Genomic DNA, 576,716 nt, shown 5'->3' with positions numbered 1-576,716 from the left:
CGTGACAGCCCTGGCTGCCTCGTCTGCCGTCTTGTTTCCCTGCGTAACCCTGGACGCATCGGACTTGTGGGCCGCACACTTCGCGATGGCTATTTCACTGGGCTTCATCATAGCCATCAGCAGTCTCATTATCTGCGCATGATGCTGGATGGGGGAACCGTCAGTTTTCTTGAACCCCCGATTCCTCCACACAGCACCAAACAGGTGGCACACACTATGCGCGTATGCGGAATCTGTATAGATCGTCACTCTTTTCCCTTCCGCGAGCAAGCACGCTTCCGTTAACCCCACCAGTTCAGCAAGCTGGGCCGAGGCTGGTTGTGGCACCACTTCGGCTTTGATTGTCACAAACTCAGGACCTTGCGCTTGTACCACTGCATAGCCAGCGCACAAATTTTCCCCGACTCGATAACAAGAACCGTCCGTCCAGAGTTCGAGATCCGCCTCGCCCAAGGGGATGGCTTGCAAATCAGACCGTAATCTCGAGTATTTTTCTGACTCATGTAAGCAATCGTGAGGGTCTCCGTCCTCTGAAGTTGGCAAAAATTCAGCTGGGTTTACAGTAGTACACCTCGCTAGAGTGACATCCTCTTGCTCCAAAAGTCTGTAATAGTCCCGGAGCCGGGGCTCTGTCAAGGTGTACTTGCCATGGTTCAACAGAGTCCGAAGACTATGGTGAGTCAGAATGGTCACAGGATAGCCCATGGTTATGGCAGAGGCTTTGTCGTACATCAAATAGACTCCCACCATAGCTCTATAGCAAGGCGGCAGTCCCATCTCCACCTCGGAATAGGATGTTGAATAATAGGCCACAGGTTGGCACCACACATCTCTGGTGTACCCAGAGATGGGTCTGTCAAAGAATCGCACATGCAAACTTTCCCCCTGCTGAGATTGACGTGAATAACACGAAATTTTTGGAATAGTCTGGTAAAGCCAATGCCGGGGCCTCTTGCAACCTTGCCTTGGTTGTTTCAAACGCCACAAGGCCATCCTGTGTCCAATCCAGTGTTGCGTGGAGGTCATTATTGCCTGTGTCTTTGATCATAGCCCTTAGCGGCCCTACCAATTTGGCGTATTCTTCGACCCAGGAGGCCGAATAGCCCGCTATTCCCAGAAATGTTAACATTTGCCTGACGGTTCTGGGTTTCGGAGCCGTCCGTATCGCCTCCAAATGGCCATCTGAGATACGTCTCTGTCCATATGATATTTTCTGACCCAAATAGTCAACTTGTTTTTTACAGTATTGCAATTTCTTTTGGGACACTTTATGACCATTTTCTGCCAAAATTTGCAACAGTTTGATTGAGTCTTTGTGACACGTTTCAACATCTACGGCACAGACAATAATATCGTCCACATATTGAATAACAGTGCTCTGCACCTGTCGTTCCAGCCCTTCGAGGTCATCTTTTAACACTTTGTTAAACACATGAGGGCTATGTTTATAGCCCATAGGAAGTCTCTGATATTGATAAAACTGCCCCTTGAACGTAAACCCGAACAGTCCTTGTGATTCACAGCTGAGTGGGACACTGAAAAAGGCGCCACAAAGGTCCACCACTGAGAAGCACTCAGCCTCCGGCGGTATCTGTGCCAGCAGGGTGTGCAGATCCGGCACATCGGCTACATTGTCAATTACCACCTCGTTCACTGCTCGAAGATCATGTACCAGCCGATGGGTGTTGTCAGGTTTTTTCAAGGGCAATATTGGCGTATTACTAAGAGGGGTTTGCGTTATTCTTAACACATTTGCCACGAGCAGCCCTTCAATCTGTGTCTCGATCCCTTGAACTGCTTCCTCTTTCAGTGGATACTGTGTTTTCCACGGCGGCCTGCAGCCTGGCCGAAGATCCACTTTTACCGGTTGCGCTGATTTTACAAGTCCAATATCTGTACTATGGCGCGACCACAGGTAGTCAGGGACCTGCCGCAACATGTCCTCTTTGAGTTGATCAGTCGCCATACTGAGGATGGAGTCGTGCGACAGCTGCACCGTTTGTGGTTGTCCGTGTCCGTGCGCTGAGATCATGATCTTCATATACTGCTTATCAGCGCTCACCCACAGCGCAACGTTTCCTTCCAGCGGGGAAAACTTGAGCCTCTCCGCCTCCACCATCATCTCCCCCACATGTTGCTGCTCACAGTCCTCTGCTACCCACAAGGTCACATGTGGGATGCTATTTTTGACCTTGAATTCCTTGTTGATGTATATATCTCTCTGTATCTTCATGGCCACTCCCTGTGGTCCCAGGACGATACAAGTCCCATTCAATTGCACTCCATGGGGTTGCCGACGTAACCACTCTTCTGCCTGGGCCTGCGTTAGGTCTTTGTGGTATTGTAATGTACAGTGAAACGGGTACTCGGGGGTCCTTGCTCCTGGTTTATTGGAGTGGATAAACTTTTCCCATTTCTTGTATGGTTCCAACAGGTCGTCGCTGATCTTACCCACCCAAAATACAGTGGGCGTTGACTTCCTGGACTCTGACAGCATCATCACCTGATGGCACGCTTGGTATGGGATTTCAATCTCACATCCATCGGGGGAACACTTTATGGTGCAGTTTAATCCACACAAAGCATCTCTGCCAAGGAGGGCAATAGGTGTACGGTCTGACACCAGGACTGGTATTCTTATCGTGTGGTCTTGCCAGCAGAGCTTTACTGGTCTTGTGGAAGGGATCAGCTGTTTAATACCCTCGAACCCTATTGTCCGCACGAAATGACCGGACATGGGGAGATGTGTAGCGTCTTCGGGCCGGATACAAGTGAAAGCAGCTCCGCTGTCAACCATAGCTGTTAATGGTTGATCATTTACTTTCACTGTTATTATTGGCTCCTGTTCCGGACCTGACACTACCAGCTGACATCCCCCCTTAGGGCACTCTGGGCACCCCTAAAATCCGGGCTCCGGGCCCCCAAAGGGGTGTACCGGGCCTTGGGGCATTTGGGCTCGTTGTTTGACGCCCCCTCTGAAGCCACCTCCAGGGGAGCTGTTGTTGGGTCTGTCGCAGTGGCGAGCCATGTGGCCTGGTTTCCCACAATTGTAACACACCGTAGGTCTTTGTTGTAGGCCCCCCGGGAGATTCGGCCTTCCTGCCCATCCTTTGTCTCCACGGGCTTTGGCTCCCCAGAGATGGGTCTGTCTATTTCCCCATTGAGGGGCTGGACTGAAGGGCGCTGCCATAGCTGACTGCGGCGGTTGCCCAGGCGGGGGCGTGGGCTGTAATATGATTTGTTGCGGTGGAGCTTGCACCACGACCGTCTGCTTCTTCTCCTTCTTATTGTCCGCGAGTTGCACCTGGTTCAGCCTCCTCACCACTTCTTGGTCTTGTTCCTTTTGGGCCATCTCCTTCTTGCGGAACCAATCAACTTGATGAGCTATGTGATCGGTGTAGACATTAGTCGTCATGTTTCCCAGTCCCACTACTTCAGCCAGTTTACTCCTCACTTGCAGGGGCAGGCCCTTCTGGATCTTATCCCGCAAGATAGATTTTTCCATTTGGGTTGTGTCCGGGTCGTTTCCAGTAATGTGTCTCCAAGTTTGATGCGCTCTTGCCACGTAGGAGCGTGCATTCTCCATCGGTCCCAGGGGTTCGATCACAATGTTATCGGGGTTTGCATTGGTCGGATAAGCTGCCCTCAGTGCTCCCCACATCTGGCCTCGGACCGCTGCAAACAGGTCGGAGTCATTCGCTGATGTTGTGGTAAATTGATGTAGCCCTGCTTTTCCCAAAAGGTCTTTCATGGTATGGACTCCTACCACATTAGCCAGGAGCCTCTTTATGTCGCCTACCGCAAACTGCGTCCCCACCATGCACTCCTCCAACTTGGATATCCAAGGGTGTGCTCCATCCTGAATGGTGGGCAGCTTCTCAAGGATGGCTGACATGTCGGAATTCTGCCATGGCTTGTATTCCAGCTGTTGTCCTCTTACCAACACTGGCAGAATTGTATGTGCTCCCCTTAATTTTCGCCCATGTCTTAAAGGATTCGCCGGCAGCTTGGATGCTTCTTTCTTCAGCTCGCGTTCAGCAACTTCTAATCTTTGCAATTCTTCTTCCAGCTCCTCTTGCTCCCCGGGCTCCCCACACCAGTCCAATTCCTCCAGGCATTGCTTTTTCTTGGTCTTAATGCTTATTAAAGCCGTTCGTCTCCAATCCTCTATAGCCATGGGGGTGGAGCATGAGGTGGGCGTTGGGACCTTGCCGCCCCACTCGTCATCACTACTGTCGCTCCCACTGTCGGTACTGCTAAAATATGTTTTTGTCCTAATCTTTTTCCCTGGAGTGCGTCCTTTTTCCTCCGCTCGTTTTAACATGCTTTTAATTATGGGGGCGTAACCCCCAGCTGCTCCTTCAGCGTCACTTTGGCTGTCATACCGCGCCTCCTTTCTGGTGTAGTCAGAGGTACCTTGCTTCGCAAATCGTGTTTTATTTCTTTTGTGGGTAGGGCTGGGGTGCATGATGATGGTTGTCTTCGCTCTTCCTGTTTCAACAATGTCTTTATCCTCCGTCTCCAGCTGGTAACTTCCTTCTTGGTTGATTATCGGGAGTTGTGGATAGACATTACCGTTGTTTTCACTCGCATCATACGGTGGGGGATTCTTAACAGGGGACACATGTGAAAAAGGCGTGTTTGCTTTTTCCATTAATTTCCTAGCTTCCTCCACATTTTTCAGCATTTCAGCTGTCATTTTCTCTTTTTTCTGTTTGAACTCTCGGTTCAATTTGAGTCCTTCTTCGTCAAATATTTTCAACAATCCCAATTCCCATTCTCTTTTTCCCTTCCTTTTTTCTCCTATTTTTCCTTTTTTATTTCCTGCCTTGTATGCTGATACAAGTATTCGTATAGTCTCGATTACTTCCCTGTTAAAAGTCCCTTCCACCGGCCAAGGCCTTTCGATATCCGGCCATCTCTTATTCCATCTCTTAGATATTTCCTTGACCCCCTTGATAAGCGGGTTGTTTCTCAACACCACCTCTATGGGGGTAGTCATCATTGGGCTTGCAAAGCTCCTTTCTCCCATCTTTTTTTTTTTTTTTTTTTTTTTTTTCTTTTTTGATTCAATGTCAATTAAACAATTGAGATAAGATTTTGCCAACTTCAGATGCGACCCTTAGGACCGTATTGTCATGCGCTTTCTTGATATTTAATTCGGTGTACTCGCACGCACTATTCCTGTACCAGCACTCGACTTATGTTTGAGATGATGATTTGTCTGAAAAACAGTTATTCACAATCTTTATGATGATCAGTCTGTTGTCAGTCTGCTATGCAATCCTTTGATTGCGGGTGAGAGTGAGATGCAAGAGTTTGTGGATAAATCACACTGGCCTTAAGAATTTTGGATGCGGCGCTCCACGAAGCTCTTCTCCAGACGACCGGTAAGTTCAGTCTGTGTCTCTTTGTCCTCCTGGAGAAAACGGATGTATCTGCCGTCTCAGGTTTTTTATGCAAACAGAAAATCAGAAGTATTGAGGAGAGTTCCAAAGAAACAGAGCAATATCACTAATTTGTTTTAAATTTGTCCTCCTTCACAACTTAAATTAACAAGTTGGGCTCTTCTTCAGTTCTACCTTGCCATTCCTTTCAGAATGCTAAAGGTGGCGCCAGCTGGCCTTAATGGGGTCCCCCATTATTTACGAGGGGGCTACCCTCTTCAGCCACAACTTGTTGTCTCAACTTGCATGCACATCTATATTAGTGTCGTATTGGGTAACACACGCATGCTCCTATTTCTCCAGTTGGTCATGCATTCTTTTGCTCCTTCAGCATTCCGTCTTCCACCATTCTATCATAGTTTCTCTCGTTGCTGGCAGGGCAGGCCCCCTTAATTGGGCATAACTTCGGCCCTGCGCCACGCCTCGGCATCACCGCGCGGAGAGGGGCCAGCCTTAACCACAGTGGGCAGATACAGGTTGGCCACTCCCTGCCCTACCCACCGCCAGATCTCCCCCCCGCGCGCGGGCACCGCAGGCGTGCACGCGCCCCAGAGCAACGAGAGCGCACTCTACTATCCGTTATTTTTGGTGGTTTTCCAAACACTCAAACTCACCCCCATGCGCGCTCATGAGCACATTCACACACACACACACACTTACTTACGGACACGCGCGCACCCACACAAACACGCACGCACACACCCCTACACACACACTTACTGGGCCCAACAAGTACACACATCAAGCGTCCATTCATTCGGAAGCTCAAACAGACAACATTAAGCTGACAGAGTTCACAAAGATTACACACGGACACAAAAGACATACAACGGGATTCGAATCCATTCCACATTTTGCTTCTTTCCAACTGCTGTTGGGCAGTTTGGTCATTTTAACTGTCATCAGAGCAGATGCACTGACAAATACGCACGTCTTACTTAACTTTTTATTTCGTTTCGTTTCGTTCCTAATAGCGCTGTATATTTCCCCTTTATTCTGCAGAATTTAACTTAAGTGTGCACACAAATTACTTTTTATATCACTACCAAACCCCCCAGAGGCCTCTTTTCCACGTTTTCCATTTTTCACACAGCAGCCGCACAAAACCTTCGTCCAATAGCGGTTTTGTCGCCGGCTCAAATTTATCAAACTTTGACAGACGTGCATGCTATTACAGTGCGCCTCGACAAATCGGGATCGGACCGTTGCCGCGATAACGCACCAGCTACCTCGGTATTCAAAAATGACAGCCCACCGAGTTTACTCTGCCATTTTCTTGCACCAGCGTTTAAATCGAGGAGCCTTGTAACCCCCACACACTTCTAATTCGATCAGTGTCCAAACGACGTGGCTTACGCGCGCTTTATTTTCCTCGGTACCCTTAAAATCTGACCGGATCTCGGCACCCATAACTGGGTCTGACCGGACCACTTCGGCACCCTTAAAAAGGGTCTGACCGGGTCACTTCCACATTCATGCTCACAGTTACGGATGCCAAGGCTGCGCACTTTTCCTATTTGCCAAACGCGGTCAGCGCAAGCCTCCCTTTTTAGTCGGACTTTTGACGGAGACTAACCCAGCCACCGAAACTCTCCACAGGTGCGCACTTGGCCCGTACGGCCACTGAGTGCGACTGCAGTGTCTCGGCTTTTCCAGGAACTGCATCTGGGGCGGGTCGTTTCCTGTCGCAACAGTGTTCAATCGTATCTGTGTTTTCGCCTCATTCACACAGCTAAAATTTCTATCCTCCATCGGATCTGTCGCCAAACTAAAGTCCACGTTTTATGGGACTTTCTACCATTCTTTTATTGTGACGGTCAACAGCGATGTCCCTGACAACCTGTCCCGTCACGAGCCACACTACTTCGGGCTTTTTTCTTTTTCATCATTCATCATTCTCACCAGACATGTCACTCACTCCGCTGTGCACATTCCCCATTAAGTTCTAAGTTACTGTTCACTTTTTGTTTCTTATCTTTATTTATTTTTCTATTTTTATTTTATTTTTCCTTTGCTGCTTCTATTTGGGGCCACTCCCCCTTCGAAAGTCGACTTATGACGACTTTTTGACTGGGAGAGACAACTTACTCCCGAGACAGCTCATGGCCACATCAGATTCGGTTGTAACTGCCCCCCTCAAGGGGCCGACCCCCCACCTGTCCAAGAACCGAGCATATCGCGGCAACTGCGGGCGAAGCATCTCACCTTAATGACAGCCGCTGGTCGACCGCTGGATTCTCGCTCAGGAAGCGGGCGCGAATTCCCCGGGGGAACACGAATCCTGTTCGTGACGCCAAAAATGTGGTGAATGGTCTTTGTTGTTTCGCTGGTCTCCAAAAAACACTCGGTGGACAATGGCTGTCCCGGCCAAGCACTCCAGTGACACACGGCTGATTGGGAAAAGATCTTATTCAACCGATGTCAAAGTGATGTCTCTCCAAAAGTTTGAGTGGCCCCAAAAGCAAAGATGGTTCAGCTCTCGACGGCACAGATGTTCGCCCCAAAAAAGCTCCCCCCTCTGACAGACAAGCCTATCTTATACCTGCCCGAACCGTTGATGTCATGACTTGGGGTGCAGCTGCTGTTCGTATTTTAGTCTACTCGTTGCTCCCAAATGTCCTAAGAAGGACATGTAGAAGACGCTTTCCCCTGCATAACAACAGCTGCTCCCTTCTATATTCTAAGTTGCTATACCTTGCAGAAACTGAGGCATCTCTGGCCAGCCAAAATAGCTTATGGTCTCCTCACTGCAGCTAAGTCACCATTTAAGGTGACATACGGCGACGCCTAGAATCTAAAATTTACCTCAATTGCTTAAATCGCATTTTCTCGGCGAGCTGAGCGCTTTTTCTGAATTGTGCCGCTCCCGTCACTCTGGTTAGGTTGGCATCGAAAAAAACGCTCTCGGGTGCTTTAGAGTGCCGAGTTTATTACTGCGCATTAAGAAATGACCACCTCCAACGTTTGGTTTATGTTTTATAAGCATTTTTAATTTTATTGCTTAAATCGCATTTTCTCGGCGAGCTGAGCACTTTTTCTGAATTGTGCCGCTCCCGTCACTCTGGTTAGGTTGGCATCGAAAAAAACGCTCTCGGGTGCTTTAGAGTGCCGAGTTTATTACTGCGCATTAAGAAATGACCACCTCCAACGTTTGGTTTATGTTTTATAAGCATTTTTAATTTTATTGCTTAAATCGCATTTCCTCGGCGAGCTGAGCACTTTTTCTGAATTGTGCCGCTCCCGTCACTCTGGTTAGGTTGGCATCGAAAAAAACGCTCTCGGGTGCTTTAGAGTGCCGAGTTTATTACTGCGCATTAAGAAATGACCACCTCCAACGTTTGGTTTATGTTTTATAAGCATTTTTAATTTTATTGCTTAAATCGCATTTTCTCGGCGAGCTGAGCACTTTTTCTGAATTGTGCCGCTCCCGTCACTCTGGTTAGATTGGCATCGAAAAAAACGCTATCGGGTGCTTTAGAGTGCCGAGTTATTCACTGCGCATGAAGAAATGACCACCTCCAACGTTTGGTTTATGTTTAATAAGCATTTTTAATTTTATTGCTTAAATCGCATTTTCTCGGCGAGCTGAGCGCTTTTTCTGAATTGTGCCGCTCCCGTCACTCTGGTTAGGTTGGCATCGAAAAAAACGCTCTCGGGTGCTTTAGAGTGCCGAGTTTATTACTGCGCATTAAGAAATGACCACCTCCAACGTTTGGTTTATGTTTTATAAGCATTTTTAATTTTATTGCTTAAATCGCATTTTCTCGGCGAGCTGAGCACTTTTTCTGAATTGTGCCGCTCCCGTCACTCTGGTTAGGTTGGCATCGAAAAAAACGCTCTCGGGTGCTTTAGAGTGCCGAGTTTATTACTGCGCATTAAGAAATGACCACCTCCAACGTTTGGTTTATGTTTTATAAGCATTTTTAATTTTATTGCTTAAATCGCATTTTCTCGGCGAGCTGAGCACTTTTTCTGAATTGTGCCGCTCCCGTCACTCTGGTTAGGTTGGCATCGAAAAAAAACGCTCTCGGGTGCTTTAGAGTGCCGAGTTATTCACTGCGCATGAAGAAATGACCACCTCCAACGTTTGGTTTATGTTTAATAAGCATTTTTAATTTTATTGCTTGAATCGCATTTTCTCGGCGAGCTGAGCACTTTTTCTGAATTGTGCCGCTCCCGTCACTCTGGTTAGGTTGGCATCGAAAAAAACGCTCTCGGGTGCTTTAGAGTGCCGAGTTTATTACTGCGCATTAAGAAATGACCACCTCCAACGTTTGGTTTATGTTTTATAAGCATTTTTAATTTTATTGCTTGAATCGCATTTTCTCGGCGAGCTGAGCACTTTTTCTGAATTGTGCCGCTCCTGTCACTCTGGTTAGATTGGCATCGAAAAAAACGCTATCGGGTGCTTTAGAGTGCCGAGTTATTCACTGCGCATGAAGAAATGACCACCTCCAACGTTTGGTTTATGTTTAATAAGCATTTTTAATTTTATTGCTTAAATCGCATTTTCTCGGCGAGCTGAGCGCTTTTTCTGAATTGTGCCGCTCCCGTCACTCTGGTTAGGTTGGCATCGAAAAAAACGCTCTCGGGTGCTTTAGAGTGCCGAGTTTATTACTGCGCATTAAGAAATGACCACCTCCAACGTTTGGTTTATGTTTTATAAGCATTTTTAATTTTATTGCTTAAATCGCATTTTCTCGGCGAGCTGAGCACTTTTTCTGAATTGTGCCGCTCCCGTCACTCTGGTTAGGTTGGCATCGAAAAAAACGCTCTCGGGTGCTTTAGAGTGCCGAGTTTATTACTGCGCATTAAGAAATGACCACCTCCAACGTTTGGTTTATGTTTTATAAGCATTTTTAATTTTATTGCTTAAATCGCATTTTCTCGGCGAGCTGAGCACTTTTTCTGAATTGTGCCGCTCCCGTCACTCTGGTTAGGTTGGCATCGAAAAAAAACGCTCTCGGGTGCTTTAGAGTGCCGAGTTATTCACTGCGCATGAAGAAATGACCACCTCCAACGTTTGGTTTATGTTTAATAAGCATTTTTAATTTTATTGCTTGAATCGCATTTTCTCGGCGAGCTGAGCACTTTTTCTGAATTGTGCCGCTCCCGTCACTCTGGTTAGGTTGGCATCGAAAAAAACGCTCTCGGGTGCTTTAGAGTGCCGAGTTTATCACTGCGCATGAAGAAATGACCACCTCCAACGTTTGGTTTATGTTTTATAAGCATTTTTAATTTTATTGCTTAAATCGCATTTTCTCGTCGAGCTGAGCGCTTTTTCTGAATTGTGCCGCTCGCGTCACTCTGGTTAGGTTGGCATCGAAAAAAACGCTCTCGGGTGCTTTAGAGTGCCGAGTTTATCACTGCGCATGAAGAAATGACCACCTCCAACGTTTGGTTTATGTTTTATAAGCATTTTTAATTTTATTGCTTAAATCGCATTTTCTCGGCGAGCTGAGCACTTTTTCTGAATTGTGCCGCTCCCGTCACTCTGGTTAGGTTGGCATCGAAAAAAACGCTCTCGGGTGCTTTAGAGTGCCGAGTTTATCACTGCGCATGAAGAAATGACCACCTCCAACGTTTGGTTTATGTTTTATAAGCATTTTTAATTTTATTGCTTAAATCGCATTTTCTCGGCGAGCTGAGCGCTTTTTCTGAATTGTGCCTCTCCCGTCACTCTGGTTAGGTTGGCATCGAAAAAAACGCTCTCGGGTGCTTTAGAGTGCCGAGTTATTCACTGCGCACGAAGAAATGACCACCTCCAACGTTTGGTTTATGTTTTATAAGCATTTTTAATTTTATTGCTTAAATCGCATTTTCTCGGTGAGCTGAGCGCTTTTTCTGAATTGTGCCGCTCCCGTCACTCTGGTTAGGTTGGCATCGAAGAAAACGCTCTCGGGTGCTTTAGAGTGCCGAGTTTATTACTGCGCATTAAGAAATGACCACCTCCAACGTTTGGTTTATGTTTTATAAGCATTTTTAATTTTATTGCTTAAATCGCATTTTCTCGGCGAGCTGAGCACTTTTTCTGAATTGTGCCGCTCCCGTCACTCTGGTTAGGTTGGCATCGAAAAAAATGCTCTCGGGTGCTTTAGAGTGCCGAGTTTATTACTGCGCATTAAGAAATGACCACCTCCAACGTTTGGTTTATGTTTTATAAGCATTTTTAATTTTATTGCTTAAATCGCATTTTCTCGGCGAGCTGAGCACTTTTTCTGAATTGTGCCGCTCCCGTCACTCTGGTTAGGTTGGCATCGAAAAAAACGCTCTCGGGTGCTTTAGAGTGCCGAGTTATTCACTGCGCATGAAGAAATGACCACCTCCAACGTTTGGTTTATGTTTTATAAGCATTTTTAATTTTATTGCTTAAATCGCATTTTCTCGGCGAGCTGAGCACTTTTTCTGAATTGTGCCGCTCCCGTCACTCTGGTTAGGTTGGCATCGAAAAAAACGCTCTCGGGTGCTTTAGAGTGCCGAGTTTATCACTGCGCATGAAGAAATGACCACCTCCAACGTTTGGTTTATGTTTTATAAGCATTTTTAATTTTATTGCTTAAATCGCATTTTCTCGGCGAGCTGAGCGCTTTTTCTGAATTGTGCCGCTCCCGTCACTCTGGTTAGGTTGGCATCGAAAAAAACGCTCTCGGGTGCTTTAGAGTGCCGAGTTATTCACTGCGCATGAAGAAATGACCACCTCCAACGTTTGGTTTATGTTTTATAAGCATTTTTAATTTTATTGCTTAAATCGCATTTTCTCGGCGAGCTGAGCACTTTTTCTGAATTGTGCCGCTCCCGTCACTCTGGTTAGGTTGGCATCGAAAAAAACGCTCTCGGGTGCTTTAGAGTGCCGAGTTTATCACTGCGCATGAAGAAATGACCACCTCCAACGTTTGGTTTATGTTTTATAAGCATTTTTAATTTTATTTCTTAAATCGCATTTTCTCGGCGAGCTGAGCGCTTTTTCTGAATTGTGCCGCTCCCGTCACTCTGGTTAGGTTGGCATCGAAAAAAACGCTCTCGGGTGCTTTAGAGTGCCGAGTTTATCACTGCGCATGAAGAAATGACCACCTCCAACGTTTGGTTTATGTTTTATAAGCATTTTTAATTTTATTGCTTAAATCGCATTTTCTCGGCGAGCTGAGCGCTTTTTCTGAATTGTGCCGCTCCCGTAACTCTGGTTAGGTTGGCATCGAAAAAAACGCTCTCGGGTGCTTTAGAGTGCCGAGTTTATCACTGCGCATGAAGAAATGACCACCTCCAACGTTTGGTTTATGTTTTATAAGCATTTTTAATTTTATTGCTTAAATCGCATTTTCTCGGCGAGCTGAGCGCTTTTTCTGAATTGTGCCGCTCCCGTCACTCTGGTTAGGTTGGCATCGAAAAAAACGCTCTCGGGTGCTTTAGAGTGCCGAGTTATTCACTGCGCATGAAGAAATGACCACCTCCAACGTTTGGTTTATGTTTAATAAGCATTTTTAATTTTATTGCTTAAATCGCATTTTCTCGGCGAGCTGAGCGCTTTTTCTGAATTGTGCCGCTCCCGTCACTCTGGTTAGGTTGGCATCGAAAAAAACGCTCTCGGGTGCTTTAGAGTGCCGAGTTTATCACTGCGCATGAAGAAATGACCACCTCCAACGTTTGGTTTATGTTTTATAAGCATTTTTAATTTTATTGCTTAAATCGCATTTTCTCGGCGAGCTGAGCGCTTTTTCTGAATTGTGCCGCTCCCGTCACTCTGGTTAGGTTGGCATCGAAAAAAACGCTCTCGGGTGCTTTAGAGTGCCGAGTTATTTACTGCGCATGAAGAAATGACCACCTCCAATGTTTGGTTTATGTTTAATAAGCATTTTTAATTTTATTGCTTAAATCGCATTTTCTCGGCGAGCTGAGCGCTTTTTCTGAATTGTGACGCTCCCGTCACTCTGGTTAGGTTGGCATCGAAAAAAAACGCTCTCGGGTGCTTTAGAGTGCCGAGTTATTCACTGCGCATGAAGAAATGACCACCTCCAACGTTTGGTTTATGTTTAATAAGCATTTTTAATTTTATTGCTTAAATCGCATTTTCTCGGCGAGCTGAGCACTTTTTCTGAATTGTGCCGCTCCCGTCACTCTGGTTAGGTTGGCATCGAAAAAAACGCTCTCGGGTGCTTTAGAGTGCCGAGTTTATTACTGCGCATTAGGAAATGACCACCTCCAACGTTTGGTTTATGTTTTATAAGCATTTTTAATTTTATTGCTTAAATCGCATTTTCTCGGCGAGCTGAGCGCTTTTTCTGAATTGTGCCGCTCCCGTCACTCTGGTTAGGTTGGCATCGAAAAAAACGCTCTCGGGTGCTTTAGAGTGCCGAGTTTATTACTGCGCATTAAGAAATGACCACCTCCAACGTTTGGTTTATGTTTTATAAGCATTTTTAATTTTATTGCTTAAATCGCATTTTCTCGGCGAGCTGAGCACTTTTTCTGAATTGTGCCGCTCCCGTCACTCTGGTTAGGTTGGCATCGAAAAAAACGCTCTCGGGTGCTTTAGAGTGCCGAGTTTATTACTGCGCATTAAGAAATGACCACCTCCAACGTTTGGTTTATGTTTTATAAGCATTTTTAATTTTATTGCTTAAATCGCATTTTCTCGGCGAGCTGAGCACTTTTTCTGAATTGTGCCGCTCCCGTCACTCTGGTTAGGTTGGCATCGAAAAAAACGCTCTCGGGTGCTTTAGAGTGCCGAGTTTATTACTGCGCATTAAGAAATGACCACCTCCAACGTTTGGTTTATGTTTTATAAGCATTTTTAATTTTATTGCTTAAATCGCATTTTCTCGGCGAGCTGAGCACTTTTTCTGAATTGTGCCGCTCCCGTCACTCTGGTTAGGTTGGCATCGAAAAAAACGCTATCGGGTGCTTTAGAGTGCCGAGTTATTCACTGCGCATGAAGAAATGACCACCTCCAACGTTTGGTTTATGTTTAATAAGCATTTTTAATTTTATTGCTTAAATCGCATTTTCTCGGCGAGCTGAGCACTTTTTCTGAATTGTGCCGCTCCCGTCACTCTGGTTAGGTTGGCATCGAAAAAAACGCTCTCGGGTGCTTTAGAGTGCCGAGTTTATTACTGCGCATTAAGAAATGACCACCTCCAACGTTTGGTTTATGTTTTATAAGCATTTTTAATTTTATTGCTTAAATCGCATTTTCTCGGCGAGCTGAGCACTTTTTCTGAATTGTGCCGCTCCCGTCACTCTGGTTAGGTTGGCATCGAAAAAAACGCTCTCGGGTGCTTTAGAGTGCCGAGTTATTCACTGCGCATGAAGAAATGACCACCTCCAACGTTTGGTTTATGTTTAATAAGCATTTTTAATTTTATTGCTTGAATCGCATTTTCTCGGCGAGCTGAGCACTTTTTCTGAATTGTGCCGCTCCCGTCACTCTGGTTAGGTTGGCATCGAAAAAAACGCTCTCGGGTGCTTTAGAGTGCCGAGTTTATCACTGCGCATGAAGAAATGACCACCTCCAACGTTTGGTTTATGTTTTATAAGCATTTTTAATTTTATTGCTTAAATCGCATTTTCTCGGCGAGCTGAGCGCTTTTTCTGAATTGTGCCGCTCCCGTCACTCTGGTTAGGTTGGCATCGAAAAAAACGCTCTCGGGTGCTTTAGAGTGCCGAGTTTATTACTGCGCATTAAGAAATGACCACCTCCAACGTTTGGTTTATGTTTTATAAGCATTTTTAATTTTATTGCTTAAATCGCATTTTCTCGGCGAGCTGAGCACTTTTTCTGAATTGTGCCGCTCCCGTCACTCTGGTTAGGTTGGCATCGAAAAAAACGCTATCGGGTGCTTTAGAGTGCCGAGTTATTCACTGCGCATGAAGAAATGACCACCTCCAACGTTTGGTTTATGTTTAATAAGCATTTTTAATTTTATTGCTTAAATCGCATTTAATCGGCGAGCTGAGCACTTTTTCTGAATTGTGCCGCTCCCGTCACTCTGGTTAGGTTGGCATCGAAAAAAACGCTCTCGGGTGCTTTAGAGTGCCGAGTTTATTACTGCGCATTAAGAAATGACCACCTCCAACGTTTGGTTTATGTTTTATAAGCATTTTTAATTTTATTGCTTAAATCGCATTTTCTCGGCGAGCTGAGCACTTTTTCTGAATTGTGCCGCTCCCGTCACTCTGGTTAGGTTGGCATAAAAAAAAACGCTCTCGGGTGCTTTAGAGTGCCGAGTTTATTACTGCGCATTAAGAAATGACCACCTCCAACGTTTGGTTTATGTTTTATAAGCATTTTTAATTTTATTGCTTAAATCGCATTTTCTCGGCGAGCTGAGCACTTTTTCTGAATTGTGCCGCTCCCGTCACTCTGGTTAGGTTGGCATCGAAAAAAACGCTCTCGGGTGCTTTAGAGTGCCGAGTTATTCACTGCGCATGAAGAAATGACCACCTCCAACGTTTGGTTTATGTTTAATAAGCATTTTTAATTTTATTGCTTGAATCGCATTTTCTCGGCGAGCTGAGCACTTTTTCTGAATTGTGCCGCTCCCGTCACTCTGGTTAGGTTGGCATCGAAAAAAACGCTCTCGGGTTCTTTAGAGTGCCGAGTTTATCACTGCGCATGAAGAAATGACCACCTCCAACGTTTGGTTTATGTTTTATAAGCATTTTTAATTTTATTGCTTAAATCGCATTTTCTCGGCGAGCTGAGCGCTTTTTCTGAATTGTGCCGCTCCCGTCACTCTGGTTAGGTTGGCATCGAAAAAAACGCTTTCGGGTGCTTTAGAGTGCCGAGTTTATTACTGCGCATTAAGAAATGACCACCTCCAACGTTTGGTTTATGTTTTATAAGCATTTTTAATTTTATTGCTTAAATCGCATTTTCTCGGCGAGCTGAGCACTTTTTCTGAATTGTGCCGCTCCCGTCACTCTGGTTAGGTTGGCATCGAAAAAAACGCTCTCGGGTGCTTTAGAGTGCCGAGTTATTCACTGCGCATGAAGAAATGACCACCTCCAACGTTTGGTTTATGTTTTATAAGCATTTTTAATTTTATTGCTTAAATCGCATTTTCTCGGCGAGCTGAGCACTTTTTCTGAATTGTGCCGCTCCCGTCACTCTGGTTAGGTTGGCATCGAAAAAAACGCTCTCGGGTGCTTTAGAGTGCCGAGTTTATCACTGCGCATGAAGAAATGACCACCTCCAACGTTTGGTTTATGTTTTATAAGCATTTTTAATTTTATTGCTTAAATCGCATTTTCTCGGCGAGCTGAGCGCTTTTTCTGAATTGTGCCGCTCCCGTCACTCTGGTTAGGTTGGCATCGAAAAAAACGCTCTCGGGTGCTTTAGAGTGCCGAGTTATTCACTGCGCATGAAGAAATGACCACCTCCAACGTTTGGTTTATGTTTAATAAGCATTTTTAATTTTATTGCTTAAATCGCATTTTCTCGGCGAGCTGAGCGCTTTTTCTGAATTGTGCCGCTCCCGTCACTCTGGTTAGGTTGGCATCGAAAAAAACGCTCTCGGGTGCTTTAGAGTGCCGAGTTATTCACTGCGCATGAAGAAATGACCACCTCCAACGTTTGGTTTATGTTTAATAAGCATATTTAATTTTATTGCTTAAATCGCATTTTCTCGGCGAGCTGAGCACTTTTTCTGAATTGTGCCGCTCCCGTCACTCTGGTTAGGTTGGCATCGAAAAAAACGCTCTCGGGTGCTTTAGAGTGCCGAGTTTATTACTGCGCATTAAGAAATGACCACCTCCAACGTTTGGTTTATGTTTTATAAGCATTTTTAATTTTATTGCTTAAATCGCATTTTCTCGGCGAGCTGAGCGCTTTTTCTGAATTGTGCCGCTCCCGTCACTCTGGTTAGGTTGGCATCGAAAAAAACGCTCTCGGGTGCTTTAGAGTGCCGAGTTATTCACTGCGCATGAAGAAATGACCACCTCCAACGTTTGGTTTATGTTTAATAAGCATTTTTTATTTTATTGTTTAAATCGCATTTTCTCGGCGAGCTGAGCACTTTTTCTGAATTGTGCCGCTCCCGTCACTCTGGTTAGGTTGGCATCGAAAAAAACGCTCTCGGGTGCTTTAGAGTGCCGAGTTTATTACTGCGCATTAAGAAATGACCACCTCCAACGTTTGGTTTATGTTTTATAAGCATTTTTAATTTTATTGCTTAAATCGCATTTTCTCGGCGAGCTGAGCACTTTTTCTGAATTGTGCCGCTCCCGTCACTCTGGTTAGGTTGGCATCGAAAAAAACGCTCTCGGGTGCTTTAGAGTGCCGAGTTATTCACTGCGCACGAAGAAATGACCACCTCCAACGTTTGGTTTATGTTTTATAAGCATTTTTAATTTTATTGCTTAAATCGCATTTTCTCGGCGAGCTGAGCGCTTTTTCTGAATTGTGCCGCTCCCGTCACTCTGGTTAGGTTGGCATCGAAAAAAACGCTCTCGGGTGCTTTAGAGTGCCGAGTTTATTACTGCGCATTAAGAAATGACCACCTCCAACGTTTGGTTTATGTTTTATAAGCATTTTTAATTTTATTGCTTAAATCGCATTTTCTCGGCGAGCTGAGCAGTTTTTCTGAATTGTGCCGCTCCCGTCACTCTGGTTAGGTTGGCATCGAAAAAAACGCTCTCGGGTGCTTTAGAGTGCCGAGTTTATTACTGCGCATTAAGAAATGACCACCTCCAACGTTTGGTTTATGTTTTATAAGAATTTTTAATTTTATTGCTTAAATCGCATTTTCTCGGCGAGCTGAGCACTTTTTCTGAATTGTGCCGCTCCCGTCACTCTGGTTAGGTTGGCATCGAAAAAAACGCTCTCGGGTGCTTTAGAGTGCCGAGTTTATCACTGCGCATGAAGAAATGACCACCTCCAACGTTTGGTTTATGTTTTATAAGCATTTTTAATTTTATTGCTTAAATCGCATTTTCTCGGCGAGCTGAGCGCTTTTCCTGAATTGTGCCGCTCCCGTCACTCTGGTTAGGTTGGCATCGAAAAAAACGCTCTCGGGTGCTTTAGAGTGCCGAGTTTATCACTGCGCATGAAGAAATGACCACCTCCAACGTTTGGTTTATGTTTTATAAGCATTTTTAATTTTATTGCTTAAATCGCATTTTCTCGGCGAGCTGAGCGCTTTTTCTGAATTGTGCCGCTCCCGTAACTCTGGTTAGGTTGGCATCGAAAAAAATGCTCTCGGGTGCTTTAGAGTGCCGAGTTTATCACTGCGCATGAAGAAATGACCACTTCCAACGTTTGGTTTATGTTTTATAAGCATTTTTAATTTTATTGCTTAAATCGCATTTTCTCGGCGAGCTGAGCACTTTTTCTGAATTGTGCCGCTCCCGTCACTCTGGTTAGGTTGGCATCGAAAAAAACGCTCACGGGTGCTTTAAGTGCCGAGTTTATTACTGCGCATTAAGAAATGACCACCTCCAACGTTTGGTTTATGTTTTATAAGCATTTTTAATTTTATTGCTTAAATCGCATTTTCTCGGCGAGCTGAGCGCTTTTTCTGAATTGTGCCGCTCCCGTCACTCTGGTTAGGTTGGCATCGAAAAAAACGCTCTCGGGTGCTTTAGAGTGCCGAGTTATTCACTGCGCATGAAGAAAAGACCACCTCCAATGTTTGGTTTATGTTTTATAAGCATTTTTAATTTTATTGCTTAAATCGCATTTTCTCGGCGAGCTGAGCACTTTTTCTGAATTGTGCCGCTCCCGTCACTCTGGTTAGGTTGGCATCGAAAAAAACGCTCTCGGGTGCTTTAGAGTGCCGAGTTTATCACTGCGCATGAAGAAATGACCACCTCCAACGTTTGGTTTATGTTTTATAAGCATTTTTAATTTTATTGCTTAAATCGCATTTTCTCGGCGAGCTGAGCGCTTTTTCTGAATTGTGCCTCTCCCGTCACTCTGGTTAGGTTGGCATCGAAAAAAACGCTCTCGGGTGCTTTAGAGTGCCGAGTTATTCACTGCGCACGAAGAAATGACCACCTCCAACGTTTGGTTTATGTTTTATAAGCATTTTTAATTTTATTGCTTAAATCGCATTTTCTCGGTGAGCTGAGCGCTTTTTCTGAATTGTGCCGCTCCCGTCACTCTGGTTAGGTTGGCATCGAAGAAAACGCTCTCGGGTGCTTTAGAGTGCCGAGTTTATTACTGCGCATTAAGAAATGACCACCTCCAACGTTTGGTTTATGTTTTATAAGCATTTTTAATTTTATTGCTTAAATCGCATTTTCTCGGCGAGCTGAGCACTTTTTCTGAATTGTGCCGCTCCCGTCACTCTGGTTAGGTTGGCATCGAAAAAAACGCTCTCGGGTGCTTTAGAGTGCCGAGTTTATTACTGCGCATTAAGAAATGACCACCTCCAACGTTTGGTTTATGTTTTATAAGCATTTTTAATTTTATTGCTTAAATCGCATTTTCTCGGCGAGCTGAGCACTTTTTCTGAATTGTGCCGCTCCCGTCACTCTGGTTAGGTTGGCATCGAAAAAAACGCTCTCGGGTGCTTTAGAGTGCCGAGTTATTCACTGCGCATGAAGAAATGACCACCTCCAACGTTTGGTTTATGTTTTATAAGCATTTTTAATTTTATTGCTTAAATCGCATTTTCTCGGCGAGCTGAGCACTTTTTCTGAATTGTGCCGCTCCCGTCACTCTGGTTAGGTTGGCATCGAAAAAAACGCTCTCGGGTGCTTTAGAGTGCCGAGTTTATCACTGCGCATGAAGAAATGACCACCTCCAACGTTTGGTTTATGTTTTATAAGCATTTTTAATTTTATTGCTTAAATCGCATTTTCTCGGCGAGCTGAGCGCTTTTTCTGAATTGTGCCGCTCCCGTCACTCTGGTTAGGTTGGCATCGAAAAAAACGCTCTCGGGTGCTTTAGAGTGCCGAGTTATTCACTGCGCATGAAGAAATGACCACCTCCAACGTTTGGTTTATGTTTTATAAGCATTTTTAATTTTATTGCTTAAATCGCATTTTCTCGGCGAGCTGAGCACTTTTTCTGAATTGTGCCGCTCCCGTCACTCTGGTTAGGTTGGCATCGAAAAAAACGCTCTCGGGTGCTTTAGAGTGCCGAGTTTATCACTGCGCATGAAGAAATGACCACCTCCAACGTTTGGTTTATGTTTTATAAGCATTTTTAATTTTATTTCTTAAATCGCATTTTCTCGGCGAGCTGAGCGCTTTTTCTGAATTGTGCCGCTCCCGTCACTCTGGTTAGGTTGGCATCGAAAAAAACGCTCTCGGGTGCTTTAGAGTGCCGAGTTTATCACTGCGCATGAAGAAATGACCACCTCCAACGTTTGGTTTATGTTTTATAAGCATTTTTAATTTTATTGCTTAAATCGCATTTTCTCGGCGAGCTGAGCGCTTTTTCTGAATTGTGCCGCTCCCGTAACTCTGGTTAGGTTGGCATCGAAAAAAACGCTCTCGGGTGCTTTAGAGTGCCGAGTTTATCACTGCGCATGAAGAAATGACCACTTCCAACGTTTGGTTTATGTTTTATAAGCATTTTTAATTTTATTGCTTAAATCGCATTTTCTCGGCGAGCTGAGCACTTTTTCTGAATTGTGCCGCTCCCGTCAATCTGGTTAGGTTGGCATCGAAAAAAACGCTCTCGGGTGCTTTAGAGTGCCGAGTTATTCACTGCGCACGAAGAAATGACCACCTCCAACGTTTGGTTTATGTTTTATAAGCATTTTTAATTTTATTGCTTAAATCGCATTTTCTCGGCGAGCTGAGCGCTTTTTCTGAATTGTGCCGCTCCCGTCACTCTGGTTAGGTTGGCATCGAAAAAAACGCTCTCGGGTGCTTTAGAGTGCCGAGTTTATCACTGCGCATTAAGAAATGACCACCTCCAACGTTTGGTTTATGTTTTATAAGCATTTTTAATTTTATTGCTTAAATCGCATTTTCTCGGCGAGCTGAGAACTTTTTCTGAATTGTGCCGCTCCCGTCACTCTGGTTAGGTTGGCATCGAAAAAAACGCTCTCGGGTGCTTTAGAGTGCCGAGTTTATTACTGCGCATTAAGAAATGACCACCTCCAACGTTTGGTTTATGTTTTATAAGCATTTTTAATTTTATTGCTTAAATCGCATTTTCTCGGCGAGCTGAGCACTTTTTCTGAATTGTGCCGCTCCCGTCACTCTGGTTAGGTTGGCATCGAAAAAAACGCTCTCGGGTGCTTTAGAGTGCCGAGTTTATCACTGCGCATGAAGAAATGACCACCTCCAACGTTTGGTTTATGTTTTATAAGCATTTTTAATTTTATTGCTTAAATCGCATTTTCTCGGCGAGCTGAGCGCTTTTTCTGAATTGTGCCGCTCCCGTCACTCTGGTTAGGTTGGCATCGAAAAAAACGCTCTCGGGTGCTTTAGAGTGCCGAGTTATTTACTGCGCATGAAGAAATGACCACCTCCAATGTTTGGTTTATGTTTAATAAGCATTTTTAATTTTATTGCTTAAATCGCATTTTCTCGGCGAGCTGAGCGCTTTTTCTGAATTGTGCCGCTCCCGTCACTCTGGTTAGGTTGGCATCGAAAAAAAACGCTCTCGGGTGCTTTAGAGTGCCGAGTTATTCACTGCGCATGAAGAAATGACCACCTCCAACGTTTGGTTTATGTTTAATAAGCATTTTTAATTTTATTGCTTAAATCGCATTTTCTCGGCGAGCTGAGCACTTTTTCTGAATTGTGCCGCTCCCGTCACTCTGGTTAGGTTGGCATCGAAAAAAACGCTCTCGGGTGCTTTAGAGTGCCGAGTTTATTACTGCGCATTAGGAAATGACCACCTCCAACGTTTGGTTTATGTTTTATAAGCATTTTTAATTTTATTGCTTAAATCGCATTTTCTCGGCGAGCTGAGCGCTTTTTCTGAATTGTGCCGCTCCCGTCACTCTGGTTAGGTTGGCATCGAAAAAAACGCTCTCGGGTGCTTTAGAGTGCCGAGTTTATTACTGCGCATTAAGAAATGACCACCTCCAACGTTTGGTTTATGTTTTATAAGCATTTTTAATTTTATTGCTTAAATCGCATTTTCTCGGCGAGCTGAGCACTTTTTCTGAATTGTGCCGCTCCCGTCACTCTGGTTAGGTTGGCATCGAAAAAAACGCTCTCGGGTGCTTTAGAGTGCCGAGTTTATTACTGCGCATTAAGAAATGACCACCTCCAACGTTTGGTTTATGTTTTATAAGCATTTTTAATTTTATTGCTTAAATCGCATTTTCTCGGCGAGCTGAGCACTTTTTCTGAATTGTGCCGCTCCCGTCACTCTGGTTAGGTTGGCATCGAAAAAAACGCTCTCGGGTGCTTTAGAGTGCCGAGTTTATTACTGCGCATTAAGAAATGACCACCTCCAACGTTTGGTTTATGTTTTATAAGCATTTTTAATTTTATTGCTTAAATCGCATTTTCTCGGCGAGCTGAGCACTTTTTCTGAATTGTGCCGCTCCCGTCACTCTGGTTAGGTTGGCATCGAAAAAAACGCTATCGGGTGCTTTAGAGTGCCGAGTTATTCACTGCGCATGAAGAAATGACCACCTCCAACGTTTGGTTTATGTTTAATAAGCATTTTTAATTTTATTGCTTAAATCGCATTTTCTCGGCGAGCTGAGCACTTTTTCTGAATTGTGCCGCTCCCGTCACTCTGGTTAGGTTGGCATCGAAAAAAACGCTCTCGGGTGCTTTAGAGTGCCGAGTTTATTACTGCGCATTAAGAAATGACCACCTCCAACGTTTGGTTTATGTTTTATAAGCATTTTTAATTTTATTGCTTAAATCGCATTTTCTCGGCGAGCTGAGCACTTTTTCTGAATTGTGCCGCTCCCGTCACTCTGGTTAGGTTGGCATCGAAAAAAACGCTCTCGGGTGCTTTAGAGTGCCGAGTTATTCACTGCGCATGAAGAAATGACCACCTCCAACGTTTGGTTTATGTTTAATAAGCATTTTTAATTTTATTGCTTGAATCGCATTTTCTCGGCGAGCTGAGCACTTTTTCTGAATTGTGCCGCTCCCGTCACTCTGGTTAGGTTGGCATCGAAAAAAACGCTCTCGGGTGCTTTAGAGTGCCGAGTTTATCACTGCGCATGAAGAAATGACCACCTCCAACGTTTGGTTTATGTTTTATAAGCATTTTTAATTTTATTGCTTAAATCGCATTTTCTCGGCGAGCTGAGCGCTTTTTCTGAATTGTGCCGCTCCCGTCACTCTGGTTAGGTTGGCATCGAAAAAAACGCTCTCGGGTGCTTTAGAGTGCCGAGTTATTCACTGCGCATGAAGAAATGACCACCTCCAACGTTTGGTTTATGTTTAATAAGCATTTTTAATTTTATTGCTTAAATCGCATTTTCTCGGCGAGCTGAGCGCTTTTTCTGAATTGTGCCGCTCCCGTCACTCTGGTTAGGTTGGCATCGAAAAAAACGCTCTCGGGTGCTTTAGAGTGCCGAGTTATTCACTGCGCATGAAGAAATGACCACCTCCAACGTTTGGTTTATGTTTAATAAGCATTTTTAATTTTATTGCTTAAATCGCATTTTCTCGGCGAGCTGAGCACTTTTTCTGAATTGTGCCGCTCCCGTCACTCTGGTTAGGTTGGCATCGAAAAAAACGCTCTCGGGTGCTTTAGAGTGCCGAGTTTATTACTGCGCATTAAGAAATGACCACCTCCAACGTTTGGTTTATGTTTTATAAGCATTTTTAATTTTATTGCTTAAATCGCATTTTCTCGGCGAGCTGAGCGCTTTTTCTGAATTGTGCCGCTCCCGTCACTCTGGTTAGGTTGGCATCGAAAAAAACGCTCTCGGGTGCTTTAGAGTGCCGAGTTATTCACTGCGCATGAAGAAATGACCACCTCCAACGTTTGGTTTATGTTTAATAAGCATTTTTTATTTTATTGTTTAAATCGCATTTTCTCGGCGAGCTGAGCACTTTTTCTGAATTGTGCCGCTCCCGTCACTCTGGTTAGGTTGGCATCGAAAAAAACGCTCTCGGGTGCTTTAGAGTGCCGAGTTTATTACTGCGCATTAAGAAATGACCACCTCCAACGTTTGGTTTATGTTTTATAAGCATTTTTAATTTTATTGCTTAAATCGCATTTTCTCGGCGAGCTGAGCACTTTTTCTGAATTGTGCCGCTCCCGTCACTCTGGTTAGGTTGGCATCGAAAAAAACGCTCTCGGGTGCTTTAGAGTGCCGAGTTATTCACTGCGCACGAAGAAATGACCACCTCCAACGTTTGGTTTATGTTTTATAAGCATTTTTAATTTTATTGCTTAAATCGCATTTTCTCGGCGAGCTGAGCGCTTTTTCTGAATTGTGCCGCTCCCGTCACTCTGGTTAGGTTGGCATCGAAAAAAACGCTCTCGGGTGCTTTAGAGTGCCGAGTTTATTACTGCGCATTAAGAAATGACCACCTCCAACGTTTGGTTTATGTTTTATAAGCATTTTTAATTTTATTGCTTAAATCGCATTTTCTCGGCGAGCTGAGCAGTTTTTCTGAATTGTGCCGCTCCCGTCACTCTGGTTAGGTTGGCATCGAAAAAAACGCTCTCGGGTGCTTTAGAGTGCCGAGTTTATTACTGCGCATTAAGAAATGACCACCTCCAACGTTTGGTTTATGTTTTATAAGAATTTTTAATTTTATTGCTTAAATCGCATTTTCTCGGCGAGCTGAGCACTTTTTCTGAATTGTGCCGCTCCCGTCACTCTGGTTAGGTTGGCATCGAAAAAAACGCTCTCGGGTGCTTTAGAGTGCCGAGTTTATCACTGCGCATGAAGAAATGACCACCTCCAACGTTTGGTTTATGTTTTATAAGCATTTTTAATTTTATTGCTTAAATCGCATTTTCTCGGCGAGCTGAGCGCTTTTCCTGAATTGTGCCGCTCCCGTCACTCTGGTTAGGTTGGCATCGAAAAAAACGCTCTCGGGTGCTTTAGAGTGCCGAGTTTATCACTGCGCATGAAGAAATGACCACCTCCAACGTTTGGTTTATGTTTTATAAGCATTTTTAATTTTATTGCTTAAATCGCATTTTCTCGGCGAGCTGAGCGCTTTTTCTGAATTGTGCCGCTCCCGTAACTCTGGTTAGGTTGGCATCGAAAAAAATGCTCTCGGGTGCTTTAGAGTGCCGAGTTTATCACTGCGCATGAAGAAATGACCACTTCCAACGTTTGGTTTATGTTTTATAAGCATTTTTAATTTTATTGCTTAAATCGCATTTTCTCGGCGAGCTGAGCACTTTTTCTGAATTGTGCCGCTCCCGTCACTCTGGTTAGGTTGGCATCGAAAAAAACGCTCACGGGTGCTTTAAGTGCCGAGTTTATTACTGCGCATTAAGAAATGACCACCTCCAACGTTTGGTTTATGTTTTATAAGCATTTTTAATTTTATTGCTTAAATCGCATTTTCTCGGCGAGCTGAGCGCTTTTTCTGAATTGTGCCGCTCCCGTCACTCTGGTTAGGTTGGCATCGAAAAAAACGCTCTCGGGTGCTTTAGAGTGCCGAGTTATTCACTGCGCATGAAGAAAAGACCACCTCCAATGTTTGGTTTATGTTTTATAAGCATTTTTAATTTTATTGCTTAAATCGCATTTTCTCGGCGAGCTGAGCGCTTTTTCTGAATTGTGCCGCTCCCGTCACTCTGGTTAGGTTGGCATCGAAAAAAACGCTCTCGGGTGCTTTAGAGTGCCGAGTTATTCACTGCGCATGAAGAAATGACCACCTCCAACGTTTGGTTTATGTTTAATAAGCATTTTTAATTTTATTGCTTAAATCGCATTTTCTCGGCGAGCTGAGCACTTTTTCTGAATTGTGCCGCTCCCGTCACTCTGGTTAGGTTGGCATCGAAAAAAACGCTCTCGGGTGCTTTAGAGTGCCGAGTTTATTACTGCGCATTAAGAAATGACCACCTCCAACGTTTGGTTTATGTTTTCTAAGCATTTTTAATTTTATTGCTTAAATCGCATTTTCTCGGCGAGCTGAGCACTTTTTCTGAATTGTGCCGCTCCCGTCACTCTGGTTAGGTTGGCATCGAAAAAAACGCTCTCGGGTGCTTTAGAGTGCCGAGTTATTCACTGCGCACGAAGAAATGACCACCTCCAACGTTTGGTTTATGTTTTATAAGCATTTTTAATTTTATTGCTTAAATCGCATTTTCTCGGCGAGCTGAGCGCTTTTTCTGAATTGTGCCGCTCCCGTCACTCTGGTTAGGTTGGCATCGAAAAAAACGCTCTCGGGTGCTTTAGAGTGCCGAGTTTATTACTGCGCATTAAGAAATGACCACCTCCAACGTTTGGTTTATGTTTTATAAGCATTTTTAATTTTATTGCTTAAATCGCATTTTCTCGGCGAGCTGAGCGCTTTTTCTGAATTGTGCCGCTCCCGTCACTCTGGTTAGGTTGGCATCGAAAAAAACGCTCTCGGGTGCTTTAGAGTGCCGAGTTTATTACTGCGCATTAAGAAATGACCACCTCCAACGTTTGGTTTATGTTTTATAAGCATTTTTAATTTTATTGCTTAAATCGCATTTTCTCGGCGAGCTGAGCACTTTTTCTGAATTGTGCCGCTCCCGTCACTCTGGTTAGGTTGGCATCGAAAAAAACGCTCTCGGGTGCTTTAGAGTGCCGAGTTTATCACTGCGCATGAAGAAATGACCACCTCCAACGTTTGGTTTATGTTTTATAAGCATTTTTAATTTTATTGCTTAAATCGCATTTTCTCGGCGAGCTGAGCGCTTTTTCTGAATTGTGCCGCTCCCGTCACTCTGGTTAGGTTGGCATCGAAAAAAACGCTCTCGGGTGCTTTAGAGTGCCGAGTTATTCACTGCGCATGAAGAAATGACCACCTCCAACGTTTGGTGTATGTTTTATAAGCATTTTTAATTTTATTGCTTAAATCGCATTTTCTCGGCGAGCTGAGCACTTTTTCTGAATTGTGCCGCTCCCGTCACTCTGGTTAGGTTGGCATCGAAAAAAACGCTCTCGGGTGCTTTAGAGTGCCGAGTTTATCACTGCGCATGAAGAAATGACCACCTCCAACGTTTGGTTTATGTTTTATAAGCATTTTTAATTTTATTTCTTAAATCGCATTTTCTCGGCGAGCTGAGCGCTTTTTCTGAATTGTGCCGCTCCCGTCACTCTGGTTAGGTTGGCATCGAAAAAAACGCTCTCGGGTGCTTTAGAGTGCCGAGTTTATCACTGCGCATGAAGAAATGACCACCTCCAACGTTTGGTTTATGTTTTATAAGCATTTTTAATTTTATTGCTTAAATCGCATTTTCTCGGCGAGCTGAGCGCTTTTTCTGAATTGTGCCGCTCCCGTAACTCTGGTTAGGTTGGCATCGAAAAAAACGCTCTCGGGTGCTTTAGAGTGCCGAGTTTATCACTGCGCATGAAGAAATGACCACCTCCAACGTTTGGTTTATGTTTTATAAGCATTTTTAATTTTATTGCTTAAATCGCATTTTCTCGGCGAGCTGAGCGCTTTTTCTGAATTGTGCCGCTCCCGTCACTCTGGTTAGGTTGGCATCGAAAAAAACGCTCTCGGGTGCTTTAGAGTGCCGAGTTATTCACTGCGCATGAAGAAATGACCACCTCCAACGTTTGGTTTATGTTTAATAAGCATTTTTAATTTTATTGCTTAAATCGCATTTTCTCGGCGAGCTGAGCGCTTTTTCTGAATTGTGCCGCTCCCGTCACTCTGGTTAGGTTGGCATCGAAAAAAACGCTCTCGGGTGCTTTAGAGTGCCGAGTTTATCACTGCGCATGAAGAAATGACCACCTCCAACGTTTGGTTTATGTTTTATAAGCATTTTTAATTTTATTGCTTAAATCGCATTTTCTCGGCGAGCTGAGCGCTTTTTCTGAATTGTGCCGCTCCCGTCACTCTGGTTAGGTTGGCATCGAAAAAAACGCTCTCGGGTGCTTTAGAGTGCCGAGTTATTTACTGCGCATGAAGAAATGACCACCTCCAATGTTTGGTTTATGTTTAATAAGCATTTTTAATTTTATTGCTTAAATCGCATTTTCTCGGCGAGCTGAGCGCTTTTTCTGAATTGTGCCGCTCCCGTCACTCTGGTTAGGTTGGCATCGAAAAAAAACGCTCTCGGGTGCTTTAGAGTGCCGAGTTATTCACTGCGCATGAAGAAATGACCACCTCCAACGTTTGGTTTATGTTTAATAAGCATTTTTAATTTTATTGCTTAAATCGCATTTTCTCGGCGAGCTGAGCACTTTTTCTGAATTGTGCCGCTCCCGTCACTCTGGTTAGGTTGGCATCGAAAAAAACGCTCTCGGGTGCTTTAGAGTGCCGAGTTTATTACTGCGCATTAGGAAATGACCACCTCCAACGTTTGGTTTATGTTTTATAAGCATTTTTAATTTTATTGCTTAAATCGCATTTTCTCGGCGAGCTGAGCGCTTTTTCTGAATTGTGCCGCTCCCGTCACTCTGGTTAGGTTGGCATCGAAAAAAACGCTCTCGGGTGCTTTAGAGTGCCGAGTTTATTACTGCGCATTAAGAAATGACCACCTCCAACGTTTGGTTTATGTTTTATAAGCATTTTTAATTTTATTGCTTAAATCGCATTTTCTCGGCGAGCTGAGCACTTTTTCTGAATTGTGCCGCTCCCGTCACTCTGGTTAGGTTGGCATCGAAAAAAACGCTCTCGGGTGCTTTAGAGTGCCGAGTTTATTACTGCGCATTAAGAAATGACCACCTCCAACGTTTGGTTTATGTTTTATAAGCATTTTTAATTTTATTGCTTAAATCGCATTTTCTCGGCGAGCTGAGCACTTTTTCTGAATTGTGCCGCTCCCGTCACTCTGGTTAGGTTGGCATCGAAAAAAACGCTCTCGGGTGCTTTAGAGTGCCGAGTTTATTACTGCGCATTAAGAAATGACCACCTCCAACGTTTGGTTTATGTTTTATAAGCATTTTTAATTTTATTGCTTAAATCGCATTTTCTCGGCGAGCTGAGCACTTTTTCTGAATTGTGCCGCTCCCGTCACTCTGGTTAGGTTGGCATCGAAAAAAACGCTATCGGGTGCTTTAGAGTGCCGAGTTATTCACTGCGCATGAAGAAATGACCACCTCCAACGTTTGGTTTATGTTTAATAAGCATTTTTAATTTTATTGCTTAAATCGCATTTTCTCGGCGAGCTGAGCACTTTTTCTGAATTGTGCCGCTCCCGTCACTCTGGTTAGGTTGGCATCGAAAAAAACGCTCTCGGGTGCTTTAGAGTGCCGAGTTTATTACTGCGCATTAAGAAATGACCACCTCCAACGTTTGGTTTATGTTTTATAAGCATTTTTAATTTTATTGCTTAAATCGCATTTTCTCGGCGAGCTGAGCACTTTTTCTGAATTGTGCCGCTCCCGTCACTCTGGTTAGGTTGGCATCGAAAAAAACGCTCTCGGGTGCTTTAGAGTGCCGAGTTATTCACTGCGCATGAAGAAATGACCACCTCCAACGTTTGGTTTATGTTTAATAAGCATTTTTAATTTTATTGCTTGAATCGCATTTTCTCGGCGAGCTGAGCACTTTTTCTGAATTGTGCCGCTCCCGTCACTCTGGTTAGGTTGGCATCGAAAAAAACGCTCTCGGGTGCTTTAGAGTGCCGAGTTTATCACTGCGCATGAAGAAATGACCACCTCCAACGTTTGGTTTATGTTTTATAAGCATTTTTAATTTTATTGCTTAAATCGCATTTTCTCGGCGAGCTGAGCGCTTTTTCTGAATTGTGCCGCTCCCGTCACTCTGGTTAGGTTGGCATCGAAAAAAACGCTCTCGGGTGCTTTAGAGTGCCGAGTTTATTACTGCGCATTAAGAAATGACCACCTCCAACGTTTGGTTTATGTTTTATAAGCATTTTTAATTTTATTGCTTAAATCGCATTTTCTCGGCGAGCTGAGCACTTTTTCTGAATTGTGCCGCTCCCGTCACTCTGGTTAGGTTGGCATCGAAAAAAACGCTATCGGGTGCTTTAGAGTGCCGAGTTATTCACTGCGCATGAAGAAATGACCACCTCCAACGTTTGGTTTATGTTTAATAAGCATTTTTAATTTTATTGCTTAAATCGCATTTAATCGGCGAGCTGAGCACTTTTTCTGAATTGTGCCGCTCCCGTCACTCTGGTTAGGTTGGCATCGAAAAAAACGCTCTCGGGTGCTTTAGAGTGCCGAGTTTATTACTGCGCATTAAGAAATGACCACCTCCAACGTTTGGTTTATGTTTTATAAGCATTTTTAATTTTATTGCTTAAATCGCATTTTCTCGGCGAGCTGAGCACTTTTTCTGAATTGTGCCGCTCCCGTCACTCTGGTTAGGTTGGCATCAAAAAAAACGCTCTCGGGTGCTTTAGAGTGCCGAGTTTATTACTGCGCATTAAGAAATGACCACCTCCAACGTTTGGTTTATGTTTTATAAGCATTTTTAATTTTATTGCTTAAATCGCATTTTCTCGGCGAGCTGAGCACTTTTTCTGAATTGTGCCGCTCCCGTCACTCTGGTTAGGTTGGCATCGAAAAAAACGCTCTCGGGTGCTTTAGAGTGCCGAGTTATTCACTGCGCATGAAGAAATGACCACCTCCAACGTTTGGTTTATGTTTAATAAGCATTTTTAATTTTATTGCTTGAATCGCATTTTCTCGGCGAGCTGAGCACTTTTTCTGAATTGTGCCGCTCCCGTCACTCTGGTTAGGTTGGCATCGAAAAAAACGCTCTCGGGTTCTTTAGAGTGCCGAGTTTATCACTGCGCATGAAGAAATGACCACCTCCAACGTTTGGTTTATGTTTTATAAGCATTTTTAATTTTATTGCTTAAATCGCATTTTCTCGGCGAGCTGAGCGCTTTTTCTGAATTGTGCCGCTCCCGTCACTCTGGTTAGGTTGGCATCGAAAAAAACGCTTTCGGGTGCTTTAGAGTGCCGAGTTTATCACTGCGCAAGAAGAAATGACCACCTCCAACGTTTGGTTTATGTTTTATAAGCATTTTTAATTTTATTGCTTAAATCGCATTTTCTCGGCGAGCTGAGCACTTTTTCTGAATTGTGCCGCTCCCGTCACTCTGGTTAGGTTGGCATCGAAAAAAAACGCTCTCGGGTGCTTTAGAGTGCCGAGTTTATCACTGCGCATGAAGAAATGACCACCTCCAACGTTTGGTTTATGTTTTATAAGCATTTTTAATTTTATTGCTTAAATCGCATTTTCTCGGCGAGCTGAGCGCTTTTTCTGAATTGTGCCTCTCCCGTCACTCTGGTTAGGTTGGCATCGAAAAAAACGCTCTCGGGTGCTTTAGAGTGCCGAGTTATTCACTGCGCATGAAGAAATGACCACTTCCAACGTTTGGTTTATGTTTTATAAGCATTTTTAATTTTATTGCTTAAATCGCATTTTCTCGGCGAGCTGAGCACTTTTTCTGAATTGTGCCGCTCCGTCACTCTGGTTAGGTTGGCATCGAAAAAAACGCTCTCGGGTGCTTTAGAGTGCCGAGTTTATTACTGCGCATTAAGAAATGACCACCTCCGACGTTTGGTTTATGTTTTATAAGCATTTTTAATTTTATTGCTTAAATCGCATTTTCTCGGCGAGCTGAGCACTTTTTCTGAATTGTGCCGCTCCCGTCACTCTGGTTAGGTTGGCATCGAAAAAAACGCTCTCGGGTGCTTTAGAGTGCCGAGTTATTCACTGCGCATGAAGAAATGACCACCTCCAACGTTTGGTTTATGTTTTATAAGCATTTTTAATTTTATTGCTTAAATCGCATTTTCTCGGCGAGCTGAGCACTTTTTCTGAATTGTGCCGCTCCCGTCACTCTGGTTAGGTTGGCATCGAAAAAAACGCTCTCGGGTGCTTTAGAGTGCCGAGTTTATCACTGCGCATGAAGAAATGACCACCTCCAACGTTTGGTTTATGTTTTATAAGCATTTTTAATTTTATTGCTTAAATCGCATTTTCTCGGCGAGCTGAGCGCTTTTTCTGAATTGTGCCGCTCCCGTCACTCTGGTTAGGTTGGCATCGAAAAAAACGCTCTCGGGTGCTTTAGAGTGCCGAGTTATTCACTGCGCATGAAGAAATGACCACCTCCAACGTTTGGTTTATGTTTAATAAGCATTTTTAATTTTATTGCTTAAATCGCATTTTCTCGGCGAGCTGAGCGCTTTTTCTGAATTGTGCCGCTCCCGTCACTCTGGTTAGGTTGGCATCGAAAAAAACGCTCTCGGGTGCTTTAGAGTGCCGAGTTATTCACTGCGCATGAAGAAATGACCACCTCCAACGTTTGGTTTATGTTTAATAAGCATTTTTAATTTTATTGCTTAAATCGCATTTTCTCGGCGAGCTGAGCACTTTTTCTGAATTGTGCCGCTCCCGTCACTCTGGTTAGGTTGGCATCGAAAAAAACGCTCTCGGGTGCTTTAGAGTGCCGAGTTTATTACTGCGCATTAAGAAATGACCACCTCCAACGTTTGGTTTATGTTTTATAAGCATTTTTAATTTTATTGCTTAAATCGCATTTTCTCGGCGAGCTGAGCGTTTTTTCTGAATTGTGCCGCTCCCGTCACTCTGGTTAGGTTGGCATCGAAAAAAACGCTCTCGGGTGCTTTAGAGTGCCGAGTTATTCACTGCGCATGAAGAAATGACCACCTCCAACGTTTGGTTTATGTTTAATAAGCATTTTTTATTTTATTGTTTAAATCGCATTTTCTCGGCGAGCTGAGCACTTTTTCTGAATTGTGCCGCTCCCGTCACTCTGGTTAGGTTGGCATCGAAAAAAACGCTCTCGGGTGCTTTAGAGTGCCGAGTTTATTACTGCGCATTAAGAAATGACCACCTCCAACGTTTGGTTTATGTTTTATAAGCATTTTTAATTTTATTGCTTAAATCGCATTTTCTCGGCGAGCTGAGCACTTTTTCTGAATTGTGCCGCTCCCGTCACTCTGGTTAGGTTGGCATCGAAAAAAACGCTCTCGGGTGCTTTAGAGTGCCGAGTTATTCACTGCGCACGAAGAAATGACCACCTCCAACGTTTGGTTTATGTTTTATAAGCATTTTTAATTTTATTGCTTAAATCGCATTTTCTCGGCGAGCTGAGCGCTTTTTCTGAATTGTGCCGCTCCCGTCACTCTGGTTAGGTTGGCATCGAAAAAAACGCTCTCGGGTGCTTTAGAGTGCCGAGTTTATTACTGCGCATTAAGAAATGACCACCTCCAACGTTTGGTTTATGTTTTATAAGCATTTTTAATTTTATTGCTTAAATCGCATTTTCTCGGCGAGCTGAGCGCTTTTTCTGAATTGTGCCGCTCCCGTCACTCTGGTTAGGTTGGCATCGAAAAAAACGCTCTCGGGTGCTTTAGAGTGCCGAGTTATTCACTGCGCATGAAGAAATGACCACCTCCAACGTTTGGTTTATGTTTAATAAGCATTTTTAATTTTATTGCTTAAATCGCATTTTCTCGGCGAGCTGAGCACTTTTTCTGAATTGTGCCGCTCCCGTCACTCTGGTTAGGTTGGCATCGAAAAAAACGCTCTCGGGTGCTTTAGAGTGCCGAGTTTATTACTGCGCATTAAGAAATGACCACCTCCAACGTTTGGTTTATGTTTTCTAAGCATTTTTAATTTTATTGCTTAAATCGCATTTTCTCGGCGAGCTGAGCACTTTTTCTGAATTGTGCCGCTCCCGTCACTCTGGTTAGGTTGGCATCGAAAAAAACGCTCTCGGGTGCTTTAGAGTGCCGAGTTATTCACTGCGCACGAAGAAATGACCACCTCCAACGTTTGGTTTATGTTTTATAAGCATTTCTAATTTTATTGCTTAAATCGCATTTTCTCGGCGAGCTGAGCGCTTTTTCTGAATTGTGCCGCTCCCGTCACTCTGGTTAGGTTGGCATCGAAAAAAACGCTCTCGGGTGCTTTAGAGTGCCGAGTTTATTACTGCGCATTAAGAAATGACCACCTCCAACGTTTGGTTTATGTTTTATAAGCATTTTTAATTTTATTGCTTAAATCTCATTTTCTCGGCGAGCTGAGCACTTTTTCTGAATTGTGCCGCTCCCGTCACTCTGGTTAGGTTAGCATCGAAAAAAACGCTCTCGGGTGCTTTAGAGTGCCGAGTTTATTACTGCGCATTAAGAAATGACCACCTCCAACGTTTGGTTTATGTTTTATAAGCATTTTTAATTTTATTGCTTAAATCGCATTTTCTCGGCGAGCTGAGCACTTTTTCTGAATTGTGCCGCTCCCGTCACTCTGGTTAGGTTGGCATCGAAAAAAACGCTCTCGGGTGCTTTAGAGTGCCGAGTTATTCACTGCGCATGAAGAAATGACCACCTCCAACGTTTGGTTTATGTTTTATAAGCATTTTTAATTTTATTGCTTAAATCGCATTTTCTCGGCGAGCTGAGCACTTTTTCTGAATTGTGCCGCTCCCGTCACTCTGGTTAGGTTGGCATCGAAAAAAACGCTCTCGGGTGCTTTAGAGTGCCGAGTTTATCACTGCGCATGAAGAAATGACCACCTCCAACGTTTGGTTTATGTTTTATAAGCATTTTTAATTTTATTGCTTAAATCGCATTTTCTCGGCGAGCTGAGCGCTTTTTCTGAATTGTGCCGCTCCCGTCACTCTGGTTAGGTTGGCATCGAAAAAAACGCTCTCGGGTGCTGTAGAGTGCCGAGTTATTCACTGCGCATGAAGAAATGACCACCTCCAACGTTTGGTTTATGTTTTATAAGCATTTTTAATTTTATTGCTTAAATCGCATTTTCTCGGCGAGCTGAGCACTTTTTCTGAATTGTGCCGCTCCCGTCACTCTGGTTAGGTTGGCATCGAAAAAAACGCTCTCGGGTGCTTTAGAGTGCCGAGTTTATCACTGCGCATGAAGAAATGACCACCTCCAACGTTTGGTTTATGTTTTATAAGCATTTTTAATTTTATTTCTTAAATCGCATTTTCTCGGCGAGCTGAGCGCTTTTTCTGAATTGTGCCGCTCCCGTCACTCTGGTTAGGTTGGCATCGAAAAAAACGCTCTCGGGTGCTTTAGAGTGCCGAGTTTATCACTGCGCATGAAGAAATGACCACCTCCAACGTTTGGTTTATGTTTTATAAGCATTTTTAATTTTATTGCTTAAATCGCATTTTCTCGGCGAGCTGAGCGCTTTTTCTGAATTGTGCCGCTCCCGTAACTCTGGTTAGGTTGGCATCGAAAAAAACGCTCTCGGGTGCTTTAGAGTGCCGAGTTTATCACTGCGCATGAAGAAATGACCACCTCCAACGTTTGGTTTATGTTTTATAAGCATTTTTAATTTTATTGCTTAAATCGCATTTTCTCGGCGAGCTGAGCGCTTTTTCTGAATTGTGCCGCTCCCGTCACTCTGGTTAGGTTGGCATCGAAAAAAACGCTCTCGGGTGCTTTAGAGTGCCGAGTTATTCACTGCGCATGAAGAAATGACCACCTCCAACGTTTGGTTTATGTTTAATAAGCATTTTTAATTTTATTGCTTAAATCGCATTTTCTCGGCGAGCTGAGCGCTTTTTCTGAATTGTGCCGCTCCCGTCACTCTGGTTAGGTTGGCATCGAAAAAAACGCTCTCGGGTGCTTTAGAGTGCCGAGTTATTCACTGCGCATGAAGAAATGACCACCTCCAACGTTTGGTTTATGTTTAATAAGCATTTTTAATTTTATTGCTTAAATCGCATTTTCTCGGCGAGCTGAGCACTTTTTCTGAATTGTGCCGCTCCCGTCAGTCTGGTTAGGTTGGCATCGAAAAAAACGCTCTCGGGTGCTTTAGAGTGCCGAGTTTATTACTGCGCATTAAGAAATGACCACCTCCAACGTTTGGTTTATGTTTTATAAGCATTTTTAATTTTATTGCTTAAATCGCATTTTCTCGGCGAGCTGAGCACTTTTTCTGAATTGTGCCGCTCCCGTCACTCTGGTTAGGTTGGCATCGAAAAAAACGCTCTCGGGTGCTTTAGAGTGCCGAGTTATTCACTGCGCACGAAGAAATGACCACCTGCAACGTTTGGTTTATGTTTTATAAGCATTTTTAATTTTATTGCTTAAATCGCATTTTCTCGGCGAGCTGAGCGCTTTTTCTGAATTGTGCCGCTCCCGTCACTCTGGTTAGGTTGGCATCGAAAAAAACGCTCTCGGGTGCTTTAGAGTGCCGAGTTTATTACTGCGCATTAAGAAATGACCACCTCCAACGTTTGGTTTATGTTTTATAAGCATTTTTAATTTTATTGCTTAAATCTCATTTTCTCGGCGAGCTGAGCACTTTTTCTGAATTGTGCCGCTCCCGTCACTCTGGTTAGGTTGGCATCGAAAAAAACGCTCTCGGGTGCTTTAGAGTGCCGAGTTTATTACTGCGCATTAAGAAATGACCACCTCCAACGTTTGGTTTATGTTTTATAAGCATTTTTAATTTTATTGCTTAAATCGCATTTTCTCGGCGAGCTGAGCACTTTTTCTGAATTGTGCCGCTCCCGTCACTCTGGTTAGGTTGGCATCGAAAAAAACGCTCTCGGGTGCTTTAGAGTGCCGAGTTATTCACTGCGCATGAAGAAATGACCACCTCCAACGTTTGGTTTATGTTTTATAAGCATTTTTAATTTTATTGCTTAAATCGCATTTTCTCGGCGAGCTGAGCACTTTTTCTGAATTGTGCCGCTCCCGTCACTCTGGTTAGGTTGGCATCGAAAAAAACGCTCTCGGGTGCTTTAGAGTGCCGAGTTTATCACTGCGCATGAAGAAATGACCACCTCCAACGTTTGGTTTATGTTTTATAAGCATTTTTAATTTTATTGCTTAAATCGCATTTTCTCGGCGAGCTGAGCGCTTTTTCTGAATTGTGCCGCTCCCGTCACTCTGGTTAGGTTGGCATCGAAAAAAACGCTCTCGGGTGCTTTAGAGTGCCGAGTTATTCACTGCGCATGAAGAAATGACCACCTCCAACGTTTGGTTTATGTTTTATAAGCATTTTTAATTTGATTGCTTAAATCGCATTTTCTCGGCGAGCTGAGCACTTTTTCTGAATTGTGCCGCTCCCGTCACTCTGGTTAGGTTGGCATCGAAAAAAACGCTCTCGGGTGCTTTAGAGTGCCGAGTTATTCACTGCGCATGAAGAAATGACCACCTCCAACGTTTGGTTTATGTTTAATAAGCATTTTTAATTTTATTGCTTAAATCGCATTTTCTCGGCGAGCTGAGCGCTTTTTCTGAATTGTGCCGCTCCCGTCACTCTGGTTAGGTTGGCATCGAAAAAAACGCTCTCGGGTGCTTTAGAGTGCCGAGTTATTCACTGCGCATGAAGAAATGACCACCTCCAACGTTTGGTTTATGTTTAATAAGCATTTTTAATTTTATTGCTTAAATCGCATTTTCTCGGCGAGCTGAGCACTTTTTCTGAATTGTGCCGCTCCCGTCAGTCTGGTTAGGTTGGCATCGAAAAAAACGCTCTCGGGTGCTTTAGAGTGCCGAGTTTATTACTGCGCATTAAGAAATGACCACCTCCAACGTTTGGTTTATGTTTTATAAGCATTTTTAATTTTATTGCTTAAATCGCATTTTCTCGGCGAGCTGAGCACTTTTTCTGAATTGTGCCGCTCCCGTCACTCTGGTTAGGTTGGCATCGAAAAAAACGCTCTCGGGTGCTTTAGAGTGCCGAGTTATTCACTGCGCACGAAGAAATGACCACCTGCAACGTTTGGTTTATGTTTTATAAGCATTTTTAATTTTATTGCTTAAATCGCATTTTCTCGGCGAGCTGAGCGCTTTTTCTGAATTGTGCCGCTCCCGTCACTCTGGTTAGGTTGGCATCGAAAAAAACGCTCTCGGGTGCTTTAGAGTGCCGAGTTTATTACTGCGCATTAAGAAATGACCACCTCCAACGTTTGGTTTATGTTTTATAAGCATTTTTTATTTTATTGTTTAAATCGCATTTTCTCGGCGAGCTGAGCGCTTTTTCTGAATTGTGCCGCTCCCGTCACTCTGATTAGGTTGGCATCGAAAAAAACGCTCTCGGGTGCTTTAGAGTGCCGAGTTTATTACTGCGCATTAAGAAATGACCACCTCCAACGTTTGGTTTATGTTTTATAAGCATTTTTAATTTTATTGCTTAAATCGCATTTTCTCGGCGAGCTGAGCACTTTTTCTGAAATGTGCCGCTCCCGTCACTCTGGTTAGGTTGGCATCGAAAAAAAACGCTCTCGGGTGCTTTAGAGTGCCGAGTTATTCACTGCGCATGAAGAAATGACCACCTCCAACGTTTGGTTTATGTTTAATAAGCATTTTTAATTTTATTGCTTGAATCGCATTTTCTCGGCGAGCTGAGCACTTTTTCTGAATTGTGCCGCTCCCGTCACTCTGGTTAGGTTGGCATCGAAAAAAACGCTCTCGGGTGCTTTAGAGTGCCGAGTTTATCACTGCGCATGAAGAAATGACCACCTCCAACGTTTGGTTTATGTTTTATAAGCATTTTTAATTTTATTGCTTAAATCGCATTTTCTCGGCGAGCTGAGCGCTTTTTCTGAATTGTGCCGCTCCCGTCACTCTGCTTAGGTTGGCATCGAAAAAAACGCTCTCGGGTGCTTTAGAGTGCCGAGTTTATCACTGCGCATGAAGAAATGACCACCTCCAACGTTTGGTTTATGTTTTATAAGCATTTTTAATTTTATTGCTTAAATCGCATTTTCTCGGCGAGCTGAGCACTTTTTCTGAATTGTGCCGCTCCCGTCACTCTGGTTAGGTTGGCATCGAAAAAAACGCTCTCGGGTGCTTTAGAGTGCCGAGTTTATCACTGCGCATGAAGAAATGACCACCTCCAACGTTTGGTTTATGTTTTATAAGCATTTTTAATTTTATTGCTTAAATCGCATTTTCTCGGCGAGCTGAGCGCTTTTTCTGAATTGTGCCTCTCCCGTCACTCTGGTTAGGTTGGCATCGAAAAAAACGCTCTCGGGTGCTTTAGAGTGCCGAGTTATTCACTGCGCATGAAGAAATGACCACTTCCAACGTTTGGTTTATGTTTTATAAGCATTTTTAATTTTATTGCTTAAATCGCATTTTCTCGGCGAGCTGAGCACTTTTTCTGAATTGTGCCGCTCCGTCACTCTGGTTAGGTTGGCATCGAAAAAAACGCTCTCGGGTGCTTTAGAGTGCCGAGTTTATTACTGCGCATTAAGAAATGACCACCTCCAACGTTTGGTTTATGTTTTATAAGCATTTTTAATTTTATTGCTTAAATCGCATTTTCTCGGCGAGCTGAGCACTTTTTCTGAATTGTGCCGCTCCCGTCACTCTGGTTAGGTTGGCATCGAAAAAAACGCTCTCGGGTGCTTTAGAGTGCCGAGTTATTCACTGCGCATGAAGAAATGACCACCTCCAACGTTTGGTTTATGTTTTATAAGCATTTTTAATTTTATTGCTTAAATCGCATTTTCTCGGCGAGCTGAGCACTTTTTCTGAATTGTGCCGCTCCCGTCACTCTGGTTAGGTTGGCATCGAAAAAAACGCTCTCGGGTGCTTTAGAGTGCCGAGTTTATCACTGCGCATGAAGAAATGACCACCTCCAACGTTTGGTTTATGTTTTATAAGCATTTTTAATTTTATTGCTTAAATCGCATTTTCTCGGCGAGCTGAGCGCTTTTTCTGAATTGTGCCTCTCCCGTCACTCTGGTTAGGTTGGCATCGAAAAAAACGCTCTCGGGTGCTTTAGAGTGCCGAGTTATTCACTGCGCATGAAGAAATGACCACTTCCAACGTTTGGTTTATGTTTTATAAGCATTTTTAATTTTATTGCTTAAATCGCATTTTCTCGGGGAGCTGAGCACTTTTTCTGAATTGTGCCGCTCCGTCACTCTGGTTAGGTTGGCATCGAAAAAAACGCTCTCGGGTGCTTTAGAGTGCCGAGTTTATTACTGCGCATTAAGAAATGACCACCTCCAACGTTTGGTTTATGTTTTATAAGCATTTTTAATTTTATTGCTTAAATCGCATTTTCTCGGCGAGCTGAGCACTTTTTCTGAATTGTGCCGCTCCCGTCACTCTGGTTAGGTTGGCATCGAAAAAAACGCTCTCGGGTGCTTTAGAGTGCCGAGTTATTCACTGCGCATGAAGAAATGACCACCTCCAACGTTTGGTTTATGTTTTATAAGCATTTTTAATTTTATTGCTTAAATCGCATTTTCTCGGCGAGCTGAGCACTTTTTCTGAATTGTGCCGCTCCCGTCACTCTGGTTAGGTTGGCATCGAAAAAAACGCTCTCGGGTGCTTTAGAGTGCCGAGTTTATCACTGCGCATGAAGAAATGACCACCTCCAACGTTTGGTTTATGTTTTATAAGCATTTTTAATTTTATTGCTTAAATCGCATTTTCTCGGCGAGCTGAGCGCTTTTTCTGAATTGTGCCGCTCCCGTCACTCTGGTTAGGTTGGCATCGAAAAAAACGCTCTCGGGTGCTTTAGAGTGCCGAGTTATTCACTGCGCATGAAGAAATGACCACCTCCAACGTTTGGTTTATGTTTAATAAGCATTTTTAATTTTATTGCTTAAATCGCATTTTCTCGGCGAGCTGAGCACTTTTTCTGAATTGTGCCGCTCCCGTCACTCTGGTTAGGTTGGCATCGAAAAAAACGCTCTCGGGTGCTTTAGAGTGCCGAGTTTATTACTGCGCATTAAGAAATGACCACCTCCAACGTTTGGTTTATGTTTTATAAGCATTTTTAATTTTATTGCTTAAATCGCATTTTCTCGGCGAGCTGAGAACTTTTTCTGAATTGTGCCGCTCCCGTCACTCTGGTTAGGTTGGCATCGAAAAAAACGCTCTCGGGTGCTTTAGAGTGCCGAGTTATTAACTGCGCACGAAGAAATGACCACCTCCAACGTTTGGTTTATGTTTTATAAGCATTTTTAATTTTATTGCTTAAATCGCATTTTCTCGGCGAGCTGAGCGCTTTTTCTGAATTGTGCCGCTCCCGTCACTCTGGTTAGGTTGGCATCGAAAAAAACGCTCTCGGGTGCTTTAGAGTGCCGAGTTTATCACTGCGCATGAAGAAATGACCACCTCCAACGTTTGTATTATGTTTTATAAGCATTTTTAATTTTATTGCTTAAATCGCATTTTCTCGGCGAGCTGAGCGCTTTTTCTGAATTGTGCCGCTCCCGTCACTCTGGTTAGGTTGGCATCGAAAAAAACGCTCTCGGGTGCTTTAGAGTGCCGAGTTTATCACTGCGCATGAAGAAATTACCACCTCCAACGTTTGGTTTATGTTTTATAAGCATTTTTAATTTTATTGCTTAAATCGCATTTTCTCGGCGAGCTGAGCGCTTTTTCTGAATTGTGCGGCTCCCGTCACTCTGGTTAGGTTGGCATCGAAAAAAACGCTCTCGGGTGCTTTAGAGTGCCGAGTTATTCACTGCGCATGAAGAAATGACCACCTCCAACGTTTGGTTTATGTTTAATAAGCATTTTTAATTTTATTGCTTAAATCGCATTTTCTCGGCGAGCTGAGCGCTTTTTCTGAATTGTGCCGCTCCCGTCACTCTGGTTAGGTTGGCATCGAAAAAAACGCTCTCGGGTGCTTTAGAGTGCCGAGTTATTCACTGCGCATGAAGAAATGACCACCTCCAACGTTTGGTTTATGTTTAATAAGCATTTTTAATTTTATTGCTTAAATCGCATTTTCTCGGCGAGCTGAGCACTTTTTCTGAATTGTGCCGCTCCCGTCACTCTGGTTAGGTTGGTATCGAAAAAAACGCTCTCGGGTGCTTTAGAGTGCCGAGTTTATTACTGCGCATTTTTCAAATGACCACCTCCAACGTTTGGTTTATGTTTTATAAGCATTTTTAATTTTATTGCTTAAATCGCATTTTCTCGGCGAGCTGAGCACTTTTTCTGAATTGTGCCGCTCCCGTCACTCTGGTTAGGTTGGCATCGAAAAAAACGCTCTCGGGTGCTTTAGAGTGCCGAGTTATTCACTGCGCACGAAGAAATGACCACCTCCAACGTTTGGTTTATGTTTTATAAGCATTTTTAATTTTATTGCTTAAATCGCATTTTCTCGGCGAGCTGAGCGCTTTTTCTGAATTGTGCCGCTCCCGTCACTCTGGTTAGGTTGGCATCGAAAAAAACGCTCTCGGGTGCTTTAGAGTGCAGAGTTTATTACTGCGCATTAAGAAATGACCACCTCCAACGTTTGGTTTATGTTTTATAAGCATTTTTAATTTTATTGCTTAAATCGCATTTTCTCGGCGAGCTGAGCACTTTTTCTGAATTGTGCCGCTCCCGTCACTCTGGTTAGGTTGGCATCGAAAAAAACGCTCTCGGGTGCTTTAGAGTGCCGAGTTTATTACTGCGCATTAAGAAATGACCACCTCCAACGTTTGGTTTATGTTTTATAAGCATTTTTAATTTTATTGCTTAAATCGCATTTTCTCGGCGAGCTGAGCGCTTTTTCTGAATTGTGCCGCTCCCGTCACTCTGGTTAGGTTGGCATCGAAAAAAACGCTCTCGGGTGCTTTAGAGTGCCGAGTTTATTACTGCGCATTAAGAAATGACCACCTCCAACGTTTGGTTTATGTTTTATAAGCATTTTTAATTTTATTGCTTAAATCGCATTTTCTCGGCGAGCTGAGCACTTTCTGAATTGTGCCGCTCCCGTCACTCTGGTTAGGTTGGCATCGAAAAAAACGCTCTCGGGTGCTTTAGAGTGCCGAGTTTATTACTGCGCATTAAGAAATGACCACCTCCAACGTTTGGTTTATGTTTTATAAGCATTTTTAATTTTATTGCTTAAATCGCATTTTCTCGGCGAGCTGAGCACTTTTTCTGAATTGTGCCGCTCCCGTCACTCTGGTTAGGTTGGCATCGAAAAAAACGCTCTCGGGTGCTTTAGAGTGCCGAGTTATTCACTGCGCATGAAGAAATGACCACCTCCAACGTTTGGTTTATGTTTTATAAGCATTTTTAAATTTATTGCTTAAATCGCATTTTCTCGGCGAGCTGAGCGCTTTTTCTGAATTGTGCCGCTCCCGTCACTCTGGTTAGGTTGGCATCGAAAAAAACGCTCTCGGGTGCTTTAGAGTGCCGAGTTATTCACTGCGCATGAAGAAATGACCACCTCCAACGTTTGGTTTATGTTTTATAAGCATTTTTAGTTTTATTGCTTAAATCGCATTTTCTCGGCGAGCTGAGCACTTTTTCTGAATTGTGCCGCTCCCGTCACTCTGGTTAGGTTGGCATCGAAAAAAACGCTCTCGGGTGCTGTAGAGTGCCGAGTTTATCACTGCGCATGAAGAAATGACCACCTCCAACGTTTGGTTTATGTTTAATAAGCATTTTTAATTTTATTGCTTAAATCGCATTTTCTCGGCGAGCTGAGCACTTTTTCTGAATTGTGCCGCTCCCGTCACTCTGGTTAGGTTGGCATCGAAAAAAACGCTCTCGGGTGCTTTAGAGTGCCGAGTTATTCACTGCGCATGAAGAAATGACCACCGCCAACGTTTGGTTTATGTTTTATAAGCATTTTTAATTTTATTGCTTAAATCGCATTTTCTCGGCGAGCTGAGCACTTTTTCTGAATTGTGCCGCTCCCGTCACTCTGGTTAGGTTGGCATCGAAAAAAACACTCTCGGGTGCTTTAGAGTGCCGAGTTTATCACTGCGCATGAAGAAATGACCACCTCCAACGTTTGGTTTATGTTTTATAAGCATTTTTAATTTTATTGCTTAAATCGCATTTTCTCGGCGAGCTGAGCGCTTTTACTGAATTGTGCCGCTCCCGTCACTCTGGTTAGGTTGGCATCGAAAAAAACGCTCTCGGGTGCTTTAGAGTGCCGAGTTATTCACTGCGCATGAAGAAATGACCACCTCCAACGTTTGGTTTATGTTTTATAAGCATTTTTAATTTTATTGCTTAAATCGCATTTTCTCGGCGAGCTGAGCGCTTTTTCTGAATTGTGCCGCTCCCGTCACTCTGGTTAGGTTGGCATCGAAAAAAACGCTCTCGGGTGCTTTAGAGTGCCGAGTTTATCACTGCGCATGAAGAAATGACCACCTCCAACGTTTGGTTTATGTTTTATAAGCATTTTTAATTTTATTGCTTAAATCGCATTTTCTCGGCGAGCTGAGCGCTTTTTCTGAATTGTGCCGCTCCCGTCACTCTGGTTAGGTTGGCATCGAAAAAAACGCTCTCGGGTGCTTTAGAGTGCCGAGTTATTCACTGCGCATGAAGAAATGACCACCTCCAACGTTTGGTTTATGTTTAATAAGCATTTTTAATTTTATTGCTTAAATCGCATTTTCTCGGCGAGCTGAGCGCTTTTTCTGAATTGTGCCGCTCCCGTCACTCTGGTTAGGTTGGCATCGAAAGAAACGCTCTCGGGTGCTTTAGAGTGCCGAGTTATTCACTGCGCATGAAGAAATGACCACCTCCAACGTTTGGTTTATGTTTAATAAGCATTTTTAATTTTATTGCTTAAATCGCATTTTCTCGGCGAGCTGAGCACTTTTTCTGAATTGTGCCGCTCCCGTCACTCTGGTTAGGTTGGCATCGAAAAAAACGCTCTCGGGTGCTTTAGAGTGCCGAGTTTATTACTGCGCATTAAGAAATGACCACCTCCAACGTTTGGTTTATGTTTTATAAGCATTTTTAATTTTATTGCTTAAATCGCATTTTCTCGGAGAGCTGAGCGCTTTTTCTGAATTGTGCCGCTCCCGTCACTCTGGTTAGGTTGGCATCGAAAAAAACGCTCTCGGGTGCTTTAGAGTGCCGAGTTATTCACTGCGCATGAAGAAATGACCACCTCCAACGTTTGGTTTATGTTTAATAAGCATTTTTAATTTTATTGCTTAAATCGCATTTTCTCGGCGAGCTGAGCACTTTTTCTGAATTGTGCCGCTCCCGTCACTCTGGTTAGGTTGGCATCGAAAAAAACGCTCTCGGGTGCTTTAGAGTGCCGAGTTTATTACTGCGCATTAAGAAATGACCACCTCCAACGTTTGGTTTATGTTTTATAAGCATTTTTAATTTTATTGCTTAAATCGCATTTTCTCGGCGAGCTGAGCACTTTTTCTGAATTGTGCCGCTCCCGTCACTCTGGTTAGGTTGGCATCGAAAAAAACGCTCTCGGGTGCTTTAGAGTGCCGAGTTATTCACTGCGCACGAAGAAATGACCACCTCCAACGTTTGGTTTATGTTTTATAAGCATTTTTAATTTTATTGCTTAAATCGCATTTTCTCGGCGAGCTGAGCGCTTTTTCTGAATTGTGCCGCTCCCGTCACTCTGGTTAGGTTGGCATCGAAAAAAACGCTCTCGGGTGCTTTAGAGTGCCGAGTTTATTACTGCGCATTAAGAAATGACCACCTCCAACGTTTGGTTTATGTTTTATAAGCATTTTTAATTTTATTGCTTAAATCGCATTTTCTCGGCGAGCTGAGCACTTTTTCTGAATTGTGCCGCTCCCGTCACTCTGGTTAGGTTGGCATCGAAAAAAACGCTCTCGGGTGCTTTAGAGTGCCGAGTTTATTACTGCGCATTAAGAAATGACCACCTCCAACGTTTGGTTTATGTTTTATAAGCATTTTTAATTTTATTGCTTAAATCGCATTTTCTCGGCGAGCTGAGCACTTTTTCTGAATTGTGCCGCTCCCGTCACTCTGGTTAGGTTGGCATCGAAAAAAACGCTCTCGGGTGCTTTAGAGTGCCGAGTTTATCACTGCGCATGAAGAAATGACCACCTCCAACGTTTGGTTTATGTTTTATAAGCATTTTTAATTTTATTGCTTAAATCGCATTTTCTCGGCGAGCTGAGCGCTTTTTCTGAATTGTGCCGCTCCTGTCACTCTGGTTAGGTTGGCATCGAAAAAAACGCTCTCGGGTGCTTTAGAGTGCCGAGTTTATCACTGCGCATGAAGAAATGACCACCTCCAACGTTTGGTTTATGTTTTATAAGCATTTTTAATTTTATTGCTTAAATCGCATTTTCTCGGCGAGCTGAGCGCTTTTTCTGAATTGTGCCGCTCCCGTAACTCTGGTTAGGTTGGCATCGAAAAAAACGCTCTCGGGTGCTTTAGAGTGCCGAGTTTATCACTGCGCATGAAGAAATGACCACTTCCAACGTTTGGTTTATGTTTTATAAGCATTTTTAATTTTATTGCTTAAATCGCATTTTCTCGGCGAGCTGAGCACTTTTTCTGAATTGTGCCGCTCCCGTCACTCTGGTTAGGTTGGCATCGAAAAAAACGCTCTCGGGTGCTTTAGAGTGCCGAGTTATTCACTGCGCATGAAGAAATGACCACCTCCAACGTTTGGTTTATGTTTTATAAGCATTTTTAATTTTATTGCTTAAATCGCATTTTCTCGGCGAGCTGAGCACTTTTTCTGAATTGTGCCGCTCCCGTCAGTCTGGTTAGGTTGGCATCGAAAAAAACGCTCTCGGGTGCTTTAGAGTGCCGAGTTTATCACTGCGCATGAAGAAATGACCACCTCCAACGTTTGGTTTATGTTTTATAAGCATTTTTAATTTTATTGCTTAAATCGCATTTTCTCGGCGAGCTGAGCGCTTTTTCTGAATTGTGCCGCTCCCGTCACTCTGGTTAGGTTGGCATCGAAAAAAACGCTCTCGGGTGCTTTAGAGTGCCGAGTTATTCACTGCGCATGAAGAAATGACCACCTCCAACGTTTGGTTTATGTTTAATAAGCATTTTTAATTTTATTGCTTAAATCGCATTTTCTCGGCGAGCTGAGCGCTTTTTCTGAATTGTGCCGCTCCCGTCACTCTGGTTAGGTTGGCATCGAAAAAAACGCTCTCGGGTGCTTTAGAGTGCCGAGTTATTCACTGCGCATGAAGAAATGACCACCTCCAACGTTTGGTTTATGTTTAATAAGCATTTTTAATTTTATTGCTTAAATTGCATTTTCTCGGCGAGCTGAGCACTTTTTCTGAATTGTGCCGCTCCCGTCACTCTGGTTAGGTTGGCATCGAAAAAAACGCTCTCGGGTGCTTTAGAGTGCCGAGTTTATTACTGCGCATTAAGAAATGACCACCTCCAACGTTTGGTTTATGTTTTATAAGCATTTTTAATTTTATTGCTTAAATCGCATTTTCTCGGCGAGCTGAGCACTTTTTCTGAATTGTGCCGCTCCCGTCACTCTGGTTAGGTTGGCATCGAAAAAAACGCTCTCGGGTGCTTTAGAGTGCTGAGTTATTCACTGCGCATGAAGAAATGACCACCTCCAACGTTTGGTTTATGTTTAATAAGCATTTTTAATTTTATTGCTTAAATCGCATTTTCTCGGCGAGCTGAGCACTTTTTCTGAATTGTGCCGCTCCCGTCACTCTGGTTAGGTTGGCATCGAAAAAAACGCTCTCGGGTGCTTTAGAGTGCCGAGTTTATTACTGCGCATTAAGAAATGACCACCTCCAACGTTTGGTTTATGTTTTATAAGCATTTTTAATTTTATTGCTTAAATCGCATTTTCTCGGCGAGCTGAGCACTTTTTCTGAATTGTGCCGCTCCCGTCACTCTGGTTAGGTTGGCATCGAAAAAAACGCTCTCGGGTGCTTTAGAGTGCCGAGTTTATCACTGCGCATGAAGAAATGACCACCTCCAACGTTTGGTTTATGTTTTATAAGCATTTTTAATTTTATTGCTTAAATCGCATTTTCTCGGCGAGCTGAGCGCTTTTTCTGAATTGTGCCGCTCCCGTCACTCTGGTTAGGTTGGCATCGAAAAAAACGCTCTCGGGTGCTTTAGAGTGCCGAGTTTATCACTGCGCATGAAGAAATGACCACCTCCAACGTTTGGTTTATGTTTTATAAGCATTTTTAATTTTATTGCTTAAATCGCATTTTCTCGGCGAGCTGAGCGCTTTTTCTGAATTGTGCCGCTCCCGTAACTCTGGTTAGGTTGGCATCGAAAAAAACGCTCTCGGGTGCTTTAGAGTGCCGAGTTTATCACTGCGCATGAAGAAATGACCACTTCCAACGTTTGGTTTATGTTTTATAAGCATTTTTAATTTTATTGCTTAAATCGCATTTTCTCGGCGAGCTGAGCGCTTTTTCTAAATTGTGCCGCTCCCGTCACTCTGGTTAGGTTGGCATCGAAAAAAACGCTCTCGGGTGCTTTAGAGTGCCGAGTTATTCACTGCGCATGAAGAAATGACCACCTCCAACGTTTGGTTTATGTTTAATAAGCATTTTTAATTTTATTGCTTAAATCGCATTTTCTCGGCGAGCTGAGCGCTTTTTCTGAATTGTGCCGCTCCCGTCACTCTGGTTAGGTTGGCATCGAAAAAAACGCTCTCGGGTGCTTTAGAGTGCCGAGTTATTCACTGCGCATGAAGAAATGACCACCTCCAACGTTTGGTTTATGTTTAATAAGCATTTTTAATTTTATTGCTTAAATCGCATTTTCTCGGCGAGCTGAGCACTTTTTCTGAATTGTGCCGCTCCCGTCACTCTGGTTAGGTTGGCATCGAAAAAAACGCTCTCGGGTGCTTTAGAGTGCCGAGTTTATTACTGCGCATTAAGAAATGACCACCTCCAACGTTTGGTTTATGTTTTATAAGCATTTTTAATTTTATTGCTTAAATCGCATTTTCTCGGCGAGCTGAGCGCTTTTTCTGAATTGTGCCGCTCCCGTCACTCTGGTTAGGTTGGCATCGAAAAAAACGCTCTCGGGTGCTTTAGAGTGCCGAGTTATTCACTGCGCATGAAGAAATGACCACCTCCAACGTTTGGTTTATGTTTAATAAGCATTTTTAATTTTATTGCTTAAATCGCATTTTCTCGGCGAGCTGAGCACTTTTTCTGAATTGTGCCGCTCCCGTCACTCTGGTTAGGTTGGCATCGAAAAAAACGCTCTCGGGTGCTTTAGAGTGCCGAGTTTATTACTGCGCATTAAGAAATGACCACCTCCAACGTTTGGTTTATGTTTTATAAGCATTTTTAATTTTATTGCTTAAATCGCATTTTCTCGGCGAGCTGAGCACTTTTTCTGAATTGTGCCGCTCCCGTCACTCTGGTTAGGTTGGCATCGAAAAAAACGCTCTCGGGTGCTTTAGAGTGCCGAGTTATTCACTGCGCACGAAGAAATGACCACCTCCAACGTTTGGTTTATGTTTTATAAGCATTTTTAATTTTATTGCTTAAATCGCATTTTCTCGGCGAGCTGAGCGCTTTTTCTGAATTGTGCCGCTCCCGTCACTCTGGTTAGGTTGGCATCGAAAAAAACGCTCTCGGGTGCTTTAGAGTGCCGAGTTTATTACTGCGCATTAAGAAATGACCACTTCCAACGTTTGGTTTATGTTTAATAAGCATTTTTAATTTAAATTGCTTAAATCGCATTTTCTCGGCGAGCTGAGCACTTTTTCTGAATTGTGCCGCTCCCGTCACTCTGGTTAGGTTGGCATCGAAAAAAACGCTCTCGGGTGCTTTAGAGTGCCGAGTTTATTACTGCGCATTAAGAAATGACCACCTCCAACGTTTGGTTTACGTTTTATAAGCATTTTTAATTTTATTGCTTAAATCGCATTTTCTCGGCGAGCTGAGCGCTTTTTCTGAATTGTGCCGCTCCCGTCACTCTGGTTAGGTTGGCATCGAAAAAAACGCTCTCGGGTGCTTTAGAGTGCCGAGTTTATTACTGCGCATTAAGAAATGACCACCTCCAACGTTTGGTTTATGTTTTATAAGCATTTTTAATTTTATTGCTTAAATCGCATTTTCTCGGCGAGCTGAGCACTTTTTCTGAATTGTGCCGCTCCCGTCACTCTGGTTAGGTTGGCATCGAAGAAAACGCTCACGGGTGCTTTAGAGTGCCGAGTTTATTACTGCGCATTAAGAAATGACCACCTCCAACGTTTGGTTTATGTTTCATAAGCATTTTTAATTTTATTGCTTAAATCGCATTTTCTCGGCGAGCTGAGCACTTTTTCTGAATTGTGCCGCTCCCGTCACTCTGGTTAGGTTGGCATCGAAAAAAACGCTCTCGGGTGCTTTAGAGTGCCGAGTTATTCACTGCGCACGAAGAAATGACCACCTCCAACGTTTGGTTTATGTTTTATAAGCATTTTTAATTTTATTGCTTAAATCGCATTTTCTCGGCGAGCTGAGCGCTTTTTCTGAATTGTGCCGCTCCCGTCACTCTGGTTAGGTTGGCATCGAAAAAAACGCTCTCGGGTGCTTTAGAGTGCCGAGTTTATTACTGCGCATTAAGAAATGACCACCTCCAACGTTTGGTTTATGTTTTATAAGCATTTTTAATTGTATTGCTTAAATCGCATTTTCTCGGCGAGCTGAGCACTTTTTCTGAATTGTGCCGCTCCCGTCACTCTGGTTAGGTTGGCATCGAAAAAAACGCTCTCGGGTGCTTTAGAGTGCCGAGTTTATTACTGCGCATTAAGAAATGACCACCTCCAACGTTTGGTTTATGTTTTATAAGCATTTTTAATTTTATTGCTTAAATCGCATTTTCTCGGCGAGCTGAGCACTTTTTCTGAATTGTGCCGCTCCCGTCACTCTGGTTAGGTTGGCATCGAAAAAAACGCTATCGGGTGCTTTAGAGTGCCGAGTTATTCACTGCGCATGAAGAAATGTCCACCTCCAACGTTTGGTTTATGTTTAATAAGCATTTTTAATTTTATTGCTTAAATCGCATTTTCTCGGCGAGCTGAGCACTTTTTCTGAATTGTGCCGCTCCCGTCACTCTGGTTAGGTTGGCATCGAAAAAAACGCTCTCGGGTGCTTTAGAGTGCCGAGTTTATTACTGCGCATTAAGAAATGACCACCTCCAACGTTTGGTTTATGTTTTATAAGCATTTTTAATTTTATTGCTTAAATCGCATTTTCTCGGCGAGCTGAGCACTTTTTCTGAATTGTGCCGCTCCCGTCACTCTGGTTAGGTTGGCATCGAAAAAAACGCTCTCGGGTGCTTTAGAGTGCCGAGTTATTCACTGCGCATGAAGAAATGACCACCTCCAACGTTTGGTTTATGTTTAATAAGCATTTTTAATTTTATTGCTTGAATCGCATTTTCTCGGCGAGCTGAGCACTTTTTCTGAATTGTGCCGCTCCCGTCACTCTGGTTAGGTTGGCATCGAAAAAAACGCTCTCGGGTGCTTTAGAGTGCCGAGTTTATTACTGCACATTAAGAAATGACCACCTCCAACGTTTGGTTTATGTTTTATAAGCATTTTTAATTTTATTGCTTAAATCGCATTTTCTCGGCGAGCTGAGCGCTTTTTCTGAATTGTGCCGCTCCCGTCACTCTGGTTAGGTTGGCATCGAAAAAAACGCTCTCGGGTGCTTTAGAGTGCCGAGTTTATTACTGCGCATTAAGAAATGACCACCTCCAACGTTTGGTTTATGTTTTATAAGCATTTTTAATTTTATTGCTTAAATCGCATTTTCTCGGCGAGCTGAGCACTTTCTGAATTGTGCCGCTCCCGTCACTCTGGTTAGGTTGGCATCGAAAAAAACGCTCTCGGGTGCTTTAGAGTGCCGAGTTTATTACTGCGCATTAAGAAATGACCACCTCCAACGTTTGGTTTATGTTTTATAAGCATTTTTAATTTTATTGCTTAAATCGCATTTTCTCGGCGAGCTGAGCACTTTTTCTGAATTGTGCCGCTCCCGTCACTCTGGTTAGGTTGGCATCGAAAAAAACGCTCTCGGGTGCTTTAGAGTGCCGAGTTATTCACTGCGCATGAAGAAATGACCACCTCCAACGTTTGGTTTATGTTTTATAAGCATTTTTAAATTTATTGCTTAAATCGCATTTTCTCGGCGAGCTGAGCGCTTTTTCTGAATTGTGCCGCTCCCGTCACTCTGGTTAGGTTGGCATCGAAAAAAACGCTCTCGGGTGCTTTAGAGTGCCGAGTTATTCACTGCGCATGAAGAAATGACCACCTCCAACGTTTGGTTTATGTTTTATAAGCATTTTTAGTTTTATTGCTTAAATCGCATTTTCTCGGCGAGCTGAGCACTTTTTCTGAATTGTGCCGCTCCCGTCACTCTGGTTAGGTTGGCATCGAAAAAAACGCTCTCGGGTGCTGTAGAGTGCCGAGTTTATCACTGCGCATGAAGAAATGACCACCTCCAACGTTTGGTTTATGTTTAATAAGCATTTTTAATTTTATTGCTTAAATCGCATTTTCTCGGCGAGCTGAGCACTTTTTCTGAATTGTGCCGCTCCCGTCACTCTGGTTAGGTTGGCATCGAAAAAAACGCTCTCGGGTGCTTTAGAGTGCCGAGTTATTCACTGCGCATGAAGAAATGACCACCGCCAACGTTTGGTTTATGTTTTATAAGCATTTTTAATTTTATTGCTTAAATCGCATTTTCTCGGCGAGCTGAGCACTTTTTCTGAATTGTGCCGCTCCCGTCACTCTGGTTAGGTTGGCATAGAAAAAAACACTCTCGGGTGCTTTAGAGTGCCGAGTTTATCACTGCGCATGAAGAAATGACCACCTCCAACGTTTGGTTTATGTTTTATAAGCATTTTTAATTTTATTGCTTAAATCGCATTTTCTCGGCGAGCTGAGCGCTTTTTCTGAATTGTGCCGCTCCCGTCACTCTGGTTAGGTTGGCATCGAAAAAAACGCTCTCGGGTGCTTTAGAGTGCCGAGTTATTCACTGCGCATGAAGAAATGACCACCTCCAACGTTTGGTTTATGTTTTATAAGCATTTTTAATTTTATTGCTTAAATCGCATTTTCTCGGCGAGCTGAGCGCTTTTTCTGAATTGTGCCGCTCCCGTCACTCTGGTTAGGTTGGCATCGAAAAAAACGCTCTCGGGTGCTTTAGAGTGCCGAGTTTATCACTGCGCATGAAGAAATGACCACCTCCAACGTTTGGTTTATGTTTTATAAGCATTTTTAATTTTATTGCTTAAATCGCATTTTCTCGGCGAGCTGAGCGCTTTTTCTGAATTGTGCCGCTCCCGTCACTCTGGTTAGGTTGGCATCGAAAAAAACGCTCTCGGGTGCTTTAGAGTGCCGAGTTATTCACTGCGCATGAAGAAATGACCACCTCCAACGTTTGGTTTATGTTTAATAAGCATTTTTAATTTTATTGCTTAAATCGCATTTTCTCGGCGAGCTGAGCGCTTTTTCTGAATTGTGCCGCTCCCGTCACTCTGGTTAGGTTGGCATCGAAAGAAACGCTCTCGGGTGCTTTAGAGTGCCGAGTTATTCACTGCGCATGAAGAAATGACCACCTCCAACGTTTGGTTTATGTTTAATAAGCATTTTTAATTTTATTGCTTAAATCGCATTTTCTCGGCGAGCTGAGCACTTTTTCTGAATTGTGCCGCTCCCGTCACTCTGGTTAGGTTGGCATCGAAAAAAACGCTCTCGGGTGCTTTAGAGTGCCGAGTTTATTACTGCGCATTAAGAAATGACCACCTCCAACGTTTGGTTTATGTTTTATAAGCATTTTTAATTTTATTGCTTAAATCGCATTTTCTCGGAGAGCTGAGCGCTTTTTCTGAATTGTGCCGCTCCCGTCACTCTGGTTAGGTTGGCATCGAAAAAAACGCTCTCGGGTGCTTTAGAGTGCCGAGTTATTCACTGCGCATGAAGAAATGACCACCTCCAACGTTTGGTTTATGTTTAATAAGCATTTTTAATTTTATTGCTTAAATCGCATTTTCTCGGCGAGCTGAGCACTTTTTCTGAATTGTGCCGCTCCCGTCACTCTGGTTAGGTTGGCATCGAAAAAAACGCTCTCGGGTGCTTTAGAGTGCCGAGTTTATTACTGCGCATTAAGAAATGACCACCTCCAACGTTTGGTTTATGTTTTATAAGCATTTTTAATTTTATTGCTTAAATCGCATTTTCTCGGCGAGCTGAGCACTTTTTCTGAATTGTGCCGCTCCCGTCACTCTGGTTAGGTTGGCATCGAAAAAAACGCTCTCGGGTGCTTTAGAGTGCCGAGTTATTCACTGCGCACGAAGAAATGACCACCTCCAACGTTTGGTTTATGTTTTATAAGCATTTTTAATTTTATTGCTTAAATCGCATTTTCTCGGCGAGCTGAGCGCTTTTTCTGAATTGTGCCGCTCCCGTCACTCTGGTTAGGTTGGCATCGAAACAAACGCTCTCGGGTGCTTTAGAGTGCCGAGTTTATTACTGCGCATTAAGAAATGACCACCTCCAACGTTTGGTTTATGTTTTATAAGCATTTTTAATTTTATTGCTTAAATCGCATTTTCTCGGCGAGCTGAGCACTTTTTCTGAATTGTGCCGCTCCCGTCACTCTGGTTAGGTTGGCATCGAAAAAAACGCTCTCGGGTGCTTTAGAGTGCCGAGTTTATTACTGCGCATTAAGAAATGACCACCTCCAACGTTTGATTTATGTTTTATAAGCATTTTTAATTTTATTGCTTAAATCGCATTTTCTCGGCGAGCTGAGCACTTTTTCTGAATTGTGCCGCTCCCGTCACTCTGGTTAGGTTGGCATCGAAAAAAACGCTCTCGGGTGCTTTAGAGTGCCGAGTTTATCACTGCGCATGAAGAAATGACCACCTCCAACGTTTGGTTTATGTTTTATAAGCATTTTAAATTTTATTGCTTAAATCGCATTTTCTCGGCGAGCTGAGCGCTTTTTCTGAATTGTGCCGCTCCTGTCACTCTGGTTAGGTTGGCATCGAAAAAAACGCTCTCGGGTGCTTTAGAGTGCCGAGTTTATCACTGCGCATGAAGAAATGACCACCTCCAACGTTTGGTTTATGTTTTATAAGCATTTTTAATTTTATTGCTTAAATCGCATTTTCTCGGCGAGCTGAGCGCTTTTTCTGAATTGTGCCGCTCCCGTAACTCTGGTTAGGTTGGCATCGAAAAAAACGCTCTCGGGTGCTTTAGAGTGCCGAGTTTATCACTGCGCATGAAGAAATGACCACTTCCAACGTTTGGTTTATGTTTTATAAGCATTTTTAATTTTATTGCTTAAATCGCATTTTCTCGGCGAGCTGAGCACTTTTTCTGAATTGTGCCGCTCCCGTCACTCTGGTTAGGTTGGCATCGAAAAAAACGCTCTCGGGTGCTTTAGAGTGCCGAGTTTATTACTGCGCATTAAGAAATGACCACCTCCAACGTTTGGTTTATGTTTTATAAGCATTTTTAATTTTATTGCTTAAATCGCATTTTCTCGGCGAGCTGAGCACTTTTTCTGAATTGTGCCGCTCCCGTCACTCTGGTTAGGTTGGCATCGAAAAAAACGCTCTCGGGTGCTTTAGAGTGCCGAGTTATTCACTGCGCATGAAGAAATGACCACCTCCAACGTTTGGTTTATATTTTATAAGCATTTTTAATTTTATTGCTTAAATCGCATTTTCTCGGCGAGCTGAGCACTTTTTCTGAATTGTGCCGCTCCCGTCAGTCTGGTTAGGTTGGCATCGAAAAAAACGCTCTCGGGTGCTTTAGAGTGCCGAGTTTATCACTGCGCATGAAGAAATGACCACCTCCAACGTTTGGTTTATGTTTTATAAGCATTTTTAATTTTATTGCTTAAATCGCATTTTCTCGGCGAGCTGAGCGCTTTTTCTGAATTGTGCCGCTCCCGTCACTCTGGTTAGGTTGGCATCGAAAAAAACGCTCTCGGGTGCTTTAGAGTGCCGAGTTATTCACTGCGCATGAAGAAATGACCACCTCCAACGTTTGGTTTATGTTTAATAAGCATTTTTAATTTTATTGCTTAAATCGCATTTTCTCGGCGAGCTGAGCGCTTTTTCTGAATTGTGCCGCTCCCGTCACTCTGGTTAGGTTGGCATCGAAAAAAACGCTCTCGGGTGCTTTAGAGTGCCGAGTTATTCACTGCGCATGAAGAAATGACCACCTCCAACGTTTGGTTTATGTTTAATAAGCATTTTTAATTTTATTGCTTAAATTGCATTTTCTCGGCGAGCTGAGCACTTTTTCTGAATTGTGCCGCTCCCGTCACTCTGGTTAGGTTGGCATCGAAAAAAACGCTCTCGGGTGCTTTAGAGTGCCGAGTTTATTACTGCGCATTAAGAAATGACCACCTCCAACGTTTGGTTTATGTTTTATAAGCATTTTTAATTTTATTGCTTAAATCGCATTTTCTCGGCGAGCTGAGCACTTTTTCTGAATTGTGCCGCTCCCGTCACTCTGGTTAGGTTGGCATCGAAAAAAACGCTCTCGGGTGCTTTAGAGTGCTGAGTTATTCACTGCGCATGAAGAAATGACCACCTCCAACGTTTGGTTTATGTTTAATAAGCATTTTTAATTTTATTGCTTAAATCGCATTTTCTCGGCGAGCTGAGCACTTTTTCTGAATTGTGCCGCTCCCGTCACTCTGGTTAGGTTGGCATCGAAAAAAACGCTCTCGGGTGCTTTAGAGTGCCGAGTTTATTACTGCGCATTAAGAAATGACCACCTCCAACGTTTGGTTTATGTTTTATAAGCATTTTTAATTTTATTGCTTAAATCGCATTTTCTCGGCGAGCTGAGCACTTTTTCTGAATTGTGCCGCTCCCGTCACTCTGGTTAGGTTGGCATCGAAAAAAACGCTCTCGGGTGCTTTAGAGTGCCGAGTTTATCACTGCGCATGAAGAAATGACCACCTCCAACGTTTGGTTTATGTTTTATAAGCATTTTTAATTTTATTGCTTAAATCGCATTTTCTCGGCGAGCTGAGCGCTTTTTCTGAATTGTGCCGCTCCCGTCACTCTGGTTAGGTTGGCATCGAAAAAAACGCTCTCGGGTGCTTTAGAGTGCCGAGTTTATCACTGCGCATGAAGAAATGACCACCTCCAACGTTTGGTTTATGTTTTATAAGCATTTTTAATTTTATTGCTTAAATCGCATTTTCTCGGCGAGCTGAGCGCTTTTTCTGAATTGTGCCGCTCCCGTAACTCTGGTTAGGTTGGCATCGAAAAAAACGCTCTCGGGTGCTTTAGAGTGCCGAGTTTATCACTGCGCATGAAGAAATGACCACTTCCAACGTTTGGTTTATGTTTTATAAGCATTTTTAATTTTATTGCTTAAATCGCATTTTCTCGGCGAGCTGAGCGCTTTTTCTAAATTGTGCCGCTCCCGTCACTCTGGTTAGGTTGGCATCGAAAAAAACGCTCTCGGGTGCTTTAGAGTGCCGAGTTATTCACTGCGCATGAAGAAATGACCACCTCCAACGTTTGGTTTATGTTTAATAAGCATTTTTAATTTTATTGCTTAAATCGCATTTTCTCGGCGAGCTGAGCGCTTTTTCTGAATTGTGCCGCTCCCGTCACTCTGGTTAGGTTGGCATCGAAAAAAACGCTCTCGGGTGCTTTAGAGTGCCGAGTTATTCACTGCGCATGAAGAAATGACCACCTCCAACGTTTGGTTTATGTTTAATAAGCATTTTTAATTTTATTGCTTAAATCGCATTTTCTCGGCGAGCTGAGCACTTTTTCTGAATTGTGCCGCTCCCGTCACTCTGGTTAGGTTGGCATCGAAAAAAACGCTCTCGGGTGCTTTAGAGTGCCGAGTTTATTACTGCGCATTAAGAAATGACCACCTCCAACGTTTGGTTTATGTTTTATAAGCATTTTTAATTTTATTGCTTAAATCGCATTTTCTCGGCGAGCTGAGCGCTTTTTCTGAATTGTGCCGCTCCCGTCACTCTGGTTAGGTTGGCATCGAAAAAAACGCTCTCGGGTGCTTTAGAGTGCCGAGTTATTCACTGCGCATGAAGAAATGACCACCTCCAACGTTTGGTTTATGTTTAATAAGCATTTTTAATTTTATTGCTTAAATCGCATTTTCTCGGCGAGCTGAGCACTTTTTCTGAATTGTGCCGCTCCCGTCACTCTGGTTAGGTTGGCATCGAAAAAAACGCTCTCGGGTGCTTTAGAGTGCCGAGTTTATTACTGCGCATTAAGAAATGACCACCTCCAACGTTTGGTTTATGTTTTATAAGCATTTTTAATTTTATTGCTTAAATCGCATTTTCTCGGCGAGCTGAGCACTTTTTCTGAATTGTGCCGCTCCCGTCACTCTGGTTAGGTTGGCATCGAAAAAAACGCTCTCGGGTGCTTTAGAGTGCCGAGTTATTCACTGCGCACGAAGAAATGACCACCTCCAACGTTTGGTTTATGTTTTATAAGCATTTTTAATTTTATTGCTTAAATCGCATTTTCTCGGCGAGCTGAGCGCTTTTTCTGAATTGTGCCGCTCCCGTCACTCTGGTTAGGTTGGCATCGAAAAAAACGCTCTCGGGTGCTTTAGAGTGCCGAGTTTATTACTGCGCATTAAGAAATGACCACTTCCAACGTTTGGTTTATGTTTAATAAGCATTTTTAATTTAAATTGCTTAAATCGCATTTTCTCGGCGAGCTGAGCACTTTTTCTGAATTGTGCCGCTCCCGTCACTCTGGTTAGGTTGGCATCGAAAAAAACGCTCTCGGGTGCTTTAGAGTGCCGAGTTTATTACTGCGCATTAAGAAATGACCACCTCCAACGTTTGGTTTACGTTTTATAAGCATTTTTAATTTTATTGCTTAAATCGCATTTTCTCGGCGAGCTGAGCGCTTTTTCTGAATTGTGCCGCTCCCGTCACTCTGGTTAGGTTGGCATCGAAAAAAACGCTCTCGGGTGCTTTAGAGTGCCGAGTTTATTACTGCGCATTAAGAAATGACCACCTCCAACGTTTGGTTTATGTTTTATAAGCATTTTTAATTTTATTGCTTAAATCGCATTTTCTCGGCGAGCTGAGCACTTTTTCTGAATTGTGCCGCTCCCGTCACTCTGGTTAGGTTGGCATCGAAAAAAACGCTCACGGGTGCTTTAGAGTGCCGAGTTTATTACTGCGCATTAAGAAATGACCACCTCCAACGTTTGGTTTATGTTTCATAAGCATTTTTAATTTTATTGCTTAAATCGCATTTTCTTGGCGAGCTGAGCACTTTTTCTGAATTGTGCCGCTCCCGTCACTCTGGTTAGGTTGGCATCGAAAAAAACGCTCTCGGGTGCTTTAGAGTGCCGAGTTATTCACTGCGCATGAAGAAATGACCACTTCCAACGTTTGGTTTATGTTTTATAAGCATTTTTAATTTTATTGCTTAAATCGCATTTTCTCGGCGAGCTGAGCACTTTTTCTGAATTGTGCCGCTCCCGTCACTCTGGTTAGGTTGGCATCGAAAAAAACGCTCTCGGGTGCTTTAGAGTGTCGAGTTTATTACTGCGCATGAAGAAATGACCACCTCCAACGTTTGGTTTATGTTTTATAAGCATTTTTTATTTTATTGCTTAAATCGCATTTTCTCGGCGAGCTGAGCACTTTTTCTGAATTGTGCCGCTCCCGTCACTCTGGTTAGGTTGGCATCGAAAAAAACGCTCTCGGGTGCTTTAGAGTGCCGAGTTATTCACTGCGCATGAAGAAATGACCACCTCCAACGTTTGGTTTATGTTTTATAAGCATTTTTAATTTTATTGCTTAAATCGCATTTTCTCGGCGAGCTGAGCATTTTTTCTGAATTGTGCCGCTCCCGTCACTCTGGTTAGGTTGGCATCGAAAAAAACGCTCTCGGGTGCTTTAGAGTGCCGAGTTTATCACTGCGCATAAGAAATGACCACCTCCAACGTTTGGTTTATGTTTTATAAGCATTTTTAATTTTATTGCTTAAATCGCATTTTCTCGGCGAGCTGAGCGCTTTTTCTGAATTGTGCCGCTCCCGTCACTCTGGTTAGGTTGGCATCGAAAAAAACGCACTCGGGTGCTTTAGAGTGCCGAGTTTATTACTGCGCATTAAGAAATGACCACCTCCAACGTTTGGTTTATGTTTTATAAGCATTTTTAATTTTATTGCTTAAATCGCATTTTCTCGGCGAGCTGAGCACTTTTTCTGAATTGTGCCGCTCCCGTCACTCTGGTTAGGTTGGCATCGAAAAAAACGCTCTCGGGTGCTTTAGAGTGCCGAGTTATTCACTGCGCACGAAGAAATGACCACCTCCAACGTTTGGTTTATGTTTTATAAGCATTTTTAATTTTATTGCTTAAATCGCATTTTCTCGGCGAGCTGAGCACTTTTTCTGAATTGTGCCGCTCCCGTCACTCTGGTTAGGTTGGCATCGAAAAAAACGCTCTCGGGTGCTTTAGAGTGCCGAGTTATTCACTGCGCATGAAGAAATGACCACCTCCAACGTTTGGTTTATGTTTAATAAGCATTTTTAATTTTATTGCTTGAATCGCATTTTCTCGGCGAGCTGAGCACTTTTTCTGAATTGTGCCGCTCCCGTCACTCTGGTTAGGTTGGCATCGAAAAAAACGCTCTCGGGTGCTTTAGAGTGCCGAGTAATCACTGCGCATGAAGAAATGACCACCTCCAACGTTTGGTTTATGTTTTATAAGCATTTTTAATTTTATTGCTTAAATCGCATTTTCTCGGCGAGCTGAGCGCTTTTTCTGAATTGTGCCGCTCCCGTCACTCTGGTTAGGTTGGCATCGAAAAAAACGCTCTCGGGTGCTTTAGAGTGCCGAGTTATTCACTGCGCATGAAGAAATGACCACCTCCAACGTTTGGTTTATGTTTAATAAGCATTTTTAATTTAAATTGCTTAAATCGCATTTTCTCGGCGAGCTGAGCACTTTTTCTGAATTCTGCCGCTCCCGTCACTCTGGTTAGGTTGGCATCGAAAAAAACGCTCTCGGGTGCTTTAGAGTGCCGAGTTTATTACTGCGCATTAAGAAATGACCACCTCCAACGTTTGGTTTATGTTTTATAAGCATTTTTAATTTTATTGCTTAAATCGCATTTTCTCGGCGAGCTGAGCGCTTTTTCTGAATTGTGCCGCTCCCGTCACTCTGGTTAGGTTAGCATCGAAAAAAACGCTCTCGGGTGCTTTAGAGTGCCGAGTTTATTACTGCGCATTAAGAAATGACCACCTCCAACGTTTGGTTTATGTTTTATAAGCATTTTTAATTTTATTGCTTAAATCGCATTTTCTCGGCGAGCTGAGCACTTTTTCTGAATTGTGCCGCTCCCGTCACTCTGGTTAGGTTGGCATCGAAAAAAACGCTCTCGGGTGCTTTAGAGTGCCGAGTTATTCACTGCGCATGAAGAAATGACCACCTCCAACGTTTGGTTTATGTTTTATAAGCATTTTTAATTTTATTGCTTAAATCGCATTTTCTCGGCGAGCTGAGCACTTTTTCTGAATTGTGCCGCTCCCGTCACTCTGGTTAGGTTGGCATCGAAAAAAACGCTCTCGGGTGCTTTAGAGTGCCGAGTTATTCACTGCGCATGAAGAAATGACCACCTCCAACGTTTGGTTTATGTTTAATAAGCATTTTTAATTTTATTGCTTGAATCGCATTTTCTCGGCGAGCTGAGCACTTTTTCTGAATTGTGCCGCTCCCGTCACTCTGGTTAGGTTGGCATCGAAAAAAACGCTCTCGGGTGCTTTAGAGTGCCGAGTTTATCACTGCGCATGAAGAAATGACCACCTCCAACGTTTGGTTTATGTTTTATAAGCATTTTTAATTTTATTGCTTAAATCGCATTTTCTCGGCGAGCTGAGCGCTTTTTCTGAATTGTGCCTCTCCCGTCACTCTGGTTAGGTTGGCATCGAAAAAAACGCTCTCGGGTGCTTTAGAGTGCCGAGTTATTCACTGCGCATGAAGAAATGACCACCTCCAACGTTTGGTTCATGTTTAATAAGCATTTTTAATTTTATTGCTTAAATCGCATTTTCTGGGCGAGCTGAGCGCTTTTTCTGAATTGTGCCGCTCCCGTCACTCTGGTTAGGTTGGCATCGAAAAAAACGCTCTCGGGTGCTTTAGAGTGCCGAGTTTATTACTGCGCAATAAGAAATGACCACCTCCAACGTTTGGTTTATGTTTTATAAGCATTTTTAATTTTATTGCTTAAATCGCATTTTCTCGGCGAGCTGAGCACTTTTTCTGAATTGTGCCGCTCCCGTCACTCTGGTTAGGTTGGCATCGAAAAAAACGCTCTCGGGTGCTTTAGAGTGCCGAGTTTATTACTGCGCATTAAGAAATGACCACCTCCAACGTTTGGTTTATGTTTTATAAGCATTTTTAATTTTATTGCTTAAATCGCATTTTCTCGGCGAGCTGAGCACTTTTTCTGAATTGTGCCGCTCCCGTCACTCTGGTTAGGTTGGCATCAAAAAAACGCTCTCGGGTGCTTTAGAGTGCCGAGTTTATCACTGCGCATGAAGAAATGACCACCTCCAACGTTTGGTTTATGTTTTATAAGCATTTTTAATTTTATTGCTTAAATCGCATTTTCTCGGCGAGCTGAGCGCTTTTTCTGAATTGTGCCGCTCCCGTCACTCTGGTTAGGTTGGCATCGAAAAAAACGCTCTCGGGTGCTTTAGAGTGCCGAGTTTATCACTGCGCATGAAGAAATGACCACCTCCAACGTTTGGTTTATGTTTTATAAGCATTTTTAATTTTATTGCTTAAATCGCATTTTCTCGGCGAGCTGAGCACTTTTTCTGAATTCTGCCGCTCCCGTCACTCTGGTTAGGTTGGCATCGAAAAAAACGCTCTCGGGTGCTTTAGAGTGCCGAGTTTATTACTGCGCATTAAGAAATGACCACCTCCAACGTTTGGTTTATGTTTTATAAGCATTTTTAATTTTATTGCTTAAATCGCATTTTCTCGGCGAGCTGAGCGCTTTTTCTGAATTGTGCCGCTCCCGTCACTCTGGTTAGGTTGGCATCGAAAAAAACGCTCTCGGGTGCTTTAGAGTGCCGAGTTTATTACTGCGCATTAAGAAATGACCACCTCCAACGTTTGGTTTATGTTTTATAAGCATTTTTAATTTTATTGCTTAAATCGCATTTTCTCGGCGAGCTGAGCACTTTTTCTGAATTGTGCCGCTCCCGTCACTCTGGTTAGGTTGGCATCGAAAAAAACGCTCACGGGTGCTTTAGAGTGCCGAGTTTATTACTGCGCATTAAGAAATGACCACCTCCAACGTTTGGTTTATGTTTTATAAGCATTTTTAATTTTATTGCTTAAATCGCATTTTCTCGGCGAGCTGAGCACTTTTTCTGAATTGTGCCGCTCCCATCACTCTGGTTAGGTTGGCATCGAAAAAAACGCTCTCGGGTGCTTTAGAGTGCCGAGTTTATCACTGCGCATGAAGAAATGACCACCTCCAACGTTTGGTTTATGTTTTATAAGCATTTTTAATTTTATTGCTTAAATCGCATTTTCTCGGAGATCTGAGCGCTTTTTCTGAATTGTGCCGCTCCCGTCACTTGGTTAGGTTGGCATCGAAAAAAACGCTCTCGGGTGCTTTAGAGTGCCGAGTTTATCACTGCGCATGAAGAAATGACCACCTCCAACGTTTGGTTTATGTTTTATAAGCATTTTTAATTTTATTGCTTAAATCGCATTTTCTCGGCGAGCTGAGCGCTTTTTCTGAATTGTGCCGCTCCCGTAACTCTGGTTAGGTTGGCATCGAAAAAAACGCTCTCGGGTGCTTTAGAGTGCCGAGTTTATCACTGCGCATGAAGAAATGACCACTTCCAACGTTTGGTTTATGTTTTATAAGCATTTTTAATTTTATTGCTTAAATCGCATTTTCTCGGCGAGCTGAGCACTTTTTCTGAATTGTGCCGCTCCCGTCACTCTGGTTAGGTTGGCATCGAAAAAAACGCTCTCGGGTGCTTTAGAGTGCCGAGTTTATTACTGCGCATTAAGAAATGACCACCTCCAACGTTTGGTTTATGTTTGATAAGCATTTTTAATTTTATTGCTTAAATCGCATTTTCTCGGCGAGCTGAGCACTTTTTCTGAATTGTGCCGCTCCCGTCACTCTGGTTAGGTTGGCATCGAAAAAAACGCTCTCGGGTGCTTTAGAGTGCCGAGTTATTCACTGCGCATGAAGAAATGACCACCTCCAACGTTTGGTTTATGTTTTATAAGCATTTTTAATTTTATTGCTTAAATCGCATTTTCTCGGCGAGCTGAGCACTTTTTCTGAATTGTGCCGCTCCCGTCACTCTGGTTAGGTTGGCATCGAAAAAAACGCTCTCGGGTGCTTCAGAGTGCCGAGTTTATCACTGCGCATGAAGAAATGACCACCTCCAACGTTTGGTTTATGTTTTATAAGCATTTTTAATTTTATTGCTTAAATCGCATTTTCTCGGCGAGCTGAGCACTTTTTCTGAATTGTGCCGCTCCCGTCACTCTGGTTAGGTTGGCATCGAAAAAAACGCTCTCGGGTGCTTTAGAGTGCCGAGTTTATTACTGCGCATTAAGAAATGACCACCTCCAACGTTTGGTTTATGTTTTATAAGCATTTTTAATTTTATTGCTTAAATTGCATTTTCTCGGCGAGCTGAGCACTTTTTCTGAATTGTGCCGCTCCCGTCACTCTGGTTAGGTTCTCATCGAAAAAAACGCTCTCGGGTGCTTTAGAGTGCCGAGTTATTCACTGCGCATGAAGAAATGACCACCTCCAACGTTTGGTTTATGTTTAATAAGCATTTTTAATTTTATTGCTTGAATCGCATTTTCTCGGCGAGCTGAGCACTTTTTCTGAATTGTGCCGCTCCCGTCACTCTGGTTAGGTTGGCATCGAAAAAAACGCTCTCGGGTGCTTTAGAGTGCCGAGTTTATCACTGCGCATGAAGAAATGACCACCTCCAACGTTTGGTTTATGTTTTATAAGCATTTTTAATTTTATTGCTTAAATCGCATTTTCTCGGCGAGCTGAGCGCTTTTTCTGAATTGTGCCGCTCCCGTCACTCTGGTTAGGTTGGCATCGAAAAAAACGCTCTCGGGTGCTTCAGAGTGCCGAGTTTATCACTGCGCATGAAGAAATGACCACCTCCAACGTTTGGTTTATGTTTTATAAGCATTTTTAATTTTATTGCTTAAATCGCATTTTCTCGGCGAGCTGAGCACTTTTTCTGAATTGTGCCGCTCCCGTCACTCTGGTTAGGTTGGCATCGAAAAAAACGCTCTCGGGTGCTTTAGAGTGCCGAGTTTATCACTGCGCATGAAGAAATGACCACCTCCAACGTTTGGTTTATGTTTTATAAGCATTTTTAATTTTATTGCTTAAATCGCATTTTCTCGGCGAGCTGAGCCCTTTTTCTGAATTGTGCCGCTCCCGTCACTCTGGTTAGGTTGGCATCGAAAAAAACGCTCTCGGGTGCTTTAGAGTGCCGAGTTTATCACTGCGCATGAAGAAATGACCACCTCCAACGTTTGGTTTATGTTTTATAAGCATTTTTAATTTTATTGCTTAAATCGCATTTTCTCGGCGAGCTGAGCGCTTTTTCTGAATTGTGCCTCTTCCGTCACTCTGGTTAGGTTGGCATCGAAAAAAACGCTCTCGGGTGCTTTAGAGTGCCGAGTTTATCACTGCGCATGAAGAAATGACCACCTCCAACGTTTGGTTTATGTTTTATAAGCATTTTTAATTTTATTGCTTAAATCGCATTTTCTCGGCGAGCTGAGCACTTTTTCTGAATTGTGCCGCTCCCGTCACTCTGGTTAGGTTGGCATCGAAAAAAACGCTCTCGGGTGCTTTAGAGTGCCGAGTTATTCACTGCGCATGAAGAAATGACAACCTCCAACGTTTGGTTTATGTTTAATAAGCATTTGTAATTTTATTGCTTAAATCGCATTTTCTCGGCGAGCTGAGCACTTTTTCTGAATTGTGCCGCTCCCGTCACTCTGGTTAGGTTGGCATCGAAAAAAACGCTCTCGGGTGCTTTAGAGTGCCGAGTTTATTACTGCGCATTAAGAAATGACCACCTCCAACGTTTGGTTTATGTTTTATAAGCATTTTTAATTTTATTGCTTAAATCGCATTTTCTCGGCGAGCTGAGCACTTTTTCTGAATTGTGCCGCTCCCGTCACTCTGGTTAGGTTGGCATCGAAAAAAACGCTCTCGGGTGCTTTAGAGTGCCGAGTTTATCACTGCGCATGAAGAAATGACCACCTCCAACGTTTGGTTTATGTTTTATAAGCATTTTTAATTTTATTGCTTAAATCGCATTTTCTGGGAGATCTGAGCGCTTTTTCTGAATTGTGCCGCTCCCGTCACTTGGTTAGGTTGGCATCGAAAAAAACGCTCTCGGGTGCTTTAGAGTGCCGAGTTTATTACTGCGCATTAAGAAATGACCACCTCCAACGTTTGGTTTATGTTTTATAAGCATTTTTAATTTTATTGCTTAAATCGCATTTTCTCGGCGAGCTGAGCACTTTTTCTGAATTGTGCCGCTCCCGTCACTCTGGTTAGGTTGGCATCGAAAAAAACGCTCTCGGGTGCTTTAGAGTGCCGAGTTTATTACTGCGCATTAAGAAATGACCACCTCCAACGTTTGGTTTATGTTTTATAAGCATTTTTAATTTTATTGCTTAAATCGCATTTTCTCGGCGAGCTGAGCACTTTTTCTGAATTGTGCCGCTCCCGTCACTCTGGTTAGGTTGGCATCGAAAAAAACGCTCTCGGGTGCTTTAGAGTGCCGAGTTATTCACTGCGCATGAAGAAATGACCACCTCCAACGTTTGGTTTATGTTTAATAAGCATTTTTAATTTTATTGCTTGAATCGCATTTTCTCGGCGAGCTGAGCACTTTTTCTGAATTGTGCCGCTCCCGTCACTCTGGTTAGGTTGGCATCGAAAAAAATGCTCTCGGGTGCTTTAGAGTGCCGAGTTTATCACTGCGCATGAAGAAATGACCACCTCCAACGTTTGGTTTATGTTTTATAAGCATTTTTAATTTTATTGCTTAAATCGCATTTTCTCGGCGAGCTGAGCGCTTTTTCTGAATTGTGCCGCTCCCGTCACTTTGGTTAGGTTGGCATCGAAAAAAACGCTCTCGGGTGCTTTAGAGTGCCGAGTTTATCACTGCGCATGAAGAAATGACCACCTCCAACGTTTGGTTTATGTTTTATAAGCATTTTTAATTTTATTGCTTAAATCGCATTTTCTCGGCGAGCTGAGCACTTTTTCTGAATTGTGCCGCTCCCGTCACTCTGGTTAGGTTGGCATCGAAAAAAACGCTCTCGGGTGCTTTAGAGTGCCGAGTTTATCACTGCGCATGAAGAAATGACCACCTCCAACGTTTGGTTTCTGTTTTATAAGCATTTTTAATTTTATTGCTTAAATCGCATTTTCTCGGCGAGCTGATCGCTTTTTCTGAATTGTGCCTCTCCCGTCACTCTGGTTAGGTTGGCATCGAAAAAAACGCTCTCGGGTGCTTTAGAGTGCCGAGTTTATTACTGCGCATTAAGAAATGACCACCTCCAACGTTTGGTTTATGTTTTATAAGCATTTTTAATTTTATTGCTTAAATCGCATTTTCTCGGCGAGCTGAGCACTTTTTCTGAATTGTGCCGCTCCCGTCACTCTGGTTAGGTTGGCATCGAAAAAAACGCTCTCGGGTGCTTTAGAGTGCCGAGTTTATTACTGCGCATTAAGAAATGACCACCTCCAACGTTTGGTTTATGTTTTATAAGCATTTTTAATTTTATTGCTTAAATCGCATTTTCTCGGCGAGCTGAGCACTTTTTCTGAATTGTGCCGCTCCCGTCACTCTGGTTAGGTTGGCATCGAAAAAAACGCTCTCGGGTGCTTTAGAGTGCCGAGTTTATCACTGCGCATGAAGAAATGACCACCTCCAACGTTTGGTTTATGTTTTATAAGCATTTTTAATTTTATTGCTTAAATCGCATTTTCTCGGCGAGCTGAGCACTTTTTCTGAATTGTGCCGCTCCCGTCACTCTGGTTAGGTTGGCATCGAAAAAAACGCTCTCGGGTGCTTTAGAGTGCCGAGTTTATCACTGCGCATGAAGAAATGACCACCTCCAACGTTTGGTTTATGTTTAATAAGCATTTTTAATTTTATTGCTTAAATCGCATTTTCTCGGCGAGCTGAGCACTTTTTCTGAATTGTGCCGCTCCCGTCACTCTGGTTAGGTTGGCATCGAAAAAAACGCTCTCGGGTGCTTCAGAGTGCCGACTTTATCACTGCGCATGAAGAAATGACCACCTCCAACGTTTGGTTTATGTTTTATAAGCATTTTTAATTTTATTGCTTAAATCGCATTTTCTCTGCGAGCTGAGCACTTTTTCTGAATTGTGCCGCTCCCGTCACTCTGGTTAGGTTGGCATCGAAAAAAACGCTCACGGGTGCTTTAGAGTGCCGAGTTTATTACTGCGCATTAAGAAACGACCACCTCCAACGTTTGGTTTATGTTTTATAAGCATTTTTAATTTTATTGCTTAAATCGCATTTTCTCGGCGAGCTGAGCACTTTTTCTGAATTGTGCCGCTCCCGTCACTCTGGTTAGGTTGGCATCGAAAAAAACGCTCTCGGGTGCTTTAGAGTGCCGAGTTATTCACTGCGCATGAAGAAATGACCACCTCCAACGTTTGGTTTATGTTTTATAAGCATTTTTAATTTTATTGCTTAAATCGCATTTTCTCGGCGAGCTGAGCACTTTTTCTGAATTGTGCCGCTCCCGTCACTCTGGTTAGGTTGGCATCGAAAAAAACGCTCTCGGGTGCTTTAGAGTGCCGAGTTTATCACTGCGCATGAAGAAATGACCACCTCCAACGTTTGGTTTATGTTTTATAAGCATTTTTAATTTTATTGCTTAAATCGCATTTTCTCGGCGAGCTGAGCGCTTTTTCTGAATTGTGCCGCTCCCGTCACTCTGGTTAGGTTGGCATCGAAAAAAACGCTCTCGGGTGCTTTAGAGTGCCGAGTTTATCACTGTGCATGAAGAAATGACCACCTCCAACGTTTGGTTTATGTTTTATAAGCATTTTTAATTTTATTGCTTAAATCGCATTTTCTCGGCGAGCTGAGCGCTTTTTCTGAATTGTGCCGCTCCCGTCACTCTGGTTAGGTTGGCATCGAAAAAAACGCTCTCGGGTGCTTTAGAGTGCCGAGTTATTCACTGCGCATGAAGAAATGACCACCTCCAACGTTTGGTTTATGTTTAATAAGCATTTTTAATTTTATTGCTTAAATCGCATTTTCTCGGCGAGCTGAGCACTTTTTCTGAATTGTGCCGCTCCCGTCACTCTGGTTAGGTTGGCATCGAAAAAAACGCTCTCGGGTGCTTTAGAGTGCCGAGTTTATTACTGCGCAATAAGAAATGACCACCTCCAACGTTTGGTTTATGTTTTATAAGCATTTTTAATTTTATTGCTTAAATCGCATTTTCTCGGCGAGCTGAGCACTTTTTCTGAATTGTGCCGCTCCCGTCACTCTGGTTAGGTTGGCATCGAAAAAAACGCTATCGGGTGCTTTAGAGTGCCGAGTTATTCACTGCGCATGAAGAAATGACCACCTCCAACGTTTGGTTTATGTTTAATAAGCATTTTTAATTTTATTGCTTAAATCGCATTTTCTCGGCGAGCTGAGCATTTTTTCTGAATTGTGCCGCTCCCGTCACTCTGGTTAGGTTGGCATCGAAAAAAACGCTCTCGGGTGCTTTAGAGTGCCGAGTTTATTACTGCGCATTAAGAAATGACCACCTCCAACGTTTGGTTTATGTTTTATAAGCATTTTTAATTTTATTGCTTAAATCGCATTTTCTCGGCGAGCTGAGCACTTTTTCTGAATTGTGCCGCTCCCGTCACTCTGGTTAGGTTGGCATCGAAAAAAACGCTCTCGGGTGCTTTAGAGTGCCGAGTTTATTACTGCGCATTAAGAAATGACCACCTCCAACGTTTGGTTTATGTTTTATAAGCATTTTTAATTTTATTGCTTAAATCGCATTTTCTCGGCGAGCTGAGCACTTTTTCTGAATTGTGCCGCTCCCGTCACTCTGGTTAGGTTGGCATCGAAAAAAACGCTCTCGGGTGCTTTAGAGTGCCGAGTTATTCACTGCGCATGAAGAAATGACCACCTCCAACGTTTGGTTTATGTTTAATAAGCATTTTTAATTTTATTGCTTGAATCGCATTTTCTCGGCGAGCTGAGCACTTTTTCTGAATTGTGCCGCTCCCGTCACTCTGGTTAGGTTGGCATCGAAAAAAACGCTCTCGGGTGCTTTAGAGTGCCGAGTTTATCACTGCGCATTAAGAAATGACCACCTCCAACGTTTGGTTTATGTTTTATAAGCATTTTTAATTTTATTGCTTAAATCGCATTTTCTCGGCGAGCTGATCGCTTTTTCTGAATTGTGCCTCTCCCGTCACTCTGGTTAGGTTGGCATCGAAAAAAACGCTCTCGGGTGCTTTAGAGTGCCGAGTTATTCACTGCGCATGAAGAAATGACCACCTCCAACGTTTGGTTTATGTTTAATAAGCATTTTTAATTTTATTGCTTGAATCGCATTTTCTCGGCGAGCTGAGCACTTTTTCTGAATTGTGCCGCTCCCGTCACTCTGGTTAGGTTGGCATCGAAAAAAACGCTCTCGGGTGCTTTAGAGTGCCGAGTTTATCACTGCGCATGAAGAAATTACCACCTCCAACGTTTGGTTTATGTTTTATAAGCATTTTTAATTTTATTGCTTAAATCGCATTTTCTCGGCGAGCTGAGCGCTTTTTCTGAATTGTGCCGCTCCCGTCACTCTGGTTAGGTTGGCATCGAAAAAAACGCTCTCGGGTGCTTTAGAGTGCCGAGTTATTCACTGCGCATGAAGAAATGACCACCTCCAACGTTTGGTTTATGTTTTATAAGCATTTTTAGTTTTATTGCTTAAATCGCATTTTCTCGGCGAGCTGAGCACTTTTTATGAATTGTGCCGCTCCCGTCACTCTGGTTAGGTTGGCATCGAAAAAAACGCTCTCGGGTGCTTTAGAGTGCCGAGTTTATCACTGCGCATGAAGAAATGACCACCTCCAACGTTTGGTTTATGTTTAATAAGCATTTTTAATTTTATTGCTTAAATCGCATTTTCTCGGCGAGCTGAGCACTTTTTCTGAATTGTGCCGCTCCCGTCACTCTGGTAAGGTTGGCATCGAAAAAAACGCTCTCGGGTGCTTTAGAGTGCCGAGTTATTCACTGTGCATGAAGAAATGACCACCTCCAACGTTTGGTTTATGTTTTATAAGCATTTTTAATTGTATTGCTTAAATCGCATTTTCTCTGCGAGCTGAGCACTTTTTCTGAATTGTGCCGCTCCCGTCACTCTGGTTAGGTTGGCATCGAAAAAAACGCTCACGGGTGCTTTAGAGTGCCGAGTTTATTACTGCGCATTAAGAAACGACCACCTCCAACGTTTGGTTTATGTTTTATAAGCATTTTTAATTTTATTGCTTAAATCGCATTTTCTCGGCGAGCTGAGCACTTTTTCTGAATTGTGCCGCTCCCGTCACTCTGGTTAGGTTGGCATCGAAAAAAACGCTCTCGGGTGCTTTAGAGTGCCGAGTTATTCACTGCGCATGAAGAAATGACCACCTCCAACGTTTGGTTTATGTTTTATAAGCATTTTTAATTTTATTGCTTAAATCGCATTTTCTCGGCGAGCTGAGCACTTTTTCTGAATTGTGCCGCTCCCGTCACTCTGGTTAGGTTGGCATCGAAAAAAACGCTCTCGGGTGCTTTAGAGTGCCGAGTTTATCACTGCGCATGAAGAAATGACCACCTCCAACGTTTGGTTTATGTTTTATAAGCATTTTTAATTTTATTGCTTAAATCGCATTTTCTCGGCGAGCTGAGCGCTTTTTCTGAATTGTGCCGCTCCCGTCACTCTGGTTAGGTTGGCATCGAAAAAAACGCTCTCGGGTGCTTTAGAGTGCCGAGTTTATCACTGTGCATGAAGAAATGACCACCTCCAACGTTTGGTTTATGTTTTATAAGCATTTTTAATTTTATTGCTTAAATCGCATTTTCTCGGCGAGCTGAGCGCTTTTTCTGAATTGTGCCGCTCCCGTCACTCTGGTTAGGTTGGCATCGAAAAAAACGCTCTCGGGTGCTTTAGAGTGCCGAGTTATTCACTGCGCATGAAGAAATGACCACCTCCAACGTTTGGTTTATGTTTAATAAGCATTTTTAATTTTATTGCTTAAATCGCATTTTCTCGGCGAGCTGAGCACTTTTTCTGAATTGTGCCGCTCCCGTCACTCTGGTTAGGTTGGCATCGAAAAAAACGCTCTCGGGTGCTTTAGAGTGCCGAGTTTATTACTGCGCAATAAGAAATGACCACCTCCAACGTTTGGTTTATGTTTTATAAGCATTTTTAATTTTATTGCTTAAATCGCATTTTCTCGGCGAGCTGAGCACTTTTTCTGAATTGTGCCGCTCCCGTCACTCTGGTTAGGTTGGCATCGAAAAAAACGCTATCGGGTGCTTTAGAGTGCCGAGTTATTCACTGCGCATGAAGAAATGACCACCTCCAACGTTTGGTTTATGTTTAATAAGCATTTTTAATTTTATTGCTTAAATCGCATTTTCTCGGCGAGCTGAGCATTTTTTCTGAATTGTGCCGCTCCCGTCACTCTGGTTAGGTTGGCATCGAAAAAAACGCTCTCGGGTGCTTTAGAGTGCCGAGTTTATTACTGCGCATTAAGAAATGACCACCTCCAACGTTTGGTTTATGTTTTATAAGCATTTTTAATTTTATTGCTTAAATCGCATTTTCTCGGCGAGCTGAGCACTTTTTCTGAATTGTGCCGCTCCCGTCACTCTGGTTAGGTTGGCATCGAAAAAAACGCTCTCGGGTGCTTTAGAGTGCCGAGTTTATTACTGCGCATTAAGAAATGACCACCTCCAACGTTTGGTTTATGTTTTATAAGCATTTTTAATTTTATTGCTTAAATCGCATTTTCTCGGCGAGCTGAGCACTTTTTCTGAATTGTGCCGCTCCCGTCACTCTGGTTAGGTTGGCATCGAAAAAAACGCTCTCGGGTGCTTTAGAGTGCCGAGTTATTCACTGCGCATGAAGAAATGACCACCTCCAACGTTTGGTTTATGTTTAATAAGCATTTTTAATTTTATTGCTTGAATCGCATTTTCTCGGCGAGCTGAGCACTTTTTCTGAATTGTGCCGCTCCCGTCACTCTGGTTAGGTTGGCATCGAAAAAAACGCTCTCGGGTGCTTTAGAGTGCCGAGTTTATCACTGCGCATTAAGAAATGACCACCTCCAACGTTTGGTTTATGTTTTATAAGCATTTTTAATTTTATTGCTTAAATCGCATTTTCTCGGCGAGCTGATCGCTTTTTCTGAATTGTGCCTCTCCCGTCACTCTGGTTAGGTTGGCATCGAAAAAAACGCTCTCGGGTGCTTTAGAGTGCCGAGTTATTCACTGCGCATGAAGAAATGACCACCTCCAACGTTTGGTTTATGTTTAATAAGCATTTTTAATTTTATTGCTTGAATCGCATTTTCTCGGCGAGCTGAGCACTTTTTCTGAATTGTGCCGCTCCCGTCACTCTGGTTAGGTTGGCATCGAAAAAAACGCTCTCGGGTGCTTTAGAGTGCCGAGTTTATCACTGCGCATGAAGAAATTACCACCTCCAACGTTTGGTTTATGTTTTATAAGCATTTTTAATTTTATTGCTTAAATCGCATTTTCTCGGCGAGCTGAGCGCTTTTTCTGAATTGTGCCGCTCCCGTCACTCTGGTTAGGTTGGCATCGAAAAAAACGCTCTCGGGTGCTTTAGAGTGCCGAGTTATTCACTGCGCATGAAGAAATGACCACCTCCAACGTTTGGTTTATGTTTTATAAGCATTTTTAGTTTTATTGCTTAAATCGCATTTTCTCGGCGAGCTGAGCACTTTTTATGAATTGTGCCGCTCCCGTCACTCTGGTTAGGTTGGCATCGAAAAAAACGCTCTCGGGTGCTTTAGAGTGCCGAGTTTATCACTGCGCATGAAGAAATGACCACCTCCAACGTTTGGTTTATGTTTAATAAGCATTTTTAATTTTATTGCTTAAATCGCATTTTCTCGGCGAGCTGAGCACTTTTTCTGAATTGTGCCGCTCCCGTCACTCTGGTAAGGTTGGCATCGAAAAAAACGCTCTCGGGTGCTTTAGAGTGCCGACTTTATCACTGCGCATGAAGAAATGACCACCTCCAACGTTTGGTTTATGTTTTATAAGCATTTTTAATTTTATTGCTTAAATCGCATTTTCTCGGCGAGCTGAGCACTTTTTCTGAATTGTGCCGCTCCCGTCACTCTGGTTAGGTTGGCATCGAAAAAAACGCTCACGGGTGCTTTAGAGTGCCGAGTTTATTACTGCGCATTAAGAAAAGACCACCTCCAACGTTTGGTTTATGTTTTATAAGCATTTTTAATTTTATTGCTTAAATCGCATTTTCTCGGCGAGCTGAGCACTTTTTCTGAATTGTGCCGCTCCCGTCACTCTGGTTAGGTTGGCATCGAAAAAAACGCTCTCGGGTGCTTTAGAGTGCCGAGTTATTCACTGCGCATGAAGAAATGACCACCTCCAACGTTTGGTTTATGTTTTATAAGCATTTTTAATTTTATTGCTTAAATCGCATTTTCTCGGCGAGCTGAGCACTTTTTCTGAATTGTGCCGCTCCCGTCACTCTGGTTAGGTTGGCATCGAAAAAAACGCTCTCGGGTGCTTTAGAGTGCCGAGTTTATCACTGCGCATGAAGAAATGACCACCTCCAACGTTTGGTTTATGTTTTATAAGCATTTTTAATTTTATTGCTTAAATCGCATTTTCTCGGCGAGCTGAGCGCTTTTTCTGAATTGTGCCGCTCCCGTCACTCTGGTTAGGTTGGCATCGAAAAAAACGCTCTCGGGTGCTTTAGAGTGCCGAGTTTATCACTGCGCATGAAGAAATGACCACCTCCAACGTTTGGTTTATGTTTTATAAGCATTTTTTATTTTATTGCTTAAATCGCATTTTCTCGGCGAGCTGAGCGCTTTTTCTGAATTGTGCCGCTCCCGTAACTCTGGTTAGGTTGGCATCGAAAAAAAACGCTCTCGGGTGCTTTAGAGTGCCGAGTTTAACACTGCGCATGAAGAAATGACCACTTCCAACGTTTGGTTTATGTTTTATAAGCATTTTTAATTTTATTGCTTAAATCGCATTTTCTCGGCGAGCTGAGCGCTTTTTCTGAATTGTGCCGCTCCCGTCACTCTGGTTAGGTTGGCATCGAAAAAAACGCTCTCGGGTGCTTTAGAGTGCCGAGTTATTCACTGCGCATGAAGAAATGACCACCTCCAACGTTTGGTTTATGTTTAATAAGCATTTTTAATTTTATTGCTTAAATCGCATTTTCTCGGCGAGCTGAGCGCTTTTTCTGAATTGTGCCGCTCCCGTCACTCTGGTTAGGTTGGCATCGAAAAAAACGCTCTCGGGTGCTTTAGAGTGCCGAGTTATTCACTGCGCATGAAGAAATGACCACCTCCAACGTTTGGTTTATGTTTAATAAGCATTTTTAATTTTATTGCTTAAATCGCATTTTCTCGGCGAGCTGAGCACTTTTTCTGAATTGTGCCGCTCCCGTCACTCTGGTTAGGTTGGCATCGAAAAAAACGCTCTCGGGTGCTTTAGAGTGCCGAGTTTATTACTGCGCATTAAGAAATGACCACCTCCAACGTTTGGTTTATGTTTTATAAGCATTTTTAATTTTATTGCTTAAATCGCATTTTCTCGGCGAGCTGAGCGCTTTTTCTGAATTGTGCCGCTCCCGTCACTCTGGTTAGGTTGGCATCGAAAAAAACGCTCTCGGGTGCTTTAGAGTGCCGAGTTATTCACTGCGCATGAAGAAATGACCACCTCCAACGTTTGGTTTATGTTTAATAAGAATTTTTAGTTTTATTGCTTAAATCGCATTTTCTCGGCGAGCTGAGCACTTTTTCTGAATTGTGCCGCTCCCGTCACTCTGGTTAGGTTGGCATCGAAAAAAACGCTCTCGGGTGCTTTAGAGTGCCGAGTTTATTACTGCGCATTAAGAAATGACCACCTCCAACGTTTGGTTTATGTTTTATAAGCATTTTTAATTTTATTGCTTAAATCGCATTTTCTCGGCGAGCTGAGCACTTTTTCTGAATTGTGCCGCTCCCGTCACTCTGGTTAGGTTGGCATCGAAAAAAACGCTCTCGGGTGCTTTAGAGTGCCGAGATATTCACTGCGCACGAAGGAATGACCACCTCCAACGTTTAGTTTATGTTTTATAAGCATTTTTAATTTTATTGCTTAAATCGCATTTTCTCGGCGAGCTGAGCGCTTTTTCTGAATTGTGCCGCTCCCGTCACTCTGGTTAGGTTGGCATCGAAAAAAACGCTCTCGGGTGCTTTAGAGTGCCGAGTTTATTACTGCGCATTAAGAAATGACCACCTCCAACGTTTGGTTTATGTTTTATAAGCATTTTTAATTTTATTGCTTAAATCGCATTTTCTCGGCGAGCTGAGCACTTTTTCTGAATTGTGCCGCTCCCGTCACTCTGGTTAGGTTGGCATCGAAAAAAACGCTCTCGGGTGCTTTAGAGTGCCGAGTTATTCACTGCGCATGAAGAAATGACCACCTCCAACGTTTGGTTTATGTTTAATAAGCATTTTTAATTTTATTGCTTGAATCGCATTTTCTCGGCGAGCTGAGCACTTTTTCTGAATTGTGCCGCTCCCGTCACTCTGGTTAGGTTGGCATCGAAAAAAACGCTCTCGGGTGCTTTAGAGTGCCGAGTTTATCACTGCGCATTAAGAAATGACCACCTCCAACGTTTGGTTTATGTTTTATAAGCATTTTTAATTTTATTGCTTAAATCGCATTTTCTCGGCGAGCTGAGCGCTTTTTCTGAATTGTGCCTCTCCCGTCACTCTGGTTAGGTTGGCATCGAAAAAAACGCTCTCGGGTGCTTTAGAGTGCCGAGTTATTCACTGCGCATGAAGAAATGACCACCTCCAACGTTTGGTTTATGTTTAATAAGCATTTTTAATTTTATTGCTTGAATCGCATTTTCTCGGCGAGCTGAGCACTTTTTCTGAATTGTGCCGCTCCCGTCACTCTGGTTAGGTTGGCATCGAAAAAAACGCTCTCGGGTGCTTTAGAGTGCCGAGTTTATCACTGCGCATGAAGAAATTACCACCTCCAACGTTTGGTTTATGTTTTATAAGCATTTTTAATTTTATTGCTTAAATCGCATTTTCTCGGCGAGCTGAGCGCTTTTTCTGAATTGTGCCGCTCCCGTCACTCTGGTTAGGTTGGCATCGAAAAAAACGCTCTCGGGTGCTTTAGAGTGCCGAGTTATTCACTGCGCATGAAGAAATGACCACCTCCAACGTTTGGTTTATGTTTTATAAGCATTTTTAGTTTTATTGCTTAAATCGCATTTTCTCGGCGAGCTGAGCACTTTTTATGAATTGTGCCGCTCCCGTCACTCTGGTTAGGTTGGCATCGAAAAAAACGCTCTCGGGTGCTTTAGAGTGCCGAGTTTATCACTGCGCATGAAGAAATGACCACCTCCAACGTTTGGTTTATGTTTAATAAGCATTTTTAATTTTATTGCTTAAATCGCATTTTCTCGGCGAGCTGAGCACTTTTTCTGAATTGTGCCGCTCCCGTCACTCTGGTAAGGTTGGCATCGAAAAAAACGCTCTCGGGTGCTTTAGAGTGCCGACTTTATCACTGCGCATGAAGAAATGACCACCTCCAACGTTTGGTTTATGTTTTATAAGCATTTTTAATTATATTGCTTAAATCGCATTTTCTCGGCGAGCTGAGCACTTTTTCTGAATTGTGCCGCTCCCGTCATTCTGGTTAGGTTGGCATCGAAAAGAACGCTCACGGGTGCTTTAGAGTGCCGAGTTTATTACTGCGCATTAAGAAAAGACCACCTCCAACGTTTGGTTTATGTTTTATAAGCATTTTTAATTTTATTGCTTAAATCGCATTTTCTCGGCGAGCTGAGCACTTTTTCTGAATTGTGCCGCTCCCGTCACTCTGGTTAGGTTGGCATCGAAAAAAACGCTCTCGGGTGCTTTAGAGTGCCGAGTTATTCACTGCGCATGAAGGAATGACCACCTCCAACGTTTGGTTTATGTTTTATAAGCATTTTTAATTTTATTGCTTAAATCGCATTTTCTCGGCGAGCTGAGCACTTTTTCTGAATTGTGCCGCTCCCGTCACTCTGGTTAGGTTGGCATCGAAAAAAACGCTCTCGGGTGCTTTAGAGTGCCGAGTTTATCACTGCGCATGAAGAAATGACCACCTCCAACGTTTGGTTTATGTTTTATAAGCATTTTTAATTTTATTGCTTAAATCGCATTTTCTCGGCGAGCTGAGCGCTTTTTCTGAATTGTGCCGCTCCCGTCACTCTGGTTAGGTTGGCATCGAAAAAAACGCTCTCGGGTGCTTTAGAGTGCCGAGTTTATCACTGCGCATGAAGAAATGACCACCTCCAACGTTTGGTTTATGTTTTATAAGCATTTTTAATTTTATTGCTTAAATCGCATTTTCTCGGCGAGCTGAGCGCTTTTTCTGAATTGTGCCGCTCCCGTAACTCTGGTTAGGTTGGCATCGAAAAAAAACGCTCTCGGGTGCTTTAGAGTGCCGAGTTTATCACTGCGCATGAAGAAATGACCACTTCCAACGTTTGGTTTATGTTTTATAAGCATTTTTAATTTTATTGCTTAAATCGCATTTTCTCGGCGAGCTGAGCGCTTTTTCTGAATTGTGCCGCTCCCGTCACTCTGGTTAGGTTGGCATCGAAAAAAACGCTCTCGGGTGCTTTAGAGTGCCGAGTTATTCACTGCGCATGAAGAAATGACCACCTCCAACGTTTGGTTTATGTTTAATAAGCATTTTTAATTTTATTGCTTAAATCGCATTTTCACGGCGAGCTGAGCGCTTTTTCTGAATTGTGCCGCTCCCGTCACTCTGGTTAGGTTGGCATCGAAAAAAACGCTCTCGGGTGCTTTAGAGTGCCGAGTTATTCACTGCGCATGAAGAAATGACCACCTCCAACGTTTGGTTTATGTTTAATAAGCATTTTTAATTTTCTTGCTTAAATCGCATTTTCTCGGCGAGCTGAGCACTTTTTCTGAATTGTGCCGCTCCCGTCACTCTGGTTAGGTTGGCATCGAAAAAAACGCTCTCGGGTGCTTTAGAGTGCCGAGTTTATTACTGCGCATTAAGAAATGACCACCTCCAACGTTTGGTTTATGTTTTATAAGCATTTTTAATTTTATTGCTTAAATCGCATTTTCTCGGCGAGCTGAGCGCTTTTTCTGAATTGTGCCGCTCCCGTCACTCTGGTTAGGTTGGCATCGAAAAAAACGCTCTCGGGTGCTTTAGAGTGCCGAGTTATTCACTGCGCATGAAGAAATGACCACCTCCAACGTTTGGTTTATGTTTAATATGCATTTTTAGTTTTATTGCTTAAATCGCATTTTCTCGGCGAGCTGAGCACTTTTTCTGAATTGTGCCGCTCCCGTCACTCTGGTTAGGTTGGCATCGAAAAAAACGCTCTCGGGTGCTTTAGAGTGCCGAGTTTATTACTGCGCATTAAGAAATGACCACCTCCAACGTTTGGTTTATGTTTTATAAGCATTTTTAATTTTATTGCTTAAATCGCATTTTCTCGGCGAGCTGAGCACTTTTTCTGAATTGTGCCGCTCCCGTCACTCTGGTTAGGTTGGCATCGAAAAAAACGCTCTCGGGTGCTTTAGAGTGCCGAGTTTATTACTGCGCATTAAGAAATGACCACCTCCAACGTTTGGTTTATGTTTTATAAGCATTTTTAATTTTATTGCTTAAATCGCATTTTCTCGGCGAGCTGAGCACTTTTTCTGAATTGTGCCGCTCCCGTCACTCTGGTTAGGTTGGCATCGAAAAAAACGCTCTCGGGTGCTTTAGAGTGCCGAGTTATTCACTGCGCATGAAGAAATGACCACCTCCAACGTTTGGTTTATGTTTTATAAGCATTTTTAATTTTATTGCTAAAATCGCATTTTCTCGGCGAGCTGAGCACTTTTTCTGAATTGTGCCACTCCCGTCACTCTGGTTAGGTTGGCATCGAAAAAAACGCTCTCGGGTGCTTTAGAGTGCCGAGTTTATCACTGCGCATGAAGAAATGACCACCTCCAACGTTTGGTTTATGTTTTATAAGCATTTTTAATTTTATTGCTTAAATCGCATTTTCTCGGCGAGTTGAGTGCTTTTTCTGAATTGTGCCGCTCCCGTCACTCTGGTTAGGTTGGCATCGAAAAAAACGCTCTCGGGTGCTTTAGAGTGCCGAGTTTATTACTGCGCATTAAGAAATGACCACCTCCAACGTTTGGTTTATGTTTTATAAGCATTTTTAATTTTATTGCTTAAATCGCATTTTCTCGGCGAGCTGAGCGCTTTTTCTGAATTGTGCCGCTCCCGTCACTCTGGTTAGGTTGGCATCGAAAAAAACGCTCTCGGGTGCTTTAGAGTGCCGAGTTATTCACTGCGCATGAAGAAATGACCACCTCCAACGTTTGGTTTATGTTTAATAAGCATTTTTAATTTTATTGCTTAAATCGCATTTTCTCGGCGAGCTGAGCGCTTTTTCTGAATTGTGCCGCTCCCGTCACTCTGGTTAGGTTGGCATCGAAAAAAACGCTCTCGGGTGCTTTAGAGTGCCGAGTTATTCACTGCGCATGAAGAAATGACCACCTCCAACGTTTGGTTTATGTTTAATAAGCATTTTTAATTTTATTGCTTAAATCGCATTTTCTCGGCGAGCTGAGCACTTTTTCTGAATTGTGCCGCTCCCGTCAGGTTGGCATCGAAAAAAACGCTCTCGGGTGCTTTAGAGTGCCGAGTTTATTACTGCGCAATAAGAAATGACCACCTCCAACGTTTGGTTTATGTTTTATAAGCATTTTTAATTTTATTGCTTAAATCGCATTTTCTCGGCGAGCTGAGCACTTTTTCTGAATTGTGCCGCTCCCGTCACTCTGGTTAGGTTGGCATCGAAAAAAACGCTATCGGGTGCTTTAGAGTGCCGAGTTATTCACTGCGCATGAAGAAATGACCACCTCCAACGTTTGGTTTATGTTTAATAAGCATTTTTAATTTTATTGCTTAAATCGCATTTTCTCGGCGAGCTGAGCACTTTTTCTGAATTGTGCCGCTCCCGTCACTCTGGTTAGGTTGGCATCGAAAAAAACGCTCTCGGGTGCTTTAGAGTGCCGAGTTTATTACTGCGCATTAAGAAATGACCACCTCCAACGTTTGGTTTATGTTTTATAAGCATTTTTAATTTTATTGCTTAAATCGCATTTTCTCGGCGAGCTGAGCACTTTTTCTGAATTGTGCCGCTCCCGTCACTCTGGTTAGGTTGGCATCGAAAAAAACGCTCTCGGGTGCTTTAGAGTGCCGAGTTATTCACTGCGCATGAAGAAATGACCACCTCCAACGTTTGGTTTATGTTTAATAAGCATTTTTAATTTTATTGCTTGAATCGCATTTTCTCGGCGAGCTGAGCACTTTTTCTGAATTGTGCCGCTCCCGTCACTCTGGTTAGGTTGGCATCGAAAAAAACGCTCTCGGGTGCTTTAGAGTGCCGAGTTTATCACTGCGCATGAAGAAATGACCACCTCCAACGTTTGGTTTATGTTTTATAAGCATTTTTAATTTTATTGCTTAAATCGCATTTTCTCGGCGAGCTGAGCGCTTTTTCTGAATTGTGCCTCTCCCGTCCGCTCTCGGGTGCTTTAGAGTGCCGAGTTATTCACTGCGCATGAAGAAAGGACCACCTCCAACGTTTGGTTTATGTTTAATAAGCATTTTTAATTTTATTGCTTAAATCGCATTTTCTCGGCGAGCTGAGCGCTTTTTCTGAATTGTGCCGCTCCCGTCACTCTGGTTAGGTTGGCATCGAAAAAAACGCTCTCGGGTGCTTTAGAGTGCCGAGTTATTCACTGCGCATGAAGAAATGACAACCTCCAACGTTTGGTTTATGTTTAATAAGCATTTTTAATTTTATTGCTTAAATCGCATTTTCTCGGCGACTGAGCACTTTTTCTGAATTCTGCCGCTCCCGTCACTCTGGTTAGGTTGGCATCGAAAAAAACGCTCTCGGGTGCTTTAGAGTGCCGAGTTTATTACTGCGCATTAAGAAATGACCACCTCCAACGTTTGGTTTATGTTTTATAAGCATTTTTAATTTTATTGCTTAAATCGCATTTTCTCGGCGAGCTGAGCGCTTTTTCTGAATTGTGCCGCTCCCGTCACTCTGGTTAGGTTGGCATCGAAAAAAACGCTATCGGGTGCTTTAGAGTGCCGAGTTATTCACTGCGCATGAAGAAATGACCACCTCCAACGTTTGGTTTATGTTTAATAAGCATTTTTAATTTTATTGCTTAAATCGCATTTTCTCGGCGAGCTGAGCACTTTTTCTGAATTGTGCCGCTCCCGTCACTCTGGTTAGGTTGGCATCGAAAAAAACGCTCTCGGGTGCTTTAGAGTGCCGAGTTTATTACTGCGCATTAAGAAATGACCACCTCCAACGTTTGGTTTATGTTTTATAAGCATTTTTAATTTTATTGCTTAAATCGCATTTTCTCGGCGAGCTGAGCACTTTTTCTGAATTGTGCCGCTCCCGTCACTCTGGTTAGGTTGGCATCGAAAAAAACGCTCTCGGGTGCTTTAGAGTGCCGAGTTTATTACTGCGCATTAAGAAATGACCACCTCCAACGTTTGGTTTATGTTTTATAAGCATTTTTAATTTTATTGCTTAAATCGCATTTGCTCGGCGAGCTGAGCACTTTTTCTGAATTGTGCCGCTCCCGTCACTCTGGTTAGGTTGGCATCGAAAAAAACGCTCTCGGGTGCTTTAGAGTGCCGACTTATTCACTGCGCATGAAGAAATGACCACCTCCAACGTTTGGTTTATGTTTAATAAGCATTTTTAATTTTATTGCTTGAATCGCATTTTCTCGGCGAGCTGAGCACTTTTTCTGAATTGTGCCGCTCCCGTCACTCTGGTTAGGTTGGCATCGAAAAAAAACGCTCTCGGGTGCTTTAGAGTGCCGAGTTTATCACTGCGCATGAAGAAATGACCACCTCCAACGTTTGGTTTATGTTTTAGAAGCATTTTTAATTTTATTGCTTAAATCGCATTTTCTCGGCGAGCTGAGCGCTTTTTCTGAATTGTGCCGCTCCCGTCACTCTGGTTAGGTTGGCATCGAAAAAAACGCTCTCGGGTGCTTTAGAGTGCCGAGTTTATCACTGCGCATGAAGAAATGACCACCTCCAACGTTTGGTTTAGGTTTTATAAGCATTTTTAATTTTATTGCTTAAATCGCATTTTCTCGGCGAGCTGAGCACTTTTTCTGAATTGTGCCGCTCCCGTCACTCTGGTTAGGTTAGCATCGAAAAAAACGCTCTCGGGTGCTTTAGAGTGCCGAGTTTATCACTGCGCATGAAGAAATGACCACCTCCAACGTTTGGTTTATGTTTTATAAGCATTTTTAATTTTATTGCTTAAATCGCATTTTCTCGGCGAGCTGAGCACTTTTTCTGAATTGTGCCGCTCCCGTCACTCTGGTTAGGTTGGCATCGAAAAAAACGCTCTCGGGTGCTTTAGAGTGCCGAGTTTATCACTGCGCATGAAGAAATGACCACCTCCAACGTTTGGTTTATGTTTTATAAGCATTTTTAATTTTATTGCTTAAATCGCATTTTCTCGGCGAGCTGAGCGCTTTTTCTGAATTGTGCCGCTCCCGTCACTCTGGTTAGGTTGGCATCGAAAAAAAACGCTCTCGGGTGCTTTAGAGTGCCGAGTTATTCACTGCGCATGAAGAAATGACCACCTCCAATGTTTGGTTTATGTTTAATAAGCATTTTTAATTTTATTGCTTAAATCGCATTTTCTCGGCGAGCTGAGCGCTTTTTCTGAATTGTGCCGCTCCCGTCACTCTGATTAGGTTGGCATCGAAAAAAACGCTCTCGGGTGCTTTAGAGTGCCGAGTTATTCACTGCGCATGAAGAAATGCCCACCTCCAACGTTTGGTTTATGTTTAATAAGCATTTTTAATTTTATTGCTTAAATCGCATTTTCTCGGCGAGCTGAGCACTTTTTCTGAATTGTGCCGCTCCCGTCACTCTGGTTAGGTTGGCATCGAAAAAAACGCTCTCGGGTGCTTTAGAGTGCCGAGTTTATTACTGCGCATTAGGAAATGACCACCTCCAACGTTTGGTTTATGTTTTATAAGCATTTTTAATTTTATTGCTTAAATCGCATTTTCTCGGCGAGCTAAGCGCTTTTTCTGAATTGTGCCGCTCCCGTCACTCTGGTTAGGTTGGCATCGAAAAAAACGCTCTCGGGTGCTTTAGAGTGCCGAGTTATTCACTGCGCATGAAGAAATGACCACCTCCAACGTTTGGTTTATGTTTAATAAGCATTTTTAATTTTATTGCTTGAATCGCATTTTCTCGGCGAGCTGAGCACTTTTTCTGAATTGTGCCGCTCCCGTCACTCTGGTTAGGTTGGCATCGAAAAAAACGCTCTCGGGTGCTTTAGAGTGCCGAGTTTATCACTGCGCATGAAGAAATGACCACCTCCAACGTTTGGTTTATGTTTTAGAAGCATTTTTAATTTTATTGCTTAAATCGCATTTTCTCGGCGAGCTGAGCGCTTTTTCTGAATTGTGCCGCTCCCGTCACTCTGGTTAGGTTGGCATCGAAAAAAACGCTCTCGGGTGCTTTAGAGTGCCGAGTTTATCACTGCGCATGAAGAAATGACCACCTCCAACGTTTGGTTTATGTTTTATAAGCATTTTTAATTTTATTGCTTAAATCGCATTTTCTCGGCGAGCTGAGCACTTTTTCTGAATTGTGCCGCTCCCGTCACTCTGGTTAGGTTGGCATCGAAAAAAACGCTCTCGGGTGCTTTAGAGTGCCGAGTTTATCACTGCGCATGAAGAAATGACCACCTCCAACGTTTGGTTTATGTTTTATAAGCATTTTTAATTTTATTGCTTAAATCGCATTTTCTCGGCGAGCTGAGCACTTTTTCTGAATTGTGCCGCTCCCGTCACTCTGGTTAGGTTGGCATCGAAAAAAACGCTCTCGGGTGCTTTAGAGTGCCGAGTTTATCACTGCGCATGAAGAAATGACCACCTCCAACGTTTGGTTTATGTTTTATAAGCATTTTTAATTTTATTGCTTAAATCGCATTTTCTCGGCGAGCTGAGCGCTTTTTCTGAATTGTGCCGCTCCCGTCACTCTGGTTAGGTTGGCATCGAAAAAAAACGCTCTCGGGTGCTTTAGAGTGCCGAGTTATTCACTGCGCATGAAGAAATGACCACCTCCAATGTTTGGTTTATGTTTAATAAGCATTTTTAATTTTATTGCTTAAATCGCATTTTCTCGGCGAGCTGAGCGCTTTTTCTGAATTGTGCCGCTCCCGTCACTCTGATTAGGTTGGCATCGAAAAAAACGCTCTCGGGTGCTTTAGAGTGCCGAGTTATTCACTGCGCATGAAGAAATGCCCACCTCCAACGTTTGGTTTATGTTTAATAAGCATTTTTAATTTTATTGCTTAAATCGCATTTTCTCGGCGAGCTGAGCACTTTTTCTGAATTGTGCCGCTCCCGTCACTCTGGTTAGGTTGGCATCGAAAAAAACGCTCTCGGGTGCTTTAGAGTGCCGAGTTTATTACTGCGCATTAGGAAATGACCACCTCCAACGTTTGGTTTATGTTTTATAAGCATTTTTAATTTTATTGCTTAAATCGCATTTTCTCGGCGAGCTAAGCGCTTTTTCTGAATTGTGCCGCTCCCGTCACTCTGGTTAGGTTGGCATCGAAAAAAACGCTCTCGGGTGCTTTAGAGTGCCGAGTTTATTACTGCGCATTAAGAAATGACCACCTCCAACGTTTGGTTTATGTTTTATAAGCATTTTTAATTTTATTGCTTAAATCGCATTTTCTCGGCGAGCTGAGCACTTTTTCTGAATTGTGCCGCTCCCGTCACTCTGGTTAGGTTGGCATCGAAAAAAACGCTCTCGGGTGCTTTAGAGTGCCGAGTTTATTACTGCGCATTAAGAAATGACCACCTCCAACGTTTGGTTTATGTTTTATAAGCATTTTTCATTTTATTGCTTAAATCGCATTTTCTCGGCGAGCTGAGCACTTTTTCTGAATTGTGCCGCTCCCGTCACTCTGGTTAGGTTGGCATCGAAAAAAACGCTCTCGGGTGCTTTAGAGTGCCGAGTTATTCACTGCGCATGAAGAAATGACCACTTCCAACGTTTGGTTTATGTTTAATAAGCATTTTTAATTTTATTGCTTAAATCGCATTTTCTCGGCGAGCTGAGCACTTTTTCTGAATTGTGCCGCTCCCGTCACTCTGGTTAGGTTGGCATCGAAAAAAACGCTCTCGGGTGCTTTAGAGTGCCGAGTTATTCACTGCGCATGAAGAAATGACCACCTCCAACGTTTGGTTTATGTTTTATAAGCATTTTTAATTTTATTGCTTAAATCGCATTTTCTCGGCGAGCTGAGCACTTTTTCTGAATTGTGCCGCTCCCGTCACTCTGGTTAGGTTGGCATCGAAAAAAACGCTCTCGGGTGCTTTAGAGTGACGAGTTTATCACTGCGCATGAAGAAATGACCACCTCCAACGTTTGGTTTATGTTTTATAAGCATTTTTAATTTTATTGCTTAAATCGCATTTTCTCGGCGAGCTGAGCGCTTTTTATGAATTGTGCCGCTCCCGTCACTCTGGTTAGGTTGGCATCGAAAAAAACGCTCTCGGGTGCTTTAGAGTGCCGAGTTATTCACTGCGCATGAAGAAATGACCACCTCCAACGTTTGGTTTATGTTTAATAAGCATTTTTAATTTTATTGCTTAAATCGCATTTTCTCGGCGAGCTGAGCACTTTTTCTGAATTGTGCCGCTCCCGTCACTCTGGTTAGGTTGGCATCGAAAAAAACGCTCTCGGGTGCTTTAGAGTGCCGAGTTTATTACTGCGCATTAAGAAATGACCACCTCCAACGTTTGGTTTATGTTTTATAAGCATTTTTAATTTTATTGCTTAAATCGCATTTTCTCGGCGAGCTGAGCACTTTTTCTGAATTGTGCCGCTCCCGTCACTCTGGTTAGGTTGGCATCGAAAAAAACGCTCTCGGGTGCTTTAGAGTGCCGAGTTATTCACTGCGCACGAAGAAATGACCACCTCCAACGTTTGGTTTATGTTTTATAAGCATTTTTAATTTTATTGCTTAAATCGCATTTTCTCGGCGAGCTGAGCGCTTTTTCTGAATTGTGCCGCTCCCGTCACTCTGGTTAGGTTGGCATCGAAAAAAACGCTCTCGGGTGCTTTAGAGTGCCGAGTTTATTACTGCGCATTAAGAAATAACCACCTCCAACGTTTGGTTTATGTTTTATAAGCATTTTTAATTTTATTGCTTAAATCGCATTTTCTCGGCGAGCTGAGCACTTTTTCTGAATTGTGCCGCCCCCGTCACTCTGGTTAGGTTGGCATCGAAAAAAACGCTCTCGGGTGCTTTAGAGTGCCGAGTTTATTACTGCGCATTAAGAAATGACCACCTCCAACGTTTGGTTTATGTTTTATAAGCATTTTTCATTTTATTGCTTAAATCGCATTTTCTCGGCGAGCTGAGCACTTTTTCTGAATTGTGCCGCTCCCGTCACTCTGGTTAGGTTGGCATCGAAAAAAACGCTCTCGGGTGCTTTAGAGTGCCGAGTTATTCACTGCGCATGAAGAAATGACCACCTCCAACGTTTGGTTTATGTTTAATAAGCATTTTTAATTTTATTGCTTAAATCGCATTTTCTCGGCGAGCTGAGCACTTTTTCTGAATTGTGCCGCTCCCGTCACTCTGGTTAGGTTGGCATCGAAAAAAACGCTCTCGGGTGCTTTAGAGTGCCGAGTTTATTACTGCGCATTAAGAAATGACCACCTCCAACGTTTGGTTTATGTTTAATAAGCATTTTTAATTTTATTGCTTAAATCGCATTTTCTCGGCGAGCTGAGCGCTTTTTCTGAATTGTGCCGCTCCCGTCACTCTGGTTAGGTTGGCATCGAAAAAAACGCTCTCGGGTGCTTTAGAGTGCCGAGTTATTCACTGCGCATGAAGAAATGACCACCTCCAACGTTTGGTTTATGTTTAATAAGCATTTTTAATTTTATTGCTTAAATCGCATTTTCTCGGCGAGCTGAGCACTTTTTCTGAATTGTGCCGCTCCCGTCACTCTGGTTAGGTTGGCATCGAAAAAAACGCTATCGGGTGCTTTAGAGTGCTTAATTATTCACTGCGCATGAAGAAATGACCACCTCCAACGTTTGGTTTATGTTTAATAAGCATTTTTAATTGTATTGCTTAAATCGCATTTTCTCGGCGAGCTGAGCACTTTTTCTGAATTGTGCCGCTCCCGTCACTCTGGTTAGGTTGGCATCGAAAAAAACGCTCTCGGGTGCTTTAGAGTGCCGAGTTTATTACTGCGCATTAAGAAATGACCACCTCCAACGTTTGGTTTATGTTTTATAAGCATTTTTAATTTTATTGCTTAAATCGAATTTTCTCGGCGAGCTGAGCACTTTTTCTGAATTGTGCCGCCCCCGTCACTCTGGTTAGGTTGGCATCGAAAAAAACGCTCTCGGGTGCTTTAGAGTGCCGAGTTTATTACTGCGCATTAAGAAATGACCACCTCCAACGTTTGGTTTATGTTTTATAAGCATTTTTAATTTTATTGCTTAAATCGCATTTTCTCGGCGAGCTGAGCACTTTTTCTGAATTGTGCCGCTCCCGTCACTCTGGTTAGGTTGGCATCGAAAAAAACGCTCTCGGGTGCTTTAGAGTGCCGAGTTATTCACTGCGCATGAAGAAATGACCACCTCCAACGTTTGGTTTATGTTTAATAAGCATTTTTAATTTTATTGCTTGAATCGCATTTTCTCGGCGAGCTGAGCACTTTTTCTGAATTGTGCCGCTCCCGTCACTCTGGTTAGGTTGGCATCGAAAAAAACGCTCTCGGGTGCTTTAGAGTGCCGAGTTATTCACTGCGCATGAAGAAATGACCACCTCCAACGTTTGGTTTATGTTTTATAAGCATTTTTAGTTTTATTGCTTAAATCGCATTTTCCCGGCGAGCTGAGCACTTTTTCTGAATTGTGCCGCTCCCGTCACTCTGGTTAGGTTGGCATCGAAAAAAACGCTCTCGGGTGCTTTAGAGTGCCGAGTTTATCACTGCGCATGAAGAAATGACCACCTCCAACGTTTGGTTTATGTTTAATAAGCATTTTTAATTTTATTGCTTAAATCGCATTTTCTCGGCGAGCTGAGCACTTTTTCTGAATTGTGCCGCTCCCGTCACTCTGGTTAGGTTGGCATCGAAAAAAACGCTCTCGGGTGCTTTAGAGTGCCGACTTTATCACTGCGCATGAAGAAATGACCACCTCCAACGTTTGGTTTATGTTTTATAAGCATTTTTAATTTTATTGCTTAAATCGCATTTTCTCGGCGAGCTGAGCACTTTTTCTGAATTGTGCCGCTCCCGTCACTCTGGTTAGGTTGGCATCGAAAAAAACGCTCACGGGTGCTTTAGAGTGCCGAGTTTATTACTGCGCATTAAGAAATGACCACCTCCAACGTTTGGTTTATGTTTTATAAGCCTTTTTAATTTTATTGCTTAAATCGCATTTTCTCGGCGAGCTGAGCACTTTTTCTGAATTGTGCCGCTCCCGTCACTCTGGTTAGGTTGGCATCGAAAAAAACGCTCTCGGGTGCTTTAGAGTGCCGAGTTATTCACTGCGCATGAAGAAATGACCACCTCAAACGTTTGGTTTATGTTTTATAAGCATTTTTAATTTTATTGCTTAAATCGCATTTTCTCGGCGAGCTGAGCACTTTTTCTGAATTGTGCCGCTCCCGTCACTCTGGTTAGGTTGGCATCGAAAAAAACGCTCTCGGGTGCTTTAGAGTGCCGAGTTTATCACTGCGCATGAAGAAATGACCACCTCCAACGTTTGGTTTATGTTTTATAAGCATTTTTAATTTTATTGCTTAAATCTTATTTTCTCGGCGAGCTGAGCGCTTTTTCTGAATTGTGCCGCTCCCGTCACTCTGGTTAGGTTGGCATCGAAAAAAACGCTCTCGGGTGCTTTAGAGTGCCGAGTTTATCACTGCGCATGAAGAAATGACCACCTCCAACGTTTGGTTTATGTTTTATAAGCATTTTTAATTTTATTGCTTAAATCGCATTTTCTCGGCGAGCTGAGCGCTTTTTCTGAATTGTGCCGCTCCCGTAACTCTGGTTAGGTTGGCATCGAAAAAAACGCTCTCGGGTGCTTTAGAGTGCCGAGTTTATCACTGCGCATGAAGAAATGACCACTTCCAACGTTTGGTTTATGTTTTATAAGCATTTCTAATTTTATTGCTTAAATCGCATTTTCTCGGCGAGCTGAGCACTTTTTCTGAATTGTGCCGCTCCTGTCACTCTGGTTAGGTTGGCATCGAAAAAAACGCTCTCGGGTGCTTTAGAGTGCCGAGTTTATTACTGCGCATTAAGAAATGACCACCTCCAACGTTTGGTTTATGTTTTATAAGCATTTTTAATTTTATTGCTTAAATCGCATTTTCTCGGCGAGCTGAGCACTTTTTCTGAATTGTGCCGCTCCCGTCACTCTGGTTAGGTTGGCATCGAAAAAAACGCTCTCGGGTGCTTTAGAGTGCCGAGTTTATTACTGCGCATTAAGAAATGACCACCTCCAACGTTTGGCTTATGTTTTATAAGCATTTTTAATGTTATTGCTTAAATCGCATTTTGTCGGCGAGCTGAGCGCTTTTTCTGAATTGTGCCGCTCCCGTCACTCTGGTTAGGTTGGCATCGAAAAAAACGCTCTCGGGTGCTTTAGAGTGCCGAGTTTATTACTGCGCATTAAGAAATGACCACCTCCAACGTTTGGTTTATGTTTTATAAGCATTTTTCATTTTATTGCTTAAATCGCATTTTCTCGGCGAGCTGAGCACTTTTTCTGAATTGTGCCGCTCCCGTCACTCTGGTTAGGTTGGCATCGAAAAAAACGCTCTCGGGTGCTTTAGAGTGCCGAGTTTATTACTGCGCATTAAGAAATGACCACCTCCAACGTTTGGTTTATGTTTTATAAGCATTTTTAATTTTATTGCTTAAATCGCATTTTCTCGGCGAGCTGAGCACTTTTTCTGAATTGTGCCGCTCCCGTCACTCTGGTTAGGTTGGCATCGAAAAAAACGCTCTCGGGTGCTTTAGAGTGCCGAGTTATTCACTGCACATGAAGAAATGACCACCTCCAACGTTTGGTTTATGTTTTATAAGCATTTTTAGTTTTATTGCTTAAATCGCATTTTCTCGGCGAGCTGAGCACTTTTTCTGAATTGTGCCGCTCCCGTCACTCTGGTTAGGTTGGCATCGAAAAAAACGCTCTCGGGTGCTGTAGAGTGCCGAGTTTATCACTGCGCATGAAGAAATGACCACCTCCAACGTTTGGTTTATGTTTAATAAGCATTTTTAATTTTATTGCTTGAATCGCATTTTCTCGGCGAGCTGAGCACTTTTTCTGAATTGTGCCGCTCCCGTCACTCTGGTTAGGTTGGCATCGAAAAAAACGCTCTCGGGTGCTTTAGAGTGCCGACTTTATCACTGCGCATGAAGAAATGACCACCTCCAACGTTTGGTTTATGTTTTATAAGCATTTTTAATTTTATTGCTTAAATCGCATTTTCTCGGCGAGCTGAGCACTTTTTCTGAATTGTGCCGCTCCCGTCACTCTGGTTAGGTTGGCATCGAAAAAAACGCTCACGGGTGCTTTAGAGTGCCGAGTTTATTACTGCGCATTAAGAAATGACCACCTCCAACATTTGGTTTATGTTTTATAAGCATTTTTAATTTTATTGCTTAAATCGCATTTTCTCGGCGAGCTGAGCACTTTTTCTGAATTGTGCCGCTCCCGTCACTCTGGTTAGGTTGGCATCGAAAAAAACGCTCTCGGGTGCTTTAGAGTGCCGAGTTATTCACTGCGCATGAAGAAATGACCACCTCCAACGTTTGGTTTATGTTTTATAAGCATTTTTAATTTTATTGCTTAAATCGCATTTTCTCGGCGAGCTGAGCACTTTTTCTGAATTGTGCCGCTCCCGTCACTCTGGTTAGGTTGGCATCGAAAAAAACGCTCTCGGGTGCTTTAGAGTGCCGAGTTTATCACTGCGCATGAAGAAATGACCACCTCCAACGTTTTGTTTATGTTTTATAAGCATTTTTAATTTTATTGCTTAAATCGCATTTTCTCGGCGAGCTGAGCGCTTTTTCTGAATTGTGTCGCTCCCGTCACTCTGGTTAGGTTGGCATCGAAAAAAACGCTCTCGGGTGCTTTAGAGTGCCGAGTTATTCACTGCGCACGAAGAAATGACCACCTCCAACGTTTGGTTTATGTTTTATAAGCATTTTTAATTTTATTGCTTAAATCGCATTTTCTCGGCGAGCTGAGCGCTTTTTCTGAATTGTGCCGCTCCCGTCACTCTGGTTAGGTTGGCATCGAAAAAAACGCTCTCGGGTGCTTTAGAGTGCCGAGTTTATTACTGCGCATTAAGAAATGACCACCTCCAACGTTTGGTTTATGTTTTATAAGCATTTTTAATTTTATTGCTTAAATCGCATTTTCTCGGCGAGCTGAGCACTTTTTCTGAATTGTGCCGCTCCCGTCACTCTGGTTAGGTTGGCATCGAAAAAAACGCTCTCGGGTGCTTTAGAGTGCCGAGTTTATTACTGCGCATTAAGAAATGACCACCTCCAACGTTTGGTTTATGTTTTATAAGCATTTTTAATTTTATTGCTTAAATCGCATTTTCTCGGCGAGCTGAGCACTTTTTCTGAATTGTGCCGCTCCCGTCACTCTGGTAAGGTTGGCATCGAAAAAAACGCTCTCGGGTGCTTTAGAGTGCCGAGTTTATTACTGCGCATTAAGAAATGACCACCTCCAACGTTTGGTTTATGTTTTATAAGCATTTTTAATTTTATTGCTTAAATCGCATTTTCTCGGCGAGCTGAGCACTTTTTCTGAATTGTGCCGCTCCCGTCACTCTGGTTAGGTTGGCATCGAAAAAAACGCTCTCGGGTGCTTTAGAGTGCCGAGTTATTCACTGCGCACGAAGAAATGACCACCTCCAACGTTTGGTTTATGTTTTATAAGCATTTTTAATTTTATTGCTTAAATCGCATTTTCTCGGCGAGCTGAGCGCTTTTTCTGAATTGTGCCGCTCCCGTCACTCTGGTTAGGTTGGCATCGAAAAAAACGCTCTCGGGTGCTTTAGAGTGCCGAGTTTATTACTGCGCATTAAGAAATAACCACCTCCAACGTTTGGTTTATGTTTTATAAGCATTTTTAATTTTATTGCTTAAATCGCATTTTCTCGGCGAGCTGAGCACTTTTTCTGAATTGTGCCGCCCCCGTCACTCTGGTTAGGTTGGCATCGAAAAAAACGCTCTCGGGTGCTTTAGAGTGCCGAGTTTATTACTGCGCATTAAGAAATGACCACCTCCAACGTTTGGTTTATGTTTTATAAGCATTTTTAATTTTATTGCTTAAATCGCATTTTCTCGGCGAGCTGAGCACTTTTTCTGAATTGTGCCGCTCCCGTCACTCTGGTTAGGTTGGCATCGAAAAAAACGCTCTTGGGTGCTTTAGAGTGCCGAGTTATTCACTGCGCATGAAGAAATGACCACCTCCAACGTTTGGTTTATGTTTAATAAGCATTTTTAATTTTATTGCTTAAATCGCATTTTCTCGGCGAGCTGAGCACTTTTTCTGAATTGTGCCGCTCCCGTCACTCTGGTTAGGTTGGCATAGAAAAAAACGCTCTCGGGTGCTTTAGACTGCCGAGTTTATTACTGCGCATTAAGAAATGACCACCTCCAACGTTTGGTTTATGTTTTATAAGCATTTTTAATTTTATTGCTTAAATCGCATTTTCTCGGCGAGCTGAGCACTTTTTCTGAATTGTGCCGCTCCCGTCACTCTGGTTAGGTTGGCATCGAAAAAAACGCTCTCGGGTGCTTTAGAGTGCCGAGTTATTCACTGCGCACGAAGAAATGACCACCTCCAACGTTTGGTTTATGTTTTATAAGCATTTTTAATTTTATTGCTTAAATCGCATTTTCTCGGCGAGCTGAGCACTTTTTCTGAATTGTGCCGCTCCCGTCACTCTGGTTAGGTTGGCATCGAAAAAAACGCTCTCGGGTGCTTTAGAGTGCCGAGTTATTCACTGCGCATGAAGAAATGACCACCTCCAACGTTTGGTTTATGTTTTATAAGCATTTTTAGTTTTATTGCTTAAATCGCATTTTCTCGGCGAGCTGAGCACTTTTTCTGAATTGTGCCGCTCCCGTCACTCTGGTTAGGTTGGCATCGAAAAAAACGCTCTCGGGTGCTGTAGAGTGCCGAGTTTATCACTGCGCATGAAGAAATGACCACCTCCAACGTTTGGTTTATGTTTAATAAGCATTTTTAATTTTATTGCTTAAATCGCATTTTCTCGGCGAGCTGAGCACTTTTTCTGAATTGTGCCGCTCCCGTCACTCTGGTTAGGTTGGCATCGAAAAAAACGCTCTCGGGTGCTTTAGAGTGCCGAGTTTATTACTGCGCATTAGGAAATGACCACCTCCAACGTTTGGTTTATGTTTTATAAGCATTTTTAATTTTATTGCTTAAATCGCATTTTCTCGGCGAGCTGAGCGCTTTTTCTGAATTGTGCCGCTCCCGTCACTCTGGTTAGGTTGGCATCGAAAAAAACGCTCTCGGGTGCTTTAGAGTGCCGAGTTTATTACTGCGCATTAAGAAATGACCACCTCCAACGTTTGGTTTATGTTTTATAAGCATTTTTAATTTTATTGCTTACATCTTATTTTCTCGGCGAGCTGAGCACTTTTTCTGAATTGTGCCGCTCCCGTCACTCTGGTTAGGTTGGCATCGAAAAAAACGCTCTCGGGTGCTTTAGAGTGCCGAGTTTATTACTGCGCATTAAGAAATGACCACCTCCAACGTTTGGTTTATGTTTTATAAGCATTTTTAATTTTATTGCTTAAATCGCATTTTCTCGGCGAGCTGAGCACTTTTTCTGAATTGTGCCGCTCCCGTCACTCTGGTTAGGTTGGCATCGAAAAAAACGCTCTCGGGTGCTTTAGAGTGCCGAGTTTATTACTGCGCATTAAGAAATGACCACCTCCAACGTTTGGTTTATGTTTTATAAGCATTTTTAATTTTATTGCTTAAATCGCATTTTCTCGGCGAGCTGAACACTTTTTCTGAATTGTGCCGCTCCCGTCACTCTGGTTAGGTTGGCATCGAAAAAAACGCTCTCGGGTGCTTTAGAGTGCCGAGTTTATCACTGCGCATGAAGAAATGACCACCTCCAACGTTTGGTTTATGTTTTATAAGCATTTTTAAATTTATTGCTTAAATCGCATTTTCTCGGCGAGCTGAGCGCTTTTTCTGAATTGTGCCGCTCCCGTCACTCTGGTTAGGTTGGCATCGAAAAAAACGCTCTCGGGTGCTTTAGAGTGCCGAGTTATTCACTGCGCATGAAGAAATGACCACCTCCAACGTTTGGTTTATGTTTAATAAGCATTTTTAATTTTATTGCTTAAATCGCATTTTCTCGGCGAGCTGAGCACTTTTTCTGAATTGTGCCGCTCCCGTCACTCTGGTTAGGTTGGCATCGAAAAAAACGCTCTCGGGTGCTTTAGAGTGCCGACTTTATCACTGCGCATGAAGAAATGACCACGTTTGGTTTATGTTTTATAAGCATTTTTAATTTTATTGCTTAAATCGCATTTTCTCGGCGAGCTGAGCACTTTTTCTGAATTGTGCCGCTCCCGTCACTCTGGTTAGGTTGGCATCGAAAAAAACGCTCACGGGTGCTTTAGAGTGCCGAGTTTATTACTGCGCATTAAGAAATGACCACCTCCAACGTTTGGCTTATGTTTTATAAGCATTTTTAATGTTATTGCTTAAATCGCATTTTGTCGGCGAGCTGAGCGCTTTTTCTGAATTGTGCCGCTCCCGTCACTCTGGTTAGGTTGGCATCGAAAAAAACGCTCTCGGGTGCTTTAGAGTGCCGAGTTTATTACTGCGCATTAAGAAATGACCACCTCCAACGTTTGGTTTATGTTTTATAAGCATTTTTCATTTTATTGCTTAAATCGCATTTTCTCGGCGAGCTGAGCACTTTTTCTGAATTGTGCCGCTCCCGTCACTCTGGTTAGGTTGGCATCGAAAAAAAACGCTCTCGGGTGCTTTAGAGTGCCGAGTTTATTACTGCGCATTAAGAAATGACCACCTCCAACGTTTGGTTTATGTTTTATAAGCATTTTTAATTTTATTGCTTAAATCGCATTTTCTCGGCGAGCTGAGCACTTTTTCTGAATTGTGCCGCTCCCGTCACTCTGGTTAGGTTGGCATCGAAAAAAACGCTCTCGGGTGCTTTAGAGTGCCGAGTTATTCACTGCACATGAAGAAATGACCACCTCCAACGTTTGGTTTATGTTTTATAAGCATTTTTAGTTTTATTGCTTAAATCGCATTTTCTCGGCGAGCTGAGCACTTTTTCTGAATTGTGCCGCTCCCGTCACTCTGGTTAGGTTGGCATCGAAAAAAACGCTCTCGGGTGCTGTAGAGTGCCGAGTTTATCACTGCGCATGAAGAAATGACCACCTCCAACGTTTGGTTTATGTTTAATAAGCATTTTTAATTTTATTGCTTAAATCGCATTTTCTCGGCGAGCTGAGCACTTTTTCTGAATTGTGCCGCTCCCGTCACTCTGGTTAGGTTGGCATCGAAAAAAACGCTCTCGGGTGCTTTAGAGTGCCGACTTTATTACTGCGCATTAAGAAATGACCACCTCCAACGTTTGGTTTATGTTTTATAAGCATTTTTAATTTTATTGCTTAAATCGCATTTTCTTGGCGAGCTGAGCGCTTTTTCTGAATTGTGTCGCTCCCGTCACTCTGGTTAGGTTGGCATCGAAAAAAACGCTCTCGGGTGCTTTAGAGTGCCGAGTTATTCACTGCGCACGAAGAAATGACCACCTCCAACGTTTGGTTTATGTTTTATAAGCATTTTTAATTTTATTGCTTAAATCGCATTTTCTCGGCGAGCTGAGCGCTTTTTCTGAATTGTGCCGCTCCCGTCACTCTGGTTAGGTTGGCATCGAAAAAAACGCTCTCGGGTGCTTTAGAGTGCCGAGTTTATTACTGCGCATTAAGAAATGACCACCTCCAACGTTTGGTTTATGTTTTATAAGCATTTTTAATTTTATTGCTCAAATCGCATTTTCTCGGCGAGCTGAGCACTTTTTCTGAATTGTGCCGCTCCCGTCACTCTGGTTAGGTTGGCATCGAAAAAAACGCTCTCGGGTGCTTTAGAGTGCCGAGTTTATTACTGCGCATTAAGAAATGACCACCTCCAACGTTTGGTTTATGTTTTATAAGCATTTTTAATTTTATTGCTTAAATCGCATTTTCTCGGCGAGCTGAGCACTTTTTCTGAATTGTGCCGCTCCCGTCACTCTGGTTAGGTTGGCATCGAAAAAAACGCTCTCGGGTGCTTTAGAGTGCCGAGTTTATTACTGCGCATTAAGAAATGACCACCTCCAACGTTTGGTTTATGTTTTATAAGCATTTTTAATTTTATTGCTTAAATCGCATTTTCTCGGCGAGCTGAGCACTTTTTCTGAATTGTGCCGCTCCCGTCACTCTGGTTAGGTTGGCATCGAAAAAAACGCTCTCGGGTGCTTTAGAGTGCCGAGTTATTCACTGCGCACGAAGAAATGACCACCTCCAACGTTTGGTTTATGTTTTATAAGCATTTTTAATTTTATTGCTTAAATCGCATTTTCTCGGCGAGCTGAGCGCTTTTTCTGAATTGTGCCGCTCCCGTCACTCTGGTTAGGTTGGCATCGAAAAAAACGCTCTCGGGTGCTTTAGAGTGCCGAGTTTATTACTGCGCATTAAGAAATAACCGCCTCCAACGTTTGGTTTATGTTTTATAAGCATTTTTAATTTTATTGCTTAAATCGCATTTTCTCGGCGAGCTGAGCACTTTTTCTGAATTGTGCCGCCCCCGTCACTCTGGTTAGGTTGGCATCGAAAAAAACGCTCTCGGGTGCTTTAGAGTGCCGAGTTTATTACTGCGCATTAAGAAATGACCACCTCCAACGTTTGGTTTATGTTTTATAAGCATTTTTAATTTTATTGCTTAAATCGCATTTTCTCGGCGAGCTGAGCACTTTTTCTGAATTGTGCCGCTCCCGTCACTCTGGTTAGGTTGGCATCGAAAAAAACGCTCTCGGGTGCTTTAGAGTGCCGAGTTATTCACTGCGCATGAAGAAATGACCACCTCCAACGTTTGGTTTATGTTTAATAAGCATTTTTAATTTTATTGCTTAAATCGCATTTTCTCGGCGAGCTGAGCACTTTTTCTGAATTGTGCCGCTCCCGTCACTCTGGTTAGGTTGGCATCGAAAAAAACGCTCTCGGGTGCTTTAGAGTGCCGAGTTTATTACTGCACATTAAGAAATGACCACCTCCAACGTTTGGTTTATGTTTAATAAGCATTTTTAATTTTATTGCTTAAATCGCATTTTCTCGGCGAGCTGAGCGCTTTTTCTGAATTGTGCCGCTCCCGTCACTCTGGTTAGGTTGGCATCGAAAAAAACGCTCTCGGGTGCTTTAGAGTGCCGAGTTATTCACTGCGCATGAAGAAATGACCACCTCCAACGTTTGGTTTATGTTTAATAAGCATTTTTAATTTTATTGCTTAAATCGCATTTTCTCGGCGAGCTGAGCACTTTTTCTGAATTGTGCCGCTCCCGTCACTCTGGTTAGGTTGGCATCGAAAAAAACGCTCTCGGGTGCTTTAGAGTGCCGAGTTTATTACTGCGCATTAAGAAATGACCACCTTCAACGTTTGGTTTATGTTTTATAAGCATTTTTAATTTTATTGCTTAAATCGCATTTTCTCGGCGAGCTGAGCACTTTTTCTGAATTGTGCCGCTCCCGTCACTCTGGTTAGGTTGGCATCGAAAAAAACGCTCTCGGGTGCTTTAGAGTGCCGAGTTATTCACTGCGCACGAAGAAATGACCACCTCCAACGTTTGGTTTATGTTTTATAAGCATTTTTAATTTTATTGCTTAAATCGCATTTTCTCGGCGAGCTGAGCACTTTTTCTGAATTGTGCCGCTCCCGTCACTCTGGTTAGGTTGGCATCGAAAAAAACGCTATCGGGTGCTTTAGAGTGCTGAGTTATTCACTGCGCATGAAGAAATGACCACCTCCAACGTTTGGTTTATGTTTAATAAGCATTTTTAATTTTATTGCTTAAATCGCATTTTCTCGGCGAGCTGAGCACTTTTTCTGAATTGTGCCGCTCCCGTCACTCTGGTTAGGTTGGCATCGAAAAAAACGCTCTCGGGTGCTTTAGAGTGCCGAGTTTATTACTGCGCATTAAGAAATGACCACCTCCAACGTTTGGTTTATGTTTTATAAGCATTTTTAATTTTATTGCTTAAATCGAATTTTCTCGGCGAGCTGAGCACTTTTTCTGAATTGTGCCGCCCCCGTCACTCTGGTTAGGTTGGCATCGAAAAAAACGCTCTCGGGTGCTTTAGAGTGCCGAGTTTATCACTGCGCATGAAGAAATGACCACCTCCAACGTTTGGTTTATGTTTTATAAGCATTTTTAATTTTATTGCTTAAATCGCATTTTCTCGGCGAGCTGAGCACTTTTTCTGAATTGTGCCGCTCCCGTCACTCTGGTTAGGTTGGCATCGAAAAAAACGCTCTCGGGTGCTTTAGAGTGCCGAGTTATTCACTGCGCATGAAGAAATGACCACCTCCAACGTTTGGTTTATGTTTAATAAGCATTTTTAATTTTATTGCTTGAATCGCATTTTCTCGGCGAGCTGAGCACTTTTTCTGAATTGTGCCGCTCCCGTCACTCTGGTTAGGTTGGCATCGAAAAAAACGCTCTCGGGTGCTTTAGAGTGCCGAGTTATTCACTGCGCATGAAGAAATGACCACCTCCAACGTTTGGTTTATGTTTTATAAGCATTTTTAGTTTTATTGCTTAAATCGCATTTTCCCGGCGAGCTGAGCACTTTTTCTGAATTGTGCCGCTCCCGTCACTCTGGTTAGGTTGGCATCGAAAAAAACGCTCTCGGGTGCTTTAGAGTGCCGAGTTTATCACTGCGCATGAAGAAATGACCACCTCCAACGTTTGGTTTATGTTTAATAAGCATTTTTAATTTTATTGCTTAAATCGCATTTTCTCGGCGAGCTGAGCACTTTTTCTGAATTGTGCCGCTCCCGTCACTCTGGTTAGGTTGGCATCGAAAAAAACGCTCTCGGGTGCTTTAGAGTGCCGACTTTATCACTGCGCATGAAGAAATGACCACCTCCAACGTTTGGTTTATGTTTTATAAGCATTTTTAATTTTATTGCTTAAATCGCATTTTCTCGGCGAGCTGAGCACTTTTTCTGAATTGTGCCGCTCCCGTCACTCTGGTTAGGTTGGCATCGAAAAAAACGCTCACGGGTGCTTTAGAGTGCCGAGTTTATTACTGCGCATTAAGAAATGACCACCTCCAACGTTTGGTTTATGTTTTATAAGCCTTTTTAATTTTATTGCTTAAATCGCATTTTCTCGGCGAGCTGAGCACTTTTTCTGAATTGTGCCGCTCCCGTCACTCTGGTTAGGTTGGCATCGAAAAAAACGCTCTCGGGTGCTTTAGAGTGCCGAGTTATTCACTGCGCATGAAGAAATGACCACCTCCAACGTTTGGTTTATGTTTTATAAGCATTTTTAATTTTATTGCTTAAATCGCATTTTCTCGGCGAGCTGAGCACTTTTTCTGAATTGTGCCGCTCCCGTCACTCTGGTTAGGTTGGCATCGAAAAAAACGCTCTCGGGTGCTTTAGAGTGCCGAGTTTATCACTGCGCATGAAGAAATGACCACCTCCAACGTTTGGTTTATGTTTTATAAGCATTTTTAATTTTATTGCTTAAATCTTATTTTCTCGGCGAGCTGAGCGCTTTTTCTGAATTGTGCCGCTCCCGTCACTCTGGTTAGGTTGGCATCGAAAAAAACGCTCTCGGGTGCTTTAGAGTGCCGAGTTTATCACTGCGCATGAAGAAATGACCACCTCCAACGTTTGGTTTATGTTTTATAAGCATTTTTAATTTTATTGCTTAAATCGCATTTTCTCGGCGAGCTGAGCGCTTTTTCTGAATTGTGCCGCTCCCGTAACTCTGGTTAGGTTGGCATCGAAAAAAACGCTCTCGGGTGCTTTAGAGTGCCGAGTTTATCACTGCGCATGAAGAAATGACCACTTCCAACGTTTGGTTTATGTTTTATAAGCATTTCTAATTTTATTGCTTAAATCGCATTTTCTCGGCGAGCTGAGCACTTTTTCTGAATTGTGCCGCTCCCGTCACTCTGGTTAGGTTGGCATCGAAAAAAACGCTCTCGGGTGCTTTAGAGTGCCGAGTTTATTACTGCGCATTAAGAAATGACCACCTCAAACGTTTGGTTTATGTTTTATAAGCATTTTTAATTTTATTGCTTAAATCGCATTTTCTCGGCGAGCTGAGCACTTTTTCTGAATTGTGCCGCTCCCGTCACTCTGGTTAGGTTGGCATCGAAAAAAACGCTCTCGGGTGCTTTAGAGTGCCGAGTTTATTACTGCGCATTAAGAAATGACCACCTCCAACGTTTGGCTTATGTTTTATAAGCATTTTTAATGTTATTGCTTAAATCGCATTTTGTCGGCGAGCTGAGCGCTTTTTCTGAATTGTGCCGCTCCCGTCACTCTGGTTAGGTTGGCATCGAAAAAAACGCTCTCGGGTGCTTTAGAGTGCCGAGTTTATTACTGCGCATTAAGAAATGACCACCTCCAACGTTTGGTTTATGTTTTATAAGCATTTTTCATTTTATTGCTTAAATCGCATTTTCTCGGCGAGCTGAGCACTTTTTCTGAATTGTGCCGCTCCCGTCACTCTGGTTAGGTTGGCATCGAAAAAAACGCTCTCGGGTGCTTTAGAGTGCCGAGTTTATTACTGCGCATTAAGAAATGACCACCTCCAACGTTTGGTTTATGTTTTATAAGCATTTTTAATTTTATTGCTTAAATCGCATTTTCTCGGCGAGCTGAGCACTTTTTCTGAATTGTGCCGCTCCCGTCACTCTGGTTAGGTTGGCATCGAAAAAAACGCTCTCGGGTGCTTTAGAGTGCCGAGTTATTCACTGCACATGAAGAAATGACCACCTCCAACGTTTGGTTTATGTTTTATAAGCATTTTTAGTTTTATTGCTTAAATCGCATTTTCTCGGCGAGCTGAGCACTTTTTCTGAATTGTGCCGCTCCCGTCACTCTGGTTAGGTTGGCATCGAAAAAAACGCTCTCGGGTGCTGTAGAGTGCCGAGTTTATCACTGCGCATGAAGAAATGACCACCTCCAACGTTTGGTTTATGTTTAATAAGCATTTTTAATTTTATTGCTTAAATCGCATTTTCTCGGCGAGCTGAGCACTTTTTCTGAATTGTGCCGCTCCCGTCACTCTGGTTAGGTTGGCATCGAAAAAAACGCTCTCGGGTGCTTTAGAGTGCCGACTTTATCACTGCGCATGAAGAAATGACCACCTCCAACGTTTGGTTTATGTTTTATAAACATTTTTAATTTTATTGCTTAAATCGCATTTTCTCGGCGAGCTGAGCACTTTTTCTGAATTGTGCCGCTCCCGTCACTCTGGTTAGGTTGGCATCGAAAAAAACGCTCACGGGTGCTTTAGAGTGCCGAGTTTATTACTGCGCATTAAGAAATGACCACCTCCAACATTTGGTTTATGTTTTATAAGCATTTTTAATTTTATTGCTTAAATCGCATTTTCTCGGCGAGCTGAGCACTTTTTCTGAATTGTGCCGCTCCCGTCACTCTGGTTAGGTTGGCATCGAAAAAAACGCTCTCGGGTGCTTTAGAGTGCCGAGTTATTCACTGCGCATGAAGAAATGACCACCTCCAACGTTTGGTTTATGTTTTATAAGCATTTTTAATTTTATTGCTTAAATCGCATTTTCTCGGCGAGCTGAGCACTTTTTCTGAATTGTGCCGCTCCCGTCACTCTGGTTAGGTTGGCATCGAAAAAAACGCTCTCGGGTGCTTTAGAGTGCCGAGTTTATCACTGCGCATGAAGAAATGACCACCTCCAACGTTTTGTTTATGTTTTATAAGCATTTTTAATTTTATTGCTTAAATCGCATTTTCTCGGCGAGCTGAGCGCTTTTTCTGAATTGTGTCGCTCCCGTCACTCTGGTTAGGTTGGCATCGAAAAAAACGCTCTCGGGTGCTTTAGAGTGCCGAGTTATTCACTGCGCACGAAGAAATGACCACCTCCAACGTTTGGTTTATGTTTTATAAGCATTTTTAATTTTATTGCTTAAATCGCATTTTCTCGGCGAGCTGAGCGCTTTTTCTGAATTGTGCCGCTCCCGTCACTCTGGTTAGGTTGGCATCGAAAAAAACGCTCTCGGGTGCTTTAGAGTGCCGAGTTTATTACTGCGCATTAAGAAATGACCACCTCCAACGTTTGGTTTATGTTTTATAAGCATTTTTAATTTTATTGCTTAAATCGCATTTTCTCGGCGAGCTGAGCACTTTTTCTGAATTGTGCCGCTCCCGTCACTCTGGTTAGGTTGGCATCGAAAAAAACGCTCTCGGGTGCTTTAGAGTGCCGAGTTTATTACTGCGCATTAAGAAATGACCACCTCCAACGTTTGGTTTATGTTTTATAAGCATTTTTAATTTTATTGCTTAAATCGCATTTTCTCGGCGAGCTGAGCACTTTTTCTGAATTGTGCCGCTCCCGTCACTCTGGTTAGGTTGGCATCGAAAAAAACGCTCTCGGGTGCTTTAGAGTGCCGAGTTTATTACTGCGCATTAAGAAATGACCACCTCCAACGTTTGGTTTATGTTTTATAAGCATTTTTAATTTTATTGCTTAAATCGCATTTTCTCGGCGAGCTGAGCACTTTTTCTGAATTGTGCCGCTCCCGTCACTCTGGTTAGGTTGGCATCGAAAAAAACGCTCTCGGGTGCTTTAGAGTTCCGAGTTATTCACTGCGCACGAAGAAATGACCACCTCCAACGTTTGGTTTATGTTTTATAAGCATTTTTAATTTTATTGCTTAAATCGCATTTTCTCGGCGAGCTGAGCGCTTTTTCTGAATTGTGCCGCTCCCGTCACTCTGGTTAGGTTGGCATCGAAAAAAACGCTCTCGGGTGCTTTAGAGTGCCGAGTTTATTACTGCGCATTAAGAAATAACCACCTCCAACGTTTGGTTTATGTTTTATAAGCATTTTTAATTTTATTGCTTAAATCGCATTTTCTCGGCGAGCTGAGCACTTTTTCTGAATTGTGCCGCCCCCGTCACTCTGGTTAGGTTGGCATCGAAAAAAACGCTCTCGGGTGCTTTAGAGTGCCGAGTTTATTACTGCGCATTAAGAAATGACCACCTCCAACGTTTGGTTTATGTTTTATAAGCATTTTTAATTTTATTGCTTAAATCGCATTTTCTCGGCGAGCTGAGCACTTTTTCTGAATTGTGCCGCTCCCGTCACTCTGGTTAGGTTGGCATCGAAAAAAACGCTCTTGGGTGCTTTAGAGTGCCGAGTTATTCACTGCGCATGAAGAAATGACCACCTCCAACGTTTGGTTTATGTTTAATAAGCATTTTTAATTTTATTGCTTAAATCGCATTTTCTCGGCGAGCTGAGCACTTTTTCTGAATTGTGCCGCTCCCGTCACTCTGGTTAGGTTGGCATCGAAAAAAACGCTCTCGGGTGCTTTAGACTGCCGAGTTTATTACTGCGCATTAAGAAATGACCACCTCCAACGTTTGGTTTATGTTTTATAAGCATTTTTAATTTTATTGCTTAAATCGCATTTTCTCGGCGAGCTGAGCACTTTTTCTGAATTGTGCCGCTCCCGTCACTCTGGTTAGGTTGGCATCGAAAAAAACGCTCTCGGGTGCTTTAGAGTGCCGAGTTATTCACTGCGCACGAAGAAATGACCACCTCCAACGTTTGGTTTATGTTTTATAAGCATTTTTAATTTTATTGCTTAAATCGCATTTTCTCGGCGAGCTGAGCACTTTTTCTGAATTGTGCCGCTCCCGTCACTCTGGTTAGGTTGGCATCGAAAAAAACGCTCTCGGGTGCTTTAGAGTGCCGAGTTATTCACTGCGCATGAAGAAATGACCACCTCCAACGTTTGGTTTATGTTTTATAAGCATTTTTAGTTTTATTGCTTAAATCGCATTTTCTCGGCGAGCTGAGCACTTTTTCTGAATTGTGCCGCTCCCGTCACTCTGGTTAGGTTGGCATCGAAAAAAACGCTCTCGGGTGCTGTAGAGTGCCGAGTTTATCACTGCGCATGAAGAAATGACCACCTCCAACGTTTGGTTTATGTTTAATAAGCATTTTTAATTTTATTGCTTAAATCGCATTTTCTCGGCGAGCTGAGCACTTTTTCTGAATTGTGCCGCTCCCGTCACTCTGGTTAGGTTGGCATCGAAAAAAACGCTCTCGGGTGCTTTAGAGTGCCGAGTTTATTACTGCGCATTAGGAAATGACCACCTCCAACGTTCGGTTTATGTTTTATAAGCATTTTTAATTTTATTGCTTAAATCGCATTTTCTCGGCGAGCTGAGCGCTTTTTCTGAATTGTGCCGCTCCCGTCACTCTGGTTAGGTTGGCATCGAAAAAAACGCTCTCGGGTGCTTTAGAGTGCCGAGTTTATTACTGCGCATTAAGAAATGACCACCTCCAACGTTTGGTTTATGTTTTATAAGCATTTTTAATTTTATTGCTTAAATCTTATTTTCTCGGCGAGCTGAGCACTTTTTCTGAATTGTGCCGCTCCCGTCACTCTGGTTAGGTTGGCATCGAAAAAAACGCTCTCGGGTGCTTTAGAGTGCCGAGTTTATTACTGCGCATTAAGAAATGACCACCTCCAACGTTTGGTTTATGTTTTATAAGCATTTTTAATTTTATTGCTTAAATCGCATTTTCTCGGCGAGCTGAGCACTTTTTCTGAATTGTGCCGCTCCCGTCACTCTGGTTAGGTTGGCATCGAAAAAAACGCTCTCGGGTGCTTTAGAGTGCCGAGTTTATTACTGCGCATTAAGAAATGTCCACCTCCAACGTTTGGTTTATGTTTTATAAGCATTTTTAATTTTATTGCTTAAATCGCATTTTCTCGGCGAGCTGAACACTTTTTCTGAATTGTGCCGCTCCCGTCACTCTGGTTAGGTTGGCATCGAAAAAAACGCTCTCGGGTGCTTTAGAGTGCCGAGTTTATCACTGCGCATGAAGAAATGACCACCTCCAACGTTTGGTTTATGTTTTATAAGCATTTTTAAATTCATTGCTTAAATCGCATTTTCTCGGCGAGCTGAGCGCTTTTTCTGAATTGTGCCGCTCCCGTCACTCTGGTTAGGTTGGCATCGAAAAAAACGCTCTCGGGTGCTTTAGAGTGCCGAGTTATTCACTGCGCATGAAGAAATGACCACCTCCAACGTTTGGTTTATGGTTTATAAGCATTTTTAGTTTTATTGCTTAAATCGCATTTTCTCGGCGAGCTGAGCACTTTTTCTGAATTGTGCCGCTCCCGTCACTCTGGTTAGGTTGGCATCGAAAAAAACGCTCTCGGGTGCTGTAGAGTGCCGAGTTTATCACTGCGCATGAAGAAATTACCACCTCCAACGTTTGGTTTATGTTTAATAAGCATTTTTAATTTTATTGCTTAAATCGCATTTTCTCGGCGAGCTGAGCACTTTTTCTGAATTGTGCCGCTCCCGTCACTCTGGTTAGGTTGGCATCGAAAAAAACGCTCTCGGGTGCTTTAGAGTGCCGACTTTATCACTGCGCATGAAGAAATGACCACCTCCAACGTTTGGTTTATGTTTTATAAGCATTTTTAATTTTATTGCTTAAATCGCATTTTCTCGGCGAGCTGAGCACTTTTTCTGAATTGTGCCGCTCCCGTCACTCTGGTTAGGTTGGCATCGAAAAAAACGCTCTCGGGTGCTTTAGAGTGCCGAGTGTATTACTGCGCATTAAGAAATGACCACCTCCAACGTTTGGTTTATGTTTTATAAGCATTTTTAATTTTATTGCTTAAATCGCATTTTCTCGGCGAGCTGAGCACTTTTTCTGAATTGTGCCGCTCCCGTCACTCTGGTTAGGTTGGCATCGAAAAAAACGCTCTCGGGTGCTTTAGAGTGCCGAGTTATTCACTGCGCATGAAGAAATGACCACCTCCAACGTTTGGTTTATGTTTTATAAGCATTTTTAGTTTTATTGCTTAAATCGCATTTTCTCGGCGAGCTGAGCACTTTTTCTGAATTGTGCCGCTCCCGTCACTCTGGTTAGGTTGGCATCGAAAAAAACGCTCTCGGGTGCTGTAGAGTGCCGAGTTTATCACTGCGCATGAAGAAATGACCACCTCCAACGTTTGGTTTATGTTTAATAAGCATTTTTAATTTTATTGCTTAAATCGCATTTTCTCGGCGAGCTGAGCACTTTTTCTGAATTGTGCCGCTCCCGTCACTCTGGTTAGGTTGGCATCGAAAAAAACGCTCTCGGGTGCTTTAGAGTGCCGACTTTATCACTGCGCATGAAGAAATGACCACGTTTGGTTTATGTTTTATAAGCATTTTTAATTTTATTGCTTAAATCGCATTTTCTCGGCGAGCTGAGCACTTTTTCTGAATTGTGCCGCTCCCGTCACTCTGGTTAGGTTGGCATCGAAAAAAACGCTCACGGGTGCTTTAGAGTGCCGAGTTTATTACTGCGCATTAAGAAATGACCACCTCCAACGTTTGGTTTATGTTTTATAAGCATTTTTAATTTTATTGCTTAAATCGCATTTTCTCGGCGAGCTGAGCACTTTTTCTGAATTGTGCCGCTCCCGTCACTCTGGTTAGGTTGGCATCGAAAAAAACGCTCTCGGGTGCTTTAGAGTGCCGAGTTATTCACTGCGCATGAAGAAATGACCACCTCCAACGTTTGGTTTATGTTTTATAAGCATTTTTAATTTTATTGCTTAAATCGCATTTTCTCGGCGAGCTGAGCACTTTTTCTGAATTGTGCCGCTCCCGTCACTCTGGTTAGGTTGGCATCGAAAAAAACGCTCTCGGGTATTTTAGAGTGCCGAGTTTATTACTGCGCATTAAGAAATGACCACCTCCAACGTTTGGTTTATGTTTTATAAGCATTTTTAATTTTATTGCTTAAATCGCATTTTCTCGGCGAGCTGAGCACTTTTTCTGAATTGTGCCGCTCCCGTCACTCTGGTTAGGTTGGCATCGAAAAAAACGCTCTCGGGTGCTTTAGAGTGCCGAGTTATTCACTGCGCATGAAGAAATGACCACCTCCAACGTTTGGTTTATGTTTTATAAGCATTTTTAGTTTTATTGCTTAAATCGCATTTTCTCGGCGAGCTGAGCACTTTTTCTGAATTGTGCCGCTCCCGTCACTCTGGTTAGGTTGGCATCGAAAAAAACGCTCTCGGGTGCTGTAGAGTGCCGAGTTTATCACTGCGCATGAAGAAATGACCACCTCCAACGTTTGGTTTATGTTTAATAAGCATTTTTAATTTTATTGCTTAAATCGCATTTTCTCGGCGAGCTGAGCACTTTTTCTGAATTGTGCCGCTCCCGTCACTCTGGTTAGGTTGGCATCGAAAAAAACGCTCTCGGGTGCTTTAGAGTGCCGACTTTATCACTGCGCATGAAGAAATGACCACGTTTGGTTTATGTTTTATAAGCATTTTTAATTTTATTGCTTAAATCGCATTTTCTCGGCGAGCTGAGCAATTTTTCTGAATTGTGCCGCTCCCGTCACTCTGGTTAGGTTGGCATCGAAAAAAACGCTCACGGGTGCTTTAGAGTGCCGAGTTTATTACTGCGCATTAAGAAATGACCACCTCCAACGTTTGGTTTATGTTTTATAAGCATTTTTAATTTTATTGCTTAAATCGCATTTTCTCGGCGAGCTGAGCACTTTTTCTGAATTGTGCCGCTCCCGTCACTCTGGTTAGGTTGGCATCGAAAAAAACGCTCTCGGGTGCTTTAGAGTGCCGAGTTATTCACTGCGCATGAAGAAATGACCACCTCCAACGTTTGGTTTATGTTTTATAAGCATTTTTAATTTTATTGCTTAAATCGCATTTTCTCGGCGAGCTGAGCACTTTTTCTGAATTGTGCCGCTCCCGTCACTCTGGTTAGGTTGGCATCGAAAAAAACGCTCTCGGGTATTTTAGAGTGCCGAGTTTATTACTGCGCATTAAGAAATGACCACCTCCAACGTTTGGTTTATGTTTTATAAGCATTTTTAATTTTATTGCTTAAATCGCATTTTCTCGGCGAGCTGAGCACTTTTTCTGAATTGTGCCGCTCCCGTCACTCTGGTTAGGTTGGCATCGAAAAAAACGCTCTCGGGTGCTTTAGAGTGCCGAGTTTATTACTGCGCATTAAGAAATGACCACCTCCAACGTTTGGTTTATGTTTTATAAGCATTTTTAATTTTATTGCTTAAATCGCATTTTCTCGGCGAGCTGAGCACTTTTTCTGAATTGTGCCGCTCCCGTCACTCTGGTTAGGTTGGCATCGAAAAAAACGCTCTCGGGTGCTTTAGAGTGCCGAGTTTATCACTGCGCATGAAGAAATGACCACCTCCAACGTTTGGTTTATGTTTTATAAGCAGTTTTAATTTTATTGCTTAAATCGCATTTTCTCGGCGAGCTGAGCGCTTTTTCTGAATTGTGCCGCTCCCGTCACTCTGGTTAGGTTGGCATCGAAAAAAACGCTCTCGGGTGCTTTAGAGTGCCGAGTTATTCACTGCGCATGAAGAAATGACCACCTCCAATGTTTGGTTTATGTTTAATAAGCATTTTTAATTTTATTGCTTAAATCGCATTTTCTCGGCGAGCTGAGCGCTTTTTCTGAATTGTGCCGCTCCCGTCACTCTGGTTAGGTTGGCATCGAAAAAAACGCTCTCGGGTGCTTTAGAGTGCCGAGTTATTCACTGCGCATGAAGAAATGACCACCTCCAACGTTTGGTTTATGTTTAATAAGCATTTTTAATTTTATTGCTTAAATCGCATTTTCTCGGCGAGCTGAGCACTTTTTCTGAATTGTGCCGCTCCCGTCACTCTGGTTAGGTTGGCATCGAAAAAAACGCTCTCGGGTGCTTTAGAGTGCCGAGTTTATTACTGCGCATTAGGAAATGACCACCTCCAACGTTTGGTTTATGTTTTATAAGCATTTTTAATTTTATTGCTTAAATCGCATTTTCTCGGCGAGCTGAGCGCTTTTTCTGAATTGTGCCGCCCCCGTCACTCTGGTTAGGTTGGCATCGAAAAAAACGCTCTCGGGTGCTTTAGAGTGCCGAGTTTATTACTGCGCATTAAGAAATGACCACCTCCAACGTTTGGTTTATGTTTTATAAGCATTTTTAATTTTATTGCTTAAATCTTATTTTCTCGGCGAGCTGAGCACTTTTTCTGAATTGTGCCGCTCCCGTCACTCTGGTTAGGTTGGCATCGAAAAAAATGCTCTCGGGTGCTTTAGAGTGCCGAGTTTATTACTGCGCATTAAGAAATGACCACCTCCAACGTTTGGTTTATGTTTTATAAGCATTTTTAATTTTATTGCTTAAATCGCATTTTCTCGGCGAGCTGAGCACTTTTTCTGAATTGTGCCGCTCCCGTCACTCTGGTTAGGTTGGCATCGAAAAAAACGCTCTCGGGTGCTTTAGAGTGCCGAGTTTATTACTGCGCATTAAGAAATGACCACCTTCAACGTTTGGTTTATGTTTTATAAGCATTTTTAATTTTATTGCTTAAATCGCATTTTCTCGGCGAGCTGAGCACCTTTTCTGAATTGTGCCGCTCCCGTCACTCTGGTTAGGTTGGCATCGAAAAAAACGCTATCGGGTGCTTTAGAGTGCCGAGTTTATCACTGCGCATGAAGAAATGACCACTTCCAACGTTTGGTTTATGTTTTATAAGCATTTTTAATTTTATTGCTTAAATCGCATTTTCTCGGCGAGCTGAGCACTTTTTCTGAATTGTGCCGCTCCCGTCACTCTGGTTAGGTTGGCATCGAAAAAAACGCTCTCGGGTGCTTTAAGTGCCGAGTTTATTACTGCGCATTAAGAAATGACCACCTCCAACGATTGGTTTATGTTTTATAAGCATTTTTAATTTTATTGCTTAAATCGCATTTTCTCGGCGAGCTGAGCACTTTTTCTGAATTGTGCCGCTCCCGTCACTCTGGTTAGGTTGGCATCGAAAAAAACGCTCTCGGGTGCTTTAGAGTGCCGAGTTATTCACTGCGCATGAAGAAATGACCACCTCCAACGTTTGGTTTATGTTTTATAAGCATTTTTAATTTTATTGCTTAAATCGCATTTTCTCGGCGAGCTGAGCACCTTTTCTGAATTGTGCCGCTCCCGTCACTCTGGTTAGGTTGGCATCGAAAAAAACGCTCTCGGGTGCTTTAGAGTGCCGAGTTTATCACTGCGCATGAAGAAATGACCACCTCCAACGTTTGGTTTATGTTTTATAAGCATTTTTAATTTTATTGCTTAAATCGCATTTTCTCGGCGAGCTGAGCGCTTTTTCTGAATTGTGCCTCTCCCGTCACTCTGGTTAGGTTGGCATCGAAAAAAACGCTTTCGGGTGCTTTAGAGTGCCGAGTTATTCACTGCGCATGAAGAAATGACCACCTCCAACGTTTGGTTTATGTTTAATAAGCATTTTTAATTTAAATTGCTTAAATCGCATTTTCTCAGCGAGCTGAGCACTTTTTCTGAATTCTGCCGCTCCCGTCACTCTGGTTAGGTTGGCATCGAAAAAAACGCTCTCGGGTGCTTTAGAGTGCCGAGTTTATTACTGCGCATTAAGAAATGACCACCTCCAACGTTTGGTTTATGTTTTATAAGCATTTTTAATTTTATTGCTTAAATCGCATTTTCTCGGCGAGCTGAGCGCTTTTTCTGAATTGTGCCGCTCCCGTCACTCTGGTTAGGTTGGCATCGAAAAAAACGCTGTCGGGTGCTTTAGAGTGCCGAGTTTATTACTGCGCATTAAGAAATGACCACCTCCAACGTTTGGTTTATGTTTTATAAGCATTTTTAATTTTATTGCTTAAATCGCATTTTCTCGGCGAGCTGAGCGCTTTTTCTGAATTGTGCCGCTCCCGTCACTCTGGTTAGGTTGGCATCGAAAAAAACGCTCTCGGGTGCTTAAGAGTGCCGAGTTATTCACTGCGCACGAAGAAATGACCACCTCCAACGTTTGGTTTATGTTTTATAAGCATTTTTAATTTTATTGCTTAAATCGCATTTTCTCGGCGAGCTGAGCGCTTTTTCTGAATTGTGCCGCTCCCGTCACTCTGGTTAGGTTGGCATCGAAAAAAACGCTCTCGGGTGCTTTAGAGTGCCGAGTTTATTACTGCGCATTAAGAAATGACCACCTCCAACGTTTGGTTTATGTTTTATAAGCATTTTTAATTTTATTGCTTAAATCGCATTTTCTCGGCGAGCTGAGCACTTTTTCTGAATTGTGCCGCTCCCGTCACTCTGGTTAGGTTGGCATCGAAAAAAACGCTCTCGGGTGCTTTAGAGTGCCGAGTTTATTACTGCGCATTAAGAAATGACCACCTCCAACGTTTGGTTTATGTTTTATAAGCATTTTTAATTTTATTGCTTAAATCGCTTTTTCTCGGCGAGCTGAGCACTTTTTCTGAATTGTGCCGCTCCCGTCACTCTGGTTAGGTTGGCATAAAAAAAAACGCTCTCGGGTGCTTTAGAGTGCCGAGTTTATTACTGCGCATTAAGAAATGACCACCTCCAACGTTTGGTTTATGTTTTATAAGCATTTTTAATTTTATTGCTTAAATCGCATTTTCTCGGCGAGCTGAGCACTTTTTCTGAATTGTGCCGCTCCCGTCACTCTGGTTAGGTTGGCATCGAAAAAAACGCTCTCGGGTGCTTTAGAGTGCCGAGTTTATCACTGCGCATGAAGAAATGACCACCTCCAACGTTTGGTTTATGTTTTATAAGCATTTTTAATTTTATTGCTTAAATCGCATTTTCTCGGCGAGCTGAGCGCTTTTTCTGAATTGTGCCGCTCCCGTCACTCTGGTTAGGTTGGCATCGAAAAAAACGCTCTCGGGTGCTTTAGAGTGCCGAGTTATTCACTGCGCATGAAGAAATGACCACCTCCAATGTTTGGTTTATGTTTAATAAGCATTTTTAATTTTATTGCTTAAATCGCATTTTCTCGGCGAGCTGAGCGCTTTTTCTGAATTGTGCCGCTCCCGTCACTCTGGTTAGGTTGGCATCGAAAAAAACGCTCTCGGGTGCTTTAGAGTGCCGAGTTATTCACTGCGCATGAAGAAATGACCACCTCCAACGTTTGGTTTATGTTTAATAAGCATTTTTAATTTTATTGCTTAAATCGCATTTTCTCGGCGAGCTGAGCACTTTTTCTGAATTGTGCCGCTCCCGTCACTCTGGTTAGGTTGGCATCGAAAAAAACGCTCTCGGGTGCTTTAGAGTGCCGAGTTTATTACTGCGCATTAGGAAATGACCACCTCCAACGTTTGGTTTATGTTTTATAAGCATTTTTAATTTTATTGCTTAAATCGCATTTTCTCGGCGAGCTGAGCGCTTTTTCTGAATTGTGCCGCTCCCGTCACTCTGGTTAGGTTGGCATCGAAAAAAACGCTCTCGGGTGCTTTAGAGTGCCGAGTTTATTACTGCGCATTAAGAAATGACCACCTCCAACGTTTGGTTTATGTTTTATAAGCATTTTTAATTTTATTGCTTAAATCGCATTTTCTCGGCGAGCTGAGCACTTTTTCTGAATTGTGCCGCTCCCGTCACTCTGGTTAGGTTGGCATCGAAAAAAACGCTCTCGGGTGCTTTAGAGTGCCGAGTTTATTACTGCGCATTAAGAAATGACCACCTCCAACGTTTGGTTTATGTTTTATAAGCATTTTTAATTTTATTGCTTAAATCGCATTTTCTCGGCGAGCTGAGCGCTTTTTCTGAATTGTGCCGCTCCCGTCACTCTGGTTAGGTTGGCATCGAAAAAAACGCTCTCGGGTGCTTTAGAGTGCCGAGTTATTCACTGCGCATGAAGAAATGACCACCTCCAACGTTTGGTTTATGTTTAATAAGCATTTTTAATTTTATTGCTTGAATCGCATTTTCTCGGCGAGCTGAGCACTTTTTCTGAATTGTGCCGCTCCCGTCACTCTGGTTAGGTTGGCATCGAAAAAAACGCTCTCGGGTGCTTTAGAGTGCCGAGTTTATCACTGCGCATGAAGAAATGACCACCTCCAACGTTTGGTTTATGTTTTATAAGCATTTTTAATTTTATTGCTTAAATCGCATTTTCTCGGCGAGCTGAGCGCTTTTTCTGAATTGTGCCTCTCCCGTCACTCTGGTTAGGTTGGCATCGAAAAAAACGCTCTCGGGTGCTTTAGAGTGCCGAGTTTATCACTGCGCATGAAGAAATGACCACCTCCAACGTTTGGTTTATGTTTTATAAGCATTTTTAATTTTATTGCTTGAATCGCATTTTCTCGGCGAGCTGAGCACTTTTTCTGAATTGTGCCGCTCCCGTCACTCTGGTTAGGTTGGCATCGAAAAAAACGCTCTCGGGTGCTTTAGAGTGCTGAGTTTATCACTGCGCATGAAGAAATGACCACCTCCAACGTTTGGTTTATGTTTTATAAGCATTTTTAATTTTATTGCTTAAATCGCATTTTCTCGGCGAGCTGAGCGCTTTTTCTGAATTGTGCCTCTCCCGTCACTCTGGTTAGGTTGGCATCGAAAAAAACGCTCTCGGGTGTTTAGAGTGCCGAGTTATTCACTGCGCATGAAGAAATGACCACCTCCAACGTTTGGTTTATGTTTAATAAGCATTTTTAATTTAAATTGCTTAAATCGCATTTTCTCGGCGAGCTGAGCACTTTTTCTGAATTCTGCCGCTCCCGTCACTCTGGTTAGGTTGGCATCGAAAAAAACGCTCTCGGGTGCTTTAGAGTGCCGAGTTTATTACTGCGCATTAAGAAATGACCACCTCCAACGTTTGGTTTATGTTTTATAAGCATTTTTAATTTTATTGCTTAAATCGCATTTTCTCGGCGAGCTGAGCGCTTTTTCTGAATTGTGCCGCTCCCGTCACTCTGGTTAGGTTGGCATCGAAAAAAACGCTCTCGGGTGCTTTAGAGTGCCGAGTTTATTACTGCGCATTAAGAAATGACCACCTCCAACGTTTGGTTTATGTTTTATAAGCATTTTTAATTTTATTGCTTAAATCGCATTTTCTCGGCGAGTTGAGCACTTTTTCTGAATTGTGCCGCTCCCGTCACTCTGGTTAGGTTGGCATCGAAAAAAACGCTCTCGGGTGCTTTAGAGTGCCGAGTTTATCACTGCGCATAAGAAATGACCACCTCCAACGTTTGGTTTATGTTTTATAAGCATTTTTAATTTTATTGCTTAAATCGCATTTTCTCGGCGAGCTGAGCGCTTTTTCTGAATTGTGCCGCTCCCGTCACTCTGGTTAGGTTGGCATCGAAAAAAACGCTCTCGGGTGCTTTAGAGTGCCGAGTTTATCACTGCGCATGAAGAAATGACCACCTCCAACGTTTGGTTTATGTTTAATAAGCATTTTTAATTTTATTGCTTAAATCGCATTTTCTCGGCGAGCTGAGCGCTTTTTCTGAATTGTGCCGCTCCCGTCACTCTGGTTAGGTTGGCATCGAAAAAAACGCTCTCGGGTGCTTTAGAGTGCCGAGTTATTCACTGCGCATGAAGAAATGACCACCTCCAACGTTTGGTTTATGTTTAATAAGCATTTTTAATTTTATTGCTTAAATCGCATTTTCTCGGCGAGCTGAGCACTTTTTCTGAATTGTGCCGCTCCCGTCACTCTGGTTAGGTTGGCATCGAAAAAAACGCTCTCGGGTGCTTTAGAGTGCCGAGTTTATTACTGCGCATTAAGAAATGACCACCTCCAACGTTTGGTTTATGTTTTATAAGCATTTTTAATTTTATTGCTTAAATCGCATTTTCTCGGCGAGCTGAGCGCTTTTTCTGAATTGTGCCGCTCCCGTCACTCTGGTTAGGTTGGCATCGAAAAAAACGCTCTCGGGTGCTTTAGAGTGCCGAGTTATTCACTGCGCACGAAGAAATGACCACCTCCAACGTTTGGTTTATGTTTTATAAGCATTTTTAATTTTATTGCTTAAATCGCATTTTCTCGGCGAGCTGAGCGCTTTTTCTGAATTGTGCCGCTCCCGTCACTCTGGTTAGGTTGGCATCGAAAAAAACGCTCTCGGGTGCTTTAGAGTGCCGAGTTTATTACTGCGCATTAAGAAATGACCACCTCCAACGTTTGGTTTATGTTTTATAAGCATTTTTAATTTTATTGCTTAAATCGCATTTTCTCGGCGAGCTGAGCACTTTTTCTGAATTGTGCCGCTCCCGTCACTCTGGTTAGGTTGGCATCGAAAAAAACGCTCTCGGGTGCTTTAGAGTGCCGAGTTTATTACTGCGCATTAAGAAATGACCACCTCCAACGTTTGGTTTATGTTTTATAAGCATTTTTAATTTTATTGCTTAAATCGCATTTTCTCGGCGAGCTGAGCACTTTTTCTGAATTGTGCCGCTCCCGTCACTCTGGTTAGGTTGGCATAAAAAAAAACGCTCTCGGGTGCTTTAGAGTGCCGAGTTTATCACTGCGCATGAAGAAATGACCACCTCCAACGTTTGGTTTATGTTTTATAAGCATTTTTAATTTTATTGCTTAAATCGCATTTTCTCGGCGAGCTGAGCGCTTTTTCTGAATTGTGCCGCTCCCGTCACTCTGGTTAGGTTGGCATCGAAAAAAACGCTCTCGGGTGCTTTAGAGTGCCGAGTTTATCACTGCGCATGAAGAAATGACCACCTCCAACGTTTGGTTTATGTTTTATAAGCATTTTTAATTTTATTGCTTAAATCGCATTTTCTCGGCGAGCTGAGCGCTTTTTCTGAATTGTGCCGCTCCCGTAACTCTGGTTAGGTTGTGTGGTGAATTCTCTTCGATGGTCAGCTGGTCTTCCAAACAAGATGGTGAAAAAGTGGCTGGCTTGGGGAAGGAAAACTTCAGTCACACATGGCTGATTGGGGAAAGATTTTATTCAACCGATGTCAGAGAGAAGTGTCTCGCGCCCTAGCCAAGATGTCGAGTCCCTTTGTCTACTCTCGTCCTAAACCTTATACTCTTGCGCTTCCCTCCACGCGGGAGCGCGCAGATGGGGCTGTTGGCTGACCTATGACCCCGCCGTTGCCCCCCCTCTCTACATCCTGTGTATCTTATCAGTTTGTTAATGGAAGCCAGATGTGTCCGGCGCCAATGAGTCTACCTTCCTGGCCCAAGCCTCAAACAATCCCACAGACCCTGACCCGAACATGCCCCTGGTCATACTTAGGCTTACTAGTGAGATGAACATTGCATGATATCATAATAATAATACACTACATAATCCCCCCTGCCGGGGTACCACAAGTGCCCCGGCAACAACTCAACACGAAAAGACATCGGTACATCCAAAAACCTTCCCCCAACCATTTTATGGTTTTCGTCTACAATTTGGACCTATTTGTCTCATCCTAAACCATGCTCAAGGCATGCTACTTAAGGTTACATTAACTAGGAAAGCTCAACCTAATTTAATAGCAAATTCCTCCCTGACAGCAATCTGAGGCCTCTCAGGAACCACATTTGACCAAGATCGAATCCCCCAACCCCATTAACTGATTGACGCCGTCCGCACACCCCCCTTAGGTAATATATCACCAGCGCCACCAATTTGGAGAGGAAAAGTTTGCTGTGGCCCGTTAGAAGCCCCAAAAAGTTGCCGGACCGCCGTCGAAAAAACCCCGCCAATCTAATGACGAGGAAAAAGAGGGAGGCCCATTCTACGCCCCCGGAGGCGCCTCTCACCTGGCGAGAGTCAGGTGAAGGGAGCTCCGGCACACACCACATTTCACAAAGCGTAGCATGAGCCCTAAACACAGCAACAAGCAGAACCATGACCCTCAAATACAGATCGCTCAACATGCAACGTCGTATCGTAAACATGCCACGGGGCAAGCAAATGAGGTCACATAATAAAGTAAACCACATGGCAAAAACAACGAGGTAACACAGTGAGGTATATAAAAACGAATCGTCAAAGCATGCAAGAACATTAAACCCGTTGTTGCGCTGCCCCCCTCGCATGCACAAGTGCGTGCAGATATGAAATCCAGTCCCCTGATCCGTCAGTGGAAAATAGCACTAGTAGTAGACGGCACCGTCCCGGGCCGGCTGTCCGTTCAGTGTCCTCCTGTTGCTTATGATGGCCGTTGAATCCCGTGCAAGGCCCCGGTCAGCAGCCAGGCGACCTATGACAAGCTAAAGCTACTGTCTGTATCGAGTGACTTTAACAGTGCGAACATGTGGAGTCATAATGTCAAAGGTAGCAGCCCAGGCCGGACGTCCTTCCGGCCCCGACGGCCACCGCTGGCAGGGCAACACAACCCGATAGCTCCAGTGTTTCCAGCCCCCTCAAATAATTATTTGGCGGTGATGGGGCAACGAGGAAAAAGCTGTGTCAATCGTCTCATCAAAATCTCATCAGAACGCCCGAGGGCTCCCGACACCTACCCCTCGTTTCCAGAGGCCCACGCGGTCCCTGAAACAAACAAACAAACAAACAAACAAACAAACAAGCAAACAAACAAGCAAACACTCCAGGACTCATTCCCCTCATTTCTCGTCGTGCCGACAGCGTTGCTAGATCCCCCCAGTCACAATGTAAATTCTACCTGTTCCTGGTAGCCTTTCCTGTCGCAGGTGTCACTGTCTCAATCACACTGTCATCTTTCTGAAGTCCCGTCAGTCATGTCACTTCAGCCGCTCTTTTTCCCGTCCAAATACTATTTGTCACCCCCAAATTCCTTCTTCAGTCTAAAGATGTGTAGCATTCTCAAACCGGTACCCCTCACAATACTGTAGTTTCCTACCTTTATGTATCCGTGCCTTATGTTCGAGCCACCTCACTGTTCAAACCAGTCATCATTCTGAAACAACGCTCACGTAATCTTTCCAAAACGGTACAGCCACTCAAATCCTCTCCGTATTCGTTATGCAAACTACTCGTCCTAAAATGTATAATTAAACATTTGCCCTGTAATAGCAGCTTTAATGCAGTCACGCGTTCAGAAATTTCCCCCTTCCTTGTCTCTGGCCCCGTCTTCCTCACATTCAATAACCTTCCAAACTTTCGTTGTGTATTGTGCCACTGTCCATTCCCAAATCACTGTATGATTTGTCCTTCGCACTTTGTCATTGAAAAACCTTAAACCTTATTGTCACTAAATTGTTACCACGCTTCGCATCCATTCCAGGCTGTTGTCTCCCGTTAACTCCCTTTCTTTCAAGATGCTTCTTCTGCTCCTTCCATCACTGCTAGTTGAATTCTGGCGTGTCCTGTTAAAGCTTAAAAACAAGTGAATTTGGAAAAAAACTTTGTATATCACAATTACACATTGAAACCTACTCACCCCTTTCTGTTCTACCACTCCCCCCTTTTGACACATTCACTTAATGTGTCATTACGTATCAAAAGGAACCAGCAAAGCGTCCCCTCTCATCACCACACTCATTGTAGCCAGGCCCACGGAACCTCTAGCTTCCATCTGGGCCCCGGGACCGTCACCCCAAGTCTCTGAAACTTGACTGTCCACCACACACTCGGCAACACACACAAAAATCAGCGCACTCTTGTCAGTGAGCTTATAGCCCTGCTGACAGCGGACATTTGTACACACAAAAACAGACATCAAGTATCAAAACAAAAACAGTCATAAAATGAATCCTGGCGCTCGGGGATCCTGTCCTGAAAACCATGTAATCAACAAGTTCATTATAAAAACCAAAAGGGCAAGGGTTAACATACTCTCGTAAATTCAACACAAACGTTCCACGAACGCAATTGACAACCTGCAAGAACGAAAACAAGTTACGCAAGCAGCGCGCAATCCGCTCCTTGGCTGGCGGCCGTTGCTGCTGCTGCAAAAAATCAAGTCACACAGAAAAACAAAGCAGAGCTCGCTCATGTCGCAAGCAAGCCCAAGCGTCAAACATTTGGTCACTGTCCACCTAGTCCGTCACCCCGTCGGGTGAGCACAAGGTCGTCACACGTCAAATCGTCCAAAGTCTTGATGTTCAATACTAGTTCCGTCTTGTCTGACCATATCACAGAAACGGGCCTTCTCCATCGAACCGTTTGGTTGTCGATGGTGCCCCTGATTGATCATTGAACCATGGTTGCGATCGGAACTCATCACTTACCAGTTCCAGTCCCTCCGATCTGCACCACCCCTTCAGGTGAGAGGAATTTTATCCTCAATGGCAAACACATCATCCAACTTCAGACCTCTCTGGCCAATCATACTGCGCACACACAGCCGTAGATGATCACATGCGCACTCACCCATCCACACACTCACAGACACACTCATCCGTCTCTATCACTCAGCTCTCCCCCCAAACCAAGCAAAGTTAGTATGTTAGTGTGTAGGCAAATATTGACTCCTAATAGTGACTCTTCACATTCGGACATACTCGTCAACATGACCTATTGTAAAATCTCCAATTCAATTTTCCATAAACTCGCCCATCAGATTCATCGCAAATTGTCATATATGTCTATCTGAGGGACTAACTGTGGGACCCGCGTTTTGAGGGAGCCTCCATGCCCTCGTATTGGTCCTACAAACTCGATCTCTATTACTTATGTTAATTAAATTCAATAAAGATGGGTCAGACTATTCTCTCTGGCTTTTTACGTCATCATTTGGCTCTCCCCCTTTTTCCCCGTTGTCTTGCTCAAAACTGTTTCTCAGTCTGCTTCTCTTTATTGCCCCTCTTGGCGAGTCTCATTCCCCCCTTTTTCTTTTCTTCCTCTTCCTAAAACTCCTGCCTGTCACACCATCCAACACCTCTCCCTACTTCCTTGTGGTCGCCTATCACCACTCCTCACTCGCGCGGTCTGCCCCCCTTCTGCAAAGCTGCAGCTCCACACAGGGAGCGCCGAGCCTTCTCCCTCGAATGAGCAGTTTTTAATGTAACCTACGTCATTGCTGTCCAGATCTTCTATCCTCAATCTCTCCTGCTGTCAATCCCTGTTAAAATGGCAAATTCCTACTTGCTCCAATCCGACCTTTGACAATGGAGTTTTCCCTTATCAGACCTTCGAATATCTACGTCCTCCTATTATCTTCGCCTCCACCTCTTAGTAGTTCTTTTGACAGAATCTCCTATTGGTAACCCTACAGCGGACTGTTTATCATATAATCCCTTACTCCGCTCTCCTGCTTCTACATTGCCGTGTGGGTGCAGTTGAATTTGAGCCCTATCTCAGTCATTATCTTGTTACCTGTGGCCTTGTGCGACTCCTATGCATGAATGTGTGAAAGTCAAAAATTTAACGGATCCAACTTTCTGACTACCCAACCTCCACTATGGTGCAACAAACTTCTATCGTATTGAGTAGGTACATCGAGCGTCCTAGCTTCTTCTTGGCTGAATCCACTTTAGTCTAGATCAGGGGTCACCAAACTACGGCCCGCGGGCCGGATACGGCCCGCGGGACCGTTTAATCCGGCCCGCCAACCCTGAATAAATTGTATTATTAAACTTTTTTTTTTTTTTTTTGCTCATTTTGCCTGCAATGACTGCGTTTCCCCAGTAGATGGGGAAGCGCTCGCCTGCGCATTTACTACCGGAAGCCGTGTCAGAAAGCTCGGTGCACACTCACAAGTGCGTGTACGGACATGGCGCACTCGCGCTCTATTTGTATCAGTCCCGAATTTAGAGCGTGGGCTGTGACGACAGCATTCTTGTAATTTGCGCGCTGAGCTTTCAGATGCAGTTTTGCGCTAAAGCCACCCACAAACCTTCCCCTGGAATCCTTCCGTTAAAATGTCGCCCAAGTAAAGCAGGGTGAACAGTGCCGAGCGTTTAAAAGAGTTGCCAATTTGGCTCGACGTACGCGACGTGACGTTCAGCCACATGAACGTCAACATCTACCCGTCACAGATCGAGGTAAACGGACCAACACCTCGGATCTCGCCTAAGAATTGCCACAACAAATTTTACTCCAGACTATGACGCACTATCAAACTTTAACAAAAAAGACAGCAGTATCTACAAGCCTACTGGAACCTACAAAAGGATTATAAGGAAGGAACACAAGAACTTTAAGAGACTGCTCATATGTGTCAGAGAGGTTCTGCTCTGACAACTGAGCTGAACTTTTATCTGTTAAGATTGTGCATGGCACAACAGAAAGTTAATGTTCCATGGTTTTTTTTCTATGAAGAACCCAGAGAGAGTTATTTAGTTATTTATTTCCTGTTTTTTCTGTGAAGAACTCAGAGAGGGTTTAGTTATTATTTATTTCATTAATAGTGTTATTATTTGTTTCCTGACTTTTTTTCTGTAAAGAACCTGGAAAGGGTTATTAAATAACCGTTATTTGGTTATGTGTGGCTTTCTGGAAAACAATAATTTTTTTAAGCTCCCCTACGATCGTCACACTTTTTCTGTTACAAACTGCCACCGGCCCGCCATCAGAGAAGGGAAAGGTTATGTGGCCCTCACAGGAAAAAGTTTGGGGACCCCTGGTCTAGATGTCCCATTCTAAAATTTATCTAACTCGATTTCTACTTCTCATGTCTGGTGAGCCAAAACATCAGATCTCGCTCTTGTTTCTCACCGTTTTAGCCCATTTGTTTTATTCAAATCTGTTCAATCTCTGACCATGATGCTTCTCTCTGTAGCTCAACGCATTATTCAATCCTTTATCAAATCTCCTCAGTTCTGTCAAACCCAGTGCACAATGAAGCTCCTGTCCACTCTAACCCAAGCCCCACGAGGTCTTAGCACCGCCAGGAGTGCGATTTGGCCGTCGGACATTTCAAGTCCATATCTTCTGCCGCACCTCACCCTCTCAAGATGGTGTCCTTTTGTTGTTGCTTCAGAGCCAACACATCCATCACTCTCGAATGAGTCCATTGTTCAAATGTCCATTTTTCCTTCAACATTGTGAGTTCCTCCACTTCTCACTGTCTTTTCTCGTCTCCGAGGATGTTGTCTATCCTCCGGAGTGTACATGCCCCCTCCAAGCACAACAACAGTCTTACTTTGTCCTTGCCAAAGGTCAAAGGTGCCTCAAAGCCAGGCACCGTCTTGTAGTCGTCCGCGGCTGCAGGCGGAGTCTCGGGGTCGAGTTTTCAGGGATCCTGGCACTGAGAGAGACAGACTGGGACACCAAACTTGTAAGGCTATCTCCAAATGTAGCTGCTGCCCTCCATTCACTAGTAACGTTTGTTTACCAAAAGTCGAATTCTCCTAGTAACAGCAATGTCGTCTTTATATTGTAAGTCCTGCAACTCATCCTATTGTCGAGCTACGTTTTGTCTATAGTTCCAATTTAATGGGACAGTACATTGTGTCTTCAGTATCATTATTCAAAATTAACTCCGAGGTCTGCGTCCCACAACTAGCCCTGATCTATGTCTTGATCTCTCACGCGTTATTACCTGTGTCATGCTTGCTCAAAAATGCGACTTAGAATATGTGCTGTGAATTTCCAATCTCCTCGATCAAAGTGGATCCCGCTTCTCAGCTCTCCTCTCTCATGCTCCTGTTAGCCTGCAATTGTTCAAATCAAAAATGTTATTGTCTTTTAACTGTCTTTCTGTTGAACCTCTAAATCCCTCGTGTTGCTAACCTATCTACTCCAGGAAATGATTTAAAGGGTGTTAAAGAAAGGACCAATAGATTACTCCCAATATCTCCTCATTATTTACGAGTTAGCCCCCCCTTTCTTCTCTCACTCCCTCTTTCTATCTGTCTCTGGCCGCATTTGTGGCGTCCTGACGTAAATTAGTGAAGAATTTGGGGGCAGCGCTCCACGAAGCTTTTCCTCAGACGACCTGGGAGTTCTGTCCGTGTCTCTTTGTCCTCTGGGAGGAGACGTGCGCGTGCACCGTCTCGTATTTGTTATGCAAACAGGAGAAATAGCAATCTCGTTCAAGTTAACGTAATCACTCACTTTCTCATTAGTTGTCAGATGGACTAGGGGCGCTGGCCGCCCTCAACAGGCTCCCTCTTAATTTACGAGCGAACCCCCCTTTCTTCACTTTCTCCCCCCACCTATCGGTCTTGGGCCGAATGTGTAGCGTCCTGCCATAGATCACTGCTGCCACGGCCCAACTCTTTTCTTAAGACACACAGGTACACAAACATTAGTATTTTAGTGAGTATTGCAAGCATGTCTCTCTCTTGCCTATTTGCAAACTGTTCAACATTAGTGCCAGTGAAGTTTCAGTTTCAATCATGCACGTTCATTGTTAATCATGCACCCTTTGCTCATCCACATTTGATCTCCCCTCGTCATGTCTCAGTTCTCATCGACATTGACCTCTACCGGGGGGACCCAGCCTCGCCTTTGCGGGCTCCTCGGCACAGCGCCCTCGGACAAGGGGGGGTCAGCGTACCAATGTTGACTCCACGGGCTGGCCAGGCCCGCGCGTCTCGCCGGCCCCCACCTTTGCCGTCAGAGCACCATTCCGCGCCTTGGAGCACCCAGGGCCCCCTCCTCTCTTCTCTCACTGCCGTCTCCCATGCGTGTGCACATAAACGCACACACACCGAGCGCGCACACAACCGCACATGCACACACCCATCCGCGCGCACGCACACCCCATACACCAAGCGCGCACACCGCTTAGACGAACGACGACAACTGACAGAAACTTTACAGACATTACGCACAACATAGAACACAGGCAAAGGGATTCGAATCCATCTCTCATGTAGCTTCTCACTAACCGCTTCCATGCGGTTTGGTCATTTTGTGTCTTCTTACCGTGCGCAGGTGCACGTACAAACATGCCCTTTGTACTTCTTGTCTTTGTTTCCCCTAAGAGCGCTTTGCATTTCCCCTTATACTGCAGATTTTTAACTTCAGTGTGCACACAAATTACTTTTTTTTTTTTTTTTTTTTTTTTTTACATGGTATACCAAGATTAACCCCCCTGAGGCCTCTTTTTCCACGTTTTCCAATTTCTATCGGCTGCGCACTCCTCCGCTCTGCCAATTGCGGTCTGCTGCAAGCCGTAAATTTTATCAGACTTTGACAGGAGTGTGCGCTATTACAGTGCGCCTCGCCAATCGGAATCGGACCGTGGCGACTTGGGTACAACCGCAGCGCACCAGTTCGCCCCGGTAAGTTGCCCGAAGAGTATCTCTCTAAGCGGCTAACGCACCAGCTGTCAGCCGGGGGAACCTTGCAACCCGCACAAACTCCTAATCTGATCAGTGCTCAAATAACGTGGTCTGCGCGCATCATCCTTCTCGGCACCCTGGTCCCAGACCCAGCCGGTAAATTTCCCACATTCGTTCACACAGTTACGGATGCCAAGGCTGCGCACTCCTCCGCTTTGCCAATTGCGGTCTGCAGCAAGCCTCCCTTTTTCGTGCGACCTATATATAGAGACAAATGCCCCCACCGGACATCTCGACCACATTGAGTGTGATCTCAACTACATTGAGTGTGATCTCAACGTCCCAGCACGACCCCGGAAATTATGCCTCCGGTGGCTTGGTGGTGCCCGTCTCTTGTCGCACACAGTGTTCAATCGTACCTGTGTTTCCGCCTCAATCACACAGCTAAAATTTCCATCCTCCATCGGATCTGTAGCCAAAACAAAGTCCACGTTTTATGGGACTTTCTATTATTCTTCTCTCGTGACAGCCGATCAGCGATGTCCCAGACATCCTGTCCTGTTTCACGTGCCCTCTCTCGGAGCATTTTCTTTCTCATTCATCATTCACACCAGACATGTCACTCACACTGTTGTGCACATTCCCCATTAAGTTTTATGCTATTTTCCCATTTTTATTTGCCTTTTTTCTTTTTTTCTATTTTATTTTTTTTTTGTACATTTTCATTTTTCTATTGGGGCTATACTCCCCCCTTTCAAAATCCACATCTCGTCGACATCCAGCTAGGGGAGACAAATCCCCCCCCCCTTTTTGCCAGCCACTGGCACACCAGGCCCGTTAACTGTCCCGCTTAGGAGCCACTCCATCCCCCCCCACACCAGGCACGAGCACATTGCGATACTGTGAGTGAAAGCTTCTCACCTCAAACTCAGCCTGCCGGCCGGACGCTCAATGCTCGCACCCAGGCGGGCGAGGGCTCCCCGAAGGACAAGAGAACTGTTCGTGACGCCAAAATTGTGGTGAATTCTCTTCGATGGTCAGCTGGTCTTCCAAACAAGATGGTGAAAAAGTGGCTGGCTTGGGGAAGGAAAACTTCAGTCACACATGGCTGATTGGGGAAAGATTTTATTCAACCGATGTCAGAGAGAAGTGTCTCGCGCCCTAGCCAAGATGTCGAGTCCCTTTGTCTACTCTCGTCCTAAACCTTATACTCTTGCGCTTCCCTCCACGCGGGAGCGCGCAGATGGGGCTGTTGGCTGACCTATGACCCCGCCGTTGCCCCCCCTCTCTACATCCTGTGTATCTTATCAGTTTGTTAATGGAAGCCAGATGTGTCCGGCGCCAATGAGTCTACCTTCCTGGCCCAAGCCTCAAACAATCCCACAGACCCTGACCCGAACATGCCCCTGGTCATACTTAGGCTTACTAGTGAGATGAACATTGCATGATATCATAATAATAATACACTACAGTTGGCATCGAAAAAAACGCTCTCGGGTGCTTTAGAGTGCCGAGTTTATCACTGCGCATGAAGAAATGACCACTTCCAACGTTTGGTTTATGTTTTATAAGCATTTTTAATTTTATTGCTTAAATCGCATTTTCTCGGCGAGCTGAGCACTTTTTCTGAATTGTGCCGCTCCCGTCACTCTGGTTAGGTTGGCATCGAAAAAAACGCTCTCGGGTGCTTTAGAGTGCCGAGTTTATTACTGCGCATTAAGAAATGACCACCTCCAACGTTTGGTTTATGTTTTATAAGCATTTTTAATTTTATTGCTTAAATCGCATTTTCTCGGCGAGCTGAGCACTTTTTCTGAATTGTGCCGCTCCCGTCACTCTGGTTAGGTTGGCATCGAAAAAAACGCTCTCGGGTGCTTTAGAGTGCCGAGTTTATCACTGCGCATGAAGAAATGACCACCTCCAACGTTTGGTTTATGTTTTATAAGCATTTTTAATTTTATTGCTTAAATCGCATTTTCTCGGCGAGCTGAGCGCTTTTTCTGAATTGTGCCGCTCCCGTCACTCTGGTTAGGTTGGCATCGAAAAAAACGCTCTCGGGTGCTTTAGAGTGCCGAGTTATTCACTGCGCATGAAGAAATGACCACCTCCAATGTTTAGTTTATGTTTAATAAGCATTTTTAATTTTATTGCTTAAATCGCATTTTCTCGGCGAGGTGAGCGCTTTTTCTGAATTGTGCCGCTCCCGTCACTCTGGTTAGGTTGGCATCGAAAAAAACGCTCTCGGGTGCTTTAGAGTGCCGAGTTATTCACTGCGCATGAAGAAATGACCACCTCCAACGTTTGGTTTATGTTTAATAAGCATTTTTAATTTTATTGCTTAAATCGCATTTTCTCGGCGAGCTGAGCACTTTTTCTGAATTGTGCCGCTCCCGTCACTCTGGTTAGGTTGGCATCGAAAAAAACGCTCTCGGGTGCTTTAGAGTGCCGAGTTTATTACTGCGCATTAGGAAATGACCACCTCCAACGTTTGGTTTATGTTTTATAAGCATTTTTAATTTTATTGCTTAAATCGCATTTTCTCGGCGAGCTGAGCGCTTTTTCTGAATTGTGCCGCTCCCGTCACTCTGGTTAGGTTGGCATCGAAAAAAACGCTCTCGGGTGCTTTAGAGTGCCGAGTTTATTACTGCGCATTAAGAAATGACCACCTCCAACGTTTGGTTTATGTTTTATAAGCATTTTTAATTTTATTGCTTAAATCGCATTTTCTCGGCGAGCTGAGCACTTTTTCTGAATTGTGCCGCTCCCGTCACTCTGGTTAGGTTGGCATCGAAAAAAACGCTCTCGGGTGCTTTAGAGTGCCGAGTTTATTACTGCGCATTAAGAAATGACCACCTCCAACGTTTGGTTTATGTTTTATAAGCATTTTTAATTTTATTGCTTAAATCGCATTTTCTCGGCGAGCTGAGCACTTTTTCTGAATTGTGCCGCTCCCGTCACTCTGGTTAGGTTGGCATCGAAAAAAACGCTCTCGGGTGCTTTAGAGTGCCGAGTTTATTACTGCGCATTAAGAAATGACCACCTCCAACGTTTGGTTTATGTTTTATAAGCATTTTTAATTTTATTGCTTAAATCGCATTTTCTCGGCGAGCTGAGCACTTTTTCTGAATTGTGCCGCTCCCGTCACTCTGGTTAGGTTGGCATCGAAAAAAACGCTATCGGGTGCTTTAGAGTGCCGAGTTATTCACTGCGCATGAAGAAATGACCACCTCCAACGTTTGGTTTATGTTTAATAAGCATTTTTAATTTTATTGCTTAAATCGCATTTTCTCGGCGAGCTGAGCACTTTTTCTGAATTGTGCCGCTCCCGTCACTCTGGTTAGGTTGGCATCGAAAAAAACGCTCTCGGGTGCTTTAGAGTGCCGAGTTATTCACTGCGCACGAAGAAATGACCACCTCCAACGTTTGGTTTATGTTTTATAAGCATTTTTAATTTTATTGCTTAAATCGCATTTTCTCGGCGAGCTGAGCGCTTTTTCTGAATTGTGCCGCTCCCGTCACTCTGGTTAGGTTGGCATCGAAAAAAACGCTCTCGGGTGCTTTAGAGTGCCGAGTTTATTACTGCGCATTAAGAAATGACCACCTCCAACGTTTGGTTTATGTTTTATAAGCATTTTTAATTTTATTGCTTAAATCGCATTTTCTCGGCGAGCTGAGCACTTTTTCTGAATTGTGCCGCTCCCGTCACTCTGGTTAGGTTGGCATCGAAAAAAACGCTCTCGGGTGCTTTAGAGTGCCGAGTTTATTACTGCGCATTAAGAAATGACCACCTCCAACGTTTGGTTTATGTTTTATAAGCATTTTTAATTTTATTGCTTAAATCGCATTTTCTCGGCGAGCTGAGCACTTTTTCTGAATTGTGCCGCTCCCGTCACTCTGGTTAGGTTGGCATCGAAAAAAACGCTCTCGGGTGCTTTAGAGTGCCGAGTTTATCACTGCGCATGAAGAAATGACCACCTCCAACGTTTGGTTTATGTTTTATAAGCATTTTTAATTTTATTGCTTAAATCGCATTTTCTCGGCGAGCTGAGCGCTTTTTCTGAATTGTGCCGCTCCCGTCACTCTGGTTAGGTTGGCATCGAAAAAAACGCTCTCGGGTGCTTTAGAGTGCCGAGTTTATCACTGCGCATGAAGAAATGACCACCTCCAACGTTTGGTTTATGTTTTATAAGCATTTTTAATTTTATTGCTTAAATCGCATTTTCTCGGCGAGCTGAGCACTTTTTCTGAATTGTGCCGCTCCCGTCACTCTGGTTAGGTTGGCATCGAAAAAAACGCTCTCGGGTGCTTTAGAGTGCCGAGTTTATCACTGCGCATGAAGAAATGACCACCTCCAACGTTTGGTTTATGTTTTATAAGCATTTTTAATTTTATTGCTTAAATCGCATTTTCTCGGCGAGCTGAGCGCTTTTTCTGAATTGTGCCGCTCCCGTCACTCTGGTTAGGTTGGCATCGAAAAAAACGCTCTCGGGTGCTTTAGAGTGCCGAGTTTATCACTGCGCATGAAGAAATGACCACCTCCAACGTTTGGTTTATGTTTTATAAGCATTTTTAATTTTATTGCTTAAATCGCATTTTCTCGGCGAGCTGAGCACTTTTTCTGAATTGTGCCGCTCCCGTCACTCTGGTTAGGTTGGCATCGAAAAAAACGCTCTCGGGTGCTTTAGAGTGCCGAGTTTATCACTGCGCATGAAGAAATGACCACCTCCAACGTTTGGTTTATGTTTTATAAGCATTTTTAATTTTATTGCTTAAATCGCATTTTCTCGGCGAGCTGAGCGCTTTTTCTGAATTGTGCCGCTCCCGTCACGGCATCGAAAAAAACGCTCTCGGGTGCTTTAGAGTGCCGAGTTATTCACTGCGCATGAAAAAATGACCACCTCCAACGTTTGGTTTATGTTTAATAAGCATTTTTAATTTCATTGCTTAAATCGCATTTTCTCGGCGAGCTGAGCACTTTTTCTGAATTGTGCCGCTCCCGTCACTCTGGTTAGGTTGGCATCGAAAAAAACGCTCTCGGGTGCTTTAGAGTGCCGAGTTTATTACTGCGCATTAAGAAATGACCACCTCCAACGTTTGGTTTATGTTTTATAAGCATTTTTAATTTTATTGCTTAAATCGCATTTTCTCGGCGAGCTGAGCACTTTTTCTGAATTGTGCCGCTCCCGTCACTCTGGTTAGGTTGGCATCGAAAAAAACGCTCTCGGGTGCTTTAGAGTGCCGAGTTATTCACTGCGCACGAAGAAATGACCACCTCCAACGTTTGGTTTATGTTTTATAAGCATTTTTAATTTTATTGCTTAAATCGCATTTTCTCGGCGAGCTGAGCGCTTTTTCTGAATTGTGCCGCTCCCGTCACTCTGGTTAGGTTGGCATAAAAAAAAACGCTCACGGGTGCTTTAGAGTGCCGAGTTTATTACTGCGCATTAAGAAATAACCACCTCCAACGTTTGGTTTATGTTTTATAAGCATTTTTAATTTTATTGCTTAAATCGCATTTTCTCGGCGAGCTGAGCACTTTTTCTGAATTGTGCCGCCCCCGTCACTCTGGTTAGGTTGGCATCGAAAAAAACGCTCTCGGGTGCTTTAGAGTGCCGAGTTTATTACTGCGCATTAAGAAATGACCACCTCCAACGTTTGGTTTATGTTTTATAAGCATTTTTAATTTTATTGCTTAAATCGCATTTTCTCGGCGAGCTGAGCACTTTTTCTGAATTGTGCCGCTCCCGTCACTCTGGTTAGGTTGGCATCGAAAAAAACGCTCTCGGGTGCTTTAGAGTGCCGAGTTATTCACTGCGCATGAAGAAATGACCACCTCCAACGTTTGGTTTATGTTTAATAAGCATTTTTAATTTTATTGCTTAAATCGCATTTTCTCGGCGAGCTGAGCACTTTTTCTGAATTGTGCCGCTCCCGTCACTCTGGTTAGGTTGGCATCGAAAAAAACGCTCTCGGGTGCTTTAGAGTGCCGAGTTTATTACTGCGCATTAAGAAATGACCACCTCCAACGTTTGGTTTATGTTTTATAAGCATTTTTAATTTTATTGCTTAAATCGCATTTTCTCGGCGAGCTGAGCACTTTTTCTGAATTGTGCCGCTCCCGTCACTCTGGTTAGGTTGGCATCGAAAAAAACGCTCTCGGGTGCTTTAGAGTGCCGAGTTTATCACTGCGCATGAAGAAATGACCACCTCCAACGTTTGGTTTATGTTTTATAAGCATTTTTAAATTTATTGCTTGAATCGCATTTTCTCGGCGAGCTGAGCGCTTTTTCTGAATTGTGCCGCTCCCGTCACTCTGGTTAGGTTGGCATCGAAAAAAACGCTCTCGGGTGCTTTAGAGTGCCGAGTTATTCACTGCGCATGAAGAAATGACCACCTCCAACGTTTGGTTTATGTTTTATAAGCATTTTTAGTTTTATTGCTTAAATCGCATTTTCTCGGCGAGCTGAGCACTTTTTCTGAATTGTGCCGCTCCCGTCACTCTGGTTAGGTTGGCATCGAAAAAAACGCTCTCGGGTGCTGTAGAGTGCCGAGTTTATCACTGCGCATGAAGAAATGACCACCTCCAACGTTTGGTTTATGTTTAATAAGCATTTTTAATTTTATTGCTTAAATCGCATTTTCTCGGCGAGCTGAGAACTTTTTCTGATTTGTGCCGCTCCCGTCACTCTGGTTAGGTTGGCATCGAAAAAAACGCTCTCGGGTGCTTTAGAGTGCCGACTTTATCACTGCGCATGAAGAAATGACCACCTCCAACGTTTGGTTTATGTTTTATAAGCATTTTTAATTTTATTGCTTGAATCGCATTTTCTCGGCGAGCTGAGCACTTTTTCTGAATTGTGCCGCTCCCGTCACTCTGGTTAGGTTGGCATCGAAAAAAACGCTCTCGGGTGCTTTAGAGTGCCGAGTTTATCACTGCGCATGAAGAAATGACCACCTCCAACGTTTGGTTTATGTTTTATAAGCATTTTTAATTTTATTGCTTAAATCGCATTTTCTCGGCGAGCTGAGCGCTTTTTCTGAATTGTGCCGCTCCCGTCACTCTGGTTAGGTTGGCATCGAAAAAAACGCTCTCGGGTGCTTTAGAGTGCCGGGTTTATCACTGCGCATGAAGAAATGACCACCTCCAACGTTTGGTTTATGTTTTATAAGCATTTTTAATTTTATTGCTTAAATCGCATTTTCTCGGCGAGCTGAGCGCTTTTTCTGAATTGTGCCGCTCCCGTCACTCTGGTTAGGTTGGCATCGAAAAAAACGCTCTCGGGTGCTTTAGAGTGCCGAGTTATTCACTGCGCATGAAGAAATGACCACCTCCAACGTTTGGTTTATGTTTTATAAGCATTTTTAGTTTTATTGCTTAAATCGCATTTTCTCGGCGAGCTGAGCACTTTTTCTGAATTGTGCCGCTCCCGTCACTCTGGTTAGGTTGGCATCGAAAAAAACGCTCTCGGGTGCTGTAGAGTGCCGAGTTTATCACTGCGCATGAAGAAATGACCACCTCCAACGTTTGGTTTATGTTTAATAAGCATTTTTAATTTTATTGCTTAAATCGCATTTTCTCGGCGAGCTGAGAACTTTTTCTGAATTGTGCCGCTCCTGTCACTCTGGTTAGGTTGGCATCGAAAAAAACGCTCTCGGGTGCTTTAGAGTGCCGACTTTATCACTGCGCATGAAGAAATGACCACCTCCAACGTTTGGTTTATGTTTTTTAAGCATTTTAAATTTTATTGCTTAAATCGCATTTTCTCGGCGAGCTGAGCACTTTTTCTGAATTGTGCCGCTCCCGTCACTCTGGTTAGGTTGGCATCGAAAAAAACGCTCACGGGTGCTTTAGAGTGCCGAGTTTATTACTGCGCATTAAGAAATGACCACCTCCAACGTTTGGTTTATGTTTTATAAGCATTTTTAATTTTATTGCTTAAATCGCATTTTCTCGGCGAGCTGAGCACTTTTTCTGAATTGTGCCGCTCCCGTCACTCTGGTTAGGTTGGCATAGAAAAAAACGCTCTCGGGTGCTATAGAGTGCCGAGTTATTCACTGCGCATGAAGAAATGACCACCTCCAACGTTTGGTTTATGTTTTATAAGCATTTTTAATTTTATTGCTTAAATCGCATTTTCTCGGCGAGCTGAGCACTTTTTCTGAATTGTGCCGCTCCCGTCACTCTGGTTAGGTTGGCATCGAAAAAAACGCTCTCGGGTGCTTTAGAGTGCCGAGTTTATCACTGCGCATGAAGAAATGACCACCTCCAACGTTTGGTTTATGTTTTATAAGCATTTTTAATTTTATTGCTTAAATCGCATTTTCTCGGCGAGCTGAGCGCTTTTTCTGAATTGTGCCGCTCCCGTCACTCTGGTTAGGTTGGCATCGAAAAAAACGCTCTCGGGTGCTTTAGAGTGCCGAGTTATTCACTGCGCATGAAGAAATGACCACCTCCAACGTTTGGTTTATGTTTAATAAGCATTTTTAATTTTATTGCTTAAATCGCATTTTCTCGGCGAGCTGAGCACTTTTTCTGAATTGTGCCGCTCCCGTCACTCTGGTTAGGTTGGCATCGAAAAAAACGCTCTCGGGTGCTTTAGAGTGCCGAGTTTATTACTGCGCATTAAGAAATGACCACCTCCAACGTTTGGTTTATGTTTTATAAGCATTTTTAATTTTATTGCTTAAATCGCATTTTCTCGGCGAGCTGAGCACTTTTTCTGAATTCTGCCGCTCCCGTCACTCTGGTTAGGTTGGCATCGAAAAAAACGCTCTCGGGTGCTTTAGAGTGCCGAGTTTATTACTGCGCATTAAGAAATGACCACCTCCAACGTTTGGTTTATGTTTTATAAGCATTTTTAATTTTATTGCTTAAATCGCATTTTCTCGGCGAGCTGAGCGCTTTTTCTGAATTGTGCCGCTCCCGTCACTCTGGTTAGGTTGGCATCGAAAAAAACGCTCTCGGGTGCTTTAGAGTGCCGAGTTTATTACTGCGCATTAAGAAATGACCACCTCCAACGTTTGGTTTATGTTTTATAAGCATTTTTAATTTTATTGCTTAAATCGCATTTTCTCGGCGAGCTGAGCACTTTTTCTGAATTGTGCCGCTCCCGTCACTCTGGTTAGGTTGGCATCGAAAAAAACGCTCACGGGTGCTTTAGAGTGCCGAGTTTATTACTGCGCATTAAGAAATGCCCACCTCCAACGTTTGGTTTATGTTTTATAAGCATTTTTAATTTTATTGCTTAAATCGCATTTTCTCGGCGAGCTGAGCACTTTTTCTGAATTGTGCCGCTCCCGTCACTCTGGTTAGGTTGGCATCGAAAAAAACGCTCTCGGGTGCTTTAGAGTGCCGAGTTATTCACTGCGCATGAAGAAATGACCACTTCCAACGTTTGGTTTATGTTTTGTAAGCATTTTTAATTTTATTGCTTAAATCGCATTTTCTCGGCGAGCTGAGCACTTTTTCTGAATTGTGCCGCTCCCGTCACTCTGGTTAGGTTGGCATCGAAAAAAACGCTCTCGGGTGCTTTAGAGTGCCGAGTTTATTACTGCGCATGAAGAAATGACCACCTCCAACGTTTGGTTTATGTTTTATAAGCATTTTTTATTTTATTGCTTAAATCGCATTTTCTCGGCGAGCTGAGCACTTTTTCTGAATTGTGCCGCTCCCGTCACTCTGGTTAGGTTGGCATCGAAAAAAATGCTCTCGGGTGCTTTAGAGTGCCGAGTTATTCACTGCGCATGAAGAAATGACCACCTCCAACGTTTGGTTTATGTTTTATAAGCATTTTTAATTTTATTGCTTAAATCGCATTTTCTCGGCGAGCTGAGCACTTTTTCTGAATTGTGCCGCTCCCGTCACTCTGGTTAGGTTGGCATCGAAAAAAACGCTCTCGGGTGCTTTAGAGTGCCGAGTTTATCACTGCGCATAAGAAATGACCACCTCCAACGTTTGGTTTATGTTTTATAAGCATTTTTAATTTTATTGCTTAAATCGCATTTTCTCGGCGAGCTGAGCGCTTTTTCTGAATTGTGCCGCTCCCGTCACTCTGGTTAGGTTGGCATCGAAAAAAACGCTCTCGGGTGCTTTAGAGTGCCGAGTTATTCACTGCGCATGAAGAAATGACCACCTCCAACGTTTGGTTTATGTTTAATAAGCATTTTTAATTTTATTGCTTAAATCGCATTTTCTCGGCGAGCTGAGCGCTTTTTCTGAATTGTGCCGCTCCCGTCACTCTGGTTAGGTTGGCATCGAAAAAAACGCTCTCGGGTGCTTTAGAGTGCCGAGTTATTCACTGCGCACGAAGAAATGACCACCTCCAACGTTTGGTTTATGTTTTATAAGCATTTTTAATTTTATTGCTTAAATCGCATTTTCTCGGCGAGCTGAGCACTTTTTCTGAATTGTGCCGCTCCCGTCACTCTGGTTAGGTTGGCATCGAAAAAAACGCTCTCGGGTGCTTTAGAGTGCCGAGTTTATCACTGCGCATGAAGAAATGACCACCTCCAACGTTTGGTTTATGTTTTATAAGCATTTTTAATTTTATTGCTTAAATCGCATTTTCTCGGCGAGCTGAGCGCTTTTTCTGAATTGTGCCGCTCCCGTCACTCTGGTTAGGTTGGCATCGAAAAAAACGCTCTCGGGTGCTTTAGAGTGCCGAGTTATTCACTGCGCATGAAGAAATGACCACCTCCAATGTTTGGTTTATGTTTAATAAGCATTTTTAATTTTATTGCTTAAATCGCATTTTCTCGGCGAGCTGAGCGCTTTTTCTGAATTGTGCCGCTCCCGTCACTCTGGTTAGGTTGGCATCGAAAAAAACGCTCTCGGGTGCTTTAGAGTGCCGAGTTATTCACTGCGCATGAAGAAATGACCACCTCCAACGTTTGGTTTATGTTTAATAAGCATTTTTAATTTTATTGCTTAAATCGCATTTTCTCGGCGAGCTGAGCACTTTTTCTGAATTGTGCCGCTCCCGTCACTCTGGTTAGGTTGGCATCGAAAAAAACGCTCTCGGGTGCTTTAGAGTGCCGAGTTTATTACTGCGCATTAGGAAATGACCACCTCCAACGTTTGGTTTATGTTTTATAAGCATTTTTAATTTTATTGCTTAAATCGCATTTTCTCGGCGAGCTGAGCACTTTTTCTGAATTGTGCCGCTCCCGTCACTCTGGTTAGGTTGGCATCGAAAAAAACGCTCTCGGGTGCTTTAGAGTGCCGAGTTTATTACTGCGCATTAAGAAATGACCACCTCCAACGTTTGGTTTATGTTTTATAAGCATTTTTAATTTTATTGCTTAAATCGCATTTTCTCGGCGAGCTGAGCACTTTTTCTGAATTGTGCCGCTCCCGTCACTCTGGTTAGGTTGGCATCGAAAAAAACGCTCTCGGGTGCTTTAGAGTGCCGAGTTTATTACTGCGCATTAAGAAATGACCACCTCCAACGTTTGGTTTATGTTTTATAAGCATTTTTAATTTTATTGCTTAAATCGCATTTTCTCGGCGAGCTGAGCACTTTTTCTGAATTGTGCCGCTCCCGTCACTCTGGTTAGGTTGGCATCGAAAAAAACGCTATCGGGTGCTTTAGAGTGCCGAGTTATTCACTGCGCATGAAGAAATGACCACCTCCAACGTTTGGTTTATGTTTAATAAGCATTTTTAATTTTATTGCTTAAATCGCATTTTCTCGGCGAGCTGAGCACTTTTTCTGAATTGTGCCGCTCCCGTCACTCTGGTTAGGTTGTGAGGTAAATTTTGGATTCTATGCGTCACTGTATGTCACCTTAAATGGCGACCTTGCAGCAGTGAGAAGACCCTAAGCTATTTTTGCGGTACAGAGAAGATCTAGTTTCAGCAATGTGTAGGTGCTTAGAATATGGAAGGGCCATTCGTCCGTGACCAGGAAGACCTTTGTCCATGCACTTTTAAGGGCATCGGAAGTAACCAGTAGAGTGAGACTCGGACCGCAGCTGTTGTCTTACGAGGTACAAATGATGGGGGAGAACAGATAGAGGGGAAAACGAGAGCGCGAGGAGCGAGGAGCGCGCAGGAGCGCGAAAGGCGCAGGGGCGCAAGGGGCAAGAGCAAGAAGCGCGAGGGCCTTTTTGGGGCGAACATCTGTGCTGTCAAGAGCTGAACCATCTTTGCTTTTGGGGCCACTCAAACTTTTGGAGAGACATCACTTTGACATCGGTTGAATAAAATCTTTTCCCAATCAGCCGTGTGTCACCGAAGTGCTTCCTTACCCGGACCAGCCATCGTCCACTGAGTGTTTTTTTGGAAACCAGCGAAACAACAAAGACCATTCACCACATTTTTGGCGTCACGAACAGGATTCGTGTTCCCCCGGGGAATTCGCGCCCGCTTCCTGAGCGAGAATCCAGCGGTCGACCAGCGGCTGTCATTAAGGTGAGATGCTTCGCCCGCAGTTGCCGCGATATGCTCGGTTCTTGGACAGGTGGGGGGTCGGCCCCTTGAGGGGGGCAGTTACAACCGAATCTGATGTGGCCATGAGCTGTCTCGGGAGTAAGTTGTCTCTCCCAGTCAAAAAGTCGTCATAATTCGACTTTCGAAGGGGGAGTGGCCCCAAATAGAAGCAGCAAAGGAAAAAAAAAAAAAAAAAAAAAAAAAAATAGAAAATAAATAAAAAATAAGAAATAAAAAGTGAACAGTAACTTAGAACTTAATGGGGAATGTGCACAGTGGAGTGAGTGACATGTCTGGTGAGAATGATGAATGATGAAAAAGAAAAAGCCCGAAGTAGTGTGGCTCGTGACGGGACAGGTTGTCAGGGACATCGCTGTTGACCGTCACAATAAAAGAATGGTAGAAAGTCCCATAAAACGTGGACTTTAGTTTGGCGACAGATCCGATGGAGGATAGAAATTTTAGCTGGGTGAATGAGGCGAAAACACAGATACGATTGAACACTGTTGCGACAGGAAACTACCCGCCCCAGATGCAGTTCCTGGAAAAGCCGAGACACTGCAGTCGCACTCAGTGGCCGTACGGGCCAAGTGCGCACCTGTGGAGAGTTTCGATGGCTGGGTTAGTCTCCGTCAAAAGTCCGACCAAAAAGGGAGGCTTGCGCTGACCGCGTTTGGCAAATAGGAAAAGTGCGCAGCCTTGGCATCCGTAACTGTGAGCATGAATGTGGAAGTGACCCGGTCAGACCCTTTTTTAAGGGTGCCGAAGTGGTCCGGTCAGACCCAGTTATGGGTGCCGAGATCCGGTCAGATTTTAAGGGTACCGAGGAAAATAAAGCGCGCGTAAGCCACGTCGTTTGGACACTGATCGAATTAGAAGTGTGTGGGGGTTACAAGGCTCCTCGATTTAAACGCTGGTGCAAGGAAATTAATAGGTAAACCCGGTGGGCTGTCATTTCTGAATACCGAGGTAGCTGGTGCGTTATCGCGGCAACGGTCCGATCCCGATTTGTCGAGGCGCACTGTAATAGCATGCACGTCTGTCAAAGTTTGATAAATTTGAGCCGGCGACAAAACCGCTATTGGACGAAGGTTTTGTGCGGCTGCTGTGTGAAAATGGAAAACGTGGAAAAGAGGCCTCTGGGGGGTTTAGTAGTGATATAAAAAGTAATTTGTGTGCACACTTAAGTTAAATTCCGCAGAAGAAAAGGGAAATATACAGCGCTATTAGAAACGAAACGAAACGACACAAAAGTTAAGTAAGACGTGCGTATTTGTCAGTGCATCTGCTCTGATGACAGTTAAAATGACCAAACTGCTCAACAGCAGTTGGAAAGAAGCAAAATGTGGAATGGATTCGAATCCCGTTGTATGTCTTTTGTGTCCGTGTGTAATCTTTGTGAACTCTGTCAGCTTAATGTTGTCTGTTTGAGCTTCCGAATGAATGGACGCTTGATGTGTGTACTTGTTGGGCCCCGTAAGTGTGTGTGTAGGGGTGTGTGCGTGCGTGTTTGTGTGGGTGCGCGCGTGTCCGTAAGTACGTGTGTGTGCGTGCGTGTGTGCGTGCGTAAATGGGTGTGTGTGCGTGCGTACTCGTGAGTGCGTGCGTGTGTGTGGTTATGCTCATGAGCGCGCATGGGTGTGAGCGCGTGCTTGTAGAAGCAGCAAAAGGAACGGATAAGGATTGTGTGCTCTCGTTGCTTTGGGCGCGTGCCCGCCTGCGCTGCACCCGCGGGGAGGGGGATCCGGCCCCCTGGGCGGCAGGGTGGCCAACCTGTACCTGCCCACTGTGTTTCAGGCTGGCCCCTTCCCGCGCGGGTGACGTCGGGGCGGTGCGAACGGCTGGAGTTGTGCCCATTTTAGGGGCCTGCGCGGCCAGCAGCGAAAGGAACTATGACAAAATGATGGAAGACGGAATGCTGAAGGAGCAAAAGAATGCATGACCAACTGGAGAAATAGGAGCATGCGTGTGTTAACCAATACGACACCAATATAGATGTATCTAAAGAAAAACATGCTGGGACGACAGCAAGCGGTGGCAGAAGAGTGTGACCCCCTCGTAAATAATGGGGGACCCCTCTAAGGCCAGCTGACGCTCCTTTTAGCATTCTGAGAGGAATAGGAAATTGGATCTGACGAAAAGCTCAACTTATTAATTTAAATTGCTGAAAGGATGACAAAATTGAAAGCAAATTATTGATACTCGTTTCTTTGGGGCTCTCCTCAATACTTCAGATTTTCTGTTACATAAAAAACCTGAGACGGCGGATACATCCGTTGCCTCCAGGAGGACATAGAGACACAGCATGAACTTAGAATTAATGTTTAACAGCCGTCTAACAGGTGGAGTAGGAGCATGCGAGGGCTAACCACTACAACACAAATATAGGTGATTTGAGTGTCTAAAGAAAACTCAACCGGTCAACACTAATTTATGAGAGCAAGAGCGGTATCAAGTCCTCACTTGCACAGCAGCAGCTGGAATTAAAGGAATTTTCTGGATTTAGACATAGGACTGAATTGTACGCATGGAGAGCCTGCTCGTAAATTGCGTTGGCCCGACAAGGCTGACCATTGCCCACTGTAACAAGACGCACAGGTCAAAAGCAGCAAGTTCAAAATAGAGGAGGAGATGCCAACGAGGAGAGATTGGATTTGGTAGTAATCTGTTGGTTCTTTTAATATTCTTGTAAAAATATGCTCGGTACAAATAAATTAGCGATAAGACCATTTTAGAAGTCCAAAAGTAAGAAACTCAAATGAAAATCACATTCTAGATTCGAATAATAGAGCCTAACTGGAGCATGGGAAAAGTGAACAGCTGAGAAATGGCCTTCGATGTAGTGGCGGAGAATTAAAAATTCAAGATAGTCCAGTAATATCGGTAAGTGAGCATAACACCAATAATACTGAGGTCAGACCAGAGAGGATGCAATGTTTGGAACATGACTTAATTATGAATAATGTACATTCTGTACGCAAAATTGGGAAACTTTATCTGAAATTAAAGGCTCAAATCAGGAAAGGTGAAAAGATGATAGAGAGGATTGCATAAAATCAAAGGCAGGAAAACAAACAATAGAATGTAGCCTGAAATTAGGATGATCTTCTGGAAATCACAGTATAATTGAGAGAAACCACAGTTAAGACTTGCAATTTTAAGTTTGGGGTAATCTGCCACTTTAAAATTGTTCAAATAAGGTCCATCACAATACAGCCGAGAGCTCATGAAGGAAAGGCAACGTTTTTCTCAAATATATTAAATTCTTGTTAATAGGAGAATTGGAAGTTTGATTAACAAAAGGTACTAGGTAATTAATGGCTAATTGGAAGACGATATTTAAGTTTGGTTTCCCAGTCTGTCTTTTCCAGTATCCAGCAGTGACCCTGAAACTCGATCCCGAGACTCCACCGACAGCTGAGAACAACAAGAAAACGGTGCATGGCTCTGAGGCACCTTTGACCTTTTGCAAGAGCAAAGAAGGACTATATTTGTGCTTGGGGGGAGCACAACGGAGGAAAACGACATCCTCTGAGGCGAGAGTGAAGAAACTTACAAGATGTGAATGGACTCAGTTGAAAATGGACTCATCCGAAAGTGAGGAATGAGTTGGCTCTGAGGCTACAACTAAAGACAACAACTTGACAATGAGGTGCGGCGAAAGAACCATGAGACATGAAATGTGCAACAAGCGAACTGGACTCCTTGCTGGGGCGTAATCAATACTTGGTGGGGCTTGAGTCAAAGTGAATGGAAGCTTGCTTGGGCACTGAACTTGACACAACTGAGGAGTCTTGATAAAAGATAAATAAATAAATCAGGAACAAAAGGTGTAGTGTTACAGAAAAAGGGAAAGCATCATGATCAGAGGATAAATTTGGATAAAACAGGCCAAATTGTATGAAATAAAGAGTAGGATCACATTTAGTCCACCCGGCTTAACAATTAGACATCGGGTCGTTGACAAATTGGAGATGAAAATAGGACATTAGGACCCAATAGGATGCAGTCAAGAGGTGGCTAGATTGTTCAATGGACCTGATTATTATTAATTAATAAAATTAGAAGTTAATTACACCTCACGGGGAATTCTGGTGTCGGAAAGTCCGATAAGTTCAAGGAATAACAGCTATGGAAGCTTTTGACGGTTAAGAATAATGCGGCATAAGAGTCACGCAAAATGACAGTTAACGAGATGACAAACGTGATAGGACTCAAATAACAAATGCATTGACAAGGCAAAGTGAAAACACCATAGGGGAGTAGACTGTCGGAGGGACCCTTTTGAGTATCTTTACCCAGCGGTTCGATCAGAATGATTGATTAGGATAAAATTATTTAAGGACCATCTGAGGCTGCTTCTTTCCCCATGCTCACCCTTGGACAGGCTCAGCAGTAGAAATAACTGAATTTGTTAGGCATTTAATTGACAGTTTTACGGTAAAAGTGAGGAACGATTGTATGAAATATTTAATCGAGAAGATCATCCAGAAATGAAGTGTTACCTTCAATATTCACTGATTGCCTACTCACTTAGACATACTAAATTTGTTTGGTGTGGAATGAGAGCTGAGCGATGAAGGTGACTGAATTGGCACTTGTGTGGTTAAGAATGTGTATGTGTGTCTGGGACAGGGTGAAAGGCCAAAGTATTTTGGAGTTGGGGTGAAAGGGTCACAGTTGAGGGTAAGATTCCTCTCACATGAGACTGGAACACCCAAGTTTGATGAGTGATGAGTTGTAACCTTAACCAACAGCTGATGGTTACTCAGAGGCACCATGACCAACAAAATAGTTCATGGAGAAGGCCCATTTCAGCAACGCGAATGGACAAGACAGGACTAATATCAAACACTAGGACAATGGACGATATGACATGACAGACTTGGACTCACCCGACGGGATGACTGACTATGTGGATGACAACCAAACATTTGAAACTTAAGCTTGCTTGTGGCAAGTGCAAGCTTTGCTTTGTTTCTGTGTGTCACTTGACTTATTGCAGCATCAACCACCAGCCAAGGAGCAGATTGCTGGCTGTTTTATAACTTGTAATAATTTTGCAGGTTGGCGATTGCAGTCTTGGAGAGTTTATATTGAATTCACGTGAAAATGTTAACCCTAACCCTTTTGATTTTTGTGATGATTGAGGATTTTCAGGTCAGAATCCCCGGGCGCCATGATTCGTTGTGTGTCTATGTTTTATTTTGATACTCTATGCCTGTGTACTTTTTGTGAGCACAAGGGTCCGCTGTCAGCAGGGCTGTATGCTCACTGGCAGGAGTGCGATGATTGTTGTTTTGTTGCCGAGTGTGGGGTGAAAAGTCAATTTTCAGGAACTTGGGGATGACGGTTCTGGATGAGTGAAAGGTTCGACAAACTGGCTGCAGGACGTATGATGATGCGGTAGGACGTTTTGGCGGTTCCTTTTTGAATGCCTGATGACACATTGAGTGAATGTGTCAGAGGGGGGGAGTTACATTTAAATGAGTAAGTAGATATAAAAGCTATTTGCGACATTCAATGTTTTTTCGGATTCAATTATTTTTGAGGCTTTAACAGGACGTGCCAGAATTCAACAGGCAGTGATGGAAGGAGCAGAAGAAGCAGCTCGAAAGGAAAGGAGTTACTGGGAGACAACAATCTGGAATGGATGCAAAGCGTGGCAACAATCTAGCGACAGTAACGGTTAAAGTGTCAACGGAAAAGCACGAATGATGACAAATCATACAGCTAATAGGGATTAGACTGCAGCGCAATAGACAACAAATGTTTGGAAGGTAATTAAATAAAATAGGAAACTGGACCAGAAACAAGCAATAGGGATAATTCCTTAACATATGAATGCATTAAAGCTGCTAATGAAGGGAAAGTATTTAAGAACACATTTTAAGAGGGTTAATTTGCATAACAAATGTTGAAAAGAGTTGGATAGTTAAATCATTTTGGGAAGATTACAGGTTCATTCAAAAGGGCGACTGATTTGAACAGTAAGATGACTTGAAGGGGAGACAAAGATAAGGTACATAAACTAATTAGGTGAACAAAATTGACAGGACTGATGCCCATTTGAGAATACTGAGAAAAATTGGATTCAAAGAGGAAAATTTGGAGTAAAAATTAAGATTTGAACTGGGAAAAGCAATTGCAAAGACTGATTGACAGGACTTCAGACAGGGACAGCTGCAGCAGGAAAGACTAACTTGAACAGGCAGAAGTTACTCTGCTACAGGACGGATCTTGCGAGACCGACAACACGACGAGAAATAAGGGGGATTATTCATAACTCCTAGGGGGAGTGTTTGTTTGTTTGTTTGTTTGTTTCAGGGATCACGTGGACCTCTGGATCATAGGAGTAGATGCCGAGAACGCCTCGGAGGTTCTACTGAGCACTTCGATGAGACGACGACCACCAGTCGTCCCCGTGCCCCAATCAACCCCAAAAGAGAAGATTTAGTTTGCAGACGACTGGTTATGGAGATGTCGTCTACTGGGGGTGACCGAAGGGGGCCGGGAGGACTTCCGGCCTACGCTGGGCATTGCTGCTTTTTTCATTGCAACTCAAGGTTTTGTGCTGTTGTCATCGTTAAATACTGGCAGTGGCTCCCGATTATTGCAGACCCCGTGGACGCTGACCAGGGCCTGGAAAGAGACTCTGAGGACGGTGGAGTGGACATAAAGATTTTGGATGGACGGCGGGCCCTGAGCAGTGATCCCGGGGCAAATTCACTACTGAGCATTCTGGACTTTGCATCGACAGGCACTTACATATGCAAGGGGGGCAACACTGAGGGCGCTTCAACGTTTCAGTATGCTGTGATATTGCGTCAATATTTTATCAATCAGTACTTTATCTGATGACTACATGCTGCAATTACTTTATCTTATTCATTTAACTTTTCACATGTTAACATTGACAATGCAGTTTGACTGTTTAGCGGTCGGTGAACTTGTCATTTATTTTCCTTCTGTTTTGTGAGCTCATACTGTTTTGTGGATTGTGATATGTGCCAGGACTCCTTGTACCCGGCTGACGCCGGGTGGAGGGAATCACTGAGGATGTTAGAAAGGGCCTCCCTCTTTTTCCATGTCATTAGACTGGCAGGGTTTTTTCTCGAGGGAGGGCCGGCAACTTTTTGAGGTTTCTAACGGACCACACCAAATTCATTACTTCACAAATTATTGACGGTATTGAGATATTACCTAAGGGGGGTGGTTATCGTCATTTGAATAATGTGGACTTCAATTTTCTTTATTTGTGGTTCCTGAGAGGCCTCAGATTGCTGTCAGGGAGCAATTGAATACCAAAGTAGTTTGAGCTTTCCTAGTTAAAATAACCTTAAGTAGCATGCCTCGAGCGTGATATAGGCTGTGCAGGTGTAGGCCAAATTGTAGACGTGATCAGAAAATTTGGTTGGGTGAAGATTTTTGGATGTTTACCGATGTCATCTCTTTTTGGACCGTTTTCGGGACATTTATAAAGTCCCGGAGGGGGGAATGAGGTAAATTTTGGATTCTATGCGTCACTGTATGTCACCTTAAATGGCGACCTTGCAGCAGTGAGAAGACCCTAAGCTATTTTTGCGGTACAGAGAAGATCTAGTTTCAGCAATGTGTAGGTGCTTAGAATATGGAAGGGCCATTCGTCCGTGACCAGGAAGACCTTTGTCCATGCACTTTTAAGGGCATCGGAAGTAACCAGTAGAGTGAGACTCGGACCGCAGCTGTTGTCTTACGAGGTACAAATGATGGGGGAGAACAGATAGAGGGGAAAACGAGAGCGCGAGGAGCGAGGAGCGCGCAGGAGCGCGAAAGGCGCAGGGGCGCAAGGGGCAAGAGCAAGAAGCGCGAGGGCCTTTATGGGGCGAACATCTGTGCTGTCAAGAGCTGAACCATCTTTGCTTTTGGGGCCACTCAAACTTTTGGAGAGACATCACTTTGACATCGGTTGAATAAAATCTTTTCCCAATCAGCCGTGTGTCACCGAAGTGCTTCCTTACCCGGACCAGCCATCGTCCACTGAGTGTTTTTTTGGAGACCAGCGAAACAACAAAGACCATTCACCACAGTTGGCATCGAAAAAAACGCTCTCGGGTGCTTTAGAGTGCCGAGTTTATTACTGCGCATTAAGAAATGACCACCTCCAACGTTTGGTTTATGTTTTATAAGCATTTTTAATTTTATTGCTTAAATCGTATTTTCTCGGCGAGCTGAGCACTTTTTCTGAATTGTGCCGCTCCCGTCACTCTGGTTAGGTTGGCATCGAAAAAAACGCTCTCGGGTGCTTTAGAGTGCCGAGTTATTCACTGCGCATGAAGAAATGACCACCTCCAACGTTTGGTTTATGTTTAATAAGCATTTTTAATTTTATTGCTTGAATCGCATTTTCTCGGCGAGCTGAGCACTTTTTCTGAATTGTGCCGCTCCCGTCACTCTGGTTAGGTTGGCATCGAAAAAAACGCTCTCGGGTGCTTTAGAGTGCCGAGTTTATCACTGCGCATGAAGAAATGACCACCTCCAACGTTTGGTTTATGTTTTATAAGCATTTTTAATTTTATTGCTTAAATCGCATTTTCTCGGCGAGCTGAGCGCTTTTTCTGAATTGTGCCGCTCCCGTCACTCTGGTTAGGTTGGCATCGAAAAAAACGCTCTCGGGTGCTTTAGAGTGCCGAGTTTATCACTGCGCATGAAGAAATGACCACCTCCAACGTTTGGTTTATGTTTTATAAGCATTTTTAATTTTATTGCTTAAATCGCATTTTCTCGGCGAGCTGAGCACTTTTTCTGAATTGTGCCGCTCCCGTCACTCTGGTTAGGTTGGCATCGAAAAAAACGCTCTCGGGTGCTTTAGAGTGCCGAGTTTATCACTGCGCATGAAGAAATGACCACCTCCAACGTTTGGTTTATGTTTTATAAGCATTTTTAATTTTATTGCTTAAATCGCATTTTCTCGGCGAGCTGAGCGCTTTTTCTGAATTGTGCCGCTCCCGTCACTCTGGTTAGGTTGGCATCGAAAAAAACGCTCTCGGGTGCTTTAGAGTGCCGAGTTATTCACTGCGCATGAAGAAATGACCACTTCCAACGTTTGGTTTATGTTTTATAAGCATTTTTAATTTTATTGCTTAAATCGCATTTTCTCGGCGAGCTGAGCACTTTTTCTGAATTGTGCCGCTCCGTCACTCTGGTTAGGTTGGCATCGAAAAAAACGCTCTCGGGTGCTTTAGAGTGCCGAGTTTATTACTGCGCATTAAGAAATGACCACCTCCAACGTTTGGTTTATGTTTTATAAGCATTTTTAATTTTATTGCTTAAATCGCATTTTCTCGGCGAGCTGAGCACTTTTTCTGAATTGTGCCGCTCCCGTCACTCTGGTTAGGTTGGCATCGAAAAAAACGCTCTCGGGTGCTTTAGAGTGCCGAGTTATTCACTGCGCATGAAGAAATGACCACCTCCAACGTTTGGTTTATGTTTTATAAGCATTTTTAATTTTATTGCTTAAATCGCATTTTCTCGGCGAGCTGAGCACTTTTTCTGAATTGTGCCGCTCCCGTCACTCTGGTTAGGTTGGCATCGAAAAAAACGCTCTCGGGTGCTTTAGAGTGCCGAGTTTATCACTGCGCATGAAGAAATGACCACCTCCAACGTTTGGTTTATGTTTTATAAGCATTTTTAATTTTATTGCTTAAATCGCATTTTCTCGGCGAGCTGAGCGCTTTTTCTGAATTGTGCCGCTCCCGTCACTCTGGTTAGGTTGGCATCGAAAAAAACGCTCTCGGGTGCTTTAGAGTGCCGAGTTATTCACTGCGTATGAAGAAATGACCACCTCCAACGTTTGGTTTATGTTTAATAAGCATTTTTAATTTTATTGCTTAAATCGCATTTTCTCGGCGAGCTGAGCGCTTTTTCTGAATTGTGCCGCTCGCGTCACTCTGGTTAGGTTGGCATCGAAAAAAACGCTCTCGGGTGCTTTAGATTGCCGAGTTATTCACTGCGCATGAAGAAATGACCACCTCCAACGTTTGGTTTATGTTTAATAAGCATTTTTAATTTTATTGCTTAAATCGCATTTTCTCGGCGAGCTGAGCACTTTTTCTGAATTGTGCCGCTCCCGTCACTCTGGTTAGGTTGGCATCGAAAAAAACGCTCTCGGGTGCTTTAGAGTGCCGAGTTTATTACTGCGCATTAAGAAATGACCACCTCCAACGTTTGGTTTATGTTTTATAAGCATTTTTAATTTTATTGCTTAAATCGCATTTTCTCGGCGAGCTGAGCGCTTTTTCTGAATTGTGCCGCTCCCGTCACTCTGGTTAGGTTGGCATCGAAAAAAACGCTCTCGGGTGCTTTAGAGTGCCGAGTTATTCACTGCGCATGAAGAAATGACCACCTCCAACGTTTGGTTTATGTTTAATAAGCATTTTTTATTTTATTGCTTAAATCGCATTTTCTCGGCGAGCTGAGCACTTTTTCTGAATTGTGCCGCTCCCGTCACTCTGGTTAGGTTGGCATCGAAAAAAACGCTCTCGGGTGCTTTAGAGTGCCGAGTTTATTACTGCGCATTAAGAAATGACCACCTCCAACGTTTGGTTTATGTTTTATAAGCATTTTTAATTTTATTGCTTAAATCGCATTTTCTCGGCGAGCTGAGCACTTTCTCTGAATTGTGCCGCTCCCGTCACTCTGGTTAGGTTGGCATCGAAAAAAACGCTCTCGGGTGCTTTAGAGTGCCGAGTTATTCACTGCGCATGAAGAAATGACCACCTCCAACGTTTGGTTTATGTTTTATAAGCATTTTTAATTTTATTGCTTAAATCGCATTTTCTCGGCGAGCTGAGCACTTTTTCTGAATTGTGCCGCTCCCGTCACTCTGGTTAGGTTGGCATCGAAAAAAACGCTCTCGGGTGCTTTAGAGTGCCGAGTTTATCACTGCGCATGAAGAAATGACCACCTCCAACGTTTGGTTTATGTTTTATAAGCATTTTTAATTTTATTGCTTAAATCGCATTTTCTCGGCGAGCTGAGCGCTTTTTCTGAATTGTGCCGCTCCCGTCACTCTGGTTAGGTTGGCATCGAAAAAAACGCTCTCGGGTGCTTTAGAGTGCCGAGTTATTCACTGCGCATGAAGAAATGACCACCTCCAACGTTTGGTTTATGTTTAATAAGCATTTTTAATTTTATTGCTTAAATCGCATTTTCTCGGCGAGCTGGGCGCTTTTTCTGAATTGTGCCGCTCCCGTCACTCTGGTTAGGTTGGCATCGAAAAAAACGCTCTCGGGTGCTTTAGAGTGCCGAGTTATTCACTGCGCATGAAGAAATGACCACCTCCAACGTTTGGTTTATGTTTAATAAGCAATTTTAATTTTATTGCTTAAATCGCATTTTCTCGGCGAGCTGAGCACTTTTTCTGAATTGTGCCGCTCCCGTCACTCTGGTTAGGTTGGCATCGAAAAAAACGCTCTCGGGTGCTTTAGAGTGCCGAGTTTATTACTGCGCATTAAGAAATGACCACCTCCAACGTTTGGTTTATGTTTTATAAGCATTTTTAATTTTATTGCTTAAATCGCATTTTCTCGGCGAGCTGAGCACTTTTTCTGAATTGTGCCGCTCCCGTCACTCTGGTTAGGTTGGCATCGAAAAAAAGGCTCTCGGGTGCTTTAGAGTGCCGAGTTATTCACTGCGCACGAAGAAATGACCACCTCCAACGTTTGGTTTATGTTTTATAAGCATTTTTAAATTTATTGCTTAAATCGCATTTTCTCGGCGAGCTGAGCGCTTTTTCTGAATTGTGCCGCTCCCGTCACTCTGGTTAGGTTGGCATCGAAAAAAACGCTCTCGGGTGCTTTAGAGTGCTGAGTTATTCACTGCGCATGAAGAAATGACCACCTCCAACGTTTGGTTTATGTTTTATAAGCATTTTTAGTTTTATTGCTTAAATCGCATTTTCTCGGCGAGCTGAGCACTTTTTCTGAATTGTGCCGCTCCCGTCACTCTGGTTAGGTTGGCATCGAAAAAAACGCTCTCGGGTGCTTTAGAGTGCCGAGTTTATTACTGCGCATTAAAAAATGACCACCTCCAACGTTTGGTTTATGTTTTATAAGCATTTTTAATTTTATTGCTTAAATCGCATTTTCTCGGCGAGCTGAGCACTTTTTCTGAATTGTGCCGCTCCCGTCACTCTGGTTAGGTTGGCATCGAAAAAAAACGCTCTCGGGTGCTTTAGAGTGCCGAGTTATTCACTGCGCATGAAGAAATGACCACCTCCAACGTTTGGTTTATGTTTTATAAGCATTTTTAATTTTATTGCTTAAATCGCATTTTCTCGGCGAGCTGAGCGCTTTTTCTGAATTGTGCCGCTCCCGTCACTCTGGTTAGGTTGGCATCGAAAAAAACGCTCTCGGGTGCTTTAGAGTGCCGAGTTATTCACTGCGCATGAAGAAATGACCACCTCCAACGTTTGGTTTATGTTTAATAAGCATTTTTAATTTTATTGCTTAAATCGCATTTTCTCGGCGAGCTGAGCACTTTTTCTGAATTGTGCCGCTCCCGTCACTCTGGTTAGGTTGGCATCGAAAAAAACGCTCTCGGGTGCTTTAGAGTGCCGAGTTTATTACTGCGCATTAAGAAATGACCACCTCCAACGTTTGGTTTATGTTTTATAAGCATTTTTAATTTTATTGCTTAAATCGCATTTTCTCGGCGAGCTGAGCACTTTTTCTGAATTGTGCCGCTCCCGTCACTCTGGTTAGGTTGGCATCGAATAAAACGCTCTCGGGTGCTTTAGAGTGCCGAGTTATTCACTGCGCACGAAGAAATGACCACCTCCAACGTTTGGTTTATGTTTTATAAGCATTTTTAATTTTATTGCTTAAATCGCATTTTCTCGGCGAGCTGAGCGCTTTTTCTGAATTGTGCCGCTCCCGTCACTCTGGTTAGGTTGGCATCGAAAAAAACGCTCTCGGGTGCTTTAGAGTGCCGAGTTATTCACTGCGCATGAAGAAATGACCACCTCCAACGTTTGGTTTATGTTTTATAAGCATTTTTAATTTTATTGCTTAAATCGCATTTTCTCGGCGAGCTGAGCACTTTTTCTGAATTGTGCCGCTCCCGTCACTCTGGTTAGGTTGGCATCGAAAAAAACGCTCTCGGGTGCTTTAGAGTGCCGAGTTTATCACTGCGCATGAAGAAATGACCACCTCCAACGTTTGGTTTATGTTTTATAAGCATTTTTAATTTTATTGCTTAAATCGCATTTTCTCGGCGAGCTGAGCGCTTTTTCTGAATTGTGCCGCTCCCGTCACTCTGGTTAGGTTGGCATCGAAAAAAACGCTCTCGGGTGCTTTAGAGTGCCGAGTTATTCACTGCGTATGAAGAAATGACCACCTCCAACGTTTGGTTTATGTTTAATAAGCATTTTTAATTTTATTGCTTAAATCGCATTTTCTCGGCGAGCTGAGCGCTTTTTCTGAATTGTGCCGCTCCCGTCACTCTGGTTAGGTTGGCATCGAAAAAAACGCTCTCGGGTGCTTTAGATTGCCGAGTTATTCACTGCGCATGAAGAAATGACCACCTCCAACGTTTGGTTTATGTTTAATAAGCATTTTTAATTTTATTGCTTAAATCGCATTTTCTCGGCGAGCTGAGCACTTTTTCTGAATTGTGCCGCTCCCGTCACTCTGGTTAGGTTGGCATCGAAAAAAACGCTCTCGGGTGCTTTAGAGTGCCGAGTTATTCACTGCGCATGAAGAAATGACCACCTCCAACGTTTGGTTTATGTTTTATAAGCATTTTTAGTTTTATTGCTTAAATCGCATTTTCTCGGCGAGCTGAGCACTTTTTCTGAATTGTGCCGCTCCCGTCACTCTGGTTAGGTTGGCATCGAAAAAAACGCTCTCGGGTGCTTTAGAGTGCCGAGTTTATTACTGCGCATTAAAAAATGACCACCTCCAACGTTTGGTTTATGTTTTATAAGCATTTTTAATTTTATTGCTTAAATCGCATTTTCTCGGCGAGCTGAGCACCTTTTCTGAATTGTGCCGCTCCCGTCACTCTGGTTAGGTTGGCATCGAAAAAAACGCTCTCGGGTGCTTTAGAGTGCCGAGTTATTCACTGCGCATGAAGAAATGACCACCTCCAACGTTTGGTTTATGTTTTATAAGCATTTTTAATTTTATTGCTTAAATCGCATTTTCTCGGCGAGCTGAGCGCTTTTTCTGAATTGTGCCGCTCCCGTCACTCTGGTTAGGTTGGCATCGAAAAAAACGCTCTCGGGTGCTTTAGAGTGCCGAGTTATTCACTGCGCATGAAGAAATGACCACCTCCAACGTTTGGTTTATGTCTAATAAGCATTTTTAATTTTATTGCTTAAATCGCATTTTCTCGGCGAGCTGAGCACTTTTTCTGAATTGTGCCGCTCCCGTCACTCTGGTTAGGTTGGCATCGAAAAAAACGCTCTCGGGTGCTTTAGAGTGCCGAGTTTATTACTGCGCATTAAGAAATGACCACCTCCAACGTTTGGTTTATGTTTTATAAGCATTTTTAATTTTATTGCTTAAATCGCATTTTCTCGGCGAGCTGAGCACTTTTTCTGAATTGTGCCGCTCCCGTCACTCTGGTTAGGTTGGCATCGAAAAAAACGCTCTCGGGTGCTTTAGAGTGCCGAGTTATTCACTGCGCACGAAGAAATGACCACCTCCAACGTTTGGTTTATGTTTTATAAGCATTTTTAATTTTATTGCTTAAATCGCATTTTCTCGGCGAGCTGAGCACTTTTTCTGAATTGTGCCGCTCCCGTCACTCTGGTTAGGTTGGCATCGAAAAAAACGCTCTCGGGTGCTTTAGAGTGCCGAGTTATTCACTGCGCATGAAGAAATGACCACCTCCAACGTTTGGTTTATGTTTTATAAGCATTTTTAATTTTATTGCTTAAATCGCATTTTCTCGGCGAGCTGAGCACTTTTTCTGAATTGTGCCGCTCCCGTCACTCTGGTTAGGTTGGCATCGAAAAAAACGCTCTCGGGTGCTTTAGAGTGCCGAGTTTATCACTGCGCATGAAGAAATGACCACCTCCAACGTTTGGTTTATGTTTTATAAGCATTTTTAATTTTATTGCTTAAATCGCATTTTCTCGGCGAGCTGAGCGCTTTTTCTGAATTGTGCCGCTCCCGTCACTCTGGTTAGGTTGGCATCGAAAAAAACGCTCTCGGGGGCTTTAGACTGCCGAGTTATTCACTGCGCATGAAGAAATGACCACCTCCAACGTTTGGTTTATGTTTTATAAGCATTTTTAATTTTATTGCTTAAATCGCATTTTCTCGGCGAGCTGAGCACTTTTTCTGAATTGTGCCGCTCCCGTCACTCTGGTTAGGTTGGCATCGAAAAAAACGCTCTCGGGTGCTTTAGAGTGCCGAGTTTATCACTGCGCATGAAGAAATGACCACCTCCAACGTTAGGTTTATGTTTTATAAGCATTTTTAATTTTATTTCTTAAATCGCATTTTCTCGGCGAGCTGAGCGCTTTTTCTGAATTGTGCCGCTCCCGTCACTCTGGTTAGGTTGGCATCGAAAAAAACGCTCTCGGGTGCTTTAGAGTGCCGAGTTTATCACTGCGCATGAAGAAATGACCACCTCCAACGTTTGGTTTATGTTTTATAAGCATTTTTAATTTTATTGCTTAAATCGCATTTTCTCGGCGAGCTGAGCGCTTTTTCTGAATTGTGCCGCTCCCGTAACTCTGGTTAGGTTGGCATCGAAAAAAACGCTCTCGGGTGCTTTAGAGTGCCGAGTTTATCACTGCGCATGAAGAAATGACCACCTCCAACGTTTGGTTTATGTTTTATAAGCATTTTTAATTTTATTGCTTAAATCGCATTTTCTCGGCGAGCTGAGCACTTTTTCTGAATTGTGCCACTCCCGTCACTCTGGTTAGGTTGGCATCGAAAAAAACGCTCTCGGGTGCTTTAGAGTGCCGAGTTTATCACTGCGCATGAAGAAATGACCACCTCCAACGTTTGGTTTATGTTTTATAAGCATTTTTAATTTTATTGCTTAAATCGCATTTTCTCGGCGAGCTGAGCGCTTTTTCTGAATTGTGCCGCTCCCGTCACTCTGGTTAGGTTGGCATCGAAAAAAACGCTCTCGGGTGCTTTAGAGTGCCGAGTTATTCACTGCGCATGAAGAAATGACCACCTCCAACGTTTGGTTTATGTTTAATAAGCATTTTTAATTTTATTGCTTAAATCGCATTTTCTCGGCGAGCTGAGCGCTTTTTCTGAATTGTGCCGCTCCCGTCACTCTGGTTAGGTTGGCATCGAAAAAAACGCTCTCGGGTGCTTTAGAGTGCCGAGTTATTCACTGCGCATGAAGAAATGACCACCTCCAACGTTTGGTTTATGTTTAATAAGCATTTTTAATTTTATTGCTTGAATCGCATTTTCTCGGCGAGCTGAGCACTTTTTCTGAATTGTGCCGCTCCCGTCACTCTGGTTAGGTTGGCATCGAAAAAAACGCTCTCGGGTGCTTTAGAGTGCCGAGTTTATTACTGCGCATTAAGAAATGACCACCTCCAACGTTTGGTTTATGTTTTATAAGCATTTTTAATTTTATTGCTTAAATCGCATTTTCTCGGCGAGCTGAGCACTTTTTCTGAATTGTGCCGCTCCCGTCACTCTGGTTAGGTTGGCATCGAAAAAAACGCTCTCGGGTGCTTTAGAGTGCCGAGTTATTCACTGCGCACGAAGAAATGACCACCTCCAACGTTTGGTTTATGTTTTATAAGCATTTTTAATTTTATTGCTTAAATCGCATTTTCTCGGCGAGCTGAGCGCTTTTTCTGAATTGTGCCGCTCCCGTCACTCTGGTTAGGTTGGCATCGAAAAAAACGCTCTCGGGTGCTTTAGAGTGCCGAGTTTATTACTGCGCATTAAGAAATGACCACCTCCAACGTTTGGTTTATGTTTTATAAGCATTTTTAATTTTATTGCTTCAATCGCATTTTCTCGGCGAGCTGAGCGCTTTTTCTGAATTGTGCCTCTCCCGTCACTCTGGTTAGGTTGGCATCGAAAAAAACGCTCTCGGGTGCTTTAGAGTGCCGAGTTATTCACTGCGCATGAAGAAATGACCACCTCCAACGTTTGGTTTATGTTTAATAAGCATTTTTAATTTTATTGCTTGAATCGCATTTTCTCGGCGAGCTGAGCACTTTTTCTGAATTGTGCCGCTCCCGTCACTCTGGTTAGGTTGGCATAAAAAAAAACGCTCTCGGGTGCTTTAGAATGCCGAGTTTATCACTGCGCATGAAGAAATGACCACCTCCAACGTTTGGTTTATGTTTTATAAGCATTTTTAATTTTATTGCTTAAATCGCATTTTCTCGGCGAGCTGAGCACTTTTTCTGAATTGTGCCTCTCCCGTCACTCTGGTTAGGTTGGCATCGAAAAAAACGCTCTCGGGTGCTTTAGAGTGCCGAGTTATTCACTGCGCATGAACAAATGACCACTTCCAACGTTTGGTTTATGTTTTATAAGCATTTTTAATTTTATTGCTTAAATCGCATTTTCTCGGCGAGCTGAGCACTTTTTCTGAATTGTGCCGCTCCGTCACTCTGGTTAGGTTGGCATCGAAAAAAACGCTCTCGGGTGCTTTAGAGTGCCGAGTTTATTACTGCGCATTAAGAAATGACCACCTCCAACGTTTGGTTTATGTTTTATAAGCATTTTTAATTTTATTGCTTAAATCGCATTTTCTCGGCGAGCTGGGCACTTTTTCTGAATTGTGCCGCTCCCGTCACTCTGGTTAGGTTGGCATCGAAAAAAACGCTCTCGGGTGCTTTAGAGTGCCGAGTTTATCACTGCGCATGAAGAAATGACCACCTCCAACGTTTGGTTTATGTTTTATAAGCATTTTTAATTTTATTGCTTAAATCGCATTTTCTCGGCGAGCTGAGCGCTTTTTCTGAATTGTGCCTCTCCCGTCACTCTGGTTAGGTTGGCATCGAAAAAAACGCTCTCGGGTGCTTTAGAGTGCCGAGTTTATTACTGCGCATTAAGAAATGACCACCTCCAACGTTTGGTTTATGTTTTATAAGCATTTTTAATTTTATTGCTTAAATCGCATTTTCTCGGCGAGCTGAGCACTTTTTCTGAATTGTGCCGCTCCCGTCACTCTGGTTAGGTTGGCATCGAAAAAAAACGCTCTCGGGTGCTTTAGAGTGCCGAGTTATTCACTGCGCATGAAGAAATGACCACCTCCAACGTTTGGTTTATGTTTTATAAGCATTTTTAATTTTATTGCTTAAATCGCATTTTCTCGGCGAGCTGAGCACTTTTTCTGAATTGTGCCGCTCCCGTCACTCTGGTTAGGTTGGCATCGAAAAAAACGCTCTCGGGTGCTTTAGAGTGCCGAGTTTATCACTGCGCATGAAGAAATGACCACCTCCAACGTTTGGTTTATGTTTTATAAGCATTTTTAATTTTATTGCTTAAATCGCATTTTCTCGGCGAGCTGAGCGCTTTTTCTGAATTGTGCCGCTCCCGTCACTCTGGTTAGGTTGGCATCGAAAAAAACGCTCTCGGGTGCTTTAGAGTGCCGAGTTATTCACTGCGCATGAAGAAATGACCACCTCCAACGTTTGGTTTATGTTTAATAAGCATTTTTAATTTTATTGCTTAAATCGCATTTTCTCGGCGAGCTGAGCGCTTTTTCTGAATTGTGCCGCTCCCGTCACTCTGGTTAGGTTGGCATCGAAAAAAACGCTCTCGGGTGCTTTAGAGTGCCGAGTTATTCACTGCGCATGAAGAAATGACCACCTCCAACGTTTGGTTTATGTTTAATAAGCATTTTTAATTTTATTGCTTGAATCGCATTTTCTCGGTGAGCTGAGCACTTTTTCTGAATTGTGCCGCTCCCGTCACTCTGGTTAGGTTGGCATCGAAAAAAACGCTCTCGGGTGCTTTAGAGTGCCGAGTTTATTACTGCGCATTAAGAAATGACCACCTCCAACGTTTGGTTTATGTTTTATAAGCATTTTTAATTTTATTGCTTAAATCGCATTTTCTCGGCGAGCTGAGCACTTTTTCTGAATTGTGCCGCTCCCGTCACTCTGGTTAGGTTGGCATCGAAAAAAACGCTCTCGGGTGCTTTAGAGTGCCGAGTTATTCACTGCGCACGAAGAAATGACCACCTCCAACGTTTGGTTTATGTTTTATAAGCATTTTTAATTTTATTGCTTAAATCGCATTTTCTCGGCGAGCTGAGCGCTTTTTCTGAATTGTGCCGCTCCCGTCACTCTGGTTAGGTTGGCATCGAAAAAAACGCTCTCGGGTGCTTTAGAGTGCCGAGTTTATTACTGCGCATTAAGAAATGACCACCTCCAACGTTTGGTTTATGTTTTATAAGCATTTTTAATTTTATTGCTTAAATCGCATTTTCTCGGCGAGCTGAGCGCTTTTTCTGAATTGTGCCGCTCCCGTCACTCTGGTTAGGTTGGCATCGAAAAAAACGCTCTCGGGTGCTTTAGAGTGCCGAGTTATTCACTGCGCATGAAGAAATGACCACCTCCAACGTTTGGTTTATGTTTAATAAGCATTTTTAATTTTATTGCTTAAATCGCATTTTCTCGGCGAGCTGAGCGCTTTTTCTGAATTGTGCCGCTCCCGTCACTCTGGTTAGGTTGGCATCGAAAAAAACGCTCTCGGGTGCTTTAGAGTGCCGAGTTATTCACTGCGCATGAAGAAATGATTACCTCCAACGTTTGGTTTATGTTTAATAAGCATTTTTAATTTTATTGCTTAAATCGCATTTTCTCGGCGAGCTGAGCACTTTTTCTGAATTCTGCCGCTCCCGTCACTCTGGTTAGGTTGGCATCGAAAAAAACGCTCTCGGATGCTTTAGAGTGCCGAGTTTATTACTGCGCATTAAGAAATGACCACCTCCAACGTTTGGTTTATGTTTTATAAGCATTTTTAATTTTATTGCTTAAATCGCATTTTCTCGGCGAGCTGAGCGCTTTTTCTGAATTGTGCCGCTCCCGTCACTCTGGTTAGGTTGGCATCGAAAAAAACGCTCTCGGGTGCTTTAGAGTGCCGAGTTTATTACTGCGCATTAAGAAATGACCACCTCCAACGTTTGGTTTATGTTTTATAAGCATTTTTAATTTTATTGCTTAAATCGCATTTTCTCGGCGAGCTGAGCACTTTTTCTGAATTGTGCCGCTCCCGTCACTCTGGTTAGGTTGGCATCGAAAAAAACGCTCTCGGGTGCTTTAGAGTGCCGAGTTTATTACTGCGCATTAAGAAATGACCACCTCCAACGTTTGGTTTATGTTTTATAAGCATTTTTAATTTTATTGCTTAAATCGCATTTTCTCGGCGAGCTGAGCACTTTTTCTGAATTGTGCCGCTCCCGTCACTCTGGTTAGGTTGGCATCGAAAAAAACGCTCTCGGGTGCTTTAGAGTGCCGAGTTATTCACTGCGCATGAAGAAATGACCACCTCCAACGTTTGGTTTATGTTTAATAAGCAATTTTAATTTTATTGCTTAAATCGCATTTTCTCGGCGAGCTGAGCACTTTTTCTGAATTGTGCCGCTCCCGTCACTCTGGTTAGGTTGGCATCGAAAAAAACGCTCTCGGGTGCTTTAGAGTGCCGAGTTTATTACTGCGCATTAAGAAATGACCACCTCCAACGTTTGGTTTATGTTTTATAAGCATTTTTAATTTTATTGCTTAAATCGCATTTTCTCGGGGAGCTGAGCGCTTTTTCTGAATTGTGCCGCTCCCGTCACTCTGGTTAGGTTGGCATCGAAAAAAACGCTCTCGGGTGCTTTAGAGTGCCGAGTTATTCACTGCGCATGAAGAAATGACCACCTCCAACGTTTGGTTTATGTTTAATAAGCATTTTTAATTTTATTGCTTAAATCGCATTTTCTCGGCGAGCTGAGCACTTTTTCTGAATTGTGCCGCTCCCGTCACTCTGGTTAGGTTGGCATCGAAAAAAACGCTCTCGGGTGCTTTAGAGTGCCGAGTTTATTACTGCGCATTAAGAAATGACCACCTCCAACGTTTGGTTTATGTTTTATAAGCATTTTTAATTTTATTGCTTAAATCGCATTTTCTCGGCGAGCTGAGCACTTTTTCTGAATTGTGCCGCTCCCGTCACTCTGGTTAGGTTGGCATCGAAAAAAACGCTCTCGGGTGCTTTAGAGTGCCGAGTTATTCACTGCGCACGAAGAAATGACCACCTCCAACGTCTGGTTTATGTTTTATAAGCATTTTTAATTTTATTGCTTAAATCGCATTTTCTCGGCGAGCTGAGCGCTTTTTCTGAATTGTGCCGCTCCCGTCACTCTGGTTAGGTTGGCATCGAAAAAAACGCTCTCGGGTGCTTTAGAGTGCCGAGTTTATTACTGCGCATTAAGAAATGACCACCTCCAACGTTTGGTTTATGTTTTATAAGCATTTTTAATTGTATTGCTTAAATCGCATTTTCTCGGCGAGCTGAGCACTTTTTCTGAATTGTGCCGCTCCCGTCACTCTGGTTAGGTTGGCATCGAAAAAAACGCTCTCGGGTGCTTTAGAGTGCCGAGTTTATTACTGCGCATTAAGAAATGACCACCTCCAACGTTTGGTTTATGTTTTATAAGCATTTTTAATTTTATTGCTTAAATCGCATTTTCTCGGCGAGCTGAGCACTTTTTCTGAATTGTGCCGCTCCCGTCACTCTGGTTAGGTTGGCATCGAAAAAAACGCTCTCGGGTGCTTTAGAGTGCCGAGTTATTCACTGCGCATGAAGAAATGACCACCTCCAACGTTTGGTTTATGTTTTATAAGCATTTTTAATTTTATTGCTTAAATCGCATTTTCTCGGCGAGCTGAGCACTTTTTCTGAATTGTGCCGCTCCCGTCACTCTGGTTAGGTTGGCATCGAAAAAAACGCTCTCGGGTGCTTTAGAGTGCCGAGTTTATCACTGCGCATGAAGAAATGACCACCTCCAACGTTTGGTTTATGTTTTATAAGCATTTTAAATTTTATTGCTTAAATCGCATTTTCTCGGCGAGCTGAGCGCTTTTTCTGAATTGTGCCGCTCCCGTCACTCTGGTTAGGTTGGCATCGAAAAAAACGCTCTCGGGTGCTTTAGAGTTCCGAGTTATTCACTGCGCATGAAGAAATGACCACCTCCAACGTTTGGTTTATGTTTTATAAGCATTTTTAATTTTATTGCTTAAATCGCATTTTCTCGGCGAGCTGAGCACTTTTTCTGAATTGTGCCGCTCCCGTCACTCTGGTTAGGTTGGCATCGAAAAAAACGCTCTCGGGTGCTTTAGAGTGCCGAGTTTATCACTGCGCATGAAGAAATGACCACCTCCAACGTTTGGTTTATGTTTTATAAGCATTTTTAATTTTATTTCTTAAATCGCATTTTCTCGGCGAGCTGAGCGCTTTTTCTGAATTGTGCCGCTCCCGTCACTCTGGTTAGGTTGGCATCGAAAAAAACGCTCTCGGGTGCTTTAGAGTGCCGAGTTTATCACTGCGCATGAAGAAATGACCACCTCCAACGTTTGGTTTATGTTTTATAAGCATTTTTAATTTTATTGCTTAAATCGCATTTTCTCGGCGAGCTGAGCGCTTTTTCTGAATTGTGCCGCTCCCGTAACTCTGGTTAGGTTGGCATCGAAAAAAACGCTCTCGGGTGCTTTAGAGTGCCGAGTTTATCACTGCGCATGAAGAAATGACCACTTCCAACGTTTGGTTTATGTTTTATAAGCATTTTTAATTTTATTGCTTAAATCGCATTTTCTCGGCGAGCTGAGCACTTTTTCTGAATTGTGCCGCTCCCGTCAATCTGGTTAGGTTGGCATCGAAAAAAACGCTCTCGGGTGCTTTAGAGTGCCGAGTTTATTACTGCGCATTAAGAAATGACCACCTCCAACGTTTGGTTTATGTTTTATAAGCATTTTTAATTTTATTGCTTAAATCGCATTTTCTCGGCGAGCTGAGCACTTTTTCTGAATTGTGCCGCTCCCGTCACTCTGGTTAGGTTGGCATCGAAAAAAACGCTCTCGGGTGCTTTAGAGTGCCGAGTTATTCACTGCGCATGAAGAAATGACCACCTCCAACGTTTGGTTTATGTTTTATAAGCATTTTTAATTTTATTGCTTAAATCGCATTTTCTCGGCGAGCTGAGCACTTTTTCTGAATTGTGCCACTCCCGTCACTCTGGTTAGGTTGGCATCGAAAAAAACGCTCTCGGGTGCTTTAGAGTGCCGAGTTTATCACTGCGCATGAAGAAATGACCACCTCCAACGTTTGGTTTATGTTTTATAAGCATTTTTAATTTTATTGCTTAAATCGCATTTTCTCGGCGAGCTGAGCACTTTTTCTGAATTGTGCCGCTCCCGTCACTCTGGTTAGGTTGGCATCGAAAAAAACGCTCTCGGGTGCTTTAGAGTGCCGAGTTTATTACTGCGCATTAAGAAATGACCACCTCCAACGTTTGGTTTATGTTTTATAAGCATTTTTAATTGTATTGCTTAAATCGCATTTTCTCGGCGAGCTGAGCACTTTTTCTGAATTGTGCCGCTCCCGTCACTCTGGTTAGGTTGGCATCGAAAAAAACGCTCTCGGGTGCTTTAGAGTGCCGAGTTTATTACTGCGCATTAAGAAATGACCACCTCCAACGTTTGGTTTATGTTTTATAAGCATTTTTAATTTTATTGCTTAAATCGCATTTTCTCGGCGAGCTGAGCACTTTTTCTGAATTGTGCCGCTCCCGTCACTCTGGTTAGGTTGGCATCGAAAAAAACGCTCTCGGGTGCTTTAGAGTGCCGAGTTATTCACTGCGCATGAAGAAATGACCACCTCCAACGTTTGGTTTATGTTTTATAAGCATTTTTAATTTTATTGCTTAAATCGCATTTTCTCGGCGAGCTGAGCACTTTTTCTGAATTGTGCCGCTCCCGTCACTCTGGTTAGGTTGGCATCGAAAAAAACGCTCTCGGGTGCTTTAGAGTGCCGAGTTTATCACTGCGCATGAAGAAATGACCACCTCCAACGTTTGGTTTATGTTTTATAAGCATTTTAAATTTTATTGCTTAAATCGCATTTTCTCGGCGAGCTGAGCGCTTTTTCTGAATTGTGCCGCTCCCGTCACTCTGGTTAGGTTGGCATCGAAAAAAACGCTCTCGGGTGCTTTAGAGTTCCGAGTTATTCACTGCGCATGAAGAAATGACCACCTCCAACGTTTGGTTTATGTTTTATAAGCATTTTTAATTTTATTGCTTAAATCGCATTTTCTCGGCGAGCTGAGCACTTTTTCTGAATTGTGCCGCTCCCGTCACTCTGGTTAGGTTGGCATCGAAAAAAACGCTCTCGGGTGCTTTAGAGTGCCGAGTTTATCACTGCGCATGAAGAAATGACCACCTCCAACGTTTGGTTTATGTTTTATAAGCATTTTTAATTTTATTTCTTAAATCGCATTTTCTCGGCGAGCTGAGCGCTTTTTCTGAATTGTGCCGCTCCCGTCACTCTGGTTAGGTTGGCATCGAAAAAAACGCTCTCGGGTGCTTTAGAGTGCCGAGTTTATCACTGCGCATGAAGAAATGACCACCTCCAACGTTTGGTTTATGTTTTATAAGCATTTTTAATTTTATTGCTTAAATCGCATTTTCTCGGCGAGCTGAGCGCTTTTTCTGAATTGTGCCGCTCCCGTAACTCTGGTTAGGTTGGCATCGAAAAAAACGCTCTCGGGTGCTTTAGAGTGCCGAGTTTATCACTGCGCATGAAGAAATGACCACTTCCAACGTTTGGTTTATGTTTTATAAGCATTTTTAATTTTATTGCTTAAATCGCATTTTCTCGGCGAGCTGAGCACTTTTTCTGAATTGTGCCGCTCCCGTCAATCTGGTTAGGTTGGCATCGAAAAAAACGCTCTCGGGTGCTTTAGAGTGCCGAGTTTATTACTGCGCATTAAGAAATGACCACCTCCAACGTTTGGTTTATGTTTTATAAGCATTTTTAATTTTATTGCTTAAATCGCATTTTCTCGGCGAGCTGAGCACTTTTTCTGAATTGTGCCGCTCCCGTCACTCTGGTTAGGTTGGCATCGAAAAAAACGCTCTCGGGTGCTTTAGAGTGCCGAGTTATTCACTGCGCATGAAGAAATGACCACCTCCAACGTTTGGTTTATGTTTTATAAGCATTTTTAATTTTATTGCTTAAATCGCATTTTCTCGGCGAGCTGAGCACTTTTTCTGAATTGTGCCACTCCCGTCACTCTGGTTAGGTTGGCATCGAAAAAAACGCTCTCGGGTGCTTTAGAGTGCCGAGTTTATCACTGCGCATGAAGAAATGACCACCTCCAACGTTTGGTTTATGTTTTATAAGCATTTTTAATTTTATTGCTTAAATCGCATTTTCTCGGCGAGCTGAGCACTTTTTCTGAATTGTGCCGCTCCCGTCACTCTGGTTAGGTTGGCATCGAAAAAAACGCTCTCGGGTGCTTTAGAGTGCCGAGTTTATTACTGCGCATTAAGAAATGACCACCTCCAACGTTTGGTTTATGTTTTATAAGCATTTTTAATTTTATTACTTAAATCGCATTTTCTCGGCGAGCTGAGCACTTTTTCTGAATTGTGCCGCTCCCGTCACTCTGGTTAGGTTGGCATCGAAAAAAACGCTCTCGGGTGCTTTAGAGTGCCGAGTTATTCACTGCGCACGAAGAAATGACCACCTCCAACGTTTGGTTTATGTTTTATAAGCATTTTTAATTTTATTGCTTAAATCGCATTTTCTCGGCGAGCTGAGCGCTTTTTCTGAATTGTGCCGCTCCCGTCACTCTGGTTAGGTTGGCATCGAAAAAAACGCTCTCGGGTGCTTTAGAGTGCCGAGTTTATTACTGCGCATTAAGAAATGACAACCTCCAACGTTTGGTTTATGTTTTATAAGCATTTTTAATTTTATTGCTTAAATCGCATTTTCTCGGCGAGCTGAGCACTTTTTCTGAATTGTGCCGCTCCCGTCACTCTGGTTAGGTTGGCATCGAAAAAAACGCTCTCGGGTGCTTTAGAGTGCCGAGTTTATTACTGCGCATTAAGAAATGACCACCTCCAACGTTTGGTTTATGTTTTATAAGCATTTTTAATTTTATAGCTTAAATCGCATTTTCTCGGCGAGCTGAGCACTTTTTCTGAATTGTGCCGCTCCCGTCACTCTGGTTAGGTTGGCATCGAAAAAAACGCTCTCGGGTGCTTTAGAGTGCCGAGTTATTCACTGCGCACGAAGAAATGACCACCTCCAACGTTTGGTTTATGTTTTATAAGCATTTTTAATTTTATTGCTTAAATCGCATTTTCTCGGCGAGCTGAGCGCTTTTTCTGAATTGTGCCGCTCCCGTCACTCTGGTTAGGTTGGCATCGAAAAAAACGCTCTCGGGTGCTTTAGAGTGCCGAGTTTATTACTGCGCATTAAGAAATGACCACCTCCAACGTTTGGTTTATGTTTTATAAGCATTTTTAATTGTATTGCTTAAATCGCATTTTCTCGGCGAGCTGAGCACTTTTTCTGAATTGTGCCGCTCCCGTCACTCTGGTTAGGTTGGCATCGAAAAAAACGCTCTCGGGTGCTTTAGAGTGCCGAGTTTATTACTGCGCATTAAGAAATGACCACCTCCAACGTTTGGTTTATGTTTTATAAGCATTTTTAATTTTATTGCTTAAATCGCATTTTCTCGGCGAGCTGAGCACTTTTTCTGAATTGTGCCGCTCCCGTCACTCTGGTTAGGTTGGCATCGAAAAAAACGCTCTCGGGTGCTTTAGAGTGCCGAGTTATTCACTGCGCATGAAGAAATGACCACCTCCAACGTTTGGTTTATGTTTTATAAGCATTTTTAATTTTATTGCTTAAATCGCATTTTCTCGGCGAGCTGAGCACTTTTTCTGAATTGTGCCGCTCCCGTCACTCTGGTTAGGTTGGCATCGAAAAAAACGCTCTCGGGTGCTTTAGAGTGCCGAGTTTATCACTGCGCATGAAGAAATGACCACCTCCAACGTTTGGTTTATGTTTTATAAGCATTTTTAATTTTATTGCTTAAATCGCATTTTCTCGGCGAGCTGAGCGCTTTTTCTGAATTGTGCCGCTCCCGTCACTCTGGTTAGGTTGGCATCGAAAAAAACGCTCTCGGGTGCTTTAGAGTGCCGAGTTATTCACTGCGCATGAAGAAATGACCACCTCCAACGTTTGGTTTATGTTTTATAAGCATTTTTAATTTTATTGCTTAAATCGCATTTTCTCGGCGAGCTGAGCACTTTTTCTGAATTGTGCCGCTCCCGTCACTCTGGTTAGGTTGGCATCGAAAAAAACGCTCTCGGGTGCTTTAGAGTGCCGAGTTTATCACTGCGCATGAAGAAATGACCACCTCCAACGTTTGGTTTATGTTTTATAAGCATTTTTAATTTTATTTCTTAAATCGCATTTTCTCGGCGAGCTGAGCGCTTTTTCTGAATTGTGCCGCTCCCGTCACTCTGGTTAGGTTGGCATCGAAAAAAACGCTCTCGGGTGCTTTAGAGTGCCGAGTTTATCACTGCGCATGAAGAAATGACCACCTCCAACGTTTGGTTTATGTTTTATAAGCATTTTTAATTTTATTGCTTAAATCGCATTTTCTCGGCGAGCTGAGCGCTTTTTCTGAATTGTGCCGCTCCCGTAACTCTGGTTAGGTTGGCATCGAAAAAAACGCTCTCGGGTGCTTTAGAGTGCCGAGTTTATCACTGCGCATGAAGAAATGACCACTTCCAACGTTTGGTTTATGTTTTATAAGCATTTTTAATTTTATTGCTTAAATCGCATTTTCTCGGCGAGCTGAGCACTTTTTCTGAATTGTGCCGCTCCCGTCAATCTGGTTAGGTTGGCATCGAAAAAAACGCTCTCGGGTGCTTTAGAGTGCCGAGTTTATTACTGCGCATTAAGAAATGACCACCTCCAACGTTTGGTTTATGTTTTATAAGCATTTTTAATTTTATTGCTTAAATCGCATTTTCTCGGCGAGCTGAGCACTTTTTCTGAATTGTGCCGCTCCCGTCACTCTGGTTAGGTTGGCATCGAAAAAAACGCTCTCGGGTGCTTTAGAGTGCCGAGTTATTCACTGCGCATGAAGAAATGACCACCTCCAACGTTTGGTTTATGTTTTATAAGCATTTTTAATTTTATTGCTTAAATCGCATTTTCTCGGCGAGCTGAGCACTTTTTCTGAATTGTGCCACTCCCGTCACTCTGGTTAGGTTGGCATCGAAAAAAACGCTCTCGGGTGCTTTAGAGTGCCGAGTTTATCACTGCGCATGAAGAAATGACCACCTCCAACGTTTGGTTTATGTTTTATAAGCATTTTTAATTTTATTGCTTAAATCGCATTTTCTCGGCGAGCAGAGCGCTTTTTCTGAATTGTGCCGCTCCCGTCACTCTGGTTAGGTTGGCATCGAAAAAAACGCTCTCGGGTGCTTTAGAGTGCCGAGTTATTCACTGCGCATGAAGAAATGACCACCTCCAACGTTTGGTTTATGTTTAATAAGCATTTTTAATTTTATTGCTTAAATCGCATTTTCTCGGCGAGCTGAGCGCTTTTTCTGAATTGTGCCGCTCCCGTCACTCTGGTTAGGTTGGCATCGAAAAAAACGCTCTCGGGTGCTTTAGAGTGCCGAGTTATTCACTGCGCATGAAGAAATGACCACCTCCAACGTTTGGTTTATGTTTAATAAGCATTTTTAATTTTATTGCTTAAATCGCATTTTCTCGGCGAGCTGAGCACTTTTTCTGAATTGTGCCGCTCCCGTCACTCTGGTTAGGTTGGCATCGAAAAAAACGCTCTCGGGTGCTTTAGAGTGCCGAGTTTATTACTGCGCATTAAGAAATGACCACCTCCAACGTTTGGTTTATGTTTTATAAGCATTTTTAATTTTATTGCTTGAATCGCATTTTCTCGGCGAGCTGAGCACTTTTTCTGAATTGTGCCGCTCCCGTCACTCTGGTTAGGTTGGCATCGAAAAAAACGCTCTCGGGTGCTTCAGAGTGCCGAGTTATTCACTGCGCACGAAGAAATGACCACCTCCAACGTTTGGTTTATGTTTTATAAGCATTTTTAATTTTATTGCTTAAATCGCATTTTCTCGGCGAGCTGAGCGCTTTTTCTGAATTGTGCCGCTCCCGTCACTCTGGTTAGGTTGGCATCGAAAAAAACGCTCTCGGGTGCTTTAGAGTGCCGAGTTTATTACTGCGCATTAAGAAATGACCACCTCCAACGTTTGGTTTATGTTTTATAAGCATTTTTAATTTTATTGCTTAAATCGCATTTTCTCGGCGAGCTGAGCGCTTTTTCTGAATTGTGCCGCTCCCGTCACTCTGGTTAGGTTGGCATCGAAAAAAACGCTCTCGGGTGCTTTAGAGTGCCGAGTTATTCACTGCGCATGAAGAAATGACCACCTCCAACGTTTGGTTTATGTTTAATAAGCATTTTTAATTTTATTGCTTAAATCGCATTTTCTGGGCGAGCTGAGCGCTTTTTCTGAATTGTGCCGCTCCCGTCACTCTGGTTAGGTTGGCATCGAAAAAAACGCTCTCGGGTGCTTTAGAGTGCCGAGTTATTCACTGCGCATGAAGAAATGATCACCTCCAACGTTTGGTTTATGTTTAATAAGCATTTTTAATTTTATTGCTTAAATCGCATTTTCTCGGCGAGCTGAGCACTTTTTCTGAATTCTGCCGCTCCCGTCACTCTGGTTAGGTTGGCATCGAAAAAAACGCTCTCGGATGCTTTAGAGTGCCGAGTTTATTACTGCGCATTAAGAAATGACCACCTCCAACGTTTGGTTTATGTTTTATAAGCATTTTTAATTTTATTGCTTAAATCGCATTTTCTCGGCGAGCTGAGCGCTTTTTCTGAATTGTGCCGCTCCCGTCACTCTGGTTAGGTTGGCATCGAAAAAAACGCTCTCGGGTGCTTTAGAGTGCCGAGTTTATTACTGCGCATTAAGAAATGACCACCTCCAACGTTTGGTTTATGTTTTATAAGCATTTTTAATTTTATTGCTTAAATCGCATTTTCTCGGCGAGCTGAGCACTTTTTCTGAATTGTGCCGCTCCAGTCACTCTGGTTAGGTTGGCATCGAAAAAAACGCTCACGGGTGCTTTAGAGTGCCGAGTTTATTACTGCGCATTAAGAAATGACCACCTCCAACGTTTGGTTTATGTTTTATAAGCATTTTTAATTTTATTGCTTAAATCGCATTTTCTCGGCGAGCTGAGCACTTTTTCTGAATTGTGCCGCTCCCGTCACTCTGGTTAGGTTGGCATCGAAAAAAACGCTCTCGGGTGCTTTAGAGTGCCGAGTTATTCACTGCGCATGAAGAAATGACCACCTCCAACGTTTGGTTTATGTTTTATAAGCATTTTTAATTTTATTGCTTAAATCGCATTTTCTCGGCGAGCTGAGCGCTTTTTCTGAATTGTGCCGCTCCCGTCACTCTGGTTAGGTTGGCATCGAAAAAAACGCTCTCGGGTGCTTTAGAGTGCCGAGTTTATCACTGCGCATGAAGAAATGACCACCTCCAACGTTTGGTTTATGTTTTATAAGCATTTTTAATTTTATTGCTTAAATCGCATTTTCTCGGCGAGCTGAGCGCTTTTTCTGAATTGTGCCGCTCCCGTCACTCTGGTTAGGTTGGCATCGAAAAAAACGCTCTCGGGTGCTTTAGAGTGCCGAGTTATTCACTGCGCATGAAGAAATGACCACCTCCAATGTTTGGTTTATGTTTAATAAGCATTTTTAATTTTATTGCTTAAATCGCATTTTCTCGGCGAGCTGAGCGCTTTTTCTGAATTGTGCCGCTCCCGTCACTCTGGTTAGGTTGGCATCGAAAAAAACGCTCTCGGGTGCTTTAGAGTGCCGAGTTATTCACTGCGCATGAAGAAATGACCACCTCCAACGTTTGGTTTATGTTTAATAAGCATTTTTAATTTTATTGCTTAAATCGCATTTTCTCGGCGAGCTGAGCACTTTTTCTGAATTGTGCCGCTCCCGTCACTCTGGTTAGGTTGGCATCGAAAAAAACGCTCTCGGGTGCTTTAGAGTGCCGAGTTTATTACTGCGCATTAGGAAATGACCACCTCCAACGTTTGGTTTATGTTTTATAAGCATTTTTAATTTTATTGCTTAAATCGCATTTTCTCGGCGAGCTGAGCGCTTTTTCTGAATTGTGCCGCTCCCGTCACTCTGGTTAGGTTGGCATCGAAAAAAACGCTCTCGGGTGCTTTAGAGTGCCGAGTTTATTACTGCGCATTAAGAAATGACCACCTCCAACGTTTGGTTTATGTTTTATAAGCATTTTTAATTTTATTGCTTAAATCGCATTTTCTCGGCGAGCTGAGCACTTTTTCTGAATTGTGCCGCTCCCGTCACTCTGGTTAGGTTGGCATCGAAAAAAACGCTCTCGGGTGCTTTAGAGTGCCGAGTTTATTACTGCGCATTAAGAAATGACCACCTCCAACGTTTGGTTTATGTTTTATAAGCATTTTTAATTTTATTGCTTAAATCGCATTTTCTCGGCGAGCTGAGCACTTTTTCTGAATTGTGCCGCTCCCGTCACTCTGGTTAGGTTGGCATCGAAAAAAACGCTATCGGGTGCTTTAGAGTGCCGAGTTATTCACTGCGCATGAAGAAATGACCACCTCCAACGTTTGGTTTATGTTTAATAAGCATTTTTAATTTTATTGCTTAAATCGCATTTTCTCGGCGAGCTGAGCACTTTTTCTGAATTGTGCCGCTCCTGTCACTCTGGTTAGGTTGGCATCGAAAAAAACGCTCTCGGGTGCTTTAGAGTGCCGAGTTTATTACTGCGCATTAAGAAATGACCACCTCCAACGTTTGGTTTATGTTTTATAAGCATTTTTAATTTTATAGCTTAAATCGCATTTTTTCGGCGAGCTGAGCACTTTTTCTGAATTGTGCCGCTCCCGTCACTCTGGTTAGGTTGGCATCGAAAAAAACGCTCTCGGGTGCTTTAGAGTGCCGAGTTTATTACTGCGCATTAAGAAATGACCACCTCCAACGTTTGGTTTATGTTTTATAAGCATTTTTAATTTGATTGCTTAAATCGCATTTTCTCGGCGAGCTGAGCACTTTTACTGAATTGTGCCGCTCCCGTCACTCTGGTTAGGTTGGCATCGAAAAAAACGCTCTCGGGTGCTTTAGAGTGCCGAGTTATTCACTGCGCATGAAGAAATGACCACCTCCAACGTTTGGTTTATGTTTTATAAGCATTTTTAATTTTATTGCTTAAATCGCATTTTCTCGGCGAGCTGAGCGCTTTTTCTGAATTGTGCCGCTCCCGTCATTCTGGTTAGGTTGGCATCGAAAAAAACGCTCTCGGGTGCTTTAGAGTGCCGAGTTTATTATTGCGCATTAAGAAATGACCACCTCCAACGTTTGGTTTATGTTTTATAAGCATTTTTAATTGTATTGCTTAAATCGCATTTTCTCGGCGAGCTGAGCGCTTTTTCTGAATTGTGCCGCTCCCGTCACTCTGGTTAGGTTGGCATCGAAAAAAACGCTCTCGGGTGCTTTAGAGTGCCGAGTTTATTACTGCGCATTAAGAAATGACCACCTCCAACGTTTGGTTTATGTTTTATAAGCATTTTTAATTTTATTGCTTAAATCGCATTTTCTCGGCGAGCTGAGCACTTTTTCTGAATTGTGCCGCTCCCGTCACTCTGGTTAGGTTGGCATCGAAAAAAACGCTCACGGGTGCTTTAGAGTGCCGAGTTTATTACTGCGCATTAAGAAATGACCACCTCCAACGTTTGGTTTATGTTTTATAAGCATTTTTAATTTTATTGCTTAAATCGCATTTTCTCGGCGAGCTGAGCACTTTTTCTGAATTGTGCCGCTCCCGTCACTCTGGTTAGGTTGGCATCGAAAAAAACGCTCTCGGGTGCTTTAGAGTGCCGAGTTATTCACTGCGCATGAAGAAATGACCACTTCCAACGTTTGGTTTATGTTTTATAAGCATTTTTAATTTTATTGCTTAAATCGCATTTTCTCGGCGAGCTGAGCACTTTTTCTGAATTGTGCCGCTCCCGTCACTCTGGTTAGGTTGGCATCGAAAAAAACGCTCTCGGGTGCTTTAGAGTGCCGAGTTTATTACTGCGCATGAAGAAATGACCACCTCCAACGTTTGGTTTATGTTTTATAAGCATTTTTTATTTTATTGCTTAAATCGCATTTTCTCGGCGAGCTGAGCACTTTTTCTGAATTGTGCCGCTCCCGTCACTCTGGTTAGGTTGGCATCGAAAAAAACGCTCTCGGGTGCTATAGAGTGCCGAGTTATTCACTGCGCATGAAGAAATGACCACCTCCAACGTTTGGTTTATGTTTAATAAGCATTTTTAATTTTATTGCTTGAATCGCATTTTCTCGGCGAGCTGAGCACTTTTTCTGAATTGTGCCGCTCCCGTCACTCTGGTTAGGTTGGCATCGAAAAAAACGCTCTCGGGTGCTTTAGAGTGCCGAGTTTATCACTGCGCATGAAGAAATGACCACCTCCAACGTTTGGTTTATGTTTTATAAGCATTTTTAATTTTATTGCTTAAATCGCATTTTCTCGGCGAGCTGAGCGCTTTTTCTGAATTGTGCCGCTCCCGTCACTCTGGTTAGGTTGGCATCGAAAAAAACGCTCTCGGGTGCTTTAGAGTGCCGAGTTTATCACTGCGCATGAAGAAATGACCACCTCCAACGTTTGGTTTATGTTTTATAAGCATTTTTAATTTTATTGCTTAAATCGCATTTTCTCGGCGAGCTGAGCACTTTTTCTGAATTGTGCCGCTCCCGTCACTCTGGTTAGGTTGGCATCGAAAAAAACGCTCTCGGGTGCTTTAGAGTGCCGAGTTTATCACTGCGCATGAAGAAATGACCACCTCCAACGTTTGGTTTATGTTTTATAAGCATTTTTAATTTTATTGCTTAAATCGCATTTTCTCGGCGAGCTGAGCGCTTTTTCTGAATTGTGCCTCTCCCGTCACTCTGGTTAGGTTGGCATCGAAAAAAACGCTCTCGGGTGCTTTAGAGTGCCGAGTTATTCACTGCGCATGAAGAAATGACCACTTCCAACGTTTGGTTTATGTTTTATAAGCATTTTTAATTTTATTGCTTAAATCGCATTTTCTCGGCGAGCTGAGCACTTTTTCTGAATTGTGCCGCTCCCGTCACTCTGGTTAGGTTGGCATCGAAAAATCGCTCTCGGGTGCTTTAGAGTGCCGAGTTTATTACTGCGCATTAAGAAATGACCACCTCCAACGTTTGGTTTATGTTTTATAAGCATTTTTAATTTTATTGCTTAAATCGCATTTTCTCGGCGAGCTGAGCACTTTTTCTGAATTGTGCCGCTCCCGTCACTCTGGTTAGGTTGGCATCGAAAAAAAGGCTCTCGGGTGCTTTAGAGTGCCGAGTTTATTACTGCGCATTAAGAAATGACCACCTCCAACGTTTGGTTTATGTTTTATAAGCATTTTTAATTTTATTGCTTAAATCGCATTTTCTCGGCGAGCTGAGCACTTTTTCTGAATTGTGCCGCTCCCGTCACTCTGGTTAGGTTGGCATCGAAAAAAACGCTCTCGGGTGCTTTAGAGTGCCGAGTTATTCACTGCGCACGAAGAAATGACCACCTCCAACGTTTGGTTTATGTTTTATAAGCATTTTTAATTTTATTGCTTAAATCGCATTTTCTCGGCGAGCTGAGCGCTTTTTCTGAATTGTGCCGCTCCCGTCACTCTGGTTAGGTTGGCATCGAAAAAAACGCTCTCGGGTGCTTTAAAGTGCCGAGTTTATTACTGCGCATTAAGAAATGACCACCTCCAACGTTTGGTTTATGTTTTATAAGCATTTTTAATTTTATTGCTTAAATCGCATTTTCTCGGCGAGCTGAGCACTTTTTCTGAATTGTGCCGCTCCCGTCACTCTGGTTAGGTTGGCATCGAATAAAACGCTCTCGGGTGCTTTAGAGTGCCGAGTTTATTACTGCGCATTAAGAAATGACCACCTCCAACGTTTGGTTTATGTTTTATAAGCATTTTTAATTTTATTGCTTAAATCGCATTTTCTCGGCGAGCTGAGCACTTTTTCTGAATTGTGCCGCTCCCGTCACTCTGGTTAGGTTGGCATCGAAAAAAACGCTCTCGGGTGCTTTAGATTGCCGAGTTATTCACTGCGCATGAAGAAATGACCACCTCCAACGTTTGGTTTATGTTTTATAAGCATTTTTAATTTTATTGCTTAAATCGCATTTTCTCGGCGAGCTGAGCACTTTTTCTGAATTGTGCCGCTCCCGTCACTCTGGTTAGGTTGGCATCGAAAAAAACGCTCTCGGGTGCTTTAGAGTGCCGAGTTTATCACTGCGCATGAAGAAATGACCACCTCCAACGTTTGGTTTATGTTTTATAAGCATTTTTAATTTTATTGCTTAAATCGCATTTTCTCGGCGAGCTGAGCGCTTTTTCTGAATTGTGCCGCTCCCGTCACTCTGGTTAGGTTGGCATCGAAAAAAACGCTCTCGGGTGCTTTAGAGTGCCGAGTTATTCACTGCGCATGAAGAAATGACCACCTCCAACGTTTGGTTTATGTTTTATAAGCATTTTTAATTTTATTGCTTAAATCGCATTTTCTCGGCGAGCTGAGCACTTTTTCTGAATTGTGCCGCTCCCGTCACTCTGGTTAGGTTGGCATCGAAAAAAACGCTCTCGGGTGCTTTAGAGTGCCGAGTTTATCACTGCGCATGAAGAAATGACCACCTCCAACGTTTGGTTTATGTTTTATAAGCATTTTTAATTTTATTTCTTAAATCGCATTTTCTCGGCGAGCTGAGCGCTTTTTCTGAATTGTGCCGCTCCCGTCACTCTGGTTAGGTTGGCATCGAAAAAAACGCTCTCGGGTGCTTTAGAGTGCCGAGTTTATCACTGCGCATGAAGAAATGACCACCTCCAACGTTTGGTTTATGTTTTATAAGCATTTTTAATTTTATTGCTTAAATCGCATTTTCTCGGCGAGCTGAGCGCTTTTTCTGAATTGTGCCGCTCCCGTAACTCTGGTTAGGTTGGCATCGAAAAAAACGCTCTCGGGTGCTTTAGAGTGCCGAGTTTATCACTGCGCATGAAGAAATGACCACTTCCAACGTTTGGTTTATGTTTTATAAGCATTTTTAATTTTATTGCTTAAATCGCATTTTCTCGGCGAGCTGAGCACTTTTTCTGAATTGTGCCGCTCCCGTCAATCTGGTTAGGTTGGCATCGAAAAAAACGCTCTCGGGTGCTTTAGAGTGCCGAGTTTATTACTGCGCATTAAGAAATGACCACCTCCAACGTTTGGTTTATGTTTTATAAGCATTTTTAATTTTATTGCTTAAATCGCATTTTCTCGGCGAGCTGAGCACTTTTTCTGAATTGTGCCGCTCCCGTCACTCTGGTTAGGTTGGCATCGAAAAAAACGCTCTCGGGTGCTTTAGAGTGCCGAGTTATTCACTGCGCACGAAGAAATGACCACCTCCAACGTTTGGTTTATGTTTTATAAGCATTTTTAATTTTATTGCTTAAATCGCATTTTCTCGGCGAGCTGAGCGCTTTTTCTGAATTGTGCCGCTCCCGTCACTCTGGTTAGGTTGGCATCGAAAAAAACGCTCTCGGGTGCTTTAGAGTGCCGAGTTTATTACTGCGCATTAAGAAATGACCACCTCCAACGTTTGGTTTATGTTTTATAAGCATTTTTAATTTTATTGCTTAAATCGCATTTTCTCGGCGAGCTGAGCGCTTTTTCTGAATTGTGCCGCTCCCGTCACTCTGGTTAGGTTGGCATCGAAAAAAACGCTCTCGGGTGCTTTAGAGTGCCGAGTTATTCACTGCGCATGAAGAAATGACCACCTCCAACGTTTGGTTTATGTTTAATAAGCATTTTTAATTTTATTGCTTAAATCGCATTTTCTCGGCGAGCTGAGCGCTTTTTCTGAATTGTGCCGCTCCCGTCACTCTGGTTAGGTTGGCATCGAAAAAAACGCTCTCGGGTGCTTTAGAGTGCCGAGTTATTCACTGCGCATGAAGAAATGACCACCTCCAACGTTTGGTTTATGTTTAATAAGCATTTTTAATTTTATTGCTTAAATCGCATTTTCTCGGCGAGCTGAGCACTTTTTCTGAATTCTGCCCCTCCCGTCACTCTGGTTAGGTTGGCATCGAAAAAAACGCTCTCGGGTGCTTTAGAGTGCCGAGTTTATTACTGCGCATTAAGAAATGACCACCTCCAACGTTTGGTTTATGTTTTATAAGCATTTTTAATTTTATTGCTTAAATCGCATTTTCTCGGCGAGCTGAGCGCTTTTTCTGAATTGTGCCGCTCCCGTCACTCTGGTTAGGTTGGCATCGAAAAAAACGCTCTCGGGTGCTTTAGAGTGCCGAGTTTATTACTGCGCATTAAGAAATGACCACCTCCAACGTTTGGTTTATGTTTTATAAGCATTTTTAATTTTATTGCTTAAATCGCATTTTCTCGGCGAGCTGAGCACTTTTTCTGAATTGTGCCGCTCCTGTCACTCTGGTTAGGTTGGCATCGAAAAAAACGCTCACGGGTGCTTTAGAGTGCCGAGTTTATTACTGCGCATTAAGAAATGACCACCTCCAACGTTTGGTTTATGTTTTATAAGCATTTTTAATTTTATTGCTTAAATCGCATTTTCTCGGCGAGCTGAGCACTTTTTCTGAATTGTGCCGCTCCCGTCACTCTGGTTAGGTTGGCATCGAAAAAAACGCTCTCGGGTGCTTTAGAGTGCCGAGTTATTCACTGCGCATGAAGAAATGACCACCTCCAACGTTTGGTTTATGTTTTATAAGCATTTTTAATTTTATTGCTTAAATCGCATTTTCTCGGCGAGCTGAGCGCTTTTTCTGAATTGTGCCGCTCCCGTCACTCTGGTTAGGTTGGCATCGAAAAAAACGCTCTCGGGTGCTTTAGAGTGCCGAGTTTATCACTGTGCATGAAGAAATGACCACCTCCAACGTTTGGTTTATGTTTTATAAGCATTTTTAATTTTATTGCTTAAATCGCATTTTCTCGGCGAGCTGAGCGCTTTTTCTGAATTGTGCCGCTCCCGTCACTCTGGTTAGGTTGGCATCGAAAAAAACGCTCTCGGGTGCTTTAGAGTGCCGAGTTTATCACTGCGCATGAAGAAATGACCACCTCCAACGTTTGGTTTATGTTTTAAAAGCATTTTTAATTTTATTGCTTAAATCGCATTTTCTGGGCGAGCTGAGCTCTTTTTCTGAATTGTGCCGCTCCCGTCACTCTGGTTAGGTTGGCATCGAAAAAAACGCTCTCGGGTGCTTTAGAGTGCCGAGTTATTCACTGCGCATGAAGAAATGACCACCTCCAATGTTTGGTTTATGTTTAATAAGCATTTTTAATTTTATTGCTTAAATCGCATTTTCTCGGCGAGCTGAGCGCTTTTTCTGAATTGTGCCGCTCCCGTCACTCTGGTTAGGTTGGCATCGAAAAAAACGCTCTCGGGTGCTTTAGAGTGCCGAGTTATTCACTGCGCATGAAGAAATGACCACCTCCAACGTTTGGTTTATGTTTAATAAGCATTTTTAATTTTATTGCTTAAATCGCATTTTCTCGGCGAGCTGAGCACTTTTTCTGAATTGTGCCGCTCCCGTCACTCTGGTTAGGTTGGCATCGAAAAAAACGCTCTCGGGTGCTTTAGAGTGCCGAGTTTATTACTGCGCATTAGGAAATGACCACCTCCAACGTTTGGTTTATGTTTTATAAGCATTTTTAATTTTATTGCTTAAATCGCATTTTCTCGGCGAGCTGAGCGCTTTTTCTGAATTGTGCCGCTCCCGTCACTCTGGTTAGGTTGGCATCGAAAAAAACGCTCTCGGGTGCTTTAGAGTGCCGAGTTTATTACTGCGCATTAAGAAATGACCACCTCCAACGTTTGGTTTATGTTTTATAAGCATTTTTAATTTTATTGCTTAAATCGCATTTTCTCGGCGAGCTGAGCACTTTTTCTGAATTGTGCCGCTCCCGTCACTCTGGTTAGGTTGGCATCGAAAAAAACGCTCTCGGGTGCTTTAGAGTGCCGAGTTTATTACTGCGCATTAAGAAATGACCACCTCCAACGTTTGGTTTATGTTTTATAAGCATTTTTAATTTTATTGCTTAAATCGCATTTTCTCGGCGAGCTGAGCACTTTTTCTGAATTGTGCCGCTCCCGTCACTCTGGTTAGGTTGGCATCGAAAAAAACGCTATCGGGTGCTTTAGAGTGCCGAGTTATTCACTGCGCATGAAGAAATGACCACCTCCAACGTTTGGTTTATGTTTAATAAGCATTTTTAATTTTATTGCTTAAATCGCATTTTCTCGGCGAGCTGAGCACTTTTTCTGAATTGTGCCGCTCCCGTCACTCTGGTTAGGTTGGCATCGAAAAAAACGCTCTCGGGTGCTTTAGAGTGCCGAGTTTATTACTGCGCATTAAGAAATGACCACCTCCAACGTTTGGTTTATGTTTTATAAGCATTTTTAATTTTATTGCTTAAATCGCATTTTCTCGGCGAGCTGAGCACTTTTTCTGAATTGTGCCGCTCCCGTCACTCTGGTTAGGTTGGCATCGAAAAAAACGCTCTCGGGTGCTTTAGAGTGCCGAGTTTATTACTGCGCATTAAGAAATGACCACCTCCAACGTTTGGTTTATGTTTTATAAGCATTTTTAATTTTATTGCTTAAATCGCATTTTCTCGGCGAGCTGAGCACTTTTTCTGAATTGTGCCGCTCCCGTCACTCTGGTTAGGTTGGCATCGAAAAAAACGCTCTCGGGTGCTTTAGAGTGCCGAGTTATTCACTGCGCATGAAGAAATGACCACCTCCAACGTTTGGTTTATGTTTAATAAGCATTTTTAATTTTATTGCTTGAATCGCATTTTCTCGGCGAGCTGAGCACTTTTTCTGAATTGTGCCGCTCCCGTCACTCTGGTTAGATTGGCATCGAAAAAAACGCTCTCGGGTGCTTTAGAGTGCCGAGTTTATCACTGCGCATGAAGAAATGACCACCTCCAACGTTTGGTTTATGTTTTATAAGCATTTTTAATTTTATTGCTTAAATCGCATTTTCTTGGCGAGCTGAGCACTTTTTCTGAATTGTGCCGCTCCCGTCACTCTGGTTAGGTTGGCATCGAAAAAAACGCTCTCGGGTGCTTTAGAGTGCCGAGTTTATCACTGCGCATGAAGAAATGACCACCTCCAACGTTTGGTTTATGTTTTATAAGCATTTTTAATTTTATTGCTTAAATCGCATTTTCTCGGCGAGCTGAGCGCTTTTTCTGAATTGTGCCGCTCCCGTCACTCTGGTTAGGTTGGCATCGAAAAAAACGCTCTCGGGTGCTTTAGAGTGCCGAGTTTATTACTGCGCATTAAGAAATGACCACCTCCAACGTTTGGTTTATGTTTTATAAGCATTTTTAATTTTATTGCTTAAATCGCATTTTCTCGGCGAGCTGAGCACTTTTTCTGAATTGTGCCGCTCCCGTCACTCTGGTTAGGTTGGCATCGAAAAAAACGCTCACGGGTGCTTTAGAGTGCCGAGTTTATTACTGCGCATTAAGAAATGACCACCTCCAACGTTTGGTTTATGTTTTATAAGCATTTTTAATTTTATTGCTTAAATCGCATTTTCTCGGCGAGCTGAGCACTTTTTCTGAATTGTGCCGCTCCCGTCACTCTGGTTAGGTTGGCATCGAAAAAAACGCTCTCGGGTGCTTTAGAGTGCCGAGTTATTCACTGCGCATGAAGAAATGACCACCTCCAACGTTTGGTTTATGTTTTATAAGCATTTTTAATTTTATTGCTTAAATCGCATTTTCTCGGCGAGCTGAGCGCTTTTTCTGAATTGTGCCGCTCCCGTCACTCTGGTTAGGTTGGCATCGAAAAAAACGCTCTCGGGTGCTTTAGAGTGCCGAGTTTATCACTGCGCATGAAGAAATGACCACCTCCAACGTTTGGTTTATGTTTTATAAGCATTTTTAATTTTATTGCTTAAATCGCATTTTCTCGGCGAGCTGAGCGCTTTTTCTGAATTGTGCCGCTCCCGTCACTCTGGTTAGGTTGGCATCGAAAAAAACGCTCTCGGGTGCTTTAGAGTGCCGAGTTTATCACTGCGCATGAAGAAATGACCACCTCCAACGTTTGGTTTATGTTTTATAAGCATTTTTAATTTTATTGCTTAAATCGCATTTTCTCGGCGAGCTGAGCTCTTTTTCTGAATTGTGCCGCTCCCGTCACTCTGGTTAGGTTGGCATCGAAAAAAACGCTCTCGGGTGCTTTAGAGTGCCGAGTTATTCACTGCGCATGAAGAAATGACCACCTCCAATGTTTGGTTTATGTTTAATAAGCATTTTTAATTTTATTGCTTAAATCGCATTTTCTCGGCGAGCTGAGCGCTTTTTCTGAATTGTGCCGCTCCCGTCACTCTGGTTAGGTTGGCATCGAAAAAAACGCTCTCGGGTGCTTTAGAGTGCCGAGTTATTCACTGCGCATGAAGAAATGACCACCTCCAACGTTTGGTTTATGTTTAATAAGCATTTTTAATTTTATTGCTTAAATCGCATTTTCTCGGCGAGCTGAGCACTTTTTCTGAATTGTGCCGCTCCCGTCACTCTGGTTAGGTTGGCATCGAAAAAAACGCTCTCGGGTGGTTTAGAGTGCCGAGTTTATTACTGCGCATTAGGAAATGACCACCTCCAACGTTTGGTTTATGTTTTATAAGCATTTTTAATTTTATTGCTTAAATCGCAATTTCTCGGCGAGCTGAGCGCTTTTTCTAAATTGTGCCGCTCCCGTCACTCTGGTTAGGTTGGCATCGAAAAAAACGCTCTCGGGTGCTTTAGAGTGCCGAGTTTATTACTGCGCATTAAGAAATGACCACCTCCAACGTTTGGTTTATGTTTTATAAGCATTTTTAATTTTATTGCTTAAATCGCATTTTCTCGGCGAGCTGAGCACTTTTTCTGAATTGTGCCGCTCCCGTCACTCTGGTTAGGTTGGCATCGAAAAAAACGCTCTCGGGTGCTTTAGAGTGCCGAGTTTATTACTGCGCATCAAGAAATGACCACCTCCAACGTTTGGTTTATGTTTTATAAGCATTTTTAATTTTATTTCTTAAATCACATTTTCTCGGCGAGCTGAGCACTTTTTCTGAATTGTGCCGCTCCCGTCACTCTGGTTAGGTTGGCATCGAAAAAAACGCTATCGGGTGCTTTAGAGTGCCGAGTTATTCACTGCGCATGAAGAAATGACCACCTCCAACGTTTGGTTTATGTTTAATAAGCATTTTTAATTTTATTGCTTAAATCGCATTTTCTCGGCGAGCTGAGCACTTTTTCTGAATTGTGCCGCTCCCGTCACTCTGGTTAGGTTGGCATCGAAAAAAACGCTCTCGGGTGCTTTAGAGTGCCGAGTTTATTACTGCGCATTAAGAAATGACCACCTCCAACGTTTGGTTTATGTTTTATAAGCATTTTTAATTTTATTGCTTAAATCGCATTTTCTCGGCGAGCTGAGCACTTTTTCTGAATTGTGCCGCTCCCGTCACTCTGGTTAGGTTGGCATCGAAAAAAACGCTCTCGGGTGCTTTAGAGTGCCGAGTTTATTACTGCGCATTAAGAAATGACCACCTCCAACGTTTGGTTTATGTTTTATAAGCATTTTTAATTTTATTGCTTAAATCGCATTTTCTCGGCGAGCTGAGCACTTTTTCTGAATTGTGCCGCTCCCGTCACTCTGGTTAGGTTGGCATCGAAAAAAACGCTCTCGGGTGCTTTAGAGTGCCGAGTTATTCACTGCGCATGAAGAAATGACCACCTCCAACGTTTGGTTTATGTTTAATAAGCATTTTTAATTTTATTGCTTGAATCGCATTTTCTCGGCGAGCTGAGCACTTTTTCTGAATTGTGCCGCTCCCGTCACTCTGGTTAGATTGGCATCGAAAAAAACGCTCTCGGGTGCTTTAGAGTGCCGAGTTTATCACTGCGCATGAAGAAATGACCACCTCCAACGTTTGGTTTATGTTTTATAAGCATTTTTTAATTTTATTGCTTAAATCGCATTTTCTCGGCGAGCTGAGCACTTTTTCTGAATTGTGCCGCTCCCGTCACTCTGGTTAGGTTGGCATCGAAAAAAACGCTCTCGGGTGCTTTAGAGTGCCGAGTTTATCACTGCGCATGAAGAAATGACCACCTCCAACGTTTGGTTTATATTTTATAAGCATTTTTAATTTTATTGCTTAAATCGCATTTTCTCGGCGAGCTGAGCACTTTTTCTGAATTGTGCCGCTCCCGTCACTCTGGTTAGGTTGGCATCGAAAAAAACGCTCTCGGGTGCTTTAGAGTGCCGAGTTTATCACTGCGCATGAAGAAATGACCACCTCCAACGTTTGGTTTATGTTTTATAAGCATTTTTAATTTTATTGCTTAAATCGCATTTTCTCGGCGAGCTGAGCACTTTTTCTGAATTGTGCCGCTCCCGTCACTCTGGTTAGGTTGGCATCGAAAAAAACGCTCTCGGGTGCTTTAGAGTGCCGAGTTTATCACTGCGCATGAAGAAATGACCACCTCCAACGTTTGGTTTATGTTTTATAAGCATTTTTAATTTTATTGCTTAAATCGCATTTTCTCGGCGAGCTGAGCGCTTTTTCTGAATTGTGCCTCTCCCGTCACTCTGGTTAGGTTGGCATCGAAAAAAACGCTCTCGGGTGCTTTAGAGTGCCGAGTTTATTACTGCGCATTAAGAAATGACCACCTCCAACGTTTGGTTTATGTTTTATAAGCATTTTTAATTTTATTGCTTAAATCGCATTTTCTCGGCGAGCTGAGCACTTTTTCTGAATTGTGCCGCTCCCGTCACTCTGGTTAGGTTGGCATCGAAAAAAACGCTCTCGGGTGCTTTAGAGTGCCGAGTTATTCACTGCGCATGAAGAAATGACCACCTCCAACGTTTGGTTTATGTTTTATAAGCATTTTTAATTTTATTGCTTAAATCGCATTTTCTCGGCGAGCTGAGCACTTTTTCTGAATTGTGCCGCTCCCGTCACTCTGGTTAGGTTGGCATCGAAAAAAACGCTCTCGGGTGCTTTAGAGTGCCGAGTTTATCACTGCGCATGAAGAAATGACCACCTCCAACGTTTGGTTTGTGTTTTATAAGCATTTTTAATTTTATTGCTTAAATCGCATTTTCTCGGCGAGCTGAGCGCTTTTTCTGAATTGTGCCGCTCCCGTCACTCTGGTTAGGTTGGCATCGAAAAAAACGCTCTCGGGTGCTTTAGAGTCCCGAGTTATTCACTGCGCATGAAGAAATGACCACCTCCAACGTTTGGTTTATGTTTAATAAGCATTTTTAATTTTATTGCTTAAATCGCATTTTCTCGGCGAGCTGAGCGCTTTTTCTGAATTGTGCCGCTCCCGTCACTCTGGTTAGGTTGGCATCGAAAAAAACGCTCTCGGGTGCTTTAGAGTGCCGAGTTATTCACTGCGCATGAAGAAATGACCACCTCCAACGTTTGGTTTATGTTTAATAAGCATTTTTAATTTTATTGCTTAAATCGCATTTTCTCGGCGAGCTGAGCACTTTTTCTTAATTGTGCCGCTCCCGTCACTCTGGTTAGGTTGGCATCGAAAAAAACGCTCTCGGGTGCTTTAGAGTGCCGAGTTATTCACTGCGCATGAAGAAATGACCACCTCCAACGTTTGGTTTATGTTTTATAAGCATTTTTAATTTTATTGCTTAAATCGCATTTTCTCGGCGAGCTGAGCACTTTTTCTGAATTGTGCCGCTCCCGTCACTCTGGTTAGGTTGGCATCGAAAAAAACGCTCTCGGGTGCTTTAGAGTGCCGAGTTATTCACTGCGCATGAAGAAATGACCACCTCCAACGTTTGGTTTATGTTTAATAAGCATTTTTAATTTTATTGCTTGAATCGCATTTTCTCGGCGAGCTGAGCACTTTTTCTGAATTGTGCCGCTCCCGTCACTCTGGTTAGGTTGGCATCGAAAAAAACGCTCTCGGGTGCTTTAGAGTGCCGAGTTTATCACTGCGCATGAAGAAATGACCACCTCCAACGTTTGGTTTATGTTTTATAAGCATTTTTAATTTTATTGCTTAAATCGCATTTTCTCGGCGAGCTGAGCGCTTTTTCTGAATTGTGCCGCTCCCGTCACTCTGGTTAGGTTGGCATCGAAAAAAACGCTCTCGGGTGCTTTAGAGTGCCGAGTTTATCACTGCGCATGAAGAAATGACCACCTCCAACGTTTGGTTTATGTTTTATAAGCATTTTTAATTTTATTGCTTAAATCGCATTTTCTCGGCGAGCTGAGCACTTTTTCTGAATTGTGCCGCTCCCGTCACTCTGGTTAGGTTGGCATCGAAAAAAACGCTCTCGGGTGCTTTAGAGTGCCGAGTTTATCACTGCGCATGAAGAAATGACCACCTCCAACGTTTGGTTTATGTTTTATAAGCATTTTTAATTTTATTGCTTAAATCGCATTTTCTCGGCGAGCTGAGCGCTTTTTCTGAATTGTGCCTCTCCCGTCACTCTGGTTAGGTTGGCATCGAAAAAAACGCTCTCGGGTGCTTTAGAGTGCCGAGTTATTCACTGCGCATGAAGAAACGACCACCTCCAACGTTTGGTTTATGTTTAATAAGCATTTTTAATTTAAATTGCTTAAATCGCATTTTCTCGGCGAGCTGAGCACTTTTTCTGAATTCTGCCGCTCCCGTCACTCTGGTTAGGTTGGCATCGAAAAAAACGCTCTCGGGTGCTTTAGAGTGCCGAGTTTATTACTGCGCATTAAGAAATGACCACCTCCAACGTTTGGTTTATGTTTTATAAGCATTTTTAATTTTATTGCTTAAATCGCATTTTCTCGGCGAGCTGAGCGCTTTTTCTGAATTGTGCCGCTCCCGTCACTCTGGTTAGGTTGGCATCGAAAAAAACGCTCTCGGGTGCTTTAGAGTGCCGAGTTTATTACTGCGCATTAAGAAATGACCACCTCCAACGTTTGGTTTATGTTTTATAAGCATTTTTAATTTTATTGCTTAAATCGCATTTTCTCGGCGAGCTGAGCACTTTTTCTGAATTGTGCCGCTCCCGTCACTCTGGTTAGGTTGGCATCGAAAAAAACGCTCTCGGGTGCTTTAGAGTGCCGAGTTATTCACTGCGCATGAAGAAATGACCACTTCCAACGTTTGGTTTATGTTTTATAAGCATTTTTAATTTTATTGCTTAAATCGCATTTTCTCGGTGAGCTGAGCACTTTTTCTGAATTGTGCCGCTCCCGTCACTCTGGTTAGGTTGGCATCGAAAAAAACGCTCTCGGGTGCTTTAGAGTGCCGAGTTTATTACTGCGCATGAAGAAATGACCACCTCCAACGTTTGGTTTATGTTTTATTAGCATTTTTTATTTTATTGCTTAAATCGCATTTTCTCGGCGAGCTGAGCACTTTTTCTGAATTGTGCCGCTCCCGTCACTCTGGTTAGGTTGGCATCGAAAAAAACGCTCTCGGGTGCTTTAGAGTGCCGAGTTATTCACTGCGCATGAAGAAATGACCACCTCCAACGTTTGGTTTATGTTTTATAAGCATTTTTAATTTTATTGCTTAAATCGCATTTTCTCGGCGAGCTGAGCACTTTTTCTGAATTGTGCCGCTCCCGTCACTCTGGTTAGGTTGGCATCGAAAAAAACGCTCTCGGGTGCTTTAGAGTGCCGAGTTTATCACTGCGCATAAGAAATGACCACCTCCAACGTTTGGTTTGTTTTATAAGCATTTTTAATTTTATTGCTTAAATCGCATTTTCTCGGCGAGCTGAGCGCTTTTTCTGAATTGTGCCGCTCCCGTCACTCTGGTTAGGTTGGCATCGAAAAAAACGCTCTCGGGTGCTTTAGAGTGCCGAGTTATTCACTGCGCATGAAGAAATGACCACCTCCAACGTTTGGTTTATGTTTAATAAGCATTTTAATTTTATTGCTTAAATCGCATTTTCTCGGCGAGCTGAGCGCTTTTTCTGAATTGTGCCGCTCCCGTCACTCTGGTTAGGTTGGCATCGAAAAAAACGCTCTCGGGTGCTTTAGAGTGCCGAGTTATTCACTGCGCATGAAGAAATGACCACCTCCAACGTTTGGTTTATGTTTAATAAGCATTTTTAATTTTATTGCTTAAATCGCATTTTCTCGGCGAGCTGAGCACTTTTTCTGAATTGTGCCGCTCCCGTCACTCTGGTTAGGTTGGCATCGAAAAAAACGCTGTCGGGTGCTTTAGAGTGCCGAGTTTATTACTGCGCATTAAGAAATGACCACCTCCAACGTTTGGTTTATGTTTTATAAGCATTTTTAATTTTATTGCTTAAATCGCATTTTCTCGGCGAGCTGAGCGCTTTTTCTGAATTGTGCCTCTCCCGTCACTCTGGTTAGGTTGGCATCGAAAAAAACGCTCTCGGGTGCTTTAGAGTGCCGAGTTATTCACTGCGCATGAAGAAACGACCACCTCCAACGTTTGGTTTATGTTTAATAAGCATTTTTAATTTAAATTGCTTGAATCGCATTTTCTCGGCGAGCTGAGCACTTTTTCTGAATTCTGCCGCTCCCGTCACTCTGGTTAGGTTGGCATCGAAAAAAACGCTCTCGGGTGCTTTAGAGTGCCGAGTTTATTACTGCGCATTAAGAAATGACCACCTCCAACGTTTGGTTTATGTTTTATAAGCATTTTTAATTTTATTGCTTAAATCGCATTTTCTCGGCGAGCTGAGCGCTTTTTCTGAATTGTGCCGCTCCCGTCACTCTGGTTAGGTTGGCATCGAAAAAAACGCTCTCGGGTGCTTTAGAGTGCCGAGTTTATTACTGCGCATTAAGAAATGACCACCTCCAACGTTTGGTTTATGTTTTATAAGCATTTTTAATTTTATTGCTTAAATCGCATTTTCTCGGCGAGCTGAGCACTTTTTCTGAATTGTGCCGCTCCCGTCACTCTGGTTAGGTTGGCATCGAAAAAAACGCTCTCGGGTGCTTTAGAGTGCCGAGTTATTCACTGCGCATGAAGAAATGACCACTTCCAACGTTTGGTTTATGTTTTATAAGCATTTTTAATTTTATTGCTTAAATCGCATTTTCTCGGCGAGCTGAGCACTTTTTCTGAATTGTGCCGCTCCCGTCACTCTGGTTAGGTTGGCATCTAAAAAAACGCTCTCGGGTGCTTTAGAGTGCCGAGTTTATTACTGCGCATGAAGAAATGACCACCTCCAACGTTTGGTTTATGTTTTATTAGCATTTTTTATTTTATTGCTTAAATCGCATTTTCTCGGCGAGCTGAGCACTTTTTCTGAATTGTGCCGCTCCCGTCACTCTGGTTAGGTTGGCATCGAAAAAAACGCTCTCGGGTGCTTTAGAGTGCCGAGTTATTCACTGCGCATGAAGAAATGACCACCTCCAACGTTTGGTTTATGTTTTATAAGCATTTTTAATTTTATTGCTTAAATCGCATTTTCTCGGCGAGCTGAGCACTTTTTCTGAATTGTGCCGCTCCCGTCACTCTGGTTAGGTTGGCATCGAAAAAAACGCTCTCGGGTGCTTTAGAGTGCCGAGTTTATCACTGCGCATAAGAAATGACCACCTCCAACGTTTGGTTTGTTTTATAAGCATTTTTAATTTTATTGCTTAAATCGCATTTTCTCGGCGAGCTGAGCGCTTTTTCTGAATTGTGCCGCTCCCGTCACTCTGGTTAGGTTGGCATCGAAAAAAACGCTCTCGGGTGCTTTAGAGTGCCGAGTTATTCACTGCGCATGAAGAAATGACCACCTCCAACGTTTGGTTTATGTTTAATAAGCATTTTAATTTTATTGCTTAAATCGCATTTTCTCGGCGAGCTGAGCGCTTTTTCTGAATTGTGCCGCTCCCGTCACTCTGGTTAGGTTGGCATCGAAAAAAACGCTCTCGGGTGCTTTAGAGTGCCGAGTTATTCACTGCGCATGAAGAAATGACCACCTCCAACGTTTGGTTTATGTTTAATAAGCATTTTTAATTTTATTGCTTAAATCGCATTTTCTCGGCGAGCTGAGCACTTTTTCTGAATTGTGCCGCTCCCGTCACTCTGGTTAGGTTGGCATCGAAAAAAACGCTGTCGGGTGCTTTAGAGTGCCGAGTTTATTACTGCGCATTAAGAAATGACCACCTCCAACGTTTGGTTTATGTTTTATAAGCATTTTTAATTTTATTGCTTAAATCGCATTTTCTCGGCGAGCTGAGCGCTTTTTCTGAATTGTGCCGCTCCCGTCACTCTGGTTAGGTTGGCATCGAAAAAAACGCTCTCGGGTGCTTTAGAGTGCCGAGTTATTCACTGCGCACGAAGAAATGACCACCTCCAACGTTTGGTTTATGTTTTATAAGCATTTTTAATTTTATTGCTTAAATCGCATTTTCTCGGCGAGCTGAGCGCTTTTTCTGAATTGTGCCGCTCCCGTCACTCTGGTTAGGTTGGCATTGAAAAAAACGCTCTCGGGTGCTTTAGAGTGCCGAGTTTATTACTGCGCATTAAGAAATGACCACCTCCAACGTTTGGTTTATGTTTTATAAGCATTTTTAATTTTATTGCTTAAATCGCATTTTCTCGGCGAGCTGAGCACTTTTTCTGAATTGTGCCGCTCCTGTCACTCTGGTTAGGTTGGCATCGAAAAAAACGCTCTCGGGTGCTTTAGAGTGCCGAGTTTATTACTGCGCATTAAGAAATGACCACCTCCAACGTTTGGTTTATGTTTTATAAGCATTTTTAATTTTATTGCTTAAATCGCATTTTCTCGGCGAGCTGAGCGCTTTTTCTGAATTGTGCCGCTCCCGTCACTCTGGTTAGGTTGGCATCGAAAAAAACGCTCTCGGGTGCTTTAGAGTGCCGAGTTATTCACTGCGCACGAAGAAATGACCACCTCCAACGTTTGGTTTATGTTTTATAAGCATTTTTAATTTTATTGCTTAAATCGCATTTTCTCGGCGAGCTGAGCGCTTTTTCTGAATTGTGCCGCTCCCGTCACTCTGGTTAGGTTGGCATCAAAAAAATCGCTCTCGGGTGCTTTAGAGTGCCGAGTTTATTACTGCGCATTAAGAAATGACCACCTCCAACGTTTGGTTTATGTTTTCTAAGCATTTTTAATTTCATTGCTTAAATCGCATTTTCTCGGCGAGCTGAGCACTTTTTCTGAATTGTGCCGCTCCCGTCACTCTGGTTAGGTTGGCATCGAAAAAAACGCTCTCGGGTGCTTTAGAGTGCCGAGTTTATCACTGCGCATAAGAAATGACCACCTCCAACGTTTGGTTTATGTTTTATAAGCATTTTTAATTTTATTGCTTAAATCGCATTTTCTCGGCGAGCTGAGCGCTTTTTCTGAATTGTGCCGCTCCCGTCACTCTGGTTAGGTTGGCATCGAAAAAAACGCTCTCGGGTGCTTTAGAGTGCCGAGTTATTCACTGCGCATGAAGAAATGACCACCTCCAACGTTTGGTTTATGTTTAATAAGCATTTTTAATTTTATTGCTTAAATCGCATTTTCTCGGCGAGCTGAGCGCTTTTTCTGAATTGTGCCGCTCCCGTCACTCTGGTAGGTTGGCATCGAAAAAAACGCTCTCGGGTGCTTTAGAGTGCCGAGTTATTCACTGCGCATGAAGAAATGACCACCTCCAACGTTTGGTTTATGTTTAATAAGCATTTTTAATTTTATTGCTTAAATCGCATTTTCTCGGCGAGCTGAGCACTTTTTCTGAATTGTGCCGCTCCCGTCACTCTGGTTAGGTTGGCATCGAAAAAAACGCTCTCGGGTGCTTTAGAGTGCCGAGTTTATTACTGCGCATTAAGAAATGACCACCTCCAACGTTTGGTTTATGTTTTATAAGCATTTTTAATTTTATTGCTTAAATCGCATTTTCTCGGCGAGCTGAGCGCTTTTTCTGAATTGTGCCGCTCCCGTCACTCTGGTTAGGTTGGCATCGAAAAAAACGCTCTCGGGTGCTTTAGAGTGCCGAGTTAATCACTGCGCACGAAGAAATGACCACCTCCAACGTTTGGTTTATGTTTTATAAGCATTTTTAATTTTATTGCTTAAATCGCATTTTCTCGGCGAGCTGAGCACTTTTTCTGAATTGTGCCGCTCCCGTCACTTTGGTTAGGTTGGCATCGAAAAAAACGCTCTCGGGTGCTTTAGAGTGCCGAGTTTATTACTGCGCATTAAGAAATGACCACCTCCAACGTTTGGTTTATGTTTTATAAGCATTTTTAATTTTATTGCTTAAATCGCATTTTCTCGGCGAGCTGGTCACTTTTTCTGAATTGTGCCGCTCCCGTCACTCTGGTTAGGTTGGCATCGAAAAAAACGCTATCGGGTGCTTTAGAGTGCCGAGTTATTCACTGCGCATGAAGAAATGACCACCTCCAACGTTTGGTTTATGTTTAATAAGCATTTTTAATTTTATTGCTTAAATCGCATTTTCTCGGCGAGCTGAGCACTTTTTCTGAATTGTGCCGCTCCCGTCACTCTGGTTAGGTTGGCATCGAAAAAAACGCTCTCGGGTGCTTTAGAGTGCCGAGTTATTCACTGCGCACGAAGAAATGACCACCTCCAACGTTTGGTTTATGTTTTATAAGCATTTTTAATTTTATTGCTTAAATCGCATTTTCTCGGCGAGCTGAGCGCTTTTTCTGAATTGTGCCGCTCCCGTCACTCTGGTTAGGTTGGCATCGAAAAAAACGCTCTCGGGTGCTTTAGAGTGCCGAGTTTATTACTGCGCATTAAGAAATGACCACCTCCAACGTTTGGTTTATGTTTTATAAGCATTTTTAATTTTATTGCTTAAATCGCATTTTCTCGGCGAGCTGAGCACTTTTTCTGAATTGTGCCGCTCCCGTCACTCTGGTTAGGTTGGCATCGAAAAAAACGCTCTCGGGTGCTTTAGAGTGCCGAGTTTATTACTGCGCATTAAGAAATGACCACCTCCAACGTTTGGTTTATGTTTTATAAACATTTTTAATTTTATTGCTTAAATCGCATTTTCTCGGCGAGCTGAGCGCGTTTTCTGAATTGTGCCGCTCCCGTAACTCTGGTTAGGTTGGCATCGAAAAAAACGCTCTCGGGTGCTTTAGAGTGCCGAGTTTATCACTGCGCATGAAGAAATGACCACTTCCAACGTTTGGTTTATGTTTTATAAGCATTTTTAATTTTATTGCTTAAATCGCATTTTCTCGGCGAGCTGAGCACTTTTTCTGAATTGTGCCGCTCCCGTCACTCTGGTTAGGTTGGCATCGAAAAAAACGCTCTCGGGTGCTTTAGAGTGCCGAGTTTATTACTGCGCATTAAGAAATGACCACCTCCAGCGTTTGGTTTATGTTTTATAAGCATTTTTAATTTTATTGCTTAAATCGCATTTTCTCGGCGAGCTGAGCACTTTTTCTGAATTGTGCCGCTCCCGTCACTCTGGTTAGGTTGGCATCGAAAAAACGCTCTCGGGTGCTTTAGAGTGCCGAGTTATTCACTGCGCATGAAGAAATGACCACCTCCAACGTTTGGTTTATGTTTTATAAGCATTTTTAATTTTATTGCTTAAATCGCATTTTCTCGGCGAGCTGAGCACTTTTTCTGAATTGTGCCGCTCCCGTCACTCTGGTTAGGTTGGCATCGAAAAAAACGCTCTCGGGTGCTTTAGAGTGCCGAGTTATTCACTGCGCACGAAGAAATGACCACCTCCAACGTTTGGTTTATGTTTTATAAGCATTTTTAATTTTATTGCTTAAATCGCATTTTCTCGGCGAGCTGAGCGCTTTTTCTGAATTGTGCCGCTCCCGTCACTCTGGTTAGGTTGGCATCGAAAAAAACGCTCTCGGGTGCTTTAGAGTGCCGAGTTTATTACTGCGCATTAAGAAATGACCACCTCCAACGTTTGGTTTATGTTTTATAAGCATTTTTAATTTTATTGCTTAAATCGCATTTTCTCGGCGAGCTGAGCACTTTTTCTGAATTGTGCCGCTCCCGTCACTCTGGTTAGGTTGGCATCGAAAAAAACGCTCTCGGGTGCTTTAGAGTGCCGAGTTTATTACTGCGCATTAAGAAATGACCACCTCCAACGTTTGGTTTATGTTTTATAAGCATTTTTAATTTTATTGCTTAAATCGCATTTTCTCGGCGAGCTGAGCACTTTTTCTGAATTGTGCCGCTCCCGTCACTCTGGTTAGGTTGGCATCGAAAAAAAACGCTCTCGGGTGCTTTAGAGTGCCGAGTTATTCACTGCGCACGAAGAAATGACCACCTCCAACGTTTGGTTTATGTTTTATAAGCATTTTTAATTTTATTGCTTAAATCGCATTTTCTCGGCGAGCTGAGCGCTTTTTCTGAATTGTGCCGCTCCCGTCACTCTGGTTAGGTTGGCATCGAAAAAAACGCTCTCGGGTGCTTTAGAGTGCCGAGTTTATTACTGCGCATTAAGAAATGACCACCTCCAACGTTTGGTTTATGTTTTATAAGCATTTTTAATTTTATTGCTTAAATCGCATTTTATCGGCGAGCTGAGCACTTTTTCTGAATTGTGCCGCTCCCGTCACTCTGGTTAGGTTGGCATCGAAAAAAACGCTCTCGGGTGCTTTAGAGTGCCGAGTTTATTACTGCGCATTAAGAAATGACCACCTCCAACGTTTGGTTTATGTTTTATAAGCATTTTTAATTTTATTGCTTAAATCGCATTTTCTCGGCGAGCTGAGCACTTTTTCTGAATTGTGCCGCTCCCGTCACTCTGGTTAGGTTGGCATCGAAAAAAACGCTCTCGGGTGCTTTAGAGTGCCGAGTTTATCACTGCGCATGAAGAAATGACCACCTCCAACGTTTGGTTTATGTTTTATAAGCATTTTTAATTTTATTGCTTAAATCGCATTTTCTCGGAGAGCTGAGCGCTTTTTCTGAATTGTGCCGCTCCCGTCACTCTGGTTAGGTTGGCATCGAAAAAAACGCTCTCGGGTGCTTTAGAGTGCCGAGTTTATCACTGCGCATGAAGAAATGACCACCTCCAACGTTTGGTTTATGTTTTATAAGCATTTTTAATTTTATTGCTTAAATCGCCTTTTCTCGGCGAGCTGAGCGCTTTTTCTGAATTGTGCCGCTCCCGTAACTCTGGTTAGGTTGGCATCGAAAAAAACGCTCTCGGGTGCTTTAGAGTGCCGAGTTTATCACTGCGCATGAAGAAATGACCACTTCCAACGTTTGGTTTATGTTTTATAAGCATTTTTAATTTTATTGCTTAAATCGCATTTTCTCGGCGAGCTGAGCACTTTTTCTGAATTGCGCCGCTCCCGTCACTCTGGTTAGGTTGGCATCGAAAAAAACGCTCTCGGGTGCTTTAAGTGCCGAGTTTATTACTGCGCATTAAGAAATGACCACCTCCAACGTTTGGTTTATGTTTTATAAGCATTTTTAATTTTATTGCTTAAATCGCATTTTCTCGGCGAGCTGAGCACTTTTTCTGAATTGTGCCGCTCCCGTCACTCGCTCTCGGGTGCTTTAGAGTGCCGAGTTATTCACTGCGCATGAAGAAATGACCACCTCCAACGTTTGGTTTATGTTTTATAAGCATTTTTAATTTTATTGCTTAAATCGCATTTTCTCGGCGAGCTGAGCACTTTTTCTGAATTGTGCCGCTCCCGTCACTCTGGTTAGGTTGGCATCGAAAAAAACGCTCTCGGGTGCTTTAGAGTGCCGAGTTTATTACTGCGCATTAAGAAATGACCACCTCCAACGTTTGGTTTATGTTTTATAAGCATTTTTAATTTTATTGCTTAAATCGCATTTTCTCGGCGAGCTGAGCACTTTTTCTGAATTGTGCCGCTCCCGTCACTCTGGTTAGGTTGGCATCGAAAAAAACGCTCTCGGGTGCTTTAGAGTGCCGAGTTTATTACTGCGCATTAAGAAATGACCACCTCCAACGTTTGGTTTATGTTTTATAAGCATTTTTAATTTTATTGCTTAAATCGCATTTTCTCGGCGAGCTGAGCACTTTTTCTGAATTGTGCCGCTCCCGTCACTCTGGTTAGGTTGGCATCGAAAAAAACGCTCTCGGGTGCTTTAGAGTGCCGAGTTATTCACTGCGCATGAAGAAATGACCACCTCCAACGTTTGGTTTATGTTTTATAAGCATTTTTAATTTTATTGCTTAAATCGCATTTTCTCGGCGAGCTGAGCACTTTTTCTGAATTGTGCCGCTCCCGTCACTCTGGTTAGGTTGGCATCGAAAAAAACGCTCTCGGGTGCTTTAGAGTGCCGAGTTATTCACTGCGCATGAAGAAATGACCACCTCCAACGTTTGGTTTATGTTTAATAAGCATTTTTAATTTTATTGCTTGAATCGCATTTTCTCGGCGAGCTGAGCACTTTTTCTGAATTGTGCCGCTCCCGTCACTCTGGTTAGGTTGGCATCGAAAAAAACGCTCTCGGGTGCTTTAGAGTGCCGAGTTTATCACTGCACATGAAGAAATGACCACCTCCAACGTTTGGTTTATGTTTTATAAGCATTTTTAATTTTATTGCTTAAATCGCATTTTCTCGGCGAGCTGAGCACTTTTTCTGAATGTGCCGCTCCCGTCACTCTGGTTAGGTTGGCATCGAAAAAAACGCTCTCGGGTGCTTTAGAGTGCCGAGTTATTCACTGCGCATGTAGAAATGACCACCTCCAACGTTTGGTTTATGTTTTATAAGCATGTTTAATTTTATTGCTTAAATCGCATTTTCTCGGCGAGCTGAGCACTTTTTCTGAATTGTGCCGCTCCCGTCACTCTGGTTAGGTTGGAATCGAAAAAAACGCTCTCGGGTGCTTTAGAGTGCCGAGTTTATCACTGCGCATGAAGAAATGACCACCTCCAACGTTTGGTTTATGTTTTATAAGCATTTTTAATTTTATTGCTTAAATCGCATTTTCTCGGCGAGCTGAGCGCTTTTTCTGAATTGTGCCGCTCCCGTCACTCTGGTTAGGTTGGCATCGAAAAAAACGCTCTCGGGTGCTTTAGAGTGCCGAGTTTATCACTGCGCATGAAGAAATGACCACCTCCAACGTTTGGTTTATGTTTTATAAGCATTTTTAATTTTATTGCTTAAATCGCATTTTCTCGGCGAGCTAAGCGCTTTTTCTGAATTGTGCCGCTCCCGTAACTCTGGTTAGGTTGGCATCGAAAAAAACGCTCTCGGGTGCTTTAGAGTGCCGAGTTTATCACTGCGCATGACGAAATGACCACTTCCAACGTTTGGTTTATGTTTTATAAGCATTTTTAATTTTATTGCTTAAATCGCATTTTCTCGGCGAGCTGAGCACTTTTTCTGAATTGCGCCGCTCCCGTCACTCTGGTTAGGTTGGCATCGAAAAAAACGCTCTCGGGTGCTTTAAGTGCCGAGTTTATTACTGCGCATTAAGAAATGACCACCTCCAACGTTTGGTTTATGTTTTATAAGCATTTTTAATTTTATTGCTTAAATCGCATTTTCTCGGCGAGCTGAGCACTTTTTCTGAATTGTGCTGCTCCCGTCACTCGCTCTCGGGTGCTTTAGAGTGCCGAGTTATTCACTGCGCATGAAGAAATGACCACCTCCAACGTTTGGTTTATGTTTTATAAGCATTTTTAATTGTATTGCTTAAATCGCATTTTCTCGGCGAGCTGAGCACTTTTTCTGAATTGTGCCGCTCCCGTCACTCGCTCTCGGGTGCTTTAGAGTGCCGAGTTATTCACTGCGCATGAAGAAATGACCACCTCCAACGTTTGGTTTATGTTTTATAAGCATTTTTAATTTTATTGCTTAAATCGCATTTTCTCGGCGAGCTGAGCACTTTTTCTGAATTGTGCCGCTCCCGTCACTCTGGTTAGGTTGGCATCGAAAAAAACGCTCTCGGGTGCTTTAGAGTGCCGAGTTTATTACTGCGCATTAAGAAATGACCACCTCCAACGTTTGGTTTATGTTTTATAAGCATTTTTAATTTTATTGCTTAAATCGCATTTTCTCGGCGAGCTGAGCACTTTTTCTGAATTGTGCCGCTCCCGTCACTCTGGTTAGGTTGGCATCGAAAAAAACGCTCTCGGGTGCTTTAGAGTGCCGAGTTTATTACTGCGCATTAAGAAATGACCACCTCCAACGTTTGGTTTATGTTTTATAAGCATTTTTAATTTTATTGCTTAAATCGCATTTTCTCGGCGAGCTGAGCACTTTTTCTGAATTGTGCCGCTCCCGTCACTCTGGTTAGGTTGGCATCGAAAAAAACGCTCTCGGGTGCTTTAGAGTGCCGGGTTATTCACTGCGCATGAAGAAATGACCACCTCCAACGTTTGGTTTATGTTTTATAAGCATTTTTAATTTTATTGCTTAAATCGCATTTTCTCGGCGAGCTGAGCACTTTTTCTGAATTGTGCCGCTCCCGTCACTCTGGTTAGGTTGGCATCGAAAAAAGCGCTCTCGGGTGCTTTAGAGTGCCGAGTTATTCACTGCGCATGAAGAAATGACCACTTCCAACGTTTGGTTTATGTTTTATAAGCATTTTTAATTTTATTGCTTAAATCGCATTTTCTCGGCGAGCTGAGCACTTTTTCTGAATTGTGCCGCTCCCGTCACTCTGGTTAGGTTGGCATCGAAAAAAACGCTCTCGGGTGCTTTAGAGTGCCGAGTTTATTACTGCGCATGAAGAAATGACCACCTCCAACGTTTGGTTTATGTTTTATAAGCATTTTTTATTTTATTGCTTAAATCGCATTTTCTCGGCGAGCTGAGCACTTTTTCTGAATTGTGCCGCTCCCGTCACTCTGGTTAGGTTGGCATCGAAAAAAACGCTCTCGGGTGCTTTAGAGTGCCGAGTTATTCACTGCGCATGAAGAAATGACCACCTCCAACGTTTGGTTTATGTTTTATAAGCATTTTTAATTTTATTGCTTAAATCGCATTTTCTCGGCGAGCTGAGCACTTTTTCTGAATTGTGCCGCTCCCGTCACTCTGGTTAGGTTGGCATCGAAAAAAACGCTCTCGGGTGCTTTAGAGTGCCGAGTTATTCACTGCGCATGAAGAAATGACCACCTCCAACGTTTGGTTTATGTTTAATAAGCATTTTTAATTTTATTGCTTGAATCGCATTTTCTCGGCGAGCTGAGCACTTTTTCTGAATTGTGCCGCTCCCGTCACTCTGGTTAGGTTGGCATCGAAAAAAACGCTCTCGGGTGCTTTAGAGTGCCGAGTTTATCACTGCACATGAAGAAATGACCACCTCCAACGTTTGGTTTATGTTTTATAAGCATTTTTAATTTTATTGCTTAAATCGCATTTTCTCGGCGAGCTGAGCACTTTTTCTGAATTGTGCCGCTCCCGTCACTCTGGTTAGGTTGGCATCGAAAAAAACGCTCTCGGGTGCTTTAGAGTGCCGAGTTATTCACTGCGCATGTAGAAATGACCACCTCCAACGTTTGGTTTATGTTTTATAAGCATGTTTAATTTTATTGCTTAAATCGCATTTTCTCGGCGAGCTGAGCACTTTTTCTGAATTGTGCCGCTCCCGTCACTCTGGTTAGGTTGGCATCGAAAAAAACGCTCTCGGGTGCTTTAGAGTGCCGAGTTTATCACTGCGCATGAAGAAATGACCACCTCCAACGTTTGGTTTATGTTTTATAAGCATTTTTAATTTTATTGCTTTAATCGCATTTTCTCGGCGAGCTGAGCGCTTTTTCTGAATTGTGCCGCTCCCGTCACTCTGGTTAGGTTGGCATCGAAAAAAACGCTCTCGGGTGCTTTAGAGTGCCGAGTTATTCACTGCGCATGAAGAAATGACCACCTCCAACGTTTGGTTTATGTTTTATAAGCATTTTTAATTTTATTGCTTAAATCGCATTTTCTCGGCGAGCTGAGCACTTTTTCTGAATTGTGCCGCTCCCGTCACTCTGGTTAGGTTGGCATCGAAAAAAACGCTCTCGGGTGCTTTAGAGTGCCGAGTTTATCACTGCGCATGAAGAAATGACCACCTCCAACGTTTGGTTTATGTTTTATAAGCATTTTTAATTTTATTGCTTAAATCGCATTTTCTCGGCGAGCTGAGCGCTTTTTCTGTATTGTGCCGCTCCCGTCACTCTGGTTAGGTTGGCATCGAAAAAAACGCTCTCGGGTGCTTTAGAGTGCCGAGTTATTCACTGCGCATGAAGAAATGACCACCTCCAACGTTTGGTTTATGTTTTATAAGCATTTTTAATTTTATTGCTTAAATCGCATTTTCTCGGCGAACTGAGCACTTTTTCTGAATTGTGCCGCTCCCGTCACTCTGGTTAGGTTGGCATCGAAAAAAACGCTCTCGGGTGCTTTAGAGTGCCGAGTTTATCACTGCGCATGAAGAAATGACCACCTCCAACGTTTGGTTTATGTTTTATAAGCATTTTTAATTTTATTGCTTAAATCGCATTTTCTCGGCGAGCTGAGCGCTTTTTCTGAATTGTGCCGCTCCCGTCACTCTGGTTAGGTTGGCATCGAAAAAAACGCTCTCGGGTGCTTTAGAGTGCCGAGTTTATCACTGCGCATGAAGAAATGACCACCTCCAACGTTTGGTTTAAGTTTTATAAGCATTTTTAATTTTATTGCTTAAATCGCATTTTCTCGGCGAGCTGAGCACTTTTTCTGAATTGTGCCGCTCCCGTCACTCTGGTTAGGTTGGCATCGAAAAAAACGCTCTCGGGTGCTTTAGAGTGCCGAGTTTATCACTGCGCATGAAGAAATGACCACCTCCAACGTTTGGTTTATGTTTTATAAGCATTTTTAATTTTATTGCTTAAATCGCATTTTCTCGGCGAGCTGAGCGCTTTTTCTGAATTGTGCCGCTCCCGTCACTCTGGTTAGGTTGGCATCGAAAAAAACGCTCTCGGGTGCTTTAGAGTGCCGAGTTTATTACTGCGCATGAAGAAATGACCACCTCCAACATTTGGTTTATGTTTTATAAGCATTTTTAATTTTATTGCTTAAATCGCATTTTCTCGGCGAGCTGAGCACTTTTTCTGAATTGTGCCGCTCCCGTCACTCTGGTTAGGTTGGCATCGAAAAAAACGCTCTCGGGTGCTTTAGAGTGCCGAGTTATTCACTGCGCATGAAGAAATGACCACCTCCAACGTTTGGTTTATGTTTTATAAGCATTTTTAATTTTATAGCTTAAATCGCATTTTTTCGGCGAGCTGAGCACTTTTTCTGAATTGTGCCGCTCCCGTCACTCTGGTTAGGTTGGCATCGAAAAAAACGCTCTCGGGTGCTTTAGAGTGCCGAGTTTATTACTGCGCATTAAGAAATGACCACCTCCAACGTTTGGTTTATGTTTTATAAGCATTTTTAATTTTATTGCTTAAATCGCATTTTCTCGGCGAGCTGAGCACTTTTTCTGAATTGTGCCGCTCCCATCACTCTGGTTAGGTTGGCATCGAAAAAAACGCTCTCGGGTGCTTTAGACCGGCTCAGTGGTCTAGTGGTAGAGTGTCCGCCCTGAGACTGGAAGGTTGTGGGTTCAAACCCCGGCCGGGTCATACCAAAGACTATAAAAATGGGACCCATTGCCTCCCTGCTTGGCACTCAGCATTAAGGGTTGGAATTGGGGGGTTAGATCACCAACTGATTCCCGAGCGCGGCACCGCTGCTGCTCACTGCTCCCCTCTCCCCCAGGGGATGGATTAAAATCACACGGGGATGGGTTAAATGCAGAGGACAAATTTCACCACACCCAGGTGTGTGTGTGACGATCATTGGGACTTTAATCTTTAATCTTAATCTTAATCTTTAGTTATTCACTGCGCATGAAGAAATGACCACCTCCAACGTTTGGTTTATGTTTTATAAGCATTTTTAATTTTATTGCTTAAATCGCATTTTCTCGGCGAGCTGAGCACTTTTTCTGAATTGTGCCGCTCCCGTCACTCTGGTTAGGTTGGCATCGAAAAAAACGCTCTCGGGTGCTTTAGAGTGCCGAGTTTATCACTGCGCATGAAGAAATGACCACCTCCAACGTTTTGTTTATGTTTTATAAGCATTTTTTATTTTATTGCTTAAATCGCATTTTCTTGGCTAGCTGAGCGCTTTTTCTGAATTGTGCCGCTCCCGTCACTCTGGTTAGGTTGGCATCGAAAAAAACGCTCTCGGGTGCTTTAGAGTGCCGAGTTTATCACTGCGCATGAAGAAATGACCACCTCCAACGTTTGGTTTATGTTTTATAAGCATTTTTAATTTTATTGCTTAAATCGCATTTTCTCGGCGAGCTGAGCACTTTTTCTGAATTGTGCCGCTCCCGTCACTCTGGTTAGGTTGGCATCGAAAAAGACGCTCTCGGGTGCTTTAGAGTGCCGAGTTATTCACTGCGCATGAAGAAATGACCACCTCCAACGTTGGTTTATGTTTTATAAGCATTTTTAATTGTATTGCTTAAATCGCATTTTCTCGGCGAGCTGAGCACTTTTTCTGAATTGTGCCGCTCCCGTCACTCTGGTTAGGTTGGCATCGAAAAAAATGCTCTCGGGTGCTTTAGAGTGCAGAGTTTATCACTGCGCATGAAGAAATAACCACCTCCAACGTTTGGTTTATGTTTTATAAGCATTTTTAAATTTATTGCTTAAATCGCATTTTCTCGGCGAGCTGAGCGCTTTTTCTGAATTGTGCCGCTCCCGTCACTCTGGTTAGGTTGGCATCGAAAAAAACGCTCTCGGGTGCTTTAGAGTGCCGAGTTTATCACTGCGCATGAAGAAATGACCACCTCCAACGTTTGGTTTATGTTTTATAAGCATTTTTAATTTTATTGCTTAAATCGCATTTTCTCGGCGAGCTGAGCGCTTTTTCTGAATTGTGCCGCTCCCGTCACTCTGGTTAGGTTGGTGTGGTGTATTGATTTGGTAATGGTGTTTGGTATAAGTATTATTTCAGTGCTTATTTGCTGCCAATGTGATACTTCTACTTTTACCCAGTAGAGGGCGCACTCGCCTTAGAGTTGACTACTGAGGATTGATGTCAGACCGAAGAAGTTGTACAAGACAGAAACATGTGCTTGTACTGTGTGTGCCGTTCTTATTAAACGTCCTTTAAACTTGGAGAGTGTGCGCGTCATTACGGCCACGATACAACAGTTGGCATCGAAAAAAACGCTCTCGGGTGCTTTAGAAGTGCCGAGTTTATCACTGCGCATGAAGAAATGACCACCTCCAACGTTTGGTTTATGTTTTATAAGCATTTTTAATTTTATTGCTTAAATCGCATTTTCTCGGCGAGCTGAGCACTTTTTCTGAATTGTGCCGCTCCCGTCACTCTGGTTAGGTTGGCATCGAAAAAAACGCTCTCGGGTGCTTTAGAGTGCCGAGTTATTCACTGCGCATGAAGAAATGACCACCTCCAACGTTTGGTTTATGTTTTATAAGCATTTTTAATTTTATTGCTTAAATCGCATTTTCTCGGCGAGCTGAGCACTTTTTCTGAATTGTGCCGCTCCCGTCACTCTGGTTAGGTTGGCATCGAAAAAAACGCTCTCGGGTGCTTTAGAGTGCCGAGTTATTCACTGCGCATGAAGAAATGACCACCTCCAACGTTTGGTTTATGTTTTATAAGCATTTTTAATTTTATTGCTTTAATCGCATTTTCTCGGCGAGCTGAGCACTTTTTCTGAATTGTGCCGCTCCGGTCACTCTGGTTAGGTTGGCATCGAAAAAAACGCTCTCGGGTGCTTTAGAGTGCCGAGTTTATCACTGCGCATGAAGAAATGACCACCTCCAACGTTTGGTTTATGTTTTATAAGCATTTTTAATTTTATTGCTTAAATCGCATTTTCTCGGCGAGCTGAGCGCTTTTTCTGAATTGTGCCGCTCCCGTCACTCTGGTTAGGTTGGCATCGAAAAAAACGCTCTCGGGTGCTTTAGAGTGCCGAGTTTATCACTGCGCATGAAGAAATGACCACCTCCAACATTTGGTTTATGTTTTATAAGCATTTTTAATTTTATTGCTTAAATCGCATTTTCTCGGCGAGCTGAGCACTTTTTCTGAATTGTGCCGCTCCCGTCACTCTGGTTAGGTTGGCATCGAAAAAAACGCTCTCGGGTGCTTTAGAGTGCCGAGTTATTCACTGCGCATGAAGAAATGACCACCTCCAACGTTTGGTTTATGTTTTATAAGCATTTTTAATTTTATAGCTTAAATCGCATTTTTTCGGCGAGCTGAGCACTTTTTCTGAATTGTGCCGCTCCCGTCACTCTGGTTAGGTTGGCATCGAAAAAAACGCTCTCGGGTGCTTTAGAGTGCCGAGTTTATTACTGCGCATTAAGAAATGACCACCTCCAACGTTTGGTTTATGTTTTATAAGCATTTTTAATTTTATTGCTTAAATCGCATTTTCTCGGCGAGCTGAGCACTTTTTCTGAATTGTGCCGCTCCCATCACTCTGGTTAGGTTGGCATCGAAAAAAACGCTCTCGGGTGCTTTAGAGTGCCGAGTTATTCACTGCGCATGAAGAAATGACCACCTCCAACGTTTGGTTTATGTTTTATAAGCATTTTTAATTTTATTGCTTAAATCGCATTTTCTCGGCGAGCTGAGCACTTTTTCTGAATTGTGCCGCTCCCGTCACTCTGGTTAGGTTGGCATCGAAAAAAACGCTCTCGGGTGCTTTAGAGTGCCGAGTTTATCACTGCGCATGAAGAAATGACCACCTCCAACGTTTTGTTTATGTTTTATAAGCATTTTTAATTTTATTGCTTAAATCGCATTTTCTTGGCTAGCTGAGCGCTTTTTCTGAATTGTGCCGCTCCCGTCACTCTGGTTAGGTTGGCATCGAAAAAAACGCTCTCGGGTGCTTTAGAGTGCCGAGTTTATCACTGCGCATGAAGAAATGACCACCTCCAACGTTTGGTTTATGTTTTATAAGCATTTTTAATTTTATTGCTTAAATCGCATTTTCTCGGCGAGCTGAGCACTTTTTCTGAATTGTGCCGCTCCCGTCACTCTGGTTAGGTTGGCATCGAAAAAGACGCTCTCGGGTGCTTTAGAGTGCCGAGTTATTCACTGCGCATGAAGAAATGACCACCTCCAACGTTGGTTTATGTTTTATAAGCATTTTTAATTGTATTGCTTAAATCGCATTTTCTCGGCGAGCTGAGCACTTTTTCTGAATTGTGCCGCTCCCGTCACTCTGGTTAGGTTGGCATCGAAAAAAATGCTCTCGGGTGCTTTAGAGTGCAGAGTTTATCACTGCGCATGAAGAAATAACCACCTCCAACGTTTGGTTTATGTTTTATAAGCATTTTTAAATTTATTGCTTAAATCGCATTTTCTCGGCGAGCTGAGCGCTTTTTCTGAATTGTGCCGCTCCCGTCACTCTGGTTAGGTTGGCATCGAAAAAAACGCTCTCGGGTGCTTTAGAGTGCCGAGTTTATCACTGCGCATGAAGAAATGACCACCTCCAACGTTTGGTTTATGTTTTATAAGCATTTTTAATTTTATTGCTTAAATCGCATTTTCTCGGCGAGCTGAGCGCTTTTTCTGAATTGTGCCGCTCCCGTCACTCTGGTTAGGTTGGCATCGAAAAAAACGCTCTCGGGTGCTTTAGAAGTGCCGAGTTTATCACTGCGCATGAAGAAATGACCACCTCCAACGTTTGGTTTATGTTTTATAAGCATTTTTAATTTTATTGCTTAAATCGCATTTTCTCGGCGAGCTGAGCACTTTTTCTGAATTGTGCCGCTCCCGTCACTCTGGTTAGGTTGGCATCGAAAAAAACGCTCTCGGGTGCTTTAGAGTGCCGAGTTATTCACTGCGCATGAAGAAATGACCACCTCCAACGTTTGGTTTATGTTTTATAAGCATTTTTAATTTTATTGCTTAAATCGCATTTTCTCGGCGAGCTGAGCACTTTTTCTGAATTGTGCCGGTCCCGTCACTCTGGTTAGGTTGGCATCGAAAAAAACGCTCTCGGGTGCTTTAGAGTGCCGAGTTATTCACTGCGCATGAAGAAATGACCACCTCCAACGTTTGGTTTATGTTTTATAAGCATTTTTAATTTTATTGCTTTAATCGCATTTTCTCGGCGAGCTGAGCACTTTTTCTGAATTGTGCCGCTCCGGTCACTCTGGTTAGGTTGGCATCGAAAAAAACGCTCTCGGGTGCTTTAGAGTGCCGAGTTTATCACTGCGCATGAAGAAATGACCACCTCCAACGTTTGGTTTATGTTTTATAAGCATTTTTAATTTTATTGCTTAAATCGCATTTTCTTGGCGAGCTGAGCGCTTTTTCTGAATTGTGCCGCTCCCGTCACTCTGGTTAGGTTGGCATCGAAAAAAACGCTCTCGGGTGCTTTAGAGTGCCGAGTTTATCACTGCGCATGAAGAAATGACCACCTCCAACGTTTGGTTTATGTTTTATAAGCATTTTTAATTTTATTGCTTAAATCGCATTTTCTCGGCGAGCTGAGCACTTTTTCTGAATAGTGCCGCTCCCGTCACTCTGGTTAGGTTGGCATCGAAAAAAACGCTCTCGGGTGCTTTAGAGTGCCGAGTTATTCAATGCGCATTAAGAAATGACCACCTCCAACGTTTGGTTTATGTTTTATAAGCATTTTTAATTTTATTGCTTAAATCGCATTTTCTCGGCGAGCTGAGCACTTTTTCTGAATTGTGCCGCTCCCGTCACTCTGGTTAGGTTGGCATCGAAAAAAACGCTCTCGGGTGCTTTAGAGTGCCGAGTTATTTACTGCGCATGAAGAAATGACCACCTCCAACGTTTGGTTTATGTTTTATAAGCATTTTTAATTTTATTGCTTAAATCGCATTTTCTCGGCGAGCTGAGCACTTTTTCTGAATTGTGCCGCTCCCGTCACTCTGGTTAGGTTGGCATCGAAAAAAACGCTCTCGGGTGCTTTAGAGTGCCGAGTTTATTACTGCGCATTAAGAAATGACCACCTCCAACGTTTGGTTTATGTTTTATAAGCATTTTTAATTTTATTGCTTAAATCGCATTTTCTCGGCGAGCTGAGCACTTTTTCTGAATTGTGCCGCTCCCGTCACTCTGGTTAGGTTGGCATCGAAAAAAACGCTCTCGGGTGCTTTAGAGTGCCGAGTTATTCACTGCGCATGAAGAAATGACCACCTCCAACGTTTGGTTTATGTTTTATAAGCATTTTTAATTTTATTGCTTCAATCGCATTTTCTCGGCGAGCTGAGCGCTTTTTCTGAATTGTGCCGCTCCCGTCACTCTGGTTAGGTTGGCATCGAAAAAAACGCTCTCGGGTGCTTTAGAGTGCCGAGTTTTTCACTGCGCATGAAGAAATGACCACCTCCAACGTTTGGTTTATGTTTTATAAGCATTTTTAATTTTATTGCTTAAATCGCATTTTCTCGGCGAGCTGAGCACTTTTTCTGAATTGTGCCGCTCCCGTCACTCTGGTTAGGTTGGCATCGAAAAAAACGCTCTCGGGTGCTTTAGAGTGCCGAGTTATTCACTGCGCATAAAGAAATGACCACCTCCAACGTTTGGTTTATGTTTTATAAGCATTTTTAATTTTATTGCTCAAATCGCATTTTCTCGGCGAGCTGAGCACTTTTTCTGAATTGTGCCGCTCCCGTCACTCTGGTTAGGTTGGCATCGAAAAAAACGCTCTCGGGTGCTTTAGAGTGCCGAGTTTATCACTGCGCATGAAGAAATGACCACCTCCAACTTTGGTTTATGTTTAATAAGCATTTTTAATTTTATTGCTTAAATCGCATTTTCTCGGCGAGCTGAGCACTTTTTCTGAATTGTGCCGCTCCCGTCACTCTGGTTAGGTTGGCATCGAAAAAAACGCTCTCGGGTGCTTTAGAGTGCCGAGTTTATCACTGCGCATGAAGAAATGACCACCTCCAACGTTTGGTTTATGTTTTATAAGCATTTTTAATTTTATTGCTTAAATCGCATTTTCTCGGCGAGCTGAGCACTTTTTCTGAATTGTGCCGCTCCCGTCACTCTGGTTAGGTTGGCATCGAAAAAAACGCTCTCGGGTGCTTTAGAGTGCCGAGTTTATCACTGCGCATGAAGAAATGACCACCTCCAACGTTTGGTTTATGTTTTATAAGCATTTTTAATTTTATTGCTTAAATCGCATTTTCTCGGCGAGCTGAGCGCTTTTTCTGAATTGTGCCGCTCCCGTCACTCTGGTTAGGTTGGCATCGAAAAAAACGCTCTCGGGTGCTTTAGAAGTGCCGAGTTTATCACTGTGCATGAAGAAATGACCACCTCCAACGTTTGGTTTATGTTTTATAAGCATTTTTAATTTTATTGCTTAAATCGCATTTTCTCGGCGAGCTGAGCACTTTTTCTGAATTGTGCCGCTCCCGTCACTCTGGTTAGGTTGGCATCGAAAAAAACGCTCTCGGGTGCTTTAGAGTGCCGAGTTATTCACTGCGCATGAAGAAATGACCACCTCCAACGTTTGGTTTATGTTTTATAAGCATTTTTAATTTTATTGCTTAAATCGCATTTTCTCGGCGAGCTGAGCACTTTTTCTGAATTGTGCCGCTCCCGTCACTCTGGTTAGGTTGGCATCGAAAAAAACGCTCTCGGGTGCTTTAGAGTGCCGAGTTATTCACTGCGCATGAAGAAATGACCACCTCCAACGTTTGGTTTATGTTTTATAAGCATTTTTAATTTTATTGCTTCAATCGCATTTTCTCGGCGAGCTGAGCGCTTTTTCTGAATTGTGCCGCTCCCGTCACTCTGGTTAGGTTGGCATCGAAAAAAACGCTCTCGGGTGCTTTAGAGTGCCGAGTTTTTCACTGCGCATGAAGAAATGACCACCTCCAACGTTTGGTTTATGTTTTATAAGCATTTTTAATTTTATTGCTTAAATCGCATTTTCTCGGCGAGCTGAGCACTTTTTCTGAATTGTGCCGCTCCCGTCACTCTGGTTAGGTTGGCATCGAAAAAAACGCTCTCGGGTGCTTTAGAGTGCCGAGTTATTCACTGCGCATAAAGAAATGACCACCTCCAACGTTTGGTTTATGTTTTATAAGCATTTTTAATTTTATTGCTCAAATCGCATTTTCTCGGCGAGCTGAGCACTTTTTCTGAATTGTGCCGCTCCCGTCACTCTGGTTAGGTTGGCATCGAAAAAAACGCTCTCGGGTGCTTTAGAGTGCCGAGTTTATCACTGCGCATGAAGAAATGACCACCTCCAACTTTGGTTTATGTTTAATAAGCATTTTTAATTTTATTGCTTAAATCGCATTTTCTCGGCGAGCTGAGCACTTTTTCTGAATTGTGCCGCTCCCGTCACTCTGGTTAGGTTGGCATCGAAAAAAACGCTCTCGGGTGCTTTAGAGTGCCGAGTTTATCACTGCGCATGAAGAAATGACCACCTCCAACGTTTGGTTTATGTTTTATAAGCATTTTTAATTTTATTGCTTAAATCGCATTTTCTCGGCGAGCTGAGCACTTTTTCTGAATTGTGCCGCTCCCGTCACTCTGGTTAGGTTGGCATCGAAAAAAACGCTCTCGGGTGCTTTAGAGTGCCGAGTTTATCACTGCGCATGAAGAAATGACCACCTCCAACGTTTGGTTTATGTTTTATAAGCATTTTTAATTTTATTGCTTAAATCGCATTTTCTCGGCGAGCTGAGCGCTTTTTCTGAATTGTGCCGCTCCCGTCACTCTGGTTAGGTTGGCATCGAAAAAAACGCTCTCGGGTGCTTTAGAAGTGCCGAGTTTATCACTGCGCATGAAGAAATGACCACCTCCAACGTTTGGTTTATGTTTTATAAGCATTTTTAATTTTATTGCTTAAATCGGATTTTCTCGGCGAGCTGAGCACTTTTTCTGAATTGTGCCGCTCCCGTCACTCTGGTTAGGTTGGCATCGAAAAAAACGCTCTCGGGTGCTTTAGAGTGCCGAGTTATTCACTGCGCATGAAGAAATGACCACCTCCAACGTTTGGTTTATGTTTTATAAGCATTTTTAATTTTATTGCTTAAATCGCATTTTCTCGGCGAGCTGAACACTTTTTCTGAATTGTGCCGCTCCCGTCACTCTGGTTAGGTTGGCATCGAAAAAAACGCTCTCGGGTGCTTTAGAGTGCCGAGTTTATCACTGCGCATGAAGAAATGACCACCTCCAACGTTTGGTTTATGTTTTATAAGCATTTTTAATTTTATTGCTTAAATCGCATTTTCTCGGCGAGCTGAGCGCTTTTTCTGAATTGTGCCGCTCCCGTCACTCTGGTTAGGTTGGCATTGAAAAAAACGCTCTCGGGTGCTTTAGAGTGCCGAGTTTATCACTGCGCATGAAGAAATGACCACCTCCAACGTTTGGTTTATGTTTTATAAGCATTTTTAATTTTATTGCTTAAATCGCATTTTCTCGGCGAGCTGAGCGCTTTTTCTGAATTGTGCCGCTCCCGTCACTCTGGTTAGGTTGGCATCGAAAAAAACGCTCTCGGGTGCTTTAGAGTGCCGAGTTTATCACTGCGCATGAAGAAATGACCACCTCCAACGTTTGGTTTATGTTTTATAAGCATTTTTAATTTTATTGCTTAAATCGCATTTTCTCGGCGAGCTGAGCACTTTTTCTGAATTGTGCCGCTCCCGTCACTCTGGTTAGGTTGGCATCGAAAAAAACGCTCTCGGGTGCTTTAGAGTGCCGAGTTTATCACTGCGCATGAAGAAATGACCACCTCCAACGTTTGGTTTATGTTTTATAAGCATTTTTAATTTTATTGCTTAAATCGCATTTTCTCGGCGAGCTGAGCACTTTTTCTGAATTGTGCCGCTCCCGTCACTCTGGTTAGGTTGGCATCGAAAAAAACGCTCTCGGGTGCTTTAGAGTGCCGAGTTTATTACTGCGCATTAAGAAATGACCACCTCCAACGTTTGGTTTATGTTTTATAAGCATTTTTAATTTTATTGCTTAAATCGCATTTTCTCGGCGAGCTGAGCACTTTTTCTGAATTGTGCCGCTCCCGTCACTCTGGTTAGGTTGGCATCGAAAAAAACGCTCCCGGGTGCTTTAGAGTGCCGAGTTATTCACCGCGCATGAAGAAATGACCACCTCCAACGTTTGGTTTATGTTTTATAAGCATTTTTAATTTTATTGCTTAAATCGCATTTTCTCGGCGAGCTGAGCACTTTTTCTGAATTGTGCCGCTCCCGTCACTCTGGTTAGGTTGGCATCGAAAAAAACGCTCTCGGGTGCTTTAGAGTGCCGAGTTTATCACTGCGCATGAAGAAATGACCACCTCCAACGTTTGGTTTATGTTTTATAAGTATTTTTAATTTGATTGCTTAAATCGCATTTTCTCGGCGAGCTGAGCGCTTTTTCTGAATTGTGCCGCTCCCGTCACTCTGTTTAGGTTGGCATCGAAAAAAACGCTCTCGGGTGCTTTAGAGTGCCGAGTTATTCACTGCGCATGAAGAAATGACCACCTCCAACGTTTGGTTTATGTTTTATAAGCATTTTTAATTTTATTGCTTAAATCGCATTTTCTCGGCGAACTGAGCACTTTTTCTGAATTATGCCGCTCCCGTCACTCTGGTTAGGTTGGCATCGAAAAAAACGCTCTCGGGTGCTTTAGAGTGCCGAGTTTATCACTGCGCATGAAGAAATGACCACCTCCAACGTTTGGTTTATGTTTTATAAGCATTTTTAATTTTATTGCTTAAATCGCATTTTCTCGGCGAGCTGAGCGCTTTTTCTGAATTGTGCCGCTCCCGTCACTCTGGTTAGGTTGGCATCGAAAAAAACGCTCTCGGGTGCTTTAGAGTGCCGAGTTTATCACTGCGCATGAAGAAATGACCACCTCCAACGTTTGGTTTATGTTTTACAAGCATTTTTAATTTTATTGCTTGAATCGCATTTTCTCGGCGAGCTGAGCACTTTTTCTGAATTGTGCCGCTCCCGTCACTCTGGTTAGGTTGGCATCGAAAAAAACGCTCTCGGGTGCTTTAGAGTGCCGAGTTTATTACTGCGCATTAAGAAATGACCACCTCCAACGTTTGGTTTATGTTTTATAAGCATTTTTAATTTTATTGCTTAAATCGCATTTTCTCGGCGAGCTGAGCACTTTTTCTGAATTGTGCCGCTCCCGTCACTCTGGTTAGGTTGGCATCGAAAAAGACGCTCTCGGGTGCTTTAGAGTGCCGAGTTTATCACTGCGCATGAAGAAATAACCACCTCCAACGTTTGGTTTATGTTTTATAAGCATTTTTAAATTTATTGCTTAAATCGCATTTTCTCGGCGAGCTGAGCACTTTTTCTGAATTGTGCCGCTCCCGTCACTCTGGTTAGGTTGGCATCGAAAAAAACGCTCTTGGGTGCTTTAGAGTGCCGAGTTTATCACTGCGCATGAAGAAATGACCACCTCCAACGTTTGGTTTATGTTTTATAAGCATTTTTAATTTTATTGCTTAAATCGCATTTTCTCGGCGAGCTGAGCGCTTTTTCTGAATTGTGCCGCTCCCGTCACTCTGGTTAGGTTGGCATCGAAAAAAACGCTCTCGGGTGCTTTAGAAGTGCCGAGTTTATCACTGCGCATGAAGAAATGACCACCTCCAACGTTTGGTTTATGTTTTATAAGCATTTTTAATTTTATTGCTTAAATCGCATTTTCTCGGCGAGCTGAGCACTTTTTCTGAATTGTGCCGCTCCCGTCACTCTGGTTAGGTTGGCATCGAAAAAAACGCTCTCGGGTGCTTTAGAGTGCCGAGTTATTCACTGCGCATGAAGAAATGACCACCTCCAACGTTTGGTTTATGTTTTATAAGCATTTTTAATTTTATTGCTTAAATCGCATTTTCTCGGCGAGCTGAGCACTTTTTCTGAATTGTGCCGCTCCCGTCACTCTGGTTAGGTTGGCATCCAAAAAAACGCTCTCGGGTGCTTTAGAGTGCCGAGTTTATCACTGCGCATGAAGGAATGACCACCTCCAACGTTTGGTTTATGTTTTATAAGCATTTTTAATTTTATTGCTTAAATCGCATTTTCTCGGCGAGCTGAGCACTTTTTCTGAATTGTGCCGCTCCCGTCACTCTGGTTAGGTTGGCATCGAAAAAAACGCTCTCGGGTGCTTTAGAGTGCCGAGTTTATCACTGCGCATGAAGAAATGACCACCTCCAACGTTTGGTTTATGTTTTATAAGCATTTTTAATTTTATTGCTTAAATCGCATTTTCTCGACGAGCTGAGCACTTTTTCTGAATGGTGCCGCTCCCGTCACTCTGGTTAGGTTGGCATATAAAAAAGTGCTCTCGGGTGCTTCAGAGTGCCGAGTTTATTACTGCGCATTAAGAAATGACCATCTACAACGTTTGGTTTATGTTTTATAAGCATTTTTAATTTTATTGCTTAAATCGCATTTTCTCGACGAGCTGAGCACTTTTTCTGAACGGTGCCGCTCCCGTCACTCTGGTTAGGTTGGCATATAAAAAAGCGCTCTCGGGTGCTTCAGAATGCCGAGTTTATTACTGCGCATTAAGAAATGACCATCTACAACGTTTGGTTTATGTTTTATAAGCATTTATAATTTTATTGCTTAAATCGCATTTTCTCGACGAGCTGAGCACTTTTTCTGAATGGTGCCGCTCCCGTCACTCTGGTTAGGTTGGCATATAAAAAAGCGTTCTCGGGTGCTTCAGAGTGCCGAGTTTATCACTGCGCATGAAGAAATTACCATCTACAGCGTTTGGTTTATGTTTTATAAGCATTTTTAATTTTATTGCTTAAATCGTATTTTCTCGACGAGCTGAGCACTTTTTCTGAATGGTGCCACTCCCGTCACTCTGGTTAAGTTGGCATATAAAAAAGCGCTCTCGGGTGCTTCAGAGTGCCGAGTTTATTACTGCGCATTAAGAAATGACCATCTACAACGTTTGGTTTATGTTTTATAATCATTTTTAATTTTATTGCTTAAATCGCATTTTCTCGACGAGCTGAGCACTTTTTCTGAACGGTGCCGCTCCCGTCACTCTGGTTAGTTTGGCATATAAAAAAGCGCTCTCGGGTGCTTCAGAGTGCCGAGTTTATTACTGCGCATTAAGAAATGACCATCTACAACGTTTGGTTTATGTTTTATAAGCATTTTTAATTTTATTGCTTAAATCGCATTTTCTCGACGAGCTGAGCACTTTTTCTGAACGGTGCCGCTCCCGTCACTCTGGTTAGGTTGGCATATAAAAAAGCGCTCTCGGGTGCTTCAGAGTGCCGAGTTTATTACTGCGCATTAAGAAATGACCATCTACAACGTTTGGTTTATGTTTTATAAGCATTTTTAATTTTATTGCTTAAATCGCATTTTCTTGACGAGCTGAGCACTTTTTCTGAATGGTGCCGCTCCCGTCACTCTGGTTAGGTTGGCATATAAAAAAGCGCTCTCGGGTGCTTCAGAGTGCCGAGTTTATCACTGCGCATGAAGAAATTACCATCTACAGCGTTTGGTTTATGTTTTATAAGCATTTTTAATTTTATTGCTTAAATCGCATTTTCTCGACGAGCTGAGCACTTTTTCTGAACGGTGCCACGCGCGTGTGCGTTTGCGGCCCGCTGGAAGTCATTCGTGCTCCGCGATCTCCGCCGCGGTTAAAAAAAATAAAGCGTCCACCCGCACTGCTGGTGCTTTTTTCGGCCATCTCGTCCGCGTGCACGGCCTGCCGGTGGCCCCGGGAGCGCGTGGGGAAGGCACAAAGTTCCCTCGGACGGCGTTGGGTGCGTTCGCGGCCCGCTGGAAGTCATTCATGCTCCGCGATTTCCGCCGCGGTGCTTAAAAAGCGTCGACCCGCACTGCTGGTGCTTTTTTCGCCCATCTCGTCCGCGTGTGCGTTCGCGGCCCGCTGGAAGTTATTCATGCTCCGCGATCTCCGCCGCGGTGCTTAAAAAGCGTCCACCCGCACTGTTGGTTTCGCCCATCTCGTCCGCGTGTGCGTTTGCGGCCGGTGGAAGTCATGCTCCACGATCTCCGCCGCGGTGCTTAAAAAGCGTCCATCCGCACTGCTGGTGCTTTTTTCGCCCATCTCGTCCGCGTGTGCGTTTGCGGCCCGCTGGAAGTCATTCATGCTCCGCGATCTCCACCGCGGTGCTTAAAAAGCGTCCATCCGCACTGTTGGTGCTTTTTTCGGCCATCTCGTCCGCGTGTGCGTTTGCGGCCCGATGGAAGTCATTCATGCTCCGCGATCTCCGCCGCGGTGCTTAAAAAGCGTCCACCCGCACTGCTGGTGCTTTTTTCGGCCATCTCGTCCGCGTGTGCGTTCGCGGCCCGCTGGAAGTCATTCATGCTCCGCGATCTTCGCCGCGGTGCGTCCACCCGCACTGCTGGTGCTTTTTTCGCCCATCTCGTCCGCGTGTGCGTTCGCGGCCCACTGGAAGTCATTCATGCTCCGCGATCTCCGCCGCGGTGCTTAAAAAGCGTCCACCCGCACTGCTGGTGCTTTTTTCGCCCATCTCGTCCGCGTGTGCGTTCGCGGCCCGCTGGAAGCCGCGATCTCCGCCGCGGTGCTTAAAAAGCGTCCACCCGCACTGCTGGTGCTTTTTTCGCCCATCTCGTCCGCGTGCGCGTTCGCGGCCCGCTGCAAGTCATTCATGCTCCCCGATCTCCGCCGCGGTGCTTAAAAAGCGTCCACCCGCACTGCTGGTGCTTTTTTCGCCCATCTCGTCCGCGTGTGCGTTCGCGGCCCGCTGGAAGTCATTCATGCTCCGCGATCTCCGCCGCGGTGCTTAAAAAGCGTCCACCCGCACTACTGGTTTCGCCCATCTCGTCCGCGTGTGCGTTCGCGGCCCGGTGGAAGTCATGCTCCACCATCTCCGCCGCGGTGCTTGAAAAGCGTCCACCCGCACTGCTGGTGCTTTTTTCGCCCATCTCGTCCGCGTGTGCGTTCGCGGCCCGCTGGAAGTCATTCATGCTCCGCTATCTCCGCCGCTGTGCTTAAAAAGCGTCCACCCGCACTGCTGGTGCTTTTTTCGGCCATCTCCTCCGCGTGTGCGTTTGCGGCCCGCTGGAAGTCATTCATGCTCCGCGATCTCCGCCGCGTTGCTTAAAAAGCGTCCACCCGCACTGCTGGTGCTTTTTTCGCCCATCTCGTCCGCGTGTGCGTTCGCCGCCCGCTGGAAGTCATTCATGCTCCGCGATCTCCCCCGCGGTGCGTCCACCCGCACTGCTGCTTTTTTCGCCCTTCTCGTCCGCGTGTGCGTTTGCGGCCCGCTGGAAGTCATTCATGCTCCGCGATCTCCGCCGCGGTGCTTAAAAAGCGCCCACCCGCACTGCTGATGCTTTTTTCGCCCATCTCGTCCGCGTGCACGGCCTGCCGGTGGCCCCGGGAGCGCGTGGGGAAGTCACAAAGTTCCCTCGGACGGCGTTGGGTGCATGCGTTCGCGGCCCGCAGGAGGTCATTCATGCTCCGCGATCACCGCCGCGGTGCTTAAAAAGCGTCCACCCGCACTGCTGGTGCTTTTTTCGCCCATCTCGTCCGCTTGTGGTTTCGCGGCCCGCTGGAAGTCATTCATGCTCCGCGATCTCCGCCAAGGTGCTTAAAAAGCGTCCACCCGCACTGCTGGTGTTTTTTTCGCCCATCTCGTCCGCGTGTGCGTTCGCGGCCCGCTGGAAGTCATTCATGCTTCGCAATCTCCGCCGCGGTGCTTAAAAAGCGTCCACCCGCACTGCCGGTTCTTTTTTCGTCCATCTCGTCCTTATGTGCGTTCGCGGCCCGCTGGAAGTCATTCATGCTCCGCGATCTCCGCCGCGGTGCTTAAAAAGCGTCCACCCGCACTGCTGGTGCTTTTTTCGCCCATCTCGTCCGCGTGCGCGTTTGCGGCCCGCTGGAAGTCCTTCATGCTCCGCGATCTCCGCCGCGGTGCTTAAAAAGCGTCCACCCGCACTGCTGGTGCTTTTTTCGCCCATCTCGTCCGCGTGTGCGTTCCCGGCCCGCTGGAAGTCATTCATGCTCCGCGATCTCCGCCGCGGTGCTTAAAAAGCGTCCACCCGCACTGCTGGTGCTTTTTTCGCCCATCTCGTCCGCGTGTGCGTTCGCGGCCCGCTGGAAGTCATTCATGCTCCGCGATCTCCGCCGCGGCGTCCACCCGCACTGCTGGTGCTTTTTTCGCCCATCTCGTCCGCGTGCGCGTTCGCGGCCCGCTGGAAGTCATTCATGCTCCGCGATCTCCGCCGCGGTGCTTAAAAAGCGTCCACCCGTGCTTTTTTCGCCCATCTCGTCCGCGTGTGCGTTCGCGGCCCGCTGGAAGTCATTCATGCTCCGCGATCTCCGCCGCGGTGCTTAAAAAGCGTCCACCCGCACTGCTGGTGCTTTTTTCGCCCATCTCATCCGCGTGTGCGTTCGCGGCCCGCTGGAAAACATTCATGCTCCGCGATCTCCGCCGCGGTGCTTAAAAAGCGTCCACCCGCTCTCCTGGTGCTTTTTTCGCCCATCTCGTCCGCGTGTGCGTTCGCGGCCCTCTGGTAGTTCATGCTCCGCGATCTCCGCCGCGGTGCTTAAAAAGCGTCCACCCGCACTGCTGGTGCTTTTTTCGCCCATCTCGTCCGCGTGTGCGTTCGCGGCCCGCTGGAAGTCATTCATGCTCCGCGATCTCCGCCGCGGTGCTTAGAAAGCGTCCACCCGCACTGCTGGTGCTTTTTTCGCCCATCTCATCCGCGTGCACGGCCTGCCGGTAGCCCCGGGAGCGCGTGGGGAAGTCACAAAGTTCCCTCGGACGGCGTTGGGTGCATGCGTTCGCGGCCCGCAGGAGGTCATTCATGCTCCGCGATCACCGCCGCGGTGCTTAAAAAGCGTCCACCCGCACTGCTGGTGCTTTTTTCGCCCATCTCGTCCGCTTGTGGTTTCGCGGCCCGCTGGAAGTCATTCATGCTCCGCGATCTCCGCCGCGGTGCTTAAAAAGCGTCCACCCGGTCTGCTGCTGTTTTTTTCGCCCATCTCGTCCGCGTGTGCGTTCGCGGCCCGCTGGAAGTCATTCATGCTTCGCAATCTCCGCCGCGGTGCTTAAAAAGTGTCCACCCGCACTGCTGGTGTTTTTTTAGCCCATCTCGTCCTTATGTGCGTTTGCGGCCCGCTGGAAGTCATTCATGCTTCGCAATCTCCGCCGCGGTGCTTAAAAAGCGTCCACCCGCACTGCTGGTTCTTTTTTCGCCCATCTCGTCCTTATGTGCGTTCGCGGCCCGCTGGAAGTCATTCATGCTCCGCGATCTCCGCCGCGGTGCTTGAAAAGCGTCCACCCGCACTGCTGGTGCTTTTTTCGCCCATCTCGCCCGCGTGTGCGTTCGCGGCCCGCTGGAAGTCATTCATGCTCCGCGATCTCTGCCGCGGTGCTTAAAAAGCGCCCACCCGCACTGCTGGTTTCGCCCATCTCGTCCGCGTGCACGGCCTGCCGGTGGCCCCGGGAGCGCGTGGGGAAGTCACAAAGTTCCCTCGGACGGCGTTGGGTGCATGCGTTTGCGGCCCGCAGGAGGTCATTCATGCTCCGCGATCTCCGCCGCGGTGCTTAAAAAGCGCCCACCCGCACTGCTGGTGCTATTTTCGCCCATCTCGTCCGCGTGCACGGCCTGCCGGTGGCCCCGGGAGCGCGTGGGGAAGTCACAAAGTTCCCTCGGACGGCGTTGGGTGCGTTCGCGGCCCGCTGGAAGTCATTCATGCTCCGCGATCTCCGCCGCGGTGCATGCTTAAAAAGCGTCCACCCGCACTGCTGGTCCTTTTTTCGCCCATCTCGTCCGCGTGTGCGTTCGCGGCCCGCTGGAAGTCATTCATGCTCCGCGATCTCCGCCGCGGTGCTTAAAAAGCGCCCACCCGCACTGCTGGTGCTTTTTTCGCCCATCTCGTCCGCGTGCACGGCCTGCCGGTGGCCCCGGGAGCGCGTGGGGAAGTCACAAAGTTCCCTCGGACGGCGTTGGGTGCATGCGTCCGCGGCCCGCAGGAGGTCATTCATGCTCCGCGATCACCGCCGCGGTGCTCGTCCACCCGCACTGCTGGTGCTTTTTTCGCCCATCTCGTCCGCGTGTTTGCGGCCCGCTGGAAGTCATTCATGCTCATCGATCTCCGCCGCGGTGCTTGTGGTAGATTGGATCGAGCACTCGGTGCTCGACTGTGTGGTCTGTCTGTATTGGGGGTCTGAGAGATGTTGACTGAGCGGGCAGTAAAGAGCGACTTGTACTGCATCCTTGCCTCCGTGTATTATTGTAGAAACAACCAATAAGCAACCCACGGTTAGTGACAACACTACAACAGTGTATCACAGCATAAAGCCACAACATGGTGTCAGAAGACGGAGTTACGGAGTAAGTCAAGGACAGTATTCAACACGTGTTGACCGAAGATTAGCGGCAAGCTAACGGGAGCTAACACAGCCGACATGGAGCAGTTCAGGCCACCGTCTCCGCTGATAATCACGGGGAACCTCGCTGAAAGCTGGCGCAGGTGGGAGCAGCGTTTCCAGCTCTATATGGTCGCTTCTGGCGCGGTGGATTAAAATGAGGGGGTTAAAATCGCCATCCTGCTCCACACTGTCGGCGAAGAGGCGCTGGAAGTGTATAATACACTTGCCATTACCCCAGAAGGGGAGGAAGCAACGATGGAGGAAGTTTTGGAAGCATTCAGAGGCTACTGCAGTCCACAAAAGAACGTTGTTTTTGAACGCCATCAGTTTTGGTCACACACAATGTCATCAGGAATATCGGTGGACAGATTCATCACAGAACTACGTCAAAAGAGCAAGAACTGTGAGTTTGGAAGGCATGAAGATGACATGATAAGGGATAAATTGGTGTTCAGCATTAGTGATACACATCTGAAAGAGAGACTGTTACGTGATAATGCACTTACTTTACGCAGAGCAATGGAAACATGTAGATCAGCAGAACTCGCCAAGTCACAAATACAAGCGATGCAAGCGTCACCTGTTGTCCATGATGCCTCAGTGGATGCGTTAAATAGAGCAAGAGTGCAAACACACAGCTGGGACAAGAACAAACCAAGCTACAAGAAGCAGGTAAAGACAATGTGCCGTAAATGCGGAAACAAGCATGAGCCTCGTCAATGCCCAGCTTACGGCGCTGTGTGTCATAAATGTGGAAAAAATAACCACTTTTCAAAGGTGTGTAGGGGTGGCTCTGAGAAAAATAGCCATTATAAGACGAAGACTGTAGACAATTTAGAGAAAGAAATGGACTGTTTATACATAGGCATGATTGGAAATGGAACCAAGAAATCAGCACACCAAACAAAGGACACTGTATGGCACGAAACAGCCACGATCAGAGGTGTTGCAATTGACTTCAAGCTGGACACTGGTGCTGACGCTAATGTGCTGCCCAGGCAGCTATGCCAGCAGCTACCAGGTCCCGTTCAGCTGCGTCCAACAAAGACTGTGTTGATAGCTTTTGGAGGGGCACGCCTGACAGCAGATGGTGTTGCATCTTTGGAATGCAGAACGTCTAAACGCAAGGCTGTGCTGGACTTCCACGTGAGTAGCCAAGCAGACAAGCCAATTTTAGGAGGGGAGGCTTGTGAAGAGCTGCAACTGGTGAAAAGAATGGGGTCGCTCGCGGCAAAGGCTCCACAACAACAACAACCTCCAGCCACCAAAGAGGAGTTACTACAAAGATATGCTGATGTATTCACAGGATTGGGGGAATTTCCTGGAGTTCATCACATACACGTCGACCCCAGCGTCACTCCTGTGGTTCACGCATGCAGGAATGTACCCCTCTCCATCATGGATGCGCTGAAGGTGACAATCAAAGACTTACAAAACAGAAAAGTGATAACACCGGTAAATGAACCAACAGAATGGGTGAACAGTCTTGTTGCCACTAAGAAAAAGAACGGGTCGCTGAGGGTGTGTTTGGATCCTTGCAACCTGAATGAGGCAGTCAAGCGCCAGCATTACTCCATTCCTACTCCTGAAGATGTGCGCAGCAGGCTGGCTGGAAAATCCATCTTCTCCATCTTGGATGAGAAGGATGGGTACTAGCAGATCAAGCTAGATGAGCCATCATCTAAGCTCTGCACCTTCAACACGCCGTGGGGACGCTTCCGCTTCCTCAGGCTACCATTTGGGATTAAGTCGGCCAGTGAAGTCTTTCAACAAAAGAATTGTGAGACCTTCAGCGACATTCCAGGTGTGTACGTCATAGCAGACGACATGATTATAGCAGCATCATCAGAGCAAGAACATGATGAAATCCTGCAGAAAGTAATGGAGAGAGCAAAGTCTGCCAATGTGAAATTTAACAAAGACAAAATCCAGTTCCAAGTGAACACGGTAAAATATATGGGACACATCATCACGGCAGCAGGACAGAGGGCTGATGACGCCAAGATCAAAGCGATTGTCGACATGCCGACCCCGGACGACAAACAAAGTCTCCAACGCCTGCTGGGAATGACAAAATTCCTGGCGCAGTACATACCAAATGAAGCCTCACTCACGGCACCCCTCAGACAGCTGCTAAAGAAGGACGTGGCATGGCAGTGGTGCCCACACCACAGCGCAGCACTACAGACGCTGAAGTCTACCCTCACACAAGCGCCTGTGCTGAGGTACTACGATCACAAGCAGCCGCTGACTCTGCAAGCAGATTCCTCAAAGGATGGACTGGGAGCCTGTCTGCTGCAGGATGGCCACCCGGTGTGCTATGCATCAAGAGCGCTCACGGACACTGAAAAAAGATATGCGCAAATCGAGAAAGAGTTACTTGCCATAGTGTTTGCTGCTAAAAGGTTTCACCAGTATGTTTACGGCAGAACAGTAACAGTGCAGTCTGATCACAAACCTTTGGAGGTCATCGTGCGCAAACCACTGAGCAAAGCGCCAGCACGGCTGCAAGGGATGCTTCTACAACTGCAGAGGTATGATTTGAATGTGACATATACACCAGGCAAACACATGTACATCGCGGACACGCTCTCACGCGCCACAGCGTGCAATGACAGTGGCAATCTCAATGAGAACCCTTGTGATGAGAGAGTTGTGTATGCCTTGGAAGCCACAGACGCGCTGAGTAGCGAAACACTTAGCCAGCTGAAATCAGCAACGGCAGCAGATGGCGTGTTACAAGCTGTATGTGAGAAACACTTGAAGGGTTGGCCCATGAAAAAGAAAAGTCTGGACAGTAAACTACACAGTTACTGGCCAATGAGGGACAATATCAGCATCGTGAATGACATTGTGATGGTCGGAGACAAAATCATAATACCCGAGTGCTTCAAGAGAGTGATTTTGGAGAAGCTGCACCTTGCACACCAAGGCGTGCAGCGTACTAAAGCTAAAGCGAGAAAAGTCCTTTACTGGCCTGGCATGACACGAGACATAGAGACAATGGTGGAAAAATGTGTGCAGTGCCAGCAGCTACAGCCCAAACACCAGGCTGAGCCACTCATTCCACACCAGGTTCCTGAACTGCCATGGATGAAAGTTGGAGCTGACATCTTCGAGCTGCATGGTCAGTCATACCTGCTGTTGGTGGATGACCTGACAAAATATCCAGAAGTGCTCAACCTGAATGATAAAACAGCTCGCACGGTGATTCAGAAGATGAAGTCTGTCTTTGCCAGACATAGGATACCTAAGGAGGTAGTGAGTGATCATGTCCCATTCGCCAGCTATGAGATGCAGTCATTTGCAGCTTCATGGGAGTTCAAGCTCACACACTCCAGCCCAGGTTTTCCCTCTTCAAATGGAATGGCGGAGCGGGCCATAAAGACAGTAAAACACGCGCTGAAGAAAGCAGTGCAGACTGGCACTGACCCACATCTAGTGTTGCTGTCGCTGAGAAACACACCGGTGACAGGACTAAACCTGACACCTGCACAAATGTTGATGGGTAGAGTCCTGCGCAGCACACTTCCATGTTCCAGTGCTGTGCTGAAACAGTCATCCCCACAGCATATTCTCGGAAGAATACAGGACTTGCAGTCCCGGCAAAAGCAACGCTACGACCAGCGTGCATGGCAACTGGCAGTGCTGACCCCAGGAGACACGGTACACATGCAGACGCGACGCGGCTGGGAGCCGGCGGTTGTCATCAGGCAGCGAGATGAACCACGCTCCTACACTGTACAGACACCGGCAGGGAGGACACGCAGGAGGAACAGGCGACATCTGAGAAAGATACACCCAAGCCTGTTCAAAGACTCTCACCCTGATGAACATTTGGACTCTGAGTTTCAACATACTCAGGCTACTGCAACAGTGGACTCACCACCCCTGGAACCGGTACCACGCAATCCTTGTCCTGTGCCTGTGGACAGCATGCCCACATGCTATACCAGGAGTGGCAGAGCAGTTAGGCGCCCTGCCAGGTACACTGAATGACAAAGTGATGCTGTTACTCAGTGTTAAGAAAGAAAGAGATGGAGAAATTAAAGGGTGGATGTTCTGTGTTTATCGTGAAGTGTTATAAAATGTTAAAGGTTCGAAAAAAAAAAAGAAAAAGATTGTTGAAAGCCATTTGGGTTGTTGAAACATGATTTGTTTGTAATTGATATATGCATGTCGAAATTATGATCAATGTTGATGCCAAAGAGTTAAGGTAACCGATACTAGATAAGCTACTTCTCAGTTGGAAAAGAGGGATGTGGTAGATTGGATGGAGCACTCCGTGCTCGACTGTGTGGTCTGTCTGTATTGGGGGTCTGAGAGATGTTGACTGAGCGGGCAGTAAAGAGCGACTTGTACTGCATCCTTGCCTCCGTGTATTATTGTAGAAACAACCAATAAGCAACCCACGGTTAGTGACAACACTACAACAGTGTATCAGAGCATAAAGCCACAACAGTGCTTAAAAAGCGCCCACCCGCACTGCTGGTGCTTTTTTCGCCCATCTCGTTAGCGTGCACGGCCTGCCGGTGGCCCCGGGAGCGCGTGGGGAAGTCACAAAGTTCCCTCGGACGGCGTTGGGTGCGTTCGCGGCCCGCTGGAAGTAATTCATGCTCCGCGATCTCCGCCGCGGTGCTTAAAAAGCATCCACCCGCACTGCTGGTGCTTTTTTCGCCCATCTCGTCCGCGTGTGCGTTCGCGGCCCGCTGGAAGTCATTCATGCTCCGCGATCTCCGCATATAAAAAAGCACTCTCGGGTGCTTCAGAGTGCCGAGTTTATTACTGCGCATTAAGAAATGACCACCTACAACGTTTGGTTTATGTTTTATAAGCATTTTTAATTTTATTGCTTAAATCGCATTTTCTCGACGAGCTGAGCACTTTTTCTGAATGGTGCCGCTCCCGTCACTCTGGTTAGGTTGGCATATAAAAAAACGCTCTCGGGTGCTTCAGAGTGCCGAGTTTATTACTGCGCATTAAGAAATGACCATCTACAACGTTTGGTTTATGTTTTATAAGCATTTTTAATTTTATTGCTTAAATCGCATTTTCTCGACGAGCTGAGCACTTTTTCTGAACGGTGCCGCTCCCGTCACTCTGGTTAGGTTGGCATATAAAAAAGCGCTCTCGGGTGCTTCAGAGTGCCGAGTTTATTACTGCGCATTAAGAAATGACCATCTACAACGTTTGGTTTATGTTTTATAAGCATTTTTAATTTTATTGCTTAAATCGCAATTTCTCGACGAGCTGAGCACTTTTTCTGAATGGTGCCGCTCCCGTCACTCTGGTTAGGTTGGCATATAGAAAAGCGCTCTCGGGTGCTTCAGAGTGCCGAGTTTATTACTGCGCATTAAGAAATGACCATCTATGTTGTATATTTTGGGCTAACGCATGTTCCGTAGTGGGAAAACTCCGGGAGTGGGAGGGGCAGCTTCGGGGACGTTTAGTGTTGTGATGTACGGCCTGTGAACTGACGGTGTTGAAGAAATAAAGCAGTATTCATCACGTCGTTGCCCGAACCTTCCTTGCTACCTAAGAACCCGGAAAGTAGTAAGGACATAACAAAACTGGCGACGAGGACGTCTGGACTGACGCGTGTTGGCCGGATTCGTCTCGACGGGTGGAGTGGATTGGTGGACTGTGGCAACGTCGTGAGTAGTGTGGCGAAGGAAAAAAAAAAGAGTGGCCTGCTGAGGGGAGACGTCTGTAGGGCAAGCAGTGCCATACAAACAGGAACTTGTAATGGCCGGAATGATTGGCTCAATTGGTCCCTTTGACGAAAGTGTTGAACAATGGGGCTCATATACTGAGCGTTTCGATTACTTCGCCATGGCTAATGATATAAAGGAGGAGAAGCTGGTGCCCACGTTTTTGAGTGTAATGGGGCCGAAAACGTTTACCTTGCTACGTGACCTACTGCAACCAGAAAAGCCCGGCAGTAAAACATACCGAGAAATAGTGGATGTACTGGCAAACCATCTTTCACCGAAACCCCTGGTAATCGCAGAAAGATTCCGATTTCACAGACGCAGCCAAGAAGAGGGCGAGTCGGTCACCCAGTTTGTGGCGGGCCCACGCAAGCTGGCTGAACACTGTGAGTTCCAGGATGTGTTAAATGACACTTTGAGAGACAGGCTGGTATGTGGACTTAGAAACGAGGCAGCACAGAAGAGATTACTCACAGAAAGTGACTTGACTTTGGAAAAGGCCATTAACATCAGTGTAACAATGGAAATGGCGAAAAAGGAGGCCCAGCAACTAAGTGCTACAGAAAGAGTGCACCAACTCAACAATGATAAACCGAACGCGCAAGGGCCATGTTTTCGCTGTGGTAGATCTGGACATCTTGCATCGACGTGCTGGTGCAAAGAGATGGACTGTCGTAACTGTGGAAAAAATGGGCACATAGAGCGGGCGTGCCGAAGTAAACAGGACATGGACAAAAGCTCAAGGGCTGGGAACAGAAGTGACAATATGAAATATAAACAAAAAAGGCATGTTCGCACCGTTTGCCATGATAATGGAAGAAATAGTGATTCTTCGGAGGAAGAAGTGCCTGTAAATACAATACGAGCGATGAATGTAGGTGAGAGCTCAGATGGCTACTGGGCTGAACCCAAGTTGGAGGGACATGTGGTGAAAATGCAGATAGACACAGGATCAAAGGCATCACTAGTGTCACACAAGATCTACAGGAAACTCATGAGGCACCTTCCACTACGTCCATCAGACACAGTGTTTAAGGCATATACGGGACATCGAGTGCACATGGAAGGGATGACGGATGTGACTGTTCAGTACCATGGGCGGACAAAAAGGCTTCCCCTTTATGTGACCAAGGGAAATCATCCTGCCATAATGGGGCGTACATGGCTACAGGGAATCCGGCTGGACTGGCAAGCGATAAGGAAACTGTCACACAGTTCCTCTCCGCTACAAGAAATACTCGAGAAACACGGAGGTTTTCTGTGATGAATTAGGCAGCATGAAAGATATAACCGTTAAGTTACATGTCAAACCTGGTAGCAAGCCTGTGTTTATGAAAGCTAGACCAGTACCATACGCCATCCGATCCAAGGTAGAAGCTGACTTGGACGCCCTGGTCAAGAATGGGGTTTTGGAGCCGGTGACCATCAGTGAGTGGGCCACACCCATCGTTCCCGTACCAAAAAAAGATGGGGGAATTCGGACCTGTGGAGATTTCAAGGTAACAATTAACCCGGTGTTAGCAGCAGAGCAATATCCACTTCCCCTAATTGATGACTTGTTTGCTGGACTGAGTGGGGGACAAAAATTCAGTAAGGTAGATCTCAGTCAGGCTTACCTACAAATGCATGTAGAAAAAGAGTCACGTGAAATGTTGACCATTAACACACACAAGGGTCTCTTCAGATACTGCAGACTGCCGTTCGGCATCACGTCAGCCCCGGCACTATTTCAGCGAGCGATGGATCAGATCCTTAGTGGGTTGCCTGGGGTACAGTGCTACCTTGACGATATCCTGTGCACTGGATCTACCGATGACGAGCACCTGCGCAACTTGGATGCTACCCTTCAAAGGCTGAAGGACTACGGCTTAAGAGTCCGTAAGGACAAATGTGACTTCTTCAAGCCATCTGTGGAATATCTGGGGCATGTGATCGATGCAGAAGGACTGCACACTGCACCATCAAAAGTGGCAGCTGTCGTGGACGCGCCCCCACCCCAAAACATCAGCCAGCTACGATCTTTCTTAGGTCTGCTGAACTATTACGGACGCTTCATCTCCAATCTGTCATCACTGCTTCAACCCCTGCACGAACTGTTACGCCGAGACAAAACGTGGACGTGGACAGCCAGCTGTCAGGAGGCTTTTGAAAAGGCTAAAGGAGCGCTGACTACGTCCAAGGTCCTGACGCACTTCAACCCATCACTTCCACTGCAGCTCGCCTGTGACGCCTCTCCTTACGGAGTAGGGGCGATTCTCTCTCATGTCCTGCCGGGTGGTGAGGAAAAGCCAATCGCTTTTGCATCGAGGACATTGAACAAAACAGAGTCTAACTATGCTCAACTGGAACGAGAGGCACTGAGCATTGTTTTTGGAGTTAGGAAATTCCATCAATACTTATATGGGAGGAAGTTTACGCTCCTGACGGACCATCGGCCCCTCACCACCATCCTCGGTCCACACACTGGAATACCGTCTCTTGCTGCATGCCGACTGCAGAGGTGGGCTTTGTTGTTGTCGGCGCATGCATATGACATCAGGTATCGGAAATCAGACTTCCACTGCAATGCGGATGGCTTGTCCCGTTTGCCCTTGCCTGTCACAAGGCCGGAGTCGGACACGGTGGACCTTTTCTACTTCAGGGAGGTGGAGAGAGCACCTGTCTCTGCGGTGCAGGTAAAAAGGGAAACTCGGAATGACCCGGAGTTATCTGCGGTCGTGGACATTGTCGTCAAGGGTCGATCTGCTGGCGATAATGCGAGTCTGAAGCCTTTCCTCGGGAGGAGATTGCAACTGTCTGTCCAGTCTGGGTGTCTACTCTGGGGTAGGAGGGTGGTCATACCACGGTCACTTCGCTCAAAAGTGCTGCAGCAACTGCATTCGGGACACAGCGGAATAGTCCGAATGAAAGAAATAGCGAGAAGCTATTTTTGGTGGCCGAACATGGATCAACAAATTGAAGAGTTGGCCAAAAGCTGTCCATCATGCCACCGAGTCAGGAACAATCCTCCACTAGCGCCTCTTCACCCCTGGGAATTCCCACAAGGACCATGGCACCGGGTGCACATTGATTTTGCGGGACCAGTGGAGGACAGGATGTTCCTTATTGCTGTGGATGCACACAGCAAATGGCCAGAGGTGGCTATCATGAGATCAACCACTGCAGAAAAGACTATCGAAAAGTTAGGGGAACTGTTTAGTCGGTTTGGATCTCCTGCCCAGCTAGTCTCTGACAATGGACCCCAATTTGTCTCACAAGAAATGGCAGTGTTCCTGCAAGCTAACGGTGTCCAACACATTAAGTCGGCCCCCTACCACCCCGCAACAAATGGGCTTGCTGAGAGATTTGTTCAAACCATGAAGCATGCCTTGAAAACATCACAAGGACAAGGAACACTACATCAGAGACTGCACCACTTCCTACTAACCTATCGGAACAGTCCACATGCCACCACCAAGACATCTCCTGCTAGCCTGATGCTAAAGAGAGACCTGCGCACCACGTTTGACCTCTTGAAGCCCTCAGCAATGAAGGACATTGTCCAAGGTCAGCAGGAAAAACAGGTTAGGTGCAGAGGACAGAAGGGCAAAGGAAGAGTTTTCAAGCCAGGAGACTCTGTGTTGGCAAGGAACTACCGTGGCGAACCAAAGTGGATTCCTGCCACTGTTATTGCGCAAACGGGACCAGTATCTTATACTGTCCAAACGTCTGATGGTGTATGGAGAAGACATGTTGATCAACTCCTGCAGACTCAGTTAGGGCCAGCAGAGCTGTCCCTCAAAGATTTTCCTGATAGCTCTGCCCACGTCAAAACGCCGGTTCCCATACCCTCCCAAGTGCAGGACTCAATCACACTCGCGCCACCAGTCCCAGCTGAGGATGCGCATGAGACAGAGACTCTGACATCTCCCTTTGCAGAAGCTCCTGCAACAAGTTCACCATTGATCGACCGTGGAGCTGATCCTGTGCCCCCAGATAGGAGATATCCTATCAGAGAGCGGCGAGCTCCTGCGCGCTTGGACTTATAGGTTCGCGGTTGACCCGAGTTATGGGGATGTCTAGTTCTAGGTGCGTAATTCCGTGTTGTTCATGCATGTTCATTGTAAGGGGGGAGGAGATGTTGTATATTTTGGGCTAACGCATGTTCCGTAGTGGGAAAACTCCGGGAGTGGGAGGGGCAGCTTCGGGGACGTTTAGTGTTGTGATGTACGGCCTGTGAACTGACGGTGTTGAAGAAATAAAGCAGTATTCATCACGTCGTTGCCCGAACCTTCCTTGCTACCTAAGAACCCGGAAAGTAGTAAGGACATAACAATCTACAACGTTTGGTTTATGTTTTATAAGCATTTTTAATTTTATTGCTTAAATCGCATTTTCTCGACGAGCTGAGCACTTTTTCTGAACAGTGCCGCTCCCGTCACTCTGGTTAGGTTGGCATATAAAAAAGCGCTCTCGGGTGCTTCAGAGTGCCGAGTTTATTACTGCGCATTAAGAAATGACCATCTACAACGTTTGGTTTATGTTTTATAAGCATTTTTAATTTTATTGCTTAAATCGCATTTTCTCGACGAGCTGAGCACTTTTTCTGAATGGTGACGCTCCCGTCACTCTGGTTAGGTTGGCATATAAAAAAGCGCTCTCGGGTGCTTCAGAGTGCCGAGTTTATTACTGTGCATTAAGAAATGACCATCTACAACGTTTGGTTTATGTTTTATGAGCATTTTTAATTTTATTGCTTAAATCGCATTTTCTCGACGAGCTGAGCACTTTTTCTGAACGGTGCCGCTCCCGTCACTCTGGTTAGGTTGGCATATAAAAAAGCGCTCTCGGGTGCTTCAGAGTGCCGAGTTTATTACTGCGCATTAAGAAATGACCATCTACAACGTTTGGTTTATGTTTTATAAGTATTTTTAATTTTATTGCTTAAATCGCATTTTCTCGACGAGCTGAGCACTTTTTCTGAACGGTGCCGCTCCGTCACTCTGGTTAGGTTGGCATATAAAAAAGCGCTCTCGGGTGCTTCAGAGTGCCGAGTTTATTACTGCGCATTAAGAAATGACCATCTACAACGTTTGGTTTATGTTTTATAAGCATTTTTAATTTTATTGCTTAAATCGCATTTTCTCGACGAGCTGAGCACTTTTTCTGAACGGTGCCGCTCCCGTCACTCTGGTTAGGTTGGCATATAAAAAAGCGCTCTCGGGTGCTTCAGAGTGCCGAGTTTATTACTGCGCATTAAGAAATGACCATCTACAACGTTTGGTTTATGTTTTATAAGCATTTTTAATTTTATTGCTTAAATCGCATTTTCTCGACGAGCTGAGCACTTTTTCTGAACGGTGCCGCTCCTGTCACTCTGGTTAGGTTGGCATATAAAAAAGCGCTCTCGGGTGCTTCAGAGTGCCGAGTTTATTACTGCGCATTAAGAAATGACCATCTACAACGTTTGGTTTATGTTTTATAAGCATTTTTAATTTTATTGCTTAAATCGCGTTTTCTTGACGAGCTGAGCACTTTTTCTGAACGGTGCCGCTCCCGTCACTCTGGTTAGGTTGGCATATAAAAAAGCGCTCTCGGGTGCTTCAGAGTGCCGAGTTTATTACTGCGCATTAAGAAATGACCATCTACAACGTTTGGTTTATGTTTTATAAGCATTGTTAATTTTATTGCTTAAATCGCATTTTCTCGACGAGCTGAGCACTTTTTCTGAACGGTGCCGCTCCCGTCACTCTGGTTAGGTTGGCATATAAAAAAGCGCTCTCGGGTGCTTCAGAGTGCCGAGTTTATTACTGCGCATTAAGAAATGACCATCTACAACGTTTGGTTTATGTTTTATAAGCATTTTTAATTTTATTGCTTAAATCGCGTTTTCTCGACGAGCTGAGCACTTTTTCTGAACGGTGCCGCTCCCGTCACTCTGGTTAGGTTGGCATATAAAAAAGCGCTCTCGGGTGCTTCAGAGTGCCGAGTTTATTACTGCGCATTAAGAAATGACCATCTACAACGTTTGGTTTATGTTTTATAAGCATTTTTAATTTTATTGCTTAAATCGCATTTTCTCGACGAGCTGAGCACTTTTTCTGAACGGTGCCGCTCCCGTCACTCTGGATAGGTTGGCATATAAAAAAGCGCTCTCGGGTGCTTCAGAGTGCCGAGTTTATTACTGCGCATTAAGAAATGACCATCTACAACGTTTGGTTTATTTTTATAAGCATTTTTACTTTTATTGCTTAAATCGCATTTTCTCGACGAGCTGAGCACTTTTTCTGAATGGTGCCGCTCCCGTCACTCTGGTTAGGTTGGCATATAAAAAAGCGCTCTCGGGTGCTTCAGAGTGCCGAGTTTATTACTGCGCATTAATAAATGACCATCTACAACGTTTGGTTTATGTTTTATAAGCATTTTTAATTTTATTGCTTAAATCGCATTTTCTCGACGAGCTGAGCACTTTTTCTGAACGGTGCCGCTCCCGTCACTCTGGATAGGTTGGCATATAAAAAAGCGCTTTCGGGTGCTTCAGAGTGCCGAGTTTATTACTGCGCATTAAGAAATGACCATTTACAACGTTTGGTTTTTGTTTTATAAGCATTTTTAATTTTATTGCTTAAATCGCATTTTCTCGACGAGCTGAGCACTTTTTCTGAACGGTGCCGCTCCCGTCACTCTGGTTAGGTTGGCATATAAAAAAGCGCTCTCGGGTGCTTCAGAGTGCCGAGTTTATCACTGCGCATGAAGAAATTACCATCTACAGCGTTTGGTTTATGTTTTATAAGCATTTTTAATTTTATTGCTTAAATCGCATTTTCTCGACGAGCTGAGCACTTTTTCTGAATGGTGACGCTCCCGTCACTCTGGTTAGGTTGGCATATAAAAAAGCGCTCTCGGGTGCTTCAGAGTGCCGAGTTTATTACTGCGCATTAAGAAATGACCATCTACAACGTTTGGTTTATGTTTTATAAGCATTTTTAATTGTATTGCTTAAATCGCATTTTCTCGACGAGCTGAGGACTTTTTCTGAACGGTGCCGCTCCCGTCACTGGTTAGGTTGGCATATAAAAAAGCGCTCTCGGGTGCTTCAGAGTGCCGAGTTTATTACTGCGCATTAAGAAATGAGCATCTACAACGTTTGGTTTATGGTTTATAAGCATTTTTAATTTTATTGCTTAAATCGCATTTTCTCGTCGAGCTGAGCACTTTTTCTGAACGGTGCCGCTCCCGTCACTCTGGTTAGGTTGGCATATAAAAAAGCGCTCTCGGGTGCTTCAGAGTGCTGAGTTTATTACTGCGCATTAAGAAATGACCATCTACAACGTTTGGTTTATTTTTATAAGCATTTTTAATTTTATTGCTTAAATCGCATTTTCTCGACGAGCTGAGCACTTTTTCTGAACGGTGCCGCTCCCGTCACTCTGGTTAGGTTGGCATCGAAAAAAGCGCTCTTGGGTGCTTCAGAGTGCCGAGTTTATCACTGCTCATGAAGAAATGACCATCTACAACGTTTGGTTTATGTTTTATGAGTATTTTTAATTTTATTGCTTAAATCGCATTTTCTCGACGAGCTGAGCACTTTTTCTGAATGGTGCCGCTCCCGTCACTCTGGTTAGGTTGGCATATAAAAAAGCGCTCTCGGGTGCTTCAGAGTGACGAGTTTATCACTGCGCATGAAGAAATTACCACCTACAACGTTTGGTTTATGTTTTATTAGCTTTTTTAATTTTATTACTTAAATCGCATTTTCTCGACGAGCTGAGCACTTTTTCTGAATGGTGCCGCTCCCGTCACTCTGGTTAGGTTGGCATAGAAAAAAGCGCTCTTGGGTGCTTCAGAGTGCTGATTTCATCACTGCGCATGAAGAAATGACAACCTACAACGTTTGGTTTATGTTTTATAAGCATTTTTAATTCGATTGCTTAAATCGCATTTTCTCGACGAGCTGAGCACTTTTTCTGAATTGTGCCGCTCCCATCACTCTGGTTAGATTGGCATATAAAAAAGCGCTCTCGGGTGCTTCAGAGTGCCGAGTTTATCACTGCGCATGAAGAAATTACCACCTACAACGTTTGGTTTATGTTTTATTAGCTTTTTTAATTTTATTGCTTAAATCGCATTTTCTCGACGAGCTGAGCACTTTTTCTGAATGGTGCCGCTCCCGTCACTCTGGTTAGGTTGGCATATAAAAAAGCGCTCTCGGGTGCTTCAGAGTGCCGAGTTTATTACTGCGCATTAATAAATGACCATCTACAACGTTTGGTTTATGTTTTATAAGCATTTTTAATTTTATTGCTTAAATCGCATTTTCTCGACGAGCTGAGCACTTTTTCTGAACGGTGCCGCTCCCGTCACTCTGGATAGGTTGGCATATAAAAAAGCGCTTTCGGGTGCTTCAGAGTGCCGAGTTTATTACTGCGCATTAAGAAATGACCATTTACAACATTTGGTTTATGTTTTATAAGCATTTTTAATTTTATTGCTTAAATCGCATTTTCTCGACGAGCTGAGCACTTTTTCTGAACGGTGCCGCTCCCGTCACTCTGGTTAGGTTGGCATATAAAAAAGCGCTCTCGGGTGCTTCAGAGTGCCGAGTTTATCACTGCGCATGAAGAAATTACCATCTACAGCGTTTGGTTTATGTTTTATAAGCATTTTTAATTTTATTGCTTAAATCGCATTTTCTCGACGAGCTGAGCACTTTTTCTGAATGGTGACGCTCCCGTCACTCTGGTTAGGTTGGCATATAAAAAAGCGCTCTCGGGTGCTTCAGAGTGCCGAGTTTATTACTGCGCATTAAGAAATGACCATCTACAACGTTTGGTTTATGTTTTATAAGCATTTTTAATTTTATTGCTTAAATCGCATTTTCTCGACGAGCTGAGCACTTTTTCTGAACGGTGCCGCTCCCGTCACTGGTTAGGTTGGCATATAAAAAAGCGCTCTCGGGTGCTTCAGAGTGCCGAGTTTATTACTGCGCATTAAGAAATGAGCATCTACAACGTTTGGTTTATGTTTTATAAGCATTTTTAATTTTATTGCTTAAATCGCATTTTCTCGTCGAGCTGAGCACTTTTTCTGAACGGTGCCGCTCCCGTCACTCTGGTTAGGTTGGCATATAAAAAAGCGCTCTCGGGTGCTTCAGAGTGCCGAGTTTATTACTGCGCATTAAGAAATGACCATCTACAACGTTTGGTTTATTTTTATAAGCATTTTTAATTTTATTGCTTAAATCGCATTTTCTCGACGAGCTGAGCACTTTTTCTGAACGGTGCCGCTCCCGTCACTCTGGTTAGGTTGGCATCGAAAAAGCGCTCTTGGGTGCTTCAGAGTGCCGAGTTTATCACTGCTCATGAAGAAATGACCATCTACAACGTTTGGTTTATGTTTTATGAGTATTTTTAATTTTATTGCTTAAATCGCATTTTCTCGACGAGCTGAGCACTTTTTCTGAATGGTGCCGCTCCCGTCACTCTGGTTAGGTTGGCATATAAAAAAGCGCTCTCGGGTGCTTCAGAGTGACGAGTTTATCACTGCGCATGAAGAAATTACCACCTACAACGTTTGGTTTATGTTTTATTAGCTTTTTTAATTTTATTGCTTAAATCGCATTTTCTCGACGAGCTGAGCACTTTTTCTGAATGGTGCCGCTCCCGTCACTCTGGTTAGGTTGGCATAGAAAAAAGCGCTCTTGGGTGCTTCAGAGTGCTGATTTCATCACTGCGCATGAAGAAATGACAACCTACAACGTTTGGTTTATGTTTTATAAGCATTTTTAATTCTATTGCTTAAATCGCATTTTCTCGACGAGCTGAGCACTTTTTCTGAATTGTGCCGCTCCCATCACTCTGGTTAGATTGGCATATAAAAAAGCGCTCTCGGGTGCTTCAGAGTGCCGAGTTTATCACTGCGCATGAAGAAATTACCACCTACAACGTTTGGTTTATGTTTTATTAGCTTTTTTAATTTTATTGCTTAAATCGCATTTTCTCGACGAGCTGAGCACCTTTTCTGAATGGTGCCGCTCCCGTCACTCTGGTTAGGTTGGCATAGAAAAAAGCGCTCTTGGGTGCTTCAGAGTGCCCAGTTTATCACTGCTCATGAAGAAATGACCATCTACAACGTTTGGTTTATGTTTTATAAGCATTTTTAATTTTATTACTTAAATCGCATTTTCTCGACGAACTGAGCACTTTTTCTGAATTGTGCCGCTCCCGTCACTCTGGTTAGGTTGGCATATAAAAAAGCGCTCTCGGGTTGTTCAGAGTGCCGAGTTTATCACTGCGCATGAAGAAATTACCACCTACAACGTTTGGTTTATGTTTTATTAGCTTTTTTAATTTTATTGCTTAAATCGCATTTTCTCGACGAGCTGAGCACTTTTTCTGAATGGTGCCGCTCCCGTCACTCTGGTTAGGTTGGCATAGAAAAAAGCGCTCTTGGGTGCTTCAGAGTGCCGAGTTTATCACTGCTCATGAAGAAATTACCATCTACAACGTTTGGATTATGTTTTATAAGCATTTTTAATTTTATTGCTTAAATCGCATTTTCTCTACGAGCTGAGCACTTTTTCTGAACGGTGCCGCTCCCGTCACTCTGGTTAGGTTGGCATATAAAAAAGCGCTCTCGGGTGCTTCAGAGTGCCGAGTTTATCACTGTGTCTGGCGCCAATGAGTCTACCTTCCTGGACCAAGCCCCAAACAATCCCACACGAACCTGACCCGAACATGACCCGGTCACACTTAGGCTTACTAGTGAGATAAACATTGCATGATACCAGAATAAAAATACACTACATTCCCCCCTGCCGGGGCGCCCCGTCAACAACTCGACACGAAAAGACATCGGTACATCCAAAAACCTTCCCCCAACCATTTTATGGTTTTCGTCTACAATTTGGACCTATTTGTCTCATCCTAAATCATGCCCAAGGCATGCTACTTAAGGTTACATTAACTAGGAAAGCTCAACCTAATTTAATAGCAAATTCCTCCCTGGCAGCAATCTGAGGCCTCTCAGGAACCACATTTGACCAAGATCGAATCCCCCAACCCCATTAACTGATTGACGCCGTCCGCACACCCCCCTTCGGTAATACCGTTTTTTTCCGTGTATAGTGCGCAAAATTTAACTAATTTATTGTTGTTTTTTTTTTTTTAAAGAAAGTTGGTACAACAAAACCAACAACAGGACTGACCGACAAAGTCGTGGAACAAAAAGACAGGGTGACATTACCAAAGCCAGGAACAGAATGACAGTAACACATGCAATGATCCAACGGTGAGCGAGGGGCAGACAGGACTTAAATACAAAACAAGTTACATCGATTGAGGTGACACAGGAAGAGAGGGGCGACGCAAACAGAAACTATGGCAACCTAGACACATAGCAAAACTGGGGACGAGACATGACAAATCTCCCCCGAAATAAAACTCACCTTTCTTCTTGTTTGTTGTCAATCGCGCATCGCATTCAGCCATCCTGCCCAACACACTTAGTCAGTAAAATTCATAATTGACGACACATCGTTTGATGCTTTGGTGAAATCCTTGATGGTGTGTTATTGTCAAATATTGTTTGTTTTTTAATCTCCATCGCGGACCGGACGTCATACGGAGGCAGTATTACTGCGCATGCGCACTATGGATCCGATGCGCAGAACGGATGCGCAAGACACGTCAGCTATATAAAGAGCGAGAGTTGTTTTCTTCCTATTAGTTTCAATTCACAGTTTAATTAGCAGTTTCAATCAGCAAATAACAAAATGCATATTACAGGTCATATTTTATTTCACAACACTTTGCCTTGTTCCTTTCGTCTCTGCTGTTCACTTCAAACACGTTCCATACGACCGCAATGCTCTCGTATCAGACGCTTGATCGATCACCTGCTCGTTTGCTGTCACAATGTACCCTACACAAATCCGAAACATTTGTTGCGGCTCCGAGTCACGACGAGGGGCAAGTTTTGGTTTCCAAGGGTGTTTTTATTCCTCTTCAACGTCTCTCCCATACAGAGCCGCCTCTTTCCCGTGTGCGCACGGAGCGCGGTGGTGCGTTTACGGGCAGTCGGAGAAATCAACGCCAACAAAAAAAATTACATCCAGCCTAGTTAAGACCATACCAAAGACTATAAAAATGGGACCCATTGCCTCCCTGCGTGTGTGACGATCATTGGGACTTAAAAAAAAAAAAAAAAATTTTTTTTTTTTTTTTAAAAATTCATAAAAATTGGGTGCGTATTATTCATGGGTACAAGCTTTTTTCCAGCATCAGCATGCCATTTTTAGGGGTGCGTACTATACATGGGGGCGCACTATACACGGAAAAAAATGGTATATCACCAACGCCATCAATTTGGAGAGGAAAAGTTCGCTGTGGCCCGTTAGAAGCCCCAAAAAGTTGCCGGACCGCCGTCGAAAAAACCCCGCCAATCTAATGACGAGGAAAAAGAGGGAGGCCCATTCTACACCCCCGGAGGCGCCTCTCACCTGGCGAGAGTCAGGTGAAGGGAGCTCCGGCACACACCACATTTCACAAAGCGTAGCATGAGCCCCAAACACAGCAACAAGCAGAACCATGACCCTCAAATACAAATCGCTCAACATGCAATGTTGTATCGTAAACATGCCACGGGGTAAGCAAATGAGGTCACATAATAAAGTAAATAACATGGTAAAAAACAACGAGGTAACACAGTGAGGTATATAAAAACGAATCGTCAAAGCATGCAAGAACATTAAACCCGTCGTTGCGCTGCCCCCCTTGCATGCACAAGTGCGTGCAGATATGAAATCCAGTCCAGGCCGTCAGTGGGAAATAGCACTAGTAGTAGACGGCACTGTCCCGGGCCGGCTGTCCGTTCAATGTCCTCCTGTTGCTTATGGCTGTTGAATCCCGTGCAAGGCCCCGGTCAGCAGCCAGGCGACCTATGACATGCTAAAGCTACTGTCTGTATCAAGTGACGTTAACAGTGCAAACATGTGAAGTCATAATGGCGAAGGCCGCAGCCCAGGCCGGACGTCCTTCCGGCCCCGACGGCCACCGCTGGCGGGGCAACACAACCCGAAAGCTCCAGTGTTTCCAGCCCCCTCAAATAATTATTTGGCGGTGATGGGGCAACGAGAAAAAAGCTGTGTCAATCGTCTCATCGAAATCTCATCAGAATGCCCGAGGGCTCCAGACACCTACCCCGCGTTTCCAGAGGCCCACGCGGTCCCTGAAACAAACAAACAAACAAACAAACAAACAAGCAAACACTCCAGGACTCATTCCCCTCATTTCTCGTCGTGCCGACAGCGTTGCTAGATCCCCCCAGTCACAATGTAAATTCTACCTGTTCCTGGTAGCCTTTCCTGTCGCAGATGTCACTGTCTCAATCACACTGTCATCTTTCTGAAGTCCCGTCAGTCATGTCACTTCAACCGCTCTTTTTCCCGTCCAAATACTATTTTTCACCCCCAAATTCCTTCTTCAGTCTAAAGATGTGTAGCATTCTCAAACAGGTACCCCTCACAATACTGTAGTTTCCTAGATCTGTACCTTTATGTATCCGTGCCTTATGTTTGAGCCACCTCACTGTTCAGACCAGTCATCATTCTGAAACAACGCTCACGTAATCTTTCCAAAACGGTACAGCCACTCAAATCCTTTCCGTATTCGTTATGCAAACTACTCGTCCTAAAATGTATAATTAAACATTTGCCCTGTAATAGCAGCTTTAATGCAGTCACGCGTTCAGAAATTTCCCCATTCCTTGTCTCTGGCCCCGTCTTCCTCCGACATTCAATAACCTTCCAAACCTTCGTTGTGTATTATGCCACTGTCCATTCCCAAATCACTGTATGATTTGTCCTTCGCACTTTGTCATTGAAAAACCTTAAACCTTATTGTCACTAAATTGTTACCACGCTTCGCATCCATTCCAGGCTGTTGTCTCCCGTTAATTTTCTAAACAGCTTTCTTTCAAGATGCTTCTTCTGCTCCTTCCATCACTGCTAGTTGAATTCTGGCGTGTCCTGTTAAAGCTTAAAAACAAGTGAATTTGGAAAAAAACTTTGTATATCACAATTACAAATTGAAACCTAGCTCTTCAAAAAAATGTTTTTATAACTGTTTAACTGTTTTGAATATGAATCAAGTTCACATGATGTATAAAGCTGACTGAACTGCCCCATTATCCCTCCTCTTGAGCCATGTGACACGCACTACGGCTCAATATTGCTGCCAATTGGTATAGGTTCTTTGGTAGAACAGGTTTGTCTTCTGGTCATTTATAGATACCATTCTCCACTCCGACTCCTCTTTACGTCCATAATTGAATTTCAGTCTACGGACTTTGTCGCTGCACATCTTTAAAAAAAGTTTCAGTAATTCAATCCGCTTCTTGTGTGTATAAAATTTGAAGCGTCTTTTGCACTGCAGCTATGCGGTTCCGTCTGCAAGCTTGTTACCTCTTGACACCTTATCAGTCTCGTGCGTGCCCTGCACACGTGCATATAGCTATTTGTCGTGGCAATTGGACTGCTTCCACAACTAGCTTAATTGTAGTTTCTTGTAGTTTCTTTTCAATCAGTTTCTCATCGTTTATCACAAGAATCTTAGTAATTTGAACAAAAATCAAAAAGTATGTTTTATTTTACTCAATTGTACGATTTAGAGAATCCATATGTAGTAAAGTGTTGTATTACTACATATGATTTCATCTTCATTTAATTTGACACACCTTTCAAAACGCTTCTCAGTGTCCCAGTGCACACATGTTTTGCGTGTGTAACTGGTTGTCTCAACCCGTGTTCCACATCCTAATCTTTCCTCCCTCAAGGTGTCAAACCAATCCACTAATTGGAAAAGATAAAAATCAACAAAATAACCGTCAGTAAATTAGTATAATAGTTAATTGTTGTTGTTTCTTAACTTCAACTCGATCGCTCTCTTATTCTCAAATGTAAAAACTTAAAAGTCTTGACACAACCAATTGACTATACCCTTTAAATTTAGCTTCAAAATGTCATTATTGTATAATTTTTCTTCATCCAATTCCAGAAAGCAAGTTCTTTCCATCTCTCGAATTTTGTTTCATCAAGGCTAGGCATTAATTCCTAGCCTTAATGCTAGTTTCTAATTAAGTTTCATTAATATAGTTTCTGCCCATAAACTAATTGCTTGCTTTTTTTTACTTCCTATTTTTACAAAATCGTTTTTGTTTTGCGATGCAAGTCAGATAGACTACAGTGTAGGAAATTCTTTTTTGCACCTATATTAGCCAATTTCCCCCTTTTAACACATAACACCTACAGCACACAGACAACACAAAAACAGTAGAGACACAACTCACAAACAATACCAACAAACAACGCTGCGCAAACGTCATCCTCCTCCGACGTTTTGGTTATACTCTTTTTTTTTTTTTTTTGTTGCTGATAAGCTCCTTGGGGTGCATTATCTTCTACCAGTCCACTGTGTAATTTAAACACTTCTGTCATGCGCCCTCGATATTCATCAAAGGTTTCATTATCATTTTGCTTTGTTCTCCCTATTTCTGTATAATTTGCTCTGATTTCCTTTGACCAAACCATTTCTAGCGGGCTTTTCTGCGCAGTGGCTCTGTCCATCAACCCATAAGGAGGGGGTGATTCCTCAATTTTGTGTGTGTCATGTATTTGCGGATACAACTTCGCTATGATCTTTAGTTTTGAATTTGTAGCATGTGTTTTCTCTTCCCGCTCTTGTACTTCTTCTAGTTCTCCCTCAAGTTTATATTTTTTAACCCATTTATCGAAATTTCTAAGTTGGTCGAGATCCTGCCTTTCAATTATTTTCCAATCGTTACATTTTAGAGTATCTCGGATACTAGTTTTACTCTTCCCGTTCCCCATTTTAATCAATTTGGTCCCAACTGTAAAACCATAGGGGTTTCTAAAGTCGGGTGTTTCCAGTGGGATAACGAAAAGATCCTGTGGTGATTCTCACTTCTACCAGCGTTCTGGTGGCTGGTGGAGAATCCTTGCCTATTGCGTCCACAGAACCACGTTATGTGTTCCCCACTGCTTTAATATGGAATACTATATCTAGTGATACGTATTCCCATTCACACTCTCAATCATACAGTATTGCGTGACTTTCGGTTTAACTTCCTGTTTCCCGCGGACTACGCTAACCCTTTTAAACGGACCTCTCCGCCGGACACCTTTGTCATTTTATTTAAACGGACCTTTCCGTTTAGTTACTTCTCCGTTGAGTAACTTTTATTTAAACGGACCTTTCCGTTTTGGTACCTTTAGAACGGACCTTTCCGTTCTGTCCTAGGACTTTTATAGGGCACGACGAGCCCTCGGCCGCTCATTCTTTTAAAAAACAAAACAAACTCACCCTCTAGTTCTCTTCACCTCTGCACCTCGGATTGCCTTCAACCTTCGGATTCCAGCTGGCGGAGCAGACAGCCAGCCCTTGAAAAGGATTCTAGGACCCCACCTATGGAGGTCCTGCCACGCGCAGTCTTTCTGGATCTCCGCTGCCGCCCGCTGGAATCCTCAGGTGTCTTGGCATCCGGCTCGAAGGACCAAATAAATGTCAGGTCTAAATACCATCAGACATTTAACCACACGCTGGAAGGAAGAGGAGAAAAGAACCAGAACAGGTTTACTCGCGAGGAGAACGATAGAGAGAGGAAACTCGGTTACAATCTCCATCAATTCTCAGTTCTCCCTCCACGTGCTCCTCTATTTAATGTTTTGGTTTCCCTGGTTACAGAGGCGTTGCTACACTAAAGGGAGGGAAGATTGTGTCTGTAGCAACGTTGATTAGCTAAGGAATGTAGTGTGGTGTGAATTAGCACTTCATTGTCGGCCCGTGACCCCCGCAGAGTTTGTCCATCTGTTCTTCTCCATTTGTTGGCCGAGCCGTTCTCGAGTGTGATCAGATAACTTGAATTGCCGCTTTTCCTGTGGAACAATGCAACTAAACCTTGGCTAGACTTTATCTACTTAGTAAATTAACAGTCAATAACAATGAGTGACTTGTCCGAAACACTTGAACAAGACTTGAGTAAATATGGGATAACTTGTACGCAACCACTTCAAACTGTGTTTACCTCTTACAGGAACAAAAACACACAGATAACATAAGGACAGGAAGGACACATATGGCTGACAGAGATCAAAAGACTTCCCTGTCACTAAAGAGAAAGAACCTAGATGAAAGGAAAGCCATAAACTCATAAATGACAAGGCTTTACTTAAATTATTCAAACACTTGCCCTGAATTTCTGGAACGTGTGAAAGTTTGAACGAGGTGAATCGGTTGAAGAATGTGGGAGTAGTTAGATGGCAAAAAAGTGGGAGGAATAAGTTGTTTAATAATAATAATAAAGTAGAATAACAATGTGTGAAGGCCTTCGCCTTCACACAATAAAGGACAGGAATAACAATAGTGTGAAGGTCTTCACCTTCACACTAATAAAGGACAGGAATAACAATAGTGTGAAGGTCTTCACCTTCACACTAATAATAAAGTGAATGGAGTAGAATAACATGTGTGAAGGCCTTCGCCTTCACACAATAATAATAAAGTAAATGGAGTAGAATAACATATGTGTGAAGGCCTTCGCCTTCACACAACAATATTATCAAACCATCTGTGTGACTCCAAATCATTAAATCCATCGATCAAATTTCTCGTCCTTTGTCAACAACGCCGCGCGTGCGCCCTGACGTCAGCCTCGTCGTTATTCCACAGGTCTAGTATATAACTATATTATAGCGTTAACAAAGTACAAGGAAAGACGTGGGTTTGGTAAAAGTCTCTTTATTTAACAAAACAAGAGTTCAACGAGCCAACAAGTACTGAACTGTAACGATAAAAACATATACAAGTTGCTATACAAAATAAAATATATCAAATAACTATAACATAAATAGCTCACCACCACACGGCCCCAAGCACCAGCGTGGACTTCCATCTCTGGAGGTGGCACTTCCAGGCACGGAGGTGGAAGAGCGCTCCATAGAATAGGACCGGGCGTGGGTAAAAGCCATGTCCGAGCCCCATCCACCATCCCCGGATAGCCACACGGCCGAGCGCCGGCCCACAACTTCCATCCACGGAGGTGAAAGAGAGCTCCGTAGAGTAGGACTGGGCGTGCGTAAAAGCCATGTCCGAGCCCCATCCACCATCCCCGGACACCCACACGGCCGAGCGCCGGCCCACGACTTCCATCCACGGAGGTGAAAGAGAGCTCCGTAGAGTAGGACCGGGCGTGCGTAAAAGCTATGTCCGAGCCCCATCCACCGTGCCTGGACAGCCACCCGGCTGAGCGCCGGCCCCCGACTTCAATCCACGGAGGTGAAAGAGAGCTCCGTAGAGTAGAACCGGGCGTGCGTAAAAGCCATAATAGTTTTTCAAACCTTCTGTGTCACTTCAAATCATTAAAACCTTCAAACTCTTCGTCCTCCGTGTCACTTACAAACAAAGCCCCTAATGATGCTGGTAGTACGTGGGGCCCTTCGTCATCTTCGTCATCCCGTTATCGAATCTTTGTCCTTTATGTAAACAACCACCGCGCCGGGCCACTGACGTCACTTGAAATTCAAATTACAGTAATCCCTTGCTACATCGCGGTTCGTTTATCGCGTTTTTAGTTTGTTTGTTTTTTAATTATGAAGATTTGTGAAAAAACACATAAAAAATGTCAGAAAAAAACACTGGCCCCCGGGCCCCTTCACTTTATCAAATCTGGCCCTCCTTGCAAAAAGTTTGGACACCCCTAAATTAGGGGCAGTCTCGAGCCCTGTGAGATCACCAACACAGGACATGACACAAACAGTCACAACTGTGATAATGGAAACTCCTACAAACCAAATGTTCAGTGAGAGGCAGAATGAGCATACAAACTGACAGAAAATACAAATAATAAAGGTTTATAGTAAAAGACGAAAAATAAGACACCAGAGCCAGGTATTAGATTATTGAAATCTTTTAATATTTATGACTGGTCACCACAAGCAATTTTTCTAGCAGATCATGGATGGAAAAAAAAGTTACTTTCAAAACAAACACCATCTTAAAATAATTGCTTAAATGTTATCAGAGGCGTTAGAAATTCAGGCTTTTGCTAAATTTGATTTCATAGGAAGGAAATGGCTCAAAATTGGCATCCTCTCAGTATGTTTATCCCATTAAAGTGATACTTTACTGATTATGCAATTTTGAGGAGTACCGTAATTTTCGGACTATTAGTCGCACCGGAGTATAAGTCACACCAGCCATAAAATGCCCAAAAATGTGAAAAAAAAACATATATAAGTCGCTCCGGAGTATGTCGCATTTTGGGGGGCAAATCATTCGATAAAATCCAAAACCAAGAACAGACATGAACGAGCAACAACAGGCTAAACGATACGGTATGCTAACGTGACAAACACAAACGAGGAGCTGAGAACGGGCCTGACGTAACATTCAGTTGTTTAAAAAACTATTACATAAATCACACGTTTATAAAACCATCTGTGTCACTCCAATTCATTAAATCCACCGATCCTCCTTTGTCAACAATGCCGTGTGCCGCGCCGCAGTTCAAATTATTCCACAGGCCCATACAACGATATATAAACTATATTTTAAATAACTTTGACATAAACAACAATATTATCAAACCATTTGTGTCACTCCAAATCATTAAATCCATCGATCAAATTTCTCTTTCTTTATGTCATGCTGGTGACAGAGGACATGTCCAGAGGATATGGCGCTTTAAAGTGTTAATTACTTTATTTGATTTTTTCTCTCTATTTTTCATGTTTTTAATATGTTCAAGATAAAGATATCAAAGCATGTGAAGTGATCAACTATACTAAAAATAACATGTGAAGTGGTCAACTATACTTGTAAGTAAGTGATGTGTTAATGATCAAGTGAAAATGTGTGAAAAAAAACATATATAAGTCGCTCCTGAGTATAAGTCGCCCCCCCCCACCCAAACTATGAAAAAAAACGCGACTTATAGTCCGAAAATGACGGTAAAAGGTTGTCCATCCATCTTCTTCCACTTATAAAGAGTCAAGTTATGGGCCAAAAATAAGATAAAAAGTGCAATTGTTCTTTTATTAAAAACAAAACAAAGAAAACTAATCATTTTATGCGAGACCCAGTGCCACACAGTAGCATATAACAGTCAAAGGAAAGGCATTTCAAGCACATAACAGGCTGGTAAATATTCTTAACCTGTAACCTTTATCAATCACCCAGAATTACTTTTTTTCTAGCGGTAGTGAGGAGGAGATGCCATATTTTTTGACACACAAAAGGCTCAGATCTAAACGACCACATCCCAGTCAAAGCATGCATGAATGCATTCTATAATTGGTGCTTATCTATGTCCTTCAGTGTAGTCCATGAGTTGAGCAGTCTTTATACAGCCATGATGTTGTTTATTTCCCACCTTTGAGTCGTTTTACTGGTGTCACAGTTTGATATGAACACTTTGTGGAGCAAGTCTGAGCGATCTAAACATTTGCCTGAAAAAAAAAACAATATTTACATATTAAAATCAGCAGCAAAAACAATCACTGGTTAAATCATAGGAAAATAAAAGAATCATGATTTTTTTTATGGTAAATGGACTGCACTGCACTTTCTCAATACCGTATGATGCTCAGAGCACTTTACAATGCCTCACATTCAACCATTCACGCACACAATCACACACCAGTGAGCGGTTGCTGCCATATAAGGCACTGCAAGGCCACTTTTAAAGGACACATATCATGTAAAATCTGCGTTTTTTGCTTTTAAAATAATTTTCTAGTGTATCTGGAGTATCCAGGATTGTAGAAAAGTGTAATATAGCCCTCCAGTTGCTGTAGAGATACTGTTATGATCGTTTGGGGGGGGGGGTATTTTTTACTCAGTTCAGGTTTCTCCGTTTTCTATGATGTTTTTTTTTTATCTATTACATCACATTAGTTGGGCCAGGACAAACCAAACAAGGTAATGGGTGTTGCCATACGAAAATCCGAGTAATAAACATAGTGGATTTGCAAATCCGCCATATTTAAAACTAATCCGCCTTGTTTATTACTTAGTGAGACTTTTGTAGTCCAAACAACTCAAGGAGAGATCAAAATGTTCCGTTGTTGGATGCATCAATCCACACAAATTATTCCACAACATCAGAACCTCTATCGAGAAGGATTTGCCGAAAGACTTCATTTTGTTGATGGTTCACTTCTTTCAATCTATGGAAACGACGGGCACAATAAAGCAGTACGTTTGAGGTGACACAAAAAAACAACTGTATTTCACTTTAATAATAATGTGTCTATGCACTCGCCTGCACTGGCCCCACAGCCCCACAGCCCCACAGCATGATGGAACCACCACCAAATTTGACTGGGTAGCAACTGTTTGTCCGGCAATGCTGTGTTCTTCTTCCGCCATACATACCGACCCTTGTTATGTCCAAATAACTCAATTTTAGTTTCATTCGCCCACAACACCATATTCCAAAATGAAACTGGCTTGTCCAAATGTGCTTCAGCATACTTCAAGCGACTCTGTTTGTGGCATGTGCGCAGAAAAGGCTTCTACTGCATCACTCTCCAATACAGCATTTCCTTGTGCAGTGCACTAAATAATTGAAAACAGTGTCACCATATGCAGCAAGATCATGTTGTAGGTCTTTGGAGCTGCTCTGTGGGTTGACTTTGACTGTTCTCACCATCCTTTGCCTCTGCTTATCTGAGATTTTTCTTGGCCTGCCACTCCAGGCCTTAACTAGAACTGTGCCTGTGGTCTTCCATTTCCTCACGATGTTCCTCAGTACAAACTGACAGCTGAAATCTCTGAGCTAGCTTTTTATATCCTTCCACTAAACCAGGGGTCGGGAACCTATGGCTCGCGAGCCAGATATGGCTCTTTTGGCGACGATAAAAACGTTATTAAAAAGAATACATTAGTATACTCAAGAAATTGTTGGTCTTAATTAAAATACATGCATTTAATTTTATTTAACCTATCATTTTTTTAAATGGTATGGCTCTCACAGGAAATTATTTTTATAAAATGGGCATTTATGGCTCTGTCTGCCAAAAAGGTTCCCCATCCCTGCCCTAAACCATGACGTTGAACAATGTTTGCTTTCAGGTAATTTGTCAGTTGTTTTGAGGATCCCACGTTACCACTCTTCAAAAATGGCGCAAGTAGTCAGAAGAGGGTGTAGCAAACTAAGAAATTCAGCAAAGTCTATCAACCGATTAGACTCAAACTCAGTTTTATGTATATTAGATCACTCCACATGAAAGCGCTACTCATTAATGACCTCATTACAGACCATAATCTTAACATTTTTGTTTTTTGGGAGACCTGGTTAAAACCTAATGAATTGCTGCCGCTTGATGAGGCCTCACCTACAGATTTTGTGAGCTTGCATGTTGCGCGTCCTGGTAAGAAGGATGGTGGTGTAGCCCTCATCTCCAAATCCGATCTTAGACCCAGCCCTCGTTTGATTAATGCATTTAAACTTTTAAAGTTCTAGTTGTCCGATCCACAACTTTGCTGTCGTTTTATCTCGCTATTATCTCTCTGCCGACAGCGTAAGGAGGGCGCTTGCCGCTATCAACATCCGTTAGGCGGCGGGCCCTGACAACATCCTGGGTCGAGCGCTGAAGGACTGCGCTGGGGAGCTGATGGGTGTCTTCACGGACATCTTTATCATTTCCCTGCAGCAGGCCGTCGTGATTCAAGGCTGCTACCATTGTATCTGTGCCGAAGAAACCTGCTCCGTCCTGCTTCAATGACTACCGCCCCGTGGCACTTACGCCCATCATCATGAAGTGCTTTGAGCGGCTTGTCATGGAGCACAACTGATCCGTTCTCCCCCCCACCATAGACCCCTTCCAGTTTGCGTACCGTGCCAAACGGTCCTCTGAGGATGCCATCTGCTCTGCCCTCCACTCGGCCCTCACCCACCTGGAGAGAAGGGACTCGTATGTGAGATTGCTGTGTGTGGACTTCAGTTCTGCCTTCAACACCATTGTGCCACAACGTCTCATCAGCAAACTCGACAAGCTGGGCCTCAATACCTATCTCTGCAACTTCCTTTGTCAGAGGCCACAGGTGGTACGTGTTGGTGACAAAATCTCCGCACAGGGGCCCCCCAAGGCTGCGTGCTCAGTCCGCTGCTCTTCACCCTGCTGACGCATGACTGCACTGCAACCTACAGCGACAACCGCATTGTGAAGTTTGCTGACGGCACGACTCTGGTGGGTCTCATCACCAAGGGAGACGAGACTCATTACAGGTTGGAGGTTGACCTTCTGACCACGTGGTGCAGGGACAACAACCTCCTGCTGAACGTCGACAAGACCAAGGAGATTGTTGTTGACTTCCGGAAGGGTCACACCCAACACCTGCCGCTGACCATCGACGGTGCTGTGGTGGAGAGAGTGAGCAGCGCCAGGTTCCTGGGGGTGCACATCAGTGAGGATCTCTCCTGGTCCACCAACACCGCGTCACTGGCGAAGAAGGCCCAGCGCCGCCTGTACTTCCTGCGGAACCTCAGGCGAGCGAGCGCTCCTCCGGCCGTCATGACTACATTTTACCGCGGCACCATTGATTGATTGAATGATTGATTGAATATTTATTGATCCCCAGGGGTGGGGAAATTCAGGCCCCAGCAGTATTCATACCACAGAGTGGGTATACAAAAGACGCACAAATGGCATGAGCGCAACTCAACAGGCTCTCATAAGGCTGCCACACAACGGCGCCACAAAGAAAGCCAGAAAGTGCTCAAGATAAAAGAGAGCGTCCTCTCCAGCTGTATTGCTGTTTGGGGTGGTAGCTGCACTGACTACAACATGAAGGCCCTGCAGCGCATAGTGAACACGGCTGGTAAGATTATTGGTGCTTCACTCCCCTCCTTGAAAGACATTTACACCTCCCATTTCACCCGTAAGGCGACCACGATTGTGAGTGATGTGAGTCACCCCGCTCACTCTTTGTTTGATCTTCTGCCCAATGGGAAGAGGTACAGGCGCCTGCGCTCCCGCACCACCAGACTCACCAACAGCTTCATACTCCAGGCTGTTAGGATCTTGAACTCTCTCCCCTTTTCTGCGTAGCGTCCTGTACTTTGCGCTATTCTTACTGTCTGCTGTATGAACACTGGCTCAGTTTTGCTCCTCTTATTTATTGTGTTATTTGTTTATTATTTATTCATCACTCATATTATTTATTTATTATTTATTGTTTGTGTCTTTTTGTTTTTATTTTGTGTCGTATACTTGTATGTCTATCGTGTACTATGCCTCGTCACCGTGGGATAGAGGAAACGGAATTTCGGTTTCTTTGTGTGTCTTGACATATGAAGGGATTGACAATAAAGCAGACTTTGTATTTTTGACTTTGACTTATCTACCGTTAATCTGGTTTCCTGGAAGAATTTTCATAATTTGTGGCTGACCTGGTGACAAATGCAGATAATCTAATAGTTCTGGCGGATTTTAATAGCCATATAAATTTACCATCAGAGCCACTTACTGTGGCGTTTCAGACAATAATTGATACGTTCGGTTTTACGATGGCAATACCGGCAGCAACATGTAAAAATGGAAATACTTTAGATCTGGTAATATCCCGAGGATTGGCAACCTCAAATATAATGGTGCTGCCATTTACTACTGTTATGTCCGACTACTACCTGATAAAATTTTAAATTTTAGCTCCCTGTCAACAACAGGACCACAATCAAAGTATCGCAGCCGTAATATTACTCCATAACTGTGACTGCGGTCTCTGAGTTACTGCTGCTGGCCGCATTTCCCACTTAATTGATAATCTCACAATGCGGCTAAATTAAACCCCATCGACTCAGTAGCGTCTCTATGTCTTAAAACTTCATCAGGCATGGTGTGACAGCCTCCTGAAATACAAAAAAACACTCGTTTTAGCGAAATCATTATTTCTCTCGAATTACTGGTCTCAATAAAAACAATACTAAATACTTATTTGATACGGTGGTAAAGCTATCGCTACGGCAGCCAATCTCCGGTAGCTCCTCCCACTCATCTGACGAGTTCATGAAAATTTGCACTCGAAAGATTCAACCCATTAGGGATGAGATCATGATCACCATTCCAAACACTCAGTCAAGATCGCCGATTACGGAAGCTGAGAATCATGCAATATCCTTCTCAAATTTTGAAAACGTGTCCTTTGAAAGCCTTACACAACTGGTTAGCGCGGCTAAACAAACAGCGTGCTTACTCGAACCGCTTCCAGCCAAACTCCATCCATCCATTCTCCGAACCGCTTAGTCCCCACGGGGTTCGCGGGAGTGCTGGAGCCTATCCCAGCTGTCATCGGGCAGTAGGCGGGGGACACCCTGAACCGGTTGCCAGCTAATCGCAAGGCACACAGAGACAACCATTTGCACTCGCACTCACACCTAGGGACAATTTGGAGTCCTCAATCGGCCCACCAAGCATGTTTTTGGGATGTGGGAGGAAACCGGAGTGCCCGGAGAAAACCCATGCGGGCCCGGGGAGAACATGCAAACTCCACACAGGGAGGGACGGAGGTGGAATCGAACCCGCACCCTCCTAACTGTGAGGCGGACGTGCTACCCAGTGCGCCACCGAGCCGCCCATCCAGCCAAACTTGTTAAAGAGGAATTGCAGATTTTAGGACCGTCCGTCTTAAAAATAATTTAGCTGTCTGTCTCCTTTGGTAGTGTGCTAACAGCCTTTAAAAGCGCTTTTAGTAAACCGCTACTTCAGCGACCAAACCTTGACCCGGACCGTCTCAGTAATTATAGGCCAGTTTCAATTCTCCTGTAGATAGCAAAAATTCTTGAAAAAGTAGTAGCGCAGCAGCTTAATAGTCACTAACGATCAATTTGAACGGTTTCAGTCTGGTTTTACAGCTAACCACTCCACCAAGACAGCACTTGCTAAAGTGACCAATAATCTCCTTTTAGCTATGGATTCAAACATCTCATCAGTACTATTAGAGCTTCAGACCACCTATCTGTAATGCTAATCCCTGTTTACAGGCCCCTGCTGATAAGAGCAAAACCTACAGTGAAGCAGGTGAGGGTGTGGTCTGAGGGGGCCATGGAGGCGCTTTGAGTGCTCTGACTGGGACATGTTCAGATCAGCAGCGACATATGACAATCAGATCGACATTGATGAGTACGCCATGACGGTGTCAGCCTACATCAGCAAATGCACCGAGGACGTCAGCACCACTAAGAACATCATCACCCGAGCCAACCAACGACCCTGGATGACTGAGGAGGTACGTCATACGCTGCGAGCACGGAACGCGGCCTTCAAGTCTGGCGACAAGGAGGCACTGAGGACAGCGAGAGCCAACTTGAACCGTGCCATCAGGTTAGCGAAGCAAAGCCACAGTCGAAAAATTCAGGATTTTTTCTACGACGCCAATAACACCAGGAGCATGTGGCAAGGCATATGGGCGATTACTGACTACAACTTACCCTCCTCCCCGGTGGGTGAGGGTGATGCTGACTTCCTGAATGGTCTAAATCAGTGGTCCCCAACCACCGGGCAGCGGACCGGTACCGGTCCGAGGGTCACTTGGTACCGGGCCGCCAAGCCGCACAGAAAAAAATAAAAATTATCGACGATCAATTAATTCAGGTCAAGACACTCGTCCCGGTCACGTGACATGTTTCCCCAGTCGAGCCCGCAAAGCTAATATGTGGCGACAGGCTAACTAACCAGGCAATGAAGCATTCAAAACTGCTTCAACACATGGAGACCAAGCATCCTGCAATAAAAGACAAACCTTAATCACTTCGGGTGTCATTGTCTCCGATTACGTCTAGATGGGACCGGCTCGTTTCTGAGAAACAAACTCAGTGCTCCCACTAATTCAACGTAATGGTGAGTTTTATTTTTGTCATTTGTACTTGTTTTTATGTCAGTTGTATCATTTTATTTCATCGTATTTATATATTTATTATAAATGTATTATTTATTTATATAAATGTATTATTTATTTATATAAATGCCGGTCCGCGAAAATATTTCTGACATGTAACCGGTCCGTGGCGCAAAAAAGGTTGGGGACCACTGGTCTAAATAACTTCTTTGGGCGGTTTGAGGCACTGAACAGCACTCCGGCAGTTAAATCTGTTCCCCATCAGGACAAGGAGGCACTCTGCCTTGACTCAGCAGACGTGTTGAAGACTCTGAGAAGAATCAACCCACGTAAGGCCCCAGGCCCTGATAACATACCTGGGCGGGTGTTCAAGGAATGTGCAGGTCAGCTGGCTGGTGTCATCACAAACATTTTTAACATCTCGCTGGACCAAGCCACAGTGCCTGTATGCTTCAAGGCTGCCTCCATCATTCCGGTGCCAAAGAAACCTCAAATCACCTCGTTTAACGACTACAGACCTGTGGCACTGACTCGAAAAGCTGCTCAAAGACCACATCGTCACCAGACTCCCCCCAACATTCGACCCGTTCCAGTTTGCCTACCGGAAGAACCGCTCTACTGAGGATGTCATCTCCTCCGTTCTTCGCCCACGTGCGGTTGCTGTTCCTGGACTTCAGTTCAGCGTTTAACACCAACATTTCACAGCATCTGGTTGGAAAACTGGAACGCCTGGGCTTCAGCACCCCCCTTCGGAACTGGCTGCTAGACTTCCTCACCAACAGACCTCAGTCAGTCCGGGTTGGACAGAACACCTCAGATGTCATCACCCTCAGCACAGGCTCTCCTTAGGGCTGCGTCCTGAGCCCCCTGCTGTTCACCCTGATGACACACGACTGCGTCCCCAGGTTCACCACCAATCACATCGTGAAGTTTGCAGACGACACAACGGTGGTGGGCCTCATCAGTGACAACGACGACCTGGACTACAGAGTGGAGGTGAAGCAGTTGGTGGGCTGGTGCAGAGACAATGGCCTGATCCTGAATGTGGAGAAGACGAAGGAGATCATCGTCGACTTCATTAACAACCAGCCTCACCACGCTCCACTGATCATCAACAGCTCAGCTGTGGAGGTGGTCAGCAGCACTAAATTCCTGGGGGTCCACATCACAGACGACCTCACTTGGACTGGGAACACCTCGACACTGGTCAAGAGGGCTTGTACTTCCTGCGGTGGATGAGGAGAGCCCACCTGCCCCCACCCATCATGAGGACGTTCTACCGAAGCACCATAGAGAGCATTCTGACAAGCTGTCACTCGGTGTGGTGTGGGGGTTGCAGCGCCTCCGATTGGAAGAACGTAAGGAGAGTGGTGAGGACAGCAGAGAGGATCATCGGGGCTCCTCTTCCCTCCATTCAGGACTTGTCATCCCAGCGCTGCGTGTCCCGACCCCGTAATATTATCAGTGACCCATCACACCGCCACCAAGGTCTGTTCTCCCTGCTACCCTCTGGGAAGAGGTTTCGCAGCATCCGCTGCAGGTCCACCAGGTTCTGCAACAGTTTTTCCCTACTGTCGTCAGACTGTTGAACAGTCAACTTAGCATTCCTCTGCGCACTTTGTAATTATTGTTTTTGTTTCCTGCACTGTTTACATGCTTTATCACTGCTGCACTCATACTTATCTTATTTCATATTTCTATAGTAATGTAACTATTTATTCAGCCGAAATATCATTTCATTGTGGAGAGCCGTATGCAACGAAATTTCGTTTTGTGTGCACCAAGTGTTCACACAGATGAGAGAACTTTATCGCATTACCCCAATATTAGCCAATTTACATTGGCTTCCGGTCTAAGATGCAACTTCAAGGGTTTTATATTAACCTACAAAATACTGAATAGCTTAGTGCCTTCGTATCTCGTCAACCTAGTTGTACCTTACGTTCCATCCCGAAATCTTGGTTTGCAAAACACTAGACGTTTAGTGACCCCGAGGGCCAAAAAGACGTCCACAGGGTCTACAGCAGTGGTTCATAACGTGGATTCGATCAAACCCTGGGGTTCGGTGAGTCGGTCTCAGGGGTTCGGCAGAGCCTCCACTGCGGAGGTCCGAACACACCTGATTTATCGTGTAGATTCATGGTAACGCATATCTGAACTAGTCTCGCAAAGGCACACTGATTGGCAGGTATGTAGTTTGTAGCTTAGTGAGCACATGCATTGTGTCGGTTTTGTTCTTTGAACAAGTTGATGATCATGCATGGCATATTTTGTGCACCAGCAAAAACATATATTTTCTAATTTTTCACTTAAGAGGCGTTTGGTGAATGCGCATATGAAACTGTTGGGGTTCGGTACCCCCAACATGGTTAAGAACCACTGGTCTAGCGCCTAGGTGTCAAAGTCAAGGCCCAGGGGCCAGCTATGTTGGCAGGATCCTCGAGGGTGCATGGGTGTTCGCTTAACCAGTCCACATGTGTTTTGTGGACCTGGAGAAGGCGTTTGACCGTGTCCCTCGAGACGTTCTGTAGGGGGTGCTTTGGGAGTACGGGTTGCCGAGCCCACTGATAAGAGCAGTTCGGTCCCTTTATCATCGATGCCAGAGTTTGGTCCGCATTTCTGGCAGTAAGTCAGATTCGTGTCCAGTGAGGTTTGGATTCCGCCAAGACTGCACTTTGTCACAATTTAATTTGTCTTCACGGGGCACATAAAAGGATGATTGGCGACAAAGACATGACACATTCTTGCTTCATTACTGATGTAAGATAGGACCACTTGAGAGTCAGTCCAGGAAAACTCTCCATCAATCTTCATCCCAAGCTTGTTTCTTCGCATGACATTTGATCTCGCAGCGACCGCCGCTGCTGAGAGTTCGAGTCTTGGAATGCTGGAAAGTTTCGTGGGTGCAACTCTGGCCTTTGTAACAGTTTTACCAAAGTCTCGTGGTTGGTAACATCTTGGTATGGAAACTTCCTTCAGACTTTGGAGACCCTCTTTCCATTCCTCCCAGCGTGGGCTTAAGTCTTCAGGAAGTGGGTCATCCCATGCGATGCCTCTGCGACAGAGTTCCTGAAGTATGCATTTTCCGGTTAGGATGAATGGTGCCACAAATCCAACTGGATCGTACAGGAAAGCGATGACTGATAGGATCCTGCAGCGCGTGGAGGATTTCATCTGTAGGTTCATATCAAAGTTGAAGATCTCATTTTCGAGTGACCACTGACTTCCGAGTGCACGTTCTGCTGGTGCGGCATGTAGATCGACGTTGAGGGGTTCGGATGTCACTGCTGTTTATGCTGTGTCCACAGAGTTCAGAACCTTTCTGTCATTTGAGTTGAACTTGTGGAGACGCAGACCTCCTTTCTTGCACAACTCTTGTGCATCAGCAATCAGCTCTTTGGCTTCTTCTATGGTGGGGACACTGATGGCGTAGAAGTTCTTTTCGATGAAGGCTGACGCCGTTGGATAATCATCTTTGTGTTGGTGAGCCAGCTACTTTAGGCCGAAGTTGGCACATCCAGGTGACGAAGCGGCGGCGAATAGGTGGACAGCCATGCGATACTCTTGAGGCTCCTTTCCAAATCTCCACCCTCCCACCAGAGAAACCGTAAGTAGTCCCGTAGTTCAGGAGACACGTAGAACTGATGGAACATATTCTCGATGTCACAGAATATGGCTACGGGTTCCTTCCTGATGCGACAGAGTACTCCGAAGAGGGGATTGATCAGGTCAGGTCCCGTGAGCAACGTATCATACAATGAGACTCCACAAAACTTTGCTGAACAGTCGAAGACGACCCTTAGCTTCTCGGGCTTCTTGGGGTGGAACACACCATGGTGTGGTATGTACCATTCGGTCTGCTCTTTTCCCATTGTTGGGGCTGGCTCTGCATCACCTTTCTTGATAATTTCCTCACTGAAGGACTTGTACTGAACATAATACTGCTTGCTATTCTTTAGCTTTTTCTTCAGGTACTGGAGTCGGATTTCTGCCAACTTCTTAATTGTTTGGCAGAGAAGGGTCTGTGCTCTTGAAGGGGAGGGGCATTTCGTAGTGTCCATCTTCCCTTTGAATAATGTTGTCACTCAGCAGCTGGATGAAGCGAACATCAACTTGTGACACATACTTGTCTTTGTCTGCATAGTTCCTCTCGTTAAATTCCAACTGCAACACCTTCAGCATGTCAATGGCTGACAGTGCTGGCATATCTTTTACTGCAACTCTATTATTGTCCATTAAACTACATGGACTGATTTTGCCTGAGTGCTGATTGAAGAATGAATTCTGATGACCAGTAGATGGCGGTCTTCTACTACAAGAAGGGAGGACGGCAGATTAATGCAGAAGTCTTTGGAAGTGTTTGCTCCACACACGACCTGCTCATCCAGTCGGTGCTGACCGGGTCCCTCGCCTTGGCCTCGCAGCTGCACCCCCTGTGGGAAGTCCGCTCCCTCGTGCTCGTCGGAATCAACAACCTTCGCCGTGCCAGCCCCATGGTGACCATCTGCACGTACCCCGACTGGGTGCCAAGGACGCTGCTCACACGTTTGCCTGTTTTGTGATGTTTTACCAATTCATGACCACGGTCCATTGGGCGCCGTTGAAATTGACTGCCCTCACACCTGTTTATGGACCCCGTAGAGGCTATTTTGAGTGTTTTGGGGTGTTCTTTGGTATTGAGGGGGGCTGGTTGGCCGCTGTTACTTCTTTCCTTTGTCTTGTTGTTTTGCTTTGATGACTTTTAACTTTCGCACTTACTGGCTTTCTTTGTGGCGCCGTTGTGTGGTATGAATACTGCTGGGGCCTGAATTCCCCCACCCCGTGATCAATAAAGTTTCAATCAATCAATCAATCAATCAATCAATCAATCAATCAATCAATCAATCAAGCAAGCAAGCAAGCAATCAATGCATGCATTTACCGAAGAGGAGCTGCTGGAAATATGTGCTTTTCTCAACATACCTGGAAATGTGAAACAGACAAACACGCATGTCGTTGATGATTCAAATTATGAAGCATCTTGAAAGAGACGAACTCGTGGAGCAACTGAGGGACAAAGATTTGCACCATCTAATACAAGTGAACGGTGGATTTTAGCCACTTGACAGAAGATCAGAAACAGGTAGCCAGGGAGCTGCTAAAGTAAGAATACCACTCCTCAAGGTCGGACAGTGACATTGGCTGTATTGACAGATTGCAAATGACCATCTCGCTCAAAGATCCCAAACCAGTCAAAGGTACGCTGGGGCCCCAGCCACTGTTCCAGGAGATGAAGGTCTCCCTCCACGACCCGATAGCACAGGGCTGGGTGAGGGAGTCTAATTATTCATACTTGTCACCTGTTGTGTGTGTTAGAAAAAAAGATGGCACCCTACGATTGTCCATTGTGTATAGATTATGGAGACTTATACAAAAAAGATGCCTCCTGACCGTCAGCCAATCCCTCGAGTTCAAGACATCATGGACAGCTTACGTGGTAACTCCTGGTTCTCCATCCTCGACCAAGGAAAAGCTTGCCATCAGAGATTTATGTCTGAAGAAAGTAGACCAGTGATAGTTTTTGATATCCCACGGGGACTTTATGAGTGGATTTATTTTTTTATTTATAGTGGATCATAAATGCCCCTGTAAGTCTTGAAGTGCCTCAGAGAATTTGGCATCAAACTCAAATCAAGTGTGATCTCTTTTAATTTGAGGTTTGTCTGTATAGTCTCTGCAGATGGTAGTAGGGTTAATCTAGTAGATTTGGAAGCTGTCCACTTCTTGAAAGACATCAAACCAAACACTGTAGGTCACCAAAGGAAAATTCTTGGTCTACTCACTTACTACAGACATATCGAAGATTTTGCCAGAAAGGTTAGTTGTCTGTATGACTTTCTGAAAGCAGAACCGAGTAGTAACAATAGAAAAGCAGACAAAGCAAAGTGAGAGAACGCTACTAATGTCGTGCCTTCACATAAACCAATTACGTGGACCGACCAGCACTAGCACATACTCGAATAGTTAATTGTCTACTCCACCCGCCAGTATTAGGTTTCCCAGATTTCATTCAACCATTCATTTTACACTGATGCTTCACATCAAGCGTTAGGTGCACACTGTGTCAGGGGCAGAGGCCAGTAAGCTCCAGTCCTCGAGGACCGATGTCCTGCATCTTTTCTCCGTCTCACTGTTGCAACACACCTGAGTCAAATAAACAGGAGTGTTATCCAGCTTCTGCAGACCTTGCCAATTCTTTTGAGTCATCGAGGAACAGAGTTGCCGACCCATGCCTTAGAGTGACTGCCTATGACTCTCGCACATCAAGAGCAGCTGGGAACTATCACCATCGTGCAAGAATGCTGGAATCTTTAGCACTAAAATAATAATAATAATAATAACAATAATTCATTAAATTTGTATAGCGCTTTTCAAAAACAAGGCAAAGACATACATGAAGGGAGGGGGAGGGGGACGGGGAAGAGACAATGGGATAAAATTAAGAAGAGGAAACCAGTTATGGGTAGGGGAGGTCATAGGCTTGAGAGAAGAGGTACGTTTTTAGACGGGACTTAAATTTGGGGAGTGTGGGTGAGTCACAGACAGACTATGGGAGAGAGTTCCAGAATCAGGGTGATGTGCAGGAGAAGGCTCTGTCACCGAAGGATTTGAGTTTAGATTTTGCGACTGTCAGACGTGAAGTATTGGAGGATCGGAGAGGACGGTTGGGGCAGTAGGGGACAAGGAGGCCGGATAGGTAAGTGGGAGCCAGGTGGTGAAGGGCTTTGAAGGTGAGGAGGAGTATCTTGAAGATGATATGCTCCTTAATAGGGAGCCAGTGAAGAGAGTGGAGTGATGTGTTCACAGGACCGGGTGTGGGTAAGGAGGCGGGCAGCAGAGTTTTGGACGAGTTGAAGTCTATGGCAGTGCTTCTCAATTATTTTCTGTTACGCCCCCCCCTAGCAAGAAGAAATCTATTCGCGCCCCCCCTCCCCACCGTGACTATCCTAACTTGTCTTGTAAGTCGTAAAATGTTGCACTGTCGCAAACGTGACAGAAGTAACAATGAGAGCGCCACTGCCCCCTGCTGTAGTAAACGCGCAATTACACTTTATTCTAGTACTGCCAAAAAAAAAGCCTGTTCCCCAGGGTCACACGCGCCCCCCCCCCAGGAATAGCACCGCGCCCCCCAAGGGGGGCGCGCCCCACTATTTGAGAAGCACTGGTCTATGGAGTGAGTGAGCAGTGATTCCAGTGAGAAGGGAGTTGCAGTAGTCAAGCCGGGTTGAGATGAAGGCGTGGATGAGGGATTCAGCGGCAGAGAGAGAGAGGCAGTGCAGGATTTTGGCGATGCGTTGGAGGTGGAAGTAGGAGGTCTTAACAACTGAGCTAACATGAGGCTGGAAGGACAGTGTGGGGTCAAGAATAACGGTAAGGTTGCGTGCCAGAGGGGAGGGAGTGATGTTTGAGGAGTCAATGGTGAGTGTGATGGATCAAGTTTAATTAAGGGAGGATTTAGTGCCTATGAGGAGGAGCTCTGTTTTGTCACTGTTGAGTTTGAGAAAGTTGTGGGTCAGCCATGTTTTTATTGTAGAGATGCAGGTTTCAAAGTGGGTGAGGGAAGGGTTACGGGTTGGTGTGGTACGTTTCTAGATCTGGCAGTGGAAGTCCAGATTGAGTTTGCGGAATACATTACCAAGGGGAAAGAGGTAACAGATGAAAAGGAGGGGGCCAAGAACTGAGCCTTGGGGGACCCCTTGTGTAACTGGGGAGAGGATGGATATGTGACCGGAGAGAGAGATGAACTGGTTTCTGTTGGCGAGATAGGAGGTGAGCCAGTTGAGTGCAGTGCCCTCAACACCTAGTTGGCACAGCCTTTGGAGGAGGATGGAATGGTTAACAGTGTCAAAGGCTGCACTAAGGTCAAGTAGTAGTAGGATGTTGACGGCACCAGAGTCTGCAGCAATGAGGAGATCCTTGGTGACTTTAACAAGAGCTGTTTCGGTGCTGTGAAGTGGGCGGAATCCGGGCTGGAAGGGTTCATAGAGGTTGTTGGACTGGAGATAGGTGTGGAGTTGGGCGGAGACAATGCGTTCAAGGGTTTTGGAAAGGAATGAAAGGTTGGAGATGGGATGGTAGTTGGAGAGGTTGAGTGGGTCCAAGGTGGGCTTTTTGAGGACAGGGGTGATGGCTGCAAATTTATAGACAGTGGGAAAGTGGCCAAGGGATAGAGGCTGATTAAAAAGGGTGGTGAGGTGAGGGAGGAGGACAGGGAGGCAGGCCTTAGTTAAGGTCGTTGGAAGGGGGTCGAGAGAGCAGGTGGTTGTCTTGGATGCGGTGGGGATGTCTAGCATGGTGGAGGAGTCAACAAGGGAGAAGGCAGTGAGAGAGGGGAAGCGCGGGAGGTCAGGAAAGGGGGCAGGAGAGCAGGGGAGGTGGGGGAGGAGGAGTTATTGATGGTGTCGGTCAGAGAACTGTTGATTTGGGCGATTTTGTTGTTAAAGTTGACAAGGAAGAAGTTACAGAGGGCGGGTGAGGAGGGTGGCTTGGTGGCCGGTGGCTGGAGCAATTTGTTGACGGTGGAGAACAGTATGCGGGGTTTCCGGTTGGTGTTATTAATGAGAGATGAGAAGTAAGCAGATTTGGCAGCAAGAAGAGCATCACAATAGGAGGAGATGTGTTCTTTGAAGGTTTCAGCATGGACGGTGAGGCGGGTTCTTTTGTAGAGGCATTCGAGTTGACGGCCAGTTTGTTTCATGGAGCGGAGTTCCGGGGTGTACCAAGGGGCAGAGTTAGTGAATGTAGCAGAGGACGTTTTCCAGGGGGCTAGGGAATCAAGGGAGTCAGAAAGGATGTTGTTGAGGATGGTGGCAAGGTCATCAGGGGAGGAAGAAGTGGGGTCGGAGGGAAGGGCAGAGGATAAGAGCTGGCAAAGCGTGATTGGGTTTACAGTCTTGATGCTGCGGTAGGACATGGTGCGTTTTGTGGAACTATGAGGCGAGGGTAGAGGGGCGGAGAAGAGGATGCAGAGATGATCTGACAGTGGAAAGGAGAGAGGACAGGGGTTGGATGTGAGTGGAAAGGAGGAGCATATTATATCCAGGGCGTGGCCTTTGGTGTGGGTGGGGAAGTTGATGTGCTGGGTGAGATGAAAGCAGTCCAGAAGGGAGATGAAGTCAGACGTCAGTGGAGCAGTTGGCTGGTCGATGTGGATGTTGAAGTCACCGATGAAGGGAGGCGATAGGAGACTGAGGATACGATGGTGAGGATTTCAGAGAGTTCAGAAAGAAAAGACGGATGTGACTGGCGGTAGATAAGAACAGCAGTAGTAGAGTTGGGGAGGGAAAAAGTGAGATATTCAAAGGATGAAATACGTAGATGGGAGGTTGAGGTCCAATTCAGTGATGGGTAGGGACTGCTTATGGAGGACAGCAATACCACCTCCTCGCCCAGAGAGGCGGGGTTTGGCGATGTAGCTGTAGTTGGACAGAGTGGCATGGTTGAGAGTAAAAAAGTCCAGGGGCTGTTGCCATGTTTCACAGAGAAGGAGCAGATCCAAGTTATTGTCCAATAGTAGTTTAAAAATAACTAGTGATTTGTGGGATAGGGAGCGACAGTTCAGCAGCGCGAGGGAGATGGATGAAGGAGCGGGGGTGGGGGAGCGGAGATTGTTGAGGTTGACAGTACGGGAGGTGGGGATGACGGGGGGGGGGGGGGGGGGGCAAGAGGTAGTCCAGAAAGAAGGGATGGGTGAGCTATCAGGGAAATGTCGGTTAAAAGATAGTCCAGAGCTACGGTGGATGTAGCGGCGACAGCGGAGGATCCCAGCCTTGCTGGCAGCTGAGGCAGCAGCAGCAGGGAGACGTTGATTATTGTTGAGATGATGAAGATCAGCAGCAGTGTAGACAATTGGCCGAGAAGTTGGGGGAATAGAAGCCCGGAGTAGCAGAAGTAATAATTCATGGAGGAGATGAGACGTGACAGCAGCTGGGAATATTCCAGATAAAATGCTAGAAGTGGCTAGTAGCTGGTTAGCTAGAGGTTTGTAGACAGTGGAATGCATGGAAGCAGCAGTGGACCGAGTCGTGATGTTGGTAAAGTGGGTGGTGGTGTTGGTCAATCCCGACTGAAGCCCCAGTGTGTCATGGTGGCACACAGCCGAGCCACGACCGGCGAGCTCGCAGCGAGCGAGTGCTCCCCCCGAGGACGCCGGCCAAGTGGCCAGAAAGTTGGGTTGAAGATGTTTGCCGAGCCAAGAGCGAGCAGCTACAGGCTCAGAGCCGGGAGGTAGGAGGGTCCGATGGTGGGTTGGCTAGCTGGCTAGCGTAGCTCGTAGTCAGAGGGAGCGGGAAGAGAGAGGTGCGAGCAGAGCTCCAGAGATACGCGGTGGGCAGGTGAAAAGGCGAGAAAAATAAAATAAAAAACGGGCACACTTAAAACGGGAAACACAAAACCGACAGGGGACAAACAAATAGCGGACACGGTTCGGGGTAGACGCCAACGTTGCTCTAACCCGGAAGACAAAAAAAGGACGCACAATTTTGGGCAATCACTGAAAGTTTTCACGAATCAGTTCTATGCGCCAACATTTACTGTTTTCAGCAATGACAGCCCGCTCACATATATCCTGTCCATGGCAAAGCTGCATGCCACTACTTCCAGGTGAGTTGCAGAATTGCCTGATTTTCATTTTACAATAAAGTACAGGCCAGGAAGAGAGAACAATGCTTTGTTTAGGATACCGCTAGATGTGGAGTCACTGATGAAGAAATGTTCAGAGGGGCTGTCACCTGATGCCATCACGGCTACGATCCAAGCAGTTGAAGTACAGTAAATGTCATCTTTGGTCCTATGTTTTCCAGTGATATGCCTGTCAGTTTCAGTTGCAGATGTGACAGCCACATAACCAGCCAGATCCATACCCAAAGAAGAGCTAAAAAGGGCACAAGAATCTGACCCATTCATTCGTCCTGTACTAGACTCTAAAAAGTTGGGCGATAAACCACGAGCTGAAGAATTAAAGTCACTCAACCCAAAAACGAGATGCTTGTTCAGAGAGTGAGAAAAATAGCTGATACACAAGGGAGGGATTCTGTATAGAAGCATGACCACCCCTATACAGCTGCTTCTACCCAAATAATACAGATGTAAAGTATAAATAGAGCTGCACAATAATATTTTTCATTTTGATTGATGCGAAGCAAGATATGACTATCTCCAAGTCATTGTGGACCACATCACACATTTTATCCAAGTGTAAGTGCCTCAAAGTCAGCGAAGACTGCTGCAAATCTGATCCAATAAGTTTGCCCTAAAGTTTGGGTTCCCTTCATGCATCTAGTATGATCAAGGGGGTGAATTTGAAAATCAGTTCTTCGGACCATTAAAGAAACTCAGTGGCATGGCTAGGTCCAGAGCAGCACCCTATCACCTGATGGGGAATGGTCAAATAGAATGTTTGAATCGAACATTGGTAAAGTTACTCGCTGAACAAGCTTGTATGTGCCTACAACTGCACTTGCTCAGTGGCCTAGTGGTAGAGTGTCCGCCCTGAGACTGGAAGGTTGTGGGTTCAAACCCCGGCCGGGTCATACCAAAGACTATAAAAATGGGACCCATTGCCTCCCTGCTTGGCACTCAGTATTAAGGGTTGGAATTGGGGGGTTAGATCACCAAATGATTCCCGAGCGCGGCACCGCTGCTGCTCACTGCTTCCCTCTCCCCCAGGGGATGGATCAAAATCAAATGGGGATGGGTTAAATGCAGAGGACAAATTTCACCACACCCAGATGTGTGGATGACGATCATTGGGACTTTAACTTCAGACTAGTCAAGGTTACATCCCTTGGGTGGGAATGACACTGCACAAGGGCCCGACATAGATGTGAAGGCTTGCTCTTGGGATATGGAATGTCACCTCTCTGGATGGAAAAGGAGCCTGAGCTGGTGTGTGAGGCAGAAAGGTTCCGACTAGACATAGTCCGACTTGCCTCCACGCATAGTTTGGGCTCTGGTACAAGCCCTCTCGAGAGGGGCTGGACTCTCTTCCACTCTGGATTTGCCCACGGTGAGAGGCGTCGAGCAGGTGTGGGCATACTTAATGCCCCCCGGCTGGGCCCCTGCACATTGGGGTTCACTCCGGTGAGCGAGAGGGTAGCCTCCCTCCGCCTTCGGGTGGGGGGACGGATCCTGACTGTTGTTTGTGTCTATGCACCAAACAGCAGGTCAGATTACCCACCCTTCTTGGATTCCCTGGAGGAAGTGCTGGAGAGCATTCCTTCTGGGGACTCCATCGTTCTACTGGGTGACTTCAATGCTCACGTGGGCAACAACAGTGAGACCTGGAAGGGCGTGATTGGGAGGAATGCCCCTGCCCGATCTGAACACGAGCGGTGTTCTATTATTGGACTTCTGTGCTTGACACGGATTTTCTATAATGAACACCATGTTCAAGCATAAGGGTGTCCATGTGTGCACTTGGCACCAGGACACCCTAGGCTGCAGTTCGATGATCGACTTTGTTTTCGTCTCATCGGATTTGCGGCCGCATGTTTTGGACATTCGGGTGGAGAGAGGGGCGGAGCTGTCAACTGATCACAACCTTGTGGTGGGTTGGCTCCAATGGTGAGGGAAGATGCCGGTCCAACTTGGCAGACCCAAACGCTCTGTGAGGGTCTGCTGGGAACGTCTGGCAGAGTCCCCTGTCAGGAAGAGCCTCAAATCCCACCTCCAGCAGAGCTTTTCCCACATCCCGGGGGAGGCGGGGGACATTGAGCCGAGTGGACCATGTCCCGCGCCTCCATTGATGAGGCAACCGACCGGAGCTGTGGCCCTAAGGTCGTTGGTGCCTGTCGTGGCGGCAGTCCCCGAACTCGCTGGTGGATACCGGTGATAAAGGATGCCGTCAAGCTGAAGAAGGAGTCCTATCAGGCCGTTTTGGCAGCTGACAGGGACCAGATGGCAGAGCGGAACGCGGCTTCGGCGATTGCTGAGGCAAAAACCCGGGCGTGGGAGGAGTTTGGCGAGCCCATGGAGAATGACTTCCAGAAGGCTTCGAGGAAATTCTGGTCCACCATCCGGCGTCTCAGGAGGGGGAAGCAGTCAACACTGTTTACAGTTGACCTTGACTCGGGACGTCGTGAGTCGGTTGGGAGAATACTTCGAAGACCTCCTCCATTCCACCAACACGCCTTCCATTGTGGAAGCAGGGCCTGGAGACTCTGAGGCGGACTCTCCAATCTTTGCGGTCAAAGTCACTGAGGTAGTTAAAAAACTCTTCGGTGGCAAGGCCCCGGGGGTGGATGAGATCCGCCGGAGTTCTTAAAGGCTCTGGATGTTGTGGGGCTGTCATGGCTGCCACACCTCTACAACATTGAGTGGACGTCGGGGACGGTGCCTCTGGATTGGCAGACTGGGGTGGTGGTTCCCCTCTTTAAGAAGGGGGACCAGAGGGTGTGTTCCAATTACAGGGGAATCCCAATCCTCAGGCCCCCAGGTAAGGTCTATTCAGGGGTGCTGGAGAGGAGGGTCCGTCGGGAGGTCGAACCTCGGATTCAGGCGGAGCAGTGTGGCTTTCGTCCTGGCCGTGGAACAGTGGACCAGCTACACACCCTCGAAAGGATCCTCGAGGGTGCATGGGAGTTCGCCCAACCAGTCCACATGTGTTTTGTGGACTTGGAGAAGGCGTTCGACCGTGTCCCTCGGGAGGTTCTGTGGAGGGTGCTTCGGGAGTACGGGGTGCAGAGCCAACTGATAAGGGCGGTTCGGTCTCTGTATGACAGATGCCAGAGTTTGAACCGCATTTCCGGCAGTAAGTCGGATTTGTTCCCAGTGAGGGTTGGACTCCGCCAAGGCTGCCCTTTGTCACAGATTCTGTTCATAATTTTTTATAGACAGAATTTCTAGGTGCAGCCGAGGCGTTGAGGGGGTCCGGTTTAGGGATTTCAGCATCGCGTCTCTGCTTTTTGCAGACGACGTGGTGCTGTTGGCTTCTTAAGGCCGTGATTTCCAGCTCTCACTGGAGCGGTTTGCAGCCGAGTGTGAAGCGGTCCAAATCCGAGTCCATGGCCCTCGGTCGGAAAAGGGTGGAATGCCTCTCCGGATCGGGGATGAGATCCTGCCCCAAGTGGAGGAGTTCAAGTGCCTTGGGGTCTTGTTCACGACAAGCGCATCAGTGCAGTGTCGGCAGTAATGCGGACTCTGTACCGGTCCGTCGTGGTAAAGAGAGAGCTGAGCCAAAAGGCAAAGCTCCCGATTTACCGGTTGATCTATGCTCCTACCCTCACCTATGCTCACGAGCTATGGGTCGTGACCGAAAGAACGAGATCCAGGATACAAGCAGCCGAAATAACTTTCCTCCGCAGGGTGTCCGGGCTCTCCCTTAGAGATAAGGTGAGAAACTCGGTCATCCGGGAGAGACTCGGAGTAGAGCCGCTGCTCCTTCGCGTTAAGAGGAGCCAGATGAGGTGGCTCGGGCATCTCATCAGGATGCCTCCTGGACGCCTCCCTGGGGAGATGTTCCGGGCATGTTCCACCGGTAGGAGACCCTGGGGATGACACAGGACGCGATGGAGAGACTATGTCTCAGCTGGCCAGGGAACACCTTGGGATCCCCCGGGACGAGCTGGATGAAGTGGCTGGGGAGAGGAGAGCCTGGGAGTCCCTCCTAAAGCTGCTGCCCCCGCGACCCGACCCCGGATAAGCGGAAGAAGATGGATGGATGGATGGATGGATGGATATATTATGTTCCACCAGTAAGGCTTCAGTGCAACTGTGTTCCGCAAAATATAATATATGTATTCTAGATCTTTAAGTTTGAATTCCTAAGGCTTCAGAGGCTGTGGATGAGGCAGATATGGACCAAAGGCCCTCCTTTTGCCATATGTGCTAAGAGTCAATCCTTGAGGTCAGTGGATCAGGAAAAGGTATGAGCGCGACAATCTTTGGTGCTCATTTGAGAACCGTACAATTTTTGCATTTTTGTGCACCCTTAACTAAAACACTAAATATTGGTTTGAAAAAAACTTGGGTGGTGCCTGCGAGGATTGACCTTGCAAGTACATGAAAAACTTAATGGCTTCATGTGTTTGATCATCTGTCAATGATTGGGTTTTTCTCCTATTGCAGTTGTTTCTTTTTAACTTAACTTCTCCTTTAGCTACATTATCAAAAGCAAGGTTTAGTTAGAAACAGTTTAAAATATTTGTCAGCATCTTGTTTTTTCTCACTTTTTCTCACACCTGAAAGTATCTCTTCCCTTCACTACCTAATTATTTCAGTTGCTGCTTTTACCAAGCACTTTTTTAAAACATGTTTAAACCTGAGAACTCTGAAGAGTTCATGAAGAGCTGAATAAGAAAACCCTTGAACCCTTATTTAAGTCAAAGTCAAAAAGTCAAAGTCTGCTTTATTGTCAACGTCTTCACATGCCGAGACACACAAAGAGATTTACTGAAAGATGAACTGTTGTATTTTGTACCCTGGTGTGGGGTGCCACATTAGATATGTTTCTGACAGAAAGTTGCTGCATTAATCCCAAAGAAGTCAAGCATAGTACATTCCCAGATATTTTTACCTGTTGGTACATGAGTGAAGCGATGGAGATCCTGAAAGCAGAATGAAAAAAAGACACTGAGAAAAACAGTGGTACATTCTATCAACATGTTTTGCTGTCAAATATCCATTAAAAAACATGGCCAATGTTCTTTCGTTTGTTTGTCCCGCCCGTCCGTCTGTCCCGTTCGTCCATTTGTCCGTCCGTCCATCTGTCCGTCCGTCCAAGACCACCCACCCACCAACAACCGCTTTGCAGTCGGCTGTGAACCTCTCCAGTTGGAGATCACAGCTTGAAGAAGCCAAAAGTATCAATTCATCTACAAATAGCAGAGATGCAATACTGAGGCCACCAAAACCGGAACCCTTAAATGCCTAGAAATTATGACCAAACTCTGGCAACAGTGGTACACAATGATAAGCTGTCCTTATCAAGGTGTTCGGTACTCCGTACTCCCAAAGGACCACAATATAACTCCCCGAGGTGCACAGTCAAACGCCTTCTCCAAATATATAAAACAAATGTAGATTTGTTAGGCGACCTCCCATGCACACTTGAGGACCCTGCTGAGGTTGTAGAGATGGTCCACTGTTCCATAGCTGCTACAAACACCACATTGATCATCCTGAATTTGAGATTTGACCAACTGATAAACCTCTCCAGCACCTCTCAATAGAGGCTGAGGAGTGTGATTCCTCTGTAGTTGGAACACACACTTAAGTCCCCATTCTTACACTGGGGGACTACTACCACGGTCTGCCAATCTGAACCCGATGTCCACAAGATGTAATGGTGTGTCAACTAGCCCCACAACATCCACAGCCTTTAGGAAGTCCCAGCGGATTTCATCCACCCCCGGAGCTTTTCCACAAAGGAGATTAACCACAGGTAGTGAGAGCCTACAGGAGATTGGAGAGCCCACTTCAGAGTGTACACCCTTTGCATCCTCTAGGGAAGGTGTGTTGGTGGCAGTGAAGAGGTTCTGTCGCCACCGACTCACAACATGCCGAGTCAAGGTCAGCAACACCCCATCTCTACTATATTCAGTGTTAATGGAGCCCTGCTTTACCCTCCTGAGATGCTGGATGGTAGACCAGAACTTCCTTGAAGCTGTCTGGAAGTTTTTTTCCATGGCCTCGTCAAAATTCTTCCATATTTTTACATCCCTTAATCTAAACACTTTCTCATATACAACAGTTTACTTCAAAATGTGTAACTCACTGTGAAAATTTACAAATGATCATTAATTTTTTCAAATGAGTTACTAAGCTTTTTTTGCATCCATTAATCCAGTGCTTCTCAATCATTTTCTGTGATGCCCCCATAGCGAGAAAAAAACATTTCGCGCGCAACCCCATGTTATTCACATTAAAGAAAATAAAATATAAATAAAAAAGAAAGATCAATTTACAATAAAGAATAACTTGTTTTTTAGTCTGTAACAGACAGATTCAATGTGGATCACTTTGCCTGAAATTATAAACATTCTTGACAAACTGCCATTTTATGCTGAAAAAGATACAATAAAATAATAATAAACATATATAATATTAAATAAAATAACAGCAATAAATAATATTCAATTCAAAGTAATCGGCAACAATAACTCAGGAGCACAACATATAAAACATTTTAACCTACAAACCGGATTCGGTTGAAGTTGGGAAATTGTGTAAAATGTAAATAAAAAACAAATACAATGATTTGGAAATCCTTCTCAACCCATATTCAATTGAATACACTACAAAGACAACATATTTAATGTTCAAACTGATAAATGTAATTTTTTTTTTGCCAATTAATAATTAACTTAGAATTTCATGGCTGCAACACGTCCAGTAGATGTTGGGAACGGTGGCAAAAATACTGAGAAAGCTGAGAAAAGCTCATCAAACACCTATTTGGAACATTCCACATGTGATCAGGCTAATTGGGAACAGGTGGGTACCATGATTGGGTATAAAAGGGTACCAAAAATGCTCAGTCATTCACAAGCAAGGATGGGGCGAGGTTCACCACTTTGCGTGAGCAAATAGTTGAACAGTTTAAGAGCAACATTTCTCAGAGCAAAATTGCAAGGAATTTAAGGATTTCAACATCTACGGTCCATAATATTTATTTTTTATTTTTTATTTTATTTATTTATTTCAAACATGTGAAAAAAGAATAAGATTATTGTACACAATAAAAGACATGACAAAATACATGCATATACACATACAGACGTACCTACATTCATACATATAACATATAGCCGCAAAAGAACCATAAGTCACATTCACATGTCTGAAAAGGAGTAGGAAGAAGTATAATTTATTTAATCCCACCCCCTATTTAATAATCCCTAAATACCCAGCCATAAATCATTTTGCCTCAGTTATCCCAACAAAGTACTAAATTACTAAATTATCTCCCACCTGCTGCTCGCTAGACACTAAACATGTACCAACACACTATTAATACGTACGTATATTTCACACACAGACACTTAACATACATACATACCTCAAATACAACACAAAATACCTGAATGGTAGAAATAAACAAAATAAAACAAAAGATAAAAACAGCCTGAACAAGACAAACAGACAAACAAAACCCACAAAGAAACGTAAATCAATAATTACTAAGCACCCCTTGGTACTCATACACCCTCATTCCTGTATCTTGCAAAAATAATTTCTTCTTTATATCTTTTTTTAAACTGATAGATGTTTGAACATTCCCTGAGCGTTTCCTCCAGAGTATTCCATAATTTAACTCCACATATTGAAATACAGAATGTTTTTTGTTGTTGTACGTGCCTTCCTAATCCTGTAATTAAATGTCCCCCTTAATTTATAACCCCCTTCCCTCCCAATGAAAAGATTCTGAATATTAGTTGGCAACAGATTATTTTTTGCTTTGAAAAGTATTTGTGCTGTCCGTAATTCCACTATATCTTTGAGTATGATGAGTTTTGACTCTAAGAATAATGAATTTGTATGATCCCTGTATCCTGCCCCATGAATGATCCGTATTGCTTTTTTTTGTAAAGTAATAAGTGGATATATTGTGCTTATATAATTATTACCCCAGATTTCTACACAATACATAAAATATGGAAGGACTAATGTATTATAAAGGATGCGAAGTGTTGTATGGTCCAGAACCTGTTTTGCTCTATTTAATACTGCGATGCACCTTGAGATTTTAGTTTGTACATGTTTAACTTGTGATTTCCAACTGATCTTATCATCTATTATCACCCCTAAAAATTTAATCTCATTCACTCTTTCAATATTAACCCCATCCAGCTTTATCTCTATTTTCAAATTAGTTCTGTGATTACCAAAAAGTATTACTCTTGTTTTGCTTAGGTTTAAGGATAATTTATTGCTGTCCAACCATACCTTTAATTTGCTTAATTCATTATTTATTAGTGTTGTTAAGGTGTGTAAATCACTACCAGAACAAAAAATATTTGTATCATCTGCAAACAAAACCATCTTCAAATTATGTGATACCTTGCATATATCATTTATATAATAATAAAAAAAGTTTAGGGCCCAACACTGACCCCTGAGGGACGCCACAACTAATGTCCAAACACGTTGAACAAGTGTCACCCAACTTCACAAACTGTTTCCTTTTTGTTAAATAGCTCTTGATCCAAGCTAATGGTTCCCCCCTGATGCCATACCGATGTAATTTATTGAATAATATTTCATGATTTATTGCGTCAAATGCCTTTCTTAGATCAATGAATATCCCAACTGTATATTGTTTTAGGTCTATTGCTTTAGTAATTTCCTCCACTGTGTCAATTAGTGCCAGTGATGTTGCTCTGTTGGATCTAAATCCATATTGACTGTCAGTGAGTATTTCATGTTTATCTATAAATTTGTCCAGTCGGTTATTGAAAAGTTTTTCCAGTATTTTAGAAAATTGTGATAATAATGATACAGGTCTGTAGTTTGTGAAGTGGTGTTTGTTCCCGGTTTTATACAAAGGTATGATTTTTGCTATTTTCATTTTATCTGGAAATATACCGGTCTGAAATGATAGGTTACAGATGTATGTTAATGGTTTAGAGATCCCCTCAATCACTCGTTTTACGATACTCATGTCAATGTCATCACAGTCTTTGGATGTCTTGTTTGTGCATTGGGAAACTATCTTTATAATTTCTTTCTCATCCGCTGCTTTGAGGAACATTGAGCTCAGATTCCTATCTATTAAACTATTACATTGCTCCTCAGTTGTTACTGAATCTGGGATTTGTTTGGCCAGATCAGGTCCCGTATTTACAAAGAATGCATTGAAGTTTTCAGCCACTTCTTGCATATCATGCTCATCAGTATTCCTGATAATAAAATATTTAGGATAATTAATTTTTTTAGAGCCATTTTTTATTACAGTATTCATTATATTCCATATTTCTTTGGTGTTGTTTTTATTATCATTTATTATCTTACTATAGTATTCTTTTCTAGCAGCTCTTTTAATATTAGTTAGTTTATTCTTATATTGTTTATATTTATTTTCTGCCTCTTTAGTTCTTTGTCTTATAAATTCTCTGTAAAGTGTATTTTTCTTTTTACAGGCATTTTGTAAACCCTTTGTAATCCAGGGATGATCTACATACTTTAGTTTCCTATTATATACTTTTACAGGGCAGTATTTGTCATATAACCTTTTGAAAATTTTTAAGAATTCCTCATATGCACAGTTAATATTATTTTCATTGTATATAATATCCCAGTTTTGTGACATTAAACCATTTTTAAATGCTTTTATTGTTTCTTCTGTTTTAATTCTTCTGTATTCCTGTTTTTTTGCCAGTTGGATAGTTTTATAGTTGTCATCAAAAATCATAAAAACTGGCAAATGGTCACTGATGTCGCTGACTAATAACCCACTTATGGTGTTGTTTAAAATGTCATTTGTGAATATATTATCAATAAGAGTGGCACAGTGAGAAGTTATTCTGGTTGGTCTAGTGATTTTTGGATACAAGTTCATGCTATATATTGTGTTAACAAAGTGTTCGGTCAGTTTGTGCTTGTTTGGATTGAGTAAATCAATGTTGAAGTCTCCACAGATGACGATTGTTTTGCAACTGACCTTTGAAAATACCTCCTCCATCCATTCTGTGAACAGTTCAATGCTGGAACCTGGTGTCCGATATATACAGCTAATGATCACATTTTTCTTTTTTTCCTTAAGTATTTCAATTGTTATGCATTCCAATATGTTGTTAACTACCATTGACATATCCTGTATCACCCTGACGTTTAATGTCTTTTCCACATATATCGCAACTCCTCCTCCACCTTTGTTTTGTCGATCTATGTGTATAAAGTCATATCCCTCCAGCTCAAAGTCCGCCCCTTTTACTGCGTTGATCCATGTTTCCGTTATTGCAATAATGTTGAATGGGCGAGTAAACTGATGAAGATAATCCTTAATGTTTGTTAAGTTACTGTTAATATGTATAATAGACAGTCTACTATCTGTATTGATTCTATTAAATTCCTCATTAGTATAATAACTGCAGTTATTGTTGATTGAGTTAAAGAAGTTGTTATCCGGGTCTATATCATGTTCCATATCCAGTGAACTGTGGTCAGTGTATTGAAATGATTGGAGTTCCAGTTTGTCGTGTTCACTAATCCTCTGAGTTATGTTACTGATGTCTTCAGGTGTAGATGCTTGATTTCTTTCGATGTGTGTCATGGTTGTGAGTAGAGTTTACCTTACAGTCCTGCATGATGTTCATTGGTATCTATCCAGCTCCTCGATACTCCTTACCATCAGCACTTTTGCTTCCTCCGGTGTTCCATTGAGCTTGATAAATATTTTACAGTTTGTAGTCCAGGTATGTTGAATTTTTTTCTGCTTCCTCAGGTAGCGTGCTTTTTTGGCAATATCAGCGTTGTGCTTGGTCAGGTGCTCATTGATGTAGACGTCGGTTCCTCTCAGCTTTCTTCCTTGTTTTAATAGTGCAATCTTGTGTTTTCTGTTGGCAAACCGCATGATGACAGCGGGTTTGTCTCCGGGGCTCCTCTTGGGCAGAGGGTGGCAAGCTTCGATGTTGTCGCAGTCCAGCTGTATCCCCTTGGACTGCAGGAAAGTATCCACCTGTTGCTCCGTGGAGCTAACATCCATTTCGTCGGGCTCACCTCCCTCGCCAGCGGCCACTGCCCGGGCGTATGATCGGGCTTTGATATTAACTCCGGAGATGATAACGTCGTTGATTCTGGTGTATTGCTCCAGGTCAGCAACCCTGCTTTCCAGGAAGGTGATTTTCTTTTCGTTCTCCGCATTCCGGATGCGGAGAGCTTTGACCTCCTCGACCAGCTTGAGGATAGCTTTCTGCTCCATTCTGATAACCGAGACTTCTTCAGTGAGGAAGTCCAACGCCTTTTTAATATCTTCGGTCTCCTCCACCGAAAAGAGGGGAGCCGCTGATGCCTTCTTCGGACCCATGTTTGGAACGCGCTTGTTGGTTTTTAGCAATGAAGCAGTGTGTTGTAGCTTCGCGGCTAGTTGTGCACTCCCCTCTGAAACAAGAGATGCTGCTTCGGTGTACTCACGAACAAGTTGAGTTTCTTGTTTTCTTTCGCGGTTTGCCTTGCCGATTTCAAGTCGGGCTTGATAACTTTTCAGACAGTTTCGGTATGAGTGACAACAAAGCTATGTGTTCTAACCAGGAAGTGGAACTCCTCTAATATCAAAAGGTTCAGAGAATCTGGTGAAATCACTGCACGTAAGCGCCACGGGCGGAAACCAAGACTGAATGACCGTGACCTTCAATCCCTCAGGCACTGCCTTAAAAACCGACACGAGTGTGTTACGAGTGTGTAAAGGAGGGGTCACCAACACGGTGCCCGCGGGCACCAGGTCGCCCGTGTGGACTGCATGAGTCGCCTGCAGGACTGTCCTAAAATTAGCTCAAATAGTGGCACTTGTCAGTGAACTGCATCTATTTATTTTACAGTCAAACCTCGGTTTTCTAACGTCCTGGTTCTCAAACAAATCGGAATTAGAACAAAAAATTTGAGATTTGTTTTGCTTCGGTTGTCGAACAAAATTTGGATGTCGAACGTCACGAGATGAGCCGGTAGGACCCGAGAAAACCCAACAGCGCGGCCCGGATGCCGACTGACTCCGTTGTTATTGTATTTTCGTTACTTTGAGGATTGTATTAACCCCTAATCATGCCTCCAAAGAAAGCAAGTGGGAGCAGTAAAGCCATCCTAAAACACAAAGACGCTCTTAAAGCAATGCGACAGTGAGCGCTCGGTGCGCTGCTGTTGCGCGATTGGACCTAATTAAGCTCCCTGCGCACTGAGAACCACTTAAATTTTGGAAAGTACATCAGGACTTTAAAAATATTTTCTAAATTTTAGCGACGGCTCTGTCACAATAATGCGACCAGCGCGGTGCAGTTGTTTGACACCCCTGCTCAATACAGTCCTCAGGCTCCCCAACAATAGCGTTAGCAGTTTGCATTATTTTATTGCAATGTTTTTCCTTATTCAGATTTGTATATAAGCAACAATGTTATCAAACCATCTGTGCACTCTAAATAATTCAATCCATCGATCAAATTCCTCGTCCTTTGTCAACAACGCCGCGCGTGCGCCCTGACGTCAGCCTTGTCGTTATTCCACAGATCTACTATATAACTATATTGTAGCGTTAACAAAGTTCAAGGAAAGACGTGGGTTTGGTAAACGGCTCTTTATTTAACAAAACAAACTTACAGGCGTGTGGCGGCGTGGACTTCCAGCCACGGAAGTCGAAGAGAGCTCCATAGAATAGGACCGGGCGTGCGTAAAAGCCATGACCAAGCCCCATCCACCGTCCCCGGACAGCCACCCGGCTGAGCGCCGGCCCTCGACTTCCATCCACGGAGGTGAAAGACAGCTCGGTAGAGTAGGACCGGACGTGCGTAAAAGCATTGTCTGAGCCCCATCCACCGTCCCTGGACAGCCACCCGGCCGAGCGCCGGCCCCCGACTTCAATCCACGGAAGTGAAAGAGAGCTCCGTCGAGTCAATCTTTGTCCTTTATGTAAACAACCGCCGCCCTGCTGAAACATAATGTCCTTTACATAAAGGACAAAGATTGACTCGACGGAGCTGCTGCTGACGCGACGTCGCTCTGCTGACGTCACTTGAAATTCAAACTACAGTAATCCCTTGCTACATTGCGGTTCGTTTATTGCGGTTTCACTTTTTTTTTTTTTTAAAGTTTTTGAAAAAATATATATATAAGTCGCTCCTGAGTATAAGTCGCCCCCCCACCCAAACTATGAAAAAAACCGCAACTTATAGTCCGAAAATTACGGTAGTTCAATTATATCCATTCCCTATTACGTATTTTGAATAATTACGTCACAGTCCTTGCAGCTGCACTGACAAACAAGGTAATGGGTATGGCCCAAATGGTTTCACAAATCTGCCATCTTTATTTCTTGCAGCGAGTAAACAGTGTAGTGAACAGTGATAACACATTATTATGATATGTTCATCTGAAGTCGTGGTTCCGCAGGTTTGTTGTCTTCACTGTCCTTTTGCTCTGGGTCGGATTCTGACTCTAACGTACTGTTGGATGGACAAGTCTTCTGCTGATTACATCTTTAATCAAATCAAAAAGTTTGTGCACAGCAGGATAACTGTACCTGTGGTAGCAAACTAGAGTGGAGCCGCACACCCTGCTGCCTGGGTGTGGGGGTATCTCATTTGCATTTAAAAAGACTGCATCAAATAGACTAGCTCTCAGACGCTACTCAAAACAGGGCTGAAAGAGGGCCTGTGATGCTATAATAATGAGGAATTCAGACAAAATCATTGCTGTTCTACTTTATATAAACCACAACTGAATGATTAAAATGTAAAAAGGAATGATTTTATGCACGATATGCATAATATATCATACAGTCGTTTGCAAACATTTGGGCACCCCTGAATATTTTCAAGATTTCCCTTTATAAATCATTAGTTGTTTGGATCAGCAATTTCAGTTACATACGTATATCATATAGCACACAAAAACAGTGATATTTGAGAAGTGAAGTGAAGTTTATGTGATTTACAGAAAGTGTGCAATCATTACCTCAACAAAATTAGGCAGGTGCATAAATTTGGGCACCCCAACAGAAAGAAATACATCAATATTTAGTAGATCCTCCTTTTGCAGAAATGAAAGCCTCTAAACACTTTCTACAGCTTCCAATGAGAATCTGGATTCTGGTTGAAGGTATTTTTGACCATTCTTCGACAAAATATCTCCAGTTCAGTCAGGTTTGATGGTTTCCGAGCATGGACAGCCCGCTTTAAATCACACCACAGATTTTCAATAATATTCAGGTCTGGGGACTGAGATGGCCATTCCAGTAACAAGTACAATGGTACTTGTCACTCTGAATTAGTAGCCTTAGTAGAATTTGAGCTGTGTTTGGGGTCGTTGTCTCCAGTATCCAGCCCCTGCGCAACTTCTACTTTGTCACTGATACTTGAACATTGTTAGCAAGAATCAACTGATACTGACTTGAATCTATGCGACCTTCAACTTTAACAAGATTGCCAGAACTTGCACTGGCCACACAACCGCACAGCATGATGGAACCACCACCAAATTTGACTGTGAGCAGCAAGCGATTGTCATGGAATGCTGTGCTCTTCTTCCTCCATGCATACCGCCCCTTGTTATGTCCAAATAACTACATTTGAGTTTCATTAGTCCACAGCACCTTATTCTAAAATGAAGCTGGCTTGTCCAAATGTTCTTCAGCATACCTGTAGCGACTCTGTTCGTGGCACGTGCGCAGAAAAGGCTTCTGCCGCATTATTCTCCCATACAGCATCTCCTTGTACAAAGTGCACTGAATAGTTGAACGATGCACAGTGTCACCATCTGCATGAAGATCATGTTGTAGGTCTTTGGAGCCTCTCTGTGGATTGACTTTGACTATTTTCACCATCCTTCACCTCTGCTTATCTGAGATTTTTCTTGGCCTGCCACTCCGGGCCTTAACTAGAACTGTGCCTGTGGTCTTCAATTTCCTCACTATGTTCCTCAAAGTGCAAACTGACAGCTAAAATCTTTGAGCTAGCTTTTTATATCCATCCCCTAAACCAAGGGTGGGCACACTTTTTGACTTGCGGGCCGAATTGGGTTCTAAATTTTGACTGGGGGGCCGAACCAGGAGCAGATGGATGTAGTGTTGGTGTGAAGTAATATAAATGACATGTAAAGGTCATTGCACAAAAGGTTTTGGCCTTTAGTAGGTAGTAAATCATGGATATTCGAAACAAAAAAGCTTTTAGAAAACAAATGCATTTATTAACAGCATTAAAAGAAATATTTCACCAAAAAAACTATTATCAGTGATTCTCATTAAATATGACACTGTTATTATGAATAACAGTTTGCATCACTTCAGTGGCTGCAGGTCAGATTTATGAAAGATGTTCATAATTATGAGGCAAAATCATATAAAACGGCAAACATTCTGACAAAATACATCATCTTGAAGAATGAGTGAAAGAATACATCTAAATAAAGTCATAAAGACATCAAAACGGCAACACGGTGACGGATATCTGAAAATCAGAGCAGAGCCTTAACTCACAAACACCTGGTGACAGAGGTGAGGAAACGGGAAACACTTTCTTAAAGTCGGCCTTGAAACGTTTAAAAGTTAACATTAGTCGCAAACAGGTGGTGCATCACTGTCCTTGAACATCCTGCATTGTTTGATAATGAGAATGGTAGCTAGTTTAAATCCCTGCTATTTATAAATATATAATATGTATACATTATTTTCAAAATGCATTTTTTTTACAACAAACTCCCCTTCATTTTCAGTGGGAACAGTGTTGTTGATCTCCCTTTTTTTGCTTGTGCATCATAGTCTAGAGTAAAACTGTATCTGAAAGCTCAGCATGCGAATTACGAGAATGCTGACGTTACAGCCCACACTCGAAATTCGGCACTGATAGAAATAGAGCCTTCACACTAACTAGAATTTGCAATTCCTGAAGAAATTGCGTGTGAAGGTGAAGAAGTTGAATAAAGACTTGGGGAATGCTGAAGAATGATGTTGAAAGAAGTTGAATCGGTTGAAAAATGTAGAAATGAGAAGGGAAAAAGGAAATATCGGAAAATTGGGTGTGAATTTCATAATTGAAAATGTGGAATTTTTGGTAAGTGGGAAGTAGAGGAATAGGTAGGAAAATGATGAAAAGTTGAAAGTTGGAATGGGTTGAATTGGTTGAAAAATGTAGAAATTAGAGTAGTAATTCTAGAGAATTTTGGTTGAATTTCAAAATTGAAAATTAGGAATGTTTGGTAAATTGGAAGTTGTGGAATAGGTAGGCAAAAGATGAACAGTTGAAAGTTGGAATGGGTTGAATCGGTAGAAAAATGTAGAAATTAGAGTAGAAAAACGTAATTCTAGAGAATTTTGGTTGAATTTCAAAATTGAAAATTTGGAATTTTTGGTAAGTGGGAAGTTGTGGAATAGGTAGGCAAAAGATGAACAGTTGAAAGTTGGAATGGGTTGAATAAGTTAAAAAATGTAGAAGTTAGAGTAGAAAAATGAAGTTTTGTAGAAGTTAGAGCAAATGTTGAATCCCCATAGAGAATGAATGGGAAAATAAAAAAAAGCAATTGCGCCAAATCTTTTAGAAATTTGGAACAGAACGAAAACAAATGGCTTCATGAGGTTCACTTTTGTGGTTAAAATGTAGAAACAGGTTTAATCGGACAATAAATGCAAAAGTTAGCGCAAATGTAGCTATTTGGGGCACTTAGTGTTGAAATAAGGTCACTTCCGGTTTGAATCAGGTCATTTCCGGTTTATTTGGGGCAATTCCGGTTTAATTTCGGTCACTTCCGGTTTAGCTGAGGTCACTTCCGGTTCATTTGGAGTCACTTCCGGTTTAAAAATGTCACTTCCGGTTCATTTGGGGTCACTTCCGGTTTGATTTGGAGTCACTTTCGGTTTGCCCAAAGTCACTTCCGGTTTGTTAAGGTAACTTCCGGTTCATTTGGGGTCACTTCCGGTTTGATTTGGGGCACTTTCGGTTCATTCTTGGTTCATTGGGTCAATTCTGGGTCAATCCAAGATGGCCGCCATACTGGAAGTGGGGGTCAAGGGTCGATATGTGTATGCTTAGTGGAACTGGGGGTAAAGGGGGTGAATATGGTAAGTATAAGGTGAAAAAAGTGAATAAAGTTGGAATGGGTTGAATCGGTTGAAAAATGTAGAAATTAGAGTAGAAAAACGAAATTTTAGAGAATTTTGGTTGAATTTCAAATTTCAAAATTTGTAATTTTTGGTAAGTGGGAAGTTGTGGTATAGGTAGGCAAAGGATGAACAGTTGAAAGTTGGAATGGGTTGAAAAATGTAGAAATTATAAGGGAAAAACTAAACTTTTTGAAAATTTGGTGGGAATTTCAAAATTGAAAATTTTCGTAAGTGGGAAGGTGTAGAATAGGTAGGCAAAAGATGAACAGTGGAAAGTTGGAACGAGTTGAATCGGTGGAAAAATGTAGAAATTAGAAGTGAAAAACTAAATTTTGTGAAATTTTGCACATTTTCGTGCAAATTTTAAAAGTGAAAATATGAAATTTTTGAATTTGGCAAGTTTGGGAATGTCCCCAATATGATTTGAATGTGTTGAATTATGTGAATTTCAAACTGGAACAACGTAAATGTGAAATGTTGAATCTGCCATTAAGAATGAATGGGGGAAAAAATTGCCGAAAATTTGCGAAAATGGAAACGCCTTCAAAATTTTTTTTTAATACAATTTATTCAGGTTTGGCGGGCCGGATTAAACAACCCCGTGGGCCGGATGTGGCCCGCGGGCCGTAGTTTGCCCACGTCTGCCCTAAACTATGACATTGAACAATCTTTGTTTTCAGGTCATTTGTCAGTTGTTTTGATGCTCCAATATTGCCACTCTTCAGAGAAGATGCAAAGAGGAGAACAACGTGCAACTGGCCACCTTAAATACCCGTAACTTGAGTCTTTAGAGGCTGTTATTTCTGCAAAAGGAGGATCTACTAAATATTGATGACATCTTTCTGTGGGGTGCCAACATTTATGCACCTGCATACTTTTGTTCAAGTAATGATTGCACACTTTCTGTAAATTCTATAAACTTCATTTCACTTCTCAAATATCATTGTGTTTGTCTGCTATATGATATATTTAACTGAAATTGCTGATCCGAACAACCAATGATTTGTAAAGGAAAATCATGAAAATGATCAGGGGTGCCCAAACTTTTGCAGAACACTAGAACTTCTAAAATTCCTGAATGCTCTCAGGATAATAACTTATTGTTGCCATTAACAAGAAATGGCGAGTGGGGCTGCTCACAGCAGCTATTTCATACAAGAATATACCAAGACATTCTGGATTACATCAGACTTGGTAAAAAGTTCTCTTCATTATGCTGTTCACGATTTAAAATTATTACCGTATTTTCCGCACTATTAGGCGCACCTAAAAACTTACATTTTACTAAAAAAAACACAGTGCGCCTTATAATGCAGAGCGCCTTATATATCAAAGTCAAAGTCAAAGTCTGCTTTATTGTCAACGTCTTCACATGCCGAGACACACAAAAAGATCGGAATTACGTTTTCTCTATCCCACGGTGACAAGACATATTACACGATAGACATACAAGTAAACGACGAAATATAAAAAACAAGAAGGCACAAACAATAAACAATAAGAGTAATAATAAAACATAAATAAACAGATAACACAACAAACTAGAATTTTGCAATTTCTGGAGAAATTGCGTGTGAAGGCGAAATGTATGAATAACTTTTCGCCTTCACACAATAAAGTGAATGGAGTAGAATAACATATGTGTGAAGGCCTTCGCCTTCACACAATAAAGTAAATGGAGTAGAATAACATATGTGTGAAGGCCTTCGCCTTCACACAACTAGAATTTTGCAATTTCTGGAGAAATTGCGTGTGAAGGCGAAATGTATGAATAACTTCTTCGGGGAATGCTGCCGAACGATGTGGAAACGTGTTGAATTACTTGAGAAATGTAGAATATTTGGAGAATTTGTGGTGAATTTCAAAATAAAAGATGTGAAGTTTTTGGTAAGTTGTGGAATAGGTAGAAAAATGATGAACAGTGGAAAGTTGGAATGGGTTGAATCGGTTGAAAAATGTAGAAATGAGAAGGGAAAAAGGAAATATTGGAGAATTGGGTGTGAATTTCAAAATAAAAGACGTGAAGTTTTTGGGAAGTTGTGGAATAGGTAGAAAAATGATGAACAGTTGAAAGTTGGAATGGGTTGAATCGGTTGAAAAATGTAGAAATGAGAAGGGAAAAAGCAATTGGGTGTGAATTTCAAAATAAAAGATGTGAAGTTTTTGGTAAGTGGGAAGTTGTGGAATAGGTAGAAAAATGATGAAGAGTTGAAAGTTGGAATGGGTTGAATCGGTTGAAAAATGTAGAAATGAGAAGGGAAAAAGGAATTGGGTGTGAATTTCAAAATAAAAGATGTGAAGTTTTTGGGAAGTTGTGGAATAGGTAGAAAAATGATGAACAGTTGAAAGTTGGAATGGGTTGAATCGGTTGAAAAATGTAGAAATGAGAAGGGAAAAAGGAATTGGGTGTGAATTTCAAAATAAAAGATGTGAAGTTTTTGGTAAGTGGGAAGTTATGGAATAGGTAGAAAAATGGTGAACAGTTGAAAGTTGGAATGGGTTGAATCGGTTGAAAAATGTAGAAATGAGAAGGGAAAAAGGAATTGGGTGTGAATTTCAAAATAAAAGATGTAAAGTTTTTGGTAAGTGGGAAGTTGTGGAATAGGTAGAAAAATGATATAACAATTGAAAGTTGGAATGGGTTGAATCGGTTGAAAAATGTAGAAATGAGAAGGGAAAAAGGAATTGGGTGTGAATTTCAAAATAAAAGATGTGAAGTTTTTGGTAAGTGGGAAGTTGTGGAATAGGTAGAAAAATGATGAACAGTTAAAAGTTGGAATGGGTTGAATCGGTTGAAAAATGTAGAAATGAGAAGGGTAAAAGAAAATGGGTGTGAATTTCAAAATAAAAGATGTGAAGTTTTTGGTAAGTGGGAAGTTGTGGAATAGGTAGGCAAAAGATGAACAGTTGAAAGTTGGAATGGGCTGAATCGGTTGAAAATTGTAGAAATTAGAGGTGAAAAACGAAATTTTGCGAAATTTTGTCGGAATCTTTAACGTGAAAACGTGAAATTTTTTAATTTGGGAATTTTGGGAATGTCGAGAATCCTTCCGAATGTGATTAAAATGTGTTGAATGATGTGAATTTCAAATTGGAACGACGTAAATGTGAAATGTTGAATGTGCCATTAAGAATGAATGGGGAAAAATTTGTCGGAATTTGGGGAATTTTGCGGAATCGGCAAATTTTCGGAATGAGAAAAATACAAGCCACCCTTTCCTGAATATTTGGAATACGTGAAAAGTGGAATGGAGTGAATCGGGTGAATTTTGTGAAAGAAGCGGGACAAAAAAGTGAGGAGAATAAAATAGAATAATAATAATAAAGTAAATGGAGTAGAATAACATATGTGTGAAGGCCTTCGCCTTCACACAATAACTAGAATTTTGCAATTTCTGGAGAAATTGCGTGTGAAGGCGAAATGTATGAATAACTTCTTTGGGGAATGCTGCCGAACGATGTTGAAACGTGTTGAATTACTTGAGAAATGTAGAAAATTTGGAGAATTTGTGGTGAATTTCAAAATCGAAAATTTGGAATATTTGGTAAGTGGGAAGTTGTGGAATAGGTAGGCAAAAGATGAACAGTTGAAAGTTGGAATGGATTGAATCGGTTGAAAAAAGTAGAAATTAGAGTAGAAAAATAAAATTTTGGAGAATTTGGTTGAATTTCAAATTTGGAATTGTTGGTAAGTGGGAAGTTGTGGAATAGGTAGGCAAAAGATGAACATTTGAAAGTTGGAACGGGTTGAATCAGTTAAAAAAATGTACAAGTTAGAGCAAATGTTGAATCCCCATAGAGAATGAATGGGAAAATAAAAAAAGCAATTGCGCCAAAATCTTTCTAAATTTGGAACAAAACAAAATAAACGGTCTCAGGAGGTTCACTTTTGGGGTAAAAATGTTGAAACGGGTTAAATCGGACAAAAAACGAAAACGGTAGCGCAAATGTAGCTATTTGGGGCACTTAGTGTTGAAATAAGGTCACTTCCGGTTTGATTCGGGTCATTTCCGGTCTAATTTGGGTAACTTCCGGTTTATTTGGGACACTTCCGGTTTAATATAGGTCACTTCCGGTGTAGCTGAGGTAACTTCCGGTTTATTTGGGGTCATTTCCGGTTAAAAAAGGTCACTTCCGGTTCATTTGGGGTCACTTCCGGTTTACCTGAGGTAACTTCCGGTCTATTTGGGGTCACTTCCGGTTTGCTTTGGGTCACTTCCGGTTTATTTGGGTCACTTCCGGTTTAATTTGGGTCACTTCCGGTTTAGCTGAGGTCACTTCCGGTTTATTAGGGGTCATTTCTGGTCTAAAAAGGGCACTTCCGGTACATTTGGGGTCACTTCCGGTTTGATTTGGGGTCACTTCCGGTTTGATTTGGGGCACTTCCGGTTCATTTTGGGTCACTTCCGGTTTGATTTGGGGCACTTCCGGTTCATTTTGGGTTCATTGGGGCACTTGAGGGTCAATCCAAGATGGCCGCCACACTGGAATTGGGGGTCAAGGGTTGAATGTGTAAGCGTAGTGGAAGTGGGGGTGAATGGGAGTGAATGTGGGAAGCATAAGGTGAATAAAGTGAATAAATTTGGAATGGGCTGAATTGGTTAAAAAATGTAGAAAGTAGAGTAGAAAAATGAAATTTTAGAGAATTTTGGTTGAATTTCAAATTTGAAAATGTGGAATTTTTGGTAAGTAGGAAGTTGTGGAATAGGTAGGCAAAAGATGAACACTTGAAAGTTGGAATGGGTTGAATCGGTTGAAAAATGTGGAAATTAGAGTAGAAAAACGAAATTTTAGAGAATTTTGGTTGAATTTCAAAATAAAAGATGTGAAGTTTGTGGTAAGTGGGAAGTTGTGGAATAGGTAGGCAAAAGATGAACAGTTGAAAGTTGGAATGGGTTGAATCGGTTGAAAAATGTAGAAGTTAGAGGTGAAAAACGAAGTCTTGCGAAAATTTGTCGGAATTTTTAACGTGAAAACGTGAAATTTTCTAATTTGGGAATGTCGAGAATCCTTCCGAATGTGATTAGAATGTGTTGAATGATGTGAATTTCAAATTGGAACGACGTAAATGTGAAATGTCGAATGTGCCATTAAGAATGAATGGGGAGAAATTTGTCGGAATTTTGGGAATTTTGCGGAATCGGTAATTTTCGGAACGAGAAAAATATAAGCGCTCGTCGCGTGAATATTTGGAATACGTGAAAAGTGGAAGGGAGTGAATCGGATGAATTATGTGGAAGATGAAACGTGTCAAAAAAGTGAGGAGAATAAAATATAATCGAACAAAGAGTGAGCGGGGTGACTCACATCACTCACAATCGTGGTCGCCTTGCGGGTGAGATGGGAGGTGTAAATGTCCTTCAAGGAGGGGAGCGAAGCACCAATAATCTTACCAGCCGTGTTCACTATGCGCTGCAGGGCCTTCAAGTTGTAGTCAGCGCAGCCGCCACCCCAAACAGCAATACAGCTGGAGAGGACGCTCTCAAAGGTGCCGCGGTAAAATGTAGTCTGACAACCGGAGGAGCGCTCGCTCGCCTGAGTTTTCGCAGGAAGTACAGGCGGCGCTGGGCTTTCTTTGCCAGTGATGCGGTGTTGGTGGACCAGGAGAGATCCTCACTGATGTGCACCCCCAGGAACTTGGCGCTGCTCACTCTCTCCACCACAGCACCGTCGATGGTCAGCGGCAGGTGTTGGGTGTGACCCTTCCGGAAGTCCACAACAATCTCCTTGGTCTTATCGACGTTCAGCAGGAGGTTGTTGTCCCTGCACCACGTGGTCAGAAGGTCAACCTCCAGCCTGTATTGAGTCTCGTCTCCCTTGGTGATGAGACCCACCAGAGTCGTGTCGTCAGCAAACTTCACTATACGGTTGTCGCTGTAGGTTGCAGCGTGATGCTGGCGGAGATTTTGTCGCCAACACGTACTACCTGTAGCCTCTGACAGAGGAAGTCCAGTAGCCAGTTGCAGAGGTAGGTACTGAGGCCCAGCGTGTCAAGTTTGCTGATGAGGCGTTGTGGCACGGTGGTGTTGAAGGCAGAACTGAAGTCCACAAACACCAATCTCACATACGAGTCCCTTCTCTCCAGGTGGGTGAGGGCCGAGTGGAGGGCAGAGCAGAAGGCATCCTCAGAGGACCGTTTGGCTCGGTACGCAAACTGGAAGGGGTCAATGGTGGGGGGGAGAACGGATCGGATGTGCTCCATGACAAGCCGCTCAAAGCACTCCATGATGATGGGCGTGAGTGCCACGGGGCGGTAGTCATTGAAGCAGGACGGAGCGGGTTTCTTCGGCACAGGTACGATGGTGGCAGCTTTGAAACAAGACGGGACGATGGCCTGCTGTAGGGAAGTGTTAAAGATGTCTGTGAAGACATCCGTCAGCTCACCAGCGCAGTCCTTCAGCGCTCGACCCGGGATGTTGTCAGGGCCCGCCCCCTTACGGATGTTGATAGCGGCAAGCGCCCTCCTCACGCTGTCGGCGGAGCTCAGGGGCAGCTCATGTGAAGGGGGAGTGGCCTTCAGCGGGCAAGTGCTGTTCTGAGCGTCGAATCGAGCAAAGAAGCGGTTGAAGTCATGGAGCCGACGGACGTCGCCTTCACAGCTCTGCGGCGCGGGCTTGTAATCCGTGATGGTCTGAATGCCTTGCCAAAGGCTCCGTGCGTCCCTGCTGTCCTTGAAGTGGGCGGTAATTTTGCACGAGAACGCCCCCTTTGCATCTGTGATGCCCCGGGACAGGTCAGCCCTCGCAGTCCTCAAGCCAGCCTCATCCCCCGCTCTAAAGGCTTTGTCCCTGGCCCTCAGCAGCCTGAAGACAGCACCTGTCAGCCATGGCTTCCGGTTAGCCCGAGTGACGATGGATTTTGAGAGAGTCACATCATCAATGCACTTCCTGATGTAGGAGGGAACAGAGTCAGTGTACTCCTCAATGTCTGTCCGATCGTCGCAAGTGGCAGCCCTTCTAAACATGTCCCAGTCAGTAGAGCCAAAGCAGTCACGCAGTGCATCAGAGGCATCCTCAGGCGACACCGGTACTTGCTTGCGAACTGGCCTGGACGCTCTCACGTCTGTATGCGGGCAAAAGCATAACAGTGATATGGTCAGAAAGTCCAAGATGGGGGAGGGGGGCGGCTTTGAAAGCTCCTTTATGCGAAGAGTAGACCAGGTCCAGGAAGCTGTCGCCACGTGTAGGAAATTTAACATGCTGGTGAAGCCTCGGAAAAACAGACTTCAGGTTAGCATGATTAAAATCCCCAGCGAAGATGGTGAAACCGTCAGGGTGCGCTGTCTGTTGTTCACTGACAGCCTGGTACAGTTCACTAAGAGCCGCGATCCTGTCGCCTTCGATGTTGGAAGGCGGGATGTAAACCGCGACCAGCAGAATCGCGGTAAATTCCCTTGGCAGGTAAAAAGGACGGCACTTAATGATCATGAACTCCGCCAGTGGCGAGCAGTGCTTGCAGACCACTACAGAGTCCCGGCACCATTCGTCACGGATGTAGACGCATATTCCACCTCCACGACATTTCCCCCCTTGTACAATGGCCCGGTCCGCCCGATAGCACGCTAGCCGCTCCAGATGTACGGCAGAGTCCGGAATGTTGACAGTCAACCAAGTCTCAGTGAACACGAGCACACAGCAGTCCAACACGGTCCAGTTTGTAGATCGCAGCAAGCGAATGTAATCCATTTTGTTGTCCAGCGATCGAACATTCGCCAGAAGAATGGAAGGCACGGCCGGGCGAGCAGGGTTGGCCGCCAGCCTGGCCCGGACTCCCCCGCGTTTGCCCCTCTTCAGCCTCCTCGCACACCGCTTTCGACGCTTCCCAACCGGTGGAGGAATAGCAGACGAGCCCGGCGACGCTTCAGGACGTAGCAGTCCGAGCTCCTTTAATGTTCCCGCATCAAAGTCCAGAACTCTACAAAACTCGCTTTGGCCGATGTCAAGAAGAACCTGCCTGCCGTACTTGTAGCACGACTCAGTACGACAAGACGAACGAAAAAAACTGCCGGACAAACACTCATTAGACAGACAAAACACCGTTTGGGCGGGACAGAGAGAGGTCGCTGCGTATGCACACGCCGCCATCTTGTACTCCAATTGATGAATTTGTTGATCCATACTGGTTGTACACTGTGCTCTGCCAAAATGTTTCAGTACGTTTTAGTACGACTAGTAAATTACAAGGTCGCATCGCTTCCCAACATTACGGCAACTGTAGTCAGGGGGCGTCACCGAATAGCTGTTGTACCCGCGAGGCTATTTCATTTCAAAATAGGCTGCTCCGTTAATGTTTCGAGTAAATTTACGGATTGATATGGAAGGGAAACATAGGTAAGCAGTACCAATGTGTTAGATCGAACTTTAGTCAGTTCCGATCATTTTATAGGAGATAGTTTGAGAAACGCGATTGTTTACACTTTGCTGAGGCTCATGGGAGATTGCGAGCTGAGGCTCATGGGAATTTGCGGATGGCTAGTGCTATAACGATAGCTGCTATACGCACCAGGCTCTTTCATGTCAAAATAGGCTGCTCTGTTAATGTTTCGAGTAAATCTACGGATTGATGTGGAAGGGAAACATAGGTAAGTAGTACCAATGCGTTAGATCGAACTTTAGTCAGTTCCGATCATTTTATCGGAGATCGTTTGAGAAACGCGATTGTTTACAGAGGGCTCGTTGGTTATTGGCTAGTGGATGCATACCGCAACCCTAGTCAACCTCAGTTTTTTGCAGTATAGCTTCTATTTTATGCGCCTAATAATCCGGTGCGCCTTATATATGGACAAAGTTTTAAAATAGGCCGTTCATTGATCCTTTATAATCCGGTGCGCCTAATAGTGCGGAAAATACGGTAGATTAAAACAGACGCTACTGAACAATTGTCAATTGGTCGCCTCCCACACACCACAGTAACTCCTGATTGTGAGGTCAGGCCACTGAGCTTTGAGTGCCACAGTGTCATCAACATGTTATAACAGAGATTGACGATTGATTTTGTCATATGATCAGACCTGTTCCTCTATGTTTTAAACGCCCATGTGATGAGAGGAGCCGAACTGTTAACACATCACTTTGTAGTGGTAGGTGTTAGTTTAGTTTAGTTTATTGTTTAGCACATATTATTATATCAATAACTGTGCAGGGAGGGAGACGAAGCCTAGGACTTGTAAAGAGCTCCACTCCTTCTAACCCCCAATTCCAACCCTTAATGCTTAGTGCCAAGCAGGGAGGCAATGGGTCCCATTTTTACAGTCTTTGGTATGACCCGGCCGGGGTTTGAACCCACAACCTTCCAGTCTCAGGGCGGACACTCTAACCACTAGGCCACTGAGCTGGTTAAACACAGCAGACCCAAATCCATGATCCCATTGATTGCTAATGTTACCGTTCTCGAGTATTTATTCTAGGTAGGTTTCTTTGGGTTGAAACTGCCATGAGGAGGAAAGCTCTAAAACTGCATCGCGCATGCATAATTCTACTAAGGATTACAAATACAAAAGTTGACTTTTTTCCCTTGAGTAGTTTTGAAGTACGCTTAACCTAATATAATCCTACATTTGAACAATTAACTATGGCAAACAATATCAGTACTTTTCTAACAACCAGAGATTCACAAGAACAGAACAGTTTCCCCACAGCAGCATACAATGTAGCACCCTAATGTGTAACGTTATACGCAGTTATCTGTGAACCAAAAGTAACAGACTGAAAAAACACGGGCTCACAGAGTGGGCTAAAGGGATTGAAAATAGCCGGAGAGATGCAAGTTTACATTCTGACCACAGCCATGGTGCCCTTGAGCTCAGCAATGAAAAGCCCACATACCCAACTCACCTCTTGAACTTCATTGATTGAATATAAAACATATGAAATGGTTATGGTCTAAATGCCACTTATAAAATACATTTTAACGACTATGTTGTCACTTGGTATATTTCATCATGTAAGAGGGTAAATAATGTGTTGGCATCACCTTGAAATACCTCCATTCAGTGTATTGGTTCTGGTCACAATGAGTGATAATGACAGCTGAATTATCACCTCCTCTGGTCAGACACTGGTCATACTGCATCAGCTGGTTGGCTTCATTGATTCGGAACAGCTGCACACAGACATACAAAATCAGAGAGCAACAAAAAACAACTTTTCTTGAGCCACATTGACTGGGGCAACATGGCTCAGTGGTAGAGTGGTCGTCTACCAACCCAGAGGTGGGGAATTCGATTCCCCAGCCCTTGTCATCATGTCGAAATGTCCTTGATCAAGACACTGAATGTCTAGTTGATCCCGATTGCATGTCATCAGCAAGTGAACGAGGATGCAGTGTGAAGAGTTTTGAGTAACATATCTAGAAAAGCGTTCAGCCCATTTACCATTTACATCTGTACAACAATCCCTTGTTTATTGCTGATAATTTGTTCCAAGAACCCTCGCGAAAGGTGAAAATCTGCGATGTGGAGTCAATTTTTTTACGATATCCACGCAAGAACACTTTATTGTGTTCCGAAACACCTTTGAACATTTTAAACTTCAAATGACTTTTAGAAACATTCTTAAGGGCTTCACTAAAACTCAAAGTCATAATAAAAGTACCGTAAAGGTGTCACTGCTCCGCTCTGCTTTTGCCGTGCCGGCCAGTTTAATACTTTTTAAACATTTTCAAGTTAATCGGATTTTTAGAAACATTCCTTATGGCTTCACTTAAAATCAAATTCACAAAAAGACTACTGTTAACCTGTCACGGCTCCGCTCTGCTCTTCCTGTGCTGGCGCTGGTCCGTGGGGGAGTACATATCGAATGCGGACCTGCGCGCGCTAATCAGTGCTGATTGCTGCCACCTGTGCCCATGTTATCGGCTGATTAGGCCCGCCAATCTGTGGTGGTTTGTCTGCCTTGATACACGTATGCTTGCCACCTGGTTCTGGTATCCCACCTGATTCCCGTTTACCTGATCCGCAGTGTAGCGCGATGTTTCCTGATTCACTTTTTACCAAAAGCCTGTTTTTATTATCTGCTTTGGACTCCGTTTGGCTCAACCTTGTGCCTGTCCCCAACCATGAGCATGCTATAACTGTCTGTTTCGATGACACATGACGCGCGCTCGCTGACCAGCTTGTTAGTTTGCCAAGACATCCTGGTCTGCCGGCATTCCAGCCCTCCTTGTCTCCTTTAAACTAAAGAACCTGTGTTGCATTTGGTTGTCCTACCTTGTTTATGACAAAACAAAGCACAAATTGCTCATTCTGCTGACGCTGACAAAATGGAAGAGTGGATATGTAGCAGGAGGCTGAGATAAAGCCTGGTTAGAACTGCTCTTACAGCTCTAAGCCAATCAGCGGCAAGGATGCAGATCAACATGTTCCCATGGTGTCGTCTCCTCCGCCAATAGTGGGCAGACAAAGCCCCGCGCTCCAAGTGACGCTGCAAAATTCTGCGACGCATCGTATAGATCTGCAATATTTATTTTCATAAAAACCCGCAAACCACAATAGGTGAAGCGCAAAGTTGCGAGGGATCACTGTACTGACAATACGTATGACTGCAACAACTACCAGTAGCAATATCACCCCTGCTCTCCAAGCGCATCAAGGTTGAGTAAAATTTAGATTTTTTTTTTTTAATAACAGTTCAATCAAGACTGGTAGCACTGCCTCAGCACGTTGAGCCATGTTAAGACATTATAATTGTTGGTAACTAAAGGACAATAATAAGATTAAAGATTAAAGTCCCAATGATCGTCACGCACACACCTGGGTGTGGTGAAATTTGTCCTCTGCATTTAACCCATCCCCGTGTGATTTTAATCCATCCCCTGGGGGAGAGGGGAGCAGTGAGCAGCAGCGGTGCCGCGCTCGGGAATCAGTTGGTGATCTAACCCCCCAATCCCAACCCTTAATGCTGAGTGCCAAGCAGGGAGGCAATGGGTCCCATTTTTATAGTCTTTGGTATGACCCGGCCGGGGTTTGAACCCACAACCTTCCAGTCTCAGGGCGGACACTCTACAACTAGGCCACTGAGCTGGTATAATAATCCAGAAGAACTATAAAAAAAAAAAGTTTTATGGCATATGCCTTTCAAAATCACAATGTGCTTGCTCTAAGAAAAATATGGCCTTTCAAAGAGGTCACATATTAGAGAAGTCCTCTTGAGGTCAGTATGTTTTGAAACTGTGGATGCTTTATCTAAAGATGGTCGTGACAAAGAAAATCAACCAAGACTTTTTATACATGCTGTTTGCAAACAAATAGACAAACAGATATTTAAATATTTGAACCTATGTCCAAATAAACAAAATAATAAATGAGTGAATGAACAAATGAATAAACTAATAAATGAACCACTCATTTTGATGCTCTTATTATTCGTGAAAACATTAAACTTGGCACGCATCACAATTGTCATTACTTCATGTGTTGCACCTATTAAAAAATGGATAGTTGCACCCTCTACAAATTTTTAATAGTCCCTGAGAAACGTTTCACCAAGATCTACCAAAACTTCTACAGCCCAAGACCTACGAAAAGTCTCTGGAGCTCTACTCTAAACTCATCAGGAAGTCGGTCGGTCGGTCGGTCTGTCCGTCCAGTCCGCTCGTCCGTCCACCCATTCATCATCCTCAAGTTTCCTCAATCATCCACATCATCCTCAATCATCCACATCATCATCCTCCCAACCCAACCACATTTGCTCATCCGCCCGTCGCTCCCCCCAACCGACCGGTATGTCCGTCCCACCCACCTCTGTCCGTCCGTTCATTCACCCATCCATCATCATTATTGTCCATAAAGGATCGTATTTTCGAGACCATAAACATGCATCTGGATACCTCTTCATACAAATCCTGTCCTGTAGTTGTGCCATGCATAGGACGTAATGCCAAAAACTCTTCTGTTATGCTCAGGATGGAATCTACTCCACGATCAAAAATTGACAGCTGGGCAATGTCAGATAGCTTCAGATTCAGATATTTTCCCTTTCTCACAAGTTGTTCTTTTATATTGGTGGAAAGCTAGTCTACACGTTCAGCAACAGTGTTCCTGCTCAAGTTTATGTATGAGAAGAGTTGTCTTTTGTCTGGGCACACTGCGTTACAAACTTTAAGCATACAGTTTTTGATAAACTCTCCTGTAAAGGGCCGGCCTAATTTTGAGACCTCTTTGGCCACAATAAAGCTAGCCTTGACAGCAGCTTCGCTTTGTGATTTGGCATATATGCCAAGCCTGCCTCGTATTAATTCTTCCACCTTCTGTAGCCTTTGTTCGGTGTCCATATTCCTGTCTTTGTCTGTGTTTGAGAAGTTTATAGTGCCTTTTTAGATTATATTCTTTCATTACAGACAAAATTTCTCCACACAGAAGACACACAGGTTTGCCTTTTACCTCTGTGAACATGTAGTCTGCCTCCCACCTGACTTGAAACCCCCTGTTCTCAACGTCCACCTTGCGTTTTTAAGGAGGGGGGTTACCTGAAAGTTGATCTCTGCTCTGACTGCTGATGAATAATGAAGCCGCTTGTGCGCGCTGTCGTGACTTCGTACTCACAGTACGTTTGGGTCTGCCAGGTCAGACCGGCATCTTCCCCCACCATCGGAGCCAACCCACCATCGGGTGGTGATCAGTTGACAGCTCCGCTCCTCTCTTCATCCGAGTGACCAAAACATGCGGCCGTAAATCCGATGACACGACTACAAAGTCGATCATCAAACTGCGGCCTAGGGTGTCCTGGTGCCAAGTGCGCACATGGAAACCCTTATGTTTGAACATGGTGTGCATTATGGACAATCCGTGTTGAGCACAGAAGTCCAATAATAGAACACCGCTCAAGTTCAGATCGGGGGGGCCGTTCCTCCCAATCACACTCTTCCTTTGGTGCATTGACACAAACAACAGTTGAGACCCTCACCATGGTGAACTTCAATGTGCAGGCGCCCAGCCCGGGGGGCAATAAGTATGCTCGACACCTCTCACCTCGGGCAAATCCAGAGTGGAAGAGATTCCAGCCCCTCTCAAGAGGGCTTGTACCAGAACCCAAACTGTGTGTGGAGGCAAGTCTGACTATTGTCAAGTGGCATGGTGGTACAAGATGGTGTAAAATTGGGTATCGAATTTGGCCCCGGCACATTGGCTATCACAAAACATGTAGTAGTTCAAACATTTTACCAGAAGATGGTGTTAAAGCTTGACATAGGGGTGACCTGATGGAAACTAACAAATCTAATAACTTAAAGTGTTAGCAACTGGGAGGACACAACCTGTTCAAACACGTAACAACACACAATTTTAGAATATGCTTTTGCTATGCCATAATTTTCACTCTTTGTAACAGCTTGAGCAAGATCAATATATATGTTAAAGTTAGAAGAACCCATTATTATAGCTAAGTATGATTATATGTTAAGTTGATCTTTACTAGACAAGCTATTGTTATTAATGTTGCAATGTTTTATCCAACCTGTATTTAACATTGGTGTTCTATCTATACATGAATGTATTAAGTTGAGAGGAGACATCAAGGGTTAATAGTGAAAGAACGAGCAAAACAGGAAACCGCAGCAGCGAATAGTCATGCGCAATGGTTGCTGTTTTGAGCAAAGTTGCCAAGGCAACCAGTGGTTCCCAGCTGAGAGTCAGGTGAAGATTTATCAGCTGAAAAATCTGCTGAGACAGCATTAAAATATCAGCTGGAAAATCAGATGAGGTCATGCATTCCTAGCATACTAGGCATTCCAGACATTCCACACATTCCGATGAGAAGCTGACGAGCCTATAAAAGCTTGGCTTCGGACAAGAGAAGGGCTCTTCCTGGTCAGGGTGATGGCCCTGTTGCTCCTCAGAGTATAGAATGTCGTTTAGACGAAGATGGATTTTTCGTACTTTTTGAGATTGGACCAGAATCTACTAAAATGAATTTCCAGAGTCAGAATTGGACTTTGTCAAATTTTAAGCTTCGAATTGGACTTTGTCCAATTTTAAGCTTCGAGGAAGGCAGAGGATACAGCTGCTTCTGGCAGAAAGGGAAGACGCCAATGTAACGGCAGACCTTTCCTTTTTTTAAACAGAATTCAGATTTTGGAACAAAGGAGAGCTAATCACTTGACTTGTTCAACCAAATACGATTTTAGACCTTATCTTTTGTTCTGAGATTGGTGAGTGGAATTATTGTTGTTTGTTCGACTTGTATGTCTTTTTAATACTTAAAATGCTTAAAATGTCATCTTAATGCTTAATTCGGTTATCGATTATTTCGTATTAACTATGTTGAGCATGGTTTTAAATGCAGTAATTAGAACTTTAAATTTTCTTTATTTCCCTCCCATAGTCATTCTTTAAATCCATTCAATTCTTTTTAAAGTGAAGACAGCTTTAATCCTTAACATCAGGTATTGTCAGATCTGTTTCGAATTACCTCTTTTTTCTGTGTATAATGCGCCCCCATGTATAATACGCACGCTAAGAATGGCATGTTGATGCTGGAAAAAAGCCTGTACCCATGTATAATACGCACCCAAGTTTTTTTTTTTTAAAGTCCCAATGATCGTCACACACGCAGGGAGGCAATGGGTCCTATTTTTATAGTCTTTGGTATGGTCTTAAGTAGGCTGGATGTATTTTTTTTTTGTTGGCGTTGATTTCTCCGACTGCCCGTAAAGGCACCACCGCGATCAGATGAAAAGAGAAGAAAGTGACGTGCGGACATGTGAAAAAGGCGGCTCTGTATGGGAGAGACGTTGAAGAGGAATAAAAACACCCTTGGAAACCAAAACTTGCCCCTCGTCATGACTCAGAGCCGCAACAAATGTTTCGGATTTGTGTAGGGTACATTGTGACAGCAAACGAGCAGGTGATCGAGCAAGCGTCTGATACGAGAGCATTGCGTTCGTATGGAGCGTGTTTGAAGTGAACAGCAGAGACGAAAGGAACAAGGCAAAGTGTTGTGAAATAAAATATTACCTGTAATACGCATTTTGTTATTTGCTGATTGAAACTGCTAATTAAACTGTGAATTGAAACTAATGGGAAGAAAACTGCTTTCTCACTCTTTATATAGCTGACGTGTCTTGCGCATCCGTTCTGCGCATCTGTAATGGCGGCCTCCGTATGATATCCGGTTTGCGGTGGAGATTATAAACCAAACAATATTTGACAATAACACACCATCAAGGATTGCACCATCGCATCAAACGATGTGTCGTCAATTATGAATTTTACTGACTAAGTGTGTTGGGCAGGCTGAATGCGATGCGCGATTGGCAACAAACAAGAAGAAAGGTGATTTCAAGTTTTATTTCGAGGGAGATTTGTCATGTCTCGTCCCCAGTTTTGCTATGTGTCTAGGTTGCCATAGTTTATGTTCGCGTCGCCCTCCCTTCCTGTGTCACCTCAATCAATGTAACGTGTTTTGCATTTAAGTCCTGTCTACCCCTCGCTCACAGTCGGATCATTGCATGTGTTCCTGTCACCCTGTCTTTTTGTTCCACGTCTTTGTCGGTCAGTCCTGTTGTTGGTTTTGTTGTACCATGATTTTCTTAAAAAAATAAAATTAAATAAAATTTAAAAAATAATGTTTTTTTTTTTTTTTACCCATGTATAATGCGCACCCCAGATTTTAGGACAATAAATTAGTGAGATTTTGCGCATTACACACGAAAAAAAATGGTAGTTATTGTAAGATCAGCTGGGGCGAATGCGCGCTAGTGTAAATTACGAATCCCTGAGGTTTTAACAAAGACATCCGAGATTTAACAAAAGCCTCAAATCACAAGGGCGCCACCAGTAGTCATTCTGACAACGTGTCTCAACCTTAGTTACTCGGCACGCAAGCGTTGCTTGACTTAAAAGGGCTTGGCGTCATAATGAGAATAGATTGATTTTTTTCAGAATTAATTTAATAAAGGTGGTTAGCAACTCGGACGAGTCTCTTCACCCCCGGCTTTTTCAACCCTTTAATGGGAAGCCGGTCTCTTTATTATAATAAGTGCAGATTTGACATTATGTCTAGTCGGAACTTTTCTGCCCCAAACACCAGCTCAGGCTCCTTTCCAGTCAGAGAGATGACATTCCAAGAATAGAATAGACGGACATTGTAGAAAAGGGGAGGGCAAACATTTTGACTTGCGGGCCACAGTAGGTTCTAAAATTGGCCGAGCCAGAAGCATTTGGACACAATGTAATCTATTAAACCTGGAGATTGCATCTGTTTTTTTTATACGTTTCAACTGAAGGTGCAATGTTAAAGAAATCAATATTCACTGGAAAAAGATCAATGGAATCACATTCAACATTCGACATTCAAAACATTATTACCATGCCCAAATTTATGCACCTGCCTACTTTTGTTGAACTAATGATTGCACACTTTCTGTAAATCCCATACTTCATTTCACTTCTCAAATATCACTGTTTGTCTGCTATATGATATACCGTATTTTCCACCCTATAAGGCGCACCTAAAAACCTACATTTTTATCAAAAGTCAACAGTGCGCCTTATAGTCCGGTGCGCCTTATATATGGATCAAGTGATGAATTTGTTGATCCATACAGGTTGTACACAGTGCTCTGCCAAAATGTTTTAGTACGTTTTAGTACGACTAGTAAATTACAAGGTCGCATCGCTTCCCAACATTACGGTAACTGTAGTCAGGGGGCGTCACCAAATAGCTATTGTACCCGTGAGGCTATTTCATTTCAAAATAGGCTAATCCGTTAATGTTTCGAGTAAATCTACGGATCGATATGGAAGGGAAACATAGGTAAGTAGTACCAATGCGTTAGATCGAACTTTAGTCAGCTCTGATCATTTTATAGGAGATAGTTTGAGAAACGCGATTGTTTACACTTTGCTGAGGCTCATGGAAGATTGCGAGCTGAGGGTCATGGGTTTTTGCGGATGGCTAACGATAGCTGCTATACGCGCGAGGCTATTTCATGTCAAAATAGGCTGCTCTGTTCATGTTTCGAGTAAATCTACTGATCGATATGGAAGGGAAACATAGGTAAGTAGTACCAATGCGTTAGATTGAACTTTAGTCAGTTCTGATCATTTTATAGGAGATCGTTTGAGAAACGCGATTGTTTACAGAGGGCTCGTTGGTTATCTGCTAGTGGTAGTATACTTTACATACTTTGTTGCAGTAAAGCTTCTATTTTATGCGCCTTATAGTCCTGTGCGCCTTATATATGGACAAAGTTTTAAAAGGGTCCGTTCATTGAAGGTGCGCCTTATACCCCGGTGCGCCTAATAGGGCGGAAAATACGGTACGTATTTAACTGAAATTGCTGATTCGACCAAGCAATGATTTATAAAGGAAAATCATGAAAATGATCAGGAGAGCCCAAACTTTTGCATACGATTGTGTGTAAATATACGTATATATATATAGTGCGTAATTTTCGGACTATAAGTCACTCCGGAGTATAAGTCGCACCAGCCATAAAATGTGAAAAAAAAACATATAAGTCGCTCCGGAGTATAAGTCGAATTTTGGGGGGCAATTTATTCGACAAAATCCAACACCAAGAACAGACATGAACGAGCAACAACAGGCTAAACGATACGGTATGCTAATGTGACGAACACAAACGAGGAGCTGAGAACGGGCCTGACGTAACATATATCCATCCATCCATCCATCCATCCATCCATCCATCCATCCATCTTCTTCCGCTTATCCGGGGTCGGGTCGCGGGGGCAGCAGCTTCAGGAGGGACTCCCAGACTTCCCTCTCCCCAGCCACTTCATCTTGCTCATCCCGGGGGATCCCAAGGCGTTCTCTGGCCAGCTGAGAGACATAGTCTCTTCAGCGCGTCCTGGGTTTGTCTCCGGGGTCTCCTACCGGTGGGACATGCCCGGAACACCTCTCCAGGGAGTAGTCCAGGAGGCATCCTGATGAGATACCCGAGCCGCTTCATCTGGCTCCTCTCAACGTGGAGGAGTAGCGACTCTACTCCGAGTCCCTCCCGGATGACCGAACTTCTCACCCTATCTCTAAGGGAGAGCCCGGACATCCTGCGGAGAAAACTAATTTCGGCCGCTTGTATCCGGGATCTTGTTCTTTCGGTCACGACCCATAGCTCGTGACCATAGGTGAGGGTAGGAGCGTAAATCGACCGGTAAATTGAGAGCTTTGCCTTTTGGCTCAGCTCCTCTTCACCACGACAGATCGGTACAGAGTCCGCATTACTGCTGACGCTGCACCAATCCGCCTGTCGATCTTGTGCTCCAACCGGCCCTCACTCTTGAACAAGACCCCAAGATACTTGAACTCCTCCAGTTGGGGCAGAGTCTCATCCCCGATCCGGAGAAGGCATTCCACTCTTTTCCGGCCGAGGACCATGGACTCAAATTTGGAGGTGCTGACCCTCATCCCGATCACTTCACACTCGGCTGCGAACCGCTCCAGTGAGAGCTGGAGATCACGACTTGAAGAAGCCAACAGCACCACGTCGTCTGCAAAAAGCAGAGACGCGATGCTGAGGTCCCCAAACCGGACACCCTCAACGCCTCGGCTGCGCCTAGAAATTCTGTCCATAATTTTTATGGTGACAAAGGGCAGCCTTGGCGGAGTCCAACCCTCACTGGGAACGAATCTGACTTACTGCTGGAAATGTGGACCAAACTCTGGCATCGGTGATACAGGGACCGAACCGCCCTTATCAGTTAGCTCGGTACCCCGTACTCCCGAAGCACCCCCCACAGAACCTCCCGAGGGACACGGTCGAACGCCTTCTCCAAGTCCACAAAACACATGTGGTTGGGCGAACTCCCATGCACCCTCGAGGATCCTGCTGAGGGTGAAGAGCTGGTCGACTGTTCCACAGCCAGGACGAAAGCCACACTGTTCCTCCTGAATCCAAGGTTCGACCTCTCGACGGACCCTCCTCTCCAGCACCCCTGAATAGACCTTACCAGGGAGGCTGAGGAGTGTAAATCCCCTGTAATTGGAACACACCCTCCGGTCCCCCTACTTAAAGAGGGGAACCACCACCCCAATCTGCCAATCCAGAGGCACTGACCCCGATGTCCACGCGATGTTGTAGAGACGCGTCAGCCATGACAGCCCCACAACATCCAGAGCCCTTAAGAAATCCGGGCGGATCTCATCCACCCCCGGGGCCTTGCCACCGAGGAGATTTTTAACTATCTCAGTGACTTCGACCCCAGAGATTGGAGAGTCCGCCTCAGAGTCCCCAGGCCCTGCTTCCGCAATGGAAGGCGACACGGTGGAATTGAGGAGGTCTTCGAAGTATTCTCCCCACCGACACACGACGTCGCGAGTTGAGGTCAGCAGCACGCCATCTCCACTGTAAACAGCGTTGACGTTGCACTGCCTCCCCCTCCTGAGATGCCGGATGGTGGACCAGAATTTCCTCGAACCCGTCCGGAAGTCATTCTCTATGGCCTCGCCAAACTCCTCCTACGCCCGGGTTTTTGCCTCAGCAACCGCAGAAGCCGCGTTCCGCTTGGCCACCCGGTACCTGTCAGCTGCCTCCGGAGTCCCGTTGGCCAAAACGGCCCGATAGAACTCCTTCTTCAGCTTGACGGCATCCCTTACCGCCGGTGTCCACCAGCGGGTTTGGGGATTGCCGCCACGACAGGCACCAATGACCTTACGGCCACTCGGACTCAATGTCGTGGGAAAAGCTCTGCCGGAGGTGGGAGTTGAAGCTCTTCCTGACAGGGGATTCCGCCAGACGTTCCCAGCAGACCCTCACAGAGCGTTTGGGTCTGCCAGGTCGGACCGGCATCTTCCCCCACCATCTGAGCCAACCCACCACCAGGTGGTGATCAGTTGACAGCTCCGCCCTCTCTTCGCCCGAGTGTCCAAAACATGCGGCCGGAAATCCGATGACACGACTACAAAGTCGATCATCGAACTGCGGCCTAGGGTGTGCTGGTGCCAAGTGCACACATGGACACCCTTATGTTTGAACATGGTGTTCATTATAGAAAATCTGTGTCGAGCACAGAAGTCCAACAATAGAACACAGCTCGGTTTCAGATCGGGGGGCCGTTCCTCCCAATCATGCCCTTCCAGGTCTCACTGTCATTGCCCACGTGAGCATTGAAGTCACCCAGTAGAACGATGGAGTCCCCAGAAGGAGCGCTCTCCAGCACTTCCTCCAGGGACTCCAAGAAGGGTGGGTACTCTGAGCTGCCGTTTGGTGCACAGACACAAACAGTCAGGACCCGTCCCCCCACCCGAAAGCGGAGGGAGGCTACCTTCTCGTTCACCGAGGTGAACCCCAATGTGCAGGCGCCCAGCCGGGGGACAATAAGTATACCCACACCTGCTCGACGCCTCTCGCCGTGGGCAATTCCAGAGTAAAAGAGAGTCCAGCCCCTCTCGAGAGGGCTTGTACCGGAACCCAAACTGTTCGTGGAGGCAAGTCCGACTATATCTACCGTTTTTTTCCGTGTATAGTGCGCCCCCATGTATAGTACGCACCCCTAAAAATGGCATGCTGATGCTGGAAAAAAGCTTGTACCCATGTATAATACGCACCCAATTTTTATGAATTTTTTTAAATTTCTTTTTTTTTCCTTTTCCTTTCTTCTCTGCTGTTCACTTCAAACACGCTCCATGCGACCGCAATGCTCTCGTATCAGACAAGGCTTGCTCGATCACCTGCTCGTTTGCTGTCTCACAATGTACCCTACACAAATCCGAAACATTTGTTGCGGCTCCGAGTCACGACGAGGGGCAAGTTTTGGTTTCCAAGGGTGTTTTTATTCCTCTTCAACGTCTCTCCCATACAGAGCCGCCTCTTTCCCGTGCGCGGTGGTGCGTTTACGGGCAGTCGGAGAAATCAACGCCAACAAAAAAAATTACATCCAGCCTAGTTAAGACCATACCAAAGACTATAAAAATGGGACCCATTGCCTCCCTGCGTGTGTGACGATCATTGGGACTTAAAAAATAAATAAATAAATAAATAAATAAAAATTAAAAAAAAAATAAAAAAAATTTGTACCCATGTATAATGTACACCCCAGATTTTAGGACAATAAATTAGTTAAATTTTGCGCACTATACACGGAAAAAAACGGTAGTCTGAACACACCAGCTCAGGCTCCTTTCCAGCCAGAGAGGTGACATTCCATGTCCCAAGAGCCAGCTTCTGCAGCCGGGGATCAGACCGCCAAGGTCCCTGCCTTTGGCCGCCGCCCAGCTCGCACTGCACCCGACTCCTTTGGCCCCTCCCACAGGTGGTGAGCCCATGGGAAGGGGGACCCACGTTTCCTTTTCGGGCTGTGCCCGGCCGGGCCCCATGGGCGAAGGCCCGGCCACCAGACGCTCGCCTTCGAGCCCCGCCTCCAGGTCTGGCTCCAGAGGGGGGCCCCGGTGACCCGTGTCCGGGCGAGGGAAAACGAGATCCATATATTTTGTTCGTTATAAGGGGCTTGTGCCTACGTAACATTCAGTTATTTAAAAAAAAACGATTACATAAATAACACGTTTATAAAACCATCTGTGTCACTCCAATTCATTAAATCCATCGATCGTCCTTTGTCAACAATGCCGTGTGCCGCGCCGCAGTTCAAATTATTCCACAGGCCCATACAACGATATATAAACTATATATATATATATAAATATATATACACATACACACCACACCGTAATTTCTCACCTGATTATAAGCCTCACCAGCAAAAATTAGGGGAAATCTTGTTTTTTTCATACACAAGCCGCACCGTACTAAAAGCCGCAAGTGCCCGCGAGTTATTTTCAAAGAAAGACGGTACACAAAAGAGTTTTCAAAGTTTAAATAATATACTTGAACTTTTCTTCCAAACAATGCCTGTGACGCGGCAGTAACACAGCAGAAACACGGAAGTAACTCGGCACTAATAGGGCTGGATAAAAAAACATATCGGCAAAAGTCACTGAGACGCACGCGGCAGCAACACAGCAGAAACACGGTAGCACATCACTAACAGGGCTGGTTAAAAAAATACCAGTAAAAGTCACTGAGCTGTCTTCATCTTCATCTTCCTCCTGTGCACTGAAAAGTCTTCCTCCTCAGTGTCGGATTGGAATAGCGTCAGATAAACTTCCCCACACGTTTTCTCAGTCTCTCTTTCGTTTCTTTATGCATTTCTTCCAGCATTTTCCATGATGAGCGTCTGTTCATGTTAATGTTATTCATGCATAAAGCGCTAAATTACATTAAACTAGCGAGCTACACGTATAGCTCCAGAGTAGACCTGACCGGGAAATAAATAAAGAAAAGGGTGATTCACCAAGATGTCTTCAACAATAGCCCAGTGCCCCCTAGTGACTAGAAGAAACCTCTAAAGTGCATGCATGAGCAGCTGTCGTTCCTACGTTAAGAGCCAAATCGACTGCCTTTAACTGAAAAGCGGCATCGTACGCATTTCTTTTGTCCCCCATAATGAGGGTTTGTGTATAAAAGGTTCCTTTCTTCAGTCATGTCCGTCTTGATCTCGTTCTGTCTCTTCTTTTTGTCAATTATATGGCACTATTTGCCTGGTGGATGGACATGCGATCAACACACCACTCTTTTCCCCAGTGACTGTGTCACATATCCCTCCGCACAGCAAAGCAGTGCAAAACAGCGGTCCACAGCCTTTTTACGAGTGTATAAGTGTATTAGTCATCAGAAAAATCCCGAGAAATTCATAGATACGACGCACCGGAGGACGAGCCACAGGGTTCAAAACTTGACCAACAAGTAGCAGCTTATATATACATATATATATATATATATATATATATATATATATATATATATATATATATATATATATATATATATATATATATATATATATATATATATATATATATATATATATATATATATATTCGCCTGGCTTCACTTTCTCTTGGGTAACAACAGCAGAGCAGACCCACCAAGACTGGAGACTGTGCAATACTGGAAGGGCATATGGGAGAAGAACACATCACACAACAGGGAGGCACAATGGCTAGTCTCTCTAAGAGAAGACCACAGCAACCACCCTGAGCAGAACCCAGTTACCATCACTGTGACAGACATCCAAGAGAGAGTCTCAGGTATGAAGAACTGGACAGCACCCGGGCCAGATATGATCCATGCCTACTGGATTAAGAAGCTCACTGCACTCCATGAGCGCCTAGCAGAACAAATGAACCAGCTACTAAAAGTTGGAACTCACCCCGAATGGTTAACTGAAGGACGCACAATCCTGATCCTGAAGGATCCCACGAAGGGTACAGTCCCATCCAACTATCGGCCAATAACCTGTCTCCCTACAACATGGAAGATCATGTCAGGCATCATAGCGGCTAAGATAAGTGTGCACATGGCTCAATACATGAGCACAACACAGAAAGGCATAGGCAGCAATACCAGAGGAGCCAAACACCAGCTGCTGGTTGACGGAACAGTCGCCCGAGACTGCAAGACTCGACACACCAACCTGTGCACTGCCTGGATTGATTACAAGAAAGCCTACGACTCCATGCCACACTCATGGATCACTGAATGCTTGGAACTGTACAACATCAACAGGAACCTGAGAGCCTTCATTGCAAACTCGATGGGACTGTGGAAAACAACCCTTGAGGCCAATTACAAGCCAATTGCACAAGTCTCCATCAAATGTGGCATATACCAAGGAGATGCTCTGTCCCCACTGCTGTTCTGCATAGGTCTGAACCCCCTCAGCCAAATAATCAACAAGACTGGCTACGGATACCGACTCAAAAATGGGGCCACCATCAGTCACCTCCTATACATGGATGACATAAAGTTGTATGCCAAGAGCGAGCGAGACATCGATTCACTGATCCACACAACCAGGATCTACAGCACAGACATTGGAATGTCATTCGGACTTGAGAAGTGCGGTCGCATGGTGACAAAGAGAGGGAAGGTAGTCCATACAGATGGGGTCTCACTCCCAGAAGGAACAATAACAGACATTGAGGACAGCTACAAGTACCTTGGTATCCAACAAGCAAATGGCAACCTCGATGAAGCCACAAGGAGAGGAGCCACAGCCAAATACCTACAACGAGTAAGGCAAGTCCTCAGAAGTCAGCTAAATGGCAAGAACAAGATCCGGGCAATAAACAGCTACGCCCTGCCAGTCATCAGATACCCTGCAGGAATAATAAGATGGCCAAAGGAAGAGACTCAGACCACAGATGTCAAGACACGGAAGCTCCTAACCATGCACGGAGGGTTCCACCCTAAGTCCAGCACCCTGAGACTCTACACTAGCCGCAAAGAAGGAGGCCGAGGACTACTGAGTGTGAGAGCCACTGTTCGGGATGAAACAGCCAAGATCCATGAGTACATCAAGGAAAAGGCCCGAACGGATGTCGTGCTCAGTGAATGTCTCAGACAATGGCAAACAGAGGAGGAGTGGCTAGAGACACCATCATGGGAGGACAAACCCCTACATGGGATGTACCATCGACAGATAAGTGAAGTGGCTGACATCAAGAAATCCTACCAATGGCTGGAAAAAGCTGGACTGAAGGACAGCACAGAGGCACTCATCATGGCTGCACAGGAACAGGCTCTGAACACCAGAGCAATAGAGGTCAAGATCTACCACACCAGACAAGACCCAAGGTGCAGGCTGTGCAAAGAGGCCCCTGAGACAGTCCAGCACATAACAGCAGGGTGTAAGATGCTAGCAGGGAAAGCATACATGGAACGTCATAACCAAGTGGCTGGCATGGTGTACAGGAACATCTGTGCAGAGTATGGACTGGAAGCCCCAAGTTCAAAGTGGGAAGCACCCCCTAAGGTGACAGAGAATGGGCGAGCCAAGATCCTGTGGGACTTCCAGATCCAGACTGACAAGAAGGTGATGGCGAACCAACCGGACATTGTGGTGGTGGATAAACAACAGAAGAAGGCCGTGGTAGTGGATGTAGCAATACCAAGCGATGGCAACATCAGGAAAAAAGAACTTGAGAAGCTAGAGAAATACCAGGGCCTCAAAGAAGAGCTTGAGAAGGCCTGGAAAGTGAAGGCCTCGGTGGTGCCCGTGGTCATTGGGGCACTTGGGGCAGTGACCCCCAAACTGGAGGAGTGGCTACAGCAGATTCCAGGAACAACATCAGACATCTCAGTCCAGAAGAGTGCAGTGCTAGGAACAGCCAAAATACTGCGCAGAACCCTCAAGCTCCCAGGCCTCTGGTAGAGGACCCGAGCTTGGAGTGGGAGACCACCCGCGGAGGGTGAGAGGGGATTTTTTTTTTTTATATATATATATACATATAACCGCTTAGTCCCCACGGGGGTTGCGGGTGTGCTGAAGCCTATCCCAGCCGTCAACGGGCAGTAGGCGGGGGACACCCTGAACCGGTTGCCAGCCAATCGCAGGGCACACAGAAACAAACAACCATTTGCACTCGCACTCACACCTAGGAACTATTTGGAGCGCTCAATCAGCCTACCAAGCATGTTTTCGGGATGTGGGAGGAAACCGGAGTGCCCGGAGAAAACCCACGCGGGCCCGGGGAGAACATGCAAACTCCACACAGGGAGGGCAGGAGGGGGAATCGAACTCGCACCCTCCTAACTGTGAGGCGGACGTGCTACCCAGTGTCCCACTGAGCCGCCTTATATATATAGTATATATATATATATATATGTATACGTAGGTATGTAGATGTTGAACTCAGATGAGAGCAGGTTTACCCTGAGCACCTGTGATAGACGTGAAAGGGTCTGGAGAAAACAAGGAAACTGGTATGCTGCCTACAACATCATTCAGCATGACCGGTTTGGTGTTGGGTCAGTGATGGTCTGGGGAGGCATTTCCATGGAGGGACGAACAGATCTCTACAGGCTAGAGAACGGCAGTCTGACTGCCATTAGGTATCGGGATGAAATCCTTGCACCCATATTCAGCTGGTGCAGTTGGTCCTGGGTTCCTCCTGATCCACAACAATGCCCAACGTATTGTGGCAAGAGTATGCAGACAGTATCTGGAGGATGAAGGAATTGACACAATTGAATGGCCCTCACGATCACCTGATCTAAACCCGATAGAACACCTCTGGGACATAATGTTTCGGTCCATCATACGCCGCCAGGTTGCTCCTCAGACTTTACAGGAGCTCACTGATGCCCTTAGACAGATCTGGGAGGACATCTCACAAGACACCATCCGTCGTCTCATTAGGAGCATGCCGCGACGCTCTCAAGCATGCATACAAGCTCGTGGGGGCAACACAAGATATTGAAAAGAATTTTGAGTTGCAGAAATTGAATTTAGGCAAAAATGGACAAGCCTGCCATATCATTTTTTCACTCTGATTTTTGGGGTGTGTATATACTGAGCCATCTGTAGGCTGAAAACCTTTATTTCCATCAAAAGATGTGGCATCCTTTTGTTCCTGAGGCATCAAACTGTCCATAACAGTATAGATATCCCCCCCAAAAATTTTCATGTGTTTTCAAAGTGTTCCTTTAATTTTTTTGAGCAGTGTATATGTCAAATAACTATAATATAAACAACAATTTTATCAAACCATCTGTGACACTACAAATCAATGAATCTATCGTTCAAATTCTTCGTCCTTTATGTAAACAAGGCCACACGTACAGCGTGCCACTGACATCCGACTCGTCGTCAGTTGCAGTTCAAATTATTCCACAATATGAACAACAATTTTATCAAACCATCTGTGTCACTCTAAATCATTAATTCCATCGATCAGATTCTTCATCCTTTATGTCAACAACGGCGCATGTGCGGCGCACCGCTGACGTCAGACTCGTCGTCAGTTGCAGTTCAAATTATTCCACAGGCCCATATAATGATATTTAAACTATATATAAAATAACTATAATATAAACAACAATTTTATCAAACCATCTGTATCACTCCAAATCTCTAAATCCATCGAATTATTCGTAGTTTATGTAAACAACGGCGCGTGTGCGGCGCACCGCTAACGTCGGACTTGTCGTCAGTTGCAGTTCAAATTATTCCACAGGCCCATATACATAACTATATATAAACTATATATCAAATAACAATAATATAAACAACAATTTAACAAACCATCCGTGTCACTCCAAATCATTAAATCCATCGGAATCTTCGTCTTGTGTCACATAAAAGAAAGAAAAAACATAGCTGTTGACTCCGGAACTACGTGCGCCGTTGATGTCAGACTAGATGTATCAAATATATGTAATATAAACTAGGGCTCCCAAACCACCGGGCCGTGGAATGTTACCGGTCCGCGGGTCACTTGGTACTTTTTTTCCGTGTATAATGCGCCCCCATGTATAATATGCACCCTAAAAATGGCATGTTGATGCTGGAAAAAAGCCTGTACCCATGTATAACACGCACCCAATTTTTTTAAGTCCCAATGATCGTCACACACGCAGGGAGGCAATGGGTCCCATTTTTATAGTCTTTGGTATGGTCTTAACTAGGCTGGATGTATTTTTTTTTGTTGGCGTTGATTTCTCCGACTGCCCGTAAAGGGACCACCGCGATCAGTGCGGACATGTGAAAAAGGCGTGCGGACATGTGAAAAAGGCGGCTCTGTATGGGAGAGACGTTGAAGAGGAATAAAAACACCCTTGGAAACCAAAACTTGCCCCTCGACGTGACTCGGAGCCGCAACAAATGTTTCGGATTTGTGTAGGGTACATTGTGACAGCAAACGAGCAGGTGATCGAGCAAGCGTCTGATACAAGAGCATTGTGTTCGTATGGAGCGTGTTTGAAGTGAACAGCAGAGACGAAAGGAACAAGGCAAAGTGTTGTGAAATAAAATATTACCTGTAATACGCATTTTGTTACTTGCTGATTGAAACTGCTAATTAAACTGTGAATTGAAACTAATAGGGAGAGAACTGAAGTCTTGCTCTTTATATAACTGACGTGTCTTGCGCATCCGTTTTTTTGCTCATTTTTGCTTGCTTCGCGGGCTCGACTGAGGTGACGTCACGTGACCGAGACGAGCGTCTTAACCTGAACCGACGGATGTAATTGGGAGAAAATCACCAATCTTGTTATGTTTTTCAGAATAAAATCTTATTAATTTTTGCTGGCTTTGCGGGCTCGACCAGGGAAACTTGTCACGTGACCGGGACAAGCGTCTTCACCTGAATTAATTGATCGTCAATAAATTTTATTTTATTTTTTTCCCTGCGTGGTTTGGCGGCCCGGTACCAAGTGATCAACGGACCGGAACCTTTTCCGCAGCCCGGTGGTTGAGTACCTCTGACGTAAATAACAAGTTTATCGAACCATCTGTGTCAAATTCCAAATCATAAAATCTCCTGACTCCGGAAGTCAGTGAATGGAACTCATTGTCAGTGAGGCTCCAATTATTCCACAGCCACAGTGTGCCCTCATGCGGTTTAAAGTGAAAATAACATGGGAAGTGATCAACTATACTATTAAGTCAGTAATGTGTTAATGATCAAGTAAAAATTTGTGAATAATTACACATATAAGTCGCGACGCGCTACTGTTGCGCGTTCGGCGGTGCGCTGCAGTTGCGCGATCGGACAAAATTAAGCTCCCTGCGCACTTAGGTCCACTTACATTTTGGAAAGTAAATCAGGACTTTAAAAATATTTCTAAACTTCAGCGACTAGACTCTGTCACAATAATGCGACCAGCGCGGTGCAGTTGCGCGGTGGGCGACGCGCTACGGTTACGCGTTCGGCGGTGCGCTGCAGTTGCGCCATCGGACAAATATGCGCAAATGAAAAAATGCTTAAAAACGGCGGGGGTTTTATGTCTTGAAACGGATAAAACGTTTTTCAATTATTTGTAATGGGAAAAATAGATTCGGAATTCGACCGATTTGCTTCTCGAACCGCCTTCTGGAACGGATTGTGGTCAAAAACCAAGGTTTTACTGTATTTTTGCTATTCTTGTTAAAATCACACTTAATGTGAGTTGCAAATGACAATAATAACACATAGTGAAAGCCAAATTGACCAAATTGGCTATTTCAGAAGTGTCTGGTTGCCCTTTGCCTTAATCAGTACCCAGGAAGTAGCTCTCGGTTTAAGAAAGGTTGGTGACCCCTGCACTACTGAGTGTGTCAATGATGATTGAAAATGTATGTGAGTTTGTCACAGCCGAAATCAGTCTTTTTCTATCTGTGACTATGAAGTAAAATGACACACGCACCCTACAGAAGTTCTGTATTGAAGAAGAAAATTGATAGCCAAACTGGGGACACACATAAAAAATCTATTCAGACTTGGACAAAATAGCTTTGGGTTTAGAAGACTGTTGATATTTGATTACATGCAAATAAGCAGGAGTTACACGCTACCAGACTTTGACTTTGACTAACAACACTGCGGCGGAGTCAAGAGATGCAAATGCTAAGTTAGCTTACCCCTTATCATGGCAAACCGAACGAGCAGCGACGCATCCACTCGTCAAGCCAAAGTACTGCAAATAAGAGATGCCGCGGTTCTTTTAAGATGGAACGGTTGTCGGAGTGTGTGCAAATAAAAGAACAAACGGTGAAGCTGGGTGTGATTTTCTCTTTTTTGAGTGAGAATGGTCTACTATGCAAAACATGTAGTGATGCCAAAGTGGCGGGCGAGTTTACGGAGGGAAAAATATGGACTGAATGGAAGTTTGGCTACCTCAAGCGTCACATTTAGCAGAAATAACATTTGAAAGCTGTTGGAATTGTACAAAGACTCAAGATGGGACAGGGGATCGGTACATTATTGTGGGAGAGCGCAAAAGACCGACAGAAAAGGAATGAGCTGTCACACAAAACAAATTCCGACCCTGAGTATGTTAAAGTTCTTGTTGACAATATTTCATTCATTCATTCATTCATTCATTCATTCATTCATTCATTCATTCATTCATTCATTCATTCATTTATTCATTTATTCATCTATTTATTTATTTGTTTGTTCAGTCATTCATTTAGTTATTTAATCTGGTGTTGCACACAATGGTCCACAGTGTGCACAGGGAGCGTGTGTGTTTGCACAGACACTTGAAAAATTAGAGGGAACATTGCATCGCACTACACAGCAGATCAGGCAAATGGAAATCAGGTGGCATAGCAGAACCAGGTGGCAGGTAGGTGTATCGAGGCAGACGAACCACAGATTGACGGGCTTGCGGGGTTTAAATAATCACCCTAATCAGCCCTTAACAAGGGCAGCGATCAGCACTGACAAGCTCACGCGCTTACAACTGTGTAAAAAGAGACCTATAACAATAGCCATCTCTTCGTTCACATTGATACATTTTTGGGACATTATTTCTAGGACTTCTACCAAAGGTAAGCACATTTTGTGTTTAAATAGTGTTATTTTTCATGTTTATTCCAAGCTCATTTTTTGTCTTTTAAATGTAGGTAGTTATGAATTAGTTGAAATGAAGCTGCCAATGCATCCAATGCTGTGCTCCAAGCCTTCGTTGTATTTTCGTTGTTTTGTGGTTTTATGTACTGTTTTATGCAGCACGGTGGCGCACTAGTTAGCACGTTAACCTCACAGTTACTAAGAGGGTGTGGGTTTGATTCCATCTCTGGCCCTCCCTGTGTGGAGTTTGCATGTTCTCCCCGTGCCCGCGTGGGTTTTCTCCGGGTATTCAGGTTTCCTCCCACATCCCAAAAACATTCTTGCAGGCCAATTGAGCACTCCAAATTGGCCCTCTGTGTGAGTGCAGATGGTTGTTCGTCTCTGTGTGCCCAGCGATTGGCTGGCAACTGGTTCAGGGTGTCCCCCGCCTACTGCCCGATGACTGCTGGGATAGGCTTCAGCACCCCTGCGACCCCCGTGGGGACAAAGGGTATAGAAAATGGTTGGATGGATGGATGGATGGATGGACTGTTATAGACAAAATTAGACAAATTGCTTCCATACTCAACTGCTTCGCTTCTTCTCGACACTACTTCCAGAACAAATTAGCGTTGAGTTCTGAGTTTCTACTGTCTATATAGTGCGTGCGTGTATGTGTGTGTGTGCGTGTGTGTGTGTGTGTGTGTGTGTGCGTGCATGTGTGTGAAACCGTGCGGAGGTGTTTTTAAATTGCTTATATGCACCATTTTGAAATTTTTAATAAAATGACCCTAGTTGAACGTTTCATCAAGATCTACTAAAACGTGGAGGCCTAAAGACCACGACATACAAAAAAATCTTTGGAACCCTACTTGAAATTCAACTAAAAGTGGGCCATTTCAATTTTGCTTTGAAAAGTTGCCTCGTATTTTGCCGTCCGTCCATCCATCCATCCATCCATCCATCCATCCATCCATCCTCTATACCGCTTGTCCCCACGGGGGTCGTGGGCGTGCTGGAGTCTATCCCACTAGTCATTGGGCAGTAGGCAGGGGACACCCTAAACCGGTTGCCAGCCGATCGCGTATTTTGCCATCAATACCTTATTTTATCAAAGAATATTTAATTCTGCTGCACTTCATATTCCAAAAAGGCCAATTCCAGTGTGCCAGTATGCCAAAGTGGCAGTACAGTACTGCAGCATTGCCAGTGCCGCGAAGGCCGTTAATAGCTGCTTGCAGCTCTAGTTTTTTCTTTCTGAAAGCAAGCAAGGTGGTATTTTGAATAAAAAAATATGTGGCAAAACATACAGGTTTTGCCTTTTTTTGCAATAAATAAAGGTTCGTCAGTGACAGATTATATTTTGTAAGGGGTTGGAAAAAAAGAAGGTCTTGCTTTAAGATTTTTGCCTTTGTCTCTTGTTAATAGATGACTTGTTTATTTTAGAATGATTGCATTGTCAAAGTCAAAGTCTGCTTTATTGTCAACGTCTTCACATGCCGAGACACACAAAGAGATCGAAATTACGTTTTCTCTATCCCACGGTGACAAGACATATTACACGATAGACATACAAGTAAACGACGCAATATAAAAAACAAGAAGGCACAAACAATAAATAATAAGAGTAATAATAAATAATAAATAAACAGATAACACAACAAATAAGAGCCAGTGTGCATACAGACAGTAAAAGTACAGGACGCTACGCAGAACGGGGAAGCGAGTTCAGGATCCTAACAGCCTGGAGTATGAAGCTGTTTGAGAGTCTGGTGGTGCGGGAGCATGATTGCAAACGTGACCAAATGTGGATTTTTAATTTCATGAATATTGACTACAGGGCATAAATAGACAGCATGATTTTGAACTACTGTGATGTTTTACTTACCTGATTGCCGCCCATTCTGTGGCATGGTCCAGTTTCAATATTGCCTCCATTTGTATGTCCCATACTGTCAATACAGTAACCCGTCTCAAAGCCACGAATCTTACCACAAACACATGCATGTAAATAAGTTTGACTTAATGCTCATGAACCGTATTTGTCTGATGTGCTGTTTCATTTACTCACCTCTCCCCATTCAATATTTTTTGCAGGCAGGGGATAGTGTAATGGGATGTCATAAGCTATTTCCTCCATGAACCATTTGAAGCTCTTGCAACGATGTTCTTGCCTGAGAAAAAGAAATATTGAAAGCAAAATTACATATTTTAATTCATGGCCTCTTAACTTGGAATTTAAAATGATTCCATTACTCATTGACTGTCACAATTTAGAGGAGGATTATTCTTGTCATATTGTGTTTGGGTGCATAATAGACTTCCTTTTTTCACGTTCATACTGAAGACATTTGGGTTTCAGATCGAAAGATGAATATGAGACAACAGTTCAGAATTCCAGATTTTATTTCACGGTGTTTACTAAGGCTCAAGTATTCGTTTTTGATGGGAAACCGTGATTAATGATGCATTTTTGCAGCGTATAAGGATGAAAGCATTACAGTTTGTCATTGTCTGAACTTCTGCTGAAGGAAAATCTTTAATTTTAATTACTTATTTACTCATGTCGTCACACCTTAACACTGTGGACTGGCCAGTTACACATAGGGACTGCCCCTCCCTAGTCAGACTTGCTTTAGTAAGAGCTGTCCCTCACTCTTTCACACAGACATTATTGATTCTTGCCTTTTTTGTGATGTTTTAACGATTCACAACCACGGTCCATTGGGCACCATTGGACTTGACTGCCCTTACACCTGTTTATGGACCCCGTGGAGGCTTTTTTGTATGTTTTTGTATGGCCTCTCACCAGCTGGCCCGCTGTTACTTTTTTCCTTTGTTCTTGTCTTGTTGCTTTGATGGCTTTTAACTTTCCCACTTATTGGCTTTCTTTGTGGTGCCGTTGTGTGTCGCAGCCTTTTATAAGAGCCTATTGAGTTGTGCTATCATTTGTGTGTCTTTTATACACCCGCTTTGTGGTATGACTGCTGCTAGGAACCTGAATTCCCCCCTCCCCCCGATCAATAAAGTATCGCTCAATCAATCAATCAATCAATCAAACCCAATTCCATCCATCCATTCATCCATCCATCCTGCTTGTACCCACGTGGTTCGCGGGCATGCTGGAGCCTATCCCAGAAGTCATCGAGCAGTAGGCAGGGGACACCCTGAACTGGTTGCCAGCCAATAGCAGGGCAGACAGACACGAACAACCACCGGCATTCACACACACACCTAGGGTCAATTTGGAGTGCTCAATCATCCTACCAAGCATGTTTTTGGGACATGGGAGGAGCTAATTGTCTCCCGTGCTGGCCTGGTTGCTTGATCATTTTCTTATTGAGTTCAGACATCTCAAGATGGAGCGTTTCCATCATCTGGCCTCTCTGCTCACAGCCCTCAGGTTGCTTTCCAAGGCTGTAAGTCCCTCATTTCTAAAGGCGCCAGGCATCGTTCCTTTCAACTTATTTTACAAGTGCAAGCCCATGAGGGTCAACGACGAGTCTGATCTGGTCGATTTCACTAACCCAGCTTAGGAGTTCCATAGCTTATGATACAGTTGGGGAAGTGCCTGTTCCTGCCGCTATGAAATCTGCTCCCAATCCGCCCTCAAGACTGCAACTCGTTCATGTATTATTCAACATTCCACAATATTGTTTATGTATTTTGGTATCGGCGTTTGACGACAGTATTGAAGAGTTTTGTAACAACAATTGCTCACATCAGTAGCATAGGCACCATCCTGTATTGTAGACATTGTAAAGAGATTTCTGTTCCGGTAATTGGCACCAGCCACTGGTAGTGTGTGTTCAAATATCAACAGTCTTTTAAGCCCAAAGCTATTTTGTCCAAGTCTGAATAGATTTTGTGTGTGTGTCCCCAGTTTGGCTGTTGATTTTCTTCTTCAATACAGAACATCTGTCATTTGATTTCATAGTCACAGATAGAAAAAGACTGATTTCGGCTGTGACAAACTCAAATACATTTTCAATCATCATTGACATACTCAGTAGTGTGTCAAAACAGTCTTTTTGATATAGATTTAGGTCCACCACCTGTTTTGTTGCTCTTGCATCTGTGAACTTGTTGACTCTTGGAGAGCAACAACATATTTTTGTTAGTTTAGACAAACTTATATACTTTTTATATTGTTGTACTGTCTTACTTATCATGTCAATCAATGTGTATATATTCCTACTAGTTTATACATTTTATCATGTCAATCAATGTGTGAATACTCCTAGTACTTTATACACGGTTATTTAATCAGAACACTGACACAGCACACAGAGCTTGGTAACTTTTTCATTACACATAAGGCAAAGCTTATTAACTTAATGACACATTGATACAAAACATTCAGGTGATAAGATAGCAAGTGCCTGCCTTATGAGAATATGTTTTTCCCTCATTGTGTCCTCCCTTTTTGTTCTCCTCTTCCTTATTCCTGCCTGTTGACACTATAAAAGCATTATGACCGGAACTATGAGTTGTTGTTTTCATCTGCTGAAGTGCACTTGTACTGACTGCCGTGAAGCAACCCAAGATCTTGCAAATAAAGAACCAACTATTACTCCACATCTTTGTTTTCTTGCTCAACGACGGACATCTTGAACAAAACGCAACACTCTGTAATTTCTTTGATCCACGTTTGATCCACATTTTTGATATTGCAGTGACGATAAGGTTGTCCAATGTCTAAAGATAGTTCTGTATTTTTCAAAGTTGGCATTTAATTCCTGTTAAATTGATCTTCCAAACGTCATCGTGCTTGAACATTGTTTCAAGAATAGGACTCGGATTATTCCAGAGTTTAACACCTGCAATGAAGATCCAAAAGCTGGTCATTGATAACCTGTATTTGGGTACAGTAAATTTACCCTCATTATCCCTGAGTTTGTAACCACTGTGTTGTTGGTGAAAATGCTTTTGAATGTTTTTAGAAAAGGGGTTTTGCCGCTCTTTGAACATAATTTCAGCAATTTGATCATCTACAAGATCCTAGAATTAGAGTATCTGTGATTTGAAGTTGGCGTATTATGGCTATTAATCCTTTTTACATTCTACTCATTGAGTTGTGGTCTATATAAAGTGGAACAGCAAAGTTTTTGTCCGAATTTGTTGTCATCACAGCATCACAAGACCCTCTTTTCCCCTTGTTCTGAGGAGCGGCTCAGAGGAAGTTGTTTTGGTGCGGTCTCTTTAAATGCAAACAAGACAGTGATCCCTCATTTATTGCCGATAATTGGTTTGAAGAACCCCCACGATAAGTAAAAATCCGCAGCTCCGCATTTTGTTATTTGCTGATTGAAACTGCTAATTAAACTGTGAATTGAAACTAATAGGAAGAAAACAACTCTCGCTCTTTATATAGCTGACGTGTCTTGCGCATCCGTTCTGTGCATTTTATTTCACAACACTTTGCCTTGTTCCTTTCTTCTCTGCTGTTCACTTCAAACACGCTCCATGCGAGCGCAATGCTCTCGTATCAGACGCTTGCTTGATCACCTGCTCGTTTGCTGTCTGTCACAATGTACCCTACACAAATCCGAAACATTTGTTGCGGCTCCGAGTCACGACGAGGGGCAAGTTTTGGTTTCCAAGGGTGTTTTTATTCCTCTTCAACGTCTCTCCCATACAGAGCCGCCTTTTTCACGTCCGCACGGAGCGCGGTGGTGCGTTTACGGGCAGTCGGAGAAATCAACGCCAACAAAAGAAATTACATCCAGCCTAGTTAAGACCATACCAAAGACTATAAAAATGGGACCCATTGCCTCCCTGCGTGTGTGACGATCATTGGGACTTAAAAAAAATAAAATTAATAAAATTAAAAAAAAAAAATAAATAAATATTTTTGTACCCATGTATAATGCGCACCCCAGATTTTAGGACAATAAATTAGTTAAATTTTGCGCACTATACACGGAAAAAAACGGTACATAACATTGTTCAAATGCTAATGTGCATATCTCGGAAATATTTAGAAAATGTTTAAACCTGAAGATTTTCACAAACTTCTGTTACTTAAATAACTTTTGACCCAGTTCAAAGCAAATCCTCTAATACCAAATTGTTCTGGTTTATTGGCTAAAATATTGAGATCCATGGTAAAAAAAGCTTTTTTCAAGTCAATGAATATTCCGGGAGTGTTTGTTACTGTCAATAGTGTGTCTGGCTTCATAAGTGTGTCTGACTTCATAAGACCAAGTCGGGTTGTTGTGATGCGTCTAGTGCAGGGGTGGGCAAACTTTTTGACTCGCGGGCCGAACTGGGTTCTAAATTTGGACCGGAGGGCCGAACCAGGAGCAGATGGACGTAGTGTTTGTGTGAAGTAATATAAGCGACCTGTAAAGGTCATTGCATAAAAGATTTTGGTAGGTAGTAAAGCATGGATATTCCAAACAAGTTTTTTGAAAACAAATGCAGTTAACAGCATTAAAAAAATAATAATAATAATTCACTAAAAAACTGCTATCAGAGATTCTCACAAAATACGATTATTATGAATAACAGTCTCCATCACTTCAGTGCCTGCAGATCAGATAAATGAAAGATGTTTATTTTATGAGATCACATCAAACGGCAAACATTCTGACCAAATATATCATCTTGAAGAATCCGTGAAAGCATACACCCAAATAAAGTAATCAAAACGGCAACACGGTGAGGGGTATCTGAAAATCAGAGCAGAGTTTTAACTCGCAAATACCTGGTAACAGGTGAGGAAACGGGAAACACTTCCTTAAAGTAAGCCTTAAGAACTTTACAGGTTAAGATGAGTCGCAAACAGGTGGTGCATCAATTGCATTGTTTGAAAATGAAAATGGTCGCTAGTTTCAATCTCTGCTATGTGTACAACTCATATTCAAAATGCATTTTTTTACAACAAACTTGAGAGCCTCACCTTCATTTTCAGTGGGAACAGTGTTGTTGGTCTCCCTTTTTTGCTAGTGCGTCATAGTCTGGAGTAAAATTTGTTCTGGCAATTCTTAGGCGAGATCCGAAGTGTTGGTCCGTTTACCTCGATCTGCGACGGGTTGATGTTGACGTTCATGTGGCTGAACGTCACGTCGCGTACGTCGAGCCAAATTGGCCACTCTCTTTTAAACGCTCGGCACTGTGTCCACCTTGCTTTTCCTTGGGCGACTCATTTTAATGGAAGGATTCCAGGGGAAGGTTTGTGGGTGGCTTTAGCGCAAAACTGCATCTGAAAGCTCAGCGCGCGAATTACAAGAATGCTGTTGTCACAGCCCACGCTCTAAATTCGGGACCGATACAAATAGAGCACGAGTGTGCCATGTCCGTACCACTGAGTACGTATACGCACTTGTGAGTGTGCACCAAGCTTTCTGACACGGCTTCCGGTAGTAAATGCGCAGGCGAGGGCTTCCCCATCTACTGGGGAAACGCAGTCATTGCAGGCAAAATGACCAACAAAAAAAAAGGTTAATAATACAATTTGTTCAGGGTTGGCGGGCCGGATTAAACGGTCCCGTGGGCCGGATGTGGCCTGCGGGCCGTAGTTTGCCCACCCCTGGTCTAGTGTGTTGGTGGAGTGCCCAGTGCATGTCACTTCTCACTGTCAACCCTCACCGCTGGCTAGCAGTATGCAAACGGGAGAGCTAAGTGCGTAAGTCTCTCCTTTCCAGTACATAGCCTCTCTAACACCAAGCCCTATGTAGTGCCTCCACGCGGCAACACATGGTAACTGGGTACAACACGGACCCAGGCTAAACTACAAGGGACTCGGAGGAGGTTTGGCCCCTAGACGTGCGGCACGCAGGCCCACCACGCCCTGGTGCCCATGAACCAGCCCTCAACTATGAGTTAAATAGTACCACTGCCTAGTGGGCTCCTCGGGAGAGGAATGGGCTAAGGGAGTCAACCCCTACAGAAAATCAATTTCCCCTTGGGTTGGTGTCAGGAAGGGCATCCGACTGTAAAAACGTTTTTGTTCCAAAATATTCTCTGTATGGCTAGACAAACACAGGAGAGGTGGGGGCAAGAAGGTGGGGGCTAAGAAGCATCCTCCCAAATTGAAGGTGTGGAAGCTACATAGCGCAGGGAATAAAAACGAGTTTAGGGAAAACATTGAGCAAATAGCAGAAGAAGTGGAGGAGATGATGGAGTCGGGTGGTGTGGATGGCAAGTGGCAGGCAATGAAGAAGGCTCTGCTTGAAGCTACAGAGGAGGTGTGCGGATGGTCAAAGGGTAAAGCAAGACAAAGAGAGACATGGTGGTGAAATGACAGTCGAAAGAGCGGTGAATGAGAAGAGGAGGTGCCATAAAGTATGGAAGAAATCTAAAAGGGAGGCAGACCGAGCGCGGTATGTAGAGGCAAAGAGGGTGTCATGGACAGCAGTGTGGGAGGCCCAAGAGACCAAGAGGAAAGAATTTGCAAGTGAATTGGAGAGTGAGAGAGGACAAAAGAGCTTCTTCAAGATAGTGAAGCAAACGGTTAAGGAGAGGCGTGATGTGACCAGTGCAAACTGTGTGAAGGATGAGGATGGCAACATCGTGACAGACAACAGAGGAGTGAAGGAAGTATGGCGAAGGTACATGGAGAAGCTGCTGAATTTGGAGAATGACTGGAATGGAGAGGTGGGATGCGACGAAGTGGAGGGTGAATGTTGCCCGATCACGCGAACAGAAGTGGGGAAAGCCATGAAGGCCATGAAGGATGGAAAGGCAGCTGGACCATCTGGAGTGGTGGCAGAGATGCTAAAGGCATACACAAATGACCTGTGTAACAGTGTCATCGCTCAGGGGCATATTCCGGAAGACTGGACAAAAAGTGTCCTGGTGCCTCTATTCAAAGGGAAGGGGGACCCACTCGCATGCGGGTTATACAGGGCAACAAAGTTGCTGGAGCATGGAATGAAGCTGTTAGAGAGGGTGTTGGAAAGGAGGGTGGGGTCACGGGTAGAGGTGGACGAGATGCAGTATGGCTTCATGCCTGGTAAAGGTACAACAGACGCAATTTTTGTCACCCGACAGATGAAAGAGGAGAAGAGGAAGAGGTTGTACTTCGCTTTTGTTGACCTGGAAAAAGCGTTCGACAAGATGCCAAGGGAGGTGGTGAGGTGGGCTTTAAGGAAGTCGGCCGTGGAAGAGCGACTGGTTAAGGCTGTGATGGCTCTCTACTGCAGAGCATGCACAGCTGTTAGAACAGTAGCTGGCGACAGTAATGGGTTTGAAGTAAGGGTAGAGGTGCACCAGGGATCAGTGCTCAGCCCATTACTGTTTGCTATCGTGATGGATGTGGTATCGAGGGAAGTGAGGGGTGGACTACCATGGGAGCTGCTCTACGCGGATGGCCTGGTATTGATGGCTCACAGTCGAGAAGACCTAGCTAGGAAGCTAGCGGCCTGAAAGACATGTCTGGAAGTGAGTGGAATGAAGGTGAATGCGGCAAAATCAAAGGTCATGGTCTGTGGTGCTGGCATGGGAGTGATACCGCAGTCAGGAGCATGGCCATGTGGAGTTTGCGGGAAGGGAGTGAAAGCTAACTCTGTCCGGTGCAAGGGTTGTCAGAGATGAGTACACCGGAGATGCAGCGGAGTAAAAGGCAGCCTACTAGCTGCAAGTGAGACCTTCCAATGCAAGCGGTGCAGGGGAGAAGTCGCCCAAGCAGACCCAGCTGAGCAAGAGGGGCTCGTAGTAGATGGGGAGATGTACGAGGTGGTGGACACTTCTGCTACCTTGGAGACATGCTTAACGCTGATGGAGGGGTGGACCTAGCAGTGACCACAAGGGTAGGAAGCAGGTGGAAGAAATTCAGGGAACTCATGCCTTTCTTAACAGCTAAGGCCCCATTCCTGAAGATGAGAGGCCAAGTGTACTCAGCCTGCGTCAGAAGTGGTATTGACGTACGGAAGTGAGGCATGGTCCCTGAAAACAGAACATGAAGACAAACTAAACAGAGCAGAAATGAGGATGATCAGATGGATGTGTGGGGTGTCAATGAGGGAGGAAAAGACCAGTGCAGAGCTGAGAAAGAAGATGGGAGTGGAGGCCATGCGGTGAGGAGAGGCAGACTGCGATGGTACGGACATGTAGTGAGGAAGGACGAGAACGACTGGGTGAAGAAAGTCATGTCGTATAACGTAGAGGGAACAAGACCCAGCGGCCGGCCTAAAAAGACCTGGCAGACAACTGTGGCAACCGATATGAAGGCAATCTGCATCCCCAACGAGATGGCCATGGACCGTTCCTGGTGGAAGAAAGCCATATTGAGAATCCAGTCCAACCCAGCGGCACCTGGAAAGCGGACTTTAAACCGATGATGACGAATAGAGTTAGCTATTTCTTCTTTCATCTGTGGTCATGAAATCCTTTGAGAGGTTGGTGTCGAACAACCTGAAGGACATTACGGGCCCTGCTCGACCCCCTGCAGTTTGCCTACCGGGCAAATAGGTCGGTGGATGATGCGGTCAACATGGGACTGCACTGCATCCTGCAACACCTAGACATCCCAGGGACGTATGCCGAAATCCTGTTTGTGGACTTCAGCGCGGCGTTCAACACCATCGCTCCTGACCTCCACCAGAAGCTCATCCAGCCTGCGGTGCCTGCCTCCACCTGTCAGTGGATCCCAGCTTCCTGACCAACAGGAGACAGCATGTGAGGCTGGGGACCGTCACATCAGACACCCGGACCACCAACACTGGCGTCCCCCAAGGGTGCGTCCTCTCCCCACTGCTCTCCTCTCTCTAGACCAATGATTGCTCCTCAGGCGACTCTTCTGTGAAGTTCCTGAAGTATGCGGATGACACCACTCTCAACGGACTGATCCGGGATGGTGACGAGACTGTGTACAGACGGGAGGTGGAGCGGCTGGTCCACTGGTGCAACCAAAACCTGAACCCACTCAAGACCGTGGAGATGACAGTGGACTTCAGGAGAGACCCTTGACCACTTCCACCTCTCACTATCTTCACTAATGCTATTTCCTTCACAGACACTTCCAAGTTCCTGGGATCCACAATCTCTTGGGACCTGAAATGGACCGGCCACATAGACTCTGCCCGGAAGAAGGCCCAGCAGAGGCTGTACTTTCTGAGACAGCTCAGTAAGTTCAACTTCCCACATACTGCCATCACCCAGTCTATCCTCTGCACCTCCATTACTGTCTGGTTTGGATCGGCCACCAAACAAGACAAGCACAGACTGCAACGGACAATCAGGACTGCGGAAAAGATAATCGGGACTGTTAGAAAAATGTATATATATGTTATCATGCGTTCTCTAATCAATGCCTTACCGCAATATTACTGCAATATATGCTTGCTGTTTGGCCTTGCTGTTTTTATGATGTACCACAGAAGGACAGTTCCTTTCTAACAAAGACCACTTTGTTAGACAACATGCCTCATTGCTGTCTTGCACCCCAGATGAACCTCCAAGTGACCATTAAAGTCAGGGTTTCCTAACTATCTTGATCGTAGGATTAGGTTGGAATGTATATAACCAGTAATAAATAACTTAGTTTGTTGCATCCTACACAATGTCGTAAAACTTCCCTTGCTATGTTTTTACTTGAGGTCAAAGGTTTTCTCTTCTGTATCCAGTCCACTCAAACTCCTCTTCCCAGATGTCTTTATTAGTATGTAAACACCTAGTGATTTTTCCTTACGAGGCAAAGCCCACATGCTTTCCCCCTCCTTTCTTTAGGGGCTTGTCTCACACTGTGGGTAGGGCAAATCCAAATAAAAAGAGCGGGAGTGCCTACAGATATTTAGTGTGTGTAGAGATTGTATTAAGCTATCTGTACTACACTCCTCGCGAGAAAAGACCTAATATTCTGTCTCACTTGTGGTTTGTTTGCTGTTGCTCTTCTCTTAATAGTTATTCAGTCATCAAAATAAACCTGACAGGGACCAACCTCTATCCAAGACCTCTCCAGGACCAGTAAATGTGCAAGTAACATCTCTACAGACCCATCTCATCAAAGCGATTTGGTTTCTTTAACTTTGACTTCTGGGTTCTCTGCCGTACGCCCTCTTCCTTCTCAGCTCAGGCTCCCAATACTTTTCAGGCTTGGACGATCTTGTTTTCTCCAGCGTGGAACTCATCTCCCTGACTCTAAAGTAAGTTTGAATCATTTATTACACTGTCGAACTTGTTTTTCACAGCCGGAGTGCCTGGGAGAGCGGAGGCTTCGTGGCCGTTTGTCTGCCGTCGATCATCGGACGCAAAGTATGGCTGCGGATCAAGAGGTTTGTGCGGCTTCGTGCACCAACTGCACCCTTCTCTTAGAGAGGTTGTCCCTGCTAGAGGGACGTGTCCGCCAGTTAGAGCAGAATTGCGCGATAACTGTAGATGTGGTGGATACAGACGCGGGCTGTAGTCAGCCCGCTAGCCCAGTTAGCATTAGCCTCAAGCGGCTTGCTAATCGCGATGAGCCAGGTAAGACGCATAGCCGTCCAAAGTCATCTCGGTCTACTGGCCTTCGCACTTTGGTCATAGGTGACTCCATTACCCGGAATATTACGCTGAAAAATCCAGCCACGGTAATGTGTATTCCTGGGGGCAGAGCACCCGACATAGAAGCTAATCTTAGGGAGCTGACTCGCAATAGGTCTAGTCAACAGCGTAGTTCCATCAACACTAGCTACCCGGACATAGTGATACACGTCGGCTCCAATGATGTTAGGATGAGGCAATCGGAGATCACAAAGAGAAACATAGCGAGGACTTGTGATCTCGCCAGAAAGATGAGTCGGCATCGAGTATTTGTCTCTGAATGTAACCTGTAATAATTTAACTAGCTTGTCCTGTCTAGACAAAAGTAGTTGACCAAAGTGGTAAGATCTTTTCAACTTATTGACTAGCTGCAGAGGAAGCAATCAAAATGGCTTTGTTTACAGAACGTCGTAAAAGGTCCCCTGCTATGCTTTGATCAGCAGGGGACCGTCTTCACCTTATCCTGGGTGTTCACACACCCCCACTTTCAACCCCACTCTGTTTCTCTCAATAAATAAGCACCTGAGGAGGCCTGAGTCAGACTTCATTCGACCATCGCTGTAAGCACAGCGACAAGTGAACTCTCTGCCTGCAGGTGTCTAAAATGACTTGCTTGACTCCTGTGTGGTTCTTGCGAAATAAGTTAGAGTGAGCACCACCCTAACATTTTGGTGCCGAAACCCGGGACCCTCATACCCGCCATCTGGCTGACGGAGGAGGATGTGCTGCATTGTCGACAAGCCAGCGTCCTTTAGGGGGACCTAGAAAAGAAAGTCCTGGGAAGAGAATTTCTTCGCTGGGCCAGCATCTTAGGTCAGCCTTCGTCTGCCAGAGGTGGATTGACGGGGCTCCGGCAATGCAACGGACCAGGGGTCAGGTAAATTAAAAATTGTGTGGTTGTGAAACGCGTAAAAGTAAAAGTGCACAGGAATAAAAATAGGCAAGACAGAAGATAAGAAGTCTTGTGGAAGGAGGGGGTGTTGTAGAGTCCCCCTCCGGATGAAGTGGCTCTTCTGGAGCAGTGGTTTTCAAACTGTTTTATATATTTTTGTAAAATCTCACGTACCTCCGTGTACCCTCATTTGACAACCACTGTTCTAAGGGGACAACTTCGCGTTGGCAGGGCTGGGTAACTGGACAGTTGTCTTCAGTTCCCAGGGAAGGAAGGGGTGTTGTAGAGTCCCCCATCCGGATGAAGCAGCTCTTTTATTTTTAAAAGAGGACTTCGCGTAGGCAGGGATAAGAAATCTGTGTGGTTGAGTGTGCGACTGGTAGGATAAATTGACTGCAAAGAGAATTTGGTGGAAGGTCAATTTAAACCTGCATTGAGGATCCTCAAAGAAAAGAAAAAAAAAAGAAATAAAAAATTGTATACACCTAAAATACCAAATTAAGATGGGAAACAAAACCGGTAAATCCCTAGCTCTTGAAGGAGATGAGAAGTACATGGCGAGTAAATTTCTTAATTGTATGCAATACATGCCAAAGTGGAAGAAAAAGTATGGAGTAGAAGCAAAGTTGAAAGTGGAAGTCTGGAAGATAGTGGTTGATGTTTTGGAGGAGAGTGTGAATAGGAAGTCAAAGGGACTGAAAAAGAAAAGTAAAGAGAAAGAATTGATTTGTGCTAGAATGTGGTTGAATGCTTCACAAGAGAGAAGAGAACAAATCCAAAAGACAAGAGATAGAAAGTTGAAGAGTGATGAGGCTGCGTCTATGTTTGTCAGGCCGGAAGACAATGAGGCCACAGTGTGCAGGCGCACTGTCCCGGCCACGGCTCCAGCCGCAGCTGGAAATGCAGCTCAAGCGGAGCAAGAGGGATCTTCTGCTTGTATGCAAAACTTGTATCCAGGTTTAACAGACCTGCACCCTCCGCCATATAACAGAGAAAAAAGCCAGGGTCACATTGCTAGAAGTCCTGTACAAACAAGAAGTTTGACCACTGCTGCTAGGTTTTCCCAAAATTTGGACAATGTTGATGTGTGCCCAATGATACAGGTGCCAAACCCTATTGTAGGGGAAGGCCAACCTCCACATACGTATGTTTTTTGGCCATGGACTTTGGAAGAGGCAAGAAAAGCAGTTGAAGGGGTTACCCCTGTTGCTGAAGACCCAGATAAATGGGCAGAAGACATGGCTGGAATCATACATTCCTATAGGCTGAATGGGCATGAGGCAGGAGAAGCTGCAATGTCTTCTTTGGGGAAAGACTGGGCAAAGGTTAGAGGTCATTATACAGGTAGAAATAATCAAGGGCCCTTTCCCTAGCCCGGTGAGGGAAATCAATTGGTAGGGGAGTATGCAGCACAATGGAATGATCTTGTGCAAAGAGTGGGAACTATATTTCGAAGACGAGCGAATTACGGTCATTTGGCAGGAATTAAACAGAAGCCTGGGGAAGATACTGATGATTTTCGCTTAAGATTTGGCATCCCATTCAATGATGCAGCTGAGATTGCTTATCAGCAACAGCTTAAAAATTCACTCCTTACTAATTTCCGCCCTGAAATCGGCAACTGGGTGAGGAAACATTTGGTGGAAGTAGATGTTGCAAGTGTGACAACAACTATGCAATGAGCCAGACATGCTGAAAAGGTGATCAAAAGAGGCAAAAGTTCTGATGTATTTCATCTAGGCAACGATGATGATGATGATGACCTAGATGAAGATACAACAGTCTTCTTCCATGGGTCCCAGCGGGCCAGAGGAAGAGGTAGAGGCCAACAAAGTTGCAGGCCTCCATATAATTCAAAACCCCCATCAGGTTCTGACAACTGTTGGAACTGTGGGAAACGTGGACACTGGTCAAAAGAGTGTTGTCGTGCAAAACAGTACCCATCAAAGGGTGGAGGAAGAGGCAGAGGAAAAGCCAAATTTTCAACATGTCAAGCTCCCCCCCCCCTTTTTGACCGCTCATGCTAGTACAGAGACATTGCATGCTACATTTAAGGGAAATTATTGATTGGTTCTGTTGTAAGATTATACAAATGTATATGTACAATATGTAAGCTAAATCTGAGAGATTGAGTTCTTTGAATATGAAAACAAAGAGAAAATTCTGATTAATTTGCAAGCAGTTTTTTTTTGTGTGGATTTTTTTTGGATGGGTGGATTGTTCTATCGGGAACCTTGAGTTGGAAATGGTATATGAATGTTGTGTGGAGAGCTTGGATGAATTGGGACCAATGTAATGGAAAGACTCCTTTTTGGAGACTGTGTGTGAGATGCAAATGAGCATTGATGACTGAATGCCCGACTGAAGGGAAAATACAGGTTGAATGGTTGAAGTTGTTGGAGACTGCTATGGACAAGTAGTTGAGCGACTTTGAAGGAAGAATGATTTTGAGTAAGTTAGATGCTAGAAAGGAAAAAAAAAACATAAAAAAAACAAATACAAACAAAAGAAAAATAAAGGTTGCTTTTGACAAGAGTTGCAAAGAACAGACGAAGAACAGTCCTTGACCCGGCATTTGCGTTTGGCGGTCGTCAATGTGGTTCCAAAACCTGCGTCTTGTGGTTTGTCATTTGTAACGTTTGGCTGTTGTGATCCTCCCAAACAGAAATAAGTGATTTTTGCTTTTGTTGTTTGTTGTAATTGGTTAGTGGGAGGACTGCTGGAGCTTTTTCCTACGGTGTCTCACCTGTGCCTTCCTGCCTTCCATTGTCTCCACTTAGACTGGACTGTCAAAGTCAAGTCAAAGTCAAAGTCAGCTTTATTGTCAATCTCTCCACATGTCACAACACACAAAGAGACCGAAATTACGTTTTTCTCTATCCCACGGTGACGAGACACATAACACGATAGACATACATGTACGCGACACAATATAAAAACAAGAAGGCAAAAATTCAAAAAATCAATAGTAAGACTGATGAATAAATAATAAATAAACAGATAACACAATAAATAACGGAGCCAGCAAGCATAGCGCAAAAGTAAAAAACATCATAAACAAAAAGGCACAAACAATAAATAAGAGTAATAACAAATAATAAATAATAAGAGCCAGTGTGCATTCAGACAGTTCAGACAGTAAAAGTACAGGACGCTACGCAGAACGGGGGAGCGAGTTCAGGATCCTAACAGCCTGGAGTATGTGGAGGGGGGAGTGTGGTATTGTGGTGTGAAAAGGGTGTAGGAGCCGGCTCCTGTGGTGATTGATATTGTAATTTGATTGTGGGGGAGACTGATGTAGGTGTGGGGCTCTGGACTCTGCGGGTAGCTGTTTGCTGGGTTGGCGGGGGATGGGGGACGACGGCATTGGTGGTCCCAGTACTGGCCAGGCTGGGATAAATCAGTATGAAAATGCCGCCCCCCCCCCCTCTCTTGCTTCCCTTGCTGTGGCTGCGCGCGGAGTGGGGTCGTACCCACTCCAGGGGTGTGCTGAGTGCGTGGTGGCAAGTGATATTGAAGCAGGGTGATGCCTAGGGAAGGTGTGACAATAGTTGCACGAAGGATAAAAGGCACTGAGGAAAGAAAAAAAAAATAAGAAAAGAGAAAAAGTACAACGAAAATGTCAAAAAAGAGGATGGCGTTTGCGCAGCGTTGTTTGTTGGTATTGTTTGTGAGCTGTGTCTCTGCTGTTTTTGTGTTGTCTGCGTGTTGTGTTATGTGTTAAAAGGATGAAATTCGCTAATATAGGTGCACTAAAGAATTTATTTATCTGTAGTCTATCTGATTTGCACTGCAAAACAAAACCGATTTTGTTAAGATAGGAAGGAAAAATAAAAAAGCGAGCAATTTGTTTATGGGCAGAAACTGGTCCACACTCCTTTGATGCCTTGCCTTGATTAAACAAAATTTGAGAGATGGAAAGGACTTTCTTTCTAGAATTGGATGATGAACAATTATGAAATAACGACATTTCAAAGCTAAATTTAAAATTTGAGAATAAGAGAGCGATTGAGTTAGTTAAAGTTAAGAAACTACAACAGTTAACTATTATATTACTTTACCAGCAGTTATTTTGTTGATTTTTAAAAAATTTTTATTCGATTGGTGGATTGGGTTGTTACGTTGAGAAAGGAAAAGTAACGATACAAATGGGCAGCTGTATTGAGCCATGGTGTTGTCACGTGCCGTTGACACCTGGCTCAACAGGGGGGATGGAAGGGCAGTTCAGTCAGCTTTATACAACATATGAATTTGATTCATATTCAAAACGTTTATATAAAGAAAAAAATTGTAGAGCTTGTTTGACATGTGCTAAACACAATCCACAGGGTTATAATGCCTGGTCATAATAGATGCATTCTAAAAATGGATTGAATTGGCTTCAAAATAGACACTGAATGCCTTAACAGTGGCAGAAAGGTTATGTAAAGAAATAATAGTTTGTCAACAACTGCTGTAGATGTTAAAGAATGGAATCAATATATCGAAAATGAATGTGGATAGTTTGTTTACTGATTGTGAAATGTGCGACAGAGTGTTCTATATAATATCCGTTGAAAGAAACAAAAAAGAGAAAAAAGAAAAGAAACCATTGCTTTTAGAGAAAGTAGTCAACCAAAATTGTATATGTATCGACATGCCAAGATCTGGGAAAAAGCTGGAAAAAACAAAAACATAATATCTTTAAATTTGAGAGGCGGCGATGATCTGACTGAAATTGATGCAATTAAAGTCCCCAGAGGAGTTCCTGATTAATAAGAATTAATTGACCAAATTGAAGCGGGATGGGAGTCCTCCATTTGCTGCTGGTGGACGATGAACAAGAACGTTGACAGGATAAATTACATCCATTGCAACATGCAGAAATTGGGCAAACGGACACAAGCGGGACTTGAGGCAGTGCACGAACAGCTAGCCACGCCTTCCCTAATGTCAATCCAGAACCGCAATGCTCTTGTTATGTTGTTGTCTGGGAAAGGAAGGGTTTGCGCAATGTTCAGGGAACGATGCTGCACCTTCATCCAGAATGACACCGCCCCTGATGGGAGCCTGACGAAGGTGATTGCAACCTCAACACGAGGATGAAAGAGCACAAGTGGATGACTGCTTTTGGGAAGTATAAAGCCCTTGTGTCCTCAATTACTGCTATACTCACCTTGTGTGGATGTTGTTGTAGTCCATGTCTCCGTGCTCTGTTTAATCGTCTTATCACTACAGCAATCTCGCCCATGGACGACGAGATGGCCCGGGTATGCCTAATGTCTGAACGGCAGCATGTTGATGATAACGATGATGATGATGCAGTTTTTGCACTTGAGTTTACAGACTTTTTCCCAGATCTGTGTGTTTCCGAATAATAATGTCGCAACATTTATCCTCTTTGGTGGAAATATTTGTGCGCATACTTGTGATCCGACAACTGAAAATCAAGAGAAGTGGTTGTTTTTGGTAATGTAAAAATTGAGCAAATGTGTGATAAACATGAGCGAAATGTTGGAATAATTTAAGTGAAGCCTTGGCCTGCCAGACCTGTAGGCCTTGTCTTTACGAGTTTATGGCTTTCCTTTTATCTACGTTCTTCCTCTTTAGTGACAGGGATGTCTTTTGATCCCTGTCAGCCATATGTATCCTTCCTGTCCTTATGTTAGCTGTGTGTTTTTGTTCCTGTAAGAGGCCTTCACTAAAAATGAGCAGAGCTTATTTGCATAGGCAAAATGTTCCTATTTGGTTGAAAGAAACTTCATTCCTTTTAGTTAACTGTAGGTTTGGTTCATAGATTATTGTTGATCAGAACTGTTTTTCTTTGTTAAGTGTTAAACACAGTTTGAAGTAGTTGCGTACAAGTTATCCTATATTTACTCAATGTTTGTTTAAGGAACTGCATACCAGTTACCTTACATTTACTTAACATTTGTTTTAGTGTTTAGGACAAGTTACTTATTGTTATTGGGTGTTGAGATAAGATAAGAGGAACTTTATTAATCTCACGTGTGAGAAACTGCATGTAACAACAGCCCGATTTACAGGAAGGTACAAGTAGGGGGATAAAGGTGCAAAAAGAGACTTCTGGACCGTAGTCCTCCGGCATAAAAAATAGAATACAATATAAAAAGAAAAATATGGAAAAATAACAACAATTGTAGTAAAACTAAAAATATAAGCTATGAATATTTACAAAAAGAAGAAGATAAAAAAGTAGTGGTAAAGTGTCGTAAAGTGTATGAAGTGTATGAGTTTAGTCATACTAATAAAAGAAATGAAAGAAATAGTGCACGGGTTATGGAAGTGAAATAGATCTAGGCATTATGTGGCAGAGGATATTGCACATTGGTCTTAAATTGCACATTGGGATTAAGAATTGCACGTTATGGGGAAAGTATTGCACGGAAGGATGTGTTTACAGGTTGTCATTGTCCAGCCTGATTGCGGTGGGGATGAAGGAGCAGCGGTAGCGTTCCTTCTTACACGGGTGGAGTCTGAGTCTCTGACTGAAGGAGCTGCTCAAGTTCTCCAAGGTCAGATGCAGTGGGTGAGAGGGGTTGTTCCTGATGGATGCAAGCCTGGCTAGCACCCTCCTCTCGCCCACCTCCTCAACAGTGTCTAGAGGGCAGCCCACCACAGAGCTGGCCCTCTTAACCAGTTTGTTGAGCCTCTTCCTATCCCTCTCTGTGCTGCTCGGAGCCCAACAGACCACTACTTAATTTACTAAGTAGATAAAGTCTAGCAAAGGTCTAGTTGCATTGTTCCACAGGAAAGCGGCAATTGAAGTTATCTGATCTCACTCGCGGACGACTCGGCCAACAACTGGAGAAGAACAGATGGACAAACTCTGCGGGGGTCACGGGCCGACAATGAAGTGCTAGTTCACACCACACTACATTCCTTAGCTAATCAACGTTGCTACAGACACAATCTTCCCTCCCTTTGGGGTAGCAACGCCTCTGTAACCAGGGCAACCAAAACAGTGATAAAAGGAGCAGAAGAAACATCTCAAATGACTAATGCAAAGGTTGCAGAAAAGGTGCTGTTTTTTGCTGTTTTCCGGACGTGCTGCTGTTCTTTCGCTGGCGGATCCAGATCGGGATTTGGTCAGCAAACTACTGCGGATACGGAAGCAAAGACCGAGGTCCAGATCACCCCAACATTCTGGCTGAAGGTCCCAAGAAGGAGGGGGACGGAGCCTGCGTCGACTGGACCCTATAAATTGGTGGAGCGCATCTCACATGCCGTCCGGCTGGCCGGCAAAGGAGATTGGTCGTCTGTCCCAGTGTGTCCCAGTGAAGGGTTCCTGCAAGGAACCAGATCAGCCATCGACAGTCCCCGCCCCCAGTTCATACAGAGGCAGAATAATCCTCTTCCCCCTTGGTGGCCAGGTAGTCCACCCTGAGCCATAGAGACAACGACCACGCAGCAGACATTCCCAAGTTCTCCCCGGACGGAGCAGATCTGCGAAGGGGGTGAGAATCGTGCTCACCCTCCACCAGTGGGCGTGCCAAGCCCCCAACGACTGAACAATCGCGAGCAATTTTTATCTTGATTGATAACATTCTGGTCGCCTAAGGCAGAGGGACCGTGTAACTCTTTTCCTGCATTTAATCTGGCCGCAGATTTTTTAAATTACACACACAATTCGTCACCTGACGAGGCCTGAGTCAGACTTCATTCGACCATCACTGTAAGCACAGCGACGAGTGAACTCTCCGCCTGCAGGTGTCTAAGATGACTTGCTTGACTCCTGTGTGGTTATTGCAAAATAAGTTAGAGTGAGCACCACCCTAACATAGAGCGTGATAGTTTGAATAGTGCTACAGTACACATAAATGCACTTTCTACTGGAGTAGTAGACAAATCCAATCACTCCACCCCGACCGGTTTTGCTGATGAAACGGTGCCGGTTTCAGATAATTCTACACGTGTAACAAATATTTACTATCAGATTCCCACGGTCGTATCATCCCACCGCACTAACAAACATTTGAGAGGTGATGTCAGGCCTAGAGAACACAATCTTACTTGCATCTCGTATAAATATCCTTCGATAGATACGCACCCGGATCGACCAATTACACTTAAACTTGGTTTTATGAATATTAGATCGCTTCATACGAAAGCCATTCTCGTTAATGATCTCATCACAGAACATAATCTAAACGTTTTTGGTCTCTGCGAGACCTGGTTAAAACCTAATGAACTGATGCCGCTTAATGAGGCCTCGCCTCCAAATTTTGTGAGCTCGCATGTGGCGCGTCCTCGAAAATGGGTGAGGGTGTCGCCCTCATCTCGAATTCCGAGCTTAGTTTTAGGCCTCGTTCGATCAACGTATTTAAAACATTTGAGGTTCTCACTGTCCGATCCACCGCTTTACCGTCATTTTATCTTGCTGTTATTTACCGTCCACCCGGGGCTTACTCTGGCTTCCTGGATGAATTTTCAGAATTTATGGCTGATCTAGTAACCAATGCGGATAATATAATTATCATGGGCGATTTCAACATCCACATGAATTTACCGTCAGAGCCACTTACTTCGGCGTTTCAGACTTTAACTGATACGTTTGGTTTTACGCAAGCCGTACAGGCAGCAACGCATAAGAATGGAAATACCATAGATCTGGTATTATCCTGAGGACTTGCAACCTCAAATATAGCAGTACTGCCATACACTACTGTTTTGTCTGATCATTACTTAATAAAGTTTGAAATTCTAGTTCCTTGTCAAAGACAAGAGAGCAATCAGCATTATTGGAGCCGTCATTTCAACTCCATGACTGCAACTGCGCTATCTGAGATACTGTCGCCGGCAACCGCTATATTTCTCACATACGCCGGCTCTATTGATAATCTTACAAATGAATTCAATGCAACATTGTTAAATGGCATTGACGCTGTGGCGCCGTTACGTCTGAAAACTCGCCGTAGAGTGCCTACTCCGTGGTTCACAGATGAAACGCGTACGCTTAAGCAATTATGTAGAAAGCATGAGCGCAGATGGCGTCTAACCAAACTTGAGGTTTTCCATCAGGCATGGCAGGATAGCCTCCTGAAGTATAAAGATGCGCTTATCTTAGCAAAAACTCGGTATTTTTCGCAAGTTATTAATCTCAATAAAAATAATCTGAAACACCTATTTGATACAGTGGCAAAGCTGACTCTGCGCCGGCCGACCACCGATAGTTCCTTCTACTCAGCTGACGAGTTCATGAAATTTTTTGCTCAAGAGATTGAATCCATTAGGGATGAGATCAAGAATACCATTCCAATCGCTCGGTCGAGCCTGCCGTTTACCAACGCTGATGATCATGCAACAACCCTCTCAACTTTTAAAAGCGTGTCTCTTGAAAGGCTTACACAATTGGTTGGTGCGGCAAAACAAACAACATGTTTACTCGACCCTCTTCCAGCCAAACTACTTAAAGAATTATTTCAAATTTTAGGACCGTCCGTCTTAAATATAATCAATCTGTCTGTCTCCTCTGGGATAGTGCACACAGCCTTTAAAACCGCTATCATTAAACCGTTACTTAAGCGACCAAATCTTGACCCGGACTGTCTCAGTAATTATAGGCCAGTTTCAAACCTCCCATTCATAGCAAAACTTCTTGAAAAAGTAGTAGCGCAGCAGCTTATTGATTACATGGTCGCCAATAATCGATATGACACTTTTCAGTCTGGTTTTAGAGCTAATCATTCCACTGAGACAGCACTTGCTAAAGTGACTAACGATCTCCTCATAGCTATGGATTCAAACACTTCGTCTGTACTGTTACTACTCGATCTTAGTGCTGCCTTCGACACTGTAGACTTAGATATTTTATTAGGGCGTCTTAAAAGTTGTGTTGGTATTTCAGGGTCAGCACTAGGCTGGTTCCATTCCTATCTATCAAACAGGACGCACCGAGTGGTCCATGGCAATGCGTCCTCGGTGCTCTATAATGTTACGTGTGGTGTCCCACAGGGATCGGTTCTCGGACCAATTCTTTTTAATATTTATATGATTCCGCTTGGCGACATAATACGTAAATATAATATTAGTTTTCAATGCTATGCGGATGACACCCAATTATATATGCCGTTATCGATGACAGATCCGCGGGATTGTTGTAATCTTGAGGCGTGCCTTGCGGTGATCAAGCAATGGATGTCTCTCAACTTCCTTCGTCTTAACCCAGATAAAACTGAGATGTTGATAATTGGGCCACCTCGTTATCAACACCTATTCAAGGAAACCGCTATAACTATAGATAACCGTACTATCACTCAAAGCGATACTGTAACTAATCTCGGGGTAATACCGTTTTTTTCCGTGTATAGTGCGCCCCCATGTATAGTACGCACCCCTAACAATGGCATGCTGATGCTGGAAAAAAGCTTGTACCCATGTATAATACGCACCCAATTTTTATGAATTTTTTAAAATATTTTTTAAATTTTTTAAATAAAGTCCCAAAGATCGTCACACACGCAGGGAGGCAATGGGTCCCATTTTTAAAGTCTTTGGTATGGTCTTAACTAGGCTGGATGTCATTTTTTTTGTTGGCGTTGATTTCTCCGACTGCCCCTAAACGCACCACCGCGCTCCGTGCGCAGGGGAATGAGGCGGCTCTGTATGGGAGATACGTTGAAGAGGAATAAAAACAACCTTGGAAACCAAAACTTGCCCCTCGTCGTGACTCGGAGCCGCAACAAATGTTTCGGATTTGTGTAGGGTACATTGTGACAGACGGCAAACTAGCAGGTGATCGAGCGAGCGTCTGATACAAGAGCATTGCGGTCGTATGGAGCGTGTTTGAAATGAACAGCAGAGACGAAAGGAACAAGGCAAAGTGTTGTGAAATAAAATATTACCTGTAACTGAACTCTCGCTCTTTAACCAGCTCAGTGGCCTAGTGGTAGAGTGTCCGCCCTGAGACTGGAAGGTTGTGGGTTCAAACCCCGGCCGGGTCATACCAAAGACTATAAAAATGGGACCCATTGCCTCCCTGCTTGGCACTCAGCATTAAGGGTTGGAATTGGGGGGTTAGATCACCAACTGATTCCCGAGCGCGGCACCGCTGCTGCTCACTGCTCCCCTCTCCCCCAGGGGAAGGATTAAAATCACACGGGGATGGGTTAAATGCAGAGGACAAATTTCACCACACCCAGGTGTGTGTGTGACGATCATTGGGACTTTAATCTTTAATCTTAATCTTTAATCTTTATATAGCTGACGTGTCTTGCGCAACCGTTCTGCGCATCTGTAATGGCGGCCTCCGTATGACGTCCGGTCCGCGATGGAGATTAAAAAACAAACAATATTTGACAATAACACACCATCGAGGATTGCACCATCGCATCAAACGATGTGTCGTCAATTATGAATTTTACTAAGTGTGTTGGGCAGGATGGCTGAATGCGATGCGCGATTGACAACAAACAAGAAGAAAGGTGAGTTTTATTTCGGGGGAGATTTGTCATGTCTCGTCCCCAGTTTTGCTATGTGTCTAGGTTGCCATAGTTTCTGTTCGTGTCACCCCGCTCTTCCTGTGTCACCTCAATCGATGTAACGTGTTTTGTATTTAAGTCCTGTCTGCCCCTCGCTCACCGTTGGATCATTGCATGTGTTACTGTCATTCTGTTCCTGTCTTTGGTAATGTCACCCTGTCTTTTTGTTCCACGACTTTGTCGGTCAGTCCTGTTGTTGGTTTTGTTGTACCATGACTTTATTTAAAAAAAAAAAAAAAAAAAAAATTAAAAATTTTTTTCTTTGTACCCATGTATAATACGCACCCCAGATTTTAGGACAATAAATTAGTAAAATATTGCGCACTATACACGGAAAAAAACGGTATTTGACCAAATTCTCGCCTTTCAAAAGCACATTAAGAATATAACCAGAATTGCGTTTTTTCACCTTCGTAATATTGCAAAGATTCGTCCGATCCTCTCGACCGCTGATGCAGAAACTATTATTCATGCGTTCGTCACGTCGCGCCTGCACTACTGTAATGTACTATTATCGGGTCTTCCTAAGTCCCGCATCAAAAGTCTACAGTTAGTACAAAATGCTGCTGCAAGGCTGCTCTCTCGGACAAGAAAATTTGATCACATTACCCCCATACTAGCCAACTTACATTGGCTCCCGGTCCATTTAAGATGTGATTTCAAGGTTCTTCTATTAACCTATAAATCACTGCATGGCTTAGCGCCTTCATATCTCGTCGACCTAGTTGTTCCTTAGGTTCCGTCTCATAACCTTCGTTCGCAAAACGCTACCCTTTTAGTGACACCGAGGGCAAAGAAAATGTCTGCAGGCTCTAGAGCAGTGGTTCCCAAAGTGGGCGGTCCCGCCCCCCTGGGGGCGGTGGACAGCTCTGGGGGGGCGGTGAGGAAGAAAGGGGCGGTAGGGGGGCGGTAGGGGGGCGGCAGTCGATTTGTACACAACACGCACGCCGCTCTGGCCCAGTCAGATACGACAGCATAGCTACAAAAGCAAAAGCTCAGGTTTGTAATTTCAAGCTTGTAATGTTCAGAATTTTATCTTATAATAAAAACCGCATTCTGGCGGTCAACATCATCTTGAGTTCAAGTCAACATGAAATTGGGGACTCGCCAGAACGCGCCGTGTTGTGTTGTGTTGAGCTGGTTAGGGCAATGGTCCCCAACCACCGGGCCGCGGCCCGGTACCGGTCCGTGGGTCACTTGGTACCGGGCCGCCAAGCCGCACAGAATTTTTTTTTTATCGACGATCAATTAATTCAGGTCAAGACGCTCGTCCCGGTCACGTGACATGTTTCCCCAGTCGAGCCCGCAAAGCTAATATGTGGCGACAGGCTAACTAACCAGGCAGTGAAGCATTCAAAACTGCTTCAACACATGGAGACCAAGCATCCTGCAATAAAAGACAAACCTTAAATCACTTCGGGTGTCATTGTCTCCGATTACGTCTAGATGGGACCGGCTCGTTTCTGAGAAACAAACTCAGTGCTCCCACTAATTCAACGTAATGGTAATGATATTATAAATGTATTATTTATTTATTTATATAAATGTATTATTTATTTATATAAATGCCGGTCCGCGAAAATATTTCTGACATGTAACCGGTCCGTGGCGCAAAAAAGGTTGGGGGGGGGGGGTAGGAGGGGGGCGCTAGGAATTCACTGGGGAGCCAAAGGGGGCGCCAGCCTGCAAAAGTTTGGGAACCACTGCTCTAGAGCATTTTCTATTCGGGCTCAAGAGCTTTGGAATGCCCTACCAATGGATATTAGAACTGCTACCTCAGTAGAAACATTTAAGACACGTTTAAAGACACATTTCTATGACATGGCCTTTAACTAACCTGTAGTGGCCGATTCGGCTGGAGTTTGTTTTCTCTCCCTCTCCACTCCCTCCCTCCCCGGCCGGGGAGGTGGTTAGGTGGCACCCATGCTGACAGCGGCTATCTGGATTCTCGTGGGTTAATTCAGGATGGGGGAACTGCAGCTCAACCTCCTCGTAGACACTGCCAGGACAATTGAGGGCTCCTTCGGCAGCCCTCTGCTCTGACATGGACATCCACTTTTTATTTCATTGATATTCATGTTGTATCATTTGTGCCCTCTCTGCATCCATTCCAACTTGGTGATCCTGAAAGGGGGATCCTTCCATCTGTGGTCCCTTCTCAAGGTTTCTTATTTTCCCCCAGTAGGGGTTTTTAAGTTTTTCCTTGCCCTTTTGGGAGCTTAAGATCAGGGGATGCTTTGAGAATAATTGTCAATCTCTGTCTATGTGAAGCCCTTTGAGACTGCTTGTGATTTAGGGCTATACAAATAAACTTGACTTGACTTGACTCTTACCCAAGTCACAGTCTGTTCGAACTACTCCCCTCCGGCCCGCCTGACAAATCGCTGTACGCCAAAACCAGCAGACACAGACACAGCTTCTTCCCCCAGGCTGTCGTTCTGATGAACTCACACCACTCATAGAGTTTCAGAGTCATTGCTGTGCAATAACATCTTGCTCTCGACGCTTTATCCTTGAATTGTCTATATTACGTGTACTATGTGTCCTCTCTGCATCCATTGCAGCCTGATCATCCTGGAAGAGGGATCCTCCCATCTGTGATCTCCTCAAGGTTTCTCATTTTCCCTAGTAGGGGTTTTGAGTTTTTCCTTGCCCTCCTGGGAGTTTAAGATCAGGGGATTTTTGAGAATAATTGTCCATTTTCACACGTCCTGAATGTTGTTAGTCACCTAAATTTTGAACAGAGGCTGAGACCTGTGGCAGTCAAATTCCTTCTTTGGCAAGCCCTAACATGGCCAATAAACTTCTTGAATCTTGAATATCAATTCAAACTGCAGGCTAGTAGAGTGATGGTTAACGAAGACATAATATCAGACTAGGTAAATGGGACCTATTTATAATATATAGAGAAGGATTAGGTGTTTAAAATTTTGAAAAAGGCAATTTTTTTCCCTGTATTGCATGAAAGCTAAACTCCATGAATACTAATTTTAAGTACTGTTTTTTTCCATGTATAATGCGCTCCCATGTATAATACGCACCCTAAAAATGGCATGTCGATGCTGGAAAAAAGCCTGTACCCATGTAATACGCACCCAAATTTTGACTCCTACTTAAGCCCGTAAACGTAAAATTATTTCAGAAAAAAGATCATCTTTGGGAACAACCGGATGTTATTCTGCCGGTCAGTATCACTGGGCATGCGGTAGCAAACTTGATAGCGAAGAAATGTTTCGGATTTGTGTAGGGTACATTGTGACAGCAAACGAGTAGGTGATCAAGCAAGCGTCTGATACGAGAGCATTGTGTTCGTATGGAGCGTGTTTGAAGTGAACAGCAGAGAAGAAAGCGAATCTCTATTGGCGTTCTCCGTATCATATCCGGATTTAAAAAAAAAGAAAACATTTTTTTTTTTTTTGTGCCCATGTATAATGCACACCCCAGATTTTAGGACAATAAATTAGTTACATTTTGCGCATTATACATTGAAAAAAACGGTAATAACGTTATCTTTTTGTGTGTGTATTTTCCAATATAGTTGTAGACTTTACAAAAATTAAATGGAATCATTTTATATCACTTTAATAAATCTGGTCCAAACATTTAAATAGTATTAAATCAATGTTTTTGTTGCATATTGTAACACTGTTTATTGTCCTTTTTAAGGTGGCGGCTCATGCATGCCGATGTAAGGGCTGCACATTTGAGGATTCTTCAAAAGGTGAGCTTCTCAAGCATTATCGTGTCAAGCATCATACAATGGTCATAGCCATTGCCTTCATTTAAGATGTCCTTGTTCCTTCAAGACGTAGCGCCAGCTCAGTGCCCTAGTGGTAGAGTGTCCGCCCTGAGACTGGAAGGTTGTGGGTTCAAACCCTGGCCGGGTCATACCAAAGACTATAAAACTGGGACCCACTGCCTTCCTGCTTGGCACTCAGCATTAAGGGTTGGAATTGGGGGGTTAGATCACCAAATGATCCCCGAGCGCGGCACCGCTGCTGCTCACTGCTCCCCTCTCCCCCAGGGGATGGATCAAAATCACACGGGGATGGGTTAAATGCAGAGGACAAATTTCACCACACCCAGATGTGTGTGTGACGACAATCATTGGGACTTTGACTTTGAACAGACAGATCTCCTCACGCAGCTCGAAACATCTTTGTAGCACCTTTCGCTGGCTTAGCCATCGCACCTCTGTGTGATATGGTGAGTCACCGTACTCTGTATCTAACTCTCCCAGAAATGCCTTGGACTGGCGGTGACCTTTGGTGACTGGTTAGACCTTTGGCTCTGATTATGTTTACTGCTCGCGTTACATGTTCCATTTTCAAGGCTTTGCCACACAATGACTCTTGGTGTATGATGCAGTGATAAGCTGTCAGCTCATCTGTGACGTTTTCCTCCCACATCCTCCGACGCATCAGGAGTGGCAAGGATTTGCCACTAATCTACTCCTGTGTCCACACATTGCAGGTGCTCCGTGTGTGGTTAACCCCACAAGTTTTTCCCAAGGAAGCCCCATCTCATTTACACATCTGGATACCTCTTCATACAAATTCTGTCCTGTAGTAGTGCCATGCATAGGACGTAATGACCAAAAGTCTTCTGTTATGCTCAGGCTGGAATCTACTCCACGGACAAAAATTGACAGCTGGGTAATGTCAGATGTGTCCGTGTTTTCATCCACGGCAAGAGAATATGCAATGAAATATTTTCCCTTTCTCACAAGTTGTTCTTCTATATTGGTGGAAAGCTGGTCTCCACATTCAGCAATGGTGTTTCTGCTCAAGCTCACTTTTGGGAAGAGTTGTCTTTTGTATGGGCACACTGCGTCACAAAATATAAGCATACAGTTTTTGATAAACTCTCTCTTTGATAAAGAGCAAAGGGCTGATTTTGAGACCACTTTTGCCACAAAGAAGCTAGCCTTGACAGCAGCCTTGCTTTGTGATTTGGCATATGTGGACATAGCCTGCCTGGATTTAAGGCCTCGTTTTAATACTTCCACCTTCTGTAGCCTTTGTTCTGTGTCCATATTTTTAGTTTTGTCTGTGTGTTTGAGAAGTTTGATAGCGCCTTCTTACGTAGATTATATTCTTTCATTACAGCCAAACTTTCCCCACACAGAAGACACACAGGTTTGCCTTTTACCTCCGTGAACATGTAGTCTGCCTCCCACCTGGCTTGAAACCCCCTGTTCTCATGGTCCACCTTGCGTTTTGCCATTTTTAAGGAGGGAGGTACCTGACAGTTGATCTCTGCTCTGACTGCTGATGAACAATGAAGCAATGGTGCAACACACGCACCAATACTACATTCCCCACAATGCAACAGTAGCCCACGAAGTCACAGCAGCGCACACAAGCGGCTGTGGCATGTGAGCCGGTTCTAGTAGTAATTAAATATCATCCAGGGGGGGATAGATAATCAATTTGCGGGCCGAATTTGGCCCGCGAGCCTTGACTTTGAGATATGTGCCATAGGGAATGGCTTGGTACACCATCCGATGTCTCAGGAGGCGGAAGCAGTTCACTATTAACACTGTGTACAGTGGGGACGGTGTGCTGTTGACCTCGACTTGGGACGTCGTGAGTCGATGGGGAGAATTTGAGACCTCCTCAATTCCACTGGCACACTTTCCATTGTGGAAGCAGGGCCTGGGGACTCAGAGGCGACTTCTACCATTTCTGGGGTCGAAGTCACCAAGGTAGTTAAAAAGCTCCTCGGTGGCAAGGCCCCAGATGGATGAGATCTGCCCGGATGTTGTGGGGCTATTCTGGCTCACGCTTCTACAACATTGCGTGGACATTAGGGACAGTGCCTCTGGATTGGCAGCAGGGGGTGGTCGCCCTCTTAAGAAAGAGGACCGGAGAGTGTGTTCCAACTACAGAGGAATCACAATCCTCAGGCTCCATAGTAAGGTCTATTCAGGGGTGCTGGAGAGGAGGGTTTGTCGGGAGGTCGAATCTCGGATTCAGGAGGAACAGTGTGGTTTTTGTCCTGGCCGTGGAACAGTGAACCAGATCTATACACTCGGCAGGACCCTCGACGGTGCATGGTATTTCACTTAAACAGGCCATATGTGTTTTTTGGACCTGGAGAAGGCGTTCAACCGTGTCCATCGGGGAGTTCTGTGGGGGGTACTTCGGGAGTAGGGGTGCTGAACACACTGTCAAGGGCCGTTCGGTCTCTGTATCACCGATATCAGAGTTTGGTCCACATTTCGGCAGTAAGTCAGATTTGTGTCCAGTTAGGGTTGGACTCCGCCAAGGTTGCCTTTTGTCACAGATTCTGTTCATACTTTTATGGACAGAATTTCTAGGCGCACCCGAGGTGTTGAGAGAGTCCAGTTTGGTGGCCTCGGTATCATATCTCTGCTTATTGCAGATTTTTGCAGAACCAGCTCAGTGGCCTACTGTCCGCCCTGAGACTGGAAGGTTGTGGGTTCAAACCCCGGCCGGGTCATACGAAAGACTATAAAAATGGGACCCATTGCCTCCCTGCTTGGCACTCAGCATCAAGGGTTGGAAATGGGGGGTTAGATCACCAAATGATTCCCAAGCACGGCACCGCTGCTGCTCACTGCTCCCCTCTCCCCCAGGGGATGGATCAAAATCACATGGGGATTGGTTAAATGCAGAGGACCAATTTCACCACACCCAGATGTGTGTGTGACGATCATTGGGACTTTAACTTTAACTTTATTGTGTAGTGCTGTTGGCTTTTTCAAGCTGTGATCTTCAGCTCTCACTGGAGCGGTTCGCAAACAAATTTGAAGCGGTCAGGATGAAAATCTGCACCTCCAAATCTGAGACGATGGTCTTCAGTCGTAAAAGGGTGGAATGCCTTCGGGTCAGTTCAAGTATCTTGGGTCTTGTTCACAACCGAGGGCAGGGTGGAGCGTGAGAGCAACAGGCCGATTGGTGAAGCGTCTGCTGTGATGCAAACTCTGAACCGGTCTATTGTGTTCAAGAGGGTTAGATTTATGCTCCTACCCTCACTTATTCAAATTAAGCCGCAGGCTCCACTCCTGGTGGTGCCTTTCCGTCAATTCCTTTAAGTTTCAGCTTTGCAACCATACTCCCCCCGGAACCCAAAGACTTGGTGGTTTCCCGGGCGCTATGTGTCGTGACCAAAAACACAAGATCCTGGATACAAGCGGCCGAAATGAGTTTCCTCCGCAGGGTATTCGGGCTCTCCCTTAGAGATAGGGAGAGAAGCTCAGTCATCCGTGACAGACTGAGATTCGACCCACGTTGAGAGGAGCCAGACGATGTGGCTAAGGTATGTGATTAGTATGACTCCTGGACGCGGCGGAGGTCTTCCGGGCATGTCCCACCGGCAGGAGGCCCCAGGGACAACCCAGGACACACTGGAGAGACTATGTGTCTTGGCTGGTCTGGGAATGCCTTGGGATCCCTGGAGATGAGCTGGACGAACTGGCTGGGGGAATTCTGAGCATCCTTCCTAGAGCTGCCGTACCCGCGACCTGACCCCGGATAAGCGGAAGATGGATGGATGGATGGATGGATGGATGGATGGATGGATGGATGGATGGATGGATGGATGGAGAAACACAGTCGCTTTATTTATCTATTAAAGAACAATCAGGACTTTCAGTACTAGTGATTTCTCCAGCTGATTTTTGACCAATGTCCACAAAGTACTCATTAAACTTATTAGCTATTTCATTCATATTGTCGTGTTTCTTCATTCTCAGTAAAATAGAAGGGGTAAATTCTTTGTGTAGTATTTTTATTTTCAAGTATGGAGTTGAAGCGGCTCGGTGGCGCACAGTTTGGCACGTCCGTCTCATAGTTAGGAGGGTGCGGGTTCGATTCCACCTCCAGCCCTGCCTGTGTGGAGTTAACATGTTCTTCCCGTACCCACGTGGGTTTTCTCCGGGCACTCCGGTTTCCTCCCACATCCCAAAAACATGCTTGATTGAGCACTCCAAATTGCCCGTAGGCGTGAGTGCGAGTGCAAATAATTGTTCATATCCGTGTGCCCTGCGATTGGCTGGCAACCAGTTAAGGGTGTCCCCCGCCTACTGCCCAATGACCCGTGGGGACAAGTGGTATAGAAGATGGATGGATGGTATGGATGGAATATTGAAATATCCACAATGTTATCTAAGGTGAGTGAAAAAGTGCAGTCTATCCAGTTGATATCCAGTCTCAAGGCTTGAGCCAAGAGCATGATACGCACAGCTAATAATAATATTTTTCTTTTTTTCATGACAAATTTTAATTGAAATGCACTTCCGAATATTTTCGATAGCAGTTGACATTGTCTTGATATTAATTATTGTTGAGAGCTCTGGTATAATTTAGCAACACCCCCTTGTGTTTTATTTGGTCCATTTATATGTTGCAGTTCATAAACATCCAAGACAAAATCAGTCCCTCTTTCATCATTCATCCATGTTTCTGCCACAGCTATTATGTTGAAAGGTTTTGTGAAATGGTTAAAATATTCCTTAATATGGGTAAAGTTAGCATACACACTTCTGTTGTTGAAGTGTATCAGGGACAATTTCCTTTCAATGTTTATGCTCTGATTACTAAGTTGATTATCAGAGTAGAAAAGAAAAGAAAAAGTTATTGTCAGGGTCTATATTGTGATCAAAGTCATTAGACTTCCTAGACCTAGAGGAATCAATCTTTAGTCCCAGTTTACGTTCTCATGGTTGTTTGAGAGGATGACCATCCACTTTCCCACCCTGAAGTTATTTGTTCATTCCCTGCAGGATTTTGTAAAGAAAGAATATGAAGCAAAATTACACTTACCCTAAACTTTGCTCAAAATACCATAACATTCCTGTAACTAGTACATTTTTGAAAGCATGATTGTCAGTATAAAACAAATAAAATAAAAAATCTTTCATTTGTCTGAACAAAAGGATTTACAGATAGCATTCAGAAGACATTATGAATCTAATCAAAATAATGGTTGGCAGTACTTGGGTTATTTTGCCTGAAATTTTCTGTGGGTGCTCTAGATACATTACAGATACAGATACAAAATAGATACAGATACAAAAGTCAGGTCTGCACTATCTCCACACAGTCTCTGATTGACAGGCTCCAGACAATGCTGGGCCTCCCACCATCATTTCCTTGTACTTGGCGGTGTTTCGGTGCAGGTGGTTGGAGCCACACCAATCAGCAAAGTGCCTCTGTACTCTTCCTCCCGTCCATCTTTGATACAGCCAACAACAACAATATTGTCCACAAACCTCTGCACATGGCAGAACTTAGAGCTGTACTGGAAGTCAGAGGTGTACAGGGTGAACAGGAAGGGAGAGAGAACAAGAAGGGAGAGATTTCCCAGTGGTCCTCCCACACTGCTCCTCACCATGCCTGACTCACAGCCTCCCATTCGCACATACTGAGGTCTGCCCGTTAGATATGTCCAGAATCCATGCCCTCAGGTATGAGCTCACGCCCATCACCATCTTGTCATTCAGGAGCGCAGGCTGAATGGTGTTAAAGGCGCTGGAGAAATCCAGGAAGGTAATCCTCACAGCCCCTCTTCCCTTGTCCAGGTGAGAGAGAGAGCGATGAAGAATATAGGCAACACCATCTTCCACCCATACCTTCTCCCGATATGCACATTGTAGAGGATCGAGAGCATGTGAACCTGCGGCCTGAGGCAAACGCTCCAGAGTCTTCATCACATGAGACGTCAGTGGAACTGGTCTAAAGTCAATTAGCTCGATAGGTCTCGGTTTCTTGGGTACAGGGACGATGCACAATATCTTCCACAGATGAGGCACCACTCGTTTCTCCAGACTTTTGTTAAAGAGAGTCACCCAGCTCTATAGTGCAGGCCCTCGGCAGAGGAGGACAGACACTGTCTGGACCAGCACCCTTACTTAGACTTAGACAGACTTTATTGTCATTTTGTAAACACTCAGTGCACACAAAAATAATTTAGTTGCATACGGCTCTCAACAAAGGAATGACATTTCGGCTGGATAAAAAGTGAACTGCAACTGGCTACTGGACTTCCTCTGTCAGAGGCCAAAGGTGGTACGTGTTGGCGACAAAATCTCCGCCAGCATCACGCTGAGCACAGGGCCCCCCCAAGGCTGTGTGCTCAGTCCGCTGCTCTTCACCCTCCTGACGCATGACTGCACTGCAACCTACAGCGACAACCGCATAGTGAAGTTTGCTGACGACACGACTCTGGTGGGTCTCATCACCAAGGGAGACGAGACTCAATACAGGCTGGAGGTTGACCTTCTGACCACGTGGTGCAGGGACAACAACCTCCTGCTGAACGTCGACAAGACCAAGGAGATTGTTGTTGACTTCCGGAAGGGTCACACCCAACACCTGCCGCTGACCATCGACGGTGCTGTGGTGGAGAGAGTGAGCAGCGCCAGGTTCCTGGGGGTGCACATCAGTGAGGATCTCTCCTGGTCCACCAACACCGCATACCTGGCGAAGAAGGCCAAGCGCCGCCTGTACTTCCTGCGGAAACTCAGGCGAGCGAGCGCTCCTCCGGCTGTCATGACTACATTTTACCGTGGCACCATTGAGAGCGTCCTCTCCAGCTGTATTGCTGTTTGGGGTGGCAGCTGCACTGACTACAACTTGAAGGCCCTGCAGCGCATAGTGAACACGGCTGGTAAGATTATTGGTGCTTCACTCCCCTCTTTGAAAGACATTTACATCTCCCATCTCACCCGCAAGGTGACCACGATTGTGAGTGATGTGAGTCGCCCCGTTCGCTCTTTGTTTAATCTTCTGCCCTCTGGGAAGAGGTATAGGAGCCTGCAGCTTCATACTCCAGGCTGTTAGGATTCTGAACTCGCTTCCCCTTTCTGGGTAGCGTCCTGTACTTTTGCGCTATGCTTACTGTCTGCTGTATGCACACTGGCTCCGTTTTGCTCCTCTTATTTATTGTGTTATCTGTTTATTTATTATTTATTCATCACTCTTATTATTTATTGTTTGTGCCTTCTTGTGCTTACATTGTGTCGCTTACTTGCATGTCTTTCGTGTAATATGTCTTGTCACCGTGGGATAGAGAAAACCTAATTTTGGTTTCTTTGTGTGTCTTGACATGTGAAGAGATTGACAATAAAGCTGACTTTGACCTTGAAAAGTGTCCAAAATGCTTAAAAATAGGACTATAGTAGAAGTAATTAGAAGTCTCGTAGAAAACCACAAATTCTATGTAGAGATGAATGGCGTCAAACGCAGATGATGGATGCAGAAGAATAGCCTACCACAGAGTTCAGTCCTGGCACCCTTGCTATTCAACATATACACTAATGACCAACCTTGTCCAGCAAATGTGTGCAGATTCATCTATGCGGACGACCTATTTCTGGCCAAACAAGCTCATACCTTCCAAGAGGTTGAGACACAATTAACAGCAGCCCTTGAGGAGATGGAAAAGTACTATGACAAATGGTCTCTAAATCCATATCCACTTAAAACTCAAGTGTGTGTTTTTCATCTGAGGAATAGAGAGGCCAATCGCAAGCTCAAGAGCCTTTGATGTGGCTAGGAACTAGAACATCGTCAGCTCCCAGTTTATCTAGGGGTCACACTGGACAGAACATTATCATTTGCCACCCACATGCAAAAACTGAGGAGGAAGGTTGGCTCCCGCAACTCCTTACTCAAAATCCTAGCAGGGACCAAGTGGGGAGCCAACGCTCAAACGCTTAGAACAGGGGTGTCAAACTCATTTTATTTGCGGGCCGCATTGTAGTCAGCTGCTTTCGGAGAGCCTTTATGACTGTCAACCCAAATAAATGTATGAGCACCTCATATTATATACAGTAAGGGTGTAAATCGCGGGTTTTGTCACGATACGATATAATATCAATATAAAGAACTACGATACGATATTTGCCGATATCTTAAAGCCTGCTGCGATTCATTCACGATATATCGCGATATAGTGCTCTACGATCGATTTTTATATTTTTTTTAATAAAAAATATAGAACAATATCCTGACTTATAACAATTCATACGCAAAATCAACAAGGTACTGCAAACTCTTTATTTAGGAAATTACAAGGGTATTGTAGTATACAAATTGCTTACTTTAACACTGAACTTTGATGTCGTGTTTTTTCTTTAAATGTGCGGCTCTCTGAATATTTGATCACCGCATGGCAGGATTTACAAACTGCACGTGTCTTGTCCGTTGAGCCATCTTTTCTTTGGAATCCAAAGTGCTTCCAAACGAATGACTTGAAGCCTAAAGGGGAGGTGATTTCCTCGTCTTTTTGGACACTAGCCATAGCACCAGCCCAGGAGCCGTGTACTAGTTGTCGCCTCCCCTTTCACGTGCGTGCTCTGCTCACAACACAACAACGGCGGGCGCACTGCTCCCGGAAAGAAAAAGCAAGCAACAATGAACTGGATTTCAAAATAAAGTCGCGTCTAATGTCCGAGGTCAAACATGGCGATATAAATCGATGTTTACCTTTAGCATCGATGCCAATAAATCGTAGAGCATTATATCGATTAATCGATGTGTATTGATGTATCGTTACACCCCTAATATACAGTAAAAGCTACAAAACAAACTGACAAATAACTCGTTTTCAAATCAGACGAGTCTGATTAGAAAACTGGTCAAATATTTTAAAAAAAGATATTAAAAGTGAAGACAATTTGCAATTCTAGTAATGACATGAATTTGATGCACAATATGTCTTCGCGGGCCACATAAAATGATGTGGCGGGCCGTATCCCCCTTGAGTTTGACACCTGTGGCTTAGAACATCTGCCCTAGCCTTGTGCTATGCACCAGCAGAGTACTGTGCACCTGTGTGCAGTAGATCATCACACGCAAAGAAAATAGACCCATTACTTAACGAAGCTTGTAGAGTAATTACTGGAACACTACGGCCCACTCCAACTAATACCTTACATAAGCTTGCTGGTATTGCCCCTCCAAACATCAGGCGGCAGACAACAGCTAAAATCGAAAAGCACAAGCAAACCTCGGACCCAAGACACCCATTGCATCCCCATGAGCCAGTTCCGAGGAGACTGAAATCTAGAAAGAGTTTTGGTCCTGAGGAGAAACGTCCACCCCAGATATCAGGACAAAAGTATAGAGTGGACCAATGGAAGGAATCTGAACAAAGGAATACCCCCAATTGTGTTGTTCAAGACCCCACCGAAGAAATTGCTGATGGGGCACATCTCCCTAGACGCAGCTGGTGTGCTCTTAATAGAGCAAGGTCAGGAGTATGTAGAACAGGTTATAATAGGGTCAGATGGGGTCTGGGGACGGATCAGTCGTGTGAGTGTGGAGAGACCACCCAGACCATCGAGCATATCCTCCGAGCGTGTCCCTTACTATGCAGCCTGAACAATGCTGACTTGCTGAATGTGAACCAGAACACCCTAGAATGGTTGGTTGTTTGGCATGACAAGCTATGATGATGACAATCAGTCGTCATTTCACAAAAAGCTGTTTTTCTCAGCATTTTAGTTGAAAGATTTTGTTTTTTGTGAAACCACCCTGCCAATTACACAAGAATGTGAAAAGGTATTTGTTGTTTCATTATTTTTCCAAAATGAATAGATGAGATAGAAAACGCTAACTAAAATTAACACTAAAAAACAAACAAACTGGGCTAATAAATATAAAATGAACCATCCTTGGTTTATTACCAGTGCTTCTCAATCATTTTCTGTGATGCCTCCCCTTGGGAGAAGAAAACATTTCGCGCCCTCCACGCTTGTACCCTTATTAACATTTAACTTTAATGTTTCTTTAATGATTAAAGGAAACAAAAAATAAATAAAAAAGAAAGATCAACTTACAATGAAGAATCACTTTAACATTGTTTTTTAGTTAACAGAACAGATTCAATGTGCATCACTTTGCCTGAAATTGCCTGAAATTAAAAAATAAATTATGATTATTTAAACTCTAAACATTCTTGACCAACTGCCATTTTATGCTGAAAAAAATATAATAAAATAATAATCATACATAATATTAAATTACATAACAGCAATAAATAATAGGGGTGTAAATCGCAGGTTTTGTCACGATACAATATAATATCGATACAAAGAACTACGATACGATATTTGCAGATATCTTAAAGCCTGCCGCGATTCATTCACGATATATCGCGATATAGTGCTCTACGATCGATTTTCTTTTTTAATAAAAAATATAGAACAATATCCTGATTTATAACAATTCATACGCAAAATCAACAAGGTACTGCAAACTCTTTATTTAGGAAATTACAAGAGTATTGCAGTATACAAAGTGCTTATTTTAACACTGAACTTTGATGTCGTGTTTTTTTCTTTAAATGTGCGGCGAGATTTGTGCTCCCTGAATATTTGATCACCGCATGGCAGGATTTACAAACTGCACGTGTCTTGTCCGTTGAGCCATATTTTCTTTGGAATCCAAAGTGCTTCCAAACGAATGACTTCAAGCCTAAAGGGGCGCAAATTTCTTCGTCTTTTTGGACACTAGCCATAGCACCAGCCCAGGAGCCGCGTACTAGTTGTCGACTCCCCTTTCACGTGCCTGCTCTGCTCACCACACAACAACGCCGCGCAAATACTCCTTGCGCACACACTTACAGTGATAACGCCACTCCCACCTACTGCAGTGGATGTCTAATTACCCTTTAATCTAGTATAACCAAGAGAAAAGCATGTTCCCTGGTGTCACACGCGCCCCCCTTGGTATCGCACCGCGCCCCCCTGGGGGTTATTTGAGAAGAACTGCTTTAAGGTAATGTAGATGTCCATTATCAAATGAAGCGCACACAAGACAGGTAAGTGTACCCCAACACCATCAGTGACTAGAAATGCACTTCGTAAATTATAAAATCCTTATGTTTAGACAATCTTATGACTATGAGAGGCGATTGTGAAGGAAATACGACAAATTATTTTACTCTGCCATGACAGATGTGAGGTGTAGGTCTTGTTTTAATATTTGTTCAGTTTCCATATAAAATATTGTCTGAGTCTTGTGCATTTATTTATGTATGCGTGTATGTGTGTGTGTGTCTATGTGTGTGTGTGTGTGTGTGTATGCAAGCAAGCAAGCATACATGTATAGTTTCTGAGTTTTATGCATTTATTTATGTGCGCGAGTGTGTGTGTGTGTGTGTGTGTGTGTGTGTGTGTGTGTGTGTGTGTGTGCAAGCAAGCAAGCATATAGTATGTACGTATGTATGTATGTATGTGTGTATGTATGTATGTATGTATGTATGTATGTATGTATGTATGTATGTATGTATGTATGTATGTATGTATGTATGTATGTATGTATGTATGTACGTATGTATGTACGAATGTATGTACGTATGTATGTAGTATGTATGTAGTATGTATGTAGTATGTATGTACGTACGTATGTAGTATGTATGTATGTATGTATGTATGTATGTATTAGGGGTGTAAATTGCGGGTTTTGTTACGATACGATATCATATCGATACTAAGAACCTCAATACGATATTTGCCGATATCTTAAAGCCTGCTGCGATTCATTCACGATATATCACGATATAGTGCTCCACGATCGATACAATTATTTTTTAAAATAAAAAATATAGAACAATATCCTGATTTATAACAATTCATACGCAAAATCAACAAGGTACTGCAAACTTTTTACTTAGGAAATTACAAGAGTATTGTAGTATACAAAGTGCTTACTTTAACACTTAACTTTGATGACGTGTTTTTTTTTTAAATGTGCGGCGAGATTTGTGGTGTTCCCTGAGTATTTGATCACCGCATGGCAGAATTTACAAACAGCACGTGTCTTGTCCGTTGAGCCATCTTTTCTTTGGAATCCAAAGTGCTTCCAAACGAATGACTTTAAGCCTAAAGGGGAGCAAATGTGCTCGTCTTTTTGGACACTAGCCATAGTAGCACCAGGCCAAGAGCCGCTTACTAGTTGTCGCCTCCCATTTCAAGTGCCTGCTCTGCTCACAAAACAACACGCTCCCGGAAAGAGGAAGCAAGCAACAATGAACTGGATTTCAAAATAAAGTCGCGTCCAATGTCCGAGGTCAAACACGGCGATATAAATCGATGTTTACGTTTAGCATCGATGCCAAATCGGAGAGCATTATATCGATATATCGATTAATCGATGTGTATCGATGTATTGTTACACCCCTAGTATGTATGTATGTATGTATCAGGGATGAGAATGGCAAATGTGAAAAAACACTGAAAAGTAGCCAGGGGTCTGGGGGACCGATGAGATATCTATATCTATATTATTGAAGATTTATTCTTTAACGATATAATGACAATAGCCTAACATTAGCTTACATGTAACATCATGTTACTTTCTAAAACCACATTCTTGTAAAAGTAAAAATGTAGCTTTGTGCTTTTTTGTTTCGATGTGCTCGTTAATGACCTCCATAGCTGATCATATCTTGACAAAAAATACACACAACCTTCCCCGGGACATCTACTTTATGGATATAATCCGTCAGGCACTTGGTTACGGACTGTGTTCCGAGTTGACGTTGCTCTCGAGCCCTGGCCATCTGAAGCAGTTCTTGATCCCGTTTGAGTAAATAACACGTCTACAAGTGATGAATACCCAATCGCAAATTGACAATGTGGTGGTGTAAAAACAGTTACGCTAACAAGTCGAAATGATGTGACGAAAGTAGCGCAAAAATGCTGCCGAAAATAAAGCGGATGTTGTCGCATCACTGCTGCCAGTGAGTTAGGTTTAGAGAGGCAAGCCAATTTCCGTACTCACAGCTTAACTAATTTTGTTTTGAGATGTGCCTAAAGATACCGTCGCGGCGGGCGAATGCTAGCGAGTCACTGAGGCTAATGTTGCCCAGCCGCTTACCCCTCCATAAATAAAAGAAATAATTTTCTCAACGGATTTACACGATACACCAAAATGATATTTGACGGAAAAAAACCAAGGAAATCCGCAGATCTGCGGAAAATTCTCATCCCTGATGTATGTATGTATGTACAGTATCTCACAAGAGTACACCTCTCTTATTTCTGCAATGTTTTAATTATATCTTGTCATGGGACAACACTGAAGAAATGACACTTTGAGACAATGTCAAGTAGTCACTGTAGAGCTTGGATAGCCAAGTAAATGTATTGTTACTTCAAAGTAACTCAAAATACATCAATGAATGTGTAAAATGCTGGCAACAAAAGTGAAAATGTCAAAATTGGACCCAAATGTCAATATTTTGTGTGGCCACCATTATTTTCCAGAACTGCCGTAACCCTTTTGGGTATGGAGTTCACCAGAGCTTCACAGGTCGCCGCTGGAATCCTCTTCCACTCTTCCATGATGACATCACGGACCTGGTGGATGTTGGAGACATTGCGCTCCTCCACCTTCCATTTGAGGATGCCCCACAGATGTTTAGGTCTGGGGACAGGCTTGGCCAGTCCATCACCTTCACCCTCAGCTTCTTTAGGAAGGCAGTGGTCGTCTTGGAGGTGTGTTTGGGTTGTTATCATGTTGGAATACTGCTCCGCGGCCCAGTTTACGGAGGGAGGGATCATGCTCTGCTTTAGTACTGCACAGTACATGTTGGCATTCATTGTTCCCTCAATCAACTGTAAATCCCCAGTGCCAGCAGCACTCATACAGCCCCAGACCATGACGCTCCCATCACCATGCTTGACTGTAGGCAAGACACACTGGTCTTTGTCCTCTTCACCTGGTTTTCGCCACACGCGCTGGACAGCATCTGAACCAAATATCTTTATCTTGGTCTCATCAGACCACAGGACATGGTTCGAGTAACCCATATTCTTAGTCTGCTTGTCTTCAGCAAACTTTTTGCGAGCTTCCTTGTCCATCTTTTTTAGAAGAGGCTTTTTCCTGGCACAACCAATTGAATGCAGTGTGCAGCGTATGGTCTGATTACTGAGAGAATGAACCCCCACCTCTTCGACCTCTACAGCAATGCTGGCAGCACTCATACGCCTGTTTTCCAAAGCCAAGCTCTGAATATGACGCTGAGCGCACACACTCAACTTCTTTCGTCGACCATGGCAAGGCCTGTTTTGAATGGAACTTGTCCTCTTAAACCGCTGTATGGTCTTAGCCACCGTGCTACAGCACAGTTTCAGGGTGTCATCAATGAAGACGTGGGGCTTGGCGGACAGTGCGGCATGTGAGTGTGGTGACCCTGAGCAGACCGCCGACCATATGATCAACATCTGCCCCTTATATGGACCACCCTCGGAAGCCAGCCTCTTCGACCTAGGACCAGAGATGCGGGCATGGCTACGCGACACCGAGTTGGACATCTGACGTTACACGAAAGAAGAAGAAGAAGCTTCTTATAACCTAGGCTAGGGGTGGCCAACCAGTCAGAGACTAAGAGCGACATTTTTTACTGTGTCATCGCAAAGAGCCACATCATACACATGAGCACACATGAACATCCCCCCTCACACACACACACTCACACACACCGACACACACATGCACACTCACACACACACACACACACACACACACACACACACCTCTGCTCAGCTAAATTTATTGTGTGACATTATCATGTCACGAACAGACATGATAAGGACAAATTGACTCCTACAGTACTAAAACCACAGACCAAAGACCACATTTTCAACAATGAACATTGTGTGCGGTGTCTCACACAGACAAACTCTGTTCAACAAATTCCACAAACAAAAACATACGTTTTTTCACTTACTATGTGTGGCGGGACAGACCATTCGTTTTAGTTTGTCGTTTTCAGGAGACAAGATTTCAATAACGTCACTGAGGCATTTTTTAACGAACTCCACTTCATTGTATGGCTTTTTAGCCCGTGCATTGTTCCAAGCCAGTTGAAACAATGCAAGCGTGACAGTCTGAGTGCTTCGTAATTTTTTGGAAAAACTGTACCTATTTTTCTGCCTGAAAGTGTCCAAACTTGTGCTTGCGAAATTCAGTCCCTTTTGGAAAGTCGATATTGGCATGAAGTGAGCTGAAGTGGCGCTGAACATTTGAAGCTTTTAAATGCGCTAATGACGTCCGACATATCAGCCAGAATGGCTTGCCATTGCGTTCAACAAAAAACAACTTTAACTCCGTTAAAACGTCCTGTGTTCATCGTCATTTTGTTTAGCTGTGCATTTTTTCCTTGCCATTTTGAGAGCGAAATTGACACTCCTCAAATGGGTTTGTCCTTCCTCCTTTGCGGGATCACCTCACGCGCATGCACGTTTGACCAAAATACCATATTGAACTCAAGCGAAGCAAATACGCACAAAAAATAAACACAAATGTTGATATGAACGCAAAAGAGCCGCATGAAACCAGCCAAAGAGCCGCATGCATACAAGGGGTTGGCCACCCCTGGCCTAGGCCATCTTTATGTAGAGCAATAATTATTATTTTTTTAGATCCTCCCAGTTCTTTGCCATGAGGTGCCATGTTGAACTTCCTGTGACCAGTGTGAGAGTGAAAATACCTAATTTAATACACCTAATCTCCAATCACACCTAACACCTTGTTAGGGTTTACAGATTATCTTCATCGTATGATTATGTTGGAATGTAACCTGTAATAATTTACCTGGCTTGTCCTGTCTTAACAAAAGGAGTATACCAAAGTGCTAAGATCTTTTGAACTGATTGACTAGCTGCAGAGGAAGCAATCAAAGTTGCTTTGTTTACACAACGTCGTAAAAGACCCCTTGCTATGCTTTGATCAGCAGGCCAGGGGCTTCAACCCCATCCCCCACTCTCCCCCCCACTCTCAACCCCGCTCTGTTTCTCTCAATAAAAATGCTCCTGCATGAGGCCAGAGTCAGATCTCATTCAACCATCGCTAAACACACAGCGACGAATGGACTCTCCACCTGCAGGTGTCTAAAAGGACTTACTTGTCTCCCGTTTGGTTCTTGCAAATTAAGTTAGAGTGAGCAGCACCCTAACATTTTGGTGCTGTGACCCGGATCCTCATACCCGCCATTTGGCTGACGGAGCAGAACGTGCTGCATTGTCGACAAGCCAGCGTCCTTTAGGAGGACCTGGAAAAGAAAGTCCTGGGAAGAGACTTTCTTCGCTGGGCCAGCATTTTAGGTCTGTCTTTGTCTGACAGAGGTAGATTGACGGGATCCGGCAGTGCAATGAACCAGGGGACAGGTAAGTTAAAGCCCTAAAGTTACACGTAAAAAAAACAAATAAATAAATAAATAAAATACAATTATTAAAGGTGCACGGGATATAGCTTGGGTTCAAGTCCCAAGGGAAGAAACAGGCTAAGAAAAGCAGAGCTTCTTTTTCGTTCATCGAAGAAGTGCGTAGATTCTTCTCGGTCTGTTTTTCCAAGCTGATGGCTTGGGCTTGGGTTAGAGTCCCAGGGGAAGGAACGTGCTAAGAAACACGGAGCTTCTTTTGGGTTAATCAAAGAAGAGTGTAGATTCTTCTTTGTATGTTTTTCCGGCCAAAGAACAGCTTGGGTTCAAGTCCCAGTGGAAGGAACGGGCTAAGAAAAAACAGAGTTTATTTTTCCTAATTGAAGAAGGGCGTAGATTCTTTTTTTGTCCGTTTTTCCAAGCTGTTTGGGAGGGTTTTACACCCGTCCTGGATAGGCCTAAAAATAAAGAGCGCTGAAAATTGTGTGGTTTAGAGTGTGACTGGTAGAATAAATTGACTAAAATGCAGTTTTAGCATTGATCCACGGCAATACCACAGGCTAGTAATTTGATGAAAGCTCAATTTAAACCTGCATTGAGGATCCTCAAAGAAAGAAAAAAATTTGAAAAAAAAGTTTGCATAAACCTAAAAAGGAAATACCAAATTAAGAGGGGAAATAAGAACGGTAAATCTCTAGCTCTTGAAGACGATGAGAAGTACATGGCGAGTAAATTTCTTAATTGTATGCAATACATGCCAAAGTGGAAGAAAAAGAAAAGGAAAGCGAGAGAGTTGGATTGTGCTAGACTGTGGTTGAAAGTTTCACAAGAGAGAAGAGAACAAATTCATAAGACAAAAAATAGAAAGATAAAAAGTGATGAGGCTGCCATTCAATTGAGACTTGAAAAAGAATTCTGGGTGCACAGTGGCATCCCGTTCAATGATGCAGCTGAGAGTGCTTGTCAGCAACATCTTATTAATGCGCTCCTCACTGGTTTCCCCCCCGACTTAGGCAACTGGTTGAGGAAACACTGTGTTGCGACGATTGAGAAAGGCAAAAGTTCTGATGTATTTCATCTAGATGATGATGGTAATGATCTAGATGAAGATACAACGGTCTTCTTCCAAAGTTCCCAAAGGGGCAGAGGAAGAGTTAGAGACCAACAAGGCCGCAGGCCGCCATTCAATTCAAACTCCACATCAAATTTGTACTGTTGGAACTGTAGGAAACGGGGACACTTGGCAAGAGTGTGTCGTTGTGTAAAACAATACCAATCAAAGGGTGGAGGAAGGGGCAGAGGAAAAGCCAAATTTTCAACATGACAAGCTTCCTCCCCTTTGACCGCTCAAGCTCATACAGAGAAAGAAATAACAGATGTCCATATGAAAGCAAAACATGTCATTGTCAGATTATTAGAATTTTTTTATTATTCGACCTCCTGTCCATACAAGAAGTTTGACAACGCTGTTTGTATGCCCAATGACAAAGGACCTGAGATCAAATTGTGTGCACACTAAAGTTAAAATTTGCAAAAATGAATGGAAAAGAATTACAAATAGCTTCTAAAAGTAAAATAAAAAATAAATCTGACAAGACGAGCAAAAAGGTGTTCTTATATGTTGTGCGTCATCCTTTTGTGCTGGTGTGTGTGTGCGTGTGCGCGCGGAGGATCCTCATGAATACGTATGTGTGTGAGTGAGATGTGTGTTCTATGGAAGAAATCAGTAATGGAGAATGAGGTGAGCAATAATAGGGAAATTGAGAAGTGGATGATGGCGTGTTTAAGTTGGTTGGCGAAACTAAGATGAGCAGTGTGTGGCAGTAGAGAAAACAAGACGTGAGTGGCAGAAAGTGACTAGAACGGTGGCTTGGTAGGATGAGAATAAGAGACAGCAAATGTTGTGTAGAAGACAGTGAAAGATGTCGAATGTGAACATGAGGCCAACAGCAAAGTTGGCCTGCCCTTTGAGAGGGTGAGACTGATAAGCAAGCCTGCGCTCGCGCGTAGTCGCGGGGCGGGGCTGTGCGCGTGGGCCTGTGCTATGCTCGTGTGGGCGGTTGGCCGGCATCATGATTGTTGCAGGAAATGGCCAGCCTGTGACCAATCAACATTGATGCTGCGCCCCCCCTCGCACGGGGGGTGCTATGGCTCCGGGCGAAGCAGGGAAAGTGTGAGTTTCTCAGAGAATGTTTGAATATTTGAAGCAGGGTGATGCTTAAGGAAGATGTGACAATATTTGCATGAAGGATAAAAGGCACTAATGGGAAAAAAAAAGTATAACCAAAACGTCAAAATAGAGGATGACGTTTGCGCAGCGTTGTTTGTTGGTATTGTTTATGAGCTCTGTCTCTGCTGTTTTTGTGTTGTCTGTGTGCTGTAAGTGTTATGTGTTAAAAGGATGAAATTGGCTAATATAGGTGCACAAAAGAATTTCTTAGACTGTAGTCTATCTGATTTGCACCGCGAAACAAAAACGATTTTGTAAAAATAGGAAGTGAAAAAAAAGCAAGCAATTTTGTTTATGGGCAGAAACTGGTCCACACTGCATTAATGCCTAGCCTTGATGAAACAAAATTTGAGAGATGGAAAGAACTTGCTTTCTGGAATTGGATGAAGAAAAATTATGAAATAACGACATTTCAAAGCGAAATTTAAAATTTGAGAATAAGAGAGCGATTGAGATAGTTAAAGTTAAGAAACAACAACAATTAACTATTATATTAAGTTACTGGCAGTTATTTTGTTGGTTTTTATCTTTTTATCTTGATTGGTTTGACACCTTGAGGAAGGAAAAATTAGGATGAGGAACACGGGTTGAGACAACCAGAAGCATTTTGAAAGGTGGGTCAAATTAAATGAAGATGAAATCATATGTAGTAAGACAATACTTTACTACATATGGATTCTCTAAATCAGTGGTCCCCAACCACCGGGCAACTTACAGTTTGATGTAGTTGCATACGAGTTATCCCATATTTACTCGATGTTTGTTTAAGGAACTGCATACCAGTTACCTTACATTTACTCAATGTGTGTTGAAGGGTCACACCCAACACCTGCCGCTGACCATCGACAGTGCTGTGGTGGAGCGAGTGAGCAGCGCCAAGTTCCTGGGGGTGCACATCAGTGAGGATCTCTCCTGGTCCACCAACACCGCATCACTGGCAAAGAAAGCCCAGCGCCGCCTGTACTTCCTGCGGAAACTCAGGCGAGCGAGCGCTCCTCCGGCCGTCATGACTGCATTTTACCGCGGCACCATTGAGAGCGTCCTCTCCAGCTGTATTGCTGTTTGGGGTGGCGGCTGCACTGACTACAACTTGAAGGCCCTGCAGCGCATAGTGAACACTGCTGGTAAGATTGCTGGTGCTTCGCTCCCCTCCTTGAAGGACATTTACACCTCCCATCTCACCCGCAAGGCGACCACGATTGTGAGTGATGCGAGTCACCCCGCTCACTCTTTGTTCGAGCTTCTGCCCTCTGGGAAGAGGTACAGAAGCCTCCGCTCCCGCACCTCCAGACTCTCAAACAGCTTCATACTCCAGGCTGTTAGGATCCTGAACTCGCTCCCCCGTTCTGCGTAGCGTCCTGTACTTTTACTGTCTGAACTGTCTGAATGCACACTGGCTCTTATTATTTATTATTTGTTATTACTCTTATTTATTGTTTGTGCCTTTTTGTTTATGATGTTTTTTACTTTTGCGCTATGCTTGCTGGCTCCGTTATTTATTGTGTTATCTGTTTATTTATTATTTATTCATCACTCTTACTATTGATTGTTTGAATTTTTGCCTTCTTGTTTTTATATTGTGTCGCGTACATGTATGTCTATCGTGTTATGTGTCTCGTCACCGTGGGATAGAGAAAAACGTAATTTCGGTCTCTTTGTGTGTTGTGACATGTGGAGAGATTGACAATAAAGCTGACTTTGACTTTGAAGTGTTTAGGACATGTTACTTATTAAAAAGTTAAAAGTTAAAGTCCCAATGATCGTCACACACACATCTGGGTGTGGTAAAATTTGTCCTCTGCATTTAACCCATTCCCGTGTGATTTTAATCTATCCCCTGGGGGAGAGGGGAGCAATGAGCAGCAGCGGTGCCGCGCTCGGAAATCATTTGGTGGTCTAACCCCCAATTCTAACCCTTAATGCTGAGTGCCAAGCAGGGAGGCAATGGGTCCCGTTTTTATAGGCTTTGGTATGACTCGGCCGGGGTTTGAACCCACAACCTTCCAGTCTCAGGGAGGACACTCTACCACTAGGTCACTGAGCTGGTCACTTAACTTACTTAAAATACTTAACATTGTATAAAAGTGTCATTTCTACAGTGTTGTCCCATGACAAGATATACCGTATTTTTCGGACTAAATGTCGCTCCGGACTATTCGTCGGATCAGCTATAAAATGCACAACAAAGTGAAAAAAAACATATATAAGTCACTCCAAGTCAATAAATCCCGTGATCGAATCCTTCGTCCTTTATGTAAACAACGCCGCGTGTGCGTCGCGCCGCTGACGTCAGTTGCAGTTCAAATTACCATAATCCCTTGCTACATCGTGGTTCGTTTACCACGTATTCACTACATCGCGGATTTTTTTAACCCCAAATTAAAAAAAATAAGATTCAAAATAAAACTTTTAAATTGAGGAATTATGGCATGAATGTTGCCCACTCGTCAGCGGAAGGCAGGGAGTGCCCACACAATTGCAGTTCATACACTTGTACCTTTTTATAAAAAAAAAATTATAATAATAAGAGTTCTGAAAACACATTTAAGAGTGTTATACCTTGTTATACAAAAATCGTTATGATAATAAAAAAGTTCTAAAAACATATTTACAGTATGTACACTTGTACCTTGTTATTAAAAGTGTTAAAATAATAAAAGCTGTTCTCAAAAGATATTTACAGTATTTGTTAAGAGTTCTCCATGTTATTTTTGTTATTCAGCCGTGCTTTGATTTGAGGTAGGGTGCATTATTTTGAAGGCCGTTTTCAGATGATACCATTTCAAATCATTAAATCTCCTGATTCTGGAAGTCAATGAATGGAACTCATTGTCAGTGAGGCTCCAATTATTCCACAGCGATAGTGCACCCTCATGCAGTTTAAAGTGAAAATAACATGTGAAGTGATCAACTATACTAGTAAGTAAGTAATGTGTTAATGATCACGTAAAAATGTGTGAATACTGTAATTTTCGGACTATAAGACGCAATTTTTTTCATAGTTTGGGTGGGGGGGAGACTTATACTCCGGAGCGACTTATATGGTTTTTTTTTCAAAAACTTTCAAAAAAAAAAAGTGAAACCGCGATAAACGAACCGCAATGTAGCAAGGGATTACTGTAATTTGAATTTCAAGTGATGACAGCAGCGCAACGTCGCGTCAGCAGCAACTCTTCGAGTCAATCTTTGTCCTTTATGTAAACAACCGCCGCGCTGCTGACGCAGCGTCGCAACAACACGTGAGCAACAACAGGCTAAACGATAGGTATGCTAACGTGACATAAACACAAACTAAGAGCTGAGAACGGCCCTGACGTAAAATTCAGTTATTGAAAAAGCTATTACATAAATAACACATTAATAAAACCATCTGCGTCACTCCAATTCATTAAATCCATCAATCGTCCTTTGTCAACAATGCGTGCGCGTCGCTGACGGCTCTTGCACTTCAAAATATTCCACAGGCCCATATAACGATATATACTATTATATAAGCAATAATGTTATCAAACCAACTATGCACTGTAAATCATTAAATCCATTGATCAAATTCCTCGTCCTTTGTCAACATCGCCGCGCGTGCGCCCTGACGTCAGCCTCGTCGTTATTCCACAGATCTACTATATAACTATATTGTAGCGTTAACAAAGTTCAAGGAAAGAAGTGGGTTTGGTAAACGGCTCTTTATTTAACAAAACAAACTTACAGGCGTGTGGTGAAAGACAGCTCGGTAGAGTAGGACCGGGCGTACGTAAAAGCATTTGTCCTTTATATAAACAACCGCCGCGCTGCTGACGTCAGCATTACCATTTCCCGTGACTCCCGGTTCAAGATGGTGGACAGGTCTGCACGTCGTCAACCAGCTAAAGCGATCATCTAGTGTTTCTATGTATCTCTATGAAGCCAAATCCCAAAGTAGTAGTAGAAGAAGAAGCACATGTGATTGGCGCGTTGCTGAAGGGCTGCTGACGTCAGCAGCGCGACGTTGCGCGTCACTCGACGGAGCTCTCTTTAACTTCCATGGATTGAAGTCGGGCGCCGGCACTCGGCCGGGTAGCTGTCCAGGGACGGTGGATGGGCCTCGGTCATGGCTTTTACGCACGCCCGGTCCTATTCTATGGAGCTCTCTTCCACTTCCGTGGCCGGAAGTCCACGCCGCCAAACACCTGTAAGTTTGTTTTGTTAAATAAACAGCCGTTTACCAAACCCACGTCTTTCCTTGAACTTTGTTAACGCTACAATATAGTTATATAGTAGATCTGTGGAATAACGACGAGGCTGACGTCAGGGCGCACGCGCGGCGATGTTGACAAAGGATGAGGAATTTGATCGATGGATTTAATGATTTAGAGTGCACAGATGGTTTGATAACATTATTGCTTATATAATAGTTATCTTATATATAATTTATATATCGATATATGGGCCTGTGGAATATTTTGAAGTGCAAGAGCCATCAGCGGCGCGCACGCATTGTTGACAAAGGACGATTGATGGATTTAATGAATTGGAGTGACGCAGATGGTTTTATTAACGTGTTATTTATGTAATAGTTTTTTGAATAACTCTGAATTTTACGTCAGGGCCGTTCTCAGCTCTTAGTTTGTGTTTACGTCACGTTAGCATACCTATCGTTTAGCCTGTTGTTGCTCGTTCATGACTGTTCTTGGTGTTGGATTTTGTCGAATAAATTGCCCCCCAAAATGCGATTTATACTCCGGAGCGACTTATATATGTTTTTTTCCGCTTTTTTTGGGCATTTTATGGCTGGTGCGACTTATACTCCGGTGCGACTTTTAGTCCGAAAATTACGGTAATTTCACATATAAGTAGCTCCTGAGTATAAGTTGCCCCCCCCACCCAAACTATGGGGGGAAAAAAAAGTGACTTATACTTTGAAAAATACGGTAATTAAAACATTGCAGAAATGAAAGGGGTGTACTCACTTATGTGAGATACTGTATGAATGTATGTACGTACGTACGTACGTACGTACGTACGTACGTACGTACGTACGTACGTACGTACGTATGTATGTATGTATGTATGTATGTATGTATGTAAGTACGTACGTACGTACGTATTTATTTATTTATTTATTTATTTATTTATCTATCAAAGACATTTTATCTATAAAATATATTTTATTGATCTACACTTTCCTATCTCATTTAGTGATACCATATATTCGGTCCCAAAACCTTTATTCATAATTCACTAATCTTGTATGATCCTGAGAGCCAAAAATAGGTCTGCAGGTGTTTTCCATTCGGGTTCCAGTGCTTTGGAAGGCCCTACGTACCAGACATTAGAGCCTCAGCAGAAATGTTTGAAACACGACTAAAAATGAATTATCCATCCATCCATCATCCATCTTCTGTACCGCTTGTCACCACGGGGGTCGTGGGCGTGCTGGAGCCTATTTCAGCAATCATCGGGCAGCAGGCGGGGGACACCCTGAACTGGTTGCCAGCCAATTGCAAAGCACACAGAGAGGAACAACCATAGGCACTCACGCTCATACTTACAGGCAATTTGGAGTGCTCAATCAGCCTACCATGCATGTTTTTGGGATGTGGGAGGAAACCAGAGTTCCGGAAACTCACGCAGGCACGGGGAGAACATGCAAACTCCTCAGAGGGAGGTGGAATTGAACCCACACCCTCCGAACTGTGAGGCGGACGTGTGAACCAGTGCCCCACCAAGCCACCCTAAAAATGTATTACCGTTTTTTTCCGTGTATAATGCGCAAAATTTAACTAATTTATTGTCCTAAAATCTGGGGTGCGCATTATACATGGGTACAAATTTTCTTTAATTTTTTTTTATTTATTCTATTTTTTTTAAGAAAATCATGGTAAAACAAAACCAACAACAGGACTGACCGACAAAGTTGTGGAACAAAAAGACAGGGTGACATTACCAAAGACAGGAACAGAAACCAAATCATCATGACAGTAACACATGCAATGATCCGATGGTGAGCGAGGAGCAGACAGGACTAAAATACAAAACACGTTACATTGATTGAGGTGACACAGGAAGGGAGGGGCGACGCGAACAGAAACTATGGCAACCTAGACACATAGAAAAACTGGGGATGAGACATGACAAATCTCCCTCGAAATAAAACTTGAAATCACCTTTCTTCTTGTTTGTTGTCAATCGCGCATCACATTCAGCCATCCTGCCCAACACACTTAGTCAGTAAAATTTACAATTGACGACACATCGTTTGATGCGATGATGCAATCCTTGATGGTGTGTTATTGTCAAATATTGTTTGCTTTTTAATCTCCATCGCGGACCGGACGTCATACGGAGGCAGTATGGATCCGATGCGCAGAACGGATGCGCAAGACACGTCAGCTATATAAAGAGCGAGAGTTGTTTTCTTCCTATTAGTTTCAATTCACAGTTTAATTAGCAGTTTCAATCAGCAAATAATAAAATGCGTATTATAGGTAATATTTTATTTCACAACACTTTGCCTTGTTCCTTTCGTCTCTGCTGTTCACTTCAAACACGCTCCATACGAACGCAATGCTCTCGTATCAGACGCTTGCTCGATCACCTGCTCGTTTGCTGTCACAATGTACCCTACACGAATCCGAAACATTTGTTGCGGCTCCGAGTCACGACGAGGGGCAAGTTTTGGTTTCTAAGGGTGTTTTTATTCCTCTTCAACTTCTCTCCCATACAGAGCCGCCTTTTTCACATGTCCGCACGCCTTTTTCACATGTCCGCACTGATCGCGGTGGTGCCTTTACGGGCAGTCGGAGAAATCAACGCCAACAAAAAAAAAAATACATCCAGCCTAGTTAAGACCATACCTAACACTATAAAAATGGGACCCATTGCCTCCCTGCGTGTGTGACGATCATTGGGACTTAAAAAAAAAAAATTAAAAAAAATTGGGTGCATATTATACATGGGTACAGGCTTTTTTCCAGCATCAACATGCCATTTTTAGGGTGCGTATTATACATGGGGGCGCATTATACACGAAAATAAACGGTAATTTATTGTCCTAAAATCTGGGGTGCGCATTATACATGGTTACACAATGCTCTCGTATCAGACGCTTGCTCGATCACCTGCTCGTTTGCTGTCACAATGTACCCTACACAAATCTGAAACATTTCTTCGCTATCGAGTTTGCTAGCGCATGCGCAGTGATACTGACCGGCAGAATAACATCCGGTTGTTCCCAAAGATGATCTTTTTTCTGAAATAATTTTACGTTTACGGACTTAAGTAGGAGTCAAAATTGGGGTGCGTATTATACTTGGGTACAGGCTTTTTTTCAGCATCACCATGCCATTTTTAAGGTACGTATTATACATGGGGGCGCATTATACGCGGAAAAAAACGGCATATATATATATATATATATATATATATATATATATATATATATATATATATATATATATATGTATATACTCTTGCATTTAGTTAAGTTAAAGTCCCAATGATCGTCACACACACATCTGGGTGTGGTAAAATTTGTCCTCTGCATTTAACCCATCCCCGTGTGATTTTTGAGCCATCCCCTGGGAGAGAGGGGAGCAGTGAGCAGCAGCGATGCCGCGCTCGGGAATCATATGGTGATCTAACCCCCCAATTCCAACCCTTAATGCTGAGTTCCAAGCAGGGAGGCAATGGGTCCTGTTTTTATAGTCTTTGGTATGACCCGGCCGGGGTTTGAACCCACAACCTTTCAGTCTCAGGGCGGACACTCTACCACTAGTGCACTGAGCTGGTTGGCCTGTTTGATCGCCGCTTCTAACCCTAACACCCCCCTCCCCCCTTGGGGGAGGACCTTGGTGACGATGACCAAATTGGAAGTCGATGTCTGGATTTTCATCGACTAACTGTGACAAGATCTGAGGTCGACCATCTACTCAGAGATGCTGCTATTGAGGCTTTCTACATTCACCAACCACTTCACTGAAGCCATCTTCTTGCAGTGCTTCATCTGATTGAATAGACTTTTACACTATTTTAACTCACATTCCATTGCATTACGTTTTAAATCTTGCTCACCAGCATCAATTGCAGCCTAGTCATCCTGTAAGAGGATTTCCTCCATCTGAAGCCCCGTGTGAAGGTTTCTAATTTTTCCCCAGATGTGTTTTTGGTTTTTCTTGTCCCCCTGTGGGTTAAGATCAGGGGATGCCATTAACTGTCAACTGTGGGTACATGAAGCCCTTTTGAGACATGTTTGTGTGACTAAGAGATATATAAATAGATTTCACTTGACTTGAAAATTAATTATGAGCAAAATTACATAAGAAAATGTTGGCTTCAAAACTCAGGTGCAAACTTGAAAAAAAAATCTAATTACAGACAAAGCTGTGTCCCTTTTGCATCATAGTCATGTTGCAGTAGTGGCCAAAAGTCATATTAGAGACAAAGCTGTGCCCCTTTTGCATCCATAGTCATGTTGCAGTTGTGCAAGCAGTGTTTTGAATCGTCGAAGCTTCTCACAAAAATAAATCCAAAAAAGGTTCTATACAAACCCCCGAACTATAATTAATCAACAAAATCAATCACACTGGCCTAATTAAGATGAGACAATTGATTAAAAGAACATTGATAAATGGAGTGATAAATGAGAATATGTAATCCAAGAGACAACAAACAAAACATGAAAACTATTGAAACATTCAAACAAATCTTGATTTTGTTATTATAGGCGTATGATGTACCTGAATTGTTTCAGCTTGCTTATGTCTCCATAGGCAAGGGTTAGTGTTTCAGGACGACTGGCGTAGAAGTAGTCCTTGTATTCATCCCACCATACTTCCACTACACGAACATAATTCTGCAAACATGCACGCATTTATATTTGCTTCAAGAAATTTGAACAAATACAGGGTAAAAACAATTAACACGAACCTTAACCATTTTTAATAAGGACTTAGTATAACAAGTGAAAGAAACCTGTTATATTAGTGTGAATGAAAAAAAAACATTTTACAGGCATGGTTTTATGTAACATTAACATATTGTTTCTATTATATTTTCATATTATAAATGCTGTAACAACTAGGCATGGGCAGGAAACTCTGGTCCTTGAGGGCCGGTGTCCTGCATATTTTCTGTCTCCCTGTTGCAACACACCTGATTCAAATTGTCAGATAATCAGCAAGGTCTGCAGAAGCTGGTTAACAATCCTGATCATTCGAATCAGGTGTGTTGCAACAGGGAAACAGAAAACATGCAGGGCACTGGCCCTCAAGGACCAGGGTTGCCTACTCATGAACTAAAAGGAGGTTCAGCTGCTTCCGTACTCACAAACAGTAGCATTCTAACCTCCACATGTCACAAAACTGACTAAAGAGTCACAGCTGAGAACTGGGAAACACATCTATTATTGGAACTGAATTAGCTTCCCTCACAAAATCTACCATGGAATCCACTAGAAAGCATATTCCAAACTGGGAAAGCACATCTGCTATTGGAACTAAATTAGCCTCCCTCGCAAACTCTACCATAGAATCCACTTGAAAGCATAATCCAAACTGGGAACAACACTCACAATGTCTGTTTTGAATCAATCCACAGAGTAGACAGGTTTAAGCAAAGACAATCAGCTTTCATGGTCACTGTCACATGAAATTGACCCCTGCGGAGCCACAAAACACCAGCGCCAACATACATACACTGACCGCATGCCAGAAAATTGGATTAGCATGTCTCGAACTGGCATATTCATGGGTCTATGCCAGACAATTTGGCATCCACAGAACCAATGTGGTGAGTCCCCCAGCCCTCAAACAAACTCACAGTGACACCTTCACTTACCAATCCTGGAAGAACTGTGAGCCCTTGTGACAAAGGCAGGGTTGGACTCACACGCTCAGGATAAGCTATGCACTAATGTGCATCTGATGGTTTAACGTTTTCTTTCACGACTTTCCATGGTTGAACAAAAACAATTTCTGACATGTTCGGGTGATTTTGTTGTGAAGTGTGCAAAGCACTGTTACATGGATTTTTTTCAACAATACTACATCAGCATCTGAGAAGTTCCACACTCATTCATTCAGAGCAATCACTGAGTTGATTACAATAAAAAAATCCTGTTATAACGATGCCTTCATGTGAAAGAAATAATTATGAAATCACAAAGTGGTACATTTTCCCTCCTTCACAGACAAGGAAGTAGGCAACTCTATGTTGCATGAGCAGTTCTACTTAAGGAGATGCAAAACTTGCTCTCCAAGGAAGTGTGCAACTCTATACTGCATGAGCAGTTCTACTTAAGGAGACGCAAAACTTGTTCCTGTCCCTAAAACCTCCCGCCTGAAACCTCTCACTTGAAACCTCTCTTCTAACATTTCTCTGGAAAAAAAGAAAAATATATTTGCAACTCATTGTTTTTACTTTGTACTCCCTGTTGCCGTCATCATTTTTGCCTCTAGCCTTGCAACGCTAACGGTGTTGTGTGCGGAACAATGGCTTTGGCATGCCATTCGAAGGTCAGCAGTTTAAGGCTTGACTGGAAAGTGTCGTCTCTGCTGACGCGCCTTGCAGCTTTGGTGCAAGGCCACCCCCTCATGCCTGAGCAGAGAAGAACCCCCTGAGCCTTGTGACTTTTTTTCATTTTTGAATTAAACTTGAGTCATTGATAATGAAGGGGTACACACGCCGGACTTGTGTGTGGGCAGCATGGGATCAATGTCCGCTCAGTCGCGGTGCGCATGTAGGTGTGACTGGTTGTTCATCTCTACATGTGCTCTGCGACTGGCTGGCAACCAGGTCAGAATGTAGTCTACCTTTCACCCGGTGTCACCTGGGATAGGCTCCAGCACCTACTGCGAACCTGAACAGGATAAGCGGTGTTGAAAATGAATGGCTGGAGTTGAACTTGATTTTTGCTACTCTCTATTTCATTTTTTCTCAAAATTTGCTTCTTCCTGTGACATTGGCCTTCATCCTCTTTGGTGTGCCCCACTGCTACCTCGTAGCATGCAGACGCGCAGTCAATAAATCAAATGAACCCGTACCAATGTCAAATGACGATATAACGACGCGTGAACAATTCAGCTTTCATAAAGCGTCTCAGAACACGTCGGGTTTACATTAGGTGGTGACTGGTGAAAGGAAATAGACAAGACAGGAGACTTTAGCTGCAAAGAAGCTGCTTACTTCTTGCTCTTAAATCAGACAAGAAGAGGCTAATCCTTGTGATATGTACTATGTACGTATGATATGTATGATAAGTAGTCATAAGTAGATATGTCCATGTAAACTTTGGTGTCAATTGATAGCTGTTTTGGGGAATTTTAAGCCAGGCATGGGCTAACTATGACCTGGAGGCCATGTACGTTCAGCTTTGTAATCCGACCCGCAGTAGTTGTTTAAACTACCGTATTTTCATGACCATATAGGTAAGGCGCACCTAAAAGTCGGGAACTTTCTCCCAAATGGACGCATGGCACCTCATGGTGTGGTGTGCCGTGCCCTAAAGTGTGACCAAAACTTGTGGATGCGGTTATGTGAATGGGAGCATTTCTGGCCGGCACGCTATTTGTATAGAGAGGCGGATGTAACTGAGGCCAGCATGCGGAGATTAAGGGAGAAGGTTGCACGTCAGCGATTACGCCAAAGACATGACCCCCCACCCCCTGTGGGTAAATAGTGCTGGTATGTGCGTTGAACAACACAACATCGGTTTGGCAAAGCTGTATCACTCTTCTTCGACATTTTAACGTTGCGTGTGTGAGCCCTTCTATGAAAATGAGTGAACCGAAGAAAAAAAAAGTGGACAGTGCAAACTATGCTAGCCAGCAGTCGACGCGCAAGCAGGAGATCGCTGCAGAGAAGTTGCTGGCGAATTTACACCTAGCAAAAAAAATTTCACAGACAAACTTGTATTCAATTTTCTGTACCAAGGCAAGTTTTTTGCTGGCATTCAAATTGGCAAAGGCCAGCAACCCTTTGAAAGCCTGCATAATGGAGACAGCAGGTCTCTTTGTCAGAAGGACAAAGGCAAGTTTGAAAAAATCTGTTTATTACGAAGGACAGTGACTCGCCGTGTGGAACTCATTGATGAAAGTATTGCCGGTGAGTTAAACAAAAAGGCAGAGTCCTTTACATTATATTCAATAGCACTGGATTAAAGAAAGACACTGCCCAGCTCCTAGTTTTTATCCGGGTGATTAACAAAAGGTTTGAGATAATGGAGACATTTTTAACCATGGAGTCCCTAAAAAGAAAAACGCAGGGTGAGGACTTGTATGACAGGATGTCTGCTGCCATCGAGAGTAAAGCTACCTTGGAGTAAACTTGTCAATATCACCACAGATGAATTCTCCAATGAAACTGGAAAAAACTTTGGGGCTGCTGAAAAGAATCCAGGATAAAGTGAAAGAGAGAAACCTTGACCAGGTTGTTGTTTTTTAACTGCATTATTCATCAGGAATCTCTGTGTAAGTCTGTGCTGCAACGTAATCATGTGGTGATTCCAGTGGCAAAACTTGTGAAATTTATACGAGTAAAGGGACTACAGCACCGCCAGTTCATTGCCTTCCTGGAGGAAACCGATGCAGATCACCAGGACTTGCTTTACCATTCTTGTATCCTTTGGTTAAGTTTGGGAAAAGTTTTTCAAAGAGTGTGGGAGCTTAAAGAGGAGATTTACATATCTTTGGAGTTGGGGGAGAAATCCAACAAATTTCCTAAATTGAGTGACAAGAACTGGCTTTGTGACTTTGTGTTTGCTGTGGGTTGGAATAATTTAGGTAAAGCCTTGGCCTGCCAGACCTGAGTCCTTATATTTTACGAGTTGAACTCGTATCATTCAACTAAGTTCCAGGGATGTCCTTTGACCCCAATCAGGTTTATGTATCCTTCCTGTCCTTTTCTTATCATTTTGTTTATTTCTGTAAGAGGCCTTCACTAGCGATGAGCAGAGCTCCTTTGTACAGGCAAAACATTATTTGTTTAGTTCAAAGGAACTTCTTTCCTTTTTATTAACTGTAGCTTTGATTCATAGATTGTTGTTGATCGGAACTGTTTATGTTGTTACAGAAAAGACATACAGTTTGAAGTAGTTGCATATAAGTTATCCCTTGTTTACTTAATGTTTGTTTAAGGAACTGCATAAAAGTTACCTCACATATACCGTAATTTTCGGACTATAAGTCAAGTTTTTTTTTCATAGTTTGGGTGGGGGGGTGACTTATACTGAGGAGCGACTTACAGTGCCTTGCGAAAGTATTCGGCCCCCTTGAACCTTTCAACATTTCGCCACATTTCAGGCTTCAAACATAAAGATATAAAATTTAATTTTTTTGTCAAGAATCAACAAGTGGGACACAATTGTAAAGTGGAAAGGAATTTATTGGATAATTTAAACTTTTTTAACAAATAAAAAACTGAAAAGTGGGGCGTGCAATATTATTCGGCCCCTTTACTTTCAGTGCAGCAAACTCACTCCAGAAGTTCAGTGAGGATCTTTGAATGATCTAATGTTGTCCTAAATCAAAGTCAAAGTCAAAGTCTGCTTTATTGTCAACGTCTTCACATGCCGAGACACACAAAGAGATCGAAATTACGTTTTCTCTATCCCACGGTGACAAGACATATTACACGATAGACATACAAGTAAACAACGCAATATAAAAAACAAGAAGGCACAAACAATACATAATAAGAGTAATAATAAATAATAAATAAACAGATAACACAACAAATAAGAGCCAGTGTGCATACAGACAGTAAAAGTACAGGACGCTACGCAGAACGAGGAAGCGAGTTCAGGATCCTAACAGCCTGGAGTATGAAGCTGTTTGAGAGTCTGGTGGTGCAGGAGCGCAGGCTTTTGTACCTCTTCCCAGAGGGCAGAAGCTCAAACAAAGAGTGAGCGGGGTGACTCACATCACTCACAATCGTGGTCGCCTTGCGGGTGAGATGGGAGGTGTAAATGTCCTTCAAGGAGGGGAGCGAAGCACCAATAATCTTACTAGCTGTGTTCACTATGCGCTGCAGGGCCTTCAAGTTGTAGTCAGTGCAGCCGCCACCCCAAACAGCAATACAACTGGAGAGGACGCTCTCAATGGTGCAGCGGTAAAATGTAGTCATGACGGCCGGAGGAGCGCTCGCTCGCCTGAGTTTCCGCAGGAAGTACAGGCGGCGCTGGGCTTTCTTTGCCAGTGATGCGGTGTTGGTGGACCAAGAGAGATCCTCACTGATGTGCACCACTAGGAACTTGGCGCTGCTCACTCTCTCCACCACAGCACCGTCGATGGTCAGCGGCAGGTGTTGGGTGTGACCCTTCCGGAAGTCCACAACAATCTCCTTGGTCTTGTCGACGTTCAGCAGGAGGTTGTTGTCCCTGCACCACGTGGTCAGAAGGTCAACCTCCAGCCTGTATTGAGTCTCGTCTCCCTTGGTGATGAGACCCACCAGAGTCGTGTCGTCAGCAAACTTCACTATACGGTTGTCGCTGAAGGTTGCAGTGCAGTCACGCGTCAGGAGGGTGAAGAGCAGCGGACTGAGCACGCAGCCTTGGGGGGCCCCCGTGCTCAGCGTGATGCTGGCGGAGATTTTGTCGCCAACACGTACTACCTGTGGCCTCTGACAGAGGAAGTCCAGTAGCCAGTTGCAGAAGTAGGTACTGAGGCCCAGCGTGTCAAGTTTGCTGATGAGGCGTTGTGGCACAATGGTGTTGAAGGCAGAACTGAAGTCCACAAACAGCAATCTCACATACGAGTCCTTTCTCTCCAGGTGGGTGAGGGCCGAGTGGAGGGCAGAGCAGATGGCATCCTCAAAGGACCGTTTGGCTTGGTACGCAAACTGGAAGGGGTCAATGGTGTGGGGGGGGGAGAACGGATTGGATGTGCTCCATGACAAGCCGCTCAAAGCACTTAATGATGATGGGCGTAAGTGCCACGGGGCGGTAGTCATTGAAGCAGGACGGAGTGGGTTTCTTCGGCACAGGTACGATGGTGGCAGCTTTGAAACACGACGGGACGATGGCTTGCTGCAGGGAAGTGTTTAAGATGTCTGTGAAGACATCCGTCAGCTCACCAGCGCAGTCCTTCGGCGCTCGACCCGGGATGTTGTCAGGGCCCGCCGCCTTACGGATGTTGATAGCGGAAAGCGCCCTCCTCACGCTGTCGGCGGAGAGGCACAGGGGCAGCTCGTGTGAAGGGGGAGTGGCCTTCAGCGGGCAAGTGCTGTTCTGAGCGTTGATGACTGATGATGATAAATACAATGCACCTGTGTGTAATCAAGTCTCCGTATAAATGCACCTGCTCTTTGATAGTCTCAGGGTTTTGTTTAAAGCGCAGAGAGAACCATGAAGACAAAGGAACACACCAGGCAGGTCCGAGATACTGTTGTGGAGAAGTTTAAAGCCGGATTTGGATACAAAAAGATTTCCCAATCTTTAAACATCTCAAGGAGCACTGTGCAAGCAATTATATGTATTGAAATGGAAGGAGTATCAGACCACTGCAAATTTACCAAGACCCGGTCATCCCTCCAAATTTCCATCTTAAACAAGGAGAAGGCTGATCAGAGGTGCAGCCAAGAGGCCTATGATCACTCTGGATGAACTGCAGATAACTACAGCTGAGGTGGGAGAGTCTGTCCATAGGACAACAATCAGTCGTGCACTGCACAAATGTGGCCTTTATGGAAGAGTGCCAAGAAGAAAGCCATTTCTCAAAGATATCCATAAAAAGTCTCGTTTAAAGTTAGCCACAAGCCACCTGGGAGAGACACCAAACATGTGGAAGAAGGTGCTCTGGTCAGTTAAAACCAAAATCAAACTTTTTGGCCACAATGCAAAACGATATGTTTGGCGTAAAAGCAACACAGCTCATCACCCTGAACACACCATCCCTGCTGTCAAACATGGTGGTGGCAGCATAATGGTTAGGGCCTGCTTTTCTTCAGCAGGGACAGGGAAGATGGCTCAAATTGATGGAAAGATGGATGGAGCCAAATACAGGACCATTCTGGAAGAAAACCTGTTGGAGTCTGCGAAAGACCTGAGACTGGGACAGAGATTTATCTTCCAACAGGACAATGATCCAAACATAAAGCCAAATCTACAATGGAATGGTTCACAAATAGACGTATCCAGGTGTTAGAATGGCCAAGTCAAAGTCCAGACCTGAATCCAATCGAGAATCTCTGGAAAGAGCTGAAGACTGCTGTTCACAAATGCTCTCCATCCAACCTCACTGAGCTCGAGCTGTTTTGCAAGGAAGAATGGGCAAGAATTCCAGTCTCTCGATGTACAAAACTGATAGAGACACACCCCAAGCGACTTGCAGCTGTAATTGCAGCAAAAGGTGGCGCTACAAAGTATTAGTGCAAGCGGGCCGAATAATACTGCACACCCCACTTTTCAGTTTTTTATTTGTTAAAAAAGTTTAAATTATCCAATAACTTCACGATTGTGTCCCACTTGTTGTTGATTCTTGACAAAAAAATTAACATTTATATCTATGTTTGAAGCCTGAAATGTCGCAAAATGTTGAAAGGTTCAAGGGGGCCAAATACTTTCGCAAGGCACTGTATATGTGAATTTTTTCACAAATTTTAAAAATTCAAAAAAAAAAAAAAAAGAAGGAAAAAAAAGTCAAACTGTGATAAACAAACCGCGATGTAGCAAGGGATTACTGTAATCTGAATTTTTAAGTGACGTCAGTGGCGCGGTGCGGTGGATGTTTACATAAAGGACAAAGATTCGATCACGGGATGACGAAGATGACGAAGGGCCCCCGTACTACCGGTATCATTAGCGACTTTGTTTGTAAGTGACACGGAGGATGAAGAGTTTGAAGGTTTTAATTAGGGGTGTAACGATTCATCGATACACATCGATTAATCGATATAATGCTCTACGATTTATTGGCATTGATGCTAAACGTAAACATCGATTTATATCGCCGTGTTTGACCTCGGACATTAGACGCGACTTTATTTTGAAATCCAGTTCATTGTTGCTTGCTTCCTCTTTCCGAGAGCAGTGCGCGCGGCGTTGTTGTGTGGTGAGCAGAGCAGGCACGTGAAAGGGGAGTTGACAACTAGTACGCGGCTCCTGGGCTGGTGCTATGGCTAGTGTCCAAAAAGACGAAGAAATTTGCTCCCCTTTAGGCTTCAAGTCATTCGTTTGGAAGCACTTTGGATTCCAAAGAAAAGATGGCTCAACGGACAAGACACGTGCAGTTTGTAAATCCTGCCATGCGGTGATCAAATATTCAGGGACCACAAATCTCGCCGCACATTTAAAGAAAAAACACGACATCAAAGTTCAGTGTTAAAATAAGCACTTTATATACTACAATACTCTTGTAATTTCCTAAATAAAGAGTTTGCAGTACCTAGTTGATTTTGCGTATGAATTGTTATATATCAGGATATTGTTCTATATTTTTTATTTAAAAATATATATACATCAATCGTAGAGCACTATATCGCGATATATCGCGAATGAATCGCAGCAGGCTTTACGATATCGGCAAATATCGTATCGTAGTTCTTTGTATCGATATGATATCGTATTGTGACAAAACCCGCGATTTACACCCCTAGTTTTAATCATTTGAAGTGACACAGAAGGTTTGAAAAACTATTATGGCTTTTACGCACGCCCGGTCCTACTCTATGGAGCTCTCTTCCACCTCCGTGGCTAGAAGTGCCACCTCCGGGATGGAAGTCCACGCCGCCACACACCTGGAAGTCGACACCGGTGCTTGGGGCCGCGTGGTGGTGAACTATTTATGTTATAGTTATTTGATATATTTTATTTCGTATAGCAACTTGTATATGCCTGCTGAGATCTACTAACCGGACAGTGCGTAACTGCTGTGCATCTGGAGCGGCTAGCGTGCTATCGGGCTGACCGGGCCATTGTACGAGGGGGAACGTCGCGAGGAGGTGGAATGTGCGTCTACATCCGTGACGAATGGTGCCGGGACTCTGTGATGGGATGCAAGCACTGATCGCCTCTGGCGAAGTTTGTGATCTCCAGGCTGTTGGGGTCCTGAACTCTCTCCCCCGTTGTTTACTTGTATGTTACTCGTGTACTCTGTCTCGTCACCGTGGGATGGAGGAAACGTAATTTCGATTTCTTTGTGTGTCTTTGCATGAAGGAATTGACAATAAGGCTGACTCTAACTCTGACTCTGATATGTTTTTATCGTTACTTGTTGGCTTGTTGAACTCTTGTTTTGTTAAATAAAGAGACGTTTACCAAACCCATGTCTTTCCTTGTACTTTGTTAACGCTATAATATAGTTATGTACTAGATCTGTAGAATAACGACGAGGCTGACGTCAGGGCGCACGCGCGGCATTGTTGACAAAAGACGAGGAATTTGATCGATGGATTTAATGATTTGGAGTGATGCAGATGGTTTGATAATATTGTTGTTTATGTGATAGTTATTTGATACATACTTTATATATCCTCTGTGGAATATTTAGAATATTTAGACGTCAGCGGCGCAGCGCATACGCGGCATCGTTTCCATAAAGGACGACCGATGGATTTAATGAATTGGAGTGACACAGATGGTTTTATAAACGTGTTATTTATGTAATAGTTATTTGAATAACTCTGAATGTCACGTCAGGCCTGTTCTCAGCTCTTTGTTTGTGTTTATGTCATGTTAGCATACCTATCGTTTAGCCTCTTGTTGCTCGTTCATGTCTGTTCTTGGTGTTGGATTTTGTCGAATAAATTCCCCCCAAAATGCGACTTGTAGTCCGGAGCGACTTATACCGTTTTTTTCCATGTATAATGCACCCTCATGTATAATACACACCCTAAAAATGGCATGTCGATGCTGGAAAAAAGCCTGTACCCATGTATAATACGCACCCAAATTTTGACTCCTACTTAAGTCCGTAAACGTAAAATTATTTCAGAAAAAAGCTCATCTTTGGGAACAACCGGATGTTATTCTGCCGGTCAGTATCACTGCGCATGCAGTAGCAAACTCGATAGCGAAGAAATATGTGAGACTCTCAACGGGATCACCAATATTTGTGATGTTCCAGTTATTTATCACAATTATTTATTATTATAATAATAATATATATAATATATATAATAGTTATTCATTTATTATTCACAATTGTCATGGTGATCTCTCTGGTGATTTCTTATCTAGGCCGGATGTTGCCGTTGATTTCTCCGACTGCCCATAAAAGCACCACCGCGATCAGTTAAGTTAAAATGAAAAGAGAGGAAAGTGACGTGCGGACATGTGAAAAAGGCGGCTCTGTATGGGAGAGAAGTTGAAGAGGAGTAAAAACACCCTTGGAAACCAAAACTTGCCCCTTGTCGTGACTCGGAGACGCAACAAATGTTTCGGATTTGTGTAGGGTACATTGTGACAGCAAACGAGCAGGTGATCGAGCAAGCGTCTGATACGAGAGCATTGCGTTCGTATGGAGCGTGTTTGAAGTGAACAGCAGAGAAGAAAGGAACAAGGCAAAGTGTTGTGAAATAAAATATTACCTGTAATACGCATTTTGTTATTTGCTGATTGAAACTGCTAATTAAACTGTGAATTGAAGCTAATGGGAAGAAAACTGATTTCTCACTCTTTATATAGCTGACGTGTCTTGCGCATCCGTTCTGCGCATACTGTCATTGCGGCCTCCGTATGATATCCGGTCTGCGATGGAGATTAAAAAACAAACAATATTTGACAATAACACACCATCAAGGATTGCATCATCGCATCAAACGATGTGTCAATTATGAATTTTACTGACTGTGTTGACTTAGACTTAGACAGACTTTATTGTCATTTTGTAAACACTTGGTGCACACAAAACGAAATTTCGTTGCATACGGCTCTCCACAATGAAATGATATTTCGGCTGAATAAATAGTGACATTACTATATAAATATGAAATAAGATAAGTATGAGTGCAGCAGTGATGAAGCATGTAAACAGTGCAGGAAACAAAAACAATAATTACAAAGTGCGCAGAGGAATGCTAAGTTGACTGTTCAACAGTCTGACGACAGTAGGGAAAAAACTGTTGCAGAACCTGGTGGACCTGCAGCGGATGCTGCGAAACCTCTTCCCAGAGGGTAGCAGGGAGAACAGACCTTGGTGGGGGTGTGATGGGTCACTGATAATATTACAGGCTCGGGACAAGCAGCGCTGGGATGACAAGTCCTGAATGGAGGGAAGAGGAGCCCCGATGATCCTCTCTGCTGTCCTCACCACTCTCCTTACGTTCTTCCAATCGGAGGCGCTGCAACCCCCACACCACACCGAGAGACAGCTTGTCAGAATGCTCTCTATGGTGCTTCGGTAGAACGTCCTCATGATGGGTGGGGGCAGGTGGGCTCTCCTCATCCTCCGCAGGAAGTACAAGCGCTTCTGTGCCCTCTTGACCAGTGTCGAGGTGTTCCCAGTCCAGGTGAGTTCGTCTGTGATGTGGACCCCCAGGAATTTAGTGCTGCTCACCACCTCCACAGCTGAGCTGTTGATGATCAGTGGAGCGTGGTGAGGCTGGTTCTTCCTGAAGTCGACGATGATCTCCTTCGTCTTCTCCACATTCAGGATCAGGCCTTTGTCTCTGCACCAGCCCACCAACTGCTCCACCTCCACTCTGTAGTCCAGGTCGTCGTTGTCACTGATGACGCCCACCACCGTTGTGTCGTCTGCAAACTTCACGATGTGATTGGTGGTGAACCTGGGGACGCAGTCGTGTGTCATCAGGGTGAACAGCAGGGGGCTCAGGACACAGCCCTGAGGGGAGCCTGTGCTGAGGGTGATGACATCTGAGGTGTTCTGTCCAACCCGGACTGACTGAGGTCTGTTGGTGAGGAAGTCTAGCAGCCAGTTCCGAAGGGGGGTGCTGAAGCACAGGCATTCCAGTTTTCCAACCAGATGCTGTGGAATGATGGTGTTAAACGCTGAACTGAAGTCCAGGAACAGCAACCGCACGTGGGCGTTCCTCTTCCCCAGGTGAGCCAGGCTCAGGTGAAGAACGGAGGAGATGGCATCCGAAGTAGAACGGTTCTTCTGGTAGGCAAACTGGAACGGGTCGAATGTTGGGGGGAGTCTGGAGACGATGTGGTCTTTGAGCAGCCTTTCGAAGCACTTCATCATGATGGGAGTCAGTGCCACAGGTCTGTAGTCATTAAACGGGCAGGATGGTTGAATGCGATGCGCGATTGACAACAAACAAGAAGAAAGGTGATTTCAAGTTTTATTTCGAGGGAGATTTTCCTAATAAATAAATAAATAAATAAATAAATAAATAAATAAATAAATAAATAAATAAATAAATAAATAAATAAATAAATAAATAAATAAATAAATAAATAAATAAATAAATAAATAAATAAATAAATAAATAAATAAATAAATAAATAAATAAATAAATAGTACCCATGTATAATGCGCACCCCAGATTTTAGGACAATAAATTACCGTTTTTTTCCGTGTATAGTGCGCAAAAGTTAACAAATTTATTGTCCTAAAATCTGGGGTGCGCATTATACATGGGTACAAAAAAATTTAATTTTTTTTTTTTTTTTAAGTTTTTTTTTTATTTATTTATTTATTTTTAAAGAAAGTCATGGTACAACAAAACCAACAACAGGACTGACCGACAAAGTCGTGGAACAAAAAGACAGGGTGACATTACCAAAGACAGGAACAGAAACCACATCATGACAGTAACACATGCAATGATCCGACGGTGAGCGAGGGGCAGACAGGACTTAAATACAAAACACGTTACATCAATTGAGGTGACACAGGAAGAGAGGGGCGACGCAAACAGAAACTATGGCAACCTAGACACATAGCAAAACTGGGGACGAGCCATGACAAATCTCCCCCGAAATAAAACTTGAAATCACCTTTCTTCTTGTTTGTTGTCAATCGCGCATCGCATTCAGTCATCCTGCCCAACACACTTAGTAAAATTCATAATTGACGACACATCGTTTGATGCGATGGTGCAATCTTTGATGGTGTGTTATTGTCAAATATTGTTTGTTTTTTAATGTCCATCGCGGACCAGACGTCATACGGAGGCCGCCATTACAGATGCGCAGAACGGATGCGCAAGACACGTCAGCTATATAAAGAGCAAGAGTTCAGTTCTCCACCTATTAGTTTCAATTCACAGTTTAATTAGCAGTTTCAATCAGCAAATAACAAAATGCGTATTAGAGGTAATATTTTATTTCACAACACTTTGCCTTGTTCCTTTCGTCTCTGCTGTTCACTTCAAACACGCTCCATACGACCGCAATGCTCTCGTATCAGACGCTTGCTCGATCACCTGCTCGTTTGCTGTCTGTCACAATGTACTCTACACAAATCCGAAACATTTGTTGCGGCTCCGAGTCACGACGAGGGGCAAGTTTTGGTTTCCAAGGGTGTTTTTATTCCTCTTCAACGTCTCTCCCATACAGAGCCGCCTTTTTCACGTCCGCACGACTTTTTCACATGCGCGCACGGAGCACGGTGGTGCGTTTAGGGGCAGTCGGAGAAATAAAAGCCAACAAAAAAAATTACATCCAGCCTAGTTAAGACCATACCAAAGACTATAAAAATGGGACCCATTGCCTCCCTGCGTGTGTGACGATCATTGGGACTTAAAAAATAAATAAATAAAAATAAAATAAAATAAAAAAAATAAAAATAAAAATAAATTCATAAAAATTGGGTGCGTATTATACATGGGTACAGGCTTTTTTCCAGCATCAGCATGCCATTTTTAGGGTGCGTATTATACATGGGGGCGCACTATACACGGAAAAAAAACGGTAGTTACATTTTGCGCATTATACATGAAAAAAAAACGGTATATGGGTTTTTTTCACGTTATTGTGCATTTTCTGGCTCATGCGACCTATATTCCGGAGCAACTTTTAGTCAGAAAATTACAGTACTTAATGTGTGTTGAAGTGTTTAAGGTTATTTACTCACTATTATTGTGTGTTGTGTTAGTTTACCAAGAAGATAAATTTAGCATAGGTTTAGTTGCATTGTTCCACAGGAAAGCGGCACTCAACGTGCTTCAAGTTATCTGATCACAGTCTAGGACGAGTCAGCCAACCATGGAGAAGCCAACTGGTTGAGGAAACAGGACAGACTCTGCAATTCCAGTGCTGGGGTCACGGGTCGACAATTAAATGCTGAGTCACACCACACTACATTCCTTAGATAGGCAGCATTGCTACAGTTCCAAACCCCCTCCCTTTAGTGTAGCAACGCCTCTGTAACCAGGGCAACCAAAACATTAAAATGAGGAGTACGCAGAGTAAGGACTCAGAATTGATGGAGAATGTAACCAGAACGCTCTCTCCAATTCTCCTCGCGAGTAAACCAATGCTGGTTGTCTTCTCCTCTTTGTTTTAGTGTGTAAAATAATGTCTGATGGTACTTAGACCTGACACCGTGGACATATTTTCCCACATGAATGAAATCACCGTGAACTACAGGGAAAAGATAAGTTTGTGCATGACATGTTTACAAATGTGAGAGCCTTCAGATCCAAGCTGACTTTATTCTCCAGACAAATTCCAAACAAGTCTTTCTCTCATTTTCCCACATTAGAAAGAGGCCACCCAAAATGCAAAGATGAATCACTGGATGACCTGCACAGAGAGAAGTCTACCGTTGGTGCTCTGATTTTGAAATAATGGACAAGTCACTTCAGCTGGTGTCCTGTCCCCTGTCACAGGACCCTGAAACAACTGGACCTGCAATTGGAACTGATCGATTTTCAGTTTGACTCCACCTTAAGGTAGAAGTTTAACTCTCCTTCAGGTAGAAGTTTATCTCTTACACTAAATGCCTCCTATGCTTCAACAACGCCACATTTCCAAACCTTCGGAGAATGACACAGAAGATGCTGATGTTTGGCTCGACCTACGTACTTATGTGAGCAGACATTCAGCCTCATGAACACAAATAATTCTTAAAGATTAAGATTAAAGACCCAATGATTGTCACACTTTTGCATTTAAGACATCCCCATGTGATTTTAATCCATCCCCTGGGGGAGAGGTGAGCAGTGAGCAGCAGCGGTGCCACGCTCGGGAATCATTTGGTGATCTAACACTCCAATTCCAACCCTTAATGATGAGTCCCAAGCAGGGAGGCAATGGGTCCCATTTTTATAGTCTTTGGTATGACCCGGCCGGCGTTTGAACCCACAACCTTCCAGTCTCAGGGCGGACACTCTACCACTATGCCACTGCGCTGCGCGTCATCAGATCCAAGTTAACTGACCAACACCTCAGATCTATCCTGGGAATTACCACAACAAAAGTAACCCCAGACTTGATGCACTGGCAAAAATGGGAGACCAGCAGCACTGTTGCCACTAAAATTTTACATGAGTAAATCTACTCTTCAGAAATAAATGCAGTTGTGCAATCATGTTTTAATTAGCCTTGCTTGTAAAAGGCCAAAACCTTTGATATAATGTTTTTTACATGTCATTTACATCGGTACAAATAAACACACCATCCATCTGCTCCTCAGCCGGCCCGCCAGTCAAATTTTGGAACTCTGTGTGGCCCATCAGTCAAAAGGTTTTTAAGCGATAGCCTTTTTTACCATGATTTCCATTGGAGAAATTGAGATCACTTGCTTACGTGACGTCTTCAACCAAGACATGGAGGGGAGGGGTGTGTGGCCCTTTTCCTCATTAAAAGTTAGCGTTTTTAAAGGCATTCATTGTTTCATTATTTCTCCAAAATAAAATAGAAAATTCGAACTTTTTTAATTTAAATAAATAAACTCGGCTAGTTAGTGGAAAATGAAACATCTCTGAAATGCACAGACTCAATTATGGGGGCTTTTCTCTCCTTAATCCACACATAGGATGCACCACATTATTGGACGCATGCATGCCATGATTTACGGTAAAAAAAAAAAAACATCACTGGAGGAAGGCAGTCAGTTCCATTATACATTATACTGTATTTTACTCACATTGTTATTATATACGCATAATGAGCAGGTGATCGAGCAAGTGTCTGATACAAGAGCATTGCGGTCGCATGGAGCGTGTTTGAAGTGAACAGCAGAGAAGAAAGGAACAAGGCAAAGTGTTGTGAAATAAAATGCACAGAACGGATGCGCAAGACACGTCAGCTATATAAAGAGCGAGAGTTGTTTTCTTCCTATTAGTTTCAATTCACAGTTTAATTAGCAGTTTCAATCAGCAAATAACAAAATGCGTATTACAGGTAATATTTTATTTCACAACACTTTGCCTTGTTCTTTGGTCTCTGCTGTTCATCCTAAAACACAAAGGCGCTCTTTAAGCAATGCGACAGTGAGCGCGCGGCGCGCTGCGGTTGCGCGACCGCACCAAATTAAGCTCCCTGCGCAGTGCGCTCTGAGGTCCACTTAAATTTTAGAAAGTACATCAGGACTTTAAAAATATCTTCTAAATTTCAGCGACGGCTCTGTCACAATAATCGACCAGCGCGGTGCAGTTGGGCGGTCGGCGGCGCGCTACGGTTGAGCGTTCTCTCTCGCGCTTTCTCTCTCGCTCTCTCTCGCTCTCGCACACACGCGCACACACGCAAACCGGATATCATACGGAGGCCGCCATTACAGATGCGCAGAACGGATGCGCAAGACACGTCAGCTATATAAAGAGCGAGAGTTCAGTTCTCTACCTAAATCCGTATTACAGGTAATATTTTATTTCACAACACTTTGCTTTGTTCCTTTCTTCTCTGCTGTTCACTTCAAACACGCTCCATGCGACCGCAATGCTCTCGTATCAGACGCTTGCTCGATCACCTGCTCGTTTGCTGTCCCGTGCGCGCACGGAGCGCGGTGGTGCGTTTACGGGCAGTCGGAGAAATCAACGCCAACAAAAAAAATTACATCCAGCCTAGTTAAGACCATACCAAAGACTATAAAAATGGGACCCATTGCCTCCCTGCGTGTGTGACGATCATTGGGACTTAAAAAATAAATAAATAAAAATAAAATAAAATAAAAAAAATAAAAATAAATTCATAAAAATTGGGTGCGTATTATACATGGGTACAGGCTTTTTTCCAGCATCAGCATGCCATTTTTAGGGTGCGTATTATACATGGGGGCGCACTATACACGGAAAAAAAACGGTATATTATGGCTATAAAATGTCTACTGATGGTACAGCTGCAACAAATATAAAAAAAATCCTCACAAATAAACCTGATAAAATTGCAATATTAGTTAGGATTATAGCAACATTTTAACCACCAAAAATCCTGATTATTTGTACACAAAATCCATCCTCCATTCTTTCCTCAAGAATATTTCAGTTACTCTGTTGTGCTGATTATCCGTGCCTTTCAGTTCCATCAAGAAGTCATTTTCTATCGCCATCGAAGCTAATGCTGAAAGTTGAGCCTGCCCTGTCGTATTTCTGCCGTAAATTTTAATTCTCTTTAGGGCTGAGAATGTCCGTTCAACAGAAGCAGTGGACACGGGGATGATCACCGCCAAACACACAAATGTGTACTGTAATGTGTAGTCTATCAGTATTTTTAAGATTTCCCTGTTTTTCTTCACCTTTTCGTTGTGGAGCTCGCTCAGCTGTAGATCCACTCAAGTTTCCCCAAAAGTTTTGGAAAGCACCGTTGCTTGTAAGTGTCCGGCAGTGCTATGATGCCTCGTTGCTGCCTTGGTTAAGCAAGTCAAATTTACAAATCCAGTGTGGCTCCAAACACCATGTCGATCAATGGCAAATAACAAGCACTCCCAGCAATGCAATTTGCAGCATTCCTTGGAGCCTGTGAGCCAGGAGTACCGCTCGTAACTAGTTGACTGAAAGTGGCGGATAATCCTTTTCCGGGTTGCGGTAGGCTTGCGAGCTTCGGGGTTGCCCGACCTTACTTAACAATGTCCAGCTTTTCTTGAAAAGTCCGTCTTGAAAATGGGTTTGATAGTAAATCTGCAACCAAATCCATTTCTTTTCCTCCTTCACCCATGGTGGGTTGACAAAACAGCGATTAAATCAACATGCAGCTTGATACAGATGCAGTTTGCTCGCTCTGGCTAGTACACTCTCTGACTATCCAATCAAAGCGTGTGAATACGCTGATGTTTCCGTACGCCTGCTAGAAGGCCTTGGTGTCGCTAACTCAAAATCTGATTGGTTGAAGCGACAGTTGGATCGACATTTAATTTATACTACAGGGCCCGCAGAACTGATTGTGAAGGCCTCCAGGCAGATTTCTTTGACCCTGGCAACAAATACTGGCTGAAATGTGACTGGTTGAATGCTTAAATATGAAAATACACGCCTGAAAGCACGCAACCAGGGGGCTCGCAATGAAAGAAAGCGGACAGACCATTTGGAATTATTTAATACGTATTCAATAAATCTTAAATACATTTTGTCCATTTTGTCTCTTGCAGAGGCCGCGCCCGCACTCCAGATCCGCGAGGAGGAAGTGCGCCAGATGTTCCGGAGTCAAAAGACCAGGAAGGCACCGGGCCCAGACGGCGTGTCACCTTCCTGCTTGAAAGTCTGCGCTGAGCAGCTGGTGCCCACCTTTGCACGGATCTTCAACCGTTCTCTGGAGCTGTGTGAGGTGCCTTCGTGCTTCAAGTACTCCACCATCGTTCCAGTGGCCAAGAAGCCCACCATCACAGGTTTGAATGACTATAGACCTGTCGCACTGACATCTGTGTTCATGAAATCTTTGGAGAGGTTAGTACTGAACCACCTGAAGGATGTCACGGGCCCCCTGCTTGACCCCCTCCAGTTTGCCTACCAGGCAAACAGGTCGGTGGATGATGCGGTCAACATGGGACTGCACTACATCCTGCACCACCTGGACTCCCCAGGAACGTACGCCAGAATCCTGTTCGTGGACTTCAGCTCGGCGCTCAACACCATCGCTCCTGACATCCTCCAACAGAAGCTCATCCAATTTGCGGTGCCTGCCTCCACCTGTCAGTGGATCACCAGCTTCCTGACCAACAGGAGACAGCATGTGAGGCTTGGGGGCATCACATCTGACACCTGGACCACCAATACTGGAGCCCCTCAGGGGTGCGTTCTCTCCCCACTGCTCCTCTCTCTACACCAAAGATTTCTTTCTCCTCAAGTGACTCTCCTGTGAAGCTCCTGAAGTATGCTGACGACACCACTCTCATCGGACTGATCTAGGACGGTGAGGAGACTGCGTGCAGACAGGAGGTGGAGCGGCTGGTCCACTGGTGCAGCCAAAACCACCTGGAGCTGAACCCGCTCAAGACCGCGGAGATGACAGTAGACTTCAGGCGAGATCCTTCACCACCTTTACCCCTCACTATCCGCAGTAATACTATTCTCTCCACGGACACCTTCAAGTTCCTGGGAACCACAATCTCTCGGGACCTGAAACGGACCGGCCACATAGACTCTGTCCAGAAGAAGGCCCAGCAGAGGCTGTACTTCCTGAGACAGCTCAAGAAGTTCAACCTGCCGCGAGGGCTTCTGAAGACCTTCTACACTGCCATCATCCAGTCTGTCCTCTGCACCTCCATCACTGTCTGGTTTGGATCGGCCTCCAAACAAGAAAAGCACAGACTGCAACGGACAATCAGGTCTGCAGAAAAGATAATTGGAATCAACCTCCCATCTATCCAAGACTTGTCCCTCTCCAGGACCAGGAAACGTGCAAGGAACATCTCTACAGACCCTTCTCACCCAGGTTGCGGTCTGTTTGAACTACTACCCTCCGGATGGCGTTATAGAGATCGGTACGCCAAAACCAGCAGACACAGAGACAGCTTCTTCCCCCAGGCTGTTGCTCTGATGAACTCACACCACTCTTAGAGTCTCAGAGTCACTACTGTGCAATAACATCCTGCTCTCCACACCTATTTTGAATTTGTCTACACTGTTTGTACTTTGTGTCCTCTCTGCATCCATTGCAGCCTGGTCATCCTGAATAAGGGACCTTCCCATCTGTGGTCTCTTCTCAAGGTTTCTCAGTTCCCCTAGCTGGAGTTTTGAGTTCTTCCGTGCCCTCTTGGGAGTTTAAGATCAGGGGATGTTTGAGAATATTTGCCATTTTTCACATGTCCTGAGTGTTGTTAGTCACCTAAATGTTGAACAGAGGCTGTGATTTACCAAAGTCAAATTCCTTGTTTGGCACGCTCAAACATGGCGAATAAAAACTCTTCTTGAATCTTGACTCTTGAATAAATACGTATTAAATTATTACGTACTCATGGACAAAATATAATTAACAGTCTGTGATTCAGATATTTTTAGGCCCACCACTGATATATATTTCTTTTTTTATATAAAAATAAAAAAATTCCCCTCTCACCCTCCGCGGGTGGTCTCCCACTCCAAGCTCGGGTCCTCTACCAGAGGCCTGGGAGCTTGAGGGTTCTGCGCAGTATTTTGGCTGTTCCTAGCACTCTTCTGGACTGAGATGTCTGATGTTGTTCCTGGAATCTGCTGTAGCAACTCCTCCAGTTTGGGGGTCACTGCCCCAAGTGCCCCAATGACCACGGGCACCACCGAGGCCTTCTTTTTCCAGGCCTTCTCAAGCTCTTCTTTGAGGCCCTGGTATTTCTCTAGCTTCTCAAGTTCTTTTTTCCTGATGTTGCCATCGCTTAGTATTGCTATATCCACTACAACGGCCTTCTTCTGCTGTTTGTCCACCACCACAATGTCCGGTTGGTTCGCCATCACCATCTTGTCAGTCTGGATCTGGAAGTCCCACAGGATCTTGGCTCGCCCGTTCTCTGCCACCTTAGGGGGTGCTTCCCACTTTGAACTTGGGGCTTCCAGTCCATACTCTGCACAGATGTTCCTGTACACTATGCCAGCCACTTGGTTATGACGTTCCATGTATGCTTTCCCTGCTAGCATCTTACACCCTGCTGTTATGTGCTGGACTGTCTCAGGGGCCTCTTTGCACAGCCTACACCTTGGGTCTTGTCTGGTGTGGTAGATCTTGGCCTCTATTGCTCTGGTGTTCAGAGCCTGTTCCTGTGCAGCCATAATGAGTGCCTCTGTGCTGTCCTTCAGTCCAGCTTTTTCCAGCCATTGGTAGGATTTTTTGATGTCAGCCACTTCACTTATCTGCCGATGGTACATCCCATGTAGGGGTTTGTCCTCCCATGATGGTGTCTCTAGCCACTCTTCCTCTGTTTGCCATTGTCTGAGACATTCACTGAGCACGTCATCCGTTCGGGCCTTTTCCTTGATGAACTTATGGATCTTGGCTGTTTCATCCCGAACAGTGGCTCTCAGACTCAGTAGTCCTCGGCCTCCTTCTTTACGGCTAGTGTACAGTCTCAGGGTGCTGGACTTAGGGTGGAACCCTCCGTGCATGGTTAGGAGCTTCCGTGTCTTGACATCTGTGGTTTGCGTCTCTTCCTTTGGCCAGCTTATTATTCCTGCAGGGTATCTGATGACTGGCAGGGCGTAGCTGTTTATTGCCCGGATCTTGTTCTTGCCATTTAGCTGACTTCTGAGGACTTGCCTTACTCGTTGTAGGTATTTGGCTGTGGCTCCTCTCCTTGTGGCTTCATCAAGGTTGCCATTTGCTTGTTGGATACCAAGGTACTTGTAGCTGTCCTCAATGTCTGTTATTGTTCCTTCTGCGAGTGAGACCCCTTCTGTATGGACTACCTTCCCTCTCTTTGTCACCATGCGACCGCACTTCTCTAGTCCGAATGACATTCCAATGTCTGTGCTGTAGATCCTGGTTGTGTGGATCAGTGAATCGATGTCTCGCTCGCTCTTGGCATACAACTTTACGTCATCCATGTATAGGAGGTGACTGATGGTGGCCCCATTTTTGAGTCGGTATCCGTAGCCAGTCTTGTTGATTATTTGGCTGAGGGGGTTCAGACCTATTCAGAACAGCAGTGGGGACAGAGCATCTCCTTGGTATATGCCACATTTGATGGAGACTTGTGCAATTGGCTTGTAATTGGCCTCAAGGGTTGTTTTCCACAGTCCCATCGAGTTTGCAATGAAGGCTCAGGTTCCTGTTGATGTTGTACAGTTCCAAGCATTCAGTGATCCATGAGTGTGGCATGGAGTCGTAGGCTTTCTTGTAATCAATCCAGGCAGTGCACAGGTTGGTGTGTCGAGTCTTGCAGTCTCGGGCGACTGTTCCGTCAATCAGCAGCTGGTGTTTGGCTCCTCTGGTATTGTTGCCTATGCCTTTCTGTGTTGTGCTCATGTATTGAGCCATGTGTACACTTATCTTAGCCGCTATGATGCCTGACATGATCTTCCATGTTGTAGGGAGACAGGTTATTGGCCGATAGTTGGATGGGACTGTACCCTTTGTGGGATCCTTCAGGATCAGGACTGTGCGTCCTTCAGTTAACCATTCGGGGTGAGTTCCAACTTTTAGTAGCTGGTTCATTTGTTCTGCTAGGCGCTCATGGAGTGCAGTGAGCTTCTTAATCCAGTAGGCATGGATCATATCTGGCCCGGGTGCTGTCCAGTTCTTCATACCTGAGACTCTCTCTTGGATGTCTGCCACAGTGATGGTAACTGGGTTCTGCTGTGGTCTTCTCTTAGAGAGACTAGCCATTGTGCCTCACTGTTGTGTGATGTGTCCTTCTCCCATATGCCCTTCCAGTATTGCTCAGTCTCCAGCCTTGGTGGGTCTGTTCTGCTGTTGTTACCCTGCCATTGAGAGTACACTTTTCCTGGTTGGGTTGTGAAGAGCCTGTTTATTCGCCTGGCTTCACTTTCTCTTGTGTATCTCTTTAGGCGACTGGACAGGGCTAGGAGCCTCTGTTTGGCAGTCTCTAGTGCTTCAGGTACGTTCATCTGGCTGTACTTCTTGGGTGCTGGTTTCTTCATTGCACCTTTCTGATAGTTGGCTCACGTCTCTCCGCACTGTCTTGATCTTAGCCTAAATATATATATATATATATATGTATATATATATATATATATATATATATATATATATATATATATATATATATATATATATATATATATATATATATATATATATATATATATATATATATATATATATATAAAAGTCTTGTGTGGATGCCCTCACGCTTTGCCGTGGGGCCGCATCAGCAGCACAGCGAGAGCAGAGCCTAAGCCGTGACACGTTTACACTTTAAAATGTTTAAAAAGTGTTTATAAATACGATAAAGTCATTAAAAATATTAAAAATAAAACGATAAAAGTCTTGTGTGGACGCCCTGGCGCTGGGCTGCAGGGGCGCGTCAGCCGGCCAGCACGGCAAGAGCAGAGCGGAGCCGTGACACGTTTACACTTTAAAATGTTTTAAAAAGTGTTTAAAATACAATAAAGTATTTAAAAGTACAATAAAGTGTTTAAAAATAAAATAGTTTTTTTGATGGACAGCAGCCTACCCAACACCCGCTGATCTGCCACAGACGCCAGATTAGGTAGCTCCGTGCCAACAACAAAGTGCCACCTTCCTCATTAATTTGTCCAGGCGGGAGGCATCCCTCTTCTTGACTCCCCGAGCACGCCACCGCAAAGAAGAGGGTGCTCGCCTCAACAGAACGATAAACCATCCGCAGGATCAATTAAATAATTCTACCAACAGTGTCTACCCTGCTCCAGTTTACTCTGCTCTACAAAAAAGGTGCATCTCCACAGCCACTGCCACGACCTGGGAGCCTTTTCTCACCTCGCTAGTGACGTCACTTTATAGAGACCGTTTCTAGCGCACACGGCACACACACTAACAAAAACAATGTAAGGACACTATTCTGCACTATTCAGACGCCATTCAGCATGTATGTATGGTACTGTTTTATTAGAAACAATTAGAGTAGTTGGCTAAATGTGGCCCAATGTTATTGATTTTGAAATTTTATTTTTAAAAGAGCTTTCACTGTCCGATTTAATTGGCAGGCTGACTGATCGACATATTCGATTTATTATTTACTTATGTTGTAATGTTTTGCTACTTCTCGTCCGCTGATAGTGATAATGATGCTTATTTTAAGTAAATTAGATGAGGGTTTCCACAGTACGTGAGGATCGGTGCTAGTGTTAGTGCCAAGTATTCCTGCCAGTTTGCAAGCAGTAGCTCGGAGCTGATTGGTTTGCATGACGTATCACAAGTAGCATGCCACTTCTGACAGGTAAGCTTGGTGGGAGAGGAAGGAGATGGTGTTTCTGTGTGTACTTGATACAACAGATACTGGGTCTGTCAAGACCACTGCCTGACCACTGACCGTTAGTGAGAAATAACATACATTCTAAGTGGTGGCATTCAGAACCTTAACCTTGAACCATAGAGCAATTAGGAACTTTGTGGATTCCCAGACAAGTGGTTTGACCTGACAGTTGATTGTGACAGGTGGTAAAACAGAGCACAGAACCACCTCCGTGAGTTGTCACCTTATCGTGGTGGAGGGGTGTGCGTGACCCTATGATCCTAGGAACAATGTTGTCTGGGGTTTTATGCCCCTGGTAGGGTTACCAATGGCTAAAGGGTCCTAGGTGAGGGGCCAGACAAAGCATGGCTCAGAAGACCCCTTATGACGAGTAAAGTATATGGACCTAGTCCTAGACCTGGTCCATTGTTGAGGCAGCCGACCGGACCTGTGGCCGTAAGGTCGTTGGTGCCTGTCGTGGCGACAATCCCCGAACTCGCTGGTGGACACCGGCGGTAACGGATGCCGTCAAGCTGAAGAAGGGGTCCTATCGGGCCGGTTTGGCCTGCGGGACTCCGGAGGCAGCTGACAGGTACCGGATGGCCAAGCGGAACGCGGCTTCGGCGGTTGCTGAGGAAAAAACCCAGGTGTGGAGGGAGCTTGGCGAGGCCATGGAGAATGACTTACGGACGGCTTCGAAGAAATTCTGGTCCACCATCCGGCGTTTCAGGAGGGGGAAGCAATGCACCGTCAACACTGTTTACAGTGGAGATGCCGTGCTGCTTACCTCAACTCAGGATGTCGTGAGTCGGTGGAGAGAATACTTCGAAGACCTCCTCAATTCTATCTACACGCCTTCCATTGTGGAAGCAGGGCCTGGAGACTCTGAGGCGGACTCTCCACTCTCTGGGGTCAAAGTCACTGAGGTAGTTAAAAAACTCCTCGGTAGCAAGGCCCCGGGGGTGGATGAGATCCGCCCGGAATTCTTAAAGGCTCTGGATGTTGTGGGGCTGTCATGGCTGACATGCCTCTACAACATTGCGTGGACATCGGGAACGGTACCTCTGGATTGGCAGACTGGGGTGGTAGTTCCCGTCTTTAAGAAGGGGGACCGGAGGGTGTGTTCCAATTACAGGGGAATCACACTCCTCAGCCTCCCTGGTAAGGTCTATTCAGGGGTGCTGGAGAGGTGGGTCCGTCAGGAGGTCGAGCCTCGGATTCAGGAGGAGCAGTGTGGCTTTTGTTCTGGCCGTGGAACAGTGGAGCAGCTCTACACCAGTTCACATGTGTTTTGTGTTCTTGGAGAAGGCGTTCGACCGTGTCCCTCGGGAGGTTCAGGAGAGGGTGCTTTGGGAGTACGGGGTGCCGAGCCAACTGATAAGGGTGGTTTGGTCCCTGTATCACAGATGCCAGAGTTTGGTCCGCATTTCCGGCAGTAAATCGGATTCATTCCCAGTGAGAGTTAGACTCCGCCAAGGCTGCTTTTTGTCACCGATTCTGTTCATAATCTTTATGGACAGAAATTCTAGGCGCAGCCGAGGCGTTGAGGGGGTCCGGTTTGGGGACCTCAGCATCGCGTCTCTGCTTTTTGCAGACGACATGGTGCTGTTGGGTTCTTCAGGCCGTGATCTCCAGCTCTCATTGGAGCGGTTCGCAGCCGAGTGTGAAGCGGTCGAGATGAGGGTCAGCACCTCCAAATCCGAGTCCATGGTCCTCGGCCGGAAAAGAGTGGAATGCCTTCTCCGGATCGGGGATGAGACCCTGCCCCAAGTGGAGGAGTTCAAGTATCTTGGGGTCTTGTTCACGAGTGAGGGCCGGTTGGAGCACAAGATCGACAGGTGGATTGGTGCAGCGTCAGCAGTAATGCGGACTCTGTACCGATCTGTCGTGGTGAAGAGGAGCTGAGCCAAAAGGCAAAGCTCTCGATTTACCGGTCCATCAATGCTCCTACCCTCACCTATGGTCACGAGCTATGGGTCGAGACCGAAAGAACGAGATCCAGGATACAAGCGGCCGAAATGAGTTTCCTCCGCAGGGTGTCCGGGCTCTCCCTTAGAGATAAGGTGAGAAGCTCGGTCATCCGGGAGAGACTCGGAGTAGAGCCGCTGCTCCTCCACGTTGAGAGGAGCCAGATGAGGTTGCTCGGGCATCTTATCAGGATGCCTCCTGAACGCCTCCCTGGGGAGGTGTTCCGGGCATGTCCCGCCAGTAGGAGGACATGGGGACGACCCAGGACGCGCTGGAGAGACTACCGTATTTTCCGCCCTATAAGGCGCACCTAAAAACCTAAATTTTTATCAAAAGTCAACAGTGCGCCTTATAGCCCGGTGCGCCTTATATATGGATCAAGTGATGAATTTGTTGATCCATACTGGTTGTACACAGTGCTCTGCCAAAATGTTTTAGTACGTTTTAGTACGACTAGTAAATTACAAGGTCGCATCGCTTCCCAGCATTACGGTAACTGTAGTCAGGGGGCGTCACCGAATAGCTGTTGTACCCGGGAGGCTATTTCATTTCAAAATAGGCTGCTCCGTTAATGTTTTGAGTAAATCTACGGATCGATATGGAAGGGAAACATAGGTAAGTAGTACCAATGCGTAAGATCGAACTTTAGTCAGTTCTGATCATTTTATAGGAGCTCGTTTGAGAGACGCGATTGTTTGTTTACACTTTGCTGAGGCTCATGGGAGATTGCAAGCTGAGGGTCATTGGTTTTTGCGGATGGCTAATGCTATAACGATAGCTGCTATACGCGCGAGGCTATTTCATGTCAAAATAGGCTGCTCTGTTCATGTTTCGAGTAATTCTACGGATTGATATGGAAGGGAAACATAGGTAAGTAGTACCAATGCGTTAGATCGAACTTTGGTCAGTTCTGATCATTTTATAGGCACTCGTTTGAGAGACGCAATTGTTTACACTTTGCTGACGCTCATGGGAGATTGCGAGCTGAGGCTCTTAAGAAATTGCGGATGGCTAATGCTATAACAATAGCTGCTATACGCGCGAGGCTATTTCATGTCAAAATAGGCTGCTCTGTTAATGTTTCGAGTAATTCTACGGATCGATATGGAAGGGAAACATAGGTAAGTAGTACCAATGCGTTAGATCGAACTTTAGTCAGTTCTGATCATTTTATAGGAGCTCGTTTGAGAGACGCGATTGTTTACACTTTGCTGACGCTCATGGGAGATTGCGAGCTGAGGCTCATAGGAAATTGCGGATGGCTAATGCTATAACGATAGCTGCTATACGCGCGAGGCTATTTCATGTCAAAATAGGCCGCTCTGTTCATGTTTCGAGTAAATCTACGGATCGATATGGAAGGGAAACATAGGTAAGTAGTACCAATGCGTTAGATCGAACTTTAGTCAGTTCTGATCATTTTATAGGAGCTCGTTTGAGAGACGCGATTGTTTGTTTACACTTTGCTGAGGCTCATGGGAGATTGCCAGCTGAGGGTCATTGTTTTTTGCGGATGGCTAATGCTATAACGATAGCTGCTATACGCGCGAGGCTATTTCATGTCAAAATAGGCTGCTCTGTTCATGTTTCGAGTAATTCTACGGATCGATATGGAAGGGAAACATAGGTAAGTAGTACCAATGCGTTAGATTGAACTTTGGTCAGTTCTGATCATTTTATAGGCACTCGTTTGAGAGACGCGATTGTTTACACTTTACTGAGGCTTATGGGAGATTGCGAGCTGAGGCTCTTAGGAAATTGCGGATGGCTAATGCTATAACGATAGCTGCTATACGCGCGAGGCTATTTCATGTCAAAATAGGCTGCTCTGTTAATGTTTCGAGTAATTCTACGGATCGATATGGAAGGGAAACATAGGTAAGTAGTACCAATGCGTTAGATCGAACTTTAGTCAGTTCTGATCATTTTATAGGAGCTCGTTTGAGAGACACGATTGTTTGTTTACACTTTGCTGACGCTCATGGGAGATTGCGAGCTGAGGGTCATTGGTTTTTGCGGATGGCTAATGCTATAACGATAGCTGCTATACGCGCGAGGGTATTTCATGTCAAAATAGGCTGCTCTGTTAATGTTTCGAGTAATTCTACGGATCGATATGGAAGGGAAACATAGGTAAGTAGTACCAATGCATTAGATCAAACTTTAGTCAGTTCTGATCATTTTATAGGAGCTCGTTTGAGAGACGCGATTGTTTACACTTTGCTGAGGCTCATGGGAGATTGCGAGCTGAGGCTCATAGGAAATCGCGGATGGCTAATGCTATAACGATAGCTGCTATACGCGCGAGGCTATTTCATGTCAAAATAGGCCGCGCTGTTAATGTTTCGAGTAAATCTACGGATCGATATGGAAGGGAAACATAGGTAAGTAGTACCAATGCGTTAGATTGAACTTTAGTCAGTTCCAATCATTTTATAGGAGATTGTTTGAGAAACGCGATTGTTTACAGAGGGCTCGTTGGTTATTGGCTAGTGGGTGCATACCGCAACCCTAGTCAACCTCAGTTTGTTGCAGTAAAGCTTCTATTTTATGCGCCTTATAGGCCGGTGCGCCTTATATATGGACAAAGTTTTAAAATGGGCCGTTCATTGAAGGTGCGCCTTATACCCCGGTGCGCCTTATAGGGCGGAAAATACGGTATATCTCTCAGCTGGCCTGGGAACGCCTTGGGATCCCCCGGGATGAGCTGTATGAAGTGGCTGGGGAGAGGGAAGTCTGGGAGTCCTAAAGTTGCTGACCCCGCGACCCGACCCCAGATAAGCGGAAGATGGATGTATGGATGGATGTATGTATGTATGTATGTATGGATGTATGGATGGATGGATGGATGGATGGATGGATGGTAACAGAACAAAAAGGGGGATGGCTCTTGCTTGTGCCAGGCTACTTGAAAAAGCATATGCAAAACATGCTCGCTCCAACCAATAGTTGGGTTGAATCTGATTCTTCAACTCTCATTAGCAGCATGGATCATCATTCATGAGCCTTACCTAACCTTAACTTGCTAAACCTTAAGTGGTGTTCTGATCAATGTGTCAAATACAGTATTAAGATGGATTTGAACAATGTTGATTATAAAAATTACAGTGAGTGTTATTATACCTTCAGCGTAGGTGAGGAACCAACATGTGCAGGGGGAGGATTGCCTTGCCAACCTTTAAGTCTGTATATATGCCCAACACGAGAGCACGGGACAAAGAGCAGTTTGCCACCACACTGCCATATCTAGAATGACAGTAAAATTTTAGTAGAAATGTGCACCGATTTTGCATATTCAGCTCTCATCAACCAGTGACGCCATCATACCTTGTATGATATTTCAAAATTTTCTCCTCCCCATATCTGCAATCCAGGATCATATAGGCCCAGTTCAAAGAAGTAGTCACGCTCTATAGCAAATAGACCCCCTGCCATGGCTGGAGACCTATGGATTGACACCCACAGAGAAAAACAAATGAATATATGAATAACTTTGTAACAGTCCTCATGCTAAACTTTTATTTCATGGTATTTACATCTGGATGACCTAACTTTTGTCAAACGTGCACTTTCCACTAAAGTGCCTCCGGCTCCCCAGTAACGGGTTCAATAAGCCGGGGCGAAGCGACTCGTCCGCAGCTGACCACCCGAGTTAAATTAATTCTCTTGGAATCAACCCAACTTCTATACGACGTCAATCCCTCTTAAGTCATCCGACGCGCAAGCCGAGTAACTCAATTCGAGGCAAGTCGCCGGTATGACCGCGCCGTATTGATGGCTCCCTTCAATTGTTTGATGCTGGTATTTCGTTACGGATGCTTTTAGATGCCTTTGTTAAGGCCTCAGGAATTCGTTAGTCTATAGCGCCCCGTAGCGCTGCTCTCGCCGAAGTAACTTTTAATACGGCCCCGCTCTTGCTGGTTTAGGGAAGTAAAGAGATTACTTCCCTTTTTTCGGAAGAAAGTCAAATTGACTAAAGTATGACAATGATAGCGTTTTAAGAAAGAACTTTAATGCATTAATCACTAAATCCAACGTCATATATATATATAAACACTTAACCGTAAAGGCGCTTCCTCGCATTCGATTGTTTCCAACAAATTAATATTTTACTTAATACGGGTTCAAATGATTTAATCGAATTATTATTATCCTGTAATTAATTCTGAAGGCAAATTAATCCTTTCAAAGTGGCTTTTGACTACTACTTTTTTTCGGAAGTTAATCAAATTAGCAGGAGTATGGCAAAGACAGAGTTTGGAAATAAATCTAATGCTTAATCTCTAATTCTTAAAATCTTCCGTTAATAAATCGTCTTAACCCATCCACAAACAATCGACTGCTTATATTATACAAATTAGCGCACAACGAATTAAATGAGTATATACAACTCTTTGATTGAAGAAGCATGAAATAAAATCACAAATCACAATCCTCCAAAAACTGAACAATTCCACTCACTGATGCCCTTGCAAATACAATCATTCAATCCTGGAGTAGTTTTGATTGCAACAATTAAATCAGAAAAGAGGAAAAGGAGGGTACCGATTGGGGGTTATTTTTTGGTGGAAATAAAGTCGAGTGATCAAGTCGATTTTATCTCTAAAAATCCAATTTAGAAACTAGTTTTGGCCACGGGAGGACAAACTATCGTTTTTCTCCGTGTATAATGCGCCCCCTTGTATAATATGCACCCTAAAAATGGCATGTTGATGCTGGAAAAAAGCCTGTACCCATGTATAATACGCACCCAATTTATTTTTTATTTTTTTATTTGTATTTTTTAAAATTATTATTATTATTTTTTTTTAAGTCCCAATGATCGTCACACACACAGGGAGGCAATGGGTCCAATTTTTATAGTCTTTGGTATGGTCTTAACTAGGCTGGATGTATTTTTCTTTGTTGGCGTTGTGCGGACATGTGAAAAAGGCGTGCGGACACGTGAAAAAGGCGGCTCTGTATGGGAGAGACGTTGAAGAGGAATAAAAACACCCTTGGAAACCAAAACTTGCCCCTCGTCGTGACTCGGAGCCGCAACGAATGTTTCGGATTTGTGTCTGGTACATTGTGACAGCAAACGAGCAGGTGATCGAGCAAGCGTCTGATACGAGAGCATTGCGTTCATATGGAGCGTGTTTGAAGTGAACAGCAGAGACGAAAAGAAGGAGGCAAAGTGTTGTGAAATAAAACATTACCTGTAATACGCATTTTGTTATTTGTTGATTGAAACTGCTAATTAAACTGTGAATTGAAACCAATAGGAAGAAAACTGAACTCTCGCTCTTTATATAGCTGACGTGTCTTGCGCATCCGTTCTGCGCATCGGATCCATAGTGCGCATGTGCAGTGATACTGCCTCCGTATGACGTCCGGTCCGCGATGGAGATTAAAAAACAAACAATAATTGACAATAACACACCATCAAGGATTGCACCATCGCATCAAACGATGTGTCGTCAATTATGAATTTTACTGACTAAGTGTGTTGGGCAGGATGGCTGAATGCGATGCGCGATTGACAACAAACAAGAAGAAAGGTGATTTCAAGTTTTATTTCGAGGGAGATTTGTCATGTCTTGTCCCCAGTTTTGCTATGTGTCTAGTAGAGATGCACCGATCCGATATCTGGATCGGATATCGGCCCCGATATCAACAAAATAGATGGATCGGGTAACGGAAAATGCAGCCGATCTGTGAGCCGATACTTTCCTTAATCTATTAGGATGCGGGCTACGTCATACGTCAGCAGCACGTGTGCCGCATGCCACGAGAGTTTTCTAAACAAACGCAAACATGGAGCGAACGTTCGCTTCTCTTCCCCAGGTTGCTAAGCGGACGTCAAACCCTGCGCGTTCGCTTCTCTTCTGGTTGCTAATGGGACGTCAAACCCTGCGCGTTCGCTTCTCTTCGGGTTGCTAATGGGACGTCAAAGGCTGCGCGTTCGCTTCTCTCCCGAATGGGGGGGGGGAGGCTAATCGGATGTCAAACGCTGCGTGTTCGCTTCTCTCCCGAATGGGGGGGGGGGGGGAGGGAGGCTAATCGGATGTCAAACGCTGCGTGTTCGCTTCTCTTCCAAGGGGGTGTTAATGGGACGTTAAACGCTTTGTGTGGCGGGCTCCATCTAGTGTGGAAACTGAGAAGCTGAGCTCAAGCTTCTTGTGCGGGCCATATTCAATTATGTTTTCAGAATTTGCTGCGGGCCAATAAAAACTGGACCGTTAGTTTGGACACCCCTAATTTAGAGCAAAGAACTGTGTAGTCTGCCTGATGCCATTGCCTTTGGTCTTTTCTGTTCCACATGTAGAGTTATGTAGCTTGTTAAGTCAACCATAATATCGGATCGGTATCGGGTATCGACCGATACGCGAAGTCACTGCATCGGTATCGTATCGAAACTGAAAAAGTCGGATCGGTGCATCTCTAGTGTCTAGGTTGCCATAGTTTCTGTTCGCGTCGCCCCTCCCTCTTGTGTCACCTCAATCAATGTAACGTGTTTTGTATTTAAGTCCTGTCTGCCCCTCGCTCACCGTCGGATCATTGCATGTGTTACTGTCGTGATGTCTGTTTGGTTTCTGTTCCTGTCTTTGGTAATGTCACCCTGTCTTTTTGTTCCACGACGTTGTCGGTCAGTCCTGTTGTTGGTTTTGTTGTACCATGATTTTCTTAAAAAAAAAAAAAAAAAAAAAATTAAAAAAGAACATTTGTACCCATGTATAATGCGCACCCCAGATTTTAGGACAATAAATTAGTTAAATTTTGCGCATTATACACGGAAAAAAACGGTAACTGCCCGGTAACGGTCTCCCTCCCCGCACGGAAATACAGAAAGAGTCGGTTTCATAGTGCCGTCTTAGATTAAAATCTTTCAATACAGCCACATCAGCGCCACAAATGAGACAAACGGGCTTACCGGCAATGTCAGTAAACATATACTCAATCTCCCATCGGTTTTTAAAGGCTCTGTTTTCAGAATCAACTTTTCTCTTCGGCATCATGAGGGGCTAGCTTCGCAATAACTCTCAGCAACAAGCACTTGTCCTGATTGCCGCGGAAAAACGCTCGGCAAGGCAGCGAAAGCAATGCATTATGGGATCTGTAGTTTATTGTGTTATCATCGCTTCATATCGTCGGGCCATTAGTAACAATAATATAAAATGATCTCGCGGGCCGGATATAATTGCATGCTGGGCCGGATGTGGCCCGCGAGCCGTGAGTTTGACACATATGATTTAGCGGCTCGGTGGCGCACTGGTTAGCACGTCCACTTCACAGTTAGGAGGGTGCCAGTTCGATTCCACCTCCGAACCTCCGTGTAGAGTTTGCATGTTCCCCCCGAGCCCCCGTGGGTTTCCTCCCACATCCCAAAAACATGCTTGATAGGCCGACTGACCACTCTACATTGCCCCTAGGTATGAGTGCGAGTGCGGATGGTTGTTTGTCTCTGTGTGCCCTGCGATTGGCTGGCAACCGGTTCACGGTGTCCCCCGCCTACTGCCTGATGACCGCTGGGATAGGCTCCAGCACGCCCGCGACCCTCGTGGGGACAAAGCGGTACCGAAAATGGATTTATGGATGGATGTTTCGTTTAAACCCACTTACTTAAGCAAAATTGTGGAATGGACATTAAAAAACTTAGCAAATAACATTTAATTTTTGCGGCATAAATTTCACTTACGCCTCACTCACACTGGGCACGGCGCCACACTGCTCAAGGAATAGAAAGCATTGGACTCGACAGGTCAACTCACACTTGCTGCAGCGCGCTACAGGAACGTCGCCGCCGTGCGCTCGCCGACCACAAGCCTTCTATTTTTCAGGATGTCGCAAGCGTAGAAATTATACGGCTCAGACAGGAAATTGGGGGTCGGCGTACGAGGTGGATCCAGTACATTTCAAAATAAAACTGTTTTGCGAACTCTGTTTTTTTTTAAATTCATATAATCATCATCATATTCAACATGAGCCTGAGGCTGGACAGGGTGGCTTCCACAGCTGTGAAAGACGTCCTGCGTGGTACCGGTGCCCAAGTCATCTCGCCCCAGCGACTTCAACCACTACCGGCCGGTGGCCCTGACATCCCAACTGGCTAAGACCCTGGAGAGGCTGGTCCTCCACCACCTGCGCCCCCTGGTGAGCTCCTCCGCCGACCCGCTGCAGTTCGCCTACCGGCCGAGCATCGGGGTTGAGGACGCCGTCATCTTCCTCATGCAGAGGTCCCTGGCCCAACTGGAGCGGGCTGGAAGCACTGTTAGGATCATGTTTTTTGATTTCTCCAGTGCCTTCAACACCATCCAGCCAGAACTGCTGGGGAACAAACTGCACCATGCTGGAGCCTGCCAGCAGCTGACATCATGGGTCCTGGACTTCCTCACAAATAGACCGCAGTTTGTGAGGACAGGAGGCTGTGTGTCTGACACGGTGGTCTGCAGCACAGGAGCTCCACAGGGGACCGTCCTGGTCCCCTCCTCTTCACCATCTACACAGCTGACTTCACCCACCACACATCAACCTGCCACCTCCAGAAGTTCTCGGACGACTCCGCCATCGTCGGTCTCATTAACAACGAAGACGAGACGGAGTACCGAGAACTGAATCACAGATTTGTGGACTGGTGCCGGCAGAACCGCCTCCAGATTAACTCTGGAAAAGCAAAGGAGCTGGTGGCGGCCTTCCGCCGGCGCAAAGTCCCCCCCTCGCCGGTGAACATCCAAGGAACGGACATAGAGATTGTGGACTCTTACAAGTACCTGGGTGTTCACCTGAACAATAAACTGGACTGGACTGTTAACCGTCAGGCCCTATACAAGAAGGGCCAAAGCAGACTCCACCTGCTGCGCAGACTGAGGTCCTTCGGAGTGAGGGACGGCCTCCTGAGGAACTTCTACGACTCTGTGGTGGCGTCCGCCATTTTTTATGGGGTGGTCTGCTGGAGCAGCGGCATCACTGCAGCGGAGAGGAAGAGGCTGGACAAGGTGGTGAAGAAAGCCGTCTCTGTCCTGGGCTATGGTCTGGACCAGGTGGTGGGGGAGAGGAGGATGGTGGCTAAGCTGTCCTCCATCATGGACAATGTCTCCCACCCCCTTCATGAGACTGTCAGAGCCCTGGAGAGCTCCATCAATGACCGGCTTCGTCACCCACGATGCACCACCGAGAGGCATCGCAGATCCTTCCCCCCTGCTGCCATCAGACTGTATAACCAGGCCGATCACTGTAGCTAACGGACAAAATAACATGTAATGATAACGTGCAATAACCATATGTGCAATCATATGTCTACCTCACACTCTTTTGACCTGCTTTTTTTGCACTGTTTTTCTTCCTTTGCATAATTTTTTTTATCTAATATTTTTTTATCTCCACCATATATTGTGTATTTTGTATATATACTGTCCATATTGTTTTTAATTACAGTATATATATCTTTTACTTTTTTAAATATTTTACCACCTTCCCCGCATGCGTGTGTGTGTGTGTCTATGTTAAGTGTACTGCTGCTAACACAGGAGTTTCCCCATTGAGGGAATAATAAAGGATTATCTTATTTTATCTTATATCTCAGCACTTCAACCTACAGGCCTTACATTTCAGCTAACAACCGTATTGGCACAAATATAAGAGTGTTTTTTGCATTGAAATAAGACTGAAAGGGTGGGGGTTGTCTTACATTCGGGGTCTAGACATTATACCCATTCACAATGCTAGATGGCGCCATATATCTTTAAAGCGAATGCTGAACTTGACTCCCGTGGCCAAAGCGAACCCCTGTCGCAAAGAAGAAGAAAAAAATAGCGGTAGCACGGAGAAGAAAAATCAAAAATAGCGGTAAGAAAGAAAAGAGAAGAAAATAAGAGAAGAGATAACAGAAAATGGAGAAACGTAGCGACAATCTGGAGTAAAGTGGGTTGAAGCTGACCGGCAGCTGAGGTGAAGTTATGATGCAAACTTCAAGATAATGGTGATCAACAATTGCAAAGCGGCTGTGAAATATGATGCCACAGAGTGAGTTTCGAGTGAGTGAGGATGGAGATGGAGAGCTCAAAAAGACCGCCTAAAAAATGCTCACAATCAGAGAAAAGCTTTCCGTGGACCTCAGAGCGACCGCTTTCAAGAGTTCAACAGGAGGGTGTGCGTGTACGTGGACAGTGACACTGAGCACAGCCAGGCAGAGGATGTTTTCAGCCCGCCCCCCTTTTCTTGTCTTCCGGGTTAGAGCAACGCTGGCGTCTGGACTGTTGACTGCCGCTTCTACTCCGTACCGTGTCCGCTACTTGTTTGTCCCCCGTCTGTTTTGTGTTTCCCGTTTTAAGTGTGCCCGTTTTTTTTTTGTTTTTTTTCTCGCCTTTTCTCCTGCCCACCGCGTATCTCTGGAGCTCTGCTCGCACCTCTCCGATCCCGCTCCCTCTGACTACGAGCTACGCTAGCCAGCTAGCCAACCCACCACCGGACCCTCCTACCTCCCGGCTCTGAGCCTGTAGCTGCTTGCTCTTGGCTCGGCAAACGGCTCCAACCCAACTTGCTGGCCACTTGGCCGGCGTCCTCGGGGGGGAGCACCCGCTCGCTGCGAGCTCGCCGGTCGTTGCTCGGCTGTGTGCCGCCATGACACACTGGGGCGTGCCGTTTGCACGGGTACAGTCGGGATTGACCAACACCACCACCCACTCCATCAAAATCACGACTCGGTCCACTGCTGCTTCCATGCATTTCACTGCCTACCAACTTCTAGTTAACCAGCTACTAGCCATTTCTACCATTTTATCTGGATTATTCCCTGCTGCTGTCACGTCTCATCTCCTGCATGAACTATCACTTCTGCTACTCCAGGCTTCCATTCCACTAACTTCTCGTCCATTTGTCTACACTGCTGCTGATCTTCATCATTTCAACAATAATCACCGTCTCCCTGCTGCTGCTGCCTCACCTGCCAGCAAGGCTGGGATCCTCCGCCGTCGCCGCTACATCCACCGTAGCTCCGGACTATCTTTTAAACGACATTTCCCTGATGGCTCACCCATCCCCTCTTTCTGGACTAACTCTCGCCCCCCCCGTCACCCCCACCTTCCGTACGGTGAACTTCAACAATCTCCGTTCCCCCACCCCCGCTCCTTCATCCATCACCCTTGCACTGCTGAACTGTCGCTCCCTCTCCAACAAATCACTAGTTATTTTCGAACTAATATTGGACAATGAGTTCCGGTTATGGCGGCCATGTGAGAAGACGTGTTTTTTCGCCGCTCCGCTATTTGCGCTAATTTCTGATACAAAAAGTTTTCCTTAGCTGCAAAGTGTGATTCATTACCACTCCTAACTCTTTAGGATGCCTCCAAAAGCAATAAAAACTCCGCAGGATGCCAACGAAAAGACAAAACAATCCAAGCTAATGGACTACACTCTCCGTGACCAGGTAAAAGCTAAGGCTGGCGACAGCAGCAACACTGCGCAGCTAGCTGGGGCTACAGGCGCGGAGGGAAAAACTCAGGACAATAAGGTGGATAAAATCCTTGATATCATCACTACTATCAAAACAGACTTGGACAATATACGTGAGGAGATAAAGGATTGTGTCAAAAGAGTCAACGAAGCCGAAACCCGCATTTCTAATGCGGAGGACGAAGTGGAGATCCTGCGGGATAAAACGTGTACTATGGAAGAGAAACAGAAAGTGCTCGAAGAAAAAATGCTGGACTTGGAATCGCGATCCAGGCGCAACAACTTAAGACTCGCGTTTCTGCCAGAAGGATCTGAAGGGCGAGACCCCTGTAAGTTTTTGGAAAAATGGCTGCCGGAGACATTTGGTCGTGGAATTTATGCTACTCCCTTTATCATCGAGAGAGCCCACAGGATTGGCCCGAGACGAGATAACAACGAAATGCCCCGTGTTCTGATCATGAAATTCCTTAACTGTCGGGATAAGATGGCTACAGTCACTGCGGCGAGAGCAAGAGGGAACATTCACTACGAGGGGCAACAAATACGGTTCTACCCTGATCTTGTCGCGGAGGTACACCAGCAACGCAAACTGTTTGATCCTGTCCGAGAAGAGTTGCGCAAATTGGGACTAAGGCATGGAATAGTACACCCGGCAAAGCTACTGGTGACCCAAGATGGAAAGACTTTTGCTTTCAAGACGCCAGCGGAGGCTTGGAAATTCATACGTAAGACCCAGAATGGTGAAGACTGCTCTGTCCACACCTCTATCATCGTTGTCACCCACTCACTCTCTTGCAGAGGCCGCACCCGCACTCCAGGTCCGCGAGGAGGAAGTGCGCCAGATGTTCCGGAGACAAAAGACCAGGAAGGCACCGGGCCCAGACGGCGTGTCACCTTCCTGCTTGAAAGTCTGCGCTGAGCAGCTGGCGCCCACCTTTGCACGGATCTTCAACCGTTCTCTGGAGCTGCGTGAGGTGCCCTCGTGCTTCAAGAGCTCCACCATCGTTCCAGTAGCCAAGAAGCCCGCCATCACAGGTTTGAATGACTATAGACCCGTCGCACTGACATCTGTGGTCATGAAATCGTTCGAGAGGTTAGTGCTGAACCACCTGAAGGAGGTCACGGGCCCCCTGCTTGACCCCCTCCAGTTTGCCTACCGGGCAAACAGGTCAGTGGATGATGCGGTCAACATGGGACTGCACTACATCCTGCACCACCTGGACACCCCAGGAACGTACGCCAGGATCCTGTTCGTGGACTTCAGCTCGGCGTTCAACACTATCGCCCCTGACATCCTCCAACAGAAGCTCACCCAGCTTGCGGTGCCTGCCTCCACCTGTCAGTGGATCACCAGCTTCCTGACCAACAGGAGACAGCGTGTGAGGCTGGGGGGCATCACATCTGACACCCGGACCACCAACACTGGAGCCCCTCAGGCGTGCGTCCTCTCCCCACTGCTCTTCTCCCTCTACACCAATGATTTCTCCTCAGGTGACTCTCCTGTGAAGCTCCTGAAGTATGCAGACGACACCACTCTCATCGGACTGATCCAGGACGGTGATGAGACTGCGTACAGACAGGAGGTGGAGCGGCTGGTCCACTGGTGCAGTCAAAACCATCTGGAGCTGAACCCGCTCAAGACCGTGGAGATGACAGTGGATTTCAGGCGTGACCCTTCACCACTTTTACCCCTCACTATCCGCAGTCATACTATTCTTTCCACAGACACCTACAAGTTCCTGGGAACCACAATCTCTCGGGACCTGAAATGGACCGGCCACATAGACTCTGTCCGGAAGAAGGCCCAGCAGAGGCTGTACTTCTTGAGACAGCTCAAGAAGTTCAACCTGCCGCAAGAGCTTCTGAAGACCTTCTACACTGCCATCATCCAGTCTGTCCTCTGCACCTCCATCACTGTCTGGTTTGGATCGGCCTCCAAACAAGACAAGCACAGACTACAACGGACAATCAGAACTGCAGAAAAGATCATTGGAATCAACCTCCCATCTATCCAAGACTTGTACCTGTCCAGGACCAAGAATCGGGCAAGGAACATCTCTACAGACCCTTCTCACCCAGGTTGCAGTCTGTTTGAACTACTCCCCTCCGGACGGCGTTATAGAGCTCGGTACGCCAAAACCAGCAGACACAGAGACAGCTTCTTCCCCCAGGCTGTTGCTCTGATGAACTCACACCACTCATAGAGTCTCAGAGACATTACTGTGCAATAACATCCTGCTCTTCACACCTTTTTGAATTTGTCTACACTGTCTTTGCCATTATTCACATGTCCTGAATGTTGTTAGTCACCTAAATGTTGAACAGAGGGTGTGTTTCTACCGAAGTCAAATTCCTTGTTTGGCAAGCTCAAACATGGCGAATAAAAAACTCTTGAATCTTGAATCTTGAAGAAGCGTAGGGTTGTAATTTATATCAGTATTTGTTATGTTTATGAGTAGTGTGTCATGGTTGGTTACTTATTTTATGTTAAATGACTACTTTATCACTACTCTACATTTAATACAACCAAAGGACAGCAGCTAGGATATACTAATACGAACAGAAGCGCATATAGCAGCGGTTTGCATATGTTTTTGAGACAAGGTTAGGCTGCTCCTCACGCAGTGTGGATCAATCGCAGGCGATGACGGAGGCAGCATCAAGGGGGGAGGGGAGCCCACGGGCGGGGGGGGGGGGGGGGGGTTGGGGTGTAATTTTGTTTTGGGGTGTTATACACGGGTTTGTTGTGTTCAATGTTATGCTTCTCTCAAAATCTTATTTATGTCTACTGGTAATTTGGCGACAACTGTTCACAAGAAGGTTGCGCTGATACTTTTGTTTTATGACTAACTTTAAAGTGTTAATATGGCGCAAGGTGTAAATCTTAATTTTGTAACTTGGAACTGCAGGGGGCTCCAACGTTATAAAAAGGTTAAGCAGGTCATGAGCAAACTAAAAAATATGGATGCTAAAGTGGTGTTTTTACAAGAAACTCATCTGATGGAGGGCGATGAAAAAAGGATCAGGAGAAGGTGGCGGGGTAATATATATACATCTGCATTTACCTCTCGCGCAAGAGGAGTAATGATACTCATTCATGAAACTGTTCCATTTCAGGTAAACAATGTTATTAAAGATAAGAGGGGCTGATACTTGATAATTCAAGGTTCGCTATTAACAGAAAGCATACATTTAGTAAATGTGTATGGTCCTAATAATGATGACTCTTCTTTCTATGAAGACTTGTTTCTTATGCTTCCATCTCTGTCGGGACATCATATAATAGCAGGGGACTACAATTGTACGTTAGAACCAGGGTGGGACCGCTCAACGGGAGTAGACCAGTCTCATAATAACTGTAGATCAACTATAAAGCAATTCATGAAGGACCTGAAATTAACAGATATTTGGAGAACACAGAATCCACAAAGTAAATGATATTCATGTTATTCTGCAACATCCCAAACATATTCACGTATAGATTATTATTTAATTTCAGCAGATTTGATATCAAAAATTGAAAGTTGTGCATATGATAATATTGCTATATCAGATCATGCACCTTGTAAGCTAGTTTATCAAGATGATGATATCACCTGTGATCCACCGAGATGGAGGTTTCAGCACAAGTGGTTACAAGATGAAGAATTCATACAATTTATAGGAAATCAAATTGATGAGTATTTTCTATTTAATAGGAATCAAACATCTGCAGGAGTCAGATGGGACGCTTTTAAAGCGTTCCTCAGAGGACATATAATTAGTTATACTGGCCGAAAAGCTAAAAAAGCTAAACAAGAACTAAAACTCCTGGAAAATAATATCAACAAAGCCCAGGAGAGAGTATTTCAGAACAACGATCCTGTGGCGGCAAAAGAACTTCTACTCCTGAGAGCAGAATATGAAAAACAATCCAGCCTTAAAGCTGCATCCAGTCTCTTACGGCTAAAGCAGTCATTCTACGAACAAGGGGACAGGGCTGGGAGGCTATTAGCGTGGCAAATAAAGCAACTTGAATCGAAAACAACAATTACTACTTTAGAAAATAGAGGTCGAACAATAGTTAACCCAAAAGAGATTAATGATGCGTTTAAAGAATACTATCAAAATTTGTACAACACAGAAACAAACTGTAATATTCAGACCATGGATGAAGTCTTGGATAGATTAAATGTTCCGACTATCTCAGATGAACAAAAAAAGAACTGGAATTAGAAATAACAAAAGTAGATATTGCAAGTGCCATTGACGCAATGAAGTTGGGTAAACGGGTGGGCCCTGATGGCATTCCTATTAATATCTACAGGAAATTTAAAGATAAACTGCTGGGGCCTTTGTTAGATATGATAGCAGAAGCATTTGAAATAAATTGCCTCCCGCTGTCCTTGAATGAAGCGTCAATAGTTCTACTGCCAAAACCCGGTAAACCTCCGACGAAATGTGAAAACCTGAGACCTATCAGTCTTTTAAACTATGACCTCAAGATAATTTGTAAAATATTGGCAAGGCGGCTTCAGACTATCCTCCCTAAAGTAATAAGTAACGATCAAAATGGGTTCATAAGTGGAAGACAAGCCTTTCACAATGTGAGGAGGGTTATAAATGTTCTGCATTACAAAAAAGAGGAAAAAGACTGTGCACTCCTTTCTCTTGACGCAGAAAAGGCCTTCGATAGGGTAGAATGGCCCTATCTTTTTAATATTTTAGATAGATTTGGCCTTGGAAGTAATTTTACAAAGTGGATAAAAATACTTTACAGAAATCCAACAGCAGAAATTTTAACTAACAGACATTTTTCAAAACCAATTCAAATAAAAAGAGGCTGTCGTCATGGCTGCCCTCTGTCTCCCCTGCTTTTCTCCTTAGCGATAGAGCCTTTTGCGACAGCAATACGCTCTCAGCCGCAAATATCAGGAATGAAAATAGGTCAGCATGAGCATAAGATCACACTGTTTGCCGATGACGTCATACTATTTCTATCAAAACTTACATCCTCGAAACGTCCAGTTTTGGAAGTAATAAAATTATTTGGGAATATCTCGGGATATAAAGTAAATGAAACAAAGTCTTCAATGTTATTGTTAAAGACAATAGAAAGAAAGCATCCCAATGCCCAAATTACAGTTTACAGATTCAAAATGATAGACCAATTCGAATATCTGGGAATTCTAATATTACCGAACACAGAAAAAATAAATGGTTAAGGCTAATTATGACAGGCTTAAAGAAGAAATCAAAACATCTGTGGACCGATGGAAGTCATTGCCTCTATCTATTATGGGCAGAATAAGTACTTTAAAAATGATTGTATTGCCAAAATTGTTATACTTATTTCAAAATATTGCTTTACCCCCTCCCACTGACTTGTTTACCTGGATGAGAAAAAATATTTTAAATTTGATATGGAACAATCGAAGATCAAGGATTCGTCTCTCTCTTTTATACATGCCATTCGATGGGGAAGGGTTAAGATGTCCCAATTTCTTGTGGTACTACTGGGCTGCACAACTGCGCTCCATGACTTTCTATTTCAATAACGATAACAATAACCCACATTGGGTAGAAATGGAAGGTCAAAATTTAAAATTACCCCTGCACACATTTTTTTATTCTGACACAAAAAAACAATTATTAAAACAAATAACAAATCCTCTTTTGAAACAAATGGTGCAAGTATGGTATGATGTCAGAAAGTATCTCAGAGATACACAAACATCGCGACTAAGTCCGATATGGGGTAACCAGTTGTTTACTCCTGGAAGAGCAGATGCCACTTTCAAAATATGGGTGACTAAGGGGCTGGGGACAGTTGGGAATCTCTACCCTCCACAGTCTGATGACTTTATGACCTTTGGAGAACTCGAGGTTGAGTTCAATCTTGACAAAAAACACTACTTTAAATACCTGCAACTGAGAAGTTGTGTAAAAGGGTATCAAAGTGACCTACGAAGGATCCCATTAACACGGCTAGAAAACTTGCTGTTAAAGAATAAATTAAGAAAAGGCATAATCTCAGAATTTTACATCCTACTACAGACAAATTCAAATGAAAATTCAAGAAGTAAATTATTATCCTGGAACAATGATCTAAATACTAAAATCAGTGCGCAAGAATGGGGAAAAGTTTGCAAAAAATCACAGGAAATATCTATTAATAGCCGTCTAAGAGTAATACAATTTAAATGGTTACAGCGAGTGTACACGACACCTGTTAAATTGAATAAATACAATAAGAATATTCCAGATATCTGTGTAAAGTGTGGCTTAAAAGGAACGTTAATACATTGTATGTGGGAATGCAGTCGGATAAAACATTTTTGGTTAGAAGTGAAGGATCAAATAGAGAAAATAATATCAAAAGAGCTTACTTTGGAGCCCTCGTTGTTTATACTGGCTCTATATCCAGAGAAACACAACTTCAGTAAAACAGACTCAATTTTTATTGATATAAGCTCGTTAATGGCCAAAAGATGTATTGCTCTGACCTGGAAAAATGTTGCGGGACCGAACACCTCCCAGTGGCTAAAACAAATGCTCTCTTGTCTTCCATTGGAAAGAATAACATATATACGTAAAGCCAAACAACATTTGTTTGGAGAGATTTGGAGGCCTTTTATTGATTTCGTAAAAGACTTGGACTTTTCTGATAACCTTGTTGACTTTTGAGCCCCTGCAGGAAACACTCATTTTGCCAGTTGCAATATTACAAATAAAGAGAAGCTGTTTTGTTTTGTTCTTTTAAGTTAATTTAAAGATATAATAGACAAAATGTTTGGGATACATGCTTTACTCATTCTAGATTTTGCTACTTCATAATTTCATTATTTGTATTTTTTGTAAAGAAATACCATGTAAGACGTATTTTGTGAAATTGTTTATGAATGTTGTACATGAAAAAATGTGAATAAAAAGTGTATTGGGGAAAAAAAAAAATCTAACAACTGGAAAAAAATATTGGACAATAATTTGGATCTGCTCCTTCTCTGTGAAACATGGCAACAGCCCCTGGACTATTTTTCTCTCAACCAAGCCACTCCGTCTAACTACAGCTACATCGCCAAACCCCGCCTCTCTGGGCGAGGAGGTGGTATTGCTGTCATCCATAAGCGGTCCCTATCAATCACTGAATTGGACCTCAACCTCCCATCTATTTCATCCTTTGAATATCTCACTTTTTCCCTCCCCAACTCTACTACTGCTGTTCTTATCTGAACCCCCCAAGTCACATCCGTCTTTTCTCTCTGAACTCTCTGAACTTCTCACCATCGTATCCTCAGTCTCCTATTGCCTCCTACTAATCGGTGACTTCAATATCCACATCGACCAGCCAACTGCTCCACTGACGTCTGACTTCATCTCCGTTCTGGACTGCTTTCATCTCACCCAGCACATCAACTTCCCCACCCACACCAAAGGCCACACTCTGGATATAGCATGCTCCTCCTTTCCACTCACATCCAACCCCCGTCCTCTCACCTTTCCACTGTCAGATCATCTCTGCATCCTCTTCTCCGCCCCTCTACCCTCGCCTCATAAATCCACAAAGCGCACCATCTCCTACCGCAACATCAAAACTGTAAACCCAATCACGCTTTGCCAGCTCTTATCCTCTGCTCTTCCCTCCGACCCCACTTCTTCCTCCCCTGATGACCTTGCCACCACGCTCAACAACATCCTTTCTGACTCCCTTGATTCCCTAACCCCCTGGAAAACCTCCTCTGTTACATTCACTAACTCTGCCCCTTGGTACACACCGGAACTCCACACCATGAAACAAACTGGCCGTCAACTCGAACGCCTCTACAAAAGAACCCGCCTCACCGTCCATGCCGAAACCTTTAAACAACACATCTCCTCCTATCGTGATGCTCTTCTTGCTGCCAAATCTGCTTACTTCTCATCTCTCATTAATAACACCAACCGAAACCCCCGCATACTGTTCTCCACCATCAACAAATTGCTCCAGCCACCGGTCACTAAGCCACCCTCCTCACCCACCCTCTGTAACTCCTTCCTTGTCCATTTTAACAACAAAATCGCCCAAATCAACAGTTCTCTGACCGACACCATCAATAACTCCTCCTCCCCTCCTGCCCCCCCTTCCTGACCGCCCGCCCTTTCCCTCTCTCACTGCCTTCTCCCTTGTTGACTCCTCCACTATCCTAGACATCATTACCTCATCCAAGACAACCACCTGCTCTCTTGACCCTCTTCCAACGACCTTAACTAAGGCCTGCCTCCCTGTCCTCCTCCCCTACCTCACCACTCTTTTTAATCAGTCTTTATCCCTAGGCCACTTTCCCACTGTCTATAAACTTGCAGCCATCCCCCCCATCCTCAAAAAGCCCACCTTGGACCCACTCAACCTCTCCAACTACCGTCCCATCTCCAACCTTTCATTCCTTTCCAAAACCCTTGAACGCATTGTCTCCGCCCAACTCCACACCCATTTCCAGTCCAACAACCTCTATGAACCCTTCCAGTCCGGATTCCGCCCACTTCACAGCACTGAAACAGCTCTAGTTAAAGTCACCAATGATCTCCTCATTTCTGCAGACTCTGGTGCCCTCAACATCCTACTACTACTTGACCTTAGCGCAGCCTTTGACACTGTGAACCATTCCATCCTCCTCCAAAGGTTGCGCCAACTAGGTGTTGAGGGCACTGCACTCGACTGGCTCACCTCCTACCTCGCCAACAGAAACCAGTTCATCTCTCTCTCCGGTCACACATCCATCCTCTACCCAGTTACACAAGGGGTCCCCCAAGGCTCAGTTCTTGGCCCCCTCCTATTCATCTGTTACCTCTTTCGCCTTGGTACTGTCATCTGCAAACTCAATCTGGACTTCCACTCCTACGCTGATGACACCCAGATCTATATACGTACGACACCAACCAGTAACCCTTCCCTCACCCATCTTGAAACCTGCATCTCTACAATAAAAGCATGGCTGACCCACAACTTTCTCAAACTCAACAGTGACAAAACAGAGCTCCTCCTCATAGGCACTAAATCCTCCCTTAATAAAACTGGATCCATCACACTCACCATTGACTCCTCAAACATCACTCCTTCCCCTCTGGCTTGCAATCTTGGCGTTATTTTCGACCCCACACTGTCCTTTCAACCTCATGTTAGCTCAGTTGTCAAGACCTCCTACTTCCACCTCCGACGCATCGCTAAAATCCGGGACTGCCTTTTTCTCCCTGCCGCTGAATCTCTCATCCACGCCTTCATCTCATCCCGGCTTGACTACTTCAACTCCCTTCTCACTGGAATCACTGCTCACTCACTCCATAGACTTCAACTAGTCCAAAACTCTGCTGCCCGCCTCCTTACCCACACCCGGTCCCGTGAACACATCACTCCTGTTCTCCACTCTCTTCACTGGCTCCCCATGAAGGAGCGTATCATCTTCAAGATACTCCTCCTCACCTTCAAAGCCCTTCACCACCTGGCTCCCACTTACCTATCCGACCTGCTTGTCCCCTACTGCCCCAACCGTCCCCTCCGATCCTCCAATACTTCACGTCTGACAGTCCCAAAATCCAAACTCAAATATTTCTGTGACAGAGCCTTCTCCTGCACATCACCCCGACTCTGGAACTCTCTCCCCCAGTCTCTGTGACTCACCCACACTCCCCATATTTAAGTCCCGTCTAAAAACTTACCTCTTCTCCCAAGCTTATGACCTCCCCTATCCATAACTGGTTTCCTCTTCTTAAGTTTATCCGATTGTTTCCTCCCCGATCATGTATGTCCTTGCCTTGTTCCCTGTAAGCGTCTTTGGGTTCTTGAAAAGCGCTATACAAATTTAATGAATTATTATTATTATTATTATGTTTGTAATGTTCTGACATGGCAGATCTTAGCTACTCTCAAGTTTAAACCAGTTTGCATTATTTGATTGCAATGTTTTTCCTCGAGTGAGGGGAGGATGGAGCACGAGATCGACAGGCGGATCGGTGCAGCGTCGGCAGTAATGCGGACTCTGTACCGGTCCGTCGTGGTAAAGAGAGAGCTGAGCCAAAAGGCAAAGCTCTCAATTTACCGGTCGATTTACGCTCCTACCCTCACCTATGGTCACGAGCTATGGGTCATGATCGAAAGAACGAGATCCCGGATACAGGCGGCCGAAATGAGTTTTCTCCGCAGGATGTCCGGGCTCTCCCTTAGAGATAGGGTGAGAAGTTCGGTCATCCGGGAGAGACTCGGAGTAGAGTCGCTACTCCTCCACGTTGAGAGGAGCCAGATGAGGTGGCTCGGGCATCTCATCAGGATGCCTCCTGGACGCCTCCCTGGGGAGGTGTTCCGGGCATGTCCCACCGGTAGGAGACCCCGGGGACGACCCAGGACGCGCTGGAGAGACTATGTCTCAGCTGACCTGGGAACGCCTTGGGATCCCCCGAGATGAGCTAGATGAAGTGGCTGGGGAGAGGGAAGTCTGGGAGTCCCTCCTGAAGCTGCTGCCCCCGCGACCTGACCCCGGATAAGCGGAAGAAGATGGATGGATGTTTTTCCTTATTCAGATTTGTTTCAAGACTACAATTAGAGTTAGACTTTACTTTGATGCAGTTATTGTAATTTTGTTGTTTTATCACAGTAGATAGGTTTATTTACAGTTCAAAAATGTGATTGCACTTTAGTTTACATATTTAAATGTTCAATATTAAGTTTTTGCATGATTTGACATTCATAACATGCTTTTTCTCTCGAATATGATGCTATTTTCTGTATAAAAATTAAAATTGTTATTCAAAAAGTATTTTTTCAAACTTGAGTCTTGAAAAAGAGAGGGTCGTCTTATAATCAGGGTCGTCTTATATTTGGGCCAATACGATACATAGCTTGGAAATTTGAAATGAAAAAAAAAAAGAGTTTGAAATAAATTAAACATAACAAAAATAACACTATTTAAACACAAAACGTACTTAACTATAGTAGAAGAGCCGAAAAATCGGAAGATTGTCCAAACAAGGCACAACACAAAAATGGGAAATAATGTACCAAAAGCGTGTCAATGTGAACGAAAGGATGGCGATTGTTTATAAATACAGTCAAACCTCGGTTTTCGAACGTTCCGGTTCTCGAACAAATCGGAATTCGAACGGAAAATTTGAGATTGTTTTGCTTCGGTTATCTAACAAAATTCGGAGGTCGAACCTCCAGGCCGACTGTGTGGCCCGGATGCCAACTGACTCCGTTCGTTATTGCATTTTCGTTACTTTGAGGATTGTATTAACCCCTAATCATGCCTCCAAAGAAAGCAAGTGGGAGCAGTAAAGCCATCCGAAAACACAAAGACACTCTTAAAGCAATGTGACAGTGAGCGCTGCAGTTTCGCGATCCTGCTGAACGTCGACAAGACCAAGGAGATTGTTGTGGACTTCCGGAAGGGTCACACCCAACACCTGCCGCTGACCATCGACGGTGCTGTGGTGGAGAGAGTGAGCAGCGCCAAGTTCCTGGGGGTGCACATCAGTGAGGATCTCTCCTGGTCCACCAACACCGCATCACTGGCAAAGAAAGCCCAGCGCCGCCTGTACTTCCTGCGGAAACTCAGGCGAGCGAGCGCTCCTCCGGCCGTCATGACTGCATTTTACCGCGGCACCATTGAGAGCGTCCTCTCCAGCTGTATTGCTGTTTGGGGTGGCGGCTGCACTGACTACAACTTGAAGGCCCTGCAGCGCATAGTGAACACGGCTGGTAAGATTGCTGGTGCTTCGCTCCCCTCCTTGAAGGACATTTACACCTCCCATCTCACCCGCAAGGCGACCACGATTGTGAGTGATGTGAGTCACCCCGCTCACTCTTTGTTCTAGCTTCTGCCCTCTGGGAAGAGGTACAGAAGCCTGCGCTCCCGCACCACCAGACTCTCAAACAGCTTCATACTCCAGGCTGTTAGGATCCTGAACTCGCTCCCCCGTTCTGCGTAGCGTCCTGTACTTTTACTGTCTGTATGCACACTGGCTCTTATTTGTTGTATTATCTGTTTTATTATTTATTATCACTCTTATTATTTATTGTTTGTGCCTTTTTGTTTATGATGTTTTTTACTTGTGCGCTATGCTTGCTGGCTCCGTTTTGCTCCTCTTATTTATTGTGTTATCTGTTTATTTATTATTTATTCATCACTCTTACTATTGATTGTTTCAATTTTTGCCTTCTTGTTTTCATATTGTGTCGCGTACTTGTATGTCTATCGTGTTATGTCGTCACCGTGGGATAGAGAAAAACGTAATTTCGGTCTCTTTGTCTGTTGTGACATGTGGAGAGATTGACAATAAAGCTGACTTTGACTTTGACTTTGATCAGACCAAATTAAGCTCCCTGCGCACTGAGGTCCATTTAAATTTTGGAAAGTACATCAGGACTTTAAAATTATTTTCTAAATTTCAGCGACGGCTCTGTCACAATAATGCGACCAGCGCGGTGCAGTTGCACGGTCGGCAGCGCGGTACGGTTGCGCGTTCGGCGGTGCGCTGCAGTTGCGCGATCAGACAAAAATGCGCAATTGAAAAAATTATTAAAAAACTTGTTTTTTTTAGTCTTGGAACGGATTAAATTATTTTCCATTATTTGTAATGGGAAAAATAGATTCGGAAATCGATCGATTCATTCTCGAACCGCCTTCTGGAACGGATTGTGGTCAAAAACCAAGGTTTCACACATGCTGAATGGCGTCTAAATAGTGCAGAATAGGTTCCTTACATTGTTTTTGTCAGTGTGTGTGCTGTGTGCGCTAGAAAAGGTCTCTATAACGTGACGTCACTGGCGAGGTGAGAAAAGGCTCCCAGGTCATGGATGTGGCTGTGGAGATGCAGCGTTTTTGTAGAGCAGAGTAGACTGGAGCAGGGTAGACACTAGGGGTGTAACGATACAATGATACACATCGATTAATCGATATAATGCTCTACGATTGATTGGCATCGATGCTAAACGTAAACATTGATTTATATCGCCGTGTTTGACCTCGGACATTAGACGCGACTTTATTTTGAAATCCAGTTCATTGTTGCTTGCTTCCTCTTTCCGGGAGCAGTGGGCCCGGCGTTGTTGTGTTGTGAGCAGAGCAGACACGTGAAAGGGGAGTCGACAACTAGTACGCTGCTCCTGGGCTGGTGCTATGGCTAGTGTCCAAAAAGACGAGGACATTTTCTCCCCTTTAGGCTTCAAGTCATTCGTTTGGAAGCACTTTGGATTCCAAAGAAAAGATGGCTCAACCGACAAGACACATGCAGTTTGTAAATCCTGCCACGCGGTGATAAAATATTCAGGGAGCACAAATCTCGCCGCACATTTAAAGAAAAAACACATCTAAGTTCTAAGTATATACTCTTGTAATTTCCTAAATAAAGTTGAGCCATCTTTTCTTTGGAATCCAAAGTGCTTCCAAACGAATGACTTGAAGCCTAAAGGGGAGCAAATTTCCTCGGCTTTTTGGGCACTAGCCATAGCACCAGCCCGCGTACTAGTTGTCGACTCCCCTTTCACGTGGCTGCTCTGCTCACAACACAACACGTCGCGCACTGCTCCCGGAGAGAGGAAGCAAGCAACAATGAACTGGATTTCAAAATAAAGTCGCGTCTAATGTCCGAGGTCAAACACGGCAATATAAATCGATGTTTACGTTTAGCATCGATGCCAATAAATCGTAGAGCATTATATCGATTAATCGATGTGTATCGATGAGTCGTTACACCCCTAATATATATATATATATATATATATATATATATATATATATATATATATATATATATATATATATATATATATATATATATATATATATATATATATATATATATATATAAAAAATAAAAATTCCCCTCTCACCCTCCGCGGGTGGTCTCCCACTCCAAGCTCGGGTCCTCTACCAGAGGCCTGGGAGCTTGAGGGTTCTGCACAGTATTTTGGCTGTTCCTAGCACTGCACTCTTCTGGACTGAGATGTCTGATGTTCCTGGAATCTGCTGTAGCCACAGTTTGGGGGTCACTGCCCCAAGTGCCCCAATGACCACGGGCACCACCGAGGACTTCACTTTCCAGGCCTTCTCAAGCTCTTCTTTGAGGCCCTGGTATTTCTCTAGCTTCTCAAGTTCTTTTTTCCTGATGTTGCCATCGCTTGGTATTGCTATATCCACTACAATGGCCTTCTTCTGCTGTTTGTCCACCACCACAATGTCCGGTTGGTTCGCCATCACCATCTTGTCAGTCTGGATCTGGAAGTCCCACAGGATCTTGCCTCGCCCGTTCTCTGCCACCTTAGGGGGTGCTTCCCACTTTGAACTTGGGGCTTCCAGTCCATACTCTGCACAGATGTTCCTGTACACTATGCCAGCCACTTGGTTATGACGTTCCATGTATGCTTTCCCTGCTAGCATCTTACACCCTGCTGTTATGTGCTGGACTGTCTCAGGGGCCTCTTTGCACAGCCTACACCTTGGGTCTTGTCTGGTGTGGTAGATCTTGGCCTCTATTGCTCTGGTGTTCAGAGCCTGTTCCTGTGCAGCCATGATGAGTGCCTCTGTGCTGTCCTTCAGTCCAGCTTTTTCCAGCCATTGGTAGGATTTCTTGATGTCAGCCACTTCACTTATCTGCCGATGGTACATCCCATGTAGGGGTTTGTCCTCCCATGATGGTGTCTCTAGCCACTCTTCCTCTGTTTGCCATTGTCAGAGACATTCACTGAGCACGTCATCCGTTCGGGCCTTTTCCTTGATGTACTCATGGATCTTGGCTGTTTCATCCCGAACAGTGGCTCTCACACTCAGTAGTCCTCGGCCTCCTTCTTTACGGCTAGTGTACAGTCTCAGGGTGCTGGACTTAAGGTGGAACCCTCCGTGCATAGTTAGGAGCTTCCGTGTCTTGACATCTGTGGTCTGCGTCTCTTCCTTCGGCCAGCTTATTATTCCTGCAGGGTATCTGATGACTGGCAGGGCGTAGCTGTTTATTGCCCGGATCTTGTTCTTGCCATTTAGCTGACTTCTGAGGACTTGCCTTACTCGTTGTAGGTATTTGGCTGTGGCTCCTCTCCTTGTGGCTTCATCGAGGTTGCCATTTGCTTGTGGGATACCAAGGTACTTGTAGCTGTCCTCAATGTCTGTTATTGTTCCTTCTGGGAGTGAGACCCCTTCTGTATGGACTACCTTCCCTCTCTTTGTCACCATGCGACCGCACTTCTCTAGTCCGAATGACATTCCAATGTCTGTGCTGTAGATCCTGGTTGTGTGGATCAGTGAATCGATGTCTCGCTCGCTCTTGGCATACAACTTTATGTCATCCATGTATAGGAGGTGACTGATGGTGGCCCCATTTTTGAGTCGGTATCCGTAGCCAGTCTTGTTGATTATTTGGCTGAAGGGGTTCAGACCTATGCAGAACAGCAGTGGGGATATATATATATATATATATATATTATTATTATTATACATACTGTAATTTTCGGACTATAAGTCGCGGGTCTTTTCATAGTTTGGGTGGGGGGGGCGACTTATAATAGGGAGCGACTTATATGTGTTTTTTTCTCAAATATTTTCAAAGAAAAAAGTGAAACCGCGATAAACGAACCGCGATAAACGAACCGCGATGTAGCAAGTGATTACTGTAATTTGAATTTCAAGTGACGTCAGCAGCGCGACGCAGCGCGACCCAGCGTGGCGCGGCAGTTGTTTACAAAAAGGACAAAGAATGATCACGGGATGACAAAGATGACGAAGGGCCCCACGTACTACCGGCATCATTAGCGGCTTTGTTTCTAAGTGACACGGAGGATGAAGAGTTTGAAGGATTTAAGGATTTGGAGTGACATAGAGGGTTTGAAAAACTATTATAGCTTTTACGCACGCCCGGTCCTACTCTACGGAGCTCTCTTTCACCTCCGTGGATAGAAGTTGGGGGCCGTCGCTCGGCCGGGTGACTGTCCGGGGACGGTGGATGGGGCTCGGTCATAGCTTTTACGCACACCCGGTCCTATTCTATGGATCTCTCTTCCACCTCCGTGGCTGGAAGTCCACGCCGCCACCGCTTGGAAGTTTGTTTTGTTAAATAAAGAGCCATGTACCAAACTTAACTTGTTTGTACTTACTGTACTTTGTTAACGCTACAATATAGTTAGTATATATACTAGATCTGTGGAATAACGACGAGGCTGATGTCAGGGCTCACGCGCGGCGTTCTTGACAAAGGACGAGGAATTTGATCGATGGATTTAATGATTTAGAGTGCACAGATGGTTTGATAATATTATTGCGGATATAATAGTTATTTCATATCTAATCTATATATCGTTATATGGGCCTTTGGAATATTTTGAAGTGCAAGCGCCGTCACAGGGCTCGAAACTAACGATTGCCCGATTGCCCGGGGCAAGTAGCGATGGCAGACGGGCAAGTAGAATTTTTCCTCACTTGCCCGAACTTGCCCTGCCATAATACCATGTTTTCAAGCTGTAAAAAGTCAAAGTCAAAGTCAAAGTCAGCTTTATTGTCAATCTCTCCACATGTCACAACACACAAAGAGACCGAAATTACGTTTTTCTCTATCCCACGATTTTGTGCATAATTTCTCGCAACTTCTGCCGCTTCTGGTCCGACATTTTGTTTTCTAGGGAGCGGTTAGTTTCTCGTGTAAGTCTGCAATACATTGATAACGGCAAAGCGCTTCGTAATTAAATGCATGCTCCGTCACCCGTCCCTGGCTCTTCTGCGCCTGCGCACCAGCAGAGCTTGTTTCCGGTTGGCGGATACGAAGGCATATGAAGGCAAAACTTATAGTGTTGTCTTTTTTATTGCAAAAATGTGTCAGGCAAGTAAAAATCCACTCCAAAAAAATTCGGGCAAGTAAAATTTTGTTTCGGGCAAGTAAAATTTTCTCCAACTTGCCCGAGGGCAACTTGGGCAAAAAATAAGCTTCGAGCCCTGCGTCAGCGCCGCGCACCCATTGTTGACAAAGGACGATTGATGGATTTAATGAATTGGAGTGACACAGATGGTTTTATAACCTTGTTGTCTTGTTAGGGTCATTACTGCACGTTTTGAGTTTTACCATGCATAAAGTACTTCATACATTTGGTTTTTGCGTTGAAACTTTTTGACTTTGTCAGGGACTTCCATTTAAACAAAATATATATATATTTTTACTAAATTATAAAGTGCTCTGGTGAAAAAAGTTACTTTTGTGGTATTCGGGTCGTTTTTGACCGGTTAAAATTTTCGATTATAATACAATAAAAAATGGCAAAAATGAAATCATAAGCACACAATAGACCAACAGTCTCTTCCTCCAACCACTTGAGCTTCATTTAGGGGCTTTTTGCGAGAGCAAACAAAGGGAGACATGTCCAGGCATGTCAAGCCATTTGAGTGGGGGGGCGGTACATTTGAGTGTGGCGGTGGTGACTTGCAGAGTACACATCTCCAATTCACAGGATGCAACAATGAGGACTGTAAATGAAGCTTTAGATCACACCTTTGCTGCAAATTCATAGGATGCAACAATGAGGAGAAGATTGACTGTAAATGAAGCTTTGGATCACATCTTTGCTGCAAGTGAGGAAGAGGACACACAGGATCTTAGCGATGGAGATGAGCAGGCCTCCGAGGACGAAGATGATGTGGAATACCAATTGGAAGAAACAGACACAACTGATCAGTCTGAAGAGGAGGTCACTGGTGCTGAAGCTGCTCCTGCTAAATCATTCCAATCCAAACGTGGCAACATACGTTTGAGCACAGTTCCTCCTGATGTGCATGGAAGGACAGCTGCTGCAAACATCATCAAAATGACCCCAGGGGTCACGAGGTTTGCTGTGACAAGCGTAAGTGACATCAAGACGTGCTTTGATCTTTTTTTGCCATTGTCACTAAAAAAAAGTCATAATTGCTATGACAAACCTTGAGGGGAAAAAAGTCTATGGCAACACGTGGAAAGACATTGATGAGACGTTCCTGGATGCCTACATTGGTGTTCTACTCCTTGCTGGAGTTTACAGATCCAGCAATGAGGCAACTGAGAGTCTTTGGGATAAATCAACGGGCAGAAATATTTTCCGGCCAACAATGTCTCTTCAGACCTTTCACATGATCTCAAGAGTCCTCAGATTTGTCAATCGAGAAACCAGAGCAAAATCTGACAAGATTGTTCCCATCAGGGATGTTTGGGAGAGATGGGTGCAACTCCTTCCACTGATGTTCAACCCAGGGCCAGAGGTGACAGTGGATGAACGTTTTCTCCCTTTCCGAGGAAAATGCCCATTCTCGCAATACATGCCCACTAAGCCAGGCAAATATGGCATAAAATCTGGCAGCCTGTGATGCTAAAACAAGCTATGCGTGGAACCTACAGATTTACACAGGCAAATCTGCAAGCGGCATCCCTGAAAAAAAACAAAGAAAACATGTAGTCCAAAATGACCCGAAACACCATAGATGGCAGAAGAAAACTAACAATCCAGCAAGGATAAACGTGTTATTTATCTAATAGTTTTTTTAATAACTCTGAATGTTAATGGCAGTAAATGGCAGGTGGAGGCCATTTCAAGTTTCTCCTCTTGATATTTTTTAACAGTTTTTCTACAAGTGTTGGCTTTAGCTAGAGTCATTATCACGACTGGGAGCATGAGGCGATTTCTTAACCCTCCTGAAGTTGCGCAGATTGCCCAACTCTTCTAGGATGGCACATCCATGCGTGCTGTTGCAAGAAGATTTTATGTGTCTCGCAGTACAATCTCCAGAGCATGGAGGAGATTCTAGGAGACAGGCAGTTACTCTAGGAGAGCTGGACAGGGCCATAGACGGTCCTCATCCCATCAGCAGGACCGATATCTGATGTTTTGTGCAAAGAGGAACAGGTTGAGCACTGCCCGAGCCCTACAGAATGACCTCCAGCAGGCTACTGGTGTGAATGTCTCTGCCCAAACAGTCAGAAACAGACTTCACGAGGGTGGCCTCAGGGCACGACGTCCTGTAGTGTGCCCTGTGCTCAATGCTCAGCACCGTGGAGCTTGATTGGCATTTGCCATAAAACAGCAGAATTGGCAAGTCCACCACTGGCGCCCTGTGCTTTTCACAGATGAAAGCAGGTTTACCCTGAGCACCTGTGATAGACGTGAAAGGATCTGGAGAAGCCAAGGAGAGCGCTATGCTGCCTGCAACATCATTCAGCATGACCGGTTCGGTGGTGGGTCAGTGATGGTCTGGGGAGGCATTTCCATGGAGGGATGAACAGACCTCTACAGGCTAGAGAACGGCAGTCTGACTGCCATTAGGTATCGAGATGAAATCCTTGCACCCATGGTCAGACCCTACGTTGGTGCAGTAGGTCCTGGGTTCCTCCTGATCCACAACAATGCCCGGCCTCATGTGGCAAGAGTATGCAGACAGTATCTGGAGGATGAAGGAATTGACACAAATGAATGGCCCTCACGATCACCTGATCTAAACCCGATAGAACACCTTTGGGACATAATGTTTCGGTCCATCACATGCCGCCAGGTTGCTCCTCAGACTTTACAGGAGCTCATTGATAGTCTTAGACAGATCTGGGAGGACATCTAACAAGACACCATTTGTCATCTCATTAGGAGCATGCTGCGACAATGTCAAGCATGCATATTCAAGATGGTGGCGCGTGCATACGCTGTCTCTGTCCCGCCCGAACGGTGTTTTGTTCGTCTAATGAGTGTTTGTCCGACTGTTGTTCGTCTCGTCGTACTGAGTCGCGCTACAAGTACAGCAGACAGGTTCTGCTTGACATCGGCGAAAGCGAGTTTTGTCGAGTTCTGGACTTTGATGCGGGGACATTAAAGGAGCTCGGACTGCTACGTCCTGAAGCGTCGCCGGGCTCGTCTGCTATTCCTCCCCCGGTTGGGAAGCGTTGAAAGCGGTGTGCGAGGAGACTGAAGAGGGGCAAACGCAGGGGCGTCCGGGCCAGGCTGGCGGCCAACCCTGCTCGCCCGGCCGTGCCTTCCATTCTTCTGGCAAATGTTCGATCGCTGGACAACAAAATGGATTACATTCGCTTGCTGCGATCTGCGAACCGGACAGTGCGTGACTGCTGTGTGCTCGTGTTCACTGAGACTTGGTTGACCGTCAACGTTCCGGACTCTGCCGTTCATCTGGAGCGGCTAGCGTGCTATCGGGTGGACCGGGCCATTGTACAAGGGGGAAAATTTCATCGATCAACATCGAAGGCGACAGGATCGCGGCTCTTAGTGAACTGTACCAGGCTGTCAGTGAACAACAGACAGCGCACCCTGACGGTTTCACCATCTTCACCAAGTCTGTTTTTCCGAGGCTTCACCAGCATGTTAATTTTCCTACGCGTGGCGACAGCTTCCTGGACCTGGTCTACTCTTCGCATAAAGGAGCTTTCAAAGCCGCCCACCTCCCCCATCTTGGACTTTCTGACCATATCACTGTTATGCTTTTGCCCGCATACAGACAAATGGTGAGAGCATCCAGACCGGTTCGAAAGCGGGTACGGGTGTGGCCTGAGGGTGCCTATGATGCGCTTCGTGACTGCTTTGGCTCTACTGACTGGGACATGTTTAGGAGGGCTGCCACTTGCAACTATCGGACAGACATTGAGGAGTATACTGACTCTGTTTCCTTCTACATCAGGAAGTGCATTGATGATGTGACTCACTCAAAATCCATCGTCACTCGGGCTAACCGGAGGCCATGGCTGACGGGGGCTGTCTTCAGGTTGCTGAGGGCCAGGGACAAAGCCTGTAGAGCGGGGGATGAGGCTGGCTTGAGGACTGCAAGGGCCGACCAGTCCCGGGGCATCAAAGAAGCGAAGAGGGCGTTCTCTTGCAAAATTACCGCCCACTTCAAGGACAGCAGGGACGCACGGAGCTTTTGGCAGGGCATTCAGACCATCACGGACTACAAGCCCGCGCCGCAGAGCTGTGAAGGAGACGTCCGTCTGCTCAATGACCTTAACCGCTTCTTTGCTCGCTTTGACGCTCAGAACAGCACTTGCCCGCTGAAGGCCACTCCCCCTTCACACGAGCTACCCCTGTGCCTCTCCGCCGACAGCGTGAGGAGGGCGCTTGCCGCTATCAACATCCGTAAGGCGGCGGGCCCTGACAACATCCCGGGTCGAGCGCTGAAGGACTGCGCTGGCGAGCTGACGGATGTCTTCACGGACATTTTTAACACTTCCCTGCAGGCCATCGTCCCGTCGTGTTTCAAAGCTGCCACCATCGTACCTGTGCCAAAGAAACCTGCTCCGTCCTGCTTCAATGACTACCGCCCCGTGGCACCTACGCCCATCATCATGAAGTGCTTTGAGCGGCTTGTCATGGAGCACATCCGTTCCGTTCTCCCCCCCCACCATTGACCCCTTCCAGTTTGCGTACCGAGCCAAATGGTCCTCTGAGGATGCCATCTGGTCTGCCCTCCACTCGGCCCTCACCCACCTGGAGAGAAGGGACTCGTATGTGAGATTGCTGTTTGTGGACTTCAGTTCTGCCTTCAACACCATTGTGCCACAATGTCTCATCAGTAAATTTGACAAGCTGGGCCTCAGTACCTACCTCTGCAACTGGCTACTGGACTTCCTCTGTCAGAGGCCACAGGTGGTACGTGTTGGCGACAAAATCTCCGCCAGCATCACGCTGAGCACAGGGGCCCCCCAAGGCTGCATGCTCAGTCCACTACTCTTCACCCTCCTGATGCATGATTGCACTGCAACTCACAGCGACAACCGCATAGTGAAGTTTGCTGACGACACGACTTTGGTGGGTCTCATCACCAAGGGAGACGAGACTCAATACAGGCTGGAGGTTGACCTTCTGACCACGTGGTGCAGGGACAACAACCTCCTGCTGAACGTCGACAAGACCAAGGAGATTGTTGTTGACTTCCGGAAGGGTCACACCCAACACCTGCCGCTGACCATCGACGGTGCTGTGGTGGAGAGAGTGAGCAGCGCCAGGTTCCTGGGGGTGCACATCAGTGAGGATCTCTCCTGGTCCACCAACACCGCATCACTGGCGAAGAAGGCCCAGCGCCGCCTGTACTTCCTGCGGAAACCCAGGCGAGCGAGCGCTCCTCCGGCCGTCAAGACTACATTTTACCGTGGCACCATTGAGAGCGTCCTCTCCAGCTGTATTGCTGTTTGGGGTGGCGGCTGCACTGACTACAACTTGAAGGCCCTGCAGCGCATAGTGAACACGGCTGGTAAGATTATTGGTGCTTCACTCCCCTCCTTGAAAGACATTTACATCTCCCATCTCACCCGCAAGGCGACCACGCTTGTGAGTGATGTGAGTCACCCCGCTCACTCCTTGTTTGATTTTCTGCCCTCTGGGAAGAGGTATAGGTGCCTGCGCTCCCGCAACACCAGACTCAACAACAGATTCATACTCCAGGCTGTTAGGATCCTGAACTCGCTTCCCCTTTCTGCGTAGCGTCCTGTACTTTTGCGCTATGCTTACTGTCTGCTGTATGCACACTGGCTCCGTTTTGCTCTTCTTATTTATTGTGTTATCTATTTATTTATTATTTATTCATCACTCTTATTAATTATTGTTTGTGCCTTCTTGTTTTTATATTGTGTCGTTTACTTGTATGTCTATCGGGTAATATGTCTCGTCACCGTGGGATAGAGAAAACGTAATTTCGGTTTCTTTGTGTGTCTTGACATGTGAAGAGATTGACAATAAAGCTGACTTTGACTATTTGACTTTGATACAAGTACATGGGGGCCACACAAGATATTGAAAAGAATTTTGAGTTGCAGAAATTGAATTTAGGCAAAATGGATGAGCCTGCCATATCATTTTTTCACTTAGAGTTTTGGGATGTCTGTATACTGAGCCCTCTGTAGGCTGAAAACTTTTATTTCCATCAAAAGACGTGGTATCCTTTTGTTCCTGAGACACTTAATTGTCCATATCAGTATAGAAATCCAACTTGGTTTTTTACACCATTGAAATCTGATGTTTTCAAAGTGTTCCTTTAATTTTTTAGAGCAGTGTATATATGTACAGGACTGTCTCAGAAAATAAGAATATTGTGATGAAGTTCTTTATTTTCTGAAATACAATTAAAAAAACAAAAATGTCATCCATTCTGGATTTATTACAAATCAGCTGAAATATCGCAAGCCTTTTATTATTTTAATATGTCTGATTATGGCAAACAGGTTAAGAAAACTCAAATATCCTATCTCAAAATATTAGAATATCATGAAAAAGTATACTAGTAGGGTATTTAACTACCGTTTTTTCCGTGTATAATGCGCCCCCATGTATAATACGCACCCTAAAAATGGCATGTTGATGCTGGAAAAAAGCCTGTACCCATATATAATACGCACCCAATTTTTATGAATTTTTTTTTATTTATTTATTTTCTTTTTTTTTTTTTAAGTCCCAATGATCGTCACACACGCAGGGAGGCAATGGGTCCCATTTTTATAGTCTTTGGTATGGTCTTAACTAGGCTGGATGTAATTTTTTTTGTTGGCATTGATTTCTCCGACTGCCCATAAAGGCACCACCGCGAGCCGTGCGCACATGTGAAAAAGGCGTGCGGACGTGAAAAAGGCAATGGGAGAGACGTTGAAGAGGAATAAAAACACCCTTGGAAACCAAAACTTGCCCCTCGTCGTGACTCGGAGCCGCAACAATCGTTGCGGATTTGTGTAGGGTACATTGTGACAGCAAACGAGCAGGTGATCGAGCAAGCGTCTGATACGAGAGCATTGCGGTCGTATGGAGCGTGTTTGAAGTGAACAGCAGAGACGAAAGGAACAAGGCAAAGTGTTGTGAAATAAAATATTACCTGTAATTTGCATTTTGTTATTTGCTGATTGAAACTGCTAATTAAACTGTGAATTGAAACTAATAGGAAGAAAACAACTCTCGCTCTTTATACAGCTGACGTGTCTTGCGCATGCGTTCTGCGCATCGGATCCATAGTGCGCATGCGCAGTCATACTGCCTCCGTATGACGTCCGGTCCGCGATGGAGATTAAAAAACAAACAATATTTGCCAATAACACACCATCAAGGATTGCACCATCGCATCAAACGATGTGTCGTCAATTATGAATTTTACGGACTAAGTGTGTTGGGCAGGATGGCTGAATTTGATGCGCGATTGACAACAAACAAGAAGAAAGGTGATTTCAAGTTTTATTTCGAGGGAGATTTGTCATGTCTCGTCTCCAGTTTTGCTGTGTGTCTAGGTTGCCATAGTTTCTGTTCGTGTCGCCCCTCCCTTCCTGTGTCACCTCAATCAATGTAACGTGTTTTGTATTTAAGTCCTGTCGGCCCCTCGCTCGGATCATTGCATGTGTTACTGTCATGATGTCTGTTTGGTTTCTGTTCCTGTCTTTGGTAATGTCGGTCAGTCCTGTCGGTTTTGTTGTACCATGATTTTCTTTAAAAAAAAAAAAAAATTAAAAAATTAAAAAAAAATTGTTCCCCAGTTATAATGCGCACCCCAGATTTTAGGACAATAAATTAGTTAAATTTCGCGCATTATACAAGGAAAAAAACGGTAATCACTTGAATCGTCTAATTAACTCGAAACACCTGCGAGGGTTTCCTGAGCCTTGAAAAACACACAGCTTGGTTCAGTAAACTAAATCACAAGTATAGGGAAGACTGTTGATCTGACTGCTGTCCAGAGGACCATCATTGACACCCTCCATCGGTAATTTCTCAAAGAGCAAGCTGTTCACAGAGTGCAATTTCAAAGCACATCCACGAAAACTATGTTGGAAGGGGAAAATGATGCAGGAAACGCTGCACAACCAAGAGAGATGACCGCAGCCTTAACAGCATTGCGAAGAGTCGCTTCCAGAATTTGGGGGAGCTTCAAAGACAGTTGACTGAAGCTGGAGTTCAGGTATCAAAAGCCACTGTTCACAGACGTGTCCGGGAAATGGGCTACAATAGCCGTATTCCCATGGTCAAGCCACATCTGAACTCAAGACAACGGAAGAAGCGTCTGACTTCGGCTATGGAAAAGAAGCACTGGACAGTTGTCCAAAGTCCTCTTTTCAGACGAAAAGTCTGGAGAAAGGCTGGAGAGGTTAGGGTTAGGTGAAATCCAGTGTGAAGTTCCCACAGTCAGCGATGGTTTGGGGAGCCATGTCAGCTGATGGTGTTGGTCCACTGTGTTTCATCAAGTCCAGAGTAAATGCAGCTGTGTACCAAGAGATTCTCGAGCACGACATGCTTCCGTCTGCTGAAAAGCTCTATGGAGATGTGTTAGAATAATTAGTTTTGCTGAAGCGCTGGTCGGCCTGAAACCGGAGGTCACATATCTTCGCTCAAGTCAACGTATGTGCCAGCTAGCCTTGGGGAGTCCTTATACTCCCTTCCTTGTCTTACCTGTGAGAGGCCCTCACTAGTTAGGAACAGAACATCTTTGTTCTTTGTTAGTTCAAGAGAAGTCCTTTCTCTGTTAATTGTTTTTGTCCGAGACAGTTTTTAGTTATCCCATATTTACTCAATGTTTGTTTAAGTAGACTTCATGCAAGTTATCTCACATCTACTTAACGTTTGTTAGAGTTTATGCACGAGAGGTATCTGATTATTTACTCATTATTATTATTGTGTGAAATGTAGCAAGAAAGTCTAGAGCATTGTTTTACAGAGACACGGCATCCAGGTTTGGAGATTGCAGCCGGGAACGAGGCTGCCAACCATCTAAGAACAGACTCTGCATTCCTGGGGTCACGGTTCGGCCAAGGCCATGCGGCCTCGCACCACACAACATTATTAGCTAGCTGAACAGCGTTGCTACAGTCACACTCTCCCCTCCCTTTAGTGTAGCAACGCCTCTTGTAACCAGGGCAACCCAATATAAAAAGAGGAGATGACGGTAGGGCAGGTCAGAATTGGTGGAGGACTGTGAACTGGGCCTTCTACCTAATTCTCCTCGCGAGCAAAAGAATACTGGTTGTCTTCTCCTCTTTGTTTCCAGCGTGTAAATAAATGTCTGATGGTATTTAGACCTGACAAGATGATTATTTCATTTTCCAGCATGATCTGCCACCTGCCCACAGTGCCAAAACCACCAGTAAATGATGTACTGACCATTGCATTACTGTCCTCGATTGGCCTGTCAATTCCCCTGACCTGAACCCCGTAGATAATTTGTGGGGTATTGTGAAGAAGAAGCTGAAAAACACCAAACCCAACAATGCAAATGAGCTGAAGCATCGTGGGCATCCATAACACCTCAGTAATGCCACAGGCTGATTGTCTCCATGCCACGCCGCATTGATGCAGTAATCTATGCAAAAAGATTCCCAACCAACAACTGAGTGCATTAATGGACATTTTCAAATGTTTGATTTTGTTTTCCTGTTTTAAATCTTTTTTTTTTTACTTGGTCTGAGGAAATATTCTAATATTTTGAGATAGGATATTTGAGTTTTCTTAAGCTGTATGCCATAATCAGCAATATTAAAATAATAAAAGGCTTGCAATATTTCAGTTGATTTGTAATGAATCCAGAATGTATGACGTTTTTGGGTTTTTAATTGCATTTCAGTTTATCACAATATTCTAATTTTCTGAGACAGTCCTGGATATATATACATTAGGGGTGTAACGATACATCGATACACATCGATTAATCGATATAATGCTCTACGATTTATTGGCATCGATGCTAAAGGTAAACATCGATTTATATCGCCGTGTTTGACCTCGGACATAACACGCGACTTTATTTTGAAATCCAGTTCATTGTTGCTTGCTTCCTCTTTCCGGGAGCAGTGCGCCGGGCGTTGTTGTGTTGTGAGCAGAGCACGCACGTGAAAGGGGAGGCGACAACTAGTACGCGGCTCCTGGGCTGGTGCTATGGCTAGTGTCCAAAGAGACGAGGAAATTTGCTCCCCTTTAGGCTTCAAGTCATTCGTTTGGAAGCACTATAGATTCCAAAGAAAAGATGGCTCAACGGACAAGACACGTGCAGTTTGTAAATCCTGCCATGCGGTGATCAAATATTCAGGGAGCACAAATCTCGCCGCACATTTAAAGAAAAAACACGACATCAAAGTTCAGTGTTAAAGTAAGCAATTTGTATACTACAATACTCTTGTAATTTCCTAAATAAAGAGTTTGCAGTACCTTGTTGATTTTGCGTATGAATTGTTATAAATCAGGATATTGTTCTATATTTTTTATTAAAAAAAAAAAAAAAGAAAATCGATCGTAGAGCACTATATCGCGATATATCGTGAATGAATCGCAGCAGGCTTTAAGATATCGGCAAATATCGTATCGTAGTTCTTTATATCGATATTATATCGTATCGTGACAAAACCCGCGATTTACACCCCTAATATACATACATATACGTATGTTAGGGTTGACAATTTATTTATGTTATCATTAAAACATTAACTAATACTTTCAAACATGTATATACTATTTTAATAGTATAAATGACATACAGGACATACTGTATCAATAATATAGATATAAATGTGATATAAACGTGTTTGTGCGTGTGTGTGTGCGTGCCTGCGTGTGTGTGTGCGTGCGTACATATGTAGATGTAGCTAAAGTATACATACTGTAAATATGTTTTAAGAACTCTTTTCTTATAACAACTTTTTTATAACAATGTACAAGTGTACATACTGTAAACATATACACAAGCACACACGCACGCACGCACGCACACACACACATATATACCATATTGGCCCGGATATAAGATGACCCTGATTATAAGACGACCCCCTCTTTTTCAAGACTCAAGTTTGAAAAAATACCTTTTGAACACCAAATTTAATTTTTATACAGAAAATGATTGCATCTGAAACAAATGATTATAACAATATATTCGAGAGAAAAAGCATGTTATTTTGCCTCATTCAAATCATGCAAAAACTGTCTATCACATCTTAATATCTGAACATTTAAATATGTAACCAAAGTGCAAACACATTTGTAAATGAATGGCTTCCGGTTTTTAAAATGTAAATAAACTAATCTACTATGATAAAACAACAAAATTGCAATAACTGCATTAACCATCAAAGTGAAGTCTAACTGTAACTGTAGTCTTGAAACAAATCTGAATAAGGCAAAACATTGCAATAAAATAAAAATAAACTGCTACCGCTATTGTTGGGGAGCCTGAGGACTGTATAGGGCAAACTACGGCCCGCGGGCCACATCCGGCCCACGGGACAGTTTAATCCGGCCCGCCAACCCTAAATAAATTGTATTATTAAACTTTTTTTTTGGTCATTTTGCCTGCAATAACTGCATTTCCCCAGTAGATGGGGAACCGCTCGCCTGCGCATTTACTACCGGAAGCCGTGTCAGAAAGCTCGGTGCACACTCACAAGTGCGTGTACGTACTCAGTACGTACTCGCGCTCTATTTGTATCAGTGCCGAATTTAGAGCATGGGCTGTGACAACAGCATTCTTGTAATTCGCGCGCTGAGCTTTCAGATACAGTTTTACGCTCAAGCCACCCACAAACCTTCCCCTGGAATCCTTCCATTAAAATGAGTCGCCCAAGGAAAAGCAAGGTGGACACTGAGTGTTGAGTGTTTAAAAAAGAGTAGGCAATTTTGCTCGACGTACGCGACGTGACGTTCAGCCACATCAACATCAACCCGTCACAGATCTAGGTAAACGGACCAACACCTCGGATCTCTCCTAAGAATTGCCACAACAAGTTTTACTCCAGACTGTGACGCACTAGCAAAAAAGGGAGACCAACAACACTGTTCCCACTGAAAATGAAGGGGAGGCTCTCAAGTTTGTTGTAAAAAAATGCATTTTGAATATGATTAGTACAAATAGCAGGGATTGAAACTAGCGACCATTCTCATTTTCAAACAATGCAGAATGCTCAAGGACATTGATGCACCACTTGTTTGCGACTAATCTTAACCTGTAAAGTTCTTAAGGCTTACTTTAAGGAAGTGTTTCCCGTTTCCTCACCTCTGTTACCAGGTGTTTGTGAGTTGAAACTCTGCTCTGATTTTCAGATACCCCTCACCCTGTTGCCGTTTTGATTACTTCATTTGGATGTATGCTTTCACCGATTCTTTAAGATTATATATTTGGTCAGAATGTTTGCCGTTTGATGTGATCTCATAAGATAAACATCTTTCATTAATCTGACCTGCAGGCACTGAAGTGATGGAGACTTTTATTATTAATAACAGTGTTGTTTATGAGAATCACTGATAGCAGTTTTTTGTGATTTTTTTTCTAATGCTGTTAATAAATGCATTTGTTTTCAAATAACTTTTTTTGAATATCCATGCTTTACTACCTACTAAAGGCCAAAACCTTTTATGCAATGACCTTTACAGGTCGTTTATATTACTTCACACAAACAATACATCCATCTGCTCCTGGTTCGGCCCTCCGGTCCAAATTTAGAACCCAGTTCGGCCCGCAAGTCAAAAGTCAAAAAGTTTGCCCACCCCTGGTATAGGGGGTTGGCTCGGATGGTTATGCTCTTTTCGCTCTCGGGTGTCGGTCAGAACACAGGAGGGAAGATGTAGTTCAGTTTTGATTGCTTTACTGAATTATTGGCAACAAAGTAACAGGCACTGTGGCTCATAGGGGCATACAGGCAAACTGGGAAAAGGGTATAGGCACATGTTTGGTCGTAAGGATGTGAGAGCAGCTGTGTGTAGTGTACATAGGTGAGTCTTTGGGTGTGTGAATGTAATTCTTGTGTGTGTGATTATTGTATGAAGCGTGTGAAGAGTGTGTGTGTGTGCGTGTGTGTGTGTGTGAGTGTGTGGTTCTGCAACAGACAGAAATACAGCACGTAAGTCAACGCTCAACACAACACTGGTAGACGGCACACATTACATAACTAACTGCACGTAACAGTTCCGCTATACTAAACCATAAATGAATTACTCTCGGCAAAACACCAAACATAAGTCATCGAGACAACAAAATACATTTGCTGGCCACCGTTAGTCGCCGTGCCGCTGCGTAACGGCTGTAGTCATGCGTGTACACTGCTCGTACGATGCGAGGCAAACTTAAAGGAGCACGCCGGAGCTGACCGAAGCAAAAGAAAACTTTTTTTTTTACCGAACCTTTAATTTACTTTATCCATTTGCATTGTTAATGATTTAACTACCAATTTGTATCTGATAAAAGGTACTGCCAAATTCCAAAATAGTTTGGTGTTTTGCTACTTTCCTTAGTGTTCTACTTCTATGCTCTATTTTTTCATACAAGCAAGCACTCAAGTATTAAGGAAATATAAATCAGTACCTATATGGCTCTGTCCGTGTTTTTCTCATTTTCTTTTCCCTGTCGTTCAGAGGAACTCTCTTCCACAGCATGCTCCAATCCCAGGCTCCTCTAGCAAAGCCGTCTTCATCTCCTCCACCCTGGGGCTCAATGGTGAACATCTCCCCATGGATAGCGTCAATCAAAGGAACAGTACACACCGTCCTTTTTGAATGGGAGTGAGATCAGAAGAATAACCATTTATTCAAGAAACAGGGGGGGGGGGGGAGAATAAATACAGAAAACAGTACAAAATGGAATTGGTTTTTCAAAGAGGATGAGACAAGGTGGAATGAATGAAAGGACGGGAGTGGAGACACAAACAACAATGAACATTCGTTAGCAGTATGCTCTCTGCAATGATTGTACTTATAGGGCTCAGTCGTACGTTTTCTTTGTGGTTTTCTTTCTGGATTAATTGCCAATCAATCACCTTATCTAAAGCTGGAAAAGGAGTGTCAAACTGTACAGACTTGTTTTTCACAGATGCCAGATCACTTGCCTATCAAAGGAAATATTTTAATTAGCTGACCTTAGTAAACCGCCAAATGAAGAAAAGAAAAAAAAGTCAGCATAGCATAGCTGAGCCTAAGAAAGGACTAAGAGCTGATCCTTGGTGTACAAACCGGATTTGGTTGAAGTGTTGGGAAATTGTGTAAAATGTAAATAATTTGTTTTACAATGATTTGAAAATCCTTCTAAACCTATATTCAATTGAATACAATACATCCATCCATCCATCCATTTTCTGTACCGCTGTATCCCCACGGGGGTCGCGGGCTTACTGGAGCCTATCCCAGCTGTCATCGGGCAGTAGGCGGGGGACACCCTGAACCGGTTGCCAGCCAATCGCAGGGCACACAGAGAAGAACAACCATCCGCACACGCACTCACACCTAAGGGCAATTTGGAGCGCTCAATCGGCCTACCAAGCATTATTTTGGGGGGGTGGGAGGAAACCGGAGTGCCCGGAGAAAACCCATGCGGACAAGGGGAGAACATGCAAACTCCACACAGGGAGGGCTGGAGGTGGAATCGAACCCGCACCCTCCTTACTGTGAGGCGGACGTGCTAGCCAGTATATTTAATGCTCAAACTCATCAACTTTATTTTATTTTTCAAATAATAATTAACTTAGAATTTCATGGCTGCAACACGTGCAGTAGAAATTGGGAAAGTGCATGTTTACCACTTCGTTACATCACCTTTCCTTTTAATAACACTCAATAAACGTTTTGGAAGAGAGGAGACTCTTAGCTTCTCATGTGGAATCATTTCCCATTCTTGCTTGATGAACCGCTTCAGTTGTTCGACAGTCCGGGGTCTTCCCTGTCGTATTTTACGCTTCATAATCCGCCACACATTTTCAATAGGAGACAGGTCTGGACTGCAAGCGGGCCAGGGGAGAACCTGGACTCTTTTACTTCAAAGCCACGCTGTTCTAACACGTGCAGAATGTGGCTTGGTGTTATCTTGCTGAAATAAGCAGCACCGTCCCTGAAAAAGATGTCGCTTGGATGGCAGCATACGTTGCTCCAAAATCTGTATGTACTTTTCAGAATTTATGTTTCCTTCACAGAAATGTAAGTCACACCATGCCATGGGAACAAATACACCCCCATACCAACACAGATGCTGGCTTTTGAACTTTGCATTGATAACAGTCCGGACGGTCCGCTTCCTCTTTGGTCCAGAGGACATGACGCCCAATGTTTCAGAAAACAATTTGAAAAGTGCACTCATAAGACCACAAAACACTTTTCCATTGTGCATCAGTCCATTTTACATGAGCTTGGGCCCAGAGAACCCGGCGGCGTTTCTGGATGTTGTTCATAAACGGCTTTTGTTTTGCATGGTAGAGTTTCAACCCACACTGACTGATGTAGTGACGAACTGTATTTACTGACAGTGGTTTTCTGAAGTTTTCCTGAGCCAGTTTGGTGATATCCTTTACACAGTCATGTCGGTTTTTAAGGCAGTGCGTGTTAGGGTTTGCAGAATATCTTCATCGTATGATTATGTTGGAATGTAACCTGTAATAATTTAACTAGCTTGTCCTGTCTAGACAAAATTAGTTGACCAAAGTGCTAAGATCTTTTCAACTGATTGACTAGACGCAGAGGAAGCAATCAAAGTTGCTGTGTTTGCAGAACGTCGTAAAAGGCCCCCTGCTATGCTTTGATCAGCAGGGGAGCGGCTTCACCCCATCCTGTGTTCCCACACCCCCACTTTCAACCCCACTCTGTTACTCTCAATAAATAGGCACCTGATGAGGCCTGAGTCAGACTTCATTCGACCATCGCTGTAAGCACAGCGACGAGTGAACTCTCCGCCTGCAGGTGTCTGAAACGACTAACTTGTCTCCAGTGTGGTTCTTGCAAAATAAGTTAGAGTGAGCACTACCCTAACAGTGCCGTCTGAGGGATCGAAGGTCACGGTCATTCAGTCTTGGTTTCCGGCCGCGGTGCTTACGTGCAGAGATTTCACCAGATTCTCTGAACATTTTGATGATATTATGGACCATAGATGTTGAAATCCTTAAATTCCTTGCAATTTTGCTTTGAGAAATGTTGTTCTTAAACTGTTCAACTATTTTCTCACGCAGTTGTGCACAATGTGGTGAACCTTTCCCCATCTTTGCTTGTGAGTGACTCAGCATGTTTGGGGAGACTCCTTTTATACCCAATCATGGTACCCACAAAAACAATTAAGTTTATCAGTTTGAACATTAAATATGTTGTCTTTGTAGTGTATTCAATTGAATATGGGTTGAGAAGGATTTCCAAATCGTTGTATTTCGTTTTTATTTACATTTTGATGGATGGATGGATGGATGGATGGATGGATGGATGGATGGATGGATGGATGGATGGATGGATGGATGGATGGATGGATGGATGGATGGATGGATGGATGGATGGATGGATGGACGGATGGACGGACGGATACTGGTGACATCTCATGTCGAATGAAGCATCGGGCGGTGGTGCAGACTGCCTATTGGGCAGTGTTTTTCTTTTCAGAGAGTTTCTTATTTAGGTCACTTCTTGATTTAAAAAAAATCCTTTCATAGGGAACTGATCTGGCATATCACCTAATACCAAGTGGTGGGTGAAAGGGACGGCCCATTCAATGGCATGTTCCCTACAGGGCGCCGTGCATTAAGCAAAAACCGGGGGATTTTTTATATATATATATAAATATATATGATATATTTTGGCAAATAAAAGAGTTGACACAAAAATGAGAACACCAGATATGTATTGAATTTCACAATATTGCTCCCTTTTCCCATCCAGATCTCAATGTGGGATCTCCAGAGATACAGTTAAACTTCCAATATACTTCATTGTTTTTACCCAGGGCACCGTAATTTAATGCATGAAATTGACCTGGATGTCATTATTTCACACACAGCCGAATGTCACGATTTGTTTGGGGGAAAAAAATGTGACGAATGTGAGCATTTAAATATGACACATTCATTTACTATTAAAAGAAACCCACACAACAAGGATTAACGTCCATATTAATTCATTAATTAAATGTATTGCAGCAACTGAGTGTTGGTAGATCATATGACGGTCCTGTGCATTGTTACTGCAGGCGTCACGTCACAAAAACAAAAGACAAAAAAATTAGGATGTATACGGCGTATTGATAGCACAGCTTTTGACGTTAAAAAAGGCAGCCTCAGGATAATCGTTTGAGAATTGAGCAAACTATAGCCAATTTTCAACGCACATACATTAACTTTGAACGAACATGACCAGCGGCAGAGCACTAGCATTAGCAACTCGCCTCACTCCACCAGCTCAGTACTGAAAGATTTGATGGCTACAGAGTTTCAGATTGGGCGGCGGTTAGGGATGGGTACTGAAGTTGGTACTTTTTTTTTTTTTTCTGAAGATGGTACTATTTTGAGTTTGGACAAATTTAGGTTGGTACTCTGCAAAAACATATTTTCAAGAAAGTAAAAAAAACACTTTTTTAAATTTAAGAAAAATAATCTTTAGAAACTAGTATTGCATTAGAAGAGTAATCTCAAATGAAAAAGACCTATCTACATTTTTAAAGCCCTATTACAGCTAAAATTAAGACTTGCTTGAATAATGGTATGCACAATTGTTTGCATGAAATCACAGCAGGACTTTTTTTTTCTTATTTTAGGAAGGAAGACCAATCAAACCACATCTGTATTCAAGAAAGGTATCCACATCAATTAAAGTTTCAAGCTGATTCAATTATCGGGCTCCTGCAGAACATGAGGATGAACTGATCATTTGAATCAGGTGTGTTTAACGGGGGAAACTTGGAAAACATGTAGGAATGTGGCCCCCGAAGACTGGAGTTTGAGACCCCTGGTTTAAATGAATGCTTCTTTTTATTTTCAAGCACATTTCATTTGAAATGCATTACTGACTCAACACAGGTAAATGTGTACTCGCTGGGCCGAATCTACTGAAATGCAACACAACAATACAGTTTAAAACGTTCAACAAAACAGATTAATTATTTAAAAAAAACATTTTCAGAAACATGAAAAACACTAAAAACCCATCCATCCATCCATCCAAACCACTTTCTGCATATTCCCAGCGTCAGGCAGAAACCTTATACCTCACTTTTCAAGACAACTCCCTTTTGTTCAACAACCCATTTTGAACATTTCATATTTGTCAGTAATTTTGGAAGAAAAAAATGCATGCGGATTGACCAGTAGAAGAGACTTGAGAGAAAATATTAAATTTATCAAATTGTGACACAGAAAGTTTCAACCCCACACCAGTGATGTGTGTCTACAGGCCTTGTATACAGGACTGAACATTTGATCATTCATCCTATGGGTCTTTGAATAATCTAATTACATCACAAAACATATATTTCATAGGGACATACAGTGCCAAACGTATTGGCACACATGCAGTTCTGTCAGATAATGGCCAATTTCTTCCAGAAAATGATTGCAATTACAAATTAATTGGTATTATTATCTTCATTTATTTTGCTTGCAATGAAAAAACAAAAGAGAATGGAAAAAGTCAAATCAACTTTCATTTTACACAAACTTCCAAAAATGGGAAAGTATTGAGACCCTCAGCCTAATACAGTGCTTCTCAAATAGTGGGGCGCGCCCCCCTTGGGGGGGGCGGTGCTATTCCTGGGGGGGCGCGTGTGACCCTGGGGAACAGGCTTTTTTTTGGCAGTACTAGAATAAAGTGTAATTGCGCGTTTACTACAGCAGGGGGCAGTGGCGCTCTCATTGTTACTTCTGTCACGTTTGCGACAGTGCAACATTTTACGACTTACAAGACAAGTTAGGATAGTCACGGTGGGGAGGGGGGGGCGCGAATAGTTTTCTTCTTGCTAGGGGGGGGCGTAACAGAAAATAATTGAGAAGCACTGGCCTAATATGACTTGGTAGCACAACCTTAAGACAAAATAATTGCAAACAACCACTTCCAGTTACCATCAATGAGTTTCTTACAATGCTCTGCTGGAATTTTAGATCATCTTTGGGAAACTGCTCCAGCTCCCTTTGATTTAAAGGGTGCCTTCGCCAAAATGCCATTTTGAGATCCCTCCACCGGTGTTCTATGGGATTCAGGTCTGGATTAATTGTTGGACACTTTAGAAGTCTCTAGTGCTTTCACTCAAACCATTTTCTATTGCTTTTCGAAGTGTGTTTTGGGTCATTATTCTGCTGGAAGACCTATGACTTCTTAGGGAGACCCAGCTTTTTCACACTGGGCCCTACAATACACTGCAAAATTTGTTGGTGTGAGAGATCGGACAGTACAGCCAAATGCAAAGTGAAGCAGACTTTATTGTGGAGGGCGAGGGGAACGGTGGAGGGCTGAAGCGGCGAACGGACGAGGCTGCGCTCGTCGGGTGTGGATAGCCGGATGGCAAGCCAGGGGTAGGAGCTGGCGGATGGAACCCTGAGGAGAGGCTGGCCGTGGCGCCGAGGAGCCGTCAGAACTCCGCACAGAAGGCGGAAGAGAATTGCGGGCACGGTCCAACACAATGTCCTAAGGCATGGGTCCCCAAACCTTTTCCAATGAGGGCCGCATAACTTTTCCCTTCTCTGATGGGGGGCCTGGGTCAGTTTCTAACAGAAAAAGTGTGACAATCACAGGTGTCCCTAAATGTCAATCATTTAGTGTTTTCCAGAACCATGCTGACACTCCAGCGCACCAAACATATCCAAATAATAATAACCCTTTCTGAAATGAAATAGCCCTCTTTGGGTTCTTCACAGAATAAAATAACGCGGAAAATATATAGACCAATAACACTATTTATGAACTCGATAAAGAATCAAATAACCCTCAGTGGGTTCTTAACAGAAAGAAAGTTATGCTGTGCCGTGCACAATCCTAAGTAAAAGTTCAACTTTGCTTGAGACCCCATTCTTCCATCTCCCAGCTCATGCGTCCTATTAAACGCCGAAACGCGCCCACCATACTTGGGGCCCCGTCATTCGTGACGCTGGCAACCTTTGCCCAGTCCAGATCCAACTGTTGCATGGTTTTACATACTTTGTCGAAAATATCCTCCCCAGTCGTAGTGCCTTTCAAGCTTTGTAGGGATGCCAGCTCCTCGCACATCTCAAAGTTTGCGGTAACTCCACGAATAAAAATAAGAAGCTCCGCGGTGTCAAGTCAACTTTATTTGTATAGCCCTAAATCACAAGCAGTCTCAAAGGGATTCACATAGACAAACAATTGACAATTATTCTCAAAGCATCCCCTGATCTTAAACTCCCAAAAGGGCAAGGAAAAACTAAAAAAAAACCTACCAGGGGAAAAATGAGAAACCTTGAGAAGAGACCACAGATGGAAGGATCCCCCTTTCAGAACTTTAATGTCGGCGCAGGTGGTATTCCTTGAATACCGCCACCATCTCTTGACAGACGAGACAAGCAGTCTTTGAATTGAACAAAAAAAAAAAAGTGTGTCCTCTGCGGGTTAAATACCCTGCATTCGGAATCAATTTTTCTCTCACCCAATCTTTTTGCCATTATTCCGTTCTTTCATGTTCTATGACTGGGTTATGGGTGGCAATAAGGGTAAAAACGCGCTGGGGCAAAGTGAGGTCGTAGTAGCATTTTTTTTGCTCCGTCTCTGGTATTGTTTAGCATTTTTTTCCCGTCTCTGGTATTGTTCAGGGCGTCTGGTAATGTTTAGCTTTTTTTTCCGTCTCTGGTATTGTTCAGGGGGCCGGGTCTAATGCGGAGGGGGGGCCGTATACAGCCCGCGGGCCGTAGTTTGGGGACCAGTGTCCTAAGGGATGCCGTGGTGCCGAACAACCTCCTGCAGCAGAATAGACGCTGTTTGCTTTGCCGACAGGAGTTTGGGCAGGGGAATAAAACGTGCCATTTTGCTGAACCGCTCCACGACTGTGAGGACCACAGCGTTCCCCTCCGAGGACGGAAGCCCCGTGACAAAGTCGACCGACAGATGAGACCAGGGTCGCCAAGGAACGGGCAGATGCTTGAGCAACCCGGCCAGGGGCTGATTAGATGACTTACAGCAGTTACAGGTAGGGGAGGCCCGGACGTAATCGCGCATGTACTCCCTCCAGGTGGGACACCAGAACGGCTGAGCCATCATGAACCTTTTGCGGGCAGTCCCGGGATGGCAGGCGAGGCGGGAGTCGTGTGCCCATTGAAGGACAGATGACCGCCGGTCCTCGGGGACAAACAGGCACCCTCTGGGCAGTTGCTGGGACCAGGTTGATCGCGCGCCGTGGCCTCCACCTGACGCTCAATCTCCCACGACAGGGCCGCCACCCGAACAGAGCTCGGAAGGATAGTAGGAATCAGACCCTCCACCTCCTCCCCTCCAGGGAACCTGCGCGACATGGCGTTCGCCTCCGCGTTGCGGGAGGCTTGTTTGTAAGAGAGCGAAAATTCAAACCGGTCAAAAAAAAGGGTCCACCAAGCTTGCCTGCCGTTCAGTCTCTTGGCCGATCTCAAGTATTCCAGGTTCCGGTGGTCCGTCAAGACGATGAATGGCGTGGTGGCGCCTTCCAACCAGTGCCTCCACTCCGCAGCCCTAACCGCCAGGAGTTCCCGATTGCCAATGTCATAATTTCATTCTGCGGATGACAGGCGGCGAGAAAAGAAAGCGCATGGGTGGAGACAATCATCCTTGTGGCTACGCTGGGACAATACTGCCCGACTCCAACGTTGGAGGCGGGTACCTCAACCACGAACTGCCTTTCGGGATCGGGCACTCGGAGGATGGGAGCGGACGTAAACCTCCTCTTTAATTCCGCAAAGGCGCATTCTGTCCATTTGTACGGGGAGGTAGGGCTGGTAAGAGCGGTGATGGGTGCCGCCATGGTGTTGTAGTTGCGTATGAAGCGGCGGTAGAATTTTGCAAATCCCAAGAATTGTTGTAGCGGCCTGCGTGTTTCGGGAACTGGCCAAGACATGACTGCCCTCACCTTTTCGGGGTCCATCTCAACGGATCCCTCTCGCACCACGTAGCCGATAAACTTGACAGAAGATGTGTGGAATTTGCACTTCTCCCCCTTAACGTACAGGGAATTCACAAGGAGATGGCGCAGCTCCGCCCGGACATATTTTATGTGTTCAGAGAGGGAGGAGGAGAAGATAAAGAAGGTAAACAAACACGAACTTATTCAACATGTCTCGCAGAACATCGTTGAGCAGGGCTTGGAAGACTGCTGGGGCATTGGTGAGCCCAAACGGAATCACCAAGTATTCATAGCGCCCGCTAGGAGTGTTGAAGGCCGTCTTCCAATTGTCTCCCTCCCGGATGCGTACCAGGTGATAAGCGTTGCGAAGGTCCAGCTTTGTGAATATGGTGGTGCCTTCCAGGCTTTCGAAGGCGGAGGAGAGGAGAGGAAGGGGATAGCGGTTCTTCACGGTGATCTCGTTGATTCCCCGGTAATCAATGCATGGGCGGAGCGTCCCATCCTTCTTCCCCATGAAGAAAAATCCTGCTCCTGCGGGTGATGATGGTGGCCGAATGATACCGGTAGCCAGAGAGTCTTGGATGTACTCCTCCATGGCCTTCCGCTCAGGGGCAGACAGGGAGTACACGCGACCCTTGGGAGGTGAGGTGCCAGGTAGCAGGTCGATTGCGCAATTGTATGACTGGTGTGGGGGAAGAGAAGTCGTCTTGGCTTTGCTGAAAACGTCCTTGAGTTCATGGTACTGTGCCGGGATGTTGGAAATGTCCGGGTTAGGCCCGGGAGTGGGCCTTTTGAGTGGGTCGGCAGCTGCTCATAGGCATAAGCGATGGCATCGCTCGCTCAACTGCTGAACGCAGCCGCAGCCAGGGAAGCCCCAAGATGAGCCGCTGCTTTGGGAGAGACGGGAGAAAAAACGTAATTGTCTCATGGTGATTGCTCGAGAGAAGTAACCTAACTGGCTCCGTGATAGAAGTCACCTTGCCAATCAGCCGACTGTCAATGCCATTAGCGGGGATTGATGGGCTCAGGGGCAGGAACTTGATTTCCCACTGACGGGCCAAACTAATGTCCATGATGTTACCCTCCGCTCCAGAATCCACCAAGGCCGCCACGTTGCGGTCCCCCGCCGCAAACTGGATGTGTGCTTGTAGCGTGAAGGAGCTGGAACTCGAACAGGAACTGGGATAGCAGCTGTTAGTCGAGCTCGCACGGATCTCCCCAACGCCACGCGAGCTCTGGCCTTTTAACGAACATCCGACTGCCCGATGGCCGACCTTTGTGTGAGCCTTTGGCGGTGTTCCTCCGTGGGAAGGCCGGCTCGCCCCAATTCCCTCGGCTCAGCGGGCAGGGCGGCCGATGGAAGCTGAACGGGCAGACAAGTGTGGCTGCGCGGGCTTCGCGGTGCTCCTCGCTCCCGCTCGTGTCGCCGGGTCCGGATCCGCCGGTCCACACGGGCCGCCAAGTCCATTGCCCCTTCCAGGGTTCGAGGACGCTCGTAGGACACCAAGTCATGTACTCGGCGAGCCCGTGAAGGAAGGTGCTCACCAGGGCTGGTGTGTTCCACTGGCTGCTGCCAGCCAATGTCTGGAACTTGAGAGCATACTCTGCCACCGATCGGCTATCCTCCCGCAATGTAGCTGGCCCCTCTGCGGCGTCTTCTGTCGCCGAGCCCAGGTCAAATAGCCGTAGGAGTTTGCTTTGGCTTTGAATGAGTCACAAGCAGGCGCCCTTTGCTCATACTCAGCCATTCCCCACATCCGTGCTTCGCCCGTGAGGTAGGACAGGACAAGCTCAACTTTGGCTGGCTCGGTCGCAAACGTGACGGGTTGGAGACTGAACATGATGCGGCAGTTTGTCACAAACGCCCTAACATGTTTGGGATCTGCATTGAACTTTTCTGTTACCAAGGCGAGGCTCCGGAAGATCCACGGCTCTCTGGGTCTCTGCGTTGGAACACGAGCTGGATGTGGGTAGGGGGCGACAACAGCTGGTGGGATGTGGCTCGGCGGATGGATACTGGTTGTACACAGTGCTCTGCCAAAATGTTTTAGTACGTTTTAGTACGACTAGTAAATTACAAGGTCGCATCGCTTCCCAACATTACGGTAACTGTAGTCAGGGGGCGTCACCGAATAGCTGTTGTACCCGCGAGGCTATTTCATTTCAAAATAGGCTGCTCCGTTAATGTTTCGATTAAATCTACGGATTGATATGGAAGGGAAACATAGGTAAGTAGTACCAATGCGTTAGATCGAACTTTAGTCAGTTCTGATCATTTTATAGGAGCTCGTTTGAGAAACGCGATTGTTTACACTTTGCTGAGGCTCATGGGAGATTGCGAGCTGAGGGTCATGGGTTTTTGCGGATGACTAATGCTATAACGATAGCTGCTATACGCGCGAGGCTATTTCATTCTCAAAACAGGCTGCTCTGTTCATGTTTCGAGTAAATCTACGGATCGATATGGAAGGGAAACATAGGTAAGTAGTACCAATGCGTTAGATCGAACTTTAGTCAGTTCTGATCATTTTATAGGAGCTCGTTTGAGAGACGCGATTGTTTACACTTTGCTGAGGCTCATGGGAGATTGCGAGCTGAGGGTCATGGGTTTTTGCGGATGGCTAATGCTATAACGATAGCTGCTATACGCGCGAGGCTATTTCATGTCAAAATAGGCTGCTCTGTTAATGTTTCGAGTAAATCTACGGATCGATATGGAAGGGAAACATAGCTAAGTAGTACCAATGCATTAGATCGAACTTTAGTCAGTCCTGATCGTTTTATAGGAGCTCGTTTGAGAGACGCGATTGTTTACACTTTGCTGAGGCTCATGGGAGATTGCGAGCTGAGGGTCATGGGTTTTTGCGGATGGCTAATGCTATAACGATAGCTGCTATACGCGCGAGGCTATTTCATGTCAAAATAGGCTGCTCTGTTCATGTTTCGAGTAAATCTACGGATCGATATGGAAGGGAAACATAGGTAAGTAGTACCAATGCGTTAGATCGAACTTTAGTCAGTTCTGATCATTTTATAGGCGCTCGTTTGAGAGACGCGATTGTTTACACTTTGCTGAGGCTCATGGGAGATTGCGAGCTGAGGGTCATGGGTTTTTGTGGATGGCTAATGCTATAACGATAGCTGCTATACGCGCGAGGCTATTTCATGTCAAAATAGGCTGCTCTGTTAATGTTTCGAGTAAATCTACGGATCGATATGGAAGGGAAACTTAGGTAAGTAGTACCAATGCGTTAGATCGAACTTTAGTCAGTTCCAATCATTTTATAGGAGATCGTTTTAGAAACGCAATTGTTTACAGAGGGCTCGTTGGTTATTGGCTAGTGGGTGCATACCGCAACCCTAGTCAACCTTAGTTTGTTGCAGTAAAGCTTCTATTTTATGCGCCTTATTGGCCGGTGCGCCTTATATATGGACAAAGTTTTAAAATGGGCCGTTCATTGAAGGTGCGCCTTATACCTCGGTGCGCCTAATAGGGCGGAAAATACGGTACATAAAATCGAATGATAATATTTGACATATTTCCCAACACAATGTTTTGTTATATATATTTTGTTTCCTAATCTTTTACTGCACACCTATTCATTAGAAAAAAAGCACACCACCACTAAAAATCTGTTAAGTGTTTACACCAGGTTCTATCTTAAAATTGGTTATGTTACGACAAAAGACATAGTGCTATATAAATAAAGTCTGTCAAGTGACATAGTGGTTAGGTTGTGTGTCTTGGCATGAAGGAATTGACAATAAAGCTGGCTCCGACTCCGACAAGATGGTGTGTAAATGTGTATTGGATTAGGCCCAGACGAATTGGCTCAGATGCAATTCCAGATTTCACCAGAGGGTGGTGCCATAGCTTGACATAAGAGACCTGAAGGGGGCCCTAAATAAGGGTTACTTACAAGTTAGTCCCTCAAAATTAACTTTTGTCAAACTAGTCAACCTCTATTGCAGTTCCAAATTTCACCAGAAGATGATGCCAAAGCTAGATTGACTTGACGTAGGGGTAACCTGATGGGAAACTAGTAGATCAATAAGTTAAATTGTTATTGACTAGAGAAACACAATTTGTTCTGAATTACGCATAGCAACACACAATTTTGGATTATTTTATTTTGCTTTGCCATAATTCACTTTGAAACTGCTTGAGGATTTTAAGAACCCATGATCATAGTTACAATTGTGTTAACTATTGTGACAGTATGTGTTATTATTGTCACGACGTATAATCAATATCCCACATGTATTTAACTTTGATGTTCCATTTACACATGAATGTATAAATGTGAGCAAAGACAAAGAGAGGCAGGGGTTCATAGTCATGCTGTTTGGTGGAAGGCTGCGATGACGCATGAGCCTGAGGTCACCTCATCCGGTTGGAGATGCAACTGCAGTCTATAGGCTAGGAGAGGGGACCTCAGTGCAGCAAAAAGGGAGATGCCATTTTTAAGCCGTTGCCCCCCTCCCAAGGCCAGCCTATCTTCTCAAACAGAAATCTAATTTTTGTAACAAAAACGAATTGATCACTCGACTTATTCCACCAAACAGCATTTTATACATTTTATCTTTTTTGAATAATTTACTATTTTTTGAGAGTTACAATCGAGAGAACTTTGAGACTGAATAATTTTTCTCTATTGAGATTGGTGAGTGGAATTATTGTTCTTTGTTCGGACAATTGAGAATTGTAATTCTTTGTCTTTTTCATTAAATTTCTACTTTATAATCATTTAATTTTGAATAATGATTATTTAGATTTTTAAGCTATAACTCTTTTTTGTCTCTCTATCATAGTCGCACTGTACACTGTTCAGTTATTTTTAAAGTGAAGATAGCTTTTATCTTTAACATCGGGATTTGTCAGCTCTAGTTTGGAATAGTTAATTTAAGACTCAGCTAGTGCTAGTGCAAATTAACGAATCACCGCGGTCTTAACAATGACAGTTTAAGCCATCCGAGATATTACAAATACAATTAATCCACAGGAAAATAGCAGCCAGGAGAGAGGGCGCGGTCATTCTGACACCGTGTCTCAACGGTTACTCTACACCAGTGGTCCCGAACCACCGGGCCGCTGACCGGTACCAGTTCGTGGGTCACTTGGTACTGGGCCGCCAAGCCGCACAGAAAAAAAAATAAATTATCGACGATCAATTAATTCAGGTCAAGACACTCGTCCCGGTCACGTGACATGTTTCCCCAGTCGAGCCCGCAAAGCTAATATGTGGCGACAGGCTAACTAACCAGGCAATGAAGCATTCAAAACTGCTTCAACACATGGAGACCAAGCATCCTGCAATAAAAGACAAACCTTAATCACTTCGGGTGTCATTGTCTCCGATTACGTCTAGACGGGACTGACTCGTTTCTGAGAAACAAACTCAGTGCTCCGACTAATTCAACGTAATGGTGAGTTTTATTTTTGTCATTTGTACTTGTTTTAATGTCAGTCGTATCATTTTATTTCATCGTATTTATATACCGTTTTTTTCCGTGTATAGTGCGCCCCCATGTATAATACGCACCCTAAAAATGGCATGCTGATGCTGGAAAAAAGCCTGTACCCATGTATAATACGCACCCAATTTAAAAAAAAATTTTTTATTTTTTTTTTGAAGTCCCAATGATCGTCACACACGCAGGGAGGCAATGGGTCCCATTTTTATAGTCTTTGGTATGGTCTTAACTAGGCTGGATGTAATTTTTTTTGTTGGCGTTGATTTCTCCGACTGCCCGTAAACGCACCACCGCGCTCCGTGCGCGCACGGGAAAGACGCGTGCGGACGTGAAAAAGGCGGCTCTGTATGGGAGAGACGTTGAAGAGGAATAAAAACACCCTTGGAAACCAAAACTTGCCCCTCGTCGTGACTCGGAGCCGCAACAAATGTTTCGGATTTGTGTAGGGCACATTGTGACAGACAGCAAACGAGCAGGTGATCGAGCAAGCCTTGTCTGATACGAGAGCATTGCGGTCGCATGGAGCGTGTTTGAAGTGAACAGCAGAGAAGATAGGAACAAGGCAAAGTGTTGTGAAATAAAATATTACCTGTAATACGGATTTAGGTAGAGAACTGAACTCTCGCTCTTTATGTAGCTGACGTGTCTTGCGCATCTGTAATGGCGGCCTCCGTATAATATCCGGTTTGCGTGTGTGCGTGTGTGCGCGTGTGTGCAAGAGCGAGAGAGAGCGAGAGAGAGAGAGCGCAAGAGAGAACGCTCAACCGTAGCGCGCCGCCGACCGCCCAACTGCACCGCGCTGGTCGCATTATTGTGACAGAGCCGTCGCTGAAATTTAGAAGATATTTTTAAAGTCCTGATGTACTTTCTAAAATTTAAGTGGACCTCAGTGCGCACTGCGCAGGGAGCTTAATTTGGTGCGGTCGCGCAACCGCAGCGCGCCGGGCGCTCACTGTCGCATTGCTTAAAGAGCGCCTTTGTGTTTTAGGATGAACAGCAGAGACCAAAGGAACAAGGCAGTGTTGTGAAATAAAATATTACCTGTAATACGCATTTTGTTATTTGCTGATTGAAACTGCTAATTAAACTGTGAATTGAAACTAATGGGAAGAAAACAACTCTCGCTCTTTATATAGCTGACATGTCTTGCGCAGCCGTTCTGTGCATTTTATTTCACAACACTTTGCCTTGTTCCTTTCTTCTCTGCTGTTCACTTCAAACACGCTCCATGCGACCGCAATGCTCTCGTATCAGACGCTTGCTCGATCACCTGCTCGTTTGCTGTCTGTCACAATGTACCCTACACAAATCCGAAACATTTGTTGCGGCTCCGAGTCACGACGTGGGGCAAGTTTTTGTTTCCAAGGGTGTTTTTATGTATTCCTCTTCAACGTCTCTCCCATACAGAGCCGCCTTTTTCCCGTGCGCGCACGGAGCGCGGTGGTGCGTTTACGGGAAGTCGGAGAAATCAACGCCAACATAAAAAATTACATCCAGCCTAGTTAAGACCATACCAAAGACTATAAAAATGGGACCCATTGCCTCCCTGCGTGTGTGACGATCATTGGGACTTAAAAAAAAAAAAAAAAAATTTAAAATTTTTTTGTACCCATGTATAATGCGCACCCCAGATTTTAGGACAATAAATTAGTTAAATTTTGCGCACTATACACGGGGAAAAAAACGGTATTTATTATAAATGTATTATTTATGTATTTATATAGTAAATGTATTATTTAGTATTTATATAAATGCCGGTCCGCGAAAATATTTCTGACATGTCCGTGGCGCAAAAAAGGTTGGGGACCACTGCCCTACACGACCCTCAAATTGCTTGAGACGGATTGGCGTACTAAAAAGATTAAATTGATTCCTTTAGAATTAATTCCTTAGAGGCGATCAGTACTCAGACGAATATTTTCTATGTCTCCGCTCTAGCCCTGTCGGCCGGTTGTCGCGCCCTCCGCGCTATACCTTGGGGCACACGTCTCCAATACGGAACTCCGCGTGCTCATCGGCGCTGATCATCACCACCTGTCCCATGTTACCCGCTAACTAGGGCATGTATATACAGTAATCCCTCACTACATCGCGGTTCGTTTATTGCGGTTTCACTACAAAGCAGATTTTTTTTCAAAATTAAGAAAAACATTTTAAGTCAAAATAAAACTTCTAAATTTAGGAATTATGGCACAAAACTTGCCCACACCCCAACAGAAGGCAAGAAGTGCCCACACAATTGCAGTGCGTACACTTGTACCTTTTTATAAAAAAATTGTTATAAGAGTTCTAAAAACATATTTACAGTGTTGTACCTTGTTATAGAAAAATTGTTATAAAAATCAAAGAGTTCTAAAAACATATTTACAGTATGTACACTTGTACCTTGTTATAAAAAAATTATAATAAAAGTTGTTTGAAAAATATATTTACAGTATGTGTTAGGAATTCTCCATGTTATTTATGTTATTCAGCCGTGCTTTGATTTGAGGGAGGGTGATTAATTTTGAAGGCCGTTTTCAGGCCACTTCCTGTTTTACGTTTGTGTACATATGTCGGTTACAGTGGTACAGGAGTCATTGACGATGTAAGTGGGTCTCCTAACAAGAGAAATGAACGATCACTTGTCTAACCTTTAGGACAATGTAGTATTGCTCCAAATGTTCGTTTAGATTCCTTTAGAGGTCCATTTTTGCGTGTTAGCACGATCGTGTATTCGCATCTTTCCGCTAATTCGTTAGCCTGCCCAGTACTTCTTGTTAACATGTTACACGCACACACGTATAAAATTTATACAGTCAAACCACGTTTTTCCACCACAATCCGTTCCAGAATGCAGTTCGAGAAGCGAATCGGTCGAATTCCGAATCTATTTTTCCCATTACAAATAATGGAAAAAAAATGAATCCGTTCCAAGACTAAAAACAAAAACACTTTTTTTAAGCATTTTTTCATTTGCGCATTTTTGTCCCATCGCGCACCTGCAGCGTACCATCGAACGCGCAACTGCACCTGCTCTGGTCGCATTATTGTGACAGAGCCATCGCTGAAATTTAAAAAAAAGTCCTTATGTAGTTTCCAAAATGTAAGTGGACCTCAGTGCGCAGATAGCTTAATTTGGTCCGATCGGGCAACCGTAGCGTGCCGGGCGCTTACTGTCGCATTGCTTTAAGAGCGTCTTTGTGATTTAGGATGGCTTTACTGCTCCAACTTGCTTTCTTTGGAGGCATGATTAGGGGTTAATACAATCCTCGAAGTAACGAAAATACAATAACAACAGAGTCAGTCGGCATCCGGGCTGCGCAGTCGGGTTTTCTCGGGTGCTTTTGGCTCATCTCGCGAGGTTCGACCTCCGAATTTTGTTCGACAACCGAAGCAAAAAAATCTAGAATTTTTGGTTCGAATTCCGATTTGTTCAATAACCGGGATGGGACATTATTTTCAATATATATACAAAATTTTCTGTATGTTATTTATTCTATTAATGTATTATTTACATGTTTGAAACAATTATTTAATGTTTAATAATAAAATATGCACTTAAATGGTTTCATATACATTTATTGACACAAAAAATGTACAGATAAAAAAAAAAGTACAGATGAGAGGGTGACCGTACTTTGCGGATTTCATTTATCGCGGGTGGTTTTTGGAACCAATTATCCACGATAAACAAGGGATTACTGTAGATGTCATTTGCCGGTTGGTCCTCGCCGTTTCGGCTGCTTTGACATATGCATGCCTCCTACCTGATTCCCATTTACGTGATCGACTGTGTAGCGGTATACCTGGCTGGATGTCTGCCTTGACCCACACACGCCTACCACCTGATTCCCGTTTGCCTGATCCGCTGTGTAACGAGATGCCACTACGATGCAAGCTCGCTGACCAGTCGCACCTGCTGGCGTTCTAGCCTCCCTTTTCGCATTCCCTAAATAAACAGACCATGTTGCACATGGTTTTCTGGAAGGGTCTCCCAGAAGGCGAACGCAGGCTCCATGGAGTTGGCTCTGCTGTAAAAACTACCGTTTTTTTCCATGTATAATGTGCAAAATGTAACTAATTTATTGTCCTAAAATCTGGGGTGTGCATTATAGTACATGGGTACAAAAAAAAAAAATGTTTTTTTTTAGCCGGATATGATACGGAGGCCGCCATTACAGATGCGCTTTCTTCTGTGCTGTTCACTTCAAACACGCTCCAAACGAACACAATGCTCTCGTATCAGACGCTTGCTCGATCACCTGCTCGTTTGCTGTCACAATGTACCCTACCTACACAAATCCAAAACATTTCTTCGTTATCGAGTTTGCTAGCGCATGCGCAGTGATACTGACCGGCAGAATAACATCCGGTTGTTCCCAAAGATGATCTTTTTTCTGAAATAATTTTACGTTTACGGACTTAAGTAGGAGTCAAAATTTGGGTGCGTATTATACATGGGTACAGGCTTTTTTCCAGCATCGACATGCCATTTTTAGGGTGCGTATTATACATGGGGGCGCATTATACATTGGAAAAAATTGGTACTCAATAACATCCCGGAGTCCCCCAAAGGCATCAGTGAACGGCTCATGACCTGGCATGTCCCCCTGGTGAAAGGCCGGTTTGCTACGCTACTCAATGCATGTGCCCGGACCCTGGATGCTGATAGCAACATCAAAGATGCCTTTTACGAGTCTCTTGCAGCTGCCCTATCCAGAGTCCCTAAGTCTGATAAACTTTACCTCATGAGTGACTTCAACGCCCGGGTTGGCACAGATGCCAAGCTGTGGACTGAGGTAATCAGAACCCATGGATCTGGAAAGATAAATAACAATGGCATTCGATCCTCTCCCTGTGCTCTGAGCACCAACTTCTCATCACCAACACAATCTTTCAGCTGTGAGAAATACATAACATCTTGAATGCACCCATGATCCAAACATTGGCACTTGCTGGACTACATAATAACACAGCAACAAGCCCAACAAGACGTCTGCATAACTTGGGCCTTGCATGGGCCTGAATGCTGGACTGACCATCGACTGATCAGATTGAAGCTGAGGATGAAAATCCGACTCCCACACAAAAAAAACAATAGCCAACAAAGCAATTGAACTGGTGGTCCCTGGACTCTCTAGAGTGCACATCTCACTACTGCAGCAAGCTGGCCACAGGGCTTTCCACCTTGAAGGACTACAGTACCACCTGTGACATGGACAGTGAGTGGACAAAACTGGGGTCAACAATACATTAAGCTGCCTCTGAAACCTTCGGCTTCACTTAGAAGCGCCATCAAGACTGGTTCAACAACAGCTCTGTAGAAATACAAGAGCTGTTGGACGCCAAGCGAAAAGCCCATGCTGCCCTTCTCTCCGACCCTCACTCTCAATCGCTCCTCCACCATTACAAAACAACCAGAGTTGAGACACAGAAACAACTGCAGGTCTTGGAAAATGAATGGTGGCTCAAAAAAGCCCGGGAGATCCAGGGATATGAAGATGCTAATAACACCTCCGCATTCTACGCTGCTGCAAAATCTATCAATGGCCCACAAAAGCGAAGCATCGCTCCAGTAAGATCTGCAGAAGGACGTGTTATTCAAGGGCAAAAAACAAATTCTCGAGCGCTGGGCTGAGTACTTCAAATCAATAAGATAAACCCCTCGGATCTACCAGTGCTCAATGCGCTCCCAAATCTCTTACCATCTACCTCCCTTGATGATCCTCCCATGTTCAGTGAGGTCCTTACTACAATCAGGAGCCTCAATAACAACAAGAGCCCTGGCAGAATCCCGGCTGAGATACTAAAGAAACTAACCCTAACCTTCTCAAGCGGAAGCTGTTTCACTTCTTAGTAACCATCTGGCACAGTAAGACCCTGCCTCAAGAATGGAAAGACAGCAACATAGTCACTATCTACAAGAAGAAAGGTGATAAATTCTCGCGTGGTAATAGTCGTGGCATCTCCCTTCTCTCAGTGGCCGGCAAGGTACTTGTGAAAATTACGTATGCTCTATCACTTTACATCTTTAACAGAGGGCATCCTTCCAGAGACACAGTGTGGCTTTAGAAAGAACCGAAGTACACTGGACATGATTTTCAAAGCCCGTCAAATCCAGGAGAAATGCAGGACCTCTACATCACCTTTATTGATCTCACCAAGGCCTTTGACACAGTTATCGCTCTGGAGCATACTCATGAAGTTTGGTGTTCCCCCCAAATTTCTCAGTATTTTAAAAGCAGGGAACTGTGTACTAGCTCCAGTGATCTTCAACGTCTTCTTGGCAGCAGCCACACTCCTATTCCGTCAGTCCATCATGGAAGATAGTGGTGTCTCCATCGAGTTTTGCCTGGATGGGAGCTTATTCAATATCCGGCGCCTATGGGCAAAGACAAAGATGACAGAGTCCAACTCCAGGAGCTGCAAAATCCTCGCCCACACACCTGATACCATGCAGTAGGCATTAGACACCATGTCATTGGTCTACCGCTCATTAGGTCTGGTGATCAACACCCAAAAAACAGAAGTACTTATCCAGGAGAGGTGCCCATCTCCTACACTCCCACTGTTTACCATCAGTGGCACACCCCTCAAGGTCATTGGGCAGTTTTGCTACCTCTGCAGTACTCTGACCTCAAGATGACGACATCCAGGCTCGTGTTAACTCAGCCTCCTCTGACTTTGGGAGACTGCGCTCTCAACGAAAATGTCAGTCTACAGGGTGGTGTGTCTCAACTCTGCTGTATGGGTCAGAAGCCTGGACACTATACTGCAGACACATCCGCTGCCTTGATGCATTTAACATCAGATGCCTTGGCATCACATGGCAGGACCGGGTTCTTCACATGGACATTTTACAGCGCGCTGAGTCCATAAGCATAGAGGAATCCTGGCAGAGAGACAACTCCAGTGGGTTGGACACACCATTCGGATGCCACGACACAGATTGCCTCGTCAGGTCCTCTATGGTCAGCTCCTCTAAGCCAGCAGAAAGCCCGGAGGACAAAAGTCGCGGTATGAAGACCAACTGAAAGGGACACTGAAGAGGTGCAACATCAAACCCAATGAACTTGAGGCAGCTGCAGCTAACCGATCGCTGTGGCGCTCGCTGTGCCAAGGCAGGGTCATGTACCTAGAGGAGTGTCGAAAACAACACTGAGGGGACCTGCGGACACAATCCTGCAGTTCCAGAACCATACCAGCCCCCTGATCCAGGCCTTCCATGCCCTTATTGTGCCAGGACATGTGGCTAAAGGATTGGACTTCATAGCCACATGGAATGGCATCGTCGCCAGCAACGATAGCCACCAATCAGATCAACAACAAGGAAACTAAGTCATCTTTAACTACGATGGACCACCTAAGCAAGCAAGCACATTTCTCAGAGGCACGCCCCATGCAATCAACGTATTTACATGTCGTTCTTCCGTCACTCATAAAGTACGCAAAAAGTTAAGCGTGAAGTGGCGAGGGATTACTGTAATAATGTCACGTGTCCTGACTCCTCCTGCACCAGTCCTCCCTCGCGCCCAGCCGGCTGCCGTGCCTCCTGCGCTTGTCCAGTCAGCACACTCCTCAGAGGAATGCCCTGTGTGATCAATGTGTATTTAAATACCGTTCACCCGTCATTTATAAACCCACAAAATAGTGAAGCTGGAATAGGTTAAGCGTGAAGTGGCAAGGGATCACTGTACTTTGAATATTTTGAAACACTAATTTAACAAATTGTTAATGCAGCCTACCTTTAATTTCAGTGTTCTTTTGTTCTGTTGTTCAAGTGATTTGGAAAAATGAGCTGCAAACTCGATAACACCGTGAGACATCCGTTGTTTGTTCACACAATGTAAAAAACTGGTAATGTATAAGGCTCAGTAAGAATTTGAGGGTCAGAGCCAAAAGCAAAAGAGATAATACAGCCCCATGTTTTCTACTTTTTGTTTGCTACCCATTCCACGTAATGTCTGTCTATTTAAGCTGTGTTTTCCCCTCAGATGCACTTGGTGTAGTCCATAATAGGTGGCATGAGAAGACTGAAATGTGATTTTATGTGACATATGAGAAACAATACAGCGGCTTGGTGGTACACTGGTGAGCACGTCTGCCTCACAGTTAGGAGGGTGCGGGTTCGATTTTGCCTTCAGACCTCCCTGTGTGGAGTTTGCATGTTGTCCCCGTGCCTGCGTGGGTTTTCTCCGGGCACTCTGGTTTTCTCCCACATCCCAAAAACATGTTCGGTAGGCCGATTGAACACTCCAATTGCCCCGAGGTGTGAGTGAGTGTGGATGGTTGTTTGTCTCTGTGTGCCTTGCGATTGGCTGGCAACAGGTTCAGGGTGTCCCCCGCCTCCTCCCCGATGACTGCTGAGATAGGCTCCAGCCTGCGGCCCCCATGGGGACAAGCGCTATAGAAATAACCAACAGTAAACAATAATGCAACATAGAAAACATACATGTTCAAGTGGTTCTTAAATGTAAATGGTCTCAATAATCTAAATTTGTTTTGGATGAATTTAAATCAACATTCCCACTTTCTTGGAGAAGATGGTAAGTGGTGAATAGACAAGACTGTTAGAACAAGACATTTTTTCCTGCTGCATTTTTGTATTTCACAAATTAAAAATTAATATTGAGACATTGGTAATGATATCCTCAATGATGTTACAATCTCAACTCTAAAAGGTCTTTCCATCAATTTTTCACTGCTTATCTGGAGTCAGATCGCGGGGGCAGCAGCTTTAGAAGGAAATCCCAAACTTCCCTGGCCCCAGCCATTTTGTACAGCTCATCCTGGGGCATCCCAAAGCATTCCAAGACCAACCTAGAGATATCGTCTCTCCAGCGTGTCCTGGATCGTCCAAGAGGCCTCCTTCCAGTCGGACATGCCCGGATCACTTCAACAGGGGAGGTGTTCGGAAGCATCCTAATCAGAGAACCTGTGCCTCTCCGCCGACAGCGTGAGGAGGGCGCTTGCCGCTATCAACATCCGTAAGGCGGCGGGCCCTGACAACATCCCGGGTCGAGCGCTGAAGGACTGCGCTGGTGAGCTGACGGATGTCTTCACAGACATCTTTAACACTTCCCTGCAGCAGGCCATCGTCCCGTCATGTTTCAAAGCTGCCACCATCGTACCTGTGCCGAAGAAACCCGCTCCGTCCTGCTTCAATGACTACCGCCCCGTGGCACTTACGCCCACCATCATGAAGTGCTTTGAGTGGCTTGTCATGGAGCACATCCGATCCGTTCTCCCCCCCCACCATTGACCCCTTCCAGTTTGCGTACCGAGCCAAACGGTCCTCTGAGGATGCCATCTGCTCTGCTTTCTGTTTGCTGTTTGTGGACTTCAGTTCTGCCTTCAACACCATTGTGCCACAACGCCTCATCAGCAAACTTGACACGCTGGGCCTCAGTACCTATCTCTGCAACTGGCTACTGGACTTCCTCTGTCAGAGGCCACAGGTAGTACGTGTTGGCGACAAAATCTCCGCCAGCATCACGCTGAGCACGGGGGCCCCCCAAGGCTGTGTGCTCAGTCCGCTGCTCTTCACCCTCCTGACGCATGACTGCACTGCAACCTACAGCGACAACCGTATAGTGAAGTTTGCTGACAACACAACTCTGGTGGGTCTCATCACCAAGGGAGACGAGACTCAATACAGGCTGGAGGTTGACCTTCTGACCACGTGGTGCAGGGACAACAACCTCCTGCTGAACGTCAACAAGACCAAGGAGATTGTTGTGGACTTCCGGAAGGGTCACACCCAACACCTGCCGCTGACCATCGACGGTGCTGTGGTGGAGAGAGTGAGCAGCGCCAAGTTCCTGGGGGTGCACATCAGTGAGGATCTCTCCTGGTCCACCAACACCGGATCACTGACTAAGAAAGCCCAGCGCCGCCTGTACTTCCTGCGGAAACTCAGGCGAGCGAGCGCCCCTCCGGCCGTCATGACATTTTACCGCGGCACCATTGAGAGCGTCCTCTCCAGCTGTATTACTGTTTGGGGTGGCGGCTGCACTGACTACGACTTGAAGGCCCTGCAGCGCATAGTGAACATGGCTGGTAAGATTATTGGTGCTTCGCTCCCCTCCTTGAAGGACATTTACACCTCCCATCTCACCCGCAAGGCGAACACGATTGTGAGTGATGTGAGTCACCCCGCTCACTCTTTGTTCGAGCTTCTGCCCTCTGGGAAGAGGTACAGAAGCCTGCGCTCCCACACCACCAGACTCTCAAACAGCTTCATACTCCAGGCTGTCAGGATCCTGAACTCGCTTCCCCGTTCTGCGTAGCGTCCTGTACTTTTACTGTCTGTATGCACACTGGCTTTTATTCGTTGTGTTATCTATTTATTTATTATTTATTGTTACTCTTATTATTTATTGTTTGTGCCTTCTTGTTTTTTATATTGCGTTGTTTACTTGTATGTCTATCGTGTAATATGTTTTGTCACCGCGGGATAGGGAAAACGTAATTTCGATCTCTTTGTGTGTCTCGGCATGTGAAGATGTTGACGATAAAGCAGACTTTGACTTTGACTTTGATCTCACCTGGCGCCTCTCAATGCGGAGGAGCAGCGGCTCAACTCAAGAGTCCCTCGCGGATGACTGAGTTTCTAGCTCTAAGGGAGAGCCCAAACACACTGCGACGGAAGCGCCACTCTAAAAGCTATGTCGCCGTTTTTACATTTTGCTGTTGTACATTATGGCTAGATTTAATTACATTCACACATATCATACCCGCATCTCAGAATACAACAGGTTGAGGAAGGAGAGGAGTAACAAAGCATTTTTTAATCAATGTGTTTGTCAGTTAAAATATTTTTTTCAGGGTCTAACGAGGTACGCGGGGGAGTGGTTAAGACGCAACAGGCCACGCAAGGTGTGACGCGGTTAAAGATGAGATCTCACATTGTAGTCTTGATGGAAAAACGGAAGAATATTGCAGTTTGGTCAATGATCTGTGTCATTATTGTGCCTCGTGTTGTATTTGCCAAATTCTTCTCCTTCCTTACTGTTTAATGCACAGTGCCATGTTGGAACGGATGACATTATGACGTTGACGGGGCCATTGCTTTGACCACCAAACCATGGTAGGCAGATCACTCGACTAGGGATGGTAATCTTTTTTTTTTAATCACTAGGTGACCTTAAAAAGCTGCATAAAAGAATATAAAACAATTGCATACATAAAAACATATGCTTGTTCTAACTTTACTGTACGTAAAGCAAGGCAGAAATCTTGGTTATCAGTGCACGCACACGTTCGCACGTACACGCACACACACACATACACTCACAAAGAAACACACACACATACTGGGTGGAGTCGTGTGGGCAGCAGCTTCAGCAGGGAAGCCCAGACTTCCTTTTCCCAGGCCACTACGTCCAGCTCATCCCAGAGGATCCCAAAATTTTCCCAGGCCAGCTGAGAGTCTCTCTAGCATGTCATGGGTCATTCCCGGAGTCTCCTGCCGGTGGGACATGCCCAGAACACCTCATCAGGGTGGCGTCCAGGAGGCATCCTAATGAGATGCACGAGCCATCTCACCTGGCTCCTTTCGACATGGAGGAGCAGTGGCCCGACAGAGTCCCTCTCGGATGGCCGAGCTACTCACCCTATCTCAGTGCTTCTCAAATAGTGGGGCGGCCCCCCCTGGGGGGGCGTAGTGCGATACCAAGGGGGGCGCGGGAACATGTTTTTCTTTTGGCTGTATTAGATTAAAGGGTAATTACACATCCACTGCAGTAAGTGGGGGTGGCGGCATCACTGGAAGAGTATTTGCTCTACAGCAGCACTTTGAATCTGTTCTGTTACAGACTAAAAAACACTGTTATTAATAAAGTTATTCTTTTTTGTAAGTTGATCTTTCTTTTTTATTTATGTTTTGTTTTTCCTTTAATGTTAATAACATGGGGGGGGGCGCAAAATGTTTTCTTCTTCCTAGGGGGGGCGTCACCGGAAATAATTGAGAAGCTCTGCCCTATCTCGAAGGGAGACCCCGGACAGTGGCACAACAGAGACCCTCTTGAATGACCGAGGTTCTCACTGTATCTCTAAGTACCCTTGAGGAGCCAACTGAGGGTGTAGAGCTGGTCCACTGTTCCACGGCCAGGACGAAAACCACATTGCTTCTCCTTAATCTGAGATTCAACCTCCTGACAGACCCTCCTCTGGCACCCCTAAATAGACCATACCAGGGAGGCTGATAACTGTGATTCCTCTGTAGTTGGAACACATCCTTCGGTCCCTTCCCCGGTCTGCAAATCCAGAGGCTATGTCCACACAATGTTGAAGAGGCGTGTCAGCCAAGACAGCTCACAACATCTAAAGCCTTCAGGAACTCCGGGCGGTCTTATCCACCTCTGGGTCCCTGCCAACGAGGAGCTTTTTATCCACCTCGGTGACTTCAACCCCAGAGATAGGAAGGTCCAGTTCAGAGTATCCAGGCTCTGCTTCCTCATAACTTAATCCACACAAAGGGCGTACCTTATTAGTGTGACGGTGAAAGCCTTCAAACACCATTCATTTTATTAGTGTGAAGGCGAACATCATTCTGTAACATTCCCCAAGTATTTATTGAGCTTCTTCGCCTTCACTCGCAATTTCTCCATTAATTGCAAATTCTAGTTGTTAATCAATTTTCATAGACAAAGTCAAAGTCCTCATTTTCTCTATCCGAATCAAACAGTTGGGCAAGTTCGCCATTAAACATGCCAAGTTCTCTTTTGTTCTCCCCTCAGAGCCAGACTTGTCACATTGCTCTTCTGCAATGATCCAGGCTTTCCATAAAGCTTGAATTGTGCCTCATAAGCATGTGTCGTTGTTGATGCCATTTTAGAGGGTCCTAATGCTGTTTGCTTGGCACAAACCGATATTTGTTCATCAATCGCGGCGGAGAACCGTAACTGTATTCTCGGATTGCTTTACTGCCGAGCTTTGAATTTTACATGATTTTACGTAATGTCCTTTGATTGCTTCATCGGGTTACATCTACCTGTGGCAGCAGACACACAGCAACATTTACGGATTTTGGAATTCGGTCCACACGAGGTTCCCCATCTCTGTTCGAGCATCAGTGGGACACGCAACCTCCTCCACCAACGTAAGATGACAACTCACAGAGGCAGAAATATAGCCTCCGGCTAATTTGTCATTGTGACATTTGTCATTGTGACAAGCCTACAAATAAATAATGCTGATAATAAAGAGTACCGTAATATTCGGACTATAAGTCGCTCCGCAGTATAAGTCGCACCAGCCATAAAATGCCCAGAAATGTGAAAAAAAACATATATAAATCGCTCAGGAGTATAAGTCGCATTTTGGGGGGCAATTTGTTCGACAAAATCCAACACCAAGGACAGACATGAACGAGCAACAACAGGCTAAACGATACGGTATGCTAACACAAACGAGGGGCTGAGAACGAGCTTGACGTAACATTCAGTGATTTAAAAACAACTATTACGTAAATAACACGTTTATAAAACCATCTGTGTCACTCCAATTCATTAAATCTATCGATTGTCCTTTGTCAACAATGCCGTGTGCCGCGCCGCAGTTCAAATGATTCCACAGGCTCATACAACGATATATAAACTATATTTTAAATAACTATCACATAAACAACAATATTATCAAACCATTTGTGTCACTCCAAATCATTCAATCCATCGATTAAATTTCTCGTCTTTTATTGATCGTCCTTTGTGTGCCGCGCCGCAGTTCAAATTATTCCACAGGCCCATACAACGATATATTAACTATATTTTAAATAACTATCACATACACAACAATATTATCAAACCATTTGTGTCACTCCAAATCATTAAATCCATCGATCAAATTTCTCGTCCTTTATGTCATCCTGGTGACAGAGGACATGTCCAGAGGATATGGCGCTTTAAAGTGTTAATTACTTTAATTGATTTTTTCTCTATATTTTTCATGTTTTGAATACGTTCAAGATAAAGATATCAAAGCATGTGAAGTGATCAACTATACTAAAAATAACTTGTGAAGTGGTCAACTATACTTGTAAGTAAGTGATGTGTTAATGATCAAGTACCGTATTTTCCGCCCTATAAGGCGCACCTAAAAACCTAAATTTTTATCAAAAGTCAACAGTGCGCCTTATAGTCTGGTGCGCCTTATATATGGATCAAGTGATGAATTTGTTGATCCATACTGGTTGTACACAGTGCTCTGCCAAAGTGTTTTAGTACGTTTTAGTACGACTAGTAAATTACAAGGTCGCATCGCTTCCCAACATTACGGTAACTTTAGTCAGGGGGCGTCACCGAATAGCTGTTGTACCCGCGAGGCTATTTCATTTCAAAATAGGCTGCTCCGTTAATGTTTCGAGTAAATCTACGGATTGATATGGAAGGGAAACATAGGTAAGTAGTACCAATGCGTTAGATCGAACTTTAGTCAGTTCTGATCATTTTATAGGAGCTCGTTTGAGAAACGCGATTGTTTACACTTTGCTGAGGCTCATGGGAGATTGCGAGCTGAGGGTCATGGGTTTTTGCGGATGGCTAATGCTATAACGATAGCTGCTATACGCGCGAGGCTATTTCATGTCAAAATAGGCTGCTCTGTTCATGTTTCGAGTAAATCTACGGATCGATATGGAAGGGAAACATAGGTAAGTAGTACCAATGCGTTAGATCGAACTTTAGTCAGTTCTGATCATTTTATAGGAGCTTGTTTGAGAAACGCGATTGTTTACACTTTGCTGAGGCTCATGGGAGATTGCGAGCTGAGGGTCATGGGTTTTTGCGGATGGCTAATGCTATAACGACAGCTGCTATACGCGCGAGGCTATTTCATGTCAAAATAGGCTGCTCTGTTCAGGTTCCGAGTAAATCTACGGATCGATATGGAAGGGAAACATAGGTAAGTAGTACCAATCCGTTAGATTGAACTTTAGTCAGTTCCAATCATTTTACAGGAGATTGTTTGAGAAACGCGATTGTTTACAGAGGGCTCGTTGGTTATTGGCTAGTGGGTGCATACCGCAACCCTAGTCAACCTCAGTTTGTTGCAGTAAAGCTTCTATTTTATGCGCCTTATAGTCCGGTGCGCCTTATATATGGACAAAGTTTTAAAATGGGCTGTTCATTGAAGGTGCGCCTTATACCCCGGTGCACCTAATAGTAGCCTAAAATAAACATATATAAGTCGCTCCTGAGTATAAGTCGCCTCCCCACCCAAACTATGAAAAAAAAAACGCAACTTATGGTCCGGGAATTACGGTACACATAGTAAAATGAAGTGCGCACAGTAAGCACCAATCCTGGCTGTGTTCTGAAATGAATGGGAGCAAAGCGCCCTCTACCATTCTGAACACACCAACTCTCAGAGTACTGCAGGGGCATCGGATCCTAACGCATCCTAATATATTTTATGAAGCCTCAGCTTCTTTATCACCAGTCATAGATTTCTGGGGAAACCCTGAAATATTATCATCATTCATCCCGCATTTTGATTTAAAGGTGTTCTCTTACTTTTTAATTACTTAATCACTGTTACCTGTCCTCTGAAATTGGAGCAACCAATGGAGCATACCAGTTGATCCCAACCTCACAGTGAGCATCCAAGTATATTAGCACCTAAAAAAACACAAAGACAGAATTATTTTAGTATTTTTATTTATTTATAATATTAAACCACTCAGTTTAAAGTGAGATACCTGTCCCTTTGTCGCCTTCTTTGCTCCAATACTTCGTGCCTGGATGAGGCCTTCTCTCTTCTCATTTCTGAAAAGTTTCACCAGACCATTCCACTGCTTAACGTAGATCTCCAAACGTTCCTTCAAATGGACTTCACAAAGAGGGAATTTCATTATTCCGTTGGAAAAAAAAGTAGAAACACATGGAGGTTGGGAGAATCTTATTGGCTATTTTGAGGTAAAATTTCACACTTGCAAACTTTTTTCAAAATATAATACATTTTCTAAAATGGCACAAGCAAATAAATCTCTTAAGACCTGACAGACCTAGTCAACTGAAATCTGAACGTTTAACAATTGTACGCTAGTTATCTGGGAGACCTCTGCTTTGACGTGACCAGAAAATCCCATAGTCATCTATGCTTCTTTTTCTGCACATTGAGGCTCGGAATTAACATACACAGAACCAGATCATGTTGGCACTCGTTGGAAAATAGATAGAATAAAAATAATCATTGATTAGCAAATACACATACCGTAAATTTCTGACTATAAGCCGCAACTTTTTTCCAAAATTTTGAACCCTGCGGCTTACGTATAGCCCAGTGCGGCTTATATAGGATTTTTTTCCATGATTTTTGTGATGACGATCACTTTTATACACTCGTAAAAAGGCTGTGGACCACTGTTGTGCGGCACTGCTTTGGTGGGCGGAGGGATATGTGACACAGTCACTGGGAAGAAAAGTGGTGTGTTGATCGCATGTCCATCCGCCAGGCAAATAGTGCTGTATAATTCACACAAAGAAGAGACAGAACGAGATCAAGACGGACATTACTGAAAGGAAGCTTTTATACACAAACCATCATTATGGCGGGCTTATATAGGATTTTTTCCATGATTTTTGTGATGACTAATACACTTATACACTCGTAAAAAGGCCGTGGACCACTGTTGTGCGGCACCGCTTTGCTGGGCGGAGGCATATGTGACACGGTCACTGGGGAGAAGAGTGGTGTGTTGATCCCGTGTCAATCCGCCAGGCAAATAGTGCCGTATAATTCACACAAAGAAGAGACGGAAAGAGATCAAAATGGACATTACTGAAGAAAGGAAGCTTTTATACACAAACCCTCATTATGGGGGATAAAAGAAATGCATATGATGCCGCTTTTAAGCTAAAGGCAGTTGATTTGGCGCTTAACGTAGGCCAGGGGTGTCCAAACTACGGCCCGCGGGCCAACTGCGCCCCGCGGTCCAGTTTTTATTGGCCCGCAGCAAATTCTGAAAACATAATTGAATATGGCCCGCACAAGAAGCTTGAGCTCAAGAAATGGCTGCAACCCAACCAAATTATTCCACAGGCCCATATAACGATATATAAAGTATATATCAAATTCCTATTATATGAACAACAATATTATCAAACCATCTGTGTCACTCCAAATCAGCGGTGGCCAACCCGCAGCTCGCATGCGGCTCTTTGGCTGGTTTCATGCGGCTCTTTTACGTTCATATCAACATTTGTGTTTATTTTTCGTGCGTAATTGCTTCGCTTGAGTTCAATATGGTATTTTGGTCAAACGCGCGCGAGGTGAAATCCCGCAAAGACAAACCCATTTGAGGAGTGTCAATTTCGCTCTTAAAATGGCAAGGAAAAAATGCACAGCTAAACGAATATATGACGATGAACACAGGGCAGAGCGATTGGTTTTGCTGGCTTTTTAATGAATGGCGACTGTGACTACGGGGGGCCATTAGGTCCAGAAAAGCTGACAAGACGCTGAGCCAGGGGTGGTCAACCCGGCCAAAATGGCAAGGAAAAAATGCACAGCTAAACGAAAATATGACGATGAACACAGGACGTTTTTAACAGAGTTAAAGTTGTTTTTTGTTGAACGCTATGGCAAGCCATTCTGCCTGATATGTCGGACGTCATTAGCGCATTTAAAAGCTTCAAATGTTCAGCGCCACTTCAGCTCACTTCATGCCAATATCGATAAGGACTTTGCAAAAGGGACTGAGTTTGGACACTTTGAAAAGTCAGGGAGAAAAATAGGTACAGTTTTTCAAAAAAATTACGAAGCACTCAGAGACTGTCACACTTGCATTGTTTCAACTGGCTTGGAACATTGCATGCGCTAAAAAGCCATACAATGAAGTGGAGTTTGTTAAAATATGTCTCAGTGACGTTATTGAAATCTCGTCTCCTGAAAACGACAAACTAAAACAAATGGTCTGTCCCGCCACACATAGTAAGTGAAAAAACTTATGTTTTTGTTTGTGGAATTTGTTGAACTGAGAGTTTGTCTGTGTGAGACAATGCACACAATGTTCATTGTTGAAAATGTGGTCTTTGGTCTGTGGTTTTAGTACTGTAGGAGTCAATTTGTCATTATCATGTTGGTGCGTGACAAAATAATGTCACACAATAAATTTGGCTGAGCAGAGGGGTGCGTGTGTGTGTGTGTGTGTGTGTGTGTGTGTGTGTGTGTGTGTGTGTGCGTGCGTGTGTGTGTGTGCGTGCGTGTGTGTTTGTGGGGGGGGGGGGGTCACGTGTGCTCATGTGTATGATGTGGCTCTTTGCGATGACACAGTAAAAAATGTGGCTCTTAGTCTCTGACTGGTTGGCCACCCCTGCACCAAATCATTAAATCCATCGATCAAAATTTTCGCCCTTTATGTAAACAACGCCGCGTGTGCGCCGCGCCGCTGACGTTGTCAGTTGCAGTTCAAATTACAGTAATCCCTTGCTACATCGCGGTTCGTTCATCGCGGTTTCACTACATCGCAGATTTTTTGATTCTGAAAATTTTTGAATAATTTCACATATAAGTATCAATTGCCCTTCCCCCACCAAAACTATGAAAATACATAACTGTGACTTATCGTCCGAAAAATACCGTATATGTGTAGCTCTCTAGTTGAATGTAACTTAGTGCTTGGTGCATGAATAAAATTAACATTAACAGACCCTCATCATGGAAAAAGCTAGAAGAAATACATAAAAGCAACAATGAAAGCGAGACTGAGAAAGTGTGTGGCGAAGCACTGAGGAGGAAGACTTCGATGGTTTCAGTGCACAGGAGGAAGATGAAGACGACGGCTCTCAGTGACCTTAACTGGTATGTTTTTTAAAACCAGCCCTGTTAGTGCTGTGCTACCGTGTTGCTGCTTTGTTACCGCCGCATCTCAGTGACTTTTACCGGTATGTTTTTTTTATCTAGCTCTATTAGTGCTGTGTTACTTTCGTGTTGCTGCAGTATTACTGCCACGTCACAGGCATCGTTTGGAAACAAATGTTAAGGTATGTCATTGAAACTTTAAAAAGGGGTTCTGTGTACTGTCTTTCTTTGTAAATAACTTGCGTGCACATGCTGCTGTTAGTACGGTGTGGCTTATTGATGAAAAAAAACAAATTTTCCACTAATTTTTGCTTGTGGAGCTTAAAATCACGTGAGGCTTAAAGTCCAGAAATTACGGTATATAATGATTACCGTTTTTTACCATGTATAATGCGCAAAATTTAACTAATTTATTGTCCTAAAATCTGGGGTGCGCATTATTACATGAGTACAAAAAAAACAAAAAGGAAAAAAATTTTTTTTTTTTTTTTTTTTAATCCGGATATGATACGGAGGCCGCCATTACAGATGCGCTTTCTTCTCTGCTGTTCACTTCAAACACACTCCATACGAACACAATGCTCTCGTATCAGACGCTTGCTCGATCACCTGCTCGTTTGCTGTCACAATGTACCCTACACAAATCCGAAACATTTCTTCGCTATCGAGTTTGCTAGCATATGCGCAGTGATACTGACCGGCAGAATAACATCCGGTTGTTCCCAAAGATGATCTTTTTTTCTGAAATGATTTTACGTTTACGGACTTAGGTAGGAGTCAAGATTTGGGTGCGTATTATACATGGGTACAGGCTTTTTTCCAGCATCGACATGCCATTTTTAGGGTGCGTATTATACATGGGGGCGCATTATACATGGAAAAAAACGGTAAGTTGTTGTGCTTTTTTGAGAATTTTTGCCATGAACAGAAGATTTGAAACTGGCATATGATTATTGAGACAGTCCGGGTCGAGGTTTGGTCACTTAACTAATGGTTGAATAATAGCGATTTTAAAGGCTGTTGGCACACCGCCAGAGGAGACGAACAAATCAATTGAATTTTTAAGGTCCTAAAATCTAAAATAGTTTGTTAATGAGTTTGCCGGGAAGCGGGTCAAGTAAGCAAGTTGTCTGTTTAGCCGCACTAACCAGCTGTGTAAGGCTTTCAAGGGACGCATTTTTTAAATCGGAGAGTGTTGTCACAGTGTCAGCCTTATTCATATTAACTACAGTGGAGCAAAAAAGTATTTAATCAGGCACCAATTGTGCAAGTTCTCCCACTTAAAAGATGAGAGATGCCTGTAATTTTTATCATAGGTACACTTCAACTATGAGAGACAAAATGAAAAAACAAATCCAGAAAATCACTGTCTGATTTTTAAAGAATTTATTTGCAAATTATGATGGAAAATAAATAAAGTCAAACCTTGGTTTTCGAACATCCCGGTTCTCGAACAAATCGGAATTCGAATGAAAAATTTGAGATTTTTTTTGCTTCGGTTGTCGAACAAAATTCGGAGGTCGAACTTCGCGAGATGAGCCGAAAGGATCAGAGAAAACCAGACCGCGCGGCCCGGATGCCAACTGACTCCGTTATTGTATTTTCGTTACTTTGAGGATTGTATTAACCCCTAATCATGCCTCCAAAGGTCGGCCACATCCAGGATCCGACAAGCATGAGGGCCCAGGTCAATATCGTCCGGATGAGCGGGACGATTGAGTCACACCGGTCACAACCGACGCGCGCAGCCATCGACCAGGCACAGGACAAATATCTGCCCATGCAGAGCCGATCTGCACATAGCAAGGTGCGGTGGTAGGCTTCGGCGTCGCCGAGTGGACGGCCAAACCTGGGACGGCCACAACTGTGGCCACACATCACAATACAGATAAAGAGAAAGGGGGAAAGAAAGATAAAAAGAGAGAAAAGGGAAACACTGCTGAGAGGCTGCCGCTCACGGTAGTGCCATCAGTTGTTTTTCCTTTTTAGTTTTTATTGGGAGTTATGACCAGGGGATATCGAGAATAATTGTCAACTGCCATGCCCTTTGAGACATGTTTGTTATTAAGGGCTTCATAATAAAATTGACTTGTCTTGACCTGCTATGCTTGCGACCGCCATGTCCTACGTGAAGATGCAGTGTTTGATTAATAATTTCCGTGACAGTGATTGCATTGTCCGTTTTTTTAAATACATTATTTTATATAACAGCATTGAGCCATTAGTGCTGGCCTCTGTGAGGTCTTCTATTGTTTTTGTTTTTTTGGGAACCCTTCATTTTTCTGTGCAAGGATGGCATGCACATGCACCCCAATTCACCAAACTTGGCAAACGCATCGGTACTTGTGAAAAAGTTTGTATTTTTAAGTTATAAAAAAAGAAAACAAAATGGCTTTACCTAGAGTGGAAAAATAAAAAAACGTTTGAAAGAGAAAATTGGGAGGCACATATAACGCAGACAAAAATTTGAAATACAATATGGTGTGGGCAGGGCATCAAACTTTAGAGAAAGGAAACCCACCTTTATTGCTGAAGTCATCTATCATGACAATTTCAGCTAAGTATTTCCTGGGAGTCCTCTTGATGACACTGTGGATGGTTCTCATTAAGGTAGACCAGCCTTCATTATGGAAGACTATCACCACACTGGAGGTCAGGAGTCTTTCATCATAATGCCAGTACTTGCACCTGTATTAATAGCAATGAATCCCAATGTTAAGAATTGATCTGACGTTGAATGATTGTTCGTAAAAAGTGAAAACAAGCATTATTATGGAAAAATATCCTCGTCTGTTAGCAATATCTCGACTGTTTCAAAACAAAAAGACCCAACAGCTCAACATTGTGTAATGTTGGGATGGTTGACTATCAATGCCAGATATTGGTATTGCTCTCGATAATGGCTTAACGGTAATTAATGCTTTGTGTGGCTATCAAAATTTGTTCAATTTTCTGGCGTTATTTCTATGTTTACAAGCAGGGGTACACATAAAAATTTGCAGTGGTTCTCAAATCAGCAACAGAGTTTGTTGTGTTGTGCTAATTTTTAGATAAACAAAAGCTTTTGGGACATCTGGACAATACTTGTCGTTAATGTATTCTGTCATATATACTATGTCAGTTAATAAAATTGAATGAACTTTTTTTACAGTTTTTATCTCTGTTTTAATACAGTGCAACCATGTATTTTGTGGAATTGGAGAGAGAATTCAATTGTGCCCCTTGTGGAGTTGCATGTGTGCGTGTTTTTTTGTGTGGGTGGGTTGTGCTTCAGGACTACGGGGTACCGAACCAATGGATAAGGGCGGTTTGAACCCTATACAACCAATGGCCGCATTTCTTGCAATAAATCAGATTGTTTTCCAGTGAGGGTTCTACTGCATTTCCTGCAATAAATCAGACCTGTTTCCACTGAGGTTTGGACTACCATGGTTGCCCTTTGTCACAGATTTTGTTCATAATCCTTTATGGACTGAATTTCTAGGCGTAGCCGAGGTGTTAAGTGGGTCCGGTTTCGTGGCCTCAGTATTACGTATATCCCTGCTTTTTGCGGTGCTGCTGTTGGCTTCTTCAAACCGTGATCTCCAACTCTCACTGGAGTGGTTCACAGCCAGGTGTGAAGCGGTCGTGATTAAAATCAACAACTCCAAATGAGAGACCATGTTCCTCATTGAATATGGGTGGGGAGGAGATCTTGCCCCAATTTTGTTCAAGTATCTTAGGGTCTCGTTCATGAGTGAGGGCAGGATGGTGTGGCAGATTGAGGTAGCGTCTGCTGTGACTCTGTACCGTTCTGTTATGGTGATGAACAGGCTGAGCCGAAAGACAAAATTCTATATTTACCGGTCGATCTATGTTGCCACCCTCAACTATGGTCACGAGCTGTGGGTTGTGACGAAAAGAGCCCGGACACAAGCGGCCGAAATAAGTTTCTTCCGCAGGGTGTCCGGGCTCTCCCCAAGAGATAAGGTGAGAAGCTAAGTCATCCCGGGGGGACAAAGGAGTCTGCATCGAGAGGATCCAGATGAGGTGACTCGGGCATCTTATTAAGATGCCCCCTTGACGCCTCCCTGGTGGGGTGTTCCGGGTATGTCCCATTGGAAGGAGGCCCTTACTGGAGACACATCTGATTCATTGCAAGAAATGCGGACATTGGTTGTATAGAGTTAAAACTGCCTTTATCCATTGGTTCGGTACCCTGTCGTCCTGAAGCACAACGCACCCACACAAAAAACAGACACACATGCAACTCCACAAGGGGCATGATCAAATTCTCTCTCCAATTCCACAAAACACATGTAGAGTGGCTGGGCTAACTTCCATGCACTGTCGACAACCCTGCTAACGGTGTGGAGCTGGTCCAGCGTTCCATGACCATGGCTGGTCCAACATTCCATGGCCAGGACAAAATCCATACTGATTCTCCTGAATCTGAGATTCAACCTGTCGACAAACCGTCCTCTCGAGCACCTCTGAATATAACTTACCAGGGAGTCTGTGGATTCTAGTTGGAATATACCCTCCGATCCAATTGAATATACTAGGTTGGAAATAATTTGCACATCACGGTATTATATTTTCACTCAACAATCCCAATTCAGTGGAATATGGGTTTGTAATAGTAGTGCAGCATAAAAACACAGAATGAGTAACAGTACTTACTCTTCATGACGTATATCTCGAATGGTCCTGTCCAATGATATCATATCACTCGCAACCATGTTGAAGCCAAACTCTTTGATGGATGCATGGATGGCTTCTTTGTATTCTGGGCCCAGAACAAATAGCTTAGCTCCTTCTCCTAGGCCACCCGGAAAACCTAGAGGCTCAGGTGCTTTGGGTTCAAAGTTTCCGAGAACTCCTTTCTTGAGGATGGGGGCATTGTAATAGTGGACGTTGGGTCGAAACGTTGCATACTGTTGGTGGATGGCCTGCTTCTCATTTGGATGCACCTTGGGAGTCTGCACATGGTTGCCCCATGCTGAAGATAAAACCAAAAAAACATGTCAAATTATTACCCAATCTCAAAATTGAATTAACAAAAGCAATATTTGTTCTTGGAAATGAGCAAAATTATCAAAAAGGGATGGGCAATACGGATTTGAAAATATTTCAATAAATGAATTTAATGATTTATTTAAATTAAATTAATGTCATTTACAGTATCTCACAAAAGTGAGTACACCCCTCTCATTTGTGCAATGTTTTAATTATATCTTGTCATGTACAACACTGAAGAAATTACACTTTGAGAATGTTAAGTAGTCACTGTAGAGCTTGGATAGCAAAGTAAATGTAATATTACTTCAAAGTAACTCAAAATACAGCAATTAATGTGTAAAATGCTGTCAACAAAAGTAACTGAAAATATCAAAATATCCAACCATTTGTGTCACTCCAAATCATTAAATCCATCGATCAAATTTCTCGTCTTTTATCGATCGTCCTTTGTCAACAATGCTGTTTGCCGCGCCGCAGTTCAAATTGTTCCACGGGCCCATACAACGATATATAAACTATATTTTAAATAACTATCACATAAACAACAATATTATCAAACCATTTGTGTCACTCCAAATCATTAAATCCATCGATCAAATTTCTCATCCTTATCCTGGTGACAGAGGACATGTCCAGAGGATATTAAAGTGTTAATTACTTTATTTGATTTTTTCTCTCTATTTCTCATGTTTTGAATATGTTCAAGATAAAGATATCAAAGCATGTGTAGTGATCAACTATACTAAAAATAACATGTGAAGTGGTCAACTATACTTGTAAGTAAGTGATGTGTTAATGGTCAAGTACAAATCTGTGAAAAAAAACATATATATAAGTCGCTCCTGAGTATAAGTCGCACCCCCACCCAAACTATGAAAAAAAAACGCGACTTATAGTCCGAAAATTACGGTATATAATTTTTTATACATAATTTTTTCAGCTGTTGAACTGTACCTGTCAAGACTCGTCCCCGGTCATCCTACGACGTGTCCATGTTGTCATGGTTTCTGTCCGTCTCTCTGTGTACTCGCCCCTTCCCTCCTGTGTCTGCCCACGATCAGTGTAATCACAGTCACCTGCCTCTCATTACCTGTCGTGTCTTTAAGTCCTGTCTGCCTCTCACTCCGCTGTCGGATTGTTCTCGTCTGTCGTCTCTTGTCTCTGTTGGTTTCTGTTCCTGTCTGCGATTCGGTCTGTCTGCTCTCCCTCATCTTCCCTTCCAACTCCCTTTTCCCTCAATAAATCCTGGTCCAAGTTACATTTTGTCACCCTGGCTCCATTCCATTCGTGACATTACCAAGACAGCAGCATTGTTTAGATTACAGTATTAGCACACTGTCAGCCACTCAATGTTTAAACATTGTCATCAGAGGTTTTGCCGTAAAAAATGGAAGTCTGTGGGAAACATATTTAAAAGAGGGACCAGCTACATGACACAGATGAAGCCGCTGGCAGCCGCTCGCACGTTATCTACAGTAAATAAAATAACAAACACGTGATATTGTCACATGTACCGACTCCTGCACCAGTTGGTGCTTCTTCTTTCGTGCGTGGCCAGCTGCCACCTCCTGCACCTGAACATATTGCTCAGAGGTACGGCCTGCGGAATCAGGGCTCATTGCTGCTGTCCTGACATCTGAAAACCACCTGCACACCCCGTGCTTGTCCTCAGTGAAGCACATTGCTCAGAGGCACACCCTGCGCTATGACTGCTCATTGCCGCTGCCCCAACTCTTTCTGCACGGCGGTGCATTTTTGCTTCGTGAGCGGCTGTGTCACGTCTCCGCTCTTGCCCTGCTGGCCGGCTGACACGCCCTTTGCAGTAGACCTCGGGGGTGCCCCTCGCCAATACGGAACTGCACGTGCTAGTCAGGACTGATCGCCACCACCTGTCCCATGTTACCCGCTGATTAGGACTTGTATATAGGTGCCGTTTGCCGGTCGATCCTCGCTATTTCGCCTGCTTTGACACTGTCAAACGGGCACTTTTTATCGAAGTGCCTCCGGCTCCCCAGTAACGGGTTCAATAAGCCGGGGCGGAGGGACTCGTCCGTAGCTGACCACCCGAGTTAAATTAATTCTACCAGAATCAATGTAATTTCTATACGACGCCAACCCCTTTCAAGTCATCCGACGCGCAAGCCGAGTAACTCAATTCGAGACAAATCGGCGGTATGACCGCGCCGTAATGATGGCTCCCTCCTGTTGTTTGATGCTGGTATTACGTTACGGATATTTTTTAGATGCCTTTGTTAAGACCTCAAGGATTCGTTAATTCACTAGAGCGCCCTCGCCCTAGCTGAGCTCAAGATAACTACTTCGAACCAGATCTGACAATTCCTGATGTTAAGGATTAAAGCTGTCTTCACTTTAAAAAGAATTGAACTGATTTAAAGAATGACTATGATAGGGAAATAAAGACATTTTAAAGTTGTAATTACCGCATATAAAACCATGCTCGACAAAGTTAATACGAAATAATCGATACCGAATTAAGGCTCAAGAAGAGATTTAATGAATAAGCAAGAAAAAGAATTGCAAGTCGAAAAAACAAAATAACAAGACTCACCCAGACAGAACAAGAGAGGAGACTAAATGTCTATAATCCTATTTGGTTGAACAAGTCGAGTGATCGGCTCTCCTTTGTTCCAAAATCCGAATTCTGTTTAAAAAAGAGGAAAGGTCTGGCCATGAGGAGAAAGTAAAAGTGGCGACTTCCCCTTTTCTGCCCGGTGGATTTCTCCCCTGCTTTCCTCGAAGTTTAAAATTTGACGAAGTCCAATTCGAAGACTGGAAATTCATTTTAGTAGATTTTGGTTCAATCTCAAAAATAATGCAAAATCCATCTTCGTTCTTTTACTCCGGGCAGCGTCACGGCCATCGCCCTGACTAGGAAGAAGCGCCCCCGCTCTGTGTCCGGGCAACCTATTTATAGGCTTCTGGTATTACCTCATTGGAATGACATCATCCCGCACGTCAGGTGGCCTTCCTGGAAGTTTCTAGAAGTTTCGAGAATGTTCCTTAGCTGATGCCTGTCCAGGCCGGCTAGAAACCACTGGTTGTCTTGGCAACCTTGCTTCAGGGAGCAATCACCGGAAACAGATGTTTCCTGTTTTGCTCGCTCTTTACTTCTAGTATCAGCCCTTAAGTCTCCTCTCAACTTAATGCATTCAGGTATGGATGGAACACCAATGTTAAATACAGGTTGGACAAAACATTGCAACATGAATCACATATATGTTGTCTAATAAAGATCAATCTCAACACATAATAGTACTTAACACAATAATGGGTTCTTCCAACCTAAACACATATATTGATATTGCTCAAGCTGTTGCATCTTAAAATTATGGCATAGCAAATTCATATTCCAAAATTGTGCGTATCTACGTGTTTGAACAGGTCGTGTCCTCCCAAATGCTAACTATTTAATTTGTTAGATTTGTTCATTTCCATCAGGTCACCCCTATGTCAAGCTTTAACACCATCTCCTGGTGAAATTTTGAACTACTACATGTTTTGGGATAGCCAATGTGCCTGGGTCAAATTCACTACCTAAGTTTACACCATCTCGTACCTCCATGTCACTTGACAACACACGCACGCTTGCCACCTGATTCCCGTTTGCCTGATTGACTGTGTAGCGGTACGCCTGACTGGTTGTCTTGACACACGCACGCCAACCACCCGATTTCTGCTTGCCTGATCAGCTGTGTAACGTGATGCCACCACGACGTGAGCTCGCTGACCAGTCGCTTCGTGCACCTGCTCTGCTGGCGTTCTAGCCTCCCTCTTTGCATTCCCTAAATAAACAGTCCACGTTGCACATGGTTTTCCTGCCTTGTTCGTGACAGGCTGGCTGCTGCGCTTCCTGCGCTATCAATGTGTATTCAAACGCCATTCTCCCGTCACTTATAAACCCGCGAAGCAGCGCATTCGTAAAAGGTTAAACGCGAAGTGGCAAGGGATCGTTGCATTTTCAAGCTGCCTTTTATTTCTTAAAATTCTGGAAAAAGCGGTGCACACACAGTCAAAATCGTTCTTGCATGAACATAAAACAGAGGACCCGGACAAAATCCACGCAGGCACGGGGAGATCATGCAAACTCCACATAGGGTGAGCCGGAGGTGGACTCGACCAGTACTCTTATAATTGTGAGGCAGACGTGCTAACCAGTTTGTCATAAATCTCACTGGCCAAAAGTCCTTAAATCACTTCTGATTCTTTGTGTGGCATGAATTTTAGTGCTGGCATCATTTTTACAAATAGACCCTAACATATAGGAAGTCCCAATGGTCACCCCAGTTTAGTGTCACTTTAATTATGAACAGAATATAAACACTGTTTATTTCCTTTATTCCAGCTTGTTCTGGTGAAATACTGGGGGAAATAAATCACATCTTGTCATGGACTGACATGATTACTAACTATACAATACGGTGTTTTTGCATTGAAATAAGACTCAAAAAGTGGGGGTCGTCTTACATTCGGAGTCTAGCCATTATACCTATTCACAACGCTAGATTGCGACAGATATCTTTAAAGCGAATGCTGAACTTCCCAGGCCAGAGCAAACCCCTGTCACGAGGAAGAAAGCCAGCGGAGCCAGAGGATGGGAGTAAAGACAGTCACACTGAGCACAGCGAGGCAGAGAATGTTTGTGAGGAGTAATGTTCTGACAAGACAGATCGCAGCTACTCTCAAGTTTAAACCGACGTGCTGCTTTCCGTCGACAGGCCAGCGTCCATTAGCCGGACCTGGTAAAGAAAGACCTGGGAAGGAAATTCTTCGCTGGGCCAGCATCTTAAGTCTGCCTTCGTCTGACAGCGGCAAATTGACGGGATCCGGCAGTGCAACGAACCAAGGGACAAGTAAGTTAAAGCCCTAAAGTTGTGTGATTATGCTGTTGTGAAACGCATAAAAAGTAGAAGTGCACGAGATACGGCTTTGGTTTCTCTGCGCTCTGAGATACGGCTTTGGTTTGTCCGAGCTATGAGATACAGCTTTGGTTTGTCCGGGCTATGAGATAAAGCTTTGGTTTTTCCAAGCCAAGAAACAGCTGGGGTTCTAGTCCCAGTGGAAGGAACAGGGCTAAGAAAAAACAGAGCTTCTTTTTCTTAATTGAAGAAGGGCGTAGATTCTTTTTTTGTCCGTTTTTCCAAGCTATTTGCCTGAAGGTTGTGTGGTTGAGAGTGTGACTGGTAGGATAGGTTGACTAAAAAACAGTTCTAGCATTAATCCACGGTAATAACATAGGTAAGAATTTTGTTGAAAGGTCAAGTTATACCTGCATTGAGGATCCTCAAAAGAAAAAAAAAAATGGAAAAAAAAATTGGAAAACCCTAAAATACCAAATTAAGATGGGAAATAAAAACAGTAAATCTCTAGCTCTTGGAGGAGATGAGAAGTACATGGCGAGTAGATTTCTTAATTGTATGTGATACATGCCGAAGTGGAAGAAAAAGTATGGAGTAGAAGGGAAGTTGAAATGTGGAAGATAGTGGTTGAAGTTTTGGAGGAGAGTGTGGCTAGGAAGACAAAAAAGGTAATAAAAAAGAGATAACTGAATTGTGCTAAAGTGTGGTTGAAAGCTTCACAAGAGAGAAGAGAACAAATTCAAAAGACAAAAGATAGAAAGGAGAAGAGTGATGAGGCCGCGAGTATGTTTGTCAGGCCGGAAGACAATGAGGCAACAGTGCACAGGCGTGCATGCTGTTCCGGCCGTAGCTTAAGCCACAGCTCAAGGCGCAGCTCAAGCAGAGGAGCAAGATGGGGCTTCTGCTCCTATGCAGAACTTGTATCCAAATTTAACAGACCTGCACCCTCCCCCAAATAATGGCAAAAAAAGTCAGGGTTACATTATTAAAACTCCTATACAAACAAGAAGTGTGACCACTGCTGCTAGATTTTCCCAAAATTGAGACAATATTGATGTGTGCCCAATGATACAGGTGCCAAACCCTATTGCAGGGAAAGGTTACCCTCCACATACATATGTTTTTTGGCCATGGACTTTGGAAGAGGCAAGAAAAGCAGTTGAAGGGGTTACCCCTGTTGCAGAAGACCCAGATAAATGGGCAGAAGACATGGCTGGAATCATACATTCCTATACACTGAATGCGCATGAGGCAGGAGAAGCTGCAATGTCTTCCTTGGGAAAAGACTGGGCAAAGGTTAGAGGGAATTATACAGATAGAAATAACCAAGGGCCTTTTCCCTATCCCGTTGAGGGAAATCAATTGAGAGGAGAGTACAATGGAATGATTTTGTGCAAAGAGTGAGAACTATACTTCAAAGACGAGCGAATTATGGTCATTTAGCAGAAATAAAACAGAAGCCTGGGGAAGATACTGATGATTTTCTCTTAAGATTTCAAAAAGAATTCAGGGTGCATAGTGGCATCCCATTCAATGATGCAGCTGAGAGTGCTTATCAGCAACAGCTTAAACATGCACTCCTCATTGGTTTCCACCCTGAAATTGGCAACTGGGTGAGGAAACGCTTGGTGGAAGTGGACACTGCTAGTGTTACAACAACTACGCAGTGTGCCAGACATGCTGGAAAAGTGATCAAAAAAGGCAAAAGTTCTGATGTATTACATCTAAACGATGATGACCTAGATGAAGATACAACAGTCTTCTTCCAAGGGTCCCAAGGAGGCAGAGAAAGACGTAGAGGCCAACAAGGTCGCAGGCTGCCATTCAATTCAAAATCCCCATCAGTTTCGGACAACTGTTGGAACTGTGGGAAACGAGGACACTGCAAGAGTGTGTCGTCAGGCAAAACAAGACCAATCAAGGGGTGGGGGAAGAGGGAGAGGAAAAGCCAAATTTTCAGCATTACTAGATTCCTCCCCTTTGACCTCTAGTGCTCCTACAGAGTAAGAAATGGTAGATGTCCATGCAGCATGGGACATTTTGAGTGCATTAAAAGAAAAAAACATCTGTTACCTTAAACATTGGAGTTTTTGTGTGATACCGGGGCTTGTAAAACCATAATAAAGACTAAAGTCCCACATCTAAAGGCCTCCCAAAATACTATTTGGGTGAAATCTGCTGATGGCCAGGTACACAAGGAGAGCATCTCCAATCCAGTTGAAGTAAGAGATGATGAAAGGGGAATCGTAGCTTCAGTCTCGAGTGCCCTATCCCCAAAAGGGCATGTGCTTATGCGCTTCCCTGACTAGTTAACACTTGTTTGAATGAAAAGGAGGAGGGGGAATTGGCCGAGCTTCCTGAAAAACTGTGGACAAAGGGGCCATCTGATGTAGGACTTTTAACGTCCATTCCCCCAGTACAGATCACACCAAGATCAGAGTGGCGTCCAAGAGTTAAGCAATATCCCTTAAAACAGGAGGCAATAAATGGGATTGCCCAGGTTATAAATGACCTTTTGTCAGGAGGAATCAATAGGAAGTGCTCGGATTCTCCTTGCAACACTCCTATTTTTCCAGTTCAAAAGGCCAATAAAATTGATTGGCGAATGATACAAGTATTACGAGCAGTGAATGATGCAGTACAGACAAGAGCACCTAATGTGCCTGACCCACACACACTTCCAAACACTTTAAAACCTAACCAGAAGTTTTTCAAAGTAATTGATCTTAGCAATGCATTTTTCTCATTGCCAATTCACCCAGACTCACAGTTTTGGTTTGCGTTTACCTTTAAAGGACAAAGTTATACGTACACCAGATTGCCACAGTGATTTGCTGATAGTCCAACTATTTTCATTCAAGCTATCATCGCCTGTTTGGCTGATTTTCAGATGTCAAACAAAAGCCAACTTCCAGTTTATGTAGATGATCTCCTGATAGCCTCTGAAACTGAATCTGCTTGCAAGGAAGACTCCTTAGCTTTGTTACACTATCTCTGCAAAACAGGGAATAAAGTAAGCAAAAACAAACTACAATGGGTCAGACAAGAAGTGAACTATTTAGGTCGCACGTTGTCAGCTGCTGGAAGACAGATACAGAAAACCAGAAAACAGATCATTGCAGATGCGCCGAAACCTGAGACAAAAAATCAAATGATGTCATTTTTGGGGCTCTCCAACTACTGCAGAGCATGGATCCCACATTATGCAGAAAAGACGCAACCACTGCTGAATATTGTGCATGGAGTCCCCATGGCAATGACAGAAATTTTAATATGGACACCAGTAGCGGATGATGCTTTTGTAGTAGTGAAAAAGGCTCTGATGGAAATATGACCTCAGTGTTGCTGCAGTCATGGCAGTAAACTAAGACCAATTGCATTTTATTAAAAACATTTGAATCCAGTGGCTCAATCCTTACCAGACTGTGTCCAAGCAGTATGTGCAGCAGCGCTTGCAGTGACACAATCCGCAGATGTGGTCCTCTTCCACAAATTGGAACTGCTAGTTCCACATGCTGTAGATGTGTTGCTCTTGCAAAGCAAAATAAACTTTTTGTCACCCGCCAGCCACCTATGCTACACTGCTACACTTCTGTCACAACCGCATATTGTGATAAAGAGGTGTACAGTCCTTAACCCAGCAACATTGATCCCGTTGCCAGGGGGTGGAACCCCACCTAACTGTTTAGATGCTACAGAACAGCTACAGCTGCCCAGACAAGATTTAAGTGACACACCACTTGATAAGGGGAAAGGTGGTTTGTAGATGGGTCATGTTCAAAGGATCCTAAAGGAAATAATCAAAGTGGTAATGCAATTGTGAAATTGCCAAACCAGATTATTGAAGCAGAAAAGCTTCCATACGATAGGTCAGCGCAGGCTGCTGAGCCAATTTCACTAACAAGAGCTTGTCAATTAGCAGAAGATAAAGAAGTCACTGTATACATAGACAGTCAGTATGCGTTTTCTACTCTGTTCTATTTTGCAAAATAATGGGAGCGCAAAGGGATGACAACATCAACCGGTAAGCCGGTTACCCATGTCTCCTTGTTAAAAGACTTGTTGCAGACCATCCATTTACCTGGTAAAACTAGCTGTGTGAAAATGTGCTGCTCACAAAACAGGCACAGATGAAGTGTGAACCAAGTTGTACGGAACATGACTGTACAACTTGGGATAACATTAAAAGAATCACTGCGCTTGGCACCCTCAGAGTGCTGGCTTGGTTGAACGTGCGAACGCCACTATCAAAAGCAGGTTGAAAAAATGCATGGAAACAACAGGCAGAGCTTGGCCAGAGTGTCTAGACTTAGTGAAGCTCTATGTGAGAATCACTCCCACTTCAGAAGTGTTAACACCTTTTGGAGACCATATAGATTACCTGTGTTCCCTGCAGATTTACAAAAAGCAGATGAAGAACAGTCTTTAGCAGACTACATGATCAGAACGTTCAGACTGAAAGATATGTCAAATGCAAATTTACTGCCACCTGATCTTTCGTCCTCACAGGTTGACAACCCCATCAAGCCAGGAGACTGGGTCTACATCAAGGTCATCAAAAGAAAGAACTGGGCCAGTCCACGGTGGGAGGGATCATTCCAAGTCTTGCTGACTACCCCCACCGCAGTAAAAATTGCTGAACGGCCCAGCTGGATTCACTTCAGCCACTGCAAGTTGCAGAGTGCTGGACCCCTCATTTCAAAGTCGTGGAGACGTCTGACTACAAAGGGGCCGCATCGTTTAGGGTGGGGCGTCTCAATGTTGGTGAGGAATCCAGCAATCTCCACTCTACTAGGCGAGGGTATGTCTCGGTGTCTCTGCCATCCTAGTAGCAACGGGGCTCCACATGCCAGGTGGATCCTCTGCTGCGTTGTGGTTGGAGCGTGCTATGGTCGATGGGCTCATCTGAATAGACCAAGTTACAATGTCGACATGATGAGAACTTTGAGGACTGGTCATGGGACCCCAGAAACCCATACGAAACCTACACTTGGTATCGGTATGTTAAATTCACTGTGAGATCCCACACACAGGAAGGATGCTATGTGTGTTCCAAACACCCCCCTTCCTCCACGCAAGTTCACCTGGAGGCCAGAGCAATGACTGTCACTGAAGCAAAATGCATGGCCTCTATGGGTGGAGTTGGATATCAACACCGTGCAGTGTCAGTGATGCCGACCCTTTCCACCCTGGACTTGCAGAAGGTACCTGTGATCAGCTTTTCTGGACAATTCTCAATGTGACTGTTAAAAGACGAACATTGCCGCAGGTGGCCTACATAGAGAGTGAACTACACGTGTTACATCCAAGGAAATGAGACCCACGAATGCATTGACGACGACTGCTACCATGAGGTAACTGGATGGGAGCTTTGGACATCACCGCTGAGTGTCAGGATAAGAGAGCCATTTCAAGTGGTGAGGGCTCTCCGACCAACATGGCTGCACCATCAAACGGAACATACTTCATACAGAATGGCTGGTGGCTTTGTGGTCACAAGGTTTATCCGATGTTGCCCGCTAACTGTGCGCGCCTGTGTGGGTGACAGACCACACCTACAGGATACAACATCATCAGCTGACGATGGCACACAACTCTTTTGGACGTCGACGCAGGGCTGTTACGACCTTTGAACCACATCACATCCCGTTTGGGGTACGAATGCCCCTGACAGCCATAAAGTGTGGTCCGGAGACAAAGTCGTTCACATGCTTTTTCCTTGGATCGGAGTTGGAAAACAATCCCTCTTCATCGAGACACTGAACTATCGTTTTCAATCCTTTGTGAATCTCTCACTGCAAGTCAATGATGGACAAAATAGAGAGATTCAGGCTATTGGACTGATGATCTTGCAAAACAGGATGGTTCTGGACTTGACGACTGCAGCACAAGGTGGTGTGCCACATTATTGGGACGTCCTGTTGCACATACATTCCAGGAGATAACGATACGCACATCAAGAATGCCATGAACTCACTGAGGAATTTACAGCAGGCCATGTCGGAGGATAAACTCCCACATCAATGGGATTTCTTTTGGCTATTCCCTGGCGCCTGGTGGCAGTTGCTGTTGAAACTTGTGGTGCCTGTGCTTGCTGTGCTGGTATTGTTGTGCTTGTTTACGACCTGTGTTATCCCATGTTTGAAGTCTGCTGTGACGAGGGTTGTGTCTTCTAGCGTAGCACAGGTGCGAATACAACTTCTCAGGCATGTTGGATGTGATGACTATAATGTGCTGCGAAACATAGATTGCGTAGATGCTGTTTAGCCGAGCATGTTTTACAGAAACTTGATGATTTGACCATCGAAAACGCCTCGCAAGTGTTGGATACAATGATGTACTGTTTCTGTGTTTTTTTTAAATTTATTTATATATATTTTACTGTTCTTCTTTCTTCATTGTATTTTCTTGCTTGTGTTTGTTGATTGGGGTAACATAATCATATGATAAACAGGAGGAATGTGTTAGGGTTAATAGATTAGTTTGATCCTATGCTTATGTTGGAATATAACCTGTAATAATTAACCAAACGTATCCTGTCTTAACAAAGTAGTAGAACAAAGTGCTAAGATCCTTTGAACTGATTGACCAGCTGCAGAGGAAGCAATCAAAGTTGTTCCGTTTACACAACATAAAACACTCCCTGCTATGATTTGACCAGAGGCCAGGGGTTCACCCCCATCCCTTCCACTCTCACCCCCATCCTGTTTCTCTCAATAAATATGCTCTTGCAAGAGGCCTGAGTCAGACTTCGTACGATCATCGCTGTATGCACAGCGACGAATGACCTCTCCATTTGCAAGTGTGGTTCTTGCAAAATAAGTTAGCGTGAGCACCACTCTAACAGTAGATACTGATAAAATTTGTCCAGACCTACGGAGGCAAATTTGACCTTCAAATCTGCATGTCTTCGACTGTTGTGGTGTCCATCATTGGCACCAACTCAAGAAACTATTAACAGTCTAACAGTCAATGTCTCATCAACTCCACGAATAAATAAGGCCAGTTGTGCCACTCTCATCAATTGCAACGGATAATGCAATAAATGACTTGACTCTCTGTTTCAATTGGCTGTCTAAATCTGACGATAGGTCCGAAATCTTCTCTGCTATAGTATTCCTAGTCAGGCTAATACCGTTTTTTTCCATGTACAATGCGCAAAATGTAACTAATTTATTGTCCTAAAATCTGGTGTGCGCATTATACATGGGTACAAAAAAATATATGTATAATTTCTTTTTTTTTTTAATCCGGATAGGATACAGAGGCCGCCATTACAGATGCGCTTTCTTGTCTGCTGTTCACTTCAAACACGCTCCATACGAACACAATGCTCTCGTATCAGACGCTTGCTCGATCACCTGCTTGTTTGCTGTCACAATGTACCCTACACAAATCCGAAACATTTCTTCGGTATCGAGTTTGCTAGCGCATGCGCAGTGATACTGACCGGCAGAATAACATCCGGTTGTTCCCAAAGATGATCTTTTTTCTAAAATGATTTTACGTTTACGGACTTAAGTAGGAGTCAAAATTTGGGTGCGTATTATACATGGGTACAGGCTTTTTTCCAGCATCGACATGCCATTTTTAGGGTGCGTATTATACATGGGGGCGCATTATACATGGAAAAAAATGGTATTAGTAAAAGCTTGTCGCTTCTCGGGACATACAAGTTCAGCCGCGTTCATCATGCATCGTTTAACAAAGTCACTATCGGAATACGGCTTTGAAGCTAATGCTATTTCGCTGGCAATCAGGTAGCTGGCTTTTACCGCTGTTTCACGGACTTGTCGGCTCTGGATGAAAGTTGACTGCTGTTTTCTAAGACCCGCCTGCAATTCGTTGATCTTATCTCTTCTCAGTTGTCCTTGCAAGCCATCATAATTTTTGCTGTGAAGAGTCTTGTAGTGGCATTGAATATTATATTCCTTCAATACTGAAACTTGTTGCGAACACACAAAGCACTAAGGTTTTCCGTGCTTATCTATAAATAAATAAGACGTGGTCCATTTTTCATTGAAAATTCTACACTCCGTATCTGCTTTTCTCCGTTTGGCTAATGGCATTTTGGCTAATGAGGGTGTAGGGGAGGGGTAGAGACCAGGGTAGAAACAACGTCGTAACAAGCAGCAGTTGGCGCATTGCTACCGTCTGCTGTGTTGGGTCTGTCTTCTCTGATCAGGACATTGTTGTCTTCTACTCTGATCAAATCAGTGTGCCCCATAGCATTTTTTCACTTTTAAATTATCCTGTGGGCCTGATCGAACGCGGGCCTGATCAAACCTTCTTGCGGGCCGGTTCCGGCCCGCGGGCCATATGTTTGACACCACTACAATATACAGTTTTTGCATGATTTAAATGAGGCAAAATAAAATGCTTTTTCTCTTGAGTATATTGTTAGAATCATTTGTTTCAGATGTACTGTAATTATTTTCTGTATAACAATTAAATTTGGTGTTCAAAAAGTCTTTTTTCAAACTTTAGTCTTGAAAAAGAGGTGGTCTTCTTATAATCAGGGTCGTCTTGTATTCGGGCCAATACGGTATATATACTCTATACTAGGCATGCTATACTAGGATGGGGTGTGAGTTCAATTCCAACTCCGGCCCTCCCTGTGTGGAGTTTGCATGCTCTCCCCGTGCCTGTGTGGGTTTTCTACAGGTACTCAAGTTTCCTCCCACATCCTCAAAACATGTTTGGTGGGCTGATTGAGTACCCCAAATTGTCCAAAGGTGTGAGTGTGGGTGATTGTTCGTCTCTGTGTGCCTTGGGATTGGCTGGCAACAGGTTCACCTACCACCTACTGCCCGATGACAGCTGGGATAGGCTCCAGCATACATATATACACACACACACACGCGCCCGCGCACGCTAAATGAAGCTTATGTGTGACGTATTGGAGACAAAACACCAGGAATATGTGTAGTTCTTCGCGCTATCAATCGGTAAACAATGGGAGGAGTCCTAACTTCTACGTCACGGTACCACGTGATCCAGAATGTAGCGGTTCATGACAGGGGCGGGGAAGATCAAGAAATACACACAAATTGACTGCGTTTGGCTCACGAATGCAATTTTATTTCAAATTCTATAATATTATTTGGATACAGGTGGATATAATCGAACATTCAGGAGTGGTTTTTAGAGCATATTAAAGGTGCAGGTTACATACGCTTTAAATATATCATATAGCAGACAAACACAGTGATATTTGAAAAGTGAAATGAAGTTTATTGTGAGTGATGTGAGTCACACCGCTCACACTTTGTTTGATCTACTGCCCTCTGGGAAGAGGTACAGAAGCCTGTGCTCCCGCACCACCAGACTCACCAACAGCTTCATACTCCAGGCTATTAGGATCCTGAACTCTCTCCCCACTCGACTGCATAACATCCTGCTCTTTTGGGCCACGATGGCTGCCTTGCACTACTCCACTTGCACTACTCCTCCTGTATTTTTGCGCTATATACTGTCTGTCTGCTGTATGCACCATTGCTCCATTTCAACCATGTTGCTCTTATTTATTCATTGATTGCTCTTATTTATTCATTGTATGTGCCTTCTCATGTTCATTTTTTGTATTGTTTACTTGAATGTTTTGTTTGTCTGTGGACCAATTGGGTGTAATATGTCTTGTCACCGTGGGATAGTAGGAAACGCAATTTCGATCTCTTTGTATGTCTTGACATGTGAAGAAATTGACAATAAAGCAGACTTTGACTTTGAATATTTAGTAGATTCTCCTTCTGCAGAAATAACAGCCTCTAAATGCTTCCTATAGATTCCAATGAGAGTCTGGATTCAGGTTGAAGGTATGCAACTGGCCACCTTCAATACCCTGAATAGAAGTGAGGGTTACTAACCTGTAGTTTTTATTTCGTTCCAAATTTCAAATTTGTTTGCCGGGTTTTTTCTAAACTTTCACTTTTTGCATTTCCAACTGAGGACCATGGTCTCAAATTTGGAGGTGCTGATTTTTATCCAAACAGCTTCAAACCAGCCTTGGCCATCTCTTACTGGGAATAAATCAGATTTTCTACCAGCAATGTAAACCAAACTATGGCATCGGTGATAGACAGGGATATGTTTGAAAGCAAGCATACAATATCAACAAAATGGATAAATTGATACTATCTCACCATGCTTCAGTATGGTTGAGTTGAGGTCAACTTCAATACCTTCCACATGTGGCCAAGGTATTACAGGCTTAAAATGGTATACTGGGTCTTCTTGGGGCAGTAATGCATCTACCTGTAATAGATAGATATGGAAATCATAATTACGCTTTTGATTTGTACTCAAATCTACATAAAACAGCATCAGTAAATACACACATCTCTGTTCAAAATGTTTTTGTGATATAAAAACATGAGAATGAGACAAATCATTCAAATCTTTTTTTTTTATTATTATTGTAACTACCGTAATTTTCGGACTAAAAGTCGCTGCGGGATACAGGTCGCATTAGCCATAAAATGCACAATAACGTAAAAAAAAACATATAAGTCGCTCCAGAGACAAGTCGCATTTTGGGGGGACATTTATTCGACAAGATCCAACACCAAGAACAAACATGAACGAGCAACAACAGGCTAAACGATAGGTATGCTAACGTGACATAAACACAAACGAAGAGTTGGGAACGGGCCTCACGTAACAATATAGTTATATAGTAGATCTGTGGAATAAGAACGAGGCTGACGTCAGGGCGCACGCACAGCGTTGTTGACAAAGGACGAGGAATTTGATCAATGGATTTAATGATTTAGAGTGCACAGATGGTTTGATAATATTGCTTATATAATAGTTCTTTGATATCTAATTTATATATCGTTATACGGGCCTGTGGAATATTTTGAAGTGCAAGCGCCATCAGCGGCACGCACCCATTGTTGACAAAGGACGATCGATGGATTTAATGAATTGGAGTGACACAGATGGTTTTATAAACGTGTTATTTATGTAATAGTTTTTTTTAAATAACTGAATGTTACATCAGGCCCGTTCTCAGCTCCTTGTTTGTGTTTGTCACGTTAGCATACCGTATCGTTTAGCCTGTTGTTCGTGACTGTTCTTGGTGTTGGATTTTGTCGAATAAATTGCCCCCCAAAATGCGACTTATACTCCGGAGCAACTTATACCGTATTTTCCGCCCTATAAGGCGCACCTAAAAACCTAAATTGTTATCAAAAGTCAACAGTGCTCCTTATAGTCCGGTGTGCCTTATATATGGATCAAGTGATGAATTTGTTGATCCATACTGGTTGTGCACAGTGCTCTGCCAAAATGTTTTAGTACGACTAGTAAATTACAAGGTCGCATCGCTTCCCAACATTACGGTAACTGTAGTCAGGGGGCGTCACCGAATAGCTGTTGTACCCGCGAGGCTATTTCATTTCGAAAAAGGCTGCTCCGTTAATGTTTCGGGTAAATCTACGGATCGATATGGAAGGGAAACATAGGTAAGTGGTACCAATGCGTTAGATCGAACTTTAGTCAGTTCTGATCATTTTATAGGAGCTCGTTTGAGAAACGCGATTGTTTACACTTTGCTGAGGCTCATAGGAGATTGCGAACTGAGGGTCATGGGTTTTTGCAGATGGCTAATGCTATAACGATACCTGCTATACGCGCGAGGCTATTTCATGTCAAAATAGGCCGCTCTGTTCATGTTTCGAGAAAATATACGGATCGATATGGAAGGGAAACATAGGTAAGTAGTACCAATGCGTTAGATCGAACTTTAGTCAGTTCTGATCATTTTATAGGAGCTCGTTTGAGAAGCGGGATTGTTTACACTTTGCTGAGGCTCATGGGAGATTGCGAGCTGAGGCTCATGGGTTTTTGCGGATGGCTAATGCTATAACAATAGCTGCTATACGCGCGAGGCTATTTCATGTCAAAATAGGCTGCTCTGTTCATGTTTCGAGTAAATCTACGGATCAATATGGAAGGGAAACAGGTAAGTAGTACCAATGCGTTAGATCGAACTTTAGTCAGTTCTGATCATTTTATAGGAGCTCGTTTGAGAAACGCGATTGTTTACACTTTGCTGAGGCTCATGGGAGATTGCGAGCTGAGGGTCATGGGTTTTTGCGGATGGCTAATGCTATAACGATAGCTGCTATACGCGCGAGGCTATTTCATGTCAAAATAGGCCGCTCTGTTCATGTTTCGAGTAAATCTACGGATCGATATGGAAGGGAAACATAGGTAAGTAGTACCAATGCGTTAGATCGAACTTTAGTCAGTTCTGATCATTTTATAGGAGCTCGTTTGAGAAACGCGAGTGTTTACACTTTGCTGAGGCTCATGGGAGATTGCGAGCTGAGGGTCATGGGTTTTTGCGGATGGCTAATGCTATAACGATAGCTGCTATACGCGCGAGGCTATTTCATGTCAAAATCTGCCGCTCTGTTCATGTTTCGAGTAAATCTACGGATCGATATGGAAGGGAAACATAGGTAAGTAGTACCAATGCGTTAGATCGAACTTTAGTCAGTTCTGATCATTTTATAGGAGCTCGTTTGAGAAACGCGATTCTTTACACTTTGCTGAGGCTCATGGGAGATTGCGAGCTGAGGGTCATGTGTTTTTGCGGATGGCTAATGCTATAACGATAGCTGCTATACGCGCGAGGCTATTTCATGTCAAAATAGGCTGCTCTGTTAATGTTTCGAGTAAATCTACGGATCGATATGGAAGGGAAACATAGGTAAGTAGTACCAATGCGTTAGATTGAACTTTAGTCAGTTCCAATCATTTTATAGGAGATCGTTTGAGAAACGCGATTGTTTACAGAGGGTTCGTTGGTTATTGGCTAGTGGGTGCATACCGCAACCCTAGTCAACCTCAGTTTGTTGCAGTAAAGCTTCTATTTTATTCGCCTTATAGGCCGGTGCGCCTTATACCGTTTTTTTCCGTGTATAGTGCGCCCCCATGTATAATACGCACCCTAAAAATGGCATGCTGATGCTGGAAAAAAGCCTGTACCCATGTATAATACGCACCCAATTTTTATGAATTTTTTTTTATGAATTTTTTTTTATGAATTTTTTTTTATGAATTTTTTTTTATGAATTTTTTTTTATGAATTTTTTTATGATTTTTTTTTTTTTAAGTCCCAATGATCGTCACACACGCAGGGAGGCAATGGGTCCAATCTTTATAGTCTTTGGTATGGTCTTAACTAGGCTGGATGTAATTTTTTTTGTTAGCGTTGATTTCTCCGACTGCCCATAAACGCACCACCGCGCTCCGTGCGTGCACGGGAAAGAGGCGTGCGGACGTGAAAAAGGCGGCTCTGTATGGGAGAGACGTCGAAGAGGAATAAAAACACCCTTGGAAACCAAAACTTGGTGATTTCAAGTTTCATTTCGAGGGACATTTGTCATGTCTCGTCCCCAGTTTTGCTATGTGTCTAGGTTGCCATAGTTTCTGTTCGCGTCGCCCCTCTCTTCCTGTGTCACCTCAATCGATGTAACGTGTTTTGTATTTAAGTCCTGTCTGCCCCTCGCTCACCGTCGGATCATTGCATGTGTTACTGTCATGATGTCTGTTTGCTTTCTGTTCCTGTCTTTGGTAATGTCACCCTGTCTTTTTGTTCCACGACTTTGTCGGTCAGTCCTGTTGTTTGTTTTGTTTTCTAAAAAAAAAGATTTAAAAAAAAAAAAATTAAAAAAAAAAATTTTAAAAAAAAAATTTAAAAATTTTTGTACCCATGTATAATACGCACCCCAGATTTTAGGACAATAAATTCGTTAAATTTTGCGCACTATACACAGAAAAAAACGGTATATGGACAAAGTTTTAAAACGGGCCGTTCATTGAAGGTGCGCCTTATACCCCGGTGCGCCTAATAGGGCGGAAAATACGGTATATGTTGGGTTTTTTTCACTTTTTTGGGCATTTTATGGCTGATGCGACTTATACTCCGAGCGACTTATAGTCCAAAAATTACGGTATACATTTAAATCTCTAAAGAATGACATTAAAAAAACAAGAATGCACGTTATTTTTTTATACAAACGTTTGAGTGGCACACTATTGATGCGGCGATAGATACTGATATTCCGTATTTTCACGTTCAAAAGGCGCACTGTAATAAAAGGCACAGTATCAGTTGTGTGCCGTGACTGTGTTTAACACACACATAGGGCGCAAGGGCTCACAGGGCATAGAGTTTTATATATACAATCCACACCCACACCCACACCCTTTAACGTTCTCATGGCGCTCTCAACTACATCCGCCTTACAACAACACACACGCACACACACACACACACACACACGGGTGCACTTCAAATCCACGCCCACACTTCCCCCGTAAACGTTCTCATGGCAACAACAACAACACGCACACACACGAACATACAAGTGTGCGTATTTAAAAATGAAGCAGAGGCAAAACTGAGTTTGGGCTTCACATTTTTATGAATGGAAATGGTCATCAATTAAACCCATCGAAGTCCTCATCCTCTGATTCCGAATTGAACAGCAGCGCTAAATCTCCAACAGACATGCCAGGTTCCCTTTCTTCACTGTCAGAGTCACTTTCCGTGCCGAGTGGCCCCTCGGATATGATACAGGTGTTGTGCTAGATTTGGTTCCCCCTGCCGCGGGAGCGCGCACACCTTATTTAGAAAGCGAAAAACCGATGTCGTACAGCGTCAGCACTATGTTGTTTTCAATAAAAACATAAAGAACTCACGTTTGCGTCAGTCAATTTTAATTTTTATAAAGGATTATTCTCATTTGATCTCTTTAAATTCATCCGCGTTCTGCCATTCAAGCGGGGTGCATTCAAAGACCAGTCGTACAGACGGAACACTCACTCACTTCACCAAAAAGCAACAATATAATTACGTGAGCGCATAAACCTTGATGCAAAGAAACTCCTCTTTTTGGGTATCGTTACATGCTACAAGGAGTACCGTTTCTTTCCGTATATAATGCGCAAAATTTGACTAATTTATTGTCCTAAAATCTGGGGTGCGCATTATACATGGGTACAATTTAAAAAAAAAAAAGAAAAAATGTAATTTTATTTATTATTTTTTTATTTTTTTTAAGAAAATCATGGTACAACAAAACCAACAACAGACCTGGCCGACAAAGACGTGCAACAAAAAGACAGGGTGACATTGCCAAAGACAGGAACAGAAACCAAACAGACATCATGACAGTAACACATGCAATGATCCGACGGTGAGCGAGGGGCAGACAGGACTAAAATACAAAACACGTTACATTGATTGAAGTGACACAAGAAGGGAGGGGCGACGCGAACAGAAACTATGGCAACCTAGACACATAGCAAAACTGGGGACGAGACATGACAAATCTCCATCGAAATAAAACTTGAAATCACCTTTCTTCTTGTTTGTTGTCAATCGCGCATCGCATGCAGCCATCCTGCCCAACACACTTAGTCAGTAAAAATCATAATTGACTACACATCGTTTGATGCGATTGTGCAATCCTTGATGGTGTGTTATTGTCAAATATTGTTTGTTTTTTAATCTCCATCGCGGACCGGACGTCATACCGAGGCAGTATCACTGTGCATGCGCACTATGGATCCGATGCGAATAGTCCTCTTCTCTTCTTGACTGACAATGAATATGATAGTTTAATACAATCAGCAAATAACAAAATGCGTATTACAGGTAATATTTTATTTCACAACACTTTGCCTTGTTCCTTTCGTCTCTGCTGTTCACTTCAAACACGCTCCATACGACCGCAATGCTCTCGTATCAGACGCTTGCTCGATCACCTGCTCGTTTGCTGTCACAATGCACCCTACACAAATCCGAAACATTTGTTGCGGCTCCGAGTCACGACGAGGGGCAAGTTTTGGTTTCCAAGGGTGTTTTTATTCCTCTTCAACGTCTCTCCCATACAGAGCCGCCTTTTTCACGTGCACACGCCTTTTTCACATGTCCGCACTGATCGCGGTGGTGCCTTTACGGGCAGTCGGAGAAATCAACGCCAACAAAAAAAATTAAATCCAGCCTAGTTAAGACCATACCAAAGACTATAAAAATGGGACCCATTGCCTCCCTGCGTGTGTGACGATCATTGGGACTTAAAAAAATAAAAATAAAATAAAAATAAAAAAATTGGGTGCGTATTATACATGGGTACAGGCTTTTTTCCAGCATCAACATGCCATTTTTAGGGTGCGTATTATACATGGGGGCGCATTATACACGGACAAAAACGGTATATAGTATATACAGTGCCTTGCGAAAGTATTCGGCCCCCTTGAACCTTTCAACATTTCGCCACATTTTAGGCTTCAAACATAAAGATATAAAATTTTAATTTTTCGTCAAGAATCAACAACAAGTGGGACACAATCGCGAAGTGGAACGAAATTTATTGGATAATTTAAACTTTTTTAACAAATAAAAAACTGAAAAGTGGGGCCGAGCGCCGGCCCCCGACTTCTACGGCGGTGAAAGAGAGCTCCGTAGAGTAGAACCGGGCGTGCGTAAAAGCCATAATAGTTTTTCAAACCTTCTGTGTTACTCCAAATCATTAAATCCTTCAAACTCTTCGTCCTCCGTGTCACTTACAAACAAAGCCGCTAATGATGCCGGGAGTACGTGGGGCCCTTCGTCATCTTCGTCATCCCGTGTTCGAATCTTTGTCCTTTATGTAAACAACCGCGGCGCCGCGCCACCGACGTCACTTGAAATTCAAATTAGAGTAATCCCTTTGCTACATCGCGGTTTCACTTTTTTTATTTTTATTTTGAAAATTTGTGAAAAAATCCACGTATAAGTCGCTCCTCAGTATAAGTCGCCCCGCCCCGCCCCACCCAAACTATGAAAAAAAAACACGTCTTATAGTCCGGAAAATACGGTATATATATATAATAAATAATAAAAACAATTGAATTTGTTTTTCATGATGGCAGGGGAGGCGTAGCCGCACGTCCCTGATATATATATATCTATATATATATATATATCTCTGAGGATTGCGTAATCACACGGCAGCCTATGTTGACAGGCTATGCAGGTAGACAGAACTGCTCTCTGTCTTTATGTCCCTGTTTAAGTGTTCAAACACTGTGGCTATATTAACTCATTTCCGTAGTTAAGCTGACGTATATAATATCTTGTATTTTTTGTCATCTAAGGTTGTAAGGTTGTGTTTCTTTAGATGAACAAAAGAGCTTTGAAAAGATACCTAACGGAGGCTACGAAAAAAGGTTCTTGAGCCGTATGGCAGGGGGTGCTAGTGATCCCGGGATGCGTCATGCGCCTACCTGTAGAATAAGAGATCTCTAGTTCAAATTTACAGTGAACTACTGAGGAGCAGTCATCCACTTATTTTGTTTTACATTCGTTTTGTTTTCTGTTTTTTTCATTTTTACATTTTGTTTTACAATGGAGGATTACATATCCAAACGATTTTCAACTATGGATTTTCGATCGAAGCAGGAGGTCATCGGTAAAGGAAGAGCAACTCTGGAGTTAAAAGGTTTGATTCCGACAACGGGACTTCGGAACGGAGTGGTACGCACAATTGAAAACAAGTTTTTGATTCCATGTGCTTTTTTGAGTGTTTTTATGTGTGAAGAAAGCTGATATATTTTAATGAAAATAGTTCAAATTAAAAAATGAATAAGCCACACTAGAGCAGCGTCCCTCAACCTTTTTTGTGACACGATTAGGTAACGGACAAATTTTACGGGGGGGGGGGGGGGGGTTGACATCAGTGCCTCCCCAGTCATGAACCTCCCCGCACGTCACATAGGACTGTCTCAGAAAATTAGAATATTGTGATAAAGTTCTTTATTTTCTGTAATGCAATTAAAAAAACAAAAATGTCATACATCCTGGATTCATTACAACCCAACTTAAATATTGGAAGCCTTTTATTATTTTAATATTGCTGATTACGGCATACAGCTAAGAAAACTCAAATATCCTAACTCAAAATATTAGAATATCATGAAAAAGTATACTAGTAGGGTATTTAACTCATCACTTGAATCCTCTAATTAACTCGAAACACTTGCAAGGGTTTCCTGAGCCTTGAAAAACACTCAGCTTGGTTCAGTAAACTAAATCACAAGTATGGGGAAGACTGCTGATCTTACTGCTGTCCAGAGGACCCTCATTGACACTCTCCATCAGGAGGGTAAGACACAAAAAGAAATTTCTCAAAGAGGAAGCTGTTCACAGAGTGTAGTTTCAAAGCACATCCACAAAAAGTCTGTTGGAAGGGGGAAATGTGGCAGGAAACGCTGCACAACCAAGAGAGATGACTGCAGCCTTAACAGCATTGTGAAGAAGAGTCACTTCCAGAATTTGGGGGAGCTTCAAAGACAGTGGACTGAAGCTGGAGTCCAGCTATCAAAAGCCATTGTCCACAGACATGTCCGGGAAATGGGCTACAATAGCCGTATTCCCATGGTCAAGCCACTTCAGAAATCAAGACAAGGGAAGAAGCGTCTTACTTTGGCTATGGGAAAGAAGCACTGGACAGTTGCAGAGTGGTCCAAAGTCCTCTTTTCAGACGAGAACAAGTTTTGTATTTCATTTGGACGTCAAGGCGCCAGAGTCTGGAGAAAGGCTGGAGAGGAGCAATTTCAAAGTTGCTTGAAATCCAGTGTGAAGTTCCCACAGTCAGCGATGGTTTGGGGAGCCGTCAGCTGCTGGTGTTGGTCCACTGTGTTTCATCAAGTCCAGGGTAAATGCAGATTTTAGAGCGCTACATGCTTCCGTCTGCTGAAGAGCTCTATGGAGATGATGATTTTCATTTTCCAGCATGATCTGGCACCTGCCCACAGTGCCAAAACCACCAGTAAATTGTGTACTGACCATGGCATTACTGTCCTTGATTGGCCTGCCAATTCCCCTGACCTGAACCCCATAGAGAATTTGTGGGGTATTGTGAAGAAGCTGAAAGACACCAGACCCAACAATGCAAATGAGCTAAAGCATCCACATTTAAGCATCCTGGGCATCCGTAACACCTCAGCAATCCCAGAGGCTGATTGCCTCCATGCCACGCTGCAATGATGCAGCAATCTGTGCAAAAGGATTCCCAACCAAGTACTGAGTGCATGAATGGACACTTTCAAATGTTTTATTTTGTTTTGTTGTTTTAAATCTTTTTTTTTTACTTGGTCTGAGGAAATATTCTCATATTTTGAGATAGGATATTTTAGTTTTCTTAAGCTGTATGCCATACTCAGCAATATTAAAATAATAAAAGGCTTGCAATATTTCAGTTCATTTGTAATGAATCCAGAATGTATGACTTTTGTTTTTTTAATTGCATTACAGAAAATAAAGAACTTTATCACAATATTCAAATTCAAGAATTCTCCATGTTATGGTATTCAGTCGTGTTTTAATTTGAGGTAGGGTGCTTTATTTTGAAAGCCGTTTTCAGGCGATACCACTTCCTTTTTCACGTGTACATACATGTTACAGTGGTACAGCTGTCATTGACGATGTAAGAGGGTCTGCTATCAAGAGAAATGAACGATCACATGTCTAACCTTTAGGACAATGTAGTATTGCTACAAATGTTGGTTTACATTCCTTTAGAGGTCTGTTTTCGCGTGTTAACACGATCGCGAATTAGCATCTTTCCACTAACTCGCTAGCCGACCAGTACTTCTTACACGCACACACGTATAATATTTATAGTTTCAATATTTATACAAAGTTTTCTGCATGTTATTATACTATTACCGTCATTTACGGACTATAGGTCGCTCCGGAGTACAAGTCGCACCAGCCATAAAATGCCCAAAAATGTGAAAACAAAACACATGTAAGTCGCTCCGGAGTATAAGTCGCATTTTGGGGGGCAATTTATTCAACTAAATCCAACCCCAAGAACAGACATGAACGAGCAACAACAGGCTAAACGATACGGTATGCTAACGTGACAAACACAAACGAGGAGCTGAGAATGGGCCTGACGTAACATTCAGTTATTTAAAAAAACTATTACATAAATAACACGTTTATAAAACCATCTATGTCACTCCAATTCATTAAATCCATCGATTGTCCTTTGTCAACAATGACGTGTGCCGCGCTGCAGTTCAAATTATTCCACAGGCCCATCCAACGATATATAAACTATATTTTAAATAACTATCACATAAACAACAATATTATCAAACCATTTGTGTCACTCCAAATCATTAAATCCATCGATCAAATTTCTCGTCCTTTATATCATCCTGGTGACAGAGGACATGTCCAGAGGATATGGCGCTTTAAAGTATTAATTACTTTATTTGATTTTTTTTCTCTCTATTTTTCATGTTTTGAATATGTTCAAGATAAAGATATCAAAGCATGTGAAGTGATCAACTATACTAAAAATAACATGTGAAGTGGTCAACTATACTTGTAAGTGATGTGTTAATTAGGGGTGTAACGATTCGTCGATGCACATCGATTAATCGATATAACGCTCTACGATTTGTTGGCATCGATGCTAAACGTAAACATCGATCTATATCGCCCGTTTTTGACCTCGGACATTAGACACAACTTTATTTTGAAATCCAGTTCATTGTTGCTTGCTTCCTCTTTCCGGGAGCAGTGCGCGGCATGTTGTGTTGTGAGCAGAGCAGGCACGTGAAAGGGGAGCCGTCATATATTAGGGGTGTAAATCGCGGGTTTTGTCACGATACGATATAATATCGATACAAAGAACTACGATACGATATTTGCCGATATCTTAAAGCCTGCTGCGATTCATTCACGATATATCGCGATATAGTGCTCTACCATCGATATTTTTTTTTTTAATAAAAAATATAGAACAATATCCTGATTTATAACAATTCATACGCAAAATCAACAAGGTACTGCAAACTCTTTATTTAGGAAATTACAAGAGTATTGCAGTATACAAAGTGCTTATTTTAACACTGGACTTTGATGTCGTGATTTTTCTTTAAATGTGCGGCGAGATTTGTGCTCCCTGAATATTTGATCACCGCATGGCAGGATTTACAAACTGCACGTGTCTTGTCCGTTGAGCCATCTTTTCTTTGGAATCCAAAGTGCTTCCAAACGAATGACTTGAAGCCTAAAGGGGAGCAAATTTCCTCGTCTTTTTGGACACTAGCCATAGCACCAGCCCAGGAGCAGCGTACTAGTTGTCGACTCCCCTTTCACGTGCCTGCTCTGCTCACAACACAACAACGCCGGGCGCACTGCTCCCAGAAAGAGGAAGCAAGCAACAATGAACTAGATTTCAAAATAAAGTCGCGTCTAATGTCCGAGGTCAAACACGGCGATATAAATCAATGTTTACGTTTAGCATCGATGCCAATAAATCGTAGAGCATTATATCGATTAATCGATGTGTATCGATGTATCGTTACACCCCTAATATATATATATATATATATATATATATATATATATATATATATATATATATATATATATATATATATATATATATATATATATACACATCTCTGTATATAGATAGAAATGATGCAGCTAATGAGATTCTGTTAGTGAAATTATAGTCACTGATATCAGCGATCACTTGCCAATATTTACCACTTTTAATACTGACTATGAACAACAGGAGAACAACAATACAATTAGGAAAAGGGTCAAGTCACAGGAGACTCTTAATGCTCTAGAAAATGACTTAATTGATCAGAATTGGAATAAAGTTTATTGCAGTAATGATGATGAAGATAAATGCATTTTTGTCTTCTTTACTGTACACGTGAAAGAAAAAGTAAAACTAATTAAAAACTTTGATACAGGTAACGAAAAATATTAATTTTCAAATTGGATAAGGAGTGGGACATCCCCACACCGAATCACCGCCCACCACCCCACCCCTATGGAGGCAGCTCTCATTGAATTTGCATTGAACTGGTGTGTTGCAACAGGGAGACATAGGGTGTATTCAGACCTGACTGTTTGGTCCACTTTAAACGGACCAGGGTTCGATTGCAACGCTGGTCCGGACCTTTTGTACAGGTGTGAATACATGCAAATGAATCCTGGTGCGGATTAAAGAAACAGACTAAGACCTACTTTTTCAAGTGGTCTGAGTTTACTTCCAAACGAACTATAGTGCGGTTCTTTCAGGTGTGAATACAAACAGCATAGATCCGAACCAATAGCACAAATATGCAGAGCAGAACACAACGCGTAGGACTTGCACATTTTCCTCCATTTCCGGATCCGTGCTATGTGTGCCCCCCTAGTCATTGCTGTCTAATGGGCGCACAGATCGTCACAAGTGTGGATGTGTATACTTCACTTGCAAAATGTACAGTCTGAATAGGAAACGCACCCGTATTGTAGTCATAGCTTCTTTCGGAAGGCCATTATGACTATCAACCCAAATAAATGTTTGAGCACCTCATATTATATATACAGTAAAAGCTACTTAACAAACTGACAAATAAATCAGATGAGTGAAAACTGGTCAAATATTTCAAAAATATATATTATTAAAAATGAAGACAATTTGCAATTCTAGCAATGACACAAATTTGATGCAGAATTTGTCTTCGCGGGCCACATAAAATGATGTGGCGGGCCGTATCTGGCCCCCGGGCCTTGAGTTTGACACAAGACACCAGATAAGGAGTATCCAGTCCATCCTAAAGATGGATTGAATACTCCTCTAGCTTATTGTTAGGGAGGTGATATAGTTTGATCATTTATTACGTGGTTTTGCCACTGACTTATGTGACATAAGGATTATTAGTAGAATTCCACACCGGGAAATAACTGACACATAAATTAGAATTGGCGCCCTCTACTCGGTATAGTGCTACATTTAATGGGAAATATGAATTCTGTAAATCGCGACCAAGATGCACTTTGACGGTTCGGACCTGTATTTATTTAGGAATTACTGAGAGATGGAGTTCCGGATGAAGGGATTTGAGCGTCGATTCATTTACTTACCCTTTCTCCAAAGTGATTCCCTGCGCTCAATTTGGTTAATGAAGACCACAACACCGCTAATACGAGAAACGTAACAATGACAAATAAACCCCGTAAGAAAAATCCTACTTTAAATCTCATTTTGGAATACCTTCCTAAAAGCCTAGAAATGAACAGCTCAACACAATGAAACTTGGCCAGACAGGAAGGTACTGGCCAAGTTTCATTTTTTACGTTGTAAGATTCTCCATCTGCGATACCCGCCCTTTTGTTTACATTTTAGGCTCCATCCAAACACCTCCACTATAACCGAGGATTCTCATTGAAGTGTACATCACGTCGAAGTGTACAGGATACGAGAGCGTAGGTTACAAGCGTGTGAACCTGAACAATTAGAACACTGTGTGCTACGTCATCGGCTTATGCCGATGATAGCGTAGTCCAAATTCGCAGGCTACATCCTCCAAGGCCGGTTCCAAAGTTGGGTCCTTCGCAGCCCTGACGCTCTTCCTCCGTGGACCGCATAAGCCGTAGCGAATTTAGCGCACTATCTCTGTACAAATCAATAGGCAGCGTCCTTCAACAAACAATATGGCGACGACGTGGCGTCACTTCCGGCGGGACAAGACTTTTTGGGTTTTGTTTTTTTCTTTCAGATCACTTTTATTGACAATCAATTAGAAAACATCTCAAATAATCAATTAAAGCTAGCAGACACGGAAACACCAAAAAGGGATCCAGATGAGCAACAGTAAAGAATATGGTAAACACAAAAAATCTCAGCACTATGTCATGATAACACATTTTACATACAGCTCTCAGGCACGAGCACTCATAGGAGGCAGGTGAGGCAGTGCCTCACCTTGCCACCAGGGGGCAGTAAAGGGCTCAACATGGTTTCCTCAGCTGTCACCATTGTTAAAAAATGAATAGTAATATAATAAAACATAATATAATATCTGTCCTGTGGTCTATGCTTTTAATGCAATTTTAGTGTGTTTCCTATACATTTCGATAATTTTCGTAGTCAAAATAGCTGTATTTCTTGTTCAAATACAAGACCCACAATGCCCCGCGCGCAGCCAAGATGGAAGAACCGGGGAGCAGCGAGAGAACAATGTTTTTCCTCTAGATTTGGGGGGGAAACGGAGCGTAAGTTACGATCAATGCGGCCACGTTCAGTTGCACTTAGGCCAATGTTTACATTATGTACCAATGTCAAGGACGATTATGTCACCCAGCTTATATCATTGATGTGTTTCGATAGTTGTGGGGTCGTCACTAATTATTTGTGTTTAGATAAATGTCTGAGCTATAATGGTGTAATTAATGATTAAAATTTGAAAGTATCTGTTTATTTTATTCGTTGATATGTTTAATAAAGACAAAGCCATCACAAAACTGTTGTAATTATTTAGATTTTGATCTAAATTAGCCTTGAATAAAGACTAAGCAGTCACATGAATTAACAGAAAAAATGGACAGCCGGACTCGGACTCGTGGTCAAGAGGCCGGACTCGAACTCGGTGCAAAAATCCGACCGAGTCCACAGCCCTGGTAAGAATACTGCAGTGGTGTGTTTAAATGTACAGCGGTGTGTTTAAAATGTTATTAAATTTAATCAAGAATGGGATAACAACCATGTATGCATGTAAATCTGACTTGTGAGTCAGTGCCTTAGCGTCATACAGTACGTTTGTAAATCTGACTCAGTCAGTGCCTCACCAACGCCAACCCTCACCGCACGTCACTGACAACTCTGTACAAGAAAATGTGACGACAGAGCAGGTACTGTACCTCTGTAGTAACATTGCATCACATGATGCTGCAGGGAAGGCACTGATAAGAAACAGTGACGTAAGCATTTTGGACACGAATTTGAAAAGTGAATGAAAGCACAAAGTGGACAGATAATGTGTAACAGAAAACTACTCCAATAACAAAGTGTGGAGCAAATGGGCAACATGCAGATTTCCCTTGACAAATTCAGAATTGTAGTCAAAATTGGACATCAAAGTCAAAGTCTGCTTTATTGTCAATCCCTTCATATGTCAAGACACAAAGAAACCGAAATTCCGTTTCCTCTATCCCACGGTGACGAGACATAGTACACGATAGACATACAAGTAGACGACACAAAATAAAGACAAGAAGGCACAAACAATAAATAACAAATAATAAATAAATAATATGAGTGATGAATACATAATAAACAAATAACACAATAAATAAGAGGAGCAAAACTGAGCCAGTGTGCAGCAGAAGCCTGCGCTCCCGCACCACCAGACTCTCAAACAGCTTCATACTCCAGGCTGTCAGGATCCTGAACTCCCTTCCCCGTTCTGCGTAGGGTCCTGTACTTTTACTGTCTGTATGCACACTGGCTCTTATTTGTTGTGTTATCTGTTTATTATTTATTATTACTCTTATTATTTATTGTTTGTGCCTTCTTGTTTTTTATATTGCGTCGTTTACTTGTATGTCTATCGTGTAATATGTCTCGTCACCGTGGGATAGGGAAAACGTCATTTCGATCTCTTTGTGTGTCTCGGCATGTGAAGATGTTGACAATAAAGCAGACTTTGACTTTGACTTTACAGCAGACAGTAAGCATAGTGCAAAGTACAGGACGCTACGCAGAAAGGGGGAGAGAGTTCAGGATCCTAACATCCTGGAGTATGAAGCTGTTGGTGACTCTGGTGGTGCGGGAGCGCAGGGTCCTGTACCTCTTCGCAGAGGGCAGAAGATCAAACAAAGAGTGAGCGGGGTGACTCACATATTTTGAAGGTTAAAAAATAAGCTTCTGAAATACATTCATTCCTAACAAAAAAGGAAACCAAAAATATCTAATGGACCTAGAGGGAAATGTCACCTTCAAACTCGATACTGGTGCGGATATTACTGCTGTATCACAGACTGAGTTTAGTAACATATTTTCCAACACACAGCAGGCTGTTCTCAAAAAGCCAGAAAAGCCCTTGTTTGGTCCAGGACGGATTCCACTGGATGTGTCAGGGTTCACCAGACTGCAGCTGAGGAAAGGAGCCAAGCAGACAATGAAGAAGGTTTATGTTGTTAAAAACCTGAGCACGCCGATGCTTGGGTTGCCAGCCATTACAGTCCTTGGCTTGCTCTTCCGAGTCGACAGTATAGACACGGATACCCTCAAGTTACCCCAAGTTGTTCAGTGGTCTGGGTCAGCTACAACAACCATACACCATAAAGCTCAAGCCAGACGCCGTGCCATATTCAGTAAAAAAAAAACAGGAGGATTCCGCTACCTCTGGTGGGTGAAGTCAAGAGAGTGCTCCAGCTCATGGAAGCTCTGGGCATCATCAGCCGGGTGGAGGAGCCAACTGATTGGTGTGCCAGCATGGTGGTCGTGCGCAAAAAGGACAGAAAAAAAGTGCAGTTGTGTGTGGATTTAACCGGCTTGAATGTGTATGTGTGCCGTGAAAAGTACATTCTTCCATCTGTGGAACAAAGCCTGGGAATGCTTGCTGGAGCGAAGCTGTTCAGCAAGTTGGATGCCATCATGGGTTTTTGGCAGATTCCGTTAACGGAGGAGTCAGCCAAGTACACTACATTCATAACACCCTTCAGACGGTTCCACTTTAACCGCCTTCCATTTGACATCACCTCTGCGCCCGAAGATGTGCCGATCGATCACAGTCACACTCAACGGTGTGGTTTGTCACATCGATGATCTGTTGGTGTGGGGGCGGGACCAGGAAGAGCACGACACTCGACTTTATGCCGTGCTACAAAGACTGGAAAAAGCAGGTATCACACTGAATGTGGACAGGTGTGAACTCTCCAAGAGTGAAGTAGTCTTCCTGGGCCATATCATCACAGCTGCAGGCATCCGCCCTGACCCAAGAAAGACAGACGCCATCACAGACATGACAGAGCCCACAATTGTGAGTGAATTAAGGCATTTTCTTGGCATGGTCAACCAGATGGGAAAGTTTATTCCCCAGCTAGCTGAAAAAGATAAACCGCTCCGTGACCTCCTCTCGAAGAAAAACTGCTGGGTCTGGGACGTGGACCAGGCCAGCAGCGTTTGAACCGCTAAAGAAAGCTCTATCCTCTTACTCCTGTGCTGATTATGTATCTGCTGATGCATCATCGTATGGTTTGGGGGGCGTTCTTCTCCAGAAATGGGGGAAAGACTGGAAGCCTGTGGCTTACGCATCACGGTCACTCACTCCAACTGAGCAACGATACGCGCAGGTGGAGAAGGAGGCTCTGGGCCTCACATGGGCCTGTGAACGGTTTCGGGATTTCCTCATCGGAAAAGAGTTTTGCCTGGAGACCAACCATAAACCCCTTCTCAGCCTGCTCGGAGCCAAGCACTGGATCTTTTGCCACAGAGAATCCAGCGTTTCAGGATGAGGCTGATGCGCTACTCATACTCCATCGTGCACGTACCAGGAAAGTCGCTTTGGACGGCAGACACACTGTCACACGCACCTGTAAAATCACGCATGTCCACCGATGACCAGGAGCTGATAGAGAGCATAAACATATATGTGGACTGTGTCATTGAAAGTCTACCTGTCAGCTCATCATATACTGAAAACCTGAAAGAGCAGTTGAAAACGGACAGTGCCTGGTCACGTGTCATGACCATGTGCACGGAAGGATGGCCAGCACATGCAAAACTGGAACCAGTGCTGAAAAACTACTGGCCGGAGCGAGCTACATTAACAGTGAAAGATGGCTTACTGCTAAAAGACACATGACTTGTAATACCTTCTGCAATGAGGAACGACATGCTAGTTGATTTATAAACTGACACAGATTTAGTCAATCAGAAACCCCTAATGTCATTTTTATTCATGGACATTTTTTGGTAATTCTACGGGGGAAGTTCTGAGCACTTTAAGTTAAAACAAATTTCACCACACCCAGATGTGTGTGTGACGATCATTGGGACTTTAACTTAACTTTTAACTGTTTGAGCATTTAAGAATCTAAGAAACAATAGTTATTGTATACATTATGCTAATAATCACAAAGTTGTTTTGGTTTACAGTGTTCTTCTGTAAGAGTTAGATAGGAACAGAAGTTTCTACACAAGAGGCAGAAGAATCCTCTAAGGTCTGAAGAGACAAAGGCAGTCTACCCTTTGATCTCTGGAAAAAAGGGAAACGTCAAAGTCTGCTTTATTGTCAACGTCTTCACATGCCGAGACACACAAAGAGATCAAAATTACGTTTTCTCTATCCCACGGTGGTATGTGGTATTATAGTATGTTGATACTATGATATTATATAGTGTTTTATTGGAGGTCTTGCATAATGTAGACATGTGGGGGCGCTGTAATGCGGCAGGGGCATTGTATACATTATGTGTGTGTGACGATCACATAATCGTCACATATGTCAATGTGTGACGTCACTATGTGACACTCGAGTAGTGGAGGAATAAAGAGTTGCTTAATAAAGAAGTTGCATTAGCGTTCATTTCTACTCCGTATAAACACTACAGGAATAACCTAATCTTGCCAGGGTGCTGACAACACACCGCTGTAGGTTCACTCAATACATGCCAAATAAACCCGACAAGTTTGGAATCAAGTTTTGGGTCCTAGCTGAAGTTGGAACAACGTACTGCCTCGGTGTGAAGACATATCTTGGAAAGGATGAGCAGACAGTCAACAGTTTGGGGGCATATGTAGTGATGACACATATGGAGCCATACTTTGGGCGTGGCTACAACGTCACCACTGACAACTTTTTCACAAGCAAAGACCTAGCACTGAAGCTTATGGAAAAGCGGACATCAACAGTTGGCACCATGCGATGGAACAGGAAAGAGATTCCAAGCTCTTCAAAGATGGCCACTCACGAGTCAGTATTTTACAGGTCTGGCTCCATCCAGTTGGTCAGATACCAATCAAAACCCTCTAAATCTATTGTGCTGCTGTCAACTCTGGACAAAGGTTCTCTGTGCCAGACAGATGGCAAAAATAACCCAGAATAAATCCTGTATTACAACAACAACAAATGCGGAGTTGACATGCTTGACGCAATGTGTCGACAGATGTCTACAAAGGCAGGATGCAGAAGATGGCCACTTGCAGTGTTCTTCAACATTCTGGATATGGCTGGAGTCAATTCATGGATAATCTACCAGCAAGTCACTGGCACAAATAGCTCACACAGGGAATTCTTATGTCAGCTGTCTACAGATCTGACATTAGCTGAGATGTCAGCCAGGAATCCCGCACCAATGGCAGCGTCAACAGCAACAGGACAATTGACAACTAGCGATTCTAGAGTCAGATAAAAGTAGGATGTAGCCGTAACAGAACTGTAACAGTCTGTGATCTTTGCAAACGTCCTGTATGTGGAAAATATATGGCTAAAATTTACATCGCCTGCAAATATAAGGCCGTCCGATATTAGGGACAAGCACAAACATGCAAGTCTGTGACTGAAATGCTTGTGAAAGAACTTTGTTACACTTTATTACACTTTGTTGCACTTTGTTACATGGATATCTATACTGTGCATGCTATAATGTTCAATTGCGTCGATTGACACATCTAGCTGTTCTAGGTATAAACTGCTGTATCTTGCACACTGAAGGATCAGACAGTACAGCCAAATGAAAAGCGAAGCAGACTTTATTGTGGAGGGAAAGGGGAACGGTGGAGGGCTGGAGCAGCAAACGGGCGAGGTTGCGCACGTCGGGAGTGGGTCACCGGATGGTAAGCCAGGGGAAGGAGCTGGCGGCTGGACTTCTCACTGGCGAGGACTGGACGTGGCTGACGGGTGATCTCCGAACAACTGCGGACTGACAAGATAGCACTGGACAGACAGGACAAGGACCGAATCGTAAAGCGGCGGGGAGTCAAGCTTACAAGGACCGATGTGCACTGAGACATCACGAGACAAGCTGACACAAGCTGTAGCGCTGGCCGCACTAATATAGTGCTCCCAATGAGCACGCGACAGGTGAGAATGATCCTGGTGATTGGCGGGGCGTGGCTGGATGACACCGGCGCGTGACACACAACTAATGTAAACGAGTTTTTGACTTTGTTTTTCTACTAAGCATGCTAAATGAAAAAAAGTCAGATTCTTTCAGATTTTTCCTACAAACGCGTATTAAGTAGTCATGACGCAAAGTTGTGATGCGCGTCAATTGACCAGTGTCCAGCTGTTCTGGCTAAAGACAACCGCTATAGGTTGCCACCCAAAATGACCAAAAAGTGCCCTGAAATTCCATAATTTCCTTTACAATACTAATAAATAGAACACAATAATAAAGATTCTTCTGTTGCTTGCCAGATATTTTCTCACAAATTTAACATCCTTTTTATCATTAAGCTTATGTATCCCCAGTAGGGGTGTAAATGGCGGGTTTTGTCATGTTACAATATCATATCGATACAAAGAAACACAATACGATATTTGCCGATATCTTAAAGCCTGCTGCGATTCATTCACGATACATCACGATATAGTGCTCTACGATCGATATAGAACAATATCCTGATTTATAACAATTCATACGCAAAATCAACAACATATTTTCTTTGGAATCCAAAGTGCTTCGTAACAAATGACTTGAAGCCCAAAGGGGAGCGAATTTCCTCGTCTTCTTGGACACTAGCTGTAGCTCCCTCTTGTCAATCAGGCGTACAAGCAGTTCTTCAAAACGGGCATTTATTCAACTCCTTCTCCACACACATGCCGTGAGAACTAAAGGACATAAAGACTATTAACATAAAACGTTCTCACAGAGAACAATAAACGTTACACACAAAATAACTTAAGTCTGCTCATGAACTTAAAACACATTCGTCATGTTCTTGCTAACATAACATAGCATGGCTAACATCATGGCTAACATCATGGCTAACATCATAGCTAACAGCTAATATGACAAAGGATTTTCTCATTGCCGCATTTGCTCGAGGGAGAAAACGAAGAAAAACATAAATCTTGACAATACAGATCTACAAAACTCTGGTTTCACCAATAAACAAAAATGTTATCAGAAAAGAAACAAAATAAGCATTCCTTGCATTCTTCATCACTTGCTTTTGCAAAACGGAAAACGTTGCCACCCCGTGGCTCAAAATCAGACACTCTCGCCCTTGTGTAACTCTCAAAAAGGAACCGCTAACACAAAAACTAAAATTGGTTCCCACTTGGAAACAAAGCCTGGCTCAAAACGTTCCATATCAGTGCATTTTCTTATGGCAGCTACACTCCCACCAAATCACTTGTTATTTTCTTCAACTATCTGAGATGAGTAGGACTAAGAGAAAAAGGGTAAGTATACCTGAGGTAAGTATAATTAAGGTAACTATAACTAAGGATTAGGTCATAAACTAGCTGGCGCTAGGGAGGGAAGCTCTAGAGAGGGTAGACTGGAGGCTCTCATTCTGCTTCAAGCAAGGTCACAGTCTTATGTATAGGTCTCTCCAAGTAGGTTTTCTTGTTGACTTGTTTTCCAGTGTCATTTAGTTCTGAGTCGCTGATCAATAACTGTATCTTCCTCACATGACCATCTTCACTTGGGTACACTTGTGTGACCTTAGCCAGCTTCCATTCCTTTCTTGGTGTATTTTCATCCTGTATAATCACTATGTCATTGATCTTGATTTCTGCTACTTTTCTTTCTTCGAGGAGACTCGTGGCTTCATTGATTCTTTCTGTCAGACCCTTGAGCTCTTTGACACGTCGTTTGAGTCTAGCGATGGCTTTGACTAACATCATCGAGCTGGAGAACTTCTGGAAGCGATCAAGCAGTGAGTCTTCCGTCGTCAAGGTCTTGCCCACGAAGGCCTTTCGAACTTCAGTGTCTTCTGCTAACATCTCTCCCACCTTGACGTCTCCGCTGGGAAGTTCTTCACGCCAGAGAAATTCAGGGCCAGTAACCAGTTAGACTCGATGAGCTCCTTTGCCCTGAGACCCCTTGATGAGTGGTCTGCAGGGTTTTCTTCTGAAGCCACATATCTCCATTGACTGGGCTTGGTACTGTTCTTGATTCGCTGAATGCGGTTGGCCACGAATACATGAAATCTTCTGGCGTCGTTGTTGATTCCTTCCTCTATTATGGATAGAAAACGTAGATCTTCCTGTGAGATATGGGCATCTTCGGCTACTCTTTCGTTGAAGTCTGATTCAAGTGCCTTAATGACTTCTGGTGGTGTGATGACTTCCTTGATTTGTGTTCGATATATGTATCGTACTTCACTTGGTTGATAAGCCTGTGACTCAATGTGTGGAGTCACTTGTTTCACAACGATCGTGTGGCTGCTTCCAATTGCATCTCCATAATCGACGCAGGGATCTGCACAGCCAACTATACTCCAGCCCAAGTCTGTTCGTTGAGCGAAAGGCTCATTATCTTTTCCTGACACCACTTCTCTGGGCAACAGGGCCTGAGAACAGTTGTAGCCTATGAGCAGGCCAATCTCACAGTCACATAAAGGAGTGATCTCTCCGGCAAGGTGCTCTAGGTGAGGCCATGATCTTGCTGTCTCAGGTATGGGGACAAGACTTAGGTTTGCAGGAATGAACTCTCTTGTGTAGGTTACTGGGAGAGATATTTTCCTTGTCTCATTATAACCTCTGACCTGCAGTCCAGTTAACGTCTGACTCTGGATGACGGTAGCTTTGGATGACATCGTGGAGAGCTTTAATTGCACAGGCTGTTTCTTTGTAACTAACACTTCTGCCGTTTCTTGCAGGATGAAGGTGGTGTCGCTTTGGTTGTCCAATAGAGCGTATACGAGCACTTCCTGCTCTGGATTACTTGCTGTGGACAGCCATACAGGAACAACTGTGGAGGAATAGGTGCTCCTCTTGTCTTGCACCACTCTGTTAGCTGTTGCCTCTACTGGTGTCTCTTCTTTCTCTTCAGACTCTGATAAGTCTTCCTTCTCCGTTGTGCGCTCCTTTTTCTTAAAGCGTCTCCCACTCTCATTTCTTTCGCCATCCTCTTGTTCTTTCCTATCGTCTTCCCTTGGACGATTTTCATGTAGACATGTTGGATGCTTCCTTTTGCATGTCTCACAAATGCTTCTCTTCTCACAGTTCTTGGACTGATGTCCTGATTTCAAACGTCCAAAGCAGAGCTTGTTTGTTTTCACAAACTTGACTCGTTCTGCAGTTGTCTCTTTCAAGAACTTTCGACATGTCTGTAAGCCATGATTTGACTTCTCACAGAATACACATCCTTAGCATCTGTCTTCTCTTCAGAGCTACTTGCTAGCACCTTAGCACCAACACTTCGTGGTTTTTGTGGCTTCTCCATTCCACCATCTCCAGAATTCAGAGCGTGAAGGGAGGTAATAAGCGATATCGGCTTCCTCTGTGACGAATTCCACGAACTGATCGAAGCTGGGGAAAGTCTCATTCTCCTTTTCCATCCTGGTCACCCTTCGGTTCCATCTTGCTGTAAGCCAGTTGGGGAGCTTAGAGAGCATTCGTTGGTTTTCACCACAGTCGTTAAGGACCTCCAGGCTCTTTATTTGCGACATGGCTGCTTGACAGCCTTGAAGGAAGTCTGAGAACTCTCTTAGCTGAATGCTTTCCTTGGGTCCTATCTTTGGCCATGAGGCCAGCTTATCTCTGAAAGCCTTAGCAACCATAAAGGAGCTTCCATATCTTTTTTCCAGGACATCGAGCGCTGTCAGATAGGCTGCATCTGTTCCCAGAAGGAAGTATCCCTCAATGGCTTTCCTTGCTGGTCCGCCAACATATTTTTGGAGCTAGTAGATTTTTTCGTTCGCTGGTATATTCTTTCTGCCTATCAGCGTTTGAAAGGACATTATCCAGCCCTTGTACTTTAGTGGATCTCCACTGAAAACAGCAGGCTCTGGTGCTGGGAGACGGCTTACACTGAAGGACTCTACTAGTACCTTGGCGAAATCAGTTGTGCTATCCTCTTTGGGGGTAGTTGTAGAAGATTGCATCCTTGTGATTAGTTGTGGCGTGACAGCAGGTTTTGAGTCGAATGTAAGCCTTTCTCGTTTGGGCTTATAATCCTTGAATAGATCCAGCAAGTCTGAGGTTGAGCCTTGTTCTTGTTTATACACTTCTAGTTTGGCCTTGGCGGCATTCATCTTTTTTATGGTCTCTAAGCGTTCTATCTTTCTGCGCTTTTCTTCCAAGACCTGTTTATTTGCAGCACATTCTTCTTCTTGTTGTGCAAGCCTTTGTCTACATTGCTCTTCTTCTTGTGCACGCTCCTTTTCTTGTTGCACAAGCCTTTGTCTACGTTGCTCTTCTTCTTGTGCACGTTCCTTTTCTTGTTGCACAAGCCTTTGTCTGTACTCAGCTTCTAGGTTTGTGAGTTCACGTTCCTCACACTCCACTTGCTCTTGGACTTCCAAATTGGCTTCATTTGCTGCTAATTCTGCTGCAGCTTCACTTATTTTTGAAGATTTACATGAGGATTTACTTGAGAGTGATGATCTTGAGCTTGCACTGCATGCTTCTGATACTTCTAATGAGAACATAGAGCCAGTCTCAAACCACTCTATTTCTTGCTCGTTATCTTTGTCTTGGAGATGATTCCAAGCATGCTCTAATATCTGCCTTGAGACAGTGTCGCAAGTGTCTGTTCAACGGCGTGTCTCTTTATCAGGGATTATGAATTTGCGCAGGTCTTCGTACGCCTGTTGTACATCATTTGATGCTTCTTTTACCTTGTTGATGAGAGTTTGTAGGTTCTCTTTAGAAGAGGCTCCCTCTATCTCCTTCCTTGATTTCTTAGCAAGAATCTTCCACTTGTCATAGGTACGTGAGAAACGATGTTGGAGACCTTTGAGTTTAGTCTCTTCGAGTTCTTGTCCCTTCTCAGTGAGCTTTCTTGATCTTTCACTTCTTCTTATTTCATCTTCTGGGGCAGGTTGTTTGCCTTCACTTATTTCAGTCTTCCCCTTAAGAGTTTTATCTGCTTGCTCACTATCAGCATCCTCAATGCCTTCTAAGATTGGAATTATCCCTTCTATCTTGGACACATCCATTTTTAGGAAATGTCATGAACTCAGTATTTATTAAGATTATTAATTTATCTATTATTTTCTATTATGATTTTGCATGAAATTTAAGCTATATGAACTGATTTTCTTTAAACTCAAGTATAAATCTGATTTACTAATGTAATGATGTTATAGTTTTATCACTTGACTACAGTAGGCTATCTTGAATTACTACTGACTCCTGTAATTTACTTTACCAACCAACCTGTCTAATATATTGACTAAATGTACAATAAACTTAAATTTCATTGCAATGACTTAATCACTTAAATGTTGTTCTACACCTTTAAATGTTCGCAAATGAACTTGTTTTCAAATGCTATGAATGGTCGTTCACACCTCAATCAGACATTACTAGGTGCAAATAAGCAAGCACTTAAACCTTACAACATGCACACATCACCATAACATTGCACAATTTAGCACTTGTAGGTCCCTTTACGGCAATTGAGGCTAGTCCACCTTTAAACATTTAACTTGTTCAAATGTTTTACTTATTGTTGACTGGCACCCAAAGCTCTCTGGACTCAGGTAGCTACTTGTATAGGCAGGTGAATGTACAGTCTCTTATCTGTCCGATGGAAGAGGTGAGTGAAGTGACTTGCTTGTAGCTCTGCCGAACACCGTCTTGTTCTGGCGCCGGGCTAGCAGAGTTCTCACTGTAGCTCCCTCTTGTCAATCAGGCGTACAAGCAGTTCTTCAAAACGGGCATTTATTCAACTCCTTCTCCACACACATGCCGTGAGAACTAAAAGACACAATGACTATTAACATAAAACGTTCTCACAGAGAACAATAAACGTTACACACAAAATAACTTAAGTCTGCTCATGAACTTAAAACACATTCGTCATGTTCTTGCTAACATAACATAGCATGGCTAACATCATGGCTAACACCATGGCTAACAGCTAATATGACAAAGGATTACCGTTTTTTTCCGTGTATAGTGCGCCCCCATGTATAGTACGCACCCCTAAAAATGGCATGCTGATGCTGGAAAAAAGCTTGTACCCATGTATAATACGCACCCAATTTTTATGAATTTTTTTAAAAAAAAAATTTTTTTTTTTTATTTTTTTATTTTTTAAGTCCCAATGATCGTCACACACGCAGGGAGGCAATGGGTCCCATTTTTATAGTCTTTGGTATGGTCTTAACTAGGCTGGATGTAATTTTTTTGTTGGCGTTGATTTCTCCGACTGCCCGTAAACGCACCACCGCGCTCCGTGCGCATGGAGCGTGTTTGATGTGAACAGCAGAGAAGAAAGGAACAAGGCAAAGTGTTGTGAAATAAAATATTACCTGTAATACGGATTTAGGTAGAGAACTGAACTCTCGCTCTTTATATAGCTGACGTGTCTTGCTCATCCGTTCTGCGCATCTGTAATGGCGGCCTCCGTATGATATCCGGTTTGCGTGTGTGCGAGAGCGAGGGAGAGCGAGAGAGAGCGTGCGAGAGAACGCTCAACCGTAGCGCGCCGCCGACCGCCCAACTGCACCGGGCTGGTCGATTATTGTGACAGAGCCGTCGCTGAAATTTAGAAGATATTTTTAAAGTCCTGATGTACTTTCTAAAATGTAAGTGGACCTCAGTGCGCACTGCGCAGGGAGCTTAATTTGGTGCGGTCGCGCAACCGCAGCGCGCCGGGCGCTCACTGTCGCATTGCTTAAAGAGCGCCTTTGTGTTTTAGGATGAACAGCAGAGACCAAAGGAACAAGGCAAAGTGTTGTGAAATAAAATATTACCTGTAATACGCATTTTGTTATTTGCTGATTGAAACTGCTAATTAAACTGTGAATTGAAACTAATAGGAAGAAAACAACTCTCGCTCTTTATATAGCTGACGTGTCTTGCGCATCCGTTCTGTGCATTTTATTTCACAACACTTTGCCTTTCTTCTCTGCTGTTCACTTCAAACACGCTCCATGCGACCGCAATGCTCTCGTATCAGACGCTTGCTCGATCACCTGCTCGTTTGCTGTCCCGTGCGCGCACGAAGCGCGGTGGTGCGTTTACGGGCAGTCGGAGAAATCAACGCCAACAAAAAAAATTACATCCAGCCTAGTTAAGACCATACCAAAGACTATAAAAATGGAACCCATTGCCTCCCTGCGTGTGTGACGATCATTGGGACTTAAAAAAAAAAAAAAAATTAAAAAAAAAAAAAATTTTTTTTTTTTTTTTTTGTACCCATGTATAATGCGCACCCCAGATTTTAGGACAATAAATTAGTTAAATTTTGCGCACTATACACGGAAAAAAACGGTACCTAATTGCCGCATTTGCTCGAGGGAGAAAACGAAGAAAAACGTAAATCTTGACAATACAGATCTTCAAAACTCTGGTTTCACCAATAAACAAAAATGTTATCAGAAAAGAAACAAAATAAGCATTCCTTGCATTCTTCATCACTTGCTTTTGCAAAACGGAAAACGTTGCCACCCCGTGGCTCAAAATCAGACACTCTTGCCCTTGTGTAACTCTCAAAAAGGAACCGCTAACACAAAAACTAAAATTGGTTCCCACTTGGAAACAGAGCCTGGCTCAAAACGTTCCATATCAGTGCATTTTCTTATGGCAGCTACACTAGCCATAGCACCAGCCCAGAAGCCGCGTAGTTGTCGGCTCCCCTTTCACGTGCCTGCTCTGCTCACAACACGCCGCGCACTGCTCCCGGAAAGAGGAAGCAAGCAACAATGAACTGGATTTCAAAATAAAGTCGCGTCTAATGTCCGAGGTCAAAAACGGGCGATATAGATCTATGTTTACGTTTAGCATCGATGCCAACAAATCGTAGAGCATTATATCGATTAATCGATGTGTATTGATGAATTGTTACACCCCTAATCTCCAGTGTTATGGAAGGTTCTGGGAGTTCCCAGCGTTAAACAAGGATACAGGAGTGTGGAGCACACAAAGAGTACGTGGCGTGTCAAATGTGGCAGTGGTTAATGTTAGCGAGGGAGATCTCTGGTTATATTTGAGAGGACTCCACTTCAAATGGTCTGGTAGCCACCATGCCTCCTCCTCCTACCGATGAGGTAGGCAACCAACACGATGAGGACCAAGCCAGACAGGGCCGTCCCGACGATGATGGGGATCAGCATGTCATATTCATCCAGCTGGCAGTGCTCAGCTGTGCCAAACTTTTTCTGGGTGAGGCCGAAGGGCTGCAGCTGCAACTTCTTTCATGTCTGCCCAATCTGCTGACAGAGAAATTTCACTCAAGTGGTACTTATTGGACGTAGAGTTGAGCGTGAAGAAAAAGGCCAGGTTGGTTTTATTGCCGTCCGTCAAAAGTCGCAGCATTGTGCTGTCTGTGTCACATGATCCGGAAGCATTTGTGGTGTTGGGTTCAAGGTTGACGACATGCACTGTCTGGTTTGAGGAGGTGGAGTTGAAGCTGATGTTGAGCTGAAGGCCCATGTACGCCAGCAAGCAGACACTGCTATTGGTGCCGACCACCCGGTAGTGCCCTGTCACTGGTCTACCAGGCTCTTTGTGCGGCGCCTTGGTGCTGGATGGTGCCACGATGGCCAAACCCTGGTGCACAGTTACAGCGGCTATAATAGAATGCAGGGTAAATGTCAGCCACCGTGTCTGCACACCACCAGTGGTCGTCATGGATTTGGATCATATGATGGCGCTGCGCATGGCAGCCACGGTGAGTCGCTCTCTGTTTATTTGTCTTGTTTTGTGTGTTTTCTGTGTCCTCTGCTGTCCATCCTGGATCACTTTTACCAGAGAAGCACTGTTAAACATCGGACAGTCTTCTGGTATTTTCTCTCCTGTTCTCTCCGATTCAGACTGTTTGTCGGAGATTCTAGCCGGAGCGGCGGTGCTGTACAAGCTAGCGCGACGACGGCGGCGCGGAAAACGAGCTGGAGCACTCGTAAGGCTGAGGCAGAGAGGGTTCCGTTCTGCCCTACCGTCAATTCAGCTGGCGAATGTCCGCTCCCTGGCGAACAAGATGGACGAACTGCTGCTCCTCACTTCTCCTAGAAACACTTTTCATTAACTGCCGGCCGTACTATTCACCGCGGGAGTTCTCCTCGATCGTCATGGCGGCTGTTTACATCCCACCACACGCACGGGCGAGTGAAGCCACGCAGATGCTGGCTGACCAGGTAACAGACATGGAGAAACTTCTACCAAACTCACTAATCATTGTTCTGGGTGATCTTAACAGGGCGAACCTCGCACACGAACTTCCGAAATACAGACAGCACGTAACGTGTCCCACCAGAGGGGCACAGACTCTGGACCACTGCTACACCGTGATCAAGGATGCATACCACTCTGCGGCTCGTGCAGCTTTAGGACTCTCGGATCACTGTCTAGTTCATCTGTTCCCGGCCTACAGGCAGAAAATAAAAACTTCTAAGCCTGTGGTGAGGATTGTGAGGAGGTGGACAGTGGAGTCAAGCCAGGACCTCCAAGCCTGCTTTGACTGCACCGATTGGGGAGCTTTCGAAGCTGCAACTTCAGACTTGCATGAACTCACTGACACTGTCACATCATACATAAGTTTTTGTGAGGATCTGTGTGTGCAGACTAAGACCTTCTGCACGTACAACAACGACAAACCTTGGTTTACACCGAACCTCAGGAGGCTGCGCAAGGTCAAGGAGGAGGCCTACAGGAGCGGCGACCGCGCCCTGTTCAGGCAGACCAGAAACACACTGAACCAAGAGGTCAGGAAAGCCAGGTGTTACGGGGAGAACCTGAAGAGACACCTCTCTGCCAATCCTGATCCCTCAACAGTGTGGAAAGGTCTGCAGAGCATCACAGGCTACAAGAAACGAACCCCCCACCCTGTGGAGAGCCCAAGGCTTGCTAACCAGCTAAACAGGTTCTACTGCAGGTTTGATCGGTCCTCCCACACAACGGGACTTCCTGCAGCACAATCTACATACTCACCTCTCCCCACAACTGCTCTGTCCACACCTCTATCATCGTTGTCACCCACTCTCTCTCTTGCAGGGGCCGCGCCCGCACTCCAGGTCCGCGAGGAGGAAGTGCGCCAGATGTTCCGGAGACAAAAGACCAGGACGGTGTGTCACCTTCCTGCTTGAAAGTCTGCGCTGAGCAGCTGGCGCCCACCTTCAACCGTTCTCTGGAGCTGTGTGAGGTGCCCTCGTGCTTCAAGAGCTCCACCATCGTTCCAGTGGCCAAGAAGGCCGCCATCACAGGTTTGAATGACTGTAGACCCGTCGCACTGGCATCTGTGGTCATGAAATCTTTTGAGAGGTTAGTGCTGAACCACCTGAAGGAGGTCACGGGCCCCCTGCCTGACCCCGTCCAGTTTGCCTACCGGGCAAACAGGTCAGTGGATGATGCGGTCAACATGGGACTGCACTACATCCTGCACCACCTGGACACCCCAGGAACGTACGCCAGGATCATGTTCGTAGACTTCAGCTTGGCGTTCAACACCATCGCTCCTGACATCCTCCAACAGAAGCTCATCCAGCTTGCGGTGCCTGCCTCCACCTGTCAGTGGATCACCAGCTTCCTGACCAACAGGAGACAGCGTGTCAGGCTGGGGGGCATCTCATCTGACACCCGGACCACCAATACTGGAGCCCCTCAGGGGTGCGTCCTCTCCCCACTGCTCTCTCTACACCAATGATTTCTCCTCAGGTGACTCTCCTGTGAGGCTCCTGAAGTATGCAGATGACACCACTCTCAATCGGACTGATCCAGGACGGTGATGAGATTGCGTACAGACAGGAGGTGGAGCTGCTGGTCCACTGGTGTAGCCAAAACCCTCTGGAGCTGAACCCGCTCAAGACCGTGGAGAGGACAGTGGATTTCAGGTGAGACCCTTCACCACTTTTATCCCTCACTATCCGCAGTAATACTATTTTCTCCACAGACACCTTCAAGTTCCTGGGAACTACTATCTCTCGGGACCTGAAATGGACCGGTCACATAGACTCTGTCCGGAAGAAGGCCCAGCAGAGGCTGTACTTCCTGAGACAGCTCAAGAAGTTCAACCTGCCGCGAGAGCTTCTGAAGACCTTCTACACTGCCATCATCCAGTCTGTCCTCTGCACCTCCATCACTGTCTGGTTTGGATCGGCCTCCAAACAAGACAAGCACAGACTGCAACGGACAATCAGGACTGCAGAAAAGATCATTGGAATCAACCTCCCTGTCCAGGACCAGGAAACGTGCAAGGAACATGTCTACAGACCCTTCTCACCCAGGTTGCAGTCTGTTTGAACTACTCCCCTCCGGACGGCGTTATAGAGCTCGGTACGCCAAAACCAGCAGACACAGAGACAGCTTCTTCCCCCAGGCAGTTGCTCTGATGAACTCACACCACTCATAGAATCTCAGAGTCATTACTGGGCAATAACATCCTGCTCTTCACAGCTTTTTAATTTGTCTACACTGTTTTTGCCATTTTTCACATGTCCTGAGTGTTGTTAGTGACCTAAATGTTGAACAGAGGGTGTGTTTTATCGAAGTCAAATTCCTTGTTTGGCATGCTCAAACATGGCGAATAAAAACTCTTGAATCTTGAATCTTGAACGTTTGTTTCCCAGTTGGGGTTGGTGAGCGTGTGGTCAAAAAAGATCTCCACAACTTCACCTAACAGAGTTAGTATGCTAACTATCTGGATGCAAACGTCAGCATCAAAAGAAGCTCGGAAAAACGAGTGGACTCGGTCGGATTTTTGCTCCAAGTCCGAGTCCGGCCTCTTGACCATGAGTCCGAGTCCGGCTGTCCATTTTTTCTGTTAATTCATGCGACTGCTTAGTCTTTATTCAAGGCTAATTTAGATCAAAATCTAAATAATTACAACAGTTTTGTGATGGCTTTGTCTTTATTAAACATATAAACGAATACAATAAACAGATACTTTCAAGTTTTAATCATTAATTACACCATTATAGCTCAGACATTTATCTAAACACAAATAATTAGTGACGACTCCTTATTTGGAAAGCGGAAAACCCATGTCGTACGGCGTCAGCACTATGTTGTTTTCAACAAAAACATGAAGAACTCACGTTTGCGTCAGTCAATTTTGATTTTTATAAAGGATTATTCTCATTTGATGTCTTTAAATTCATCCGCGTTCTGCCATTGAAGCGGGGTGCATTCAAAGACCAGTCGTACGTGTTCATCTAAGAAAAAGCCACACGTGTTGTGATCAAATCTTTCATAACGAGAATGATTTGAGTGAATTGATTTTACAATTTTTATCCCCCCCCCCCCCTCCCCACCATCTGTCACTTTGCTTGGGACAAAAGGAGCCTTCAGAACTGAAATTTCTTCTCAATTATTCATTCAAATCAATTCACTCAAATCATTCTCGTTATGAAAGATTTGATCACAAAACGTTTCCGTCTGTACGACTGGTCTTTGAATGCACCCCGCTTCAATGGCAGAACGCGGATGAATTTAAAGACATCAAATGAGAATAATCCTTTATAAAAATTAAAATGGACTGACGCAAACGTGATTTCTTCATGTTTTATTGAGAAGTACATAGTGCTGACGCCGTACGACGGCGTACGACATCGGTTTTTCGCTATAATTCGGTGTAATTCGAGGTAGTCCACCCTCACCCAAAGTTAAGGTTTCGTGGGAATATTAGTGTCATAATTGTCTGGACTAGAGCCATAGCCAGGAATTTTTCCAGTAGGGGCGCGCGCCCACAGGCCCCACAACCAGATGTTTCAATGTAAAAAAAACCTTATATTTTTAACATATAGTTCCAGGGTAATAAATCAACTCAGTAATCAGTCATAACTTGGAATTTCTTAGAAGTACCTGGAAGCCCAATCGGGCCTAAAATGTTAGGCGGAACGGCCCTGGAGCTCCATGTGGAGGTCCGCAAAAAGCTCCATAACCTGTTAAAAATGCTTAGCCGCATCCCTGGAAGCCCAATCGGGCGTAAAAAGTTAGGCGGAACGGCCCTGGAGCTCCACCTGGAGGTCCGCAAAAAGCTCCATAATCGGTTAAAAATGCTTAGCCGCGGCCCTGGAAGCCCAATCGGGCGCAAAAAGTTAGGCGGAACGGCCCTGGAGCTCCACCTGGAGGTCCTCAAAAAGCTCCATAACCTGTTAAAAATGCTTAGCCGCGTCCCTGGAAGCCCAATCGGGCGTAAAAGGTTAGGCGGAACGGCCCTGGAGCTCCAGCTGGTGGTCCCAAAAAAGCTCCAAAATCGGTTAAAGATGCTTAGCCGCGGCCCTGGAAGCCTAATCGGGCGTAAAAAGTTAGGCGGAACGGCCCTGGAGCTCCAGCTGGAGGTCCCAAAAAAAGCTCCATAATCGGTTAAAAATGCTTAGCCGCATCCCTGGAAGCCCAATCGGGCGTAAAAAGTTAGGCGGAACGGCCCTGGAGCTCCACCTGGAGGTCCGCAAAAAGCTCCATAATCGGTTAAAAATGCTTAGCCGCGGCCCTGGAAGCCCAATCGGGCGCAAAAAGTTAGGCGGAACGGCCCTGGAGCTCCACCTGGAGGTCCTCAAAAAGCTCCATAACCTGTTAAAAATGCTTAGCCGCGTCCCTGGAAGCCCAATCGGGCGTAAAAGGTTAGGCGGAACGGCCCTGGAGCTCCAGCTGGAGGTCCCAAAAAAGCTCCAAAATCGGTTAAAGATGCTTAGCCGCGGCCCTGGAAGCCTAATCGGGCGTAAAAAGTTAGGCGGAACGGCCCTGGAGCTCCAGCTGGAGGTCCCAAAAAAAGCTCCATAATCGGTTAAAAATGCTTAGCCGCGTCACGCATGGAAGTCGGCCGGTGGCGGTCGGCCGGTGGCGGTCGGGGGGTGGCGGTCGGGCTGGCGCTTGGGGCCGGTGGCGGTCGCCTTGTGGCGGTCGGTGGGTGGCGGTCGGGGCTGGCGCTTGGGGCCGGTGGCGGTCGCCTTGTGGCGGTCGGGGGGTGGCGGTCGGGGCTGGCGCTTGGGGCCGGTGGTGGTCGCCTTGTGGCGAAAATAAATGTTCCTCCCGAAATTAAACCACTATACGTAGGCGGACGCCAGCCCCGACCGCCAGCCCCCGACCGCCACAAGGCGACCACCACCGGCCCCAAGCCGCGGCTAAGCATTTCTAACCATTTATGGAGCTTTTTTTGGACCTCCAGCTGGAGCTCCAGGGCCGTTCCGCCTAACATTTTATGCCCGATTAGGCTTCCAGGGACGCTGCTAAGCATTTTTAACCGATTATGGGGCTTTTTTGGGACTTCCAGGTGGAGCTCCAGGGCCGTTCCGCCTAACTTTTTACGCCCGATTAGGCTTCCAGGGATGCGGCCAAGCATTTTTAACCGATTATGGAGCTTTTTTTGGACCTCCAGCTGGAGCTCCAGGGCCGTTCCGCCTAACATTTTACGCCCGATTAGGCTTCCAGGGACGCGGCTAAGCATTTTTAACCGATTATGGAGCTTTTTTGGGACTTCCAGGTGGAGCTCCAGGGCCGTTCCGCCTAGCTTTTTACGGCCGATTAGGCTTCCAGGGCCGCGGCTAAGCATTTTTAACCATTTATGGAAATTTTTTCGGACCTCCAGCTGGAGCTCCAGGGCCATTCCGCCTAACATTTTATGCCCGATTAGGCTTCCAGGGACGCGGCTAAGCATTTTTAACCGATTATGGAGCTTTTTTGGGACTTCCAGGTGGAGCTCCAGGGCCGTTCCGCCTAACTTTTTACGCCCGATTAGGCTTCCAGGGACGCGGCTAAGCATTTTTAACCGATTATGGAGCTTTTTTGGGACTTCCAGCTGGAGCTCCAGGGCCGTTCCGCCTAACATTTTACGCCCGATTAGGCTTCCAGGGACGCGGCTAAGCATTTTTAACCGATTATGGAGCTTTTTTGGGACTTCCAGGTGGAGCTCCAGAGCCGTTCCGCCTAACTTTTTACGCCCGATTAGGCTTCCAGGGCCGCGGCTTAGCATTTTTAACCGATTATGGAGCTTTTTTTGGACCTCCAGCTGGAGCTCCAGGGCCGTTCCACCTGACATTTTACGCCCGATTAGGCTTCCAGGGACGCGGCTAAGCATTTTTAACCGATTATGGATTTTAACCGATTTCACAACACTTGTGAAACAGGAAGACGGAAGTCAGACAGAGCGCGGGAGTTTCGCCAGGTGTGCTGTGTGTTTCAGCTCGAGGTTGGAGTGACAGCTCGTTCAACTGACAGATCAGTTTCATCGACAACCTTCGTTCTTCTAACACTGATGAAACTGTCTGAAAAGTTATCAAGCCCGACTTGAAATCGGCAAGGCAAAGCGCGAAAGACTTGTTCGTGAGTACACCGAAGCAGCATCGCTTGTTTCAGAGGGGGAGTGCACAACTAGCCGCGAAGCTACAACACACTGCTTCATTGCTAAAAAACCAACAAGCGCGTTCCAAACATGGGTCTGAAGAAGGCATCAGCGGCTCCCCTCTTTTCGGTGGAGGAGACCGAAGATATTAAAAAGGCGTTGGACTTCCTCACTGAAGAAGTCTCGGTTATCAGGATGGAGCAGAAAGCTATCCTCAAGCTGGTCGAGGAGGTCAAAGCTCTCCGCAGCCAGAATGAGGAGAACGAAAAGAAAATCACCTTCCTGGAAAGCAGGGTTGCTGACCTGGAGCAATACACCAGAATCAACGACGTGATCATCTCCGGAGTTAATATCAAAGCCCGATCATACGCCCGGGCAGTGGCCGCTGGCGAGGGAGGTGAGCCCGACGAACTGGATGTTAGCTCCACGGAGCAACAGGTGGCTACCTTCCTGCAGTCCAAGGGGATACAGCTGGACTGCGACAACATCGAAGCTTGCCACCCTCTGCCCAAGAGGAGCCCCGGAGACAAACCCGCTGTCATCATGCGGTTTGTCAACAGAAAGCACAAGATTGCACTATTAAAACAAGGAAGAAAGCTGAGAGGAACAGACGTCTACATCAATGAGCACCTGACCAAGCACAACGCTGATATTGCCAAAAAAGCACGCTACCTGAGGAAGCAGAAAAAAATTCAACATACCTGGACTACAAACTGTAAAATATTTATCAAGCTCAATGGAACACCGGAGGAAGCAAAAGTGCTGATGGTAAGGAGTATCGAGGAGCTGGATAGATACCAATGATCATCATGCAGGACTGTAAGGTAAACTCTACTCACAACCATGACACACATCGAAAGAAATCAAGCATCTACACCTGAAGACATCAGTAACATAACTCAGAGGATTAGTGAACACGACAAACTGGAACTCCAATCATTTCAATACACTGACCACAGTTCACTGGATATGGAACATGATATAGACCCGGATAACAACTTCTTTAACTCAATCAACAATAACTGCAGTTATCATACTAATGAGGAATTTAATAGAATCAATACAGATAGTAGACTGTCTATTATACATATTAACAGTAGGAGTCTGTATGCCAACTTTACAAAAATAAAGGATTATCTTCATCAGTTTACTCGCCCATTCAACATTATTGCAATAACGGAAACATGGATCAACGCAGTAAAAGAGGCGGACTTTGAGCTGGAGGGATATGACTTTATACACATAGATCGACAAAACAAAGGTGGAGGAGGAGTTGCGATATATGTGGAAAAGACATTAAACGTCAGGGTGATACAGGATATGTCAATGGTAGTTAACAACATATTGGAATGCATAACAATTGAAATACTTAAGGAAAAAAAGGAAAATGTAATCATTAGCTGTATATATCGGACACCAGGTTCCAGCATTGAACTGTTCACAGAATGGATGGAGGAGGTATTTTCAAAGGTCAGTTGCAAAACAATTTTCATCTGTGGAGACTTCAACATTGATTTACTCAATCCAAACAAGCACAAACTGACCGAACACTTTGTTAACACAATATATAGCATGAACTTGTATCCAAAAATCACTAGACCAACCAGAATAACTTCTCACTGTGCCACTCTTATTGATAATATATTCACAAATGACATTTTAAACAACACCATAAGTGGGTTATTAGTCAGCGACATCAGTGACCATTTGCCAGTTTTTATGATTTTTGATGACAACTATAAAACTATCCAACTGGCCAAAAAACAGGAATACAGAAGAATTAAAACAGAAGAAACAATAAACGCATTTAAAAATGGTTTAATGTCACAAAATTGGGATATTATATACAATGAAAATAATATTAACTGTGCATATGAGGAATTCTTAAAAATTTTCAAAAGGTTATATGACAAATACTGCCCTGTAAAAGTATATAATAGGAAACTAAAGTATGTAGATCATCCCTGGATTACAAAGGGCTTACAAAATGCCTGTAAAAAGAAAAATACACTTTACAGAGAATTTATAAGACAAAGAACTAAAGTGGCAGAAAATAAATATAAACAATATAAGAATAAACTAATATTAAAAGAGCTGCTAGAAAAGAATACTATAGTAAGATAATAAATGATAATAAAACACCAAAGAAATATGGAATATAATGAATACTGTAATAAAAAATGGCTCTAAAAAAATTAATTATCCTAAATATTTTACTATCAGGAATACTGATGAGCATGATATGCAAGAAGTGGCTGAAAACTTCAATGCATTCTTTGTAAATACGGGACCTGATCTGGCCAAACAAATCCCAGATTCAGTAACAACTGAGGAGCAATGTAATAGTTTAATAGATAGGAATCTGAGCTCAATGTTCCTCAAAGCAGCGGATGAGAAAGAAATTATAAAGATAGTTTCCCAATGCACAAACAAGACATCCAAAGACTGTGATGACATTGACATGAGTATCGTAAAACGAGTAATTGAGGGGGTCTCTAAACCATTAACATACATCTGTAACCTATCATTTCAGACCGGTATATTTCCAGATAAAATGAAAATAGCAAAAATCATACCTTTGTATAAAACCGGGAACAAACACCACTTCACAAACTACAGACCTGTATCATTATTATCACAATTTTCTAAAATACTGGAAAAACTTTTCAATAACCGACTGGACAAATTTATAGATAAACATAAAATACTCACTGACAGTCAATATGGATTTAGATCCAACAGAGCAACATCACTGGCAATAATTGACACAGTTGAGGAAATTACTAAAGCAATAGACCTAAAACAATATACAGTTGGGATATTCATTGATCTAAGAAAGGCATTTGACACAATAAATCATGAAATATTATTCAATAAATTACATCGGTATGGCATCAGGGGGGAACCATTAGCTTGGATCAAGAGCTATTTAACAAAAAGGAAACAGTTTGTGAAGTTGGGTGACACTTGTTCAACGTGTTTGGACATTAGTTGTGGCGTCCCTCAGGGGTCAGTGTTGGGCCCTAAACTTTTTTTATTATATATAAAAGATATATGCAAGGTATCACATAATTTGAAGATGGTTTTGTTTGCAGATGATACAAATATTTTTTGTTCTGGTAGTGATTTACACACCTTAACAACACTAATAAATAATGAATTAAGCAAATTAAAGGTATGGTTGGACAGCAATAAATTATCCTTAAACCTAAGCAAAACAAGAGTAATACTTTTTGGTAATCACAGAACTAATTTGAAAATAGAGATAAAGCTGGATGGGGTTAATATTGAAAGAGTGAATGAGATTAAATTTGTAGGGGTGATAATAGATGATAAGATCAGTTGGAAATCACAAGTTAAACATGTACAAACTAAAATCTCAAGGTGCATCGCAGTATTAAATAGAGCAAAACAGGTTCTGGATCATACAACACTTCGCATCCTTTATAATACATTAGTTCTTCCATATCTTATGTATTGTGTAGAAATCTGGGGTAATAATTATATAAGCACAATATATCCACTTATTATTTTACAAAAAAAAGCAATACGGATCATTCATGGGGCAGGATACAGGGATCATACAAATTCATTATTCTTCGAGTCAAAACTCATCAAACTCAAAGATATAGTGGAATTCCGGACAGCACAAATACTTTTCAAAGCAAAAAATAATCTGTTGCCAACTAATATTCAGAATCTTTTCATTGGGAGGGAAGGGGGTTATAAATTAAGGGGGACATTTAATTACAGGATTAGGAAGGCACGTACAACAAAAAGAACATTCTGTATTTCAATATGTGGAGTTAAATTATGGAATACTTTGGAGGAAACGCTCAGGGAATGTTCAAACATCTATCAGTTTAAAAAAAGATATAAAGAAGAAATTATTTTTACAAGGTACAGGAATGAGGGTGTATGAGTACTAAGGGGTGCTTAGTAATTATTGATTTACGTTTCTTTGTTGGTTTTGTTTGTCTGTTTGTCTTGTTCAGGCTGTTTTTATTTTTGTTTTTATTTGGTTTATTTCTACCATTCAGGTATTTTGTGTTGTATTTGAGGTATGTATGAATGTTAAGTGTCTGTGTGAAATATACGTACGTATTAATAGTGTGTTGGTACATGTTTAGTGTCTAGTGAGCAGCAGGTGGGGGATAATTTAGTAATTTAGTACTTTGTTGGGACAACTGAAGCAAAATGATTTATGGCTGGGTATTTAGGGATTATTAAATAGGGGGTGGGATTAAATAAACTATACTTCTTCCTACTCCTTTTCAGACATGTGAAAGAAGATTTATGGTTCTTTTGCGGCTATATGTTATATGTATGAATGTAGGTACGTCTGTATGTGTATATGCATGTATTTTGTCATGTCCTTTATTGTGTACAATAAGCTTATTCTTCTTTTTTCACATGTTTGAAATAAATAAACGAAACGAAACAAATGGAGCTTTTTTGGGACTTCCAGGTGGAGCTCCAGGGCCGTTCCGCCTAGCTTTTTACGCCCGATTAGGCTTCCAGGGCCGCGGCTAAGCATTTTTAACCATTTATGGAGCTTTTTTTGGACCTCCAGCTGGAGCTCCAGGGCCGTTCCGCCTAACATTTTATGCCCGATTAGGCTTCCAGGGACGCGGCTAAGCATTTTTAACCGATTATGGAGCTTTTCTGGGACTTCCAGGTGGAGCTCCAGGGCCGTTCTGCCTAACATTTTACGCCCGATTAGGCTTCCAGGGACGCGGCTAAGCATTTTTAACCGATTATGGAGCTTTTCTGGGACTTCCAGGTGGAGCTCCAGGGCCGTTCTGCCTAACTTTTTACGCCCGATTAGGCTTCCAGGGCCGCGGCTAAGCATTTTTTACCGATTATGGAGCTTTTTCTGGACCTCCAGCTGGAGCTCCAGGGCCGTTCCACCTAACACTTTACGCCCGATTAGGCTTCCAGGGACGCGGCTAAGCATTTTTAACCGATTATGGAGCTTTTTTGGGACTTCCAGGTGGAGCTCCAGGGCCGTTCCGCCTAACTTTTTACGCCCGATTAGGCTTCCAGGGACGCGGCTAAGCATTTTTAACCGATTATGGAGCTTTTTTTGGACCTCCAGCTCGAGCTCCAGGGCCGTTCCGCCTAACATTTTACGCCCGATTAGGCTTCCAGGGCCGCGGCTAAGCATTTTTAACCGATTATGGAGCTTTTTTGGGACTTCCAGGTGGAGCTCCAGGGCCGTTCCGCCTAGCTTTTTACGCCCGATTAGGCTTCCAGGGCCGCGGCTAAGCATTTTTAACCATTTATGGAGCTTTTTTTGGACCTCCAGCTGGAGCTCCAGGGCCGTTCCGCCTAACATTTTATGCCCGATTAGGCTTCCAGGGACGCGGCTAAGCATTTTTAACCGATTATGGAGCTTTTTTTGGACCTCCAGCTGGAGCTCCAGGGCCGTTCCGCCTAACATTTTACGCCCGATTAGGCTTCCAGGGACGCGGCTAAGCATTTTTAACCGATTATGGAGCTTTTTTGGGACTTCCAGGTAGAGCTCCAGGGCCGTTCCGCCTAGCTTTTTACGCCCGATTAGGCTTCCAGGGCCGCGGCTAAGCATTTTTAACCATTTATGGAGCTTTTTTTGGACCTCCAGCTGGAGCTCCAGGGCCGTTCCGCCTAACATTTTACGCCCAATTAGGCTTCCAGGGCCGCGGCTAAGCATTTTTAACCGATTATGGAGCTTTTTTGTGACTTCCAGGTGGAGCTCCAGGGCCGTTCCGCCTAACTTTTTACGCCCGATTAGGCTTCCAGGGACGCGGCTAAGCATTTTTAACCGATTATGGAGCTTTTTTGGGACTTCCATGTTGAGCTCCAGGGCCGTTCCGCCTAACTTTTTACGCCCGATTAGGCTTCCAGGGCCGCGGCTAAGCATTTTTAACCGATTATGGAGCTTTTTGGGACCTCCAGCTGGAGCTCCAGGGCCGTTCCGGCTAACATTTTACGCCCGATTAGGTTTCCAGGGCCGCGGCTAAGCATTTTTAACCGATTATGGAGCTTTTTTGGGACCTCTAGCTGGAGCTCCAGGGCCGTTCCGCCTAACTTTTTACGCCCCGATCTGGCTTCCACGGACGCGGCTAAGCATTTTTAACCGATTATGGAGCTTTTTGCGGACCTCCAGCTGGAGCTCATTCGCGCGAGACCGAAAGAAAAAAAACGGCATGAAAATGAAGTATCGAAAAAGCTCGATTTTTTTCAAACGGGGCGCAGGGAGTCCTAACCGGGGCGCCGCCCCGGCTCGCCCCGGCTTGGCTACGCCTCTGGTCTGGACCATATATGATAATTGTTTAATGGTAGTTATTGATAGATCTTGAAGATGTCAAGTTATAGGTGCATAAGACTATGTTGTTCATTGTAAGAGGTGAAGAGATGTTGTGTATTTTGGGCTAACTCAAATTCCGTAGTAGAAAAACCCCGGAAGTGGGATGGGCGCATTCTGTGTTGTTGTGGTACGCCCTGTGAACGCACTGTGAGTAAGGAATAAAGCCGTTATCATTCACATCGTTGTCCGACCTACTCTTGCTATCTAAGAACCTGGAAAATAGTAAGGATATAACATATATCACGGGTCATTACGACGAGTTTGGTGGAGTTTTTACTGCTTCTTCCAACTCCTACCGCGCTGACTGTAACCTGACACTCTCTGGCTGCGTCTTGCCTCTTTTTTTTTATTGTCGGACTCGGTGGACTCGGTCAAAATCAGCACCGAGTCCGAGTCCGGCAAAAATGACAGAGTCCGACCGAGTCCGAGTCCCCGAGTCCGAACCGAGTCCACAGCCCTGCTGGGCACTGACAAAAACAAATGGTCAAAGCGCTGCCGTTGCGCTCCAAAATCCAGTTAAATGACCGGAGCTGTTGCATGTGTCGACGGCGAAATTTGCGCTGCTTGATTTGGACTTCCATTTAAAGTAGCATGGCCAAAGACTCCCAGCGGGACAAGACAGCATTGCTGGTGTCCAAATTCAGCCTTTGACAACCAACCTCGAATCTGGCCTTTTTCCCCCAAAACATTTATTCAACACAAACACATTAGGTATAACATCTCTTTGTACATATCAACAACTACAGACAGACAAAAAGCAAAGCATACATGATACCAGGGAGAAAAAATACACACATTACAGGGCAACTCCATATTATATACAAGGAGTATACAGCCAGAGCAACTGAACATCTTACAGAAAAAGCCTTTCAATAAATGAAGTCAGTTTTACAGCATTCTTAGTGTTAATAACTTTCAACGAAATGTTGCTGGATTTCAGAACATTCTTCCAATGAAGAATGTTTTGTTTTGTTTTAAAGAAGCAGCATTTGTGTATACTGTATATTGTTTGGCCAACAAAATATTGTAACAAAGAGTAACAGGGCCGGTTCTAGGAATGCACATAAGAGGGGGCAGTCAGAAATGTGAATGGGGCATGTTTTGTTTTTTTACACATTTCTATCACTGTTTGTGTTTTCATCACGGCAGTTGTTAGCTGTGTGCCCAGATCTCAACCTGGAGAAGTGGATTGCACTCTGTCAGGCCTCTACGCTAAGACCTGTCCAGCTTGGGTGTCCCACCTGAAGAATAAAGCGTCTACTGGTATAGCTCTTAGGGTCACTGAGGCAAGCAAAGCCCCTGACCACAATAAGGTGGCAATCCTTCATAACTGAAAATAAATTAAATAAATGAGAAGTAAAATAAAATACCCTTTATCCAGATTTCAACAACCAAGCAATAACCATTTTCAACAACATAACATTCATCTTAACTGGATGGCCTACCGTTTTTTTCCGTGTATAGTGCGCAAAATTTTACTAATTTATTGTCCTAAAATCCGGGGTGCGCATTATACATGGGTACAAAAAAAAAAAAAAAAAAATTTTCTTTTTAATTTTTTTTTTTTTTTTTTTTTTTTTAAGTCCCAATGATCGTCACACACGCAGGGAGGCAATGGGTCCCATTTTTATAGTCTTTGGTATGGTCTTAACTAGGCTGGATGTAATTTTTTTTGTTGGCGTTGATTTCTCCGACTGCCCGTAAACGCACCACCGCGCTTCGTGCGCGCACGGGACAGCAAACGAGCAGGTGATCGAGCAAGCGTCTGATACGAGAGCATTGCGGTCGCATGGAGCGTGTTTGAAGTGAACAGCAGAGAAGAAAGGCAAAGTGTTGTGAAATAAAATGCACAGAATGGATGCGCAAGACACGTCAGCTATATAAAGAGCGAGAGTTGTTTTCTTCCTATTAGTTTCAATTCACAGTTTAATTAGCAGTTTCAATCAGCAAATAACAAAATGCGTATTACAGGTAATATTTTATTTCACAACACTTTGCCTTGTTCCTTTGGTCTCTGCTGTTCATCCTAAAACACAAAGGCGCTCTTTAAGCAATGCGACAGTGAGCGCCCGGCGCGCTGCACCAAATTAAGCTCCCTGCGCAGTGCGCACTGAGGTCCACTTAAATTTTAGAAAGTACATCAGGACTTTAAAAATATCTTCTAAATTTCAGCGACGGCTCTGTCACAATAATCGGCCAGCCCGGTGCAGTTGGGCGGTCGGCGGCGCGCTACGGTTGAGCGTTCTCTCGCACGCTCTCTCTCTCGCTCTCTCTCGCTCTCGCACACACGCAAACCGGATATCATACGGAGGCCGCCATTACAGATGCGCAGAACGGATGAGCAAGACACGTCAGCTATATAAAGAGCGAGAGTTCAGTTCTCTACCTAAATCCGTATTACAGGTAATATTTTATTTCACAACACTTTGCCTTGTTCCTTTCTTCTCTGCTGTTCACTTCAAACACGCTCCATGCGCACGGAGCGCGGTGGTGCGTTTACGGGCAGTCGGAGAAATCAACGCCAACAAAAAAAATTACATCCAGCCTAGTTAAGACTATACCAAAGACTATAAAAATGGGACCCATTGCCTCCCTGCGTGTGTGACGATCATTGGGACTTAAAAAAAAAAAAAAAAAAAAAAAAAATTAAATTTTTTTTTAAAAAAAATTCATAAAAATTCGGTGCGTATTATACATGGGTACAAGCTTTTTTCCAGCATCAGCATGCCATTTTTAGGGGTGCGTACTATACATGGGGGCGCACTATACACGGAAAAAAACGGTAATTCTCAAAATCATTTCAAGCTAAAGGAAAGACTTGTCACTATCATCAATATTTACAAAACTGAAAGGAAGTCTAATGAAAATAAAATCATCAAACATCAAGTTCTCAAACTAATTCATAAAAACAGAAACATTTACAATTTCTTATTTATTAGCTAATAACTCAAAATAGTTAGGGAACTGATTTGTACAACACAACAGTTACAGAACAGAACATTTAACATAACTTTTTTTCTTTTTTTTTTTAATGTGTTTTTTTATTAGAAACTTAACTAAAATATTCTCCTTTGTCATTATTTTTTTCTCCCCACTCCACAACAAAATAGTTAGGGAACTAATTTGTACAACATAACAGTTACAGAGCAGAACATATAACACATAACTTTTTTTTCTTTTTTTTAATGTTTTTTTATTAACAACTTAATAATTAAAATCTCCTCCTTTCTCACTATTTTTTCTCCCCACTCCACTCTACAACACCAGTCTCCTATTTCCTTGTGCAAAAACCCTCACAAATTCATCCAACACACACTAAAACTATGTATGTAGTAGGGGTGTAACGATTCATCGATACACATCGATTAATCGATATAATGCGCTACGATTTATTGGCATCGATGCTAAACGTAAACATAGATTTATATCGCCGTGTTTGACCTCGGACAATAGACGCGACTTTATTTTGAAATCCAGTTCATTGTTGCTTGCTTCCTCTTTCCGGGAGCAGTGCGCGCCGCGGCTTTGTGTTGTGAGCAGAGCAGGCACGTGAAAGGGGAGTCGACAACTAGTACGCGGCTCCTGGGCTGGTGCTATGGCTAGTGTCCAAAAAGACGAGGAAATTTGCTCCCCTTTAGGCTTCAAGTCATTCGTTTGGAACCACTTTGGATTCCAAAGAAAAGATGGCTCAACGGACAAGACACGTGCAGTTTGTAAATCCTGCCATGCGGTAATCAAATATTCAGTGGGAGAAATCTCGCCGCACATTTAAAGAAAAAACACAACATCAAAGTTCAGTGTTAAAATAAGCACTTTGTATACTACAATACTCTTGTAATTTCCTAAATAAAGAGTTTGCAGTACCTTGATGATTTTGTGTATGAATTGTTATAAATCAGGATATTGTTCTATATTTTTTATTTAAAAAAAATATGTATATATCGATCGTAGAGCACTATATCGCGATATATCGTGAATGAATCGCAGCAGGCTTTAAGATATCGGCAAATATCGTATCGTAGTTCTTTGTATCGATATGATATCGTATCGTGGAAAAACCCGCGATTTACACCCCTAGTGTTGGAAAATTGTATATATATGTTATCATGCGTTCTCTTTTTGTTTACGTTATCACGCGTTCTCTTTTTATTTCTATATTATCATATTACAGTAAATGATCGACCGTTAGATTAGTGCGTACGTGCGTTCGTTGTTCTGCTTTGCTGTTCTTATGTTCACCACAGAAAGCCACATAAGCAGAAGTGTGAGGTCCTGTCTTGGTCAGCGAGACGCAGCTGCAGAGAAAACAACGCCAATGTGTCAGCGACGCGATGTGTCACTCTTCGTCAAGTAGCTGACTCCACACTTCACGCCCTCAAGATCTTGCGCTAAGCGCGCCCCTGGTTCCTGCTCTGATGGTCGCTTGAACACATTGAACTTGCTGAACTCTGTTTGCTCCTTTCTATTTCGTAATATTACAAGTGCATCGTCTGCCGTTTTGTTTCTTACCTAAGCAGAAACCCTTGCGCTTCCCCTTTCCCTAACGGTTTCTGCTATGTTTGTAGACAGGGTCCCCCCAAATAAAAAGAGCAAGAGTGCAGGCAGACTTTAGTGTAGCTGGGCATTGTAAGCTGTCTGTACTGCACTCCTTGCGCAAGTTACGACTCAATATTCTGCCTCACTTTTGGTTTGTCCGTTGGTGCATTTCTCTTAACATTTATTCACACTGTCTGTAAAAACCTAACAGAAATTGGGGGCTCGTCCGGGATTTCTATATGTCCTTGCGGCTCCGGCGGGACTCCTCGACGCAGGAAAAAATCCTTGGCCAAGGTAAACAAAAGCCCTTTGACGGGACTGCCTCGAGCGGTTCGGCTGGACGCCGGGAGGACTGCCGAAATCACCCGAGGAAAGGAACCAGCGGACTGTGAGTAGGAATATTGATTCTACTAAAAGGAATGAATGAGCGGTGACAAGAGGTCACTTAAAGTGAACAAGTGACGAAGAAGTCACTAAAACCTTGGGAATTCTAGACCCTGTCAAGTAAAATAGGAACAGTTAAATTCCGCGGGGCGGTGCGGAGCCCCCTAACTAATTGTTAGTTAAACCTAGCGATTAATTGTTAGTTAAATTCCCCAAGGAGGGGCGGACTCCTCTGTTATTCCTAAAAGTGATGAAAAAACGCGCGTGGTGTGTTTGTGTACGGTTTGACTGAGAGTGATCTCATTTGAGCTCTCCTCTATATAAAAACACAGGATTGTAAACAGTGGCTTTGTGTGAGGTGCAGAGGCCGAAAACTCTCCGCTCCCCTCCGGGGGAGGTGAAAGGAGACTTACTCCACATCGAATATTTAACCACTGTCCTGTGAATAAAGTTGGCTTTAGGACACTGTAGGTGCCATTCGAACCGCCAACTCCGAAATTTAGAAAATAAAAAAACATGGGAAATTTAAACAGCAAACGAAATTTTTTACCCCGAGATAAATTAAAATGCAAAGATTGGAAATTAATGGAGTGGGTCGACCCTGAAAATGTGAAATATCTTGACAAATGGATAACTGATGACAACTTCGACGGTTAGTTGACCTCAAGATCATTGAATAATCTCAAGCAATTAATTAATGCCAGACATGGCGTAAACAAAAAGAAAATGAATAAAAACGGGAAAATCGGTGTGTTCTTAGTGGGCTCTATGTGGTCTTATATGTTGTGCGTCATCCTTTTGTGTGTGTGTGTGCGTGTGTGTGTGTGCGCGCAGAGGATCCTCATGAGTGGGAGTGTATATGAGTGGGTGTGAGTGAGATGTGTGTTCTATGGAAGAAATCAGTAATGGAGAATGTTCAGGAGGCTGTTGAGCGATAATAGGGAAATTAAGAAGTGGACAATGGTGTGTTTAAGTTGGTTAGAGAAACTATGATGAAACAATATCAGCACGGCCTCGCTTGAGGGCCGTAGCTGAGGGTGTGGACAAATGAGACAGCAAATGTTGTGTAGAAGACAGTGAAAGATGTCGAAGGTGAACATGATGTAGGGGGGAACAGTATAGTTGGCCTGCCCTTTGAGAAGGTGAGACTGATAAGCGTGCCTGCGCTTGCGCGAAGTTGCGGGTCTGGACTATGCGCGTGGGCCTGTGCTATGCTCGTGTGGGCGGTGGGCCGGCATCATGATTGTTGCAGGAAATGGCCAGCCTGTGACCAATCAACATTGATGCCGCGCGCCCCCCTCGCATGAGGAGTGCTATGGCTCCGGGCGAAGCAGGGAAAGTGTGAGTTTCTCAGAGAATGTTTGAATATTTGAAGCAGGGTGATGCTTAGAAGATGTGACAATATTTGCATGAAGGATAAAAGGCACTGATGAGAAAAAAAGTATAACCAAAACGTCAAAATAGAGGATGACGTTTGCGCAGCGTTGTTTGTTGGTATTGTTTGTGAGCTGTGTCTCTGCTCTTTTTGTGTTGTCTGTGTGCTGTAAGTGTTATGTGTTAAAAGGATGAAATTGGCTCATGTAGGTGCACAAAAGAATTTGCTAGACTGTAGTCTATCTGATTTGCACCACAAAACAAAAGCAATTTTGTAAAAATAAGAAGAAAAGAAAGGCAAGCAATTTTTTTTGTGGGCAGAAACTGGTCCACACTGCATTAATGCCTAGCCCTGATGAAACAAAATTTGAGCGATGGAAAGAACTTGCTTTCTGGAATTGGATGAAGCAAAATTATTAAATAACAACATTTCAAAGCTAAATTTAGAAGAAATAGTCGATTGGTTGTGTCAAGACTACACAAGTTTTTACATTTGAGAATAAGAGAGTGATTGAGTTAGTTAAAGTTAAGAAACAACAACAATTAACTATTATATTAATTTATTGGCAGTTAGTTTGTTGATTTTTATTTTATTTCTTGATTAGTGGATTGGGTTGTCACCTTGAGAAAAGAAAAATTAGGATGGGGAACACGAGTTGAGACAACCGGTTACACACGCAGAACGTGTGCACTGGGACACTGAAAAGCATTTTAAAAGGTGTGTCAAATTAAATGATGATGAAATCACGTGAAAATGTCTAATCATTTGCTAGCTGAGTCGCTCCCCATTCGGGGAGGCCATCCATTTACTTGCTAAGCTAGTTGTGGAAGCAGTAGCTATATGCACGTGTCCAGTGCACACGCACGAGACTGATAAGGTGTCAAGAGGCAACAAGCTTGCAGATAGAACCGCAAAACTGCAGCGCAGAAGACAGTTCAAATTTTACATACACAAGAAGCAGATTAAATCACTGACACATTTTTAAAGATGTAAAGCGACAAAGTCCATAGACTGAAATTCAATTATGGACGAAAAGAGGGGCAAGAGTAGAGAATGGCATCTATAAATGACCAGAAGACAAACCTATCCTACCAAGGAACCTATACAAATGGGCAGCAATATTGAGCCATAGTGCGTGTCACATGGCTCAAGAGGGGGGAGAGTGGGGCTGGTCAGTCAGCTTCATACAACATACGGATTTGATTCATATTCAAAACAAAATTTCTTTTGTAGAGCTTGTTTAACATGCGCTACACACAATCCACAGGGTTATACTGCCTGGTCATAATAGATGCATTCTCAAAATGGTTTGAATTGGCTTCAACAAAAACACTGAATGCCTTAACAGTGGCAAAAACGTTATGGAAAGAAATAATACCGAGATATGAGATTTCAGAAATTAATTCTCATGACAGGACTGGTATAAAGTGTGAAAATGTGCATGGAAAAAAACTGAAAGATCATGGACAAAATGTTTGGACCTGGTCAAACTGTACATAAATATTACAAGTACTGTGGGTTTAACCCCGTATAAAAATTGTTTGGGCGACAATATAGATTACCATGTTTTGAAACCAAGTGGGAAGGTCCCTTTTTAGTGCTTCTCACGACACCTAACGCTTTAAAATAGCCGAACGCAACACGTGGATTCATTTGTCTCACTGTAAAAAGGTAATCTCCGCAGACCCAACCTAAGTACGGAAGGTGAGCAAAGTCTGGTAATAGTGCCTGATTCTGGTGTCAAGATCCAGGGTTGACACGAAAGCCAGCGGAAGAATTCCAAGACACCAACCCGAAGCTCAGGGTGTTGACTCTGAGGAGATCTGAAACTAGGTGTTAAAATGCCGTTGGGACAATGTCTTGCGAAGGTGCGGGATGGCTGCAAATCTTGGGGAGCATTCATTTGGATTTTTGTCATTTTAGGTTTCGCTATAGTTTGGGCAGTGTGCTATATGCGCATTGGCCCTGTTTATATAAAACACGCGACTCCAGACAGTCCACCTGAAGTTTCCACTGTTTCTGTAACACCTGATGTTTTTACTGTTTCTGATTACGAGTTTTACAAACATTGTTCGACGGATAACGATCCTAGACACAGACACGATGGGTTCGTTGATCACCGACATTGTCCATGGGATAATGTTACCTCGCGTAGACATAGGCGTGAGGTCTCGTCCATTAGGCGTAAGATCTCGTCCATTTCTAATTACTGCACGCCTGCTCTCGTTCATGACGGTATTCCCTGCGTACCATGGCGCATAGCCAACGCGTACATAAATTCATTGGCGTTCACCGTGGCCCCAAACACGACTTCCACTATCACCGTGCCCTTGAAGGGTTTAAGAGGTACCCGACAAGGCCAGCCCACTACGGGTGACAAATGGCCTGGGCATTGGTGGTATTTGACTGGCAATCCGGATATATCTGATTGGAGCGCCCTTATCACCTCGCAGGTACCAGGTTATTGGCCTCCTGGCTCCAGTGAAGAAGCTGTGTTTTTTGCTAAGCGTATAACTTTAAAGAACCAAGGCTCCAGTCTTCTTTTGACCGTTACACTCCCTGATGACACGATTCGACCCCCTCACACTACCTTGTTCAATACTTCCTGTTGGGGTTTTCAGTTGTGGGCTTGGTCCTCTGGGAGAGATCCTCAGTTTCCTATTGTAATTTGTGTTGACAAAACAATGCGGGGCGCCGACAGTCCCGTGTTGAGTGACTTTTCCAAGGCATCTGGAGTGGTGGTTACGAGCGTGGCCCTCACCGATGCAGACAGTCACTTTGTGGCCTCCACAGGTATGAGTGGTCAGACTAACAATTGGCTCCTCATGGCCGAGCAAGCTGCTAATGTGACTAACACCAGTTGCTTTGTATGTATGGGCCCAAGGCCCCTCTTGAAGATCATTCCCGCTAGTGTGGCTCCTGAGTGTGCGATTTTTGTGATGTTGACCCTTTCCATTCCATCTACTCATCCTTGCTCCAGTTGGGACAAGGTCTATCCTGTTTCCTCCTTGACAAAGTCCAAACCCCTTTTTCCTACTGATGTTGCTAAAGGTAATTTCACGTGCATCAAGTTGCCCGGTACTGGCGCAAGCCTAGGCATTTTGTCTGCTCCTATGTGCACTTCCCTGTTCAATGTCGCTACCCTTTTTTCGCCAATCGCTCGTAGTGATATTTGGTTTTGGTGCAACACAGACAAACTTTATGATAGTCTCCCTTTTAATAGCTCTGGAACTTGCGCTTTGGTGACCCTTTTGCTTCCCGTTTTGTTAATGCCCGCGGCTCCTCATGAGCTAGAAGTTTTTGTTGATTCTTTTGTGCCCCGACCCTGGTCGAGGGCTAAGCGGAGTGCCGAGTGGCAAGGCGTGGCGGATCCGACCTATATAGATGCCATTGGAGTTCCCAGAGGAGTGCCGGATGAGTATAAGCTGGTGAACCAGATAGCAGCTGGTTTTGAATCCTCCATTTGTTGGTGGTGCACCCTTAACAAAAATGTTGACAGGATCAATTACATCCACTACAACGTGCAGAGGCTTGGAAATTGGACCGAGGCGGGTTTCAAGGCGGTCCACTCCCAACTGGCCGCGACTTCCCTCATGGCTTTCCAGAACCGGATGGCCCTTGACATGCTACTCTCAAAGGAGGGCGGTGTCTGCGCCATGTTCGGTGAGCAATGCTGCACTTTCATCCCAAATAATACTGCAGCTGATGGAAGCCTGTCCCAGGCCCTTGAGGGTTTGAGGACCTTAAATGGGAAGATGAAGGAGCACAGTGGAGTGAACACGGAGGCTTGGAACAGCTGGCTGAATGTGTTCGGCAAGTACCGCACCCTGGTTTCCTCGGTCCTCGTCTCCCTCGCCGTTTTTTCTGCTGTTTTGACCTTGTGTGGATGTTGTTGCATTCCGTGTCTCCGGTCCCTAATTAATAGATTGATTGCAACTGCTGTCTCTCCGGCGGCTGAGACTTTTCCGTTGCTCCCTGAGGACGACTTTGAGCTCCCTCATCCCTTGAAGTGTCACCCCAGCGTTGACTCCATTTATGAGGCCCTCGCTGTGGACCTGTCCGAATTTTTTCCTGAGTCCGACGTTGTCTGATTGGCTTCGGTCGCCTCCCGAGTGTAAATTTGTTCTTATGACGTATGATCCTGCGGCTGAAAATCTTTTGAAGTAGCCTTTGGGTGATTTGAGGGTCTCTGAGAACTTATGATAAACAGGGGGGAATTGTTGGAAAATTGTATATATATGTTATCATGCGTTCTCTTTTTGTTTACGTTATCACGCGTTCTCTTTTTATTTCTATATTATCATATTACAGTAAATGATCGACCGTTAGATTAGTGCGTACGTGCGTTCGTTGTTCTGCTTTGCTGTTCTTATGTTCACCACAGAAAGCCACATAAGCAGAAGTGTGAGGTCCTGTCTTGGTCAGCGAGACGCAGCTGCAGAGAAAACAACGCCAATGTGTCAGCGACGCGATGTGTCACTCTTCGTCAAGTAGCTGACTCCACACTTCACGCCCTCAAGATCTTGCGCTAAGCGCGCCCCTGGTTCCTGCTCTGATGGTCGCTTGAACACATTGAACTTGCTGAACTCTGTTTGCTCCTTTCTATTTCGTAATATTACAAGTGCATCGTCTGCCGTTTTGTTTCTTACCTAAGCAGAAACCCTTGCGCTTCCCCTTTCCCTAACGGTTTCTGCTATGTTTGTAGACAGGGTCCCCCCAAATAAAAAGAGCAAGAGTGCAGGCAGACTTTAGTGTAGCTGGGCATTGTAAGCTGTCTGTACTGCACTCCTTGCGCAAGTTACGACTCAATATTCTGCCTCACTTTTGGTTTGTCCGTTGGTGCATTTCTCTTAACATTTATTCACACTGTCTGTAAAAACCTAACACCTAGTATGTAGCCTTGACTAAAACTATGTATGTAGCCTTGATGTCTATTGTTATGCAAATGAGGTAGGGCAATAAACCGGTAATAAAAATATTTTATTTAAATAAGGGGTAATAAATGGGCAATAAACTTGTCGCCGGGGGGCACTGTCACCAAGATAACGCCAGGGGGCGTTGTAGGGTGTTATGTTGGGGCATGTCTAGGGGTTTGGCATGTGTAGGGGAGGGGGGTGGGCAGAGCCGTAGCCAGGAATTTTTCCAGTAGGGGCGCGCGCCCACAGGCCCCACAACCAGATGTTTCAATGTAAAAAAAACTTATATTTTTAACATATAGTTCCAGGGTAATAAATCAACTCAGTAATCAGTCATAACTTGGAATTTCTTAGAAGTACAACGTCGTTTATTGAACATAGATCAGCATAGGTCAGTTTCTGAATTGAGCCAAGTCATGCTAATAAAAATCAAGCTATACCAATAACTTTTTGTAAAGGAACAGAAAACATGAAAATACCTGAACAGAATAGAACTTGCTATAAGAGAAAGTTACAAGAATACCACAAAATAAAAAACAGAATGGAACTGTAGACAAAAGCAACTGTATCATATTTAACTGTAAAGCTTAATACAACAGGAGCCGCCTGTTTCCATCATTGGCTGCGAATTTCAAAACAATTGCATTAGCATCAATAGGCAGCTGATTCTCAATGTGGATGACAGATAGAGCATGCAGCCTCTCTTCAGTCATTGAAGACCTCAAGTAGCTCTTTACTCGCTTCATAGTAGAGAAAGACCTCTCGCAAGAGGCACTGCTGCACCCAATTGTCAAAGCAAGTTCATAAAGTGAAAGAATGCAAGGAAAAATCTCGCTGAGATCAGTGCTAATAGACATCACACTGTCAATTGAAAATTCAGTCTCTGAAGCTTCATGCCATCTTTTCATGATGACTCTGCGTGCAACTCTTGCGTCAGCCAGGAAATCACTCGGGGAACAAAGCCCATAGAATTCAGTTATGGCCAAGAGATCATCTGAATTCAGAAACTGATCATTCTCAATGAGCACTCCTTTCCTCATGATCATGGGCTCTAGAGCTCCAAATCCCCTCAGGAATTGCAAGGTTTTGTTGCTGAAGCGGGACTTCATTTCTCCCACCATCAGGCTCACAACATCTGGGCAAACACGCTTAACAAGAACTTTAGCATCAGGAGCAGCCATGGCATCAGTTCTCCTATCAGGCACCTTGTGGGTGACAACAGAGTCAGAGAACTTCTCAGGTAACTTGGCCTTCCTTCTCTCTCCTGACCTCAGAGTGACAGGGAACTCATATTTTCCAGCTAGAGTCAGACACTGCTCAAAAATTTCATCAAACCAGTCATCTTGAAATAACAACTCCAATTCTGCGATAGTTGATTCAATTAGATCAATGCTTGCCTTTGCATGCAGAGACTTGGCTTGCAAACACAATGTCAAAGATTCCGTAATAGAAAAGAGTTTGAGCATTACATGAAGCATCAACAAAAATTCAAAATGAGCAACTTGGTGCTTGAGGGCAGTTGCCTTCAAACGACGCTCAGCATTCACCTCTTCGTCAGCAAACCAATTCAATGTCTCCAGAATGAAGGCATAAGTGCCATGCACAGCACGAATTGCAGAAATTCTGCAAAACCACCTTGTGTCAGGCCATGACTTAAGGTGCTTCACCTGTTCTTTTGGAGATTTCATCTGCTCCTGCACAGAAACAAACTTGGGATGGACAGCAGATGAAGTAACAAATGCATATAAGGTTTTCAAAACACAAAAGAAACCTTCTGCTTCTTGAACAGAAGACACCGTGCCCACCAAGCACAAATTCAGCACATGGCTCTGGCAGTGCAAGTACAATGCCTTCGGATAGTCCTGGCTGATGAAGGCATTTACTCCATTATTTTGTCCCCTCATCACTGCAGCACCATCATAGACCTGGGCAACGCATTTGTCCATAGGAACGACTTTGCTGACCATTTTGGTTATCTTCTCAGCCATGAATCTTGCATTCAGCTGCTCCAAAGGATAAAATCCCACAAACCGTTCAACCACATGGCCATCCTTTAGGTAGCGTAGTGTGACACAAAGTTGCTCTTGGTGCGATGTGTCTTTAGTCTCATCTGCTGACAGACAGAAGTATTTAACTTTGCTTAGTTCATCAGAGATTTCATCCAGGAGATGATTGCCTATCAGTGTGATGAGCTCATTCTGGATCTCAGGTGAGAGGTAGGTGGCATTGAGTCTCATTTTCTTCTTGAGCGAAGCAAACTCTGGATTGAGCTTGGAAGTGTAATCGACCAACTCTAGAAAATTCCCCCTATGAAAAGAACCTGAGCTTTCGTCAGACCCTCTCAGAGCGAGTCCTTGGCGTCCAAGAAACACAATTGTGTTTACAATGTAAGTCATATATCTTCTGTTTTCCTCAATCTCCTGGCGATTGTGCTTGTCCAGTACTTGGAGGTTGGTGTTGTCAAATCTCCTCTTTTCCCACTCTTTGAAGGCTACTTCAGAAGAGGAGTGAGAGGCAGATTTGGTGTGTGACGGAATGATGCCACGATCCTTCTCTCCAAAGGCATGCTTCCAGTCATTGAATCCTTCTATGGCAAATGCAGTTTCTCGTAAGTTCCGACCGAAGTGCCGGCAGTGAACACAGTACATTTTGTTGGCCTCCACGGAGTATTCTATCCAGGGATAACACTTGTACCACGCAGGATTGAAGACTCTGTAGTCCTTTCTCTTTGCTCCTTCTTTGGAGAAGAGTGTCCTTGGGAACTTCTGCAGTTTTGGCTGTGCTGGTCCATTCTCTGGAGCAGATGAAATATCTGATGGCGTAGCTGCTGGCAAAAGAAAACAAATAACCAGATATGAAATAAAAGAAATTTTCAACAACAACTAAATTAAGCCATGCTCACAGGCTATAGTATATAACCTACCCATTTTTTGCCGAGTAAGTGTTGCATGCCGATCAGGAGCAGCATGACCATCAAGAGCAGCAGGAGAACCAGCGGTCTCATCAGCAGCAGTAGCACTAGCTGTACCAGTTGGCGTTGCACTGCCACTCGTGCATGCAGAACAATTCTCGATAGTGACTGTGACACTGGCATCATCCTCTTCCTGACAATATTTTGCTTTAGGTACACCAAAGAAATCGGCAATTCGCTTTTTCTTCATTTTCATGGAGGAGAGAAAAAAACTAACATCACCCACGCCGTTCGCTTATCGCTAGCTAACACCCACGCCGTTCGTTGATCGCTAGCTAAAACAACATCCGGGTCCGGGAGGCAAACGGTGATTGGATAACATCGCGATTCGCGCACATAGAATAGCGCAAGCACATTCGCGCGAGACCGAAAGAAAAAAACGGCATGAAAATGATGAATAAAAAAAGCTCGATTTTTTTCAACCAATTCTTTTTTTTTTTGCTTCCATAATCAGTGGCGTAGCCAGGAATTTTGAATGGATAACATCGCGCACATAGAATAGCACATTCGCGCAAGACTGAAAGAAAAAAAACGGCAAGAAAATGAGGCTGTGCGCACGCGTGAGATGGCCGAAAAAAAGCTCCAGGAGAGCGGATGTACGCTTTTTAAGCACCGCGGAGGAGAAGATGGAGCGATATTTATGATTAATATTAGACTTCCAGCGGGCCGCGAGCGGCTTGGCTGACGGCGCAGCGCGACCTGGTACCGCGCACGGGACGAAGCACGCCCCGCGCAGAGTTCCAGGCGGCCGGGAAGACTTTTAAGCGCTGCCGCTGCAGCTGCGGCGGGGAGTTGCCTCTCTCCGGTGGACACGACGAGTAAATACACCAGCAATCGCACTTGGATTTTTTTTTTCTTTTTTTTATTTATTTTCATTTCTTCCATAATGTTCCGCCAACCCACGACCGGCAGGAGAGCTCGGAGGGCGGATGGGCTTTCAAGGAAGCCCCAACGGCCGGTCCCACTCGCACTTAGAATTTTTTTATTTTTTTTGGCTTCCATTATTGACCGGGCGCGGACGCTAACCCACGCCGGGCAGGAGAGCTCGAAAGGCGGATAAGCTTTCAAGGAAGCCCCGCCGGCCGGTCTGCGGGCCAAATAGGGTTCCATAAAGTACCGGGCGCGGTCTCTTACTCAAGCCCGGCAGGAGAGCTCGGAGGGCGGACTGGCATTCAAGGAAGCCTCGCCAGCCGGTCCGCGGGCCAAATAGGGTTCCATAAAGTACCGGGCGCGGTCTCTTACTCAAGCCCGGCAGGAGAGCTCGGAGGGCGGACTGGCTTTCAAGGAAGCACCGCCGGCCAGTCCGCGGACCAAATAGGGATCCATAAAGTAACGGGCGCGGCCACTAACTCACGCTCGGCAGGAGAGCTCGGAGGGCGGACTGGCATTCAAGGAAGCCCCGCCGGCCGGTCCGCGGGCCAAATAGGGTTCCATAAAGTACCGGGCGCAGTCTCTTACTCAAGCCCGGCAGGAGAGCTCGAAGGGCGAACTGGCATTCAAGGACGCGCCGCCAGCCGGTCCGCGGGCCAAGTAGGGTTCCATAAAGTACCGTGCCCGGTCCCTAACTCACGCCCGGATGGGGAGCTCGGAGGGCGGACTGGCTTTCAAGGAAGCGCCGCCAGCCGGTCCGCGGGCTAAATAGGGTTCCATAAAGTACCGTGCGCGGCCCCTAACTCACGCCCGGATGGGGAGCTCGGAGGGCGGACTGGCTTTCAAGGAAGCGCCGCCAGCCGGTCCGCGGGCTAAATAGGGTTCCATAAAGTACCGTGCGCGGCCCCTAACTCACGCCCGGATGGAGAGCTCAGAAGGCGGACTGGCTTTCAAGGAAGCCCCGCCAGCCGGTCCGCGGGCTAAATAGGGTTCCATAAAGTACCGTGCGCGGTCCCTAACTCACGCCCGGATGGAGAGCTCGGAGGGCGAACTGGCTTTCAAGGAAGCTCCGCCAGCCGGTCCGCGGGCTAAATAGGGTTCCATAAATTACCGTGCGCGGTCCCTAACTCACGCCCGGATGGAGAGCTCGGAGGGCGGACTGGCTTCCAAGAAAGCGCCGCCAGCCGGTCCGCGGGCCAAATAGGGTTCTATAAAGTACCGGGCGCAGTCTCTTACTCAAGCCCGGCAGGAGAGCTCGAAGGGCGGACTGGCATTCAAGGAAGCCCCGCCAGCCGGTCCGCGGACTAAATAGGGTTCCATAAAGTACCGTGCGCGGTCCCTAACTCACGCCCGGATGGAGAGCTCGGAGGGCGGACTGGCTTTCAAGGAAGCTCCGCCAGCCGGTCCGCGGGCCAAATAGGGTTCCATAAAGTACCGTGCGCGGTCCCTAACTAACGCCCGGATGGAGAGCTTGGAGGGCGTACTGGCTTTCAAGGAAGCCCCGCCGGCCGGTCCGCGGGCCAAATAGGGATTCATAAAGTACCGTGCGCGGTCCCTAACTAACGCCCGGATGGAGAGCTCGGAGGGCGGACTGGCATTCAAGGAAGCCCCGCCAGCCGGTCCGCGGGCCAAATAGGGTTCCATAAAGTACCGGGCGCGGTCTCTTACTCAAGCCCGGCAGGAGAGCTCGGAGGGCGTACTGGCTTTCAAGGAAGCACCGCCGGCCGTTGTAAATGAATGGGCTTTGGCACTTAGTGCATTTTCCCCCAGCGGCACTGCCAGGCTGCTGGGTGCCCGCTGCCACGGCTCGGGCCTATTCTACGGAGGGGCCGGCCACCTCCCGTGGGGCCCGTGTGATCTCGCTTCCTGTCCGAGGACGGCGGACCGCGCTCAGGCTTAGCCCACACCGCGACACGCATGGAAGTCGGCCGGTGGCGGTCGGCGGGTGGCGGTCGGGGGGTGGCGGTCGGGGCTGGCGCTTGGGGCCGGTGGCGATTGCCTTGTGGCGGTTGCCTTGTGGCGGTCGCCTTGTGGCGGTCGGGGGGTGGCGGTCGGGGCTAGCGTTTGGGGCCGGTGGCGGTCGCCTTGTGAAGGTCGCCTTGTGGCGGTCGGGGGGCGGCGGTCGGGGCTGGCGCTTGGGGCCGGTCGCGGTCGCCTTGTGGCTGTCCGAGGACGGCGGACCGCGCTCAGGCTTAGCCCACACCGCGACACGCATGGAAGTCGGCCGGTGGCAGTCGGCGGGTGGCGGTCGGGGGGTGGCGGTCGGGGCTGGCGCTTGGGGCCGGTGGCGATTGCCTTGTGGCGGTTGCCTTGTGGCGGTCGCCTTGTGGCGGTCGGGGGGTGGCGGTCGGGGCTAGCGTTTGGGGCCGGTGGCGGTCGCCTTGTGAAGGTCGCCTTGTGGCGGTCGGGGGGCAGCGGTCGGGGCTGGCGCTTGGGGCCAGTCGCGGTCGCCTTGTGGCGGTCGCCTTGTGGCGGTCGCCTTGTGGCGGTCGCCTTGTGGCGGTCGCCTTGTGGCGGTCGGGGCTGGCGCTTGGGGCCGGTGGCGGTCGCCTTGTGGCGGTCGCCTTGTGGCGGTCGCCTTGTGGCGGTCGCCTTGTGGCGGTCGCCTTGTGGCGTTCGCCTTGTGGCGGTCGGGGGGTGGCGGTCGGGGCTGGCGCTTGGGGCCGGTGGTGGTCGCCTTGTGGCGGTCGCCTTGTGGCGGTCGCCTTGTGGCGGTCGGGGCTGGCGCTTGGGGCCGGTGGCGGTCGCCTTGTGGCGGTCGGGGGGTAGCGGTCGGGGGTGGCGCTTGGGGCCGGTGGCGGTCGCCTTGTGGCGGTCGGGGCTGGCGCTTGGGGCCGGTCGCCTTGTGGCGGTCGCCTTGTGGCGGTCGCCTTGTGGCAGTCGCCTTGTGGCGGTCGGGGGGTGGCGGTCGGGGGCTGGCGCTTGGGGCCGGTGGCGGTCGCCTTGTGGCGGTCGCCTTGTGGCGGTCAAGGGGTGGCGGTCGGGGCTTGCGCTTGGGGCCGGTGGCGGTCGCCTTGTGGCAGTCGCCTTGTGGCTGTCGGGGGGTGGCGGTCGGGGCTGGCGCTTGGGGCCGGTGGCGGTCGCCTTGTGGCGATCGGGGGTTGGCGGTCGGGGCTGGCGCTTGGGGCCGGTGGCGGTCGCCTTGTGGCGGTCGTGGGTGGCGGTCGATGCTGGCGCTTGGGGCCGGTGGGGGTCGCCTTGTGGCGGTCGGGGGGTGGCGGTCGGGGCTAGCGTTTGGGGCCGGTGGCGGTCGCCTTGTGAAGGTCGCCTTGTGGCGGTCGGGGGGCGGCGGTCGGGGCTGGCGCTTGGGGCCGGTCGCGGTCGCCTTGTGGCGGTCGCCTTGTGGCGGTCGGGGGGTGGCGGTCGGGGCTGGCGCTTGGGGCCGGTGGCGGTCGCCTTGTGGCGGTCGCCTAGTGGCGGTCGCCTTGTGGCGGTCGCCTTGTGGCGGTCGCCTTGTGGCGGTCGCCTTGTGGCGGTCGGGGCTGGCGCTTGGGGCCGGTGGCGGTCGCCTTGTGGCGGTCGGGGGGTGGCGGTCGGGGCTGGCGCTTGGGGCCGGTGGCGGTCGCCTTGTGGCGGTCGGGGGGTGGCGGTCGCCTTGTGGCGGTCGGGGGGTGGCGGTCGGGGCTGGCCTTTGGGGCCGGTGGCGGTCGCCTTGTGGCGGTCGGGGGGTGGCGGTCGGGGCTGGCGCTTGGGGCCGGTGGCGGTCGCCTTGTGGCGGTCAAGGGGTGGCGGTCGGGGCTTGCGCTTGGGGCCGGTGGCGGTCGCCTTGTGGCAGTCGCCTTGTAGCTGTCGGGGGGTGGCGGTCGGGGCTGGCGCTTGGGGCCGGTGGCGGTCGCCTTGTGGCGGTCGCCTTGTGGCGATCGGGGGTTGGCGGTCGGGGCTGGCGCTTGGGGCCGGTGGCGGTCGCCTTGTGGCGGTCGTGGGTGGTGGTCGATGCTAGCGCTTGGGGCCGGTGGGGGTCGCCTTGTGGCGGTCGGGGGGTGGCGGTCGGGGCTGGCGCTTGGGGCCGGTGGCGGTCGCCTTGTGGTTTGGTGTCCGGGGGAAAGTGCTCTTTTCTCGGCCAGGAGAAAGATTAGACTCCCAGCCCGCCGCTGGAGAAAATTTTAGGTACCAGGAGTGGATTTCTTTTGTCCACTCAGGAGGGGGACGTTTACTGGTTTGGTGTCCGGGGGAAAGTGCTCTTTTCTCGGCCAGGAGAAAGATTAGACTCTCAGCCCGCCGCTGGAGAAAATTTTAGGTACCAGGAGTGGTTTTTTTTTGTTCACTCAGGAGGGGGACGTTGACTGGTTTGGTGTCCGGGGGAAAGTGCTCTTTTCTCGGCCAGGAGAAAGATTAGACTCAGCCCGCCGCTGGAGAAAATTTTAGGTACCAGGAGTGTTTTTTTTTTGTTCACTCAGGAGGGGGACGTTGACTGGTTTGGTGTCCGGGGGAAAGTGCTCTTTTCTCGGCCAGGAGAAAGATTAGACTCCCAGCCCGCCGCTGGAGAAAATTTTAGGTACCAGGAGTGGATTTTTTAGGTCCACTCAGGAGGGGGACGTTGCTCCGTTCGTTGTCCGGGGAGAGTGCCTGGTCCCCGGCCTAGCCTCTTGCGCCCCCGGAGGTGCACCGGCCGACAAAAGGTACGCGAGCGTCGAGGCGGACGGGGAGATGGCGCTACGCCGCGCGCGGACCCTCCGCCGGCGCGCAAAGACGCCGGGGCTTGCTGGCGCGCTCGCCGCCGTCCACCGCCGGACGGGGAAGCTGGCGTTACGCCGCGCGCAGACCCTCCGCCGGCGCGCAAAGACGCCAGGGCTTGCTGGCGCGGTTGCCGTCGTCCACCGCCGCGCCGTGGTTGCCAAGTTCCAACGATCAAAAATATGTTTTTTCCGACCTTCCGGCAACGGGTGCCACCCACCCGCCTCAGAACGTGCGTGTGGTGTGGACATTAAACCCCCCAGGGGCCGCCGAAGGCGGGCCGCGAGTCGGGTACCCGCCGCAATGGGTTATAGTTTCGAGCTGGAGGCCTCCGATGACACCAGGCCCGACCCCGGCCGTTGACAACCCGAGACCAATTCAAGACAGCGAGGGAGAGTCCAGCCGGCGCTAGCTAGTCGCTAGCTTTGACATTTTTTTCAAAGTAAACGCTTCGGGCCCCGGGCGGGACACCCAGTTAAGGGCATCCCGGGGGCGGACCGAGAGGCAGGGGCTGGGACAGACGAATGCACGCCTCGCGCCGGACCGTCAGCTCGCGTCCCGAGGTCCAACTAAGAGCTTTTTGACTGCAACAACTTTAAGATACGCTATTGGAGCTGGAATTACCGCGTCTGCTGGCACCAGACTTGCCTTCCAATGGGTTCTCGCCCAAGGGTTTGGACTGTGCTCATTCCAATTACAGGGCCTCGAAAGAGTCCTGTATTGTTATTTTTCGTCACTACCTCCCCGTGTCGGGAGTGGGTAATTTGCACGCCTGCTGCCTTCCTTGGATGTGGTAGCCGTTTCTCAGGCTCCCTCTCCGAAATCGAACCCTGATTCCCCGTTACCCGTTGTCACCATGGTAGGCGCAGAAAGTACCATCGAAAGTTGATAGGGCAGACATTCGAATGAGACGTCGCCGCCGCAGAGGGCCGGCGATCGGCTGGAAGTTATCTAGGGTCACCAAGGGAGGCCGGGCACCGCGTGGGTTTTGGGTCTGATAAATGCGCGCGTCCCCGGAGGTCGGCGCTCGTTTGCATGTATTAGCTCTAGAATTGCCACAGTTATCCAAGTAACTATGGAGCGATCAAAGGAACCATAACTGATTTAATGAGCCATTCGCAGTTTCGCTGTACGGGCCGTGTGCACTTAGACTTGCATGGCTTAATCTTTGAGACAAGCATATGCTACTGGCAGGATCAACCAGGTAGGGGTGGGGGTCAGAAGGGGTTGCTCGGCCGAGCGGTTTCTGCGACATTTTCCGGACGCCACTCGCGTCAGCAGGGGCTTGCTGGGGTAAATGGTCTTCGCGAGCCTAGCGGGTGGGACGGGCCTCTGGCCGGCAACGGAACCTTCAACCCGCTCGCTGAGGCCTTGACGAGAGGAGCCGGGCCGCGCTCCGTAAGCTGATCTGTGTGAGCTCGCCCGCCCTTAGCTGCCGCCGCCGCCGCCGCGGTGTCGCTGTGTCTGCCGCGCGCGTACTGTAGCCAGATCAGACCCGTAGGACGCTGACGCTGACGTCGCTTGGCAAGCGGCTCCCGTCGGTCGGTCAGGGGACGGGCGGTTCGCGGGAGGGTTGGGGACGAAGCTCGGGAAGAGCGAACTCGGCAACGGGGGTGGCACGTCGGTCGGGCTTGGCCAGCGGGGGCCGAGGATGAACCGTGCGGGCACGGCCGTGGTCCGGGGAAAGGCGTCGGCCTTCCAGGCCCGAGCTGGGGAACGTGCGATGACCCAGGCGGGAAGCTGCGCCCCGTCCGAGTCAGACTCGGTCGTGGCGGCCGGTCCTCCCTCCTTGGATGGATAACATTCGCAGATTTTCGCCCGGCCTGTGTTTAAGGAGGCGGCCGGTTCCTCCTTCCTTGGATGTATAACATTCGCAGATTTTCGCCCGGCCTATGTTTAGTGAGGCGGCCGGTCCTCCACGGAGAGCGACCCGCAAGTGGGGAGGAACCGTCCACCCAATGCCGGCGCGAGCCGGGGCCGGTGGGGGCCCTACCAAGGCGGGTCTCATTGCCTGTCGGTCAGTTCGGGAGAAGGGGGGGGGTACTCGGAGGCCCGCCGGGAGCAGACGGGGGTCCGGAAGGTGAGTGGGTGAAGGACGGCGGCCGGGAGCAGGCGGTGTTCGTTCACGTGCGGACGCCGGGAGCAGGCGGCCGTCACGCGATTCTGCCAACCGTTCCACCGGCCTGTGTTTAAGGAGGCGGCCGGTCCTCCACGAGATTCTGCCAAACGTTCCACCGGCCTGTGTTTAAGGAGGCGGCCGGTCTTCCCCGTCGTTCCGCCGGCCTGTGTTTAAGGAGGCGGACGGTCCTCCCCGGGATTCTGCCAACCGTTCCACCGGCCTGTGTTTAAGGAGGCGGCCGGTCCTCCCCGTCGTTCCGCCGGCCTGTGTTTAAGGAGGCGGCCGGTCCTCCCCGAGATTCTGCCAACCATTCCCCCGGCCTGTGTTTAAGGAGGCGGCCGGTCCTCCCCGAGATTCTGCCAACCGTTCCCCCGGCCTGTGTTTAAGGAGGCGGCCGGTCCTCCCCGAGATTCTGCCAAACGTTCCCCCGGCCTGTGTTTAAGGAGGCGGCCGGTCCTCCCCGAGATTCTGCCAACCGTTCCCCCGGCCTGTGTTTAAGGAGGCGGCCGGTCCTCCCCGTCTTTCTGGCGGCCGGTCCTCCACTGTTCCTTCCTTTGATGGAAAACATGTAGCTTAGAAAAACTTTCGCTCTTGCACTTCCAGAGTGCTTTGCCTTTCGCTCCTAGGTTCGCTGTCCGAGTAGGTGAACACTTTTTGGGGGGGAACACAACGCTAGAGCAGTGCTTCTCAAATAGTGGGGCGGGCCCCCCTGGGGGGGCGTAGTGCGATACCAAGGGGGGCGCGGGAACATGTTTTTCTTTTGGCTGTATTAGATTAAAGGGTAATTACACATCCACTGCAGTAGGTGGGGGTGGCGGCATCACTGGAAGAGTATTTGCTCTACAGCAGCACTTTGAATCTGTTCTGTTACAGACTAAAAAACACTGTTATTAATAAAGTTATTCTTTTTTGTAAGTTGATCTTTCTTTTTTATTTATGTTTTGTTTTTCCTTTAATGTTAATAAAATGGGGGGGGCGCAAAATGTTTTCTTCTTCCTAGGGGGGGCGTCACCGGAAATAATTGAGAAGCTCTGCGCTAGAGACACCAGCCGCCTGGTTCTCGGGGCGAAATTTTGCATTCCCCATACTCGTTCTGACTATATTTTGCGATTCGGCTGGAGTTTGTTTTCTCTCCCTCTCCACCCCCTCCCTCCCCCCTCCCCGGCCGGGGAGGTGGTTAGGTGGCACCCATGCTGACAGCGGCTATCTGGATTCTCGTGGGCCAATTCAGGATGGGGGAACTGCAGCTCAACCTCCTCGTAGACACTGCCAGGACAATTGCGGGCTCCTTCGGCAGCCCTCTGCTCTGAAATGGACATCCACTTTTTATTTCGTTGATGTTCATGTTGTATCATTTGTGCCCTCTCTGCATCCATTCCAACCTGGTGATCCTGATAGGGGGATCCTTCCATCTGTGGTCCCTTCTCAAGGTTTCTCATTTTCCCCCGGTAGGGGTTTTTAAGTTTTTCCTTGCCCTTTTGGGAGCTTAAGATCAGGGGATGCTTTGAGAATAATTGTCAATTTCTGTCTATGTGAAGTCCTTTGAGACTGCTTGTGATTTAGGGCTATACAAATAAACTTGACTTGACTTGGGGGTAAAGGTAATGAGTACAGTGACTAGGGGGACCAACTCATCGTACTCTGGCGCACCAACAGACCAAAGCTGGTACTGCACCTACCCCTGGTACCTGAATGGACTTTGGAAATTTTCGCCAAATTTCAGAGGGAGCTCCAGGGCGAGAGGCTGATTTTTCGCTATTTGCGGCCGACCGCGGAACCAGGGCGGAGCGGACACTTTACGGCGCAAGAGCCGTTGGCACTTAGAAATTTTTCTCCAAAGTTGGCGCGAGCTCCAGGGGGAGAGGCTGAATTTTTGCTATTTGCGGCCGACCGCGGGAACCGGCCAGAGCGGACACTTTACGGCGCAAGAGCCGTTGGCACTTGGAAATTTTTCGCCAAAGTTGGCGCGAGCTCCAGTGGAAGAGGCTGATTTTCTGCTATTTGCGGCCGACCGCGGAACCAGCGCGGAGCGGACACTTTACGGCGCAAGAGCCGTTGGCACTTAGAAATTTTTCGCCAGAGTCGGCGCGAGCTCCAGAGGAAGAGGCTGTTTTTCTGCTATTTGCGGCCGATCGCGGGAACTAGCCAGAGCGGGAACTTTACGGCGCAAGAGCCGTTGGCACTTGGGAAATATTCGCCAGAGTCGGCGCGAGCTCCAGGAGGAGAGGCTGATTTTTCGCTCTTTGTGGCCGACCGCAGGAACCAGCGTGGAGCGGACACTGTGCGGCGCAAGAGCCATTGGCACTTAGAAATGTTTCGCCTGAGTTGGCGCGAGCTCCAGGAGGAGAGGCTTATTTTTCTCTCTTTGTGGCCGACCGCAGGAACCAGCGCGGAGCGGACACTGTGCGGCGCAAGAGCCGTTGGCACTTAGAAATTTTTCGCCAAAGTTGGCGCGAGCTCCAGGGGGAGAGGCTGATTTTTCGCCATTTGTGGCAGACCGCGGGAACCAGCGTGGAGCGGACACTTTGCGGCGCAAGAGCCGTTGGCACTTAGAAATTCGGCGCGAGCTCCAGGAGGAGAGGCTGATTTTTCGCTATTTGCGGCCGGGGAACCGTCGCCACTCGGACAGCTTGTGCGGCAGCCCACGCTGGCACTTAGAAAATATTCCGAAATTCTCACCGACCTCCGTGGTGGAGAGGCCGAATTTTCGCCATTCGGATCCGACCGGGGAACCGTCACCACTCGGACAGCTTGTGCGGCAGCCCACGCTCGCACTTAGAAAATGTTCTGAAATTCTCACCAACTTCCGTGGTGGAGAGGCCGAATTTTCGCGATTCGGATCCGACAGGGGAACCGTCGCAATTTGGACAGCTTGTGCAACAGCCCACGCTGGCACTTAGAAAATATTCTGAAATTATCACCGACTTCCGTGGTGGAGAGGCCGAATTTACGCGATTCGGATCCGACAGGGGAACCGTCGCAATTCGGACAGCTTGTGCGGCAGCCCACGCTGGCACTTAAAAAATGTTCCGAAACTCTCACCGACCTCCGTGGTGGAGAGGCCAAATTTTCACCATTCGGATTCGACCGGGGAACCGTCGCCACTCGGACAGCTTGTGCGGCAGCCCACGCTCGCACTTAGAAAATATTCTGAAATTCTCACCGACCTCCGTGGTGGAGAGGCCGGATTATCGCGATTCGGGGCCGACCGGGGAACCGTCGCCACTCGGACAGCTTGTGCGGCAGCCCACGCTCGCACTTAGAAAATATTCTGAAATTCTCACCGACTTCCGTGGTGGAGAGGCCGAATTATCGCGATTCGGGGCCGACCGGGGAACCGTCGCCACTCGGACAGCTTGTGTGTCAGCCCTCGGTGACACTTAGAAAATATTCTGAAATTCTCACCGACCTCCGTGGTGGAGAGGCCGAATTTTCGCCATTCGGATCCGACAGGGGAACCGTCGCCACTCGGACAGCTTGCGTGTCAGCCCTCGGTGACACTTAGAAAATGTTCCGAAGTTCTCACCGACCTCCGTGGTGGAGAGGCCGAATTTTCGCCATTCGGATCCGACAGGGGAACTGTCGCCACTCGGACAGCTTGCGTGTCAGCCCTCGGTGACACAGAAAACGTTCCGAAATTCTCACCGACCTCCGTGGTGGAGAGGCCGAATTATCGCGATTCGGGGCTGACCGGGGAACCGTCGCCACTCGGACAGCTTGTGCGGCAGCCCACGCTCGCACTTAGAAAATATTCTGAAATTCTCACCGACTTCCGTGGTGGAGAGGCCGAATTATCGCGATTCGGGGCCGACCGGGAACCGTCGCCACTCGGACAGCTTGTGCGGCAGCCCACGCTGGCACTTAGAAAATATTCTGAAATTCTCACCGACCTCCATGGTGGAGAGGCCGAATTTTCGCCATTCGGATCCGACCGGTGAACCGTCGCCACTCGGACAGCTTGCGTGTCAGCCCTCGGTGACACTTAGAAAATATTCGCAAAATTTGATCGGATCTCCAGGACCGCTTTTTCACCGTCGCTGTCCGACCGGGGAACCGTCGTAGCTCGGACAGTTAGTGTGCCAGCATCCGCTGGGACTTAGAAAATTTTTCAGAAAAAAAAGTCTTCTGCATATACGTGCCGATTATATTTTGCAATTAGGGGGTAAAGTAGATGAGCACAGTAACTAGGGGGAACAACTCATCGTACTCTGGCGCACCAACAGAACAAAGCTGGTACTGCACCTACCCCTGGTACCTAAACGCGTTCCCCTGGTACCTCAGAGTTTACCCCTGGTACCTAAGAGCTTTCCCCTGGTACCTCAGCGCTCTCCCCTGGTACCTCAGCGCTTACCCCTGGTACCTAAGCTCATACCCCTGGTACCTCAGAGCTACCCCGGCTGCCGCGAGCGATGCTCGGCAAGGCTTCCAGAGCCTCGGCTAAGCATTTTCGACGGGCCGCTGGTCTTCCAGCGGAGCTCCGGCCGGTCCTCGGGGGGGCGCTCCGCCTAACTTTTTATGCCCGATTAGGCTTCCAAGGCCCCGGCTAAGCATTTTTAACAGATTATGGAGCTTTTTGCGGACCTCCAGCCGGAGCTCCAGGGCCGTTCCGCCTAACTTTTTACGCCCGATTGGGCTTCCACGGACGCGGCTAAGCATTTTTAACAGATTATGGAGCTTTTTGCGGACCACCAGATGGAGCTCATTCGCACGAGACCGAAAGAAAAGAAAAAAACGGCATGAAAATGAAGAATCGAAAAAGCTCGATTTTTTTCAACCGGGGCGCAGGGAGTCCTAACCGGGGCGCCGCCCCGGCTCGCCCCGGCTTGCCTACGCCTCTGGGGGTGGGGGAGGAGGCTGGGTTGTGTTTGCGGGGGGGGGGGGGGGGGGGGGGGGGGCTGAGGGATGTGGGCTGTATTAGCTGGCTGTAGAGTCAGATTTTCTGACAAGCGTTGATAAAATAGATTTGCATCTATTTTTTAGTGAAACTGAAGGAGATTTAACATACAAGCCATTTTTTAGTGAAACTGAAGGAGATTTAACATACAAGTAGAGTCATTAAATCACAAATTATTAGCTTTTATCAGAGTTTATCCGAAATGCTATCTTTCGAGTTTTTGGAGGGAGACAAATAAAGGCCTCTGTTATATTTCAGTATATTTGATATACCTCTACTATATTTTGTATGTTACATTTTGTTTAGATAGTTTTAGGAAAGTAGCCAAAGTTAAAACATGTGATACGCAGAGGTGTGTTTTTTTTTGGGAGACAAGAGAGGTGTCTGAAGATTAGAATTACAATCAGTTCAAACATACGCAGAGGTGTGGGTTTTTTTGTGAGACAAGAGAAGAAAGAGAGTCTGAAGGAGTTGAAGCATTCGCAAAGGTGTGTATTTTTTTGGGGAGAGGTTAAGACAAGAGAAGAAAGATTAGTATCAAGACATCTGAAGGGCCTGAAACAAGACATCTAAGATTAGAGTCAATAAATCACAAATCATTAGCTATATCAGAATGTTTACCCAACATAAGCTGACCCTTATAGGCGTGGTCTTTATGGAGCCGAGTTGAAGTCAGTCTAGGATGGGGTGACTATTGATCATTTTGAGAAGACAATCGAAGGCCTCTGAAAGCCTTATATTTCAGTATATTTTATGTATCTCCAACATATTTCATATGTTACATTTTGTTTAGATAGTTTTAGGGAAGTAGTCTAACATGTCCTGAGTAAAACACGTGACAAAGGTGTGGTTTTAAGGAGAGGGGGTGGACCTACTGTTGGTATATTACAGGTGGGGCTATTGAGTATAAAGAGCTAAGCTAAAGCTGCGGTGTTAAACTGTAAACCTGAAGCTTAAATCATGATAGCCGAAACACCTATCAGTATTCATTTTAGCCGTAAAGATGGTGACGGTTTGTTAAATGCTCCTAGAAAAATATAAAAATATATGTATCTAAAACGTATGCAACAGCCTCCTACAGAAAAACTTGAGCAGAACTGGGACCTGACAACGGAGACTATATGGGGATTAAAAAAAAATTATGAAGTCAGGGAGTTATTTTTCTTCATGAAAAGCCGAGAAGGGTCTGGACCAAACAACGACTCTGAACCAACCAGCACGTATGGTTTGTTGAACTCAAATGACTGGGGTGTGTTAAATCAGCTCCTACCCTAGGTTTTGACTGAATATCTAGACAAATACGGCCTGCAAGGCGAGCTGAACCTAACCTGGGTTTCAAGAATTACGGCCAGCGGGAAATGTTTTTTACGGCTTAAAGTTTCTCCTCAAACTACTGATGGGGTAGAAGATGGAGAGCTAATTGATCTACTGTATCTGACGCTAGAAGTGTTTAATAGCGAATGTGATGTTTTCCAAACAATAGTGAACGTGCCATTAGCAGAATGGTATAAAAGGATGCAAGCATTTGGTGACAGTATTACAAGGCTTTTTGTAGCTAGCCGTCTCTGGACAAATATCATTGGAGCGAAACGTAAATTGACCTTAGATTAGCCTTACTAAAAAATAACTTTAAACTCCCCACCCCTCCTTACACCACTTTACTACAGACACAGACACACACACACACATAGCCCACCTCTTTTTTACTTACTGTCACAGAAGTTGGGGAGGGGGGTGTAATCATTAGCATTTTTAACTTTTAGGACTCAGCCCCTCACACCTGAAGCCAAGAAGGATCAGAGAAACAGGAAGATGGCCCAAAAAAGATCTGCCAGACGACTTTTACCGAGTTTTGCACCTGTGGAGAACGGACCAGGAGAAAAGCTTTCAAGAGGTGTGCAGGCAGAACCAAGCTGTACGATAACACTCTGGTCCAGCCGTGACAAATCTGCCGCAGAGACAAACCAAGCCAACACGGCTTTCATCACATCTCCACGACCAAACGTGGCGGCTAAGAGGGTGCGGCCACCACCAAAGTTTTTTGAGTTCCTCCTGCCATATGGGTCAGTGCCAGACAGCTGACGTGGCAGGTAGCCACTTCTCGCCGCCCCACTACAGACAGAGATTCGATCGTCTCTTTGGAGCCCCGTCTACCTTCGAGCTAACGCCACCTGCGGGTCCAGAGAGTGAGGAAACTAGAGCGCCATCGCCAACCTTCAAGCTGGTAGAGAGCTGTTATAAACTAATGTGACCAGCAAAATGATTGTTTTCTGTGTTTATTTCATTAAGAAGAAAGAATCTCATACCTGTATGCTTTATTAGCTGTGCCACACTTTGTTATGCGTCAATCCGCATCTAACAATGGCGGGTGACAGATGTCTTCAAAAGCTCTATTATAAAGCTAATAATCCAGCTAGTTACGGAGGGGAGGCACGCTTACACAAAGGAGCGACTGTTAGCTGTAAAAACACTAATATTAAAAAAGTGAAAGCGTTTCTGTCAGCTCAGGATGCTTATACTTTACATAAACCAGCCAGAATAACTTTTCCTAGAAATAAAGTTTTTGTTTGAGGTCTTATGAGACAATTTCAAGCAGATTTATGTGATATGCAATCACTAGCACGCTATAATGACGGATATAAGTATTTACTGAGCACAATTGATGTGTTTTCGAAACGCGCGTTTGTACGAGTTCTGAAGACCAAATCAGCTTCGCATGTGACCCGGGCCTTTGAAGATGTCTTAGCAGTTAGCGGGATACCCTTACGACTCCAGACAGATAAGGGGAAAGAATTTTTTAACAATCATTTCCAGACATTAATGAGACAGCATACTACTATACATTTTGCAACGTCTTCCGATACAAAAGCTCAGACTGTTGAACGCTTTAACAAAACATTGAAATCACGAATGTGGCGTTATTTTACAGCAAAGAACACACAACGATACGTCGATGTAATTCAGGATTTGATTATCAGCTATAATGACGGTTTTCATACTCGTATAAAAATGACACCTAATGCTGTAAACGAGGATAATAGAGACATTGTTTTCACCAACCTGTATGCAAACAATCCCTTCTGCCGGGGGATCAAGTTCCGCTTCGCTCCAGGCGATACAATCCGACTTTCCAAACTAAAAGGCGTTTTTGAAAAGGGTTATCTACAAAGTTTCACGGACGAAATATTCAGGATAACACAACGTCTCCACTGCGTCCCGCCTGTCTACAAAATATCAGACTTGGACGGTGTGCCTATAGAAAGCAGCTTTTACGAAGCGGAATTACAAAAAAAAAAAATAAAGATTTTCCGTATACAGAAAATTCTTAAATCACGCATCGTGTCAGGCAAACGGGAGTTACTCATCCACTGGGTTGGCTGGCCAGCCAAATTTGACAGCTGGGTTCCTGCATATAGCGTTAAAGACATTTAAAACTCGCTAGGACAGTCATTCTGTGAAAATTTCAAGATGGGTGATGTCCAGAGAGAATTCTACGTAACATTAGCCTCAAATGCCAGCATGCACATCTTCCCTGAGAACACGCTTTCAGAATTTAAAGTGGAATTAGCGCAACATATCGATTTAAAAGGCTCATGGGAGGTCGGATTATGTGAAGTTTCATACATCAACTCAATTTCTGACGTTCCTGAGAAAAAACGGGATTTCTACCTCAAACATCCGAAACCTCATAACTCCCGAGATGAGTCTTTACAGGATGATTCAGAGGTTCGACATATGGTGAAAATTCGAGAAGGCGTTCGGAATTTCTACGTCAAACATCCGAAACCTCATAACTCCCGAGATGGGTCTTTACAGGATGATTCCGAAGTTCGACATATGCTGAAAATTCGAGGAGGCGTTTACAGCGATCATGAGCTGTTAGCTTCTGAAATTCGAAGTCTATTAATGTCAGGTCTAAATACCATCAGTCATTTAACCACACGCTGGAAGGAAGAGGAGAAAAGAACCAGAACAGGTTTACTCGCGAGGAGAACGATAGAGAGAGGAAACTCAGTTACAATCTCCATCAATTCTGAGTTCTCCCTCCACGTGCTCCTCTATTTAATGTTTTGGTTGCCCTGGTTACAGAGGCGTTGCTACACTAAAGGGAGGGGAGATTGTGTCTGTAGCAACGCTGATTAGCAAAAGAATGTAGTGTGGTGTGAATTAGCACTTCATTGTTGGCCCGTGACCCCCGCAGAGTTTGTCCATCTGTTCTTCTCCAGTTGTTGGCCGAGTCGTCCGCGAGTGAGATCAGATAACTTCAATTGCCGCTTTCCTGTGGAACAATGCAACTAGACCTTTGCTAGACTTTATCTACTTAGTAAATTAACACGCAATAACAATGAGTGACTTGTCCTAAACACTTGAACAAACATTGAGTAAATATGGGATAACTTGTACGCAACCACATCAACCTGTGTTTAACACTTAATAAAGACAAACAGTTCTGATCAACAACACTCTATGAACCAAACCTACAGTTAACTAAAAGGAATGAAGTTTCTTTCAACCAAATAGGAACATTTCGCCTATGCAAATAAGCTCTGCTCATTGTTAGTGAAGGCCTCTTACAGGAACAAAAACACACAGATAACATAAGGACAGGAAGGATACATATGGCTGACAGGGATCAAAAGACATCCCTGTCACTAAAGAGAAAGAACCTAGATAAAAGGAAAGCCATAAACTCGTAAATGACAAGGCTTTACTTCAATTATTCCAACAATTAACTAAAACCAGTAAGAAAAAGATTGACATTCAATTTTTCAGCATAAACGCAGGTATCTGTTTACAGGCGAAGAAGGTTTGAGAATTATGTTCAAGAGCCCCCTAGCGTATATTGTTGGAATGAACCCTGAACATTGGCTCCTGCTCAGACCGGAAGGCGTCTATGGACAACATCCGGCTGATAAGAAAGCCGGTTTATATTTTTTATTTGTTTATACAGATATTGTTCAACATCAAACCGTAGGTGACATGTACGCGCCGATGCCTCGCGCTCTCCCGATTGAAGGAAAACCTGAAGATGTATATAAATAAGACCTTTAATCCTGCGTACTATTTAAACGTGTGCAGAAGTCATATCGAGACCATTACAGTTACTCCGAACAGACCAGAACACCCCTGTGGAATTTGAATACGGGAAAGTTATCCTCATTTTGCATTTTAGATCGAAATAATAAAAACAATGGTGACAGCAGCCACACATCCCAATCTGTATCGATTTGTCGATTATTACGAAACACAAGTAGGGGGACCGTTTCAGGGGTTTCAGGGGACCCCCATCCAATATGGGCGTGGCTTAGGGTCTATTTTTGCAAAACTCTTCCGTTTCGTGATGCCGATGTTCAAAAGCGGCTTTAACCTGGCGAAGCCACACCTTCAAACCGCTGCTAAAAACATAGCAACGGATGTAGCCGGGCGTGTCATAGAAAGAATTCACCGCAAAACAACTACCACTCAAGAAGGTTCCGGACTTGCAGTTTTATCACGCCGGGGGCTGCATCCTGGTGGGCGGAGAAAAAAGACTGTTAAAAGAAAAAAACGCTCTGCCGATCTCAAACCAGTTAAGAAAAGGCGAAGGAGACGGAGGGCAGATATCTTCTCTTAAAATGGCCCTTCTACATTTTAAATCGCAAGAGTATGTTTTATCAAGTCTCGATTTGTTTTTTTGTCCCTTAACACAACTTTCTATCGAGGACAGTTCTTATGTAGAATTCCTACCGTTGTCAGCCATTGTGGACCAGGGGCCAATCGAATTTTTTATATCCGGGGACGGCTCGAAATATTTAGATTTATCCGATACGGTACTTCACCTGCGTTTAAAAATAACGCGTAGTGATGGGAGTAGTTTACCGCCGCAAGAGCAAGTCGGCAATTTCCCGATAAACACAATTTTTAGTCAATTAGATATCTCACTGGGCGGGAGATTACCGTTTTTTTCCGTGTATAGTGCGCAAAATTTAACTAATTTATTGTCCTAAAATCTGGGGTGCGCATTATACATGGGTACAAAAAAAATTTTAATTATTTTTTTTTTAATTATTTTTTTTTTTTTTTTTTTTTAAGTCCCAATGATCGTCACACACGCAGGGAGGCAATGGGTCCCATTTTTATAGTCTTTGGTATGGTCTTAACTAGGCTGGATGTAATTTTTTTTGTTGGCGTTGATTTCTCCGACTGCCTGTAAACGCACCACCGAGACGTTGAAGAGGAATAAAAACACCCTTGGAAACCAAAACTTGCCCCTCGTCGTGACTCGGAGCCGCAACAAATGTTTCGGATTTGTGTAGGGTACATTGTGACAGACAGCAAACGAGCAGGTGATGGAGCAAGCCATGTCTGATACGAGAGCATTGCGCTCGTATGGAGCGTGTTTGAAGTGAACAGCAGAGACGAAAGGAACAAGGCAAAGTGTTGTGAAATAAAATATTACCTGTAATACGGATTTAGGTAGAGAACTGAACTCTCGCTCTTTATATAGCTGACATGTCTTGCGCATCCGTTCTGCGGATCTGTAATGGCGGCCTCCGTATGATATCCGGTTTGCGTGTGTGCACGTGTGTGCGAGAGCGAGAGAGAGCGAGAGAGAGAGCGCGAGAGAGAACGCTCAACCGTAGCGCGCCGCCGACCGCCCAACTGCACCACGCTGGTCGCATTATTGTGACAGAGCCGTCGCTGAAATTTAGAAGATATTTTTAAAGTCCTGATGTACTTTCTAAAATTTAAGTGGACCTCAGTGCGCACTGCGCAGGGAGCTTAATTTGGTGCGGTCGCGCAACCGCAGCGCGCCGGGCGCTCACTGTCGCATTGCTTAAAGAGCGCCTTTGTGTTTTAGGATGAACAGCAGAGACCAAAGGAACAAGGCAAAGTGTTGTGAAATAAAATATTACCTGTAATACGCATTTTGTTATTTGCTGATTGAAACTGCTGATTAAACTGTGAATTGAAACTAATAGGAAGAAAACAACTCCCGCTCTTTATATAGCTGACGTGTCTTGCGCAGCCGTTCCGTGCATTTTATTTCACAACACTTTGCCTTGTTCCTTTCGTCTCTGCTGTTCACTTCAAACACGCTCCATACGAGCGCAATGCTCTCGTATCAGACAAGGCTTGCTCCATCACCTGCTCGTTTGCTGTCTGTCACAATGTACCCTACACAAATCCGAAACATTTGTTGCGGCTCCGAGTCACGACGAGGGGCATGTTTTGGTTTCCAAGGGTGTTTTTATTCCTCTTCAACGTCTCTCCCATACAGAGCCGCCTCTTTCCCGTGCGCGCACGGAGCGCGGTGGTGCGTTTACGGGCAGTCGGAGAAATCAACGCCAACAAAAAAAATTACATCCAGCCTAGTTAAGACCATACCAAAGACTATAAAAATGGGACCCATTGCCTCCCTGCGTGTGTGACGATCATTGGGACTTTTTTTTAAAAATTCATAAAAATTGGGTGCGTATTATACATGGGTACAGGCTTTTTTCCAGCATCAGCATGCCATTTTTAGGGTGCGAATTATACATGGGGGCGCACTATACACGGAAAAAAACGGTAATATCACAGTCTAGTGCAGTGGTTCCCAAAGTGGGCGGTACCGCCCCCCTGGGGGCGGTGGAAAGATCTGGGGGGGCGGTGAGGAAGAAAGGGGCGGTAGGGGGGCGGCAGTCCGAAGTCGAAGTCAGAAGTTTGAACGTTTGTTTGACGATTTGTACACAACACGTGCAGCAGGACGAGTCAGTGGACGACGCATCAGGGTCCGGTTACCACACGCCGCTCAAAAAGTCATATCAAGATTTTTGGTTACAAAAAAAAATCTCTGACTGCTATCAAGTGCTGTGGAACAAGGTCAAGATGTACTTTATTGCGTTCCCAACATCATATTTAGTAGAACAGGGCTTCAGTGCAGTCGCCTTGCTTCTTTCCAAGCAAAGAAACCGACTGAAAATTACTGACTGCGGGGATCTATGACTTCTTCTTAGTGAGTTCCAGCCTGATGTTGAGAAGCTTATGTCCCTGCACCAAGCACATCCATCCCATTAATATTACGTGTGAGACAATGAAGTTTACTGGTGGAATTTTTATTTACCATTCTATGTTGCTGAAACAGTTAAAACTGCTAAAAAAATAAATTGGTTTACTAAATTGGGTTTTATTTGTGAAATACACATTTGTGTTTAACCTTTCTCTTTTCAAATTGCAGCATACCAAATATCAAGAAAGAGGTGTTTGTTTCCATATGTGTCTGTGGGGGGGGGGGGGGCGCTAGGAATTCACTGGGGAGCCAAGGGGGCGCCAGCCTGCAAAAGTTTGGGAACCATTGGTCTAGTGCAACGCACACGTATAGATCCATCATTGAGTTATTGTTAAACTTTTCAAAGGATTCTTTGGAATCCCATTTCACAGCAGGACACTAGAGGGCGTATGGACTCTATTACAGTGGTCCCCAACCACCGGGCCGCGGACCGGTACCGGTCCGTGGGTTACTTGGTACCGGGCCGCCAAGCCGCACAGAATTTTTTTTTATTTTTATAGATGATCAATTAATTCAGGTCAAGACACTCGTCCCGGTCACATGACATGTTTCCCTAGTCGAGCCCGCAAAGCTAATATGTGGCGACAGGCTAACTAACCAGGCAATGAAGCGCTCCCACTAATTCAACGTAATGGTGAGTTTTATTTTTGTCATTTGTACTTGTTTTTATGTCAGTCGTATCATTTTATTTCATCGTATTTATACATTTATTATAAATGTATTATTTATTTATTTATATAAATGTATTATTTATTTATATAAATGCCGGTCCGCGAAAATATTTCTAACATGTAACCGGTCCGTGGCGCAAAAAAGGTTGGGGACCACTGCTCTATTATATTTGAAGGTCCAGCTGCCAATGAAGGTTTGGTCCGTCGCGCTCAGCTGATGAGAGGGTCACGTGAGTTTCACGTCACAGGACCGCTGCACGGTGATATTTTCTTTTCCGAATGCCATCTATTGAATAATGTGGATCTGCGCCTAAAGTTAACTAGAGCTCTTGACGATTTTTGCCTCATTAGCGATCCAGACAGCGATTCGTGTCTCAAGATATAAGGAGCTTCACTTTATGTGAAAAAAGTATCAGTTTCACCAGCTGTTTCCAAAGGCCATGAAGCGGCTTTACATAAAGGTAACGCCTTGTATACAGCTGTATTGCTGTTTGGGGTGGCAGCTGCACTGACTACAACTTGAAGGCCCTGCAGCGCATAGTGAACACGGCTGGGAAGATTGCTGGTGCTTCGCTCCCCTCCTTGAAGGACATTTACACCTCCCATCTCACCCGCAAGGCGACCACGATTGTGAGTGATGTGAGTCACCCCGCTCACTCTTTGTTCGAGCTTCTGCCCTCTGGGAAGAGGTACAGAAGCCTGCGCTCCCGCACCACCAGACTCTCAAACAGCTTCATACTCCAGGCTGTTAGGATCCTGAACTCGCTCCCCCGTTCTGCGTAGCGTCCTGTACTTTTACTGTCTGTACTGTCTGTATGCACACTGGCTCTTATTTGTTGTGTTATCTGTTTATTTATTATTTATTATTACTCTTATTATTTATTGTTTGTGCCTTTTTGTTTATGATGTTTTTTACTTTTGCGCTATGCTTGCTCGCTCCGTTTTTCTCTTATTTATTGTGTTATCTGTTTATTTATTATTTATTCATCACTCTTACTATTGATTGTTTGAATTTTTGCCTTCTTGTTTTTATATTGTGTCGCGTACTCGTATGTCTATCGTGGTATGTGTCTCGTCACCGTGGGATGGAGAAAAACGTAATTTCGGTCTCTTTGTGTGTTGTGACACGTGGAGAGATTGACAATAAAGCTGACTTTGACTTTGACTTTGACTTTGACTTTGAGTAGAGTCAATATAAAGACTTTTCCTATCTCTCAAAACTCGCGGATTTGTCACCAAGATAACCTCTTCCTCGGACATACTCCTAAACAATTTGTACTAGCTATGGTGAATCATAACAGTTTTATGGGACGACGAGATCTAAACCCGTTTAATTTTTTGCATCATAACATGGGGTTCTTAGCCATGAAGGTCGGCAAATACCAGCTAAAGCTTTTCAACCCAATTTCGAAGCTGGATTATATACACGGGAAATTCATAATCTATACACAGCGACGGGGCGTTTTTAAAAAGATTTACCTCTCTGTATCGATCAACAAGATTTTAGTCAAGGCTATTCACTTTTTGTCTTCAATTTAAGTCAAGCAGATGATTCTGGTGCTTTATCGCCCGTGTTTTAAGATTAGATTTGCGATTTCGTACGCCTCTCCCACATACAGCCACGCTTATTGTTTACGCGGTTTATGATTCCCTTATTGAGATTAATGCCAAGAGGGAAGTGTTGATGGACTATTATTAAAGCTATGAACGGTCGTGAGTTGGACTTGATTATGACCCGGATGCAAAGGGCGTTGTTTGGAGGTGTTTACGCATTAGACGAGTTAGCTGACGTCAAAGACACGCCCCCCAGACATTATATTGTAAACACGCATCCTCGGCATCTGCCTGGTGAACATTGGCTCAATTTGACTTTAGAATCTGATGGCCACTGTTAGGAAAATGTATATATATATATATATATATATTATCATGCGTTCTCTAACCAATGCTTTACCGCAATATTACTGCAATATATGCTTGCTGTTTCTATGATGTACCACAGAAGGACAGTCCTTTCTAACAAAGACCACTTTGTTAAACAACGTGCCTCATTGCTGTCTTGCACCCCAGATGAACCTCCAAGTGACCATTAAAGTCAGGGTTTCCTTACTATCTTGATCGTAGGATTACGTTGGAATGTATATAACCAGTAATAAATAACTTAGTTTGTTGCATCCTACACAATGTCGTAAAACTTCCCATTGGTATGTTTTTACTTGAGGTCAAAGGTTTTCTCTTCTGTATCCAGTCCACTCAAACTCCTTCTTCCCAGATGTTTTTATTAGTATGTAAACAGTTAGTGATTTTTCCTTACGAGGCAAAGCCCACGTGCTTTCCCCCTCCTTTCTTTAGGGGCTTGTCTCACAAATTGTGGGTAGGGCAAATCCAAATAAAAAGAGCAGGAGTGCATACAGAGATTCAGTGTGTGTAGAGATTGTTGTAAGCTATCTGTACTGCACTCCTCGCGAGAAAAGACTTAATTTCTGTCTCACTTGTGGTTTGTTTGCTGTTGCTCTTCTCTTAATAGTTATTCAGTCATTGAAATAAACCTGACAGAAATTGGGGGCTCGTTCCGGGATCTCAACACGCCCTGAACGGTTCCAGTGGGCTCTTCGACACAGGCGAAAATCCTCGGCCGAGGTAAACAAAAGCCCTTTGAAGGGACTGTCTCGATCAGTCCGGCTGGACACCGGGAGGGTTGACGAGATCTTCCGAGGAGGAATATTAATTCTACTAAATAGAAACAGTTAAATTCTGCAGGGGCGGATGTGGAGCCCCCTAGCTTTCAAGCTAGTTAAATTCCGCAGCAGGAGGGGCGGACTCCTCTGTTATTAAAAAAAAAAACTCGCGTGGTATGCTTGTGTACGGTTTGACTGAGTGATCTCATTTGAGCGCTCCTCTATATAAACACACAGGATTGTAAACAGTGGCTTTGTGTGGGTGCAGAGGCAAAGAACTCTCCGCTCCCTTCGGGGAGGTGAAAGGAGACTTACCACACATCGAATTTTTAACCACTGTCCTGTGAATGAAGTTGGTTTTAGGACACTGTAGGTGCCTTCAAACTACCAACTCCAACATTTAGAAAAATAAACCATGGGAAACTTAATAAGCGAAAGTCCCTACCCCGACATGAACTAAAATGCAAAGATTGGAAAATAATTGAAAGGCAGGATCCCAACCGATTTAAAAAAGATTTCGATAAATGGGTTAAAAAATATAAATTTGAGGGAGAACTAGAAGCAGTACAAGAGCAAGAAGAGAAAACACATGCTACAAATTCAAAACTAAAGATCATTGCGAAGTTGTATCCGCAAATGCATGACACACACAAAATTGAGGAATCACCTCCTCCTTATGGGATGACGGACAGAGCCACTAGGCAGAAAAGCCCGCTAGAAATGGATTGGTCAAAGGAAATCAGAGCAAATTATACAGAAATAGGCAGAACAAAGCAAAATGATAATGAAACCTTTGATGAGTATCGAGTGCGCATGACAAATGTGTTTAAAACACACAGTGGACTGGTGGAGGATAATGCGCCTCAAGGTGCTTATCAGCAACAATTAAAAAATGCCATCCATGTAGGGTCCAAGCCTACAATACAAATTAGGGTGATCAATAATCATATAGGAATGAACACCGGAACTTTGGAGGAATACATAAATCATGCCGTCCATGCGGAAAAAGTAGTAATAGACAAACAAAAACGAAAACAAATGAAAGCTTTAAAAGACACTTTTCTGGTAGACCAGGATAGTGACACTTTTTACCAAAATGCAGGCAGAGGACAGAAAGGCCAGAGAGGGCGAGCAATGTCTAACAGAGGAGGCTTTAGAGGCCGAGGAAGAGGAGTTGTGCAACCTCCAATAAAATGCTGGAATTGCGGAGAAAACGGTCACATGGCACGTGACTGCACAAATTAATAGAAACACTATGACTAGGCCAAAATCAAACCAGGTTTCCATGTAATGAAGCGGGAACCTGGCTGCCAAAATTAAGGAGAATTAGCTTAAATATACAGGAGATATTTGTGTTAAATGGATAAAGTAAGATAAAGAAACACTTAAGTTAAAATTTGCTAAATAAATGGAAAAAATTACAAATAGCTTCTAAAAGTGAAATAGAGAATAAATCAGAAAAGTAAGACGAAAAAAAAGGTGTGTTAGTGGGATCGATGTGTGTTCTATATGTTGTGCGTCATCCTTTTGTGCTGGTGTGTGCGTGCGTGTGCGCGCAGAGGATCCTCATGAATGGGTGTGTGTATGAGTGCGAGTGAGATGTGTGTCCTATGGAAGAAATCAGTAATGGAGAATGTTCTGGAGGCTGTTGAGCAATAATAGGGAAATTAAGAAGTGGATGATGGTGTGTTTAAGTTGGTTGGAGAAACTAAGATGAGCAGTGTGTGGAAGTAGAGAAAATAAGACGTGCGTGGCAGGAAGTGACTAGAATGGTGGCTTGATAGGACGAGAATAAGAGACAGCAAATGTTGTGTAGAAGACTGAAAGATGTTGAAGGTGAACATGATGAAGGGGGCAACGGCAAAGTTGGCCTGCCCTTTGAGAAGGTGAAACTGATAAGCGTCCCTGCGCTCGCGCGTTGTCGCGGGGCCATTGCTATGCTCGTGTGAGCGGTGTGAGCATCATGGTTGTTGCAGGAAATGGCCAGCCTGTGACCAATCAACATTGATGCTGCGCCCCCCCCCCCCCCCCTCGCACGAGGGGTGCTGTGGCTGCGGGCGAAGCAGGGAAAGTGTGAGTTTCTCAGAGAATGTTTGAATATTTGAAGCAGGGTGATGCTTGAGGAAGATGTGACAATATTTGCATGAAGGATAAAAGGCACTGATGAGAAAACAAAAGTATAACCAAAACGTCAAAATAGAGGATGACGTTTGCGCAGCGTTTTTTGTTTGTATTGTTTGTGAGCTGTGTCTCTGCTGTAAGTTTTTGTGTTGTCTGTGTGCTGTCAGTGTTATGTGTTAAAATTGGCTAATGTAGGTGCAAAAAGAAATTTGCTAGATTGTAGTCTATAAGATTTGCACCGCAAAACAAAAGCAATTTTGTGAAAATAAGAAGAAAAGAAAGGCAAGCAATTTTTTTGTGGGCAGAAACTGGTTCACACTGCATTAATGCCTAGGCCTGATGAAACAAAATTTGAAAGATGGAAAGAACTTGCTTTCTGGAATTGGATGAAGCAGAATTATTAAATAACATTTCAAAGCAAAATTTAGAAGAAATAGTCGATTGGTTGTGTCAAGACTACACAGGTTTTTGCATTTGGGAATAAGAGAGTGATTGAGTTAGTTAAAGTTAAGAAACAACAACAATTGACTATTATATTAATTTACTGGCGGTTATTTTGTTGTTTTTTATCTTTATCTTGATCGGTTTGACACCTTGAGGGAGGAAAGATTAGGATGTGGAACACGGGTTGAGACAACCAGTTACACACGCAAAACATGTGTGCACTGGGACACTGAGAAGCATTTTGAAAGGTGTGTCAAAGTAAATGAAGATGAAATCATATGTAATAATACAACACTTTACTACATATGGATTCTCTAAATCGTACAATTGAGTAAAATAAAACATACTTTTTGATTTTTGTTCAAATTACTAAGATTCTTGTGATAAACGATGAGAAACTGATTGAAAAGAAACTACAAGAAACTACAACTAAGCTAGTTGTGGAAGCAGTCCAATTGCCACGACAAATAGCTATATGCACGTGTGCAGGGCACGCACAAGACTGATAAGCTGTCAAGAGGTAACAAGCTTGCGGACGGAACCGCATAGCTGCAGTGCAAAAGACGCTTCAAATTTTATACACACAAGAAGCGGATTGAATTACTGGATTTTTTTTTTTTAAAGATGTGCAGCGACAAAGTCCATAGACTGAAACTCAATTATGGACGAAAAGTGGGGCATGAGTGGAGAATGGTATCTATAAATGACCAGAAGACTGACCTGTCCTGCAAAAAACCTATACGAATGGGCGGCAATATTGAGCCATGGTTGTGTGTCGCATGGCTCAAGAGGAGGGATAATGGGGCAGTTCAGTCAGCTTTATACAACATACGAATTTGATTCATATTCAAAACATTTATAATAAAATAAAATAAAAATTGTAGAGCTTGTTTAACATGTGCTAAACACAATCCACAAGGTTATACTGCCTGGTCATAATAGATGCATTCTCAAAATGGTTTGATTTGGTTTAAACAAAAACACTGAATGCCTTAACAGTGGCAAAAATGTTATGTAAAGAAATAATACCGAGGTATGGGATTTCGGAAATTAATTCTCGTGACAGAACTGGTATAAAGTGTAAAAATGTGCATGGAAAAATGTAAGATCATGGACAAAATGTTTAGACCTGGTCAAATTGTACATAAATATTACAAGTACTGTGGGTTTAACCCCGTATGAAAAATTGTTTGGGAGACAATATAGATTACCATGTTTTAAAACCAAGTGGGAAACTAAGGATGATTTAAATTCGGCATTTACATTTTATATTTATAATTACCGTTTTTTTCCGTGTATAGTGCGCAAAATTTAACGAATTTATTGTCCTAAAATCTGGGGTGCGCATTATACATGGGTACAAAAACATTTTAATTTTTTTTTTTAATATTTTTTTTTTTTTTTTTTTTTTTAGAAAACAAAACCAACAACAGGACTGACCGACAAAGTCGTGGAACAAAAAGACAGGGTGACATTACCAAAGACAGGAACAGAAAGCAAACAGACATCATGACAGTAACACATGCAATGATCCGACGGTGAGCGAGGGGCAAACAGGACTTAAATACAAAACACGTTACATCGATTGAGGTGACACAGGAAGAGAGGGGCGACGCGAACAGAAACTATGGCAACCTAGACAGATAGCAAAACTGGGGACGAGACATGACAAATCTCCCCTGAGATAAAACTTGTAATCACCTTTCTTCTTGTTTGTTGTCAATCGCGCATCGCATTCAGCCATCCTGTCCCAACACACTTAGTCAAAAAAATCCATAATTGACGACACATCGTTTGATGCGATGGTGCAATCCTTGATGGTGTGTTATTGTCAAATATTGTTTGTTTTTTAATCTCCATCGCGGACCGGACGTCATGCAGAAGCAGTATGACTGTGCATGCGCGGAAGCAGTATGACTGCGCATGCGCACTATGGGTCAGCTGCGCAGAACGGATGCGCAAGACACGTCAGCTATTTACTAATTAGCGAGAGTTCGGTTTAATTAGCAGTTTCATCAGAATGGATAAGAGAGCAAGTTATACTGTAGCATTTCGAAAGAAAGTCATTGAAGTGGCAGAAGAATTAGGCAATAGGGCAGCTGCGCGCCAATTTGACGTCAATGAGTCAAACATAAGACTCTGGAGGAAGAAAAAAAAAACAATTTGATACAGCGAAGGCTTCAGCAATATAGTCCTCTTCTCTTCTTGCCTGACAATGAATGTGATAGTTTAATACAATCAGCAAATAACAAAATGCGTATTACAGGTCGGTCATATTTCATTTTACAACACTTTGCCTTGTTCCTTTCGTCTCTGCTGTTCACTTCAAACACGCTCCATACGAGCGCAATGCTCTCGTATCAGACAAGGCTTGCTCGATCACCTGCTCGTTTGCTGTCTGTCACAATGTACCCTACACAAATCCGAAACATTTGTTGCGGCTCCGAGTCACGACGAGGGGCAAGTTTTGGTTTCCAAGGGTGTTTTTATTCCTCTTCAACGTCTCTCCCATACAGAGCTGCCTTTTTCACGTCCGCACGCCTCTTTCCCGTGCGCGCACGGAGCGCGGTGGTGCGTTTATGGGCAGTCGGAGAAATCAAAGCCAACAAAAAAAACTACATCCAGTCTAGTTAAGACCATACCAAAGACTATAAAAATGGGACCCATTGCCTCCCTGCGTGTGTGACGATCATTGGGACTTTAAAAAAAACAAAAAATAAATAAATAAATAAAAATAAAATTCATAAAAAAAATTCATAAAAATTGGGTGCGTATTATTCATGGGTACAGGCTTTTTTCCAGCATCAGCATGCCATTTTTAGGGTGCGTATTATACATGGGGGCGCACTATACACGGAAAAAAACGGTAATATTTTAAAGGCAAAAAGAACAAAGCACGTTTTCATTAAGAGCATTGAAAACAAAACACTGGTGTTCTTCCAAGGGGGAAGGGCCACATTGAATATTGATAATTACATCAACTGCCATTAAAATAGCAGAAAGGTCAGTTGAGGTGGTCCTTGCAAATTACAAAAGGGTAATTTCTTTTGAGGTAACGTTCAATCTGGAAAAAGTGACCCAAAGGGAGCCTTACCTCTTAGAGAAATCCCGGGAACAAGAAAATGGAACAATGACGTTATTGCATGTAAGGTGGCTATCTTTGTGTTAGAAAAATGTATATATATGTTATCATGCGTTCTCTAATCAATGCCTTACTGCAATATTACTGCAATATATGCTTGCTGTTTGGCCTTGCTGTTTTTATGATGTACCACAGAAGGACAGTTCCTTTCTAACAAAGACCACTTTCTTAGACAACATGCCTCATTGCTGTCCTGCACCCCAGATGAACCTCCAAGTGACCATTAAAGTCAGGGTTTTCCTAACTATCTTTATCGTAGGATTAGGTTGGAATGTATATAACCAGTAATAAATAACTTAGCTTGTTGCATCCTACACAATGTCGTAAAATTTCCCTTGCTATGTTTTAACTAGAGGTCAAAGGTTTTTTCTTTTGTATCCAGTCCACTCAAACTCCTCTTCCCAGATGTTCTTATCAGTATGTAAACACCTAGTGTCTCACACTGTGGGTAGGGCAAATCCAAATAAAAAGAGCGGGAGTGCCTACAGATTTTTAGTGTGTGTAGAGATTGTCTCAAGCTATCTGTACTGCACTCCTCGCGAGAAAAGACTTAATATTCTGTCTCACTTGTGGTTTGTTTGCTGTTGCTCTTCTATTCACTTATTCAGTCAGCGAAATAAACCTGAAACTTTGTTGCCACTTTGTTAACTTCAGCAATATGGTATTTGTGGGAACTAAGTCATAATGAGTAGGGGAGAGAGACAACTTAAATTCATCACTCCAAAAAATATTTTTTTTAATTATGCTGTATTGTAGCAATTTAAAAGATCAATTTGACCTTTGCAGGAGATGTTTATATGTATACTTTGTCAACAACCGCTGTAGATGTTAAAGAATGGGATGAATATATCTAAAGTGAATGTGGATAATTTGTTTCAGGTAACTAGTATAAGAGTAAACTGCTAAACGAAACAATTGATTGCTAATGGCAAAACAAGCTGTAAAGACAACTGAATATGTCATATGTATGGGTTTGCGACCATTGCTTTATGTTGTACCGTCACCATTGATCAAAGATTGTGTGAAATCTATCACGTCTATTGGATTGTGAAATGCGTGACAGAGCATTCTATATAGTAATATCCATTGAAGAAAGAAAAAAGAAGCCATTGCTTTCAGAGAATGTAGTCAAGCTAAATTGTATATGTATCAACATCCCAAGATCTGAAAAAGAAAAAAAAAAAAAAAGCTGGTAAAAACCAAAATATCTTTGAATTTGAGAGCCGACGATGATCTGACCGAAATTGATGGAATTGGTGTTCCCAGAGGAGTACCGGATAAGTGTAAGCTGGTGAATCAGATAGCTGGTTTTGAATCCACTCTGTGTTGGTGGTGTACTCTTAACAAAAATGTTGACAGGATCAACTACATCCATTACAACGTGCAGAGGCTTGGAAATTGGACCGAGGCGGGTTTCAGGGCGGTCCACTCCCAACTGGCCGCGACTTCCCTCATAGCTTTCCAGAACCGAATGGCCCTTGACATGCTACTCTCAAAAGAGGGTGGTGTCTGCGCCATGTTTGAAGAGCAATGCTGCAAATTTATTCCAAATGATACTGCCGCTGATGGTAGCCTGTCCCAGGCCCTTGAGGGCCTGAGGACCTTGAATGGGAAAATGAAGGAACACAGTGGAGTGAACACAGAGGTTTGGAACGACTGGCTAAACATGTTCGGACAGTACCGTACCCTGGTTTCCTCGGTCCTAGTCTCCCTTGCCGTTTTTTCTGATGTTTTGACCTTGTGTGGATGTTGTTGTATTCCGTGTCTCCGGTCTCTAATTAACAGGTTAATTACAACTGCTATCTCTCCAGCAGCTGAGACTTTTCCGTTGCTCCAAGGGGAAGACTTTGCGACTGACTGGGTTGTCGCTCTGGCGATGGCCCCATCTTTGAAGCTCCTGTAGTAAACCTGTCCGATTTGTTTGTCTGACATTGATTATTAAGGCTTGATCTCCTCCCGGGTGTAAATTTGTTCTTATGAATTATGATCCTACGGCTGAGAATCTTTTTAAAGTGGCCGATTTTGGGTGATAAGATGATCTCTGAGAACTTATGATAAACAGGAGGGAATTGTTAGAAAAATGTATATATATATATTATCATGCGTTCTCTAATCAATGCTTTACCGCAATATTACTGCAATATATGCTTGCTGTTTTTATGATGTACCACAGAAGGACAGTCCTTTCTAACAAAGACCACTTCGTTAGACAACGTGCCTCATTGCTGTCTTGCACCCCAGATGAACCTCCAAGTGACCATTAAAGTCAGGGTTTCCTAACTATCTTGATCGTAGGATTAGGTTGGAATGTATATAACCAGTAATAAATAACTTAGTTTGTTGCATCCTACACAATGTCGTAAAACTTCCCATTGGTATGTTTTTACTTGAGGTCAAAGGTTTTCTCTTCTGTATCCAGTCCACTCAAACTCCTTCTTCCCAGATGTTTTTATTAGTATGTAAACACTTAGTGATTTCTCCTTACGAGGCAAAGCCCACGTGCTTTCCCCCTCCTTTCTTTAGGGGCTTGTCTCACAAATTGTGGGTAGGGCAAATCCAAATAAAGAGCAGGAGTGCATACAGAGATTCAGTGTGTGTAGAGGTTGTTGTAAACTATCTGTACTGCACTCCTCGCGAGAAAAGACTTAATTTCTGTCTCACTTGTGGTTTGTTTGCTGTTGCTCTTCTTAATAGTTATTCAGTCAGCGAAATAAACCTGACAGCCACATTCTTTGATCCTTTTGGTCTGCCACCGGACAGTCCTTATTACCCGTCAAGTATATACAGATTTCTAAAGAACCATTCTAATCGTTAGGAATACCACAACGGACAACTCCAATACGAATTGAATGACACTTGTGGCCAACATTGTGTCTACTACCTGTCGCAACGAGGGTGGGGGCTGAGCTACAGTGAAGTGATGACGCATTATAGTCCTGACCCTCTGAATAACGACGCTATGGTTATCGATTTTGTCAAGAAATGTCGAAGACCGGACCGGATGTGCGGCGGCCAATTATCATGTTCATTACATAAATTTAAAGAATGTCATTGTCTGAAACCGTGTTAATGTTTTATAAAATCTCTTTTATTCAATAAACATTGTTAAAGAGAGTTACAGGGTCATTTGTTTTTTTTCAGTAACAGCATTAGCGTATCTAACATTTAATAACTAACCCATTTTACTACCGGCAATCTGTTTTTCCTTTTTCTTTCTCTTACGCTTACATATGTGAGAAACATCATCTTCATCCCTAGCGTATTTAAAACGTTTGAGATCAGCACAAGCAGAGGGGTTGGAAATGCTTGATTCAGGTAGATTTAGCTGTGCTAATGTACGCAGAAATTCTGTCCAGCCAACCGGTTGAGCGGCTAGTTTCTTACCGGTTACAATTACCTTTTTTTTTCCATGTATAATGCGCCCCCATGTATAATACGCACCCTAAAAATGGCATGTTGATGCTGGAAAAAAGCCTGTACCCATGTATAATACGCACCCAAATTTTGACTCCTACTTAAGTCCGTAAAAGTAAAATTATTTCAGAAAAAAGATCATCTTTGGGAACAACCGGATGTTATTCTGTTGGTCAGCATCACTGCGCATGCGCTAGCAAACTCGATAGCAAAGAAATGTTTCGGATTTGTGTCGGGTACATTGTGACACCAAACGAGCAGGTGATCGAGCAAGTGTCTGATATGAGAACATTGTGTTCGTATGGAGCGTGTTTGAAGTGAACAGCAGAGAAGAAAGCGCATCTGTAATGCCGGCCTCCGTATCATATCCGGATAAAAAAAAAAAAAATAAAAAATATTTTGTACCCATGTATAATGCGCACCCCAGATTTTAGGACAAATTAGTTAAATTTTGCGCATCATACATGGAAAAAAACGGTAAATGTTTTATCAAATCGCTCATGTGTGACCCCTTGACAGTTTTCCCTCTAAAAAAAAATTCGCTTAGCGGCGTCCACCTTACATCTTCCGCCGATAATTTTTTCAGCACATAGGTGGCGTTGCGGCGATAACGTGGACCAAACGTATCCAAAATATCAGCCCAATCTTCATCCGTCACCTTTTGGGACGTTTTCCTTTCCCCCTCATCGCCCCTCTCTTCCTTACAAATCGTAATAGGAATCTGCTCGGAATCTTTTTGTTTGTTATATAACCCTGCATCAGGGTTTGATAAATTTTGATATTTTCATATAGATTTAAAATCTTATTATCCAAAACCTGTTTCATCTCTTCATCCAAAGAATACTCGGCTGTATCGCGAATGGCTGGCTTATGTAGCCTCTCGAGCTGGTAAGGGGAGATCAGGAACATTTTCTGCGCCGTTTTCAAACTCATTTTATTATTTCTTCTTAAAGCCACTAACAACGCTTCCCAGAACAGGTGCAAATGCCGCTAGTAAAGGCAATATGAAGCCACCTTTCTGAACTAACACAGCTCTTTTCTTCTTCAGAGTATTTTTCTTATCCGCCAAAAAGCGGATATTTTTCTTCTGGTTTTTTAGTTTTTTAGAGAGTTTTGATTTTAAGGGTAGATGTCCTTTTAAAAGATTCAGAGCAATCTCACACAATGCTTTCACTAAACTAGTAGGACCTCTGAAGAGTAAATGCTTTCGTTTGGCCGGCTTGGATGTAAAGACTTGAGTAACGACGCATTACTTTTTAAAAGCTTTGTCATCGTTTTATTGTTTGGGGATATAAACTACAGGCCACTGGTTATGTAGTACACCTGTACGTAGTCTATATTGTTCTGGGCACGAAGGTGTCAGATCTATCAGTAAATACCCGTGCGGCTCTTTTGTAGCATCCTCGAAAGATTCCAAGAAAAACTTCCGGTTGCTGGGACAAATTTGATTCGCCAAAACATTCACTTGCAATTTATCACGGGGGGTTTTGAACAGAATCAAATAATTACTGTTTAAACTAATAGTACGGCTGAATTTCCCTTGATGGAATACATTCTGTGTTAGCATTATAACGCTTAAACTTTTATGATGTCTATATTGTGTGAATATTCGGACCACTTCCGGATTATCCGAAGCTTGGAAGATGATGTCGTCCAGAACCAGTAGGTGGTGCTGCTGCGGCGGGAACAGCGTCTCGTCATCAAAAGATTCAGGCAGTCCCTTATAAAAACGATGTCTTTATTCATGTTTTTGAGCTCATCATACATTGGTTGATATAAAGTATAAACCCAGACAATATTATCAGTTTTTTTTCTCATAACATGTTCAGGATTTTCTAAAACATTTTTGACAAAGAATGTTTTGCCACAACCTGAAGGATGAAAAAGGAAGTTCTAATCTAGGGTTAAATTCAATCTGGTTAAAAGCCATTTTCCACACACAGCTGTATGTATGGAGAGAGAGATCAATAACCAAATGGCTCAGTGCGGCCTTGATGGAGCAATCTTCTTTTGTCGTACACCACACGAAGCCGTTTGGAAAATTATGTGTTTCTGAGATGAAACCCTCTCTAATTGCGAACAATGCCATGTTGGGGTGCGTAAAGCACATCTGAGATTGCACCTGCTGTGTCGATGTACCCCTGAACCAAATTGAGCATGCTATCAAGATTGATGCTCTGGCCGCTTTCGTGACTCTGCGTGATCCCCTTCACCTTCATGACTGTGCGACCTGTCGCTCTTGTCCTGTAAGCGTATGTTTTAGGCCCTGCTGAGACAAATTCTGAAATGCTGTCATTCGAAAGCTCATCTGTCAAATCGCCCAGATAATCCCCTAGCGGGAGGACACTTTCGCCAGGTTTCACCGTATACACGAGACTGTCTGTGTCGGTGTAAAGAACTCGCCTCTGTAAAATTTCTAAATAGCTGTACATTTTTAGACGTGCATATGCGGTTGTGAAACACGTTTGATGTTTTTGAGGCGGGTATCTCATTGTTTATGTTGAAACAATACTGTACAATCGAAAGCTTTTCGCTGATAAAGTGGAAGAATTTCACATCGTACAGACCCGAAAACACAAGTTCAAAAGATTCCTCAGATTTTGTCACAATTTTTGTGTTTGTCATGTTCTCACGCTGGGCTAGCTTTCCCCATAGATTGTTTAGACAGAGTTTTGAAACTTGTCGTTTTCCGGGGTTTACAGCAATTTTGGAAGGGTCTAGTTCAGGGGTGGGCAAACTTTTTGACTTGCGGGCCGAATTGGGTTCTAAATTTTGACCGGGGCGCCGTGTTTGTGTGAAATAATATAAATGACATGTAAAGGTAATTGCATCCAAGATTTTTACTTTTAGTAGATACTAAAGCATGGATATTAAAAAAATGCTTTTTGAAAACAAATGCATTTATTCACAGCATTAAAAAGATATTTCACCCAAAAACTACTATCAGTGATTCTTATTGAATACGACACTGTTATGATGAATAACATTTTCCATCACTTCAGCGCCTGCAGGTCAGATTTATGAAATATGTTTATCTAATGAGGCGAAATCACATCCAACAGCAAACATTCTGACCAAATACATCATCTTGAAGAATCAGTGAAAGAATACATCTAAATAAAG

At 44.3% G+C, this 576,716-nt stretch overlaps 3 protein-coding genes, 1 long non-coding RNA gene and 1 pseudogene across 9 annotated transcripts; 2 read left to right on the top strand and 3 right to left on the bottom strand.

The window, feature by feature from the left end:
• Nucleotides 1-117,578: 117,578 nt before the first annotated feature.
• Nucleotides 117,579-127,224, bottom strand: LOC133151767 (uncharacterized). Its single transcript, XR_009713987.1, has 2 exons — nucleotides 120,009-127,224; nucleotides 117,579-119,943 (listed from the first exon to the last, which is right to left on the bottom strand). It is a non-coding gene; the product is annotated as an uncharacterized LOC133151767 (long non-coding RNA).
• A 96,327-nt stretch (nucleotides 127,225-223,551) lies between these two features.
• Nucleotides 223,552-226,468, top strand: LOC133151755 (uncharacterized protein K02A2.6). The gene has a single exon (XM_061275045.1). The coding sequence runs from the start codon at nucleotides 223,563-223,565 to the stop codon at nucleotides 226,311-226,313; it is 2,751 nt and encodes a 916-aa protein (XP_061131029.1). The 5' UTR covers nucleotides 223,552-223,562; the 3' UTR covers nucleotides 226,314-226,468.
• A 14,761-nt stretch (nucleotides 226,469-241,229) lies between these two features.
• LOC133151703 (N-acetylgalactosaminyltransferase 7-like) lies at nucleotides 241,230-497,989 on the bottom strand. Of its 6 annotated transcripts, XM_061274943.1 has the most exons (15): nucleotides 497,741-497,989; nucleotides 484,932-485,043; nucleotides 469,574-469,892; nucleotides 467,433-467,599; nucleotides 461,808-461,938; nucleotides 461,648-461,727; nucleotides 432,188-432,370; nucleotides 393,837-393,954; nucleotides 393,633-393,755; nucleotides 364,143-364,258; nucleotides 310,294-310,396; nucleotides 310,111-310,209; nucleotides 286,924-287,052; nucleotides 264,730-264,760; nucleotides 241,230-242,785 (listed from the first exon to the last, which is right to left on the bottom strand). In XM_061274943.1, the coding sequence occupies exons 1-15, from the start codon at nucleotides 497,858-497,860 to the stop codon at nucleotides 242,679-242,681; spliced, it is 1,938 nt and encodes a 645-aa protein (XP_061130927.1). In that variant the 5' UTR covers nucleotides 497,861-497,989; the 3' UTR covers nucleotides 241,230-242,678. The 6 variants fall into 6 exon arrangements, with proteins under 6 accessions (XP_061130927.1, XP_061130929.1, XP_061130930.1 ...); XM_061274945.1 differs by lacking the exon at nucleotides 264,730-264,760; XM_061274946.1 differs by lacking the exon at nucleotides 432,188-432,370.
• Nucleotides 497,990-498,784: 795 nt separating this feature from the next.
• On the top strand, nucleotides 498,785-516,269 carry LOC133151761 (uncharacterized). The gene is made up of 9 exons (XM_061275052.1): nucleotides 498,785-498,871; nucleotides 499,192-499,276; nucleotides 512,950-513,400; nucleotides 513,543-513,628; nucleotides 513,739-513,863; nucleotides 513,926-514,588; nucleotides 514,720-515,331; nucleotides 515,380-515,555; nucleotides 515,615-516,269. Exons 3-8 carry the CDS (start codon nucleotides 513,310-513,312, stop codon nucleotides 515,381-515,383), a joined length of 1,581 nt encoding a protein of 526 aa, XP_061131036.1. The 5' UTR covers nucleotides 498,785-498,871; nucleotides 499,192-499,276; nucleotides 512,950-513,309; the 3' UTR covers nucleotides 515,384-515,555; nucleotides 515,615-516,269.
• On the bottom strand, nucleotides 512,733-513,303 carry LOC133151194 (lysosome-associated membrane glycoprotein 1-like; annotated as a pseudogene).
• Nucleotides 516,270-576,716: the final 60,447 nt, after the last annotated feature.

Source organism: Syngnathus typhle, linkage group LG3, assembly GCF_033458585.1.
Source record: "Syngnathus typhle isolate RoL2023-S1 ecotype Sweden linkage group LG3, RoL_Styp_1.0, whole genome shotgun sequence".
NCBI classification, from domain to species: domain Eukaryota; kingdom Metazoa; phylum Chordata; class Actinopteri; order Syngnathiformes; family Syngnathidae; genus Syngnathus; species Syngnathus typhle.
Note: the sequence above shows the minus strand (reverse complement) of the source record. Positions and strands in the feature narration are given on the sequence as shown.

Bases quoted from the DNA above. Each gene is read 5' to 3' on its own strand.
- LOC133151703 (XM_061274943.1), bottom strand. From the start codon at position 497,860: ATGAGATTTAAAGTAGGATTTTTCTTACGGGGTTTATTTGTCATTGTT. The intron at 393,955-432,187 runs GTACTGATTTAT...GTCAATCCATAG, and splicing joins ACACGGACAGAGCCATATAG to GTCTCCAGCCATGGCAGGGG. The intron at 310,210-310,293 runs GTGAGTAAATGA...GTTTGTGGTAAG, and splicing joins AAAATATTGAATGGGGAGAG to ATTCGTGGCTTTGAGACGGG.
- LOC133151761 (XM_061275052.1), top strand. From the start codon at position 513,310: ATGCAGGGTAAATGTCAGCCACCGTGTCTGCACACCACCAGTGGTCGT. The intron at 513,629-513,738 runs GTAAGGCTGAGG...CACTTCTCCTAG, and splicing joins GAAAACGAGCTGGAGCACTC to AAACACTTTTCATTAACTGC. The intron at 513,864-513,925 runs GTAACAGACATG...TGATCTTAACAG, and splicing joins CGCAGATGCTGGCTGACCAG to GGCGAACCTCGCACACGAAC.
- LOC133151755 (XM_061275045.1), top strand. From the start codon at position 223,563: ATGAAAGATATAACCGTTAAGTTACATGTCAAACCTGGTAGCAAGCCT.